Source organism: Triturus cristatus, chromosome 1_1 (genome assembly GCF_964204655.1).
Source record: "Triturus cristatus chromosome 1_1, aTriCri1.1, whole genome shotgun sequence".
NCBI classification, from domain to species: Eukaryota; Metazoa; Chordata; class Amphibia; order Caudata; family Salamandridae; genus Triturus; species Triturus cristatus.
The window spans coordinates 1,142,784,378-1,143,348,843 of NC_140579.1; the positions used below are offsets into that span (position 1 = coordinate 1,142,784,378).

Consider the following 564,466-nt stretch of genomic DNA (forward strand, 5'->3'; position numbering starts at 1 on the left):
CAGTGGTGTTTGTGTAGTGTAGGGGGTCGTGCTGGGGTAAATGATTTAGGGTTTGGGGTAGTGCAATAGGGTAGTGCCATGGTGTTTGTGTAGTGTAGGGGTTGTGCTGTGGTAAGAGGTTTAGGGTTTAGGGTAGTGCCATGGTGTTTGTGTAGTGTAGGGGATTGTGCATGGGGTAGATTTAGGGTTTAGGGTAGTGCAGTAGGGTAGTGCAGTGATGTTTGTGTGGTATAGGGGGTCGTGCAGTGGGTAGATTTAGGGTTTAGGATAGTGCAGTAGAGTAGTGCAGTGGTGTTTGTGTGGTGTAGGGGGTCTTGATGGGGGTAGATGTAGGGTTTAGGGTAGTGCAGTGGTATTTGGGTAGTGTAGGGGGTCGTGCTTGGTTAAGTGTTTTAGGGTTTAGGGTAGTGCAGTAGGGTAGTGCCGTGGTGTTTGTGTAATGTAGGGGGTCAAGCTGGGGTAAGTGTTTTAGGGTTTAGGGTAGTGCCGTGGTGTTTGTGTAGTGTAGGTGTTTGTGCAGGGGTAGATTTAGGGTTTAGGGTAGTGCAATAGGTTAGTGCCGTGGTGTTTGTGTAGTGTAGGGGGTTGTGCTGTGGTAAGAGGTTTAGGGTTTAGGGTAGTGCCATGGTGTTTGTGTAGTGTAGGGGTTTGTGCATGGGGTAGATTTAGGGTTTAGGGTAGTGCAGTAGGGTAGTGCAGTGATGTTTGTGTGGTATAGGGGGTCGTGCAGTGGGTAGATTTATGGTTTAGGATAGTGCAGTAGAGTAGTGCAGTGGTGTTTGTGTGGTGTAGGGGGTCTTGATGGGGGTAGATGTAGGGTTTAGGGTAGTGCAGTGGTATTTGGGTAGTGTAGGGGGTCGTGCTTGGTTAAGTGTTTTAGGGTTTAGGGTAGTGCAGTAGGGTAGTGCCGTGGTGTTTGTGTAGTGTAGGGGGTCAAGCTGGGGTAAGTGTTTTAGGGTTTAGGGTAGTGCCGTGGTGTTTGTGTAGTGTAGGGGTTTGTGCAGGGGTAGATTTAGGGTTTAGGGCAGTGCAGTAGGGTAGTGCAGTGGTGTTTGTGTGTTATAGGGGGTCATGCTGGGGGTAGATGAAGGGTTTAGGGTAGTGCCGTGGTGTTTGTGTAGTGTAGGGGGTCGTGCTGGGTGTAGTGTTTTAGGGTTTAGGGTAGTGCAGTGGTGTTTGGATTGTGTAGTAGTGTTGGTGGTCGTGCTGGTGTAAGTGTTTTAAGGTAGTGCCGTGGTGTTTGTGTAGTGTAGGGGCTCGTGCTGGGGTAAGTGTTTTAGGGTTTAGGTTAGTGCAGTAGGGTAGTGCAGTGGTGTTTGTGTAGTGTAGGGGGTCGTGCTGGTGGTAGTGTTTTAGGGTTTAGGGTAGTGCTGTGGTGTTTGGGTGGGGAACAGCCATTACAACGCGGTTTTTACCACGCGCAGCTTTTACATCGCATGCGTTACAACGCATGCGATGTTAAAACGCAATGCCATTACAACGCAAGTCTTTACATCGACTTGCGCTAGATGGCGTGCTAACATTACAAATAGTGTAGTTTACTATCCCAACACCTTCCCTACTGTTACGAAGACTGGAGTTTGAATAGTAAATTACACTTTTCTAATGTTAGCACGCCATCTAGTGCAAGTCGATGTAAAGACTTGCGTTGTAATGGCATAGCGTTGTAACATCGCATGCGTTGTAACGCATGCGATCTAACTGCGCGCGTTGTAATGACACACGTTGTAATGTCATACATCCGTTTGGGTAGTTTAGGTGGTCATGCTGGAGTAAGTGTTTTAGGGTTTAGGTTAGTGCAGTGGTGTTTGTGTAGTATAGGGGGATTGTGCAGGGGGTAGAGTTAGGGTTTAGGGTAGTGCAGTACGGTAGTGCAGTGGTGTTCGTGTGGTGCAGTGGTTTGTGCAGGGGGTATATTTAGGGTTTAGGGTAGTGCAGTAGGGTAGTGCAGTGGTGGTTGTGTGGTGTAGGGGTTTGTGTAGGGGGTAGATTTAGGGTTTAGGGTAGTGCCATGGTGTTTGTGTAGTGTAGGGGTTCGTGCTAGGGGTAGTGTTTTAGGGTTTAGGGTAGTGCAGTGGTGTTTGGGTAGTGTAGGTGGTCGTGCTGGGGTAAGTGTTTTAGGGTTTAGGGTAGTGCAGTGGTGTTTGTGTATTATAGGGGGTTTGTACAGGGGTAGAGTTAGGGTTTAGGGTAGTGAAGTAGGGTAGTGCAGTGGTGTTTGTGTGGTGTAGTGGTTTGTGCAGGGGGTAGATTTAGGGTTTAGGGTAGTGCAGTAGGGTAGTAGGGTAGTGCAGTGGTATTTGTGTAGTGTAGGGGTTTGTGCAGGGGGTAGATTTAGGGTTTAGGGTAGTGCCGTGGTGTTTGTGTAGTGTAGGGGGTCATGCTAGGGGTAGTGTTTTAGGGTTTAGGGTAGTGCAGCGGGGTTTGGGTAGTGTAGGTGGTCGTGCTCGGGTAAGTGTTTTAGGGTAGTGCTGTGGTGTTTGTGTAGTCTAGGGGGTCGTGCTGGTGTAAGTGTTTTAGGGTTTAGGGTAGTGCCGTGGTGTTTTGTAGTGTAGGGGGTCGTGCTGGGGGTGGTGTTTTTGAGTTTGGGGTAGTGCGGTGGTGTTTGGGTACTGTAGGTGGTGGTTCTGGGGTAAGTGTTTTAGGGTTTAGGGTAGTGCAGTGGTGTTTGTGTAGTGTAGGGGTTTGTGCAGGGGGTAGATTTAGGGTTTAGGGTAGTGCAGTAGGGTAGTGCAGTGGTGGTTGTGTGGTGTAGGGGTTTGTTTAGGGGGTAGATTTAGGGTTTAGGGTAGTGCCATGGTGTTTGTGTAGTGTAGGGGTTCGTGCTAGGGGTAGTGTTTTAGGGTTTAGGGTAGTGCAGTGGTGTTTGGGTAGTGTAGGTGGTCGTGCTGGGGTGAAGTGTTTTAGGGTTTAGGATAGTGCAGTGGTGTTTGTGTATTATAGGGGGTTTGTACAGGGGTAGAGTTAGGGTTTAGGGTAGTGAAGTAGGGTAGTGCAGTGGTGTTTGTGTGGTGTAGTGGTTTGTGCAGGGGGTAGATTTAGGGTTTAGGGTAGTGCAGTAGGGTAGTAGGGTAGTGCAGTGGTATTTGTGTGGTGTAGGGGTTTGTGCAGGGGGTAGATTTAGGGTTTAGGGTAGTGCCGTGGTGTTTGTGTAGTGTAGGGGGTCATGCTAGGGGTAGTGTTTTAGGGTTTAGGGTAGTGCAGCGGTGTTTGGGTAGTGTAGGTGGTAGTGCTCGGGTAAGTGTTTTAGGGTAGTGCTGTGGTGTTTGTGTAGTCTAGGGGGTCGTGCTGGTGTAAGTGTTTTAGGGTTTAGGGTAGTGCCGTGGTGTTTTGTAGTGTAGGGGGTCGTGCTGGGGGTGGTGTTTTTGGGTTTGGGGTAGTGCGGTGGTGTTTGGGTACTGTAGGTGGTGGTTCTGGGGTAAGTGTTTTAGGGTTTAGGGTAGTGCAGTGGTGTTTGTGTAGTGTAGGGGTTTGTGCAGGGGGTAGATTTAGGGTTTAGGGTAGTGCAGTAGGGTAGTGCAGTGGTGTTTAGGGATTTTTGCAGGGGGTAGATTTAGGGTTTAGGGTAGTGCAGTAGGGTAGTGCCGTGGTGTTTGTGTAGTGTAGGGGGTCGTGTTGGGGGTAGTGTTTTAGGATTCAGGGTAGTGCAGTGGTGTTTGGGTAGTGTAGGTGGGCGTGATGAGGTAAGTGTTTTAGGGTTTAGGCTAGTGCCGTGGTGTTTGTGTAGTGTAGGGGGTCGTGCTGGGGGTGGTGTTTTAGGGTTTAGAGTAGTGCAGTGGTGTTTGGGTAGTATAGTAGGTCATGCTGGGGTAAGTGTTTTAGGGTTTAGGGTAGAGCCATGGTGTTTGGGTAGTGTAGGTGGTCGTGCTGGGGTAAGTGTTTTAGGGTTTAGGATAGTGCCGTGGTGTTTGTGTAGTGTAGGGGTTTGTGCAGGGGGTAGATTTAGGGTTTCGGGTAGTGCAGTAGGGTAGTGCAGTGGTGTTTGTGTAGTGTAGGGGTTTGTGCAGGGGGTAGATTTAGGGTTTAGGGTAGTGCCGTGGTTTTTGTGTAGTGTAGGGGGTCGTGCTGGGGTAAGTTTTTTAGGGTTTAGGGTAGTGCTATGGTGTTTGTGTAGTGTAGGGGTTTGTGCAGGGGGTAGATTTAGGGTTTAGGATAGTGCAGTAGGGTAGTGCAGTGGTGTTTGTGTGGTGTAGGGGTTTGTGCAGTGGGTAGATTTAGGGTTTAGGGTAGTGCAGTAGGGTAGTGCAGTGGTGTTTGTGTGGTGTAGGGGGTCGTGCTGGGGGGTAGTGTTTTAGGGATTAGGGAAGTGCAGTGGTGTTTGGGTAGTGTAGGTGGTCGTGCTGGTGTAAGTGTTTTAGGTTAGTGACGTGATGTTTGTGTAGTGTAGGGGGTCATGCTGGGGGTAGTGTTTTAGGTTTTAGGGTAGTGCAGTGGTGTTTGGGTAGTGTAGGTGGTCGTGCTGGGGTAAGTGTTTTAGGGTTTAGGGTAGTGCTGTGGTGTTTGTGTAGTGAAGGGGGTTGTGCTGGGGTAAGAGTTTTAGGGTTTAGGTTAGTGCAGTGGTGTTTGGGTAGTGTAGGTGGTTGTGCTGGGGTAAGGGTTTTAGGGTTTAGGGTAGTGCCGTGGTGTTTGGGTAGTGTAGGGGTTTGTGCAGGGGATAGATTTAGGGTTTAGGGTAGGGCAGTAGCATAGTGCAGTAGTGTTTGTGTGGTGTAGGGGTTTGTGCAGGGGTTAGATTTAGGGTTTAGGATAGTACAGTAGGGTAGTGCAGTGGTGTTTGTGTAGTGTAGGGGGTTGTGCTGTAGTAAGTGATTTAGGGTTTAGGGTAGTGCCATGGTGTTTGTGTAGTATAGGGGTTTGTGCAGGGGGTTGATTTAGGGTTTAGGATAGTGCAGAAGGTTATGCAGTGGTGTTTGTGTGGTATAGGGGGTCGTGCTGGGGTTAGATGTTGGGTTTAGGGTAGTGACGTGGTGTTTGTGTAGTGTAGGGGGTCGTGCTGGGGGTAGTGTTTTAGGGTTTAGGGTAGTGCAGTGGTGTTTGGGTAGTGTAGGTGGTCATGCTGGGGTAAGTATTTTAGGGTTTAGGGTAGTGCCGTGGTGTTTGTGTAGTGTATGGGGTCATGCTTGGTTAAGTGTTTTAGGGTTAAGGGTAGTGCAGTAGGGTAGTGCCGTTGTGTTTGTGTAGTGTAGGGGGTCATGCTGGGGTAAGTGTTTTAGAGTTTAGGGTAGTGCAGTGATGTTTGGGTAGTGTAGGTGGTCGTGCTGCGATAAGTGTTTTAGAGTTTAGGGTAGTGCCATTGTGTTTGTGTAGTGTAGGGGGTCGTACTGAGGGTAGTGTTAAGGGTTTAGGGTAGTGCCGTGGTGTTTGGGTAGTGTAGGTGGTCATGTTGGGGTAAGTGTTTAGGGTTCAGGGTAGTGCCGTGGTGTTTGGGTAGTGTAGGTAGTCGTGCTGGGGAAAGTGTTTTAGGGTTTAGGGTAGTGCCGTGTTGTTTGTGTAGTGTAAGGGGTTGTGCTGAGGGTAGTGTTTTAGGATTTAGGGTAGGGCAGTGGTATTTGGGTAGTGTAGGTGGTCGTGCTGGGGTAAGTGTTTTAGGGTTTAGGTTAGTGCAGTGGTGTTTGTGTAGGGGTTTGTGCAGGGGGTAGATTTAGGGTATAGGGTAGTGCAGTAGGGTAGTGCAGTGGTGTTTGTGTGGTGTAGGGGTTTGTGCAGGGGGTAGATTTAGGGTTTAGGGTAGTGCAGTAGGTTAGTGCAGTGGTGTTTGTGCGGTGTAGGGGTTTGTGCTGGGGTAGATTTAGGGTAGTGCTGTGGTGTTAGTGTAGTGTAGGGTTTGTGCTGGGGTAGTGTTTTAGGGTTTAGGGTAGTGCAGTGGTGTTTGGGTAGTGTAGGTGGTAATGCTGGGGTAAGTATTTTAGGGTTTAGGGTAGTGCCGTGGTGTTTGTGTAGTTTATGGGGTCATGCTTGGTTAAGTGTTTTAGGGTTAAGGGTAGTGCAGTAGGGTAGTGCCGTTGTGTTTGTGTAGTGTAGGGGGTCATGCTGGGGTAAGTGTTTTAGAGTTTAGGGTAGTGCAGTGATGTTTGGGTAGTGTAGGTGGTCGTGCTGCGATAAGTATTTTAGAGTTTAGGGTAGTGCCATTGTGTTTGTGTAGTGTAGGGGGTCGTGCTGAGGGTAGTGTTAAGGGTTTAGGGTAGTGCCGTGGTGTTTGGGTAGTGTAGGTGGTCATGTTGGGGTAAGTGTTTAGGGTTTAGGGTAGTGCCGTGGTGTTTGGGTAGTGTAGGTAGTCGTGCTGGGGAAAGTGTTTTAGGGTTTAGGGTAGTGCCGTGTTGTTTGTGTAGTGTAAGGGGTTGTGCTGAGGGTAGTGTTTTAGGATTTAGGGTAGGGCAGTGGTATTTGGGTAGTGTAGGTGGTCGTGCTGGGGTAAGTGTTTTAAGGTTTAGGTTAGTGCAGTGGTGTTTGTGTAGGGGTTTGTGCAGGGGGTAGATTTAGGGTATAGGGTAGTGCAGTAGGGTAGTGCAGTGGTGTTTGTGTGCTGTAGGGGTTTGTGCAGGGGGTAGATTTAGGGTTTAGGGTAGTGCAGTAGGTTAGTGCAGTGGTGTTTGTGCGGTGTAGGGGTTTGTGCTGGGGTAGATTTAGGGTAGTGCCTTGGTGTTAGTGTAGTGTAGGGTTCATGCTGGGGGTAGTGTTTTAGGGTTTAGGGTAGTGCCGTGGTGTTTGTGTAGTGTAGAGGGTCATGCTTGGTTAAGTGTTTTAGGGTTAAGGGTAGTGCAGTAGGGTAGTGCCGTTGTGTTTGTGTAGTGTAGGGGGTCATGCTGGGGTAAGTGTTTTAGAGTTTAGGGTAGTGCAGTGATGTTTGGGTAGTGTAGGTGGTCGTGCTGCGATAAGTGTTTTAGAGTTTAGGGTAGTGCCGTGGTGTTTGTGTAGTGTAGGGCGTCATGCTGGTGTAAGTGTTTTAGGGTTTAGGGTAGTGCCGTGGTGTTTGTGTAGTGTAGGAGTTTGTGCGGGGGTAGATTTAGGGTTTAGGGTAGTGCAGTAGGGTAGTGCAGTGGTGTTTGTGTGGTATAGGGGGTCGTGCTGGGGGTAGATGAAGGGGTTAGGGTAGTGCCGTGGTGTTTGTGTAGTGTAGGGGGTCATGCTGGGGTAGTGTTTTAGGGTTTAGGTTAGTGCAGTGGTGTTTGTGTAGTATAGGGGGTTTGTATAGGGGTAGAGTTAGGGTTTAGGGTAGTGAAGTAGGGTAGTGCAGTGGTGTTTGTGTGGTGTAGTGGTTTGTGCAGGGGGTAGATTTAGGGTTTAGGGTAGTGCAGTAGGGTAGTAGGGTAGTGCAGTGGTTTTTGTGTGGTGTAGGGGTTTGTGCAGGGGGTAGATTTAGGGTTTAGGGTAGTGCCGTGGTGTTTGTGTAGTGTAGGGGGTCGTGCTAGGGGTAGTGTTTTAGGGTAGTGCTGTGGTGTTTGTGTAGTCTAGGGGGTCTTGCTGGTGTAAGTGTTTTAGGGTTTAGGGTAGAGCCGTGTTGTTTGGGTAGTGTAGGTGGTCGTGCTGGGGTAAGTGTTTTAGGGTTTAGGATAGTGCCGTGGTGTTTGTGTAGTGTAGGGGTTTGTGCAAGGGGTAGATTTAGGCTTTAGGGTAGTGCAGTAGGGTAGTGCAGTTGTGTTTGTGTAGTGTAGGGGTTTGTGCAGGGGGTAGATTTAGGGTTTAGGGTAGTGCCGTGGTGTTTGTGTAGTGTAGGGGGTTGTGCTGGGGTAAGTTTTTTAGGGTTTAGGGTAGTGCCATGGTGTTTGTGTAGTGTAGGGGCTTGTGCAGGGGGTAGATTTAGGGTTTAGGATAGTGCAGTAGGGTAGTGCAGTGGCATTTGTGTGGTGTAGGGGTTTGTGCAGTGGGTAGATTTAGGGTTTAGGGTAGTGCAGTAGGGTAGTGCAGTGGTGTTTGTGTGGTGTAGGGGGTCGTGCTGGGGGTAGTGTTTTAGGGATTAGGGAAGTGCAGTGGTGTTTGGGTAGTGTAGGTGGTCATGCTGGTGTAAGTGTTTTAGGGTAGTGACGTGATGTTTGTGTAGTGTAGGGGGTCATGCTGGGGTAAGTGTGTTAGGGTTTAGGGTAGTGCCGTGGTGTTTGGGTAGTGTAGGTGGTCGTGCTGGGGAAAGTGTTTTAGGGTTTAGGGTAGTGCCGTGGTGCTTGTGTAGTGTAGGGGGTCGTGCTGAGGGTAGTGTTTTAGGGTTTAGGGTAGAGCAGTGGTGTTTGGGCAGTGTAGGTCGTCGTTCTGAGGTAAGTGTTTTAGGGATTAGGTTAGTGCAGTGGTGTTTGTGTAGTGTAGGGTGTTTGTGCAGGGGGAAGATTTAGGGTTTAGGGTAGTGCAGTAGGGTTGTGCAGTGGTGTTTGTGTGGTGTAGGGGTTTGTGCACGGGGTAGATTTAGGGTTTAGGGTAGTGCAGTGGTGTTTGTGTGGTGTAGGGGTTTGTGCAGGGGGTTGATTTAGGGTTTAGGGTAGTGCCGTGGTGTTTGTGTAGTGTAGGGGGTCGTGCTGGGGGTAGTGTTTTAGGGTTTAGGGTAGTGCAGTGGTGTTTGGGTAGTGTAGGTGGTCGTGCTGGGGTAAGTGTTTTAGGGTAGTGCTGTGGTGTTTGTGTAGTGTAGGGGGTCGTGCTGTTGTAAGTGTTTTAGGGTTTAGGGTAGTGCTGTGGTGTTTGTGTAGTGTAGGGGGTCGTGCTGGGGGTAGTGTTTTTGGGTTTAGGGTAGTGCAGTGGTGTTTGGGTAGTGTAGGTGGTAGTTCTGGGGTAAGTGTTTTAGGGTAGTGCTGTGGTGTTTGTGTAGTGTAGGGGTTTGTGCAGGGGTAGATTTAGGGTTTAGGGTAGTGCAGTAGGGTAGTGCAGTGGTGTTTGTGTGGTGTAGGGATTTGTGAAGGGGTAGATTTAGGGTTTAGGGTAGTGCAGCAGGGTTGTGCCGTTGTGTTTGTGTAGTATAGGGGGTCGTGCTGGGGGTAGTGTTTTAGGGTTTAGGGTAGTGCAGTGGTGTTTGGGTAGTGTAGGTGGTCGTGCTGGGGTAAGTGTTTTAGGGTTTAGGGTAGTGCAGTGGTGTTTGGGTAGTGTAGGTGGTCATGCTGAGGTAAATGTTTTAGGGTTTAGGGTAGTGCCGTGGTGTTTGGGAAGTGTAGGTGGTTGTGTTGGGGTAAGTGGTTTAGGGTAGTGCCGTGTTGTTTGGGTAGTGTAGGTGGTAGTGCTGGGGTAAGTGTTTTAGGGTTTAGGGTAGTGCCGTGGTGTTTGTGTAGTGTAGGGAGTCATGCTGGGGTAAGTGTTTTAGGGTTTACAGTAGTGCTGTGGTGTTTGTGTAGTATAGGGGTTTGTGCAGGGGTAGATTTAGGGTTTAGGGTAGTGCAGTAGGGTAGTGCAGTGGTGTTTGTGTTGTGTAGGGGTTTGTGCAGGGGGTAGATTTAGGGTTTAGGGTAGTGCCGTGGTGTTTGTGTAGTGTAGGGGGTCGTGCTGGGGTAAGTTTTTTAGGGTTTAGGGTAGTTCAGTGGTGTTTGTGTAGTGTAGGAGTTTGTGCAGGGGGTAGATTTAGGGTTTCGGGTAGTGCAGTAGGGTAGCGCAGTGGTGTTTGTGTGGTGTAGGGGTTTGTGCAGGGGGTTGATTTAGGGTTTAGGGTAGTCCAGTAGGGAAGTGCAGTGGTGTTTGTGTAGTGTAGGGGTTTGTGCAGAGGGTAGATTTAGGGTTTAGGGTAGTGCCCTGGTGTTTGTGTAGTGTAGGGGGCCGTGCTGGGGGTAGTGTTTTAGGGTTTAGGGTAGTGCAGTGGTGTTTGAGTAGTGTAGGTGGTCGTGCTGGGGTAAGTATTTTAGGGTTTAGGGTAGTGCCGTGGTGTTTGTGTAGTGTATGGGGTCATGCTTGGTTAAGTGTTTTAGGGTTAAGGGTAGTGCAGTAGGGTAGTGCCGTGGTGTTTGTGTAGTGTAGGGGGTCGTGTTGGGGGTAGTGTTTTAGGGTTTAGGGTAGTGCAGTGGTGTTTGGGTAGTGTAGGGGGTCATGCTGGGGTAAGTGTTTTAGAGTTTAGGGTAGTGCAGTGATGTTTGGGTAGTGTAGGTGGTCGTGCTGCGATAAGTGTTTTAGAGTTTAGGGTAGTGCCATTGTGTTTGTGTAGTGTAGGGGGTCGTGCTGAGGGTAGTGTTAAGGGTTTAGGGTAGTGCCGTGGTGTTTGGGTAGTGTAGGTGGTCATGTTGGGGTAAGTGTTTAGGGTTTAGGGTAGTGCCGTGGTGTTTGTGTAGTGTAAGGGGTTGTGCTGAGGGTAGTGTTTTAGGATTTAGGGTAGGGCAGTGGTATTTGGGTAGTGTAGGTGGTCGTGCTGGGGTAAGTGTTTTAAGGTTTAGGTTAGTGCAGTGGTGTTTGTGTAGGGGTTTGTGCAGGGGGTAGATTTAAGGTATAGGGTAGTGCAGTAGGGTAGTGCAGTGGTGTTTGTGTGGTGTAGGGGTTTGTGCAGGGGGTAGATTTAGGGTTTAGGGTAGTGCAGTAGGTTAGTGCAGTGGTGTTTGTGCGGTGTAGGGGTTTGTGCTGGGGTAGATTTAGGGTAGTGCCGTGGTGTTAGTGTAGTGTAGGGTTCGTGCTGGGGGTAGTGTTTTAGGGTTTAGGGTAGTGCAGTGGTGTTTGGGTAGTGTAGGTGGTCATGCTGGGGTAAGTATTTTAGGGTTTAGGGTAGTGCCGTGGTGTTTGTGTAGTGTAGGGGGTCATGCTTGGTTAAGTGTTTTAGGGTTTAGCGTAGTGCAGTAGGGTAGTGCCGTGGTGTTTGTGTAGTGTAGGGCGTCATGCTGGGGTAAGTGTTTTAGGGTTTAGGGTAGTGCCGTGGTGTTTGTGTAGTGTAGGAGTTTGTGCGGGGGGTAGATTTAGGGTTTAGGGTAGTGCAGTAGGGTAGAGCAGTGGTGTTTGTGTGGTGTAGGGGTTTGTGCAGGGGGTAGATATAGGGTTTAGGGTAGTGCAGTAGGGTAGTGCAGTGGTGTTTGTGTGGTATAGGGGGTCGTGCTGGGGGTAGATGAAGGGGTTAGGGTAGTGCCGTGGTGTTTGTGTAGTGTAGGGGGTCATGCTGGGGTAGTGTTTTAGGGTTTAGGTTAGTGCAGTGGTGTTTGTGTAGTATAGGGGGTTTGTACAGGGGTAGAGTTAGGGTTTAGGGTAGTGAAGTAGGGTAGTGCAGTGGTGTTTGTGTGGTGTAGTGGTTTGTGCAGGGGGTAGATTTAGGGTTTAGGGTAGTGCAGTAGGGTAGTAGGGTAGTGCAGTGGTTTTTGTGTGGTGTAGGGGTTTGTGCAGGGGGTAGATTTAGGGTTTAGGGTAGTGCCGTGGTGTTTGTGTAGTGTAGGGGGTCGTGCTAGGGGTAGTGTTTTAGGGTTTAGGGTAGTGCAGCGGTGTTTGGGTAGTGTAGGTGGTCGTGCTCGGGTAAGTGTTTTAGGGTAGTGCTGTGGTGTTTGTGTAGTCTAGGGGGTCGTGCTGGTGTAAGTGTTTTAGGGTTTAGGGTAGAGCCGTGTTGTTTGGGTAGTGTAGGTGGTCGTGCTGGGGTAAGTGTTTTAGGGTTTAGGATAGTGCCGTGGTGTTTGTGTAGTGTAGGGGTTTGTGCAAGGGGTAGATTTAGGCTTTAGGGTAGTGCAGTAGGGTAGTGCAGTGGTGTTTGTGTAGTGTAGGGGTTTGTGCAGGGGGTAGATTTAGGGTTTCGGGTAGTGCCGTGGTGTTTGTGTAGTGTAGGGGGTTGTGCTGGGGTAAGTTTTTTAGGGTTTAGGGTAGTGCCATGGTGTTTGTGTAGTGTAGGGGTTTGTGCAGGGGGTAGATTTAGGGTTTAGGATAGTGCAGTAGGGTAGTGCAGTGGCGTTTGTGTGGTGTAGGGGTTTGTGCAGTGGGTAGATTTAGGGTTTAGGGTAGTGCAGTAGGGTAGTGCAGTGGTGTTTGTGTGGTGTAGGGGGTCGTGCTGGGGGGTAGTGTTTTAGGGATTAGGGAAGTGCAGTGGTGTTTGGGTAGTGTAGGTGGTCATGCTGGTGTAAGTGTTTTAGGGTAGTGACGTGATATTTGTGTAGTGTAGGGGGTCATGCTGGGGTAAGTGTGTTAGGGTTTAGGGTAGTGCCGTGGTGTTTGGGTAGTGTAGGTGGTCGTGCTGGGGAAAGTGTTTTAGGGTTTAGGGTAGTGCCGTGGTGCTTGTGTAGTGTAGGGGGTCGTGCTGAGGGTAGTGTTTTAGGGTTTAGGGTAGAGCAGTGGTGTTTGGGCAGTGTAGGTCGTCGTTCTGAGGTAAGTGTTTTAGGGATTAGGTTAGTGCAGTTGTGTTTGTGTAGTGTAGGGTGTTTGTGCAGGGGGAAGATTTAGGGTTTAGGGTAGTGCAGTAGGGTTGTGCAGTGGTGTTTGTGTGGTGTAGGGGTTTGTGCACGGGGTAGATTTAGGGTTTAGGGTAGTGCAGTGGTGTTTTTGTGGTGTAGGGGTTTGTGCAGGGGGTTGATTTAGGGTTTAGGGTAGTGCCGTGGTGTTTGTGTAGTGTAGGGGGTCGTGCTGGGGGTAGTGTTTTAGGGTTTAGGGTAGTGCAGTGGTGTTTGGTTAGTGTAGGTGGTCGTGCTGGGGTAAGTGTTTTAGGGTAGTGCTGTGGTGTTTGTGTAGTGTAGGGGGTCGTGCTGGTGTAAGTGTTTTAGGGTTTAGGGTAGTGCTGTGGTGTTTGTGTAGTGTAGGGGGTCGTGCTGGGGGTAGTGTTTTTGGGTTTAGGGTAGTGCAGTGGTGTTTGGGTAGTGTAGGTGGTAGTTCTGGGGTAAGTGTTTTAGGGTAGTGCTGTGGTGTTTGTGTAGTGTAGGGGTTTGTGCAGGGGTAGATTTAGGGTTTAGGGTAGTGCAGTAGGGTAGTGCAGTGGTGTTTGTGTGGTGTAGGGATTTGTGAAGGGGTAGATTTAGGGTTTAGGGTAGTGCAGCAGGGTTGTGCCGTTGTGTTTGTGTAGTATAGGGGGTCGTGCTGGGGGTAGTGTTTTAGGGTTTAGGGTAGTGCAGTGGTGTTTGGGTAGTGTAGGTGGTCGTGCTGGGGTAAGTGTTTTAGGGTTTAGGGTAGTGCAGTGGTGTTTGGGTAGTGTAGGTGGTCATGCTGAGGTAAATGTTTTAGGGTTTAGGGTAGTGCCGTGGTGTTTGGGAAGTGTAGGTGGTTGTGTTGGGGTAAGTGGTTTAGGGTAGTGCCGTGTTGTTTGGGTAGTGTAGGTGGTAGTGCTGGGGTAAGTGTTTTAGGGTTTAGGGTAGTGCCGTGGTGTTTGTGTAGTATAGGGGTTTGTGCAGGGGGTAGATTTAGGGTTTAGGGTAGTGCAGTAGGGTAGTGCAGTGGTGTTTGTGTTGTGTAGGGGTTTGTGCAGGGGGTAGATTTAGGGTTTAGGGTAGTGCCGTGGTGTTTGTGTAGTGTAGGGGGTCGTGCTGGGGTAAGATTTTTAGGGTTTAGGGTAGTGCAGTGGTGTTTGTGTAGTATAGGAGTTTGTGCAGCGGGTAGATTTAGGGTTTCGTGTAGTGCAGTAGGGTAGCGCAGTGGTGTTTGTGTGGTGTAGGGGTTTGTGCAGGGGGTAGATTTAGGGTTTAGGGTAGTCCAGTAGGGAAGTGCAGTGGTGTTTGTGTAGTGTAGGGGTTTGTGCAGAGGGTAGATTTAGGGTTTAGGGTAGTGCCCTGGTGTTTGTGTAGTGTAGGGGGTCGTGCTGGGGGTAGTGTTTTAGGGTTTAGGGTAGTGCAGTGGTGTTTGGGTAGTGTAGGTGGTCGTGCTGGGGTAAGTGTTTTAGGGTAGTGCTGTGGTGTTTGTGTAGTGTAGGGAGTCGTGCTGGTGTAAGTGTTTTAGGGTTTAGGGTAGTGCTGTGGTGTTTGTGTAGTGTAGGGGGTCGTGCTGGGGGTAGTGTTTTTGGGTTTAGGGTAGTGCAGTGGTGTTTGGGTAGTGTAGGCGGTAGTTCTGGGGTAAGTGTTTTAGGGTAGTGCTGTGGTGTTTGTGTAGTGTAGGGGTTTGTGCAGGGGGTAGATTTAGGGTTTAGGGTAGTGCAGTAGGGTAGTGCAGTGGTGTTTGTGTGGTGTAGGGATTTGTGAAGGGGGTAGATTTAGGGTTTAGGGTAGTGCAGCAGGGTTGTGCCGTTGTGTTTGTGTAGTATAGAGGATCGTGTTGGGGTAGTGTTTTAGGGGTTAGGGTAGTGCCGTGGTGTTTGTGTAGTATAGGGGGTCGTGCTGGGGGTAGTGTTTTAGGGTTTAGGGTAGTGCAGTGGTGTTTGGGTAGTGTAGGTGGTCGTGCTGGGGTAAGTGTTTTAGGGTTTAGGGTAGTGCAGTGGTGTTTGGGTAGTGTAGGTGGTCATGCAGAGGTAAATGTTTTAGGGTTTAGGGTAGTGCCGTGGTGTTTGGGAAGTGTAGGTGGTTGTGTTGGGGTAAGTGGTTTAGGGTAGTGCTGTGTTGTTTGGGTAGTATAGGTGGTAGTGCTGCGGTAAGTGTTTTAGGGTTTAGGGTAGTGCCGTGGTGTTTGTGTAGTGTAGGGAGTCATGCTGGGGTAAGTGTTTTAGGGTTTACGGTAGTGCCGTGGTGTTTGTGTAGTATAGGGGTTTGTGCAGGGGGTAGATTTAGGGTTTAGGGTAGTGCAGTAGGGTAGTGCAGTGGTGTTTGTGTTGTGTAGGGGTTTGTGCAGGGGGTAGATTTAGGGTTTAGGGTAGTGCCGTGGTGTTTGTGTAGTGTAGGGGGTCGTGCTGGGGTAAGTTTTTTAGGGTTTAGGGTAGTGCAGTGGTGTTTGTGTAGTGTAGGAGTTTGTGCAGGGGGTAGATTTAGGGTTTCGGGTAGTCCAGTAGGGAAGTGCAGTGGTGTTTGTGTAGTGTAGGGGTTTGTGCAGAGGGTAGATTTAGGGTTTAGGGTAGTGCCCTGGTGTTTGTGTAGTGTAGGGGGTCGTGCTGGGGGTAGTGTTTTAGGTTTTAGGGTAGTGCAGTGGTGTTTGGGTAGTGTAGGTGGTCGTGCTGGGGTAAGTGTTTTAGGGTTAAGGGTAGTGCAGTGGTGTTTGGGTAGTGTAGGTGGTCGTGCTGAGGTAAGTGTTTTAGGGTTTAGGGTAGTGCCGTGGTGTTTGGGAAGTGTAGGTGGTTGTGTTAGGGTAAGTTGTTTAGGGTAGTGCCGTGTTGTTTGGGTAGTGTAGGTGGTAGTACTGGGGTAAGTGTTTTAGGGTTTAGGGTAGTGCCGTGGTGTTTGTGTAGTATAGGGGTTTGTGCAGGGGGTAGATATAGGGTTTAGGGTAGTGCAGTAGGGTAGTGCAGTGGTGTTTGTGTTTTGTAGGGGTTTGTGCAGGGGGTAGATTTAGGGTTTAGGGTAGTGCCGTGGTGTTTGTGTAGTGTAGGGGGTCGTGCTGGGGTAAGTTTTTTAGGGTTTAGGGTAGTGCAGTGGTGTTTGTGTAGTGTAGGAGTTTGTGCAGGGGGTAGATTTAGGGTTTCGGGTAGTGCAGTAGGGTAGCGCAGTGGTGTTTGTGTGGTGTAGGGGTTTGTGCAGGGGGTAGATTTAGGGTTTAGGGTAGTCCAGTAGGGAAGTGCAGTGGTGTTTGTGTAGTGTAGGGGTTTGTGCAGGGGGTAGATTTAGGGTTTAGGGTAGTGCCCTGGTGTTTGTGTAGTGTAGGAGGTCGTGCTGGGGGTAGTGTTTTAGGTTTTAGGGTAGTGCAGTGGTGTTTGGGTAGTGTGGGTGGTCGTGCTGGGGTAAGTGTTATAGGGTTTAGGGTAGTGCAGTGGTGTTTGTGTAGTGTAGGGGTTTGTGTAGTTGGTAGATTTAGGGTTTAGGGTAGTGCAGTGGTGTATGTGTGGTGTAGGGGGTCATTCTGGGGGTAGATATAGGGTTTAGGGTAGTGCTGTGGTGTTTGTGTAGTGTAGGGGGTCGTGCTGGGGGTAGTGTTTTAGGGTTAAGGGTAGTGCAGTGGTGTTTGGGTATTGTAGGTGGTCATGCTGGGGTAAGTGTTTTAGGGTTTAGGCTAGTGATGTGGTGTTTGTGTAGTGAAGGGGGTCATCCTGGGGTAAGTGTTTTAGGGTGTAGTGTAGGGGTTTGTGCAGGGGTAGATTTAGGGTTTAGGGTAGTGCAGTAGCATAGTGCAGTGGTGTTTGTGTGGTGTAGGGGTTTGTGCAGGGGTTAGATTTAGGGTTTAGGATAGTGCTGTAGGGTAGTGCAGTGGTGTTTGTGTAGTGTAGGGGGTTGTGCTGTGGTAAGAGGTTTAGGGTAGTGCCGTGGTGTTTGTGTAATGTAGAGGTTTGTGCAGGGGTTAGATTTAGGGTTTAGGGTAGTGACGTGGTGTTTGTGTAGTATAGGGGGATTTGCTGTGGTAAGTGTTTTAGGGTTTAGGGTAGTGCAATGGTGTTTGTGTAGTATAGGGGTTTGTGCAGGGTGTAGATTTAGGGTTTAGGGTAGTGCAGTAGGGTAGTTCCGTGGTGTTTGTGTAGTGTAGGGGGTCGTGCTGGGGGTAGTGTTTTAGGGTTTAGGGTAGTGCAGTGGTGTTTGGGTAGTGTAGGCGGTAGTTGTGGGGTAAGTGTTTTAGGGTTTAGGGTAGTGCTGTGGTGTTTGTGTAGTGTAGGGGTTTGTGCAGTGGGTAGATTTAGGGTTTAGGGTTGCGCAGTGGTGTTTGTGTAGTGTAGGCATTTGTGCAGGGGTAGATTTAGGGTTTAGGGTAGTGCCGTGGTGTTTGTGTAGTGTAGGGGGTCATGCTGGTGATAGTGTTTTAGGGTTTAGGGCAGTTCAGTGGTGTTTGGGTATTGTAGGTGGTCATGCTGGGGTAAGTGTTTTAGGGTTTAGGGTAGTGCTGTGGTGTTTGTGGAGTATAGGGGGTCATGCTGGGGTAAGTGTTTTAAGGTTTAGGGTAGTGCAGTGGTGTTTGGGTAGTGTAGGTGGTTGTGCTGGCGTAAGAGTTTTAGGGTTTAGGGTAATTCCGTGGTGTTTGTGTAGTGTAGAGGTTTGTGCAGGGGGAAGATTTAGGGTTTAGGATAGTGCAGTAGGGTAGTGCAGTGGTGTTTGTGTGGTGTAAGGTGTCGTGTTGGGGGTAGATGTAGGGTTTAGGGTAGTGCCGTGGTGTTTGTGTAGTGTAGGGGGTCAGGCTGGTGATAGTGTTTTAGGGTTTAGGGTAGTGCAGTGGTGTTTGGGGACTGTATGTGGTCGTGCTGGGGTAAGTGTTTTAGGGTTTAGGGTAGTGCAGTGGTGTTTGTGTAGTGTAGGGGGTTGTGCTGGGGTAAGTGTTTTAGGGTTTAGGGTAGTGCAATAGGGTAGTGCCGTGGTGTTTGTGTAGTGTAGGGGGTTGTGCTGTTGTAAGTGTTTTAGGGTTTAGGGTAGTGCCATGGTGTTTGTGTAGTGTAGGGGTTTGTGCATGGGGTAGATTGAGGGTTTAGGGTAGTGCAGTAGGGTAGTGCAGTGATGTTTGTGTGGTGTAGGGGGTTGTGCAGAGGGTAGATTTAGGGTTTAGGATAGTGCAGTAGAGTAGTGCAGTGGTGTTTGTGTGGTGTAGGGGGTCTTGATGGGGGTAGATGTAGGGTTTAGGGTAGTGACGTGGTGTAGGGGGTCGTGCTGGGGGTAGTGTTTTAGGGTTTAGGGTAGTGCAGTGGTATTTGGGTAGTGTAGGGGGTCGTGCTTGGTTAAGTGTTTTAGGGTTTAGGGTAGTGCAGTAGGGTAGTGCCGTGGTGTTTGTGTAGTGTAGGGGGTCATGCTGGGGTAAGTGTTTTAGGGTTTAGGGTAGTGCCGTGGTGTTTGTGTAGTGTAGGGGTTTGTGCGGGGGGTAGATTTAGGGTTTAGGGTAGTGCAGTAGGGTAGTGCAGTGATATTTGTGTGGTGTAGTGGTTTGTGCAGGGGGTAGATTTAGGGTTTAGGGTAGTGCAGTAGGGTAGGGCAGTGTTGTTTGAGTGGTATAGAGGGTCATGCTGGGGGTAGATGAAGGGTTTAGGGTAGTGCTGTGGTGTTTGTGTAGTGTAGGGGGTCGTGCTGGGGGTAGTGTTTTAGGGTTTAGGGTAGTGCAGTGGTGTTTGGGTAGTGTAGGTGGTCATGCTGGGGTAAGTATTTTAGGGTTTAGGGTAGTGCCGTGGTGTTTGTGTAGTGTATGGGGTCATGCTTGGTTAAGTGTTTTAGGGTTAAGGGTAGTGCAGTAGGGTAGTGCCGTTGTGTTTGTGTAGTGTAGGGGGTCATGCTGGGGTAAGTGTTTTAGAGTTTAGGGTAGTACAGTGATGTTTGGGTAGTGTAGGTGGTCGTGCTGCGATAAGTATTTTAGAGTTTAGGGTAGTGCCATTGTGTTTGTGTAGTGTAGGGGTCGTGCTGAGGGTAGTGTTAAGGGTTTAGGGTAGTGCCGTGGTGTTTGGGTAGTGTAGGTGGTCATGTTGGGGTAAGTGTTTAGGGTTTAGGGTAGTGCCGTGGTGTTTGGGTAGTGTAGGTAGTCGTGCTGGGGAAAGTGTTTTAGGGTTTAGGGTAGTGCCGTGTTGTTTGTGTAGTGTAAGGGGTTGTGCTGAGGGTAGTGTTTTAGGATTTAGGGTAGGGCAGTGGTATTTGGGTAGTGTAGGTGGTCGTGCTGGGGTAAGTGTTTTAAGGTTTAGGTTAGTGCAGTGGTGTTTGTGTAGGGGTTTGTGCAGGGGGTAGATTTAGGGTATAGGGTAGTGCAGTAGGGTAGTGCAGTGGTGTTTGTGTGCTGTAGGGGTTTGTGCAGGGGGTAGATTTAGGGTTTAGGGTAGTGCAGTAGGTTAGTGCAGTGGTGTTTGTGCGGTGTAGGGGTTTGTGCTGGGGTAGATTTAGGGTAGTGCCGTGGTGTTAGTGTAGTGTAGGGTTCGTGCTGGGGGTAGTGTTTTAGGGTTTAGGGTAGTGCAGTGGTGTTTGGGTAGTGTAGGTGGTCATGCTGGGGTAAGTATTTTAGGGTTTAGGGTAGTGCCGTGGTGTTTGTGTAGTGTAGAGGGTCATGCTTGGTTAAGTGTTTTAGGGTTAAGGGTAGTGCAGTAGGGTAGTGCCGTTGTGTTTGTGTAGTGTAGGGGGTCATGCTGGGGTAAGTGTTTTAGAGTTTAGGGTAGTGCAGTGATGTTTGGGTAGTGTAGGTGGTCGTGCTGCGATAAGTGTTTTAGAGTTTAGGGTAGTGCCGTGGTGTTTGTGTAGTGTAGGGCATCATGCTGGTGTAAGTGTTTTAGGGTTTAGGGTAGTGCCGTGGTGTTTGTGTAGTGTAGGAGTTTGTGCGGGGGTAGATTTTGGGTTTAGGGTAGTGCAGTAGGGTAGAGCAGTGGTGTTTGTGTGGTGTAGGGGTTTGTGCAGGGGGTAGATATAGGGTTTAGGGTAGTGCAGTAGGGTAGTGCAGTGGTGTTTGTGTGGTATAGGGGGTCGTGCTGGGGGTAGATGAAGGGGTTAGGGTAGTGCCGTGGTGTTTGTGTAGTGTAGGGGGTCATGCTGGGGTAGTGTTTTAGGGTTTAGGTTAGTGCAGTGGTGTTTGTGTAGTATAGGGGGTTTGTACAGGGGTAGAGTTAGGGTTTAGGGTAGTGAAGTAGGGTAGTGCAGTGGTGTTTGTGTGGTGTAGTGGTTTGTGCAGGGGGTAGATTTAGGGTTTAGGGTAGTGCAGTAGGGTAGTAGGGTAGTGCAGTGGTTTTTGTGTGGTGTAGGGGTTTGTGCAGGGGGTAGATTTAGGGTTTAGGGTAGTGCCGTGGTGTTTGTGTAGTGTAGGGGGTCGTGCTAGGGGTAGTGTTTTAGGGTTTAGGGTAGTGCAGCGGTGTTTGGGTAGTGTAGGTGGTCGTGCTCGGGTAAGTGTTTTAGGGTAGTGCTGTGGTGTTTGTGTAGTCTAGGGGGTCTTGCTGGTGTAAGTGTTTTAGGGTTTAGGGTAGAGCCGAGTTGTTTGGGTAGTGTAGGTGGTCGTGCTGGGGTAAGTGTTTTAGGGTTTAGGATAGTGCCGTGGTGTTTGTGTAGTGTAGGGGTTTGTGCAAGGGGTAGATTTAGGCTTTAGGGTAGTGCAGTAGGGTAGTGCAGTGGTGTTTGTGTAGTGTAGGGGTTTGTGCAGGGGGTAGATTTAGGGTTTAGGGTAGTGCCGTGGTGTTTGTGTAGTGTAGGGGGTTGTGCTGGGGTAAGTTTTTTAGGGTTTAGGGTAGTGCCATGGTGTTTGTGTAGTGTAGGGGCTTGTGCAGGGGGTAGATTTAGGGTTTAGGATAGTGCAGTAGGGTAGTGCAGTGGCATTTGTGTGGTGTAGGGGTTTGTGCAGTGGGTAGATTTAGGGTTTAGGGTAGTGCAGTAGGGTAGTGCAGTGGTGTTTGTGTGGTGTAGGGGGTCGTGCTGGGGGTAGTGTTTTAGGGATTAGGGAAGTGCAGTGGTGTTTGGGTAGTGTAGGTGGTCATGCTGGTGTAAGTGTTTTAGGGTAGTGACGTGATGTTTGTGTAGTGTAGGGGGTCATGCTGGGGTAAGTGTGTTAGGGTTTAGGGTAGTGCCGTGGTGTTTGGGTAGTGTAGGTGGTCGTGCTGGGGAAAGTGTTTTAGGGTTTAGGGTAGTGCCGTGGTGCTTGTGTAGTGTAGGGGGTCGTGCTGAGGGTAGTGTTTTAGGGTTTAGGGTAGAGCAGTGGTGTTTGGGCAGTGTAGGTCGTCGTTCTGAGGTAAGTGTTTTAGGGATTAGGTTAGTGCAGTGGTGTTTGTGTAGTGTAGGGTGTTTGTGCAGGGGGAAGATTTAGGGTTTAGGGTAGTGCAGTAGGGTTGTGCAGTGGTGTTTGTGTAGTGTAGGGGGTCGTGCTGGGGGTAGTGTTTTAGGGTTTAGGGTAGTGCAGTGGTGTTTGGGTAGTGTAGGTGGTCGTGCTGGGGTAAGTGTTTTAGGGTAGTGCTGTGGTGTTTGTGTAGTGTAGGGGGTCGTGCTGTTGTAAGTGTTTTAGGGTTTAGGGTAGTGCTGTGGTGTTTGTGTAGTGTAGGGGGTCGTGCAGGGGGTAGTGTTTTTGGGTTTAGGGTAGTGCAGTGGTGTTTGGGTAGTGTAGGTGGTAGTTCTGGGGTAAGTGTTTTAGGGTAGTGCTGTGGTGTTTGTGTAGTGTAGGGGTTTGTGCAGGGGTAGATTTAGGGTTTAGGGTAGTGCAGTAGGGTAGTGCAGTGGTGTTTGTGTGGTGTAGGGATTTGTGAAGGGGTAGATTTAGGGTTTAGGGTAGTGCAGCAGGGTTGTGCCGTTGTGTTTGTGTAGTATAGGGGGTCGTGCTGGGGGTAGTGTTTTAGGGTTTAGGGTAGTGCAGTGGTGTTTGGGTAGTGTAGGTGGTCATGCTGGGGTAAGTGTTTTAGGGTTTAGGGTAGTGCAGTGGTGTTTGGGTAGTGTAGGTGGTCATGCTGAGGTAAATGTTTTAGGGTTTAGGGTAGTGCCGTGGTGTTTGGGAAGTGTAGGTGGTTGTGTTGGGGTAAGTGGTTTAGGGTAGTGCCGTGTTGTTTGGGTAGTGTAGGTGGTAGTGCTGGGGTAAGTGTTTTAGGGTTTAGGGTAGTGCCGTGGTGTTTGTGTAGTGTAGGGAGTCATGCTGGGGTAAGTGTTTTAGGGTTTACAGTAGTGCCGTGGTGTTTGTGTAGTATAGGGGTTTGTGCAGGGGTAGATTTAGGGTTTAGGGTAGTGCAGTAGGGTAGTGCAGTGGTGTTTGTGTTGTGTAGGGGTTTGTGCAGGGGGTAGATTTAGGGTTTAGGGTAGTGCCGTGGTGTTTGTGTAGTGTAGGGGGTCGTGCTGGGGTAAGTTTTTTAGGGTTTAGGGTAGTGCAGTGGTGTTTGTGTAGTGTAGGAGTTTGTGCAGGGGGTAGATTTAGGGTTTCGGGTAGTGCAGTAGGGTAGCGCAGTGGTGTTTGTGTGGTGTAGGGGTTTGTGCAGGGGGTAGATTTAGGGTTTAGGGTAGTCCAGTAGGGAAGTGCAGTGGTGTTTGTGTAGTGTAGGGGTTTGTGCAGAGGGTAGATTTAGGGTTTAGGGTAGTGCCCTGGTTTTTGTGTAGTGTAGGGGGCCGTGCTGGGGGTAGTGTTTTAGGGTTTAGGGTAGTGCAGTGGTGTTTGAGTAGTGTAGGTGGTCGTGCTGGGGTAAGTATTTTAGGGTTTAGGGTAGTGCCGTGGTGTTTGTGTAGTGTATGGGGTCATGCTTGGTTAAGTGTTTTAGGGTTAAGGGTAGTGCAGTAGGGTAGTGCCGTGGTGTTTGTGTAGTGTAGGGGGTCGTGTTGGGGGTAGTGTTTTAGGGTTTAGGGTAGTGCAGTGGTGTTTGGGTAGTGTAGGGGGTCATGCTGGGGTAAGTGTTTTAGAGTTTAGGGTAGTGCAGTGATGTTTGGGTAGTGTAGGTGGTCGTGCTGCGATAAGTGTTTTAGAGTTTAGGGTAGTGCCATTGTGTTTGTGTAGTGTAGGGGGTCGTGCTGAGGGTAGTGTTAAGGGTTTAGGGTAGTGCCGTGGTGTTTGGGTAGTGTAGGTGGTCATGTTGGGGTAAGTGTTTAGGGTTTAGGGTAGTGCCGTGGTGTTTGTGTAGTGTAAGGGGTTGTGCTGAGGGTAGTGTTTTAGGATTTAGGGTAGGGCAGTGGTATTTGGGTAGTGTAGGTGGTCGTGCTGGGGTAAGTGTTTTAAGGTTTAGGTTAGTGCAGTGGTGTTTGTGTAGGGGTTTGTGCAGGGGGTAGATTTAAGGTATAGGGTAGTGCAGTAGGGTAGTGCAGTGGTGTTTGTGTGGTGTAGGGGTTTGTGCAGGGGGTAGATTTAGGGTTTAGGGTAGTGCAGTAGGTTAGTGCAGTGGTGTTTGTGCGGTGTAGGGGTTTGTGCTGGGGTAGATTTAGGGTAGTGCCGTGGTGTTAGTGTAGTGTAGGGTTCGTGCTGGGGGTAGTGTTTTAGGGTTTAGGGTAGTGCAGTGGTGTTTGGGTAGTGTAGGTGGTCATGCTGGGGTAAGTATTTTAGGGTTTAGGGTAGTGCCGTGGTGTTTGTGTAGTGTAGGGGGTCATGCTTGGTTAAGTGTTTTAGGGTTTAGCGTAGTGCAGTAGGGTAGTGCCGTGGTGTTTGTGTAGTGTAGGGCGTCATGCTGGGGTAAGTGTTTTAGGGTTTAGGGTAGTGCCGTGGTGTTTGTGTAGTGTAGGAGTTTGTGCGGGGGGTAGATTTAGGGTTTAGGGTAGTGCAGTAGGGTAGAGCAGTGGTGTTTGTGTGGTGTAGGGGTTTGTGCAGGGGGTAGATATAGGGTTTAGGGTAGTGCAGTAGGGTAGTGCAGTGGTGTTTGTGTGGTATAGGGGGTCGTGCTGGGGGTAGATGAAGGGGTTAGAGTAGTGCCGTGGTGTTTGTGTAGTGTAGGGGGTCATGCTGGGGTAGTGTTTTAGGGTTTAGGTTAGTGCAGTGGTGTTTGTGTAGTATAGGGGGTTTGTACAGGGGTAGAGTTAGGGTTTAGGGTAGTGAAGTAGGGTAGTGCAGTGGTGTTTGTGTGGTGTAGTGGTTTGTGCAGGGGGTAGATTTAGGGTTTAGGGTAGTGCAGTAGGGTAGTAGGGTAGTGCAGTGGTTTTTGTGTGGTGTAGGGGTTTGTGCAGGGGGTAGATTTAGGGTTTAGGGTAGTGCCGTGGTGTTTGTGTAGTGTAGGGGGTCGTGCTAGGGGTAGTGTTTTAGGGTTTAGGGTAGTGCAGCGGTGTTTGGGTAGTGTAGGTGGTCGTGCTCGGGTAAGTGTTTTAGGGTAGTGCTGTGGTGTTTGTGTAGTCTAGGGGGTCGTGCTGGTGTAAGTGTTTTAGGGTTTAGGGTAGAGCCGTGTTGTTTGGGTAGTGTAGGTGGTCGTGCTGGGGTAAGTGTTTTAGGGTTTAGGATAGTGCCGTGGTGTTTGTGTAGTGTAGGGGTTTGTGCAAGGGGTAGATTTAGGCTTTAGGGTAGTGCAGTAGGGTAGTGCAGTGGTGTTTGTGTAGTGTAGGGGTTTGTGCAGGGGGTAGATTTAGGGTTTAGGGTAGTGCCGTGGTGTTTGTGTAGTGTAGGGGGTTGTGCTGGGGTAAGTTTTTTAGGGTTTAGGGTAGTGCCATGGTGTTTGTGTAGTGTAGGGGTTTGTGCAGGGGGTAGATTTAGGGTTTAGGATAGTGCAGTAGGGTAGTGCAGTGGCGTTTGTGTGGTGTAGGGGTTTGTGCAGTGGGTAGATTTAGGGTTTAGGGTAGTGCAGTAGGGTAGTGCAGTGGTGTTTGTGTGCTGGGGGGTAGTGTTTTAGGGATTAGGGATTAGGGAAGTGCAGTGGTGTTTGGGTAGTGTAGGTGGTCATGCTGGTGTAAGTGTTTTAGGGTAGTGACGTGATGTTTGTGTAGTGTAGGGGGTCATGCTGGGGTAAGTGAGTTAGGGTTTAGGGTAGTGCCGTGGTGTTTGTGTAGTGTAGGAGTTTGTGCGGGGGGTAGATTTAGGGTTTAGGGTAGTGCAGTAGGGTAGAGCAGTGGTGTTTGTGTGGTGTAGGGGTTTGTGCAGGGGGTAGATATAGGGTTTAGGGTAGTGCAGTAGGGTAGTGCAGTGGTGTTTGTGTGGTATAGGGGGTCGTGCTGGGGGTAGATGAAGGGGTTAGAGTAGTGCCGTGGTGTTTGTGTAGTGTAGGGGGTCATGCTGGGGTAGTGTTTTAGGGTTTAGGTTAGTGCAGTGGTGTTTGTGTAGTATAGGGGGTTTGTACAGGGGTAGAGTTAGGGTTTAGGGTAGTGAAGTAGGGTAGTGCAGTGGTGTTTGTGTGGTGTAGTGGTTTGTGCAGGGGGTAGATTTAGGGTTTAGGGTAGTGCAGTAGGGTAGTAGGGTAGTGCAGTGGTTTTTGTGTGGTGTAGGGGTTTGTGCAGGGGGTAGATTTAGGGTTTAGGGTAGTGCCGTGGTGTTTGTGTAGTGTAGGGGGTCGTGCTAGGGGTAGTGTTTTAGGGTTTAGGGTAGTGCAGCGGTGTTTGGGTAGTGTAGGTGGTCGTGCTCGGGTAAGTGTTTTAGGGTAGTGCTGTGGTGTTTGTGTAGTCTAGGGGGTCGTGCTGGTGTAAGTGTTTTAGGGTTTAGGGTAGAGCCGTGTTGTTTGGGTAGTGTAGGTGGTCGTGCTGGGGTAAGTGTTTTAGGGTTTAGGATAGTGCCGTGGTGTTTGTGTAGTGTAGGGGTTTGTGCAAGGGGTAGATTTAGGCTTTAGGGTAGTGCAGTAGGGTAGTGCAGTGGTGTTTGTGTAGTGTAGGGGTTTGTGCAGGGGGTAGATTTAGGGTTTAGGGTAGTGCCGTGGTGTTTGTGTAGTGTAGGGGGTTGTGCTGGGGTAAGTTTTTTAGGGTTTAGGGTAGTGCCATGGTGTTTGTGTAGTGTAGGGGTTTGTGCAGGGGGTAGATTTAGGGTTTAGGATAGTGCAGTAGGGTAGTGCAGTGGCGTTTGTGTGGTGTAGGGGTTTGTGCAGTGGGTAGATTTAGGGTTTAGGGTAGTGCAGTAGGGTAGTGCAGTGGTGTTTGTGTGCTGGGGGGTAGTGTTTTAGGGATTAGGGATTAGGGAAGTGCAGTGGTGTTTGGGTAGTGTAGGTGGTCATGCTGGTGTAAGTGTTTTAGGGTAGTGACGTGATGTTTGTGTAGTGAAGGGGGTCATGCTGGGGTAAGTGAGTTAGGGTTTAGGGTAGTGCCGTGGTGTTTGGGTGGTGTAGGTGGTCGTGCTGGGGAAAGTGTTTTAGGGTTTAGGGTAGTGCCGTGGTGCTTGTGTAGTGTAGGGGGTCGTGCTGAGGGTAGTGTTTTAGGGTTTAGGGTAGAGCAGTGGTGTTTGGGCAGTGTAGGTCGTCGTTCTGAGGTAAGTGTTTTAGGGATTAGGTTAGTGCAGTTGTGTTTGTGTAGTGTAGGGTGTTTGTGCAGGGGGAAGATTTAGGGTTTAGGGTAGTGCAGTAGGGTTGTGCAGTGGTGTTTGTGTGGTGTAGGGGTTTGTGCACGGGGTAGATTTAGGGTTTAGGGTAGTGCAGTGGTGTTTTTGTGGTGTAGGGGTTTGTGCAGGGGGTTGATTTAGGGTTTAGGGTAGTGCCGTGGTGTTTGTGTAGTGTAGGGGGTCGTGCTGGGGGTAGTGTTTTAGGGTTTAGGGTAGTGCAGTGGTGTTTGGTTAGTGTAGGTGGTCGTGCTGGGGTAAGTGTTTTAGGGTAGTGCTGTGGTGTTTGTGTAGTGTAGGGGGTCGTGCTGGTGTAAGTGTTTTAGGGTTTAGGGTAGTGCTGTGGTGTTTGTGTAGTGTAGGGGGTCGTGCTGGGGGTAGTGTTTTTGGGTTTAGGGTAGTGCAGTGGTGTTTGGGTAGTGTAGGTGGTAGTTCTGGGGTAAGTGTTTTAGGGTAGTGCTGTGGTGTTTGTGTAGTGTAGGGGTTTGTGCAGGGGTAGATTTAGGGTTTAGGGTAGTGCAGTAGGGTAGTGCAGTGGTGTTTGTGTGGTGTAGGGATTTGTGAAGGGGTGGATTTAGGGTTTAGGGTAGTGCAGCAGGGTTGTGCCGTTGTGTTTGTGTAGTATAGGGGGTTGTGCTGGGGGTAGTGTTTTAGGGTTTAGGGTAGTGCAGTGGTGTTTGGGTAGTGTAGGTGGTCGTGCTGGGGTAAGTGTTTTAGGGTTTAGGGTAGTGCAGTGGTGTTTGGGTAGTGTAGGTGGTCATGCTGAGGTAAATGTTTTAGGGTTTAGGGTAGTGCCGTGGTGTTTGGGAAGTGTAGGTGGTTGTGTTGGGGTAAGTGGTTTAGGGTAGTGCCGTGTTGTTTGGGTAGTGTAGGTGGTAGTGCTGGGGTAAGTGTTTTAGGGTTTAGGGTAGTGCCGTGGTGTTTGTGTAGTATAGGGGTTTGTGCAGGGGGTAGATTTAGGGTTTAGGGTAGTGCAGTAGGGTAGTGCAGTGATGTTTGTGTTGTGTAGGGGTTTGTGCAGGGGGTAGATTTAGGGTTTAGGGTAGTGCCGTGGTGTTTGTGTAGTGTAGGGGGTCGTGCTGGGGTAAGATGTTTAGGGTTTAGGGTAGTGCAGTGGTGTTTGTGTAGTGTAGGAGTTTGTGCAGGGGGTAGATTTAGGGTTTCGGGTAGTGCAGTAGGGTAGCGCAGTGGTGTTTGTGTGGTGTAGGGGTTTGTGCAGGGGGTAGATTTAGGGTTTAGGGTAGTCCAGTAGGGAAGTGCAGTGGTGTTTGTGTAGTGTAGGGGTTTGTGCAGAGGGTAGATTTAGGGTTTAGGGTAGTGCCCTGGTGTTTGTGTAGTGTAGGGGGTCGTGCTGGGGGTAGTGTTTTAGGGTTTAGGGTAGTGCAGTGGTGTTTGGGTAGTGTAGGTGGTCGTGCTGGGGTAAGTGTTTTAGGGTAGTGCTGTGGTGTTTGTGTAGTGTAGGGAGTCGTGCTGGTGTAAGTGTTTTAGGGTTTAGGGTAGTGCTGTGGTGTTTGTGTAGTGTAGGGGGTCGTGCTGGGGGTAGTGTTTTTGGGTTTAGGGTAGTGCAGTGGTGTTTGGGTAGTGTAGGTGGTAGTTCTGGGGTAAGTGTTTTAGGGTAGTGCTGTGGTGTTTGTGTAGTGTAGGGGTTTGTGCAGGGGGTAGATTTAGGGTTTAGGGTAGTGCAGTAGGGTAGTGCAGTGATGTTTGTGTGGTGTAGGGATTTGTGAAGGGGGTAGATTTAGGGTTTAGGGTAGTGCAGCAGGGTTGTGCCGTTGTGTTTGTGTAGTATAGAGGATCGTGTTGGGGTAGTGTTTTAGGGGTTAGGGTAGTGCCGTGGTGTTTGTGTAGTATAGGGGGTCGTGCTGGGGGTAGTGTTTTAGGGTTTAGGGTAGTGCAGTGGTGTTTGGGTAGTGTAGGTGGTCGTGCTGGGGTAAGTGTTTTAGGGTTTAGGGTAGTGCAGTGGTGTTTGGGTAGTGTAGGTGGTCATGCAGAGGTAAATGTTTTAGGGTTTAGGGTAGTGCCGTGGTGTTTGGGAAGTGTAGGTGGTTGTGTTGGGGTAAGTGGTTTAGGGTAGTGCTGTGTTGTTTGGGTAGTATAGGTGGTAGTGCTGCGGTAAGTGTTTTAGGGTTTAGGGTAGTGCCGTGGTGTTTGTGTAGTGTAGGGAGTCATGCTGGGGTAAGTGTTTTAGGGTTTACGGTAGTGCCGTGGTGTTTGTGTAGTATAGGGGTTTGTGCAGGGGGTAGATTTAGGGTTTAGGGTAGTGCAGTAGGGTAGTGCAGTGGTGTTTGTGTTGTGTAGGGGTTTGTGCAGGGGGTAGATTTAGGGTTTAGGGTAGTGCCGTGGTGTTTGTGTAGTGTAGGGGGTCGTGCTGGGGTAAGTTTTTTAGGGTTTAGGGTAGTGCAGTGGTGTTTGTGTAGTGTAGGAGTTTGTGCAGGGGGTAGATTTAGGGTTTCGGGTAGTCCAGTAGGGAAGTGCAGTGGTGTTTGTGTAGTGTAGGGGTTTGTGCAGAGGGTAGATTTAGGGTTTAGGGTAGTGCCCTGGTGTTTGTGTAGTGTAGGGGGTCGTGCTGGGGGTAGTGTTTTAGGTTTTAGGGTAGTGCAGTGGTGTTTGGGTAGTGTAGGTGGTCTTGCTGGGGTAAGTGTTTTAGGGTTAAGGGTAGTGCAGTGGTGTTTGGGTAGTGTAGGTGGTCGTGCTGAGGTAAGTGTTTTAGGGTTTAGGGTAGTGCCGTGGTGTGTGGGAAGTGTAGGTGGTTGTGTTAGGGTAAGTGGTTTAGGGTAGTGCCGTGTTGTTTGGGTAGTGTAGGTGGTAGTGCTGGGGTAAGTGTTTTAGGGTTTAGGGTAGTGCCGTGGTGTTTGTGTAGTATAAGGGTTTGTGCAGGGGGTAGATATAGGGTTTAGGGTAGTGCAGTAGGGTAGTGCAGTGGTGTTTGTGTTGTGTAGGGGTTTGTGCAGGGGGTAGATTTAGAGTTTAGGGTAGTGCCGTGGTGTTTGTGTAGTGTAGGGGGTCGTGCTGGGGTAAGTTTTTTAGGGTTTAGGGTAGTGCAGTGGTGTTTGTGTAGTGTAGGAGTTTGTGCAGGGGGTAGATTTAGGGTTTCGGGTAGTGCAGTAGGGTAGCGCAGTGGTGTTTGTGTGGTGTAGGGGTTTGTGCAGGGGGTAGATTTAGGGTTTAGGGTAGTGCCCTGGTGTTTGTGTAGTGTAGGAGGTCGTGCTGGGGGTAGTGTTTTAGGTTTTAGGGTAGTGCAGTGGTGTTTGGGTAGTGTAGGTGGTCGTGCTGGGGTAAGTGTTATAGGGTTTAGGGTAGTGCAGTGGTGTTTGTGTAGTGTAGGGGTTTGTGTAGTTGGTAGATTTAGGGTTTAGGGTAGTGCAGTGGTGTATGTGTGGTGTAGGGGGTCATTCTGGGGGTAGATATAGGGTTGAGGGTAGTGCTGTGGTGTTTGTGTAGTGTAGGGGGTCGTGCTGGGGGTAGTGTTTTAGGGTTAAGGGTAGTGCAGTGGTGTTTGGGTATTGTAGGTGGTCATGCTGGGGTAAGTGTTTTAGGGTGTAGTGTAGGGGTTTGTGCAGGGGTAGATTTAGGGTTTAGGGTAGTGCAGTAGCATAGTGCAGTGGTGTTTGTGTGGTGTAGGGGTTTGTGCAGGGGTTAGATTTAGGGTTTAGGATAGTGCTGTAGGGTAGTGCAGTGGTGTTTGTGTAGTGTAGGGGGTTGTGCTGTGGTAAGAGGTTTAGGGTAGTGCCGTGGTGTTTGTGTAATGTAGAGGTTTGTGCAGGGGTTAGATTTAGGGTTTAGGGTAGTGACGTGGTGTTTGTGTAGTATAGGGGGATTTGCTGTGGTAAGTGTTTTAGGGTTTAGGGTAGTGCAATGGTGTTTGTGTAGTATAGGGGTTTGTGCAGGGTGTAGATTTAGGGTTTAGGGTAGTGCAGTAGGGTAGTTCCGTGGTGTTTGTGTAGTGTAGGGGGTCGTGCTGGGGGTAGTGTTTTAGGGTTTAGGGTAGTGCAGTGGTGTTTGGGTAGTGTAGGCGGTAGTTGTGGGGTAAGTGTTTTAGGGTTTAGGGTAGTGCTGTGGTGTTTGTGTAGTGTAGGGGTTTGTGCAGTGGGTAGATTTAGGGTTTAGGGTTGCGCAGTGGTGTTTGTGTAGTGTAGGCATTTGTGCAGGGGTAGATTTAGGGTTTAGGGTAGTGCCGTGGTGTTTGTGTAGTGTAGGGGGTCATGCTGGTGATAGTGTTTTAGGGTTTAGGGCAGTTCAGTGGTGTTTGGGTATGGGAGGTGGTCATGCTGGGGTAAGTGTTTTAGGGTTTAGGGTAGTGCTGTGGTGTTTGTGGAGTATAGGGGGTCATGCTGGGGTAAGTGTTTTAAGGTTTAGGGTAGTGCAGTGGTGTTTGGGTAGTGTAGGTGGTTGTGCTGGCGTAAGAGTTTTAGGGTTTAGGGTGGTGTTTGTGTAGTGTAGAGGTTTGTGCAGGGGGAAGATTTAGGGTTTAGGATAGTGCAGTAGGGTAGTGCAGTGGTGTTTGTGTGGTGTAAGGTGTCGTGTTGGGGGTAGATGTAGGGTTTAGGGTAGTGCCGTGGTGTTTGTGTAGTGTAGGGGGTCAGGCTGGTGATAGTGTTTTAGGGTTTAGGGTAGTGCAGTGGTGTTTGGGGACTGTATGTGGTCGTGCTGGGGTAAGTGTTTTAGGGTTTAGGGTAGTGCAGTGGTGTTTGTGTAGTGTAGGGGGTTGTGCTGGGGTAAGTGTTTTAGGGTTTAGGGTAGTGCAATAGGGTAGTGCCGTGGTGTTTGTGTAGTGTAGGGGGTTGTGCTGTTGTAAGTGTTTTAGGGTTTAGGGTAGTGCCATGGTGTTTGTGTAGTGTAGGGGTTTGTGCATGGGGTAGATTTAGGGTTTAGGGTAGTGCAGTAGGGTAGTGCAGTGATGTTTGTGTGGTGTAGGGGGTTGTGCAGAGGGTAGATTTAGGGTTTAGGATAGTGCAGTAGAGTAGTGCAGTGGTGTTTGTGTGGTGTAGGGGGTCTTGATGGGGTAGATGTAGGGTTTAGGGTAGTGACGTGGTGTAGGGGGTCGTGCTGGGGGTAGTGTTTTAGGGTTTAGGGTAGTGCAGTGGTATTTGGGTAGTGTAGGGGGTCGTGCTTGGTTAAGTGTTTTAGGGTTTAGGGTAGTGCAGTAGGGTAGTGCCGTGGTGTTTGTGTAGTGTAGGGGGTCATGCTGGGGTAAGTGTTTTAGGGTTTAGGGTAGTGCCGTGGTGTTTGTGTAGTGTAGGGGTTTGTGCGGGGGGTAGATTTAGGGTTTAGGGTAGTGCAGTAGGGTAGTGCAGTGATATTTGTGTGGTGTAGTGGTTTGTGCAGGGGGTAGATTTAGGGTTTAGGGTAGTGCAGTAGGGTAGGGCAGTGTTGTTTGAGTGGTATAGAGGGTCATGCTGGGGGTAGATGAAGGGTTTAGGGTAGTGCTGTGGTGTTTGTGTAGTGTAGGGGGTCGTGCTGGGGGTAGTGTTTTAGGGTTTAGGGTAGTGCAGTGGTGTTTGGATAGTGTAGTAGTGTTGGTGGTCGTGCTGGTGTAAGTGTTTTAGGGTAGTGCTGTGGTGTTTGTGTAGTGTAGGGGCTCGTGCTGGGATAAGTGTTTTAGGGTTTAGGTTAGTGCAGTAGGGTAGTGCAGTGGTGTTTGTGTAGTATAGGGGGTCGTACTGGGGGTAGTGTTTTAGGGTTTAGGGTAGTGCTGTGGTGTTTGGGTAGTGTAGGTGGTCGTGCTGGGGTAAGTGTTTTAGGGTTTAGGTTAGTGCAGTGGTGTTTGTGTAGTATAGGGGGTTTGTGCAGGGGCTAGAGTTAGGTTTTAGGGTAGTGCAGTATGGTAGTGCAGTGGTGTTTTTGTGGTGCAGTGGTTTGTGCAGGGGGTAGATTTAGGGTTTAGGGTAGTGCAGTAGGGTAGTGCAGTGGTGTTTGTGTGGTGTAGGGGTTTGTGCAGGGGGTAGATTTAGGGTTTAGGGTAGTGCCATGGTGTTTGTGTAGTGTAGGGGGTTGTGCTAGGGGTTGTGTTTTAGGGTTTAGGGTAGTGCACTGGTGTTTGGGTAGTGTAGGTGGTAGTTGTGGGGTAAGTGTTTTAGGGTTTAGGGTAGTGCCGTGGTGTTTGTGTAGTTTAGGGGTTTGTGCAGGGGGTAGATTTAGGGTTTAGGGTAGCGCAGTGGTGTTTGTGTAGTGTAGGTGTTTGTGCAGGGGGTAGATTTAGGGTAGTGCAGTAGGGTAGTGCAGTGGTGTTTGTGTGGTGTAGGGGGTCGTGCTGGGGGTAGATGTAGGGTTTAGGGTAGTGCTGTGGTGTTTGTGTAGTGTAGGGGGTTGTGCTGGGGGTAGTGTTTTAGGGTTTAGGGCAGTGCAGTGGTGTTTGGGTATTGTAGGTGGTCATGCCGGGGTAAGTGTTTTAGGGTTTAGGGTAGTGCTGTGGTGTTTGTGTAGTGAAGGGGGTCATCCTGGGGTAAGTGTTTTAGGGTTTAGGGTAGTGCCGTGGTGTTTGTGTAGTATAGGGGTTTGTGCAGGGGGTAGATTTAGGGTTTAGGGTAGTGCAGTAGCATAGTGCAGTGGTGTTTGTGTGGTGTAGGGGTTTGTGCGGGGGTTAGATTTAGGATAGTGCTGTAGGGTAGTGCAGTGGTGTTTGTGTAGTGTAGGGGGTTGTGCTGTGGTAAGAGGTTTAGGGTTTAGGGTAGTGCCGTGGTGTTTGTGTAATGTAGAGGTTTGTGCAGGGGGTAGATTTAGGGTTTAGGGTAGTGCAGTAGGGTAGTGCAGTGGTGTTTGTGTGGTGTAGGAAGTCGTGCAGGGGTTATATTTAGGGTTTAGGATAGTGCAGTAGGGTAGTGCAATGGTGTTTGTGTGGTGTAGGGGGTTGTGCTGGGGGTAGATGTAGGGTTTAGGGTAGTGAAGTGGTGTTTGTGTAGTGTATGGGGTCGTGCTGGGGGTAGTGTTTTTGGGTTCAGGGTAATGCAGTGGTGTTTGGGGACTGTAGGTGGTCATGCTGTGGTAAGTGTTTTAGGGTTTAGGGTAGTGCCATGGTGTATGTGTAGTGTAGGGGTTTGTGAAGGGGTAGATTTAGGGTTTAGGGTAGTGCAGTGGTGTTTGTGTGGTGTAGGGGGTCGTGCAGGGGTTGATTTAGGGTTTAGGATAGTGCAGTCAGGTAGTGCAGTGGTGTGTGTGTGGTGTAGAGGGTCTTGCTGGGGGTAGATGTAGGGTTTAGGGTAGTGACGTGGTGTTTGTGTAGTGTAGGGGGTCGTGCTGGGGGTAGTGTTTTAGGGTAGTGCAGTGGTGTTTGGGTAGTGTAGGTGGTCATGCTGGGTAAGTATTTTAGGGTTTAGGGTAGTGCCGTGGTGTTTGGGTAGTGTAGGGGGTCGTGCTTGGTTAAGTGTTTTAGGGTTTAGGGTAGTGCAGTAGGGTAGTTCCGTGGTGTTTGTGTAGTGTAGGGGGTCATGCTGGGGTAAGTGTTTTAGGGTTTAGGGTAGTTCCATGGTGTTTGTGTAGTGTAGGGGGTCCTGCTGGGGGTAGTGTTTTAGGGTTTAGGGTAGTGCAGTGGTGTTTCGGTAGTGTAGGTAGTCATGCTGGGGTAAGTATTTTAGGTTTTAGGGTAGTGCCGTGGTGTTTGTGTAGTGTGGGGGGTCGTGCTTGGTTAAGTGTTTTAGGGTTTAGGGTAGTGCAGTAGGGTAGTTCCATGGTGTTTGTGTAGTGTAGGGGGTCGTGCTGGGGGTAGTGTTTTAGGGTTTAGGGTAGTGCAGTGGTGTTTGGGTAGTGTAGGCGGTAGTTGTGGGGTAAGTGTTTTAGGGTTTAGGGTAGTGCAGTGGTGTTTGGGGACTGTAGGTGGTCGTGCTGTGGTAAGTGTTTTAGGGTTTAGGGTAGTGCCATGGTGTTTGTGTAGTGTAGGGGTTTGTGCAGGGGGTAGATTTAAGGTTTAGGGTAGTGCAGTAGGGTACTGCAGTGGTGTTTGTGTGGTGTAGGGGGTTGTGCAGGGGTTGATTTAGGGTTTAGGATAGTGCAGTAGGGTAGTGAAGTGGTGTTTGTGTGGTGCAGGGGGTCATGCTGGGGGTAGATGTAGGGTTTAGGGTAGTGAAGTGGTGTTTGTATAGTGTAGGGGGTCGTGCTGGGGGTAGTGTTTTAGGGTTTAGGGTAGTGCAGTGGTGTTTCGGTAGTGTAGGTGGTCATGCTGGGGTAAGTATTTTAGGGTTTAGGGTGGTGCCGTGGTGCTTGTGTAGTGTAGGGGGTCGTGCTTGGTTAAGTGTTTTAGGGTTTAGGGTAGTGCAGTAGGGTAGTTCCGTGGTGTTTGTGTAGTGTAGGGGGTCGTGCTGGGGGTAGTGTTTTAGGGTTTAGGGTAGTGCAGTGGTGTTTGGGTAGTGTAGGCGGTAGTTGTGGGTAAGTGTTTTAGGGTTTAGGGTAGTGCTGTGGTGTTTGTGTAGTGTAGGGGTTTGTGCAGGGGGTAGATTTAGGGTTTAGGGTTGCGCAATGGTGTTTGTGTAGTGTAGGCGTTTGTGCAGGGGGTAGATTTAGAGTTAAGGGTAGTGCCGTGGTGTTTGTGTAGTGTAGGGGGTCATGCTGGTGGTAGTGTTTTAGGGTTTAGGGCAGTTCAGTGGTGTTTGGGTATTGTAGGTGGTCATGCTGGGGTAAGTGTTTTAGGGTTTAGGGTAGTGCTGTGGTGTTTGTGGAGTATAGGGGGTCGTGCTGGGGTAAGTGTTTTAGGGTTTAGGGTAGTGCAGTGGTGTTTGGGTAGTGTAGGTGGTTGTGCTGGCGTAAGAGTTTTAGGGTTTAGGGTAATGCCGTGGTGTTTGTGTAGTGTAGAGGTTTGTGCAGGGGGAAGATTTAGGTTTTAGGGTAGTGCAGTAGCGTAGTGCAGTGGTGTTTGTGTGGTGTAGGGGTTTGTTGCGGGGGTTGATTTAGGGTTTAGGATAGTGCAGTAGGGTAGTGCAGTGGTGTTTGTGTGGTGTAAGGTGTCGTGTTGGGGGTAGATGTAGGGTTTATGGTAGTGCCGTGGTGTTTGTGTAGTGTAGGGGGTCGGGCTGGTGATAGTGTTTTAGGGTTTAGGGTAGTGCAGTGGTGTTTGGGGACTGTAGGTGGTCGTGCTGGAGTAAGTGTTTTAGGGTTTAGGGTAGTGCTGTGGTGTTTGTGTAGTGTAGGGGGTTGTGCTGGGGTAAGTGTGTTAGGGTTTAGGGTAGTGCAATAGGGTAGTGCCGTGGTGTTTGTGTAGTGTAGGGGGTTGTGCTGTGGTAAGTGTTTTAGGGTTTAGGGTAGTGCCATGGTGTTTGTGTAGTGTAGGGGTTTGTGCATGGGGTAGATTTAGGGTTTAGGGTAGTGCAGTAGGGTAGTGCAGTGATGTTTGTGTGGTGTAGGGGGTTGTGCAGAGGGTAGATTTAGGGTTTAGGATAGTGCAGTAGAGTAGTGCAGTGGTGTTTGTGTGGTGTAGGGGGTCGTGCTTGGTTAAGTGTTTTAGGGTTTAGGGTAGTGCAGTAGGGTAGTTCCGTGGTGTTTGTGTAGTGTAGGGGGTCGTGCTGGGGGTAGTGTTTTAGGGTTTAGGGTAGTGCAGTGGTGTTTGGGTAGTGTAGGCGGTAGTTGTGGGGTAAGTGTTTAGGGTTTAGGGTAGTGCAGTGGTGTTTGGGGACTGTAGGTGGTCGTGCTGTGGTAAGTGTTTTAGGGTTTAGGATGGTGCCATGGTGTTTGTGTAGTGTGGGGGGTCATGCTTGGTTAAGTGTTTTAGGGTTTAGGGTAGTGCAGTAGGGTAGTTCCGTGGTGTTTGTGTAGTGTAGGGGGTCGTGCTGGGGGTAGTGTTTTAGGGTTTAGGGTAGTGCAGTGGTGTTTGGGTAGTGTAGGCGGTAGTTGTGGGGTAAGTGTTTTAGGGTTTAGGGTAGTGCAGTGGTGTTTGGGGACTGTAGGTGGTCGTGCTGTGGTAAGTGTTTTAGGGTTTAGGGTAGTGCCATGGTGTTTGTGTAGTGTAGGGGTTTGTGCAGGGGGTAGATTTAAGGTTTAGAGTAGTGCAGTAGGGTAGTGCAGTGGTGTTTGTGCGGTGTAGGGGGTCGTGCAGGGGTTGATTTAGGGTTTAGGATAGTGCAGTAGGGTAGTGCAGTGGTGTTTGTGTGGTGCAGGGGGTCTTGCTGGGGGTAGATATAGGGTTTAGGGTAGTGAAGTGGTGTTTGTGTAGTGTAGGGGGTCGTGCTGGGGGTAGTGTTTTAGGGTTTAGGGTAGTGCAGTGGTGTTTCGGTAGTGTAGGTGGTCATGCTGGGGTAAGTATTTTAGGGTTTAGGGTGGTGCCGTGGTGCTTGTGTAGTGTAGGGGGTCGTGCTTGGTTAAGTGTTTTAGGGTTTAGGGTAGTGCAGTAGGGTAGTTCCGTGGTGTTTGTGTAGTGAAGGGGGTCGTGCTGGGGGTAGTGTTTTAGGGTTTAGGGTAGTGCAGTGGTGTTTGGGTAGTGTAGGCGGTAGTTGTGGGGTAAGTGTTTTAGGGTTTAGGGTAGTGCTGTGGTGTTTGTGTAGTGTAGGGGTTTGTGCAGGGGGTATATTTAGGGTTTAGGGTTGCGCAATGGTGTTTGTGTAGTGTAGGCATTTGTGCAGGGGGTAGATTTAGGGTTTAGGGTAGTGTCGTGGTGTTTGTGCAGTGTAGGGGGTCATGCTGGTGGTAGTGTTTTAGGGTTTAGGGCAGTTCAGTGGTGTTTGGGTATTGTAGGTGGTCATGCTGGGGTAATTTTTTAGGGTTTAGGGTAGTGCTGTGGTGTTTGTGGAGTATAGGGGGTCGTGCTGGGGTAAGTGTTTTAGGATTTAGGGTAGTGCAGTGGTGTTTGGGTAGTGTAGGTGGTTGTGCTGGCGTAAGAGTTTTAGGGTTTAGGGTAATGCCGTGGTGTTTGTGTAGTGTAGAGGTTTGTGCAGGGGGAATATTTAGGTCTTAGGGTAGTGCAGTAGCGTAGTGCAGTGGTGTTTGTGTGGTGTAGGGGTTTGTTGCGGGGGTAGATTTAGGGTTTAGGATAGTGCAGTAGGGTAGTGCAGTGGTGTTTGTGTGGTGTAAGGTGTCGTGTTGGGGGTAGATGTAGGGTTTAGGGTAGTGCCGTGGTGTTTGTGTAGTGTAGGGGGTCGGGCTGGTGATAGTGTTTTAGGGTTTAGGGTAGTGCAGTGGTGTTTGGGGACTGTAGGTCGTCGTGCTGGCGTAAGTGTTTTAGGGTTTAGGGTAGTGCCGTGGTGTTTGTGTAGTGTAGGGGGTTGTGCTGGGGTAAGTGTGTTAGGGTTTAGGGTAGTGCAATAGGGTAGTGCCGTGGTGTTTGTGTAGTGTAGGGGGTTGTGCTGTGGTAAGTGTTTTAGGGTTTAGGGTAGTGCCATGGTGTTTGTGTAGTGTAGGGGTTTGTGCATGGGGTAGATTTAGGGTTTAGGGTAGTGCAGTAGGGTAGTGCAGTGATGTTTGTGTGGTGTAGGGGGTTGTGCAGAGGGTAGATTTAGGGTTTAGGATAGTGCAGTAGAGTAGTGCAGTGGTGTTTGTGTGGTGTAGGGGTTTGTTGCGGGGGTAGATTTAGGGTTCAGGATAGTGCAGTAGGGTAGTGCAGTGGTGTTTGTGTGGTGTAAGGTGTCGTGTTGGGGGTAGATGTAGGGTTAAGGGTAGTGCCGTGGTGTTTATGTAGTGTAGGGGGTCGGGCTGGTGATAGTGTTTTAGGGTTTAGGGTAGTGCAGTGGTGTTTGGGGACTGTAGGTGGTCGTGCTGGCGTAAGTGTTTTAGGGTTTAGGGTAGTGCCGTGGTGTTTGTGTAGTGTAGGGGGTTGTGCTGGGGTAAGTGTGTTAGGGTTTAGGGTAGTGCAATAGGGTAGTGCCGTGGTGTTTGTGTAGTGTAGGGGGTTGTGCTGTGGTAAGTGTTTTAGGGTTTAGGGTAGTGCCATGGTGTTTGTGTAGTGTAGGGGTTTGTGCATGGGGTAGATTTAGGGTTTAGGGTAGTGCAGTAGGGTAGTGCAGTGATGTTTGTGTGGTGTAGGGGGTTGTGCAGAGGGTAGATTTAGGGTTTAGGATAGTGCAGTAGAGTAGTGCAGTGGTGTTTGTGTGGTGTAGGGGGTCTTGATGGGGGTAGATGTAGGGTTTAGGGTAGTGACGTGGTGTTTGTGTAGTGTAGGGGGTCGTGCTGGGGGTAGTGTTTTAGGGTTTAGGGTAGTGCAGTGGTATTTGGGTAGTGTAGGGGGTCGTGCTTGGTTAAGTGTTTTAGGGTTTAGGGTAGTGCAGTAGGGTAGTGCCGTGGTGTTTGTGTAGTGTAGGGGGTCATGCTGGGGTAAGTGTTTTAGGGTTTAGGGTAGTGCCGTGGTGTTTGTGTAGTGTAGGGGTTTGTGCGGGGGGTAGATTTAGGGTTTAGGGTAGTGCAGTAGGGTAGTGCAGTGATGTTTGTGTGGTGTAGTGGTTTGTGCAGGGGGTAGATTTAGGGTTTAGGGTAGTGCAGTAGGGTAGGGCAGTGGTGTTTGAGTGGTATAGAGGGTCATGCTGGGGGTAGATGAAGGGTTTAGGGTAGTGCCGTGGTGTTTATGTAGTGTAGGGGGTCGTGCTGGGGGTAGTGTTTTAAGGTTTAGGGTAGTGCAGTGGTGTTTGGATAGTGTAGTAGTGTTGGTGGTCGTGCTGGTGTAAGTGTTTTAGGGTAGTGCCGTGGTGTTTGTGTAGTGTAGGGGCTCGTGCTGGGATAAGTGTTTTAGGGTTTAGGTTAGTGCAGTAGGGTAGTGCAGTGGTGTTTGTGTAGTATAGGGGGTCGTACTAGGGGTAGTGTTTTAGGGTTTAGTGTAGTGCTGTGGTGTTTGGGTAGTGTAGGCGGTAGTTGTGGGGTAAGTGTTTTAGGGTTTAGGGTAGTGCTGTGGTGTTTGTGTAGTGTAGGGGTTTGTGCAGGGGGTATATTTAGGGTTTAGGGTTGCGCAATGGTGTTTGTGTAGTGTAGGCATTTGTGCAGGGGGTAGATTTAGGGTTTAGGGTAGTGTCGTGGTGTTTGTGCAGTGTAGGGGGTCATGCTGGTGGTAGTGTTTTAGGGTTTAGGGCAGTTCAGTGGTGTTTGGGTATTGTAGGTGGTCATGCTGGGGTAATTTTTTAGGGTTTAGGGTAGTGCTGTGGTGTTTGTGGAGTATAGGGGGTCGTGCTGGGGTAAGTGTTTTAGGATTTAGGGTAGTGCAGTGGTGTTTGGGTAGTGTAGGTGGTTGTGCTGGCGTAAGAGTTTTAGGGTTTAGGGTAATGCCGTGGTGTTTGTGTAGTGTAGAGGTTTGTGCAGGGGGAATATTTAGGTCTTAGGGTAGTGCAGTAGCGTAGTGCAGTGGTGTTTGTGTGGTGTAGGGGTTTGTTGCGGGGGTAGATTTAGGGTTTAGGATAGTGCAGTAGGGTAGTGCAGTGGTGTTTGTGTGGTGTATGGGGTCGTGCTGGGGGTAGTGTTTTTGGGTTCAGGGTAATGCAGTGGTGTTTGGGGACTGTAGGTGGTCATGCTGTGGTAAGTGTTTTAGGGTTTAGGGTAGTGCCATGGTGTATGTGTAGTGTAGGAGTTTGTGCAGGGGGTAGATTTAGGGTTTAGGGTTGCGCAATGGTGTTTGTGTAGTGTAGGCATTTGTGCAGGGGGCAGATTTAGGGTTTAGGGTAGTGCCGTGGTGTTTGTGTAGTGTAGGGGGTCATGCTGGTGGTAGTGTTTTAGGGTTTAGGGCAGTTCAGTGGTGTTTGGGTATTGTAGGTGGTCATGCTGGGGTAAGTGTTTTAGGGTTTAGGGTAGTGCTGTGGTGTTTGTGGAGTATAGGGTGTTGTGCTGGGGTAAGTGTTTTAGGGTTTAGGGTAGTGCAGTGGTGTTTGGGTAGTGTAGGTGGTTGTGCTGGCGTAAGAGTTTAAGGGTTTAGGGTAATGCCGTGGTGTTTGTGTAGTGTAGAGGTTTGTGCAGGGGGAAGAGTTAGGGTTTAGGGTAGTGCAGTAGCGTAGTGCAGTGGTGTTTGTGTGGTGTAGGGGTTTGTTGCGGGGGTTGATTTAGGGTTTAAGATAGTGCAGTAGGGTAGTGCTGTGGTGTTTGTGTGGTGTAAGGTGTCGTGTTGGGGGTAGATGTAGGGTTTAGGGTAGTGCCGTGGTGTTTGTGTAGTGTAGGGGGTCGGGCTGGTAATAGTGTTTTAGGGTTTAGGGTAGTGCAGTGGTGTTTGGGGACTGTAGGTGGTCGTGCTGGCGTAAGTGTTTTAGGGTTTAGGGTAGTGCAGTGGTGTTTGTGTAGTGTAGGGGGTTGTGCTGGGGTAAGTGTTTTAGGGTTTAGGGTAGTGCAATAGGGTAGTGCCGTGGTGTTTGTGTAGTGTAGGTGGTTGTGCTGTGGTAAGTGTTTTAGGGTTTAGGGTAGTGCCATGGTGTTTGTGTAGTGTAGGGGTTTGTGCATGGGGTAGATTTAGGGTTTAGGGTAGTGCAGTAGGGTAGTGCAGTGATGTTTGTGTGGTGTATGGGGTTGTGCAGAGGGTAGATTTAGGGTTTAGGATAGTGCAGTAGAGTAGTGCAGTGGTGTTTGTGTGGTGTAGGGGGTCTTGATGGGGGTAGATGTAGGGTTTAGGGTAGTGACGTGGTGTTTGTGTAGTGTAGGGGGTCATGCTGGGGGTAGTGTTTTAGGGTTTAGGGTAGTGCAGTGGTATTTGGGTAGTGTAGGGGGTCGTGCTTGGTTAAGTGTTTTAGGGTTTAGGGTAGTGCAGTAGGGTAGTGCCGTGGTGTTTGTGTAGTGTAAGGGGTCATGCTGGGGTAAGTGTTTTAGGGTTTAGGGTAGTGCCGTGGTGTTTGTGTAGTGTAGGGGTTTGTGCGGGGGGTAGATTTAGGGTTTAGGGTAGTGCAGTAGGGTAGTGCAGTGATGTTTGTGTGGTGTAGTGGTTTGTGCAGGGGGTAGATTTAGGGTTTAGGGTAGTGCAGTAGGGTAGGGCAGTGGTGTTTGAGTGGTATAGAGGGTCATGCTGGGGGTAGATGAAGGGTTTAGGGTAGTGCCGTGGTGTTTATGTAGTGTAGGGGGTCGTGCTGGGGGTAGTGTTTTAGGGTTTAGGGTAGTGCAGTGGTGTTTGGATAGTGTAGTAGTGTTGGTGGTCGTGCTGGTGTAAGTGTTTTAGGGTAGTGCCGTGGTGTTTGTGTAGTGTAGGGGCTCGTGCTGGGATAAGTGTTTTAGGGTTTAGGTTAGTGCAGTAGGGTAGTGCAGTGGTGTTTGTGTAGTATAGGGGGTCGTACTAGGGGTAGTGTTTCAGGGTTTAGGGTAGTGCTGTGGTGTTTGGGTAGTGTAGGTGGTCGTGCTGGGGTAAGTGTTATAGGGTTTAGGTTAGTGCAGTGGTGTTTGTGTAGTATAGGGGGTTTGTGCAGGGGCTAGAGTTAGGTTTTAGGGTAGTGCAGTATGGTAGTGCAGTGGTGTTTGTGTGGTGCAGTGGTTTGAGCAGGGGGTAGATTTAGGGTTTAGGGTAGTGCCATGGTGTTTGTGTAGTGTAGGGGGTTGTGCTAGGGGTTGTGTTTTAGGGTTTAGGGTAGTGCACTGGTGTTTGGGTAGTGTAGGTGGTAGTTGTGGGGTAAGTGTTTTAGGGTTTAGGGTAGTGCCGTGGTGTTTGTGTAGTTTAGGGGTTTGTGCAGGGGGTAGATTTAGGGCTTAGGGTAGCGCAGTGGTGTTTGTGTAGTGTAGGGGGTCGTGCTGGGGGTAGTGTTTTAGGGTTTAGGGCAGTGCAGTGGTGTTTGGGTATTGTAGGTGGTCATGCCGGGGTAAGTGTTTTAGGGTTTAGGGTAGTGCTGTGGTGTTTGTGTAGTGAAGGGGGTCATCCTGGGGTAAGTGTTTTAGGGGTTAGGGTAGTGCCGTGGTGTTTGTGTAGTATAGGGGTTTGTGCAGGGGTAGATTTAGGGTTTAGGGTAGTGCAGTAGCATAGTGCAGTGGTGTTTGTGTGGTGTAGGGGTTTGTGCAGGGGTTAGATTTAGGATAGTGCTGTAGGGTAGTGCAGTGGTGTTTGTGTAGTGTAGGGGGTTGTGCTGTGGTAAGAGGTTTAGGGTTTAGGGTAGTGCCGTGGTGTTTGTGTAATGTAGAGGTTTGTGCAGGGGGTAGATTTAGGGTTTAGGGTAGTGACGTGGTGTTTGTGTAGTGTAGGGGGATTTGCTGTGGTAAGTGTTTTAGGGTTTAGGGTAGTGCAATGGTGTTTGTGTAGTATAGGGGTTTGTGCAGGGGGTAGATTTAGGGTTTAGGGTAGTGCAGTAGGGTAGTGCAGTGGTGTTTGTGTGGTGTAGGAAGTGGTGCAGGGGTTATATTTAGGGTTTAGGATAGTGCAGTAGGGTAGTGCAATGGTGTTTGTGTGGTGTAGCGGGTTGTGCTGGGGGTAGATGTAGGGTTTAGGGTAGTGACGTGGTGTTTGTGTAGTGTATGGGGTCGTGCTGGGGGTAGTGTTTTAGGGTTTAGGGTAGTGCAGTGGTGTTTGGGTAGTATAGGTGGTCATGCTGGGGTAAGTATTTTAGGGTTTAGGGTAGTGCTATGGTGTTTGTGTAGTGTAGGGGGTCATGCTTGGTTAAGTGTTTTAGGGTTAAGGGTAGTGCAGTAGGGTAGTGCCGTTGTGTTTGTGTAGTGTAGGGGGTCATGCTGGGGTAAGTGTTTTAGGGTTTAGGGTAGTGCAGTTATGTTTGGGTAGTGTAGGTGGTCATGTTGGGGTAAGTGTTTTAGGGTTTAGGGTAGTGCTGTGGTGTTTGGGTATTGTAGGTGGTCATGCTGGGGTAAGTGTTTTAGGGTTTAGGGTAGTGCTGTGGTGTTTGTGTAGTGAAGGGGGTCATGCTGGGGTAAGTGTTTTAGGGTTTAGGGTAGTGCCGTGGTGTTTGGGTAGTGTAGGTGGTCGTGCTGGGGTAAGTGTTTTAGGGTTTAGGGTAGTGCAGTGGTGTTTGGGTAGTGTAGGTAGTCGTGCTGAGATAAGTGTTTTAGGATTTAGGGTAGTGCCGTGGTGTTTGGGAAGTGTAGGTGTTTGTGTTGCGGTAAGTGGTTTAGGGTAGTGCCGTGTTGTTTGGGTAGTGTAGGTGGTTGTGCTGGGGTAAGTGTTTTAGGGTTTAGGGTAGTGCCGTGGTGTTTGTGTAGTGTAGGGAGTCGTGCTGGGGTACGTGTTTTAGGGTTTAGGGTAGTGCCATGGTGTTTGTGTAGTATAGGGGTTTGTGCAGGGGGTAGATTTAGGGTTTAGGGTAGTGCTTTAGGGTAGTGCAGTGGTGTTTGTGTTGTGTAGGGGTTTGTGCAGGGGGTAGATTTACAGTTTAGGGTAGTGCCCTGGTGTTTGTGTAGTGTAGGGGTCGTGCTGGGGGTAGTGTTTTAGGTTTTAGGGTAGTGCAGTGGTGTTTGGGTAGTGTAGGTGGTCGTGCTGGGGTAAGTGTTTTAGGATTTAGGGTAGTGCGGTACGTTAGTGCTGAGGTGTTTGTGTAGTGTAGAGGGTCATGCTGGGGTAAGTGTTATAGGGTTTAGGGTAGTGCAGTGGGGTTTGTGTAGTGTAGGGGTTTGTGTAGTTGGTAGATTTAGGGTTTAGGGTAGTGCAGTAGGGTAGTGCAGTGGTGTTTGTGTGGTGTAGGGGGTTGTGTTGGGGTAGATGTAGGGTTTAGGGTAGTGACGTGGTGTTTGTGTAGTGTAGGGGGTCGGGCTGGTGATAGTGTTTTTGGGTTTAGGGTAATGCAGTGGTGTTTGGGGACTGTAGGTGGTCATGCTGTGGTAAGTGTTTTAGGGTTTAGGGTAGTGCCATGGTGTATGTGTAGTGTAGGGGTTTGTGCAGGGGGTAGATTTAGGGTTTAGGGTAGTGCAGTAGGGTAGTGCAGTGGTGTTTGTGTGGTGTAGGGGGTCGTGCAGGGGTTGATTTAGGGTTTAGGATAGTGCAGTCGGGTAGTGCAGTGGTGTTTGTGTGGTGTAGGTGGTCATGCTGGGGTAAGTATTTTAGAGTTTAGGGTAGTGCCGTGGTGTTTGGGTAGTGTAGGGGGTCGTGCTTGGTTAAGTGTTTTAGGGTTTAGGGTAGTGCAGTAGGGTAGTTCCGTGGTGTTTGTGTAGTGTAGGGGGTCATGCTGGGGTAAGTGTTTTAGGGTTTAGGGTAGTTCCGTGGTGTTTGTGTAGTGTAGGGAGTCCTGCTGGGGGTAGTGTTTTAGGGTTTAGGGTAGTGCAGTGGTGTTTCGGTAGTGTAGGTGGTCATGCTGGGGTAAGTATTTTAGGTTTTAGGGTAGTGCCGTGGTGTTTGTGTATTGTGGGGAGTCGTGCTTGGTTAAGTGTTTTAGGGTTTAGGGTAGTGCAGTAGGGTAGTTCCGTGGTGTTTGTGTTTTGTAGGGGGTCGTGCTGGGGGTAGTGTTTTAGGGTTTAGGGTAGTGCAGTGGTGTTTGGGTAGTGTAGGCGGTAGTTGTGGGGTAAGTGTTTTAGGGTTTAGGGTAGTGCAGTGGTGTTTGGGGACTGTAGGTAGTCGTGCTGTGGTAAGTGTTTTAGGGTTTCCGGTAGTGCCATGGTGTTTGTGTAGTGTAGGGGTTTGTGCAGGGGGTAGATTTAAGGTTTAGGGTAGTGCAGTAGGGTATTGCAGTGGTGTTTGTGTGGTGTAGGGGGTCGTGCAGGGGTTGATTTAGGGTTTAGGATAGTGCAGCAGGGTAGTGCAGTGGTGTTTGTGTGGTGCAGGGGGTCTTGCTGGGGGTAGATGTAGGGTTTAGGGAAGTGAAGGGGTGTTTGTGTAGTGTAGGGGGTGGTGCTGGGGGTAGTGTTTTAGGGTTTAGGGTAGTGCAGTGGTGTTTCGGGAGTGTAGGTGGTCATGCTGGGGTAAGTATTTTAGGGTTTAGGGTGGTGCCGTGGTGTTTGTGTAGTGTAGGGGGTCGTGCTTGGTTAAGTGTTTTAGGGTTTAGGGTAGTGCAGTAGGGTAGTTCCGTGGTGTTTGTGTAGTGTAGGGGGTCGTGCTGGGGGTAGTGTTTTAGGGTTTAGGGTAGTGCAGTGGTGTTTCGGTAGTGTAGGCGGTAGTTGTGGGGTAAGTGTTTTAGGGTTTAGGGTAGTGCTGTGGTGTTTGTGTAGTGTAGGGGTTTGTGCAGGGGGTAGATTTAGGGTTTAGGGTTGCGCAGTGGTGTTTGTGTAGTGTAGGCGTTTGTGCAGGGGGTAGATTTAGGGTTTAGGGTAGTGCCGTGGTGTTTGTGTAGTGTAGGGGGTCATGCTGGTGGTAGTGTTTTAGGGTTTAGGGCAGTTCAGTGGTGTTTGGGTATTGTAGGTGGTCATGCTGGGGTAAGTGTTTTAGGGTTTAGGGTAGTGCTGTGGTGTTTGTGGAGTATAGGGGGTCGTGCTGGGGTAAGTGTTTTAGGGTTTAGGGTAGTGCAGTGGTGTTTGGGTAGTATAGGTGGTTGTGCTGGCGTAAGAGTTTTAGGGTTTAGGGTAATGCCGTGGTGTTTGTGTAGTGTAGAGGTTTGTGCAGGGGGAAGATTTAGGGTTTAGGGTAGTGCAGTAGTGTAGTGCAGTGGTGTTTGTGTGATGTAGGGGTTTGTTGCGGGGGTGTATTTAGGGTTTAGGATAGTGCAGTAGGGTAGTGCAGTGGTGTTTGTGTGGTGTAAGGTGTCGTGTTGGGGGTAGATGTAGGGTTTAGGGTAGTGCCGTGGTGTTTGTGTGGTGTAGGGGGTCGTGCAGGGGTTGATTTAGGGTTTAGGATAGTGCAGTCGGGTAGTGCAGTGGTGTTTGTGTGGTGTAGGTGGTCATGCTGGGGTAAGTATTTTAGAGTTTAGGGTAGTGCCGTGGTGTTTGGGTAGTGTAGGGGGTCGTGCTTGGTTAAGTGTTTTAGGGTTTAGGGTAGTGCAGTAGGGTAGTTCCGTGGTGTTTGTGTAGTGTAGGGGGTCATGCTGGGGTAAGTGTTTTAGTGTTTAGGGTAGTTCCGTGGTGTTTGTGTAGTGTAGGGAGTCCTGCTGGGGGTAGTGTTTTAGGGTTTAGGGTAGTGCAGTGGTGTTTCGGTAGTGTAGGTGGTCATGCTGGGGTAAGTATTTTAGGTTTTAGGGTAGTGCCGTGGTGTTTGTGTAGTGTGGGGGGTCGTGCTTGGTTAAGTGTTTTAGGGTTTAGGGTAGTGCAGTAGGGTAGTTCCGTGGTGTTTGTGTTTTGTAGGGGGTCGTGCTGGGGGTAGTGTTTTAGGGTTTAGGGTAGTGCAGTGGTGTTTGGGTAGTGTAGGCGGTAGTTGTGGGGTAAGTGTTTTAGGGTTTAGGGTAGTGCAGTGGTGTTTGGGGACTGTAGGTAGTCGTGCTGTGGTAAGTGTTTTAGGGTTTCGGGTAGTGCCATGGTGTTTGTGTAGTGTAGGGGTTTGTGCAGGGGGTAGATTTAAGGTGTAGGGTAGTGCAGTAGGGTATTGCAGTGGTGTTTGTGTGGTGCAGTGGGTCTTGCTGGGGGTAGATGTAGGGTTTAGGGAAGTGAAGGGGTGTTTGTGTAGTGTAGGGGGTCGTGCTGGGGGTAGTGTTTTAGGGTTTAGGGTAGTGCAGTGGTGATTCGGGAGTGTAGGTGGTCATGCTGGGGTAAGTATTTTAGGGTTTAGGGTGGTGCAGTGGTGTTTGTGTAGTGTAGGGGGTCATGCTTGGTTAAGTGTTTTAGGGTTTAGGGTAGTGCAGTAGGGTAGTTCCGTGGTGTTTGTGTAGTGTAGGGGATCGTGCTGGGGGTAGTGTTTTAGGGTTTAGGGTAGTGCAGTTGTGTTTCGGTAGTGTAGGCGGTAGTTGTGGGGTAAGTGTTTTAGGGTTTAGGGTAGTGCTGTGGTGTTTGTGTAGTGTAGGGGTTTGTGCAGGGGGTAGATTTAGGGTTTAGGGTTGCGCAGTGGTGTTTGTGTAGTGTAGGCGTTTGTGCAGGGGGTAGATTTAGGGTTTAGGGTAGTGCAGTAGGGTAGTGCAGTGATGTTTGTGTGGTGTAGGGGGTCGTGCAGAGGGTAGATTTAGGGTTTAGGATAGTGCAGTAGAGTAGTGCAGTGGTGTTTGTGTGGTGTAGGGGGTCTTGATGGGGTAGATGTAGGGTTTAGGGTAGTGACGTGGTGTTTGAGTAGTATAGGGGGTCGTGCTGGGGGTAGTGTTTTAGGGTTTAGGGTAGTGCAGTGGTATTTGGGTAGTGTAGGGGGTCGTGCTTGGTTAAGTGTTTTAGGGTTTAGGGTAGTGCAGTAGGGTAGTGCCGTGGTGTTTGTGTAGTGTAGGGGGTCATGCTGGGGTAAGTGTTTTAGGGTTTAGGGTAGTGCCGTGGTGTTTGTGTAGTGTAGGGGTTTGTGTGGGGGTAGATTTAGGGTTTAGGGTAGTGCAGTAGGGTAGTGCAGTGATGTTTGTGTGGTGTAGGGGTTTGTGCAGGGGGTAGATTTAGGGTTTAGGGTAGTGCAGTAGGGTAGGGCAGTGGTGTTTGTGTGGTATAGGGGGTCATGCTGGGGGTAGATGAAGGGTTTAGGGTAGTACCGCGGTGTTTGTGTAGTATAGGGGGTCATGCTGGGGGTAGTGTTTTAGGGTTTAGGGTAGTGCAGTGGTGTTTGGATAGTGTAGTAGTGTTGGTGGTCGTGCTGGTGTAAGTGATTTAGGGTAGTGCCGTGGTGTTTGTGTAGTGTAGGGGCTCGTGCTGGGGTAAGTGTTTTAGGGTTTAGGTTAGTGCAGTAGGGTAGTGCAGTGGTGTTTGTGTAGTGTAGGGGGTTGTACTGGGGGTAGTGTTTTAGGGTTTAGGGTAGTGCTGTGGTGTTTGGGTAGTATAGGTGGTCGTGCTGGGGTAAGTGTTTTAGGGTTTAGGTTAGTGCAGTGGTGTTTGTGTAGTATAGGGGGTTTGTGCAGGGGCTAGAGTTAGGGTTTAGGGTAGTGCAGTACGGTAGTGCAGTGGTGTTTGTGTGGTGCAGTGGTTTGTGCAGGGGGTAGATTTAGGGTTTAGGGTAGTGCAGTGGTGTTTGTGTGGTGTAGGGGTTTGTGCAGGGGGTAGATTTAGGGTTTAGGGTAGGGCCATGGTGTTTGTGTAGTGTAGGGGGTCGTGCTAGGGGTAGTGTTTTAGGGTTTAGGGTAGTGCAGTGGTGTTTGGGTAGTGCAGGTGGTCGTGCTGGGGTAAGTGTTTTAGGGTAGTGCCGTGGTGTTTGGGAAGTGTAGGTGGTGTTGCTGGGGTAAGTGTTTTAGGGTTTAGGGTAGTGCCGTGTTGTTTGGGTAGTGTAGGTGGTCTTGCTGGGGTAAGTGTTTTAGGGTAGTGCCGTGGTGTTTGTGTAGTGTAGGGGGTCGTGCTGGGGTAAGTGTTTTAGGGTTTAGGGTAGTGCCGTGGTGGTTGTGTAGTGTAGGGGTTTGTGCAGGGGGTAGATTTAGGGTTTAGGGTAGTGCAGTAGGGTAGTGCAGTGGTGTTTGTGTGGTGTAGGGGTTTGTGAAGGGGTAGATTTAGGGTTTAGGGTAGTGCCGTGGTGTTTGTGTAGTGTTGGGGGTCGTGCTGGGGTAAGTCTTTTAGGGTTTAGGGTATTGCAGTGGTGTTTGTGTAGTGTAGGGGTTTGTGCAGGGGTATATTTAGGGTTTAGGTTAGTGCAGTAGGGTAGCGCAGTGGTGTTTGTGTGGTGTAGGGGTCTGTGCAGGGGGTAGATTTAGGGTTTAGGGTAGTGCAGTAGGGAAGTGCAATGGTGTTTGTGTAGTGTAGCGGTTTCTGCAGGGGGTAGATTTAGGGTTTAGGGTAGTGCTGTGGTGTTTGTGTAGTGTAGGGGGTCGTGCTGGGGTAAGTGTTTTATGGTTTAGGGTAGTGCCTTGGTGATTGTGTAGTGTAGGGGTTTATGCAGGGGGTAGATTTAGAGTTTAGGGTAGTGCAGTAGGGTAGTGTAGTGGTGTTTGTGTAGTGTAGGGGGTCGTGCTGGGGGTAGTGTTTTAAAGTTTAGGGAAGGGCAGTGGTGTTTGGGTAGTGTAGGTGGTCGTGCTGGTGTAAGTGTTTTAGGGTAGTGCTGTGATGTTTGTGTAGTGTAGGGGGTCGTGCTGGGATAAGTGTTTTAGGGTTTAGGTTAGTGCAGTAGGGTAGTGCAGTGGTGTTTGTGTAGTGTAGGGGGTCATGCTGGGGGTAGTGTTTTAGGGTGTAGGGTAGTGCAGTGAAGTTTGGGTACTGTAGGTGGTCGTGCTGGGATAAGTGTTTTAGGGTTTAGGGTAGTATCATGGTGTTTGGGTAGTGTAGGGGGTCGTGCTGGGGTATGCGTTTTAGGGTTTAGAGTAGTGCCGAGGTGTTTGGGTAGTGTAGGTGGTCGTGCTGGGGAAAGTGTTTTAGGGTTTAGGGTAGTGCCGTGGTGTTTGTGTAGTGTAGGGGGTCGTGCTGAGGGTAGTGTTTTAGGGTTTAGTGTAGAGCAGTGGTGTTTGGGTAGTGTAGGTCGTCGTGCTGGGATAGGTGTTTTAGGGTTTAGGGTAGTGCTGTGGTGTTTGTGGAGTATAGGGGGTCGTGCTGGGGTAAGTGTTTTAGGGTTTAGGGTAGTGCAGTGGTGTTTGGGTAGTGTAGGTGGTTGTGCTGGCGTAAGGGTTTTAGGGTTTAGGGTAGTGCCGTGGTGTTTGTGTAGTGTAGAGGTTTGTGCAGGGGGAAGATTTAGGGTTTAGGGTAGTGCAGTAGCATAGTACAGTAGTGTTTGTGTGGTGTAGGGGTTTGTTGCGGGGGTTGATTTAGGGTTTAGGATAGTGCAGTAGGGTAGTGCAGTGGTGTTTGTGTGGTGTAAGGTGTCGTGTTGGGGTAGATGTAGGGTTTAGGGTAGTGCCGTGGTGTTTGTGTAGTGTAGGGGGTCGGGCTGGTGATCGTGTTTTAGGGTTTAGGGTAATGCAGTGGTGTTTGGGGAGTGTAGGTGGTTGTGCTGGTGTAAGTGTTTTAGGGTTTAGGGTAGTGCAGTGGTGTTTGTGTAGTGTAGGGGGTCGTGCTGGGGTAAGTGTTTTAGGGTTTAGGGTAGTGCAGTAGGGTAGTTCCGTGGTGTTTGTGTAGTGTAGGGGGTTGTGCTGGGGGTAGTGTTTTAGGGTTTAGGGTAGTGCAGTGGTGTTTGGGTAGTGTAGGCGGTAGTTGTGGGGTAAGTGTTTTAGGGTTTAGGGTAGTGCAGTGGTGTTTGGGGACTGTAGGTGGTTGTGCTGTGGTAAGTGTTTTAGGGTTTAGGGTAGTGCCATGGTGTTTGTGTAGTATAGGGGTTTGTGCATGGGGTAGATTTAGGGTTTAGGGTAGTGCAGTAGGGTAGTGCAGTGATGTTTGTGTGGTGTAGGGGGTTGTGCAGAGGGTAGATTTAGGGTTTAGGATAGTGCAGTAGAGTAGTGCAGTGGTGTTTGTGTGGTGTAGGGGGTCTTGATGGGGGTAGATGTAGGGTTTAGGGTAGTGACGTGGTATTTGTGTAGTGTAGGGGGTTGTGCTGGGGGTAGTGTTTTAGGGTTTAGGGTAGTGCAGTGGTGTTTCGGTAGTGTAGGTGGTCATGCTGGGGTAAGTATTTTAGGGTTTAGGGTAGTGTCGTGGTGTTTGTGTAGTGTAGGGGGTTGTGCAGGGGGTAGATTTAGGGTTTAGGGTTGCGCAGTGGTGTTTGGGTAGTGTAGGCGGTAGTTGTGGGGTAAGTGTTTTAGGGTTTAGGGTAGTGCTGTGGTGTTTGTGTAGTGTAGGGGTTTGTGCAGGGGGTAGATTTAGGGTTTAGGGTTGCGCAGTGGTGTTTGTGTAGTGTAGGCGTTTGTGCAGGGGGTAGATTTAGGGTTTAGGGTAGTGCCGTGGTGTTTTTGTAGTGTAGGGGGTCATGCTGGTGGTAGTGTTTTAGGGTTTAGGGCAGTTCAGTGGTGTTTGGGTATTGTAGGTGGTCATGCTGGGGTAAGTGTTTTAGGGTTTAGGGTAGTGCTGTGGTGTTTGTGGAGTATAGGGGGTCGTGCTGGGGTAAGTGTTTTAGGGTTTAGGGTAGTGCAGTGGTGTTTGGGTAGTGTAGGTGGTTGTGCTGGCATAAGGGTTTTAGGGTTTAGGGTAGTGCCGTGGTGTTTTTGTAGTATAGAGGTTTGTGCAGGGGGAAGATTTAGGGTTTAGGGTAGTGCAGTAGCGTAGTGCAGTAGTGTTTGTGTGGTGTAGGGGTTTGTTGCGGGGGTTGATTTAGGGTTTAGGATACTGCAGTAGGGTAGTGCAGTGGTGTTTGTGTGGTGTAAGTTGTCGTGTTGGGGTAGATGTAGGGTTTGGGGAAGTGCCGTGGTGTTTGTGTAGTGTAGGGGGTCGGGCTGGTGATAGTGTTTTAGGGTTTAGGGTAGTGCAGTGGTGTTTGGGGAGTGTAGGTGGTCGTGCTGGTGTAAGTGTTTTAGGGTTTAGGGTAGTGCAGTGGTGTTTGTGTAGTGTAGGGGGTCGTGCTGGGGTAAGTGTTTTAGGGTTTAGGGTAGTGTAATAGGGTAGTGCCGTGGTGTTTGTGTAGTGTAGGGGGTTGTGCTGTGGTAAGAGGTTTAGGGTTTAGGGTAGTGCCGTGGTGTTTGTGTAGTGTAGGGGTTTGTGCAGGGAGTAGATTTAGGGTTTAGGTTAGTGACGTGGTGTTTGTGTAGTGTAGGGGGTTGTGCTGTGGTAAGTGTTTTAGGGTTTAGGGTAGTGCCATGGTGTTTGTGTAGTGTAGGGGTTTGTGCATGGGGTAGATTTAGGGTTTAGGGTAGTGCAGTAGGGTAGTGCAGTGATGTTTGTGTGGTGTAGGGGGTCGTGCAGAGGGTAGATTTAGGGTTTAGGATAGTGCAGTAGAGTAGTGCAGTGGTGTTTGTGTGGTGTAGGGGGTCATGCTGGGGGTAGATGAAGGGTTTAGGGTAGTACCGCGGTGTTTGTGTAGTATAGGGGGTCGTGCTGGGGGTAGTGTTTTAGGGTTTAGGGTAGTGCAGTGGTATTTGGGTAGTGTAGGGGGTCGTGCTTGGTTAAGTGTTTTAGGGTTTAGGGTAGTGCAGTAGGGTAGTGCCGTGGTGTTTGTGTAGTGTAGGGGGTCATGCTGGGGTAAGTGTTTTAGGGTTTAGGGTAGTGCCGTGGTGTTTGTGTAGTGTAGGGGTTTGTGTGGGGGGTAGATTTAGGGTTTAGGGTAGTGCAGTAGGGCAGTGCAGTGATGTTTGTGTGGTGTAGGGGTTTGTGCAGGGGGTAGATTTAGGGTTTAGGGTAGTGCAGTAGGGTAGGGCAGTGGTGTTTGTGTGGTATAGGGGGTCATGCTGGGGGTAGATGAAGGGTTTAGGGTAGTACCGCGGTGTTTGTATAGTATAGGGGGTCGTGCTGGGGGTAGTGTTTTAGGGTTTAGGGTAGTGCAGTGGTGTTTGGATAGTGTAGTAGTGTTGGTGGTCGTGCTGGTGTAAGTGTTTTAAGGTAGTGCCGTGGTGTTTGTGTAGTGTAGAGGCTCGTGCTGGGGTAAGTGTTTTAGGGTTTAGGTTAGTGCAGTAGGGTAGTGCAGTGGTGTTTGTGTAGTGTAGGGGGTCGTACTGGGGGTAGTGTTTTAGGGTTTAGGGTAGTGCTGTGGTGTTTGGGTAGTGTAGGTGGTCGTGCTGGGGTAAGTGTTTTAGGGTTTAGGTTAGTGCAGTGGTGTTTGTGTAGTATAGGGGGTTTGTGCAGGGGCTAGAGTTAGGGTTTAGGGTAGTGCAGTATGGTAGTGCAGTGGTGTTTGTGTGGTGCAGTGGTTTGTGCAGGGGGTAGATTTAGGGTTTAGGGTAGTGCAGTAGGGTAGTGCAGTGGTGTTTGTGTGGTGTAGGGGTTTGTGCAGGGGGTAGATTTAGGGTTTAGGGTAGGGCCATGGTGTTTGTGTAGTGTAGGGGGTCGTGCTAGGGGTAGTGTTTTAGGGTTTAGGGTAGTGCAGTGGTGTTTGGGTAGTGCAGGTGGTCGTGCTGGGGTAAGTGTTTTAGGGTAGTGCCGTGGTGTTTGGGAAGTGTAGGTGGTGGGGCTGGGGTAAGTGTTTTAGGGTTTAGGGTAGTGCCGTGTTGTTTGGGTAGTGTAGGTGGTCTTGCTGGGGTAAGTGTTTTAGGGTAGTGCCGTGGTGTTTGTGTAGTGTAGGGGGTCGTGCTGGGGTAAGTGTTTTAGGGTTTAGGGTAGTGCCGTGGTGGTTGTGTAGTGTAGGGGTTTGTGCAGGGGGTAGATTTAGGGTTTAGGGTAGTGCAGTACGGTAGTGCAGTGGTGTTTGTGTGGTGTAGGGGTTTGTGAAGGGGTAGATTTAGGGTTTAGGGTAGTGCCGTGGTGTTTGTGTAGTGTTGGGGGTCGTGCTGGGGTAAGTTTTTTAGGGTTTAGGGTATTGCAGTGGTGTTTGTGTAGTGTAGGGGCTTGTGCAGGGGTATATTTAGGGTTTAGGTTAGTGCAGTAGGGTAGCGCAGTGGTGTTTGTGTGGTGTAGGGGTCTGTGCAGGGGGTAGATTTAGGGTTTAGGGTAGTGCAGTAGGGAAGTGCAATGGTGTTTGTGTAGTGTAGCGGTTTCTGCAGGGGGTAGATTTAGGGTTTAGGGTAGTGCTGTGGTGTTTGTGTAGTGTAGGGGGTCGTGCTGGGGTAATTGTTTTAGGGTTTAGGGTAGTGCCTTGGTGATTGTGTAGTGTAGGGGTTTATGCAGGGGGTAGATTTAGAGTTTAGGGTAGTGCAGTAGGGTAGTGTAGTGGTGTTTGTGTAGTGTAGGGGGTCGTGCTGGGGGTAGTGTTTTAAAGTTTAGGGAAGGGCAGTGGTGTTTGGGTAGTGTAGGTGGTCGTGCTGGTGTAAGTGTTTTAGGGTAGTGCCGTGATGTTTGTGTAGTGTAGGGGGTCGTGCTGGGATAAGTGTTTTAGGGTTTAGGTTAGTGCAGTAGGGTAGTGCAGTGGTGTTTGTGTAGTGTAGGGGGTCGTGCTGGGGGTAGTGTTTTAGGGTGTAGGGTAGTGCAGTGAAGTTTGGGTACTGTAGGTGGTCGTGCTGGGATAAGTGTTTTAGGGTTTAGGGTAGTGTCATGCTGTTTGGGTAGTGTAGGGGGTCGTGCTGGGGTATGTGTTTTAGGGTTTAGGGTAGTGCCGAGGTGTTTGGGTAGTGTAGGTGGTCGTGCTGGGGAAAGTGTTTTAGGGTTTAGGGTAGTGCCGTGGTGTTTGTGTAGTGTAGGGGGTCGTGCTGAGGGTAGTGTTTTAGGGTTTAGTGTAGAGCAGTGGTGTTTGGGTAGTGTAGGTCGTCGTGCTGGGATAGGTGTTTTAGGGTTTAGGGTAGTGTCATAGTGTTTTGGTAGTGTAGGGGGTCGTGCTGGGGTATGTGTTTTGGGGTTTAGGGTAGTGCCGAGGTGTTTGGGTAGTGTAGGTGGTCGTGCTGAGGGTAGTGTTTTAGGGATTAGGTTAGTGCAGTGGTGTTTGTGTAGTGTAGGGGGTTTGTGCAAGGGGGAAGATTTAGGGTTTAGGGTAGTGCAGTAGGGTAGTGCAGTGGTGTTTGTGTAGTGTAGGGGGTCATGCTGGGGGTAGTGTTTTAGGGTTTAGGGTAGTGCAGTGGTGTTTGTGTGGTGTAGGGGTTTGTGCAGGGGTAGATTTAGGGTTTAGGGTAGTGCCGTGGTGTTTGTGTAGTGTAGGGGGTCGTGCTGGGGGTAGTGTTTTAGGGTTTGGGTTAGTGCAGTGTTTTTTGTGTAGTGTAGGGGTTTGTGCAGGGGGTAGATTTAGGGTTTAGGGTAGTGCAGTGGTGTTTGCATGGTATAGGGATTTGTGCAGGGGGTAGATTTAGGGTTGAGGGTAGTGCAGTAGGGTAGTGCCGTGGTGTTTGTGTAGTGTAGGGGGTCGTGTTGGGGGTAGTGTTTTAGGGTTTAGGGTAGTGCAGTGGTGTTTGAGTAGTGTAGGGGGTTTGTGCAGGGGGAAGATTTAGGGTTTAGGGTAGTGCAGTAGGGTAGTGCAGTGGTGTTTGTGTGGTGTAGGGGTTTGTGCAGGGGGTAGATTTAGGGTTTAGGGTAGTGCCGTGGTGTTTGTGTAGTGTAGGGGTGAAGTACTGGGTATTTTAGACCCAGCGGTGCAGGGGCACACACCCTATGACTTCTGGGTTTCACCCTGTTCTGGACCTACAGAAACACAGAGTCTTCTGGGTGAAGTCAAAGAATCGTTTATTGGCTGCAGACCAATGACAGGTATCCTAGAAGTACAACAGCGTGTATGTTCTCAGGAGACTGCTGAAAATCATAGGAACGGACTTCTCCTTAAGTACAAAATATCATGCTCCAGGCGCACATTCCTTGGTTTACGATATGGCCATATAAAGGTATACATTACAAACGAAAAAGCAGAGTCATGATGACCATCCCACATTCCAATTCGGCCAGCCCACAATGATTTACACAGTAAGGTTCAGATCCCACGTTTGATGTAAAGAGACCCCCCAATAAACATGAGCATCTCCTGTTTTGGGAAACAAGTCATAAAGCAGGAACAACCAGGTGTGGAAGAGATTAGCCGGGGGATTGTGTAGAATGAAAGGGCTTTATGACGGGTCAAACCCTGATGCTAATCACAGGTGGACGGAGGAAGGGGAGCTCGTGAGACCGGTTTGACCCAGGGCAGCAGAGCCAGCTGCCCAGGTCACAGAGAAGTCAGAGGGGAAGCCCATGTACTGTGAGGCCCGTATTTACTCCATTATAGCCTATGTGAGGGCAATGACAAGATGGCCACTGTTTCCAAAATGGAACCCGCGTAGTGGAGCAGAAGAACGTGTACACAGTGCATTCATAGCTAGAACGATATATAAAGCACTCGTACATGCCGCATTTACCATTTGCGGTTCGCTAATACCAAGATAGACAGGGGTAAGGCCCTGTCCCCTACGCGGTCCCGAATATTAAAGTACGACAGACCCTCCTTTTGCCCTTACATAGGCAATCACTATACTCATCTTAATCCGAGTCCAGGTCAATGTTCACGAAGTGATGGAGATGTTGCTGTAGCATCATCCTATTACTTAGCTCGTCCCTTGATACAGGTTTCCTTACACATAAGGTAGTACAGAGGCCACATATCGCAGGAGCACACTGTATGCACAGACAGAACAGGAAAAGAATGGCTAAGATCATTCCAACGACCATCAGAACTTTCCAACCCCAGGCAGATATCAATTCCCAGAACCACCCCACCAGTGACCAATCTCCCTTATCCACGTGTATGGCTTCAGATATTTTATGGAGTTTGGAGATGGCTTGATACACTGTTGGAGCATTATCTGGTATGAAAATGCAGCAACTGGATTGGATGACCTTGCATACCCCACCGCGGTCTGCAAGAATAACGTCTAGAACCATGCGGTTCTGCAGAGTCATAAGGCGATCCGCTTGGAGCTCAGCTGTCAGATTACTAAGGGCACCAGCCGTTACATTGACAGTGGATTCAACCACACGTGTCAGCTGTCTCAGGTTCCTACTATTGACCATAGGTCCCCAAAACGGCAGGAAACCCAAGAAGAAGTCTCCCGCTTCCTGACCGGCAGTATCCTCCTTACTAATCACACCTCTCACAACTCTGGTCTTGTGATAGTCAGAGGCGGCAGTAAATGTCGGCGGTAGCAATTTCGCAATATAACATGTGCCCGAGAAATCAGGGGGCAGCCATGTATATGCTCGGTCATTACAGATGAAATATGTGCCCTTGGCAGCTAGAAACGCAGGGGAAAACTGTGACGGGAAGGTGTACGTTTCAGTACAGTCACTTCTTCCCAGTTGAGCTCTAGGATTCTGACCATTACCCTGTAAGCAGAAACGACCCATGTGGGGTACGACCCAGATTGGAGATGAGATTTTTCGCTGTCTTTCACCCAGACTAATACTATACCCCGTCGCGTTCCATCCTACATAAGGTCTCAGCTCTTCTTTGGGAATGGATGAGTCTGCATCAATATCTCTACTCATATCGGCAACTCCTCTCATTAAAGCCTTATTATTGGTTATAGGTCTGATGGAACGCGGTTGGCGAGGGGAGTATGTATCTAGGGCATAGAGAAACATGGTTTGGAATGCCCATGACGATCCATTGTAACTGTACGGTAGCACCAGGTAGGGAATACCTTTGTTAATGGTATGTGGCATTAACCCACACACCCAGCAATTGGTCGTATTCATTACTAGTTGGTGCTGGTGCAAGAGTTGGATAAACGAGTTATTTACAAACTCTGATCGTCTGGTCTGTTCGTGCTCAGGCAAAGGGTGAAAAGAGTGAGAGGAGGCAGTAGAAAGAGATATAGGCTGTTGAGTGGGTTCAATGGGCTTTTGAGCGGAGAAGAACACAAATCCTACAATAAACATTATGATACTACATAGTGTAAAAAGGCACAAAAAGACAAAACATTTACTTTTCACAATTCTACACATTCTTGCATTAGAGTTCATTTCCTCAATCGGTCTCTCCATCTTAAAAAACTCCATCCTCTACTCGGGCCGCTCGCGGTGGATGAGTTTCTTCTGCTAAGGAGTACGCCTGTCAGTCCAGGGAAACGCCCTAGACTAACCAGAACCGTTGACCTAGCGTCTTCGGCCTGTACCCCAAAGTCTTGGCACCGCGACCCTGCGGCAGAACCCGGATGGTGGTTCGAAAAACAAAAATCAAGAAAGTCCTTCAGATGGGAGAGCAAAAAATGTCAAAAGGGAAATAGTGAGGAAAATCTTTATTTGTCCATGGGCCTTGGTCTCAAATTATAGCGAAGGCGGCCAGGTGCTGTTTGGTCTTGAAACAAAAGTTCAGGCTCAGTGGTGTCCAGTCGATTTGATGGTGGCACAGTTTCTTGCAGAATATTGTCACTCTCTTGGTCTGAAACTGTGTCTCTTAAGCGTGCGTCACTGAATGGTACAAAACGAGGTACAGTGTCTGTCTCTGAGTCGGCGATACCCTCCTTGACCCACTGGTCATATGGCAGAGGCAAGGGGACTATTTTGCAGTGGGTACCATGGATCCAGTGCTTCTTCCCTTTCACTCGCACTGCTGATCTCGTCGACAGAAGAACAAGATGAGGGCCGATCCAGCGAGGCTCGTCGTTGCCCTTACGCTGGAAATTCCGGACCAGGACCCACGAGCCAGGGTTGATAGGGTGTCCAGGAGGTTCAGAGGCTTGGGGAAGAGTATCATGTACCTGTTGGTGCAAAACACGCAGTTTAACAGTCAAATCATACAGGTAATCGAGTAGTACTGGATGCTCTATCTCACTGAACTTCGTAGGCCTCGGTACACCCCATACGTTGGCGGGACGGCCAAAAACGACCTCGTAAGGACTAAGTCCCACTCGTGAGTGTATGGTCATTCTAGTGGACAGGAGTGCTAAGGGCAGAGCGTCAGGCCATTTAAGACCGGTGCTCGCCTGAATTTTGGCCAGCTTGAGCTTTAAGGCTCCATTGTAGCGTTCTACTAGTCCAGCTGATTGGGGGTGATTTGCAGCGTGGAACTTCTGCTTTATCCCTAGCCCTTCACATACATTCTTCATCACTTTACCCACAAACTCACTTCCGTTATCACACCACACCATTCTTGGCATCCCAAACCTAGGGAAAAATTCCTTTACAAGGGCTTTGGCTGTGGATAGGGCAGTGTTATCTTTCAGAGGATAAGCCTCTATCCATTTTGAGAAAGCACAAACAACCACCAGTACATATTTCAGGTTGTTGCATCTTTCCATGTGAATAAAGTCCAGCTGCAAAACTTCGAATGGACATGATGGGGGTGCAAAGTGACCAGCCGGAGTTGGGGTTCCCCTACCAGGGTTGTACTTCAAGCATACTATGCAATTCTTGACCACATTCTCTGCACACTTGGGAATCCCAGCATTCTGCCATACTGGAGCCAACAACTTGCATATACCTTTCGTACTGATATGTGCCATTCCATGTGCCATAGTAACCACTGGAAGCACATATGCATCAGGCAACAACCATCGCCTATGTTCTGTCAGATCAGTCCAACAACCATTCTCATCCAACTTACCCATACTTTCTCTCCACTTGCTTAACTCTTCCTCTGTGGCTTCAGCCTGAAGCGACTTCACACTCTCTATTGTGTTCTCACACATCCCAACATCATTAACCCATCTTGCGGGGCCTGCAACATACATTCTAGTCTTCACATTCTGTGCCGTTTCTTTCGCGGTCTCATCAGCAAACGCATTCCCACGTCCAACATCATCTGTGACTTTCCTGTGCGCACTGCATTTCATGATCGCAACTTGCAACGGTAGGGTCAGTGACTCAAGGAGATCATTCACCAACTTGCCATTCTGAATTTTAGCTCCATGCGACGTCAGGAACCCACGCTCTTTCCACAAACGCCCAAAATTATGAGCCACGCCAAAGGCGTACTGGCTATCTGTGTATATGTTCACTCTCATTCCTTCAGACAACACACATGCTCTCGTGAGGGCGATTAATTCTGCTGCTTGGGCCGAATTATGTGGCACTCGTGCAGTTTCCACGACCGTGTGCAAAGTCGTGATAGCATATGCAGCAGTCGTGTCACCATTAGGGAGCTTGAAGCATGAACCATCTACCCATAAAGTGCCATCACACTCAGTCAGGGGAGTATCTTTTAGATCTACTCTCCCTTTCGTCTCTTCTTCTGTTCTGAACAGACAATCATGTTGCTCAATCTCATCTGAGTCTGCTGGAATTGGCAACAATGTAGCTGGATTCAGCGTATTACATCTTTTTATGTGTATGTGATTCGCTAACAGTGTAAGTTCATAACCTGATAATCGCGCACTAGTCAAGTGTTGTGTCTTGGTCCTATTTAATAATGTGTCTACAGCATGTGGAACCATAACAATCAATGTATTGTCCATTACCAAACCAGCAGATTGTCGGATAGACATCGCTGCAGCAGCTGTCGCTCTCAGACAGCTTGGCAATGCCCTCGCTACAGGGTCCAAGGTTGATGAAAAATATGCGCATGGGCGCGGTCTGTCGCCAAAAGGCTGTGTTAACACTGATAATGCGCATCCATCTTTCTCATGAACATACAATGTAAAAGGCTTGCTGTAGTCAGGAGTGCCCAACACAGGAGCTGAACATAACGCATTACGCAATTCCACAAAACTTTTCTGGCACTCTTCAGACCATGGGATAGGATTCGGCGTGTCTTTGCATGTTAAGGCTAATAAAGGCTTTGCCAACAAAGAAAAACTAGGGATCCAATGCCTACAGTATGAAGTGATGCCCAAGAAAGCACGCACTTCTCTCTGTGTCTTTGGCACACTCAACTGTGCAATGGCTTGAATTCTTTCTGGGGCCAGTTTACTTCCCTCCTTCGATAAGAGATGACCTAAGTAGGTCACTTCTTGTCGACAATATTGCAGCTTAGAGAGAGACACTTTGTGATGGAAAGCGGATAAATGGCGCAACAGTGACAATGTGGCTTCTTTACAGATCTTCTCAGTATCCGCAGCGATTAGTAAATCGTCCACGTACTGAATCAGGATAGCGCCACTAGGTAGAATAAGTGCATCAAGCTGCGCTTTCAAAGCTTGACTGTATATGGATGGACTCTCACAGTAGCCCTGGGGAGCGCGTTTGAAGCGGAAGCTTCGGCCTCCCAGACTAAAACCAAAAATGTCTCTGCTCTTTTCTGCAATTGGGATGCTAAAGAAAGCATTCTTTAAATCGATCACTGAAAACCATACAGCAGAGGCTGGAATCATCGTTAACAAGGCAGTTATATCAGGGACAACTGGAAACTGTGGCACAACAATCTTATTAACCTCTCTAAGATCAATCACAAATCTGTAAACAGGTGGCTGTGAAGGATCCGTCCGTTTTAAGACAGGTAAAATCGGACTATTGCAAACGTTGCCTCTTGTCTCTTCAATCACACCTTTATTAATCAGGTCGCTGACAATGTCTAACAATGCTTTCTGGCCTTCATTAGAGATTTTGTACTGGGGAATACGTGGCAGTCTGACATTAGCCTTTAAAGTTACCACGTATGGCGGTATCTCCAAGAGGCCCACATCATTGGGACCAGTAGCCCAAAGGGCATCCGGAAGGGATGACAATTCAGGCGGCATTGTATTTTTAGACAAGTACATCGGGGAAATCACTTTCTTGCCTAATGTAAGTTGTACTCCTGAAGGAGAACAATACAGTGTAGCGTGCAATCTTTTCAACAAATCTAATCCCAGCAAATTCTCACCACAACCCGTTGTTAGGATCAGGGGTGCTTTCAGCTCACAAGGTCCAACAGAAAGTGACATGGGACTAGAAATCGGGTTCCTTACTGGGGCGCCAGAAAAACCTACTGAAACATTTATCCCGCCAGACAAAGGTGCGCCAGGAAGTTTTGAATGCATGATTGAACTCTTTGCAGCACCAGTATCTAGCAGAAAAGGCTCCGTTACATTTGCTGTAGTCACCTCAACATACGGTCCACTCTGATCCACTGGCACTGAAACAACTCCCTCTCTTTGTCTATGGCTGTCCTAGTAATCATTATTCTCTGCATCACCGTCCTCTGCATAATAATCATTATTATAATACTGGGCCGTATTACTAGTCGCGTTAGCTTGCTGATCAAAACTATTGATGGTATTTTGAGGCGGCAGAGGACGCGCGTTCTGGGGAGCATTTCCACGCCCTCTGCCTCTAGGAGCTTGCTGACCACCCCTACCTCTTGCGCCATACGCATTACCGTTCCGCTGCATTAATTTAGGGCAACTATATTTATAATGACCTTCCTCTTTGCAGTATGAACATTGGTTGGGACCTACAGGGACAAGTGGTTGATAATACCCATTCATTTGCTGGTTTGTCTGAAACTGTTGGGGTTGGTGATAGACACCTTGGGGTTGCCTATAATTATTACCACCTCCACGTGGCGGGTAGGCCTGCTGTAAAAGGACCTTTGTCTTCAGTTCCTTCGTTTTCTTTTCTGTTCTATCTTTCTCGTCCTTATCTCTATTTTCATAATACTGTGCAGTAGCCAGTATTTGCGCTGAAGAAGAAACAGCCCAGGAACTCTCTGAATCTTTTAACTTTTTACACAGGTCAGGAAGTAGATTCTGCACAAACTTATCCACAAATAACCGTTGGCCACCCTCAGTACTCATATCCTGCCCACTGTGGTCAATAAACGTTTCTTCAAACCTAGTAAAGAAGTCTGACACTGTCTCATCTTTCTTCTGCTTGCATGCAGATAACTTCTCCCAATTTACGCGCATCGCAGGCATTATTGTCTTCATATACGTGATGATTCTACCAGGCAATTCAGCTACTAAAGGTTCTGGTTTCGCACCACCAGTTTGTCTAGCATCAGCAGCAACAATGTTGGCCCATGTATCCCCTAGTTCTGCATTGTGATCTACATTACGAATTGATCCCCATAGAGGCTGTGGAACAACATTGCCAAACAACATGTCTATATCGGCCAGATTCATAATGCATGACCCTGCCGTCTGTGACAACTCTTTATAATAACCTGCTGGGTTCTTACGGGGATCAGGTAAGGACTGCTTAAGCGCTAACACTTCAGAGCGCTTCCATGGAACATGCACCCAAACACGCTGGAAATGCGCTGCCACGGCGGGGTTACCACCGACAGCTGCAACCGCTTCCTTCCATACCGGGGGAACTTCTCTCATAGGGTATTGTCGCGCTTTTGCCTTTTTCCCCACAAGGACCTCTTGTTCAAACAATGACTGTTGGCAATCGTCATTCCTAAGTGACAATACAACCGCAACTGCTTTATCTACTTCGCGGTCCACAATTATACCAGTTCCAAAATCGAACCTCACTCTACACAACTCCTGCGGGTTCGGATTTTTACCACTATCCTCCAATTCTTCACAGAGAATTTCGCACATTTTCTCAAACACATATCTCTGTTTGGGGGCATCCCATTGATGGAAAGTGTTGACAACTGATTCCACATCATAAAGTGAAGGAAAAACGATCCATCTACGCGCCATGTGATCTATTTCCTTTTTCTCATCGGGGTTAGGCAATTGGCTGCGCAACTGCTTACGCTGTACACCAGGAGTTGCACCAGATGACCCAAAGAGAGGAGACATTAATGTAGTAACCACATTAGCTAAGCGCTGTCGCGCTGAAGGAGAAGCTGAGGCGAGAACAGGGGGAAAAACAGAGGGAAGAAAAGAGGATGTAGAGACAGGTACTGGAGTGGTGGAAGGAAGAGTGTTAGGGGAGGCAGTTACTGGATTAGGCAAAGTCGCAGGAAGTGCGGGGGCAGTTGGAAGCACAACTGGCGGCGCTTGAGAGGGCTGCGCTACAGGAATAGGAACTGGCTGCAAAGCAACTGGCGGTTGCGGCAAGGCTTGCAGTATATGCACTGGAGGCGGCATATTTACAAGCTGGGGAGGCGCCGTGGCAGTTTGAGCATACGGGGGTGGCGAACTCAACAAATGTGACATCAAGGGATCTTTCTCCTTTTCTTCTGACTCATCCTGCTTAGAATGTGGCAAAGCTGGGTAACATTTGTCAATCCCTAACTTACGCTGCCTGTGCAATTGCTCATTCATTTGCTCCTCCTCATTGTCTTTAAATTGTACAGCTGCTTGCATTACTGACATACCTCTCTCTCTCTTATTCTTTTTCGCTAACTTAATTTCCTTCTGTTTGGCTTCCTTTCGCCATAAGCGGAAAGAGTCAAACATCGCCGGCCGGGCTTTCTTCTTAAACAATTTAATTTCCAGATTATCTAAAATATCAGTATCGAAACTACCATTTTGGGGCCATTTTAAAACACCATCTTTCCTGGTGTAGTGGATCCACACTTCGTTATATGCAATGGGGCCTACGCCATGTTTCACATAGAGCTCATAAGTTGGAGTTCCAACCGGAGGAACCGGACATGATTCCTCTAGCTGGAAATCTTTTCCACAACCCAAACAGAATAATCTACCAAATAGTCCAGAACCAGGCATCTTCGCTCACTAGTCTAGATCCAAACGTCAAAGGATTATCGATTACGATAGCCTCGTGAATACACGAGTCCTCTGGTTTTGGCGTTTGCAAACTCCAAAGTACCAATTCAAATGATCCCGAAGGATACCAAAACAAATGGGAGACGCTCCACTTATACTTAACTGAATATTGCTGATCGATGGCGTCACCAGAAGACTCTCTCGATTGTTTCGCTCTCTCAAACTCGTCAAGGGTCCAAAACAGGTCGATTAATCAGGGCAGCAGTCCTTCGTAGCCGTCGGGACGCGGAGAACCTCGCAGAAAAGACTTTCGGACCACGTCGACATGCAGGGGTCGATGAAGTGGCGGCCTTCCTCCGGAATTTCCACACGAAGCTCCTCACGAACCTCTGGCTTGGACTGGTACCGCTGAAATCGTCCCGAGTTGGGCGCCAAACTGAAGTACTGGGTATTTTAGACCCAGCGGTGCAGGGGCACACACCCTATGACTTCTGGGTTTCACCCTGTTCCGGACCTACAGAAACACAGAGTCTTCTGGGTGAAGTCAAAGAATCGTTTATTGGCTGCAGACCAATGACAGGTATCCTAGAAGTACAACAGCGTGTATGTTCTCAGGAGACTGCTGAAAATCATAGGAACGGACTTCTCCTTAAGTACAAAATATCATGCTCCAGGCGCACATTCCTTGGTTTACGATATGGCCATATAAAGGTATACATTACAAACGAAAAAGCAGAGTCATGATGACCATCCCACATTCCAATTCGGCCAGCCCACAATGATTTACACAGGTTCAGATCCCACGTTTGATGTAAAGAGACCCCCCAATAAACATGAGCATCTCCTGTTTTGGGAAACAAGTCATAAAGCAGGAACAAGCAGGTGTGGAAGAGATTAGCCGGGGGATTGTGTAGAATGAAAGGGCTTTATGACGGGTCAAACCCTGATGCTAATCACAGGTGGACGGAGGAAGGGGAGCTCGTGAGACCGGTTTGACCCAGGGCAGCAGAGCCAGCTGCCCAGGTCACAGAGAAGTCAGAGGGGAAGCCCATGTACTGTGAGGCCCGTATTTACTCCATTATAGCCTATGTGAGGGCAATGACAAGATGGCCACTGTTTCCAAAATGGAACCCGCGTAGTGGAGCAGAAGAACGTGTACACAGTGCATTCATAGCTAGAACGATATATAAAGCACTCGTACATGCCGCATTTACCATTTGCGGTTCGCTAATACCAAGATAGACAGGGGTAAGGCCCTGTCCCCTACGCGGTCCCGAATATTAAAGTACGACAGGGGGTCATGCTGGGGGTAGTGTTTTAGGGTTTAGGGTAGTGCAGTGGTGTTTGGGTAGTGTAGGTGGTCGTGCTGGGGTAAGTGTTTTAGGGTAGTGCCGTGGTGTTTGTGTAGTGTAGGGGGTCTTGCTGGTGTAAGTGTTTTAGGGTTTAGGGTATTGCCGTGGTGTTTGTGTAGTATACGGGTTTGTGCAGGGGGTAGATTTAGGGTTTAGGGTAGTGCAGTAGGGTAGTGCAGTGGTGTTTGTGTTGTGTAGGGGTTTGTGCAGGGGGTAGATTTAGGGTTTAGGGTAGTGCCGTGGTGTTTGTGTAGTGTAGGGAGTTGTGCTGGGGTAAGTGATTTAGGGTTTAGGGTAGTGCCGTGGTGTTTGTGTAGTATAGGGGTTTGAGCAGGGGGTAGATTTAGGGTTTAGGGTAGTGCAGTAGGGTAGTGCAGTGGTGTTTGTGTTGTGTAGGGGTTTGTGCATGGGGTAGATTTAGGGTTTAGGGTAGTGCCGTGGTGTTTGTGTAGTGTAGGGGGTCGTGCTGGGGGTAGTGTTTTAGGGTGTAGGGTAGTGCAGTGAAGTTTGGGTACTGTAGGTGGTCGTGCTGGGATAAGTGTTTTAAGGTTTAGGGTAGTGTCATGCTGTTTGGGTAGTGTAGGGGGTCGTGCTGGGGTATGTGTTTTAGGGTTTAGGGTAGTGCCGAGGTGTTTGGGTAGTGTAGGTGGTCGTGCTGGGGAAAGTGTTTTAGGGTTTAGGGTAGTGCCGTGGTGTTTGTGTAGTGTAGGGGGTCGTGCTGAGGGTAGTGTTTTAGGGTTTAGTGTAGAGCAGTGGTGTTTGGGTAGTGTAGGCCGTCGTGCTGGGATAGGTGTTTTAGGGTTTAGGGTAGTGTCATAGTGTTTTGGTAGTGTAGGGGGTCGTGCTGGGGTATGTGTTTTGGGGTTTAGGGTAGTGCCGAGGTGTTTGGGTAGTGTAGGTGGTCGTGCTGGGGAAAGTGTTTTAGGGTTTAGGGTAGTGCCGTGGTGTTTGTGTAGTGTAGGGGGTCGTGCTGAGGGTAGTGTTTTAGGGATTAGGTTAGTGCAGTGGTGTTTGTGTAGTGTAGGGGGTTTGTGCAAGGGGGAAGATTTAGGGTTTAGGGTAGTGCAGTAGGGTAGTGCAGTGGTGTTTGTGTAGTGTAGGGGGTCATGCTGGGGGTAGTGTTTTAGGGTTTAGGGTAGTGCAGTGGTGTTTGTGTGGTGTAGGGGTTTGTGCAGGGGTAGATTTAGGGTTTAGGGTAGTGCCGTGGTGTTTGTGTAGTGTAGGGGGTCGTGCTGGGGGTAGTGTTTTAGGGTTTAGGTTAGTGCAGTGGTTTTTGTGTAGTGTAGGGGTTTGTGCAGGGGGTAGATTTAGGGTTTAGGGTAGTGCAGTGGTGTTTGCATGGTATAGGGATTTGTGCAGGGGGTAGATTTAGGGTTGAGGGTAGTGCAGTAGGGTAGTGCCGTGGTGTTTGTGTAGTGTAGGGGGTCGTGTTGGGGGTAGTGTTTTAGGGTTTAGGGTAGTGCAGTGGTGTTTGAGTAGTGTAGGGGGTTTGTGCAGGGGGGAAGATTTAGGGTTTAGGGTAGTGCAGTGGGGTAGTGCAGTGGTGTTTGTGTGGTGTAGGGGTTTGTGCAGGGGGTAGATTTAGGGTTTAGGGTAGTGCCGTGGTGTTTGTGTAGTGTAGGGGGTCATGCTGGGGGTAGTGTTTTAGGGTTTAGGGTAGTGCAGTGGTGTTTGGGGAGTGTAGGTGGTCGTGCTGGGGTAAGTGTTTTAGGGTAGTGCCGTGGTGTTTGTGTAGTGTAGGGGGTCTTGCTGGTGTAAGTGTTTTAGGGTTTAGGGTATTGCCGTGGTGTTTGTGTAGTATACGGGTTTGTGCAGGGGGTAGATTTAGGGTTTAGGGTAGTGCAGTAGGGTAGTGCAGTGGTGTTTGTGTTGTGTAGGGGTTTGTGCAGGGGGTAGATTTAGGGTTTAGGGTAGTGCCGTGGTGTTTGTGTAGTGTAGGGAGTTGTGCTGGGGTAAGTGATTTAGGGTTTAGGGTAGTGCCGTGGTGTTTGTGTAGTATAGGGGTTTGAGCAGGGGGTAGATTTAGGGTTTAGGGTAGTGCAGTAGGGTAGTGCAGTGGTGTTTGTGTTGTGTAGGGGTTTGTGCATGGGGTAGATTTAGGGTTTAGGGTAGTGCCGTGGTGTTTGTGTAGTGTAGGGGGTCGTGCTGGGGTAAGTTTTTTAGGGTTTAGGGTAGTGCAGTGGTGTTTGAGTAGTGTAGGGGTTTGTGCAGGGGGTAGATTTAGGGTTTCGGGTAGTGCAGTAGGGTAGCGCAGTCGTGTTTGTGTGGTGGAGGGGTTTGTGCAGGGGGTAGATTTAGGGTTTAGGGTAGTGGAGTAGGGAAGTGCAGTGGTGCTTGTGTAGTGTAGGGGTTTGTGCAGGGGGTAGATTTAGGGTTTAGGGTAGTGCTGTGGTGTTTGTGTAGTGTAGGGGGTCATGCTGGGGGTAGTGTTTTAGGGTTTAGGGTAGTGCAGTGGTGTTTGTGTAGTGTAGGGGGTTTGTGCAGGGGGGAAGATTTAGGGTTTAGGGTAGTGCAGTAGGGTAGTGCAGTGGTGTTTGTGTGGTGTAGGGGTTTGTGCAGGGGTAGATTTAGGGTTTAGGGTAGTGCCGTGGTGTTTGTGTAGTGTAGGGGGTCGTGCTGGGGGTAGTGTTTTAGGGTTTAGGGTAGTGCAGTGGTGTTTGTGTAGTGTAGGGGTTTGTGCAGGGGGTAGATTTAGGGTTTAGGGTAGTGCAGTGGTGTTTGTGTGGTATAGGGATTTGTGCAGGGGGTAGATTTAGGGTTGAGGGTAGTGCAGTAGGGTAGTGCCGTGGTGTTTGTGTAGTGTAGGGGGTCGTGCTGGGGTAAGTTTTTTAGGGTTTAGGGTGGTGCAGTGGTGTTTGAGTAGTGTAGGGGTTTGTGCAGGGGGTAGATTTAGGGTTTCGGGTAGTGCAGTAGGGTAGCGCAGTCGTGTTTGTGTGGTGGAGGGGTTTGTGCAGGGGGTAGATTTAGGGTTTAGGGTAGTGGAGTAGGGAAGTGCAGTGGTGCTTGTGTAGTGTAGGGGTTTGTGCAGGGGGTAGATTTAGGGTTTAGGGTAGTGCTGTGGTGTTTGTGTAGTGTAGGGGGTCGTGCTGGGGGTAGTGTTTTAGGGTTTAGGGTAGTGCAGTGGTGTTTGTGTAGTGTAGGGGGTTTGTGCAGGGGGGAAGATTTAGGGTTTAGGGTAGTGCAGTAGGGTAGTGCAGTGGTGTTTGTGTGGTGTAGGGGTTTGTGCAGGGGTAGATTTAGGGTTTAGGGTAGTGCCGTGGTGTTTGTGTAGTGTAGGGGGTCGTGCTGGGGGTAGTGTTTTAGGGTTTAGGGTAGTGCAGTGGTGTTTGTGTAGTGTAGGGGTTTGTGCAGGGGGTAGATTTAGGGTTTAGGGTAGTGCAGTGGTGTTTGTGTGGTATAGGGATTTGTGCAGGGGGTAGATTTAGGGTTGAGGGTAGTGCAGTAGGGTAGTGCCGTGGTGTTTGTGTAGTGTAGGGGGTCGTGTTGGGGGTAGTGTTTTAGGGTTTAGGGTAGTGCAGTGGTGTTTGGGTAGTGTAGGGGGTTTGTGCAGGGGGGAAGATTTAGGGTTTAGGGTAGTGCAGTAGGGTAGTGCAGTGGTGTTTGTGTTGTGTAGGGGTTTGTGCAGGGGGTAGATTTAGGGTTAAGGGTAGTGCCGTGGTGTTTGTGTAGTGTAGGGAGTTGTGCTGGGGTAAGTGTTTTAGGGTTTAGGGTAGTGCCGTGGTGTTTGTGTAGTATAGGGGTTTGTGCAGGGGGTAGATTTAGGATTTAGGGTAGTGCAGTAGGGTAGTGCAGTGGTGTTTGTGTTGTGTAGGGGTTTGTGCAGGGGGTAGATTTAGGGTTTAGGGTAGTGCCGTGGTGTTTGTGTAGTGTAGGGGGTCGTGCTGGGGGTAGTGTTTTAGGGTTTAGGTTAGTGCAGTGGTGTTTGTGTGGTGTAGGGGTTTGTGCAGGGGTAGATTTAGGGTTTAGGGTAGTGCCGTGGTGTTTGTGTAGTGTAGGGGGTCATGCTGGGGGTAGTGTTTTAGGGTTTAGGGTAGTGCAGTGGTGTTTGGGTAGTGTAGGTGGTCGTGCTGGGGTAAGTGTTTTAGGGTAGTAACTTGGTGTTTGTGTAGTGTAGGGGATCTTGCTGGTGTAAGTGTTTTAGGGTTTAGGGTAGTGCCGTGGTGTTTGTGTAGTATACGGGTTTGTGCAGGGGGTAGATTTAGGGTTTAGGGTAGTGCAGTAGGGTAGTGCAGTGGTGTTTGTGTTGTGTAGGGGTTTGTGCAGGGGGTAGATTTAGGGTTTAGGGTAGTGCCGTGGTGTTTGTGTAGTGTAGGGAGTTGTGCTGGGGTAAGTGTTTTAGGGTTTAGGGTAGTGCAGTGGTGTTTGTGTTGTGTAGGGGTTTGTGCAGGGGGTAGATTTAGGGTTTAGGGTAGTGCCGTGGTGTTTGTGTAGTGTAGGGGGTCATGCTGGGGTAAGTTGTTTAGGGTTTATGGTAGTGCAGTGGTGTTTGTGTAGTGTAGGGGTTTGTGCAGGGGGTAGATTTAGGGTTTCGGGTAGTGCAGTAGGGTAGCGCAGTCGTGTTTGTGTGGTGGAGGGGTTTGTGCAGGTGGTAGATTTAGGGTTTAGGGTAGTGGAGTAGGGAAGTGCAGTGGTGTTTGTGTAGTGTAGGGGTTTGTGCAGGGGGTAGATTTAGGGTTTAGGGTAGTGCTGTGGTGTTTGTGTAGTGTAGGGGGTCGTGCTGGGGGTAGTGTTTTAGGGTTTAGGGTAGTGCAGTGGTGTTTGTGTAGTGTAGGGGGTTTGTGCAGGGGGGAAGATTTAGGGTTTAGGGTAGTGCAGTAGGGTAGTGCAGTGGTGTTTGTGTTGTGTAGGGGTTTGTGCAGGGGGTAGATTTAGGGTTTAGGGTAGTGCAGTAGGGTAGTGCAGTGGTGTTTGTGTTGTGTAGGGGTTTGTGCAGGGGGTAGATTTAGGGTTTAGGGTAGTGCCGTGGTGTTTGTGTAGTGTAGGGAGTTGTGCTGGGGTAAGTGTTTTAGGGTTTAGGGTAGTGCCGTGGTGTTTGTGTAGTATAGGGGTTTGTGCAGGGGGTAGATTTAGGGTTTAGGGTAGTGCAGTAGGGTAGTGCAGTGGTGTTTGTGTTGTGTAGGGGTTTGTGCAGGGGGTAGATTTAGGGTTTAGGGTAGTGCCGTGGTGTTTGTGTAGTGTAGGGGGTCGTGCTGGGGGTAGTGTTTTAGGGTTTAGGTTAGTGCAGTGGTTTTTGTGTAGTGTAGGGGTTTGTGCAGGGGGTAGATTTAGGGTTTAGGGTAGTGCTGTGGTGTTTGTGTAGTGTAGGGGGTCGTGCTGGGGGTAGTGTTTTAGGGTTTAGGGTAGTGCAGTGGTGTTTGTGTAGTGTAGGGGGTTTGTGCAGGGGGGAAGATTTAGGGTTTAGGGTAGTGCAGTAGGGTAGTGCAGTGGTGTTTGGGTAGTGTAGGGGGTTTGTGCAGGGGGAAGATTTAGGGTTTAGGGTAGTGCAGTAGGGTAGTGCAGTGGTGTTTGTGTAGTGTAGGGGGTTTCTGCAGGGGGAAGATTTAGGGTTTAGGGTAGTGCAGTAGGGTAGTGCAGTGGTGTTTGTGTGGTGTAGGGATTTGTGCAGGGGGTAGATTTAGGGTTGAGGGTAGTGCAGTAGGGTAGTGCCGTGGTGTTTGTGTAGTGTAGGGGGTCGTGTTGGGGGTAGTGTTTTAGGGTTTAGGGTAGTGCAGTGGTGTTTGGGTAGTGTAGGGGGTTTGTGCAGGGGGGAAGATTTAGGGTTTAGGGTAGTGCAGTAGGGTAGTGCAGTGGTTTTTGTGTTGTGTAGGGGTTTGTGCAGGGGGTAGATTTAGGGTTTAGGGTAGTGCCGTGGTGTTTGTGTAGTGTAGGGAGTTGTGCTGGGGTAAGTGTTTTAGGGTTTAGGGTAGTGCCGTGGTGTTTGTGTAGTATAGGGGTTTGTGCAGGGGGTAGATTTAGGGTTTAGGGTAGTGCAGTAGGGTAGTGCAGTGGTGTTTGTGTTGTGTAGGGGTTTGTGCAGGGGGTAGATTTAGGGTTTAGGGTAGTGCCGTGGTGTTTGTGTAGTGTAGGGGGTCGTGCTGGGGGTAGTGTTTTAGGGTTTAGGTTAGTGCAGTGGTTTTTGTGTAGTGTAGGGGTTTGTGCAGGGGGTAGATTTAGGGTTTAGGGTAGTGCAGTGGTGTTTGCATGGTATAGGGATTTGTGCAGGGGGTATATTTAGGGTTGAGGGTAGTGCAGTAGGGTAGTGCCGTGGTGTTTGTGTAGTGTAGGGGGTCGTGTTGGGGGTAGTGTTTTAGGGTTTAGGGTAGTGCAGTGGTGTTTGAGTAGTGTAGGGGGTTTGTGCAGGGGGGAAGATTTAGGGTTTAGGGTAGTGCAGTAGGGTAGTGCAGTGGTGTTTGTGTGGTGTAGGGGTTTGTGCAGGGGGTAGATTTAGGGTTTAGGGTAGTGCCGTGGTGTTTGTGTAGTGTAGGGGGTCATGCTGGGGGTAGTGTTTTAGGGTTTAGGGTAGTGCAGTGGTGTTTGGGTAGTGTAGGTGGTCGTGCTGGGGTAAGTGTTTTAGGGTAGTGCCGTGGTGTTTGTGTAGTGTAGGGGGTCTTGCTGGTGTAAGTGTTTGAGGGTTTAGGGTAGTGCCGTGGTGTTTGTGTAGTTACGGGTTTGTGCAGGGGATAGATTTAGGGTTTAGGGTAGTGCAGTAGGGTAGTGCAGTGGTGTTTGTGTTGTGTAGGGGTTTGTGCAGGGGGTAGATTTAGGGTTTAGGGTAGTGCCGTGGTGTTTGTGTAGTGTAGGGAGTTGTGCTGGGGTAAGTGTTTTAGGGTTTAGGGTAGTGCCGTGGTGTTTGTGTAGTATAGGGGTTTGAGCAGGGGGTAGATTTAGGGTTTAGGGTAGTGCAGTAGGGTAGTGCAGTGGTGTTTGTGTTGTGTAGGGGTTTGTGCAGGGGGTAGATTTAGGGTTTAGGGTAGTGCCGTGGTGTTTGTGTAGTGTAGGGGGTCATGCTGGGGGTAGTGTTTTAGGGTTTAGGGTAGTGCAGTGGTGTTTGGGTAGTGTAGGTGGTCGTGCTGGGGTAAGTGTTTTAGGGTAGTGCCGTGGTGTTTGTGTAGATTAGGGGGTCTTGCTGGTGTAAGTGTTTTAGGGTTTAGGGTAGTGCTGTGGTGTTTGTGTAGTATACGGGTTTGTGCAGGGGATAGATTTAGGGTTTAGGGTAGTGCAGTAGGGTAGTGCAGAGGTGTTTGTGTTGTGTAGGGGTTTGTGCAGGGGGTAGATTTAGGGTTTAGGGTAGTGCCGTGGTGTTTGTGTAGTGTAGGGAGTTGTGCTGGGGTAAGTGTTTTAGGGTTTAGGGTAGTGCCGTGGTGTTTGTGCAGTATAGGGGTGTGAGCAGGGGGTAGATTTAGGGTTTAGGGTAGTGCAGTAGGGTAGTGCAGTGGTGTTTGTGTTGTGTAGGGGTTTGTGCAGGGGGTAGATTTAGGGTTTAGGGTAGTGCCGTGGTGTTTGTGTAGTGTAGGGGGTCGTGCTGGGGTAAGTTTTTTAGGGTTTAGGGTAGTGCAGTGGTGTTTGTGTAATGTAGGGGTTTGTGCAGGGGGTAGATTTAGGGTTTCGGGTAGTGCAGTAGGGAAGCGCAGTCGTGTTTGTGTGGTGGAGGGGTTTGTGCAGGGGGTAGATTTAGGGTTTAGGGTAGTGGAGTAGGGAAGTGCAGTGGTGTTTGTGTAGTGTAGGGGTTTGTGCAGGGGGTAGATTTAGGGTTTAGGGTAGTGCTGTGGTGTTTGTGTAGTGTAGGGGGTCGTGCTGGGGGTAGTGTTTTAGGGTTTAGGGTAGTGCAGTGGTGTTTGTGTAGTGTAGGGGGTTTGTGCAGGGGGAAGATTTAGGGTTTAGGGTAGTGCAGTAGGGTAGTGCAGTGGTGTTTGTGTGGTGTAGGGGTTTGTGCAGGGGTAGATTTAGGGTTTAGGGTAGTGCCGTGGTGTTTGTGTAGTGTAGGGGGTCGTGCTGGGGGTAGTGTTTTAGGGTTTAGGGTAGTGCAGTGGTGTTTGTGTAGTGTAGGGGTTTGTGCAGGGGGTAGATTTAGGGTTTAGGGTAGTGCAGTGGTGTTTGTGTGGTATAGGGATTTGTGCAGGGGGTAGATTTAGGGCTGAGGGTAGTGCAGTAGGGTAGTGCAGTGGTGTTTGTGTGGTGTAGGGGTTTGTGCAGGGGTAGATTTAGGGTTTAGGGTAGTGCCGTGGTGTTTGTGTAGTGTAGGGGGTCATGCTGGGGGTAGTGTTTTAGGGTTTAGGGTAGTGCAGTGGTGTTTGGGTAGTGTAGGTGGTCGTGCTGGGGTAAGTGTTTTAGGGTAGTAACTTGGTGTTTGTGTAGTGTAGGGGGTCTTGCTGGTGTAAGTGTTTTAGGGTTTAGGGTAGTGCCGTGGTGTTTGTGTAGTATACGGGTTTGTGCAGGGGGTAGATTTAGGGTTTAGGGTAGTGCAGTAGGGTAGTGCAGTGGTGTTTGTGTTGTGTAGGGGTTTGTGCAGGGGGTAGATTTAGGGTTTAGGGTAGTGCCGTGGTGTTTGTGTAGTGTAGGGAGTTGTGCTGGGGTAAGTGTTTTAGGGTTTAGGGTAGTGCAGTGGTGTTTGTGTTGAGTAGGGGTTTGTGCAGGGGGTAGATTTAGGGTTTAGGGTAGTGCCGTGGTGTTTGTGTAGTGTAGGGGGTCGTGCTGGGGTAAGTGTTTTAGGGTAGTAACTTGGTGTTTGTGTAGTGTAGGGGGTCTTGCTGGTGTAAGTGTTTGAGGGTTTAGGGTAGTGCCGTGGTGTTTGTGTAGTATACGGGTTTGTGCAGGGGGTAGATTTAGGGTTTAGGGTAGTGCATTAGGGTAGTGCAGTGGTGTTTGTGTTGTGTAGGGGTTTGTGCAGGGGGTAGATTTAGGGTTTAGGGTAGTGCCGTGGTGTTTGTGTAGTGTAGGGAGTTGTGCTGGGGTAAGTGTTTTAGGGTTTAGGGCAGTGCAGTGGTGTTTGTGTTGTGTAGGGGTTTGTGCAGGGGGTAGATTTAGGGTTTAGGGTAGTGCCGTGGTGTTTGTGTAGTGTAGGGGGTCGTGCTGGGGTAAGTTTTTTAGGGTTTATGGTAGTGCAGTGGTGTTTGTGTAGTGTAGGGGTTTGTGCAGGGGGTAGATTTAGGGTTTCGGGTAGTGCAGTAGGGTAGCGCAGTCGTGTTTGTGTGGTGGAGGGGTTTGTGCAGGGGGTAGATTTAGGGTTTAGGGTAGTGGAGTAGGGAAGTGCAGTGGTGTTTGTGTAGTGTAGGGGTTTGTGCAGGGGGTAGATTTAGGGTTTAGGGTAGTGCTGTGGTGTTTGTGTAGTGTAGGGGGTCGTGCTGGGGGTAGTGTTTTAGGGTTTAGGGTAGTGCAGTGGTGTTTGTGTAGTGTAGGGGGTTTGTGCAGGGGGGAAGATTTAGGGTTTAGGGTAGTGCAGTAGGGTAGTGCAGTGGTGTTTGTGTTGTGTAGGGGTTTGTGCAGGGGGTAGATTTAGGGTTTAGGGTAGTGCAGTAGGGTAGTGCAGTGGTGTTTGTGTTGTGTAGGGGTTTGTGCAGGGGGTAGATTTAGGGTTTAGGGTAGTGCCGTGGTGTTTGTGTAGTGTAGGGAGTTGTGCTGGGGTAAGTGTTTTAGGGTTTAGGGTAGTGCCGTGGTGTTTGTGTAGTATAGGGGTTTGTGCAGGGGGTAGATTTAGGGTTTAGGGTAGTGCAGTAGGGTAGTGCAGTGGTGTTTGTGTTGTGTAGGGGTTTGTGCAGGGGGTAGATTTAGGGTTTAGGGTAGTGCCGTGGTGTTTGTGTAGTGTAGGGGGTCGTGCTGGGGGTAGTGTTTTAGGGTTTAGGTTAGTGCAGTGGTTTTTGTGTAGTGTAGGGGTTTGTGCAGGGGGTAGATTTAGGGTTTAGGGTAGTGCTGTGGTGTTTGTGTAGTGTAGGGGGTCGTGCTGGGGGTAGTGTTTTAGGGTTTAGGGTAGTGCAGTGGTGTTTGTGTAGTGTAGGGGGTTTGTGCAGGGGGGAAGATTTAGGGTTTAGGGTAGTGCAGTAGGGTAGTGCAGTGGTGTTTGGGTAGTGTAGGGGGTTTGTGCAGGGGGAAGATTTAGGGTTTAGGGTAGTGCAGTAGGGTAGTGCAGTGGTGTTTGTGTAGTGTAGGGGGTTTCTGCAGGGGGGAAGATTTAGGGTTTAGGGTAGTGCAGTAGGGTAGTGCAGTGGTGTTTGTGTGGTGTAGGGATTTGTGCAGGGGGTAGATTTAGGGTTGAGGGTAGTGCAGTAGGGTAGTGCCGTGGTGTTTGTGTAGTGTAGGGGGTCGTGTTGGGGGTAGTGTTTTAGGGTTTAGGGTAGTGCAGTGGTGTTTGGTTAGTGTAGGGGGTTTGTGCAGGGGGGAAGATTTAGGGTTTAGGGTAGTGCAGTAGGGTAGTGCAGTGGTGTTTGTGTTGTGTAGGGGTTTGTGCAGGGGGTAGATTTAGGGTTTAGGGTAGTGCCGTGGTGTTTGTGTAGTGTAGGGAGTTGTGCTGGGGTAAGTGTTTTAGGGTTTAGGGTAGTGCCGTGGTGTTTGTGTAGTATAGGGGTTTGTGCAGGGGGTAGATTTAGGGTTTAGGGTAGTGCATTAGGGTAGTGCAGTGGTGTTTGTGTTGTGTAGGGGTTTGTGCAGGGGGTAGATTTAGGGTTTAGGGTAGTGCCGTGGTGTTTGTGTAGTATAGGGGGTCGTGCTGGGGGTAGTGTTTTAGGGTTTAGGTTAGTGCAGTGGTTTTTGTGTAGTGTAGGGGTTTGTGCAGGGGGTAGATTTAGGGTTTAGGGTAGTGCAGTGGTGTTTGCATGGTATAGGGATTTGTGCAGGGGGTATATTTAGGGTTGAGGGTAGTGCAGTAGGGTAGTGCCGTGGTGTTTGTGTAGTGTAGGGGGTCGTGTTGGGGGTAGTGTTTTAGGGTTTAGGGTAGTGCAGTGGTGTTTGAGTAGTGTAGGGGGTTTGTGCAGGGGGGAAGATTTAGGGTTTAGGGTAGTGCAGTAGGGTAGTGCAGTGGTGTTTGTGTGGTGTAGGGGTTTGTGCAGGGGGTAGATTTAGGGTTTAGGGTAGTGCCGTGGTGTTTGTGTAGTGTAGGGGGTCATGCTGGGGGTAGTGTTTTACGGTTTAGGGTAGTGCAGTGGTGTTTGGGTAGTGTAGGTGGTCGTGCTGGGGTAAGTGTTTTAGGGTAGTGCCGTGGTGTTTGTGTAGTGTAGGGGGTCTTGCTGGTGTAAGTGTTTGAGGGTTTAGGGTAGTGCCGTGGTGTTTGTGTAGTATACGGGTTTGTGCAGGGGATAGATTTAGGGTTTAGGGTAGTGCAGTAGGGTAGTGCAGTGGTGTTTGTGTTGTGTAGGGGTTTGTGCAGGGGGTAGATTTAGGGTTTAGGGTAGTGCCGTGGTGTTTGTGTAGTGTAGGGAGTTGTGCTGGGGTAAGTGTTTTAGGGTTTAGGGTAGTGCCGTGGTGTTTGTGTAGTATAGGGGTTTGAGCAGGGGGTAGATTTAGGGTTTAGGGTAGTGCAGTAGGGTAGTGCAGTGGTGTTTGTGTTGTGTAGGGGTTTGTGCAGGGGGTAGATTTAGGGTTTAGGGTAGTGCCGTGGTGTTTGTGTAGTGTAGGGGGTCATGCTGGGGGTAGTGTTTTAGGGTTTAGGGTAGTGCAGTGGTGTTTGGGTAGTGTAGGTGGTCGTGCTGGGATAAGTGTTTTAGGGTAGTGCCGTGGTGTTTGTGTAGATTAGGGGGTCTTGCTGGTGTAAGTGTTTTAGGGTTTAGGGTAGTGCTGTGGTGTTTGTGTAGTATACGGGTTTGTGCAGGGGATAGATTTAGGGTTTAGGGTAGTGCAGTAGGGTAGTGCAGTGGTGTTTGTGTTGTGTAGGGGTTTGTGCAGTGGGTAGATTTAGGGTTTAGGGTAGTGCCGTGGTGTTTGTGTAGTGTAGGGAGTTGTGCTGGGGTAAGTGTTTTAGGGTTTAGGGTAGTGCCGTGGTGTTTGTGTAGTATAGGGGTTTGAGCAGGGGGTAGATTTAGGGTTTAGGGTAGTGCAGTAGGGTAGTGCAGTGTTGTTTGTGTTGTGTAGGGGTTTGTGCAGGGGGTAGATTTAGGGTTTAGGGTAGTGCCGTGGTGTTTGTGTAGTGTAGGGGGTCGTGCTGGGGTAAGTTTTTTAGGGTTTAGGGTAGTGCAGTGGTGTTTGTGTAGTGTAGGGGTTTGTGCAGGGGGTAGATTTAGGGTTTCGGGTAGTGCAGTAGGGTAGCGCAGTCGTGTTTGTGTGGTGGAGGGGTTTGTGCAGGGGGTAGATTTAGGGTTTAGGGTAGTGGAGTAGGGAAGTGCAGTGGTGTTTGTGTAGTGTAGGGGTTTGTGCAGGGGGTAGATTTAGGGTTTAAGGTAGTGCTGTGGTGTTTGTGTAGTGTAGGGGGTCGTGCTGGGGGTAGTGTTTTAGGGTTTAGGGTAGTGCAGTGGTGTTTGTGTAGTGTAGGGGGTTTGTGCAGGGGGGAAGATTTAGGGTTTAGGGTAGTGCAGTAGGGTAGTGCAGTGGTGTTTGTGTGGTGTAGGGGTTTGTGCAGGGGTAGATTTAGGGTTTAGGGTAGTGCCGTGGTGTTTGTGTAGTGTAGGGGGTCGTGCTGGGGGTAGTGTTTTAGGGTTTAGGGTAGTGCAGTGGTGTTTGTGTAGTGTAGGGGTTTGTGCAGGGGGTAGATTTAGGGTTTAGGGTAGTGCAGTGGTGTTTGTGTGGTATAGGGATTTGTGCAGGGGGTAGATTTAGGGTTGAGGGTAGTGCAGTAGGGTAGTGCCGTGGTGTTTGTGTAGTGTAGGGAGTTGTGCTGGGGTAATCGTTTTAGGGTTTAGGGTAGTGCCGTGGTGTTTGAGTAGTGTAGGGGGTTTGTGCAGGGGGGAAGATTTAGGGTTTAGGGTAGTGCAGTAGGGTAGTGCAGTGGTGTTTGTGTGGTGTAGGGGTTTGTGCAGGGGGTAGATTTAGGGTTTAGGGTAGTGCCGTGGTGTTTGTGTAGTGTAGGGGGTCATGCTGGGGGTAGTGTTTTAGGGTTTAGGGTAGTGCAGTGGTGTTTGGGTAGTGTAGGTGGTCGTGCTGGGGTAAGTGTTTAGGGTAGTGCCGTGGTGTTTGTGTAGTGTAGGGGGTCTTGCTGGTGTAAGTGTTTTAGGGTTTAGGGTAGTGCCGTGGTGTTTGTGTAGTATACGGGTTTGTGCAGGGGGTAGATTTAGGGTTTAGGGTAGTGCAGTAGGGTAGTGCAGTGGTGTTTGTGTTGTGTAGGGGTTTGTGCAGGGGGTAGATTTAGGGTTTAGGGTAGTGCCGTGGTGTTTGTGTAGTGTAGGGAGTTGTGCTGGGGTAAGTGTTTTAGGGTTTAGGGTAGTGCCCTGGTGTTTGTGTAGTATAGGGGTTTGAGCAGGGGGTAGATTTAGGGTTTCGGGTAGTGCAGTAGGGTAGCGCAGTGGTGTTTGTGTAGTGTAGGGGTTTGTGCAGGGGGTAGATTTAGGGTTTAGGGTAGTGCTGTGGTGTTTGTGTAGTGTAGGGGGTCGTGATGGGGGTAGTGTTTTAGGGTTTAGGGTAGTGCAGTGGTGTTTGTGTAGTGTAGGGGTTTGTGCAGGGGGTAGATTTAGGGTTTAGGGTAGTGCCGTGGTGTTTGTGTAGTGTAGGGGGTCGTGCTGGGGGTAGTGTTTTAGGGTTTAGGGTAGTGCAGTGGTGTTTGTGTAGTGTAGGGGTTTGTGCAGGGGGTAGATTTAGGGTTTAGGGTAGTGCAGTGGTGTTTGTGTGGTATAGGGATTTGTGCAGGGGGTAGATTTAGGGTTGAGGGTAGTGCAGTAGGGTAGTGCCGTGGTGTTTGTGTAGTGTAGGGGGTCATGTTGGGGGTAGTGTTTTAGGGTTTAGGGTAGTGCAGTGGTGTTTGGGTAGTGTAGGGGGTTTGTGCAGGGGGGAAGATTTAGGGTTTAGGGTAGTGCAGTAGGGTAGTGCAGTGGTGTTTGTGTTGTGTAGGGGTTTGTGCAGGGGGTAGATTTAGGGTTTAGGGTAGTGCAGTGGTGTTTGTGTGGTATAGGGATTTGTGCAGGGGGTAGATTTAGGGTTGAGGGTAGTGCAGTAGGGTAGTGCCGTGGTATGTGTGTAGTGTAGGGGGTCATGTTGGGGGTAGTGTTTTAGGGTTTAGGGTAGTGCAGTGGTGTTTGGGTAGTGTAGGGGGTTTGTGCAGGGGGGAAGATTTAGGGTTTAGGGTAGTGCAGTAGGGTAGTGCCGTGGTGTTTGTGTAGTGTAGGGAGTTGTGCTGGGGTAAGTGTTTTAGGGTTTAGGGTAGTGCCGTGGTGTTTGTGTAGTATAGGGGTTTGTGCAGGGGGTAGATTTAGGGTTTAGGGTAGTGCAGTAGGGTAGTGCAGTGGTGTTTGTGTTGTGTAGGGGTTTGTGCAGGGGGTAGATTTAGGGTTTAGGGTAGTGCCGTGGTGTTTGTGTAGTGTAGGGGGTCGTGCTGGGGGTAGTGTGTTAGGGTTTAGGTTAGTGCAGTGGTTTTTGTGTAGTGTAGGGGTTTGTGCAGGGGGTAGATTTAGGGTTTAGGGTAGTGCAGTGGTGTTTGCATGGTATAGGGATTTGTGCAGGGGGTATATTTAGGGTTGAGGGTAGTGCAGTAGGGTAGTGCCGTGGTGTTTGTGTAGTGTAGGGGGTCGTGTTGGGGGTAGTGTTTTAGGGTTTAGGGTAGTGCAGTGGTGTTTGAGTAGTGTAGGGGGTTTGTGCAGGGGGGAAGATTTAGGGTTTAGGGTAGTGCAGTAGGGTAGTGCAGTGGTGTTTGTGTGGTGTAGGGGTTTGTGCAGGGGGTAGATTTAGGGTTTAGGGTAGTGCCGTGGTGTTTGTGTAGTGTAGGGGGTCATGCTGGGGGTAGTGTTTTAGGGTTTAGGGTAGTGCAGTGGTGTTTGGGTAGTGTAGGTGGTCATGCTGAGGTAAGTGTTTTAGGGTAGTGCCGTGGTGTTTGTGTAGTGTAGGGGGTCTTGCTGGTGTAAGTGTTTTAGGGTTTAGGGTAGTGCCGTGGTGTTTGTGTAGTATACAGGTTTGTGCAGGGGTAGATTTAGGGTTTAGGGTAGTGCAGTAGGGTAGTGCAGTGGTGTTTGTGTTGTGTAGGGGTTTGTGCAGGGGGTAGATTTAGGGTTTAGGGTAGTGCCATGGTGTTTGTGTAGTGTAGGGAGTTGTGCTGGGGTAAGTGTTTTAGGGTTTAGGGTAGTGCCGTGGTGTTTGTGTAGTATAGGGGTTTGAGCAGGGGGTAGATTTAGGGTTTAGGGTAGTGCAGTAGGGTAGTGCAGTGGTGTTTGTGTTGTGTAGGGGGTAGATTTAGGGTTTAGGGTAGTGCCGTGGTGTTTGTGTAGTGTAGGGGGTCGTGCTGGGGTAAGTTTTTTAGGGTTTAGGGTAGTGCAGTGGTGTTTGTGTAGTGTAGGGGTATGTGCAGGGGGTAGATTTAGGGTTTCGGGTAGTGCAGTAGGGTAGCGCAGTCGTGTTTGTGTGGTGGAGGGGTTTGTGCAGGGGGTAGATTTAGGGTTTAGGGTAGTGGAGTAGGGAAGTGCAGTGGTGTTTGTGTAGTGTAGGGGTTTGTGCAGGGGGTAGATTTAGGGTTTAGGGTAGTGCTGTGGTGTTTGTGTAGTGTAGGGGGTCGTGCTGGGGGTAGTGTTTTAGGGTTTAGGGTAGTGCAGTGGTGTTTGTGTAGTGTAGGGGGTTTGTGCAAGGGGGAAGATTTAGGGTTTAGGGTAGTGCAGTAGGGTAGTGCAGTGGTGTTTGTGTGGTGTAGGGGTTTGTGCAGGGGTAGATTTAGGGTTTAGTGTAGTGCCGTGGTGTTTGTGTAGTGTAGGGGGTCGTGCTGGGGGGAGTGTTTTAGGGTTTAGGGTAGTGCAGTGGTGTTTGTGTAGTGTAGGGGTTTGTGCAGGGGGTAGATTTAGGGTTTAGGGTAGTGCAGTGGTGTTTGTGTGGTATAGGGATTTGTGCAGGGGGTAGATTTAGGGTTGAGGGTAGTGCAGTAGGGTAGTGCCGTGGTGTTTGTGTTGTGTAGGGGTTTGTGCTGGAGGTAGATTTAGGGTTTAGGGTAGTGCCGTGGTGTTTGTGTAGTGTAGGGAGTTGTGCTGGGGTAAGTGTTTTATGGTTTAGGGTAGTGCCGTGGTGTTTGTGTAGTATAGGGTTTTGTGCAGGGGGTAGATTTAGGGTTTAGGGTAGTGCAGTAGGGTAGTGCAGTGGTGTTTGTGTTGTGTAGGGGTTTGTGCAGGGGGTAGATTTAGGGTTTAGGGTAGTGCCGTGGTGTTTGTGTAGTGTAGGGAGTTGTGCTGGGGTAAGTGTTTTATGGTTTAGGGTAGTGCCGTGGTGTTTGTGTAGTATAGGGTTTTGTGCAGGGGGTAGATTTAGGGTTTAGGGTAGTGCAGTAGGGTAGTGCAGTGGTGTTTGTGTTGTGTAGGGGTTTGTGCAGGGGGTAGATTTAGGGTTTAGGGTAGTGCCGTGGTGTTTGTGTAGTGTAGGGGGTCGTGCTGGGGTAAGTTTTTTAGGGTTTAGGGTTGTGCAGTGGTGTTTGTGTAGTGTGGGGGTTTGTGCAGGGGGTAGATTTAGGGTTTCGGGTAGTGCAGTAGGGTAGCGCAGTCGTGTTTGTGTGGTGGAGGGGTTTGTGCAGGGGGTAGATTTAGGGTTTAGGGTAGTGCAGTAGGGAAGTGCAGTGGTGTTTGTGTAGTGTAGGGGTTTGTGCAGGGCGTAGTGTTTTAGGATTTAGGGTAGTGCAGTGGTGTTTGGGTAGTGTAGGTGGTCGTGCTGGGGTAAGTGTTTTAGGGTTTAGGGTAGTGTGGTAGGGTAGTGCTGAGGTGTTTGTGTAGTGTAGGGGGTCGTGCTGGGGGTAGTGTTTTTGGGTTTGGGGTAGTGCAGTGGTGTTTGGGTAGTGTAGGTGGTGGTTCTTGGGTAAGTGTTTTAGGGTTTAGGGTAGTGCCGTGGTGTTTGTGTAGTTTAGGGGTTTGTGCAGGGGGTAGATTAAGGGTTTAGGGTAGTGCAGTAGGGTAGTGCAGTGGTGTTTGTGTGGTATAGGGATTTGTGCAGGGGGTAGATTTAGGGTTGAGGTTAGTGCAGTAGGGTAGTGCCATGGTGTTTGTGTAGTGTAGGGGGTCGTGCTGAGGTAAGTGTTTTAGGGTTTAGGCTAGTGCTGTGGTGTTTGTGTAGTGTAGGAGGTCGTGCTGGGGGTAGTGTTTTAGGGTTTAGGGTAGTGCAGTGGTGTTTGGGTAGTATAGTAGGTCATGCTGGGGTAAGTGTTTTAGGGTTTAGGTTAGTGCAGTGGTGTTTGGGTAGTGTAGGTGGTCGTGTTGAGGTAAGTGTTTTAGGGTTTAGGGTAGTGCCATGGTGTTTGGGAAGTGTAGGTGGTGGTGCTGGTGTAAGGTTTTTAGGGTTTAGGGTAGTGCCGTGGTGTTTGTGTAGTGTAGGGGGTCGTGCTGGGGTAAGTGTTTTAGGGTTTAGGGTAGTGCCGTGGTGATTGTGTAGTGTAGCGGGTCGTGCTGGGGTAAGTGTTTTAGGGTTTAGGGTAGTGCCGTGGTGATTGTGTAGAGTAGGGGTTTGTGCAGGGATTAGATTTAGGGTTTAGGGTAGTTGTGTAGGGTAGTGCAGTGGTGTTTGTGTGGTGTAGGGGTTTGTGCAGGGGGTAGATTTAGGGTTTAGGGTCGTGCAGTAGGGTAGTGCAGTGGTGTTTGTGTGGTGTAGGGGGTCGTGCTGGGGGTAGATGAAGAGTTTAGGGTAGTGCCGTGGTGGTTGTGTAGTGTAGGGGGTCGTGCTGGGGGTAGTGTTTTAGGGTTTAGGGAAGTGCAATGGTGTTTGGGTAGTGTAGGTGGTCGTGCTGGTGTAAGTGTTTTAGGGTTTAGGTTAGTGCAGTAGGGTAGTCCAGTGGTGTTTGTGTAGTGTAGGGGGTCGTGCTGGGGGTAGTGTTTGAGGGTTTAGGGTAGTGCAGTGAAGTTTGGGTACTGTAGGTGGTCGTGCTGGGATAAGTGTTTTAGGGTTTAGTGTAGTGCCATGGTTTTTGGGTAGTGTAGGGGGTCGTGCTGGAGTAAGTGTTTTAGGGTTTAGGGTAGTGCCGTGGTGGTTGTGTAGTGTAGGGGTTTGTGCAGGGGGTAGATTTAGGGTTTAGGGTAGTGCAGTAGCGTAGTGCAGTGGTGTTTGTGTGGTGTAGGGGTTTGTGAAGGGGGTAGATTTAGGGTTTAGGGTAGTGCTGTGGTGTTTGTGTAGTGTAGGGGGTCGTGCTGGGGTAAGTTTTTTAGGGTTTAGGGTATTGCAGTGGTATTTGTGTAGTGCAGGGTTTTGTGCAGGGGGTATATTTAGGGTTTAGGGAAGTGCCGTGGTGTTTGTGTAGTGAAGGGGGTCGTGCTAGGGGTAGTGTTTTAGGGTTTAGGGTAGTGCAGCGGTGTTTGGGTAGTGTAGGTGGTCGTGCTGGGGTAAGTTTTTTAGGGTAGTGCCGTGGTGTTTGTGTAGTGTAGGGGGTCGTGCTGGGGTAGTGTTTTTGGGTTTGGGGTAGTGCAGTGGTGTTTGGGTAGTGTAGGTGGTGGTTCTGGGGTAAGTGTTTTAGGGTTTAGGGTAGTGCCGTGGTGTTTGTGTGGTATAGGGATTTGTGCAGGGGGTAGATTTAGGGTTGAGGGTAGTGCAGTAGGGTAGTGCCGTGGTGTTTGTGTAGTGTAGGGGGTCGTGTTGGGGGTAGTGTTTTAGGGTTTGGGGTAGTGCAGTGGTTTTTGTGTAGTGTAGGGGGTTTGTGCAGGGGGGAAGATTTAGGGTTTAGGGTAGTGCAGTAGGGTAGTGCAGTGGTGTTTGTGTGGTGTAGGGGTTTGTGCAGGGGTAGATTTAGGGTTTAGGGTAGTGCAGTGGTGTTTGTGTGGTATAGGGATTTGTGCAGGGGGTAGATTTAGGGTTGAGGGTAGTGCAGTAGGGTAGTGCTGTGGTGTTTGTGTAGTGTAGGGGGTCGTGTTGGGGGTAGTGTTTTAGGGTTTAGGGTAGTGCAGTGGTGTTTGGGTAGTGTTGGGGGTTTGTGCAGGGGGGAAGATTTAGGGTTTAGGGTAGTGCAGTAGGGTAGTGCAGTGGTGTTTGTGTTGTGTAGGGGTTTGTGCAGGGGGTAGATTTAGGGTTTAGGGTAGTGCCGTGGTGTTTGTGTAGTGTAGGGAGTTGTGCTGGGGTAAGTGTTTTAGGGTTTAGGGTAGTGCCGTGGTGTTTGTGTAGTATAGGGTTTTGTGCAGGGGGTAGATTTAGGGTTTAGGGTAGTGCAGTAGGGTAGTGCAGTGGTGTTTGTGTTGTGTAGGGGTTTGTGCAGGGGGTAGATTTAGGGTTTAGGGTAGTGCCGTGGTGTTTGTGTAGTGTAGGGGGTCGTGCTGGAGTACGTTTTTTAGGGTTTAGGGTTGTGCAGTGGTGTTTGTGTAGTGTGGGGGTTTGTGCAGGGGGTAGATTTAGGGTTTCGGGTAGTGCAGTAGGGTAGCGCAGTCGTGTTTGTGTGGTGGAGGGGTTTGTGCAGGGGGTAGATTTAGGGTTTAGGGTAGTGCAGTAGGGAAGTGCAGTGGTGTTTGTGTAGTGTAGGGGTTTGTGCAGGGCGTAGTGTTTTAGGATTTAGGGTAGTGCAGTGGTGTTTGGGTAGTGTAGGTGGTCGTGCTGGGGTAAGTGTTTTAGGGTTTAGGGTAGTGCGGTAGGGTAGTGCTGAGGTGTTTGTGTAGTGTAGGGGGTCGTGCTGGGGGTAGTGTTTTTGGGTTTGGGGTAGTGCAGTGGTGTTTGGGTAGTGTAGGTGGTGGTTCTTGGGTAAGTGTTTTAGGGTTTAGGGTAGTGCCGTGGTGTTTGTGTAGTGTAGGGTTGTGTGCAGGGGTATATTTAGGGTTTAGGGTAGTGCAGTATGGAAGCGCAGTGGTGTTTGTGTGGTGTAGTGGTCTGTGCAGGGGGTAGATTTAGGGTTTAGGGTAGTGCAGTAGGGAAGTGCAGTGGTGTTTTTGTAGTGTAGGGGTTTGTGCAGGGGGTAGATTTAGGATTTAGGGTAGTGCCATGGTGTTTGTGTAGTGTAGGGGGTCGTGCTGGGGTAAGTGTTTTAGGGTTTAGGGTAGTGCCGTGGTGTTTGGGAAGTGTAGGTGGTGGTGCTGGGGTAAGTGTTTTAGGGTTTAGGGTAGTGCCGTGTTGTTTGTGTAGTGTAGGGGGTCGTGCTGGGGTAAGTGTTTTAGGGTTTAGGGTAGTGCCGTGGTGGTTGTGTAGTGTAGGGGATTGTGCAGGGAGTAGATTTAGGGTTTAGGGTAGTGCAGTAGGGTAGTGCAGTGGTGTAGGGGTTTGTGCAGGGGGTAGATTTAGGGTTTAGGGTAGTGCTGTGGTGTTTGTGTAGTGTAGGGGGTCGTGCTGGGGTAAGTGTTTTAGGGTTTAGGGTAGTGCAGTGGTGTTTGTGTAGTGTAGGGGTTTGTGCAGGGGGTAGATTTAGGGTTTAGGGTAGTGCAGTGGTGTTTGTGTGGTATAGGGATTTGTGCAGGGGGTAGATTTAGGGTTGAGGGTAGTGCAGTAGGGTAGTGCCGTGGTGTTTGTGTAGTGTAGGGGGTCGTGTTGGGGGTAGTGTTTTAGGGTTTAGGGTAGTGCAGTGGTGTTTGGGTAGTGTAGGGGGTTTGTGCAGGGGGGAAGATTTAGGGTTTAGGGTAGTGCAGTAGGGTAGTGCAGTGGTGTTTGTGTGGTGTAGGGGTTTGTGCAGGGGTAGATTTAGGGTTTAGGGTAGTGCCGTGGTGTTTGTGTAGTGTAGGGGGTCGTGCTGGGGGTAGTGTTTTAGGGTTTAGGGTAGTGCAGTGGTGTTTGTGTAGTGTAGGGGTTTGTGCAGGGAGTAGATTTAGGGTTTAGGGTAGTGCAGTGGTGTTTGTGTGGTATAGGGATTTGTGCAGGGGGTAGATTTAGGGTTGTGGGTAGTGCAGTAGGGTAGTGCCGTGGTGTTTGTGTAGTGTAGGGGGTCGTGTTGGGGGTAGTGTTTTAGGGTTTAGGGTAGTGCAGTGGTGTTTGGGTAGTGTAGGGGGTTTGTGCAGGGGTAAAATTTAGGGTTTAGGGTAGTGCAGTAGGGTAGTGCAGTGGTGTTTGTGTGGTGTAGGGGTTTGTGCAGGGGGTAGATTTAGGGTTTAGCGTAGTGCCGTGGTGTTTGTGTAGTGTAGGGGGTCGTGCTGGGGATAGTGCTTTAGGGTTTAGGGTAGTGCAGTGGTGTTTGGGTAATGTAGGTGGTCGTGCTGGGGTAAGTGTTTTAGGGTAGTGCCGTGGTGTTTGTGTAGTGTAGGGGGTCTTGCTGGTGTAAGTGTTTTAGGGTTTAGGGTAGTGCCGTGGTGTTTGTGTAGTATAGGGGTTTGTGCAGGGGGTAGATTTAGGGTTTAGGGTAGGGCAGTAGGGTAGTGCAGTGGTGTTTGTGTTGTGTAGGGGTTTGTGCAGGGGGTAGATTTAGGGTTTAGGGTAGTGCTGTGGTGTTTGTGTAGTGTAGGGAGTTGTGCTGGGGTAAGTGTTTTAGGGTTTAGGGTAGTGCTGTGGTGTTTGTGTAGTATAGGGGTTTGTGCAGGGGTAGATTTAGGGTTTTGGGTAGTGCAGTAGGGTAGTGCAGTGGTGTTTGTGTTGTGTAGGGGTTTGTGCAGGGGGTAGATTTAGGGTTTAGGGTAGTGCCGTGGTGTTTGTGTAGTGTAGGGGGTCGTGCTGGGGTACGTTTTTTAGGGTTTAGGGTAGTGCAGTGGTGTTTGTGTAGTGTGGGGGTTTGTGCAGGGGGTAGATTTAGGGTTTCGGGTAGTGCAGTAGGGTAGCGCAGTTGTGTTTGTGTGGTGGAGGGGTTTGTGCAGGGGGTAGATTTAGGGTTTAGGGTAGTGCTGTGGTGTTTGTGTAGTGTAGGGGGTCGTGCTGGTGTTGCAGGGATTCTGCTTTTGCACAGAACTATGCTCAGGAGACCAGGACCTCAGAGAATTGTGGTGTACCAGAAAATTCCCCTCAGAACCCAGAACCCCTTATCCGACTAGCTTAGTATCCCATTCGTTAGCCTAGATCTAGCTAGGCGGTCCCAATGAATAGACAAACCAGAACAAGCGACTTAGATATTTCTCAGGAGTGGTGGGAATCCGAAATACCTGTTCGTATCTATTTGTTAGTCCACAACATAATAATACAGACACGGTAAAGTTTAAAGAGTTTATTTTATAAACCTCGCATCCTAAGATGCAGTACTTTGGCTAACACTAGCAGACTAACAGTACAGATCAGAACCATAAGCATTATTACAATACCATACAAAATGAAAGGAGCAATCATACTAATAATGACAGTTGTATACAGCCACACTCCTTTCTCTAGAATCTAATACATTATTATTATTAGACTATTAGAAGGTCTCTTAGGTTAACAAGGGGGACCCCATACCGTATAGATCAGCTTAGTAGAATCACATCAAAGGATCAGCTAGCTCTCTCATGCATCAGCTCTTCTGTTCGAATGAATATAAAACCAAACTGTTCTGCAATATTAAAGACACTTGTCCTTCAGATATTGGCAGCTGTATGTATGATATGTCTAAAAAGTGGTACGATCAATCTAATCACAACACTCTGTACCTTCTAGTGACCCAGACTCGTTCTTTGCATGATGTACAGACCAAGGACACATTTCACTGCTAAGAATGTGAAACAACCGTTTGTTATCCTGTAAGGCAAAGTCGAGTCAGCATTTTGAAAATGAATAACACATAACAACAGTGTCGTGTGCAGCGCAGCAGAAATGACAAGCTGGCTTGCTAACAATTATATTGGTTATGCTAACTTAGTGTTGTAAATAGGGCGTGGCCTAATCCATCTTACACCCCCCCCATGATCGGAGCACTGACCAATAGGGATATACTTATCAAGAACGCAGAGTTCAAGTGATATAGCACGAAACCAAGGGCATGAACTACAAGTCCATATAAGGTAAGCGTAAAGTCCGAGAATAAAAAAATCGTTAAAAACAAAAAAAAATTGTAAACATTTCGATGAATAATCAATAGACCTGGATGCATCCTGGAGTGACAATGTCAATCAGTCAATCCATAAAGGTATAAGCACCGTAAGTTGCAACAGCTTCCAAGAGGAAATCATTGGAGCGGTCCGCAAAAGTATCTGCCATCCAATTTAACAAGGGAAAGGAACACACGTGTTCATCAATTATCGGAGCATCCAGCACCATGATAGGACAACTGACAGCATCCTTGATATAACTCCTTTCAAGTAATTCAATAGCTGCCTCTCCGATATCCCAGTTACCAAGGACTCCGTGTGCAGCACCCAAAGCCATAAACCCGACACCAGAACAATCAAATTCATGAGCCACTAAGGGACACATTAGTTCATCAAAATCCGGGTCAGGTGACGCCAAGTTTGACAGGCACAAGTCCAGAGCCCATTGGAAGGGACAATCTAGGCAATGAAAGACAGGTTGCACACACGTAAAAAAAGGAAACCGGAAAGACAATCCATACTTGACGCTTAATACCGCCAGCGGTAAGGTGCCGTAGTAATCAAGCATCCGGCTACGAAGATGGAGCAAGCGGAGCATGCTGTCTTGCAACTCCTGGTGCGCAAATCAACAAGAGGATCCCAGCCACCAAAGCGAGGAGCAAGAGGAACCCTCTGAAGACACTTGAAAAAATAGAATGTAAAAATGCGGGGATCACACCAAAAACAGTCTGGAAAGATATCACGAGGCCCGAGCCCACAATTTTAAAAAAATGAACAAGGCCAGTCGTAGACGAAGCATTAAAGATAGTTTGAATCAAGGTTCCAAAATGGAGGGGGAGGTCAGTATTTAAAAGAGCTTGTACCTCAATGCGTGTGTTCGCCACATTAAGAAGAAATTTTTCACGGGACGAAGACAACGCAAGCTCTTTTTTAGACAAAAGAGCCCTTATTCTGCTCATCCTATTGAACTCTGCGTTCAAGGTTGGAATCGCTGGCCAGATGGATATATCGAGTCAGCCTTGCGGGGGTGGGAAAAGGACGTTATTACAGCAAACTACTTTTTGCGAAACAGTGACTATGTAAGGAATACCCACTAGCATCCCACAGCAAACTTCACTATTTAAAAGCAAATAACTACCGTTGGCAAGCAGCTTAAAAGAAGACGTTATGGGGGGCGTGGCTAGCAGCCAGGCAAGATGGCCGCAGCCTAAAGGAGCTCCGAGGGTGAGGCCGACTCCCCTGGCATCCGTGTACTCATCCGCTCAGCAAGCTGTCCCTTAATGTACTAGGCTGTGAGCCTAAAAGAAGCGGCGCCGGCTGAGCCGACTCTGGGGCTCCTACATGGTCGGGAGCTTACTCGGCACCGATTCGACATTTGCGGCCTGCGCCGCCGGCCGCGACCGGGGCCTCGATTTGGCTGGAGGCCGGGCGCGGTGCGAGGGAAGCTGGGATCGGGCAGCTCCCGGAGGCGGCCGGATCTGAATGCCGCTTTGGAGGAGGCGGCGCTGCAGCGAGCGGGGCTCATCCACGCACTGAGGCCCGGTGGGAGTGCCCGCACGGTGTTATCACACCGCGGACATCGTGAGGCGGCCCCTGGAGGGGGACTGACACCGGCGTGATCCGGGAGAAGGGAGATCGCCCTGCTATGCTGTGTCCGGCGCGGTGATCCCCGGCGGTGGAGCTCTCTCTCCCTTTGTGCAGCTGCCCTCGCGTGGCCCCGAGAATCGCGCTGCGCAGGCGGGGTCCTGGAGAGGAGAGGCGAGGCGCGGCGGTGATCGCGCCTGCTGCACCCAACTGCCTTTAAGGAGAGCCGGTGGCCGTCTTGTCATCCTGGGCCGAGGTGCTGCCAGCTGGGGGCTTTGTTGGCGTTTTTGATCGGCCTGCTTGGTGAGGAGCGGAGACGACCCGCGACTGCGCCCACCAGCCCCAAGATGTCGGGGAGGGGGAATCGCACGCACCAGCAGGGTAAACTGGACAAGTTTGCCTACATTAAAGACGCCGCCGCGGTGGCCGAGAGGAATGGGAGGGCGGACAAGGCTGGCGATGAGGCTGGAGCGCCTAAAGTGACGCTGGAGGACATAATGGCAGCTCTCACCAAAGTGCAGACCACGGTGGGGTTCATCTCCACAGATGTGTCCCTACTCAGGGCGGACCTCCAAAAAATGACGACCAGGGTCACGGAAGTGGAACAAGCGACAACCGCCTTAACGAAAGACACTAATTTTCTGCTCCAAAAGGTGTCCCAGCTAGAGGCCGAAACCAAGAAAATGGTGGCAAAGATGGACGACCAGGAAGTGCGCTCCCGGCGCAATAACGTACGGATCACGGGAATTCCCGAAAGTGAAGGGAAGTCCGCCATGGACCTGTACGTGGAAGATTTGATAAAAACCAGATTGCAACCTCGGGGTCTCTCGTCATTCTTCTCAGTGGAGTGCGCCCACAGAGTGCCTGGGGGTAGGCCCAAGGTTGGGGCGCCCCCCCGGCCAGTGCTGGCCCGTATATTCAATTTCCGCGACAGGGATGCCATCCTTCAAACGGCCCGGGTGGCGCTGCCGCTGCAGATTCAGAACTCGACGATGTCGTTCTTCCCAGACTTCACGGCGGCGGTGGCGGCGCGGCGGAGAAGCTTTCTGGAGATCAGGAAGGCGCTGAGAGCCCGCGAGCTGCCCTACTCCATGATTTTTCCGGCGCGCCTGCGGGTGGTGGCGGAGGGTAAGACACTGTTTTTCGAGACGCCGGAGGAAGCACACGACTGGCTCGAGGGATGGCGGCAGGTGGGCGGCCCTGGGAGATCGGACAGGCGGAGGCGGCGCACGGAGGGAACGGAGGACACCGGCGACCAGGATCGGGGAGAGGAGACTCGGACCGGCTCTAGGATGCAGTGGGGCGCCGCGCTGGATGTTCCTTGTTGATTTTTAAAGGTGCCGAGAACTTGATGACCTACGGGAGTAGATGGTGCCTGCTCAGTTATACTTCAAGGGGTGGACAGTTGGACTTCGGCAAAGGGGAAGTATTTGGCCTTCCTCGGACCGCCCGCTCCACTACACGCAAGTACTGTTTTGGGACTTGGGTTTTGAGCACTCTGCTGAGTTGGGGTGGCGGGCAGTTTGGAGTCCGTATGGCAGGGAGGCAGGGAGGGGGTGGGGGGTAAGGGGTTGTTCGTAGGTTTTGTTCTAAAGTGTTTGTTTACAATGTCAAGGCTGTTTCAACACACAGTACAAGCACCAAGCACTGCAGGCACGACCTGTGCCGATCCGTTCATAGCGTCAGCTCTGCGCTACTCCAACTGCGGGTATGGCTGACACAGCGCTAGGGCAGTCCGAGGGGTTCCCCCTCACTCCGGCGCAGCCTCTCTCCCTACTCACGTGGAACGTGCGCGGTTTAGGCGACAAGATTAAAAGGGGTTTGGTCCTCCAGAGTCTTAAGAGATGCTCCCCTGCGGTGGTCCTTTTGCAGAAGACCCATCTAATTGGCACTGCTAGTAAGGCGATGGATAGGTGGGGGTACAAGATGGTAGTACACTCTGAATTTTCCTCCGGTTCTCGCAGGGTGGGTATTATGGTAAAAAAACAGTCCCCATTAATCATACACCAAACTAAGACCGATGGTTCGGGGAGATTTGCAGCGCTCCATGCCCAATGGGAGGGGCGCCCCTTGAATATTGTTTCGGTTTACATTCCTCCTGCCCTGCATGCTGCGGCACTTCCTGCGCTGAGCGGATTCCTGCTTGATCTGCCGGAGGGGGAGCTCATAATGGGCGGTGATTTTAACGCGGTTGTTGACGGTCTGCTTGATCGCCACCCGGCACGGGCTGGTGGAGGGCGGGCATCCCGCCTCGGGAGTTTCTTCGAGGCACTTGGGTTGACGGATATATAGAGGCTTCACCACCCAACACAACATCAGTACACGTACCACTCGGGGGTGCACAATAGCTTGACTAGGATAGACTACTTCCTGGGTTCGGAGGGCAGTCTCCAGTATGTGGACAGGGTGGAGATCAGGCCCAGGGGCATATCAGATCACTCCCCGATATTACTACAATACACGCACTATCACCTGACTAGACGCCGTACTCCCTCCATCCACCCGGGCTATCTCCAGGTCCCCGCCATCTGCAACGCACTCGGGAAGGCTACGAGTCTCTACTTTCAAGAAAACACCTCTTCTGTTGACTCCCCGGCTGTCCTCTGGGAAGCGTACAAAACAGTCCTGAGAGGGCATGCAATCGCTTCCATTGCGGCGCACAGGCGCGAGCAGCATCTTGAGCTGCGGTCGCTAGAATCAGACCTTAACGCGGCAGAGGCACGACAGGCCGCACACCCGTCGCCTGAGACCTCTCGGGGACTGCGGGCGGCGCAGATGAAATATAAGGAGCACCTTGCGGAGCGTACCAGGCAGCGGTTAGAGGCCACGTGGCACAGAATCTATGATGTTGGGGACAAGACAGGGAAGCTGCTGGCATGGTTAGATAAAAAGGAAGGAGGTTCTAGGTGGATAGCGCAGCTCAGCTCGGGGGTAGGTCAGGTAACGACTGACCCGCGTAACATAGTGAACGTCCTGGCAGGACACTTCCAAGCAGTCTACTCTACCGCTTCCTCCATGTCAGAGGAGGAGGCGCTGACGTATGTTAAGGATCTGGATATGCCCAGATTGGCCCCTACTGCGATGACGGCCCTGGAAGCCGATCTTACGGTAGAGGAAATACAGGCTGCAGTGGGAGCGCTTCAGTCGGGTAAGGCGGCAGGTCCCAATGGTATCCCGGTTGAGCTGTATAAGAGAACGGTGGGGACACTTGCTCCTCACCTGCTCAATATGTTTTCGGACAGTTTGCAGCGAGACGAACTCCCGCCTGATCAGCGTACAGCCACTATTGTGGTCATACCAAAGCCAGGTAAGCCGGCGGGCAAGTGTACTTCCTACCGCCCCATCTCGTTACTCAATGCAGAGGCCAAGATTCTGGCTAAGCTGCTGGCGACTAGACTGACACCGCACCTGTCCGAAATTATACATCCGGACCAGTCCGGCTTAATGCCCGGCAGAAGTACGTCCCATAATCTGAGGCGACTGCACGGGGTGCTGGCCCGGACGGATCGGGCTGGGGAGCCAGCGGTGCTTCTATCCTTGGACGCGCAGATGGCGTTCGACATGGTCGAATGGCCCTTTTCGTTTGCAGTCCTTCGCCATCTGGGATTTGGGCCCAAATTCTGCGCCTGGATTCGACTCTTGTACACCAAGCCGGTGGCTCATGTTGCAGCCAACGGGCATATGTCCGACGAATTCCCCCTGTCGCGGGGCACGCGCCAGGGCTGCCCCCTGTCGCCATTGTTATTTGCCCTTGTGCTGGAACCTCTGGCGGCGTGGATACATTGGGAACCCTCGATACGGGGACTCAGGTGGTCGGATGGTTGGGAGGACAGAGTTTCTCTCTACACAGACGATATCCTGTTGTATCTGGCCTCCCCGCGGCGTTCCATCCTAACGCTACTCAATATATGCAGGGTTTTTGGCAAGGCGTCAGGGTACACGATAAACTGGTCCAAATCTGTCATGTATGTGCTGTGCGGCCCTCCACCGCAATTACCGGCGGAGTGTCCCCTCAGGGTGGCGGAAGGATCATTTAAGTATTTGGGTATACACATCACCGTGGATCAGGCTGAATTTTACCAGAAGAATCTTCAGCCCCCATTGGACCGTCTTAGGCGGGATGTCCGTCACTGGGGGGCGCTGCCGCTGCCGCTGACCCTGCTGGGGAGGGCGGCGCTCTTTAAGATGATGGCCTTGCCTCGCTTCATCTACGTGCTGGAAAATACGCCATACCAAGTACCGCCGGCGTATTTCCGTTCAATCGCGGCACAGGTGACTAGTCTTCTGTGGCACAACGGGCCGGTGCGTATTGCACAGTCCAAACTCACCCGCGGCTGGTACGACGGGGGCATAGCGCTTCCCAAAATTCAGCTTTACTATTGGGCGACGCAGCTAAAGGTCATCAACCAATGGCTCCACGCCCCACATTCGGACCCGGCATTCAAAGCGGACAGAGACATACTGGGCGCGAGGGGTATGCTATCGCCCTTGTACGACGGGAGGCTAAACCCAGACCTCATTGGCCCTCTGAGGCAGACCGTGGCCATATGGCATGCGGCCCAGGCCCGGCTGGGGTATAGAGGAGTTTTGACCCAACTCACGCCCTTGTGGGATACGAAACGGCTCGGGAGACTTAGGCATAGCAAGGGCTTCGATAAATGGGACGACATCGGAATCTCCACAGTGGGCGACATGTGGCATAAGGGTGAGGTGATTGCCTTCTCGCGCCTGCAGCAACAATACGAGCTGGCGTCTTCTGAATGGTTCCGATAAACACAAATCAAACAAGCGTTACTCTCCGCTTTGGAGTCTGGGGCCACAGTTCCGGAGGCGTCGCCACTGGAGGACAGGCTGCTCACAGATTATATGCCCAAGAGGGCCACATCATTCACGTATCGAAAGTTGATAAATAACCTTCCGGACCCTATGGGATCCCTGCGGGAGAAGTGGTCCAGCGATGTAGGGGAATTTGATGACCCAGAGTGGAGGGAGGCACTGGCGTCCCCCCGGGAGGCGGGGATACCTTCTAGGCTTAGATTGGTACAGCTCCGGATTTTGCATTGGTCATATTATACCAGGTACACGCTACACAAAATAGGGAGAGCACCCCATCCATTCTGCCTGCGCGGTTGCGGGGAGGAGGGTACCTTCTACCACACCATCTGGGAGTGCCCCAAAATCCAAGAATACTGGAGGCGAGTGATGCGGACGCTGTCCCAGGCGGGGGAGTGTTGCTGTTGCCGGAGCCCAGGCGCTGCCTGCTAAACGTATGGGAACCTAATGACCTTAGCCGGCAGGCTCAGAGCTGGGCTACGTTGGGAGACGTGATAGCTAAGCGGAACATAGCTCAGAAGTGGGGGGTGGGAGAGGTACCGCTGCTGTCCATATGGGGGAGGGACATGGACATGGCTATGCTAGCCGAGCGATCAGTGTTCATCGGGAGGGGGTGTCCTCAAAAATGGTCTAAAGTATGAGGGGCATGGAATAAGCATCGAGGGGGTATATGTGAGCCGCCACCAACGCTTGATGATGAAACCCTTGACGCGGACTGAGTTGCAAGACTTTATGATGTACATATGGGGCGTGGCTGTCGGATTTGGGCGAATGTGTGGGGATGATGTTGGGTGGTTGGGGGTTGGGCCACTTGTGACCTTGTTATATGCTGGAAAACGAATGCGTAATCAACCGCAAATACAATGTACTGTGTTGAAAGAAAACAATACAAATCTTCACAAAAAAAAAAAGAAGACGTTATAACTGGCATTGGAATCCCCTTTAGGACACAAGCTAAAGTAGGAGCGTGTATATTGCAAGCGCCATGTAATTGTATATGTCTACAAACCACAGAGTGATCAGGAGCGGAAGTGCATTCTTCACCTTTTAAGTAAACCTCCTTGCCATCCCTTACGCATCTGTAAGTGAACGGAAGTGACCAAACTTTGTGCAGGAACGCATCACCAAGTTGTTCATATCTGCCAATGGCATAATGCTTCATGCACAAACTAAATTTGAACAAACTAAAAGGTAAAGTGACTAATCCGTGGATAAGCCACACGGCTGAATTGAACTCAGCTACAGAAAAAGGTAAAGGCTCTAATTTTTCAATGTGCAGCAACGCGTAAGTTGCGTCTTTCATGGACATGAACTGCTGTTTTGCTGTCAAATTAAAAGGTAGGAACAACGATGAAATATTCATGTAATCCCAAGGGACTTTCCCTGCCTTTAACGTTTGTAATGTCCATGCAAACTGCATAATTGAACGCAACTGATTTTGGCCATGAAACAATACAGATACATCTTCTTGCACAATAGCTACGACAGAAGAAACAATATTATCTAACGTATAAATTCTAGAAGACAAAGTATTAATACTATTATCTATCACAGCCAATACTTTTTCCATATTGGCCTGGTCAATAGCACGCAGTCTAGAAGCAGCTTCAATTTGCGACAATTTCCAAATCTCATTGTAAATAGCATAAGCCCGTCGTTTAGACCTGCCATTTGCAGGACCCTTAATAAAATCATTCAAATCTATTTTGTCATTTAATCGTGATAAATGAAGCTTAACTGAAGTTAACGTGGAATGTTGCAGCCACGAATGACATAACTTACCTACAGAGTAGGTAGTCACCGTGTGTGAAGATGTAAAACGAGGGTCAACTCTAAGTTGTGTATACCCTGGAGCCAAATCCAGAAACTGACGTTGACAGGAATCTGAGCTTGTTTGCCACACCAACCAACCCTCAGGATTCAATGTTGAAGTATTGAAGGTGCTATTGGAAACAAGGGACTGCAACATAGTAAGGGACAGATCTGAGTGATTCTCCCAACCAGGATAAGCACCCAGTTCCGGGATCGAGGTAGAAATTAATTTTTTAGATATAGCCAATCCAAAACAAGTGGTCTGAAAAATAGACGAATTTAAAAATAATATATGGTTTGGGATAAGACAGGCACGATGCAAAGCTTCTGTTCCTTGTACCTGCCATGGTTTAGTTCCCCAAACCGATTTAAGATCGATAGTAGCTTTCCATACGTCATAACCTCCAATAGCCAATTCATCCATAAAGGATTTGGAATATAATAATTTTGTGTGTGTCAGTCTGACCTTAGAAGTGGGTTCTACCGCCACCTTAAAATAAAAAGAATCAGGGTTTGACACACTAAAATCCGAAAAATATGTGAATTTTTTCAATAAAGTGGCAGAGCTGCCAGGTACAGGGACAGGACAATGTTCCCATTGAGTGAAATTAACAAAATTTCGAAAAGTATTTGCTCTGTGTAGGAAATGTGTGCCATAATGTTGAAAACAAAATTGCTCATCGTAGTTTGCAGTATTTAAATACAGATCTTCAGCATCAAATGCAGCATAATATTTTAAATCAGAAAACAGTGCTTCTATTGCTTGTACATCCCAATCATCTGAGCGGATGTTTTGTTTAACTACATCACCCATAGAAACACGAAAAACAGTTGGCACATTAATAACTTCGGTGGGACCATGAATTTGAAAGTTCACTGCATCCCAAACAATCCCATCACGTACAGGCCAGGCGGTGATGTTCACAAACGTCTGGTCTCTTTTCATGATGTGTGATGAGGAATGGGGGGCCAAAGTTCCATCAATTAATTGAATTGTAGAACGCTCATTCAGGTAGTGTCCATTGATAAGTCTAAAAAACACTACCACAAAGCCAATTGTCATGAATAAAAAAATACAAATCAGCACCAACCAGATGTAAGTCCAAGGTGCAACCAAAAAATGTCTCTTGAACCAGGCAAAAAATATAGAAGTTTTGGAAGGGGCAGTGGAAGTCAATGATTCAGTTTCAAAGGAAGAATGGGACTGGGTAAGTGTTGTTGTATGTAATAGGGGCAAAGGGACTTCTGCAGGATAAGCATACTCAGGATCATCAGGCAAACCACCAGCAGTAGGTGGCCCAGGCGGATCAGTAACTGTAAGCATCTCAATGGAAACTTCAGGCACGATGATAGAGGGTGGCATCACAACAGAGTTTCTCAGCATCGAAGGGCAGGAAACCGAAGGTGTCATACTATGGAGAATCGGCCACCCTGTGTAGCTTGACATTCTCAATTGAAATGTACCTGTTACCCTTGCGACCAGGAAGTGGGGGTAAAACAACTGTACGTGTACCCAATACTCCAAGCACCGGGACTGGTGCACGATAAGAGGGGCCAAACTCCTTCTTGTTCTCCACCTTCTCACAGACCAGGTCACCAACTCGAGGCAGCCAGCCGACTACCGGAATCAGGAGCGCTTCTTCGGATGTAGAGGGCACGTGTTCCTTTGCTAGAGTGTCTCTTGCTTCTTGTAGATTCTGCAATACAGCACAGTGGTCATCTAGGTCAAAAGGCGCGGCAGCCGCCGCCATGTCTAGACCATCAAGGTCTGGAACAAACATTCTCACTCCAAAGAGCATCATGTACGGGGTCCGCCCAACCAGAGACCTTCTAGGGAGGTTATTAAGTGCACGTTGGACATCATACAAGTGGGCAAGCCAGTTCCGGCCTGTACCTAACACCTTGGCTGTCAACGATTGCTTTAGGTCACGGTTCATCCGTTCCACAACACTATTGCCCTCAGGCCGGTATGGAGACGAAAATTTGACTTGGACCCCCCAACTTCTCATTGCTTCTTTGTACGCCTTAGAGGCGAACGCCGGGCCCTGATCAGAGTGAAGGGTACCACACGCAAAACTCCCTATAAAGACACGCAATGCTTTGATGACAGTCCTGGCATCAGCACTCCTTTGTGGCCACACCCACAGAAAACGTGTGCACGAATCCACTGCAACCAAGATGTACTTGTACGCAGTATCAGAGGTAAAAGGACCGCAGTGATCTAAATAAACACACGCAAGTGGTTGATTAGATATATGCAGCTGCGTTGGAGGTGGACGCGCAACAGAAGAAGGTTTAATCTGCTGGCAAATGTCACAACTAAGTACATAAGCCCGCACTTGTTTATACAAACCGTACCACCAGTAACGTTGCTGTAAAAGAGACACAGTTGCCGACACTCCAGCATGCGCAGACGCAACACCTTCGTGGGCAGCCGTTATCAAATTTGGTCTGCAGTCCGCGTTGGGAATCAATCTATCACCAACGTCGTTAATCCTCACTAACGGGACGTTATCAGGACTTAAGTGATAATGGTATCGAGAAGGGAAACCTCTAGGGAAGTTTGTCCCTGTCTCAGAAGCAGCAATAGCTGCCAAGATGTCAGCATCTATCTTAGATTTTGATCTTGTAACTGCTGCTACTAAATATGTTGCCACTGCTGTTTTAGCTGCCTCGTCAGCCAAACTGTTACCGACAGCATGGACACCAACTCGTTGGTGACCAAGAGTGTGAATTACATTCACAAGTGGCAGACTCCCTTTAAGTTCTGCCACTCGAGCCCAAAGCGTTTTATGCTTTACTGTGCCACCTTTGGAATCACGAAAACCATTCATAATCCAAAAAAGCAAATTGTCGTTGTAAGATTGAACACAATAGTAAAAATCACTCACTATAAGAGTAGCGACCCTGTAATCAGCAAACTCAAGTGCAAGCACTAGAGCACGAAGCTCCACCAACTGTGCGGTACAATCACCCAATGACTGCGTATGCACTGCATCAGATTGGAACTCTCCATTTATGAAAGTACCGACTACAATTGCGCAAGCCGCTGAATAAGCGTGCCTTGATCCAGTTGCGGGTTGCGCCGACCCGTCAGTGTATATGACACAATGGTATTCCTCGATGGGGCGCAATGACAGAGGAGCAGGATGAACAAATTCATACTCCAAACTCTCTTGAGTCTGCAACGCCGCGTCAAAGATGTATTCGACGTCAGGCAAAGCTAAGGAGGTCGCCCACTGTATCCACCTTGGATGCAAAGCCTTAGAATTCGGTACACTAGCTTTAGTGACTGCTTCAAGAGCAGGAAACGGTGTTACCACTAGCATGCGCTTTCCTTGTGATAGCGCTCGTTCTTTCAGGATCGCCATCTGAACTGCTGTCAAGACTTTTTCAACAGTGGAAAAACGCAGCTCAGCCGAAGTGTACAGATGAGATTTGTAAGCAATGGGGACTGTGTCGCCCTCATTGAACGTTAAGTATGTGAAACCTTCCGTGCCTGGAACAATTCTTATGACCAGGTTGGTGTGGTTGTCACGAGTTTTTAGATATTTAGCTGTAAGAAGATCAGTTTGCAAAGTATACAATGCTAATGAGTGCTCTGGCAGCCAGCAAGATCTGGTAAAAGTTGGTTGTATCAAGGCATAAAGCGTCTTGATACGCTGGGCATAATCAGGAATGTAGGATCGACCGAAATTCAGAAAACCCAGCAGGGATTGGAGTTTTTTCAGTGTCGTAGGGATACGAAGGCGTGCGCATTTCTCAAGGAATTGCGGTGCCAAGCCTCGACCCTCATTATTGAGTTCGTACCCCAAGAACAACACTGTAAACTCAGCAATGTGAGACTTCTTAAAGTTAAACTTGTAACCGAAGTCTGCAAACATAGTCACTATGTTATCCACACGAGCAAGGTGTGGAAGCAACTCGTCGTCTGTCAGATAGATGTCATCAACATACGAGTATGCCTCCGGGTCTACCATCTCCAAGAGAGAGACCACGCGAGCGGCAAAAACTCCAGGGCTGTTTTTATAGCCCATCGGGAGCCGTTTGAACAATTTTTGTTTGCCACCCGAGGTGAATGCTGTCCACTCATAACTAAGAGGGGCCAGGTTATGGCAATAAAAGCCATTTGATAAGTCTAGCGTAGTTTTGAAACGTTTTCTCACAAGACTATTGACGAGAGCCGAACTATGAGTATTTTGTACCGCACACGTCCGGCAATGCGAGTTTAAATGCCGGTAATCCAAAACTAGGCGGTACGACCCGTCAGGCTTCGTCACAGTGAATAAAGGATTATTCATGGGTGACACACATGTCTCAATCACTCCTTGATATTCCAATTGTTCAAGGATGGACGCGACGTGAGATCTTGCCTCGCGACGCATGGGATATTGGGGTTGAGGCTGGGGAGCGGATCGCAATGGAATCTCGTGATTGGGAGAACATTTATCCCAGCCAATCTGATTACGATATAACGCAGGTGCAAGCACCTGTGCCCACTCCCCGGCTAACCTAGTAGACTCATCCGTGGGCACTGCGTGCCCAAAGGAAGGAAGTATAACTTCCTCTCCCCTTGGAGCGTCCAAAATGAAAGCCGGAGGTCAATCTTTCTCTGCCAAAAGAATATCATAGGTGGTGGTAAGATTATCCCAAAAAACCACTTTAATTTTGCGTTGTATGTCACCCTCAATATTAAGGACTATTTCAAATAATCTTTCTGGGGGAGCTACGCGAGTATCAGCAGTTTCAACTGTCACATAAATGTCAGTTGCTGTCGCCTCCAGAAATGGACGCAAGGCTTCCCGCACTACTGTAACATCTGCCGCGCTGTCTAGCAGCGTTAGTGCCCATGTCAGGTTCCGAAGCTGTGTCCTGACCATCTGAGGCATATGTCGCTGAGATAGCAGCAACTTTCTTTTTCTGAAACGGTGGACGTTGTCTAGCAGTGTCTTCCTGCTTGCTTTTACCGTGAGTCTGGCTGGGGCTGGTTTCGACCTTGAGTGCCCCGTCCTCTCCCACGCTCGCCACCACCAGTGTGCGAAGTTGATGTTTCCTGTGAAGAACGAGGAGAGCGTTGTTCAGAAACCTGAAATCTATCAGGTGACTTAATACGAGTACGATCGCGCAAATCATAAGTGCGTTCACTATACGACTGTACGGGTGAGGCAGGACGAGAAACCTGTTTCTGTTGCTGCTTCTCTTGTTTTTTGGCTCGCCAACTTTGTTTAGGAAAGTTGGTCTTTTCATCTTTTGTAGACGAACTCACCTTAGTTTGCTGCACTACATCAGGAATTTTGATGGTGGGTTTCACGCCTAAGGCACTACGTCCAACCATCCTATAGGCTTTTGCAATAATTTTTGCGAACTCCCTTGGTTTATCGGCATCAGCCACAAGTTCTAGCATATTACCAACTTGGAACTGCATGGCATCTCCTTTGAGGTTGCCCATTACCATGGAACAAACCACATCGAAACTGTCGACAAACCTTAATCCTAACTCAATAGCTGCCTCCGCACCATGACTTTCTTGGACTTTCTTGATGGCGGAGGGTAGTACAGACATAGACGGAGTGCCGTAGCACTTCGAATAGGTCGCAGCAAAGACCTTGCCCCAATTGTCACAATCAACAAGTTCAGGGACCAGGTCCTTCGGCAAAGTAATGGTGAGTATCCTGTGTTTATCCACAGGTGTAGTATTCGGAAACACAGCTTCTAATTGATCAAATTTTTCCGCAAGCCAGTAAGGAAATTCATCCTTACTGAGGGGGCGCTTGCCGACAACCGCATTAACCATAACAGGGCTAATCACCACCGCGTGATGGTGATCCGACCCGTGCCCAGCAACTGCAGGTGCTCCCACCTGAACTGTGCGTGACACATACTGCACTAAAGCCCTATGGACCGTAATCAGGGCTGTGTGTAGCGTTCGTAAATCACCCACTCCCACCATCAGGTAGCGTGGGTGTGGAGTATATCCGGCCAGTACCGGCCAAGTGGCCCCTGCAATTGATAACGGGCCCATTCTCGCCGATACGACCTCATGGGGGACGGCGCCATTAAACCAAATTGTATGCTGCCAGGCAGAAAGAGGAATTTCTAGTGTCCTATATGGGGCATAAACCGCAGGCACAGGCGTGGCTGTATATTCGTGGAACAAATTATCGTCCGTATCCACCTCCTCAAAGGTCACCCATGAGTAAAACAACTCATAAGGGTAGGTGGCATCAGCACTGACCACAAAGACCACGGCCATCCCGTCATCAGGTACCCTATAAGCCCTCAAATGAGCGCGCAGAGGAACCCTACTATGAGCGGGAATATTAACCGCCATAAGGACACCCTAAAGAGTAACAACGATATTTACAGTAGCACTTGGGCTCCAAAATTGTAACCTTTTTAATTTTCAAGCTTGATAGAACCTTCAGTCAAAACCTAGGTAGGTTAAACCGTCACTCTTGTTTTCCGGAAAAGAGAGTGAGGGTAGTTGTGGACTAAACGCAAGTACTACTAAAGCGTCTCAGATCATAAGACCAAACGTTAGGTGCGCCATGTTGCAGGGATTCTGCTTTTGCACAGAACTATGCTCAGGAGACCAGGACCTCAGAGAATTGTGGTGTACCAGAAAATTCCCCTCAGAACCCAGAACCCCTTATCCGACTAGCTTAGTATCCCATTCGTTAGCCTAGATCTAGCTAGGCGGTCCCAATGTATAGACAAACCAGAACAAGCGACTTAGATATTTCTCAGGAGTGGTGGGAATCCGAAATACCTGTTCGTATCTATTTGTTAGTCCACAACATAATAATACAGACACGGTAAAGTTTAAAGAGTTTATTTTATAAACCTTGCGTCCTAAATGCAGTACTTTGGCTAACACTAGCAGACTAACAGTACAGACCAGAACCATAAGCATTATTACAATACCATACAAAATGAAAGGAGCAATCATACTAATAATGACAGTGGTATACAGCCACACTCCTTTCTCTAGAATCTAATACATTATTATTATTAGACTATTAGAAGGTCTCTTAGGTTAACAGGGGGGACCCCATACCGTATAGATCAGCTTAGTAGAATCACATCAAAGGATCAGCTAGCTCTCTCATGCATCAGCTCTTCTGTTCGAATGAATATAAAACCAAACTGTTCTGCAATATTAAAGACGCTTGTCCTTCAGATATTGGTAGCTGTATGTATGATATGTCTAAAAAGTGGTACGATCAATCTAATCACAACACTCTGTACCTTCTAGTGACCCAGACTCGTTCTTTGCATGATGTACAGACCAAGGACACATTTCACTGCTAAGAATGTGAAACAACAGTTTGTTATCCTGTAAGGCAAAGTCGAGTCAGCATTTTGAAAATGAATAACACATAACAACAGTGTCGTGTGCAGCGCAGCAGAAACGACAAGCTGGCTTGCTAACAATTATCTCGGTTATGCTAACTTAGTGTTGTAAATAAGGCGTGGCTTAATCCATCTTACACTGGGGGTAGTGTTTTAGGATTTAGGGTAGTGCAGTGGTGTTTGGGTAGTGTAGGTGGTCGTGCTGGGGTAAGTGTTTTAGGGTTTAGGGTAGTGCGGTAGGGTAGTGCTGAGGTAATTGTGTAGTGTAGGGGGTCGTGCTGGGAGTAGTGTTTTTGGGTTTGGGGTAGTGCAGTGGTGTTTGTGTAGTGTAGGTGGTGGTTCTTGGGTAAGTGTTTTAGGGTTTAGGGTAGTGCCATGGTGTTTGTGTAGTGTAGGGGTTTGTGCAGGGGGTAGATTTAGGGTTTAGGGTAGTGCAGTAGGGTAGTGCAGTGGTGTTTGTGTGGTAGAGGGATTTGTGCAGTGGGTAGATTTAGGGTTGAGGTTAGTGCAGTAGGGTAGTGCCGTGGTGTTTGTGTAGTGTAGGGGGTCGTGCTGAGGTAAGTGTTTTAGGGTTTAGGCTAGTGCTGTGGTGTTTGTGTAGTGTAGGGGGTCGTGCTGGGGGTAGTGTTTTAGGGTTTAGGGTAGTGCAGTGGTGTTTGGGTAGTATAGTAGGTCATAGTGGGGTAAGTGTTTTAGGGTTTAGGTTAGTGCAGTGGTGTTTGAGTAGTGTAGGTGGTCGTGCTGAGGTAAGTGTTTTAGGGTTTAGGGTAGTGCCATGGTGTTTGGGAAGTGTAGGTGGTGGTGCTGGGGTAAGTGTTTTAGGGTTTAGGGTAGTGCCATGTTGTTTGGGTAGAGTAGGTGGTCGTGCTGGGGTAAGTGTTTTAGGGTTTAGGGTAGTGCTGTGGTGTTTGTGTAGTGTAGGGGGTCGTGCTGGGGTAAGTGTTTTAGGGTTTAGGGTAGTGCCGTGGTGGTTTTGTAGTGTAGGGGTTTGTGCAGGGGTAGATTTAGGGTTTAGGGTAGTGCAGTATGATAGTGCAGTGGTGTTTGTGTGGTGTAGGGGTTTGTGCAGGGGGTAGATTTAGGGTTTAGGGTAGTGCCGTGGTGTTTGTGTAGTGTAGGGGGTCGTGCTGGGGTACGTTTTTTAGGGTTTAGGGTAGTGCAGTGGTGTTTGTGTAGTGTAGGGTTTTGTGCAGGGGTATATTTAGGGTTTAGGGTAGTGCAGTATGGAAGCGCAGTGGTGTTTGTGTGGTGTAGTGGTCTGTGCAGGGGGTAGATTTAGGGTTTAGGGTAGTGCAGTAGGGAAGTGCAGTGGTGTTTTTGTAGTGTAGGGGTTTGTGCAGGGGGTAGATTTAGGATTTAGGGTAGTGCCATGGTGTTTGTGTAGTGTAGGGGGTCGTGCTGGGGTAAGTGTTTTAGGGTTTAGGGTAGTGCCGTGGTGATTGTGTAGAGTAGGGGTTTGTGCAGGGGTTAGATTTAGGGTTTAGGGTAGTTGTGTAGGGTAGTGCAGTGGTGTTTGTGTGGTGTAGGGGTTTGTGCAGGGGGTAGATTTAGGGTTTAGGGTTGTGCAGTAGGGTAGTGCAGTGGTGTTTGTGTGGTGTAGGGGGTCGTGCTGGAGGTAGATGAAGAGTTTAGGGTAGTGCCGTGGTGGTTGTGTAGTGTAGGGGGTCGTGCTGGGGGTAGTGTTTTAGGGTTTAGGGTAGTGCAGTGAAGTTTGGGTACTGTAGGTGGTCGTGCTGGGATAAGTGTTTTAGGGTTTAGTGTAGTGCCATGGTTTTTGGGTAGTGTAGGGGGTCGTGCTGGAGTAAGTGTTTTAGGGTTTAGGGTAGTGCTGTGGTGGTTGTGTAGTGTAGGGGTTTGTGCAGGGGGTAGATTTAGGGTTTAGGGTAGTGCAGTAGCTTAGTGCAGTGGTGTTTGTGTGGTGTAGGGGTTTGTGAAGGGGTAGATTTAGGGTAGTGCCGTGGTGTTTGTGTAGTGTAGGGGGTCGTGCTGGGGTAAGTTTTTTAGGGTTTAGGGTATTGCAGTGGTATTTGTGTAGTGTAGGGTTTTGTGCAGGGGTATATTTAGGGTTTAGGGTAGTGCAGTAGGGTAGCGCAGTGGTGTTTGTGTGGTGTAGGGGTTTGTGCAGGGGGTAGATTTAGGGTAGTGCCGTGGTGTTTGTGTAGTGTAGGGGGTCATGCTAGGGGTAGTGTTTTAGGGTTTAGTGTAGTGCAGCGGTGTTTGGGTAGTGTAGGTGGTCGTGCTGGGGTAAGTGTTTTAGGGTAGTGCCGTGGTGTTTGTGTAGTGTAGGGGGTGGTTCTTGGGTAAGTGTTTTAGGGTTTAGGGTAGTGCCATGGTGTTTGTGTAGTGTAGGGGTTTGTGCAGGGGGTAGATTTAGGGTTTAGGGTAGTGCAGTAGGGTAGTGCAGTGGTGTTTGTGTGGTAGAGGGATTTGTGCAGTGGGTAGATTTAGGGTTGAGGTTAGTGCAGTAGGGTAGTGCCGTGGTGTTTGTGTAGTGTAGGGGGTCATGCTGAGGTAAGTGTTTTAGGGTTTAGGCTAGTGCTGTGGTGTTTGTGTAGTGTAGGGGGTCGTGCTGGGGGTAGTGTTTTAGGGTTTAGGGTAGTGCAGTGGTGTTTGGGTAGTAAAGTAGGTCATAGTGGGGTAAGTGTTTTAGGGTTTAGGTTAGTGCAGTGGTGTTTGGGTAGTGTAGGTGGTCGTGCTGAGGTAAGTGTTTTAGGGTTTAGGGTAGTGCCACGGTGTTTGGGAAGTGTAGGTGGTGGTGCTGGGGTAAGTGTTTTAGGGTTTAGGGTAGTGCCATGTTGTTTGGGTAGTGTAGGCGGTCGTGCTGGGGTAAGTGTTTTAGGGTTTAGGGTAGTGCTGTGGTGTTTGTGTAGTGTAGGGGGTCGTGCTGGGGTAAGTGTTTTAGGGTTTAGGGTAGTGCCGTGGTGGTTTTGTAGTGTAGGGGTTTGTGCAGGGGTAGATTTAGGGTTTAGGGTAGTGCAGTACGGTAGTGCAGTGGTGTTTGTGTGGTGTAGGGGTTTGTGCAGGGGGTAGATTTAGGGTTTAGGGTAGTGCCGTGGTGTTTGTGTAGTGTAGGGGGTCGTGCTGGGGTAAGTTTTTTAGGGTTTAGGGTAGTGCAGTGGTGTTTGTGTAGTGTAGGGTTTTGTGCAGGGGTATATTTAGGGTTTAGGGTAGTGCAGTATGGAAGCGCAGTGGTGTTTGTGTGGTGTAGGGGTTTGTGCAGGGGGTAGATTTAGGATTTAGGGTAGTGCCATGGTGTTTGTGTAGTGTAGGGGGTCGTGCTGGGGTAAGTGTTTTAGGGTTTAGGGTAGTGCCGTGGTGATTGTGTAGAGTAGGGGTTTGTGCAGGGGTTAGATTTAGGGTTTAGGGTAGTTGTGTAGGGTAGTGCAGTGGTGTTTGTGTGGTGTAGGGGTTTGTGCAGGGGGTAGATTTAGGGTTTAGGGTCGTGCAGTAGGGTAGTGCAGTGGTGTTTGTGTGGTGTAGGGGGTCGTGCTGGTGGTAGTGTTTTAGGGTTTAGGGAAGTGCAGTGGTGTTTGGGTAGTGTAGGTGGTCGTGCTGGTGTAAGTGTTTTAGGGTAGTGCCGTGATGTTTGTGTAGTGTAGGGGGTCGTGCTGGTGGTAGTGTTTTAGGGTTTAGGGAAGTGCAGTGGTGTTTGGGTAGTGTAGGTGGTCGTGCTGGTGTAAGTGTTTTAGGGTAGTGCCGTGATGTTTGTGTAGTGTAGGGGGTCAAGCTGGGGTAAGTGTTTTAGGGTTTAGGTTAGTGCAGTAGGGTAGTCCAGTGGTGTTTGTGTAGTGTAGGGGGTCGTGCTGGGGGTAGTGTTTTAGGGTTTAGGGTAGTGCAGTGAAGTTTGGGTACTGTAGGTGGTCGTGCTGGGATAAGTGTTTTAGGGTTTAGTGTAGTGCCATGGTTTTTGGGTAGTGTAGGGGGTCGTGCTGGAGTAAGTGTTTTAGGGTTTAGGGTAGTGCCGTGGTGGTTGTGTAGTGTAGGGGTTTGTGCAGGGTGTTGTGTCCAAAATAATTATTCCAAGGGCCACACTTACCATTGGCCCGCAATGTTAGGTAAGAAGGAGCAGTTGGCAACGTGGAAGGTTCAAACGTTTATTAGCCATCACAGAACTCTATATAGAGGAGCCTCGTCGATCCTCACCCATCAGGTGCGCCGAGGAAGACTGCTGGCTCCTTGACAGTAACACACTTTTATACATTATCAGTACAGCATACAAAACCATATATGTGGAAAAGTACCAGTTAGTCCTGGCGCCCCTAATGAGCTCATGCCCATTTCTAGTTTCGGTTGCACATACAAAGGGTTACTATCTTTACAGAGAAGGTCGAAAGGGTAACTCCCTTTTCGTCCCAGGCCTAGAGGAATTTGCCTGATACTCCCTTTTAGCAGATGTGACCTTGCTTCTCAGCAAATCAGCCTGTCTCCTAATTAAATGCAAGGAAAGGGGAAAGCAGAGGGTGTGCGGAAAAGACCATGTGACTCCCAAGTGAGAGAGAGAGCCGTAATCCAAGATGGAGGCGGTTCGGTTTCTCTGCCCTTTTTGTCGTACTAAACATAATCGGGGATCTCGAGCCGTTTAACTCACCATAACGAGGTAAACTATCATTAGATATACTGCGCTAATCATATCGTAATATCTTGAATACCTCAGAACGGCCCTTTTAGCGCAGCATAGCTAATAACGGGGTTAGTCTTCGAAAATACCCTCATCAATCTGCATTAAGTCGTGCGTCTCCTTCTGAGCCCGCTGGGTATCTATTCTAGTTTGGACGGGCTCGGGCCTAGGGATGGATCGGCGAACCTGAGCGGCACAGTATGCACAGCAAGCAGGCCCGCACTGTAGACAAAGACAGCAGGTGAAAATGAACCCCACTATTCCTAAAAGAATCATAAAATAACTTCCATCCCCAGGTTGTCACCAAATCCCAAAACCACCCAGACAAGGTCCAAGTACCAGTCTCGGTGTGAATTTCTGAAGCTAGCCAATGTAGTTTCTGAATGGCTAAATGGACAGAAGGGGCGGAGTCAGGTATATATACACAACAGGAGCTGCCGATGACTCTACAAGCTCCTCCGCGATCAGCTAGGATAACATCTAAAACAAGACGATTTTGGAGGGTCACAAGCCGGGTCGCCTGGAGCTCCACTGTAATATTAGTTAATATTCCTGCAGTAGTATTGACCACCCCTTCCACTACTCTAGATAGCCTCCTAACTTCTTTACTGTTGAGGATGGGTCCCCATATGGGCAACGCCCCTTTTATGATATCAACGAAGTGTTGGGCTGGAGTGTCAGTCTGGTCAGTGGCATCATTACTGGCGGCTTCAGCTTTTAGGCTCCGTCGATTTAAGGAATGAGATTTGTGATAATCGGAAGGAGCTATGTAGACCGGTGGGTAAAGAAAAGATAAGTAACATCGGCCCGCCCATCCCCTGGGTAGCCAAGTGTATGCATTTTCACCGCACACGAAATAAACATTGGGAGGGGTGAGTGTTGGGGGACTACTGAAAGTCTGTAGTTTATAAGTGTAATTACATCTACTATAACCTACGGATAGATGTCCGGTACCCTGCACACAGAAGGAGGAGGACGTATTCAATACCGGGACCGGAATTATTTTCTCATCTGAGACATTTCGCTCCTGGAAATACTTGAAATACTCAGTAAAATTAAAGGTCATGAAATCCAACACTTCAGCCCTCAACCAGGTATCATTCTCATGATCAGTGTATACGTTCATATAGGCGGTAGGATCAAGGGTACCATCCGTCCCCTCAGCATTAGGAGTAAAACCTTGGTGTGTCTCTATATAGGCTAAAATCAAGGCGTAATCCTTCTCTGAGAATCGACGTTCATCTATAGCGTAGTGTTCATATAGCATGGATAACATTTTAAACCAGGCTTCGCAACTACCTAAATAAGACAAGGGCATTGATATGAACAAATCTTGCTTATGCATCACTGACGGGAGAAGACCACAGACCCAACAATCAGTAACATTTGTGGAACCATGAGTCTGGTGTAGCATCTCAATGAAAGCATTATGTACATATGTCTGTCGGTGTCTCTCCTTATGGGGGCAAAAGTCTGGAAATGATGTTCCTTAGGAGCAGGGGTAGACACTATCAAGGTGTGCACAGGATGGCGAAACTCCAGATATATAAACAGACCTAAGCATAGCACAAAGGATACAATCAATATAGAAATGAAAACAATTTTAACACGCAAACTCCATGAGGAGAACATTGGCAAATGTGGGGGAATGGTACGGGGTACTATGGGCCGCCCTTCTTCAGGGACAAAACGAGCAAAAGGGTACATTTTCTCACTAAAAGTCCAATATAATCTCGGGAAGAGGGCTACGAGCAGTCCAACCTGCCGGAGGGTGCTTCTTTCCTGTGTCCGTATAGAGCCTCACAGGCAGACTCCTATTGTTCAGAAAAAGAAAAAACAGAAAAAACTTCTCGCGTTGGGGTCGCACTTGACACAATCCTTGTTGAAAGGAAACTCCACCTGGGCCCCCACCAGTCCAATCAATGTCTCTACCTTCGTTCTGAACAGAGCTTTACTGAAAGTTCCATGCTCTCAACGAGTTCAGTCCAGTGTTTTACCAATCCTCAGGTCTTTGCCGAGGCTTCCAACTTCACTTGCCAAGGCTAGACCTAGGATTCCCTATTTCCGGGGCCGCAGGTGATATCGATCCCGACCAGGGGTGTCAGGATTCACAAACAAAGCAGGCACAATGGGATCAGACGGGGAGCTGGGCTCCTGACCAGGCGCCTCACTCGGAGCAATTGAGTGGTCGCAAAAAGGGTCTTGCAGGCTCACAGCACTCTCCCCTCGCCCGTCAACTTCTCTGCGGGTGTCCATGGAAAGTCGTTTCCTAGTGCTGGGCTCGCCCTGGTTTGGCAGGCCTTCCTCCTGGTCAAGCTGCTCCCTTGGCAATGGGAGAGGAACTCGCTTAAGGTGGGAGATATGGATCCAGCGCTGCTTACCCTCAACTTTCACCGCCGTCCGCGTTGCCAGGAGCACCTGGTACGGTCGGGACCAGCGCGGATCCAGGCTCGATTTTCGTTGATAGTTCCGAACCAAGACCCACTGTCCAGGTTCCACGCTGTGTCCGGGTCCCTCTGGCAGGGGCTGCAGTACGGCAGATATCTGTTGATAAATGGAATGGAGATCTTTAGTCAAAGCATACAAATAATCAGTCAGCATAGGATGGTCTATGTCCCTGAAGGATTTGGGCCGAGGTACTCCCCACACGTTGGCAGGTCTGCCAAAGATTACCTCATAAGGGGAGATACCGCTCTGGGAATGGGGAGTAGTTCTTACGGACAACAGGGCCAGGGGCAGGAGATCAGGCCATTTTAATCCTGTCGTGTCCTGAAGTTTAGCCAGTTTCAATTTCAGAATCCCATTATATTTCTCAACTAGGCCCGCTGATTGAGGATGTCGGGCTGCGTGGAACTTCTGCTGAATGGACAGACCCTTGCATACATGCCTAACTAAGTCAGCATTAAAATGTGTCCCGTTGTCACTCCAAATCACCCGTGGCAACCCATATCGAGGGAAAAACTCCTTTACCAGAGCTTTCGCGGTTGCCAGGGCAGTATTTTCCTTTGTGGGATACGCCTCCACCCATTTACTAAAAGTACAGATCACCACCAGCACGTATTTCAAATTGTTAACTCGTTCTAGCTGTATGTAATCCATTTGGAGTACTTCAAAAGGCAGGGTGGGCGGCGCAAAACTACCCGCCAAGACGGGAATGCTAACCCCAGGATTATGCTGGAGACAGATCATGCAATGCTGAACCAGGTTCCTAGCTGTCTTATGAATATTAACATTGTACCAGACAGGATCCAATGTGGCACAGATGCCCTGGACCCCTACATGTGAAGGTCCGTGTGCCATAGCTACTACTGCATTTACAAATGCGTTTGGCAGTAACCATCTACACCTCTCTGACAAGTCAGTCCAACATCCATTCTCATCAAGCCTCCCCACCTGTTCTTGCCAATATGTCAGTTCTTCCGGGGTCACCTCCTTTTGTAGCTCTTTCACACTGTCTATGGTGTTGTTAAAAACCCCTGCCTCTATCATTTTTGTCACTACAAACATGGAAGTGGTGTCAGGCTGGGCTGTTTCCTTGGCGATCCTATCCGCAAAGGAATTTCCCCTCCCCACATCATCCACTACAACCTTGTGTGCGCTACATTTCACTATGGCCAGGGTTTTAGGCAACGTTAATGCAGCCAGCAATCGGTCAACTAATGGCCCATTCTTTATCTTTTCGCCATGAGATGTCAAGAATCCTCTTTCCGCCCATAACCTCCCGAAGCTATGTGCTACACCGAACGCATATTGGCTATCGGTGTAGACATTTAGCTTCAAGCCTTTCCCCAACTCGCAGGCCCTGAATAATGCAACCAATTCGGCCGCCTGGGCCGACCGGTATGGTATCTTGGCTGCCTCGACTACCGTTTGCAGGGTAGTGATCGCATAAGCCGCAGCTGTCGTACCATCCGGTAATCTAAAGCAGGACCCATCAACATACAATTCTCCTTGGGCATCAGAAAGTGGGGTGTCAATTAGATCTATCCGGCCCTTTGTTTCTTCTTCAGTTCGAAAAATACAATCATGTATGTCTTGTCCACCATCCCCTGAAGGGAGGGGCAACAGTGTGGCAGGGTTCAAGTTAACACATCGTTTGATCGTTATATGAGGTGCAAACAGGGTCAATTCGTACCCTGTAAGACGCGCACTAGTTAAGTGCTGCGTCTGTGTCCTGTTTAATAATACGTCCACAGCATGAGGCACCATCACTGTCAGATCCGTATTCAGGACTAGCCCTTCCGATTGTCTGATTGCTATGGCCACTGCCGCTGCAGCCCTCAGACAACTGGGAAGTGCTCTGGCGACATTATCCAAAACCGCCGAGAAATATGCACAAGGCCTTTGCTTACCACCAAAGTCCTGTGTCAACACTGAAAGAGAGCAACCGTCCACCTCATGCACATAGAGCACAAAAGGCTTCCGGTAGTCAGGGGTGCCAAGCACAGGAGCAGAGCAAAGAGCAGTTTTCAGAGCAGAAAAAGCAGTCTGGCATTCATCAGTCCAAGGTAAGGGTTCATGCACACCCTTCGTAGTTAGATACAAGAAAGGTTTAGTCAAGAGAGAATAGTTAGCAATCCATTGGCGACAGTAGGAGGTTATACCAAGCAAAGCGCGGACATCACGTTGCGTGCGAGGAACAGGCATGTTAGTTATGGTTGCGATGCGCTCAGAAGTCAACCGTCTTCCCTCCTTCGACAGGAGATGACCGAGATAGGTCACCTCCGGTCGACAATATTGAAATTTAGAGAGCGACACCTTGTTACCATGAGTGGCCAAGTGCCGTAGCAGGGTAACCGTAGCATCGCGGCAACCCTGTTCTGTATCAGAGGCCACAAGGAGGTCGTCAACATACTGCAATAGGACATTACCTGGCGGCAATTGTAAAGAATCCAATACTCTTTTTAGGGCTTGGCTGTAGATACTAGGGCTTTCGGTATACCCCTGGGGGGCGCGACAGAATCTAAAGCTGCGGCCCCCCAATGAGAAACCGAACAAATGTCTGCTATCCGGATGTATGGGAATGCTAAAGAAGGCATTCTTCAAATCAATCACCGAGAAAAATGTGGCAGTGGGAGGAATCATGGTCAAAATGGAATTAATGTCAGGTACCACCGGATATTGGGGTACCACAATCTTGTTAATTTCTCGTAAATCAATCACAAATCGGTAGGTATCAGCATAATCAGGAGATTGGGGTACGGGGGCTCGTTTAAGAATCGGAAGAATGGGACTGTTACAAACATTAGAGGCCGTTTCCTCCACCACCCCTGTTCTAATCAAGTCAGAAATAATGGCCAGTAAAGCGCGTTCCCCTGCGGGGGCTATTTTATACTGTGGGATCCTCGGCAATTTAGCATTCTGTTTCAGGGTGATGGACACCGGGGGAATTTGTAGGAATCCTACGTCAGTGTCCCCCAGGGCCCAAAGATCCTTCGGGAGTTGTGCAAGCTCAGGAGGTAGTGAGTCCGTTTTCGAAAAACATTGAACGGAGGGGATAGAGGTATTCCGAATGGTCAGATAAACTCCATCGGGGGAGCAATAGATGTGGGCATGCAATCTTTTCAATATATCCATACCCAGGAGATTTTCCCCACACTGGGAGGTGAGGAGGAAAGGCGATTCTATCGTAACCGGTCCCAGAGTAAGGGAAAGTGGTTTAGAAATGGGGCTCACCACCGGAGTTCCAGAGAACCCCACGGACACATTAGTCTGGCCAGACAGAGCGGCCCCCGGGACCAGGGCACGTGAAACAGAACTGTTCATAGCCCCTGTGTCAACCAAAAACTTACCTGATGCATCCAACAATCGTGCATGGACATAAGGTCCAGCTTGATCTATCGGGATTGACACATGCCCCTTACTCTGCCCTTGGCTGTCCTATGCTGGAGTATACCCGGCGTCTTCGTCCGTTACACGTCCATTATTGTAGTACTGTTTACCCTGGTTTTGGTCGAAATAATTCTGACTGTTCTCACCTCGGGCTGCCTGTTCTTGTCTCGTGTATCCACCACGGTGCCCACTCATCCTTCCCCGTCCGCGACCCCTTGAAGCCGTATTCTGTTCATATAGTAACGGACACTGCGCTCTCCAATGCCCCTCCTCTTTACAGAAAGCACATTGATTTATGCCCAAATCTGTTCGCCCAGCCGTTTGCGTCGGTCCCGCCCCTCTTGGAGCGAAATTCTGCAACCCTCGTCCTCTTCCTCTACCTCTCTCCACTTGCTGTAGTAACACTCGCGTTTTCAATTCTTTCGACTTTCTTTCTGTCTTATCCTTGCTCTCGTTTTCCCGATGCTCATAATACTGAGCCATGCTCAGTATCGTGGAGGGCGTGGTGGTCGTCCAGGTACTCTCGGCTGCCTGTAACCGAGCCGATACCTCGGGTAGCAAATTTGTTACAAATCTATTAACAAATAAACGTACACCCCCTTCCGTTGCCAAGTCCTGTCCGCTGAAGTCAATGAACACTCCCTCAAACCTCGTAAAAAATCAGAGACACTCTCGTCCTTCTTTTGCTTACAGGCCGTCAGCTTGTCCCAATCTACTTTCCTGGGTGGGATCAGCGAATGCATATAAGTTATTATTCTCTCAGGCAAGGCCAGTATCTCAGGTCGGGGCTTGTTCCCTGGTTTACGATCTCTATCCCAGTTTCTCAATTGATCCCATGTCCCACCAAATTCCGTAACATGGTCCTGGTCATGTACCTGGCGCCAAATGTCCACCGGTACTAAAAAAGCAAAGAATAATTCAATATCTGCCAACGTCATTACTGCTGACGAGGCGGCCTCGGTCAGTTCCTTGTACTATGCGGTGGGGTTCTTTCTAGGATCTGGCAACTGGCTTTTTAGGGATAGTACCTCACTCTGCTTCCAGGGGGTATAGACCCATTGTTCCTGGAACCGGGCGTCTACCCCGGGACGGGTAATGACGCCGTGGGCATCTACTACTGCGGCAACTTCTGGATGAAAGATAGGGTGCACTTCCCGCATAGGGAACTGGGAGAATCCGGCGGGAGTGGTAGACTGCAAACGAGCTCTATAAGAGACCAAAGTCTGTACCTTCCCATACACCTCTTCCGGTGTCAACTGAGATTTATGGACCTGATCAAGAATATCATATAGTATGGCCGGAGCCTTCCCTTCCTGATGTACCTGTTCCCACACAGAAATAAGACGGTTGGCCATATGCTCCAGAGCATGCTGTTGCATCACCGGTTCATAGTCTCTCATAGTACTCCAAATATCAGCAAGCGTATAAATGGGATGTCGCATCCACTGGGATGCTTGTGTAGCTATAGTTTCCCTTTCTTCCGTTCCCAAGGCCGAACGAGTGAACAACTTCCTACCCTCAGTGAGAATGGCCGGACGTAGTGGAGTAGTTGCAGCTGTTACCGGCGTGGTGCTGGCGGAGGAGGAGGGCAGAACAGAAGGGGAAGGCATTGACCCCAGCGACAGCTGAGGGGTCCCGGCTGCAGCTGCCGTCAATAAATTAGGCAGTATGGCCATAACTTCAGACACAGATGTCGGTAACCGAGAGAGGTTCGGCAGGGAGGGAGGGGTAGTGGTGGCCGGGGGAGCCGAAGCCGAGGCCCCCTGGGACATATCTGGAGCCGGGGCCGAGGCCCCTGATACCTCCGGATATATCCTCTGTGGCACATAAGGGGGTGGTGGTCTGGTGTCCAGTAAATCCTCTATCTCATCTTCTGCATTCGGGCGGGTCACATAGCTCTTATCCACCTTCAGTCGAAATTCGCGATTCATGCAATCCAATCCCTTTTCTACTCTGTCTCGGTCATAGGCCATAGCTTTCTGAGTAACATTCTGTCCTGCCTTAGCTCTGGCTACTTTCTCTTCCCTTATTCGCCGTTGTTTGGCCTCCTTCTGCCATGCAATGAGGGCGTCAAACATGGCCTGCCTACTTCGCCTAGAGAACAGCTGTTCCTGTAGGAACGCAATTTTCTTTTCATCAAATGAGCCTGTTTTGGGCCAGCGTAACTCCTCATTGCCCTTGGTATACTTATGCCACAGAGTGCAAAACAACAACGGAGAGATCCCATGTTTGACGTACATAAAATGGCTAGGACTGCCCTCCGGCGGGGCGGGTTGGCTCTCCGCTAGTCTAGAGTCACTTGTTCGACAGCAGCAGCCAAAACAATTCAATTTACTAAAACAGGACATTTTGGTTAGTTTTCAGACATGTATACACAAACAACAATCAACACGAATCATACACAACGTACAATCAGTATCAGAGAACCAAGCCCGTCGACTCTGGTTCACAGTCCAAACACCAAACTACACGCGGGATTCCGGCCACCCTCCTGGCTCACCACTAAGACCAGCCCCCAACGAGGACTTGCCCCGTCAGGAGTATGCCTTGTGGCTACCCAGTCTAGGTCGCGGGTCATTCCACGTGCAATCCGTTTGTAATCCTTCGGCGCGCCGTTTTTACTCAAATCAAATGCAACCTGTACGTACTTAGAGTCAAACCACGGTAATGCTAACCTCAATCAAGCAAGACACCACCCTCCGGTGCGTGTCCTCAAATCAATGCACCGCTGTCCAGCGCGAGCTTCAAACAAATGCAATCCGTGTTCAAAATCAAAAAACGCATCGTTCTCAACAAATGCTCTCAAATCAATCAAATAGCACACCGTCTTCAACGCGTGCCTTAACCAATAATGCACCGTTTACAACGCGTGCGTCAAAATCAAATCAATACTCACCGGGTGCACCCAGATACGAATGTTCGTTCTCCGCTGCCAACTCCTCCCGACCAAATCGATCCAGTTTCTGGGTTAAGCCCGTAGGACCCCGGTGAAGGGTAACTAGCAGCAGGGGACGTACCGAAAAGTCGTGCAGGGTGGGAGAAATCCTCAGGCTCCTCTCCCGCCAACCGGTCAGGACGCCCCCAACCCCACCACCCGAATACGGGGGGGAGAAAGACCCTTTCACGGGGTCCCTTCGTGGTCGCCAACTGTTGTGTCCAAAATAATTATTCCAAGGGCCACACTTACCATTGGCCCGCAATGTTAGGTAAGAAGGAGCAGTTGGCAACGTGGAAGGTTCAAACGTTTATTAGCCATCACAGAACTCTATATAGAGGAGCCTCGTCGATCCTCACCCATCAGGTGCGCCGAGGAAGACTGCTGGCTCCTTGACAGTAACACACTTTTATACATTATCAGTACAGCATACAAAACCATATATGTGGAAAAGTACCAGTTAGTCCTGGCGCCCCTAATGAGCTCATGCCCATTTCTAGTTTCGGTTGCACATACAAAGGGTTACTATCTTTACAGAGAAGGTCGAAAGGGTAACTCCCTTTTCGTCCCAGGCCTAGAGGAATTTGCCTGATACTCCCTTTTAGCAGATGTGACCTTGCTTCTCAGCAACTCAGCCTGTCTCCTAATTAAATGCAAGGAAAGGGGAAAGCAGAGGGTGTGCGGAAAAGACCACGTGACTCCCAAGTGAGAGAGAGAGCCGTAATCCAAGATGGAGGCGGTTCGGTTTCTCGGCCCTTTTTGTCGTACTAAACATAATCGGGGATCTCGAGCCGTTTAACTCACCATAACGAGGTAAACTATCATTAGATATACTGCGCTAATCATATCGTAATATCTTGAATACCTCAAGGGGGTAGATTTAGGGTTTAGGGTAGTGCAGTAGCTTAGTGCAGTGGTGTTTGTGTGGTGTAGGGGTTTGTGAAGGGGTAGATTTAGGGTAGTGCCGTGGTGTTTGTGTAGTGTAGGGGGTCGTGCTGGGGTAAGTTTTTAAGGGTTTAGGGTATTGCAGTGGTATTTGTGTAGTGTAGGGTTTTGTGCAGGGGTATATTTAGGGTTTAGGGTAGTGCAGTAGGGTAGCGCAGTGGTGTTTGTGTGGTGTAGGGGTTTGTGCAGGGGGTAGATTTAGGGTAGTGCCGTGGTGTTTGTGTAGTGTAGGGGGTCGTGCTAGGGGTAGTGTTTTAGGGTTTAGTGTAGTGCAGCGGTGTTTGGGTAGTGTAGGTGGTCGTGCTGGGGTAAGTGTTTTAGGGTAGTGCCGTGGTGTTTGTGTAGTGTAGGGGGTCGTGCTAGGGGTAGTGTTTTTGGGTTTGGGGTAGTGCAGTGGTGTTTGGGTAGTGTAGGTGGTGGTTCTGGGGTAAGTGTTTTAGAATTTAGGGTAGTGCCGTGGTGTTTGTGTAGTGTAGGGGTTTGTGCAGGGGGTAGATTTAGGGGGTCGTGTTGGGGGTAGTGTTTTAGGGTTTAGGGTAGTGCAGTGGTGTTTGGGTAGTGTAGGTGGTCGTGCTGAGGTAAGTGTTTTAGGGTTTAGGCTAGTGCCGTGGTGTTTGTGTAGTGTAGGGGGTCATGCTGGGGGTAGTGTTTTAGGGTTTAGAGTAGTGCAGTGGTGTTTGGGTAGTATAGTAGGTCATGCTGGGGTAAGTGTTTTAGGGTTTAGGGTAGTGCAGTGGTGTTTGGGAAGTGTAGGTGGTGATGCTGGGGTAAGTGTTTTAGGGTTTAGGGTAATGCCGTGTTGTTTGGGTAGTGTAGGTGGTCGTACTGGGGAAAGTGTTTTAGGGTTTAGAGTAGTGCCGTGGTGTTTGTGTAGTGTAGGGGGTCGTGCTGGGGTAAGTGTTTTAGGGTTTAGGGTAGTGCCGTGGTGTTTGGGAAGTGTAGGTGGTGGTGCTGGGGTAAGTGTTTTAGGGTTTAGGGTAGTGCCGTGTTGTTTGGGTAGTATAGGTGGTCGTGCTGGGGTAAGTGTTTTAGGGTTTAGGATAGTACCGTGGTGTTTGTGTAGTGTAGGGGGTCGTGCTGGGGTAAGTGTTTTAGGGTTTAGGGTAGTGCCGTGGTGGTTGTGTAGTGTAGGGGATTGTGCAGGGGGTAGATTTAGGGTTTAGGGTAGTGCAGTAGGGTAGCGCAGTGGTGTTTGTGTGGTGTAGGGGTTTGTGCAGGGGGTAGATTTAGGGTTTAGGGCAGTGCTGTGGTGTTTGTGTAGTGTAGGGGGTCGTGCTGGGGTAAGTTTTTAGGGTTTAGGGTAGTGCCATGGTGTTTGTGTAGTGTAGGGGTTTGTGCAGGGGGTAGATTTAGGGTTTAGGATAGTGCAGTAGGGTAGTGCAGTGGTGTTTGTGTGGTGTAGGGGTTTGTGCAGTGGGTAGATTTAGGGTTTAGGGTAGTGCAGTAGGGTAGTGCAGTGGTGTTTGTGTGGTGTAGGGGGTCGTGCTGGGGGTAGATGAAGGCTTTAGGGTAGTGCCGTGGTGTTTGTGTAGTGTAGGGGGTCGTGCTGGGGGGTAGTGTTTTAGTGTTTAGGGAAGCGCAGTGGTGTTTGGGTAGTGTAGGTGGTTGTGCTGGTGTAAGTGTTTTAGGGTAGTGCCGTGATGTATATGTATTGTCGGGGGTCATGCTGATGTAAGTGTTTTAGGGTTTAGGGTAGTGCCGTGGTGTTTGGGTAGTGTAGGTGGTCGTGCTAGGGAAAAGTGTTTTAGGGTTTAGGGTAGTGCTGTGGTGTTTGTGTAGTGTAGGGGGTCGGGCTGAGGGTAGTGTTTTAGGGTTTAGGGTAGAGCAGTGGTGTTTGGGTAGTGTAGGTCGTCGTTCTGGGGTAAGTGTTTTAGGGATTAGGTTAGTGCAGTGGTGTTTGTGTAGTGTAGAAATTTGTGCAGGGGGGAAGATTTAGGGTTTAGGGTAGTGCAGTAGGGAAGTGCAGTGGTGTTTGTGTAGTGTAGGGGTTTGTGCAGGGGGTAGATTTAGGGTTTAGGGTAGTGCCCTGGTGTTTGTGTAGTGTAGGGGGTCGTGCTGGGGGTAGTGTTTTAGGTTTTAGGGTAGTGCAGTGGTGTTTGGGTAGTGTAGGTGGTCGTGCTGGGGTAAGTGTTTTAGGGTTTAGGGTAGTGTGGTAGGTTAGTGCTGAGGTGTTTGTGTAGTGTAGGGGGTCGTGCTGGGGTAAGTGTTATAGTGTTTAGGGTAGTGCAGTGGTGTTTGTGTAGTGTAGGGGTTTGTGTAGTTGGTAGATTTAGGGTTTAGGGTAGTGCAGTGGTGTATGTGTGGTGTAGGGGGTCATGCTGGGGGTAGATGTAGGGTTTAGGGTAGTGCTGTGGTGGTTGTGTAGTGTAGGGGGTCGTGCTGGGGGTAGTGTTTTAGGGTTAAGGGTAGTGCAGTGGTGTTTGGTTATTGTAGGTGGTCATCCTGGGGTAAGTGTTTTAGGGTTTAGGGTAGTTCCGTGGTGTTTGTGTAGTGTAGGGGTTTGAGCAGGGGATAGATGTAGGGTTTAGGGTAGTGCAGTAGCATAGTCCAGTGTTGTTTGTGTGGTGTAGGGGTTTGAGCAGGGTTTAGATTTAGGGTTTAGGATAGTGCAGTAGGGTAGTGCAGTGGTGGTTGTGTAGTGTAGGGGGTTGTGCTGTGGTAAGAGGTTTAGGGTTTAGGGTAGTGCAGTAGGGTAGTGCAGTGGTGTTTGTGTGGTGTAGGGAGTCATGCAGGGGGTATATTTAGGGTTTAGGATAGTGCAGTAGGGTAGTGCAGTGGTGTTTGTGTGGTGTAGGGGGTTGTGCTGGGGGTAGATGTAGGGTTTAGGGTAGGGACGTGGTGTTTGTGTAGTGTATGGGGTCGTGCTGGGGGTAGTGTTTTAGGGTTTAGGGTAGTGCAGTGGTGTTTGGGTAATGTAGGTGGTCATGCTGGGGTAAGTATTTTAGGGTTTAGGGTAGTGACGTGGTGTTTGTGTAGCGTAGGGGGTCATGCTTGGTTAAGTGTTTTAGGGTTAAGGGTAGTGCAGTGATGTTTGGGTAGTGTAGGTGGTCATGCTGGGGTAAGTGTTTTAGGGTAGTGCAGTAGGGTAGTGCCGTTGTGTTTGTGTAGTGTAGGGGGTCATGCTGGGGTAAGTGTTTTAGGGTTTAGGTAGTGCAGTGATGTTTGGGTAGTGTAGGTGGTTGTGCTGGGATAAGTGTTTTAGGGTTTAGGGTAGTGCCATTGTGCTTGTGTAGTGTAGTGGGTCGTGCTGGGGTAAGTGTTTTAGGGTTTAGGGTAGTGCTGTGGTGTTTGTGTAGTGTCGGGGGTCGTGCTGGGCGTAGTGTTTTAGGGTTTAGGGTAGGGCAGTGGTATTTGGGTAGTGTAGGTGGTTGTGCTGGGGTAAGTGTTTTAGGGTTTAGGTTAGTGCAGTGGTGTTTGTGTAGGGGTTTGTGCAGGGGGTAGATTTAGGGTATAGGGTAGAGACGTGGTGTTTGTGTAGTGTAGGGTTCGTGCTGGGGGTAGTGTTTTAGGGTTTAGGGTAGTGCAGTGGTGTTTGGGTAGTGTAGGTGGTCGTGCTGGGGTAAGTGTTTTAGGGTTTAGGGTAGTGCCGTGGTGTTTGTGTAGTGTAGGGGGTCATGCTGGTGTAAGTGTTTTAGGGTTTAGGGTAGTGCCGTGGTGTTTGTGTAGTGTAGGGGGTCGTGCTGGGGGTTGTGTTATAGGGTTTAGGGTAGTGCAGTGGTGTTTGGGTAGTGTAGGTGGTAGTTGTGGGGTAAGTGTTTTAGGGTTTAGGGTAGTGCCGTGGTGTTTGTGTAGTTTAGAGGTTTGTGCAGGGGGTAGATTTAGGGTTTAGGGTAGTGCAGTAGGGAAGTGCAGTGGTGTTTGTGTAGTGTAGGGGTTTGTGCAGGGGGTAGATTTAGGATTTATGGTAGTGCCGTGGTGTTTGTGTAGTGTAGGGGGTCGTGCTGGGGTAAGTGTTTTAGGGTTTATGGTAGTGCCGTGGTGATTGTGTAGAGTAGGGGTTTGTGCAGGGGTTAGATTTAGGGTTTAGGGTAGTTGTGTAGGGTAGTGCAGTGGTGTTTGTGTGGTGTAGGGGTTTGTGCAGGGGGTAGATTTAGGGTTTAGGGTCGTGCAGTAGGGTAGTGCAGTGGTGTTTGTGTGGTGTAGGGGGTCGTGCTGGGGTAGATGATGAGTTTAGGGTAGTGCCGTGGTGGTTGTGTGGTGTAGGGGGTCGTGCTGGGGGTAGTGTTTTAGGGTTTAGGGAAGTGCAGTGGTGTTTGGGTAGTGTAGGTGGTCGTGCTGGTGTAAGTGTTTTAGGGTAGTGACGTGATGTTTGTGTGGTGTAGGGGGTCGTGCTGGGGTAAGTGTTTTAGGGTTTAGGTTAGTGCAGTAGGGTAGTCCAGTGGTGTTTGTGTAGTGTAGGGGGTCGTGTTGGGGGTAGTGTTTTAGGGTTTAGGGTAGTGCAGTGAAGTTTGGGTACTGTAGGTGGTCGTGCTGGGATAAGTGTTTTAGGGTTTAGTGTAGTGCCATGGTTTTTGGGTAGTGTACGGGGTTGTGCTGGAGTAAGTGTTTTAGGGTTTAGGGTAGTGCCGTGGTGGTTGTGTAGTGTAGGGGTTTGTGCAGGGGGTAGATTTAGGGTTTAGGGTAGTGCAGTAGCTTAGTGCAGTGGTGTTTGTGTGGTGTAGGGGTTTGTGAAGGGGGTAGATTTAGGGTTTAGGGTAGTGCCGTGGTGTTTGTGTAGTGTAGGGGGTCGTGCTGGGGTAAGTTTTTTAGGGTTTAGGGTATTGCAGTGGTATTTGTGTAGTGTAGGGTTTTGTGCAGGGGTATATTTAGGGTTTAGGGTAGTGCAGTAGGGTAGCGCAGTGGTGTTTGTTTGGTGTAGGGGTTTGTGCAGGGGGTAGATTTAGGGTAGTGCCGTGGTGTTTGTGTAGTGTAGGGGGTCGTGCTAGGGGTGGTGTTTTAGGGTTTAGTGTAGTGCAGCGGTGTTTGGGTAGTGTAGGGGGTCGTGCTGGGGGTAGTGTTTTTGGGTTTGGGGTAGTGCAGTGGTGTTTGGGTAGTGTAGGTGGTGGTTCTGGGGTAAGTGTTTTAGGGTTTAGGGTAGTGCCGTGGTGTTTGTGTAGTGTAGGGGTTTGTGCAGGGGGTAGATTTAGGGTTTAGGGTAGTGCAGTAGAGTAGTGCAGTGGTGTTTGTGTGGTTTAGGGATTTGTGCAGGGGGTAGATTTAGGGTTTAGGGTAGTGCAGTAGGGTAGTGCCGTGGTGTTTGTGTAGTGTAGGGGGTCGTGTAGGGGGTAGTGTTTTAGGGTTTAGGGTAGTGCAGTGGTGTTTGGGTAGTGTAGGTGGTCGTGCTGGGGTAAGTGTTTTAGGGTTAAGGATAGTACCGTGGTGTTTGTGTAGTGTAGGGGGTCGTGCTGGGGTAAGTGTTTTAGGGTTTAGGGTAGTGCCGTGGTGGTTGTGTAGTGTAGAGGATTGTGCAGGGGGTAGATTTAGGGTTTAGGGTAGTGCAGTAGGGTAGCGCAGTGGTGTTTGTGTGGTGTAGGGGTTTGTGCAGGGGGTAGATTTAGGGTTTAGGGTAGTGCTGTGGTGTTTGTGTAGTGTAGGGGGTCGTGCTGAGTTAAGTTTTTTAGGGTTTAGGGTAGTGCCATGGTGTTTGTGTAGTGTAGGGGTTTGTGCAGGGGTAGATTTAGGGTTTAGGATAGTGCAGTAGGGTAGTGCAGTGGCGTTTGTGTGGTGTAGGGGTTTGTGCAGGGGGTAGATTTAGGGTTTTGGGTAGTGCAGTAGGGTAGCGCAGTGGTGTTTGTGTGGTGTAGGGGTTTGTGCAGGGGGTAGATTTAGGGTTTCGGGTAGTGCAGTAGGGTAGCGCAGTGGTGTTTGTGTGGTGTAGGGGTTTGTGCAGGGGGTAGATTTAGGGTTTAGGGTAGTGCAGTAGGGAAGTGCAGTGGTGTTTGTGTAGTGTAGGGGTTTGTGCAGGGGGTAGATTTAGGGTTTAGGGTAGTGCCCTGGTGTTTGTGTAGTGTAGGGGGTCGTGCTGGGGGTAGTGTTTTAGGTTTTAGGGTAGTGCAGTGGTGTTTGGGTAGTGTAGGTGGTCGTGCTGGGGTAAGTGTTTTAGGGTTTAGGGTAGTGCGATAGGTTAGTGCTGAGGTGTTTGTGTAGTGTAGGGGGTCGTGCTGGGGGTAGTGTTTTAGGGCTTAGGGTAGTGCAGTCTTGTTTGGGTAGTGTAGGCGGTAGTTGTGGGGTAAGTGTTTTAGGGTTTAGGGTAGTGCAGTGGTGTTTGGGGACTGTAGGTGGTCGTGCTGTGGTAAGTGTTTTAGGGTTTAGGGTAGTGCCATGGTGTTTGTGTAGTGTAGGGTTTTGTGCAGGGAGTAGATTTAGGGTTTATGGTAGTGCAGTGGTGTTTGTGTGGTATAGGGATTTGTGAAGGGGGTAGATTTAGGGTTTAGGGTAGTGCAGCAGGGTTGTGCTGTTGTGTTTGTGTAGTATAGAGGATCGTGTTGGGGGTAGTGTTTTAGGGTTTAGGGTAGTGCAGTGGTGTTTGGGTAGTGTAGGTGGTCGTGCTGGGGTAAGTGTTTTAAGGTTTAGGGTAGTGCAGTGGTGTTTGGGTAGTGTAGGTGGTCGTGCTGAGGTAAGTGTTTTAGGGTTTAGGGTAGTGCCGTGGTGTTTGGGAAGTGTAGGTGGTTGTGCTGGGGTAAGTGTTTTAGGGTTTAGGGTAGTGCTGTGGTGTTTGTGTAGTATAGGGGTTTGTGCAGGGGGTAGATTTAGGGTTTAGGGTAGTGCAGTAGGGTAGTGCAGTGGTGTTTGTGTTGTGTAGGGGTTTGTGCAGGGGGTAGATTTAGGGTTTAGGGTAGTGCCGTGGTGTTTGTGTAGTGTAGGGGGTCGTGCTGGGGTAAGTTTTTTAGGGTTTAGGGTAGTGTAGTAGTGTTTGTGTAGTGTAGGGGTTTGTGCATGGGGTAGATTTAGGGTTTCGGGTAGTGCAGTAGGGTAGCGCAGTGGTGTTTGTGTGGTGTAGGGGTTTGTGCAGGGGGTAGATTTAGGGTTTCGGGTAGTGCAGTAGGGTAGCGCAGTGGTGTTTGTGTGGTGTAGGGGTTTGTGCAGGGGGTAGATTTAGGGTTTAGGGTGGTGCAGTAGGGAAGTGCAGTGGTGTTTGTGTAGTGTAGGGGTTTGTGCAGGGGGTAGATTTAGGGTTTAGGGTAGTGCCCTGGTGTTTGTGTAGTGTAGGGGGTCGTGCTGGGGGTAGTGTTTTAGGTTTTAGGGTAGGGTAGTGCAGTGGTGTTTGGGTAGTGTAGGTGGTCGTGCTGGGGTAAGTGTTTTAGGGTTTAGGGTAGTGCGGTAGGTTAGTGCTGAGGTGTTTGTGTAGTGTAGGGGGTCGTGCTGGGGTAAGTGTTATAGTGTTTAGGGTAGTGCAGTGGTGTTTGTGTAGTGTAGGGGTTTGTGTAGTTGGTAGATTTAGGGTTTAGGGTAGTGCAGTGGTGTATGTGTGGTGTAGGGGGTCATGCTGGGGGTAGATGTAGGGTTTAGGGTAGTGCTGTGGTGGTTGTGTAGTGTAGGGGGTCGTGCTGGGGGTAGTGTTTTAGGGTTAAGGGTAGTGCAGTGGTGTTTGGTTATTGTAGGTGGTCATCCTGGGGTAAGTGTTTTAGGGTTTAGGGTAGTGCCGTGGTGTTTGTGTAGTGTAGGGGTTTGAGCAGGGGATAGATTTAGGGTTTAGGGTAGTGCAGTAGCATAGTCCAGTGTTGTTTGTGTGGTGTAGGGGTTTGAGCAGGGTTTAGATTTAGGGTTTAGGATAGTGCAGTAGGGTAGTGCAGTGGTGGTTGTGTAGTGTAGGGGGTTGTGCTGTGGTAAGAGGTTTAGGGTTTAGGGTAGTGCAGTAGGGTAGTGCAGTGGTGTTTGTGTGGTGTAGGGAGTCATGCAGGGGGTATATTTAGGGTTTAGGATAGTGCAGTAGGGTAGTGCAGTGGTGTTTGTGTGGTGTAGGGGGTTGTGCTGGGGGTAGATGTAGGGTTTAGGGTAGGGACGTGGTGTTTGTGTAGTGTATGGGGTCGTGCTGCGGGTAGTGTTTTAGGGTTTAGGGTAGTGCAGTGGTGTTTGGGTAGTGTAGGTGGTCATGCTGGGGTAAGTATTTTAGGGTTTAGGGTAGTGCCGTGGTGTTTGTGTAGTGTAGGGGGTCATGCTTGGTTAAGTGTTTTAGGGTTAAGGGTAGTGCAGTGATGTTTGGGTAGTGTAGGTGGTCATGCTGGGGTAAGTGATTTAGGGTAGTGCAGTAGGGTAGTGCCGTTGTGTTTGTGTAGTGTAGGGGGTCATCCTGGGGTAAGTGTTTTAGGGTTTAGGTAGTGCAGTGATGTTTGGGTAGTGTAGGTGGTCGTGCTGGGATAAGTGTTTTAGGGTTTAGGGTAGTGCCATTGTGCTTGTGTAGTGTAGTGGGTCGTGCTGGGGTAAGTGTTTTAGGGTTTAGGGTAGTGCTGTGCTGTTTGTGTAGTGTCGGGGGTCGTGCTGGGCGTAGTGTTTTAGGGTTTAGGGTAGGGCAGTGGTATTTGGGTAGTGTAGGTGGTTGTGCTGGGGTAAGTGTTTTAGGGTTTAGGTTAGTGCAGTGGTGTTTGTATAGGGGTTTGTGCAGGGGGTAGATTTAGGGTATAGGGTAGAGACGTGGTGTTTGTGTAGTGTAGGGTTCGTGCTGGGGGTAGTGTTTTAGGGTTTAGGGTAGTGCAGTGGTGTTTGGGTAGTGTAGGTGGTCGTGCTGGGGTAAGTGTTTTAGGGTTTAGGGTAGTGCCGTGGTGTTTGTGTAGTGTAGGGGGTCATGCTGGTGTAAGTGTTTTAGGGTTTAGGGTAGTGCCGTGGTGTTTGTGTAGTGTAGGGGGTCGTGCTGGGGGTTGTGTTATAGGGTTTAGGGTAGTGCAGTGGTGTTTGGGTAGTGTAGGTGGTAGTTGTGGGGTAAGTGTTTTAGGGTTTAGGGTGGTGCCGTGGTGTTTGTGTAGTTTAGAGGTTTGTGCAGGGGGTAGATTTAGGGTTTAGGGTAGTGCAGTAGGGAAGTGCAGTGGTGTTTGTGTAGTGTAGGGGTTTGTGCAGGGGGTAGATTTAGGATTTATGGTAGTGCCGTGGTGTTTGTGTAGTGTAGGGGGTCGTGCTGGGGTAAGTGTTTTAGGGTTTATGGTAGTGCCGTGGTGATTGTGTAGAGTAGGGGTTTGTGCAGGGGTTAGATTTAGGGTTTAGGGTAGTTGTGTAGGGTAGTGCAGTGGTGTTTGTGTGGTGTAGGGGTTTGTGCAGGGGGTAGATTTAGGGTTTAGGGTCGTGCAGTAGGGTAGTGCAGTGGTGTTTGTGTGGTGTAGGGGGTCGTGCTGGGGTAGATGAAGAGTTTAGGGTAGTGCCGTGGTGGTTGTGTGGTGTAGGGGGTCGTGCTGGGGGTAGTGTTTTAGGGTTTAGGGAAGTGCAGTGGTGTTTGGGTAGTGTAGGTGGTCGTGCTGGTGTGAGTGTTTTAGGGTAGTGACGTGATGTTTGTGTAGTGTAGGGGGTCGTGCTGGGGTAAGTGTTTTAGGGTTTAGGTTAGTGCAGTAGGGTAGTCCAGTGGTGTTTGTGTAGTGTAGGGGGTCGTGCTGGGGGTAGTGTTTTAGGGTTTAGGGTAGTGCAGTGAAGTTTGGGTACTGTAGGTGGTCGTGCTGGGATAAGTGTTTTAGGGTTTAGTGTAGTGCCATGGTTTTTGGGTAGTGTACGGGGTTGTGCTGGAGTAAGTGTTTTAGGGTTTAGGGTAGTGCCGTGGTGGTTGTGTAGTGTAGGGGTTTGTGCAGGGGGTAGATTTAGGGTTTAGGGTAGTGCAGTAGCTTAGTGCAGTGGTGTTTGTGTGGTGTAGGGGTTTGTGAAGGGGGTAGATTTAGGGTTTAGGGTAGTGCCGTGGTGTTTGTGTAGTGTAGGGGGTCGTGCTGGGGTAAGTTTTTTAGGGTTTAGGGTATTGCAGTGGTATTTGTGTAGTGTAGGGTTTTGTGCAGGGGTATATTTAGGGTTTAGGGTAGTGCAGTAGGGTAGCGCAGTGGTGTTTGTTTGGTGTAGGGGTTTGTGCAGGGGGTAGATTTAGGGTAGTGCCGTGGTGTTTGTGTAGTGTAGGGGGTCGTGCTAGGGGTAGTGTTTTAGGGTTTAGTGTAGTGCAGCGGTGTTTGGGTAGTGTAGGTGGTCGTGCTGGGGTAAGTGTTTTAGGGTAGTGCCGTGGTGTTTGTGTAGTGTAGGGGGTCGTGCTGGGGGTAGTGTTTTTGGGTTTGGGGTAGTGCAGTGGTGTTTGGGTAGTGTAGGTGGTGGTTCTGGGGTAAGTGTTTAAGGGTTTAGGGTAGTGCCGTGGTGTTTGTGTAGTGTAGGGGTTTGTGCAGGGGGTAGATTTAGGGTTTAGGGTAGTGCAGTAGAGTAGTGCAGTGGTGTTTGTGTGGTTTAGGGATTTGTGCAGGGGGTAGATTTAGGGTTTAGGGTAGTGCAGTAGGGTAGTGCCGTGGTGTTTGTGTAGTGTAGGGGGTCGTGTTGGGGGTAGTGTTTTAGGGTTTAGGGTAGTGCAGTGGTGTTTGGGTAGTGTAGGTGGTCGTGCTGGGGTAAGTGTTTTAGGGTTAAGGATAGTACCGTGGTGTTTCTGTAGTGTAGGGGGTCGTGCTGGGGTAAGTGTTTTAGGGTTTAGGGTAGTGCCGTGGTGGTTGTGTAGTGTAGAGGATTGTGCAGGGGGTAGATTTAGGGTTTAGGGTAGTGCAGTAGGGTAGCGCAGTGGTGTTTGTGTGGTGTAGGGGTTTGTGCAGGGGGTAGATTTAGGGTTTAGGGTAGTGCTGTGGTGTTTGTGTAGTGTAGGGGGTCATGCTGGGTTAAGTTTTTTAGGGTTTAGGGTAGTGCCATGGTGTTTGTGTAGTGTAGGGGTTTGTGCAGGGGGTAGATTTAGGGTTTAGGATAGTGCAGTAGGGTAGTGCAGTGGTGTTTGTGTGGTGTAGGGGTTTGTGCAGTGGGTAGATTTAGGGTATAGGGTAGTGACGTGGTGTTTGTGTAGTGTAGGGTTCGTGCTGGGGTAGTGTTTTAGGGTTTAGGGTAGTGCAGTGGTGTTTGGGTAGTGTAGGTGGTCGTGCTGGGGTAAGTGTTTTAGGGTTTAGGGTAGTGCCGTGGTGTTTGTGTAGTGTAGGGGGTCATGCTGGTGTAAGTGTTTTAGGGTTTAGGGTAGTGCCGTGGTGTTTGTGTAGTGTAGGGGGTCGTGCTGGGGGTTGTGTTATAGGGTTTAGGGTAGTGCAGTGTTGTTTGGGTAGTGTAGGTGGTAGTTGTGGGGTAAGTGTTTTAGGGTTTAGGGTAGTGCCGTGGTATTTGTGTAGTTTAGAGGTATGTGCAGGGGGTAGATTTAGGGTAGTGCAGTAGGGTAGTGCAGTGGTGTTTGTGTGGTGTAGGGGGTCGTGCTGGGGGTAGATGTAGGGTTTAGGGTAGTGCTGTGGTGTTTGTGTAGTGTAAGGGGTCGTGCTGGGGGTAGTGTTTTAGGGTTTAGGGTAGTGCTGTGGTGTTTGGGTAGTGTAGGCGGTAGTTGTGGTGTAAGTGTTTTAGGCTTTAGGGTAGTGCCATGGTGTTTGTGTGGTGTAGGGGTTTGTGCAGGGGGTAGATTTAGGGTTTAGTATAGTGCAGTAGGGTAGTGCAGTGGTGTTTGTGTGGTGTAAGGGGTTGTGCTGGGGGTAGATGTAGGGTTTAGGGTAGTGCCGTGGTGTTTGGGTAGTATAGTAGGTCATGCTGGGGTAAGTCTTTTAGGGTTAAGGTAGTGCAGTGATGTTTGGGTAGTGCAGGTGGTCTTGCTGGGATAAGTGTTTTAGGGTTTAGGGTAGTGCCATTGTGCTTGTGTAGTGTAGGGGGTCGTGCTGGGGTAAGTGTTTTAGGGTTTAGGGTAGTGCTGTGGTGTTTGTGTAGTGTCGGGGGTCGTGCTGGGGTTAGTGTTTTAGGGTTTAGGGTAGGGCAGTGGTATTTGGGTAGTGTAGGTGGTTGTGCTGGGGTAAGTGTTTTAGGGTTTAGGTTAGTGCAGTGGTGTTTGTGTAGGGGTTTGTGCAGGGGGTAGATTTAGGGTATAGGGTAGTGACGTGGTGTTTGTGTAGTGTAGGGTTCGTGCTGGGTGTAGTGTTTTAGGGTTTAGGGTAGTGCAGTGGTGTTTGGGTAGTGTAGGTGGTCGTGCTGGGGTAAGTGTTTTAGGGTTTAGGGTAGTGCCGTGGTGTTTGTGTAGTGTAGGGGGTCATGCTGGTGTAAGTGTTTTAGGGTTTAGGGTAGTGCCGTGGTGTTTGTGTAGTGTAGGGGGTCGTGCTGGGGGTTGTGTTATAGGGTTTAGGGTAGTGCAGTGGAGTTTGGGTAGTGTAGGTGGTAGTTGTGGGGTAAGTGTTTTAGGGTTTAGGGTAGTGCCGTGGTGTTTGTGTAGTTTAGATGTTTGTGCAGGGGGTAGATTTAGGATTTAGGGTAGCGCAGTGGTGTTTGTGTAGTGTAGGTGTTTGTGCAGGGGGTAGATTTAGGGTAGTGCAGTGGTGTTTGTGTGGTGTAGGGGGTCGTGCTGGGGGTAGATGTAGGGTTTAGGGTAGTGCTGTGGTGTTTGTGTAGTGTAAGGGGTCGTGCTGGGGGTAGTGTTTTAGGGTTTAGGGCAGTGCAGTGGTGTTTGGGTATTGTAGGTGGGCATGCCGGGGTAAGTGTTTTAGGGTTTAGGGTAGTGCTGTGGTGTTTGGGTAGTGTAGGCGGTAGTTGTGGTGTAAGTGATTTAGGCTTTAGGGTAGTGCCATGGTGTTTGTGTGGTGTAGGGGTTTGTGCAGGGGGTAGATTTAGGGTTTAGGATAGTGCAGTAGGGTAGTGCAGTGGTGTTTGTGTGGTGTAAGGGGTCGTGCTGGGGGTAGATGTAGGGTTTAGGGTAGTGCCGTGGTGTTTGTGTAGTGTAGGGGGTTGGGCTGGTGATAGTGTTTTATGGTTTAGGGTAATGCAGTGGTGTTTGGGGACTGTAGGTGGTCGTGCTGTGGTAAGTGTTTTAGGGTTTAGGGTAGTGCCATGGTGTTTGTGTAGTGTAGGGGTTTGTGCAGGGGGTAGATTTAGGGTTTAGGGTAGTGCAGTAGGGTAGTGCAGTGGTGTTTGTGTGGTGTAGGGGGTCATGCAGGGGTTGATTTAGGGTTTAGGGTAGTGACATGTTGTTTGTATAGTGTAGGGGTCGTGCTGAGTGTAGTGTTTTAGGGTAGTGCAGTGGTGTTTGGGTAGTGTAGGTGGTCATGCTGGGGTAAGTATTTTAGGGTTTAGTGTAGTGCCGTGGTGTTTGTGTAGTGTAGGGGGTCATGCTTGGTTAAGTGTTTTAGGGTTAAGGGTAGTGCAGTAGGGTAGTGCTGTTGTGTTTGTGTAGTGTAGGGGTCATGCTGGGGTAAGTATTTTAGGGTTTAGGGTAGTGCCGTGGTGTTTGGGTAGTGTAGGTGGTCGTGCTTGGTTAAGTGTTTTAGGGTTTAGGGTAGTGCAGTAGGGTAGTTCCGTGGTGTTTGTGTAGTGTAGGGGGTCGTGCTGGGGGTAGTGTTTTAGGGTTTAGGGTAGTGCAGAGGTGTTTGGGTAGTGTAGGCGGTAGTTGTGGGGTAAGTGTTTTAGGGTTTAGGGTAGTGCAGTGGTGTTTGGGGACTGTAGGTGGTCTTGCTGTGGTAAGTGTTTTAGGGTTTAGGGTAGTGCCATGGTGTTTGTGTAGTGTAGGGGTTTGTGCAGGGGGTAGATTTAGGGTATAGGGTAGTGCAGTAGGGTAGTGCAGTGGTGTTTGTGTGGTGTAGGGGGTCGTGCAGGGGTTGATTTAGGGTTTAGGATAGTGCAGTAGGGTAGTGCAGTGGTGTTTGTGTGGTGTAGGGGGTCTTGCTGGGGGTAGATGTAGGGTTTAGGGTAGTGACGTGGTGTTTGTGTAGTGTAGGGGTCGTGCTGGGGGTAGTGTTTTAGGGTTTAGGGTAGTGCAGTGGTGTTTCGGTATTGTAGGTGGTCATGCTGGGGTAAGTATTTTAGGGTTCAGGGTAGTGCCGTGGTGTTTGTGTAGTGTAGGGGGTCGTGCTTGGTTAAGTGTTTTAGGGTTTAGGGTAGTGCAGTAGGGTCGTCCCGTGTTGTTTGTGTAGTGTAGGGGGTCGTGCTGGGGATAGTGGTTTAGGGTTTAGGGTAGTGCAGTGGTGTTTGGGTAGTGTAGGCGGTAGTTGTGGGGTAAGTGTTTTAGGGTTTAGGGTAGTGCCGTGGTGTTTGTGTAGTGTAGGCGTTTGTGCAGGGGGTAGATTTAGGGTTTAGGGTAGTGCAGTGGTGTTTGTGTGGTGTAGGGGGTCGTGCTGGGGGTAGATTTAGGGTTTAGGATAGTGCAGTGGTGTTTGTGTGGTGTAGGGGGTCGTGCTGGGGGTAGATGTAGGGTTTAGGGTAGTGCCGTGGTGTTTTTGTAGTGTAGGGGGTCATGCTGTTGGTAGTGTTTTAGGGTTTATGGCAGTTCAGTGGTGTTTGGGTATTGTAGGTGGTCATGCTGGGATAAGTGTTTTAGGGTTTAGGGTAGTGATGTGGTGTTTGTGTAGTATAGGGGGTCGTGCTGGGGTAAGTGTTTTAGGGTTTAGGGTAGTGCAGTGGTGTTTGGGTAGTGTAGGTTGTTGTGCTGGCGTAAGGGTTTTAGGATTTAGGGTAGTGCCGTGGTGTTTGTGTAGTGTAGAGGTTTGTGCAAGGGGTAGATTTAGGGTTAAGGTTAGTGCAGTAGCGTAGTGCAGTGGTGTTTGTGTGGTGTAGGGGTTTGTTGCGGGGGTTGATTTAGGGTTTAGGATAGTGCAGTAGGGTAGTGCAGTGGTGTTTGTGTGGTGTAGGGGGTCTTGCTGGGGGTAGATGTAGGGTTTAGGGTAGTGACGTGGTGTTTGTGTAGTGTAGGGGTTCGTGCTGGGGGTAGTGTTTTAGGGTTTAGGGTAGTGCAGTGGTGTTTCGGTAGTGTAGGTGGTCATGCTGGGGTAAGTATTTTAGGGTTTAGGGTAGTGTCGTGGTGTTTGTGTAGTGTAGGGGGTTGTGCTTGGTTAAGTGTTTTAGGGTTTAGGGTAGTGCAGTAGGGTAGTTCCGTGGTGTTTGTGTAGTGTAGGGGGTCGTGCTGGGGTAAGTGTTTTAGGGTTTAGGGTAGTGCCGTGGTGATTGTGTAGTGTAGGGGTTTGTGCAGGGGTAGATTTAGGATTTAGGGTAGTGCAGTAGGGTAGTGCAGTGGTGTTTGTGTGGTGTAGGGGTTTGTGCAGGGGGTAGATTTAGGGTTTAGGGTAGTGCAGTAGGGTAGTGTAGTGGTGTTTGTGTAGTGTAGGGGGTCGTGCTGGGGGTAGTGTTTTAGAGTTTAGGGAAGTGCAGTGGTGTTTGGGTAGTGTAGGTGGTCGTGCTTTTGTAAGTGTTTTAGGGTAGTGCCGTGATGTTTGTGTAGTGTAGAGGGTCATGCTGGGATAAGTGTTTTAGGGTTTAGGTTAGTGCAGTAGGGTAGTGCAGTGGTGTTTGTGTACTGTAGGGGGTCATGCTGGGGGTGGTGTTTTAGGGTTTATGGTAGTGCAGTGAAGTTTGGGTACTGTAGGTGGTCGTGCTGGGATAAGTGTTTTACGGTTTAGGGTAGTGCCATGGTGTTTGGGTAGTGTAGGGGGTCGTGCTGGGGTATGTGTTTTAGGGTTTAGGGTAGTGCCGTGGTGTTTGGGTAGTGTAGGTGGTCGTGCTGGGGAAAGTGTTTTAGGGTTTAGGGTAGTGCCGTGGTGTTTGTGTAGTGTAGGGGGTCGTGCTGAGGGTAGTGTTTTAGGGTTTAGGATAGAGCAGTGGTGTTTGGGTAGTGTAGGTCGTCGTGCTGGGGTAAGTGTTTTAGGGATTAGGTTAGTGCAGTGGTGTTTGTGTAGTGTAGGGGGTTTGTGCAGGGGGAAGATTTAGGGTTTAGGGTAGTGCAGTAGGGTAGTGCAGTGGTGTTTGTGTGGTGTAGGGGTTTGTGCAGGGGTAGATTTAGGGTTTAGGATAGTGCCGTGGTGTTTGTGTAGTGTAGGGGGTTTGTGCAGGGGGGAAGGTTTAGGGTTTAGGGTAGTGCAGTAGGGTAGGGCAGTTGTGTTTGTGTGGTGTAGGGGTTTGTGCAGGGGGTAGATTTAGGGTTTAGGGTAGTGCTGTGGTGTTTATGTAGTGTAGGGAGCTGTGCTGGGGTAAGTGTTTTAGGGTTTAGGGTAGTGGCGTGGTGTTTGTGTAGTGTAGGGGTTTGTGCAGGGGGTAGATTTAGGGTTTAGGGTAGTGCAGTAGGGTAGTGCAGTGGTGTTTGTGTTGTGTAGGGGTTTGTGCAGGGGGTAGATTTAGGGTTTAGGGTAGTGCAGTGGTGTTTGTGTAGTGTAGGGGTTTGTGCAGGGGGTAGATTTAGGGTTTCGGGTAGTGCAGTAGGGTAGCGCAGTCGTGTTTGTGTGGTGGAGGGGTTTGTGCAGGGGGTAGATTTAGGGTTTAGGGTAATGCAGTAGGGAAGTGCAGTGGTGTTTGTGTAGTATAGGGGTTTGTGCAGGGGGTAGATTTAGGGTTTAGGGTAGTGCAGTGGTGTTTGTGTAGTGTAGGGGGTCGTGCTGGGGGTAGTGTTTTAGGTTTTAGGGTAGTGCAGTGGTGTTTGGGTAGTGTAGGTGGTCGTGCTGGGGTAAGTGTTTTAGGGTTTAGGGTAGTGCGGTAGGGTAGTGCTGAGGTGTTTGTGTAGTGTAGGGGGTCGTGCTGGGGGTAGTGTTTTTGGGTATGGGGTAGTGCAGTGGTGTTTGGGTAGTGTAGGTGGTGGTTCTCGGGTAAGTGTTTTAGGGTTTAGGGTAGTGCTGTGGTGTTTGTGTAGTGTAGGGGTTTGTGCAGGGGGTAGATTTAGGGTTTAGGGTAGTGCAGTAGGGTAGTGCAGTGGTGTTTGTGTGGTATAGGGATTTGTGCAGGGGGTAGATTTAGGGTTGAGGGTAGTGCAGTAGGGTAGTGCCGTGGTGTTTGTGTAGTGTAGGGGGTCGTGTTGGGGGAAGTGTTTTAGGGTTTAGGGTAGTGCAGTGGTGTTTGGGTAGTGTAGGGGGTCGTGCTGGGGGTAGTGTTTTAGGGTTTAGGGTAGTGCAGTGATGTTTGGGTAGTGTAGGTGGTTGTGCTGGGGTAAGTGTTTTAGGGTAGTGCCGTGGTGTTTGTGTAGTATAGGGGTTTGTGCAGGGGGTAGATATAGGGTTTAGGGTAGTGCAGTAGGGTAGTGCAGTGGTGTTTGTGTTGTGTAGGGGTTTGTGCAGGGGGTAGTTTAGGGTAGTGCCGTGGTGTTTGTGTAGTGTAGGGAGTTGTGCTGAGGTAAGTGTTTTAGGGCTTAGGGTAGTGCAGTGGTGTTTGTGTAGTATAAGGGTTTGTGCAGGGGGTATATTTAGGGTTTAGGGTAGTGCAGTAGGGTAGTGCAGTGGGGTTTGTGTTGTGTAGGGGTTTGTGCAGGGGGTAGATTTAGGGTTTAGGGTAGTGCTGTGGTGTTTGTGTAGTGTAGGGGGTCGTGCTGGGGTAAGTTTTTTAGGGTTTAGGGTAGTGCAGTGGTGTTTGTGTAGTGTAGGGGTTTGTGCAGGGGTAGATTTAGGGTTTCGGGTAGTGCAGTAGGGTAGCGCAGTCGTGTTTGTGTGGTGGAGGGGTTTATGCAGGGGGTAGATTTAGGGTTTAGGGTAGTGCAGTAGGGAAGTGCAGTGGTGTTTGTGAAGTGTAGGGGTTTGTGCAGGGGGTAGATTTAGGGTTTAGGGTAGTGCTGTGGTGTTTGTGTAGTGTAGGGGGTCGTGCTGGGGGTAGTGTTTTAGGTTCGAGGGTAGTGCAGTGGTGTTTGGGTAGTGTAGGTGGTCGTGCTGGGGTAAGTGTTTTAGGGTTTAGGGTAGTGCGGTAGGATAGTGCTGAGGTGTTTGTGTAGTGTAGGGGGTCGTGCTGTGGGTAGTGTTTTTGGGTTTGGGGTAGTGCAGTGGTGTTTGGGTAGTGTAGGTGGTGGTTCTGGGGTAAGTGTTTTAGGGTTTAGGGTAGTGCCGTGGTGTTTGTGTAGTGTAGGGGTTTGTGCAGGGGGTAGATTTAGGGTTTAGGGTAGTGCAGTAGGGTAGTGCAGTGGTGTTTGTTTGGTATAGGGATTTGTGCAGTGGGTAGATTTAGGGTTGAGGGTAGTGCAGTAGGGTAGTGCCGTGGTGTTTGTGTAGTATAGGGGGTCGTGCTGAGGTAAGTGTTTTAGGGTTTAGGCTAGTGCTGTGGTGTTTGTGTAGTGTAGGGGGTCGTGCTGGGGGTAGTGTTTTAGGGTTTAGGGTAGTGCAGTGGTGTTTGGGTAGTATAGTAGGTCATGCTGGGGTAAGTATTTTAGGGTTTAGGTTAGTGCAGTGGTGTTTGGGTAGTGTAGGTGGGTGTGCTGAGGTAAGTGTTTTAGGGTTTAGGGTAGTGCCATGGTGTTTGGGAAGTGTAGGTGGTGGTGCTGGGGTAAGTGTTTTAGGGTTTAGGGTAGTGTCGTGTTGTTTGGGTAGTGTAGGTGGTCGTGCTGGGATAATTGTTTTAGGGTTTAGGGTAGTGCCGTGGTGTTTGTGTAGTGTAGGGAGTCGTGCTGGGATAAGTGTTTTAGGGTTTAGGGTAGTGCCGTGGTGGTTTTGTCGTGTAGGGGTTTGTGCAGGGGTAGATTTAGGGTTTAGGGTAGTGCAGTAGGGTAGTGCAGTGGTGTTTGTGTGGTGTAGGGGTTTGTGCAGGGGGTAGATTTAGGGTTTAGGGTAGTGCCGTGGTGTTTGTGTAGTGTAGGGGGTCGTGCTGGGGTACGTTTTTTAGGGTTTAGGGTAGTGCAGTGGTGTTTGTGTAGTGTAGGGTTTTGTGCAGGTGTATATTTAGGGTTTAGGGTAGTGCAGTATGGTAGCGCAGTGGTGTTTGTGTGGTGTAGTGGTCTGTGCAGGGAGTATATTTAGGGTTTAGGGTAGTGCAGTAGGGAAGTGCAGTGGTGTTTGTGTAGTGTAGGGGTTTGTGCAGGGGGTAGATTTAGGATTTAGGGTAGTGCCGTGGTGTTTGTGTAGTGTAGGGGGTCGTGCTGGCGTAAGTGTTTTAGGGTTTAGGGTAGTGCCGTGGTGATTGTGTAGAGTAGGGGTTTGTGCAGGGGTTAGATTTAGGATTTAGGGTAGTTGTGTAGGGTAGTGCAGTGGTGTTTGTGTGGTGTAGGGGTTTGTGCAGGGGGTAGATTTAGGGTTTAGGGTCGTGCAGTAGGGTAGTGCAGTGGTGTTTGTGTGGTGTAGGGGGTTGTGCTGGGGGTAGATGAAGAGTTTAGGGTAGTGCCGTGGTGGTTGTGTAGTGTAGGGGGTTGTGCTGGTGGTAGTGTTTTAAGGTTTAGGGAAGTGCAGTGGTGTTTGGGTAGTGTAGGTGGTCGTGCTGGTGTAAGTGTTTTAGCGTAGTGCCGTGATGTTTGTGTAGTGTAGGGGGTCGTGCTGGGGTAAGTGTTTTAGGGTTTAGGGTAGTGCCGTGGTGGTTTTGTCGTGTAGGGGTTTGTGCAGGGGTAGATTTAGGGTTTAGGGTAGTGCAGTAGGGTAGTGCAGTGGTGTTTGTGTGGTGTAGGGGTTTGTGCAGGGGGTAGATTTAGGGTTTAGGGTAGTGCCGTGGTGTTTGTGTAGTGTAGGGGGTCGTGCTGGGGTACGTTTTTTAGGGTTTAGGGTAGTGCAGTGGTGTTTGTGTAGTGTAGGGTTTTGTGCAGGGGTATATTTAGGGTTTAGGGTAGTGCAGTATGGTAGCGCAGTGGTGTTTGTGTGGTGTAGTGGTCTGTGCAGGGAGTATATTTAGGTTTTAGGGTAGTGCAGTAGGGAAGTGCAGTGGTGTTTGTGTAGTGTAGGGGTTTGTGCAGGGGGTAGATTTAGGATTTAGGGTAGTGCCGTGGTGTTTGTGTAGTGTAGGGGGTCGTGCTGGCGTAAGTGTTTTAGGGTTTAGGGTAGTGCCGTGGTGATTGTGTAGAGTAGGGGTTTGTGCAGGGGTTAGATTTAGGATTTAGGGTAGTTGTGTAGGGTAGTGCAGTGGTGTTTGTGTGGTGTAGGGGTTTGTGCAGGGGGTAGATTTAGGGTTTAGGGTCGTGCAGTAGGGTAGTCCAGTGGCATTTGTGTAGTGTAGGGGGTCGTGCTGGGGGTAGTGTTTTTGGGTAGTGCAGTGAAGTTTGGGTACTGTAGGTGGTCGTGCTGGGATAAGTGTTTTAGGGTTTAGTGTAGTGCCATGGTTTTTGGGTAATGTAGGGGGTCGTGCTGGGGTAAGTTTTTTAGGGTTTAGGGTATTGCAGTGGTGTTTGTGTAGTGTATGGTTTTGTGCAGGGGTATATTTAGGGTTTAGGGTAGTGCAGTAGGGTAGCACAGTGGTGTGTGTGTGGTGTAGGGGTTTAAGCAGGGGGTAGATTTAGGGTTTAGGGTAGTGCCGTGGTGTTTGTGTAGTGTAGGGGGTCGTGCTAGGGGTAGTGTTTTAGGGTTTAGGTTAGTGCAGCGGTGTTTGGATAGTGTAGGTGGTTGTGCTGGGGTAAGTGTTTTAGGGTAGTGCCGTGGTGTTTGTGTAGTGTAGGGGGTCGTGCTGGTGTAAGTGTTTTAGGGTTTAGGGTAGTGCTGTGGTGTTTGTGTAGTGTAGGGGGTCGTGCTGGGGTAGTGTTTTTGGGTTTGGGGTAGTGCAGTGGTGTTTGGGTAGTGTAGGTGGTGGTTCTGGGGTAAGTGTTTTAGGGTTTAGGGTAGTGCTGTGGTGTTTGTGTAGTGTAGGGGTTTGTGCAGGGGGTAGATTTAGGGTTGTTCCGTGGTGTTTGTATAGTGTAGGGGGTCGTGCTGGGGTAAGTTTTTTAGGGTTTAGGGTATTGCAGTGGTGTTTGTGTAGTGTAGGGTTTTGTGCAGGGGTATATTTAGGGTTTAGGGTAGTGCAGTAGGGTAGCGCAGTGGTGTGTGTGTGGTGTAGGGGTTTGTTCAGGGGGTAGATTTAGGGTTTAGGGTAGTGCTGTGGTGTTTGTGTAGTGTAGGTGGTCGAGCTAGGGGTAGTGTTTTAGGGTTTAGGGTAGTGCAGCGGTGTTTGGGTAGTGTAGGTGGTCGTGCTGGGGTAAGTGTTTTAGAGTAGTGCCGTTGTGTTTGTGTAGTGTAGGGGGTCATGCTGGGGGTATTGTTTTTGGGTTTGGGGTAGTGCAGTGGTGTTTGGGTAGTGTAGGTGGTGGTTCTGGGGTAAGTGTTTTAGGGTTTAGGGTAGTGCCGTGGTGTTTGTGTAGTGTAGGGGTTTGTGCAGGGGGTAGATTTAGGGTTTAGGGTAGTGCAGTAGGGTAGTGCAGTGGTGTTTGTGTTGTGTAGGGGTTTGTGCAGGGGGTAGATTTAGGGTTTAGGGTACTGCCGTGGTGTTTGTGTAGTGTAGGGGGTCGTGCTGGGGTAAGTTGTTTAGGGTTTAGGGTAGTGCAGTGGTGTTTGTGTAGTGTAGGGGTTTGGGCAGGGGTAGATTTAGGGTTTCGGGTAGTGCAGTAGGGTAGCGCAGTCGTGTTTGTGTGGTGGAGGGGTTTATGCAGGGGGTAGATTTAGGGTTTAGGGTAGTGCAGTAGGGAAGTGCAGTGGTGTTTGTGTAGTGTAGGGGTTTGTGCAGGGGGTAGATTTAGTGTTTAGGGTAGTGCTGTGGTGTTTGTGTAGTGTAGGGGGTCGTGCTGGGGATAGTGTTTTAGGTTTTAGGGTAGTGCAGTGGTGTTTGGGTAGTGTAGGTGGTCATGCTGGGGTAAGTGTTTTAGGGTTTAGCGTAGTGCGGTAGGATAGTGCTGAGGTGTTTGTGTAGTGTAGGGGGTCGTGCTGGGGGTAGTGTTTTTGGGTTTGGGGTAGTGCAGTGGTGTTTGGGTAGTGTAGGTGGTGGTTCTGGGGTAAGGGTTTTAGGGTTTAGGGTAGTGCCGTGGTGTTTGTGTAGTGTAGGGGTTTGTGCAGGGGGTAGATTTAGGGTTTAGGGTAGTGCAGTAGGGTAGTGCAGTGGTGTTTGTGTGGTATAGGGATTTGTGCAGTGGGTAGATTTAGGGTTGAGGGTAGTGCAGTAGGGTAGTGCCGTGGTGTTTGTGTAGTATAGGGGGTCGTGCTGAGGTAAGTGTTTTAGGGTTTAGGCTAGTGCTGTGGTGTTTGTGTAGTGTAGGGGGTCGTGCTGGGGGTAGTGTTTTAGGGTTTAGGGTAGTGCAGTGGTGTTTGGGTAGTATAGTAGTTCATGCTGGGGTAAGTGTTTTAGGGTTTAGGTTAGTGCAGTGGTGTTTGGGTAGTGTAGGTGGTCGTGCTGAGGTAAGTGTTTTAGGGTTTAGGGTTGTGCCGTGTTGTTTGGGTAGTGTAGGTGGTCGTGCTGGGATAATTGTTTTAGGGTTTAGGGTAGTGCCGTGGTGTTTGTGTAGTGTAGGGAGTCGTGCTGGGGTAAGTGTTTTAGGGTTTAGGGTAGTGCCGTGGTGGTTTTGTCGTGTAGGGGTTTGTGCAGGGGTAGATTTAGGGTTTAGGGTAGTGCAGTGGTGTTTGTGTAGTGTAGGGGGTCGTGCTGGGGTAAGTTTTTTAGGGTTTAGGGTAGTGCAGTGGTGTTTGTGTAGTGTAGGGTTTTGTGCAGGGGTATATTTAGGGTTTAGAGTAGTGCAGTATGGTAGCGCAGTGGTGTTTGTGTGGTGTAGTGGTCTGTGCAGGGAGTAGATTTAGGGTTTAGGGTAGTGCAGTAGGGAAGTGCAGTTGTGTTTGTGTAGTGTAGGGGTTTGTACAGGGGGTAGATTTAGGATTTAGGGTAGTGCCGTGGTGTTTGTGTAGTGTAGGGGGTCGTGCTGGGGTAAGTGTTTAAGGGTTTAGGGTAGTGCCGTGGTGATTGTGTAGAGTAGGGGTTTGTGCAGGGGTTAGATTTAGGATTTAGGGTAGTTGTGTAGGGTAGTGCAGTGGTGTTTGTGTGGTGTAGGGGTTTGTGCAGGGGGTAGATTTAGGGTTTAGGGTCGTGCAGTAGGGTAGTGCAGTGGTGTTTGTGTGGTGTAGGGGGTTGTGCTGGGGGTAGATGAAGAGTTTAGGGTAGTGCCGTGGTGGTTGTGTAGTGTAGGGGGTTGTGCTGGTGGTAGTGTTTTAAGGTTTAGGGAAGTGCAGTGGTGTTTGGGTAGTGTAGGTGGTCGTGCTGGTGTAAGTGTTTTAGGGTAGTGCCATGATGTTTGTGTAGTGTAGGGGGTCGTGCTTGGGTAAGTGTTTTAGGGTTTAGGTTAGTGCAGTAGGGTAGTCCAGTGGCGTTTGTGTAGTGTAGGGGGTCGTGCTGGGGGTAGTGTTTTTGGGTAGTGCAGTGAAGTTTGGGTACTGTAGGTGGTCGTGCTGGGATAAGTGTTTTAGGGTTTAGTGTAGTGCATGGTTTTTGGGTAGTGTAGGGGGTCGTGCTGGGGTAAGTTTTTTAGGGTTTAGGGTATTGCAGTGGTGTTTGTGTAGTGTATGGTTTTGTGCAGGGGTATATTTAGGGTTTAGGGTAGTGCAGTAGGGTAGCACAGTGGTGTGTGTGTGGTGTAGGGGTTTGAGCAGGGGGTAGATTTAGGGTTTAGGGTAGTGCCGTGGTGTTTGTGTAGTGTAGGGGGTCGTGCTAGGGGTAGTGTTTTAGGGTTTAGGGTAGTGCAGCGGTGTTTGGGTAGTGTAGGTGGTTGTGCTGGGGTAAGTGTTTTAGGGTAGTGCCGTGGTGTTTGTGTAGTGTAGGGGGTCGTGCTGGTGTAAATGTTTTAGGGTTTAGGGTAGTGCTGTGGTGTTTGTGTCGTGTAGGGGGTCGTGCTGGGGTAGTGTTTTTGAGTTTGGGGTAGTGCAGTGGTGTTTGGGTAGTGTAGGTGGTGGTTCTGGGGTAAGTGTTTTAGGGTTTAGGGTAGTGCTGTGGTGTTTGTGTAGTGTAGGGGTTTGTGCAGGGGGTAGATTTAGGGTTTAGGGTAGTGCTGTGGTGTTTGTATAGTGTAGGGGGTCGTGCTGGGGTAAGTTTTGTAGGGTTTAGGGTATTGCAGTGGTGTTTGTGTAGTGTAGGGTTTTGTGCAGGGGTATATTTAGGGTTTAGGGTAGTGCAGTAGGGTAGCGCAGTGGTGTGTGTGTGGTGTAGGGGTTTGTGCAGGGCGTAGATTTAGGCTTTAGGGTAGTGCTGTGGTGTTTGTGTAGTGTAGGGGGTCGTGCTAGGGGTAGTGTTTTAGGGTTTAGGGTAGTGCAGCGGTGTTTGGGTAGTGTAGGTGGTCGTGCTGGGGTAAGTGTTTTGGGGTAGTGCAGTCGTGTTTGTGTAGTGTAGGGGGTCATGCTGGGGGTAGTGTTTTTGGGTTTGGGGTAGTGCAGTGGTTTTTGGGTAGTGTAGGTGGTGGTTCTGGGGTAAGTGTTTTAGGGTTTAGGGTAGTGCCGTGGTGTTTGTGTAGTGTAGGGGTTTGTGCAGGGGGTAGATTTAGGGTTTAGGGTAGTGCAGTAGGGTAGTGCAGTGGTGTTTGTGAGGTTTAGGGATTTGTGCAGGGGGTAGATTTAGGGTTTAGGGTAGTGCAGTAGGGTAGTGCTGTGGTGTTTGTGTAGTGTAGGGGGTCGTGTTGGGGGTAGTGTTTTAGGGTTTAGGGTAGTGCAGTGGTGTTTGGGTAGTGTAGGTGGTCGTGCTGAGGTAAGTGTTTTAGGGTTTAGGTGGTGTTTATGTAGTGTAGGGGGTCATGCTGGGGGTACTGTTTTAGGGTTAAGGTTAGTGCAGTGTTGTTTGGGTAGTGTAGGTGGTCGTGCTGAGGTAAGTGTTTTAGGGTTTAGGGTAGTGCCATGGTGTTTGGGAAGTGTAGGTGGTGATGCTGGGTAAGTGTTTTAGGGTTTAGGGTAGTGTCGTGTTGTTTGGGTAGTGTAGGTGGTCGTGCTGGGGAAAGTGTTTTAGGGTTTAGGGTAGTGCCGTGTTGTTTGTGTAGTGTCGGGGGTCATGCTGGGCTAAGTGTTTTAGGGTTTAGGGTAGTGCCGTGGTGTTTGGGAAGTGTAGGTGGTGGTGCTGGGGTAAGTGTTTTAGGGTTTAGGGTAGTGCCGTGGTGTTTGTGTAGTATAGGGGTTTGTGCAGGGGGTAGATATAGGGTTTAGGGTAGTGCAGTAGGGTAGTGCAGTGGTGTTTGTGTTGTGTAGGGGTTTGTGCAGGGGGTAGGTTTAGGGTAGTGCCGTGGTGTTTGTGTAGTGTAAGGAGTTGTGCTGAGGTAAGTGTTTTAGGGCTTAGGGTAGTGCAGTGGTGTTTGTGTAGTATAGGGGTTTGTGCAGGGGGTATATTTAGGGTTTAGGGTAGTGCAGTAGGGTAGTGCAGTGGGGTTTGTGTTGTGTAGGGGTTTGTGCAGGGGGTAGATTTAGGGTTTAGGGTAGTGCTGTGGTGTTTGTGTAGTGTAGGGGGTCGTGCTGGGGTAAGTTTTTTAGGGTTTAGGGTAGTGCAGTGGTGTTTGTGTAGTGTAGGGGTTTGTGCAGGGGTAGATTTAGGGTTTCGGGTAGTGCAGTAGGGTAGCGCAGTCGTGTTTGTGTGGTGGAGGGGTTTATGCAGGGGGTAGATTTAGGGTTTAGGGTAGTGCAGTAGGGAAGTGCAGTGGTGTTTGTGTAGTGTAGGGGTTTGTGCAGGGGGTAGATTTAGGGTTTAGGGTAGTGCTGTGGTGTTTGTCTAGTGTAGGGGGTCGTGCTGGGGGTAGTGTTTTAGGTTCGAGGGTAGTGCAGTGGTGTTTGGGTAGTGTAGGTGGTCGTGCTGGGGTAAGTGTTTTAGGGTTTAGGGTAGTGCGGTAGGATAGTGCTGAGGTGTTTGTGTAGTGTAGGGGGTCGTGCTGTGGGTAGTGTTTTTGGGTTTGGGGTAGTGCAGTGGTGTTTGGGTAGTGTAGGTGGTGGTTCTGGGGTAAGTGTTTTAGGGTTTAGGGTAGTGCCGTGGTGTTTGTGTAGTGTAGGGGTTTGTGCAGGGGGTAGATTTAGGGTTTAGGGTAGTGCAGTAGGGTAGTGCAGTGGTGTTTGTTTGGTATAGGGATTTGTGCAGTGGGTAGATTTAGGGTTGAGGGTAGTGCAGTAGGGTAGTGCCGTGGTGTTTGTGTAGTGTAGGGGGTCGTGCTGAGGTAAGTGTTTTAGGGTTTAGGCTAGTGCTGTGGTGTTTGTGTAGTGTAGGGGGTCGTGCTGGGGGTAGTGTTTTAGGGTTTAGGGTAGTGCAGTGGTGTTTGGGTAGTATAGTAGGTCATGCTGGGGTAAGTATTTTAGGGTTTAGGTTAGTGCAGTGGTGTTTGGGTAGTGTAGGTGGTTGTGCTGAGGTAAGTGTTTTAGGGTTTAGGGTAGTGCCATGGTGTTTGGGAAGTGTAGGTGGTGGTGCTGGGGTAAGTGTTTTAGGGTTTAGGGTAGTGCCGTGTTGTTTGTGTAGTGTAGGTGGTCGTGCTGGGATAATTGTTTTAGGGTTTAGGGTAGTGCCGTGGTGTTTGTGTAGTGTAGGGAGTCATGCTGGGGTAAGTGTTTTAGGGTTTAGGGTAGTGCCGTGGTGGTTTTGTCGTGTAGGGGTTTGTGCAGGGGTAGATTTAGGGTTTAGGGTAGTGCAGTAGGGTAGTGCAGTGGTGTTTGTGTGGTGTAGGGGTTTGTGCAGGGGGTAGATTTAGGGTTTAGGGTAGTGCCGTGGTGTTTGTGTAGTGTAGGGGGTCGTGCTGGGGTACGTTTTTTAGGGTTTAGGGTAGTGCAGTGGTGTTTGTGTAGTGTAGGGTTTTGTGCAGGGGTATATTTAGGGTTTAGGGTAGTGCAGTATGGTAGCGCAGTGGTGTTTGTGTGGTGTAGTGGTCTGTGCAGGGAGTATATTTAGGTTTTAGGGTAGTGCAGTAGGGAAGTGCAGTGGTGTTTGTGTAGTGTAGGGGTTTGTGCAGGGGGTAGATTTAGGATTTAGGGTAGTGCCGTGGTGTTTGTGTAGTGTAGGGGGTCGTGCTGGCGTAAGTGTTTTAGGGTTTAGGGTAGTGCCGTGGTGATTGTGTAGAGTAGGGGTTTGTGCAGGGGTTAGATTTAGGATTTAGGGTAGTTGTGTAGGGTAGTGCAGTGGTGTTTGTGTGGTGTAGGGGTTTGTGCAGGGGGTAGATTTAGGGTTTAGGGTCGTGCAGTAGGGTAGTCCAGTGGCATTTGTGTAGTGTAGGGGGTCGTGCTGGGGGTAGTGTTTTTGGGTAGTGCAGTGAAGTTTGGGTACTGTAGGTGGTCGTGCTGGGATAAGTGTTTTAGGGTTTAGTGTAGTGCCATGGTTTTTGGGTAATGTAGGGGGTCGTGCTGGGGTAAGTTTTTTAGGGTTTAGGGTATTGCAGTGGTGTTTGTGTAGTGTATGGTTTTGTGCAGGGGTATATTTAGGGTTTAGGGTAGTGCAGTAGGGTAGCACAGTGGTGTGTGTGTGGTGTAGGGGTTTAAGCAGGGGGTAGATTTAGGGTTTAGGGTAGTGCCGTGGTGTTTGTGTAGTGTAGGGGGTCGTGCTAGGGGTAGTGTTTTAGGGTTTAGGTTAGTGCAGCGGTGTTTGGGTAGTGTAGGTGGTTGTGCTGGGGTAAGTGTTTTAGGGTAGTGCCGTGGTGTTTGTGTAGTGTAGGGGGTCGTGCTGGTGTAAGTGTTTTAGGGTTTAGGGTAGTGCTGTGGTGTTTGTGTAGTGTAGGGGGTCGTGCTGGGGTAGTGTTTTTGGGTTTGGGGTAGTGCAGTGGTGTTTGGGTAGTGTAGGTGGTGGTTCTGGGGTAAGTGTTTTAGGGTTTAGGGTAGTGCTGTGGTGTTTGTGTAGTGTAGGGGTTTGTGCAGGGGGTAGATTTAGGGTTGTTCCGTGGTGTTTGTATAGTGTAGGGGGTCGTGCTGGGGTAAGTTTTTTAGGGTTTAGGGTATTGCAGTGGTGTTTGTGTAGTGTAGGGTTTTGTGCAGGGGTATATTTAGGGTTTAGGGTAGTGCAGTAGGGTAGCGCAGTGGTGTGTGTGTGGTGTAGGGGTTTGTTCAGGGGGTAGATTTAGGGTTTAGGGTAGTGCTGTGGTGTTTGTGTAGTGTAGGTGGTCGAGCTAGGGGTAGTGTTTTAGGGTTTAGGGTAGTGCAGCGGTGTTTGGGTAGTGTAGGTGGTCGTGCTGGGGTAAGTGTTTTAGAGTAGTGCCGTTGTGTTTGTGTAGTGTAGGGGGTCATGCTGGGGGTATTGTTTTTGGGTTTGGGGTAGTGCAGTGGTGTTTGGGTAGTGTAGGTGGTGGTTCTGGGGTAAGTGTTTTAGGGTTTAGGGTAGTGCCGTGGTGTTTGTGTAGTGTAGGGGTTTGTGCAGGGGGTAGATTTAGGGTTTAGGGTAGTGCAGTAGGGTAGTGCAGTGGTGTTTGTGTTGTGTAGGGGTTTGTGCAGGGGGTAGATTTAGGGTTTAGGGTACTGCCGTGGTGTTTGTGTAGTGTAGGGGGTCGTGCTGGGGTAAGTTGTTTAGGGTTTAGGGTAGTGCAGTGGTGTTTGTGTAGTGTAGGGGTTTGGGCAGGGGTAGATTTAGGGTTTCGGGTAGTGCAGTAGGGTAGCGCAGTCGTGTTTGTGTGGTGGAGGGGTTTATGCAGGGGGTAGATTTAGGGTTTAGGGTAGTGCAGTAGGGAAGTGCAGTGGTGTTTGTGTAGTGTAGGGGTTTGTGCAGGGGGTAGATTTAGTGTTTAGGGTAGTGCTGTGGTGTTTGTGTAGTGTAGGGGGTCGTGCTGGGGATAGTGTTTTAGGTTTTAGGGTAGTGCAGTGGTGTTTGGGTAGTGTAGGTGGTCATGCTGGGGTAAGTGTTTTAGGGTTTAGCGTAGTGCGGTAGGATAGTGCTGAGGTGTTTGTGTAGTGTAGGGGGTCGTGCTGGGGGTAGTGTTTTTGGGTTTGGGGTAGTGCAGTGGTGTTTGGGTAGTGTAGGTGGTGGTTCTGGGGTAAGGGTTTTAGGGTTTAGGGTAGTGCCGTGGTGTTTGTGTAGTGTAGGGGTTTGTGCAGGGGGTAGATTTAGGGTTTAGGGTAGTGCAGTAGGGTAGTGCAGTGGTGTTTGTGTGGTATAGGGATTTGTGCAGTGGGTAGATTTAGGGTTGAGGGTAGTGCAGTAGGGTAGTGCCGTGGTGTTTGTGTAGTATAGGGGGTCGTGCTGAGGTAAGTGTTTTAGGGTTTAGGCTAGTGCTGTGGTGTTTGTGTAGTGTAGGGGGTCGTGCTGGGGGTAGTGTTTTAGGGTTTAGGGTAGTGCAGTGGTGTTTGGGTAGTATAGTAGTTCATGCTGGGGTAAGTGTTTTAGGGTTTAGGTTAGTGCAGTGGTGTTTGGGTAGTGTAGGTGGTCGTGCTGAGGTAAGTGTTTTAGGGTTTAGGGTTGTGCCGTGTTGTTTGGGTAGTGTAGGTGGTCGTGCTGGGATAATTGTTTTAGGGTTTAGGGTAGTGCCGTGGTGTTTGTGTAGTGTAGGGAGTCGTGCTGGGGTAAGTGTTTTAGGGTTTAGGGTAGTGCCGTGGTGGTTTTGTCGTGTAGGGGTTTGTGCAGGGGTAGATTTAGGGTTTAGGGTAGTGCAGTGGTGTTTGTGTAGTGTAGGGGGTCGTGCTGGGGTAAGTTTTTTAGGGTTTAGGGTAGTGCAGTGGTGTTTGTGTAGTGTAGGGTTTTGTGCAGGGGTATATTTAGGGTTTAGAGTAGTGCAGTATGGTAGCGCAGTGGTGTTTGTGTGGTGTAGTGGTCTGTGCAGGGAGTAGATTTAGGGTTTAGGGTAGTGCAGTAGGGAAGTGCAGTTGTGTTTGTGTAGTGTAGGGGTTTGTACAGGGGGTAGATTTAGGATTTAGGGTAGTGCCATGGTGTTTGTGTAGTGTAGGGGGTCGTGCTGGGGTAAGTGTTTAAGGGTTTAGGGTAGTGCCGTGGTGATTGTGTAGAGTAGGGGTTTGTGCAGGGGTTAGATTTAGGATTTAGGGTAGTTGTGTAGGGTAGTGCAGTGGTGTTTGTGTGGTGTAGGGGTTTGTGCAGGGGGTAGATTTAGGGTTTAGGGTCGTGCAGTAGGGTAGTGCAGTGGTGTTTGTGTGGTGTAGGGGGTTGTGCTGGGGGTAGATGAAGAGTTTAGGGTAGTGCCGTGGTGGTTGTGTAGTGTAGGGGGTTGTGCTGGTGGTAGTGTTTTAAGGTTTAGGGAAGTGCAGTGGTGTTTGGGTAGTGTAGGTGGTCGTGCTGGTGTAAGTGTTTTAGGGTAGTGCCATGATGTTTGTGTAGTGTAGGGGGTCGTGCTTGGGTAAGTGTTTTAGGGTTTAGGTTAGTGCAGTAGGGTAGTCCAGTGGCGTTTGTGTAGTGTAGGGGGTCGTGCTGGGGGTAGTGTTTTTGGGTAGTGCAGTGAAGTTTGGGTACTGTAGGTGGTCGTGCTGGGATAAGTGTTTTAGGGTTTAGTGTAGTGCATGGTTTTTGGGTAGTGTAGGGGGTCGTGCTGGGGTAAGTTTTTTAGGGTTTAGGGTATTGCAGTGGTGTTTGTGTAGTGTATGGTTTTGTGCAGGGGTATATTTAGGGTTTAGGGTAGTGCAGTAGGGTAGCACAGTGGTGTGTGTGTGGTGTAGGGGTTTGAGCAGGGGGTAGATTTAGGGTTTAGGGTAGTGCCGTGGTGTTTGTGTAGTGTAGGGGGTCGTGCTAGGGGTAGTGTTTTAGGGTTTAGGGTAGTGCAGCGGTGTTTGGGTAGTGTAGGTGGTTGTGCTGGGGTAAGTGTTTTAGGGTAGTGCCGTGGTGTTTGTGTAGTGTAGGGGGTCGTGCTGGTGTAAATGTTTTAGGGTTTAGGGTAGTGCTGTGGTGTTTGTGTCGTGTAGGGGGTCGTGCTGGGGTAGTGTTTTTGAGTTTGGGGTAGTGCAGTGGTGTTTGGGTAGTGTAGGTGGTGGTTCTGGGGTAAGTGTTTTAGGGTTTAGGGTAGTGCTGTGGTGTTTGTGTAGTGTAGGGGTTTGTGCAGGGGGTAGATTTAGGGTTTAGGGTAGTGCTGTGGTGTTTGTATAGTGTAGGGGGTCGTGCTGGGGTAAGTTTTGTAGGGTTTAGGGTATTGCAGTGGTGTTTGTGTAGTGTAGGGTTTTGTGCAGGGGTATATTTAGGGTTTAGGGTAGTGCAGTAGGGTAGCGCAGTGGTGTGTGTGTGGTGTAGGGGTTTGTGCAGGGCGTAGATTTAGGCTTTAGGGTAGTGCTGTGGTGTTTGTGTAGTGTAGGGGGTCGTGCTAGGGGTAGTGTTTTAGGGTTTAGGGTAGTGCAGCGGTGTTTGGGTAGTGTAGGTGGTCGTGCTGGGGTAAGTGTTTTGGGGTAGTGCAGTCGTGTTTGTGTAGTGTAGGGGGTCATGCTGGGGGTAGTGTTTTTGGGTTTGGGGTAGTGCAGTGGTTTTTGGGTAGTGTAGGTGGTGGTTCTGGGGTAAGTGTTTTAGGGTTTAGGGTAGTGCCGTGGTGTTTGTGTAGTGTAGGGGTTTGTGCAGGGGGTAGATTTAGGGTTTAGGGTAGTGCAGTAGGGTAGTGCAGTGGTGTTTGTGAGGTTTAGGGATTTGTGCAGGGGGTAGATTTAGGGTTTAGGGTAGTGCAGTAGGGTAGTGCTGTGGTGTTTGTGTAGTGTAGGGGGTCGTGCTGGGGGTAGTGTTTTAGGGTTTAGGGTAGTGCAGTGGTGTTTGGGTAGTATAGTAGGTCATGCTGGGGTAAGTATTTTAGGGTTTAGGTTAGTGCAGTGGTGTTTGGGTAGTGTAGGTGGTTGTGCTGAGGTAAGTGTTTTAGGGTTTAGGGTAGTGCCATGGTGTTTGGGAAGTGTAGGTGGTGGTGCTGGGGTAAGTGTTTTAGGGTTTAGGGTAGTGCCGTGTTGTTTGTGTAGTGTAGGTGGTCGTGCTGGGATAATTGTTTTAGGGTTTAGGGTAGTGCCGTGGTGTTTGTGTAGTGTAGGGAGTCATGCTGGGGTAAGTGTTTTAGGGTTTAGGGTAGTGCCGTGGTGGTTTTGTCGTGTAGGGGTTTGTGCAGGGGTAGATTTAGGGTTTAGGGTAGTGCAGTAGGGTAGTGCAGTGGTGTTTGTGTGGTGTAGGGGTTTGTGCAGGGGGTAGATTTAGGGTTTAGGGTAGTGCCGTGGTGTTTGTGTAGTGTAGGGGGTCGTGCTGGGGTACGTTTTTTAGGGTTTAGGGTAGTGCAGTGGTGTTTGTGTAGTGTAGGGTTTTGTGCAGGGGTATATTTAGGGTTTAGGGTAGTGCAGTATGGTAGCGCAGTGGTGTTTGTGTGGTGTAGTGGTCTGTGCAGGGAATATATTTAGGGTTTAGGGTAGTGCAGTAGGGAAGTGCAGTGGTGTTTGTGTAGTGTAGGGGTTTGTGCAGGGGGTAGATTTAGGATTTAGGGTAGTGCCGTGGTGTTTGTGTAGTGTAGGGGGTCGTGCTGGCGTAAGTGTTTTAGGGTTTAGGGTAGTGCCGTGGTGATTGTGTAGAGTAGGGGTTTGTGCAGGGGTTAGATTTAGGATTTAGGGTAGTTGTGTAGGGTAGTGCAGTGGTGTTTGTGTGGTGTAGGGGTTTGTGCAGGTGGTAGATTTAGGGTTTAGGGTCGTGCAGTAGGGTAGTGCAGTGGTGTTTGTGTGGTGTAGGGGGTTGTGCTGGGGTAGATGAAGAGTTTAGGGTAGTGCCGTGGTGGTTGTGTAGTGTAGGGGGTTGTGCTGGTGGTAGTGTTTTAAGGTTTAGGGAAGTGCAGTGGTGTTTGGGTAGTGTAGGTGGTCGTGCTGGTGTAAGTGTTTTAGCGTAGTGCCGTGATGTTTGTGTAGTGTAGGGGGTCGTGCTGGGGTAAGTTTTTTAGGGTTTAGGGTAGTGCCGTGGTGGTTTTGTCGTGTAGGGGTTTGTGCAGGGGTAGATTTAGGGTTTAGGGTAGTGCAGTAGGGTAGTGCAGTGGTGTTTGTGTGGTGTAGGAATTTGTGCAGGGGGTAGATTTAGGGTTTAGGGTAGTGCCGTGGTGTTTGTGTAGTGTAGGGGGTCGTGCTGGGGTACGTTTTTTAGGGTTTAGGGTAGTGCAGTGGTGTTTGTGTAGTGTAGGGTTTTGTGCAGGGGTATATTTAGGGTTTAGGGTAGTGCAGTATGGTAGCGCAGTGGTGTTTGTGTGGTGTAGTGGTCTGTGCAGGGAGTATATTTAGGTTTTAGGGTAGTGCAGTAGGGAAGTGCAGTGGTGTTTGTGTAGTGTAGGGGTTTGTGCAGGGGGTAGATTTAGGATTTAGGGTAGTGCCGTGGTGTTTGTGTAGTGTAGGGGGTCGTGCTGGCGTAAGTGTTTTAGGGTTTAGGGTAGTGCCGTGGTGATTGTGTAGAGTAGGGGTTTGTGCAGGGGTTAGATTTAGGATTTAGGGTAGTTGTGTAGGGTAGTGCAGTGGTGTTTGTGTGGTGTAGGGGTTTGTGCAGGGGGTAGATTTAGGGTTTAGGGTCGTGCAGTAGGGTAGTCCAGTGGCATTTGTGTAGTGTAGGGGGTCGTGCTGGGGGTAGTGTTTTTGGGTAGTGCAGTGAAGTTTGGGTACTGTAGGTGGTCGTGCTCGGATAAGTGTTTTAGGGTTAAGTGTAGTGCCATGGTTTTTGGGTAATGTAGGGGGTCGTGCTGGGTTAAGTTTTTTAGGGTTTAGGGTATTGCAGTGGTGTTTGTGTAGTGTATGGTTTTGTGCAGGGGTATATTTAGGGTTTAGGGTAGTGCAGTAGGGTAGCACAGTGGTGTGTGTGTGGTGTAGGGGTTTAAGCAGGGGGTAGATTTAGGGTTTAGGGTAGTGCCGTGGTGTTTGTGTAGTGTAGGGGGTCGTGCTAGGGGTAGTGTTTTAGGGTTTAGGTTAGTGCAGCGGTGTTTGGGTAGTGTAGGTAGTTATGCTGGGGTAAGTGTTTTAGGGTAGTGCCGTGGTGTTTGTGTAGTGTAGGGGGTCGTGCTGGTGTAAGTGTTTTAGGGTTTAGGGTAGTGCTGTGGTGTTTGTGTAGTGTAGGGGGTAGTGCTGGGGTAGTGTTTTTGGGTTTGGGGTAGTGCAGTGGTGTTTGGGTAGTGTAGGTGGTGGTTCTGGGGTAAGTGTTTTAGGGTTTAGGGTAGTGCTGTGGTGTTTGTGTAGTGTAGGGGTTTGTGCAGGGGGTAGATTTAGGGTTGTTCCGTGGTGTTTGTATAGTGTAGGGGGTCGTGCTGGGGTAAGTTTTTTAGGGTTTAGGGTATTGCAGTGGTGTTTGTGTAGTGTAGGGTTTTGTGCAGGGGTATATTTAGGGTTTAGGGTAGTGCAGTAGGGTAGCGCAGTGGTGTGTGTGTGGTGTAGGGGTTTGTTCAGGGGGTAGATTTAGGGTTTAGGGTAGTGCTGTGGTGTTTGTGTAGTGTAGGTGTTCGAGCTAGGGGTAGTGTTTTAGGGTTTAGGGTAGTGCAGCGGTGTTTGGGTAGTGTAGGTGGTCGTGCTGGGGTAAGTGTTTTAGGGTAGTGCCGTTGTGTTTGTGTAGTGTAGGGGGTCATGCTGGGGGTAGTGTTTTTGGGTTTGGGGTAGTGCAGTGGTGTTTGGGTAGTGTAGGTGGTGGTTCTGGGGTAAGTGTTTTAGGGTTTAGGGTAGTGCCGTGGTGTTTGTGTAGTGTAGGGGTTTGTGCAGGGGGTAGATTTAGGGTTTAGGGTAGTGCAGTAGGGTAGTGCAGTGGTGTTTGTGTTGTGTAGGGGTTTGAGCAGGGGGTAGATTTAGGGTTTAGGGTAGTGCCGTGGTGTTTGTGTAGTGTAGGGGGTCGTGCTGGGGTAAGTTGTTTAGGGTTTAGGGTAGTGCAGTGGTGTTTGTGTAGTGTAGGGGTTTGGGCAGGGGTAGATTTAGGGTTTCGGGTAGTGCAGTAGGGTAGCGCAGTCGTGTTTGTGTGGTGGAGGGGTTTATGCAGGGGGTAGATTTAGGGTTTAGGGTAGTGCAGTAGGGAAGTGCAGTGGTGTTTGTGTAGTGTAGGGGTTTGTGCAGGGGGTAGATTTAGTGTTTAGGGTAGTGCTGTGGTGTTTGTGTAGTGTAGGGGGTCGTGCTGGGGATAGTGTTTTAGGTTTTAGGGTAGTGCAGTGGTGTTTGGGTAGTGTAGGTGGTGGTGCTGGGGTAAGTGTTTTAGGGTTTAGCGTAGTGCGGTAGGATAGTGCTGAGGTGTTTGTGTAGTGTAGGGGGTCGTGCTGGGGGTAGTGTTTTTGGGTTTGGGGTAGTGCAGTGGTGTTTGGGTAGTGTAGGTGGTGGTTCTGGGGTAAGTGTTTTAGGGTTTAGGGTAGTGCCGTGGTGTTTGTGTAGTGTAGGGGTTTGTGCAGGGGGTAGATTTAGGGTTTAGGGTAGTGCAGTAGGGTAGTGCAGTGGTGTTTGTGTGGTATAGGGATTTGTGCAGTGGGTAGATTTAGGGTTGAGGGTAGTACAGTAGGGTAGTGCCGTGGTGTTTGTGTAGTATAAGGGGTCGTGCTGAGGTAAGTGTTTTAGGGTTTAGGCTAGTGATGTGGTGTTTGTGTAGTGTAGGGGGTCGTGCTGGGGGTAGTGTTTTAGGGTTTAGGGTAGTGCAGTGGTGTTTGGGTAGTATAGTAGTTCATGCTGGGGTAAGTGTTTTAGGGTTTAGGTTAGTGCAGTGGTGTTTGGGTAGTGTAGGTGGTCGCGCTGAGGTAAGTGTTTTAGGGTTTAGGGTAGTGCCGTGTTGTTTGGGTAGTGTAGGTGGTCGTGCTGGGATAATTGTTTTAGGGTTTAGGGTTGTGCCGTGGTGTTTGTGTAGTGTAGGGAGTCGTGCTGGGGTAAGTGTTTTAGGGTTTAGGGTAGTGCCGTGGTGGTTTTGTCGTGTAGGGGTTTGTGCAGGGGTAGATTTAGGGTTTAGGGTAGTGCAGTGGTGTTTGTGTAGTGTAGGGGGTCGTGCTGGGGTAAGTTTTTTAGGGTTTAGGGTAGTGCAGTGGTGTTTGTGTAGTGTAGGGTTTTGTGCAGGGGTATATTTAGGGTTTAGAGTAGTGCAGTATGGTAGCGCAGTGGTGTTTGTGTGGTGTAGTGGTCTGTGCAGGGAGTAGATTTAGGGTTTAGGGTAGTGCAGTAGGGAAGTGCAGTTGTGTTTGTGTAGTGTAGGGGTTTGTACAGGGGGTAGATTTAGGATTTAGGGTAGTGCCGTGGTGTTTGTGTAGTGTAGGGGGTCGTGCTGGGGTAAGTGTTTAAGGGTTTAGGGTAGTGCCGTGGTGATTGTGTAGAGTAGGGGTTTGTGCAGGGGTTAGATTTAGGATTTAGGGTAGTTGTGTAGGGTAGTGCAGTGGTGTTTGTGTGGTGTAGGGGTTTGTGCAGGGGGTAGATTTAGGGTTTAGGGTCGTGCAGTAGGGTAGTGCAGTGGTGTTTGTGTGGTGTAGGGGGTTGTGCTGGGGGTAGATGAAGAGTTTAGGGTAGTGCCGTGGTGGTTGTGTAGTGTAGGGGGTTGTGCTGGTGGTAGTGTTTTAAGGTTTAGGGAAGTGCAGTGGTGTTTGGGTAGTGTAGGTGGTCGTGCTGGTGTAAGTGTTTTAGGGTAGTGCCGTGATGTTTGTGTAGTGTAGGGGGTCGTGTTTGGGTAAGTGTTTTAGGGTTTAGGTTAGTGCAGTAGGGTAGTCCAGTGGCGTTTGGGTAGTGTAGGAGGTCGTGCTGGGGGTAGTGTTTTTGGGTAGTGCAGTGAAGTTTGGGTACTGTAGGTGGTCGTGCTGGGATAAGTGTTTTAGGGTTTAGTGTAGTGCCATGGTTTTTGGGTAGTGTAGGGGGTCGTGCTGGGGTAAGTTTTTTAGGGTTTAGGGTATTGCAGTGGTGTTTGTGTAGTGTATGGTTTTGTGCAGGGGTATATTTAGGGTTTAGGGTAGTGCAGTAGGGTAGCACAGTGGTGTGTGTGTGGTGTAGGGGTTTGAGCAGGGGGTAGATTTAGGGTTTAGGGTAGTGCCGTGGTGTTTGTGTAGTGTAGGGGGTCGTGCTAGGGGTAGTGTTTTAGGGTTTAGGGTAGTGCAGCGGTGTTTGGGTAGTGTAGGTGGTTGTGCTGGGGTAAGTGTTTTAGGGTAGTGCCGTGGTGTTTGTGTAGTGTAGGGGGTCGTGCTGGTGTAAATGTTTTAGGGTTTAGGGTAGTGCTGTGGTGTTTGTGTCGTGTAGGGGGTCGTGCTGGGGTAGTGTTTTTGAGTTTGGGGTAGTGCAGTGGTGTTTGGGTAGTGTAGGTGGTGGTTCTGGGGTAAGTGTTTTAGGGTTTAGGGTAGTGCTGTGGTGTTTGTGTAGTGTAGGGGTTTGTGCAGGGGGTAGATTTAGGGTTTAGGGTAGTGCTGTGGTGTTTGTATAGTGTAGGGGGTCGTGCTGGGGTAAGTTTTTTAGGGTTTAGGGTATTGCAGTGGTGTTTGTGTAGTGTAGGGTTTTGTGCAGGGGTATATTTAGGGTTTAGGGTAGTGCAGTAGGGTAGCGCAGTGGTGTGTGTGTGGTGTAGGGGTTTGTGCAGGGCGTAGATTTAGGCTTTAGGGTAGTGCTGTGGTGTTTGTGTAGTGTAGGGGGTCGTGCTAGGGGTAGTGTTTTAGGGTTTAGGGTAGTGCAGCGGTGTTTGGGTAGTGTAGGTGGTCGTGCTGGGGTAAGTGTTTTGGGGTAGTGCCGTCGTGTTTGTGTAGTGTAGGGGGTCATGCTGGGGGTAGTGTTTTTGGGTTTGGGGTAGTGCAGTGGTTTTTGGGTAGTGTAGGTGGTGGTTCTGGGGTAAGTGTTTTAGGGTTTAGGGTAGTGCAGTGGTGTTTGTGTAGTGTAGGGGGTCGTGCTGGGGTAAGTTTTTTAGGGTTTAGGGTAGTGCAGTGGTGTTTGTGTAGTGTAGGGTTTTGTGCAGGGGTATATTTAGGGTTTAGAGTAGTGCAGTATGGTAGCGCAGTGGTGTTTGTGTGGTGTAGTGGTCTGTGCAGGGAGTAGATTTAGGGTTTAGGGTAGTGCAGTAGGGAAGTGCAGTTGTGTTTGTGTAGTGTAGGGGTTTGTACAGGGGGTAGATTTAGGATTTAGGGTAGTGCCGTGGTGTTTGTGTAGTGTAGGGGGTCGTGCTGGGGTAAGTGTTTAAGGGTTTAGGGTAGTGCCGTGGTGATTGTGTAGAGTAGGGGTTTGTGCAGGGGTTAGATTTAGGATTTAGGGTAGTTGTGTAGGGTAGTGCAGTGGTGTTTGTGTGGTGTAGGGGTTTGTGCAGGGGGTAGATTTAGGGTTTAGGGTCGTGCAGTAGGGTAGTGCAGTGGTGTTTGTGTGGTGTAGGGGGTTGTGCTGGGGGTAGATGAAGAGTTTAGGGTAGTGCCGTGGTGGTTGTGTAGTGTAGGGGGTTGTGCTGGTAGTAGTGTTTTAAGGTTTAGGGAAGTGCAGTGGTGTTTGGGTAGTGTAGGTGGTCGTGCTGGTGTAAGTGTTTTAGGGTAGTGCCGTGATGTTTGTGTAGTGTAGGGGGTCGTGCTTGGGTAAGTGTTTTAGGGTTTAGGTTAGTGCAGTAGGGTAGTCCAGTGGCGTTTGTGTAGTGTAGGGGGTCGTGCTGGGGGTAGTGTTTTTGGGTAGTGCAGTGAAGTTTGGGTACTGTAGGTGGTCGTGCTGGGATAAGTGTTTTAGGGTTTAGTGTAGTGCCATGGTTTTTGGGTAGTGTAGGGGGTCGTGCTGGGGTAAGTTTTTTAGGGTTTAGGGTATTGCAGTGGTGTTTGTGTAGTGTATGGTTTTGTGCAGGGGTATATTTAGGGTTTAGGGTAGTGCAGTAGGGTAGCACAGTGGTGTGTGTGTGGTGTAGGGGTTTGAGCAGGGGGTAGATTTAGGGTTTAGGGTAGTGCCGTGGTGTTTGTGTAGTGTAGGGGGTCGTGCTAGGGGTAGTGTTTTAGGGTTTAGGGTAGTGCAGCGGTGTTTGGGTAGTGTAGGTGGTTGTGCTGGGGTAAGTGTTTTAGGGTAGTGCCGTGGTGTTTGTGTAGTGTAGGGGGTCGTGCTGGTGTAAATGTTTTAGGGTTTAGGGTAGTGCTGTGGTGTTTGTGTCGTGTAGGGGGTCGTGCTGGGGTAGTGTTTTTGAGTTTGGGGTAGTGCAGTGGTGTTTGGGTAGTGTAGGTGGTGGTTCTGGGGTAAGTGTTTTAGGGTTTAGGGTAGTGCTGTGGTGTTTGTGTAGTGTAGGGGTTTGTGCAGGGGGTAGATTTAGGGTTTAGGGTAGTGCTGTGGTGTTTGTATAGTGTAGGGGGTCGTGTTGGGGTAAGTTTTTTAGGGTTTAGGGTATTGCAGTGGTGTTTGTGTAGTGTAGGGTTTTGTGCAGGGGTATATTTAGGGTTTAGGGTAGTGCAGTAGGGTAGCACAGTGGTGTGTGTGTGGTGTAGGGGTTTGTGCAGGGCGTAGATTTAGGCTTTAGGGTAGTGCTGTGGTGTTTGTGTAGTGTAGGGGGTCGTGCTAGGGGTAGTGTTTTAGGGTTTAGGGTAGTGCAGCGGTGTTTGGGTAGTGTAGGTGGTCGTGCTGGGGTAAGTGTTTTGGGGTAGTACCGTCGTGTTTGTGTAGTGTAGGGGGTCATGCTGGGGGTAGTGTTTTTGGGTTTGGGGTAGTGCAGTGGTTTTTGGGTAGTGTAGGTGGTGGTTCTGGGGTAAGTGTTTTAGGGTTTAGGGTAGTGCCGTGGTGTTTGTGTAGTGTAGGGGTTTGTTCAGGGGGTAGATTTAGGGTTTAGGGTAGTGCAGTAGGGTAGTGCAGTGGTGTTTGTGAGGTTTAGGGATTTGTGCAGGGGGTAGATTTAGGGTTTAGGGTAGTGCAGTAGGGTAGTGCTGTGGTGCTTGTGTAGTGTAGGAGGTCGTGTTGGGGGTAGTGTTTTAGGGTTTAGGGTAGTGCAGTGGTGTTTGGGTAGTGTAGGTGGTCGTGCTGAGGTAAGTGTTTTAGGGTTTAGGTGGTGTTTATGTAGTGTAGGGGGTCATGCTGGGGGTACTGTTTTAGGGTTAAGGTTAGTGCAGTGTTGTTTGGGTAGTGTAGGTGGTCGTGCTGAGGTAAGTGTTTTAGGGTTTAGGGTAGTGCCATGGTGTTTGGGAAGTGTAGGTGGTGATGCTGGGTAAGTGTTTTAGGGTTTAGGGTAGTGTCGTGTTGTTTGGGTAGTGTAGGTGGTCGTGCTGGGGAAAGTGTTTTAGGGTTTAGGGTAGTGCCGTGGTGTTTGTGTAGTGTCGGGGGTCATGCTGGGGTAAGTGTTTTAGGGTTTAGGGTAGTGCCGTGGTGTTTGGGAAGTGTAGGTGGTGGTGCTGGGGTAAGTGTTTTAGGGTTTAGGGTAGTGCCGTGGTGTTTGTGTAGTATAGGGGTTTGTGCAGGGGGTAGATATAGGGTTTAGGGTAGTGCAGTAGGGTAGTGCAGTGGTGTTTGTGTTGTGTAGGGGTTTGTGCAGGGGGTAGGTTTAGGGTAGTGCCGTGGTGTTTGTGTAGTGTAGGGAGTTGTGCTGAGGTAAGTGTTTTAGGGCTTAGGGTAGTGCAGTGGTGTTTGTGTAGTATAGGGGTTTGTGCAGGGGGTATATTTAGGGTTTAGGGTAGTGCAGTAGGGTAGTGCAGTGGGGTTTGTGTTGTGTAGGGGTTTGTGCAGGGGGTAGATTTTGGGTTTAGGGTAGTGCTGTGGTGTTTGTGTAGTGTAGGGGGTCGTGCTGGGGTAAGTTTTTTAGGGTTTAGGGTAGTGCAGTGGTGTTTGTGTAGTGTAGGGGTTTGTGCAGGGGTAGATTTAGGGTTTCGGGTAGTGCAGTAGGGTAGCGCAGTCGTGTTTGTGTGGTGGAGGGGTTTATGCAGGGGGTAGATTTAGGGTTTATGGTAGTGCAGTAGGGAAGTGCAGTGGTGTTTGTGTAGTGTAGGGGTTTGTGCAGGGGGTAGATTTAGGGTTTAGGGTAGTGCTGTGGTGTTTGTCTAGTGTAGGGGGTCGTGCTGGGGGTAGTGTTTTAGGTTCGATGGTAGTGCAGTGGTGTTTGGGTAGTGTAGGTGGTCGTGCTGGGGTAAGTGTTTTAGGGTTTAGGGTAGTGCGGTAGGATAGTGCTGAGGTGTTTGTGTAGTGTAGGGGGTCGTGCTGTGGGTAGTGTTTTTGGGTTTGGGGTAGCGCAGGGGTGTTTGGGTAGTGTAGGTGGTGGTTCTGGGGTAAGTGTTTTAGGGTTTAGGGTAGTGCCGTGGTGTTTGTGTAGTGTAGGGGTTTGTGCAGGGGGTAGATTTAGGGTTTAGGGTAGTGCAGTAGGGTAGTGCAGTGGTGTTTGTTTGGTATAGGGATTTGTGCAGTGGGTAGATTTAGGGTTGAGGGTAGTGCAGTAGGGTAGTGCCGTGGTGTTTGTGTAGTGTAGGGGGTCGTGCTGAGGTAAGTGTTTTAGGGTTTAGGCTAGTGCTGTGGTGTTTGTGTAGTGTAGGGGGTCGTGCTGGGGGTAGTGTTTTAGGGTTTAGGGTAGTGCAGTGGTGTTTGGGTAGTATAGTAGGTCATGCTGGGGTAAGTATTTTAGGGTTTAGGTTAGTGCAGTGGTGTTTGGGTAGTGTAAGTGGTTGTGCTGAGGTAAGTGTTTTAGGGTTTAGGGTAGTGCCATGGTGTTTGGGAAGTGTAGGTGGTGGTGCTGGGGTAAGTGTTTTAGGGTTTAGGGTAGTGCTGTGTTGTTTGGGTAGTGTAGGTGGTCGTGCTGGGATAATTGTTTTAGGGTTTAGGGTAGTGCCGTGGTGTTTGTGTAGTGTAGGGAGTCGTGCTGGGGTAAGTGTTTTAGGGTTTAGGGTAGTGCCGTGGTGGTTTTGTCGTGTAGGGGTTTGTGCAGGGGTAGATTTAGGGTTTAGGGTAGTGCAGTAGGGTAGTGCAGTGGTGTTTGTGTGGTGTAGGGGTTTGTGCAGGGGGTAGATTTAGGGTTTAGTGTAGTGCCGTGGTGTTTGTGTAGTGTAGGGGGTCGTGCTGGGGTACGTTTTTTAGGGTGTAGGGTAGTGCAGTGGTGTTTGTGTAGTGTAGGGTTTTGTGCAGGGGTATATTTAGGGTTTAGGGTAGTGCAGTATGGTAGCGCAGTGGTGTTTGTGTGGTGTAGTGGTCTGTGCAGGGAGTATATTTAGGGTTTAGGGTAGTGCAGTAGGGAAGTGCAGTAGTGTTTGTGTAGTGTAGGGGTTTGTGCAGGGGGTAGATTTAGGATTTAGGGTAGTGCCGTGGTGTTTGTGTAGTGTAGGGGGTCGTGCTGGCATAAGTGTTTTAGGGTTTAGGGTAGTGCCGTGGTGATTGTGTAGAGTAGGGGTTTGTGCAGGGGTTAGATTTAGGATTTAGGGTAGTTGTGTAGGGTAGTGCAGTGGTGTTTGTGTGGTGTAGGGGTTTGTGCAGGGGGTAGATTTAGGGTTTAGGGTCGTGCAGTAGGGTAGTGCAGTGGTGTTTGTGTGGTGTAGGGGGTTGTGCTGGGGGTAGATGAAGAGTTTAGGGTAGTGCCGTGGTGGTTGTGTAGTGTAGGGGTTTGTGCTGGTGGTAGTGTTTTAAGGTTTAGGGAAGTGCAGTGGTGTTTGGGTAGTGTAGGTGGTCGTGCTGGTGTAAGTGTTTTAGCGTAGTGCCGTGATGTTTGTGTAGTGTAGGGGGTCGTGCTGGGGTAAGTGTTTTAGGGTTTAGGGTAGTGCAGTGGTGGTTTTGTCGTGTAGGGGTTTGTGCAGGGGTAGATTTAGGGTTTAGGGTCGTGCAGTAGGGTAGTGCAGTGGTGTTTGTGTGGTGTAGGGGGTTGTGCTGGGGGTAGATGAAGAGTTTAGGGTAGTGCCGTGGTGGTTGTGTAGTGTAGGGGTTTGTGCTGGTGGTAGTGTTTTAAGGTTTAGGGAAGTGCAGTGGTGTTTGGGTAGTGTAGGTGGTCGTGCTGGTGTAAGTGTTTTAGCGTAGTGCCGTGATGTTTGTGTAGTGTAGGGGGTCGTGCTGGGGTATGTTTTTTAGGGTTTAGGGTAGTGCAGTGGTGTTTGTGTAGTGTAGGGTTTTGTGCAGGGGTATATTTAGGGTTTAGGGTAGTGCAGTATGGTAGCGCAGTGGTGTTTGTGTGGTGTAGTGGTCTGTGCAGGGAGTATATTTAGGTTTTAGGGTAGTGCAGTAGGGAAGTGCAGTGGTGTTTGTGTAGTGTAGGGGTTTGTGCAGGGGGTAGATTTAGGATTTAGGGTAGTGCCGTGGTGTTTGTGTAGTGTAGGGGGTCGTGCTGGCGTAAGTGTTTTAGGGTTTAGGGTAGTGCCGTGGTGATTGTGTAGAGTAGGGGTTTGTGCAGGGGTTAGATTTAGGATTTAGGGTAGTTGTGTAGGGTAGTGCAGTGGTGTTTGTGTGGTGTAGGGGTTTGTGCAGGGGGTAGATTTAGGGTTTAGGGTCGTGCAGTAGGGTAGTCCAGTGGCATTTGTGTAGTGTAGGGGGTCGTGCTGGGGGTAGTGTTTTTGGGTAGTGCAGTGAAGTTTGGGTACTGTAGGTGGTCGTGCTCGGATAAGTGTTTTAGGGTTTAGTGTAGTGCCATGGTTTTTGGGTAATGTAGGGGGTCGTGCTGGGGTAAGTTTTTTAGGGTTTAGGGTATTGCAGTGGTGTTTGTGTAGTGTATGGTTTTGTGCAGGGGTATATTTAGGGTTTAGGGTAGTGCAGTAGGGTAGCACAGTGGTGTGTGTGTGGTGTAGGGGTTTAAGCAGGGGGTAGATTTAGGGTTTAGGGTAGTGCCGTGGTGTTTGTGTAGTGTAGGGGGTCGTGCTAGGGGTAGTGTTTTAGGGTTTAGGTTAGTGCAGCGGTGTTTGGGTAGTGTAGGTGGTTGTGCTGGGGTAAGTGTTTTAGGGTAGTGCCGTGGTGTTTGTGTAGTGTAGGGGGTCATGCTGGTGTAAGTGTTTTAGGGTTTAGGGTAGTGCTGTGGTGTTTGTGTAGTGTAGGGGGTCGTGCTGGGGTAGTGTTTTTGGGTTTGGGGTAGTGCAGTGGTGTTTGGGTAGTGTAGGTGGTGGTTCTGGGGTAAGTGTTTTAGGGTTTAGGGTAGTGCTGTGGTGTTTGTGTAGTGTAGGGGTTTGTGCAGGGGGTAGATTTAGGGTTGTTCCGTGGTGTTTGTATAGTGTAGGGGGTCGTGCTGGGGTAAGTTTTTTAGGGTTTAGGGTATTGCAGTGGTGTTTGTGTAGTGTAGGGTTTTGTGCAGGGGTATATTTAGGGTTTAGGGTAGTGCAGTAGGGTAGCGCAGTGGTGTGTGTGTGGTGTAGGGGTTTGTTCAGGGGGTAGATTTAGGGTTTAGGGTAGTGCTGTGGTGTTTGTGTAGTGTAGGTGGTCGAGCTAGGGGTAGTGTTTTAGGGTTTAGGGTAGTGCAGCGGTGTTTGGGTAGTGTAGGTGGTCGTGCTGGGGTAAGTGTTTTAGGGTAGTGCCGTTGTGTTTGTGTAGTGTAGGGGGTCATGCTGGCGGTAGTGTTTTTGGGTTTGGGGTAGTGCAGTGGTGTTTGGGTAGTGTAGGTGGTGGTTCTGGGGTAAGTGTTTTAGGGTTTAGGGTAGTGCCGTGGTGTTTGTGTAGTGTAGGGGTTTGTGCAGGGGGTAGATTTAGGGTTTAGGGTAGTGCAGTAGGGTAGTGCAGTGGTGTTTGTGTTGTGTAGGGGTTTGTGCAGGGGGTAGATTTAGGGTTTAGGGTAGTGCCGTGGTGTTTGTGTAGTGTAGGGGGTCGTGCTGGGGTAAGTTGTTTAGGGTAGTGCAGTGGTGTTTGTGTAGTGTAGGGGTTTGGGCAGGGGTAGATTTAGGGTTTCGGGTAGTGCAGTAGGGTAGCGCAGTCGTGTTTGTGTGGTGGAGGGGTTTATGCAGGGGGTAGATTTAGGGTTTAGGGTAGTGCAGTAGGGAAGTGCAGTGGTGTTTGTGTAGTGTAGGGGTTTGTGCAGGGGGTAGATTTAGTGTTTAGGGTAGTGCTGTGGTGTTTGTGTAGTGTAGGGGGTCGTGCTGGGGATAGTGTTTTAGGTTTTAGGGTAGTGCAGTGGTGTTTGGGTAGTGTAGGTGGTCGTGCTGGGGTAAGTGTTTTAGGGTTTAGCGTAGTGCGGTAGGATAGTGCTGAGGTGTTTGTGTAGTGTAGGGGGTCGTGCTGGGGGTAGTGTTTTTGGGTTTGGGGTAGTGCAGTGGTGTTTGGGTAGTGTAGGTGGTGGTTCTGGGGTAAGTGTTTTAGGGTTTAGGGTAGTGCCGTGGTGTTTGTGTAGTGTAGGGGTTTGTGCAGGGGGTAGATTTAGGGTTTAGGGTAGTGCAGTAGGGTAGTGCAGTGGTGTTTGTGTGGTATAGGGATTTGTGCAGTGGGTAGATTTAGGGTTGAGGGTAGTGCAGTAGGGTAGTGCCGTGGTGTTTGTGTAGTATAAGGGGTTGTGCTGAGGTAAGTGTTTTAGGGTTTAGGCTAGTGCTGTGGTGTTTGTGTAGTGTAGGGGGTCGTGCTGGGGGTAGTGTTTTAGGGTTTAGGGTAGTGCAGTGGTGTTTGGGTAGTATAGTAGTTCATGCTGGGGTAAGTGTTTTAGGGTTTAGGTTAGTGCAGTGGTGTTTGGGTAGTGTAGGTGGTCGTGCTGGGATAATTGTTTTAGGGTTTAGGGTAGTGCCGTGGTGTTTGTGTAGTGTAAGGAGTCGTGCTGGGGTAAGTGTTTTAGGGTTTAGGGTAGTGCCGTGGTGGTTTTGTCGTGTAGGGGTTTGTGCAGGGGTAGATTTAGGGTTTAGGGTAGTGCAGTGGTGTTTGTGTAGTGTAGGGGGTCGTGCTGGGGTAAGTTTTTTAGGGTTTAGGGTAGTGCAGTGGTGTTTGTGTAGTGTAGGGTTTTGTGCAGGGGTATATTTAGGGTTTAGAGTAGTGCAGTATGGTAGCGCAGTGGTGTTTGTGTGGTGTAGTGGTCTGTGCAGGGAGTAGATTTAGGGTTTAGGGTAGTGCAGTAGGGAAGTGCAGTTGTGTTTGTGTAGTGTAGGGGTTTGTACAGGGGGTAGATTTAGGAGTTAGGGTAGTGCTGTGGTGTTTGTGTAGTGTAGGGGGTCGTGCTGGGGTAAGTGTTTAAGGGTTTAGGGTAGTGCCGTGGTGATTGTGTAGAGTAGGGGTTTGTGCAGGGGTTAGATTTAGGATTTAGGGTAGTTGTGTAGGGTAGTGCAGTGGTGTTTGTGTGGTGTAGGGGTTTGTGCAGGGGGTAGATTTAGGGTTTAGGGTCGTGCAGTAGGGTAGTGCAGTGGTGTTTGTGTGGTGTAGGGGGTTGTGCTGGGGGTAGATGAAGAGTTTAGGGTAGTGCCGTGGTGGTTGTGTAGTGTAGGGGGTTGTGCTGGTGGTAGTGTTTTAAGGTTTAGGGAAGTGCAGTGGTGTTTGGGTAGTGTAGGTGGTCGTGCTGGTGTAAGTGTTTTAGGGTAGTGCCGTGATGTTTGTGTAGTGTAGGGGGTCGTGCTTGGGTAAGTGTTTTAGGGTTTAGGTTAGTGCAGTAGGGTAGTCCAGTGGCGTTTGTGTAGTGTAGGGGGTCGTGCTGGGGGTAGTGTTTTTGGGTAGTGCAGTGAAGTTTGGGTACTGTAGGTGGTCATGCTGGGATAAGTGTTTTAGGGTTTAGTGTAGTGCCATGGTTTTTGGGTAGTGTAGGGGGTCGTGCTGGGGTAAGTTTTTTAGGGTTTAGGGTATTGCAGTGGTGTTTGTGTAGTGTATGGTTTTGTGCAGGGGTATATTTAGGGTTTAGGGTAGTGCAGTAGGGTAGCACAGTGGTGTGTGTGTGGTGTAGGGGTTTGAGCAGGGGGTAGATTTAGGGTTTAGGGTAGTGCCGTGGTGTTTGTGTAGTGTAGGGGGTCGTGCTAGGGGTAGTGTTTTAGGGTTTAGGGTAGTGCAGCGGTGTTTGGGTAGTGTAGGTGGTTGTGCTGGGGTAAGTGTTTTAGGGTAGTGCCGTGGTGTTTGTGTAGTGTAGGGGTCGTGCTGGTGTAAATGTTTTAGGGTTTAGGGTAGTGCTGTGGTGTTTGTGTCGTGTAGGGGGTCGTGCTGGGGTAGTGTTTTTGAGTTTGGGGTAGTGCAGTGGTGTTTGGGTAGTGTAGGTGGTGGTTCTGGGGTAAGTGTTTTAGGGTTTAGGGTAGTGCTGTGGTGTTTGTGTAGTGTAGGGGTTTGTGCAGGGGGTCGATTTAGGGTTTAGGGTAGTGCTGTGGTGTTTGTATAGTGTAGGGGGTCGTGCTGGGGTAAGTTTTTTAGGGTTTAGGGTATTGCAGTGGTGTTTGTGTAGTGTAGGGTTTTGTGCAGGGGTATATTTAGGGTTTAGGGTAGTGCAGTAGGGTAGCGCAGTGGTGTGTGTGTGGTGTAGGGGTTTGTGCAGGGCGTAGATGTAGGCTTTAGGGTAGTGCTGTGGTGTTTGTGTAGTGTAGGGGGTCGTGCTAGGGGTAGTGTTTTAGGGTTTAGGGTAGTGCAGCGGTGTTTGGGTAGTGTAGGTGGTCGTGCTGGAGTAAGTGTTTTGGGGTAGTGCCGTCGTGTTTGTGTAGTGTAGGGGGTAATGCTGGGGGTAGTGTTTTTGGGTTTGGGGTAGTGCAGTGGTTTTTGGGTAGTGTAGGTGGTGGTTCTGGGGTAAGTGTTTTAGGGTTTAGGGTAGTGCCGTGGTGTTTGTGTAGTGTAGGGGTTTGTGCAGGGGGTAGATTTAGGGTTTAGGGTAGTGCAGTAGGGTAGTGCAGTGGTGTTTGTGAGGTTTAGGGATTTGTGCAGGGGGTAGATTTAGGGTTTAGGGTAGTGCAGTAGGGTAGTGCTGTGGTGTTTGTGTAGTGTAGGGGGTCGTGTTGGGGGTAGTGTTTTAGGGTTTAGGGTAGTGCAGTGGTGTTTGGGTAGTGTAGGTGGTCGTGCTGAGGTAAGTGTTTTAGGGTTTAGGTGGTGTTTATGTAGTGTAGGGGGTCATGCTGGGGGTACTGTTTTAGGGTTAAGGTTAGTGCAGTGTTGTTTGGGTAGTGTAGGTGGTCGTGCTGAGGTAAGTGTTTTAGGGTTTAGGGTAGTGCCATGGTGTTTGGGAAGTGTAGGTGGTGATGCTGGGTAAGTGTTTTAGGGTTTAGGGTAGTGTCGTGTTGTTTGGGTAGTGTAGGTGGTCGTGCTGGGGAAAGTGTTTTAGGGTTTAGGGTAGTGCCGTGGTGTTTGTGTAGTGTCGGGGGTCATGCTGGGGTAAGTGTTTTAGGGTTTAGGGTAGTGCCGTGGTGTTTGGGAAGTGTAGGTGGTGGTGCTGGGGTAAGTGTTTTAGGGTTTAGGGTAGTGCCGTGTTGTTTGGGTAGTGTAGTTGGTCGTGCTGGGGTAAGTGTTTTAGGGTTTAGGATAGTGCCGTGGTGTTTGTGTAGTGTAGGGGGTCGTGCTGGAGTAAGTGTTTTAGGGTTTAGGGTAGTGCCGTGGTGGTTGTGTAGTGTAGGGGATTGTGCAGGGGGTAGATTTAGGGTTTAGGGTAGTGCAGTAGGGTAGTGCAGTGGTGTTTGTGTGGTGTAGGGGTTTGTGCAGGGGGTAGATTTAGGGTTTAGGGTAGTGCCGTGGTGTTTGTGTAGTGTAGGGGGTCGTGCTGGGGTACGTTTTTTAGGGGTTAGGGTGGTGCCATGGTGTTTGTGTAGTGTAGGGGTTTGTGCAGGGGGTAGATTTAGGGTTTAGGATAGTGCAGTAGGGTAGTGCAGTGGTGTTTGTGTGGTGTAGGGGTTTTTGCAGTGGGTAGATTTAGGGTTTAGGGTAGTGCAGTAGGGTAGTGCAGTGGTGTTTGTGTGGTGTAGGGGGTCGTGCTGGGGGTAGATGAAGGGTTTAGGGTAGTGCCGTGGTGTTTGTGTAGTGTAGGGGGTCATGCTGGGGGGTAGTGTTTTAGGGTTTAGGGAAGTGCAGTGGTGTTTGGGTAGTGTAGGTGGTCGTGCTGGTGTAAGTGTTTTAGGGTAGTGCTGTGATGTTTGTGTAGTGTAGGGGGTCATGCAGGGGTAAGTGTTTTAGGGTTTAGGGTAGTGCCGTGGTGTTTGGGTAGTGTAGGTGGTCGTGCTGGGGAAAGTGTTTTAGGGTTTAGGGTAGTGCTGTGGTTTTTGTGTAGTGTAGGGGGTCGTGCTGAGGGTAGTGTTTTAGGGTTTAGGGTAGAGCAGTGGTGTTTGGGTAGTGTAGGTCGTCGTTCTGGGGTAAGTGTTTTAGGGATTAGGTTAGTGCAGTGGTGTTTGTGTAGTGTAGGGCGTTTGTGCAGGGGGAAGATTTAGGGTTTAGGGTAGTGCAGTGGTGTTTGTGTGGTGTAGGGGTTTGTGCACGGGGTAGATTTAGGGTTTAGGGTAGTGCAGTAGGGTAGTGCAGTGGTGTTTGTGTGGTGTAGGGTTTGTGCAGGGGGTAGATTTAGGGTTTAGGGTAGTGCCGTGGTGTTTGTGTAGTGAAGGGGGTCGTGCTGGGGTAGTGTTTTAGGGTTTAGGGTAGTGCAGTGGTGTTTGGGTAGTGTAGGTGGTAGTTCTGGGGTAAGTGTTTTAGGGTAGTGCCGTGGTGTTTGTGTATTGTAGGGGTTTGTGCAGGGGGTAGATTTAGGGTTTAGGGTAGTGCAGTAGGGTATTGCAATGGTGTTTGTATGGTGTAGGGATTTGTGAAGGGGGTAGATTTAGGGTTTAGGGTAGTGCAGCAGGGTTGTGCCGTTGTGTTTGTGTAGTATAGAGGATCGTGTTGGGGGTAGTATTTTAGGGGTTAGGGTAGTGCAGTGGTGTTTGGGTAGTGTAGGTGGTCGTGCTGGGGTAAGTGTTTTAGGGTTTAGGGTAGTGCCGTGGTGTTTGGGAAGTGTAGGTGGTGGTGCTGGGGTAAGTGTTTTAGGGTTTAGGGTAGTGCTGTGTTGTTTGGGTAGTGTAGGTGGTCGTGCTGGGGTAAGTGTTTTAGGGTTTAGGATAGTGCCGTGGTGTTTGTGTAGTGTAGGGGGTCGTGCTGGAGTAAGTGTTTTAGGGTTTAGGGTAGTGCCGTGGTGGTTGTGTAGTGTAGGGGATTGTGCAGGGGGTAGATTTAGGGTTTAGGGTAGTGCAGTAGGGTAGTGCAGTGGTGTTTGTGTGGTGTAGGGGTTTGTGCAGGGGGTAGATTTAGGGTTTAGGGTAGTGCCGTGGTGTTTGTGTAGTGTAGGGGGTCGTGCTGGGGTACGTTTTTTAGGGGTTAGGGTGGTGCCATGGTGTTTGTGTAGTGTAGGGGTTTGTGCAGGGGGTAGATTTAGGGTTTAGGATAGTGCAGTAGGGTAGTGCAGTGGTGTTTGTGTGGTGTAGGGGTTTTTGCAGTGGGTAGATTTAGGGTTTAGGGTAGTGCAGTAGGGTAGTGCAGTGGTGTTTGTGTGGTGTAGGGGGTCGTGCTGGGGGTAGATGAAGGGTTTAGGGTAGTGCCGTGGTGTTTGTGTAGTGTAGGGGGTCATGCTGGGGGGTAGTGTTTTAGGGTTTAGGGAAGTGCAGTGGTGTTTGGGTAGTGTAGGTGGTCGTGCTGGTGTAAGTGTTTTAGGGTAGTGCTGTGATGTTTGTGTAGTGTAGGGGGTCATGCAGGGGTAAGTGTTTTAGGGTTTAGGGTAGTGCCGTGGTGTTTGGGTAGTGTAGGTGGTCGTGCTGGGGATAGTGTTTTAGGGTTTAGGGTAGTGCTGTGGTTTTTGTGTAGTGTAGGGGGTCGTGCTGAGGGTAGTGTTTTAGGGTTTAGGGTAGAGCAGTGGTGTTTGGGTAGTGTAGGTCGTCGTTCTGGGGTAAGTGTTTTAGGGATTAGGTTAGTGCAGTGGTGTTTGTGTAGTGTAGGGCGTTTGTGCAGGGGGAAGATTTAGGGTTTAGGGTAGTGCAGTGGTGTTTGTGTGGTGTAGGGGTTTGTGCACGGGGTAGATTTAGGGTTTAGGGTAGTGCAGTAGGGTAGTGCAGTGGTGTTTGTGTGGTGTAGGGTTTGTGCAGGGGGTAGATTTAGGGTTTAGGGTAGTGCCGTGGTGTTTGTGTAGTGAAGGGGGTCGTGCTGGGGTAGTGTTTTAGGGTTTAGGGTAGTGCAGTGGTGTTTGGGTAGTGTAGGTGGTAGTTCTGGGGTAAGTGTTTTAGGGTAGTGCCGTGGTGTTTGTGTATTGTAGGGGTTTGTGCAGGGGGTAGATTTAGGGTTTAGGGTAGTGCAGTAGGGTATTGCAGTGGTGTTTGTATGGTGTAGGGATTTGTGAAGGGGGTAGATTTAGGGTTTAGGGTAGTGCAGCAGGGTTGTGCCGTTGTGTTTGTGTAGTATAGAGGATCGTGTTGGGGATAGTATTTTAGGGGTTAGGGTAGTGCAGTGGTGTTTGGGTAGTGTAGGTGGTCGTGCTGGGGTAAGTGTTTTAGGGTTTAGAGTAGTGCCGTGGTGTTTGTGTAGCGTAGGGGGTCGTGCTGGGGGTAGTGTTTTAGGGTTTAGGGTAGTGCAGTGGTGTTTGGGTAGTGTAGGTGGTCGTGCTGGGGTAAGTGTTTTAGGGTTTAGGGTAGTGCAGTGGTGTTTGGGTAGTGTAGGTGGTCGTGCTGAGGTAAGTGTTTTAGGGTTTAGGGTAGTGCCGTGGTGTTTGGGAAGTGTAGGTGGTTGTGCTGGGGTAAGTGTTTTAGGGTTTAGGGTAGTGCCGTGGTGTTTGTGTAGTATAGGGGTTTGTGCAGGGGGTAGATTTAGGGTAGTGCAGTAGGGTAGTGCAGTAGTGTTTGTGTTGTGTAGGGGTTTGTGCAGGGGGTAGATTTAGGGTTTAGGGTAGTGCCGTGGTGTTTGTGTAGTGTAGGGGGTCGTGCTGGGGTAAGTTTTTTAGGGTTTAGGGTAGTGCAGTGGTGTTTGTGTAGTGTAGCGGTTTGTGCAGGGGGTAGATTTAGGGTTTCGGGTAGTGCAGTAGGGTAGCGCAGTGGTGTTTGTGTGGTGTAGGGGTTTGTGCAGGGGGTAGATTTAGTGTTTAGGGTAGTGCAGTAGGGAAGTGCAGTGGTGTTTGTGTAGTGTGGGGGTTTGTGCAGGGGTAGATTTAGGGTTTAGGGTAGTGCAGTGGTGTTTGGGTAGTGTAGGTGGTCGTGCGGGGGTAAGTGTTTTAGGGTTTAGGGTAGTGCGGTAGGTTAGTGCTGAGGTGTTTGTGTAGTGTAGGGGGTCGTGCTGGGGTAAGTGTTATAGTGTTTAGGGTAATGCAGTGGTGTTTGTTTAGTGTAGGGTTTGTGTAGTTGGTAGATTAAGGGTTTAGGATAGTGCAGTAGGGTAGTGCAGTGGTGTTTGTGTGGTGTAGGGGTTTGTGCAGTGGGTAGATTTAGGGTTTAGGGTAGTGCAGTGGTGTTTGTGTGGTGTAGGGGTTTGTGCAGTGGGTAGAGTTAGGGTTTAGGGTAGTGCAGTAGGGTAGTGTAGTGGTGTTTGTGTGGTGTAGGGGTTTGTGCAGTGGGTAGATTTAGGGTTTAGGGTAGTGCAGTAGGGTAGTGCAGTGGTGTTTGTGTGGTGTAGGGGGTCGTGCTGGGGGTAGATGAAGGGTTTAGGGTAGTGCCGTGGTGTTTGTGTAGTGTAGGGGGTCGTGCTGGGGGGTAGTGTTTTAGGGTTTAGGGAAGTGCAGTGGTGTTTAGGTAGTGTAGGTGGTCGTGCTGGTGTAAGTGTTTTAGGGTAGTGCCGTGATGTTTGTGTAGTGTAGGGGGTCATGCTGGGGTAAGTGTTTTAGGGTTTAGGGTAGTGCCGTGGTGTTTGGATAGTGTAGGTGGTCGTGCTGGGGAAAGTGTTTTAGGGTTTAGGGCAGTGCTGTGGTGTTTGTGTAGTGTAGGGGGTCGTGCTGAGGGTAGTGTTTTAGGGTTTAGGGTAGTGCCATGGTGTTTGTGTAGTGTAGGGGTTTGTGCAGGGGGTAGATTTAGGGTTTAGGATAGTGCAGTAGGGTAGTGCAGTGGTGTTTGTGTGGTGTAGGGGTTTGTGCAGTGGGTAGATTTAGGGTTTAGGGTAGTGCAGTAGGGTAGTGCAGTGGTGTTTGTGTGGTGTAGGGGGTCGTGCTGGGGGTAGATGAAGGGTTTAGGGTAGTGCCGTGGTGTTTGTGTAGTGTAGGGGTCGTGCTGGGGAGTAGTGTTTTAGGGTTTAGGGAAGTGCAGTGGTGTTTAGGTAGTGTAGGTGGTCGTGCTGGTGTAAGTGTTTTAGGGTAGTGCCGTGATGTTTGTGTAGTGTAGGGGGTCATGCTGGGGTAAGTGTTTTAGGGTTTAGAGTAGTGCCGTGGTGTTTGGGTAGTGTAGGTGGTCGTGCTGGGGAAAGTGTTTTAGGGTTTAGGGCAGTGCTGTGGTGTTTGTGTAGTGTAGGGGGTCGTGCTGAGGGTAGTGTTTTAGGGTTTAGGGTAGTGCCATGGTGTTTGTGTAGTGTAGGGGTTTGTGCAGGGGGTAGATTTAGGGTTTAGGATAGTGCAGTAGGGTAGTGCAGTGGTGTTTGTGTGGTGTAGGGGTTTGTGTAGTGGGTAGATTTAGGGTTTAGGGTAGTGCAGTAGGGTAGTGCAGTGGTGTTTGTGTGGTGTAGGGGGTCGTGCTGGGGGTAGATGAAGGGTTTAGGGTAGTGCCGTGGTGTTTGTGTAGTGTAGGGGTCGTGCTGGGGAGTAGTGTTTAGGGTTTAGGGAAGTGCAGTGGTGTTTGGGTAGTGTAGGTGGTCGTGCTGGTGTAAGTGTTTTAGGGTAGTGCCGTGATGTTTGTGTAGTGTAGGGGGTCATGCTGGGGTAAGTGTTTTAGGGTTTAGGGTAGTGCCGTGGTGTTTGGGTAGTGTAGGTGGTCGTGCTGGGGAAAGTGTTTTAGGGTTTAGGGTAGTGCTGTGGTGTTTGTGTAGTGTAGGGGGTCGTGTTGAGGGTAGTGTTTTAGGGTTTAGGGTAGAGCAGTGGTGTTTCGGTAGTGTAGGCCGTCGTTCTGGGGTAAGTGTTTTAGGGATTAGGTTAGTGCAGTGGTGTTTGTGTAGTGTAGGGCGTTTGTGCAGGGGGGAAGATTTAGGGTTTAGGGTAGTGCAGTGGTGTTTGTGTGGTGTAGGGGTTTGTGCACGGGGTAGATTTAGGGTTTAGGGTAGTGCAGTAGGGTAGTGCAGTGGTGTTTGTGTGGTGTAGGGGTTTGTGCAGGGGGTAGATTTAGTATGCTACTTACCAGTATGCATCTGTTCTTGGCATGTAGGGCTGCTGACATTCATATCTGTGCATAGATCGCCGCCTAGTGTTGGGTCCGGATGATTGCACATTGTTGTCCTGGAAGAGTCTTCGAAGTATCACGAGATAGGTGACTCCTCCCCTGGGCCATAGTGCGCATGGGCATCCTCTCCATCCTTATATTGTTTTTCGCCATTGTGGCAGTGATGGAGTAGATACAGTAAGTGATGACCATGCTATACAGTAATTCTGAGTGCTGCAGCCGCTACAGGCGCCGGGGAGGAGGGTGGGCGATATGAATGTCAGCAGCCCTACATGCCGAGAACAGATGCATACTGGTAAGTAGCATATTCCGTTTGAGGCATGTGGGCTGCTGAATTCATATCTGTGCATAGAATACATAGCAGTACCTCCATTAGCGGCGGCTACCCGTGCCAGCTGCAGCAGTCTGAAAAAGAGTTTTGAGAACAGCCTGTCCTACAGCTGCCTGCTGTTTTGAGTGTACATCTACACAGTAGTGTTTGGTAAATGTATGTATAGTGAACCATGTGGCTGCTCTACATATTTCCTGTAAAGGAATGTTTCCTAGGAAAGCCATGGACGCCCCTAACTTTCGTGTTGAGTGGGCTCGTGGGGGAATCGTTAATGTGCGTTTAGCTTTTTGATAGCAAATTTGAATACATTTAACGATCCATCTGGCTATACCTGCTTTGCAAATGGCGTTGCCCTTGTGTTGTGGAGAAAAGGCAACGAAAAGTTGTTTTGTTTTCCTAAAGTCCTTAGTTCTGTCTATATAGTACATGAGGGCCCTCTTTACATCTAGTGTATGGAGCATTCTCTCTGGGACATTCTGTGGATTTTGAAAGAAAACAGGCAGTTCAATAGTTTGATTCATGTGGAACTGCGATATCACTTTGGGCATGAATTTGGGGTTGGTACGTAGTACAACCCTGTTTGCGTGAACTTGTATGAATGGCTCTTGAATGGTTAGTGCCTGGAGTTCACTAACTCTTCTTAACGAAGTGATTGCCACTAGGAAGGCTACTTTCCAGGTGAGGAATTGAATCTCACATGAATGGAGAGGTTCAAAGGGTGGACCCATTAATCTGGTGAGGACCAAATTGAGGTTCCACACCGGTGCCGGTGGGTGTCTTGGAGGGATTACTCGTTTGAGTCCCTCCAAGAAGGCTTTGATGGCAGGCACTTTGAATAAGGAGAGGTGCTGCCTGTTTTGGAGATAGGCTGCTATCGCGGTTAAATGGATACGTATTGAGTTGTATGCCAGATTGCATCGGTATAGGTGTAGGAGGTAACAGATGATGTTTTGAATGGATGCGTCCAGCGGGTTAATGTCATTGTTGTTGCAGTAAATGACAAACCTCTTCCATTTAGCCGCATAGCAAGCTCTGGTAGTGGGTCTCCTGGCCTCTTTGATGATCTCCATACAGTCAGGTGGCAGGTTTAGGTAGCCAAACTCTAAGACTTCAGGAGCCAGATTGCCAGGTTCAGCTGTTGCGGATCTGGATGCTGAATTTCGCCATGGTTCTGCGTTAAAAGTGCGGGTTTGATCCGCAGCCTTTGATGCAGCACCACGGAAAGTTCTAGAAAGGTGGTGTACCATGGTTGGCGCGCCCATGTGGGAGCAACTAGGATGAGTGTCAGTGAGTGTTGTCACAGTTTGCGTGCCACCAGCAGTATTAATGGCGCTGGGGGAAAAGCGTACGCAAATCTGCCGGACCAGTTCATCCATATCGCATTGCCCTGTGACTGTGGATGTGGGAACCTGGCGGCAAAGCTTTGGCATTTTGCGTTTTCGTTTATGGCGAATAGGTCTATCTCTGGATGACCCCACTGTTGGAAGTACGGTTGGAGAACTGACGGATGTAGCTCCCACTCGTGCATCTGGTGGCTGTGTCTGCTGAGCAGATCCGCCATCTGGTTGTCCTTGCCGGGGAGGTGTTCCGCCATGAGGAATATGTTCCTCTGAATGGCCCACTTCCACATGCTCTGAGCCAGATGAGACAACTGTGGAGAGTGTGTTCCTCCTGCTTCTGTATGTAGTACATGGCAGTCATGTTGTCCGTCCGGATCAACACGACTTTGTTGCACAAGTGTACTTTGAATGCCTTCATGGCTAGGAAGATTGCCATCAGTTCCAGAACGTTGATGTGCATCTTCTTTTGTTGCATTGTCCATAGTCCCTGCACTGTGTAAGTGAGTACATGAGCTCCCCAGCCCTGGAGAGAGGCATCCGTTGTCAGTATTATTTGTGGAACAGGCTCTTGGAACGGTCGGCCCTTGCAAAGGTTTTGTGGATTCCACCAATGCAGAGAGTTGTATGCCCGACCGCTCACCAACACTAGGTCTTTTAATTGCCCGTGAGCCTGATTCCATTGACGTGCCAAGCACTCCTGAAGCGGGCGCATATATAGTCTCGCGTGCGGGACTATGAAAATGCAGGAGGCCATCATGCCTATCAACTGCATGAACACTCGCGCAGGAAGGGAGTGTTGGGGTTTGAACTTTGAGATCAGCAGTTGCATGCTGTTGATCCTCACTAAATTTGGCTGAGCTGTGGCTGTCAGAGTGTTTATGGTCGCGCCCAGGTACTGTCGTACGTGTGCGGGTTGGAGATGTGATTTTGGGTAATTTAGTGAGAATCCCAGACTGTGAAGAAGGTGAATGGTGAGGGACATGTGGCTGGCACATTGCTGGGCTGACTTTGCCTGAACAAGCCAGTCGTCCAGGTAAGGGAAGACGTGAATGTGTTGTCTCCGTAGATGTGCAGCCACTGTTGCTAGGCACTTGGTAAAGACCCTGGGTGCTGTTGTTACTCCGAAGGGGAGAACTTTGAATTGATAGTGATGTCCCTGAATAGTGAACCTGAGATATTTCCTGTGTTATGGGTGTATGGGTATGTGAAAATACGCATCTTTTAGGTCCAGTGTGGCTAGGAAGTCTCCCTGACTGAGTAGCGGGAGAACCTGCTGTAGGGTGAGCATATGGAAATGCTCTGAGAGAATGTATTGGTTGAGGGGTCTCAGGTCTAGTATAGGTCTGAGCGACCCGTCCTTTTTTGGGATTAAGAAGTACAGAGAGTACACCCCTGTCCCCTGCTGGTTGACGGGCACGACCTCTATTGCACCTTTTTGCAGCATACTTAACACTTCCTGCTGCAATAATGCCAAGTGCTCTACGAACATAGGACGGTGCTTTGGAGGTATGTTGGGTGGAGTGGACATTAATTCGAGACAGTAACCGTGCTGGATAATGTCCCTGACCCACCTGTCTGTGGTGATGGTTTTCCACGCTGACAGGAACCGTTGGAGTCTCCCCCCGACAGGTGTTATGTGGTCGGGGGGAAGGGAGAGGGCGTCACTGTTTGTTTTTGGGGGAGGACCTGGTGTTGCCGTAACCACGTCCTCTGCCCTTGGTGCTGGAGCCACGATATCCACCTCTGTTGGTTTTATCATAGGTACTTTGTGTGCCCCCTTTAGTGTACTGCTGCTGTGACCCCTGAACTCTAGCTGCTCCTCTATTCCCGGGGCGACGAAAGGAGCCACTACGAAACTGCTGCGTCTGCAGAGCCCCCATTGATTTTGCAGTGTCAGTGTCTTTTTTAATTTTCACGAGGGTAGTGTCAACTTCAGGGCCAAATAAATAGTCTGGGTTGACCGGTTGATTTAAGATATTGTTCTGAATCTCCGGCTTGAAGCCTGAGATTCTGAACCATGCATGCCTTCTCAACATGACGCTTGTGTTGATTGCCCTCGCCGCTGTGTCGGCTGCATCCAGTGCGCACTTGATGGATGCATTGGTAAGGAGTTGTCCCTCTCTGATGAGGACCTCCGCAGCCTCTTTATATTCATCTGGCAAATGTTGGAGTAGTGATTCTAGTGTGTCGTAGTGGGACCTATCATAACAAGCCAGGAGTGCCTGTGTGTTGGCAATGCGCCAGATGTTTGCTGCTTGCGCTGCAATCCGTTTGCCAGATGTCTCCAGCACTTTGGACTCCTTGTCTGGGGGAGGAGCATCACCTGTTGTTTGTAAGTGGGCTCTTTTGCGAGCATTAGCAACCACCATGGAGTCCAAAGGTAACTGACCCCTAATGTACATAGGGTCTCCGGGTGCAGGCTTGTATTTTTTTTCAATCCTGGGGTTTAGCACCCGTGCCTGGTTGTTTCTTTAAAAAAGAGCTTTGGCAGGTTTGAGAACTCCTTTTAACATGGGCAGAGTTTTGACAGTTCTTTCGGAAGAGGCAAAAGTGTCCACCAAGAAGTCTTCTTCGACAGTGTCAGAATGGAGTTCTACTCCATGATTGGCAGCAGCCCGTTCTATGAGGGCATTAAAGGCAGCAGTGTCCTCTGTGGGAGATGTCTTTATGTTATAAAGCTGCGTGTCATGGGTATCTGGTGCGGTACCCTGGTATGTGGGGTCATCCCATGCCTAATCTGGGTCTTGCAGGTGATCATCAGGATCGACATCCCCAGGGTAGGTGGTATCATCCCCTACATAGTCCTCTACTGCGTCTGCCTCTGAAGGCGTAGGAGAAAAGGACGGTGGATCCTGATGGAAGGGTTGAAAGTGTTCATGAAGCACTGGCTCTGACCCTGCCGGCAATTTGTGTTTGAGAGGAATTTTGTAGGAGTCCAATTCCCTTTCTGGCGTGATTTTCCGCTTGCGGAGCATCAACCTACCAGTGTTGGCGTCGATAAATCGTGGCTGCGAAGGCTCGAAATCTGTTTGTCCAGTGGATGGGGACTGTGTCTTACGGACACGTGTCCGAATCTCGAACAGTTTCAGGGCCGTGGGCGGCGGCAACCCAAACGTGATGTTGGTCGGCGCCGAGGGTGCTTTCGAAGCCTTGTGCGTGTCGAGACCCGACGTAGAGTGGAGGGCTGCCCGTTCTCTGATGCATTGCAACGATGCCGAGACCTGTTGCACGGTGAATGCAGATGGCTCTTTGGCGCCGGTCGGCACCTTGGAGGTAGGCGTCGAAGCGGCACCCGACTTCTTTGCAGCCATGGGGTCATCGATCCGAAGGGAGGTATCGACGCTCGTTGGAGTCGATGACTTGGCAGGCGCCGCCGTCTTCGACGTCGACGCAGACGGGGTGGCCACCTTGACTTTGGTGGTTGGGGCCGATGTCTTCGGTGCCAGAGGCCGAGTCGCCTTGTGGGGACCGAGGGCCTTCTTCTTTGGCTCCGCACCCGAATCTGCTGCGGTGAGCTCGGCACCGAAATCCCTTTTTGCGCGGTCGGAGCCGATGACCTTTGCCGGCGTCGAAGGAGTGGAGGGCTTCGAGGCATTCGAGCCGATCACAACCAGTTTCACTTTCGGTTTTGATGGAACTGGTGCGATGGATGGTTTCGGTTTCGCTGAAGGGAATCCAGTCGTCTTCGATAATAATGGCTCTTGCGAAATGTTCGAGGCCGGGCCTGAAGGCGGGGCCGAAGAACCGTGAGATTGATCTTGGGTAAGGCCCAAAGGCGAACCCTCGACCTGAGCCTTATGACGACGTATGTTTTCGGCCTCCGTATCGACGGGTTGGCCTAGCTCCTCGCTGGAGCTATCTTCCTCGGCCCCAAAGGCCTCATCATAGTCTCCTACCTCTTCGACGACTTCTTCTCTCTGAAAGATCACCTCATCGTCGTCTTCCGATCGGGAGTCGTGTTCAGAAGCGGGGCTGGAGTCTACGTCTTCCACGCTCTCGGCGTCCTCGTCTTCGGTGCTAAAGATGTTGGCCGGGGCAGGCGCCGATTGCTGCGCCTCCAATCTCGCCGCCCGTCGATTACGGAGAGTCTTCTTTGAGCGGAATCGGGCACAGGCCATACATTTCGACTCATCGTGATCCGGTGAGAGACATTTGTTGCATACCGGGTGGACGTCGATGTGTGGGTATTTCGCGTGGCATAAAGGACACCGTTTGAATGGAGTCCTCGATTCCATCGTCGATCGAAGTTCGATGTTCGGACCAAGCGGATCCGAAAAGCTGGAAGAAGGTGCTAAAGCACTAAAGAAACTAGTCGATACCGAACGGGAACAGTACCGACGTTAACTAAATGCCTTTTGGCCTTAAACTGAATTTTCCTAACTTGAGCTAAGATAAGCACATCCGAACCCAATGGCGGAAAAAAACAATCTAAGGATGGAGAGGATGCCCATGCGCTCTATGGTCCAGGGGAGGAGTCACCTATCTCGTGATACTTCGAAGACTCTTCCAGGACAACAATGTGCAATCATCCGGACACAACACTAGGCGGCGATCTATGCACAGATATGAATTCAGCAGCCCACATGCCTCGAACTTAGGGTTTAGGGTAGTGCCGTGGTGTTTGTGTAGTGTAGGGGGTCGTGCTGGGGTAGTGTTTTAGGGTTTAGGGTAGTGCAGTGGTGTTTGGGTAGTGTAGGAGGTAGTTCTGGGGTAAGTGTTTTAGGGTAGTGCAGTGGTGTTTGCGTAGTGTAGGGGTTTGTGCAGGGGGTAGATTTAGGGATTAGGGTAGTGCAGTAGGGTAGTACAGTGGTGTTTGTATGGTGTAGGGATTTGTGAAGGGGGTAGATTTAGGGTTTAGGGTAGTGCAGCAGGGTTGTGCCGTTGTGTTTGTGTAGTATAGAGGATCGTGTTGGGGTAGTTTTTTAGGGGTTATGGTAGTGCAGTGGTGTTTGGGTAGTGTAGGTGGTCGTGCTGGGGTAAGTGTTTTAGGGTTTAGAGTAGTGCCGTGGTGTTTGTGTAGTGTAGGGGGTCGTGCTGGGGGTAGTGTTTTAGGGTTTAGGGTAGTGCAGTGGTGTTTGGGTAGTGTGGGTGGTCGTGCTGGGGTAAGTGTTTTAGGGTTTAGGGTAGTGCAGTGGTGTTTGGGTAGTGTAGGTGGTCGTGCTGAGGTAAGTGTTTTAGGGTTTAGGGTAGTGCGGTAGGTTAGTGCTGAGGTGTTTGTGTAGTGTAGGGGGTCGTGCTGGGGTAAGTGTTATAGTGTTTAGGGTAGTGCAGTGGTGTTTGTGCAGTGTAGGGGTTTGTGTAGTTGGTAGATTTAGGGTTTAGGGTAGTGCAGTGGTATATGTGTGGTGTAGGGGGTCATGCTGGGGGTAGATGTAGGGTTTAGGGTAGTGCTGTGGTGTTTGTGTAGTGTAGGGGGTCGTGCTGGGGGTAGTGTTTTAGGGTTAAGGGTAGTGCAGTGGTGTTTGTGTAGTGAAGGGGGTCATGCAGTGGTAAGTGTTTTAGGGTTTAGGGTAGTGCCGTGGTGTTTGTGTAGTGTAGGGGTTTGTGCAGGGCATAGATTTAGGGTTTAGGGTAGTGCAGTAGCTTAGTCCAGTGTTGTTTGTGTGGTGTAGGGGTTTGTGCAGGGGTTAGATTCAGGGTTTAGGATAGTGCAGTAGGGTAGTGCAGTGGTGTTTGTGTAGTGTAGGGGTTGTGCTGTGGTAAGAGGTTTAGGGTTTAGGGTAGTGGCGTGGTGTTTGTGTAATGTAGAGGTTTGTGCAGGGGGTAGATTTAGGGTTTAGGGTAGTGATGTGGTGTTTGTGTAGTGTAGGGGGATTTGCTGTGGTAAGTGTTTTAGGGTTTAGGGTAGTGTCATGGTGTTTGTGTAGTATAGGGGTTTGTGCAGGGGGTAGATTTAGGGTTTAGGGTAGTGCATTAGGGTAGTGCAGTGGTGTTTGTGTGGTGTAGGGCGTCATGCAGGGGGTATGTTTAGGGTTTAGGATAGTGCAGTAGGGTAGTGCAGTGGTGTTTGTGTGGTGTAGGGGGTTGTGCTGGGGGTAGATGTAGGGTTTAGGGTAGTGACGTGGTGTTTGTGTAGTGTATGGGGTCGTGCTGGGGGTAGTGTTTTAGGGTTTAGGGTAGTGCAGTGGTGTATGGGTAGTGTAGGTGGTCATGCTGGGGTAAGTATTTTAGGGTTTAGGGTAGTGCCGTGGTGTTTGTGTAGTGTAGGGGGTCATGCTTGGTTAAGTGTTTTAGGGTTAAGGGTAGTGCAGTAGGGTAGTGCCGTTGTGTTTGTGTAGTGTAGGGGGTCATGTTGGGGTAAGTGTTTTAGGGTTTAGGTAGTGCAGTGATGTTTGGGTAGTGTAGGTGGTCGTGCTGGGATAAGTGTTTTAGGGTTTAGGGTAGTGCCATTGTGTTTGTGTAGTGAAGGGGGTCGTGCTGGGGTAAGTGTTTTAGGGTTTAGGGTAGTGCTGTGGTGTTTGTGTAGTGTCGGGGGTCATGCTGGGGGTAGTGTTTTAGGGTTTAGGGTAGTGCTGTGGTGTTTGTGTAGTGTAGGTGGTCATGTTGGGGCAAGTGTTTTAGGGTTTAGGGTAGTGCTGTGGTGTTTGGGTAGTGTAGGTAGTCGTGCTGGGGAAAGTGTTTTAGGGTTTAGGGTAGTGCCGTGGTGTTTGTGTAGTGTAGGGTTCGTGCTGGGGGTAGTGTTTTAGGGTTTAGGGTAGTGCAGTGGTGTTTGGGTAGTGTAGGTGGTCGTGCTGGGGTAAGTGTTTTAGGGTTTAGGGTAGTGCCGTGGTGTTTGTGTAGTGTAGGGGGTCATGCTGGTGTAAATGTTTTAGGGTTTAGGGTAGTGCCGTGGTGTTTGTGTGGTGTAGGGGGTCGTGCTGGGGGTTGTGTTTTAGGGTTTAGGGTAGTGCAGTGGTGTTTGGGTAGTGTAGGTGGTAGTTGTGGGGTAAGTGTTTTAGGGTTTAGGGTAGTGCTGTGCTGTTTGTGTAGTTTAGAGGTTTGTGCAGGGGGTAGATTTAGGGTTTAGGGTAGCGCAGTGGTGTTTGTGTAGTGTAGGTGTTTGTGAAGGGGGTAGAATTAGGGTAGTGCAGTGGTGTTTGTGTGGTGTAGGGGGTCGTGCTGGGGGTAGATGTAGGGTTTAGGGTAGTGCTGTGGTGTTTGTGTAGTGTAGGAGGTCGTGCTGGGGGTAGTGTTTTAGGGTTTAGGGCAGTGCAGTGGTGTTTGGGTATTGTAGGTGGTCATGCCGGGGTAAGTGTTTCATGATTTAGGGTAGTGCTGTGGTGTTTGGGTAGTGTAGGCGGTAGTTGTGGGGTAAGTGTTTTAGGCTTTAGGGTAGTGCCATGGTGTTTGTGTGGTGTAGGGGTTTGTGCAGGGGGTCGATTTAGGGTTTAGGATAGTGCAGTAGGGTAGTGCAGTGGTGTTTGTGTGGTGTAAGGGGTCATGCTGGGGGTAGATGTAGGGTTTAGGGTAGTGCCGTGGTGTTTGTGTAGTGTAGGCGGTCGGGCTGGTGATAGTGTTTTAGGGTTTAGGGTAATGCAGTGGTGTTTGGGGACTGTAGGTGGTCGTGCTGTGGTAAGTGTTTTAGGGTTTAGGGTAGTGCCATGGTGTTTGTGTAGTGTAGGGGTTTGTGCAGGGGGTAGATTTAGGGTTTAGGGTAGTGCAGTAGTGTAGTGCAGTGGTGTTTGTGTGGTATAGGGGGTCATGCAGGGGTTGATTTAGGGTTTAGGATAGCGCAGTAGTTTAGTGCAATGGTGTTTGTGTGGTGTAGGGGGTCTTGCTGGGGTAGATGTAGGGTTTAGGGTAGTGACGTGGTGTTTGTATAGTGTAGGGGGTCGTGCTGAGGGTAGTGTTTTAGGGTAGTGCATTGGTGTTTGGGTAGTGTAGGTGGTCATGCTGGGGTAAGTATTTTAGGGTTTAGGGTAGTGCCGTGGTGTTTGTGTAGTGTAGGGGGTCGTGCTTGGTTAAGTGTTTTAGGGTTTAGGGTAGTGCAGTAGGGTAGTTCAATGGTGTTTGTGTAGTGTAGGGGGTCGTGCTGGGGGTAGTGTTTTAGGGTTTAGGGTAGTGCAGTGGTGTTTGGGTAGTGTAGGCGGTAGTTGTGGGGTAAGTGTTTTAGGGTTTAGGGTAGTGCAGTGGTGTTTGGGGACTGTAGGTGGTCGTGCCTGGTAAGTGTTTTAGGGTTTAGGGTAGTGCCATGGTGTTTGTGTAGTGTAGGGGTTTGTGCAGGGGGTAGTATTAGGGTTTAGGGTAGTGCAGTAGGGTAGTGCAGTGGTGTTTGTGTGGTGTAGGGGGTAGTGCAGGGGTTGATTTAGGGTTTAGGATAGTGCAGTAGGGTAGTGCAGTGGTGCTTGTGTGGTGTAGGGGTCGTGCTGGGGGTAGTGTTTTAGGGTTTAGGGTAGTGCAGTGGTGTTTAGGTAGTGTAGGTGGTCATCCTGGGGTAAGTATTTTAGGGTTTAGGGTAGTGCTGTGGTGTTTGTGTAGTGTAGGGGGTCGTGCTTGGTTAAGTGTTTTAGGGTTTAGGGTAGTGCAGTAGGGTAGTTTCGTGGTGTTTGTGTAGTGTAGGGGGTCGTGCTGGGGGTAGTGTTTTAGGGTTTAGGGTAGTGCAGTGGTGTTTGGGTAGTGTAGGCGGTAGTTGTGGGGTAAGTGTTTTACGGTTTAGGGTAGTGCCGTGGTGTTTGTGTAGTGTAGGGGTTTGTGCAGGGGGTAGATTTAGGGTTTAGGTTTGCGCAGTGGTGTTTGTGTAGTGTAGGCGTTTGTGCAGGGGGTAGATTTAGGGTTTAGGGTAGTGCAGTAGGGTAGTGCAGTGGTGTTTGTGTGGTGTAGGGGGTCGTGCTGGAGGTAGATGTAGGGTTTAGGGTAGTGCCGTGGTGTTTGTGTAGTGTAGGGGGCCGTGCTGGTGGTAGTGTTTTAGGGTTTAGGGCAGTTCAGTGGTGTTTGGGTATTGTAGGTGGTCATGCTGGGGTAAGTGTTTTAGGGTTTAGGGTAGTGCTGTGGTGTTTGTGTAGTATAGGGGGGCGTGCTGGGATAAGTGTTTTAGGGTTTAGGGTAGTGCAGTGGTGTTTGGGTAGTGTAGGTGGTTGTGCTGGCGTAAGGGTTTTAGGGTTTAGGGGAGTGCCGTGGTGTTTGTGTAGTGTAGAGGTTTGTGCAGGGGGTAGATTTAGGGTATAGGGTAGTGCAGTAGGATAGTGCAGTGGTGTTTGTGTGGTGTCGGGGTTTGTGCAGGGGGTAGATTTAGGGTTTAGGGTAGTGCAGTAGGTTAGTGCAGTGGTGTTTGTGTGGTGTAGGGGTTTGTGCTAGGGTAGATTTAGGGTTTAGGGTAGTGACGTGGTGTTTGTGTAGTGTAGGGTTCGTGCTGGGGGTAGTGTTTTAGGGTTTAGGGTAGTGCTGTGGTGTTTGGGTAGTGTAGGTGGTCGTGCTGGGGTAAGTGTTTTAGGGTTTAGGGTTTAGGGTAGTGCTGTGGTGTTTGTGTAGTGTAGGGGGTCATGCTGGTGTAAGTGTTTTAGGGTTTAGGGTAGTGCCGTGGTGTTTGTGTAGTGTAGGGGGTCGTGCTGGGGGTTGTGTTTTAGGGTTTAGGGTAGTGCAGTGGTGTTTGGGTAGTGTAGGTGGTAGTTGTGGGGTAAGTGTTTTAGGGTTTAGGGTAGTGCCGTGGTGTTTGTGTAGTTTAGGGGTTTGTGCAGGGGATAGATTCAGGGTTTAGGGTAGCGCAGTGGTGTTTGTGTAGTGTAGGGGTTTGTGCTGGGGTAGATTTAGGGTTTAGGGTAGTGACGTGGTATTTGTGTAGTGTAGGGTTCGTGCTGGGGGTAGTGTTTTAGGGTTTAGGGTAGTGCAGTGGTGTTTGGGTAGTGTAGGTGGTAGTTGTGGGGTAAGTGTTTTAGGGTTTAGGGTAGTGCCGTGGTGTTTGTGTAGTGTAGGGGGTCATGCTGGTGTAAGTGTTTTAGGGTTTAGGGTAGTGCCGTGGTGCTTGTGTAGTGTAGGGGGTCGTGCTGGGGGTTGTGTTTTAGGGTTTAGGGTAGTGCAGTGGTGTTTGGGTAGTGTAGGTAGTAGTTGCGGGGTAAGTGTTTTAGGGTTTAGGGTAGTGCCGTGGTGTTTGTGTAGTTTAGGGGTTTGTGCAGGGGATAGATTCAGGGTTTAGGGTAGCGCAGTGGTGTTTGTGTAGTGTAGGTGTTTGTGCAGGAGGTAGATTTAGGGTAGTGCAGTAGGGTAGTGCAGTGGTGTTTGTGTGGTATAGGGGGTCGTACTGGGGGTAGTGTTTTAGGGTTTAGGGCAGTGCAGTGGTGTTTGGGTATTGTAGGTGGTCATGCCGGGGTAAGTGTTTTAGGGTTTAGGGTAGTGCTGTGGTGTTTGGGTAGTGTAGGCGGTAGTTGTGGGGTAAGTGCTTTAGGGTTTAGGGTAGAGCCATGGTGTTTGTGTGGTGTAAGGGGTCGTGCTGGGGGTAGATGTAGGGTTTAGGGTAGTGCCGTGGTGTTTGTGTAGTGTAGGGGATCGGACTGGTGATAGTGTTTTAGGGTTTAGGGTAATGCAGTGGTGTTTGGGGACTGTAGGTGGTCGTACTGTGGTAAGGGTTTTAGGGTTTAGGGTAGTGCCATGGTGTATGTGTAGTGTAGGGGTTTGTGCAGGGGGTAGATTTAGGGTTTAGGTTAGTGCAGTAGGGTAGTGCAGTGGTGTTTGTGTGGTGTAGGGGGTCGTGCTTGGTTAAGTGTTTTAGGGTTTAGGGTAGTGCAGTAGGGTAGTTCCGTGGTGTTTGTGTAGTATAGGGGGTCGTGCTGGGGGTAGTGTTTTAGGGTTTAGGGCAGTTCAGTGGTGTTTGGGTATTGTAGGTGGTCATGCTGGGGTAAGTGTTTTAGGGTTTAGGGTAGTGCTGTGGTGTTTGTGTAGTGTAGGTGGTCATGCTGAGGTAAGTATTTTAGGGTTTAGGGTAGTGCCGTGGTGTTTGGGTAGTGTAGGTGGTCGTGCTTGGTTAAGTGTTTTAGGGTTTAGGGTAGTGCAGTAGGGTAGTTTCGTGGTGTTTGTGTAGTGTAGGGGGTCGTGCTGGGGGTAGTGTTTTAGGGTTTAGGGTAGTGCAGTGGTGTTTGGGTAGTGTAGGCGGTAGTTGTGGGGTAAGTGTTTTAGGGTTTAGGGTAGTGCAGTGGTGTTTGGGGACTGTAGGTGGTCGTGCTGTGGTAAGTGTTTTAGGGTTTAGGGTAGTGCCATGGTGTTTGTGCAGTGTAGGGGTTTGTGCAGGGGGTAGATTTAGGGTTTAAGGTAGTGCAGTAGGGTAGTGCAGTGGTGTTTGTGTGGTGTAGGGGGTCGTGCAGGGGTTGATTTAGGGTTTAGGATAGTGCAGTAGGGTAGTGAAGTGGTGTTTGTGTGGTGTAGGGGTTTGTGTAGGGGGTAGATTTAGGGTTTAGGGTAGTGCAGTAGGGTTATGCCATGGTGTTTGTGTAGTGTAGGGGGTCGTGTTGGGGGTAGTGTTTTAGGGTTTAGGGTAGTGCAGTGGTGTTTCGGTAGTGTAGGTGGTCATGCTGGGGTAAGTATTTTAGGGTTTAGGGTAGTGCCGTGGTGTTTGTGTAGTGTAGGGGTTTGTGCAGGGGGTAGATTTAGGGTTTAGGGTAGTGCAGTAGGGTAGTGCAGTGGTGTTTGTGTGGTATAGGGATTTGTGCAGGGGGTAGATTGAGGGTTGAGGGTAGTGCAGTAGGGTAGTGCCGTTGTGTTTGTGTAGTGTAGGGGGTCGTGTTGGGGGTAGTGTTTTAGCGTTCAGGGTAGTGCAGTGGTGTTTGGGTAGTGTAGAGGGTTTGTGCAGGGGGGAAGATTTAGGGTTTAGGGTAGTGCAGTAGGGTAGTGCAGTGGTGTTTGTGTGGTGTAGGGGTTTGTGCAGGGGGTAGATTGAGGGTTTAGGGTAGTGCTGTGGTGTTTGTGTAGTGTAGGGGGTCGTGTTGGGTTAAGTTTTTTAGGGTTTAGGGTAGTGCAGTGGTGTTTGTGTAGTGTAGGGGTTTGCGCAGGGGGTAGGTTTTGGGTTTCGGGTAGTGCAGTAGGGTAGCGCAGTCGTGTTTGTGTGGTGGAGGGGTTTGTGCAGGGGGTAGATTTAGGGTTTAGGGTAGTGCAGTAGGGAAGTGCAGTGGTGTTTGTGTAGTGTAGGGGTTTGTGCAGGGGTAGATTTAGGGTTTAGGGTAGTGCCGTGTTGTTTGGGTAGTGTAGGTGGTCGGGCTGGGGTAAGTGTTTTAGGGTTTAGGGTAGTGCCGTGGTGTTTGTGTAGTGTAGGGGGTCGTGCTGGGGAAAGTGTTTTAGGGTTTAGGGTAGTGCCGTGGTGGTTTTGTAGTGTAGGGGTTTGTGCAGGGGGTAGATTTAGGGTTTAGGGTAGTGCAGTAGGGTAGTGCAGTGGTGTTTGTGTGGTACAGGGATTTGTGCAGGGGGTAGATTTAGGGTTGAGGGTAGTGCAGTAGGGTAGTGCCGTGGTGTTTGTGTAGTGTAGGGGGTCGTGTTGGGGGTAGTGTTTTAGGGTTTAGGGTAGTGCAGTGGTGTTTGGGTAGTGTAGGTGGTCATGCTGAGGTAAGTGTTTTAGGGTTTATGCTAGTGCTGTGGTGTTTGTGTAGTGTAGGGGGTCGTGCTGGGGGTAGTGTTTTAGGGTTTAGGGTAGTGCAGTAGTGTTTGGGTAGTATAGTAGGTCCTGCTGGGGTAAGTGTTTTAGGGTTTAGGTTAGTGCAGTGGTGTTTGGGTAGTGTAGGTGGTCGTTCTGAGGTAAGTGTTTTAGGGTTTAGGGTAGTGCCGTGTAGTTTGGGTAGTGTAGGTGGTCGTGCTGGGGTAAGTGTTTTAGGGTTTAGGGTAGTGCCGTGGTGTTTGTGTAGTGTAGGGGGTCATGCTGGGGTAAGTGTTTTAGGGTTTAGGGTAGTGCCGTGGTGGTTTTGTAGTGTAGGGATTTGTGCAGGGGTAGATTTAGGGTTTAGGGTAGTGCAGTAGGGTAGTGCAGTGGTGTTTGTGTGGTATAGGGGTTTGTGCAGGGGGTAGATTTAGGGTTTAGGGTAGTGCCGTGGTGTTTGTGTAGTGTAGGGGGTCGTGCTGGGGTAAGTTTTTTAGGGTTTAGGGTAGTGCAGTGGTGTTTGTGTAGTGTAGGGTTTTGTGCAGGGGTATATTTAGGTTTTAGGGTAGTGCAGTATGGTAGCGCAGTGGTGTTTGTGTGGTGTAGGGGTCTGTGCAGGGGGTAGATTTAGGGTTTAGGGCAGTGCAGTAGGGAAGTGCAGTGGCGTTTGTAGTGTAGGGGTTTGTGCATGGGGTAGATTTAGGATTTAGGGTAGTGCCATGGTGTTTGTGTAGTGTAGGGGGTTGTGCTGGGGTAAGTGTTTTAGGGTTTAGGGTAGTGCCGTGGTGATTGTGTAGAGTAGGGGTTTGTGCAGGGGTTAGATTTAGGGTTTAGGGTAGTGCAGTAGGGTAGTGCAGTGGTGTTTGTGTGGTTTAGGGGTTTGTGCAGGGGGTAGATTTAGGGTTTAGGGTCATGTAGTAGGGTAGTGCAGTGGTGTTTGTGTGGTGTAGGGGGTCGTGCTGGGGGTAGATGAAGAGTTTAGGGTAGTGCCGTGGTGTTTGGGTAGTGTAGGTGGTCGTGCTGGTATAAGTGTTTTAGGGTAGTGCCGTGATGTTTGTGTAGTGTAGGGGGTCGTGCTGGGGTAAGTGTTTTAGGGTTTAGGTTAGTGCAGTAGGGTAGTCCAGTGGTGTTTGTGTAGTGTAGGGGGTCGTGCTGGGGGTAGTGTTTTAGGGTTTAGGGTAGTGCAGTGAAGTTTGGGTACTGTAGGTGGTCGTGCTGGGATAAGTGTTTTAGGGTTTAGTGTAGTGCCATGGTTTTTGGGTAGTGCAGGGGGTCGTGCTGGGGCAAGTGTTTTAGGGTATAGGGTAGTGCTGTGGTGTTTGTGTAGTGTCAGGGGTCGTGCTGGGGATGGTGTTTTATGGTTTAGGGCAGTGCAGTGGTGTTCAGGCAGTGTAGGGGGTCATGCTGGGGTAGTGTTTCAGGGTTTAGGGCAGTGCAGTGGTGTTCGGGCAGTGTAGGGGGTCGTGCTGGGGTGGTGTTTAAGGGTTTAGGGCAGTACAGTGGTGTTCGGGCAGTGTAGGGGGTCGTGCTGGGGGTAGTGTTTCAGGTTGTAGGGCAGTGCAGTGTTGTTTGGGCAGTGTAGGAGGTCGTGCCAGGGGTGGTGTTTCTGGGTTTAGGGCAGTGCAGTAGTGTTTGTTCAGTGTAGGGGGTCGTGCTGGGGTAAGTGTTTTAGGGTTTAGGGTAGTGCCGTGGTGGTTTTGTAGTGTAGGGGTTTGTGCAGGGGTAGATTTAGGGTTTAGGGTAGTGCAGTAGGGTAGCGCAGTGGTGTTTGTGTGGTGTAGGGGTTTGTGCAGGGGGTAGATTTAGGGTTTAGGGTAGTGCCGTGGTGTTTGTGTAGTGTAGGGGGTCGTGCTGGAGTAAGTTTTTTAGGGTTTAGGGTAGTGCAGTGGTGTTTGTGTAGTGTAGGGTTTTGTGCAGGGGTATATTTAGGTTTTAGGGTAGTGCAGTATGGTAGCGCAGTGGTGTTTGTGTGGTGTAGGGGTCTGTGCATGGGGTGGGTTTAGGGTAGTGCAGTAGGGAAGTGCAGTGGTGTTTGTAGTGTAGGGGTTTGGGCAGGGGGTAGATTTAGGATTTAGGGTAGTACCGTGGTGTTTGTGTAGTGTAGGGGGTCGTGCTGGGGTAAGTGTTTTAGGGTTCAGGGTAGTGCCGTGGTGATTGTGTAGAGTAGGGGTTTGTGCAGGGGTTAGATTTAGGGTTTAGGGTAGTGCAGTAGGGTAGTGCAGTGGTGTTTGTGTGGTGTAGGGGTTTGTGCAGGGGGTAGATTTAGGGTTTAGGGTTGTGCAGTAGGGTAGTGCAGTGGTTTTTGTGTGGTGTAGGGGGTCGTGCTGGGGGTAGATGAAGAGTTTAGGGTAGTGCCGTGGTGTTTGTGTAGTGTAGGGGGTCGTGCTGGGGGTAGTGTTTTAGGGTTTAGGGAAGTGCGGTGGTGTTTGGGTAGTGTAGGTGGTCGTGCTGGTATAAGTGTTTTAGGGTAGTGCTGTGTTGTTTGTGTAGTGTAGGGGGTCGTGCTGGGATAAGTGTTTTAGGGTTTAGGTTAGTGCAGTAGGGTAATCCAGTGGTGTTTGTGTAGTGTAGGGGGTCGTGCTGGGGGTAGTGTTTTAGGGTTTAGGGTAGTGCAGTGAAGTTTGGGTACTGTAGGTGGTCGTGCTGGGATAAGTGTTTTAGGGTTTAGTGTAGTGCCATGGTTTTTGGGTAGTGTAGGGGGTCGTGCTGGGGTAAGTGTTTTAGGGATTAGGGTAGTGCTGTGGTGGTTGTGTAGTGTCAGGGGTCGTGCTGGGGGTGGTCTTTTATGGTTTAGGGCAGTGCAGTGGTGTTCAGGCAGTGTAGGGGGTCATGCTGGGGTAGTGTTTCAGGGTTTAGGGCAGTGCAGTGGTGTCTGGGCAGTGTAGGGGGTCATGCTGGGGTGGTGTTTAAGGGTTTAGGGGAGTACAGTGGTGTTCGGGCAGTGTAGGGGGCCGTGCTGGGGGTAGTGTTTCAGGTTATAGGGCAGTGCAGTGTTGTTTGAGCAGTGTTGGAGGTCGTGCCGGGGGTGGTGTTTCTGGGTTTAGGGCAGTGCAGTAGTTTTTGTTCAGTGTAGGGGGTCGTGCTGGGGGTAGTGTTTCAGGGTTTAGGACAGTGCAGTGGTGTTTGGGCAGTGTAGTGAGTCGTACTGGGGTAGTGTTTCAGGGTTTAGGGCAGTACCGTGGTGTTCATGCAGTGTAGGGGCTCGTGCTGGGGTAGTGTTTTAGGGTTTAGGGCAGTGCAGTTGTGTTTGTGTAGTGGGCAGCGCATGGGCTGCATCGCTAGGTGAGACCTAAAAAGCATTGCACCTAGATGGCTGCCAACACTTCCTGGATTGAAATGTTGGCAGCCAATTAGAGCCAAGCTCGTGCTTGTGTAGTTAGGTCCCGCCCAGATATATAAAGATTTTTACCCTTCAATATCTCAAACTACTGAACGGATTTATACCATTTAAAAAAAAAGGTTGCTTTATGAACTAAGCACTACCTTTTTGCCAAATTTGGTGTAATTCCGTACAGCAGTTTCATCTGTAACCGTGTCTAAAGTTTCCTATGGGAAATGGATTTTTTTACCTCTATTTTTTACATTTCTCAGGAACTACAGAACGGATTTACACCATTTAAAAATAGGTCTCTTTCTGAACCAAGGGCTACCTTTTTGCCAAAATTTGTGTAATTCCATTCAGCAGTTCGGGCTGTAGTCGTGTCTACATTTTCCTATGGGAAATAACATGGAGAAAACGCGTTTTGGGACCCCCCTTTTTTCTCGGCCCCCGCTTGACGAATTACCCCGAAACTTTCAGGATGGGAGCTGACCGGAGCAGGACCAACGTTTTGAAAATGTCGCGAAGATTCGTCAACCGGCGCCAAAGTTATTAGGAAAAGAAAAAATGAATAGAAACAAGGTCCCAACTATAACTACCTGCTGGCAGTCGCCAGTAGGTAGTTATAGTTAGGACCTAGTTTCCATAGGAAAAGTGTTTTTTGTTTTCCCAATAACTTTGGCGCCGGTTGACGAATCTACACGAAATTTTCAAAACTAGTGGCCCGCTCCGGTAAACTCCTGTTTTGAAAGATTCAGGGTGATTCGTCAACCGGGGGCCAAGAAAAAAGGGGGGTCCCAAAACACGTTTTCCCCATGTAATTTTCCATAGGAAGCTTTAGACAAAGCTACAGCCCGAACTGTTGAACAGAATTATACCAAATTTGGCAAAAAGGCAGTTATAGGTTCAGAAAGAGTCCTTTTTTTAAATGGTGTAAATCTGTTCAGTAGTTCCTGAGAAATTCAAAAAAGAAAAAGTTTCAATATCTGGGCGGAGCCTAACCCCCCCAGCACGAGCTTGGCTCTAATTGGCTGCTGACACTTCAAACCAGGAAGTGTTGGCAGCCATCTTGTGCTCGGACCGAGGGAGAAAGAAAAGATGAGACAAAGATACAAAAAAAAAAAAAAAGGGGTCAGGGTAAAAACACCCTGACCCCCCAGGCCTGCTTCCAAAAAAAGCATTTTTTTTTAACCCACTCAGTGCCACGCCGATTACATTGAACTGCTCCTGAAACTGAAAGTGCTGAGGCCGATCTCATCGGCCCACAGCTCCGCCCTCCAGCAGGAGGAGGTTTAGCTTCACTCTGTGCCTCGTCTTTTTCTGGCAGCACCCTCCCCACTCTCCAAGCCCCTCCTCTGTCCCCTCCCACAAAGCCCATGCCTAAATGATTATTGATATTTGCCAGAACGAAGAAGAAATGTTACCTGCTCTTTTCATTCCCAAAGTTCGTTTCATTTGAGGCACCTTCTCAAGAAGACTTGTGAGCATTCTTAAAATCCGGTAGGCACAGACGGAGGAATGTGTAGAGACAGGCAAGGTTGGGGAACGAGGGGAGAGACAACGGCATGCTCTTCTGTGAGATGAAGGAAGGGACGGGTGCACCAAAGCCTTGGGCATACTGTTAGGAGTGCAGTGACTGGGTGTAGGAAATGAAAGGTGTTTGAAAGAACACTTCTTTTATCAGAAAAAAACGTTTTCAAATGTATTTGTATGGGTAAATCATGTTAAGTAAATCTCTACTGTTCTGTGCTCATTCCCCACCCCTAACTCCGCCCACTCACACCTTCATACAGTGTTTGGGGCGATTGGTGAGAGCGGCGGCCGTATTTCCCTCCATCGAGGCTGTAAGCAGTAAACTTTACATATTAATCTAATCGAACTGGAAAGCGCGTGTAAACACGGGCTTCAAATGTGTTCTTAGAGTTTGTCATTTTTTGAGCTGCTAATGCTTGCAAGCAACTTTATTTTCATGCCATATAAATCTTTAGAATATGTGGCTCTCCTGAGAGTCCCATGCATGCATGTCACGATGCTAGCTGGCAAACGCTGGGAAATGCCCTTACATAGTTTGTAACAGGTATTGCTAATGCATGATGCCTCCAAACTGTAAATCATGCATTTGCAATGCGAATTACATTACCAAATGAAAGTGGGGAAAAAATGACTGAGTGCGCACAGATAATCAGCTCCAGAAAGTCGATCTCTATGTTAGATATGCGTTTTACTTTTGTGTCTCTCGCAGTCACCGGTAGCACCAGAGGACACATAATTTATTAGTAAAATCTGCCGCAGGCTGATGTAAGCCCCAGTAACAGTGCAGCAGCTTGTGCCTCCAGGCCAGCAATGACCCCTTCATGACCTCTTATAGACCTCCCTCACGTAATCTGAACACCACAGAAGGGCTGCAGCTTGCAGTGAGTGTGAAAACAAGATCTAGTCGTGATACGGTGGCTGTTCATGATAGGTAAACGTGATGTGTTAAACTTTTTAAATATCTAAATAATAACATTTGTGACATTTTTATCACCAGGTCTTCAGTCCAGTCATTGGAGCCCGGAGTTTGAATTCACTGCATATGCGTTCTTTGATATTCCACTTTTTGCAGATGTATCCAGAGCACAAGTCCTAAATAAGAAGTGGGGGGGTTAACCTAGTGAGGCAGTATGCAAGTGACATCACTGCGCGCAACATCACGGCGCACAACATTTGCGCACAACATCACGGAGCACGACATCACAGCACATGACATCACACATGGCATCACAGGAATTGACATTATAGAAAGTGGCATCACAAGCCACAACTTTACAGGAAGTGGCATCACAAGAAGTGGCATCAGATCTAAAGCCCTCACATATATGTTTAACAGGTCTATCATGTGTACGTTTAAGCGCATTGCGAGGATAATAGCACAGTAAGCTATGGAAGATGATATGTGACTTCTACACCTTGCAATCCCCCAGTGTTATGTAACTCATTCTGTACATTCATTTACAAATGTATATAATTTATTGTACATGTAATATGCATGTGTTGATGTAAAGCGCTCTGACACTGTGCATTGGAATGAGTAGGGCTATACAAAAACAAGCATTTGCAATGCAATAGGTCTCGCATTTGTGAAAGCTGGAGCTCTTGGTGTTGAAATGACAATGTTTTTTACTTTTGTTTTTCGTATGCAGTGGATTGGTGATATTTTCCTAGCCCTATTGACATTCGTATGACCCTGTGGCGATGGAGAACCAGAAAATGGGGAATAGGTTATGAGTGAGCGGAGACAAGAGTGATATGCTGGCTGGAACAAAAAGTAACAACAATGGAATGATATGCTCCTGAAGCCAGAACATTTTAAACAGGACTCTGTATTTCACAAACATGACACATAATCCATAATCTCCGATAACAACAAACACATCGGAGCTCAAACAAAAGCAAAAAAGCATGACAGGTGGTGCCGGGCACTGGCATTGTTTCTCCAAAGTTTAATCTACCACCGTACAGTTGCTGATTGTTGAGGTCAAGTACTAAACTGGTACTAATGATGTTAATCCTTCCCCAGCCAGTAGTTGTTGTCACAGATATTGTTCTTAGTAAAGCACTCTCACCCACCCCCTGGGCCTTTTATGTGAAATAAAAAGAAAAACCTTCAAAATGAACATAGATGCAGAGACACACAAACGTGGAAGCACAGATGCAAAGAAACATGCATACACAGACAAGGCATACCTTTGGAAACTCAGCCACCTGCAGCCGTATGCCCAGATAGGTGCAACCACACAAGCATACGTACACACACACACACACACTCATGCACACATATGCATGCAGCGACGAGCACATACAAACAGACACGTGCACAGACGTGCACATAAGCAAGCCTGCACATGCATATACAGCATTACCAAGAGGATATACATTTACACACACATATACAAGCACACATATGCAGGCACTCCTACATACCTAAGCATATGTGCACACTCAGACACACATGCATGGAGGCGTTCACCCGCACATATACACGCACACGCTCTTGTCTCATTCTTGTGAGCAACTTCAATGAAATATTTATTTTACGCCTTTGGAAAATGCAAGCCTTTGAAGTGCTCTGACTGGGGCAGTGGCAGGTTGAAGCAGCCTCGGTGTAGGAGGCGGGTGCAAGTAAGGACGAGGGAGGAGGGGAGACTGCTTGCTAGAACATGCACTCTCATGGAGTTTGACAACAATAAACATGTAAATTCGAGTCTGCAGTGAGGCAAAATGCTTATTTGCCCTCTTCACACAAACTATGTAGAGGTCTTTCCTAAACCACAGCTATGAAGGTTCAGGAGACCCTGCGTTGACTGGTTTCTAATGGGAGGTTTGAAGCGTCCTGTCAGTCTGTGATGGTACAGTACAAAAGACGCCAGCGAGAGTGGCACTCACCTTGTGAGCAGCCTGAAGCTTCCCAAGAGCAGCACCTGCCCTGCAGGGATGCATGGAGAAGATCCGGTGTCCAGAGCCGCCCACTGTGCCTCTGCGACCTCCATGTCCTCGTGCAACTGCTGTCGCCGCCTCGCACTGCTACCGCACGCTCCTACTTGGTTAATGTGTCCGCAAAGGTGGAAGTCTGGTGAGCCACGCTTTGTGAAAATATCAAACACGACCTCCATTGGTAACAAAAATGAATCTGGGTAGCCATTGTGAAAGCGCGTATGGCACGCTGCAAATACAAACAAGAAGCGGCGGCATTGCTAAAACTGGTGTCCCATAAGTGCTGTTTAAGCAAATAGTTCTCCCAAACGACTAATGAAAGTTACAGAGTAAGGACACATCTAAGAGGGGCTGTCCTTATAGGAGGTAACAGGAGAGAGGAGGGTACTAAGGAGATACTACTAAGCCTATTGACGAATCAAAAGCCATCCTTTACAAAGGACAAGAAGAGGAGCCAATTGTAAAGATGGGCGGAGCTTAATGCCCATATACTGAATACTGCATATCTCAAAGACAGAGTAAACGCTGCCTAGGCGAGACCTAAAAACAGTATTCAATAACATAATGGCATACTTTGTACTCATTTGAATGCAGTCTAGTCTTAAAAAAATGAGAACTGGTTTGAACACCCCTTCAAAAAGTTATATTCATGTTGATGATAAAGACCCATATGAGGGCCTGAATTACTTAATTGGGTGTTCTTGGCGAAGACTAGCACAGTGCACTTCATTACCAAAAAAGAAATGCACTGCCCTAAGAGTAGGGTTGAACTCTGGCAGTTCATGCATTCGCTTAGGAGAGCAGTTATGAAAGGCAGTTGCTCCTTTCACTAGAGACGGACTAGGCTCCCTTGGAAGAGGGAGGAAAATGCGCCCCCTACTGTTGGGTACAGTGCATTACCATAACCCTCCCTCCTAGAGAAATTGCAGGGGTGTCCCTGGCATCCACTGTCCTCTCCCTCCCAAAGAGCTCAGTAGTGTGCTGTGCACTGACCGCCCGCCACCTATTTGGCACACTACTACCCACCTCTTGACAGGTTCTTTGCATCTGCACTCGCACCTGTAATAAAAGAGGGGTCTGGTGCCTTACTGGGCTAATGCATCCACTGTAGGGGTCTGTGTTTGACTTCATCGTCACAGGTTCAAATCCTGGCAGGTCCACTCTACCTTTGATCCTTCTCAAGTCAATACAAGCATTGAAAATGCAATAGGTCTCGCCTTTTATTAAGTTAAAGCCATTTGCTTTGCTAATGGTATTGTATAGCAAAGCAAATGGCTTTAACTTAATGAAAGGCGAGACCTATTGCATTTTTAAAGCTTGTTTATGGAAAGCCCATCGAATCCTAAGCAATGACCGATGAGTTGAAGACCACCAGCAGGGAGATCCTCGCAGCTAAATATCGTATATTATTAAAGTTGTTTGCAATGCTTTCAAAGGTGTTCATTAAAGGACGCCTGCAGGATAAACATATCGAAGGACATTAATTTATTCATTTGAACATGTCTCCTACGTTGGATGATTTTGTAATTCATTTATTCACCCACCCAGTGCTTTAAACTGAACTATAGCAGTGCAGGTACTCACTATTTAGAGTACCTGCTTGCTCCTGAGAAGTGCCGGTGATACAGTGACATTGGGTACAGACAGTGAATATTTAACATCTGTGTTACGCTCCGTTCACTGATTATTTCCTCTTTACCTGTATGCATCCTTCGCCATACATCCGAAGGCGTTACAGAAAACACAATTGCACTGACAAAACAAAAGAAACTAGAATTTTTTTAAAGATGTAACCTGAATCTGCTTGGTTTTTCAATTTACAAGATGTGGGCTGGGGAGATAAATATACACACATATAAAAACAAACAACACAACGGCATGCTCACACATTTACACATGCGCACATACACTCACACACAAGTGCGCGCAAACGCAAGCACTTGAACGTACTCGTACACGCCAACGCCCCCGCCTCCAGTTCTAATCTGAGCAATTTACTGTTAGAATACAGGCCACAAACTGTACCTCATGCCGTTTACAAATTCTACAACCAAGCACGCACAGCCACAGCATTCCCCTGCATCTCCTTAATCCAATCACTGGCGGTGCCTGTCTCCATCTATATACTCAGACTGCTCCCCCAGGAAGGCATGGCATTACAGTATGTAACTCCTACCTACCCTCACACACCAACCCTGGAAAGCTACTGAAGGCCTAAACAACTATGCAGGCATACAGACACACGTGGTGTCACACGCCTGCATCTGGCTGCCTATAGCCCGATTAGAAGAACATTGATTCCCTGAACCCCCCTTGGTTTGATTGACAGGAGACATGCCTTGCACGAGCTTTGAATGGGAAAGTCTTGCTTGTATTACAAACAGTTAGAAAGCGCCCGCGCTCCTGCGAGGCCTGCACAGATGCAGAATGTTTGCTCCCTGTGCTGCATGTAGGGTCTGATCCATCTCGCTCCTCCTACGGACCCCAGAGCACGGAAGAAGGGGCGAGGCCTGTCTCAAGTACATTTGGAAGCAGAGTCCTGCTCTGTGTGTCTTTAACCTCCCAGGCCATCACCACCCCTTTCTGTTTGTTTCCGCTGGAAGACCAGGCAGACAGTCCCACCTCCCTCCGCCCCACAGAAAAGGGCAGTTAGGAGGGCGGATGGACGGGAGCTGGGCCCATTGTGGTCTGAAGGAAGTGCCACCGCTGGGAACCGTTCAGGGACACACATGACTGGGGCTGTTGGCATTGCAAATCAGTCCTGAAACTCCAGACAGTTGGAGCGATAGTGGGCGAGGAGATGATCTTCTCGCGTTTAGATCAGAATGCAGATGTGATTTTGGCACCCAGAAACCCTCTCACCCCCCGCCCACCTGCCCAAGCCATGCCCCTGTTCTTTTTTAAACAGCTTTTAGGCCAGGGGTGTGGGAGCGGGGGGGTGCAGACAGGCCTCCTGGCAGAGGAGGATGAGACGTGAAATGCCACAACTATTCAGCTTTCCTTTTTGCCCCTATCACGTTGGTGGAAAGACAGGGCCGGCACCTCCTACCACAAGGGCGTCATTTCACGGTTTGTTTTGACAAATTGAGCCCGGCAGTGAAAGAGATCGCAAAAGCGATCGTTATTGTAAAAAAAACACGTCCGCGAGTGGTGTGCGCGCGCCACAGCGAAACATGTGGTTTTAATTATTGCGCCTGTTTCTGGGCACGATAATTGAAACCACATGGCCTTTGCTTCGCGTAATAGTTACCAATAGGCCATGGGCGGAGCAATGCGCCCACCTTTGGCCTATTGCGTGCTGTCTTAGTAAAAAACACGCACGCAAAGGCAAATAGCAGGCCACGAAAGGAAAAGCACACGCACAAGCCTGTACGATTCCAAGCTCCGTTTCTGAACCCCGTACAAAAGGACTCTCGCTGCGCGAGCAGTGCTACGCACTGCAACGCTAGGCGCGAGACCTAAAAATAGTGCTACTTAAATTATTTAAACGCCTCCTCAGGGGAAGTGAGCTCTATATAAATGGAATTTATTTTGTTGGAAATATTGGGAAAGAACAACACATCTGATATTCTTACAGTGAATGCATGCATATCTCCTAAACAGGGACTGAGCAAAGTGAAACGCTACCTCTCTTAAGTATGTGTGAAGTGCTAACAAGGTGTGAGCCTTTGTTTACCCTCAGCTTCATTTGCATCAGGTGTGAGGCTTCTGGCTGCTCTCAGCCAAGAGACTCAAACAAAAGGAGCCCTGATGACCCCTCAGATTCGGCCTAGGTTATGGGCCCAGCAGGAGTCTTAAATAAGAAAGCTCCATCCTGTCCCCGCCTGCACGTTGTTGCTTGTTCCAGGCACTGTTGAAAGTGTCCCGGTGTTTGGAAATTACACTGGGACGAGTTCAGCACATTATTTAGTGGGGTCCAAATTCATGATTGGGCGTTCACCCTGTGAAATAAGTGGGTGGATGCCGTCCACTCGTGTGTACCCCCGACTCGTGCCCTGGATGTATTGGTCTCTTTTGCTATGAAATGGACTGCTCTGAGATAATATGTGTAGCTTGCTGTTCTGCTTTTCTCTAAACTTCAGACCAACAAACCCCTTATTTACCAAGATTAGAGCAGTTTCTTTCTTAATTTCTTAATTTTGTTTAAGTTAAATTCCCATCACCGATACTAATAGATGTTTAGAGTAAAGGAAAAGCATTTATGCTCAGCGAAGCTTCGTTTTTAAGTGTTTCATTGACTGAGGAAATGTATAGCTTCCTAAAGAAGTGCGATGGTTGATTGTAGTTGAATTCCGTACATGTGTTCTGGTGACATGAATACAATGCTGGTTGTAAATTTCTAATGAAATCATATGTATGTCTTGGTTACTGAGGGTGTCTGTGGGCCTTTGGGTGGGTGCCAACGCTTATTTTGTACCAGCTGTTGATGATGGTGGGCACATAAACTTAGGGGCATATTTTCTCAGAAAAAGCGCAGCGGAGCAAGTCATCTTGCTGCACTGTATGATAGGGAAAGGGCAGGAATCTGCCATACTTAATGATATGTGGCACATGCCTACCATTTCCCAGTGCTGGTACATAATGTGGTGCCCAGCGGCAACTCAGGCACCCTTGCACCAAGGTACAAGGGTGACTGCGCTGAAAGCAGGATTGTTTTTGTGCAGGAAGGGACATCTTCCTGCACAAAATCAATCCCCTGAGGCATATTCCTTTTATTACTGCAGCACACATAGAAAGAGGAAGAAGGAGAAATAAAGATATCTCTCCTCGTTGCGCCTCAGCTGGTAAGGCGTAGCATCCTGACGCATTCCCAGGTCTACCAGTATTGATAAATATGGGAATGCTTCGGAATCCATGCGTGGATGCTTGGTAACATCCACACTCCACTCACGGAACGCCTTCCCAGGGCAGAGTAATGCAATGCAGCGATTTATGCAGCGTTGCGTTACTCTGGATTTTTCAAGCCACTCAGGGCCATGCAAGGAAGTCTGGCATGGCTTGATAAATCCTACTTAGGTTTTGCACTACACATGGCGCAAGGGAGACACAAAAAGTACATAAATATACCCCATATTTTGTGATCTATTTTTCATCATCAGCACCTAACCCCTAGCAAGAAGGATAAAGTATGTGTTTATGCCACCTGAAGGTGAATTTGAAGGTTTCTGGGTGTATGTTGAGAGTTCCTTGGTTACGTTGTGAAGGTGCTTTAAAGAGTTGTGAGGTGGTTTTTGGTGTATTTATAATAGGGTCTTTGAGAGTGGGATTTTGAAAGTACGTGTGTGAAATGAGGTTCTCTGGAGGTTTGAGGTTTTCTTGTTGTCATCCAGTTGGAAGGGCGTGTATGGTAGCACTGAGGCTATTTGAGGCATTGAGGTTATAAATGTGCATTGTGAGAATGCATGGGTGGCACTGCATGACTATGTGTAGGAATGTGTGTTGTCTAAGAAAGTTTTGAATGTGTCTGAGTGAATTATAAGCATGTTTGGGGTTACTTTTAGGGTTGGGTCATGTTGAAAACAGCAGGTGCATCTCACTACTGCGCTAATACATTGTTAGATTTGTGGGGCTCGTACTAGATGACCTGCACCTAAAGCAGCTGTTCTTCAAGCTCAAATATAGTAAGGAATATGCTACTTACCAGTATGCATCTGTTCTTGGCATGTAGAGCTGCAGATCTACACACTTGTGCATAGATCGCCATCTGGTGTTGGGCCCGGATTTTTGCAGTTTGTTTTTCCTCTTGGAAAGTCTTTGGAAGTCACGAGGTAGGTGACTCCTCCCTTGGATCGTATTCTGCATGGGTTTCGGCTCCATCCTCAGATTGTTTTTCGCCAGTAGGGAAAGATGGAGCGGAGTAATAACAGTGAAGAGGCCCATGTGTGTGTTATCTAAATAAGATAAACTGTAACAGATACAGGTAGCCGGGGAGGCGGGTGGGCGTGTGTAGATCTGCAGCTCTACATGCCAAGAACAGATGTATACTGGTAAGTAGCATATTCCGTTCGAGGCATATGAGCTGCAGATTACACACTTGTGCATAGATTATATAGCAGTACCCATCCTTAGCGGCGACCACCGGTATCTGTTGCAGTGGTTTGAAATAATGTTTTGAGTACAGCCTGGCCCACACTAGCTTGTTGCTTAGTTTGCACATCTACACAATAGTGTTTAGTGAAAGTGTGCGGTGTTGACCATGTAGCTGCTTTGCAGATATCATCTAATGGGATGTTTCCTAAAAAAGCCATTGAAGCCCCTATTTTATGTGTAGAATGGGCTTTAGGAGGAACGGATAGCGTTCGTTTTGCTTTGTGGTAGAAAATTTGAATGCATTTGACAATCCACCTAGCTATCCCTGATTTGGAGATGGGGTTGCCTTTGTGTGGTGGAGAGAAAGAGACAAACAGTTGTTTGGTCTTACGGAAAGGTTGTGTTTTCTCGATGTAGTAGAGTAAGGCTTGTTTGACATCTAGTGTGTGAAGAGCTCTTTCTGCAACGGTCTGTGGTTGCGAGAAAAATACTGGTAGTTCTACAGATTGGTTTAGGTGAAATGGAGAAATGACTTTGGGGAGGAATTTTGGGTTGGTACGGAGAACCATTTTATTATGGTGCATTTGTAGAAAAGGTTCTTGAATAGTAAGTGCTTGTATCTCACTGACCCTTCTGAGGGAAGTGATGGCTACAAGAAAAGCGGTTTTCCATGTTAAGAATTGAAGTTCACATTTGTGTAGTGGTTCAAAAGGAGGTCCCATTAGTCTGGTGAGAACGATATTTAGGTTCCACACAGGTGAGGGTGGCACTCTGGGGGGAATTATTCTTTTAAGGCCTTCCATGAAGGCTTTAATGGTAGGTACTCTAAAGAGTGAGAGATGTTGCCTGTTTTGTAGGTAAGCTGCTATGGCTGCGAGGTGTAGTCAAATGGACGTATAGGCTAGATTGCACCTTTGTAGGTGGAGTAAGTAGCCTATGATGTGTTGAATGGACACATCTAGGGGATCGATGGTGTTGTTATGACAATAGACAACAAAACGTTTCCACTTGGCGGCGTAGCACGCTCTAGTGGTAGGGCGCCTAGCTTCTTTGATGACGTTCATACAGTCAGGGGGAAGATTTAGGTACCCGAATTCTAGGATTTCAGGAGCCAGATGGCAAGGTTGAGCTGAGCTGGGTCCGGGTGTCTGATCTCTCCATGGTTCTGGGTTAAGAGGTGTGGAGAGAGGTGTAATTTTTGATGCGGTACTACCGATAGTTCCAGCAGTGTGGTGTACCACAGTTGTCTGGCCCAAGTTGGCGCTACTAATATTAGTATGAGGGAGTGCTGTTGTAGTTTGCGCACCACTAGTGGAATGAGTGGGAGAGGCAGAAAAGCATACGCAAATCTGCCTGACCAGTTCATCCATATCGCATTGCCTTTGGATAATGGGTGTGGGTATCTGGCGGCGGAGCTTGGGCATTTTTTGTTTTCGTGGGTGGCGAAGAGGTCTATCTGTGGATGCCCCCACATTTGAAAGTACGGGTGAAGAACTTGCGGGTGAAGTTCCCACTCGTGGAGTTGTTGTGTTTGTCTGCTGAGTAGATCTGCCATAGTGTTTTGGACTCCTGGGACATGTTGGGCTAGGAGAAAGATTTTCTGGGGTATGGCCCATCTCCATATGCTTTGTGCTAATTGAGAGAGCTGTGGAGAGTGTGTGCCGCCTTGTTTTTGAATATAATACATGGCTGTCATGTTGTCTGTGCGGATTAGGACTGCCTTGCCTGAAATCTGTGTTTGAAAAGATTTTAGGGCTAGGAAGATTGCTAGTAATTCCAGATCGTTGATATGGAGTAGCTTCTGTTGAGGTGTCCATTTGCCTTGCATGGTGAGATGTAATAGATGAGCGTCTGTTGTTAGTACTATCTGGGGAACCGGGTCCAGGAACGGTCGACCTTTGGAAAGGTTTGTGGTGGTCCACCACTGCAGAGAGCGATGGGTATGACCGTCTACCAACACCAGATCTGTTAATTGACCCTGGGCCTGGTTCCATTGGTCCGCTAAGCACTCTTGGAGAGGACTCATCTGGAGTCTTGTGTGAGGTACTAGGAAGATGCAAGAGGCCATCATCCCTATTAGTTTCATAAACACCCGAGCTGGAAGGGAGTGTTGTGCTATGAATTTTGCGCGTAGAGCCTGAATACTTGCAATCCTGGCAGGATTGGGGTAGGCGAGCGCTTTTGAGGTGTCTATAGTGGCACCTAGATATTGTTTTATGTGGGATGGTTGTAGATGGGACTTTTCGTGGTTTACCGTGAAGCCTAGCTGGTGAAGTAGCTGGATCGTGGTGTGTGTGTGTTGTACATACTGATTGTATGAACTGGCTTTTATCAACCAGTCGTCTAGGTATGGGAAGACATGAATGTGTTGTCTTCGCAGATGTGCTGCCACCACTGCTAGGCACTTGGTGAATACTCGTGGTGCAGTTGTGACTCCGAACGGGAGCACTCTGAATTGGTAGTGTTGGCCGTCCACTACAAATCTGAGGTACTTCCTGTGAGCGTTGTGCACTGGAATGTGGAAATAAGCGTCTTTTAGGTCCAAAGTCGTGAGGAAGTCGTTTTGGGAAAGCAGCGGAAGTACCTGCTGAAGCGTCACCATATGAAAATGGTCTGAGTGTATGTATTTGTTTAGGGGCCGAAGGTCTAGGATGGGCCGTAGAGTCTCGTCCCTTTTTGGTATGAGTAAATATAGGGAGTAGACCCCCATATTTTGTTGGTTGGTAGGAACGTGTTCTATTGCCTTTTTGTCTAGGAGGGAGATTACCTCCTGTTTGAGTAGCAGTAGATGTTCTGGTGACATTGGGCGTTGTCTGGGTGGAATGTTTGGGGGGGGTAGATATTAGTTCTAGGCAGTAGCCTGACCGAATTATTTGTGTTACCCATTTGTTTGAGGTGATGGTAGTCCAGACCGGAAGGAAATGTTGGAGTCTGCCCCCGACCGGAGTGGGATGGTCTGGGGGAAGTGGAGGAAGGTCATTGGGTAGGCGCGGTGGCAGAGCGGGCGGTGTTTGTTTTGCCTCTGCCTTTGTTATTCTTGCCCCTGTAGCCGCCTCTTTGGTAACCCCTTGTAAAGGTGGACTGAGTAGGGGATTTGTATGAAGTGGAAGCGGTGTCTGAGGAGTAGCCCCTGGATGTGCTCCGAAAGGAAGAGCGGCAAAAGGAGCGTCTGGGAGGGTGACATTGTAAGGCTCCCATGGATTTTTCTGTGTCAGTGTCCTTTTTCATTTTCTCTAGGGCGTCATCCACTTTTGGGCCAAACAAATGTTCCTGGTCAAAGGGATGGTTGAGGATGGAGGCTTGTACCTCCGGTTTAAAACCTGATATCCTTAGCCATGCATGGCGACGGAGGAGGACACTAGTATTGATGGCCCTAGAGGCTGCGTCTGCTGCATCTAAGGCACAACGTACGGAGGTATTAGTAATTGTTTTGCCCTCCTGAATTTGCTCATTGGCCCTAGCTTTGTATTTATCAGGGAGATGGTGCATTATGGCTTCTAACTCGTCATAATGGGCCCTGTCATACCTCGCTAGTAGTGCTTGTGTATTGGCGATACGCCATATATTGGCCGCTTGAGATGCAGTATGCTTGCCTGATGCATCCAAGAGTTTAGACTCTTTGTCAGGTGGTGGTGCGTCGCCTGACGCCTGGGAGTTGGCCCTTTTCTGTGCTGTGGATACTACCAGGGAATCTAGTGGCGCTGGCCCTCTGATGTAGGAGGGATCTGTTGGGGCGGCTTTATATTTCTTTTCAATGCGCGGGTTAATGACCCTGGCCCTGACTGGGTCCTTAAAGATCTCCGGCGCATGTTTTATAACACCTTTAAGCATAGGCAATATGGAGGTGGTCCTATGTGTGGTGTCAAATGTATCTAGGAGGAAATCCTCCTCTACTGGGTCGGTATGTAAATCTACCCCGTGGTAGTGTGCCGCCCTTTGCAGTAAATGGTTGAACCCCAAGGAGTCTTCTGGTGGAGAAGGTCTGGAAGGGTAAAGATCGTCTTGTGGGACGTTAGGGATATCAGGGATATTATAATTGTCCCATGGGTCTGGGGATCCTGTGGGAGTGGGGTCCCCTGTAGGTATATCTTGGGACACATCCCCTATGTCATCATATGGATCCCCTTGATCATCATCATCCGGGGATGGGGTCGGGGAATGATGAGGTGGGGGTGGAGAAGGTGGAGGAGGTGAAAGAGGGGAAGGTGGAGGAGGTGGAGGAGGGGAAGGTGGAGGAGGTGGTGGAGGTGGGGAAGGTAGTCTGAAAGGGGAGGTAGCAGAGTCCTTCCTTTTTGGAGGTGGAGGCGGAGCAGGTTTCTCTAACTGTCTCTTTTTGATAGAGAGCATCAAATGTCCAGTTTTGGGATCCTTAGTTAGTGTTTTTTGTAAGGGATCCGGTGCGAATAGTTCTGGAGAGGTTGGTGGTCTGTCGGCGCCGAAGGTGTCGGGCCGTTGGTTTCTTAGGTTTATCGGTGTTGGTTCGTTGTTTGGAACCATGCTTGGAAAGCTCCGATTGTTTAGTAGGCGCCGAGATGGATTTCGGCTTCGAAGTGTTGGTGCCGGTGGCCTTGTGTGCTTTTGTCGGTAACGAAGATGGGGTCGGTGCTGAGGAGCTGGGTCTTGACCCCGAGTGTTTCGGTGTGGGGCTCGGTGTCGAGATGGAGGCCGGTTTCTTTTTCGGTGCCGAAGAGTGTTTATCGGCTCCGACGGTGGGCTGGCTCGAGCCCGAGCCGCCCGAAGGCTTTATTGGCTTCTTTACCGGTCCCGAAGGTGCGGTGTGGGAAGCAGTATCTTTGGTCTTGCTTAGGCCCGAAGGCGAAGGCGTGACCGAAGCCTTTTTTGGTGCCGGTGAGGGTGTGGGTGGGGGTAGATTAGTACTCACGACCCTCTGTGCCCGAGTGATGTCCTCCACATCTGAATCGTCGGCTTCGGAGGCGCTGACGAGTCCCTCATCGGTGTGTTGTTCTGGAGCGTCAACGCCTTCCCCGAAGATGTCGTCTGGGATCGCTGTCGAGGAGTGTGCCATGGTTCTTCTGGCTCTTCGGTCCCGAATAGTTTTCTTGGACCGGAAGGATTTACACGCCAGACAGTCTCGAGCCTCGTGTTCAGGGGCGAGGCAGAGATTGCATACCTTGTGGAGATCGGTGTGGGGGAATTTGGACCCACATCGAGGGCACTTTTTAAATGGAGTCCTTTCCATTAGCCAGGACCGGAGCTTGGGTAGGCCCGAAGGCTGCCGTCGACGACTGGAACCGAAGGTCTTGGCGATGAGAGGCGCGTCGAGTGGGGAGATCGCGATCAAAACAATACCGCGAATTGGGGGGAGGATTGCGCGTCGATCGTCGAACTGGAAACTGTTCGGAACCGGAGCGCAAAGATTACATCCGAGCCCAATGGCGGAAAAAAACAATCTGAGGATGGAGCCGAAGCCCATGCGCAATACGATCCAAGGGAGGAGTCACCTGTCTCGTGACTTCCAAAGACTTTCCAAGAGGAAAAACAAACTGCAAACATGCGGGCCCAACACCAGATGGCGATCTATGCACAAGTGTGTAATCTGCAGCTCATATGCCTCGAACATGATGTTTCATATTTTCTAAATGCAATTTGCAGCATTTAGTCTCTATTGAGAGTTGCAAAACTCTGCAGGGCTGAAAATATGAGAATGGGGTCTGCTAGGTCTTTGGAACTTTCATACAAAAAAAGCTGGGAACACGGGCAATACTTGGCAGCATACAATTTACCAAGGAACTGCAAATTACATTTAAACAAATATTTGAATTATGGCTATCTTTTTTTTCTAAACAGAATGAAACCTTCAGTGGATCTAGAAACAACTAGAGACATATGCTGCTGGGGAAATGGTGAAGGCTAATTCGGCAGCATGTTATTACAAACAAAATCTATTTTTTGAAGACTTAATTAAATAATTAAATTATTGATAAGCATATGTTTGCCGAATGCGTGCTGTAATTGGTGCCCCCCCCCAGTATGCAGAGCAATTTCAAACACAACATGTCTCTCAAACTGAGCTGCTCATTGTGTGCATGCTGACAGACTGCTGTCCCCAGGCCCTGCTTTCCCATCTCCAAAAAACACACAACAGAACAGCAGCTTTGCTAATTTTTCCAGGTGCATGCATAATGTGCTGCTCCAGTCTAGGTTTTGTTTTTTGAATTCTGGGATTTGTAGTCTTGTTTGTTCCAAAATAAAACAAGACTGCAAGTCCCATATTAGAAGGCAAAAAGCGTGGACTGGAGCAGCCTATCACACATAGACCCAGAAATCTTGGCAGCTATGGCGACAGAAAGGGAATGAAAGCTCCCAGCCTTGCAGTGTGGAGCCTGGTGATCCCCCCTCAACTCCATGCCTGCACTGCATCTCCAAGTAACTTTAACGGATGCTCGAGGTCTTGAAAGCCAGCTGTGTTTCCTGTGCTGTTTGAAATTGTGAATCTATTCTGTGTGCATTGGGCCTGCGTCAGTCTACACTCATATGTGAGTGGACTGGAGGGGGGTGGTATTTTAGCGATGCAACCCTTGTGCACTTGTTCAAAGGACACTCAGGCCAAGCTCTGTGTCTGCAAAATGTTCTGAGCCAGGGTAAACTGTGATGGTAAGTGCAGGCATGTGAGCTCAACAGTTTTCATCTTTGCAACAAAAAAAATACACAGAGTTCCCACTTCTCTAACTTACACTTATGGAAAAGGCCTGGCAGGAGTCAATGAAAATCCCTTTTCTGGCAGATTACATACATATTTTCCATGCCTTCTCATTCCGAATTGATCTTTGGAAGGTGCTGCTTGCATTCTTCTGTCTTCCACAGACAAATGTTTTCAATCTGCTATGGTAAATATCTCTCAGAGTGCAATTTCTGTGGAGTCTTAAAATGCATTATTTGGGGATGCTTTGCTAAACTTTTCTCACTAAGGCCTTCTATCTCTTACACTAACATTACAGAGGGAGGAGGTGCAGCAGCCACGCAGCCTAAGAAGAAGGAAACCCATTGACATCAGGCCTCGATCAAGGAGCTTGAGTAATTCTGTTCCACTGCTGTACTCAAAGATCATATAGAGGCTTCGGCAAAGTAAGCATTTCTTTTTTAACAAGAAAGAGTCCTCAGGCTGTTGGGCTTCATTTTGCACATATAGATATACAAGAGCTATAGGCTTCATTTGCACTCTTCTCTGGTTCAAAGTGTAGGAGGCTGTCTCACTATATAGTGTCCACCTATGGTGAGGCACTGTGCACTGAGTCCAGGCAACTCTTAGTGATAGTGTTAAGGTCCCTGAAAACTAGAGCTCTCAAGGAGTAGTTGTGGAGAGCAGCTAAGGCTTATTCAGAAGGGTGTAAAGTAGGTGCATTTACCACTATAGTCTGTCAATAAGCTTTTTCACACAAGAAAGAACCATACAAGGTGAGTATAACAATTATTTGTATCTATTAACACACACTAGACACTAACTTGGTATATCTCTTACCCGGAGATATTAACTACACACTAGAAATACTTAAGAAATAGGTAAGTAGCATAACAAAACTCATAGGGTCCAACCAGGGTGGGGGGGGGGCAGACCATATACTAAAATTGTGGGATGTGAAGTAAGTACCAACACGGGACTAGTACCCAAGGATGGAAGTCCCCAAGGGAATCACAGAACCACCCAGGATGAGTAGCCAGGGACCCCAAGGCGCCCTGGTGCAGAGTGGTTCCACCAGGTCAAACATCCATAGGATAACACAGGATAAGTCTCGGTTGGATAGGTAACTGTGGCTGTGCGTCACTTTTGATTCTGAGGAGGAAGCAGTACACTGCATATCGAGTGTAGGGAGGTGTCTGAGATCGTAGGGCCAGATGTATGACCATTTTCTGGTCTCACTAACAGGAAATCGACTCGTTTGCGACTGCAAACTAGGTCTGCCCTATTTATAAACCCTATTTTGCGACTTGGTAACATATTACCGAATCGCTCTTAGGAAGGGGTGTACCAAGGGCGTCCCTTCCTAATAGCAACTCGCACTTCAATGTAAGATTGTTTTCACTTGCAGTTTACCACCCATTTCAAACGGGTGGTAACCCACTCGCAAAAGGGAAGGGGTCCCCAGGGGACCCAGTACCCTTTGTGACTGGCATTGAAATATTTTTTAGGATCAGGCAGTGGTCCGATGGACCACTGCCTACTCTTAAAAAATTTAAACAGTAATGTTTAATTTTTCTTTTTTAAATCCAGCTTAGAACATACCACAATTCCTAAAATGAGCATGGTACCATCAACAAATGATTTATAATGTAACTAAAGTCTTAAAACCTTCTATTAACTGCAATGCTTTTTAATGAGGTGCTATCATGTATATTGGTCCCAAGATGGCTGCCAACACTTCTTGGATGAAGTGCTGACAGCCAATCAGATATCAGAATGAGATGTGTGGTTAGGCTCCGCCCACATATATATATGATTTTACATTTGATTTTCTCAGGAACTACTGAACAGATTGACACCAGACCTGCAAAAGTCACATCCCTGACCTGAGGACTACCTCTCTGCCAAATTTCAAGTAATTCTGTTCAGCCGTTCGGGCTGTACCTTGGACTAAAGGTCCCTATGGAAAATTGCATGGGAAAAACGCGTTTTGGGACCCCCCTTTTTTCTCGGCCCCCGCTTGACGAATCACCCCGAGACTTTCAGGGTAGGAGCGGAGCGGAGCGCCCCACCTATTTTGAAACTTTTGCGAGGATTCGTCAACCGGCGCCAAAGTTATTCCAAATAGAATGTTGCGGATTTCCTATGGAAACACGGTCCTAACTATAACTATCTACTGGCGACCGCCAGTAGATAATATATATATATATTCACTTAAAAAACCATAGGTTTCACACATGTTATAGTTAGCTGGACATTTCACTTGTAAAAAACCATTGAAATTCCCCCGTTATAGTTAGTTCAGATAACTATAACTCGCGAGCCCGCAATCCACTGCTCATGACGTCACATATTACATCACTCATGACATGGTCAGTGGCATCACTCATGACATCACTGATGACATCATCCTTGTGATAGAGTGTCGGTCGCGCGAGTTATAGTTATCTGAACTAACTATAATGGGGGAATTTCAATGTTTTTTTACGAGTGAAATGTCCAGCTAACTAGAACATGTGTGAAACCTATGGTTTTTTAAGTGAATTTGCAAGGTTTTTTAAATGCTAATTCCTAACTATAACGTGTGTGAAACCAATGGTTTTTTAAGTGAATTTGTATGGTTTTTTAAATGCTAAGTTATGTATGTTTTATTATATTTTTTATATATTTATTTTACAATAAGCTACCTATGTATATAGTTATAGATTGACTGTATCCTGTAATATGGAATGGCTCGTTTAAAATGTTTTTTTTAAGGTTTTTCACCGTGCGCGCACCCCGCGATTTAAAAAAATAATAATAATAATTTCACCCTTCGGGGTCCTTCAGGGACCCCCTGACAAAGGCTAGGGGGTCAGGAACTCTCTACCCTGCCCCCTTTTCACGTTCTCCACCTTTCTTTTTCACTATCACACACAAAGCACACAAAATGGCAGCCGACACTTCCTGATTTCGACCGATTCGAATGTTGACTGACATTTAACCACCAATCAGAATTACGCTCGCGCACGTTATGGTGCGCGGACCGTGCGCGCACGGTGCTCGCTTATAGATATTTATGTACTTTTAACTGCAATTTTCTCAGGAACTACTGAACAGATTGACACCATATATGCAAAAAGCACATGCCTGACCTGAGGACTACCTCTTTGCAAAATTTCAAGCAATTCTGTTCAGCCGTTCGGGCTGTACCTTCGACTAAAGGTCCTATGGGAAAATGCATGGGGAAAATGCGTTTTGGGACCCCCCTTTTTTCTCAGCCCCCGCTTGACGAATCACCCCGAGACTTTCAGGGTAGGAGCTGAGTGGAGCGCTCCATTAGTTTTGAAAATTTTGGGAGGATTCGTCAACCGGCGCCAAAGTTATTCAAAATAGAATTTTCAGATTTCCTATGGAAACTCGGTCCTAACTATAACTATCGACTGGCGACCGCCAGTGTGTGTGTGTGTGTGTGTGTGTGTGTGTGTGTGCGTGTGTGTGTGTGTGTGTGTGTATATATATATATATATATCCTAGTTTCCATAGGAAAAGCGTTTTTTGTTTTCCCAATAACTTTGGCGCTTGTTGACGAATCTTCGCGGAATTACATCAAATTTGGCAAAATGGTAGGTCTTGGTTCAGAAAGAGTCCTTTTTTTAAATGGTGTAAATCCGTTCAGTAGTTTTTAAGATATTAAAGGAAAAAAAAATATATATATATATAAGTGGGCGGAGCCTAACCCTCCTGAGCACGAGCTTGGCTCTAATTGGGTGCCAACACTTAAAAACAAGGAAGTGTTGGCAGCCATCTTGTGCTCGGACCGATGAAGAAAGAAAAGGTGAGAGAAAAAATAAACAAGAAAAGGGGGCAGGGTAAAAACACCCTGACCCCCCCAGACCTGCTCAGGGGGTCCCACAGGGATCCCCATGCCCAAAAATAGCATTTTAAAAAAAATAATTGGGCGGGGTCCCGCCGTGTGCGTTAATCCGTCCGAAAAGTTTTAAAAAACGAACCACAGTCTCCCGCACTTTGTTTTCAAATCCCCCGGGTCGTCCAAGTCCCAGGGGCAATTTATTAATGTAGCAGGGGCCTGCGTGCCCCCGCAGCCCCGGGGACCACCACCTCCACGGAGCTTCTTTTATACCTGAGTGGGCGGGCACTGCAGCTTGACGGCTTTGCCTGGCACTGCTACCTTCATGAGTGGGTGTGCTTTCTTTGCTGGCTCTAATAATAGGTACTCCGCAGGCCTTGTATCTCTACGTCGCCTTTCCATGTCAGTGGTTTTAAGACTCCTGAAACCATTGACACGGAAAGGTGGCGGAGTCAGCTGCAATGCTCTGTCAACCCCAAAAGCCTTATCGTATATTCGATAGGGAGGGCTGGGTGCAGGTCGCGGTTATAATGCGCTGGCCGTGTTGGTTTTGGCTGGGCCATGTTGACAGAGTATCAGTGAGACAGGAAGAGGGGGCGGGAGTTCAGGGTCTTTGGGTCCCATTAGGAGCGCATTGGGTATAACGTCGCCTTATGTGAGATTTGTTTGTGGTTTTAACTTCTGCTGCAGGTCATGTGCATCATCTAACCAACAAAGATAGAATATCACTTTCTCTACACTTGATTTAGCCATGTGTACGTTTATTAAGCACCATGAAGTGTCAGTATACCTACCGGCCCAGCTGGCGCTTTACAAAATAATGCCATACTCAATGGCATGGTGTGCTGTGAGCCAAGCAAGAGGGGCATTGTCAGAAGATGTGTGTGTACTTGCAGTATCAAAGAATTAGGAGAAGTCCACGGTTGCTACTCCCTCCTGTTGTCACTTGTTTACCCCCGCCCTCCCTCCCTCCCGTTATACGCGGTCACTTGTTTATCCCCTATCTCCCCCTCCCTCCCACTGTCCATTGCCACTTGTTTACCCCCACCCTCACTCCTGTTGTCACCTGTTTACCCCCGCCCTCCCTCCCTCCGGTTATCCATGGTCACTTGTTTACCCCCGCCTCACACACTCCCTACCATGGTCAGTGGTCACTTGTTTACCCCTAATCTCCCCCTCCCTCCCACTATTCATTGCCACTTGTTTACCCCACCCTCCCTCCCGTTGTCACTTGTTTACCCCCGCCCTCCCTCCCGTTATCGTGGTCACTTGTTTACCCTCAATCTCCTCCTCCCTCCTACTGGCCCAGCTGGCACTTTACAAAATAATGCCATACTCAATGGCAGGGTGTGCTGCGTGCCAAACAAGAGGGGCATCGTCAGAAGATGTGTGCGTACTGGCAGTATCAAAGCATTAGGAGAAGTCCGCGGTTGCTGCTCCCTCCCATTGTCACTTGTTTACCCCTGCCCTCCCTCCCTTCCTCCCGTTATCCGTGGTCACTTGTTTACCCCCGATCTCCCCCTCCCTCCCACTGTCCATTGCCACTTGTTTACCCCCACCCTCCCTCCAGTTGTCACTTATTTACCCCCGCCCTCCCTCCCTCCCGTTATCCGTGGTCACTTGTTTACCCCTGACTCACACACTCCCTCCTGTGGTCCGTGGTCACTTGTTTACCCCGATCTCTGCCTCCCTCCCACTGTCCTTAGCCACTTGTTTACCCCCACCCTCCCTGCCGTTGTCACTTGTTTACCCCCGCCCTCCCTTCCTCCCGTTATCCGTGGTCACTTGTTTACCTCCAATCTCCCCCTCCCTCCCACTGTCCACTGTCACTTGTTTACCCCCACCCTCCCTCCCGTTGTCACTTGTTTACCCCCGCCCTCCCTCCCTCATGTTTTCACTGGTCACTTCTTTACCCCCGATCTCCCCCTCCCTCCCACTGTCCATTGCCACGAGGGGGTGCATTTGCACAGTGGTGCAGGGAGGGGGCGTGGCCTGATGTGACGAGTGTGAAAACATGACCTGTGGCATGTTTTTAAGTTGTGGGATTAAGTCCCCTTGAATCCTGAGGGTCCCTGGGGGCCACTAGCCCAGCAGGTACGTCCAGTAAGCGCAACAGAGTTGCGTTGTAGATAGGTGTAAAAAGGGGTGTGGACTCAGACCACCTCTCTGCAACCTTGCTATCAAAATCATTGCCACTCTGGTAGTGGCGCTTACTGGAGGTACCTGGTGGGCAAGTTGGCCCTCAGGGACCCTCAGGATTCAAGGGGAATCCCCCAACTTAAAACCCAGTAGGGGGAGCGTTTGCACAGTGGTGAAGGGAGGGCACGGGGCCCGATGTGACATGTGTGTACTTATCCAATCATTCTGCCAAAACCCAAGCACTTATAAATTCACCATGCACTCTCCTTGCAGCACTCTAATCATCCAGTCATTACCCATGGACTCATGCAATGACCCATGCACTAACTCATGCACTGCTACAATCCCCTGAGCACCACTGATGCAGTCCAGCCATCTCTTTATCACTACCCATGCACTCCTCCAATCAGCCAGCCAGCACCATGTACTTATCCAATCACTCCGCCAAAACCCAAGCACTTATAAATTCACCATGCACTCTCCTTGCAGTACTCTAATCATCCAGTCACTACCCATGTACTCATGCAATGACCCAGGCACTAACGCATGCAGTGGTATAATCACCTGTGCACTGCCCATGCAGTCTTCCATTCACCAAGCCAGCAACATTTACTTATCCAATCACTCCGCCCAAACCCAAGCACTTATAAATTCACCATGCACACTCCTTGCAGTACGCTCTTCATCCAGTCAGTACCCATGTACTTATGCAATGACCCAGGTACTGACACATGCACTGCTACAATCCCCTGTGCACTACCCATGCAGACCTCTAACCACCTACACTGTACTGATTCACTCCTGTAATTACCCAGGTAGTACCCATGCAGTCCAGCCATCGCCCTGTCACTACCCATGCACTGCTCCAATCACCCAGCCAGCACCATGGACTTATGCAATCACTCTGCCAAAATCCAAGCAATTATAAAATCACCATGCACTCTCCTTGTAGCACTCTAATCATCCAGTCACTATTCATGTACTCATGCAATGACCCAAGCATTAACTCATGGCAAATACAGAGGAGGTCATGCTAATCACAGGGGTACCCCAACGCATAGTGTTCCCTAGTGTATGTAGGTGTATTCTAAGTATCTTTTAGCATAGCACTGGCTCTAGGCCTGGTTAGTCAGAGTCAGTTACCACCAGTACCCGTCAGCAAAAAGTTGGGGGCACAGGAGGACTTTCTGCTCCTCTGTTGGTTCTTTCTGCACATCTCTTGCTTCTTCCTGCACTTTTCTTCGTCTTTCTGGACTTCTGTTGCCTCTTTCTGGATTTGTCTTGCTTCTTTATGAGCTGTTCTTCCTATTTCTTCATATGTTCTACTTTTGTAGGCATAGTTAGAAATTAGCATTTAAAAAACCTTTGAAATTCACTGAAAAAACCATAGGTTTTAGGGATGTTATAGTTAGAAGTTAGCATTTAAAAAACCTTAGAAATTCACTGAAAAAACCACAGGTTTCAGGGACGTTATAGTTAGTTGGACTTTTCACTTGTTTAAAAACAGAGAAATTCGGCCATTATAGTTAGTTCAGCTAACTATAACTCGCGCCCCCGCAATGCACTGCTGATGACGTCACATATTACATCATTCATGACATGGTCAGTGACATCACTGATGACATCTCAAATGATATCACTGATGACATCACTGATGACATCATCCACGTGATAATCTGATGCACCTTCTCATACCATAATATAACCTTTGATACACCCACTCTAAAATACAGACTACCATTTTCAAAACCATAGACACACCAATACCAGTTAGTACATACACACTCACTAATTCCTAGGTCTACACACACACATCCGCTCATTCACCCATACCGTCACTCATACATGCAGTCAACCATCAATACGGCATTATCATATGCACTCACATATCTATGAAGACACTCACACACCGCTACTCATCCATAGAGTTACTCACACACCTAGTCAGTCATGCAAAGAATCAATCACACTCCCATTTACTCATCTATACAGTTATACACATACCACCTCACTTATTTAAACATATGCTAACACATACTTACATTCTTATACAATAACTAATACAAGCACACACTGATCCATACAGCCACTGTTACAATCACTCACTCTCACATATAGTCATTTATACACTCCAACACTCACATAAACTGCCTTTCACATATGCAGTTACTCACACATGTACCACTGAGGCATCCATTCACTCACCAACACACCTATACATACATTCACCCACCCATACAGCCCTTCATAGATGCACTCTTGAACGCATACACACAGTGAATCATCCACTCACACATCTATGCACAGTCACACCCTCCACCCAACCACATAGACACTCAGGCACCCATACAGATACTCAGACAACCAATTAATAACCCATATAGATCCTCATTTAGCTACTCACCAACCCCTGAAAAAACCACAGGTTTCAGGGACGTTATAGTTGGACATTTCACTCGTACAAAAGCAGAGAAATTCATCGTTTATAGATAGTTCAGCTAACAATAACTCGCGTCCCCGCAATGCACTGCTGATGACGTCACATATTACATCATTTATGACATGGTCAGTGACATCACTGATGACATCTCAAATGACAACACTTATGACATCATCCAGTGTCTGTGTGTTTCTATAAAGTTTAAATATGTTTTATATATTTGCCAAGGTGTATTGAAGAATGAGTGGGTGTATAAGTGTTTGGATGGATGATTTAGTAGGTGCGTGACTGACCGTATAAGTGAGTGATTAAATGTATCTTACTGAATGCATGGGTTAGTGACTCTCTTATAGCCAACAGATGCTCCAGAGATTTAATGATACTCATCATTGAGACAGCCAGAGAGGTAGTAGAAGAACTACTTAAAGAGATTGCAGAAATGGAAGAGAAACTCAAAAAAAACAACCCAATAGAAGAGGCCAAAAAGAAACTAGAAGAAGTGAATGGGGAGATGAGTTCGTTTTGTGAATATCTAATAAAGAAAAAAACTGAAAAACTTAAAAAAGACATTAGATATTTTAGCGAAGAGAGAGTGTATCCTTATTTAGCCTCTGGTTACTATACTAATGAATATAATCAATCCCATCAAAGCGATCGGCAATACTGGTCAAAGAAAAAAGTCATCACCTTTTCTGACACCTCTGGTTCAGATACTGAGAACAGCTCTAACCCCTCTGGTAGTTATGGACAAAGGAGAACTAATTATCAAGGTCCTAGAAGGAATGCCTATTTTTTAGGCAACCGACGTGGCCAAATGAGAGCACGATATCGAAACCCAGAGAGGGAGACATATCAACAAGCAGAGAACTCCCCACAATTTCTAGAGACTCGGAGAAACCAATACTGGAGAGAATAGCAACTATATCTGATCAGAATACTACCTCTGAGACATCGCTAAGTAAAACTCTTGACTCCATTCCCTCCACCTCTAAGGAAAATTTATTAAAGGCAGTAGAGGTATCTCATGACAAAGTCTCCAAAGACAGCCAAACCATTCCTGTGTTTAATCTGTCCAAAACACCTTTGGACACGTCTGCCCTCAAACTACTTTCCCGAGGACTCACGTTTGTCCCCACCACCTACCTTGACCGGTTCAAACTGATGACCGACATCCAGTCTTTCTTTCGTAAGATCCGCTTGAAGAGATTTTTTGAGGATAAACCACAACCCATTAATGACAACAACACAGGACTACGACCCAGATCTATCTTTACTCCTACTCTTGAACAAGTAGGTGCTGAAGTAGATATTTTTGAAAAAGTAGTGAGTACCAAAGTTCAAAAACTCCTCACTTTTGTGCCTAAATCACAGTATAACCTTGACTACTTTGAATATCAAGCCCTCAAACAACTGGCTAACAATGATGAAGTGACCATCAAGCCCGCAGATAAGGGGGGAGGAATTGTGGTGCTTGATAGCTCCACATATAAACAACAAATCTCGGCCATGCTTAACATCCCTGAGCATTACATCAAATCCAGATCTTACCCGGAGCAAAGAATCAAGGCAGAAATCCTGGACATTACCCAAAGAGCTCTTGACAGAGGTGTGATTTGTGTACAAGAATTTGACTACTTAAATGTAGAATTCCATCGAATACCCATTTTATATGGAGTCCCAAAAATACACAAGAATCCTCTTCTTCCTCCATTCAGACCCATAGTATCCACTATTGGATCCCTCACCGAGCCTTTATCTAAATACATAGACATTTTTCTTCATCCCTTAGTATCTAACCTTCAAGGATATATTAAAGATACAGGACATCTTATCAGGGAAATTGAAGGCACTGGGTTCAACAGTCATACGGATTTCCTTGTCTCTATGGACATTGAAGCCCTATACACCAACATTCCACAAATAGGAGCTTTAGAAGCAGTCAAACATACACTGCATAACAATAATAGCCCAGGAGATCGGTTATTTTTACTGGAATGTCTGGCAGTTGTCCTAAAGGAAAACTACTTTGAATTTGATGGGGCAGTTTTCAAACAAATACAAGGAGTAAGCATGGGTGCTTCTTGTGCACCCAATGTGGCCAACATCTATATGGGAGATTTTGAAACCAAATTTGTATTTAATGAGATAGCCCCCTTCAGAGAAAACATTTTAAAATGGCATCGATTTATAGATGACATTTTCTTTATCTGGAGAGGCCCGGAAAAACAGCTAGAGGAATTCATTTTATGGATAAACCTCTGCGATACACATGTCAAATTCAGCCCCAACATCAGCAAGTCCAAAATTGAATTTTTGGACATTTGGATACAGATTGTAGATGAGAAGATTGAGGTTAGTCTCTACACGAAGCCTACAGCCAAGAATACACTTCTTCAATACTCTAGTTACCATCCTCGTAGTCAAAAAGACAACATTCCCTTCAGCCAATTCCTACGGTTACGCAGGAACTGTACTTCGATACAGAACTACGATCTTCATGCTGAAGAACTTAAACAAAAATTTGCCAGCAGGGGCTATCCATTCAAACTGATCAAAGAGGCCTACAAAAGAGCAAAGTACTACGATAGAACAGCACTGTTACAGAATAAAGCAATTAAAACCGAGGACAAATTGGTTTGTGTCACCACTCATTCTAATATAGACCATAAGATTAGACAAATCATCAACAGTGAGTGGCACATCCTTAACTCTGATCATGGCAGAAGAAACCTCTCAAAACCCATCTTTGCGTTTCGACGCAATAAGAATCTGAGAAACTCACTAGTCAAATCTAAATTACCTGTCACTAGGTCTTTTCTTCAGAAATCCATCACTGGTACCAGACCCATCAATGGTAACCATAAATGTGGTTGTTGCCATGCTTGCCAATTTGCCATTGTAACGAGTGAACTGATGTGGCATAAACGAAAATTTTCGTTGCAAGATATGACTAACTGTCGCACTAGAAATGTGATCTATCTCATCCTTTGACCGTGCGACAAAGGCTATGTTGGAGAAACCAGCAGAGAATTTCGCGTTCGGTTTAGCGAACACAAATCATCTACTTCAAACAAACGTCCTGGGGCTCCTCTGGTCTCACATTGGATTGAAAAACAACATTCTGTCTCTGATTTACGTTGGTTAATTCTGGAACATGTGCAACCACCTGACAATGGTAACACTGATGCACTTAGACAAAAAAGAGAAGTTTTTTGGATGTATGTCCTCCAGACATATGATAAAGGTCTGAATGAACACCTCCCCTGGGAGAATGCTATCATTTAAGTCATCCTAGCTAATCTAGCTAGTATTAGGTACCCATAGGCCTTTGTAGATTACCATTGAGATGTAGCCCACTGTCCATCCTGTTAAAAACATCTTTTGGGAAGAAACCAAAATGTTTTTATGCTCCCTTTGGATATATGGATTATCTGTGTACCTTTGTGCCAACAGTCTGTTATTTATTTATTAAAAGGTCTGAGTACCTACATCCACTGCACAGACAATTTCCCTGTGTATCTGATGCTATATGCTCTGTGTATTGTTAATATAGCTCTACTAAATTCCATTCTGATCCAAGCGGTTACACGACATATTTTCTTACATTCCAGCATAAATCATTGAGGCAACTACTGTCACTTTAAGAGCTGGACCAGCGTATTAAGAAAATCCTTGTCCCTTTACGATTTCCGTCATCTCCTTACAAACAAGACAGACTCTGCTGTCCTCTCTCTATGCCTACTACCTCCAGGCATAACTTCCTGGATCTCCCATATAAGGAAGACGCTACACGCATTTGCGTTTATCGCCGAAAGCGGGAGGAGACGTACCACGGAAGCTTTGTTTGAGAAATCGCCCGGTAAGGAGATAGATCCGTTTTTTTGTATCGTCGTCCGTAATCAGGCGCCAGCGACCACATATGCCTAAATATGACGGGCTACCCTCTATTGATCTCTTTTCGTTATAGATACTATGAAGTACCCGATTTAACTACACGAGAATATACCTCCACCTAGAAGTTCTTAAAATCTCTGAATATACGGCTAGAGGGGCCGTTAAGAGTAAGTTAACTCTATAATATTCGTCCATTACCCGATTAAATTACTGTGAGCAGCAGTATAATTTGGTCCGGTTTTTTCCTTCTAGGCAACTTTGGTAGCCTTATACCGGGTTGGTATAACAAGTTCATTCCCACGGATCTGATCTTTTCCATACAAGACTCATCGCTCGCCTATTCTAATAAGACTTGGCTCAGACACCGAAATTGCCTTTCCGACGTTTCCTTCTTTCGGTAAGTGTTGTGGTTGAATGAAACACAACAGCGGTTCATTCTGTCCAAGCTACTACTCTCCACTCTGAGATATTATACGCAATTGCTATGCCTCTAGTTGCTCCTTATTTTGACTTCATCTTAATATAACACCTGAGAATAATAGGAAATCCGCTTTTAGGCTATAATTATGCCATATGCACATGTTCTCAAAGAACTGCAGGACCTTAGTTCCTATGAATGTATAAATATATATAACTGATGACACATCCTGCCACTTTATCATTCTTATCTTTGTCATTCCAGTGAATTACAAATAAAGTTTCACTCTTCTTGAAGTCAACCCTATATCAAAGGTCGTTGATTAAAAATGCTGGTTCCTAGTATGTATTCATTTGTAGTTTTCATTATCTAGGTGATGGGAATCTAGAACTTTTTCTTTCTAATACCTATGGATTCACACTAATTTTCGGTTTATCAACTTCACATTCTGGTGATTGCGGACCTCTTGGGCGTTATTTTTCTATTTTCTTGTTCCCAACTTCAGCCATTATTTAATTAAATTAAACTTTAATATACTTGGATTATACTCATTGCGGTTTTTTGTACCCACAGTATCAACAGTTGCCAATATTTGAATATACGCAAAGCGCCCCCACCACATGATGTCGGATATGAAATGATGTTTGGCATATGTTGTTATTTAAAAGACCTATCGAACACGCCCTGAAGAAGGAGCCTATATTGGATATATAGGATCTCCGAAACGCGCGTTGGCTTTCTCTTATGTTATCATTATTGTTTCACTGTTATGTATACTGTGTTTTTTCTCATTTTATTATTTTTTGTTTATTGTGAATGTGTAGTCAAATGTGCCATATTGGCAGTGTGTTCAATATCAGTATGGTGTGGGTTTTTTAGACAGGTTGTAATTGTTTTATATATAAAAAAAATATTTGTATAGGTTTTCTATATAAAAAAAAGAGAAAAAAATAATCAAATAAATGAATTGACATGTTCTAAATAAATGAAGTGGCATGTTCTTAATACACTGTTGACTGTGGGGTCTATATTATTACATGGACATATTGCCTAATTTTTAAACAAATAGGTGTAGGAAGTTTTGTTGTAGCTCATGGGTTAGTGACTGATACAGACATTCACAGAGTTTAGTTTGTCAGTTGGTGTGTAAGCGGTTGCATGGGTTGGTGAGTAGCTAAATGAGGATCTATACGGGTAATTAATTGGTTGTCTGAGTAGCTCTATGGGTGCCTGAGTGTCTGTGTGGGTGGGTGGGGCGGTGGATCTGTGCATAGATGTGTGAGTGGATGATTCACTGGGTGTATGGGTTCAAGAGTTCATCTATGAAGGGCTGTATGGGTGGGTGAGTGTGTGTATGGGTGTGTTGGTGAATACATGGATGCCTCAGTGGTACATGTGTGAGTAACTGAAAATGTGAAAGGCAGTATATGTGAGTGTTGGAGTGTATAAATGACTATATGTGAGAGCGAGTGATTGTGAGAGTGGCTGTATGGATCAGTACGTGCCAGTTCTTGACTTTTCTGCTGCATACTTACCGGTCCTTAGCCATGAGGGGAACGGCCAGCAAGGGGGTCCACCAGCTTACCTCCCGCATTCCGCATCCCGCCGTGAGGGGAACGGCCAGCGAAGACTACACCTCCCAGCAGCCCCACGGCGCGTGCCTTTGATGACAGCAGGCAGCGCCGGGGGTGCTTAAAGTCGCTCACTGTGCCCCGCAGCGCGGGCGGCGCCCAGGCAAAGCCCGGGCCAAGGGCGGGCCCGTCCTTACCCGTCAGTGACCGGTTGTGGCCGGGTTGGGCCCCCTCTCATGACCTCTGGATTCGGTGTTCAGTTTGGTCGTTGTAGGGCTTTACTAATTTACCCAGTGTTAATTGTGGGGTATTTGTGGGGTATCTGTTTTTGTTTTAATTACAGGTCTGTCAGGTGTTAAGAAACTCATTAATATGAGTAAGAGGAAGGCTGAGGGTAGGATGGTGGGGACTCTCGATGACTACCTAACAAGGGCAGAAACAGTAATTAATGACAAGATAGTAGTCGTGGAACGAAGACTATCCTTGGAACCAGCCCCAATGTTACCTTATGTACAGGCCATGGCTATACAGGATAACACCAAGAATACTCGGTCTGGTAATTGTTCCCCGGTGGGACCTGTATGCTTAACGTCTAGGTCCGGGCTTACAGATCCCTCTTTAATTGTAAGTAGCCCCTCTAGCCCAGTTATGGTAACTACACGGGCGAAACAAAAAGATACTTGAGCCAAAGCTAGAGAACCGCCCTGTAAGAAAAGGAAAGGACGGGGTCCTAGCAAGTTAAGTGCTCCTAAGGCTGTTCCCGGTATCATAGGGGCTCAATCTTATGGGAATCCTACCGCCTCTGTAAGCACTACATCATTGCAACCTATGGCCCAGCAGAATTTTGAGCTACTATGCTCTCTACTTAGGGAACAGTTAGTATCTCTTATACAACCCGTCTTGGAAAAGTTAGAATCTGTGGTGGTAAGGCTTAATTGTATCGAAGCAAACCTGAAAAGTAAACAATCTTTAGCCAGAATCCTAAGGAAGTGGTTAGTCACGCTGTTGAAGGGGCTATTAATAGTCACTATGACTTAAGACCCCAAGTTGATAACCCTCATGATCCCACAGTGACCAGGGCTCACACAAATCGGTCTATGGCCCCTTCCAATATTAGTAGTAGACCGTCGACCGAACATCAGTCAATGGGGAATATGTTATGGCCTGTTGCCCAAGACACAGAGGACTTTGATGCGTTAATAAGTTTACATCTTCCCCCGGAAGCTACACCTTTTACAGTTATTTTAGCTAATGTTCCAACACTTCCAGTAGGGTCTAGGGAGCATTGGTCTAATCTTAAAAATAAATCCCTGCACTGTCTTGGGGACACATTTGGGGCCAGTAAAACATTGTTTGAGGAATTTAAAATGGTTAGGTGGGTAAATTGGTTTGGCCATTCCCAAAAGACCATGGCAGGGGATTGTGTGGTACTGAGCTTTAGGTCTCCACTATTGGTAGAACACATACTAGAGATGGCCTCCCATTATGCTTCCACCCCCAATGAGATTATGATTCCACCCCTAGGCTATTTTTACAGACCAGCAAGGGCCATGCTTAACAGACAGCACCGTGTTCTACATAGTGCTCCCCAGCAGGGTCTGCAGTCTATTAAGTCTATTATGTCACATAATCTTTTTTCCGCCCTATCTACCCTGGAGGATAATGACTGACTGAGGGACAGTATTGACCTACCCTGGTCTAGAGTAACAGGGGGTCTAGTACCATCATCTCGGGAGTTACTGGTTCAAATGAATCCAATGGCCCAAGGAGAGGAATCTGTTCAAATTTTAAGCCCCACATACGAGGGTTTATCCAGTGCCCGTCCTGCTTCCCACTCTATCCTGGCCAATCAGGTGGCAAATAAAACATCTGACTGCCATAATGTTACGATCTCCTCCTGGAATATAGCCGGATTACAATCCAGATTGGCTGTACCCGATTGGGTGGTTTTTGACGACCAGGCGGACATATGGTGGTTTCAGGAGACTTGGGCGGTAGATCCTTTATTTCGCGTAGGGTTTGTGAACTACTTTAAACCAGCCGTTAAGGGCCCTAGAGGTAGACCGGTGGGAGGCCTGTCTATATGGGTACGTCAATGTGAGGGCATTTCAGTCGTGGAAGTTCCGATTGATACCCCTGACATCTTGGCCATCAGGGTTACCTCCACAAGGGGCCTCAATATCCTCATTATAAATATCTATGTGAGGGGTCTTCCAGGAGGTAAATGTTCCCCGACAGTCTCTTTTTTGGAACAACTACTTTGTACTGTGCCCATAGATGGTTATAAGGTGGTGGCAGGTGACTAACACTTGTTTCGAGCCCTTGGGGGATGATGACGGAAAACTGTCTGAGGTTGAGGACTCCGTGTGGGGAATCCCCCAGCTGGAACTAAATCCCATAAGGAAATGGACCCAAGCAGCTTTACATGTGAAGGGTCTGTGCATTGAAAAGGGTTTGAGGGCTGCTAATGGCAGAACGAAATCGGACAGGTCTGGGAAGATGACTTTTGACAATGGCAGAAGTGGGAGTAGAATAGATTATATCTTGGTTAATTGTGAGTTGTGGCCGGCCGTCATAGATATGGTGGTGACTGATAGGTTAGAAAGTGACCATAACCCTTTGACATTGTCTTTATTTGATAGTAGTTTTACTGGCCCCCCCACCGATGATGGTAGTATTGTGCAAGCGCAAGTTATGCTGACTAATGATCAGAGAAGGGTTCGCTGGCCAAAGATTGTTTCTAATGTGACTGCACGGGCTGCTATTAGGAATTTGGTTAGTTTAGCTATGTTTAAACTGACCAGATGTGAGTCTGAGGAAGGGATTAAGAGTAGCATACCGGGTATCTATAGAGAACTATTTGAGGGGCTCAAAACCTTTTTTATTAAAATCATCCCTGCTAATGGTAAGACCAAACCTCTGAGGTAAAATTCCTGGTATGATGCAGGCTGTAGAGAGTCTCGTAATGCTTTATTAACAGCTATTAAATCTAGGTTACCGGAAACCATCAGGAGTTGTAGAGCTGCGTACAAATCTGCCCAAATAAAAGCTAAAAAAAACTGGGATGAAACTCGTTGGACCGAGCTATACGAGGCGTGTGAGGGTAGAAATATGTGCCAATTTTGGCACCTCTTCAAATGGGGCAGGAACCCGCAGGATATGACCCTGGTTACTCATGTTGAACCCGAACAGTGGGTTAGCTTCTTTGAAAACCAGTTTAAGTCCAGGGACAGGTCAGAAGTTGATTCGTGGTCATGTAGCGGTGAAGAAGTCCTACAGTTTGCTCCCAGTGAGGTAAAGGCAACTTTGAAATCTCTTCAGAGTGGTAAAGCCCCGGGACCTGACTGTATTCCCGCAGACTTATTTAAGCAGGAGCAGGACCTATGGGTCCCTTATCTGACCATTCTAGCTAATGCCCTGGCTAGTGGAGCATCAGTTCCGGATTCTTGGTTCGGGGCAGAGGTATTGCCGATCTATAAGAAAGGTGATCGCTCTGCCCCGGCCAACTATCGCCCGATTAGCCTTATTGACGCTGTTCAAAAAATTATAGCTCGCTTGCTATTGGGTCGTATTATGAGTTGGATTTCCGAAACTGATTTATTAACGCCTCTACAGGCGGGTTTTCGGACGCACGTCGGAACCATTGACCAAGCTTTCAGGTTTATACTTTTATATTGGAAGGAAGTTTATCTCGGGGGTGCCATGCTTTTTGCAGCCTTTGTGGACCTTAGGTCTGCATTCGATTCTGTGCCAAGGCCCAAACTGTGGGAAGTCCTTCGGGAGATGGCTATGCCGCCAGAACTACTGAGGCTGTTGATTAATCTGCATGAACATACATATGCCCAGGTTCGCTGGGGAAAGCCAGGGGAGGTGACAGCAAGATTTGAGGTGTCCAAAGGCGTAAGACAAGGATGTGTACTGGCCCCCACCCTGTTTTCCTTGTTTATTAATGGGGTCATAAACTATTTTTTAAACTTCCCGACAGATGCACCTTCCATAGCTGGTATGAAAGTCCCCTTGCTCATGTTCGCGGATGACACTCTTTTAATTTCTAAGACGCGACAGGGGCTACAGTTAGCACTCTCCCGTTTCGAGTTGTTTTGCAGCGAACATGAGCTCGAGGTAAAAGTGGGGAAGACTAAGTTTATGGTCCTTCGTGGCGCTAGACCATTAAAAGCTAGGGTCGAAATGGGTGGAGCCACTCTGGAACAGACATCTACCTTTACCTACCTGGGGGTCACTTTTAGTGACAATCTAAGCTGGAAGTCTCAGATTGACCTTTTCACCCTTAAGCATACACAATTAGGTGGAGCCCTACTTAAAGAACATAGGCGTTCTATAACTAAACCTATGGCCCCCCTGATTAAAATTTACGGGTCTAAAATTCTCCCAGCGGTAATGTATGGTGCTGAACTATGGGGGTTTAGCAATTTGGATTCCCTGAGGGTGGCACAAAACAAATTTCTTAGGTCTGCAGTAGGGTTACCACAATCATCCCCACACATTCCTCTCCTATATGACCTAGGTTGTCAGCCTGTCGAGGACATGGTGCGGTATAGGCCGCTGGTGTTTTGGCGACGCCTGTGGACTACCCCAGAACTGTCCCTATATGCCAAGGCACAGCTAGAAGTTAAAGCCCTTGGGGGCTCTCATAGGATCAGCTGGCTGTCTGAAATCAAAACTATTTTGATTGACATGGGAATGGGTGAGCTATGGACCAACCCTGAGACGGCTGTTTTCCCCCCCGAAAAAGATCCTTAGGGACACCTATTGGCAATGGATTAAAGTTAAGCGTCGTGCTTCCCTGTCTGGCAGTTCCTTGACTTTAACATATCTGGCTGTCAAGGATGAATCCTTTTTTGAAGTGTATTGGGACGTAATAACAAAGCTGCAGGATTGTAAACTTTATCATCAGTTTAGACTTGGCACCCTTCCGTTACGTTGTTTTACAAAAAGTTGGAATACTTCTTGTAATGATAAATGTCCCCTATGTGAGGATAAAATTGAAACAGTTGATCATTTTCTCTTTGTTTGCCCAGAGTATCTCCAACCAAGACAGCTGTGGCTGCGCCCTGTATGTCGTGAACTGGGCGTTAGATCAGCGCAGGCTGCCAGCAGAATTCTGAAGTCTGATACATCAATACTTGTGGTTATTGGTGTGGCTAAATTTATTAGTTGGGCATGGCTCCTACGGAACCGGAGGATTAGTCCCTAACTACCTGGCCCCAAATAATGCTGAGACTAACGTGGTATAGGTTTTAAATAGATTCAAGTCGCTGTAAAATTGTATATTTAATATCTTTTTATTAATACTGATTTTAATGTGTTATGTTTATTATGCCTATTGTGCCAATTTATATTCCTATTACTTTTAATTAATTGTATATGATGAAATGTTAGTATGTCTTTTATGATGAAATACTCGCAATAAAGACATCTTTGACTTGACTTGACTTGCTTATATTAGTTATTGTAAAAGAGTGTAAGTATGTGTTAGTATATGTTTGAATAAGTGAGGTGGTGTGTGTATAGCTGTATAGGTGAGTAAATGGGAGCGTGATTGATTCTTCGCATGACTGACTAGGTGTGTGAGCAACTCTATGGATGAGTGGCGGTGTGTGAGTGTCTGTATAGATATGTGAGTGCATGTGCACCAGCCCAAGAACGACCCCCTACACTGCCCGAACAACACTGCACTGCCCTAAACCCTGAAACACCAGCCCCAGCATGACCCACTACACTGCCCAAACACCACAGCACTGCCCTAAACACTGAAACACCACCCCCAGCAAGAATCTCTACACTGCCCGAATACCACTGCCCGAAACCCTGAAACACCACCCCCAGCAAGACCACCTACACTGCCCGAACACCACTGCACTGCCCTAAACCCTGAAACACCAGCCCCAGCAACACCCCCTACACTGCCCGAACGTCACTGCACTTCCCTAAACACTGAAACACCAGTACCATCAACACCCCCTACGCTGCCCGAACACCACTGCCCTAAACCCTGAAACACCACCACCAGCAAGTCCCCCTATGCTGTCCGAACACCACTGCCCTAAACCCTGAAACACCACCCCCAGGAAGATCCCCTACACTGCCCGAACACCACTGTGCTGCCCTAAACCATGAAACTCCACACCCTGCACGACCCCCTACACTGCCCGAACACCACTGCACTTCCCTAAACCCTGAAACACCACTCTCATCAACATCCCCTACGTTGCCCAAACATCACTGCCCTAAACCCTGAAACACCACCCCCAGGAAGATCCCCTACACTGTCCGAACACCACTGCGCTGCCCTAAACCATGAAACTCCCCCCTGCACAGCCCCCTACATTGCACGAACACCACAGCACTGCCCTAAACCCTGAAACACCATGCCCAGCACGACCCCCTACACTGCCCGAACACCACTGCACTGCCCTAAACCCTTAAACACCACCCCCAGCAAGACCCCCTACACTGCCCGAACACCACTGCCCTAAACCCTGAAACACCACCCCCAGCAAGATCCCCTACACTGCCCAAACACCACTGCACTGCCCTAAACTCTGAAACACCACCCCCTGCACGACCCCCTACACTGCCCGAACACCACTACACTGCCCTAAACCCTGAAACACCACCCCCAGCATGACCCCATACACTGCCCGAACACCACTGCATTGCCCTAAACCCTGAAAGACCAGCCCCAGCAAGACCCACTACACTGCACGAACACCAATGCACTGACCTAAACCCTGAAAGACCAGCCCCAGCAAGACCCACTACACAGCCCGAACACCACTGCCCTAAACCCTGAAACACCACCCACAGCACCACCCCCTACACTGCCCGAACACCACTGCACTGCCCTAATCCCTGAAACACCACCCCCAGCATGACCCCCTACACTGTCCAAACACCACTGCCCTAAAGCCCTAAACCCTAACACACCACCCCCAGCACGACCCCCTACATTGCTTGAACACCACTGCACTGCCCTAAACCCAAAAACACCACCCCCTACACTACCCGAACACCACTGCACTGCCCTAAACCATAAGATACCACCCCCAGCACGCCCCCCTACACTACACAAAAACCACTGCACAGCCCAAAAACCCTAAAACACCACCCCCAGCACAACCCCCTACACTACCCAATCACGACTCCACTGCCCTAAACCCTTAAACAGTAACTCCCAGCACAACCCCCTACACTACCCAAAGACCACTGAACTACCCTAAACTCTAAAACACTACCCCCAGCATTATTCCCTACACTACCCAAACACCACTGTACTACCATAAACCCTAAAACATTACCCCCCCATGACCCCCTACACTACCCAAAGACCACTGCACCACCCTAAAAAACGACCCCCTACACAATACAAACACCGCTGCACTACCCTAAACCCTAAAACACTACCCCCAGCACGACCCCCTACACTACACAAACACCACTACACTACCCACTACCCAAACCCCACTGCACTGCCATAAACCCTAACACACAACCCACTGCACGACCCACTACACTGACCAAAGACCATTGCACTACCCTAAACCCTAAAACACTACCGCCTACACTACACAATGACCACTGCACTACTCTAAACCCTAAAACACTCCCCCCAGCATGACCCCTACACTACCCAAACATCACTGCACTACCCTAAACCCTAAAACACTACCCCCAGCAGTACCCCCTACACTACAAAAACACCACTGCACTACCCTAAACCCTAAAACACTAACCCCAGCAGAAATCCCTACACTACCCAAACAACATTGCACTAACCTAAACCCTAAAACACTACCCCCAGCAGTACCCCCTACACTACCCAAGCACCACTGCACTCCCCTAAACCGCTACCCCCAGCATGAACCACCTACACAACCCAAACACCACTGCACTGCCCAAAAACCCTAAAACACCACCCCCAGCACGACCCCCTACACTACACAAACACCACTACACTACCCACAACCCAAACACCACTGCACTGCCATAAACCCTAACACACAACCCCCTGCATGACCCACTACACTGACCAAAGACCACTGCACTACCCTAAACCCTAAAACACAACCCCAACACTACACAAACAGCGCTGCACCACCCTAAACCCTAAAACACTACCCCCAGCAGTACCCCACACACTACCCAAACACCACTGCACCCCCCTAAATCACTACCCCAGCACGACCCCCTACACTACCCAAACACCACTGCACTACCTAAACCCTAAAACACTACCAACAGTACGACCCCCTACACTACCCAAACACCACTTCACTGCCCTAAAACCTGATACACCAGCCCCAGCACAACCCCCTACACTGCCCGAACAACACTGCACTGCCATAAACCCTAACACACAACCCCCTGCACGACCCACTACACTGACCAAAGACCACTCCACTACCATAAACCCTAAAACACGACCCCAACACTACACAAACAGCGCTGCACTACCCTAAACCCTAAAACACTACCCCCAGCAGTACCCCACACACTACCCAAACACCACTGCACCCCCCTAAATCACTTCCCCAGCACGACCCCTACACTACCCAAACACCACTGCACTACCTAAACCCTAAAACACAACCCCCAGCACGACCCCCTACACTACACAAATACCATTGCACTACCCTAAACCCTAAAACACTACCGCCTACACTACACAATGACCACTGCACTACTCTAAACCCTAAAACACTCCCCCAAGCATGACCCCCTACACTACCCAAACACCACTGCACTACCCTAAACCCTAAAACACTACCACCAGCAGTACCCCCTACACTACAAAAACACCACTGCACTACACTAAACCCTAAAACACCACTCCCAGCACAACCCACTACACTACCCAAACACCACTGCACTGCCATAAACCCTAACACACAACCCCCTGCACGACCCACTACACTGACCAAAGACCACTGTACTACCCTAAACCCTAAAACACGACCCTAACACTACACAAACAGCGCTGCACTACCCTAAACCCTAAAACACTACCCCCAGCAGTACCCCACACACTACCCAAACACCACTGCACCCCCCTAAATCACTACCCCAGCACGACCCCCTACACTACACAAACACCACTGCACTACCTAAACCCTAAAACACTACCAACATTGCGACCCCCTACACTACCCAAACACCACTGCACTGCCCTAAAACCTGAAACACCAGCCCCAGGACGACCCCCTACACTGCCCGATCACCGCTGCACTGCTCTAAACCCTGAAAAACCACCCCAGCAACAACCCCTACACTGCTCGAACACCACTGCCCTAAACCCTGAAACACCACCCCCAGCAAGACCCCTACACTGTCCGAACACCACTGCCCTAAACCCTGAAACACCACCCCCAGCAGGATCCCTACACTTTCTGAACACCACTGCACTGCCCTAAACCCTGAAACACCACCTCCAGCAACACCCCCTACACTGCCCGAACACTACTGCCATAAACCCTGAAACATAACCCCCAGTAAGACTCCCTACACTGCCCAAACACCACTGCACTGCCCTAAACCCTGAAACACCACCCCTGCACGACCCCTACACTGCCAGAACACCACTGCACTGCCCTAAACCCTGAAACACCACCCCAGCAAGACCCCCAACACTGCCCGAACACCACTGCACTGCCCTAAACCCTGAAACACCAACCCAGCAAGAATCCCTACACTGACCGAATACCACTGTCCTAAACCCTTAAACACCACCTCCAGCAAGACTGCCTACACTGCCCGAACACCACTGCACTGCCCTAAACCCTGAAAAACCACCCCCAGCAAGAATCCCTAGACTGCCTGAATACCACTGCCCTAAACCCTGAAACACCACCCCCAGCAAGACCCCATACATTGCCTGAACACCATTGCACTCCCCTAAAACAGCAGCCCCAGCACGACCCCCTACACTGCCTGAACACCACTGCTCTGCCCAAATCCCTGAAACACCACCCCCAGCAAGAATCCCTACACTGCCCGAACACCACTGCACTGCCCTAAACCCTAAAACACCACCCCCAGCAAGAATCCCTACACTGCCCGAATACCACTGCCCTAAACCCTGAAACACCATCCCCAGCAAGACCACCTACACTGCCCGAACACCACTGCACTGCCCTAAACCCTGAAACACCAGCCCCCGAGACCCACCTACACTGCACGAACAGCACTGCATTGCCCTCAACACTAAAACACTAGCCCCAGCACGACCCCCTACACTGCCTGAACACCACTGTGCTGCCCTCAAACCTGAAACACCAGCCCCAGCAAGACCCCCTACACTGCCCAAACACCACTGCGCTGCCCTCAACCCTGAAACACCAGCCCCAGCACCACTCCCTACAGTGCCCGAACACCACTGCACTGCCCTAAACCCTGAAACACCAGCCCCAGCATGAACCCCTACACTGCCCGAACACCACTGCACTGCCCTACACCCTGAAACACCAACCCCAGCAAGACCCCCCACACTGCCCGAACACCACTGCTCTGCCCAAAACCCTGAAACACCAACCCAAGCACAACCCCCTTCACTGCCCGAACACCACTGCACTTCCCTAAACCCTGAAACACCAGCCCCAGCACGACCCACTACACTGCCCGAACACCACTGCACTGCTTTAAACCCTAAAACACCAGCCCCAGCACGACCCCTTACACTGCCCGAACACCACAGCACTGCCCTAAACACTGAAACTCCACCCCCAGTAAGAATCCCTACAGTGCCCGAATACCACTGCCCTAAACCCTGAAACACCACCCCCAGCAAGACCCCCTACACTGTCCAAACAACACTGCACTGCCCTAAACCCTGAAACACCAGCCCCAGCAACACCCCCTACACTACCCGAACACCACTGCACTTCCCTAAACCCTGAAACACCAGTCCCATCAACACCCCCTACGCTTCCCGAACACCACTGCCCTAAACCCTATAACACCACCCCCAGCAAGTCCCCCTATGCTGTCCGAACACCACTGCCCTAAACCCTGCAACACCACCCCCAGGAAGATCCCCTACACTGCCCGAACACCACTGCGCTGCCCTAAACCAAGAAACTCCACCCCCTGCACGACCCCCTACACTGCCTGAACAAAACTGCACTTCCATAAACCCTGAAACACCAGTCCCATCACCACCTCCTACGCTGCCCGAACACCACTGCCCTAAACCCTGAAACACCACCACCAGGAAGGTCCCCTACACTGCCCGAACACCACTGCACTGCCCTAAACCATGAAAGTCCACCCCCTGCACGACCCCCCACAATGCCCGAACACCACAGCACTGCCCTAAACCCTGAAACACCACCCCCAGCACGACACCCTACACTGCCCGAACACCACTGCACTGCCCAAAACCCTTAAACACCACCCCCAGCAAGACCCCCTACGCTGTCAGAACACCACTGCCCTAAACTCTGAAACACCACCCCCAGCAAGATCCCCTACAATGCCCAAACACCACTGCACTTCCTTAATCCCTGAAACACCACCCCCTGCACGACCCCCTACACTGCCGGATCACCACTGCACTGCCCTAAACCCTGAAACACCACCCCCAGCACGACCCCCTACACTGCCCGAACACCACTCCACTGCCCTATACCCTTAAACACCACCCCAGCAAGACCCCCTACACTGCCCGAACACCACTGCCCTAAACCCTGAAACACCACCCCCAGGAAGACCCCCTACACTGCCTGAACACCACTGTACTACCACAAACCCTAAAACACCACCCCCAGCATGACAACCTACACTGCCTGAACACCACTGCACAGCCCTAAACTTTGAGACACCATCAAAGCACCACCCCCTACACTGCCCAAACACCGCTGCACTGCCCTAAACCCTGAAACACCACCCCAGCACGACCCCCTACACTGCCCGAACACCACTGCACTACCCTAAACCCTGAAACACCACCCCCAGCACGACTCCCTACACTGCCTGAACACCACTGCACTGCCCTAAACCCTGAAACACCAGCCCCAGCAACACCCCCTACACTGCCCGAACGTCACTGCACTTCCCTAAACCCTGAAACACCACCCCCTGCACGACCCCTACACTGCCCGAACACCACTGCACTGCCCTAAACCCTGAAACACCACCCCCAGCACGACCCCATACACTGCCCGAACACAACTGCACTGCCCTAAACGCTGAAACACCACCCCCAGCACGACCCCTACACTGCCGGAACACCACTGCACTGCCCTAAATCCTGAAACACCAGCCCCAGCATGACCCGCTACACTGCCTGAACACCACTGCACTGCTCTAAACCCTGAAACACCACCCCCAGCAACAACCCCTAAACTGCCCAAACACCACTGCACTGCCCTAAACCCTGGAACACCTGCCCCAGCAACACCCCCTACACTACCCGAACACCACTGCACTTCCCTAAACCCTGAAACACCAGTCCCATCAACACCCTCTACGCTGCCCGAACACCACTGCCCTAAACCCTGAAACACCACCCCCAGCAAGAATCCCTACACTGCCCGAATACCACTGCCCTAAACCCTGAAACACCACCCCCAGCAAGACCCCCTACACTGCCCAAACACCACTGCACTGCCCTAAACCCTGAAACACCAGCTCCAGCATGACCCCCTACACTACCCGACCACAACTGCACTGCCCTAAACCCTGAAACACCAGTCGCACCACGACCCCCTACACTGCCCTCAACCCAGAAACACCAGCCCCAGCAAAATCCTCTACACTGCCCGAACACCACTGCACTGCCCTAAACCCTGAAACACCAGCCCCACATGACACCCTACACTGCCTGAACACCACTGCACTGCCCTAAACCCTGAAACAGCAGCCCCAGCACGAACCCCTACACTGGCCGAACACCACTGCACTGCCCTAAACCTTGAAACACCAGCCCCAGAAAGAACCCCTACACTGCCCGAACACTACTGGACTGCCCTAACCCCTGAAACACCAGCCCCAGCAAAACCCCCTACACTGCCCAAACACCACTGCACTGCCCTACACCCTGAAACAGCACCCCCAGCAACACCCCCTACACTACCCGAACACCACTGCCCTAAACCCTGAAACACCACCCCCAGCAAGACCCCTACACTGTCCGAACACCACTGCCCTAAACCCTGAAACACCACCCCGAGTAAGACCCCCTACACTGCCCAAACACCACTGCACTGCCCTAAACACTGAAACACCACCCCAGCAAGACCCCCTACACTTCCCGAACACCACTGCACTGCCTAAACCATGAAAAAACACCCCCAACAAGAATCCCTACACTGCCTGAATACCACTGCCCTAAACCCTGAAACACCATCCCCAGCAAGACCCCCTACACTGCCTGAACACCACTGCCTGAAAACCACTGCACTCCCCTAAACCCTGAAACAGCAGCCCCAGCATGACCCCCTACACTGCCCGAGCACTGCCCTAAACCCTGAAACACAACCTCCAGCAAGAATCCCTACACTGCACGAATACCATTGCCCTAAACCCTGAAATACCACCTCCAGAAAGACCCCTACACTGCCCGAACACCACTGCATACCCCTAAACCCTGAAACAACAGCCGCAGCACGAACCCCCACACTGCCCGAACACCACTGCTCTGCCCAAAACCCTGAAACCCCAGCCCAGAACGACCCCCTACACTGCTCGAACACCACTGCACTTCCCTAAACCCTGAAACGCCAGCCCCAGCACGACCCACTACACTGCCCGAACACCACTGCACTGCTCTAACCCTGAAACACCAGCCCCAACACGACTCCCTACATTGCCCGAACACCACAGCACTGCCCTAAACACTGAAACACCACCCCCAGCAAGAATCCCTACACTGCCCGAATACCACTGCCCTAAACCCTGAAACAACACCCCCAGCAAGACCCCCAAAAAACTGCCCGAACACCACTGCACTGCCCTAAACCCTGAAACACCAGCCCCGAGAACCACCTACACTGCCTGAACACCACTGCATTGCCCTCAACACTGAAACACCAGCCCCAGCACGACACCCTACACTGGCCGAACACCACTGCGCTGCCCTCAACCCTGAAACACCAGCCCCAGGAAGACCCCCTACTCTGCCCGAACACCACTGCGCTGCCCTCAACCCTGAAACACCAGCCCCAGCACCACCCCCTACACTGCCCGAACACCACTGCACTGCCCTAAACCCTGAAACACCAGCCCCAGCATGAACCCCTACACTGCCCGAACACCACTGCACTGCCCTAAACCCTGAAACACCAGCCCAAGAACGACCCCCTACACTGCCCGAACAACACTGCACTGCCCTAAACCCTGAAACACCAGCCCCAGCATGACCCACTACACTGCCCAAACACCACAGCACTGCCCTAAACACTGAAACACCACCCCCAGCAAGAATCCCTACACTGCCCGAATACCACTGCCCGAAACCCTGAAACACCACCCCCAGCAAGACCACCTACACTGCCCAAACACCACTGCACTGCCCTAAACCCTGAAACACCAGCCCCAGCAACACCCCCTACACTGCCCGAACGTCACTGCACTTCCCTAAACACTGAAACACCAGTACCATCAACACCCCCTACGCTGCCCGAACACCACTGCCCTAAACCCTGAAACACCACCACCAGCAAGTCCCCCTATGCTGTCCGAACACCACTGCCCTAAACCCTGAAACACCACCCCCAGGAAGATCCCCTACACTGCCCGAACACCACTGTGCTGCCCTAAACCATGAAACTCCACACCCTGCACGACCCCCTACACTGCCCGAACACCACTGCACTTCCCTAAACCCTGAAACACCACTCTCATCAACATCCCCTACGCTGCCCAAACATCACTGCCCTAAACCCTGAAACACCACCCCCAGGAAGATCCCCTACACTGCCCGAACACCACTGCGCTGCCCTAAACCATGAAACTCCCCCCTGCACAGCCCCCTACATTACACGAACACCACAGCACTGCCCTAAACCCTGAAACACCACGCCCAGCACGACCCCCTACACTGCCCGAACACCACTGCACTGCCCTAAACCCTTAAACACCACCCCCAGCAAGACCCCCTACACTGCCCGAACACCACTGCCCTAAACCCTGAAACACCAGCCTCAGCAAGATCCCCTACACTGCCCAAACACCACTGCACTGCCCTAAACTCAGAAACACCACCCCCTGCACGACCCCCTACACTGCCCGAACACCACTACACTGCCCTAAACCCTGAAACACCACCCCCAGCATGACCCCATACACTGCCCGAACACCACTGCATTGCCCTAAACCCTGAAAGACCAGCCCCAGCAAGACCCACTACACTGCACGAACACCAATGCACTGCCCTAAACCCTGAAAGACCAGCCTGTGATATCTTCCTTCTCTAGCTGGTTGCTAGGTATGACATAGTTAGTTATTCTAATGTTGCCATGTATGACATGTACTATCTATTGGGTGGAAGGTTGGGAAGTAAAAGTTCTTGAGAAGACAGTTGGAGTTGTGCTGTTGTTCTGCTTACTGGTGGATAGGATCTTTCTTCAAGGATTAAACTATTCAAACATCTCAAGAAAGATCGGAGGTAGTAATGCATATGAGAGCGCACATCAAAAAGAATTATTATTATCGAGTTGGGTATGCAATAGTATTAGTCAGAACAAAAAAATTTTTTTTTAAGATCACATAGCAATTTCAAATAGTGGTGCCACTCGGGATAAAAAAGTACCCTACTACCTGGGTGCTAAAAGTGCATGGGTCATGGAAACACTCCCCGTGCTGAACAATATTTGAATAACAATATCCCGGCACTCCAAAGTTTACAGTTGCAATTTGTTTTGGTTATTAACCACAAGAGCATAGAACAGAATATTGTCAATGAGACTGGCTACAGAACAGATTAGGTCCTCGCAGTAATATGTGGAAAAGATAGATAGTTTAATTGCCAATTTTTACAAAAAAATGAAGGAGTCGTAATCGTAGAGACACTTCAGGAATAGCTAGTACAATTGTTAACAGAGATAACTAGTACAATGGGTGACAGTCAATATTTTTCATGACAAGAGACCATGTGGTCTCCAAATCTTAGTCCAGAAGGATAACAGCCGACACGTGTTTCGTCACGTATAGTGACTTCCTCAGGGCTGCAGAAAAAATATCAAAATCTTAATTGACTGAATAAAATACATCTTGCAATTGATACATTCATTTTTTCTAGTTTTTGCTAATCTTAAAAAGATTTATTAAAAAATGGAGATTCATAAGATGAAGAATGGGAAAAAAGGAATAACCCAAGAAAGAATCAATGTGGATTAAGAAAGACTACTAAGTATGTGATAAGTTATAGGAGTGATGTCTAAAGATCAGAAATAGGTAAGGAAAGAGAACAATATAAAAGGAGAATTATTGTTTATCCCATCCCCATACCAAGTGTGAAAAACGTAGATCATTTAGTAAGAGCAGCTTGGTGAGTATCTCAAGTCAAGCATAGATACTAACCTTTTAATATAAGTTAGTGAAGATAATATGAGTAACAGTCGTTTGTTTAAACTTGTTCCCAAAGAGATTTCCAAAAACTCCAAACAAGAATAAGGGAGATTCTGTGTAAAGTTCAAAAGAGAGTTGCGTTACAGATAGACAAATGACAAAAAACCAATTGAAATTAAAATGTAAGGCCGGTTAGTAGATTTAAGTATTTGAATTGGGAAAAACGAGAAGAGAGTAACTCTCCCGTAATTATTACCCTTATAGTTTGTTTATAGATATTGTCTGTTTCTTAAGAAGTGGTTCTGGTGCTTTTACACCTTGTCTTGAAGATTAAAGAGTCTCCATCAGTTGTAACTAATATAAGTAAAAAACAAAATGAGATAAATGAGGAATTGATGTAGAAAGACAAAGAGAGACTGAGTAAGTCTAATGCATAAGAGTGTACATTGTTATACCTAAGGTAGAAGAAATTAATAGACCATACTGTGGTGTACTATGGTCAAAGTACTGAGTTATGTTGTTTTTTCCGAAAAGTGGACGTTGTCACATTCCTCGTGTGATTATATAATAATTGGTAACCTAAATAGTGAGAGAGTAATAGAAAAAATGAGATCTCCAAACAGAATGATCATTTCAATTAAAACAAGGTGTTAAAAACCTCCTTACTTCATATAATAATTGACTCCGCCATGGTAAGTGGGGTCAGACAACTGGCTATGGTGAGCCCTGCAAAGGAAAATGGGTCAAGAGAAAGGATGTGTTGAGATGCACGAAGGTAATGTTATTTTAAGAATATTTTTCAAGCTAAGCATGACTTGGTAACAAAATAATACAAGTCATACAGACGGAAATACATAACAGAGCAAGGTGAAGCAGATGGCATAAACTGTAAAAAAGTATCCATGGCTATTCAAACATAGCTAATTGGAGTATTGTATTCTTATATTGTTTAGCTAAGTATTTCAAAAGAATTTCCTATTGCGTGATTATGCTTAAATAAAGATGTTTCCAGTCACATAGTATTATAGTCTCATAGGGCATGAAATTACATGTAAGAAAACCATCTGAGGTCCAATAGTTCAAACTAACTTCGTCAGGGGAGAGGGACCAATGAGCTTCACTCATATTTGTTTACTAATTGTATCTGAATGAATTTTTGTTCGATTGCATTATTATACGCTAATCACGCGAAGCTTAGAGTTTCAAAACATTTAAGAAAGGAATTAGGCTCGAAAACATAATTGCTAACTGGTCATATAGAAATTTATTTTAAGGAAGATGTCGCTGAGGCCTTATAGGGCATGACTTGGCATATAAGAAATACTACAAGAGTTACCTAGTTCCCCCTAGCCCGGCACCAAGATGTACCCATAGAATGTTTTAAAGATACTCAAGAAGATTACAAGGGGTCATTAACTGATAACAATATTTAAAAGACCTTCGCTGCGAGGTGGTCCCGACTCGGAGGGTAATTAGTAATATTGGAAACATCTAATTAGACACTTACCGCGCAAATTGTTCAACGCGACCGAAAAGACATCTCCCGTGTCTATTCCACAACGAAAGACCAAAGACGACCGAGTTGTGGTCGCTTTTAAATGGATAACATTTCAAAGGTGGCGCGAGAAATGCAAATGTTCCAAACACGTAAGTGAGGTTCCGTTGTTCTGTGATTGGTCACTTGGGTTATGATGTGGCCAATCAGTTCGACTCCAGAATGATAGAAATGGAGCAGCCATCTTTAAAAGGTGAAGGTGCCCTCGTATTGCTGATACAAATGATTAGTTGATAAGCTCGTGAATGCCCAATGGCAAGTGCTATGGAGTAACGCAAAATAAAAAATTAGAGTTATAAAGAAAGTATCTTTTTGCCAAAATTTTAGAGGTATAGTTCGAGATACGATCTTACTGAGCTCCTGTCTCCAAAAGTGAGATCTTTTTGCGAGTGTTGCAAAGGTCTAATAATTCCGAATTTATATGGAAGATAAGTAAAGAGAATTGTGTGGAGTCAGCTCTCCGCACAAACTCATTGTGCGGAGCCTCATATATTCGTCTATGGCTCCCACAGAGAAAAAGTGGCGGCCATCTTGAAAGAGTGAACAGAATTTCCTAACAAACAACGGAATGTGCCCCTCTGCAAACTTATTTTGCTCGAAGGTGTACAGTCTGATTCCTGCGAGTAACTAAAGATGGTAATTACATATTAATGAAAAGTAATGAAATATATAATTGTATCAACCCGCCACCATTGTTTACATAGTAGGTACAGTAAGAACAGAATCAGCACACAAGTATACGTAAACAAAGCACTGGAGAAAGTAAATGAAAAGAAAATAAAGGGAAATGAAAACAGGAATGTAAAACAATAAATAACCCAAACATGAAAGGGGAAGATAGAACAAAATATTTGATATGAGCACGTAGCATGAATGAATCATTGTGTACACAACCATTTTAGAAGCGTAAAAACACCCTTAAAACATTTACTACATTTGGTAGAAAAAGATTAGTACATAATATGTAACCTCAGAGTAAGTAGAAATCGTAGTTACATAAGAAGAGGAAAAGTCAACATAAAGACATCAGCATACTTCTTGTATGGGCGGCAGAGGGATACGTAAAAAAGAACACACATTATTGTGACATTTTGGTACATATTTCTTTGTGTCGGACAATAATGGCATGGATGATTAGGCAAGGAAAACATGGAGCTCTTTGTCAAAATTAATTCCCATTTCAACAGCTCGTAGTTTAATAATCCATTGTGTCTCTGTCCTTCTCAAGTTGAGAGTCCTATCGCCACCCCTTAATGCATTCATCGTATGGGAAATCCCATGGAACCTTATTTACTGCCCGAACACCCGAGCACTGCCCTAAACAGTGAAACACCACCCCCAGCAAGAATCCCTACACTGCCCGAACACCACTGTCCTAAACCCTTAAACACCACCTCCAGCAAGACTCCCTAAACTGCCCGAACACCACAGCACTGCCCTAAACACTGAAACACCACCCCCAGCAAGAATCCCTACACTGCCCGAATACCACTGCCCTAAACCCTGAAACACCATCCCCAGCAAGACCACCTACACTGCCCGAACACCACTGCACTGCCCTAAACCCTGAAACATCAGCCCCCGAGACCCACCTACACTGCCCGAACAGCACTGCATTGCCCTCAACACTAAAACACTAGCCCCAGCACGACCCCCTACACTGCCTGAACACCACTGTGCTGCCCTCAAACCTGAAACACCAGCCCCAGCAAGACCCCTACACTGCCCAAACACCACTGCGCTGCCCTCAACCCTGAAACACCAGCCCCAGCACCACTCCCTACACTGCCCGAACACCACAGCACTGCCCTAAACACTGAAACTCCACCCCCAGTAAGAATCCCTACAGTGCCCGAATACCACTGCCCTAAACCCTGAAACACCACCCCCAGCAAGACCTCCTACACTGTCCAAACACCACTGCACTGCCCTAAACCCTGAAACACCAGCCCCAGCAACACCCCCTACACTACCCGAACACCACTGCACTTCCCTAAACCCTGAAACACCAGTCCCATCAACACCCCCTACGCTTCCCGAACACCACTGCCCTAAACCCTATAACACCACCCCCAGCAAGTCCCCCTATGCTGTCCGAACACCACTGCCATAAACCCTGAAACACCACCCCCAGGAAGATCCCCTACACTGCCCGAACACCACTGCGCTGCCCTAAACCAAGAAACTCCACCCCCTGCACGACCCCCTACACTGCCTGAACAAAACTGCACTTCCATAAACCCTGAAACACCAGTCCCATCACCACCTCCTACGCTGCCCGAACACCACTGCCCTAAACCCTGAAACACCACCACCAGGAAGGTCCCCTACACTGCCCGAACACCACTGCACTGCCCTAAACCATGAAAGTCCACCCCCTGCACGACCCCCCACAATGCCCGAACACCACAGCACTGCCCTAAACCCTGAAACACCACCCCCAGCACGACACCCTACACTGCCCGAACACCACTGCACTGCCCAAAACCCTTAAACACCACCCCCAGCAAGACCCCCTACGCTGTCAGAAAACCACTGCCCTAAACTCTGAAACACCACCCCCAGCAAGATCCCCTACAATGCCCAAACACCACTGCACTGCCTTAATCCCTGAAACACCACCCCCTGCACGACCCCCTACACTGCCGGATCACCACTGCACTGCCCTAAACCCTGAAACACCACCCCCAGCACGACCCCCTACACTGCCCGAACACCACTCCACTGCCCTATACCCTTAAACACCACCCCAGCAAGACCCCCTACACTGCCCGAACACCACTGCCCTAAACCCTGAAACACCACCCCCAGGAAGACCCCCTACACTGCCTGAACACCACTGTACTACCACAAACCCTAAAACACCACCCCCAGCATGACAACCTACACTGCCTGAACACCACTGCACAGCCCTAAACTTTGAGACACCATCAAAGCACCACCCCCTACACTGCCCAAACACCGCTGCACTGCCCTAAACCCTGAAACACCACCCCAGCACGACCCCCTACACTGCCCGAACACCACTGCACTACCCTAAACCCTGAAACACCACCCCCAGCACGACTCTCTACACTGCCTGAACACCACTGCACTGCCCTAAACCCTGAAACACCACACCCGCATGACCCCCTACACTGCTGGTACACCACTGCACTGTACTAAATCCTGAAACTTCACCCCCAGCACGACTCCCTACACTGCCCGAACAGCATTGCCCTAAACCCTGAAACACCACCCACAGCACCACCCCCTACACTGCACGAACACCTCTGCACTGCCCTAATCCCTGAAACACCACCCCCAGCATGACCCCCTACACTGCCCAAACACCACTGCACTGCCCTAAACCCCAAAACACCACCGCCTACACTACCCGAACACCACTGCACTGCCCTAAACCCTAAAACACCACCCCCAGCACGACCCCGTACACTACACAAAAACCACTGCACAGCCCAAAAACCCTAAAACACTACCCCCAGCACAACCCCCTACACTACCCAAACACGACTGCACTGCATTAAACCCTTAAACAGTAACTCCCAGCACAACCCCCTACACTACCCAAAGACCACTGAACTACCCTAAACACTAAAACACTACCCCCAGCATTATTCCCTACACTACCCAAACACCACTGTACTACCATAAACCCTAAAACATTACCCCCCGCATGACCCCCTACACTACCCAAAGACCACTGCACTACCCTAAAAAACGACCCCCTACACAATACAAACACCGCTGCACTACCCTAAACCCTAAAACACAACCCCAGGCACGACCCCCTACACTACACAAACACCATTGCACTACCTTAAACCCTAAAACACTACCGCCTACACTACACAATGACCACTGCGCTACTCTAAACCCTAAAACACTCCCCCAAGCATGACCCCCTACACTACCCAAACACCACTGCACCACCCTAAACCCTAACACACTACCCCCAGCAGTACCCCCTACACTACCCAAACACCACTGCACTCCCCTAAACCACTACCCCCAGCATGAACCACCTACACAACCCAAACACCAGTGCACTGCCCAAAAACCCTAAAACACCACCCCCAGCATGACCCCCTATACTACACAAACACCACTGCACTACCTTAAACCCTAAAACACCACCCCCAGCACGACCCACTACACTACCCAAACACCACTGTACTACCATAAACCCTAACACACAACCCCCTGCACGACCCAAAACACTGACCAAAGACCACTGTACTACCCTAAACCCTAAAACACGACCCCAACACTACACAAACACCATTGCACTACCTTAAACCCTAAAACACTACCGCCTACACTACACAATGACCACTGCGCTACTCTAAACCCTAAAACACTCCCCCAAGCATGACCCCCTACACTACCCAAACACCACTGCACCACCCTAAACCCTAACACACTACCCCCAGCAGTACCCCCTACACTACCCAAACACCACTGCACTCCCCTAAACCACTACCCCCAGCATGAACCACCTACACAACCCAAACACCAGTGCACTGCCCAAAAACCCTAAAACACCACCCCCAGCATGACCCCCTATACTGCACAAACAGCACTGCACTGCCCAAAAACCCTAAAACACCACCCCCAGCACGACCCCCTACACTACACAAACACCACTACACTACCCTAAACCCTAAAACACCACTCCCAGCACAACCCACTACACTACCCAAACACCACTGCACTGCCATAAACCCTAACACACAACCCCCTGCACGACCCACTACACTGACCAAAGACCACTGTACTACCCTAAACCCTAAAACACGACCCCAACACTACACAAACAGTGCTGCACTACCCTAAACCCTAAAACACTACCCCCCAGCAATACCCCACACACTACCCAAACACCACTGCACCCCCCTAAATCACTACCCCAGCATGACCCCCTACACTACCCAAACACCACTGCACTTCCTAAACCCTAAAACACTACCAACAGTACGACCCCCTACACTACCCAAACACCACTGCACTGCCCTAAAACCTGAAACACCAGCCCCAGCATGACCCCCTACACTGCCCGAACACCACTGCACTGCCCTAAACCCTGAAACACCACCCCCAGCAACACCCCCACACTGCCCGAACACCACTGCCCTAAACCCTGAAACAACACCCCCAGCAAGACCCCTACACTGTCCGAACACGACTGCCCTAAACCCTGAAACACCACCCCTAGCAGGATCCCGTACACTGCCTGAACACCACTGCATTGCCCTTAACCCTTAAACACCAGCCCAAGCAATTCCCCCTACACTGCCCGAACACCACTGCACTGCCCTACACCCTGAAACACCAGCCCCAGCAAGACCCGCTACACTGCCCGAACACCACTGCACTGCCCTAACCCTGAAACACCAGCCCCAGCAAGACCCCCTACACTGCCCGAACACCACTGCACTGCCCTAAACCCTGAAACACCACCTCCCGCAACATCCCCTACACTGCCCGAACACCACTGCCCTAAACCCTGAAACACAACCCTCAGTAAGACCCCCTACACTGCCCAAACACCACTGCACTGCCCTAAACCCTGAAACACCACCCCCTGCATGACCCCTGCACTTCCGGAACAACACTGCACTGCCCTGAACCCTGAAACACCACCCCCAGCATGACCCCCAACACTGCCCGAACACCACTGCACTCCCCTAAACCCTGAAACACCAGACCCAGCACGACCCCTCACACTGCCCTCAACCCTGAAACACCAGCCCCAGCAAAATCCTCTACACTGCCCGAACACCACTGCACTGCCCTAAATCCTGAAACACCAGCCCCAGCACGACCCGCTACACTGCCTGGACACCACTGCACTGCCCTAAACCCTGAAACACCAGCCCCAGCGCGAAACCCTACACAGCCCGAACACCACTGCAATGCCCTAAACCATGAAACACCAGCCTCACACGACCCACTACACTACATGAACACCACTGCACTGCCCTAAACCCTGAAACACCGGCCCCAGAAAGAACCTCTACACTGCCCCAACACTACTGGACTGTCCTAAAGCCTGAAACACCAGCCCCAGCAAGACCCCCTACACTGCCCAAACACCACTGCACTGCCCTAAACCCTGAAACACCACCCCCAGCAACACCCCCTACACTGCCCGAACACCACTGCCCTAAACCCTGAAACACCACCCCCAGCAAGACCCCTACACTGTCCGAACACGACTGCCCTAAACCCTGAAACACCACCCCCAGCAGGATCCCCTACACTGCCTGAACACCACTGCATTGCCCTTTACCCTTAAACACCAGCCCCAGCAATTCCCCCTACACTGCCCGAACACCACTGCACTGCCCTAAACCCTGAAACACCAGCCCCAGCAAGACCCGCTACACTGCCGGAACACCACTGCACTGCCCTAACCCTGAAACACCAGCCCCAGCAAGACCCCCTACATTGCCCGAACACCACTGCACTGCCCTAAACCCTGAAACACCACCTCCAGCAAGACCCCCTACACTGCCCAAACACCACTGCACTGCCCTAAACCCTGAAACACCACCCCCTGCATGACCCCTACACTGCCTGAATACCACTGCCCTAAACCCTGAAACACCACCCCCAGCAAGACCCCTTACACTGCCTGAACACAACTGTACTCCCCTAAACCCTGAAACAGTAGCCCCAGCACGACCCCCTACACTGCCTGAATACCACTGCTCTGCCCAAAACCCTGAAACACCACCCCCAGGAAGACCCCCTACACTTCCCGAACACCACAGCACTGCCCTAAACCCTGAAACACCAACCCAGCAAGAATCCCTACACTGCCCGAATACCATTGCCCTAAACCCTGAAACATCACCTCCAGCAAGACCCCCTACACTGCCTGAATACCACTGTTCTGCCCAAAAACCCTGAAACACCACCCCCAGCAAGACCCCCTACACTGCCCGAACACCACAGCACTGCCCTAAACCCTGAAACACCACCCCAGCAAGAATCCCTACACTGCCCGAATACCATTGCCCTAAACCCTGCAACATCACCTCCAGCAAGACCCCCTACACTGCCCGAACACCACTGCACTGCCCTAAACCCTGACACACAACCTCTAGTAAGAATCCCTACACTGCGTGAATACCATTGCCCTAAACCCTGAAACACCACCCCCAGGAAGACCCCCTACACTGCCCGAACACCACTGCACTCCCCTAAACCCTGAAGCACCAGCCCCAGCACGACCCCTCACACTGCCCGAACACCACTACTCTGCCCAAAACCCGGAAACATCAGCCCCAGCACGACCCCCTACACTGCCCAAACACCACTGCCCTAAACCCTGAAACACCACCCCCAGGAAGTCCCCCTACACTGCCTGAACACCACTGCACTACCACAAACCCTAAAACACCACCCCCAGCACGACAACCTACACTGCCTGAACACCACTGCACTGCCCTAAACTTTGAGACACCACCAAAGCACGACCCCCTACACTGCCCGAACACCGCTGCACTGCCCTAAACCCTGAAACACCACCCCAGCATGACCCCCTACACTGCCCGAACACCACTGCACTGCCCTAAACGTTGAAACACCACCCCCAGCACGATCCCCTACACTGCCTGAACACCACTGCTCTGCCCAAAACCCGGAAACACCAGCCCCAGCATGACCCCTACACTGCCCGACCACAACTGCACTGCTCAAACCCTGAAACACCAGTCGCACCACGACCCCCTACACTGCCCTCAAACCTGGATCACCAGCCCCAGCAAAATCCTCTACACTGCCCAAACACCACTGCACTGCCCTAAATTCTGAAACACCAGCCCCAGCACGACCCGCTACACTGCCTGAACACCACTGCACTGCCCTAAACCCTGAAACACCAGCCCCAGCGCGAACCCCTACACAGCCCGAACACCACTGCACTGTCCTAAACCCTGAAACACCAGCCCCACACGACCCCCTACACTGCCTGAACACCACTGCACTGCCCTAAACCCTGAAACAGCAGCCCCAGCACGAACCCCTACACTGCCTGAACACCACTGCACTACCCTAAACCCTGAAACACCACCCCCAGCAACACCCCCTACACTGCCCGAACACCACTGCCCTAAACCCTGAAACACCACCCCAGCAAGACCCCTACACTGTCCGAACACCACTGCCCTAAACCCTGAAACACCACCCCCAGCAGGATCCCCTACACTGCCTGAACACCACTGCATTGCCCTAAACCATTAAACACCAGCCCCAGCAATTCCCCCTACACTGCCCGAACACCACTGCACTGCCCTAAACCCTGAAACACCAGCCGCAGCAAGACCTGCTACACTGCCCAAACACCACTGCACTGCCCTAACCCTGAAACACCAGCCCCAGCAAGACCCCCTACACTGCCTGAACACCACTGCCCTAAACCCTGAAACACAACCCCCAGTAAGACCCCCTACACTACCCAAAAACCACTGCACTGCCCTAAACCCTGAAACACCACCCCCTGCACAACCCCTACACTGCCGGAACACCAATGCACTGCCCTAAACCCTGAAACACCACCCCCAGCATGACCCCCTACACTGCTGGAACACCACTGCACTGCCCTAAACGCTGAAACACCACCCCCAGCATGACCCCCTACACTGCCCAAACACCACTGCTCTGCCCAAAACCCAGAAACACCAGTCCCACACGACCCCCTACACTGCCTGAACACCACTGCACTGCCCTAAACCCTGAAACAGCAGCCCCAGCATGAACACCTACACTGCCCGACCACTGCACTGCCCTAAACACTGAAACACCGGCCCCAGAAAGAACCCCTACACTGCCCGAACACTACTGGACTGCCCTAAACCCTGAAACACCAGCCCCAGCAAAACCCCCTACACTGCCAAACACCACTGCACTGCCCTAAACTCTGAAACACCACCCCCAGCAACACCCCCTACACTGCCCAAACACCACTGCACTGCCCTAAACCCGGAAACACCAGCCCCAGCATGACCCCCTACACTGCCCGACCACAACTGCACTGTCCTAAACCCTGAAACACCAGTCGCACCACGACCCCTACACTGCCCTCAACCCAGAAACACCAGCCCCAGCAAAACCCCCTACACTGCCCAAACACTACTGCACTGCCCTAAACCCTGAAACACCACCCCCAGCAACACCCCCTACACTGCCCAAACACCACTGCACTGCCCTAAACCCTGAAACACCACCCCCAGCAACACCCCTACACTGCACGAATACCATTTCCCTAAACCCTGAAACAACAGCCCCAGCATGACCCCCTACACTGCCCGTACACCACTGCTCTGCCCAAAACCCTGAAACCCCAGCCCAGCACGACCCCCTACACTGCCCGAACACCACTGCACAGCCCTAAACCCTGAAACACCAGCCCCAACACAACCCCCTACACTGCCCGAACACCCGAGCACTGCCCTAAACAGTGAAACACCACCCCCAGCAAGAATCCCTACACTGCCCGAATACCACTGCCCTAAACCCTGAAACACCACCCCCAGCAAGACCCCGAAAAAACTTCCCAAACACCACTGCACTGCCCTAAACCCTGAAACACCAGCCCCCGAAAACCACCTACACTGCCTGAACACCGCTGCATTGCCCTCAACACTGAAACACCAGCCCCAGCACGACACCCTACACTGCCGGAACACCACAGTGCTGCCCTCAACCCTGAAACACCAGCCCCAGCAAGACTCCCTACACTGCCTGAACACCACTGCGCTGCCCTCAACCCTGAATCACCAGCCCAAGCACCACCCCCTACACTGCCCGAACACCACTGCACTGCCCTAAACCCTGAAACACCACCTCCAGCAACACCCCCTACACTGCTCAAACACCACTGCCCTAAACCCTGAAACACCAGCCCCAGCACGACCCCGACACTGCCCGACCACAACTGCACTGCCCTAAACCCTGAAACACCAGTCGCACCACGACCCCCTACACTGCCCTCAACCCTGAAACACCAGCCCCAGCAAAATCCTCTACACTGCCCGAACACCACTGCACTGCCCTAAATCCTGAAACACTAGCCCCAGCACGACCCGCTACACTGCCTGAACACCACTGCACTGCCCTAAACCCTGAAACACCAGCCCCAGCACGAACAACTACACAGCCCGAACACCACTGCACTGCCCTAAACCCTGAAACAGCAGCCCCAGCACGACTCCCTACACTTCCTGAATACCACTGCTCTGCCCAAAACCCTGAAACACCACCCCCAGCAAGACCCCCTACACTGCCCGAATACCACAGCACTGCCCTAAACCCTGAAACACCACCCCAGCAAGAATCCCTACACTGCCCGAATACCATTGCCCTAAACCCTGCAACATCACCTCCAGCAAGACCCCCTACACTGCCCGAACACCACTGCACTGCCCTAAACCCTGACACACAACCTCTAGCAAGAATCCCTACACTGCGCGAATACCATTGCCCTAAACCCTGAAACACCAGCCCCAGCACGACCCCCGACACTGCCCGACCACAACTGCACTGCCCTAAACCCTGAAACACCAGTCGCACCACGACCCCCTACACTGCCCTCAACCTTGAAACACCAGCCCCATCAAAATCCTCTACACTGCCCGAACACCACTTCACTGCCCTAAATCCTGAAACACCAGCCCCAGCACGACCCGCTACACTGCCTGAACACCACTGCACTGCCCTAAACCCTGAAACACCAGCCCCAGCACGAACAACTACACAGCCCGAACACCACTGCACTGCCCTAAACCCTAAAACAGCAGCCCCAGCACGACCCCCTACACTTCCTGAATACCACTGCTCTGCCCAAAACCCTGAAACACCACCCCCAGCAAGACCCCCTACACTGCCCGAATACCACAGCACTGCCCTAAACCCTGAAACACCAGCCCAGCAAGAATCCCTACACTGCCCGAATACCATTGCCCTAAACCCTGCAACATCACCTCCAGCAAGACCCCCTACACTGCCCGAACACCACTGCACTCCCCTAAACCCTGAAACACCAGCCCCAGCACGACCCCTCACACTGCCCTAACACCACTACTCTGCCCAAAACCTGGAAACATCAGCCCCAGCACGACCCCCTACACTGCCCGAACACCACTGCCCTAAACCCTGAAACACCACCCCCAGGAAGACCCCCTACACTGCCTGAACACCACTTCACTACCACAAACCCTAAAACACCACCCCCAGCACGACAACCTACACTGCCTGAACACCACTGCACTGCCCTAAACTTTGAGACACCACCAAAGCACGACCCCCTACACTGCCCGAACACCGCTGCACTGCCCTAAACCCTGAAACACCACCCCAGCACGACCCCCTACACTGCCCGAACACCACTGCACTGCCCTAAACGCTGAAACACCACCCCCAGCATGATCCCCTACACTGCCTGAACACCACTGCTCTGCCCAAAACCCGGAAACACCAGCCCCAGCATGACCTACACTGCCCGACCACAACTGCACTGCCCTAAACCCTGAAACACCAGTCGCACCATGACCCCCTACACTGCCCGCAAACCTGAATCACCAGCCCCAGCAAAATCCTCTACACTGCCCGAACACCACTGCACTGCCCTAAATTCTGAAACACCATCCCCAGCAGGACCCGCTACACTGCCTGAACACCACTGCACTGCCCTAAACCCTGAAACACCAGCCCCAGCGCGAACCCCTACACAGCCCGAACACCACTGCACTGCCCTAAACCCTGAAACACCAGCCCCACACGACCCCCTACACTGCCTGAACACCACTGCACTGCCCTAAACCCTGAAACAGCAGCCCCAGCACGAAACCCTACACTGCCTGAACACCACTGCACTACCCTTAACTCTGAAACACCACCCCCAGCAACACCCCCTACACTGCCCGAACACCACTGCCCTAAACCCTGAAACACCACCCCAGCAAGACCCCTACACTGTCCGAACACCACTGCCCTAAACCCTGAAACACCACCCCCAGCAGGATCCCCTACACTGCCTGAACACCACTGCATTGCCCTACACCATTAAACACCAGCCCCAGCAATTCCCCCTACACTGCCCGAACACCACTGCACTGCCCTAAACCCTGAAACACCAGCCCCAGCAAGACCTGCTACACTGCCCGAACACCACTGCACTGCCCTAACCCTGAAACACCAGCCCCAGCAAGACCCCCTACACTGCCTGAACACCACTGCACTGCCCTAAACCCTGAAACACCACCTCCAGCAACACCCCCTACACTGCCCGAACACCACTGCCCTAAACCCTGAAACACCACCCCCAGTAAGACCCCCTACACTACCCAAACACCACTGCACTGCCCTAAACCCTGAAACACCACCCCCTGCACGACCCCTACACTGCCGGAACACCACTGCACTGCCCTAAACCCTGAAACACCACCCCCAGCACGACCCCCTACACTGCCCAAACACCACTGCTCTACCCAAAACACGGAAACACCAGCCCCAGCATGACCCCCTACACTGCCCGACCACAACTGCACTGCCCTAAACCCTGAAACACCAGTTGCACCACGACCCCCTACAATGCACTCAACCCTGAAACACCAGCCCCAGCATAATCCTCTACACTGCCCAAACACCACTGCACTGCCCTAAATCCTGAAACACCAACCCCAGCACGACCCGCTACACTGCCTGAAAACCACTGCACTGCCCTAAACCCTGAAACACAAGCCCCAGCGCGAACCCCTACACAGCCTGAACACCACTGCACTGCCCTAAACCCTGAAACACCAGTCCCACACGACCCCCTACACTGCCTGAACACCACTGCACTGCCCTAAACCCTGAAACAGCAGCCCCAGCATGAACACCTACACTGCCCGACCACTGCACTGCCCTAAACACTGAAACACCGGCCCCAGAAAGAACCCCTACACTGCCCGAACACTACTGGACTGCCCTAAACCCTGAAACACCAGCCCCAGCAAAACCCCCTACACTGCCCAAACACCTCTTCACTGCCCTAAACCCGGAAACACCAGCCCCAGCATGACCCCCTACACTGCCCGACCACAACTGCACTGTCCTAAACCCTGAAACACCAGTCGCACCACGACCCCTACACAGCCCTCAACCCAGAAACACCAGCCCCAGCAAAACCCCCTACACTGCCCAAACACCACTGCACTGCCCTAAACCCTGAAACACCACCCCCAGCAACACCCCCTACTTCCCAAACACCACTGCACTGCCCTAAACCCTGAAACACCACCCCCAGCAAAACCCATACACTGCACGAATACCATTGCCCTAAACCCTGAAACAACAGCCCCAGCACGACCCCCTACACTGCCCGAACACCACTGCTCTGCCCAAAACCCTGAAACCCCTGCCCAGCACGACCCCCTACACTGCCCGAACACCACTGCACGGCCCTAAACCCTGAAACACCAGCCCCAACACAACCCCCTACACTGCCCGAACACCCGAGCACTGCCCTAAACAGTGAAACACCACCCCCAGCAAGAATCCCTACACTGCCCGAATACCACTGCCCTAAACCCTGAAACACCACCCCCAGCAAGACCCCGAAAAAACTGCCCGAACACCACTGCACTGCCCTAAACCCTGAAACACCAGCCCCCGAGAACCACCTACACTGCCTGAACACCGCTGCATTGCCCACAACACTGAAACACCAGCCCCAGCACGACACCCTACACTGCCGGAACACCACTGTGCTGCCCTCAACCCTAAAACACCAGCCCCAGCAAGACTCCCTACACTGCCCGAACACCACTGCGCTCCCCTCAACCCTGAATCACCAGCCCAAGCACCACCCCCTACACTGCCCGAACACCACTGCACTGCCCTAAACCCTGAAACACCACCTCCAGCAACACCCCCTACACTGCCCAAACACCACTGCCCTAAACCCTGAAACACCAGCCCCAGCACGACCCCCGACACTGCCCGACCACAACTGCACTGCCCTAAACCCTGAAACACCAGTCGCACCACAACCCCTACACTGCCCGCAACCCTGAAACACCAGCCCCAGCAAAATCCTCTACACTGCCCGAACACCACTGCACTGCCCTAAATCCTGAAACACCAGCCCCAGCACGACCCGCTACACTGCCTGAACACCACTGCACTGCCCTAAACCCTGAAACACCAGCCCCAGCGCGAACAACTACACAGCCCGAACACCACTGCACTGCCCTAAACCCTAAAACACCAGCCCCAGCACGACCCCCTACACTGCCTGAACACCACTGTTCTGCCCAAAACCCTGAAACACCACCCCCAGCAAGACCCCCTACACTGCCCGAACACCACAACACTACCCTAAACCCTGAAACACCAGCCCCAGCAAAACCCCCCTTCACTGCCCAAACACCACTGCACTGCCCTAAACGCTAAAACACCACCCCCAGCACGATCCCCTACACTGCCTGAACACCACTGCTCTGCCCAAAACCCGGAAACACCAGCCCCAGCATGACCCCTACACTGCCCGACCACAACTGCACTGCTCAAACCCTGAAACACCAGTCGCACCACGACCCCCTACACTGCCCTCAAACCTGAATCACCAGCCCCAGCAAAATCCTCTACACTGCCCGAACACCACTGCACTGCCCTAAATTCTGAAACACCAGCCCTAGCACGACCCGCTACACTGCCTGAACACCACTGCACTGCCCTAAACCCTGAAACACCAGCCCCAGCGCGAACCCCTACACAGCCCGAACACCACTGCACTGTCCTAAACCCTGAAACACCAGCCCCACACGACCCCCTACACTGCCTGAACACCACTGCACTGCCCTAAACCCTGAAACAGCAGCCCCAGCACGAACCCCTACACTGCCTGAACACCACTGCACTACCCTAAACCCTGAAACACCACCCCCAGCAACACCCCCTACACTGCCCGAACACCACTGCCCTAAACCCTGAAACACCACCCCAGCAAGACCCCTACACTGTCCGAACACCACTGCCCTAAACCCTGAAACACCACCCCCAGCAGGATCCCCTACACTGCCTGAACACCACTGCATTGCCCTAAACCATTAAACACCAGCCCCAGCAATTCCCCCTACACTGCCCGAACACCACTGCACTGCCCTAAACCCTGAAACACCAGCCCCAGCAAGACCTGCTACACTGCCCAAACACCACTGCACTGCCCTAACCCTGAAACACCAGCCCCAGCAAGACCCCCTACACTGCCTGAACACCACTGCCCTAAACCCTGAAACACAACCCCCAGTAAGACCCCCTACACTACCCAAAAACCACTGCACTGCCCTAAACCCTGAAACACCACCCCCTGCACGACCCCTACACTGCCGGAACACCAATGCACTGCCCTAAACCCTGAAACACCACCCCCAGCATGACCCCCTACACTGCTGGAGCACCACTGCACTGCCCTAAACGCTGAAACACCACCCCCAGCACGACCCCCTACACTGCCCAAACACCACTGCTCTGCCCAAAACCCAGAAACACCAGTCCCACACGACCCCCTACACTGCCTGAACACCACTGCACTGCCCTAAACCCTGAAACAGCAGCCCCAGCATGAACACCTACACTGCCCGACCACTGCACTGCCCTAAACACTGAAACACCGGCCCCAGAAAGAACCCCTACACTGCCCGAACACTACTGGACTGCCCTAAACCCTGAAACACCAGCCCCAGCAAAACCCCCTACACTGCCAAACACCACTGCACTGCCCTAAACTCTGAAACACCACCCCCAGCAACACCCCCTACACTGCCCAAACACCACTGCACTGCCCTAAACCCGGAAACACCAGCCCCAGCATGACCCCCTACACTGCCCGACCACAACTGCACTGTCCTAAACCCTGAAACACCAGTCGCACCACGACCCCTACACTGCCCTCAACCCAGAAACACCAGCCCCAGCAAAACCCCCTACACTGCACGAATACCATTTCCCTAAACCCTGAAACAACAGCCCCAGCATGACCCCCTACACTGCCCGAACACCACTGCTCTGCCCAAAACCCTAAAACCCCAGCCCAGCACGACCCCCTACACTGCCCGAACACCACTGCACGGCCCTAAACCCTGAAACACCAGCCCAAACACAACCCCCTACACTGCCCGAACACCCGAGCACTGCCCTAAACAGTGAAACACCACCCCCAGCAAGAATCCCTACACAGCCCGAATACCACTGCCCTAAACCCTGAAACACCACCCCCAGCAAGACCCCGAAAAAACTGCCCGAACACCACTGCACTGCCCTAAACCCTGAAACACCAGCCCCCGAAAACCACCTACACTGCCTGAACACCGCTGCATTGCCCTCAACACTGAAACACCAGCCCCAGCACGACACCCTACACTGCCGGAACACCACAGTGCTGCCCTCAACCCTGAAACACCAGCCCCAGCAAGACTCCCTACACTGCCTGAACACCACTGCGCTGCCCTCAACCCTGAATCACCAGCCCAAGCACCACCCCCTACACTGCCCGAACCCCTCTGCACTGCCCTAAACCCTGAAACACCACCTCCAGCAACACCCCCTACACTGCTCAAACACCACTGCCCTAAACCCTGAAACACCAGCCCCAGCACGACCCCCGACACTGCCCGACCACAACTGCACTGCCCTAAACCCTGAAACACCAGTCGCACCACGACCCCCTACACTGCCCTCAACCCTGAAACACCAGCCCCAGCAAAATCCTCTACACTGCCCGAACACCACTGCACTGCCCTAAATCCTGAAACACCAGCCCCAGCACGACCCGCTACACTGCCTGAACACCACTGCACTGCCCTAAACCCTGAAACACCAGCCCCAGCACGAACAACTACACAGCCCGAACACCACTGCACTGCCCTAAACCCTGAAACAGCAGCCCCAGCACGACCCCCTACACTTCCTGAATACCACTGCTCTGCCCAAAACCCTGAAACACCACCCCCAGCAAGACCCCCTACACTGCCCGAATACCACAGCACTGCCCTAAACCCTGAAACACCACCCCAGCAAGAATCCCTACACTGCCCGAATACCATTGCCCTAAACCCTGCAACATCACCTCCAGCAAGACCCCCTACACTGCCCGAACACCACTGCACTGCCCAAAACCCTGACACACAACCTCAAGCAAGAATCCCTACACTGCGCGAATACCATTGCCCTAAACCCTGAAACACCGCCCCCAGGAAGACCACCTACACTGCCCGAACACCACTGCACTCCCCTAAACCCTGAAACACCAGCCCCAGCACGACCCCTCACACTGCCCTAACACCACTACTCTGCCCAAAACCTGGAAACATCAGCCCCAGCACGACCCCCTACACTGCCCGAACACCACTGCCCTAAACCCTGAAACACCACCCCCAGGAAGACCCCCTACACTGCCTGAACACCACTGCACTACCACAAACCCTAAAACACCACCCCCAGCACGACAACCTACACTGCCTGAACACCACTGCACTGCCCTAAACTTTGAGACACCACCAAAGCACGACCCCCTACACTGCCCGAACACCGCTGCACTGCCCTAAACCCTGAAACACCACCCCAGCACAACCCCCTACACTGCCCGAACACCACTGCACTGCCCTAAACGCTGAAACATCACCCCCAGCATGATCCCCTACACTGCCTGAACACCACTGCTCTGCCCAAAACCCGGAAACACCAGCCCCAGCATGACCTACACTGCCCGACCACAACTGCACTGCCCTAAACCCTGAAACACCAGTCGCACCATGACCCCCTACACTGCCCGCAAACCTGAATCACCAGCCCCAGCAAAATCCTCTACACTGCCCGAACACCACTGCACTGCCCTAAATTCTGAAACACCAGCCCCAGCAGGACCCGCTACACTGCCTGAACACCACTGCACTGCCCTAAACCCTGAAACACCAGCCCCAGCGCGAACCCCTACACAGCCCGAACACCTCTGCACTGCCCTAAACCCTGAAACACCAGCCCCACACGACCCCCTACACTGCCTGAACACCACTGCACTGCCCCAAACCCTGAAACAGCAGCCCCAGCACGAAACCCTACACTGCCTGAACACCACTGCACTACCCTAAACTCTGAAACACCACCCCCAGCAACACCCCCTACACTGCCCGAACACCACTGCCCTAAACCCTGAAACACCACCCCAGCAAGACCCCTACACTGTCCGAACACCACTGCCCTAAACCCTGAAACACCACCCCCAGCAGGATCCCCTACACTGCCTGAACACCACTGCATTGCCCTACACCATTAAACACCAGCCCCAGCAATTCCCCCTACACTGCCCGAACACCACTGCACTGCCCTAAACCCTGAAACACCAGCCCCAGCAAGACCTGCTACACTGCCCGAACACCACTGCACTGCCCTAACCCTGAAACACCAGCCCCAGCAAGACCCCCTACACTGCCTGAACACCACTGCACTGCCCTAAACCCTGAAACACCACCTCCAGCAACACCCCCTACACTGCCCGAACACCACTGCCCTAAACCCTGAAACAAAACCCCCAGTAAGACCCCCTACACTACCCAAACACCACTGCACTGCCCTAAACCCTGAAACACCACCCCCTACACGACCCCTACACTGCCGGAACACCACTGCACTGCCCTAAACCCTGAAACACCACCCCCAGCACGACCCCCTACACTGCCCAAACACCACTGCTCTGCCCAAAACACGGAAACACCAGCCCCAGCATGACCCCCTACACTGCCCGACCACAACTGCACTGCCCTAAACCCTGAAACACCAGTTGCAACACGACCCCCTACACTGCACTCAACCCTGAAACACCAGCCCCAGCATAATCCTCTACACTGCCCAAACACCACTGCACTGCCCTAAATCCTGAAACACCAACCCCACCACGACCCGCTACACTGCCTGAAAACCACTGCACTGCCCTAAACCCTGAAACACAAGCCCCAGCGCGAACCCCTACACAGCCTGAACACCACTGCACTGCCCTAAACCCTGAAACACCAGTCCCACACGACCCCCTACACTGCCTGAACACCACTGCACTGCCCTAAACCCTGAAACAGCAGCCCCAGCATGAACACCTACACTGCCCCACCACTGCACTGCCCTAAACACTGAAACACCGGCCCCAGAAAGAACCCCTACACTGCCCGAACACTACTGGACTGCCCTAAACCCTGAAACACCAGCCCCAGCAAAACCCCCTACACTGCCCAAACACCTCTTCACTGCCCTAAACCCGGAAACACCAGCCCCAGCATGACCCCCTACACTGCCCGACCACAACTGCACTGTCCTAAACCCTGAAACACCAGTCGCACCACGACCCCTACACAGCCCTCAACCCAGAAACACCAGCCCCAGCAAAACCCCCTACACTGCCCAAACACCACTGCACTGCCCTAAACCCTGAAACACCAACCCCAGCAACACCCCCTACACTGCCCAAACACCACTGTACTGCCCTAAACCCTGAAACACCACCCCCAGCAAAACCCATACACTGCACGAATACCATTGCCCTAAACCTTGAAACAACAGCCCCAGCACGACCCCCTACACTGCCCGAACACCACTGCTCTGCCCAAAACCCTGAAACCCCTGCCCAGCACGACCCCCTACACTGCCCGAACACCACTGCACGGCCCTAAACCCTGAAACACCAGCCCCAACACAACCCCCTACACTGCCCGAACACCCGAGCACTGCCCTAAACAGTGAAACACCACCCCCAGCAAGAATCCCTACACTGCCCGAATACCACTGCCCTAAACCCTGAAACACCACCCCCAGCAAGACCCCGAAAAAACTGCCCGAACACCACTGCACTGCCCTAAACCCTGAAACACCAGCCCCCGAGAACCACCTACACTGCCTGAACACCGCTGCATTGCCCACAACACTGAAACACCAGCCCCAGCACGACACCCTACACTGCCGGAACACCACTGTGCTGCCCTCAACCCTAAAACACCAGCCCCAGCAAGACTCCCTACACTGCCTGAACACCACTGCGCTGCCCTCAACCCTGAATCACCAGCCCAAGCACCACCCCCTACACTGCCCGAACACCACTGCACTGCCCTAAACCCTGAAACACCACCTCCAGCAACACCCCCTACACTGCCCAAACACCACTGCCCTAAACCCTGAAACACCAGCCCCAGCACGACCCCCGACACTGCCCGACCACAACTGCACTGCCCTAAACCCTGAAACACCAGTCGCACTACGACCCCTACACTGCCCGCAACCCTGAAACACCAGCCCCAGCAAAATCCTCTACACTGCCCGAACACCACTGCACTGCCCTAAATCCTGAAACACCAGCCCCAGCACGACCCGCTACACTGCCTGACCACCACTGCACTGCCCTAAACCCTGAAACACCAGCCCCAGCGCGAACAACTACACAGCCCGAACACCACTGCACTGCCCTAAACCCTGAAACACCAGCCCCAGCACGACCCCCTACACTGCCTGAACACCACTGCTCTGCCCAAAACCCTGAAACACCACCCCCAGCAAGACCCCCTACACTGCCCGAACACCACAGCACTACCCTAAACCCTGAAACACCAGCCCCAGCAAAACCCCCCTTCACTGCCCAAACACCACTGCACTGCCCTAAACCCTTAAACACCACCCCCAGCAACACCTCCTACACTGCCCAAACACCACTGCACTGCCCTAAACCCGAAAACACCAGCCCCAGCATGACCCCCTACACTGCCCGACCACAACTGGACTGCCCTAAACCCTGAAACACCAGTCGTACCACGACCCCTACACTGCCCTCAACCCAGAAACACCAGCCCCAGCAAAACCCCCTACACTGCCCAAACACCACTGCACTGCCCTAAACCCTGAAACACCACCCCCAGCAACACCCCCTACACTGTCCAAACACCACTGCACTGCCCTAAACCCTGAAACACCACCTCCAGCAACACAGCCTACACTGCCCGAACACCACTGCACTGCCCAAAACCCTGAAACAACACCTCCAGCAACACCGCCTACACTGCCCGAACGCCACTGCCCTAATCCCTGAAACACAACCTCCAGTAAGACCCCCTACACTGCCCAAACACCACTGCACTGCCCTAAACCCTGAAACACCACCCCCTGCACGACCCCTACACTGCCGGAACACCACTGCACTGCCCTAAACCCTGAAACACCACCCCAGCATGACCCCTATACTGCCTGAACACCACTCCACTGCCCTAACCCTGAAACACCAGCCCCAGCAAGACCCCGTACACTGCCCGAACACCACTGCACTGCCCTAAACCCTGAAACACCACCTCCAGCAACACCCCCTACATTGCCCGAACACCACTGCCCTAAACCCTGAAACACAACCCCCATTAAGACCCCCTACACTGCCCAAACACCACTGCACTGCCCTAAACCCTGAAACACCACCCCCTGCACGACCCCTACACTGCCCGAACACCACTCCACTGCCCTAAACTCTTAAACACCACCCCAGCAAGACCCCCTACACTTCCCGAACACCACTGCACTGCCTAAACCCTGAAACACTACCCCCAGCAAGAATCCCTACACTGCCTGAATACCACTGCCCTAAACCCTGAAACACCATCCCCAGCAAGAGCCCCTACACTACCTGAACACCACTGCACTCCCCTAAACCCTGAAACAGCAGCCCCAGCACGACCCCCTACACTGCCCGAACACCACTGCACTGCCCTAAACTCTGAAACACAACCTCCAGCAAGAATCCCTACACTGCACGAATACCATTGCCCTAAACCCTGAAACACCACCCCCAGAAAGACCCCCTACACTGCCCGAACACCACTGCACCCCCCTAAACCCTGAAACAACAGCCGCAGCACGACCCCCACACTGCCCGAACACCACTGCACTGCCCTAAACCCTGAAACACCAGCCCCAGCACGACCCACTACACTGCCCGAACACCACTGCACTGCCCTAAACCCTGAAACACCACCCCCAGCACGACCCCCTACACTGCCCAAACACCACTGCTCTGCCCAAAACACGGAAACACCAGCCCCAGCATGACCCCCTACACTGCCCGACCACAACTGCACTGCCCTAAACCCTGAAACACCAGTTGCACCACGACCCCCTACAATGCACTCAACCCTGAGACACCAGCCCCAGCATAATCCTCTACACTGCCCAAACACCACTGCACTGCCCTAAATCCTGAAACACCAACCCCAGCACGACCCGCTACACTGCCTGAAAACCACTGCACTGCCCTAAACCCTGAAACACAAGCCCCAGCGCGAACCCCTACACAGCCTGAACACCACTGCACTGCCCTAAACCCTGAAACACCAGTCCCACACGACCCCCTACACTGCCTGAACACCACTGCACTGCCCTAAACCCTGAAACAGCAGCCCCAGCATGAACACCTACACTGCCCGACCACTGCACTGCCCTAAACACTGAAACACCGGCCCCAGAAAGAACCCCTACACTGCCCGAACACTACTGGACTGCCCTAAACCCTGAAACACCAGCCCCAGCAAAACCCCCTACACTGCCCAAACACCACTTCACTGCCCTAAACCCGGAAACACCAGCCCCAGCATGACCCCCTACACTGCCCGACCACAACTGCACTGTCCTAAACCCTGAAACACCAGTCGCACCACGACCCCTACACAGCCCTCAACCCAGAAACACCAGCCCCAGCAAAACCCCCTACACTGCCCAAACACCACTGCACTGCCCTAAACCCTGAAACACCACCCCCAGCAAAACCCCCTACTTCCCAAACACCACTGCACTGCCCTAAACCCTGAAACACCACCCCCAGCAAAACCCATACACTGCACGAATACCATTGCCCTAAACCCTGAAACAACAGCCCCAGCACGACCCCCTACACTGCCCGAACACCACTGCTCTGCCCAAAACCCTGAAACCCCTGCCCAGCACGACCTCCTACACTGCCCGAACACCACTGCACGGCCCTAAACCCTGAAACACCAGCCCCAACACAACCCCCTACACTGCCCGAACACCCGAGCACTGCCCTAAACAGTGAAACACCACCCCCAGCAAGAATCCCTACACTGCCCGAATACCACTGCCCTAAACCCTGAAACACCACCCCCAGCAAGACCCCGAAAAAACTGCCCGAACACCACTGCACTGCCCTAAACCCTGAAACACCAGCCCCCGAGAACCACCTACACTGCCTGAACACCGCTGCATTGCCCACAACACTGAAACACCAGCCCCAGCACGACACCCTACACTGCCGGAACACCACTGTGCTGCCCTCAACCCTAAAACACCAGCCCCAGCAAGACTCCCTACACTGCCCGAACACCACTGCGCTGCCCTCAACCCTGAATCACCAGCCCAAGCACCACCCCCTACACTGCCCGAACACCACTGCACTGCCCTAAACCCTGAAACACCACCTCCAGCAACACCCCCTACACTGCCCAAACACCACTGCCCTAAACCCTGAAACACCAGCCCCAGCACGACCCCCGACACTGCCCGACCACAACTGCACTGCCCTAAACCCTGAAACACCAGTCGCACCACAACCCCAACACTGCCCGCAACCCTGAAACACCAGCCCCAGCAAAATCCTCTACACTGCCCGAACACCACTGCACTGCCCTAAATCCTGAAACACCAGCCCCAGCACGACCCGCTACACTGCCTGAACACCACTGCACTGCCCTAAACCCTGAAACACCAGCCCCAGCGCGAACAACTACACAGCCCGAACACCACTGCACTGCCCTAAACCCTGAAACACCAGCCCCAGCACGACCCCCTACACTGCCTGAACACCACTGTTCTGCCCAAAACCCTGAAACACCACCCCCAGCAAGACCCCCTACACTGCCCGAACACCACAACACTACCCTAAACCCTGAAACACCAGCCCCAGCAAAACCCCCCTTCACTGCCCAAACACCACTGCACTGCCCTAAACGCTAAAACACCACCCCCAGCACGATCCCCTACACTGCCTGAACACCACTGCTCTGCCCAAAACCCGGAAACACCAGCCCCAGCATGACCCCTACACTGCCCGACCACAACTGCACTGCCCTAAACCCTGAAACACCAGCCCCAGCGCGAACCCCTACACAGCCCGAACACCACTGCACTGTCCTAAACCCTGAAACACCAGCCCCACACGACCCCCTACACTGCCTGAACACCACTGCACTGCCCTAAACCCTGAAACAGCAGCCCCAGCACGAACCCCTACACTGCCTGAACACCACTGCACTACCCTAAACCCTGAAACACCACCCCCAGCAACACCCCCTACACTGCCCGAACACCACTGCCCTAAACCCTGAAACACCACCCCAGCAAGACCCCTACACTGTCCGAACACCACTGCCCTAAACCCTGAAACACCACCCCCAGCAGGATCCCCTACACTGCCTGAACACCACTGCATTGCCCTAAACCATTAAACACCAGCCCCAGCAATTCCCCCTACACTGCCCGAACACCACTGCACTGCCCTAAACCCTGAAACACCAGCCCCAGCAAGACCTGCTACACTGCCCAAACACCACTGCACTGCCCTAACCCTGAAACACCAGCCCCAGCAAGACCCCCTACACTGCCTGAACACCACTGCCCTAAACCCTGAAACACAACCCCCAGTAAGACCCCCTACACTACCCAAAAACCACTGCACTGCCCTAAACCCTGAAACACCACCCCCTGCACGACCCCTACACTGCCGGAACACCAATGCACTGCCCTAAACCCTGAAACACCACCCCCAGCATGACCCCCTACACTGCTGGAGCACCACTGCACTGCCCTAAACGCTGAAACACCACCCCCAGCACGACCCCCTACACTGCCCAAACACCACTGCTCTGCCCAAAACCCAGAAACACCAGTCCCACACGACCCCCTACACTGCCTGAACACCACTGCACTGCCCTAAACCCTGAAACAGCAGCCCCAGCATGAACACCTACACTGCCCGACCACTGCACTGCCCTAAACACTGAAACACCGGCCCCAGAAAGAACCCCTACACTGCCCGAACACTACTGGACTGCCCTAAACCCTGAAACACCAGCCCCAGCAAAACCCCCTACACTGCCAAACACCACTGCACTGCCCTAAACTCTGAAACACCACCCCCAGCAACACCCCCTACACTGCCCAAACACCACTGCACTGCCCTAAACCCGGAAACACCAGCCCCAGCATGACCCCCTACACTGCCCGACCACAACTGCACTGTCCTAAACCCTGAAACACCAGTCGCACCACGACCCCTACACTGCCCTCAACCCAGAAACACCAGCCCCAGCAAAACCCCCTACACTGCCCAAACACCACTGCGCTGCCCTAAACCCTGAAACACCACCCCCAGCAACACCCCCTACACTGCCCAAACACCACTGCACTGCCCTAAACCCTGAAACACCACCCCCAGCAACACCCCTACACTGCACGAATACCATTTCCCTAAACCCTGAAACAACAGCCCCAGCATGACCCCCTACACTGCCCGAACACCACTGCTCTGCCCAAAACCCTGAAACCCCAGCCCAGCACGACCCCCTACACTGCCCGAACACCACTGCACGGCCCTAAACCCTGAAACACCAGCCCCAACACAACCCCCTACACTGCCCGAACACCCGAGCACTGCCCTAAACAGTGAAACACCACCCCCAGCAAGAATCCCTACACAGCCCGAATACCACTGCCCTAAACCCTGAAACACCACCCCCAGCAAGACCCCGAAAAAACTGCCCGAACACCACTGCACTGCCCTAAACCCTGAAACACCAGCCCCCGAAAACCACCTACACTGCCTGAACACCGCTGCATTGCCCTCAACACTGAAACACCAGCCCCAGCACGACACCCTACACTGCCGGAACACCACAGTGCTGCCCTCAACCCTGAAACACCAGACCCAGCAAGACTCCCTACACTGCCTGAACACCACTGCGCTGCCCTCAACCCTGAATCACCAGCCCAAGCACCACCCCCTACACTGCCCGAACACCACTGCACTGCCCTAAACCCTGAAACACCACCTCCAGCAACACCCCCTACACTGCTCAAACACCACTGCCCTAAACCCTGAAACACCAGCCCCAGCACGACCCCCGACACTGCCCGACCACAACTGCACTGCCCTAAACCCTGAAACACCAGTCGCACCACGACCCCCTACACTGCCCTCAACCCTGAAACACCAGCCCCAGCAAAATCCTCTACACTGCCTGAACACCACTGCACTGCCCTAAATCCTGAAACACCAGCCCCAGCACGACCCGCTACACTGCCTGAACACCACTGCACTGCCCTAAACCCTGAAACACCAGCCCCAGCACGAACAACTACACAGCCCGAACACCACTGCACTGCCCTTAACCCTGAAACAGCAGCCCCAGCACGACCCCCTACACTTCCTGAATACCACTGCTCTGCCCAAAACCCTGAAACACCACCCCCAGCAAGACCCCCTACACTGCCCGAATACCACAGCACTGCCCTAAACCCTGAAACACCACCCCAGCAAGAATCCCTACACTGCCCGAATACCATTGCCCTAAACCCTGCAACATCACCTCCAGCAAGACCCCCTACACTGCCCGAACACCACTGCACTGCCCAAAACCCTGACACACAACCTCTAGCAAGAATCCCTACACTGCGCGAATACCATTGCCCTAAACCCTGAAACACCGCCCCCAGGAAGACCACCTACACTGCCCGAACACCACTGCACTCCCCTAAACCCTGAAACACCAGCCCCAGCACGACCCCTCACACTGCCCTAACACCACTACTCTGCCCAAAACCTGGAAACATCAGCCCCAGCACGACCCCCTACACTGCCCGAACACCACTGCCCTAAACCCTGAAACACCACCCCCAGGAAGACCCCCTACACTGCCTGAACACCACTGCACTACCACAAACCCTAAAACACCACCCCCAGCACGACAACCTACACTGCCTGAACACCACTGCACTGCCCTAAACTTTGAGACACCACCAAAGCACGACCCCCTACACTGCCCGAACACCGCTGCACTGCCCTAAACCCTGAAACACCACCCCAGCACGACCCCCTACACTGCCCGAACACCACTGCACTGCCCTAAACGCTGAAACATCACCCCCAGCATGATCCCCTACACTGCCTGAACACCACTGCTCTGCCCAAAACCCGGAAACACCAGCCCCAGCATGACCTACACTGCCCGACCACAACTGCACTGCCCTAAACCCTGAAACACCAGTCGCACCATGACCCCCTACACTGCCCGCAAACCTGAATCACCAGCCCCAGCAAAATCCTCTACACTGCCCGAACACCACTGCACTGCCCTAAATTCTGAAACACCAGCCCCAGCAGGACCCGCTACACTGCCTGAACACCACTGCACTGCCCTAAACCCTGAAACACCAGCCCCAGCGCGAACCCCTACACAGCCCGAACACCTCTGCACTGCCCTAAACCCTGAAACACCAGCCCCACACGACCCCCTACACTGCCTGAACACCACTGCACTGCCCCAAACCCTGAAACAGCAGCCCCAGCATGAACACCTACACTGCCCGACCACTGCACTGCCCTAAACACTGAAACACCGGCCCCAGAAAGAACCCCTACACTGCCCGAACACTACTGGACTGCCCTAAACCCTGAAACACCAGCCCCAGCAAAACCCCCTACACTGCCAAACACCACTGCACTGCCCTAAACTCTGAAACACCACCCCCAGCAACACCCCCTACACTGCCCAAACACCACTGCACTGCCCTAAACCCGGAAACACCAGCCCCAGCATGACCCCCTACACTGCCCGACCACAACTGCACTGTCCTAAACCCTGAAACACCAGTCGCACCACGACCCCTACACTGCCCTCAACCCAGAAACACCAGCCCCAGCAAAACCCCCTACACTGCACGAATACCATTTCCCTAAACCCTGAAACAACAGCCCCAGCATGACCCCCTACACTGCCCGAACACCACTGCTCTGCCCAAAACCCTGAAACCCCAGCCCAGCACGACCCCCTACACTGCCCGAACACCACTGCACGGCCCTAAACCCTGAAACACCAGCCCAAACACAACCCCCTACACTGCCCGAACACCCGAGCACTGCCCTAAACAGTGAAACACCACCCCCAGCAAGAATCCCTACACAGCCCGAATACCACTGCCCTAAACCCTGAAACACCACCCCCAGCAAGACCCCGAAAAAACTGCCCGAACACCACTGCACTGCCCTAAACCCTGAAACACCAGCCCCCGAAAACCACCTACACTGCCTGAACACCGCTGCATTGCCCTCAACACTGAAACACCAGCCCCAGCACGACACCCTACACTGCCGGAACACCACAGTGCTGCCCTCAACCCTGAAACACCAGCCCCAGCAAGACTCCCTACACTGCCTGAACACCACTGCGCTGCCCTCAACCCTGAATCACCAGCCCAAGCACCACCCCCTACACTGCCCGAACACCACTGCACTGCCCTAAACCCTGAAACACCACCTTCAGCAACACCCCCTACACTGCTCAAACACCACTGCCCTAAACCCTGAAACACCAGCCCCAGCACGACCCCCGACACTGCCCGACCACAACTGCACTGCCCTAAACCCTGAAACACCAGTCGCACCACGACCCCCTACACTGCCCTCAACCCTGAAACACCAGCCCCAGCAAAATCCTCTACACTGCCCGAACACCACTGCACTGCCCTAAATCCTGAAACACCAGCCCCAGCACGACCCGCTACACTGCCTGAACACCACTGCACTGCCCTAAACCCTGAAACACCAGCCCCAGCACGAACAACTACACAGCCCGAACACCACTGCACTGCCCTAAACCCTGAAACAGCAGCCCCAGCACGACCCCCTACACTTCCTGAATACCACTGCTCTGCCCAAAACCCTGAAACACCACCCCCAGCAAGACCCCCTACACTGCCCGAATACCACAGCACTGCCCTAAACCCTGAAACACCACCCCAGCAAGAATCCCTACACTGCCCGAATACCATTGCCCTAAACCCTGCAACATCACCTCCAGCAAGACCCCCTACACTGCCCGAACACCACTGCACTGCCCAAAACCCTGACACACAACCTCTAGCAAGAATCCCTACACTGCGCGAATACCATTGCCCTAAACCCTGAAACACCGCCCCCAGGAAGACCACCTACACTGCCCGAACACCACTGCACTCCCCTAAACCCTGAAACACCAGCCCCAGCACGACCCCTCACACTGCCCTAACACCACTACTCTGCCCAAAACCTGGAAACATCAGCCCCAGCACGACCCCCTACACTGCCCGAACACCACTGCCCTAAACCCTGAAACACCACCCCCAGGAAGACCCCCTACACTGCCTGAACACCACTGCACTACCACAAACCCTAAAACACCACCCCCAGCACGACAACCTACACTGCCTGAACACCACTGCACTGCCCTAAACTTTGAGACACCACCAAAGCACGACCCCCTACACTGCCCGAACACCGCTGCACTGCCCTAAACCCTGAAACACCACCCCAGCACGACCCCCTACACTGCCCGAACACCACTGCACTGCCCTAAACGCTGAAACATCACCCCCAGCATGATCCCCTACACTGCCTGAACACCACTGCTCTGCCCAAAACCCGGAAACACCAGCCCCAGCATGACCTACACTGCCCGACCACAACTACACTGCCCTAAACCCTGAAACACCAGTCGCACCATGACCCCCTACACTGCCCGCAAACCTGAATCACCAGCCCCAGCAAAATCCTCTACACTGCCCGAACACCACTGCACTGCCCTAAATTCTGAAACACCAGCCCCAGCAGGACCCGCTACACTGCCTGAACACCACTGCACTGCCCTAAACCCTGAAACACCAGCCCCAGCGCGAACCCCTACACAGCCCGAACACCTCTGCACTGCCCTAAACCCTGAAACACCAGCCCCACACGACCCCCTACACTGCCTGAACACCACTGCACTGCCCCAAACCCTGAAACAGCAGCCCCAGCACGAAACCCTACACTGCCTGAACACCACTGCACTACCCTAAACTCTGAAACACCACCCCCAGCAACACCCCCTACACTGCCCGAACACCACTGCCCTAAACCCTGAAACACCACCCCAGCAAGACCCCTACACTGTCCGAACACCACTGCCCTAAACCCTGAAACACCACCCCCAGCAGGATCCCCAACACTGCCTGAACACCACTGCATTGCCCTACACCATTAAACACCAGCCCCAGCAATTCCCCCTACACTGCCCGAACACCACTGCACTGCCCTAAACCCTGAAACACCAGCCCCAGCAAGACCTGCTACACTGCCCGAACACCACTGCACTGCCCTAACCCTGAAACACCAGCCCCAGCAAGACCCCCTACACTGCCTGAACACCACTGCACTGCCCTAAACCCTGAAACACCACCTCCAGCAACACCCCCTACACTGCCCGAACACCACTGCCCTAAACCCTGAAACAAAACCCCCAGTAAGACCCCCTACACTACCCAAACACCACTGCACTGCCCTAAACCCTGAAACACCACCCCCTACACGACCCCTACACTGCCGGAACACCACTGCACTGCCCTAAACCCTGAAACACCACCCCCAGCACGACCCCCTACACTGCCCAAACACCACTGCTCTGCCCAAAACACGGAAACACCAGCCCCAGCATGACCCCCTACACTGCCCGACCACAACTGCACTGCCCTAAACCCTGAAACACCAGTTGCAACACGACCCCCTACACTGCACTCAACCCTGAAACACCAGCCCCAGCATAATCCTCTACACTGCCCAAACACCACTGCACTGCCCTAAATCCTGAAAAACCAACCCCACCACGACCCGCTACACTGCCTGAAAACCACTGCACTGCCCTAAACCCTGAAACACAAGCCCCAGCGCGAACCCCTACACAGCCTGAACACCACTGCACTGCCCTAAACCCTGAAACACCAGTCCCACACGACCCCCTACACTGCCTGAACACCACTGCACTGCCCTAAACCCTGAAACAGCAGCCCCAGCATGAACACCTACACTGCCCGACCACTGCACTGCCCTAAACACTGAAACACCGGCCCCAGAAAGAACCCCTACACTGCCCGAACACTACTGGACTGCCCTAAACCCTGAAACACCAGCCCCAGCAAAACCCCCTACACTGCCAAAACACCACTTCACTGCCCTAAACCCGGAAACACCAGCCCCAGCATGACCCCCTACACTGCCCGACCACAACTGCACTGTCCTAAACCCTGAAACACTAGTCGCACCACGACCCCTACACAGCCCTCAACCCAGAAACACCAGCCCCAGCAAAACCCCCTACACTGCCCAAACACCACTGCACTGCCCTAAACCCTGAAACACCAACCCCAGCAACACCCCCTACACTGCCCAAACACCACTGTACTGCCCTAAACCCTGAAACACCACCCCCAGCAAAACCCATACACTGCACGAATACCATTGCCCTAAACCTTGAAACAACAGCCCCAGCACGACCCCCTACACTGCCCGAACACCACTGCTCTGCCCAAAACCCTGAAACCCCTGCCCAGCACGACCCCCTACACTGCCCGAACACCACTGCACGGCCCTAAACCCTGAAACACCAGCCCCAACACAACCCCCTACACTGCCCGAACACCCGAGCACTGCCCTAAACAGTGAAACACCACCCCCAGCAAGAATCCCTACACTGCCCGAATACCACTGCCCTAAACCCTGAAACACCACCCCCAGCAAGACCCCGAAAAAACTGCCCGAACACCACTGCACTGCCCTAAACCCTGAAACACCAGCCCCCGAGAACCACCTACACTGCCTGAACACCGCTGCATTGCCCACAACACTGAAACACCAGCCCCAGCACGACACCCTACACTGCCGGAACACCACTGTGCTGCCCTCAACCCTAAAACACCAGCCCCAGCAAGACTCCCTACACTGCCTGAACACCACTGCGCTGCCCTCAACCCTGAATCACCAGCCCAAGCACCACCCCCTACACTGCCCGAACACCACTGCACTGCCCTAAACCCTGAAACACCACCTCCAGCAACACCCCCTACACTGCCCAAACACCACTGCCCTAAACCCTGAAACACCAGCCCCAGCACGACCCCCGACACTGCCCGACCACAACTGCACTGCCCTAAACCCTGAAACACCAGTCGCACTACGACCCCTACACTGCCCGCAACCCTGAAACACCAGCCCCAGCAAAATCCTCTACACTGCCCGAACACCACTGCACTGCCCTAAATCCTGAAACACCAGCCCCAGCACGACCCGCTACACTGCCTGACCACCACTGCACTGCCCTAAACCCTGAAACACCAGCCCCAGCGCGAACAACTACACAGCCCGAACACCACTGCACTGCCCTAAACCCTGAAACACCAGCCCCAGCACGACCCCCTACACTGCCTGAACACCACTGCTCTGCCCAAAACCCTGAAACACCACCCCCAGCAAGACCCCCTACATTGCTCGAACACCACAGCACTACCCTAAACCCTGAAACACCAGCCCCAGCAAAACCCCCCTTCACTGCCCAAACACCACTGCACTGCCCTAAACCCTTAAACACCACCCCCAGCAACACCTCCTACACTGCCCAAACACCACTGCACTGCCCTAAACCCGGAAACACCAGCCCCAGCATGACCCCCTACACTGCCCGACCACAACTGGACTGCCCTAAACCCTGAAACACCAGTCGTACCACGACCCCTACACTGCCCTCAACCCAGAAACACCAGCCCCAGCAAAACCCCCTACACTGCCCAAACACCACTGCACTGCCCTAAACCCTGAAACACCACCCCCAGCAACACCCCCTACACTGCCCAAACACCACTGCACTGCCCTAAACCCTGAAACACCACCTCCAGCAACACCGCCTACACTGCCCGAACACCACTGCACTGCCCAAAACCCTGAAACAACACCTCCAGCAACACCGCCTACACTGCCCGAACGCCACTGCCCTAATCCCTGAAACACAACCTCCAGTAAGACCCCCTACACTGCCCAAACACCACTGCACTGCCCTAAACCCTGAAACACCACCCCCTGCACGACCCCTACACTGCCGGAACACCACTGCACTGCCCTAAACCCTGAAACACCACCCCAGCATGACCCCTATACTGCCTGAACACCACTCCACTGCCCTAACCCTGAAACACCAGCCCCAGCAAGACCCCGTACACTGCCCGAACACCACTGCACTGCCCTAAACCCTGAAACACCACCTCCAGCAACACCCCCTACATAGCCTGAACACCACTGCCCTAAACCCTGAAACACAACCCCCATTAAGACCCCCTACACTGCCCAAACACCACTGCACTGCCCTAAACCCTGAAACACCACCCCCTGCACGACCCCTACACTGCCCGAACACCACTCCACTGCCCTAAACTCTTAAACACCACCCCAGCAAGACCCCCTACACTTCCCGAACACCACTGCACTGCCTAAACCCTGAAACACTACCCCCAGCAAGAATCCCTACACTGCCTGAATACCACTGCCCTAAACCCTGAAACACCATCCCCAGCAAGAGCCCCTACACTACCTGAACACCACTGCACTCCCCTAAACCCTGAAACAGCAGCCCCAGCACGACCCCCTACACTGCCCGAACACCACTGCACTGCCCTAAACTCTGAAACACAACCTCCAGCAAGAATCCCTACACTGCACGAATACCATTGCCCTAAACCCTGAAACACCACCCCCAGAAAGACCCCCTACACTGCCCGAACACCACTGCACCCCCCTAAACCCTGAAACAACAGCCGCAGCACGACCCCCACACTGCCCGAACACCACTGCACTGCCCTAAACCCTGAAACACCAGCCCCAGCACGACCCACTACACTGCCCGAACACCACTGCACTGCCCTAAACCCTGAAACACCACCCCCAGCACGACCCCCTACACTGCCCAAACACCACTGCTCTGCCCAAAACACGGAAACACCAGCCCCAGCATGACCCCCTACACTGCCCGACCACAACTGCACTGCCCTAAACCCTGAAACACCAGTTGCACCACGACCCCCTACAATGCACTCAACCCTGAAACACCAGCCCCAGCATAATCCTCTACACTGCCCAAACACCACTGCACTGCCCTAAATCCTGAAACACCAACCCCAGCACGACCCGCTACACTGCCTGAAAACCACTGCACTGCCCTAAACCCTGAAACACAAGCCCCAGCGCGAACCCCTACACAGCCTGAACACCACTGCACTGCCCTAAACCCTGAAACACCAGTCCCACACGACCCCCTACACTGCCTGAACACCACTGCACTGCCCTAAACCCTGAAACAGCAGCCCCAGCATGAACACCTACACTGCCCGACCACTGCACTGCCCTAAACACTGAAACACCGGCCCCAGAAAGAACCCCTACACTGCCCGAACACTACTGGACTGCCCTAAACCCTGAAACACCAGCCCCAGCAAAACCCCCTACACTGCCCAAACACCACTTCACTGCCCTAAACCCGGAAACACCAGCCCCAGCATGACCCCCTACACTGCCCGACCACAACTGCACTGTCCTAAACCCTGAAACACCAGTCGCACCACGACCCCTACACAGCCCTCAACCCAGAAACACCAGCCCCAGCAAAACCCCCTACACTTTCCAAACACCACTGCACTGCCCTAAACCCTGAAACACCACCCCCAGCAAAACCCCCTACTTCCCAAACACCACTGCACTGCCCTAAACCCTGAAACACCACCCCCAGCAAAACCCATACACTGCACGAATACCATTGCCCTAAACCCTGAAACAACAGCCCCAGCACGACCCCCTACACTGCCCGAACACCACTGCTCTGCCCAAAACCCTGAAACCCCTGCCCAGCACGACCCCCTACACTGCCCGAACACCACTGCACGGCCCTAAACCCTGAAACACCAGCCCCAACACAACCCCCTACACTGCCCGAACACCCGAGCACTGCCCTAAACAGTGAAACACCACCCCCAGCAAGAATCCCTACACTGCCCGAATACCACTGCCCTAAACCCTGAAACACCACCCCCAGCAAGACCCCGAAAAAACTGCCCGAACACCACTGCACTGCCCTAAACCCTGAAACACCAGCCCCCGAGAACCACCTACACTGCCTGAACACCGCTGCATTGCCCACAACACTGAAACACCAGCCCCAGCACGACACCCTACACTGCCGGAACACCACTGTGCTGCCCTCAACCCTAAAACACCAGCCCCAGCAAGACTCCCTACACTGCCCGAACACCACTGCGCTGCCCTCAACCCTGAATCACCAGCCCAAGCACCACCCCCTACACTGCCCGAACACCACTGCACTGCCCTAAACCCTGAAACACCACCTCCAGCAACACCCCCTACACTGCCCAAACACCACTGCCCTAAACCCTGAAACACCAGCCCCAGCACGACCCCCGACACTGCCCGACCACAACTGCACTGCCCTAAACCCTGAAACACCAGTCGCACCACAACCCCTACACTGCCCGCAACCCTGAAACACCAGCCCCAGCAAAATCCTCTACACTGCCCGAACACCACTGCACTGCCCTAAATCCTGAAACACCAGCCCCAGCACGACCCGCTACACTGCCTGAACACCACTGCACTGCCCTAAACCCTGAAACACCAGCCCCAGCGCGAACAACTACACAGCCCGAACACCACTGCACTGCCCTAAACCCTGAAACACCAGCCCCAGCACGACCCCCTACACTGCCTGAACACCACTGCTCTGCCCAAAACCCGGAAACACCAGCCCCAGCATGACCCCTACACTGCCCGACCACAACTGCACTGCTCAAACCCTGAAACACCAGTCGCACCACGACCCCCTACACTGCCCTCAAACCTGAATCACCAGCCCCAGCAAAATCCTCTACACTGCCCGAACACCACTGCACTGCCCTAAATTCTGAAACACCAGCCCCAGCACGACCCGCTACACTGCCTGAACACCACTGCACTGCCCTAAACCCTGAAACACCAGCCCCAGCGCGAACCCCTACACAGCCCGAACACCACTGCACTGTCCTAAACCCTGAAACACCAGCCCCACACGACCCCCTACACTGCCTGAACACCACTGCACTGCCCTAAACCCTGAAACAGCAGCCCCAGCACGAACCCCTACACTGCCTGAACACCACTGCACTACCCTAAACCCTGAAACACCACCCCCAGCAACACCCCCTACACTGCCCGAACACCACTGCCCTAAACCCTGAAACACCACCCCAGCAAGACCCCTACACTGTCCGAACACCACTGCCCTAAACCCTGAAACACCACCCCCAGCAGGATCCCCTACACTGCCTGAACACCACTGCATTGCCCTAAACCATTAAACACCAGCCCCAGCAATTCCCCCTACACTGCCCGAACACCACTGCACTGCCCTAAATCCTGAAACACCAGCCCCAGCAAGACCTGCTACACTGCCCAAACACCACTGCACTGCCCTAACCCTGAAACACCAGCCCCAGCAAGACCCCCTACACTGCCTGAACACCACTGCCCTAAACCCTGAAACACAACCCCCAGTAAGACCCCCTACACTACCCAAAAACCACTGCACTGCCCTAAACCCTGAAACACCACCCCCTGCACGACCCCTACACTGCCGGAACACCAATGCACTGCCCTAAACCCTGAAACACCACCCCCAGCATGACCCCCTACACTGCTGGAGCACCACTGCACTGCCCTAAACGCTGAAACACCACCCCCAGCACGACCCCCTACACTGCCCAAACACCACTGCTCTGCCCAAAACCCAGAAACACCAGTCCCACACGACCCCCTACACTGCCTGAACACCACTGCACTGCCCTAAACCCTGAAACAGCAGCCCCAGCATGAACACCTACACTGCCCGACCACTGCACTGCCCTAAACACTGAAACACCGGCCCCAGAAAGAACCCCTACACTGCCCGAACACTACTGGACTGCCCTAAACCCTGAAACACCAGCCCCAGCAAAACCCCCTACACTGCCAAACACCACTGCACTGCCCTAAACTCTGAAACACCACCCCCAGCAACACCCCCTACACTGCCCAAACACCACTGCACTGCCCTAAACCCGGAAACACCAGCCCCAGCATGACCCCCTACACTGCCCGACCACAACTGCACTGTCCTAAACCCTGAAACACCAGTCGCACCACGACCCCTACACTGCCCTCAACCCAGAAACACCAGCCCCAGCAAAACCCCCTACACTGCCCAAACACCACTGCGCTGCCCTAAACCCTGAAACACCACCCCCAGCAACACCCCCTACACTGCCCAAACACCACTGCACTGCCCTAAACCCTGAAACACCACCCCCAGCAACACCCCTACACTGCACGAATACCATTTCCCTAAACCCTGAAACAACAGCCCCAGCATGACCCCCTACACTGCCCGAACACCACTGCTCTGCCCAAAACCCTGAAACCCCAGCCCAGCACGACCCCCTACACTGCCCGAACACCACTGCACGGCCCTAAACCCTGAAACACCAGCCCCAACACAACCCCCTACACTGCCCGAACACCCGAGCACTGCCCTAAACAGTGAAACACCACCCCCAGCAAGAATCCCTACACAGCCCGAATACCACTGCCCTAAACCCTGAAACACCACCCCCAGCAAGACCCCGAAAAAACTGCCCGAACACCACTGCACTGCCCTAAACCCTGAAACACCAGCCCCCGAAAACCACCTACACTGCCTGAACACCGCTGCATTGCCCTCAACACTGAAACACCAGCCCCAGCACGACACCCTACACTGCCGGAACACCACAGTGCTGCCCCCAACCCTGAAACACCAGACCCAGCAAGACTCCCTACACTGCCTGAACACCACTGCGCTGCCCTCAACCCTGAATCACCAGCCCAAGCACCACCCCCTACACTGCCCGAACACCACTGCACTGCCCTAAACCCTGAAACACCACCTCCAGCAACACCCCCTACACTGCTCAAACACCACTGCCCTAAACCCTGAAACACCAGCCCCAGCACGACCCCCGACACTGCCCGACCACAACTGCACTGCCCTAAACCCTGAAACACCAGTCGCACCACGACCCCCTACACTGCCCTCAACCCTGAAACACCAGCCCCAGCAAAATCCTCTACACTGCCCGAACACCACTGCACTGCCCTAAATCCTGAAACACCAGCCCCAGCACGACCCGCTACACTGCCTGAACACCACTGCACTGCCCTAAACCCTGAAACACCAGCCCCAGCACGAACAACTACACAGCCCGAACACCACTGCACTGCCCTAAACCCTGAAACAGCAGCCCCAGCACGACCCCCTACACTTCCTGAATACCACTGCTCTGCCCAAAACCCTGAAACACCACCCCCAGCAAGACCCCCTACACTGCCCGAATACCACAGCACTGCCCTAAACCCTGAAACACCACCCCAGCAAGAATCCCTACACTGCCCGAATACCATTGCCCTAAACCCTGCAACATCACCTCCAGCAAGACCCCCTACACTGCCCGAACACCACTGCACTGCCCTAAACCCTGACACACAACCTCTAGCAAGAATCCCTACACTGCGCGAATACCATTGCCCTAAACCCTGAAACACCGCCCCCAGGAAGACCACCTACACTGCCCGAACACCACTGCACTCCCCTAAACCCTGAAACACCAGCCCCAGCACGACCCCTCACACTGCCCTAACACCACTACTCTGCCCAAAACCTGGAAACATCAGCCCCAGCACGACCCCCTACACTGCCCGAACACCACTGCCCTAAACCCTGAAACACCACCCCCAGGAAGACCCCCTACACTGCCTGAACACCACTGCACTACCACAAACCCTAAAACACCACCCCCAGCACGACAACCTACACTGCCTGAATACCACTGCACTGCCCTAAACTTTGAGACACCACCAAAGCACGACCCCCTACACTGCCCGAACACCGCTGCACTGCCCTAAACCCTGAAACACCACCCCAGCACGACCCCCTACACTGCCCGAACACCACTGCACTGCCCTAAACGCTGAAACATCACCCCCAGCATGATCCCCTACACTGCCTGAACACCACTGCTCTGCCCAAAACCCTGAAACACCAGCCCCAGCATGACCTACACTGCCCGACCACAACTGCACTGCCCTAAACCCTGAAACACCAGTCGCACCATGACCCCCTACACTGCCCGCAAACCTGAATCACCAGCCCCAGCAAAATCCTCTACACTGCCCGAACACCACTGCACTGCCCTAAATTCTGAAACACCAGCCCCAGCAGGACCCGCTACACTGCCTGAACACCACTGCACTGCCCTAAACCCTGAAACACCAGCCCCAGCGCGAACCCCTACACAGCCCGAACACCTCTGCACTGCCCTAAACCCTGAAACACCAGCCCCACACGACCCCCTACACTGCCTGAACACCACTGCACTGCCCCAAACCCTGAAACAGCAGCCCCAGCACGAAACCCTACACTGCCTGAACACCACTACACTACCCTAAACTCTGAAACACCACCCCCAGCAACACCCCCTACACTGCCCGAACACCACTGCCCTAAACCCTGAAACACCACCCCAGCAAGACCCCTACACTGTCCGAACACCACTGCCCTAAACCCTGAAACACCACCCCCAGCAGGATCCCCTACACTGCCTGAACACCACTGCATTGCCCTACACCATTAAACACCAGCCCCAGCAATTCCCCCTACACTGCCCGAACACCACTGCACTGCCCTAAACCCTGAAACACCAGCCCCAGCAAGACCTGCTACACTGCCCGAGCACCACTGCACTGCCCTAACCCTGAAACACCAGCCCCAGCAAGACCCCCTACACTGCCTGAACACCACTGCACTGCCCTAAACCCTGAAACACCACCTCCAGCAACACCCCCTACACTGCCCGAACACCACTGCCCTAAACCCTGAAACAAAACCCCCAGTAAGACCCCCTACACTACCCAAACACCACTGCACTGCCCTAAACCCTGAAACACCACCCCCTGCACGACCCCTACACTGCCGGAACACCACTGCACTGCCCTAAACCCTGAAACACCACCCCCAGCACGACCCCCTACACTGCCCAAACACCACTGCTCTGCCCAAAACACGGAAACACCAGCCCCAGCATGACCCCCTACACTGCCCGACCACAACTGCACTGCCCTAAACCCTGAAACACCAGTTGCAACACGACCCCCTACACTGCACTCAACCCTGAAACACCAGCCCCAGCATAATCCTCTACACTGCCCAAACACCACTGCACTGCCCTAAATCCTGAAACACCAACCCCACCACGACCCGCTACACTGCCTGAAAACCACTGCACTGCCCTAAACCCTGAAACACAAGCCCCAGCGCGAACCCCTACACAGCCTGAACACCACTGCACTGCCCTAAACCCTGAAACACCAGTCCCACACGACCCCCTACACTGCTTGAACACCACTGCACTGCCCTAAACCCTGAAACAGCAGCCCCAGCATGAACACCTACACTGCCCGACCACTGCACTGCCCTAAACACTGAAACACCGGCCCCAGAAAGAACCCCTGCACTGCCCGAACACTACTGGACTGCCCTAAACCCTGAAACACCAGCCCCAGCAAAACCCCCTACACTGCCCAAACACCACTTCACTGCCCTAAACCCGGAAACACCAGCCCCAGCATGACCCCCTACACTGCCCGACCACAACTGCACTGTCCTAAACCCTGAAACACCAGTCGCACCACGACCCCTACACAGCCCTCAACCCAGAAACACCAGCCCCAGCAAAACCCCCTACACTGCCCAAACACCACTGCACTGCCCTAAACCCTGAAACACCAACCCCAGCAACACCCCCTACACTGCCCAAACACCACTGCACTGCCCTAAACCCTGAAACACCACCCCCAGCAAAACCCATACACTGCACGAATACCATTGCCCTAAACCTTGAAACAACAGCCCCAGCACGACCCCCTACACTGCCCGAACACCACTGCTCTGCCCAAAACCCTGAAACCCCTGCCCAGCACGACGCCCTACACTGCCCGAACACCACTGCACGGCCCTAAACCCTGAAACACCAGCCCCAACACAACCCCCTACACTGCCCGAACACCCGAGCACTGCCCTAAACAGTGAAACACCACCCCCAGCAAGAATCCCTACACTGCCCGAATACCACTGCCCTAAACCCTGAAACACCACCCCCAGCAAGACCCCGAAAAAACTGCCCGAACACCACTGCACTGCCCTAAACCCTGAAACACCAGCCCCCGAGAACCACCTACACTGCCTGAACACCGCTGCATTGCCCACAACACTGAAACACCAGCCCCAGCACGACACCCTACACTGCCGGAACACCACTGTGCTGCCCTCAACCCTAAAACACCAGCCCCAGCAAGACTCCCTACACTGCCTGAACACCACTGCGCTGCCCTCAACCCTGAATCACCAGCCCAAGCACAACCCCCTACACTGCCCGAACACCACTGCACTGCCCTAAACCCTGAAACACCACCTCCAGCAACACCCCCTACACTGCCCAAACACCACTGCTCTAAACCCTGAAACACCAGCCCCAGCACGACCCCCGACACTGCCCGACCACAACTGCACTGCCCTAAACCCTGAAACACCAGTCGCACCACGACCCCTACACTGCCCGCAACCCTGAAACACCACCCCAGCATGACCCCTACACTGCCGGAACACCACTGCACTGCCCTAAACCCTGAAACACCACCCCAGCATGACCCCTATACTGCCTGAACACCACTCCACTGCCCTAACCCTGAAACACCAGCCCCAGCAAGACCCCGTACACTGCCCGAACACCACTGCACTGCCCTAAACCCTGAAACACCACCTCCAGCAACACCCCCTACATTGCCCGAACACCACTGCCCTAAACCCTGAAACACAACCCCCATTAAGACCCCCTACACTGCCCAAACACCACTGCACTGCCCTAAACCCTGAAACACCACCCCCTGCACGACCCCTACACTGCCCGAACACCACTCCACTGCCCTAAACTCTTAAACACCACCCCAGCAAGACCCCCTACACTTCCCGAACACCACTGCACTGCCTAAACCCTGAAACACTACCCCCAGCAAGAATCCCTACACTGCCTGAATACCACTGCCCTAAACCCTGAAACACCATCCCCAGCAAGAGCCCCTACACTACCTGAACACCACTGCACTCCCCTAAACCCTGAAACAGCAGCCCCAGCACGACCCCCTACACTGCCCAAACACCACTGCACTGCCCTAAACTCTGAAACACAACCTCCAGCAAGAATCCCTACACTGCACGAATACCATTGCCCTAAACCCTGAAACACCACCCCCAGAAAGACCCCCTACACTGCCCGAACACCACTGCACCCCCCTAAACCCTGAAACAACAGCCGCAGCACGACCCCCACACTGCCCGAACACCACTGCACTGCCCTAAACCCTGAAACACCAGCCCCAGCACGACCCACTACACTGCCCAAACACCACTGCACTGCTCTAAACCCTGAAACACCAGCCCCAACACGACTCCCTACATTGCCCGAACACCACAGCACTGCCCTAAACACTGAAACACCATCCCCAGCAAGACCCCCCAAAAACTGCCCGAACACCACTGCACTGCCCTGAACCCTGAAAAACCAGCCCCGAGAACCACCCACTACACTGCCTGAACACCACTGCATTGCCCTCAACACTAAAGCACCAGCCAGCACGACACCCTACACTGGCCGAACACCACTGCGCTGCCCTCAACCCTGAAACACCAGCCCCAGCAAGACCCCCTACTCTGCCCGAACACCACTGCGCTGCCCTCAACCCTGAAACACCAGCCGCAGCACCACCCCCTACACTGCCCGAACACCACTGCACTGCCCTAAACCCTGAAACACCAGCCCCAGCATGAACCCCTACACTGCCCGAACACCACTGCACTGCCCTAAACCCTGAAACACCAGCCCAAGCATGACCCCCTACACTGCCCGAACACCACTGCACTGCCCTAAACCCTGAAACACCACCCCAGCAAGAATCCCTACACTGCCCGAAGACCACTGCCCTAAACCCTGAAACTCCATCCCCAGCAAGACCCCCAAAAAACTGCCCGAACACCACTGCACTGCCCTAAACCCTGAAACACCAGCCCCGAGAACCACCTACACTGCCTGAACACCACTGCATTGCCCTCAACACTAAAACACCAGCCCCAGCACGACACCCTACACTGGCCGAACACCACTGCGCTGCCCTCAACCCTGAAACACCAGCCCCAGCAAGACCACCTACTCTGCCCGAACACCACTGCGCTGCCCTCAACCCTAAAACACCAGCCCCAGCACCACCCCCTATACTTCCTGAATACCACTGTTCTGCCCAAAAACCCTGAAACACCACCCCCAGCAAGACCCCCTACACTGCCCGAACACCACAGCACTGCCCTAAACCCTGAAACACCACCCCAGCAAGAATCCCTACACTGCCCGAATACCATTGCCCTAAACCCTGCAACATCACCTCCAGCAAGACCCCCTACACTCCCCGAACACCACTGCACTGCCCTAAACCCTGACACACAACCTCTAGTAAGAATCCCTACACTGCGTGAATACCATTGCCCTAAACCCTGAAACACCACCCCCAGGAAGACCCCCTACACTGCCCGAACACCACTGCACTCCCCTAAACCCTGAAACACCAGCCCCAGCACGACCCCTCACACTGCCCGAACACCACTACTCTGCCCAAAACCCGGAAACATCAGCCCCAGCACGACCCCCTACACTGCCCGAACACCACTGCCCTAAACCCTGAAACACCACCCCCAGGAAGACCCCCTACACTGCCTGAACACCACTGCACTACCACAAACCCTAAAACACCACCCCCAGCACGACAACCTACACTGCCTGAACACCACTGCACTGCCCTAAACTTTGAGACACCACCAAAGCACGACCCCCTACACTGCCCGAACACCGCTGCACTGCCCTAAACCCTGAAACACCACCCCAGCATGACCCCCTACACTGCCCGAACACCACTGCACTGCCCTAAACGCTGAAACACCACCCCCAGCACGATCCCCTACACTGCCTGAACACCACTGCACTGCCCTAAACCCTGAAACACCAGTCCCACACGACCCCCTACACTGCCTGAACACCACTGCACTGCCCTAAACCCTGAAACAGCAGCCCCAGCACGAACACCTACACTGCCCGACCACTGCACTACCCTAAACACTGAAACACCGGCCCCAGAAAGAACCCCTACACTGCCCGAACACTACTGGACTGCCCTAAACCCTGAAACACCAGCCCCAGCAAAACCCCCTACACTGCCCAAACACCACTTCACTGCCCTAAACCCGGAAACACCAGCCCCAGCATGACCCCCTACACTGCCCGACCACAACTGCACTGTCCTAAACCCTGAAACACCAGTCGCACCACGACCCCTACACAGCCCTCAACCCAGAAACACCAGCCCCAGCAAAACCCCCTACACTGCCCAAACACCACTGCACTGCCCTAAACCCTGAAACACCACCCCCAGCAACACCCCCTACACTGCCCAAACACCACTGCACTGCCCTAAACCCTGAAACACCACCCCCAGCAAAACCCATACACTGCACGAATACCATTGCCCTAAACCCTGAAACAACAGCCCCAGCACGACCCCCTACACTGCCCGAACACCACTGCTCTGCCCAAAACCCTGAAACCCCTGCCCAGCACGACCCCCTACACTGCCCGAACACCACTGCACGGCCCTAAACCTTGAAACACCAGCCCCAACACAACCCCCTACACTGCCCGAACACCCGAGCACTGCCCTAAACAGTGAAACACCACCCCCAGCAAGAATCCCTACACTGCCCGAATACCACTGCCCTAAACCCTGAAACACCACCCCCAGCAAGACCCTGAAAAAACTGCCCGAACACCACTGCACTGCCCTAAACCCTGAAACACCAGCCCCCGAGAACCACCTACACTGCCTGAACACCGCTGCATTGCCCACAACACTGAAACACCAGCCCCAGCATGACACCCTACACTGCCGGAACACCACTGTGCTGCCCTCAACCCTAAAACACCAGCCCCAGCAAGACTCCCTACACTGCCCGAACACCACTGCGCTGCCCTCAACCCTGAATCACCAGCCCAAGCACCACCCCCTACACTGCCCGAACACCACTGCACTGCCCTAAACCCTGAAACACCAGTCCCACACGACCCCCTACACTGCCTGAACACCACTGCACTGCCCTAAACCCTGAAACAGCAGCCCCAGCATGAACACCTACACTGCCCGACCACTGCACTGCCCTAAACACTGAAACACCGGCCCCAGAAAGAACCCCTACACTGCCCGAACACTACTGGACTGCCCTAAACCCTGAAACACCAGCCCCAGCAAAACCCCCTACCCTGCCCAAACACCACTTCACTGCCCTAAACCCGGAAACACCAGCCCCAGCATGACCCCCTACACTGCCCGACCACAACTGCACTGTCCTAAACCCTGAAACACCAGTCGCACCACGACCCCTACACAGCCCTCAACCCAGAAACACCAGCCCCAGCAAAACCCCCTACACTGCCCAAACACCACTGCACTGCCCTAAACCCTGAAACACCACCCCCAGCAACACCCCCTACACTGCCCAAACACCACTGCACTGCCCTAAACCCTGAAACACCACCCCCAGCAAAACCCATACACTGCACGAATACCATTGCCCTAAACCCTGAAACAACAGCCCCAGCACGACCCCCTACACTGCCCGAACACCACTGCTCTGCCCAAAACCCTGAAACCCCTGCCCAGCACAACCCCCTACACTGCCCGAACACCACTGCACGGCCCTAAACCCTGAAACACCAGCCCCAACACAACCCCCTACACTGCCCGAACACCCGAGCACTGCCCTAAACAGTGAAACACCACCCCCAGCAAGAATCCCTACACTGCCCGAATACCACTGCCCTAAACCCTGAAACACCACCCCCAGCAAGACCCCGAAAAAACTGCCCGAACACCACTGCACTGCCCTAAACCCTGAAACACCAGCCCCCGAGAACCACCTACACTGCCTGAACACCGCTGCATTGCCCACAACACTGAAACACCAACCCCAGCACGACACCCTACACTGCCGGAACACCACTGTGCTGCCCTCAACCCTAAAACACCAGCCCCAGCAAGACTCCCTACACTGCCCGAACACCACTGCGCTGCCCTCAACCCTGAATCACCAGCCCAAGCACCACCCCCTACACTGCCCGAACACCACTGCACTGCCCTAAACCCTGAAACACCACCTCCAGCAACACCCCCTACACTGCCCAAACACCACTGCCCTAAACCCTGAAACACCAGCCCCAGCACGACCCCCGACACTGCCCGACCACAACTGCACTGCCCTAAACCCTGAAACACCAGTCGCACCACGACCCCTATACTGCCCGCAACCCTGAAACACCAGCCCCAGCAAAATCCTCTACACTGCCCGAACACCACTGCACTGCCCTAAATCCTGAAACACCAGCCCCAGCACGACCCGCTACACTGCCTGAACACCACTGCACTGCCCTAAACCCTGAAACACCAGCCCCAGCGCGAACAACTACACAGCCCGAACACCACTGCACTGCCCTAAACCCTGAAACACCAGCCCCAGCACGACCCCCTACACTGCCTGAACACCACTGCTCTGCCCAAAACCCTGAAACACCACCCCCAGCAAGACCCCCTACACTGCCCGAACACCACAGCACTACCCTAAACCCTGAAACACCAGCCCCAGCAAAACCCCCCTTCACTGCCCAAACACCACTGCACTGCCCTAAACCCTTAAACACCACCCCCAGCAACACCTCCTACACTGCCCAAACACCACTGCACTGCCCTAAACCCGGAAACACCAGCCCCAGCATGACCCCCTACACTGCCCGACCACAACTGGACTGCCCTAAACCCTGAAACACCAGTCGTACCACGACCCCTACACTGCCCTCAACCCAGAAACACCAGCCCCAGCAAAACCCCCTACACTGCCCAAACACCACTGCACTGCCCTAAACCCTGAAACACCACCCCCAGCAACACCCCCTACACTGCCCAAACACCACTGCACTGCCCTAAACCCTGAAACATCACCTCCAGCAACACCGCCTACACTGCCCGAACACCACTGCACTGCCCAAAACCCTGAAACAACACCTCCAGCAACACCGCCTACACTGCCCGAACGCCACTGCCCTAATCCCTGAAACACAACCTCCAGTAAGACCCCCTACACTGCCCAAACACCACTGCACTGCCCTAAACCCTGAAACACCACCCCCTGCACGACCCCTACACTGCCGGAACACCACCGCACTGCCCTAAACCCTGAAACACCACCCCAGCATGACCCCTATACTGCCTGAACACCACTCCACTGCCCTAACCCTGAAACACCAGCCCCAGCAAGACCCCGTACACTGCCCGAACACCACTGCACTGCCCTAAACCCTGAAACACCACCTCCAGCAACACCCCCTACATTGCCCGAACACCACTGCCCTAAACCCTGAAACACAACCCCCATTAAGACCCCCTACACTGCCCAAACACCACTTCACTGCCCTAAACCCTGAAACACCACCCCCTGCACGACCCCTACACTGCCCGAACACCACTCCACTGCCCTAAACTCTTAAACACCACCCCAGCAAGACCCCCTACACTTCTCGAACACCACTGCACTGCCTAAACCCTGAAACACTACCCCCAGCAAGAATCCCTACACTGCCTGAATACCACTGCCCTAAACCCTGAAACACCAACCCCAGCAAGAGCCCCTACACTACCTGAACACGACTGCACTCCCCTAAACCCTGAAACAGCAGCCCCAGCACGACCCCCTACACTGCCCGAACACCACTGCACTGCCCTAAACTCTGAAACACAACCTCCAGCAAGAATCCCTACACTGCACGAATACCATTGCCCTAAACCCTGAAACACCACCCCCAGAAAGACCCCCTACACTGCCCGAACACCACTGCACCCCCCTAAACCCTGAAACAACAGCCGCAGCACGACCCCCCACACTGCCCGAACACCACTGCACTGCCCTAAACCCTGAAACACCAGCCCCAGCACGACCCACTACACTGCCCGAACACCACTGCACTGCTCTAAACCCTGAAACACCAGCCCCAACACGACTCCCTACATTGCCCGAACACCACAGCACTGCCCTAAACACTGAAACACCATCCCCAGCAAGACCCCCAAAAAACTGCCCGAACACCACTGCACTGCCCTGAACCCTGAAACACCAGCCCCGAGAACCACCCACTACACTGCCTGAACACCACTGCATTGCCCTCAACACTAAAGCACCAGCCAGCACGACACCCTACACTGGCCGAACACCACTGCGCTGCCCTCAACCCTGAAACACCAGCCCCAGCAAGACCCCCTACTCTGCCCGAACACCACTGCGCTGCCCTCAACCCTGAAACACCAGCTGCAGCACCACCCCCTACACTGCCCGAACACCACTGCACTGCCCTAAACCCTGAAACACCAGCCCCAGCATGAACCCCTACACTGCCCGAACACCACTGCACTGCCCTAAACCCTGAAACACCAGCCCAAGCATGACCCCCTACACTGCCCGAACACCACTGCACTGCCCTAAACCCTGAAACACCAGCCCCAGCACGACCCACTACACTTCCCAAAGACCACAGCACTGCCCTAAACACTGAAACACCACCCCAGCAAGAATCCCTACACTGCCCGAAGACCACTGCCCTAAACCCTGAAACTCCATCCCCAGCAAGACCCCCAAAAAACTGCTCGAACACCACTGCACTGCCCTAAACCCTGAAACACCAGCCCCGAGAACCACCTACACTGCCTGAACACCACTGCATTGCCCTCAACACTAAAACACCAGCCCCAGCACGACACCCTACACTGGCCAAACACCACTGCGCTGCCCTCAACCCTGAAACACCAGCCCCAGCAAGACCACCTACTCTGCCCGAACACCACTGCGCTGCCCTCAACCCTGAAACACCAGCCCCAGCACCACCCCCTATACTGCCTGAATACCACTGTTCTGCCCAAAAACCCTAAAACACCACCCCCAGCAAGACCCCCTACACTGCCCGAACACCACAGTACTGCCCTAAACCCTGAAACACCACCCCAGCAAGAATCCCTACACTGCCCGAATACCATTGCCCTAAACCCTGCAACATCACCTCCAGCAAGACCCCCTACACTCCCCGAACACCACTGCACTGCCCTAAACCCTGACACACAACCTCTAGTAAGAATCCCTACACTGCGTGAATACCATTGCCCTAAACCCTGAAACACCACCCCCAGGAAGACCCCCTACACTGCCCGAACACCACTGCACTCCCCTAAACCCTGAAACACCAGCCCCAGCACGACCCCTCACACTGCCCGAACACCACTACTCTGCCGAAAACCCGGAAACATCAGCCCCAGCACGACCCCCTACACTGCCCGAACACCACTGCCCTAAACCCTGAAACACCACCCCCAGGAAGACCCCCTACACTGCCTGAACACCACTGCACTACCACAAACCCTAAAACACCACCCCCAGCACGACAACCTACACTGCCTGAACACCACTGCACTGCCCTAAACTTTGAGACACCACCAAAGCACGACCCCCTACACTGCCCGAACACCGCTGCACTGCCCTAAACTCTGAAACACCACCCCAGCATGACCCCCTACACTGCCCGAACACCACTGCACTGCCCTAAACGCTGAAACACCACCCCCAGCACGATCCCCTACACTGCCTGAACACCACTGCTCTGCCCAAAACCCGGAAACACCAGCCCCAGCATGACCCCTACACTGCCCGACCACAACTCTACTGCTCAAACCCTGAAACACCAGTCGCACCACGACCCCCTACACTGCCCTCAAACCTGAATCACCAGCCCCAGCAAAATCGTCTACACTGCCCGAACACCACTGCACTGCCCTAAATTCTGAAACACCAGCCCCAGCACGACCCGCTACACTGCCTGAACACCACTGCACTGCCCTAAACCCTGAAACACCAGCCCCAGCGCGAACCCCTACACAGCCCGAACACCACTGCACTGTCCTAAACCCTGAAACACCAGCCCCACACGACCCCCTACACTGCCTGAACACCACTGCACTGCCCTAAACCCTGAAACAGCAGCCCCAGCACGAACCCCTACACTGCCTGAACACCACTGTACTACCCTAAACCCTGAAACACCACCCCCAGCAACACCCCCTACACTGCCCGAACACCACTGCCCTAAACCCTGAAACACCACCCCAGCAAGACCCCTACACTGTCCAAACACCACTGCCCTAAACCCTGAAACACCACCCCCAGCAGGATCCCCTACACTGCCTGAACACCACTGCATTGCCCTAAACCATTAAACACCAGCCCCAGCAATTCCCCCTACACTGCCCGAACACCACTGCACTGCCCTAAACCCTGAAACACCAGCCCCAGCAAGACCTGCTACACTGCCCAAACACCACTGCACTGCCCTAACCCTGAAACACCAGCCCCAGCAAGACCCCCTACACTGCCTGAACACCACTGCCCTAAACCCTGATACACAACCCCCAGTAAGACCCCCTACACTACCCAAAAACCACTGCACTGCCCTAAACCCTGAAACACCACCCCCTGCACGACCCCTACACTGCCGGAACACCAATGCACTGCCCTAAACCCTGAAACACCACCCCCAGCATGACCCCTACACTGCTGGAACACCACTGCACTGCCCTAAACGCTGAAACACCACCCCCAGCACGACCCCCTACACTGCCCAAACACCACTGCTCTGCCCAAAACCCAGAAACACCAGCCCCAGCATGACCCCCTACACTGCCCGACCACAACTGCACTGCCCTAAACCCTGAAACACCAGTTGCACCACGACCCCCTACACTACCCTCAACTCTGAAACACCAGCCCCAGCAAAATCCTCTACACTGCCCAAACACCACTGCACTGCCCTAAATCCTGAAACACCAACCCCAGCACGACCCACTACACTGCCTGAAAACGACTGCACTGCCCTAAACCCTGAAACACAAGCCCCAGCGCGAACCCCTACACAGCCTGAACACCACTGCACTGCCCTAAACCCTGAAACACCAGTCCCACACGACCCCCTACACTGCCTGAACACCACTGCACTGCCCTAAACCCTGAAACAGCAGCCCCAGCATGAACACCTACACTGCCCGACCACTGCACTGCCCTAAACACTGAAACACCGGCCCCAGAAAGAACCCCTACACTGCCCGAACACTACTGGACTGCCCTAAACCCTGAAACACCAGCCCCAGCAAAACCCCCTACACTGCCAAACACCACTGCACTGCCCTAAACTCTGAAACACCACCCCCAGCAACACCCCCTACACTGCCCAAACACCACTGCACTGCCCTAAACCCGGAAACACCAGCCCCAGCATGACCCCCTACACTGCCCGACCACAACTGCACTGTCCTAAACCCTGAAACACCAGTTGCACCACGACCCCTACACTGCCCTCAACCCAGAAACACCAGCCCCAGCAGAACCCCCTACACTGCCCAAACACCACTGCACTGCCCTAAACCCTGAAACACCACCCCCAGCAATACCCCCTACACTGCCCAAACACCACTGCAATGCCCTAAACCCTGAAACACCACCCCCAGCAACACCCCTACACTGCACGAATACCATTTCCCTAAACCCTGAAACAACAGCCCCAGCATGACCCCCTACACTGCCCGAACACCACTGCTCTGCCCAAAACCCTGAAACCCCAGCCCAGCACGACCCTCTACACTGCCCGAACACCACTGCACGTCCCTAAACCCTGAAACACCAGCCCCAACACAACCCCCTACACTGCCCGAACACCCGAGCACTGCCCTAAACAGTGAAACACCACCCCCAGCAAGAATCCCTACACTGCCCGAATACCACTGCCCTAAACCCTGAAACACCACCCCCAGCAAGACCCCGAAAAAACTGCCCGAACACCACTGCACTGCCCTAAACCCTGAAACACCAGCCCCCGAGAACCACCTACACTGCCTGAACACCGCTGCATTGCCCTCAACACTGAAACACCAGCCCCAGCACGACACCCTACACTGTCGGAACACCACAGTGCTGCCCTCAACCCTGAAACACCAGCCCCAGCAAGACTCCCTACACTGCCTGAACACCACTGCGCTGCCCTCAACCCTGAATCACCAGCCCAAGCACCACCCCCTACACTGCCCGAAAACCACTGCACTGCCCTAAACCCTGAAACACCAGCCCCAGCACGACCCCCGACACTGCCCGACCACAACTGCACTGCCCTAAACCCTGAAACACCAGTCGCACCACGACCCCCTACACTGCCCTCAACCCTGAAACACCAGCCCCAGCAAAATCCTCTACACTGCCCGAACACCACTGCACTGCCCTAAATCCTGAAACACCAGCCCCAGCACGACCCGCTACACTGCCTGAACACCTCTGCACTGCCCTAAACCCTGAAACAGCAGCCCCAGCACGACCCCCTACACTGCCTGAATACCACTGCTCTGCCCAAAACCCTGAAACACCACCCCCAGCAAGACCCCCTACACTGCCCGAATACCACAGCACTGCCCTAAACCCTGAAACACCTCCCCAGCAAGAATCCCTACACTGCCCGAATACCATTGCCCTAAACCCTGCAACATCACCTCCAGCAAGACCCCCTACACTGCCCGAACACCACTGCACTGCCCTAAACCCTGACACACAACCTCTAGCAAGAATCCCTACACTGCGCGAATACTATTGCCCTAAACCCTGAAACACCACCCCCAGGAAGACCCCCTACACTGCCCGAACACCACTGCACCCCCCTAAACCCTGAAACACCAGCCCCAGCAAGACCCCCTACACTGCCCAAACACCACTGCACTGCCCTAAACCCTGAAACACCACCCCCAGCAACACCCCTACACTGCCCGAACACCACTGCCCTAAACCCTGAAACACCACCCCCAGCACGACCCCCTACACTGCCCGAACACCACTGCCCTAAACCCTGAAACACCACCCCCAGGAAGACCCCCTACACTGCCTGAACACCACTGCACTACCACAAACCCTAAAACACCACCCCCAGCACGACAACCTACACTGCCTGAACACCACTGCACTGCCCTAAACTTTGAGACACCACCAAAGCACGACCCCCTACACTGCCCGAACACCGCTGCACTGCCCTAAACCCTGAAACACCACCCCAGCACGACCCCCTACACTGCCCGAACACCACTGCACTGCCCTAAACACTGAAACACCACCCCCAGCATGATCCCCTACACTGCCTGAACACCACTGCTCTGCCCAAAACCCGGAAACACCAGCCCCAGCATGACCTACACTGCCCGACCACAACTGCACTGCCCTAAACCCTGAAACACCAGTCGCACCACGACACCCTACACTGCCCGCAAACCTGAATCACCAGCCCCAGCAAAATCCTCTACACTGCCCGAACACCACTGCACTGCCCTAAATTCTGAAACACCAGCCCCAGCAGGACCCGCTACACTGCCTGAACACCACTGCACTGCCCTAAACCCTGAAACACCAGCCCCAGCGCGAACCCCTACACAGCCCGAACACCACTGCACTGCCCTAAACCCTGAAACACCAGCCCCACACGACCCCCTACACTGCCTGAACACCACTGCACTGCCCTAAACCCTGAAACAGCAGCCCCAGCACGAACCCCTACACTGCCTGAACACCACTGCACTACCCTAAACTCTGAAACACCACCCCCAGCAACACCCCCTACACTGCCCGAACACCACTGCCCTAAACCCTGAAACACCACCCCAGCAAGACCCCTACACTGTCCGAACACCACTGCCCTAAACCCTGAAACGCCACCCCCAGCAGGATCCCCTACACTGCCTGAACACCACTGCATTGCCCTACACCATTAAACACCAGCCCCAGCAATTCCCCCTACACTGCCCGAACACCACTGCACTGCCCTAAACCCTGAAACACCAGCCCCAGCAAGACCTGCTACACTGCCCGAACACCACTGCACTGCCCTAACCCTGAAACACCAGCCCCAGCAAGACCCCCTACACTGCCTGAACACCACTGCACTGCCCTAAACCCTGAAACACCACCTCCAGCAACACCCCCTACACTGCCCGAACACCACTGCCCTAAACCCTGAAACACAACCCCCAGTAAGACCCCCTACACTAACAAAACACCACTGCACTGCCCTAAACCCTGAAACACCACCCCCTGCATGACCCCTACACTGCCGGAACACCACTGCACTGCCCTAAACCCTGAAACACCACCCCCAGCACGACCCCCTACACTGCCCAAACACCACTGCTCTGCCCAAAACCCGGAAACACCAGCCCCAGCATGACCCCCTACACTGCCCGACCACAACTGCACTGCCCTAAACCCTGAAACACCAGTTGCACCACGACCCCCTACACTGCACTCAACCCTGAAACACCAGCCCCAGCATAATCCTCTACACTGCCCAAACACCACTGCACTGCCCTAAATCCTGAAACACCAACCCCAGCACGACCCGCTACACTGCCTGAAAACCACAGCACTAAACCCTGAAACACAAGCCCCAGCGCGAACCCCTACACAGCCTGAACACCACTGCACTGCCCTAAACCCTGAAACACCAGTCCCACACGACCCCCTACACTGCCTGAACACCACTGCACTGCCCTAAACCCTGAAACAGCAGCCCCAGCACGAAACCCTACACTGCCTGAACACCACTGCACTACCCTAAACTCTGAAACACCGGCCCCAGAAAGAACCCCTACACTGCCCGAACACTACTGGACTGCCCTAAACCCTGAAACACCAGCCCCAGCAAAACCCCCTACACTTCCCAAACACCACTGCACTGCCCTAAACCCGGAAACACCAGCACCAGCATGACCCCCTACACTGCCCGACCACAACTGCACTGTCCTAAACCCTGAAACACCAGTCGCACCATGACCCCTACACAGCCCTCAACCCAGAAACACCAGCCCCAGCAAAACCCCCTACACTGCCCAAACACCACTGCACTGCCCTAAACCCTGAAACACCACCCCCAGCAACACCCCCTACACTGCCCAAACACCACTGCACTGCCCTAAACCCTGAAACACCACCCCCAGCAACACCCATACACTGCACGAATACCATTGCCCTAAACCCTGAAACAACAGCCCCAGCACGACCCCCTACACTGCCTGAACACCACTGCTATGCCCAAAACCCTGAAACCCCAGCCCAGCACGACCCCCTACACTGCCCGAACACCACTGCACAGCCCTAAACCCTGAAACACCAGCCCCAACACAACCCCCTACACTGCCCGAACACCCGAGCACTGCCCTAAACAGTGAAACACCACCCCCAGCAAGAATCCCTACACTGCCCGAATACCACTGCCCTAAACCCTGAAACACCACCCCCAGCAAGACTCCGAAACAACTGCCCGAACACCACTGCACTGCCCTAAACCCTGAAACACCAGCCCCCGAGAACCACCTACACTGCCTGAACACCGCTGCATTGCCCACAACACTGAAACACCAGCCCCAGCACGACACCCTACACTGCCGGAACACCACTGTGCTGCCCTCAACCCTAAAACACCAGCCCCAGCAAGACTCCCTACACTGCCCGAACACCACTGCGCTGCCCTCAACCCTGAATCACCAGCCCAAGCACCACCCCCTACACTGCCCGAACACCACTGCACTGCCCTAAACCCTGAAACACCACCTCCAGCAACACCCCCTACACTGCCCAAACACCACTGCCCTAAACCCTGAAACACCAGCCCCAGCACAACCCCCGACACTGCCCGACCACAACTGCACTGCCCTAAACCCTGAAACACCAGTCGCACCACGACCCCTACACTGCCCGCAACCCTGAAACACCAGCCCCAGCAAAATCCTCTACACTGCCCGAACACCACTGCACTGCCCTAAACCCTGAAACACCAGCCCCCGAGAACCACCTACACTGCCTGAACACCGCTGCATTGCCCACAACACTGAAACACCAGCCCCAGCACGACACCCTACACTGCCGGAACACCACTGTGCTGCCCTCAAGCCTAAAACACCAGCCCCAGCAAGACTCCCTACACTGCCCGAACACCACTGCGCTGCCCTCAACCCTGAATCACCAGCCCAAGCACCACCCCCTACACTGCCCGAACACCACTGCACTGCCCTAAACCCTGAAACACCACCTCCAGCAACACCCCCTACACTGCCCAAACACCACTGCCCTAAACCCTGAAACACCAGCCCCAGCACAACCCCCGACACTGCCCGACCACAACTGCACTGCCCTAAACCCTGAAACACCAGTCGCACCACGACCCCTACACTGCCCGCAACCCTGAAACACCAGCCCCAGCAAAATCCTCTACACTGCCCGAACACCACTGCACTGCCCTAAACCCTGAAACACCAGCCCCAGCACGACCCCCTACACAGCCTGAACACCACTGCACTGCCCAAAACCCTGAAACACCACCCCCAGCAAGACCCCCTACACTGCCCGTACACCACAGCACTACCCTAAACCCTGAAACACCAGCCCCAGCAAAACCCCCCTTCACTGCCCAAACACCACTGCACTGCCCTAAACCCTTAAACACCACCCCCAGCAACACCTCCTACACTGCCCAAACACCACTGCACTGCCCTAAACCCGGAAACATGAGCCCCAGCATGACCCCCTACACTGCCCGACCACAACTGGACTGCCCTAAACCCTGAAACACCAGTCGTACCACGACCCCTACACTGCCCTCAACCCAGAAACACCAGCCCCAGCAAAACCCCCTACACTGCCCAAACACCACTGCACTGCCCTAAACCCTGAAACACCACCCCCAGCAACACCCCCTACACTGCCCAAACACCACTGCACTGCCCTAAACCCTGAAACACCACCTCCAGCAACACCGCCTACACTGCCCGAACACCACTGCACTGCCCAAAACCCTGAAACAACACCTCCTGCAACACCGCCTACACTGCCCGAACGCCACTGCACTGCCCTAAACCCTGAAACACCACCTCCAGCAACACCGCCTACACTGCCCGAACACCACTGCACTGCCCAAAACCCTGAAACAACACCTCCTGCAACACCCCCTACACTGCCCGAACACCACTGCCCTAAACCCTGAAACACAACCCCCAGTAAGACCCCCTACACTAACAAAACACCACTGCACTGCCCTAAACCCTGAAACACCACCCCCTGCATGACCCCTACACTGCCGGAACACCACTGCACTGCCCTAAACCCTGAAACACCACCCCCAGCACGACCCCCTACACTGCCCAAACACCACTGCTCTGCCCAAAACCCGGAAACACCAGCCCCAGCATGACCCCCTACACTGCCCGACCACAACTGCACTGCCCTAAACCCTGAAACACCAGTTGCACCACGACCCCCTACACTGCACTCAACCCTGAAACACCAGCCCCAGCATAATCCTCTACACTGCCCAAACACCACTGCACTGCCCTAAATCCTGAAACACCAACCCCAGCACGACCCGCTACACTGCCTGAAAACCACTGCACTAAACCCTGAAACACAAGCCCCAGCGCGAACCCCTACACAGCCTGAACACCACTGCACTGCCCTAAACCCTGAAACACCAGTCCCACACGACCCCCTACACTGCCTGAACACCACTGCACTGCCCTAAACCCTGAAACAGCAGCCCCAGCACGAAACCCTACACTGCCTGAACACCACTGCACTACCCTAAACTCTGAAACACCGGCCCCAGAAAGAACCCCTACACTGCCCGAACACTACTGGACTGCCCTAAACCCTGAAACACCAGCCCCAGCAAAACCCCCTACACTTCCCAAACACCACTGCACTGCCCTAAACCCGGAAACACCAGCACCAGCATGACCCCCTACACTGCCCGACCACAACTGCACTGTCCTAAACCCTGAAACACCAGTCGCACCATGACCCCTACACAGCCCTCAACCCAGAAACACCAGCCCCAGCAAAACCCCCTACACTGCCCAAACACCACTGCACTGCCCTAAACCCTGAAACACCACCCCCAGCAACACCCCCTACACTGCCCAAACACCACTGCACTGCCCTAAACCCTGAAACACCACCCCCAGCAACACCCATACACTGCACGAATACCATTGCCCTAAACCCTGAAACAACAGCCCCAGCACGACCCCCTACACTGCCTGAACACCACTGCTATGCCCAAAACCCTGAAACCCCAGCCCAGCACGACCCCCTACACTGCCCGAACACCACTGCACAGCCCTAAACCCTGAAACACCAGCCCCAACACAACCCCCTACACTGCCCGAACACCCGAGCACTGCCCTAAACAGTGAAACACCACCCCCAGCAAGAATCCCTACACTGCCCGAATACCACTGCCCTAAACCCTGAAACACCACCCCCAGCAAGACTCCGAAACAACTGCCCGAACACCACTGCACTGCCCTAAACCCTGAAACACCAGCCCCCGAGAACCACCTACACTGCCTGAACACCGCTGCATTGCCCACAACACTGAAACACCAGCCCCAGCACGACACCCTACACTGCCGGAACACCACTGTGCTGCCCTCAACCCTAAAACACCAGCCCCAGCAAGACTCCCTACACTGCCCGAACACCACTGCGCTGCCCTCAACCCTGAATCACCAGCCCAAGCACCACCCCCTACACTGCCCGAACACCACTGCACTGCCCTAAACCCTGAAACACCACCTCCAGCAACACCCCCTACACTGCCCAAACACCACTGCCCTAAACCCTGAAACACCAGCCCCAGCACAACCCCCGACACTGCCCGACCACAACTGCACTGCCCTAAACCCTGAAACACCAGTCGCACCACGACCCCTACACTGCCCGCAACCCTGAAACACCAGCCCCAGCAAAATCCTCTACACTGCCCGAACACCACTGCAGTGCCCTAAACCCTGAAACACCAGCCCCCGAGAACCACCTACACTGCCTGAACACCGCTGCATTGCCCACAACACTGAAACACCAGCCCCAGCACGACACCCTACACTGCCGGAACACCACTGTGCTGCCCTCAAGCCTAAAACACCAGCCCCAGCAAGACTCCCTACACTGCCCGAACACCACTGCGCTGCCCTCAACCCTGAATCACCAGCCCAAGCACCACCCCCTACACTGCCCGAACACCACTGCACTGCCCTAAACCCTGAAACACCACCTCCAGCAACACCCCCTACACTGCCCAAACACCACTGCCCTAAACCCTGAAACACCAGCCCCAGCACAACCCCCGACACTGCCCGACCACAACTGCACTGCCCTAAACCCTGAAACACCAGTCGCACCACGACCCCTACACTGCCCGCAACCCTGAAACACCAGCCCCAGCAAAATCCTCTACACTGCCCGAACACCACTGCACTGCCCTAAACCCTGAAACACCAGCCCCAGCACGACCCCCTACACAGCCTGAACACCACTGCACTGCCCAAAACCCTGAAACACCACCCCCAGCAAGACCCCCTACACTGCCCGTACACCACAGCACTACCCTAAACCCTGAAACACCAGCCCCAGCAAAACCCCCCTTCACTGCCCAAACACCACTGCACTGCCCTAAACCCTTAAACACCACCCCCAGCAACACCTCCTACACTGCCCAAACACCACTGCACTGCCCTAAACCCGGAAACATGAGCCCCAGCATGACCCCCTACACTGCCCGACCACAACTGGACTGCCCTAAACCCTGAAACACCAGTCGTACCACGACCCCTACACTGCCCTCAACCCAGAAACACCAGCCCCAGCAAAACCCCCTACACTGCCCAAACACCACTGCACTGCCCTAAACCCTGAAACACCACCCCCAGCAACACCCCCTACACTGCCCAAACACCACTGCACTGCCCTAAACCCTGAAACACCACCTCCAGCAACACCGCCTACACTGCCCGAACACCACTGCACTGCCCAAAACCCTGAAACAACACCTCCTGCAACACCGCCTACACTGCCCGAACGCCACTGCCCTAATCCCTGAAACACAACCTCCAGTAAGACCCCCTACACTGCCCAAACACCACTGCACTGCCCTAAACCCTGAAACACCACCCCCTGCACGACCCCTACACTGCCGGAACACCACTGCACTGCCCTAAACCCTGAAACACCACCCCAGCATGACCCCTATACTGCCTGAACACCACTCCACTGCCCTAACCCTGAAACACCAGCCCCAGCAAGACCCCGTACACTGCCCGAACACCACTGCACTGCCCTAAACCCTGAAACACCACCTCCAGCAACACCCCCTACACTGCCCGAACACCACTGCCCTAAACCCTGAAACACAACCCCCATTAAGACGCCCTACACTGCCCAAACACCACTGCACTGCCCTAAACCCTGAAACACCACCCCCTGCCCGACCCCTACACTGCCCGAACACCACTCCACTGCCCTAAACTCTTAAACACCACCCCAGCAAGACCCCCTACACTTCTCGAACACCACTGCACTGCCTAAACCCTGAAACACTACCCCCAGCAAGAATCCCTACATTGCCTGAATACCACTGCCCTAAACCCTGAAACACCATCCCCAGCAAGAGCCCCTACACTACCTGAACACCACTGCACTCCCCTAAACCCTGAAACAGCAGCCCCAGCACGACCCCCTACACTGCCCGAACACCACTGCACTGCCCTAAACTCTGAAACACAACCTCCAGCAAGAATCCCAACACTGCACGAATACCATTGCCCTAAACCCTGAAACACCACCCCCAGAAAGACCCCCTACACTGCCCGAACACCACTGCACCCCCCTAAACCCTGAAACAACAGCTGCAGCACGACCCCCCACACTGCCCGAACACCACTGCACTGCCCTAAACCCTGAAACACCAGCCCCAGCACGACCCATTACACTGCCCGAACACCACTGCACTGCTCTAAACCCTGAAACACCAGCCCCAACACGACTCCCTACATTGCCCGAACACCACAGCACTGCCCTAAACACTGAAACACCATCCCCAGCAAGACCCCCAAAAAACTGCCCGAACACCACTGCACTGCCCTGAACCCTGAAACACCAGCCCCGAGAACCACCTACACTGCCTGAACACCACTGCATTGCCCTCAACACTAAAGCACCAGCCAGCATGACACCCTACACTGGCCGAACACCACTGCGCTGCCCTCAACCCTGAAACACCAGCCCCAGCAAGACGCCCTACTCTGCCCGAACACCACTGCGCTGCCCTCAACCCTGAAACACCAGCCGCAGCACCACCCCCTACACTGCCCGAACACCACTGCACTGCCCTAAACCCTGAAACACCAGCCCCAGCATGAACCCCTACACTGCCCGAACACCACTGCACTGCCCTAAACCCTGAAACTCCAGCCCAAGCATGACCTCCTACACTGCCCGAACACCACTGCACTGCCCTAAACCCTGAAACACCAGCCCCAGCACGACCCACTACACTGTCCAAAGACCACAGCACTGCCCTAAACACTGAAACACCACCCCCAGCAAGAATCCCTACACTGCCCGAAGACCACTGCCCTAAACCCTGAAACTCCATCCCCAGCAAGACCCCCAAAAAACTGCCCGAACACCACTGCACTGCCCTAAACCCTGAAACACCAGCCCCGAGAACCACCTGCACTGCCTGAACACCACTGCATTGCCCTCAACACTAAAACACCAGCCCCAGCACGACACCCTACACTGGCCGAACACCACTGCGCTGCCCTCAACCCTGAAACACCAGCCCCAGCAAGACCACCTACTCTGCCCGAACACCACTGAGCTGCCCTCAACCCTGAAACACCAGCCCCAGCACCACCCCCTATACTGCCCGAACACCACTGCACTGCCCTAAACCCTGAAACACCAGCCCCAGCATGAACCCCTACACTGCCCGAACACCACTGCACTGCCCTAAACCCTGAAACACCAGCCCCAGCAACACCCCCTACACTGCCCGAACATCACTGCACTTCCCTAAACCCTGAAACACCACCCGCTGCACGACCCCTACACTGCCGGAACACCCCTGCACTGCCCTAAACCCTGAAACACCACCCCCAGCACGACCCCATACACTGCCCGAACACAACTGCACTGCCCTAAACGCTGAAACACCACCCCCAGCATGACCCCTACACTGCCGGAACACCACTGCACTGCCCTAAATCCTGAAACACCAGCCCCAGCATGACCCGCTACACTGCCTGAACACCACTGCACTGCTCTAAACCCTAAAACACCACCCCCAGCCACACCCCCTACACTGCCCAAACACCACTGCACTGCCCTAAACCCTGAACCACCAGCCCCAGCAACACCCCCTACACTACCCGAACACCACTGCACTTCCCTAAACCCTGAAACACCAGTCCCATCAACATCCTCTACGCTGCCCGAACACCACTGCCCTAAACCCTGAAACACCACCCCCAGCAAGAATCCCTACACTGCCCGAATACCACTGCCCTAAACCCTGAAACACCAGCCCCAGCAAGACCCCCTACACTGCTGAAACACCACTGCACTGCCCTAAACCATAAAACACCACCCCCAGCAAGACCCCCTACATTGTCCGAACACCACTGCCCTAAACCCTGCAACACCACCCCCAGCATGACCCACTACACTGCCTGAACACCACTGCACTGCCCTAAACCCTGAAACACCAGCCCCAGCATGACCCACTACACTGCCCAAACACCACTGTACTGCCCTCAATCCTGAAACACCAGCCCAGCATGACCCCCTACACTGTCCAAACACAACTGTGCTGCCCTCAACCCTGAAACACAAGCCCCAGAACGACCCCCTACACTGCCCGAACACCACTGTGCGGCCCTCAACCCTGAAACACCAGCCCCAGCACCACCCCCTACACTGCCGAACACCACTGCGCTGCCCTAAACCCTGAAACACCAGCCCCAGCATGAACCCATACACTGCCCGAACACCACTGCACTGCCCTAAACCCTGAAACACCAGGCTCAGCAAGACCCCCTACACTGCCTGAACACCACTGCACTGCGCTACACCCTGAAACACCAGCCCCAGCAACACCCCCTACACTGCCCGAACACCACTGCACTGCCCTAAACCCTGAAACACCAGCCCCAGCAACACCCCCTATACTGCCCAAACACCACTGCCCTAAACCCTGAAACACAACCCCCAGCAAGACCCCCTGCGCTGTCCGAACCCCACTGCCCTAAACCCTGAAATACCACACCCAGCAAGACCCCCTACACTGACCGAACACCACTGCACTCCCCTAAACCCTGAAAAACCAACCCCGGCAGGACCCCCTACACTGCCGGACCACAACTGCATTGCCATAAACCCTGAAACACCAGCCCCAGCACGACCCCCTACACTGCCCGAACACCACTGCACTCCCCTAAACCCTGAAACACCAGCCGCACCACGACCCCCATCACTCCCCTAAACCCTGAAACACCAGCCGCACCACGATCCCCATCACTGCCCTCAACCCTGAAACACCAGCCCCAGCAAAACCCCCTACACTGCCCGAACACCACTGCACTGCCCTAACCCTGAAACACCAGCCCCAGCAAGACCCCTACACTACCCGAACACAACTGCACTGCCCTAAACCCTAAAACACCACCCCCAGCAACACCCCTACACTGCCCGAACACCTCTGCCCTAAACCCTGAAACACCTGCCCCAGCACGACCCCCTACACTGCCCGAACACCACTGCTCTACCAAAAACCCTGAAACACCAGCGCCAGCACGACCCCCTACACTGCCCGAACACCACTGTACTGCCCTCAACGCTGAAACACCAGCCCCAGCATGACCCACTACACTGCCCAAACACCACTGCACTGCCCTCAATCCTGAAACACCAGCCCCAGCATGACCCCCTACACTGTCCGAACACCACTGTGCTGCCCTCAACCCTGAAACACAAGCCCCAGCACGACCCCCTACACTGCCCGAACACCACTGCGCGGCCCTCAACCCTGAAACACCAGCCCCAGCACCACCCCCTACACTGCCGAACACCACTGCGCTGCCCTAAACCCTGAAACACCAGCCCCAGCAACACCCCCTACACTGCCCAAACACCACTGCCCTAAACCCTGATACACAACCCCCAGCAAGACCCCCTGCGCTGTCCGAACACCACTGCCCTAAACCCTGAAACACCACCCCCAGCAAGACCCCCTACACTGCTAGAACACCACTGCACTCCCCTAAACCCTGAAACACCAGCCCCAGCATGACCCCCTACACTGTCCGAATACCACTGCTCTGCCCCAAACCCTAAAACACCAGTCCCGGCAGGACCCCCTACACTGCCCGACCACAACTGCACTGCCATAAACCCTGAAACACCAGCCGCACCACAACCTCCTACACTGCCCTCAACCCTGAAACACCAGCCCCAGCAAAACCCCCTACACTGCCCGAACACCACTGTACTGCCCTAAACCCTGAAACACCAGCCCCAGCAAGCCCCCTACAGTGCCCGAACACTACTGCTCTGTCCTAAACCCTGAAACACCAGCCCCAGCACAAACCCCTACACTGCCCGAACATCACTGCACTGCCCTAATCCCTGAAACACCAGCCCCACACGATCCATTACACTGCCCGAACACCACTGCACTACCCTGAACCCTGAAACACCAGCCCCAGGACGAACCCATACACTGCCCGAACACCACTGCACTGCCATAAACCCTGAAACACCAGCCCCAGCACGACCCCCTACACTGCACGAACACCACTGCACTTCCCTAAACCCTGAAACACCAGCCCCAGCAAGACCCCCTACACTGCCGAAACACCACTGCACTGCCTAAACCCTAAAATACCACCCCCAGCAAGACCCCCTACACTGTCCGAACACCACTGCCATAAACCCTAAAACACCACCCCCAGCATGACACCCTACAATGCCCGAACACCACTGCATTGCCCTAAACCCTTAAACACTAGCCCCACCAAGACCCCCTACAATGCCTGAACACCACTGCACTGCCCTAAACCCTGAAACACCAGCCCCAGCAAGACCCACTACACTGCATGAACACCACTGCACTGCCCTAACCCTGAAACACCAGTCCCAGCAAGACCCCCTACAATACCCGAACACAACTGCACTGCCCTAAACCCAGAAACACCACCCCCAGCAACACCCCCTACACTGCCCGAACACCTCTGCCCTAAACCCTGAAACACCACCCCCAGTAAGACCCCCTACACTGTCCGAACACCAAAGCCCTTAACCCTGAAACACCACCCCCAGCAAGATCCCCTACACTGCCCAAACACCACTGCACTGCCCTAAACCCTGAAACACTACCCCCTGCACGACCCCCTACACTGCCCGAACACCACAGCACTCCCCTAAACCCTGAAACACCAACCCCAGCACAACCCCCTACACTGCCCGAACACCACTGCTCTGCCCAAAACCCTGAAACACCACCCCCAGCAAGACCCCCTACACTGCCCGAATACCACTGCCCTAAACCCTGAAACACCACTCCCAGCAAGAATCCCTACACTGCCCGAATACCACTGCCCTAAACCCTGAAACACCACCCCCCAAAAGACCCCCTACACTGCCCGAACACCACTGCACTCCCCTAAACCCTGAAACACCTGCCCCAGCATGACCCCCTACACTGCCCGAACACCACTGCTCTGCCAAAAACCCTGAAACACCAGCCCCAGCACGACCCCCTACACTGCCCGAACACCACTGCACTGCCCTACACCCTGAAACACCAGCCCCAGCACAACCTCCTACACTGCCCGAACACCACTGCACTGCCCTAAACCCTGAAACACCAGCCCCAGCACGACCCACTTCACTGCCTGAACACCACTGCACTGCCCTAAACCCTGAAACACCAGCCCCAGCAGAACCCCCTACACTGCCCGAACACCACTGTACTGCCCTCAACGCTGAAACACCAGCCCCAGCATGACCCACTACACTGCCCAAACACCACTGCACTGCCCTCAATCCTGAAACCCCAGCCCCAGCATGACCCCCTACACTGTCCGAACACCACTGCGCTGCCCTCAACCCTGAAACACAAGCCCCAGCACGACCCCCTACACTGCCGAACACCACTGCGCTGCCCTAAACCCTGAAACACCAGCCCCAGCATGAACCCATACACTGCCCGAACACCACTGCCCTGCCCTAAACCCTGAAACACCAGCCTCAGCAAGACCCCCTACACTGCCCGAACACCACTGCACTGCCCTAAACCCTGAAACACCAGCCCCAGCAACACCCCCTACACTGCCCAAACACCACTGCCCTAAACCCTGAAACACAACCCCCAGCAAGACCCCCTGCGCTGTCCGAACCCCACTGCCCTAAACCCTGAAATACCACACCCAGCAAGACCCCCTACACTGCCCCAACACCACTGCACTCACCTAAACCCTGAAAAACCAACCCCGGCAGGACCCCCTACACTGCCGGACCACAACTGCATTGCCATAAACCCTGAAACACCAGCCCCAGCACGACCCCCTACACTGCCCGAACACCACTGCACTCCCCTAAACCCTGAAACACCAGCCGCACCACGACCCCCATCACTCCCCTAGACCCTGAAACACCAGCCGCACCACGATCCCCATCACTGCCCTCAACCCTGAAACACCAGCCCCAGCAAAACCCCCTACACTGCCCGAACACCACTGCACTGCCCTAACCCTGAAACACCAGCCCCAGCAAGACCCCTACACTACCCGAACACAACTGCACTGCCCTAAACCCTAAAACACCACCCCCAGCAACACCCCTACACTGCCCGAACACCTCTGCCCTAAACCCTGAAACACCTGCCCCAGCACGACCCCCTACACTGCCCGAACACCACTGCTCTACCAAAAACCCTGAAACACCAGCGCCAGCACGACCCCCTACACTGCCCGAACACCACTGTACTGCCCTCAACGCTGAAACACCAGCCCCAGCATGACCCACTACACTGCCCAAACACCACTACACTGCCCTCAATCCTGAAACACCAGCCCCAGCATGACCCCCTACACTGTCCGAACACCACTGTGCTGCCCTCAACCCTGAAACACAAGCCCCAGCACGACCCCCTACACTGCCCGAACACCACTGCGCGGCCCTCAACCCTGAAACACCAGCCCCAGCACCACCCCCTACACTGCCGAACACCACTGCGCTGCCCTAAACCCTGAAACACCAGCCCCAGCAACACCCTCTACACTGCCCAAACACCACTGCCCTAAACCCTGATACACAACCCCCAGCAAGACCCCCTGCACTGTCCGAACACCACTGCCCTAAACCCTGAAACACCACCCCCAGCAAGACCCCCTACACTGCTAGAACACCACTGCACTCCCCTAAACCCTGAAACACCAGCCCCAGCATGACCCCCTACACTGTCCGAATACCACTGCTCTGCCCCAAACCCTAAAACACCAGTCCCGGCAGGACCCCCTACACTGCCCGACCACAACTGCACTGCCATAAACCCTGAAACACCAGCCCCAGCACGACCCCCTACACTGCCCGAACACCACTGCACTCCCCTAAACCCTGAAACACCAGCCGCACCACAACCTCCTACACTGCCCTCAACCCTGAAACACCAGCCCCAGCAAAACCCCCTACACTGCCCGAACACCACTGTACTGCCCTAAACCCTGAAACACCAGCCCCAGCAAGCCCCCTACAGTGCCCGAACACTACTGCTCTGTCCTAAACCCTGAAACACCAGCCCCAGCACAAACCCCTACACTGCCCGAACATCACTGCACTGCCCTAATCCCTGAAACACCAGCCCCACACGATCCATTACACTGCCCGAACACCACTGCACTACCCTGAACCCTGAAACACCAGCCCCAGGACGAACCCATACACTGCCCGAACACCACTGCACTGCCATAAACCCTGAAACACCAGCCCCAGCACGACCCCCTACACAACCCGAACACCACTCCACTGCCCTAAACCCTTAAAAACCACCCCCAGCAAGACCCCCTACACTTCCCAAACACCACTGCCCTAAACCCTGAAAAACCACCCCCAGCAAGACCCCCTACACTGCCCGAACATCACTGCCCTAAACCCTGAAACACTACCCACAGCACCACCCCCCACTGCCTGAACACCACTGCACTGCCCTAAACCCTGAAACACCACCCCCAGCAGGACCCCCTACACTGCCCGCACACCACTGCCCTGCCCTGCCCTAAACCCTAAAATACCACCCCCAGCAGGACCCCCTACACTGCTCGAACACCACTGCACTGCCCTAAACCCTATAACACCACCTCCAGCACGACCCCCTACACTACCCGAACACCACTGCACTGCCCTAAACACTAAAACACCACCCCCAGCTTGACCCCCTACACTACACAATCACCACTGCACAGCCCTAAACCCTAAAACACCACCCACAGCACGATCCCATATACTATCCAAACACCACTGCACTACCCTAAACCCTAAAACACTATCTCAACAGTATCCCCTACACTACCCAAACACCACTGCACTACCCTAAACACCGACCCCCAGCAAGACCCCCTACACTACCCAAACACCACTGCACTGCCCTAAACCCTAAAACAACACCCCCAGCACGACCCCATACACTACACAAACACAACTGCACTACCCTAAACCCTAAAACACCACCCCCGCACGACCCCCTACACTACCCAAACACCACTGCACTGCTCTAAACCCTAAAACAGTAACCCCCAGCAGAACGCCCTACACTGCCCGAACACCACTGCACTGCCCTCAACGCTGAAACACCAGCCCCAGCATGACCCCCTACACTACACAAACACCATTGCACTACCCTAAACCCTAAAACATTTCCGCCTCCACTACACAATCACCACTGCACTACCCTCAACCCTAAAACTCTACCCCCAGCACGACCCCATATACTACTCAAACACCACTGCACTACCCTAAACCCTAAAACACTATCCCAGCAGTATCCCCTACACTACCCAAACACCACTGCACTACCCTAAACCCTAAACGCCTACCCCCAGCAAGACCCCCTACACTACCCAAACACCACTGCACTGCCCTAAAACCTAAAACAGTAACCCCCAGCAGAACGCCCTACACTGCCCGAACACCACTGCACTGCCCTCAACCCTGAAACACCAGCCCCAGCACGACCCCCTACACTGTCCGAAAAACACTACGCTGCCCTCAACCCTGAAACACCAGCCCCAGCATGACCCTTTACACTGCCCGAACACCACTGTGCGGCCCTCAACCCTGAAACACCAGCCCCAGCACCACCCCCTACACTGCCGAACACCACTGCGCTGCCCTAAACCCTGAAACACCAGCCCCAGCATGAACCCCTACACTGCCCGAACACCACTGCACTGCTCTAAACCCTGAAACACCAGCCTCAGCAAGACCCCCTACACTGCCCGAACACCACTGCACTGCCCTAAACCCTGAAACGCCAGCCCCAGCAACACCCCCTACACTGCCCAAACACCACTGCCCTAAACCCTAAAACACCACCCCCAGCATGACACCCTACAATGCCCGAACACCACTGCATTGCCCTAAACCCTTAAACACTAGCCCCACCAAGACCCCCTACAATGCCCGAACACCACTGCACTGCCCTAAACCCTGAAACACCAGCCCCAGCAAGACCCACTACACTGCATGAACACCACTGCACTGCCCTAACCCTGAAACACCAGTCCCAGCAAGACCCCCTACAATACCCGAACACAACTGCACTGCCCTAAACCCAGAAACACCACCCCCAGCAACACCCCCTACACTGCCCGAACACATCTGCCCTAAACCCTGAAACACCACCCCCAGTAAGACCCCCTACACTGTCCAAACACCATAGCCCTTAACCCTGAAACACCACCCCCAGCAAGATCCCCTACACTGCCCAAACACCACTGCACTGCCCTAAACCCTGAAACACTACCCCCTGCACGACCCCCTACACTGCCCGAACACCACAGCACTCCCCTAAACCCTGAAACACCAACCCCAGCACAACCCCCTACACTGCCCGAACACCACTGCTCTGCCCAAAACCCTGAAACACCACCCCCAGCAAGACCCCCTACACTGCCCGAATACCACTGCCCTAAACCCTGAAACACCACTCCCAGCAAGAATCCCTACACTGCCCGAATACCACTGCCCTAAACCCTGAAACACCACCCCCCAAAAGACCCCCTACACTGCCCGAACACCACTGCACTCCCCTAAACCCTGAAACACCTGCCCCAGCATGACCCCCTACACTGCCCGAACACCACTGCTCTGCCAAAAACCCTGAAACACCAGCCCCAGCACGACCCCCTACCCTGCCCGAACACCATTGCACTGCCCTACACCCTGAAACACCAGCCCCAGCACGACCTCCTACACTGCCCGAACACCACTGCACTGCCCTAAACCCTGAAACACCAGCCCCAGCACGACCCACTTCACTGCCTGAACACCACTGCACTGCCCTAAACCCTGAAACACCAGCCCCAGCAGAACCCCCTACACTGCCCGAACACCACTGTACTGCCCTCAACGCTGAAACACCAGCCCCAGCATGACCCACTACACTGCCCAAACACCACTGCACTGCCCTCAATCCTGAAACCCCAGCCCCAGCATGACCCCCTACACTGTCCGAACACCACTGCGCTGCCCTCAACCCTGAAACACAAGCCCCAGCACGACCCCCTACACTGCCGAACACCACTGCGCTGCCCTAAACCCTGAAACACCAGCCCCAGCATGAACCCATACACTGCCCGAACACCACTGCCCTGCCCTAAACCCTGAAACACCAGCCTCAGCAAGACCCCCTACACTGCCCGAACACCACTGCACTGCCCTAAACCCTGAAACACCAGCCCCAGAAACACCCCCTACACTGCCTAAACACCACTGCACTGCCCTAAACCCTGAAACACCAGCCCCAGCAACACCCCCTACACTGCCCAAACACCACTGCCCTAAACCCTGAAACACAACCCCAAGCAAGACCCCCTGCGCTGTCCGAACACCACTGCCCTAAACCCTGAAACACCACCCCAGGAAGATCACCTACACTGCCCGAACACCACTGTGCTGCCCTAAACCCTGAAACACCACCCGCTGCACGACCCCCTACACTGCCCGAACACCACTGCCCTAAACCCTGAAACACCACCCCCAGCAAGACCTCCTACACTGCCCGAACAAAACTGCACTGCCCTAAACCCTGAAACACCACCCCCGCACGACCTTATAAAACGCCCGAACACCACTGCACTGCACTAAACCATGAAGCACCACCCGCGCATGACCCCCTACACTGCCCGAACACCACTGCACTGCCCTAAACCCTGAAAAACCACCCCCAGCAAGACCCCCTACACTGCCCGAACATCACTGCCCTAAACCCTGAAACACTACCCACAGCACCACCCCCCACTGCCTGAACACCACTGCACTGCCCTAAACCCTGAAACACCACCCCCAGCAGGACCCCCTACACTGCCCGCACACCACTGCCCTGCCCTGCCCTAAACCCTAAAATACCACCCCCAGCAGGACCCCCTACACTGCTCGAACACCACTGCACTGCCCTAAACCCTATAACACCACCTCCAGCACGACCCCCTACACTACCCGAACACCACTGCACTGCCCTAAACACTAAAACACCACCCCCAGCTTGACCCCCTACACTACACAATCACCACTGCACAGCCCTAAACCCTAAAACACCACCCACAGCACGATCCCATATACTATCCAAACACCACTGCACTACCCTAAGCCCTAAAGCACTATCTCAACAGTATCCCCTACACTACCCAAACACCACTGCACTACCCTAAACACCGACCCCCAGCAAGACCCCCTACACTACCCAAACACCACTGCACTGCCCTAAACCCTAAAACAACACCCCCAGCACGACCCCATACACTACACAAACACAACTGCACTACCCTAAACCCTAAAACACCACCCCCGCACGACCCCCTACACTACCCAAACACCACTGCACTGCCCTAAACCCTAAAACAGTAACCCCCAGCAGAACGCCCTACACTGCCCGAACACCACTGCACTGTCCTCAACGCTGAAACACCAGCCCCAGCATGACCCCCTACACTACACAAACACCATTGCACTAACCTAAACCCTAAAACATTTCCGCCTCCACTACACAATCACCACTGCCCTACCCTCAACCCTAAAACACTACCCCCAGCACGACCCCATATACTACCCAAACACCACTGCACTACCCTAAACCCTAAAACACTATCCCAGCAGTATCCCCTACACTACCCAAACACCACTGCACTACCCTAAACCCTAAACGCCTACCCCCAGCAAGACCCCCTACACTACCCAAACACCACTGCACTGCCCTAAAACCTAAAACAGTAACCCCCAGCAGAACGCCCTACACTGCCCGAACACCACTGCACTGCCCTCAACCCTGAAACACCAGCCCCAGCACGACCCCCTACACTGTCCGAAAAACACTACGCTGCCCTCAACCCTGAAACACCAGCCCCAGCATGACCCTTTACACTGCCCGAACACCACTGTGCGGCCCTCAACCCTGAAACACCAGCCCCAGCACCACCCCCTACACTGCCGAACACCACTGCGCTGCCCTAAACCCTGAAACACCAGCCCCAGCATGAACCCCTACACTGCCCGAACACCACTGCACTGCCCTAAACCCTGAAACACCAGCCTCAGCAAGACCCCCTACACTGCCCGAACACCACTGCACTGCCCTAAACCCTGAAACACCAGCCCCAGCAACACCCCCTACACTGCCCAAACACCACTGCCCTAAACCCTGAAACACAACCCCCAGCAAGACCCCCTGCGCTGTCCGAACCCCACTGCCCTAAACCCTGAAATACCACACCCAGCAAGACCCCCTACACTGCCCGAACACCACTGCACTCCCCTAAACCCTGAAAAACCAACCCCGGCAGGACCCCCTACACTGCCGGACCACAACTGCATTGCCATAAACCCTGAAACACCAGCCCCAGCACGACCCCCTACACTGCCCGAACACCACTGCACTCCCCTAAACCCTGAAACACCAGCCGCACCACGACCCCCATCACTCCCCTAGACCCTGAAACACCAGCCGCACCACGATCCCCATCACTGCCCTCAACCCTGAAACACCAGCCCCAGCAAAACCCCCTACACTGCCCGAACACCACTGCACTGCCCTAACCCTGAAACACCAGCCCCAGCAAGACCCCTACACTACCCGAACACAACTGCACTGCCCTAAACCCTAAAACACCACCCCCAGCAACACCCCTACACTGCCCGAACACCTCTGCCCTAAACCCTGAAACACCTGCCCCAGCACGACCCCCTACACTGCCCGAACACCACTGCTCTACCAAAAACCCTGAAACACCAGCGCCAGCACGACCCCCTACACTGCCCGAACACCACTGTACTGCCCTCAACGCTGAAACACCAGCCCCAGCATGACCCACTACACTGCCCAAACACCACTGCACTGCCCTCAATCCTGAAACACCAGCCCCAGCATGACCCCCTACACTGTCCGAACACCACTGTGCTGCCCTCAACCCTGAAACACAAGCCCCAGCACGACCCCCTACACTGCCCGAACACCACTGCGCGGCCCTCAACCCTGAAACACCAGCCCCAGCACCACCCCCTACACTGCCGAACACCACTGCGCTGCCCTAAACCCTGAAACACCAGCCCCAGCAACACCCCCTACACTGCCCAAACACCACTGCCCTAAACCCTGATACACAACCCCCAGCAAGACCCCCTGCACTGTCCGAACACCACTGCCCTAAACCCTGAAACACCACCCCCAGCAAGACCCCCTACACTGCTAGAACACCACTGCACTCCCCTAAACCCTGAAACACCAGCCCCAGCATGACCCCCTACACTGTCCGAATACCACTGCTCTGCCCCAAACCCTAAAACACCAGTCCCGGCAGGACCCCCTACACTGCCCGACCACAACTGCACTGCCATAAACCCTGAAACACCAGCCCCAGCACGACCCCCTACACTGCCCGAACACCACTGCACTCCCCTAAACCCTGAAACACCAGCCGCACCACAACCTCCTACACTGCCCTCAACCCTGAAACACCAGCCCCAGCAAAACCCCCTACACTGCCCGAACACCACTGTACTGCCCTAAACCCTGAAACACCAGCCCCAGCAAGCCCCCTACAGTGCCCGAACACTACTGCTCTGTCCTAAACCCTGAAACACCAGCCCCAGCACAAACCCCTACACTGCCCGAACATCACTGCACTGCCCTAATCCCTGAAACACCAGCCCCACACGATCCATTACACTGCCCGAACACCACTGCACTACCCTGAACCCTGAAACACCAGCCCCAGGACGAACCCATACACTGCCCGAACACCACTGCACTGCCATAAACCCTGAAACACCAGCCCCAGCACGACCCCCTACACAACCCGAACACCACTCCACTGCCCTAAACCCTTAAAAACCACCCCCAGCAAGACCCCCTACACTTCCCAAACACCACTGCCCTAAACCCTGAAAAACCACCCCCAGCAAGACCCCCTACACTGCCCGAACATCACTGCCCTAAACCCTGAAACACTACCCACAGCACCACCCCCCACTGCCTGAACACCACTGCACTGCCCTAAACCCTGAAACACCACCCCCAGCAGGACCCCCTACACTGCCCGCACACCACTGCCCTGCCCTGCCCTAAACCCTAAAATACCACCCCCAGCAGGACCCCCTACACTGCTCGAACACCACTGCACTGCCCTAAACCCTATAACACCACCTCCAGCACGACCCCCTACACTACCCGAACACCACTGCACTGCCCTAAACACTAAAACACCACCCCCAGCTTGACCCCCTACACTACACAATCACCACTGCACAGCCCTAAACCCTAAAACACCACCCACAGCACGATCCCATATACTATCCAAACACCACTGCACTACCCTAAACCCTAAAACACTATCTCAACAGTATCCCCTACACTACCCAAACACCACTGCACTACCCTAAACACCGACCCCCAGCAAGACCCCCTACACTACCCAAACACCACTGCACTGCCCTAAACCCTAAAACAACACCCCCAGCACGACCCCATACACTACACAAACACAACTGCACTACCCTAAACCCTAAAACACCACCCCTGCACGACCCCCTACACTACCCAAACACCACTGCACTGCTCTAAACCCTAAAACAGTAACCCCCAGCAGAACGCCCTACACTGCCCGAACACCACTGCACTGCCCTCAACGCTGAAACACCAGCCCCAGCATGACCCCCTACACTACACAAACACCATTGCACTACCCTAAACCCTAAAACATTTCCGCCTCCACTACACAATCACCACTGCACTACCCTCAACCCTAAAACACTACCCCCAGCACGACCCCATATACTACCCAAACACCACTGCACTACCCTAAACCCTAAAACACTATCCCAGCAGTATCCCCTACACTACCCAAACACCACTGCACTACCCTAAACCCTAAACGCCTACCCCCAGCAAGACCCCCTACACTACCCAAACACCACTGCACTGCCCTAAAACAGTAACCCTCAGCAGAACGCCCTACACTGCCCGAACACCACTGCACTGCCCTCAACCCTGAAACACCAGCCCCAGCACGACCCCCTACACTGTCCGAAAAACACTACGCTGCCCTCAACCCTGAAACACCAGCCCCAGCATGACCCTTTACACTGCCCGAACACCACTGTGCGGCCCTCAACCCTGAAACACCAGCCCCAGCACCACCCCTACACTGCCGAACACCACTGCGCTGCCCTAAACCCTGAAACACCAGCCCCAGCATGAACCCCTACACTGCCCGAACACCACTGCACTGCTCTAAACCCTGAAACACCAGCCTCAGCAAGACCCCCTACACTGCCCGAACACCACTGCACTGCCCTAAACCCTGAAACACCAGCCCCAGCAACACCCCCTACACTGCCCAAACACCACTGCCCTAAACCCTGAAACACAACCCCCAGCAAGACCCCCTGCGCTGTCCGAATCCCACTGCCCTAAACCCTGAAATACCACACCCAGCAAGACCCCCTACACTGCCCGAACACCACTGCACTCCCCTAAACCCTGAAAAACCAACCCCGGCAGGACCCCCTACACTGCAGGACCACAACTGCATTGCCATAAACCCTGAAACACCAGCCCCAGCACGACCCCCTACACTGCCCGAACACCACTGCACTCCCCTAAACCCTGAAACACCAGCCGCACCACGACCCCCATCACTCCCCTAAACCCTGAAACACCAGCCGCACCACGATCCCCATCACTGCCCTCAACCCTGAAACACCAGCCCCAGCAAAACCCCCTACACTGCCCGAACACCACTGCACTGCCCTAACCCTGAAACACCAGCCCCAGCAAGACCCCTACACTACCCGAACACAACTGCACTGCCCTAAACCCTAAAACACCACCCCCAGCAACACCCCTACACTGCCCGAACACCTCTGCCCTAAACCCTGAAACACCTGCCCCAGCACGACCCCCTACACTGCCTGAACAGCACTGCTCTACCAAAAACCCTGAAACACCAGCGCCAGCACGACCCCCTACACTGCCCGGACATCACTGTACTGCCCTCAACGCTGAAACACCAGCCCCAGCATGACCCACTACACTGCCCAAACACCACTGCACTGCCCTCAATCCTGAAACACCAGCCCCAGCATGACCCCCTACACTGTCCGAACACCACTGTGCTGCCCTCAACCCTGACACACAAGCCCCAGCACGACCCCCTACACTGCCCGAACACCACTGCGCGGCCCTCAACCCTGAAACACCAGCCCCAGCACCACCCCCTACACTGCCGAACACCACTGCGCTGCCCTAAACCCTGAAACACCAGCCCCAGCAACACCCCCTGCACTGTCCGAACACCACTGCCCTAAACCCTGAAACACCACCCCCAGCAAGACCCCCTACACTGCTAGAACACCACTGCACTCCCCTAAACCCTGAAACACCAGCCGCAGCATGACCCCCTACACTGTCCGAATACCACTGCTCTGCCCCAAACCCTAAAACACCAGTCCCGGCAGGACCCCCTACACTGCCCGACCACAACTGCACTGCCATAAACCCTGAAACACCAGCCCCAGCACGACCCCCTACACTGCCCGAACACCACTGCACTCCCCTAAACCCTGAAACACCAGCCGCACCACAACCTCCTACACTGCCCTCAACCCTGAAACCCCAGCCCCAGCAAAACCCCCTACACTGCCCAAACACCACTGTACTGCCCTAAACCCTGAAACACCAGCCCCAGCAAGCCCCCTACAGTGCCCGAACACTACTGCTCTGTCCTAAACCCTGAAACACCAGCCCCAGCACAAACCCCTACACTGCCCGAACATCACTGCACTGCCCTAATCCCTGAAACACCAGCCCCACACGATCCATTACACTGCCCGAACACCACTGCACTACCCTGAACCCTGAAACACCAGCCCCAGGACGAACCCATACACTGCCCGAACACCACTGCACTGCCATAAACCCTGAAACACCAGCCCCAGCACGACCCCCTACACTGCACGAACACCACTGCACTTCCCTAAACCCTGAAACACCAGCCCCAGCAAGACCCCCTACACTGCCGAAACACCACTGCACTGCCTAAACCCTAAAACACCACCCCCAGCAAGACCCCCTACACTGTCCGAACACCACTGCCCTAAACCCTAAAACACCACCCCCAGCATGACACCCTACAATGCCCGAACACCACTGCATTGCCCTAAACCCTTAAACACTAGCCCCACCAAGACCCCCTACAATGCCCGAACACCACTGCACTGCCCTAAACCCTGAAACACCAGCCCCAGCAAGACCCACTACACTGCATGAACACCACTGCACTGCCCTAACCCTGAAACACCAGTCCCAGCAAGACCCCCTACAATACCCGAACACAACTGCACTGCCCTAAACCCAGAAACACCACCCCCAGCAACACCCCCTACACTGCCCGAACACATCTGCCCTAAACCCTGAAACACCACCCCCAGTAAGACCCCCTACACTGTCCAAACACCATAGCCCTTAACCCTGAAACACCACCCCCAGCAAGATCCCCTACACTGCCCAAACACCACTGCACTGCCCTAAACCCTGAAACCCTACCCCCTGCACGACCCCCTACACTGCCCGAACACCACAGCACTCCCCTAAACCCTGAAACACCAACCCCAGCACAACCCCCTACACTGCCCGAACACCACTGCTCTGCCCAAAACCCTGAAACACCACCCCCAGCAAGACCCCCTACACTGCCCGAATACCACTGCCCTAAACCCTGAAACACCACTCCCAGCAAGAATCCCTACACTGCCCGAATACCACTGCCCTAAACCCTGAAACACCACCCCCCAAAAGACCCCCTACACTGCCCGAACACCACTGTACTCCCCTAAACCCTGAAACACCTGCCCCAGCATGACCCCCTACACTGCCCGAACACCACTGCTCTGCCAAAAACCCTGAAACACCAGCCCCAGCACGACCCCCTACACTGCCCGAACACCATTGCACTGCCCTACACCCTGAAACACCAGCCCCAGCACGACCTCCTACACTGCCCGAACACCACTGCACTGCCCTAAACCCTGAAACACCAGCCCCAGCACGACCCACTTCACTGCCTGAACACCACTGCACTGCCCTAAACCCTGAAACACCAGCCCCAGCAGAACCCCCTACACTGCCCGAACACCACTGTACTGCCCTCAACGCTGAAACACCAGCCCCAGCATGACCCACTACACTGCCCAAACACCACTGCACTGCCCTCAATCCTGAAACCCCAGCCCCAGCATGACCCCCTACACTGTCCGAACACCACTGCGCTGCCCTCAACCCTGAAACACATGCCCCAGCACGACCCCCTACACTGCCGAACACCACTGCGCTGCCCTAAACCCTGAAACACCAGCCCCAGCATGAACCCATACACTGCCCGAACACCACTGCCCTGCCCTAAACCCTGAAACACCAGCCTCAGCAAGACCCCCTACACTGCCCGAACACCACTGCACTGCCCTAAACCCTGAAACACCAGCCCCAGAAACACCCCCTACACTGCCTAAACACCACTGCACTGCCCTAAACCCTGAAACACCAGCCCCAGCAACACCCCCTACACTGCCCAAACACCACTGCCCTAAACCCTGAAACACAACCCCCAGCAAGACCCCCTGCGCTGTCCGAACACCACTGCCCTAAACCCTGAAACACCACCCCAGGAAGATCACCTACACTGCCCGAACACCACTGTGCTGCCCTAAACCCTGAAACACCACCCCCTGCATGACCCCCTACACTGCCCGAACACCACTGCCCTAAACCCTGAAACACCACCCCCAGCAAGACCTCCTACACTGCCCGAACAAAACTGCACTGCCCTAAACCCTGAAACACCACCCCCGCACGACCTTATAAAACGCCCGAACACCACTGCACTGCACTAAACCATGAAGCACCACCCCCGCATGACCCCCTACACTGCCCGAACACCACTGCACTGCCCTAAACCCTGAAAAACCACCCCCAGCAAGACCCCCTACACTGCCCGAACATCACTGCCCTAAACCCTGAAACACTACCCACAGCACCACCCCCCACTGCCTGAACACCACTGCACTGCCCTAAACCCTGAGACACCACCAACTGCACGACCCCCTACACTGCCCGAGCTCTACTGTGCTGCCCTAATCCCTTAAACACCACCCCCAGCAGGACCCCCTACACTGCCCGCACACTACTGCCCTGCCCTGCCCTAAACCCTAAAATACCACCCCCAGCAGGACCCCCTACACTGCTCGAACACCACTGCACTGCCCTAAACCCTATAACACCACCTCCAGCACGACCCCCTACACTACCCGGACACCACTGCACTGCCCTAAACACTAAAACACCACCCCCAGCTTGACCCCCTACACTACACAATCACCACTGCACAGCCCTAAACCCTAAAACACCACCCACAGCACGATCCCATATACTATCCAAACACCACTGCACTACCCTAAACCCTAAAACACTATCTCAACAGTATCCCCTACACTACCCAAACAAAACTGCACTACCCTAAACACCGACCCCCAGCAAGACCCCCTACACTACCCAAACACCACTGCACTGCCCTAAACCCTAAAACAACACCCCCAGCACGACCCCATACACTACACAAACACAACTGCACTACCCTAAACCCTAAAACACCACCCCAGCACGACCCCCTACACTACCCAAACACCACTGCACTGCCCTAAACCCTAAAACAGTAACCCCCAGCAGAACGCCCTACACTGCCCGAACACCACTGCACTGCCCTCAACGCTGAAACACCAGCCCCAGCATGACCCCCTACACTACACAAACACCATTGCACTACCCTAAACCCTAAAACATTTCTGCCTCCACTACACAATCACCACTGCACTACCCTCAACCCTAAAACACTACCCCCAGCACGACCCCATATACTACCCAAACACCACTGCACTACCCTAAACCCTAAAACACTATCCCAGCAGTATCCCCTACACTACCCAAACAGCACTGCACTACCCTAAACCCTAAACGCCTACCCCCAGCAAGACCCCCTACACTACCCAAACACCACTGCACTGCCCTAAAACCTAAAACAGTAACCCCCAGCAGAACGCCCTACACTGCCCGAACACCACTGCACTGCCCTCAACCCTGAAACACCAGCCCCAGCACGACCCCCTACACTGTCTGAAAAACACTACGCTGCCCTCAACCCTGAAACACCAGCCCCAGCATGACCCTTTACACTGCCCGAACACCACTGTGCGGCCCTCAACCCCTAAACACCAGCCCCAGCACCACCCCCTACACTGCCGAACACCACTGCGCTGCCCTAAACCCTGAAACACCAGCCCCAGCATGAACCCCTACACTGCCCGAACACCACTGCACTGCCCTAAACCCTGAAACACCAGCCTCAGCAAGACCCCCTACACTGCCCGAACACCACTGCACTGCCCTAAATACTGAAACACCAGTCCCAGCAACACCCCCTATACTGCCCGAACACCACTGCACTGCCCTAAACCCTGAAACACCAGCCCCAGCAAGACCCCCTACGCTGTCCGAACACCACTGCCCTAAACCCTGAAACACCACCCCCAGGAAGATCCCCTACACTGCGCAAACACCACTGCGCTGCCCTAAACCCTGAAACACCACCCCCAGCACGACCCCTTACACTGCCCGAACACCACTGCCCTAAACCCTGAAACACCACCCCCAGCAAGACCTCCTACACTGCCCGAACAAAACTGCACTGCCCTAAACCCTGAAACACCACCCCCGCATGACCACATACAACGCCCGGACACCACTGCACTGCCCTAAATACTGAAACACCAGTCCCAGCAACACCCCCTATACTGCCCGAACACCACTGCCCAAAACCCTGAAACACCACCCACAGCACCACCCCCTACACTGCCCGAACAACACTGCACTGCCCTAAACCACCACCTGCCCTAACACCACTGCACTGCCCTAAACCCTAAAACACCACCCCCAGCAGGACCCCCTACACTGCTCGAACACCACTGCACTGCCCTAAACCCTAAAACATCACCCCCAGCACGACCCCCTACACTACCCGAACACCACTGCACTGCCCTAAACCCTAAAACACCACCCCCAGCACGACCCCCTACACTACACAATCACCCCTGCACAGCCCTAAAACATCACCTCCAGCACGACCCCCTACACTACCTAAACACCACTGCACTGCCCTAAACCCTAAAACAGTAACCCCCTGCACGACCCCCTACACTACCCAAAGACCACTGCACTACCCTAAACCCTAAACCACTACCCCCAGCACGACCCCCTACACTACCCAAACACCACTGTACTACCATAAACCCTAAAACACTAGCCCCGCACGACCCCCTACACTACCCAAAGACCACTGCACTACCCTAAAACATGACCCCCTACAATACACAAACACCGCTGCACTACCCTAAACCCTAAAACACTACCCCAGCACCACCCCCTACACTACACAAACACCATTGCACCACCCTAAACCCTAAAGCACTTCCGCCTACACTACACAATCACCACTGCACTACCCTCAACCCTAAAACACTATCCACAGCATGACCCCATACACTACCCAAACACCATTGCACTACCCTAAACCCTAAAACACTATCCCAGCAGTATCCCCTACACTACCCAAACACCACTGCACTACCCTAAACCCTAAACGCCTACCCCCAGCACGACCCCATACACTACACAAACACCACTGCACTACTCTAAACCCTAAAACAACACCCCAGCACGACCCCCTACACTTCCCAAACACCACTGCACTGCCCTAAACCCTAAAACAGTAACCCCCAGCAAGGCCCCCTACACTACCCAAAGACCACTGCATTACCCTAAACCCTAAAACACTACCCCCAGTTCGACCCCCTACACTACCCAAACAGCACTGTACTACCATAAAACCTAAAACACGACACCCTACACTACACAAACACACTGCACTACCCTAAACCCTACAACACTACCCCCTACACTACACAATCACCACTGCACTACCCTAAACCTTAAAACTCAACCCCCAGCACGACCCCCTACACTACCCAAACACCACTGCACTACCCTAAACCACTACCCCAGCAGTACCCACTACACTACACAAACACCACTGCACTCCCCTAAAGCACTGCCCCAGCACGACCCCCTACACTACCCAAACACCACTGCACTACCCTAAACCCTAACACTCTTCCCCCAGCTCAACCCCCTACACTACCCAAACACCAATGCACTACCCTAAACCCTAAAACACTCCCCCCAGCACGACTCCCTACACTACCAAAACAACACTGGACTAGCCTAAACACTACATCTACCCCCAGCACGACCCCCTACACTGCCCAAACACCAATGAACTACCCTAAACCCTAAATCTACCCCCAGCACGACCCCCTATACTACCCAAACACCACTGCACTACCCTAAACCCTAAATGTACCCTCAGCACGACCTCCTACACTACCCAAACACCACTGCACTACCCTAACCCCTAAAACACTAACCCCAGCATGACCCCCTACACTAAACCAACACCACTGCTCAACACTAAACCCAAAAACACTACCCCTGCACAACCCCCTACACTACCCAAACACCACTGCACTACCCTAAACCCTAAAACACTACCCCCAGCATGACCCCCTACACTACACAAACACCACTGCTCTGCCCTAAAACACTACCCTCAGCATGACCACCTACACTACACAAAAACCACTGCACTACCCTAAACCCTAAATCTACCCCAAGCACGACCCCTACACTACACAAACATCACTGCACTACCCTAAACCCTAAAACTCTACCACCTACACTGCCCGAACACCACTGCACTGCCCTAAACCCTGATACACCAGCCCCAGCACAACCCCCTACACTGCCCGAACACAACTGCACTGCCCTAAACCCTGAAACATCAGCCCCAGCACGACCCCCTACACTGCCCGAACACCACTGCACTGCCCTAAACCCTGAAACACCACCCCCAGCAAGACCCCCTACACTGCCCGAGCACCACTGCCCTAAACCCTGAAAAACCACCCCCAGCAAAACCCCCTACACTGCCCGAACACCACTGCACTGCCCTAAACCCTGAGACACCACCAACTGCACGACCCCCTACACTGCCCGAGCACTACTGTGCTGCCCTAATCCCTTAAACACCACCCCTGCATGACCTCCTACACTGCCCGTACACCACTGCACTGGCGTAAACCCTGAAACACCATCCCCAGCATGACCCCCTCCACTGCCCGAACACCACTGTACTGCCCTAAACCCTAAACACCACCCCCAGCACAACCCTCTACTCTGCCCGAACACTACTGCTCTGCCCTAAACCCTAAAACACCACCCCCAGCACGACCCCCTACACTGCGCGAACACCACTGTTCTGCCCTTAACACTGAAACACCACCCCCAGTAAGACCCTGTGAGAAGTTGGCCTGGTATATGCTGGTCACTAGTTAAAGTGGCCACCTTGCACCAGTACAATTCCACTCTTATGGTAGATAGGTTTAAGACAACCTTTTTAAGAAAGCTATCCTAGTGGTAGCAGTGGAGAGCATCCTTCAGGCTAAGTCTTAAGAGGAATGTAAAGCAGCTTGCTTTGCCTTATAATCTCTTGAATTACCAATTGAAAGGACACCACACAGGTATATCTATAAAATATATATGTATTTATTTCTAACACACTCTACTAATCTCTTTATGAGATTAGAAGTCAAGGACATGTGCAAAAATCAATAGTTCACAACAAGGTAAGCACAAATATGGCTGGGGCCCAAGGGGTGTACCAGACCATATACTAAAAAAGAGATTTAGGAAGATCGACTTGCGAGGGGACAAGGCCTAGGGCCTTTAGAAGCACTGGGGCCTCACTAATCCACCCAAGGCAGGTAAGTAAAGGACCCATGGGAGACGCATGCAGTGTGAGAACACAGCCGCGGATCCCAATAGACTTCAATGGAGCAAGTCGCGATTGGAATTTTAAAGTTTTAGGATACTTCGGGAGAGTCTACAAGCAAGTCACTTAAATGGTAAGTAGTTCTAGAGCCAACACCCACAGGAGCACTGTAGTGCTGGAGTTACCTTACCCAGGAAAGCCGGGTGCATAGGTGACTTTTGGTGTCAGGTCGCGGCTTCGTTTTCAATGGGAGCCAAAGAAGACTTGCTGCTTGTGAAGACAGAAGAAGTGTCCGGTGGAATCCAAGGCTGGATTCAGAAGAAGGAAGACCTAAAAGGAGAAGGGACAGTGTTCAAAGTCACTTGGCAGTGACCCGGGGCAAGGAAGCTGGATGCCCACAGTCGTCGGGTGATTTCAGGTGATCACAGGTGTCTTGACTCTTCAGCCACGAGGTCCAGGAGGTGTCAACGATGACCAGGAGCTGGATTCGGCGTGTCCCACGAAGTCTGCAGCTTACTGACGTGTCGGCAACCGGATTGGAGCCAACAAGCCTTGGCAACAGCAAGTCTTGTGGAAAGTGGAAAAAGTCAGCGGTGCAGACCAGCAAGGTCTGAGGGACCCACCCTGCAAGGGTAAGTCAGGGCAGGCCTGGAGCAACTAGGGGAGCCCTTTGGTTCCGTAGAAAAGTCTTCTGGGGACCCACAAGCCAACCGGCAAGGGATCGCGAAGATGCCTCGGGAGGATTCACTCACCAGGAGCCCACGGTCACTCGGGATGAGGTAGTCCTCTGATCTTCAGAGGAAATCCTGCTGGAGGCTTGGCCCACACGTGGTCCAATGCACAAGTTCATAGAACGTCGTGAAGAGGTTGCACTCGACAATAGCGCACGGTACCCGGGTATTGCTGTTCCTCCTCACTAGTGGGGTCCGCTTGCCTCAGTGTCACTGGCGACTCATGATGGCCTTGGAGAAGTCAGGAAATCCACTTCCGGGGCTGCAGGGACTTCGGACTCCGGCGGGAGCGGGAAAGTTTGCGACCGTTAATGCAAAGTTTTGGGGCCTGCCAAGCAGGGGAGTCACTACTTGACTGCAAGGGAGATTCTTCACTCTTCCAAAGGTAGTGGAACGTTGAAGGTCCAGGATTCTTCTTCAGAGTGTTGTCCAGGGCTTTCTAGTTTGCAATGGCAAGCGTTCCCTAACTTATACTACAAGGGAGGAAGGGACTAGCTCTATGACCACTCCTATGGGAGGGTCAGGGGAGTGGGTGGCTACACCCACTTCCCTTTGTCCAGTTTCACGCCAGAGCAGGGGCTGTTAGCCCCTGAACTGGTTTGAGCTGGCATATGCACAGAGGAGCCTACTGCTCCCCCAGTGCAGGACTTCAAAGCACTCTAGGAGTGCACCCACCCAGCCTCAATACACTAAACCCTGTCTGGAAGGTGGTTACACCTCCCTGTGACAGGATGCCTATTGTTGGGCCTCCTCCACTGCGAGATTCGGTCAGCAGCAGGAGGGCAGCCCAGTGTCTGTGCTGGTGGCATCCATTTTGTGATGCCAGGGCTCTTCAGGATTCTACCGTGTTTCCACAGTGGGTACATGTCTATCCCTCTAGAAGGGTGAGATCATACTCCCACACCAGTTACTGGTGTGGGGGTATGATTCCAAAGCGCTTGACACCAAACACAACATGTTTTGATGCAGCCATCCCAAAGTTAGCATTTACCGCAAGGTTATAATGCACTTAAAAGTATATGGTTTAACCGCATCCACAAACAGCTACAGAGAATGGACTCTGAGAGCTGCAGAGGGGTCCTGCTCAGGCAGAGGCACTCCCTCACATGGAAACCAAGCACCCTGCCCTCAGGATTGATAGGGCCTGCCTTAGGGGTGACTGATACGTTTATATGTGTGTGCAAGGAGAGATATAGTGAACCTATACCTCAGTGAGGAGTGCTAATACTACCTCACCCAGGCTGCAGTAGCAGGCCTGTGATGTCAGATTTAGTCTGCTTCCCAGGGGTGGCATAATATAAGCTTCAGCCCCTGGTAGGCCTGTGAAGTACCTATGCCCTTGGTACCTAAGGTACCATATACTAGGGGCTCATAAGGTACCACAGTATCCAATCACTAGTGCATCTAATATGCACTCCAAGTTGTTTAGAGAGAACAGAGAGGCTGGGGCCCTGATTAGCAGGGACCCAGCCAGCCTATAGCCAGAAACCAGTGTTAACATCAGAAAAAAAGTGGGGGCAACATAAGTGCAGATCCTACTCTCCTACACAACCCCCCCACCCCAAACGCAGGGACACTAAACTAACCTTGACCAGTTTAGTCTTCGTGTTCTAAGTAGAAATACCTTGAGAGTCCATCTGCATTGGCATGTTGGGTCCCAGGTCTATGTTCCACTGTATAGTCCATGCCCTGTAGGGAAATGTACCACCTTAAAAGTTTTGGGTTTTCAGCTTTCATCTGTTTGAGCCATAGGATTGGCTTGTGGTCAGTCTGAACTATGAAGTAAGTGCCAAACAAGTATGGCTTCAGCTTCTTCAGGGCCCACAATACAGCAAAGGTCTCCCTCTCTATAGCTGACCAACGTTTCTGACCTTCATCATTCAGTTGAGACAGTACAGCTCCCACACCCAGCTCAGAAGCATCTGTTTGGACAATGAACTTTTTGGTGTAGTTTGGACTCTGTAAGATGGGGGCAGTGCACATGGCCTGCTTTAGGTCTTCAAATGCCTTCTGACAGCTAGCTGTCCACAGAACCTTTTTTGGCATTTTCTTTGAGGTAAGATCATTTAAGGGGGTCACTATTAAGCCTAGGCGTTAAACTATGCTCCGTTCGCGGAGCTTGCGAAGTTTAGGTAACTTCGCGATTCGCATAGTGCGCGAAGTTGCAGATTGCTACGCAATCTAGTGCGTAGCGTAGTAGTTTTGCTTCCTCGCGCACTCAATATTCATTCTCGAGCGCGCGGTAACATCTTACCCTGATTCTGCGATCGCCAACTTGCTTTTTTGTCCGTTCGCGAGCGCAACGAGATTTGTAATATGGCTGCCCAAGCCCGCGAGAGTGTGCGAACGCGAACACGTCATTCGGGCGCGCGAGCTGACTTCCGGCGGCTGTCTTGGTAAGATTGCGATCCCGAACATGCAAAAACTACAATCTGGCGAAGAATATCTCTCGAGCTTCATAAAACCTTCTCTAAAATGATCATTTTGCTCAGAAAAACTCCTCAGATTGTGATTTTGCTGTTGTCTTTTGTGTAAGGAGGAGTCCTTTAATTTTTTTAACTCTTTTTTTCAAGAGGAAGGAAGTGCCCCTGAGTCTACAACTTCCTGTTCCTGTCCAGCAGGCTCCTCCCAGTGCTTTGTGCATGTGCTGTTCACTTTCATTTGGATGTGAAACTGGAAGGATCACTTTTTGTGTCTGTCTGCTGCATCATACCATTGGATTGGATTTATTTGAGGACTTTTTGATTTGAGATTTAATTTACTACAAGTAAGTTGGAGAATTGGTGTGTTTGTTTCATTGGGGCTTGTTTGTACCTACATTTTTCTGGGATTTTCATTGTTTTTAAAAATTATTGTTGTGGCGGGTGGCCTGTACTTTCAATAGAGGCCTAGTTGTTTTTCTCTGCAATTTCAGCCAGTAGGGTACCCATGAGTCCATGTTTCGTGGTGTCTGTAGAATTTCAACATCATGTAGGGCATGGATGGCATAGGATTGAAATGCTAAATGTGGCTGTGGTGTATTTCACTGTTGGTGTGTGTGTGTGTGTGTGTGTGTGTGTGTGTGTGCGTGTGTGTGTGTGTGTGAAATACCTTTGTTGGATGTGTGTGCTTGATGTGTAACTTCTTTCCAATCCTTTCGTAGCCCTGTTGATTTTCATTTTTGTATTAAAGCTGTGTTGTTTAGCAGGCCTCCTCTGTCCGGTCATATATTATAGGCCTGCTTCAGTTCATAGTTTTCCATGGCCTGTTGTGACTGTGAGTGCCCATGTGGCTTGTGGCAATTCTGTGGTGGTAGTTTAGTAGTGTGTGCTTCTTTTTCCATAAAGGCCTGCATTTCTTTTCTTTGTTCCCCTTGGCTTCTGCTTCTTGTTGTTGTGTCCTCCTGGCCATGTGTGTGGCGGCCATTTTGTGAAAGCAGGCATTGTGCTTTTGCTAGGCTTACATTGACTGTTCCAAGCTTGTGGCCTAGTCTGCCAGTAGCCCCAGAGGTAGTCAGCCTCAAATCTTTGGTGCGTTATTTAAATTTACAGTTTGTGTTGTCTGCTGATTTTTTTTTACACCATGGATGGCTTGGGATTTTATTGCAAAAGGTGTTTTTTGGGGTGGAATAGCAGTTTTTGGGTGTGTGTTAAATAAATAGGGCTTTTCAGCCAGTAGGTAACCCTAAGGATTCAGCTCGCGTACTTTCGGTAACTCTGCACAGCGCGAAAACGTGGACTTACAGTTTTCGTCATTTTCGCGCTCTCAATATACGTGTTCGCGCACGCGATAAAGCCTTTTTGTACAGTTCGCGATCCCGAACACGCAGCATTTGCAATCTGGCAAACAATATCTCGCGAGCAACATAAATCCTTCTCGAAAACGCTGATTTTGTGCATTTGGCTAAAAAAACTCCTCAGGTTGTCATTCAGCTGTAGTTTTTGAGCACGGAGTCACTTTTATTTAAAAAAAAATATTTTTATGAGAGGAAGTAAGTTCCACAGACACTGCAACTTCCTGTTCCTGTCCTTTGTAATCACTTTTTTGTTATTATTGTGGCGGGTGGCCTGAGCATGTGTGTGGCGGCCATTTTAGGAAGGCAGGCCTTTTGCTTTTGCCATAGGCGTACATTGACTGTCTTCCATTTCTTGTTGTTGTGGGTGTGTGGCGGCCATTTTGTGGAGCCATCCAAGCAGTGTGCTTGCTATTGCCATTCTGTTCCAAGCTTGTGGCCTAGTCTGCCAGTACGCCCAGCGGTAGTCATTCTCAAATCTTTGGTGCATTATTTAAATTTACATTTTGTGTTGTCTGTTGATTTATTTTTTTACACCATGGATGGCTTTGGATTTCATTGCAAAAGGTGTTTTTTGGGGTGGAATAGCAGTTTTTGGGTGTGTGTTAAATAAATAGGGCTTTTCAGCCAGTAGGTAACCCTAGGGATTCAGCTCGCGTACTTTCGGTAACTCTGCACAACGCGACAAGGCGGACTTACAGTTTTCGTCATTTTCGCGCTCTCAATATGCGTGTTCGCGCACGCGATAAAGCCTTTTTGTACAGTTTGCGAGCACGCAGCATTTGCAATCTGGCAAACAATATCTCGCGAGCAAAATAAATCCTTCTCGAAAACGCTGATTTTGTGCATTTTGCAAAAAAAACTCCTCAGGTTGTCATTCTGCTGTAGTTTTGGAGCACGGAGAAGCTTTTATTTAAAAAAAAATATTTTTAGGAGAGGAAGTAAGTCCCACAGAGACTACAACTTCCTGTTCCTGTCCTTTGTGTGGCGGCCACTTTGTGGAGGCAGGCATTGTGCTTTTGCAATAGGCCTACATTTTCTGTCTTGTATTCCTCACCTTTTCTTGTTTTTGTGAGTGGCCTGGCCATGTGGTAGCGGCCATTTTGTGGTAGCAGCCACTGTGCTTTTTCCATAGGCCTCCAAGCTTGTGGCCTAGTCGTACAGTAGGCCCAGGGGTACTACTCATCAATCATCACGGGTGCATGGAATTTAAACAACTGTTTTTGTGTTGTGCGTTAAATTTCAACATCATGTATGGCTTTGGATTGAATTGTAAAATGTGGGCTTTACTTTTTTTCGGGGGTACATTTCACTTTTTGGGTGTTGTAAATAAATGCCTTTAGTTTTTATGTGTATATGTTTGTCGTTGTTGCTCCCTGATGCTGCATCCATCTAAGTGGAAATACCTTGAGAGTCCATCTGCATTGGCATGTTGGGTCCCAGGTCTATGTTCCACTGTATAGTCCATCCCCTGTAGGGAAATGTACCACCTTAAAAGTTTTGGGTTTTCAGCTTTCATCTGTTTGAGCCATAGGAGGGGCTTGTGGTCAGTCTGAACTATGAAGTAAGTGCCAAACAAGTATGGCCTCAGCTTCTTCAGGGCCCACAATACAGCAAAGGCCTCCCTCTCTATAGCTGACCAACGTTTCTCTCTAGGGGTCAGCCTTCTGCTAACAAAAGCTACTGGCTGGTCTTGACCTTCATCATTCAGTTGAGACAGTACAGCTCCCACACCCAGCTCAGAAGCATCTGTTTGGACAATTAACTTTTTGGTGTAGTTTGGACTCTGTAAGATGGGGGCAGTGCACATGGCCTGCTTTAGGTCTTCAAATGCCTTCTGACAGCTAGCTGTCCACAGACCCTTTTTTGGCATTTTCTTTGAGGTAAGATCATTTAAGGGGGTCACTATTAAGCCTAGGCGTTGAACTACGCTCCGTTCGCGGAGCTTGCGAAGTTTAGGTAACTTCGCGATTCGCGTAGAGCGCGAAGTTGCAGATTGCTACGCAATCTAGTGCGTAGCGTAGTAGTTTTGCTTCCTCGCGCACTCAATATTCATTCTCGCACGCGCGGTAACATCTTACTGTGATTCTGCGATCGCCAACTTGCTTTTTTGTCCGTTCGCGAGCGCAACGAGATTTGTAATATGGCTGCCCAAGCCCGCGAGAGTGTGCGAACGCGAACACGTCATTCGGGCGCGCGAGCTGACTTCCGGCGGCTGTCTTGGTAAGATCGCGATCGCGAACATGCAAAAACTACAATCTGGCGAAGAATATCTCTCGAGCTTCATAAAACCTTCTCTAAAATGATCATTTTGCTCAGAAAAACTCCTCAGATTGTGATTCTGCTGTTGTCTTTTGTGTAAGGAGGAGTCCTTTAATTTTTTTAACTCTTTTTTTCAAGAGGAAGGAAGTGCCCCTGAGTCTACAACTTCCTGTTCCTATCCAGCAGGCTCCTCCCAGTGCTTTGTGCATGTGCTGTTCACTTTCATTTGGATTTGAAACTGGAAGGATCACTTTTTGTATCTGTCTGCTGCATCATACCATTGGATTGGATTTATTTGAGGACTTTTTGATTCGAGATTTAATTTACTACAAGTAAGTTGGAGAATTGGTGTGTTTGTTTCATTGGGGCTTGTTTGTACCTACATTTTTCTGGGATTTTCATTGTTTTTAAAAATTATTGTTGTGGCGGGTGGCCTGTACTTTCAATAGGGGCCTAGTTGTTTTTCTCTGCAATTTCAGCCAGTAGGGTATCCATGAGTCCATGTTTCGTGGTGTCTGTAGAATTTCAACATCATGTAGGGCATGGATGGCATAGGATTGAAATGCTAAATGTGGCTGTGGTGTATTTCACTGTTGGTGTGTGTGTGTGTGTGTGTGTGGTTGTGTGTGTGTGTGTGTGAAATACCTTTGTTGGATGTGTGTGCTTGATGTGTAACTTCTTTCCAATCTTTTCGTAGCCCTGTTGATTTTCATTTTTGTATTAAAGCTGTGTTGTTTAGCAGGCCTCCTCTGTCCGGTCATATATTATAGGCCTGCTTCAGTTCATAGTTTTCCATGGCCTGTTGTGACTGTGAGTGCCCATGTGGCTTGTGGCAATTCTGTGGTGGTAGTTTAGTAGTGTGTGCTTCTTTTTCCATAAAGGCCTGCATTTCTTTTCTTTGTTCCCCTTGGCTTATGCTTCTTGTTGTTGTGTCCTCCTGGCCATGTGTGTGGCGGCCATTTTGTGAAAGCAGGCATTATGCTTTTGCCAGGCTTACATTGACTGTTCCAAGCTTGTGGCCTAGTCTGCCAGTAGGCCCAGAGGTAGTCAGCCTCAAATCTTTGGTGCGTTATTTAAATTTACAGTTTGTATTGTCTGCTGATTTTTTTTTACACCATGGATGGCTTGGGATTTTATTGCAAAAGTTGTTTTTTGGGGTGGAATAGCAGTTTTTGGGTGTGTGTTAAATAAATAGGGCTTTTCAGCCAGTAGGTAACCCTAAGGATTCAGCTCGCGTACTTTCGGTAACTCTGCACAGCGCGAAAACGCGGACTTACAGTTTTCGTCATTTTCGCGCTCTCAATATACGTGTTCGCGCACGCGATAAAGCCTTTTTGTACAGTTCGCGATCCCGAACACGCAGCATTTGCAATCTGGCAAACAATATCTCACGAGCAACATAAATCCTTCTCGAAAATGCTGATTTTGTGCATTTGGCTAAAAAAACTCCTCAGGTTGTCATTCAGCTGTAGTTTTTGAGCACGGAGTCACTTTTAGTTAAAAAAAATATTTTTATGAGAGGAAGTAAGTTCCACAGACACTACAACTTCCTGTTCCTGTCCTTTGTAATCACTTTTTTGTTATTATTGTGGTGGGTGGCCTGAGCATGTGTGTGGCGGCCATTTTAGGAAGGCAGGCCTTTTGCTTTTGCCATAGGCGTACATTGACTGTCTTCCATTTCTTGTTGTTGTGGGTGTGTGGCGGCCATTTTGTGGAGCCATCCAAGCAGTGGGCTTGCTTTTGCCATTCTATTCCAAGCTTGTGGCCTAGTCTGCCAGTAGGCCCAGATGTAGTCATCCTCAAATCTTTGGTGCATTATTTAAATTTACAGTTTGTGTTGTCTGTTGATTTTGTTTTTACACCATGGATGGCTATGTATTTCATTGCATAAGGTGTTTTTTGGGGTGGGATAGCAGTTTTTGGATGTGTGTTAAATAAATAGGGCTTTTCAGCCAGTAGGTAACCCTAGGGATTCAGCTCGCGTACTTTCGGTAACTCTGCACAGCGCGACAACGCAGACTTACAGTTTTTGTCATTTTCGCGCTCTCAATATGCGTGTTCGCGCACGCGATACAGCCTTTTTGTACAGTTCGCGATCCCGAACACGCAGCATTTGCAATCTGGCAAACAATATCTCGTGAGCAACATAAATCCTTCTCGAAAACGCAGATTTTGTGCATTTTGCAAAAAAAACTCCTCAGGTTGTCATTCTGCTGTAGTTTTGGAGCACGGAGAAGCTTTTATTTAAAAAAAAATATTTTTAGGAGAGGAAGTAAGTCCCACAGAGACTACAACTTCCTGTTCCTGTCCTTTGTGTGGCGGCCATTTTGTGGAGGCAGGCATTGTGCTTTTGCAATAGGCCTACATTGTCTGTCTTGTATTCCTCACCTTTTCTTGTTTTTGTGAGTGGCCTGGCCATGTGGTAGCGGCCATTTTGTGGTACCAGCCACTGTGCTTTTTCCATAGGCCTCCAAGCTTGTGGCCTAGTCGTACAGTAGGCCCAGGGGTACTACTCATCAATCATCACGGGTGCATGGAATTTAAACAACTGTTTTTGTGTTGTGCGTTAAATTTCAACATCATGTATGGCTTTGGATTGAATTGTAAAATGTGGGCTTTACTTTTTTTCGGGGGTACATTTCACTTTTTGGGTGTTGTAAATAAATGCCTTTAGTTTTTATGTGTATATGTTTGTCGTTGTTGCTCCCTGATGCTGCATCCATCTAAGTGGAAATACCTTGAGAGTCCATCTGCATTAGCATGTTGGGTCCCAGGTCTATGTTCCACTGTATAGTCCATCCCCTGTAGGGAAATGTACCACCTTAAAAGTTTTGGGTTTTCAGCTTTCATCTGTTTGAGCCATAGGAGGGGCTTGTGGTCAGTCTGAACTATGAAGTAAGTGCCAAACAAGTATGGCCTAAGCTTCTACAGGGCCCACAATACAGCAAAGGCCTCCCTCTCTATAGCTGACCAACGTTTCTCTCTAGGGGTCAGCCTTCTGCTAACAAACTCTACTGGCGGGTCTTGACCTTCATCATTCAGTTGAGACAGTACAGCTCCCACACCCAGCTCAGAAGCATCTGTTTGGACAATATACTTTTTGGTGTAGTTTGGACTCTGTAAGATGGGGGCAGTGCACATGGCCTGCTTTAGGTCTTCAAATGCCTTCTGACAGCTAGCTGTCCACAGACCCTTTTTTGGCATTTTCTTTGAGGTAAGATCATTTAAGGGGGTCACTATTAAGCCTAGGCCTTGAACTACGCTCCGTTCGCGGAGCTTGCGAAGTTTAGGTAACTTCGCGATTCGCGTAGAGCGCGAAGTTGCAGATTGCTACGCAATCTAGTGCGTAGCGTAGTAGTTTTGCTTCCTCGCGCGCTCAATATTCATTCTCGCGCACGCGGTAACATCTTACCGTGATTCTGCGATCGCCAACTTGCTTTTTTGTCCGTTCGCGAGCGCAACGAGATTTGTAATATGGCTGCCCAAGCCCGCGAGAGTGTGCGAACGCGAACACGTCATTCGGGCGCGCGAGCTGACTTCCGGCGGCTGTCTTGGTAAGATCGCGATCCCGAACATGCAAAAACTACAATCTGGCGAAGAATATCTCTCGAGCTTCATAAAACCTTCTCTAAAATGATCATTTTGCTCAGAAAAACTCCTCAGATTGTGATTCTGCTGTTGTCTTTTGTGTAAGGAGGAGTCCTTTAATTTTTTTAACTCTTTTTTTCAAGAGGAAGGAAGTGCCCCTGAGTCTACAACTTCCTGTTCCTGTCCAGCAGGCTCCTCCCAGTGCTTTGTGCATGTGCTGTTCACTTTCATTTGGATTTGAAACTGGAAGGATCACTTTTTGTGTCTGTCTGCTGCATCATACCATTGGATTGGATTTATTTGAGGACTTTTTGATTCGAGATTTAATTTACTACAAGTAAGTTGGAGAATTGGTGTGTTTGTTTCATTGGGGCTTGTTTGTACCTACATTTTTCTGGGATTTTCATTGTTTTTAAAAATTATTGTTGTGGCGGGTGGCCTGTACTTTCAATAGGGGCCTAGTTGTTTTTCTCTGCAATTTCAGCCAGTAGGGTACCCATGAGTCCCTGTTTCGTGGTGTCTGTAGAATTTCAACATCATGTAGGGCATGGATGGCATAGGATTGAAATGCTAAATGTGGCTGTGGTGTATTTCACTGTTGGTGTGTGTGCGTGTGTGTGTGTGTGAAATACCTTTGTTGGATGTGTGTGCTTGATGTGTAACTTCTTTCCAATCCTTTCGTAGCCCTGTTGATTTTCATTTTTGTATTAAAGCTGTGTTATTTAGCAGGCCTCCTCTGTCCGGTCATATATTATAGGCCTGCTTCAGTTCATAGTTTTCCATGGCCTGTTGTGACTGTGAGTGCCCATGTGGCTTGTGGCAATTCTGTGGTGGTAGTTTAGTAGTGTGTGCTTCTTTTTCCATAAAGGCCTGCATTTCTTTTCTTTGTTCCCCTTGGCTTCTGCTTCTTGTTGTTGTGTCCTCCTGGCCATGTTTGTGGCGGCCATTTTGTGAAAGCAGGCATTGTGCTTTTGCCAGGCTTACATTGACTGTTCCAAGCTTGTGGCCTAGTCTGCCAGTAGCCCCAGAGGTAGTCAGCCTCAAATCTTTGGTGCGTTATTTAAATTTACAGTTTGTGTTGTCTGCTGATTTTTTTTTACACCATGGATGGCTTGGGATTTTATTGCAAAAGGTGTTTTTTGGGGTGGAATAGCAGTTTTTGGGTGTGTGTTAAATAAATAGGGCTTTTCAGCCAGTAGGTAACCCTAAGGATTCAGCTCGCGTACTTTCGGTAACTCTGCACAGCGCGAAAACGTGGACTTACAGTTTTCGTCATTTTCGCGCTCTCAATATACGTGTTCGCGCACGCGATAAAGCCTTTTTGTACAGTTCGCGATCCCGAACACGCAGCATTTGCAATCTGGCAAACAATATCTCGCGAGCAACATAAATCCTTCTCGAAAACGCTGATTTTGTGCATTTGGCTAAAAAAACTCCTCAGGTTGTCATTCAGCTGTAGTTTTTGAGCACGGAGTCACTTTTATTTAAAAAAAAATATTTTTATGAGAGGAAGTAAGTTCCACAGACACTGCAACTTCCTGTTCCTGTCCTTTGTAATCACTTTTTTGTTATTATTGTGGCGGGTGGCCTGAGCATGTGTGTGGCGGCCATTTTAGGAAGGCAGGCCTTTTGCTTTTGCCATAGGCGTACATTGACTGTCTTCCATTTCTTGTTGTTGTGGGTGTGTGGCGGCCATTTTCTGGAGCCATCCAAGCAGTGTGCTTGCTATTGCCATTCTGTTCCAAGCTTGTGGCCTAGTCTGCCAGTACGCCCAGCGGTAGTCATTCTCAAATCTTTGGTGCATTATTTAAATTTACATTTTGTGTTGTCTGTTGAATTATTTTTTTACACCATGGATGGCTTTGGATTTCATTGCAAAAGGTGTTTTTTGGGGTGGAATAGCAGTTTTTGGGTGTGTGTTAAATAAATAGGGCTTTTCAGCCAGTAGGTAACCCTAGGGATTCAGCTCGCGTACTTTCGGTAACTCTGCACAACGCGACAAGGCGGACTTACAGTTTTCGTCATTTTCGCGCTCTCAATATGCGTGTTCGCGCACGCGATAAAGCCTTTTTGTACAGTTTGCGAGCACGCAGCATTTGCAATCTGGCAAACAATATCTCGCGAGCAAAATAAATCCTTCTCGAAAACGCTGATTTTGTGCATTTTGCAAAAAAAACTCCTCAGGTTGTCATTCTGCTGTAGTTTTGGAGCACGGAGAAGCTTTTATTTAAAAAAAAATATTTTTAGGAGAGGAAGTAAGTCCCACAGAGACTACAACTTCCTGTTCCTGTCCTTTGTGTGGCGGCCACTTTGTGGAGGCAGGCATTGTGCTTTTGCAATAGGCCTACATTTTCTGTCTTGTATTCCTCACCTTTTCTTGTTTTTGTGAGTGGCCTGGCCATGTGGTAGCGGCCATTTTGTGGTAGCAGCCACTGTGCTTTTTCCATAGGCCTCCAAGCTTGTGGCCTAGTCGTACAGTAGGCCCAGGGGTACTACTCATCAATCATCACGGGTGCATGGAATTTAAACAACTGTTTTTGTGTTGTGCGTTAAATTTCAACATCATGTATGGCTTTGGATTGAATTGTAAAATGTGGGCTTTACTTTTTTTCGGGGGTACATTTCACTTTTTGGGTGTTGTAAATAAATGCCTTTAGTTTTTATGTGTATATGTTTGTCGTTGTTGCTCCCTGATGCTGCATCCATCTAAGTGGAAATACCTTGAGAGTCCATCTGCATTGGCATGTTGGGTCCCAGGTCTATGTTCCACTGTATAGTCCATCCCCTGTAGGGAAATGTACCACCTTAAAAGTTTTGGGTTTTCAGCTTTCATCTGTTTGAGCCATAGGAGGGGCTTGTGGTCAGTCTGAACTATGAAGTAAGTGCCAAACAAGTATGGCCTCAGCTTCTTCAGGGCCCACAATACAGCAAAGGCCTCCCTCTCTATAGCTGACCAACGTTTCTCTCTAGGGGTCAGCCTTCTGCTAACAAAAGCTACTGGCTGGTCTTGACCTTCATCATTCAGTTGAGACAGTACAGCTCCCACACCCAGCTCAGAAGCATCTGTTTGGACAATTAACTTTTTGGTGTAGTTTGGACTCTGTAAGATGGGGGCAGTGCACATGGCCTGCTTTAGGTCTTCAAATGCCTTCTGACAGCTAGCTGTCCACAGACCCTTTTTTGGCATTTTCTTTGAGGTAAGATCATTTAAGGGGGTCACTATTAAGCCTAGGCGTTGAACTACGCTCCGTTCGCGGAGCTTGCGAAGTTTAGGTAACTTCGCGATTCGCGTAGAGCGCGAAGTTGCAGATTGCTACGCAATCTAGTGCGTAGCGTAGTAGTTTTGCTTCCTCGCGCACTCAATATTCATTCTCGCACGCGCGGTAACATCTTACTGTGATTCTGCGATCGCCAACTTGCTTTTTTGTCCGTTCGCGAGCGCAACGAGATTTGTAATATGGCTGCCCAAGCCCGCGAGAGTGTGCGAACGCGAACACGTCATTCGGGCGCGCGAGCTGACTTCCGGCGGCTGTCTTGGTAAGATCGCGATCGCGAACATGCAAAAACTACAATCTGGCGAAGAATATCTCTCGAGCTTCATAAAACGTTCTCTAAAATGATCATTTTGCTCAGAAAAACTCCTCAGATTGTGATTCTGCTGTTGTCTTTTGTGTAAGGAGGAGTCCTTTAATTTTTTTAACTCTTTTTTTCAAGAGGAAGGAAGTGCCCCTGAGTCTACAACTTCCTGTTCCTATCCAGCAGGCTCCTCCCAGTGCTTTGTGCATGTGCTGTTCACTTTCATTTGGATTTGAAACTGGAAGGATCACTTTTTGTATCTGTCTGCTGCATCATACCATTGGATTGGATTTATTTGAGGACTTTTTGATTCGAGATTTAATTTACTACAAGTAAGTTGGAGAATTGGTGTGTTTGTTTCATTGGGGCTTGTTTGTACCTACATTTTTCTGGGATTTTCATTGTTTTTAAAAATTATTGTTGTGGCGGGTGGCCTGTACTTTCAATAGGGGCCTAGTTGTTTTTCTCTGCAATTTCAGCCAGTAGGGTACCCATGAGTCCATGTTTCGTGGTGTCTGTAGAATTTCAACATCATGTAGGGCATGGATGGCATAGGATTGAAATGCTAAATGTGGCTGTGGTGTATTTCACTGTTGGTGTGTGTGTGTGTGTGTGTGTGGTTGTGTGTGTGTGTGTGTGAAATACCTTTGTTGGATGTGTGTGCTTGATGTGTAACTTCTTTCCAATCTTTTCGTAGCCCTGTTGATTTTCATTTTTGTATTAAAGCTGTGTTGTTTAGCAGGCCTCCTCTGTCCGGTCATATATTATAGGCCTGCTTCAGTTCATAGTTTTCCATGGCCTGTTGTGACTGTGAGTGCCCATGTGGCTTGTGGCAATTCTGTGGTGGTAGTTTAGTAGTGTGTGCTTCTTTTTCCATAAAGGCCTGCATTTCTTTTCTTTGTTCCCCTTGGCTTATGCTTCTTGTTGTTGTGTCCTCCTGGCCATGTGTGTGGCGGCCATTTTGTGAAAGCAGGCATTATGCTTTTGCCAGGCTTACATTGACTGTTCCAAGCTTGTGGCCTAGTCTGCCAGTAGGCCCAGAGGTAGTCAGCCTCAAATCTTTGGTGCGTTATTTAAATTTACAGTTTGTATTGTCTGCTGATTTTTTTTTACACCATGGATGGCTTGGGATTTTATTGCAAAAGTTGTTTTTTGGGGTGGAATAGCAGTTTTTGGGTGTGTGTTAAATAAATAGGGCTTTTCAGCCAGTAGGTAACCCTAAGGATTCAGCTCGCGTACTTTCGGTAACTCTGCACAGCGCGAAAACGCGGACTTACAGTTTTCGTCATTTTCGCGCTCTCAATATACGTGTTCGCGCACGCGATAAAGCCTTTTTGTACAGTTCGCGATCCCGAACACGCAGCATTTGCAATCTGGCAAACAATATCTCACGAGCAACATAAATCCTTCTCGAAAATGCTGATTTTGTGCATTTGGCTAAAAAAACTCCTCAGGTTGTCATTCAGCTGTAGTTTTTGAGCACGGAGTCACTTTTAGTTAAAAAAAATATTTTTATGAGAGGAAGTAAGTTCCACAGACACTACAACTTCCTGTTCCGGTCCTTTGTAATCACTTTTTTGTTATTATTGTGGTGGGTGGCCTGAGCATGTGTGTGGCGGCCATTTTAGGAAGGCAGGCCTTTTGCTTTTGCCATAGGCGTACATTGACTGTCTTCCATTTCTTGTTGTTGTGGGTGTGTGGCGGCCATTTTGTGGAGCCATCCAAGCAGTGGGCTTGCTTTTGCCATTCTATTCCAAGCTTGTGGCCTAGTCTGCCAGTAGGCCCAGATGTAGTCATCCTCAAATCTTTGGTGCATTATTTAAATTTACAGTTTGTGTTGTCTGTTGATTTTGTTTTTACACCATGGATGGCTTTGGATTTCATTGCATAAGGTGTTTTTTGGGGTGGGATAGCAGTTTTTGGATGTGTGTTAAATAAATAGGGCTTTTCAGCCAGTAGGTAACCCTAGGGATTCAGCTCGCGTACTTTCGGTAACTCTGCACAGCGCAACAACGCAGACTTACAGTTTTTGTCATTTTCGCGCTCTCAATATGCGTGTTCGCGCACGCGATAAAGCCTTTTTGTACAGTTCGCGATCCCGAACACGCAGCATTTGCAATCTGGCAAACAATATCTCGTGAGCAACATAAATCCTTCTCGAAAACGCAGATTTTGTGCATTTTGCAAAAAAAACTCATCAGGTTGTCATTCTGCTGTAGTTTTGGAGCACGGAGAAGCTTTTATTTAAAAAAAAATATTTTTAGGAGAGGAAGTAAGTCCCACAGAGACTACAACTTCCTGTTCCTGTCCTTTGTGTGGCGGCCATTTTGTGGAGGCAGGCATTGTGCTTTTGCAATAGGCCTACATTGTCTGTCTTGTATTCCTCACCTTTTCTTGTTTTTGTGAGTGGCCTGGCCATGTGGTAGCGGCCATTTTGTGGTACCAGCCACTGTGCTTTTTCCATAGGCCTCCAAGCTTGTGGCCTAGTCGTACAGTAGGCCCAGGGGTACTACTCATCAATCATCACGGGTGCATGGAATTTAAACAACTGTTTTTGTGTTGTGCGTTAAATTTCAACATCATGTATGGCTTTGGATTGAATTGTAAAATGTGGGCTTTACTTTTTTTCGGGGGTACATTTCACTTTTTGGGTGTTGTAAATAAATGCCTTTAGTTTTTATGTGTATATGTTTGTCGTTGTTGCTCCCTGATGCTGCATCCATCTAAGTGGAAATACCTTGAGAGTCCATCTGCATTAGCATGTTGGGTCCCAGGTCTATGTTCCACTGTATAGTCCATCCCCTGTAGGGAAATGTACCACCTTAAAAGTTTTGGGTTTTCAGCTTTCATCTGTTTGAGCCATAGGAGGGGCTTGTGGTCAGTCTGAACTATGAAGTAAGTGCCAAACAAGTATGGCCTAAGCTTCTTCAGGGCCCACAATACAGCAAAGGCCTCCCTCTCTATAGCTGACCAACGTTTCTCTCTAGGGGTCAGCCTTCTGCTAACAAACTCTACTGGCTGGTCTTGACCTTCATCATTCAGTTGAGACAGTACAGCTCCCACACCCAGCTCAGAAGCATCTGTTTGGACAATATACTTTTTGGTGTAGTTTGGACTCTGTAAGATGGGGGCAGTGCACATGGCCTGCTTTAGGTCTTCAAATGACTTCTGACAGCTAGCTGTCCACAGACCCTTTTTTGGCATTTTCTTTGAGGTAAGATCATTTAAGGGGGTCGCTATTAAGCCTAGGCCTTGAACTACGCTCCGTTCGCGGAGCTTGCGAAGTTTAGGTAACTTCGCGATTCGCGTAGAGCGCCAAGTTGCAGATTGCTACGCAATCTAGTGCGTAGCGTAGTAGTTTTGCTTCCTCGCGCGCTCAATATTCATTCTCGCGCACGCGGTAACATCTTACCGTGATTCTGCGATCGCCAACTTGCTTTTTTGTCCGTTCGCGAGCGCAACGAGATTTGTAATATGGCTGCCCAAGCCCGCGAGAGTGTGCGAACGCGAACACGTCATTCGGGCGCGCGAGCTGACTTCCGGCGGCTGTCTTGGTAAGATCGCGATCCCGAACATGCAAAAACTACAATCTGGCGAAGAATATCTCTCAAGCTTCATAAAACCTTCTCTAAAATGATCATTTTGCTCAGAAAAACTCCTCAGATTGTGATTCTGCTGTTGTCTTTTGTGTAAGGAGGAGTCCTTTAATTTTTTTAACTCTTTTTTTCAAGAGGAAGGAAGTGCCCCTGAGTCTACAACTTCCTGTTCCTGTCCAGCAGGCTCCTCCCAGTGCTTTGTGCATGTGCTGTTCACTTTCATTTGGATTTGAAACTGGAAGGATCACTTTTGTGTCTGTCTGCTGCATCATACCATTGGATTGGATTTATTTGAGGACTTTTTGATTCGAGATTTAATTTACTACAAGTAAGTTGGAGAATTGGTGTGTTTGTTTCATTGGGGCTTGTTTGTACCTACATTTTTCTGGGATTTTCATTGTTTTTAAAAATTATTGTTGTGGCGGGTGGCCTGTACTTTCAATAGGGGCCTAGTTGTTTTTCTCTGCAATTTCAGCCAGTAGGGTACCCATGAGTCCCTGTTTCGTGGTGTCTGTAGAATTTCAACATCATGTAGGGCATGGATGGCATAGGATTGAAATGCTAAATGTGGCTGTGGTGTATTTCACTGTTGGTGTGTGTGTGTGTGCGTGTGTGTGTGTGTGAAATACCTTTGTTGGATGTGTGTGCTTGATGTGTAACTTCTTTCCAATCCTTTCGTAGCCCTGTTGATTTTCATTTTTGTATTAAAGCTGTGTTATTTAGCAGGCCTCCTCTGTCCGGTCATATATTATAGGCCTGCTTCAGTTCATAGTTTTCCATGGCCTGTTGTGACTGTGAGTGCCCATGTGGCTTGTGGCAATTCTGTGGTGGTAGTTTAGTAGTGTGTGCTTCTTTTTCCATAAAGGCCTGCATTTCTTTTCTTTGTTCCCCTTGGCTTATGCTTCTTGTTGTTGTGTCCTCCTGGCCATGTGTGTGGCGGCCATTTTGTGAAAGCAGGCATTATGCTTTTGCCAGGCTTACATTGACTGTTCCAAGCTTGTGGCCTAGTCTGCCAGTAGGCCCAGAGGTAGTCAGCCTCAAATCTTTGGTGCGTTATTTAAATTTACAGTTTGTGTTGTCTGCTGATTTTTGTTTACACCATGGATGGCTTGGGATTTTATTGCAAAAGGTGTTTTTTGGGGTGGAATAGCAGTTTTTGGGTGTGTGTTAAATAAATAGGGCTTTTCAGCCAGTAGGTAACCCTAAGGATTCAGCTCGCGTACATTCGGTAACTCTGCACAGCGCGAAAACGCGGACTTACAGTTTTCGTCATTTTCGCGCTCTCAATATACGTGTTCGCGCACGCGATAAAGCCTTTTTGTACAGTTCACGATCCCGAACACGCAGCATTTGCAATCTGGCAAACAATATCTCGCGAGCAACATAAATCCTTCTCGAAAATGCTGATTTTGTGCATTTGGCTAAAAAAATCCTCAGGTTGTCATTCAGCTGTAGTTTTTGAGCACGGAGTCACTTTTATTTAAAAAAATATATTTTTATGAGAGGAAGTAAGTTCCACAGACACTACAACTTCCTGTTCTTGTCCTTTATAATCACTTTTTTGTTATTATTGTGGTGGGTGGCCTGAGCATGTGTGTGGCGGCCATTTTAGGAAGGCAGGCCTTTTGCTTTTGCCATAGGCGTACATTGACTGTCTTCCATTTCTTGTTGTTGTGGGTGTGTGGCGGCCATTTTGTGGAGCCATCCAAGCAGTGGGCTTGCTTTTGCCATTCTATTCCAAGCTTGTGGCCTAGTCTGCCAGTAGGCCCAGAGGTAGTCATCCTCAAATCTTTGGTGCATTATTTAAATTTACAGTTTGTGTTGTCTGTTGATTTTGTTTTTACACCATGGATGGCTTTGGATTTCATTGCATAAGGTGTTTTTTGGGGTGGGATAGCAGTTTTTGGATGTGTGTTAAATAAATAGGGCTTTTCAGCCAGTAGGTAACCCTAGGGATTCAGCTCGCGTACTTTCGGTAACTCTGCACAGCGCGACAACGCAGACTTACAGTTTTTGTCATTTTCGCGCTCTCAATATGCGTGTTCGCGCACGCGATAAAGCCTTTTTGTACAGTTCGCGATCCCGAACACGCAGCATTTGCAATCTGGCAAACAATATCTCGTGAGCAACATAAATCCTTCTCGAAAACGCTGATTTTGTGCATTTTGCAAAAAAAAATCCTCAGGTTGTCATTCTGCTGTAGTTTTGGAGCACGGAGAAGCTTTTATTTAAAAAAAAATATTTTTAGGAGAGGAAGTAAGTCCCACAGAGACTACAACTTCCTGTTCCTGTCCTTTGTGTGGCGGCCATTTTGTGGAGGCAGGCATTGTGCTTTTGCAATAGGCCTACATTGTCTGTCTTGTATTCCTCACCTTTTCTTGTTTTTGTGAGTGGCCTGGCCATGTGGTGGCGGCCATTTTGTGGTACCAGCCACTGTGCTTTTTCCATAGGCCTCCAAGCTTGTGGCCTAGTCGTACAGTAGGCCCAGGGGTACTACTCATCAATCATCACGGGTGCATGGAATTTAAACAACTGTTTTTGTGTTGTGCGTTAAATTTCAACATCATGTATGGCTTTGGATTGAATTGTAAAATGTGGGCTTTACTTTTTTTCAGGGGGTACATTTCACTTTTTGGGTGTTGTAAATAAATGCCTTTAGTTTTTATGTGTATATGTTCGTCGTTGTTGCTCCCTGATGCTGCATCCATCCCATAATATGCACACATTTTTATTTAGGGCAAACAGGCTACACTACATTTATGTTTTTGTTCTTTGCTATTCTTCTTCCTGAGTGTACACAGTACAAGTACACCAGGAGCCCTGGCCTTGTCAGTCTCTTAAATGGCTATACTGTTGTTGTCCCCTGACTTCATAAAGTTTAATAATTGTGACCACCCACCAGACAATAAGAAGTTATATATTATATTATTGATCTTTTGACTGATGTTCTTCTGGCTTTTTTGCTTTTAGGTGCACAAAAGACAGAGGAGGTGTGTCATCATCATCAACCGTTGTGGTGCCAGACCGACGTCCTGCTGCTGTACACGATGTGACGTGTGAGTGACCTGACCAGGCATCTCTGCAACTTGTGCAACTGAGTGCTGTTTTGACATCTGAAGAAGATGCCCCCAAAGAAAGCAGGTAGCAGGTCCTCCGGTACCAAGCAAGTTGCCATGGAGAAGAAGGAACAGAAGAAGAAGGAAGTGTTACTTAAGTCTGGTGTGCTTCCCAAAACCTTTTTTGGGACACCAAAAATGACGCCTGCAGCAGCGGTGTCGGGGGGCCAACATGGGGGCAGCACTTCCACATCAGTGAGCCCAACCCACCAACCCAGGCCCAAGCAGATGAGTGTGGAAGAGGAAGCCAGCCTTATGGTGGAAAGCAGTGATGCTGAGTCTGAACTAAACTTATCACTATCTCAAAGTAGTACACAATCAACGCAGGAGGGAACACAGCAGATAAGTGGTCAACAGCCACAACCACCACCTGTAATAGTAGCTGTAGTTCTTCCCGAAGTAGGGGCAGTTCAGGAAATTGAGCCTCATGCAGAGGAAGAAGAGGAAGCCACTCCTTTAGAAGTTCCATTGGCTTCCAAATCCCCAGCAAGGAAAAGGAGGGTTAGTGCATCAAGTTCTTTACCAAGCCCCCCTTCTGATGATCTAGATGCCACTTGAAAGCCACAAACTGAGTCTGAGAGGGAAACACGTCACAAGAGCAGGCATGGGAAAAGAAAGGTTCCAGAAAGCCTTACACTTATGAAGCTTGATGTAGAAGAGCAGGATGATGATGATGATGATGATGATGATGAGCCAGTCATCACGAACATCACTCCCGGGCCTGAGGAGATGGAGACCAACTTTTTACACTATCCAAAATGGCTGCGAGGGATGTAGCACGCATACCTCCAACACAGGTAACATGCAACTGTAGCCATGTTTGCTATGGAGAAATCTCATACTGCTGCAAACATTTGGGATGAGTTTAACAGCAAGGTGTTTGAGTGGCTGCGACCAAGAGAGCTTACCATTGGTTTTGTTGCCACGGACAATGGCAGTAATGTAGTTAGGGCCATGAAAGATGGTGGCTATTTCAGGGTCCCATGTTTGGCACACTGCATTAACATTGTTGTTCAAGACTTTCTGAAAAATGAAAGCAAAGTCAGCAGCTTACTGCCCACCTGCAGAAGAATATGCACACATTTCAACCATTCTTTTAAAGCCCGGAAGCAGCTGAGGGTCATTCAACGTGAGCATAAAATGCCAGTCAAAGCACTCATCCAGGAGGTGCCAACACGTTGGAACTCAACGTAGTACATGCTTGAGCGTCTGTTTGAGCAGTACATACCACTTAATGCTTATGTCATGAAAAGGTCAGGAGATCCTACTCTGAAAGGCATGACCGTTGAGATGGCCCAATGGGACCTCGTCAAATGCCTGACAGAGATGCTACTTCCTTTTGAGGTCTTCACACGTGAAATAAGCAGGGAGGACTGTACTATGGGCCAAGCTATCCCATTGTTGTACATGCTAGAGCAAGAGCTGAAGGAGGTGTCAGAAATGTACGCAGGTGTGGATGACAAAGTAGACGCATATTATTTGGCAGACACCTTAGTCGCTCGCTTATCTGACAATACAAGGATTCAAAATAACATTGTGTCACATCCACATTACATTACTGCCTCAATTTTGGATCCACGTTACAAATTATTGCTGCGTAGTAATGAAGTAATTCCTTTTTCAGAAGTGGATGTTGCCCAGTACAAAACTTTGATAGCTGAGGAAGCCACTGACTTTGAAAACGCACGGATCTTAATTAGAGGCCCACCCCCCCAGGGCATAAAAAGTACTGCAGGGCACCCAGAGTCAAGTTCTACTTCAGAGGCCGAGAGCAGTGCGTTTGCCTCCCAGCAGTCAACAACACTGCTAGCAATAACATCAACAGCACCAACAGGATCATCAGGCACATTTTAAAAAACGGCAGGTGATTGGTTTCTACGGAAAGGGTTTTGTACGTCCATGACTGATGCAAAAGCAAAAGAGGCCACGCAAATCGGAGCACCCCTGAACATTGAGCGGATGGTTCAGGCCTATCTAGATGACACAACAGAGGTCTTCATGGAGCAAAGCCCATTGGTGTATTGGTATGGGAAAAGAAGCCAATGGCCAGTGCTCAGCAGGCTGGCGATAAAGTATGTGGCTTGCCCTGTTGCAAGTGTCTCTTCAGAGAATGTTTTCAGTGGTGCTGGTGCCATTGTTACTGTCAAAAGGACCAGTCTCTCGCCCAAAAGCGTTGAGAGGTTACCCATGATCAAAATGAATCAACACTTTATACCACCGGAGTACAAAATACGTGAATCACAGCAGGAAGAGGAGAGCGACTTCGATGACGTAAGTAGTGGGTTGTTAGATGTACTTCTGTCCGAACCACCAGCGTTTGAGGACGAGCTCCTCTTCCCTGACAACTAGGCTTTCAAATTGTTCTCCCTTCCTTTATTTGTGTGTGACTGTGTATCTGTTTTTCTGGTTCAAAATCTAATCACAACAAATCCATCAACAGTCGCCTCTTTTTATTTCCCTATTGAAGTTGCACGTCTGTGCATAACTGTCCACTCCACTCCTCAGGGTCCTGCTCAATCTTCCTTACTCTCCCTAAATACATTTCAAGCAAGCCAGACATTGGATGGAGATGGAGAATAGTACAATACATGTTGCCTCTAACAGTCCCTCCATAAGAAGTGAAACGTGACTCCAGCTATATTCCGTTTTGTTTCCAAGCCGAAAGAAACTCATCACTGACTGTCAGAAGGCTAGGCAGGCATCAGATCTGACAGCCAAAGAGAAAAGCAAGACAGGTAATGACTGATTATTGTGAATGATGGCATGCATTGCATTGGATGCTGGCTGACTACGAATGAATGTGCATGAAGTAGAACTATACTAGTTTATTGACAAAGTAAAAGTGACTCAGGTGAGGTGACCGTTAATGTTTCCTTGTTGTTTAAGAACCACATTGTACTTCTACCACTGCAGGTGCCGGCCAATATCCATTGCAATTTTGTAATATGGAATATATTATAAACTTAATCAGTCACTACAGACTGAGTTTGTGTTGGAGAACACGTACCACACGGTCATTATCATGATGCTGCTGAGCATACTATCTTTGCACACAGTCAGTCAGTTGGATCGGAGATAATTGATGGAATAACTGCGTTTCATGGGCTGACTTAAAAGGTAAACAGTTTGAACAAGAACCACAGAAGACCTAGGCTAGATGTCCGTGTAGTGGTGTGGACTGGAGTAGAGTGTAGTGGTATGAGGGACAGTGGCGCATTGACTTAGTCACTTCATTTGGAAAATGCTAGGTTGCTGCAGTGCATATGACATTTGTCTGGCTCAGTCAAAATGTAAGTAAGGGGTAGGGTGCCTGGCCTGTGCCACGATTCCCATGTTCTGTGGCTGTGCTGGCTCCTGAGTCCTGTCCCGTTGTTGTTGTAGCTTAATGCTGTAGAGTAGACACTATGTATCCTATCCAAGCTGCCTCAGTCTGAAAGTGTTCTCTCCAGAGTCTTGTCTTCTCTTCTTGCACTCCACTGTAATTGAGTTTATAGTTTTAAATGCAGTAATTTTTCAAAACCCGGTTGTTTTTCCATCTACACTTACAGGCCGGCCTTTAACCTGTGCTATAGTGGGAGAAACAACTCACACTTACCTTACCAATCCGCATCAGGCAGGCAGTGGTACCCAACATTGATGTGCGGAGTGTCCATGGAAGGGAGGACCAAGAGGAATGACGAGAATGATGCAACTCCACATTTGGACCAGGATAATACAGTAACTTTAGTATCATTCATCATTCGTCTTTAAATTTATTTGATTCCTTTTTTCTCTTCAATCATTACGACTGTGTGTTGTGGTTTGTTTGGTAATTGATCCCTACAACTATTTTTTCATTTCCTTTGCTAGCTTGAAAAATAAAAGTAAGCCCGGTACAGCATGTAATTTGGTTCGGTCTGAGCTCTGAGGGCGGCAGACAGGCAAGGCAAACTTCATATTAATAATTTCTTCCCTGTACTGTCTCATTGGGTAATAGTAGTTAGTAAGTACAACTCATTATCATTAACCATCAAGTTCTCTTCCTCAGAATGCATGCATTTGTTTTTTCTCACTTTATACTTTGATTTCTTTGATAATGGATCATGGTCGTCTTACAAGATTGTGTTTTACTTTTGTTGTGTCCATGCATACTGTCTGTTTTTCTTTCTCAAACCTTTCCCAAAACCCAACTTTCCATCCATTCATCAATCCCTAACCCTCTTCCCCCGGGCTGTGTGATTTATATTGAGGTGTGATGTGACTACATTAAATGTACACCAACAATTGATCACACGCTTGATGGGGCAGATGTGGTGAAAACAACACTAATTGAATTTCAACTAAGGCAGGGTAAGGATCTTCTTCTGCCTGCCCACCCATGCTGTAGTTTACTTTGTTCTACTACTCCTCCCACAGTCTCTCAGTCAAGTGACCTTCTCTTTTCAAATGTTATTGCCAGTGTCTATTACTACCACCACAATAATGGCATCTTCTCCGTTCATTTGGGAAACCAACCATGCAGCCATCAGTGTGCCGAACTTCATCATCAATCACAGGTAAGATAAGTTTGGTGGGAGGTATGGACTAGGAGGAGAGACTGACAGTACTATTATGACAATTAAAAATAACTCAGTGAGGGGTACTGCATCTATCGGTTTGTGTGTTACAAAATCGGCAGATCTTTTAAATCAAACACTGGCTGTGGGTATGCAGCAGCACGGAAACAAAGTAACAAACCATGTAACTTAGATTGAATTCGGAAAACAGTAACCCACCACAAAACATTAACATCGTATAAGTAAATAGTATAAAATGTAATATCCCCTAACAAAAATAAACTATCCCACTCTGACCTAACCCACCCCCCTCCCTAACCCCAACCAATGTCCACAACGAAACGAAACGAAAGTCCAAGAGTCCCAATGTTCGAACGAATCCCCAACGCCCAAAAACCCACCCACCAACAAAAGGAATTAAAAATGAGACAAATGACAAGGTCCTCTATAGTCGGCGGGCCTTCAGATGTTTGTCCACCAGGATTTTTACCCGCTCCTCTAGGTTCTCCTCTAAGCGGGCCATCCAGCGGAGCAGCTGGCGGTGAAATGCCCTGCAGTTACATGCAGGGTGGGGGACAGCAGTGGTTGAGATGGAGGCACAGCGGCGGGCGGCTGCCGGACCACGGTGCCGTGAAACTGGAAGCAGGGCCTGACTGGCGCCCGGGGCATTGGAGGAGGCTGCAGCTGCAGCCCCTCCTCCTCCGCCTAAGCCACCAGCCAGCGATATTCTTCGCAAATGGCCTCCAGTTTACGGCGCCGGGCCCTGGCGGCCAACTCCTTCCGAGATGGTTTTGGTGTGGATGTGGAAGGAGTATCTATATCAAGAAAGAAAAAGAACATGTTGTAGCCAATACTCTTAGCAAAACAGAAACACTAAAATCATTCAACACATAGTGTCACAGTATCACTAGCAAGCACAGTTCATAACATTTGTGATTTGGTGGTAAGTATCTCTACTCCTACTTCCTTGGACTCTAACATTTGTGGGAGTTTCCGACATTATAATCGTACTATGTACTCCGGTACACCAGTCGTGTTGTTCTTATCTGTAGTTTAGCGCAATTACATAACCTTGTTGTAGCCGGCATGCCAGCTCAGTCAGCTAAGCTTGCACCCAAGAGAAACAGATATGAGCCACATGATGCAGACTCATGTTAGTTTTATTTACTAATACTGTCTGCAGGTGGGGAAGCTCACATTTTTGTATGACGCCTTACGGCCGGTGGCACTGGCCATACTCTGTTACATGAGGGCAAATGAACAATTTCACTTACACCCTGCCCTGGGTACTACAAAAAGGCTGATTATTTATCTGATCCAATGATCATTGCTTATATTCATATTATAGATGGTAATATGACATCAGGTCAGTAGCGGTCGGTGGTGGGAGTGCTGCCGGGCGGTGACGTGGGAAGGTGCAGGGTGGGGATAGTAAACTATGGATTAAGGACAATCACAGGTAATTAAACAATACATTAAAAAAAAAAAATTGTTGCACGCACTGCATCGCATTCGGCGGTGCAGTGCGCACAATGAAAATAATTTTATTTATTTTTATGTTGGTTACCTGTATTTGGCCGTAATACACAGTTTACTCGCCAGTGCCACCCACCCTGCCCCTCCCCATGTCACTGCCCGCCAGCACTCCCACCACCAACCGCTACTGCAGAGGGTACTTTGCTTTCATAGATTGTGTAACCAATAACCATAAACAACAGATAGGCCACCCTTTGCAGGCTGGCTGACCCAATCGAAAATACATTAATAATAATAGGTAGGGAGTGGTCCCCAGAGTGGGAGGAAGGGGCTTCCGCTTGATTATATATATATATATATATATATATATATATATATATATATATATATATATATGCCTACTGACTCTATGGAATAAACCTTGTCAACAAAAATATTCAGCGTGCTGTGGTCTGTACCTGTTCCAGCTATCTACTGGAGTTTGGGAACTCTTCTTGTGATATATATATATATATATATGACGTGCTTGCAAACTACTGCAAGTCTACTGTATTCTGATAATACTACCTATATTCCCCTACGCTTTGCTACTGTGGCGCAGTTTCTTTTACATTTTCTTCAAAGTAAGAATCTCCAGTGACACTTTCCACCTATACTGTCTATTGATGACAGTACTTCCAGGCATACATCCATTAAAGTAAACGTTTATCCTTCTTTTTTATATATCTCATACTTAGTTGGGTTCACCAACAACCACCCATGCTTCCGCTCCTTCCTTGCTTGCCTTGGCTTTGAATTTGAATTTGAACCAAACACCGCTGATTCTTGCTATCTAGCACTATCCACCCATACTGTGTCGCCCACCCAGGCAGGCATTCTCTTTCACCTTCCACCCATCCTTCAACAACCCATGCATCTGATCTGATTACTATTAGCCCCCTATGCATGCTTCCAACAACATATCCTTCTCTGCCAGTCAGTCATATTATTTATCTCGCACGTCCTTCCACCCTTAGTTCTTTCCCTCTTTGTTCAACACATCCATCAAGGTAATCTGATCTGAGTTTGTCTTCTCCATAAAACCTTCACAGCTGATTTTGGAGTCAAATAGAAGAGGCCATTGGTTACTCAACTCACGGTGCTAATGCTAAGTAAAGGGTGTCTTCTTCAACCGTTCTATAATGTTCACTACAACTTAATAAGTCGCACAGTACGGTGAAATAGTGAACACACTTCCATCTAATAGTAATGTCAAGAAGTAATGAATATAACTTACCGCCACCGGCCACTGCTGCTGGCTCCCCCCCTGTCTCTCCTGCAGGTGCCGCCAGTTCTCCTGCCCCCTCCGGAATGGCCGCATCACCGCTGGCTCCGCCGGCACTGGTGGATGGTACTGTGTCTAGAAAAAAACATCACAAATTTTTAGATGCCTGGAAACCTCCCCCTATTTTAATAGTGTTCACTTGGAACATTGAAAAAAAAGTTAATCCAACATACATCAGCACTAGACAGTAAGTACAATCAGTAGACAGACACTAGTAGTGATATGGTTCCTAGGGTCATCTAGTCCTACTCTACTGTTTTGAAAGTTAGCCTGAGCCATGTGTAACCCTTTTAGATTCATCATGTCGACTACTACTCTTTTGGCGCATATTTAATTATACCTGCCAGCTTATTGACATGTGCAGTAGACGCCTTTGAGGCCACTTGACTGTTGCGTACAAGTGAAGAGGTCGAAAAACAACCCACTTATTGAGTTTGTTTAGTCCATATTCCTTAGCCATCGCATACATGTTACACTTTTTGCCATGACCGCAAAATGCTTGCATTCACCAGTATACTATCTAATGGCTAACGCGCAGAATTGTTCGCATATAAAAGGCGGAAGATTCCCTTCTACAAACCAGAGATTTACAGAGCTTATTATGATGCAAGTGATGTAACCAGTATGTCTACGTTCTACGGTGAGGGGACTTCCAAAATTCAAAAGATCTTGGCTCTTGTTCTTGTTGTCATGCACTTGTAAATGTTTACTGTTTTAATCTTAGGCTTTTTGCTGGCTTATTCACTATGGCTGTAGTAATTTAAATTTCATATTAACGATGTACAGAGTTTCAAATAAACCTTTTGAACTTACACATAGACTCTGTGGTATTTGGTGTGGTGGGGTGGACTTACACAAGTGAGTGAGCAAAATGGTGTTATTATGTTCTGGGTTGTCTGTCTCAGTCATCATCAACATTGTGTATCTTCTTCGTGGGGGGTGGTCGGGAGTGGGACCCTAATGTGAGACACTATAGCTAGTCGGTCAGGGGATCGTGGGTTATTCGGACTGAGGTGTGATCAGTAAGGTCCAACCTCCCATCACCAACATCCTATTTTGTTGTGCATAGTTCTGTATCTGGCTCTGCAGAATCACTAGACAATAGCAGTATCATGTACTATCCGATCAAAAATACTAGTCAAATATCTGGTTGGCCATTTTGTTTGTGGTAATTGTCAAAGCCTCAACATTGAGAAGACTAGAAGAGGACAACCCAAAGGACAGGACACAGTGGCTAGAGCTATTGGTCAATCAGAGTTTTATTATTCCAAAGAAAACCTTCAATAAAGAGTGGGCAACTGTGCAAGCTTCGCTACAGACAGAGTAATAATAGTAATAGTAGTAGTAGTAGTACAGAGAGTCATAGCAGAGGCAGTTAGAAGCAACTTAGTTAGAGGGAGGGATAAACAGAATTTGGAAACAGATAGTCAAGGTCAAAGAAGTAAGCTTTTGTAAAAAATAGAATTAGAAAGTGGAACCATAATTTATAGTTCGGAAAAAAAAGACGCAGTAAAAGTTAGGGAAATATAAATGTCAATATAACCACTGGAGAACTTACTGTGGCCAGCAGCAGGAGCCTCGGTAGAGGAGCGGTCCTGTGGTTCCCCCGTCGACTCCGACCCCGTCTTCTTGCCCCTGGGTGGTGCTGATGATCATGTAAAATATAATAAAGAAAGAGACAAACATTAAGGAGTGCTGTGAAACAAATAATAATAAATCATTTGGAAAAATAAGTCAAACAACATTTTAGGAAACAACAATTTGCAATAAAATTGACCTATCTAATCAGATGGATCGCCTACTTGCTTCTTCCTGCATTCACGGATCGTCTACTTATTTATGAACACTCCAGTGTTCCATAATCATTCTGATTACAATACGAAGCCTAGTAAGTACCACCTGACCTACACCACCTATTCCAGACGGGCCAATTGTTCACTAAGTCTGCATTTCCATTTTTTTCAGCCTTCAGATGCATAGATGAGATGGAGGACACATGCATACATTTGTGCATACATACATACAACAAATTGTGGGTTGGTTGCATGATTCTGATCTAGTTCTGCTACTGACTGACCATGCTAAGCCTACCACTCACTAAACAAAGTACAAACAATTATTAACTAATACTAACAAACTAAACCTAGTATCCAATATCCATCCACCACTATTTCACAGTAGGACAATGGAAGGACTAGAGTCTCTCTAGCAAATCGCATTACCTAACTTCAGTTCTGTAAAATAAACTCTTACATAATTAGCACAAGCTAGCGCAAACTAAGTTGCAAACAAGTAAGAGTACCACTGAGCACCTGGGTCCTTAAATCAAAGAAGATTTTGCTTTTTGGAACGTAATTTACCAGCAACGCTTGGCACGCAGCAGTAATCTTGTTGTTCGTCAAATTTAATTTATACACAATAAGTTACTCACCAAGCCCGACGACCTCGACACCTAGCAGGTCCAACAGGTCCTGCTCCCGGTCCAGGATATCGGACCACCGGTGGGCTAGCTGATGGTGGGTGCGCCGGACCCCAGAGCACCGGAACACTGCCCGGCACACCTTCGCCCACCGACGGTGCCGCTCCTGGGTAGCGTACCCGGAGCCAGGCCTTCCCGCCTGCTGCCAAGGTCAAGGGGAGGTGGCGCTGGATGAAACAAACAAGGACGGCCACCTACTCCTCCCCAAACAGTTGCCGGGCCTGCACCCCTGCAGGACGCATTCTGCCGCAAGGCAGGCGGCCCTTGTCTGCTGCTCCTGCAGGTCCCTTGCCCCTGGCACTAGCTGTGCCCTTGGCCATGGTTCTGGGGTGGGTGGGAGGCGGAAAAGAAAAGTTAGAAGGGTAAAAAAAAGTTAGGGGGAAGAAGAAAGAAAACTTTATAAAAGTAAAAAAAACACAGTAAAAGTAGAAATAAAATGCAAAATATAAACTTAGGCAAAGAGAGAAATAGATGATAACTAAAAAAAGTCAGAAAAAATGCTTTAAAGACAAAGGATTGCAAAGATAAAGGGAGGATAGAAAAGTAGGCCCAGAACCATAGCATAGAGTGAAGAATAAGATGGCCGCGCCCATTCCCGACCATGTGGGTAAGTTTGCACGATATTTCTCGCGAACATTCACTATTCATCGCGAACAAGTAAAATGCGCTCCCGAACACGTCAATGCACATCGCGAACACGCTATCCGTGACCCGGAACAGGAAATAAGGCATCGCGAGCGGGCGGGACAATTGAAAAACAAGAAGGCGGCACCCATTGGTGACCGCATGGGTAAGATAGCGAGTTATATCCCCCGAGCATGCAAACAGCTCCCCGAACACGCTCACCGCGCTCCCGAACAAGAAAAAGCCATCGCGAACGGGCGCCCCGTAGTGCAAGTACATCTTCTCGAAGCTTCGCTAAGCGCGACTACGCGAACTACGCCCAGGGTTAGTCACTATAGATCCTTATCCCTTAACAAACCTCCTATAGTACCCAGTCAGGCCTAAGAAGGCTCTCACCTGTGTCTGGGTGGTTGGAGCAACCCATTCCATGATGGTTTGGATTTTACTCTGTAAAGGCTGAACCTGGCCTCCACCTACAAGGTGGCCCAGGTACACAACCTGACTCTGCCCTATCTGGCACTTAGTGGCCTTGATAGTGAGGCCTGCTTTTTGCAGGGCCTCCAAAACATTTCTGAGGTGGACCAGGTGATCATGCCAGGAGTATCTAAAGACAGCAATATCATCTAGATAAGCTGAGCAATAAGTTTCCATCCCTGCCAGAACTTTGTTCACCAACCTCTGAAAAGTGGCAGGTGCATTCTTCAAACCAAAGGGAATCACCACAAAGTGATAGTGCCCGCCAGGGGTTGAAAATGCTGTTTTGGCTTTGGCATCCTCAGCTAACCTGATTTGCCAGTAGCCAGCTGTTAGGTGAAATGTACTCAGATACTTGGCTGAGGCCAAAGTATCAATCAGTTAATCTGCCCTTGGAATTGGATAGGCATCAGTCCTGGTGACTGCATTGAGGCCTCTGTAGTCTACACAAAACCTCATGTCTCTCTTACCACCCTGGGTATGAGGTTTGGGTACTAGGACTACTGGACTAGCCCAAGGGCTATCTGAAGGCTCAATCACACCTAACTCCAACATTTTCTGGACTTCAGTCCTGATACAGTCCCTGACATGGTCAGGTTGCATGTATATTTTACTCTTGACAGGCAGACTGTCTCCAGTGTCCACCTCATGGGTGCACCAGGAAGTCTGACTAGGGGTCAGGCTAAACATATGTCTATACTGCTGCAGAACTTGTCTGCATTCAGTTTGCTGATGGTCAGTGAGGCTGCTTGCCAAAACAACACCATCTACTGACTCATCATCAGGGTTCTGTGAGAGCAGGTCAGGGAGAGGGTCACTCTCCTCCTCCTGTTCCTCATCAGTTGCCATGAGCAAGCCCATGTCAGCCCTGTCAACATATGGTTTCAATCTGTTGACATGGAGCACCCTTAGGGGGCTCCTGGGAGTTCCAAGATTCACCAGGTAGGTAACTTCTCCCTTTTGCTCAACAATTGTATGGGGGCCACTCCACTTGTCTTGGAGAGCTGCTGGGGCCACAGGCTCCAACACCCACACTTTCTGTCCTGGCTGGTACACAGTCAGCACAGCCTTTTGGTAATGCCAAGTTTTTTGTAGTTCTTGGCTGGCCTCCAGGTTTTTGGTTGCCTTCTTCATGTATTCGGCCATCCTGGAGCGGAGACCAAGTACATAGTCCATCACATCCTGTTTAGGGGGTTTGAGAGGTAACTCCCAGCCCTCCTTCACCAAACATAATGGACCTCTTACAGGATGCCCAAACAGAAGTTCAAATGGGCTGTAACCAACCCCCTTCTGTGGAACCTCTCTGTATGCACACAGAGGGCAGGGAAGTAAAAGGTCCTATTATCGCCTAAGCTTTTCCCGGAGGCCTTTAATCATTCCCTTTAGGGTTTTGTTGAAACGTTCAACTAACCCATTGCATTGTGGGTGATAGGGAGTAGTGAATTTATAAGTTACACCACAATCCTTCCACATTGCTTTAAGATATCCTGACATGAAGTTGGTGCCTGTCAGATATAACCTCCTTTGGGAAACCCACTCTGGAGAAAACTCCAATGAGGGCTCTTGCCACCACAGGGGCTGTGGTGGTCCTCAGGGGAATTGCCTCTGGGTACCTGGTGGCATGATTCACTACCACCAGGATAAACCTGTGCCCAGATGCTGTTGGAGGGTCAAGGGAACCAACAATGTCAACCCCTACCCTTTCAAAGGGTACCCCCACCACAGGTAGTGGTATCAGTGGGGCCTTTGTTGTGCCACCTGACTTGCCACGGGCTTGGCAAGTGACACAGGAGTGACAAAACTCCTTGGTGTCCTCTGACATGTGTGGCCAATGAAAATGTGGAACAAGCCTATCCCAGGTCTTGTTTTGGCCCAAGTGTCCTGGTGGCTCCAGGGGTTGGATCTCTAGCCTCAGAATATAGGAGTCCCTCATCCCAATAAACTTTATGGGACCCACTAGCACTCCCAGCAGCCTCAGCAGCAGCCTGCTGTCTGAGGGGTTCGAGAGAGGGGCAGCACTGTTGCTCCTTACTCAGATCTTCCCTAGAAGGTCCCCCTGCCCCCAAGAACCCAACCTGATCAGGCTCAAGTCCCTCTGGGGCCGTTCTTTCTTCAGGATCTGCTTCTCCTCCCTCAAGAGGTGAATCTGAGATCTGAGACAGAGGGGAAGGCACTGCCTTAACCCTACTGCTCCTCTTCTTGGGTAGCACCTGGTCCATAGTTTCAGGGTCCAGAGCTGGTTCAGTTTGATGCATTTTAGCCTGTGACCTGGTCACAGCAAATACCTCTGCAGGGATGCCCAACATCTCAGCATGAGTCCATAACTCTACTTCAGATCAGGCTGAAGATCATTGCCCAATAGACATTCGACAGGGAGGTCTGCACTGACTACTACTTTCTTGAGGCCAGTTACCCCTCCCCAGAAGAAATTCACAACTGCCAGACTATGGTTGGTCCTGACATTGCTTGCATTGGTAACCTGGTACATTTCACCCAGGATGATCTGCCCAGGGTCCACAAGATCCTCTGCCACCATGGTGACACTAGCACCTGTGTCCCTGAATGCCAAGGCCTGTTTGCCATTTATTACAGGCTGCTGTTTGTATTTGCCCAGATTACTTGGGCTCACTAGGAAAGACATATCAATGTCTCCATCACAAATCAGCAATGCCTGAGTGGGTACTCTGACTAGACCAGAGTCCACTTCAGAACCCAAGGTCAACCCTACTACACCCTTATTCTGATTACCACTTCCACCAGTAGCTGTACTAGGGGAAGAGTTGCCTTATGGGCAGGAGTGGTGGGGGTTTAGTCTTTGGACTTGGTACAATCAGAAGTCCAGTGCCCTTTCTGTTCACAGAATTTGCACCAGGGCTTCTTTTGGCCTTTCCCTTTGTTGGATTGTGAATCCCCACCAGATGCAGATTTTTGGGGCCCTTGTGAAGACTTCTGGTCTTTTGACTTATCCCCACCTTTCTCAGAGCCCTTAGAATCCTGCTTCTTAGTGTCACCCCCTTGGTTCTGGGTTTTCTGCCTCACCCTGGTTCTGACCCATTTGTCTGCATTCTTTCCCAATTCTTGGGGAGAGGTCAGATCAGAGTCCACCAGGTATTGATGCTACAACTGGTTCTGGCAATTATTAAGGATCTGTTCTCTCATCATAAGATTATACAAACCCTTAAAATCAGTAACTCTACTACCAACCAGCCAACCCTCCAGAGTCTTGGATGCACAATCTACAAAGTCAGTCCAGTCCTGAGTCTGTGCTTTCTGGGTGTCTCTGAACTTCAACCTGTACTGCTCAGTGGTTAAGCCAAACCCATCTATCAATGCACTCTTCAGGACTTCATAATCATCAGCATCCTCTTCTCTAACAGTGAGGAGCTTGTCTCTGCCTTTATCTGAAAAGGAGAGCCACAGATTGCTGCCCACTGCTTTTGGGGGACCTGTTGTACTCTACAGGCCCTTTCCACAGCAGTTATCCATTTATGGATATCATCCCCACTCTGGTAGGGAGGAACAACCTTGGACAGGTTTCTAAGGTCTGGAATGTATTCTCTGACTCTAGAGACACTGTTGCTGCCACCAGGGGGTGCTAACCCCTCTCTTCTAGAAGCTCTCTGGAGCTCAAAGGCTTCTCTGTCTAATGCCAACTGCTTGGCCTGGAGGGCAAATCTTGCTTCCTCATACTGCAGTAGTTTGTACATTCTGTCAGAGGAGGTCTCCCTTCTAGGAAGGTATGAGTTCCTCTGCTGGACAGATTCCCTGCCAGAGTGATAGGAGTGGTCAGAGTCCCTAGAAAGGGACCTAGGCATCTATTCCACTCTATCAGTTATCTTAGGGAGAATTCCTCTGTCCTTTTCAGACCCTTGTGGGTCTGGCCCTTCAACTACAGAGTCCAGGTCATCTTGATTTTCATCATCTGACCCAGAGACTATAGCTAACCCACCCCCTGATTCAGACCCCTTAGCTCCTAGAGCTAATCTAAGATCATCTGCTGTGAGCAGATCTATCAGGTGAAGAGTGGAGGGACTCTGTCCTATCCTCAGGTGCCTTGCAGCACACATGGCTTTCAAGTCAAAGAAAGTCATGTCCTTATACTGAGGCTGGGTGGACCCACTGGTTCCAACCCTTAAGGACATTCTAGTGTTGTGCAGTGTTGTACTACCTACACAAGTTTGTGGCCTACTGATCCTAGCTTGAGCTGTAGAAAGGGTGTGCTATCCCTTGACACACAGATCTAAGTTCAATAGAACTTATTGATACTAAGCTTGACTTTATATGTACCTTGAGTACCTATAGCGGTTTTCAGTTAGTAATTCAAATAGAGATTTTTTGGTAAAACACTGGCAAACTGTAATCCCACACGCTGCCCACCAATGTGAGAAGTTGGCCTGGTATATGCTGGTCACTAGTTAAAGTGGCCACCTTGCACCAGTACAATTCGACTCTTATGGTAGATAGGTTTAAGACAACCTTTTTAAGAAAGCTATCCTAGTGGTAGCTGTGGAGAGCAGCCTTCAGGCTAAATCTTTAGAGGAATGTAAAGCAGCTTGTTTTACCTTATAATCTCTCGAATTACCAAATGAAAGGACGCCACACAGGTATATATATAAAATATATATGTATTTATTTCTAACACACTCTACTAATCTATCTCTTTATGAGATTAGAAGTCAAGGACATATGCAAAAATCAACAGTTCACAACAAGTTAACCACAAATATGGCTGGGGCCCTAGGGGCGTACCAGACCATATACTAAAAAAGAGACTTAGGAAGATCGACTTGCGAGGGGACAAGGCCTAGGGCCTGTAGAAGCGCTGGGGCCTCACTAATCCACCCAAGGCAGGTAAGTAAAGGACCCACGGGAGACGCATGCAGTGTGAGAACACAGCCGCGGATCCCAATAGACTTCAAAGGAGCAAGTCGTGGTTGGAATTTTAAAGTTTTAGGATACTTTGGGAGAGTCTACAAGCAAGTCACTTACAGGGTAAGTAGTTCTAGAGCCAACACCCACAGGAGCACCGTAGTGCCGGAGTTACCTCACCCAGGGAAGCCGGGTGCATAGGTGTCTTTTGGTGTGGGGTGGGGGCTTCATTTTCAGTGGGAGCCAAAGAAGACTTGCTGGTTGTTAAGATAGAAGAAGTGTCCGGTGGAATCCAAGGCTGTATTCAGAAGAAGGAAGACCTGAAAGCAGAAGGGATAGTGTTCAAAGTTACTTGACAGTGACCCGGGGCAAGGAAGCTGGATGTCCACAGTCGTCGGGTGATTGCAGGTGATCATGGGAGTATTGACTCTTCAGCCACGAGGTCCAAGAGGCGTCGATGATGACCAGGAGCTGGATTGGGCGTGTCCCATGAAGTCTACAGCTTACTGAGGTGTCAGCAACTGGATTGGAGCCAACAAGCCTTGGCAACAGCAAGTCTTGTGGAAAGTGGAAAAAGTCAGCGGTGCAGACCAGCAAGGTCTGAGGGACCCACCCAGCAAGGGTAAGTCAGGGCAGGCTTGGAGCAATCAGGGAAGCCCATTGGTTCTGTAGAAAAGTCTTCTGGGGACCAACAAGCCAACCGGCAAGGGATCGCGAAGATGCCTCGGGAGGATTCACTCACCAGGAGCCACGGTCACTCGGGACGAGGTCGGCCTCTGATCTTCGGAGGAAATCCTGCTGGTGGCTTGGACCACACGTGTTCTAATGCACAAGTTTGTAGAGCGTTGTGAAGGGGTTGCACTCGACAAAAGTGCATGGTACCTGGGTATTGCTGTTCCCCGTCACACGTGGGGTCCACTTGCCTCAGCATCACTGGGGACTCACGATGGCCTTGGAAAAGTCAGGAAATCCACTTCTGGGGCTGCAGGAACTTCGGACTCCGGCAGGAGCAGGAAAGTTTGCAACCGTTAATGCAAAGTTTTGGTGCCTGCCAAGTAGGGGAGTCACTCCTTGACTCCAAGGGAGATTCTTCAGTCTTCCAAAGGTAGTGGAACGTCGAAGGTCCTGGATTCTTCATCAGAGCGTCGTCCAGGGATATCTAGTTTGCAATGGCAAGGGTTCCCTAACTTATACTACAAGGAAGGGAGGGACTAGCTCTATGACCACTCCTATGGTAGGTTCAGGGGAGTGGGTGGCTACACCCACTTCCATTTGTCCAGTTATGCGCCAGAGCAGGGGCTGGTAGCCCCTGAACCGGTTTGAGCTGGCATATGCACAGAGGAGCCTACTGCTCCCCCAGTGCAGGACTTCAAAGAACTCTAGGAGTGCACCCACCCAGCCCCAATACACTAAACCCTGTCTGGAAGATGGTTACACCTCCCAGGGACAGGATGCCCATTGTTGGGCCTCCTCCACTGCGAGTTTCGGTCAACAGGAGGGAAGCACAATGTCTGTGCTGGTGGCATCCATTTTGTGATGCCAGGGATCTTCAGGATTCTACAGTGTTTCCACAGTGGGTACATGTCTATGCCTCTGGAAGGGTGGGATCATACTCCCACACCAGTTACTGGTGTGGGGGTATGATTCCAAAGCGTTTGACACCAAACACAACATGTTTTGATGCAGCCACCCCAAAGTTAGCATTTACCGCTAGGTTATAATGAACTTAAGAGTATATGCTTTAACCGCATCCACAAACAGCTACAGAGAATGGACTCTGAGAGCTGCATAGGGGCCCTGCTCAGGCAGAGGCACCCCCTCACATGGAAACCAAGCACCCTGCCCTCAGGATTGATAGGGCCTGCCTTAGGGGTGACTGATAGGTTTATATGTGTGTGCAAGGAGAGATATAGTGAACCTATACCTCAGTGAGGAGTGCTAACACTACCTCACTCAGGCTGCAGTAGCAGGCCTGTGGTGTCAGATTTAGTCTGCTTCCCAGGGGTGGCATAATACATGCTTCAGCCTCTGGTAGGCCTGTGAAGTACCTATGCCCTTGGTACCTAAGGTACCATATACAAGGGGCTCATAAGGTACCACAATATCCAAACACAAGTGCATCTAATATGCACTCCAATCTGTTTAGAGAGAACAGAGAGGCTGGGGCCCTGATTAGCAGGGACCCGGCCAGCCTATAGCCAGAAACCAGTGTTAACATCAGAAAAAAAGTGGGGGCAACATAAGTGCAGATCCTACTCTCCTACAGACCCCATACACAGTACGAAAACCACTGCCCTAAACACTGAAACACCACCCCCAGCAAGAGCCCCTACACTGCCCGAACACCACTGCACTGCCCTAAACCCTGAAACACCACCCCCTGCACGACCCCCTACACTGCCCGAACACCACTGCACTGCCCTAAACCCTGAAACACCACCCCCAGCACGACCTCCTACACAACCCGAACACCACTCCACTGCCCTAAACCCTTAAACACCACCCCCAGCAAGACCCCCTACACTTCCCAAACACCACTGCCCTAAACCCTGAAACACCACCCCCAGCAAGACCCCCTACACTGCCCGAACACCACTACTGTAGGAAGGTGGATATCTGACTATGGTTACCCCCAAATTTTTGCCTAGTGTCTAGCTGGTTTTTCGACTTAGTTGGCCTGAGATCCTGCTATTCAGGATCTCAGCCTGGCTGTTCTCTCTTTAAAATGGACTCCATGTACCCTAGGTACATACCCAATTGGTTGGATCACCCTGTCAGCCCCTGTACCAGTGTACACTAGGTACCCAGGGCATTGGTGTACCCAAGGCCTGCCAAGGGCTGCAGCGTGTATTATGCCACCCCAGGCTTGGCCTAACGATCTGACATAACTGGCTGATCACTCAGCTGGGGTAAGTTGGTGTAATCACCTCTTACTTAGGTGTAGTATACCTATACCTAACCTTAAATGGGACACCTGGTAACCTATAAGTCACTCCTATGGCAGGCCTTAACAATCCTGAAGGCAGAGTGCTTGGTTCCATGTGAGATGGTGCTCTGGCATGAGCTGAGCCTGTCTGCAGTGGTCGGAACAACTTCCTTCTACTGTTTCCAGATATCGTCATACCATATACTCTTAAGTGCATTATGAACCTCGCGGTTAAATGCTATCTTTGGTTTGGCTTTATCAAAACATGTCGAGTAAGGTGTCATACGAATTGGAATACTAACCCCTCGCCAATTCTGGCGACGGGGTTAGCATTCCACCCTTCTAGAGGGACACGACATGTACAGTACCTGAAACCCGGGTAAAATCAGACATAGCCTCAGCTCCACAAAGTGGATGCTGCCACCACAGACACAAGTCTGCCCTCCTGCTGCTGGGAGTCCTTCCAGCTTGGGAGGTGTGGACAAAGGGTTTCCTGCCAGGGGAGGTGCATGCACCACCCCAGACAGGATTTTGTGTATTGGTCAGGTAGGGCTTGAAAGAAACCAGACACGCCTGTGGCTCACAAGGAGCCTCGGTGCATATGCCAGTTCAAACCGGTCCTGGGGCACACCAGTCCCGGGCCTGGGGTGAGCTGGACAAAGGATTGGGGGTGTAACCACCCCCCTTCCTGGTCCCACCCATAGGGAGGGACCTAGCAGGTAGTCCGGCCCCTAGAATCCGCTTAAAGGTAGGAGCTGTGTCCTAAGACTTCAGACATCCTGGAATCAACTTGAAACTAAGAAGAAGACGGGAACTTCGACATTCTGCTGCACAGAAGACTGAATGAAATCTCCCCTGTGGTCAGGGAGTGACCACCTTGCTAACGCAAGCACCATCCAGCAAATCAACGTCCGCTTTGCCGCCGCCTCCCGCCGGAGCCCGAGCCCAGAGACTGACAAGACCTGGACCTCCAGACCTCTCACCGCCCGATCCACAGTCCCTGAAAAGAAGAGACCCGTGGAGGCACCGAGACACGTGGAGCCAGCCATCTTGAAACGACCACGACAAGCTGACAAGTGCAACAACCGAGGCTCCCTCCAAGTTGTGCTTTGGGATCTGAGAAGCCCAACCCTCGAGCAGCATCTGCACCAAAGGTGAGCCCTCCAGCATCTCCACGATCTGCGTGGGGCCCTTCTGCATTTTGCCACTCGACGCGCCTAACCGGTTGCTGGCCCGCTGGCTAGTAGCCACCTTGGCGACGAACTTTATGAAATACACCACTGGTCTGGTTGCTCCAGACCGGCCCTTGCTCCCCTCCAAAGGAGCAGTCCTTCTGACCTTGCTGGTCAGAACCATCAGCTTATTTCATCTCCTACAACAATTGCTTTTGCCAAGGCTTGTTTGCTTCGATCAAGTCGCCGACACCGCCGACAGCGAGAGCCTGCATGGGACAGCTCGTGAACCGACTCCTGGACGTCGTCGACCTCCAGGGACCACGTGGCTGCAGAGACAAGCTACACCTTTCTTCCTGTTTGCACCCGACATTGCCTGGTACCCACCTGGTGCCACGCTGGTCACTGGCTAGTGACTGTGAACACTGTCCCCTCTGCTTACAGGTCTTCAACATCTCCGATCCACTCTTGGATCCACTGCATCTCTCCCGGACCGACCGCCTGCAGCATCTTTGTCTTCAAGCTCCACGGAACAGATAGAAGAAACCCGACGCACTTCGAGGCCTATGCACCCGCTTCCTGTGGGTGAGGTAAAGCTGGCACACCTGTGCCCAAGTGTAGTATTACATCTCTAGTGCCTGTGTCCCAAATCTTGAGTTCCTAGTCCATCCGGAAGATCCTGTTTGCAGTAACTTTGTACTTTTTACGCACCCATTGAAACCTATGGGAGCATGCGTGTGACTATTTGCTCTGCACACGCCGCCCGTGGACCTCCTGGTCACTAACTGAAGTTAGCTCCTTGTAGGCCCAGCGATTCTAGAGGCCCTAGGCCTTTTCCCTTTTCTGTTCGTGGTACTTATACCACTATTTTAGTATATGGTTTGAGCGGCCACCAGGGCCTATCCATATAAAGTGCAACTTCTGTGTATTCTACTGTAATCTTGTTTGACGATTTGTGCTCCTGTGCTCATAAAGAGACTAGGGGTTACTTTGAGAAATAAATACATATATATTTTGAATATATATCTGTGTGGTGTCCTTTCATTGGTATAAAAGGGGGTTACATTTGGTAAAACAGCTGGCTTAACACGCTTCACGAGTTTAGCCTCAAAGACTGCTTAGCCTACGCTACCACTAGGGCAGCTAGTCCGAAAAGGTTGACTTACAACCACACCATAAGGGTTGCTTGGCATGGTACAAGGTGATCACTTTAACTAGTGAGCATCATATACCAGGCCAACTTCTCACATTGGTGGCAGCGGTGGGATTTGAGCTTGCTGTGTTTTACCATTGTAATCTCTTGGTTACCAATTGAAAGATCACATAGGTACCTGTAGGTACATATAAAACAAGATTAGATATACATAAGTTCTACTGAACTTAGTTGTTGTAGAGCAAAGGGAGTAGCACACCCTGACTACAACTACTAGATAGGTTTAGTAGGTAAACCCAAGTGTAGGTAGATTGCAACACATCCACCCACACTTAAGAGCAATGGCTGGGGCAGAGGGGTCCACTGTACCCATCTCTGTTGAGAGTGACCCCCAGAGGGCACCATCCATCTTTGCTACCCTTAATCAGAATGAGCTCAGGCATTTGGCAACTCTTAGAGGCCTTAAACAGCCCAAGAACCCTACCTCTGCTGAGCTCAGAGAACTCTTGCAAAATGATGAGAATCAGAGAGAGCTCAAGAAAGCTTCCCAGTTAGCCCCCTTAGGGACAGGAACAGGAGGCCCCCCTTCTGAAGATGCTACAGAGGTACCCAGTTCCAATAGTCACCCCTTAGATGGCAATAATACCACAGAGGATGAGAGTGATAAAGGGGCTGATACAGAAAGTAGTGATGAGGAAGGGAGAACTAGCCCAGTGCCAAGTGTTATACTTGGCCCAGCTAAACTAAGGCTATTGGGGACTGACAGTGGGTTTACCCCATTGGATCTCCCCAGTGGACTTAACACAGGACTTGGGAGGCAAAGGAATCGCTCAGGTGACTCCAATGCTTCTCATGGCTCTAGAGGCTCTCAAGGTCACTCCAGGAAAAGGATGACCACCCCTCAGAGGAGGGAACATGAGGCCAGAATGCAGGAAGCCCAGCTGAGGATCAGGAAGCAGGAGCTAGAAGTAGCCCTGATGGAAGAAAAACTGAGGAAGGCTAGGCAACCTAGAGAGAGTGGGTCTATACCCACTGGTGGCAGCATTGTCCCTAAGGACAAAGATAGGGTCTTTGATAATAGGAACCTGTCTAAGGTTGTGCCCCCCTACAAAAGTGGGGATGATATCCACAAATGGATAACTGCTCTTGAGAGAGCCTGCAAAGTACAGCAGGTTCCTGAAGACCAGTGGGCAGCAATCCTCTGGCTCTCCTTTGAAGGAAGAGGCAGAGACAGACTCCTCACTGTTAGGGAGGAGGATGTCAGAAATTACAGAGCCCTGCAGAGTGTCCTAGTTGATGGGTTAGGCTTAACCACTGAACAGTACAGGTTAATGTTCAGAGACACCCAGAAGACACCGACTCAGGACTGGTCTGAATATGTTGAATGTGCCACTAAGGCTTTGGAGGGTTGGTTGCTGGGAAGTAAGGTATCTGATTATACAGGATTGTACAATTTGATGATGAGAGAACAGATTTTAAGTAACTGTCAAAACCAGCTCCTCCATCAACACCTGGTAGACTCAGATTTGACCTCTCCCCAAGAATTGGGAAAGAGGGCAGATAAATGGGTCAGGACCAGGATCAGGCCTAAGAATCAGGGTGGTGACCAAAAGAAAGATACCACCAAACCTCAAGAGAAGGGAGGGGATAAGGCAAAAGAGAAATCTTCCTCAGGGCCCCAAAACTCCACACAGGGTGGTGGGTCCCAAGCTCCCTCCGCTACCACAGGTAAAACGCCTTACTGCCATGAGTGTAAAACTCCTGGGCATTGGAAAACTGACAGCAGTTGCCCAAGGGCTACAAACAAAACTGTTCCTCCAATTACTCCTGTCACACCACCTATTACTGTCAGCAGTAATCCCCCAGGTGGTGGGAGTGCCCCCAAAAATTTGGGTGGGTTTACTTGGGGAACACAGGGGGACCCTGGCTTAGCCAATTCCCCTGCAGCAGATACTCTTGTCTGTGATGGTGGCATGGGGTTTGCCAACTTCACTGCCTGTCCCAACACTTTGGGTAGGTACAGACAGGAGCCCTACATCAATGGTACAAAAGCTGAGGCCTACAGAGACACTGGAGCTAGCATCACAATGGTGGCCCATTGGCTAGTTCCCTCTGAGCAGCTTTTGCCTGGTTTCTCCTACCATGTGACCAACATTGATGGCAAACAGAACAGTCATCCCATGGTAGAGGTATGTCTCAGCTAGGGAGGTGTCACTGGCCCTAAAAGGGTGGCAGTGTCCCCAACCTTGCCTGTAGACTGCTTACTGGGGAATGACTTAGAACTCTCAGCTTGGGCTGGAGTTGAACAAGACACCCATTCTAAAATGGTAGGCCTGTCACAAAAGGGTAGTGGGGTTGTGCCATTCACAACCCCTGTCCAAATAGATTTCCTCCATGGAAAGGTTGGAAGGGCAGTGGTAGCCACAGCCCAGGCACAGACAGACTTCCCTGTAGAGACTGGCAGAGCTGTGACAGTCACAGCTCAAACACAAACCGAGTGCCCCCCTGAAAAGGTTGGCAAGGCTGTAATGGTCTCAGCCTATACTCAGACTGACATAGGTGTAGTGAAGCCTGAAACTATGGATCACTCCACACAAACAGAGAGTAGTGGGGAGGAAGAAAAGTCTCCCTCTCCCCAGACATTAGGAAAAAGTCAGCCTCCTCAGGGAGCTGACCTCACCCCTTGTGAAGGAACTGCCCCAGAGGTAGCCAGGCCTGGCCTGGCAGAGCCTCTGATGTCAGTGGCCCCTTCCAAGGTGGGACCCAGTCTGGTGCAGGTAGCCTGCCTCTCTCTACCCTGCCTCAGTCAGCCCAGGGCTGCAGAGGTCAGGGAGGCCAGTGGACCCCAAGAGGGCCCCTGTCCACAAGAACCCCCCCATCAAAAGAATGAGGATTGCCTGGCTAGTAGCCCTAGTCAGGTGATGGGTAAAAACATTCCTGAGGGATCTCCTTTACAGGTAGTTAGGGACCTCCCCCAGAGGGATTCTGTTGGGTACAGGCAAACATGGGACCTTAGGGCCCCAGACCTGACCTGTCCCTCCAGTAAGCCCACAAAAGGGACCCAGCCTCCAGCTTTAGGTAGCCAGAGGCTGACCCTGAGAGCACAGTGCAACTCAGTTAAGGAAAGAAAGGCATCCATGGTGGAGGGGGATTGGAGGAAGGTGAGGCCTCACTTTGAGGACACTCACTTCAGTACTCCATCTCAACACCAGCCTTTTACTTTGCCAAGACACACCAAAGGTAGAGATTCCCTATGGTGGAGACCCTCTGATACCCTTAGGGTGAGGGATTGCTTAGTGGACCATGAGACAGGGGGTAACCATGCCAGTGCTGGTTCCTCCTTATATGGCCACTTGGGCAATATAGGCTTACCTGGTCAAGGTCAGCCTTATCTCCCTTCGTTTGGGGGGGGTTGTGTAGGAAGGTGGATATCTGACTATGGTTACCCCCAAATTTTTGCCTAGTGTCTAGCTGGTTTTTCGACTTAGTTGGCCTGAGATCCTGCTATTCAGGATCTCAGCCTGGCTGTTCTCTCTTTAAAATGGACTCCATGTACCCTAGGTACATACCCAATTGGTTGGATCACCCTGTCAGCCCCTGTTCCAGTGTACACTAGGTACCCAGGGCATTGGTGTACCCAAGGCCTGCCAGGGGCTGAAGCATGTATTATGCCACCCCAGGCTTGGCCTAACAATTTGACACAACTGGCTGATCACTCAGCTGGGGTAAGTTGGTGTAATCACCTCTTACTTAGGTGTAGTATACCTATACCTAACCTTAAATGGGACACCTGGTAACCTATAAGTCACTCCTATGGCAGGCCTTAACAATCCTGAAGGCAGAGTGCTTGGTTCCATGTGAAATGGTGCTCTAGCATGAGCTGAGCCTGTCTGCAGTGGTCGGAACAACTTCCTTCTACTGTTTCCAGATATCGTCATACCATATACTCTTAAGTGCATTATGAACCTCGCGGTTAAATGCTATCTTTGGTTTGGCTTTATCAAAACATGTCGAGTAAGGTGTCATACGAATTGGAATACTAACCCCTCGCCAATTCTGGCGACGGGGTTAGCATTCCACCCTTCTAGAGGGACACGACATGTACAGCACCTGAAACCCGGGTAAAATCAGACATAGCCTCAGCTCCACAAAATGGATGCTGCCACCACAGACACAAGTCTGCCCTCCTGCTGCTGGGAGTCCTTCCAGCTTGGGAGGTGTGGACAAAGGGTTTCCTGCCAGGGGAGGTGCATGCACCACCCCAGACAGGATTTTGTGTATTGGTCATGTAGGGCTTGAAAGAAACCAGACACGCCTGTGGCTCACAAGGAGCCTCGGTGCATATGCCAGTTCAAAACGGTCCTGGGGCACACCAGTCCCGGGCCTGGGGCGAGCTGGACAAAGGATTGGGGGTGTAACCACCCCCCTTCCTGGTCCCACCCATAGGGAGGGACCTAGCAGGTAGTCCGGCCCCTAGAATCCGCTTAAAGGTAGGAGCTGTGTCCTAAGACTTCAGACATCCTGGAATCAACTTGAAACTTAGAAGAAGACGGGAACTTCGACATTCTGCTGCACAGAAGACTGAATGAAATCTCCCCTGTGGTCAGGGAGTGACCACCTTGCTAACGCAAGCACCATCCAGCAAATCAACGTCCGCTTTGCCGCCGCCTCCCGCCGGAGCCCGAGCCCAGAGACTGACAAGACCTGGACCTCCAGACCTCTCACCGCCCGATCCACAGTCCCTGAAAAGAGGAGACCCGTGGAGGCACCGAGACACGTGGAGCCAGCCATCTTGAAACGACCACGACAAGCTGACATGTGCAACAACCGAGGCTCCCTCCAAGTTGTGCTTTGGGATCTGAGAAGCCCAACCCTCGAGCAGCATCTGCACCAAAGGTGAGCCCTCCAGCATCTCCACGATCTGCGTGGGGCCCTTCTGCATTTTGCCACTCGACGCGCCTAACCGGTTGCTGGCCCGCTGGCTAGTAGCCACCTTGGCGACGAACTTTACAAAATACACTGCTGGTCTGGTTGCTCCAGACTGGCCCTTGCTCCCCTCCAAAGGAGCAGTCTTTCTGACCTTGCCGGTCAGAACCATCAGCTTATTTCATCTCCTACAACAATTGCCTTTGCCAAGGCTTGTTTGCTTCGATCAAGTCGCCGACACCGCCGACAGCGAGAGCCTGCGTGGGACAGCTCGTGAACCGACTCCTGGACGTCGTCGACCTCCAGGGACCACGTGGCTGCAGAGACAAGCTACACCTTTCTTCCTGTTTGCACCCGACATTGCCTGGTACCCACCTGGTGCCACGCTGGTCACTGGCGAGTGACTGTGAACACTGTCCCCTCTGCTTACAGGTCTTCAACATCTCTGATCCACTCTTGGATCCACTGCATCTCTCCCGGATCGACCGCCTGCAGCATCTTTGTCTTCAAGCTCCACGGAACAGATAGAAGAAACCCGACGCACTTCGAGGCCTATGCACCCGCTTCCTGTGGGTGAGGTAAAGCTGGCACACCAGTGCCCAAGTGTAGTATTACATCTCTAGTGCCTGTGTCCCAAATCTTGAGTTCCTAGTCTATCCGGAAGATCCTCTTTGCAGTAACTTTGTACTTTTTACGCACCCATTGAAACCTATGGGAGCACGCGTGTGACTATTTGCTCTGCACACGCCACCCGTGGACCTCCTGGTCACTAACTGAAGTTAGCTCCTTGTAGGCCCAGCGATTCTAGAGGCCCTAGGCCTTTTCCCTTTTCTGTTCGTGGTACTTAAACCACTATTTTAGTATATGGTTTGAGCGGCCACCAGGGCCTATCCATATAAAGTGCAACTTCTGTGTATTCTACTGTAATCTTGTTTGACGATTTGTGCTCCTGTGCTCATAAAGAGACTAGGGGTTACTTTGAGAAATAAATACATATATATTTTGAATATATATCTGTGTGGTGTCCTTTCATTGGTATAAAAGGGGGTTACATTTGGTAAAACAGGTGGCTTAACACGCTTCACGAGTTTAGCCTCAAAGACTGCTTAGCCTACGCTACCACTAGGGCAGCTAGTCCGAAAAGGTTGACTTACAACCACACCATAAGGGTTGCTTGGCATGGTACACGGTGATCACTTTAACTAGTGAGCATCATATACCAGGCCAACTTCTCACAACTACACTGCCCTAAACCCTAAAACACCACCACCAGCATGACCCCTACACTGCCCGAACACCACTGCACTGCCCTAAACTCTGAAACACTACCCCTGCACGACCCCCTACACTGCCCGAACACCACTGCACTGCCCTAAACCCTGAAACACCACCCCAGCACGACCCCCTACACTGCCCGAACACCACTGCACTGCCCTAAACCCTGAAACACCACCCCCAGCAAGACCCCCTACACTGCCCGAACACCACTGCACTCCCCTAAACCCTGAAAAACCAGCACCAACACGACTCCCTACACTGCCCAAACACTACTGCACTGCCCTAAACCTTGAAACACCAGCCCCAGCACAACCCCCTACACTGCCTGAACACTACTGCACTGCCCTAAACACTGAAACACCAGCCCCAGCAGAACCCACTACATTGCCCGAACACCACTGCACTGCCCTCAACCCTGAAACACTAGCCACAGCACGAGCCCCTACACTGCCCGAACACCACTGCACTGCCCTAAACCCTGAAACACCAGCCCCAGCAAGACCCGCTACACTGCCCGAACACCACTGCACTGCCCTACACACTGAAACAACAGACCCAGCAAAACCCCCTACACTGCCCGAACACCACTGCACTGCCCTATACCTTGAAACACCAGCCCCAGCAAGATCCCCTACACTACCTGAACACCTCTGCACTGCCCTAAACCCTGAAACACCAGCCCCAGCAAGACCTCTTACACTGCCCGAATACCACTGCACTGCCCTAAACCCTGAAACACCAGCCCCAGCAAGACACCCTACACTGCCCGAACACCACTGCACTGCCCTACACACTGAAACAACAGACCCAGCAAAACCCCCTACACTGCCCGAACACCACTGCACTGCCCTAAACCCTGAAACACCAGCCCCAGCAACACCCCCTACACTGCCCGAACCCCACTGCCCTAAACCCTGAAACACCACCTCCAGTAAGACCCCCTACACTGTCCGAACACCACTGCCCTAAGCCCTGAAACATAATCCCCAGGAAAATCCCCTACACAGCCCGAACACCACTGCACTGCCCTAAACCCTGAAACACCACCCCGCACGGCCCCATACAACGCCCAAACACCACTCCACTGCCCTAAACCCTGAAACACCACCCCCACACGACCCCCCTACACTGCCCGAACACCACTGCACTGCCCTAAACCCTGAAACACCACCCCCAGCAAGACCCCCTACACTGCCCGAACACCACTGCCCTAAACCCTGAAACACCATCCCAGCACCACACCCTACACTACCCGAACAACACTGCACTGCCCTAAACCCTGAAACACCACCCCCAGCAGGACCCCCTACACTGCCCAAACACCACTGCACAGCCCTAAACCCTAAAACACCACCCCCATCGCGACCACCTACACTACGCAAACACCACTGCACTGCCCTAAACCCTAAAACAGTAACCCCCAGCACGATCCCCTATACTACCCAAAGACCACTGCACTACCCTAAACCCTAAAACATGACCCCCTACACTACACAAACTCTGCTGCACTACCCGAAACCCTAAAACACTACACCAGCACGACCCCCTACACTACACAAACACCACTGCACTACCCTAAACCCTACAACACTGCCCCCTACACTACACAATCACCACTGCACTGCCCTAAACCCTAAAACTCTACCCACAGCACGACCCCCTACACTACCCAAACACCACTGCACTACCCTAAACCCTAAGGCACTACCACAACAGTACCCCCTACACTACCCAAACACCACTGCACTCCCCTAAACCACTAGCCCAGCATGCCCCACTACACTACCAAAACACCACTGCACTACCCTAAACACAAAAACACTACCCCCAGCACCACCCCCTACACCACCCAAACACCACTGCACTAGCCTAAACACTAAATCTACCCCGAGCACGACCCCCTACACTGCCCAAACACCACTGAACTACCCGAAACCCTAAATCTACCCCCAGCAGGACGCCCTACACTACCCAAAAACCACTGCACTACCCTAAACCCTAAATCTACCCTCAGCATTACCACGTACACTACCCAAACACCACTGCACTAACCTAAACCCTAAAACACTAACCCCAGCACGACCCCCTTCACTACACCAACACCATTGCACTACCCTAAACCCTAAAACACTACCCCCAGCATGACCCCCTAAACTACACAAACACCACGGCACTGCCCTAAACCCTAAAACACTACCCCAGCATGACCCCCTACACTACACAAAACCACTGCACTACCCTAAACCCTAAATCTACCCCAAGCACGACACCCTACACTGCACAAACATCACTGCACTACCCTAAACCCTAAAACACTACCACCAGCACGACCCCCTACACTACACAAACACCACTGCACTACCCTAAACCCTTAAACACCACCCCCAGCAAGACCCCCTACACTGCCCGAACACCACTGCCCTAAACCCTGAAACACCACCCCCCGCAAGACCCCCTACACTGCCCGAACAAAACTGCACTGCCCTAAACCTTGAAACACCACCCCTGCACGACCCCATACAACGCCTGAACACCACTACACTGCCCTAAATCCTGAAACACCACCCCCAGCAAGACCCCCTACACTTCCCGAACACCACTGCCCTAAACCCTTAAACACCACCCCCAGCAAGACCCCCTACACTGCCCGAACACCACTGCCCTAAACCCTGAAACACCACCCCCGCACGACCCATACACTGCCCGAACACCACTGCACTGCCCTAAACCCTGAAACACCACCCCGAGCAAGACCCCCTACACTGCCCGAACACCACTGCCCTAAACTCTGAAACACCACCCCCAGCACCACCCCCTACACTGCCCAAAGACCACTGCACTACCCTCAACCCTAAAACACTACCCCCAGCTCGACCCCCTACACTACCCAAACACCACTGTACTACCATAAACCCTAAAACACTTCCCCCTGCACGACCCCCTACACTGACCAAAGACCACTGCATTACCCTAAACCCTAAAACACGACCCCCTACACTACACAAACACTGTTGCACTACCCTAAACCCTAAAACAGTACCCCAGCACGACCCCCTACACTACACAAACACCACTGCACTACCCTAAACCCTACAACACTGCCCCCTACACTACACAATCACCACTGCACTACCATAAACCCTAAAACTCTACCCACAGCACGGCCCCCTAAACTACCCAAACACCACTGCACTACCCTAAACCCTAAAACACTACCGCCTACACTACACAATCATCACTGCACTACGCTAAACCCTAAAACACTACCCCCAGCATGACCCCTACACTACCCAAACACCACTGCACTCCCCTAAACCACTACCCCAGCATGACCCCCTACACTACCCAAACACAACTGCACTGCCCTAAACCCTAAAACACCACCCCCAGCACGACCCCATACACTACACAAACACCACTGCACTACCCTAAACCATAAAACACCACCCCCAGCACGACCCACTACACTACCCAAACACCACTGGTCTGCCCTAAACCCTAAAACAGTAACCCCCAGCACGACTCCCTACACTACCCAAAGACCACTGCACTACCCTAAACCCTAAAACACTACCCCCAGCTCGACCCCCTACTCTACCCAAACACCACTGTACTACCATAACCCCTAAAACACTACCCCCGCACGACCCCCTACACTGACCAAACACCACTGCACTACCTTAAACCCTAAAACACGACCCCCTACACTACACAAACACCGCTGCACTACCCTAAACCACTACCCCAGCACGACCCCCTACACTACACAAACACCACTGCACTACCCGCAGCCCTACAACAATGCCCCCAACACTACACAATCACCACTGCACTACCATAAACCCTAAAACTCTACCCACAGCATGACCCCCTACACTACCCAAACACCACTGCACTACCCTAAACCCTAAGACACTACCCCCAGCAGTACCCCCTACACTACCCAAACACCACTGCACTCCCCTAAACCACTAGCCCAGCACGACCCACTACACTACCAAAACACCACTGCACTACCCTAAACACTAAAACACTACCCCCAGCACCACCACCTACACTACCCAAACACCACTGCACTACACTAAACCTTAAAACACTCCCCCCAGCACGACTCCCTATACTACCAAAACACCACTCCACTAGCCTAAACACTAAATCTACCCCGAGCACGACCCCCTACACTGCCCAAACACCACTGAACTACCCGAAACCCTAAATCTACCCCCAGCACGACACCCTACACTACCCAAAAACCACTGCACTACCCTAAACACTGAATCTACCCTCAGCATGACCCCCTACACTACCCAAACACCACTGCACTAACCTAAACCCTAAAACACTAACCCCAGCACGACCCCCTACACTACACCAACACCACTGCACCACCCTAAACCCTAAAACACTACCCCAGAACGACCTCCTACACTACCCAAACACCACTGCACTAACCTAAACCCTAAAACACTAACCCCAGCACGACCCCCTAAACTACACAAACACCACTGCACTGCCCTAAACCCTAAAACACTAACTCCAGCATGACCCCCTATACTACACAAAACCACTGCACTACCCTAAACCCTAAATCTACCCCAAGCACGACACCCTACACTACACAAACATCACTGCACTACCCTAAACCCTAAAACACTATCACCAGCACGACCCCCTACACTATACAAACACCACTGCACTACCCTAAACCCTGAAACACCAGCCCCAGCATGACCCCCTACACTGCCCGAACACCACTCCACTGCCCTAAACACTGATACACCAGCCCCAGCATGACCTCCTACACTTCCCGAACACCACTGCACTGCCCTAAACCCTGAAACACCCGTCCCAGCACGACCACCTACACTGCCCGAACACCACTGCCCTAAACCCTGAGACACCACCCCCAGCAAGACCCCCTACACTGCCCGAACACCACTGCACTGCCCTAAACCCTGAAACACCACCCCCAGCAAGACCCCCTACACTGTCCGAGCACAACTGCCCTAAACCCTTAAAAACCACCCTCAGCAAGACCCCATACATTGCCCGAACACCAATGCACTGCCCTAAAGCCTGAAACACCACCCCTGCACGACCCCCTACACTGCCCGAACACCACTGCACTGCCCTAAACCCTGAAACACCATACCCAGCATGACCCCCTACACTGACCGAACACCACTGCACTGTCCTAAACCCTAAGCACCACCTCTAGCACGACCCCCTACACTGCCCGAGCACAACTGCCCTAAACCCTTAAAAACCACCCTCAGCAAGACCCCATACATTGCACGAACACCAATGCACTGCCCTAAACCCTGAAACACCACCCCTGCATGACCCCCTACACTGCCCGAACACCACTGCACTGCCCTAAACCCTGAAACACAACCCCCAGTATGACCCCCTACACTGTCCGAACACCACTGCCCTAAACCCTGAAACACCACCCCCAGCACGACCCCCTACACTGCTCAAACACCACTGCACTGCACTAAACCCTTAAACACCACCCCCAGCAAGACCCCCTACACTGTCCGAACACCACTTCCCTAAACCCTGAAACACCACCTCCAGCAGGACCCCTACACTGCCCGAACACCACTGCACTGCCCTAAACCCTAAAACAGTAACCCCAAGCACGAACCCCTACACTACCCAAAGACCACTGCACTACCCTAAACCCTAAAACACAAAACCCCAGCACGATCACCTACACTACCTAAAGGCTACTGCACTACCCAATACTAAGGGTGGACGTAGTTCGCGAAGTAGCACTTCGCGAAGCTACGCAAAGTGAAGTTCGCACTACGCGAGCTACGCGTAGCACTTCGCGAACTGCGAAGTAACATGTTCGCACTGTGCAAGATGTTGTTTTCAATGATTGCACAGTGCGGACAAGCAACAGGCACTGTGCAATCATTGAAAATGGCATCTTGCACAGTGCGAGCTGTAGTTTTCTGCTGCTCGAGTAGATTTTTACTCGAGCTGCAGCTTTCTCAACGCGAACTGGTAGTTTCTCATCGCGAGCGGTCGCGAGCATACGCGACCCCTCGCAATGAGAAACCTGACCTTCTCGCGTTGGGAATCTCGCCGGGAGGTTTATTTTCCATGCTCGCGATCGCGAACAAGGAAAAAGTCTCGCCAGGATGTCATTTTGCTTGCTGCGGTCGCCAACTTGACGTTGAGGACCGCGAGCAAGCAAAAAATGACCGCAGCACTACGCAACACTACGCTACGCGTGTTCGCACTGTGCTACGTGCAGTTCGCGTAGTGCGAAGTAGCGCGAACTTCGCAAACTACGCGAGCGTAGCGTAGTGCTTCGCCCAGGCCTACCCAATACCCTAAAACTCTCTCCCCAGCATGACTCCCTACACTACCAAAACAGCACTGCACCAGCCTAAACACTAAATCTACCCCCAGCTCGACCCGCTACACTGCCCAAACACCATTGAACTACCCTAAACCCTAAATCTACCACAAGCACGATCCCCCTACACTACCCAAACACGACTGCACTACCCTAAACCCTAAATCTACCCTCAGCACGACCCCCTACACTGCCCAAAGACCACTGCACTACCCTAAACCCTAAAATACTACCCCAGCACGACCCCCTACACTGCCCAAACACAACTGTACTACCTAAAACACTACCCCAGCCCGACCCCCTACACTACCCAAACACCACTACACTACCCTAAACCCTAAAACACTACCCCCCGCATGACCCCCTACACTACACAAACACCACTGCACTACCCTAAACCCTAAATCTACCCCAAGCACGACCCCCTACACTACACAAACATCACTGCACTACCCTAAACCCTAAAACACTACCACCAGCACGACCCCCTACACTACACAAACACCACTGCACTAACCTAAACCCTGAAACACCAACCCCAGCACGACCCCCTACACTGCCCGAGCACCATGGCACTGCCCTAAACCCTGAAACACCACCCCTGTACGACCCTCTACACTGCGCGAACACCACTGCACTGTCCTAAACCCTAATCACCAACCCCAGCACGACCCTTTACTCTGCCCGAACACCACTGCTCTGCCTTAAACCCTAAAACACCACCCCCAGCATGACCCCCTACACTGCACAAACACCACTGCTCTGCCTAAACCCTGAAACACCACCCCCAGCAACACCCCTACACTGCCCGAACACCACTGCCATAAACCCTGAAACACCACCCCCAGTAAGACCCCCTACACTGTCCGAACACCACTGCCCTAAACCCTGAAACACCACCCCCAGCAAGATCCCCTACACTGCCCGAACAGCACTGCACTGCCCTAAACCCTAAAGCACTACCCCCAGCACGACCCCCTACACTGCCCGAACACCACTGCACTGCCCTAATCCCTGAAACACCACCCACAGCATGACCCACTAAACTGCCCGATCACCACTGCACTGCCCTAAACTCTGAAACACCACCCCCAGCACAACCCCCTACACTGCCCGAATACCACTGCACTGCCCTAAACCCTGAAACACCAACCCCAGCAGGGCCCACTACACTGCCCGAACACCACTGCACTGCCCTTAACCCTAAAACACCACCCCCAGCAAGACCCCCTACACTGCTCGAACACCACTGCACTGCCCTAAACCCTAAAACACCACCCCCAGCACGACCCCCTACACTAAAAAAACACCACTGCACAGCCCTAAACCCTAAAACACCACCCCAGCACGACCCACTACACTTCCTAAACACCACTGCACTAAACCCTAAAACAGTAACCCCCAGCACGACCCCCTACACTACCCAAAGACCACTGCACTACCCTAAACCCTAAAACACTACCCCAGCTCGATCCCCTACACTACCCAAACTCCACTTTACTACCATAAACCCTAAAACACTACCCCCCGCACGACCCCCTACAGTGACCAAAGACCACTGCACTTCCCTAAACCCTAAAACACGACCCACTACACTACACAAACACCACTGCACTACCCTAAACCCTAACTCACTACCCCAGCTCGACCCCTACACTACATAAATACTACTGCACTACCCTAAACCCTACAACACTACCCCTACACTACACAATCACCACTGCCCTACCCTAAACCCTAAAACTCTACCACCAGCAAACCCCCTACATTACCCAAACACCACTGCACTACCCTAAACTCTAAAACACTATCCCCAGCAGTACCCATACACTACCCAAACACCACTGCACTGCCCTAACACCCTAAAACACTTCCTCAGCACGACCCCCTACCCTACCCAAACACTGCACTACCCTACACCCTAAAACTCTCCCCCAGCACGACTCCCTACACTACCAAAACACCACTGCAGTAGCCTAAACACTAAATCTACCCTCAGCACGTCCCCCTACACTGCCTAAATACCACTGAACTTCCCTAAACCCTAAATCTACCTACATCTCGACCCCCCTACACTACCCAAACACCACTGCACTACCCTAAACCCTAAATCTACCCTCAGCACGACCCCCTATACTATCCAAACACCACTGCACTACCCTAAACCCAAAAAACACTAACCCCAGCACGACCCCCTACACTACACCAACACCACTGCACTACACTAAACCCTAAAACACTACCCCAGCACGACCCCTACACTACCCCAACACCACTGCACTACCCTAAACCCTGAAACACCAGCCCCAGCATGACCCCCTACACTACACAAACACCACTGGACTACCCTAAACCCTAAATCTACCCCAAGTACGACCCCCTACACTACACAAACATCACTGCACTACCCTAAACCCTAAAACACTACCCCCAGCACGACCCCCTACAATACACAAACACCACTGCACTAACCTAAACCCTGAAACACCAGCCCCAGCACGACCCCCTACACTGCCCGAACACCAATCCACTGCCCTAAACAATGATACACCAGCCCCAGCACGACCCCCTACACTGCCCAAACACCACTGCACTGCCCTAAACCCTGAAACACCTGCCCCAGCACGACCCCCTACACTGCCCGAACACCACTGCACTGCCCTAAACCCTGAAACACCACCCCCAGCATGACCCCCTACACTACCCTAACAACACTGCACTACCCTAAAGCCTAAAACACCACTCCCAGCAAGACCCCCTACACTGCCCGAACACCACTGCACTGCCCTAAACAATGAAACACCACCCCCAGCAAGAGCCCCTACCCTGCCCGAGCATCACTGCCCTAAACCCTTAAAAACCACCCTCAGCAAGACCCCATACACTGCCCAAACACCACTGCACTGCCCTAAACCCTGAGACACTACCCCCTGCACGACCCCCTACACTGTCCGAGCACCACTGCACTGCCCTAAACGCTGAAACACCACCCCTGTACGACCCCCTACACTGCCCAAACACCACTGCACTGCCCTAAACCCTGAAACACCATCCCCAGCATGACCCCCTACACTGCCCGCACACCACTGCACTGTCCTAAACCCTAAGCACCACCCTAAGCACGACCCTCTACTCTGCCCGAACACCACTGCTCTGCCCTAAACCCTACAACACCTCCCCCAGCATGACCCCCTACACTGCCCAAACACCACTGCTCAGCCATAAACCCTGAAACACCACCCCCAGCAACACCCCCTACAGTGCCCGAACACAACTCCCCTAAACCCTGAAACACCACCCCCAGTAAGACCCCCTACACTTTCCGAACACCGCTGCCCTAAACCCTGAAACACCACCCCAGCAAGATCCCCTACACTGCCCAAACACCACTGCAGTGCCCTAAACGCTAAAACACTACCCCCAGCACAACCCCCTACACTGCCCGAACACCACTGCCCTAATCCCTGAAACACCACCCCCAGCACGACCCCCTACACTGCCCGAACACCACTGCACTGCACTAAACTCTGAAACACCACCCCCAGCACAACCCCTACACTGCCCGAACATCAGTGCACTGCCCTAAACCCTGAAACACCACCCCCAGCAGGACCCCCTACACTGCCCGAACACCACTGCACTGCCCTAAACCCTAAAACACCACCCCCAGCACGATCACCTACACTGTTCAAACACCACTGCACTGCCCTAAACCCTAAAACTCCACCCCCAGCACGACCCCCTACACTAAACAAACACCACTGCACAGCCCTAAACCTTAAAACACTACCCCCAGTACGACCTCCTACACTACACAAACACCATTGCACAACCCTAAACCCTAAAACACGACCCCCTACACTACAAAAACACCGCTGCACTACCCTAAACCCTTATACACTACCCCCAGCACGACCCCCTACACTACACAAACACCATTGCACTACCCTAAACCCTAAAACACTACCGCCTACACTACACAATTACCACTGCACTACCCTAAACCCTAAAACACTATCCCCAGCACGACCCCCGACACTACCCAAACACCACTGCACTACCCTAAACCCTAAAACACTACCCCCAGCAGTACCCCCTACAATACACAAACACAATTGCACTACCCTAAACCCTAAAACACTACCGCCTACACTACACAATCACCACTGCACTACCCTAAACCCTTAAACACTATCCCCAGCACGACCCCCTACACTACCCAAACACCACTGCACTACCCTAAACCATAAAACACTACCGCCTACACTACACAATCACCACTGCTCTACCCTAAACCCTAAAACACTATCCCCAGCACGACCCCCTATACTACCCAAACACCTCGGCACTATCCTAAACCCTAAAACACTACCCCCAGCACGACCCCCTACACTACCCAAACACCATTGCACTACCCTAAACCCTAAAACATTACCCCCAGCAGTACCCCCTACACTACCCAAACACCACTGCACTCCCCTAAACCACTACCCCAGCATGACCCCCTACACTACCCAAACACAACTGCACTGCCCTAAACCTAAAACACCACCCCAAGCACGACCCCCTACACTACACAAACACCACTGCACTACCCTAAACCATAAAAACACCACCCCCAGCACGACCCCCTACACTACCCAAACACCACTGTACTGCCCTAAACCCTAAAACAGTAACCCCCAACACAACCCCCTACACTACCCAAAGACCACTGCACTACCCTAAACCCTAAAACACTACCCCCAGCTCGACCCCCTACTCTACCCAAACACCACTGTACTACCATAAACCCTAAAACACTACCCCCGCACGACCCCCTACACTGACCAAAGACCACTGCACTACCTTAAACCCTTAAACACGACTGTGAGAAGTTGGCCTGGTATATGATGCTCACTAGTTAAAGTGATCACCTTGTACCATGCCAAGCAACCCTTATGGTGTGGTTGTAAGTCAACCTTTTCGGACTAGCTGCCCTAGTGGTAGCGTAGGCTAAGCAGTCTTTGAGGCTAAACTCGTGAAGCGTGTTAAGCCAGCTGTTTTACCAAATGTAACCCCCTTTTATACCAATGAAAGGACACCACACAGATATATATTCAAAATATATATGTATTTATTTATCAAAGTAACCCCTAGTCTCTTTATGAGCACAGGAGCACAAATCGTCAAACAAGATTACAGTAGAATACACAGAAGTTGCACTTTATATGGATAGGCCCTGGTGGCCGCTCGAACCATATACTAAAATAGTGGTATAAGTACCACGAACAGGAAAGGGAAAAGGCCTAGGGCCTCTAGAATCGCTGGGCCTACAAGGAGCTAACTTCAGTTAGTGACCAGGAGGTCCACGGGTGGCGTGTGCAGAGCAAATAGTCACACGCATGCTCCCATAGGTTTCAATGGGTGCGTAAAAAGTACAAAGTTACTGCAAAGAGGATCTTCCGGATGGACTAGGAACTCAAGATTTGGAACAAAGGCACTAGAGATGTATTACTACACTTGGGCACAGGTGTGCCAGCTTTACCTCACCCACAGGAAGCGGGTGCATAGGCCTCGAAGTGCGTCGGGTTTCTTCTATCTGTTCCGTGGAGCCTGAAGACAAAGATGCTGCAGGCGGTCGGTCCGGGAGAGATGCAGTGGATCCAAGAGTGGATCGGAGATGTTGAAGACCTGTAAGCAGAGGGGACAGTGTTCACAGTCACTAGCCAGTGACCAGCGTGGCACCAGGTGGGTACCAGGCAATGTCGGGTGCAAACAGGAAGAAAGGTGTAGCTTGTCTCTGCAGCCACGTGGTCCCTGGAGGTCGACGACGTCCAGGAGTCGGTTCACGAGCTGTCCCATGCAGGCTCTCGCTGTCGGCGGTGTCGGCGACTTGATCGAAGCAAACAAGCCTTGGCAAAAGCAATTGTTGTAGGAGATGAAATAAGCTGATGGTTCTGACCAGCAAGGTCAGAAGGACTGCTCCTTTGGAGGGGAGCAAGGGCCAGTCTGGAGCAACCAGACCAGCGGTGTATTTTGTAAAGTTCGTCGCCAAGATGGCTACTAGCCAGCGGGCCAGTAACTGGGTAGGCGCGTCGAGTGGCAAAATGCAGAAGGGCCCCACGCAGATCGTGGAGATTCTGGAGGGCTCACCTTTGGTGCAGATGCTGCTCGAGGGTTGGGCTTCTCAGATCCCAAAGCACAACTTGGAGGGAGCCTCGGTTGTTGCACTTGTCAGCTTGTCGTAGTCGTTCCAAGATGGCTGGCTCCACTTGTCTCGGTGCCTCCACGGGTCTCCTCTTTTCAGGGACTGTGGATCGGGCGGTGAGAGGTCTGGAGGTCCAGGTCTTGTCAGTCTCTGGGCTCGGGCTCCGGCGGGAGGCAGCGGCAAAGCAGACGTTGATTCGCTGGATGGTGCTTGCGTTAGCAAGGTGGTCACTCCCTGACCACAGGGGAGATTTGCTTCAGTCCTCTGTGCAGCAGAGCGTCGAAGTTCCCGTCTTCTTCTTAGTGTTAAGTTGATTCCAGGATGTCTGAAGTCTTAGGACACAGCTCCTACCTTTAAGCGGATTCTAGGGGCCGGACTACCTGCTAGGTCCCTCCCTATGGGTGGGACCAGGAAGGGGGGTGGTTACACCCCCAATCCTTTGTCCAGCTCGCCCCAGGCCCGGGACTGGTGTGCCCCAGGACCGGTTTGAACTGGCATATGCACCGAGGCTCCTTGTGAGCCACAGGCATGTCTGGTTTCTTTCAAGCCCTACCTGACCAATACACAAAATCCTGTCTGGGGTGGTGCACGCACCTCCCCTGGCAGGAAACCCTTTGTCCACACCTCCCAAGCTGGAAGGACTCCCAGCAGCAGGAGGGCAGACTTGTGTCTGTGGTGGCAGCATCCATTTTGTGGAGCTGAGGCTATGTCTGATTTTACCCGGGTTTCAGGTACTGTACATGTCGTGTCCCTCTAGAAGGGTGGAATGCTAACCCCGTCGCCAGAATTGGCGAGGGGTTAGTATTCCAATTCGTATGACACCTTACTCGACATGTTTTGATAAAGCCAAACCAAAGATAGCATTTAACCGCGAGGTTCATAATGCACTTAAGAGTATATGGTATGACGATATCTGGAAACAGTAGAAGGAAGTTGTTCCGACCACTGCAGACAGGCTCAGCTCATGCCAGAGCACCATCTCACATGGAACCAAGCACTCTGCCTTCAGGATTGTTAAGGCCTGCCATAGGAGTGACTTATAGGTTACCAGGTGTCCCATTTAAGGTTAGGTATAGGTATACTACACCTAAGTAGGAGGTGATTACACCAACTTACCCCAGCTGAGTGATCAGCCAGTTGTGTCAAATTGTTAGGCCAAGCCTGGGGTGGCATAATACATGCTTCAGCCCCTGGCAGGCCTTGGGTACACCAATGCCCTGGGTACCTAGTGTACACTGGTACAGGGGCTGACAGGGTGATCCACTTCCAATTGGTTATACACCTAGGGTGCATAGTTTTAATTTAGTAGAGAGAACAGCAGGCTGGGGGTCTGATTGGCAGGCCCACAGCCTCAATATGTCAAAAACCAGTGAAGCAAAAAGCAAAAATTTGGGGTGACCATAGGATAGCAGACCCTACTCTCCTACACAACCCCCCCCCAAACGCTGGGACATTAAACTAGCCTTGACCAGTCTCGTCTTCATGTCCTAAGTGGAAGTACCTGGAGAGACCATCTGCATTCCCATGGTCAGTACCTGGCCGGTGCTCCACTGTGAAGTCCATCCCCTGTAGGGAAATGGACCACCTAAGCAGTTTGGGGTTTTCACCCTTCATCTGATTTAGCCACAAGAGGGGCTTATGGTCAGTCTGAATCTTGAAGTGAGTGCCAAACAAGTATGGCCTCAGCTTCTTCAGGGCCCACACCACAGCAAAGGCCTCCCTCTCAATAGCTGACCAATTCTTCTCTCTGGGGGTCAACCTTCTGCTAATAAAAGCAATGGGTTGGTCTTGACCATCTACATTAAGTTGTGACAGCACAGCTCCCACACCCAACTCAGAAGCATCTGTTTGGACAATAAACTCTTTGGAGTAGTCAGGACTTTTCAGGATAGGTGCAGAGCACATGGCCTCCTTCAGGTCATCAAATGCCTTTTGACAGCTTACTGTCCACTGAACCTTTTTGGGCATCTTCTTGGATGTCAGATCATTAAGAGGAGTCACAATGGACCCATAGTTCCTAACAAACTTCCTGTAGTACCCAGTCAAGCCCAAGAAAGCTCGAACTTGAGTCTGGGTGGTTGGAGGGGACCAATCCTTGATGGATTGTATCTTACTCTCCAGTGGTTGAACTTGGCCTCCACCCACAAGGTGGCCCAAATATACAACCTTACTCTGCCCTATCTGGCACTTAGTAGCCTTGATAGTGAGGCCTGCCCTTTGCAGAGCCTCAAGAGCCTTCTTCAGGTGGATCAGGTGATCCTCCCAGGTGGAGCTAAAGACAGCAATGTTGTAGGAGAGTAGGGTCTGCTATCCTATGGTCACCCCAAATTTTTGCTTTTTGCTTCACTGGTTTTTGACATATTGAGGCTGTGGGCCTGCCAATCAGACCCCCAGCCTGCTGTTCTCTCTACTAAATTAAAACTATGCACCCTAGGTGCATAACCAATTGGAAGTGGATCACCCTGTCAGCCCCTGTACCAGTGTACACTAGGTACCCAGGGCATTGGTGTACCCAAGGCCTGCCAAGGGCTGCAGCATGTATTATGCCACCCCAGGCTTGGCCTAACAATCTGACACAACTGGCTGATCACTCAGCTGGGGTAAGTTGGTGTAATCACCTCTTACTTAGGTGTAGTATACCTATACCTAACCTTAAATGGGACACCTGGTAACCTATAAGTCACTCCTATGGCAGGCCTTAACAATCCTGAAGGCAGAGTGCTTGGTTCCATGTGAGATGGTGCTCTGGCATGAGCTGAGCCTGTCTGCAGTGGTCGGAACAACTTCCTTCTACTGTTTCCAGATATCGTCATACCATATACTCTTAAGTGCATTATGAACCTCGCGGTTAAATGCTATCTTTGGTTTGGCTTTATCAAAACATGTCGAGTAAGGTGTCATACGAATTGGAATACTAACCCCTCTCCAATTCTGGCGACGGGGTTAGCATTCCACCCTTCTAGAGGGACACGACATGTACAGTACCTGAAACCCGGGTAAAATCAGACATAGCCTCAGCTCCACAAAATGGATGCTGCCACCACAGACACAAGTCTGCCCTCCTGCTGCTGGGAGTCCTTCCAGCTTGGGAGGTGTGGACAAAGGGTTTCCTGCCAGGGGAGGTGCGTGCACCACCCCAGACAGGATTTTGTGTATTGGTCAGGTAGGGCTTGAAAGAAACCAGACATGCCTGTGGCTCACAAGGAGCCTCGGTGCATATGCCAGTTCAAACCGGTCCTGGGGCACACCAGTCCCGGGCCTGGGGCGAGCTGGACAAAGGATTGGGGGTGTAACCACCCCCCTTCCTGGTCCCACCCTTAGGGAGGGACCTAGCAGGTAGTCCGGCCCCTAGAATCCGCTTAAAGGTAGGAGCTGTGTCCTAAGACTTCAGACATCCTGGAATCAACTTGAAACTAAGAAGAAGACGGGAACTTCGACATTCTGCTGCACAGAAGACTGAAGAAAATCTCCCCTGTGGTCAGGGAGTGACCACCTTGCTAACGCAAGCACCATCCAGCGAATCAACGTCCGCTTTGCCGCCGCCTCCCGCCGGAGCCCGAGCCCAGAGACTGACAAGACCTGGACCTCCAGACCTCTCACCGCCCGATCCACAGTCCCTGAAAAGAGGAGACCCGTGGAGGCACCGAGACACGTGGAGCCAGCCATCTTGGAACGACTACGACAAGCTGACAAGTGCAACAACCGAGGCTCCCTCCAAGTTGTGCTTTGGGATCTGAGAAGCCCAACCCCCGAGCAGCAGCTGCACCAAAGGTGAGCCCTCCAGCATCTCCACGATCTGCGTGGGGCCCTTCTGCATTTTGCCACTCGACGCGCCTAACCGGTTGCTGGCCCGCTGGCTAGTGGCCATCTTGGCGACGAAATCTACAACAAACACCGCTGGTCTGGTTGCTCCAGACTGGCCCTTGCTCCCCTCCAAAGGAGCAATCCCTCTGACCTTGCTGGTCAGAACCAACAGCTGATTTCCGAATCCTTCTACAATTGCTTTTGCCAAGGCTTGTTTGCTTCGATCAAGTCGACGACACCGCCGACAGCGAGAGCCTGCGTGGGACAGCTCGTGAGCCGACTCTTGGACGTCGTCGACCTTCAGGGACCACGTGGCTGCGGAGACAAGCTACCCCTCATCACCTGTTTGCACCCGACATCGCCTGGTACCCACCTGGTGCCACGCTGGTCACTGGCTAGTGACTGTGAACACTGTCCCCTCTGCTTACAGGTCTTCAACATCTCCGATCCACTCTTGGATCCACTGCATCTCTCCCGGACCGACCGCCTGCAGCATCTTTGTCTTCAAGCTCCACGGAACAGATAGAAGAAACCCGACGCACTTCGAGGCCTATGCACCCGCTTCCTGTGGGTGAGGTAAAGCTGGCACACCTGTGCCCAAGTGTAGTATTACATCTCTAGTGCCTGTGTTCCAAATCTTGAGTTCCTAGTCCATCCGGAAGATCCTCTTTGCAGTAACTTTGTACTTTTTACGCACCCATTGAAACCTATGGGAGCACGCGTGTGACTATTTGCTCTGCACACGCCACCCGTGGACCTCCTGGTCACTAACTGACGTTAGCTCCTTGTAGGCCCAGCGATTCTAGAGGCCCTAGGCCTTTTCCCTTTTCTGTTCGTGGTACTTATACCACTATTTTAGTATATGGTTTGAGTGGCCACCAGGGCCTATCCATATAACGTGCAACTTCTGTGTATTCTGTGATAATCTTGTTTGACGATTTGTGCTCCTGTGCTCATAAAGAGACTAGGGGTTACTTTGAGAAATAAATACATATATATTTTGAATATATATCTGTGTGGTGTCCTTTCATTGGTATAAAAGGGGGTTACATTTGGTGAAACAGCTGGCTTAACACGCTTCACGAGTTTAGCCTCAAAGACTGCTTAGCCTACGCTACCACTAGGGCAGCTAGTCCGAAAAGGTTGACTTACAACCACACCAGAAGGGTTGCTTGGCATGGTACAAGGTGATCACTTTAACTAGTGAGCATCATATACCAGGCCAACTTCTCACATTGGTGAGCAGCGGTTGGATTTGAGCTTGCTGTGTTTTACCATTGTAATCTCTTGGTTACCAATTGAAAGATCACATAGGTACCTGTAGGTACATATAAAACAAGATTAGATATACATAAGTTCTACTGAACTTAGTTGTTGTAGAGCAAAGGGAGTAGCACACCCTGACTACAACTACTAGATAGGTTTAGTAGGTAAACACAAGTGTAGGTAGATTGCAACACATCCACCCACACTTAAGAGCAATGGCCGGGGCAGAGGGGTCCACTGTACCCATCTCTGTTGAGAGTGACCCCCAGAGGGCACCATCCAGCTTTGCTACCCTTAATCAGAATGAGCTCAGGCATTTGGCAACTCTTAGAGGCCTTAAACAGCCCAAGAACCCAAACTCTGCTGAGCTCAGAGAGCTCTTACAGAATGATGAGAATCAGAGAGCACGCAAGAAAGCTTCCCAGTTAGCCCCCTTAGGGTCAGGAACAGGAGGCCCCCCTTCTGAAGATACTACAGAGGTACCCAGTTCCAATAGCCATCCCTTAGATGAGAACCATACTACAGGGGAGGAAAGTGGTGAGGATACAGAAAGTAGTGATGATGAAGGGAGAACTAGCCCAGTGCCAAGTATTATACTTGGCCCAGCTAAACTAAGGCTATTGGGGACTGACAATGGGTTCACCCCATTGGATCTCCCCAGTGGACTTAACACAGGGCTTGGGAGGCAAAGGAATCACTCAGGTGACTCCAATGCTTCTCATGGCTCTAGAGGCTCTCAAGGTCACTCCAGGAAAAGGATGACCACCCCTCAGAGGAGGGAACATGAGGCCAGAATGCAGGAAGCCCAGCTGAGGATCAGGAAGCAGGAGCTAGAAGTAGCCCTGATGGAAGAAAAACTGAACAAGGCTAGGCAACCTAGAGAGAGTGGGTCTATACCCACTGGTGGCAGCATTGTCCCTAAGGACAAAGATAGGGTCTTTGACAATAGGAACCTGTCTAAGGTTGTGCCCCCCTACAAAAGTGGGGATGACATCCACAAATGGATAACTGCTCTTGAGAGAGCCTGCAAAGTACAGCAGGTTCCTGAAGACCAGTGGGCAGCAATCCTCTGGCTCTCCTTTGAAGGAAGGGGCAGAGACAGACTCCTCACTGTTAGAGAAGAGGATGTCAGAAACTACAGAGTCCTGAAGAGTGTTCTGGTAGATGGGTTAGGCTTAACCACTGAACAGTACAGGTTAATGTTCAGAGACACCCAAAAGACACAGACTCAGGACTGGTCTGAATATGTTGAATGTGCCACTAAGGCTTTGGAGGGTTGGTTGCTGGGAAGTAAGGTATCTGATTTTACAGGATTGTATAATTTGATGATGAGAGAACAGATTTTAAATAACTGTCAAAACCAGCAACTGCATCAACACTTGGTTGACTCTGATCTGACCTCTCCCCAAGAATTGGGAAAGAAGGCAGACAAATGGGTCAGAACCAGGGTTAAGCAAAAGAACCAGAACCAGGGCCAAGGGGGTGATCAGAAGAAAACAGACCAAAAGGGTGGAGATCAGAAACCTAAAGACCAGAAGTCTTCAACAGGGCCCCAAACTACTGCTAAGGAGGGTGGGTCCCAACAGTCCAAGAAGAAGAAAGAAGGTCAGAAGAAACCCTGGTGCAATCATTGTAAAAATACAACTCACTGGACTAGTGATTGCAAAAAGGGTGGAGCCCCCAACACTGTTGCCCCTAAGGCACCTGCTCCCAGTACTACTGTTAGCAGTGTTGGTCCCCAGACAAAGGGTGTAGTGGGAATCACTATGGGAACTGAAGGAGATTCTGACTTAGACAGAACCCTTACACAGGCAGTCTTGATCTGTGATGGGGACATTGATTTGTCCCTGACTGTGAGCCCCAGTAACCTGGGCAAGTACAGACAGACTCCTTTAATTAATGACAAAGTGGCTCAAGCCTACAGGGACACATGTGCCAGTGTCACTATGGTGACACCAGGCTTTGTGGACCCTGGACAGTACATACCAGGTGAGAACTACCTGGTGACCAATGCCAGCAATGCCACTACTTCACATAGTGTGGCAGTTGTTAACTTCTCATGGGGAGGGGTAACTGGCCTCAAAAGGGTTGTGGTTAGTGCAGACCTCCCAGTAGAATGTTTGTTGGGCAATGACCTAGAGAGTTCTCTATGGTCAGAAGTGGAGTACAGGACTCATGCAGAGATGTTAGGTATATCATCCCATGTCCTTGCTGTGACCAGGTCACAGGCCAAAAAGTGCCTCACTGAACCTCAGGTCTTGGATCCTGGAACAATGGACCAAGTACCTACCAAGAAGAAGAACAGGAGGGTCAAGGCTGTGCCTTCCCCCCTGCCTCAGAGTGATGATCAGCCTTCCCAGGAAGCTGATCTAGAGGACCCTGAAGGAACTGTCCCTGAAGAGCTTGAACCTGATCAGGTTGAGTTTCTGGGGACAGGGGGACCTTCAAGGGCTGACTTGAGGCAGGCTCAGTTATCCTGTCCCTCTCTTGAACCCCTCAGACAGCTGGCTGCTGCTGAGGCTGCTGGGAATGCTCAAGGTACCCATAAAGTGTATTGGGATGAAGGGCTCCTTTATTCAGAGGCTAGAGACCCCAAGCCTGGTGCAACCAGGAGGTTGGTCATACCTCTGCAATTTAGGGGCTTCCTTCTTACCTTGGGCCATGACATTCCTTTAGCAGGACACTTAGGCCAGAACAAGACCTGGGACAGGCTTGTCCCTCACTTTCACTGGCCTCATATGAATGAAGATACAAAGGAGTTTTGTCGCTCCCGTGTCACCTGCCAAGCCAGTGGCAAATCAGGTGGCACAACAAAGGCCCCCCTAATACCACTACCTGTGGTGGGGGTCCCCTTTGAAAGAGTGGGAATAGACATAGTGGGTCCCATGGATCCTCCCACTGCATCTGGGCACAGATTTATACTGGTGGTAGTGGATCATGCCACCAGGTATCCAGAGGCAATTCCCCTTAGGACCACTACAGCACCTGTTGTGGCCAGGGCCCTGCTGGGAGTATTCTCCAGAGTGGGGTTTCCTAAGGAGGTAGTATCTGACAGAGGTACCAACTTTATGTCAGGATACTTGACAGCTATGTGGAAGGAATGTGGTGTCAACTACAAGTTCACCACCCCTTATCACCCACAATGCAATGGGCTTGTTGAGAGATTCAACAAGACCCTAAAGGGTATGATCAAAGGATTACCTGAAAAGCTCAGGCGAAGATGGGATATCCTTCTACCCTGCCTTCTGTCTGCTTACAGAGAGGTCCCACAAAAAGGAGTTGGCTACAGCCCCTTTGAATTGTTGTTTGGGCACCCTGTGAGAGGCCCACTGTGTTTGGTGAAGGAAGGATGGGAGTTACCTCTCAAAAAGCCTAAGCTAGACATAGTGGACTATGTACTTGGTCTCCGCTCCAGGATGGCTGAGTATATGGAGAAGGCATCCAAAAACCTTGAGGCAAGCCAGGCCTTACAGAAAGCTTGGCATGACCAAAAGGCTGTCTTGGTTGAGTTTCAGCCAGGACAGAAGGTATGGGTGTTGGAGCCAGTGGCCCCAGCAGCACTCCAAGACAAATGGTCTGGACCCCATACAATCCTGGAAAAGAAGGGAGAGGTCACCTACTTGGTGGACCTAGGAACTCCCAGGAGTCCCCACAGGGTACTCCATGTTAACAGGCTTAAAGCATATGTTGACAGGGCAGACATGGGCTTGCTCATGGCTACAGATGAGGGACAGGAGGAAGAGAGTGACCCTCTCCCAGACCTGTTGTCTCAGAACCCTGAAGATGGCTCAGTTGAAGGAGTGACCCTTGGAGGCAACCTCACTGCCCATCAGCAGACTGAATGTAGACAGGTTCTACAATCATTTTCACATATGTTTTCCTTGATACCTAGTCAAACTGACTGGTGTACCCATGTTGTGGACACTGGTGACAGTCTGCCTGTAAAGAACAAACTTTATAGACAACCTGACCACGTCAGGGACTGTATAAAGGCTGAGGTACATAAAATGCTGGAATTAGGTGTCATTGAACCCTCAGAGAGCCCCTGGGCTAGCCCAGTGGTTCTGGTCCCCAAACCTCACACCAAAGATGGCAAGAGAGAGATGAGGTTCTGTGTGGATTACAGAGGACTCAATGCTGTCACCAGGACAGATGCACACCCTATTCCAAGGGCAGATGAGCTCATAGACAAACTAGCTTCTGCAAAGTTTTTGAGCACATTTGACTTAACAGCTGGCTATTGGCAAATCAGATTAGCTGAGGAGTCTAAGGCCAAAACAGCATTCTCAACCCCAGGTGGGCATTATCAGTTTGTGGTGATGCCCTTTGGTCTGAAGAATGCACCTGCCACCTTCCAAAGGCTGGTGAACCAAGTCCTTACTGGGTTGGATGACTTTTGTGCAGCATATCTTGATGACATTGCTGTCTTTAGCTCCACCTGGGAGGATCACCTGATCCACCTGAAGAAGGCTCTGGAGGCCCTGCAGAGGGCAGGCCTCACTATCAAGGCTACTAAGTGCCAGATAGGGCAGAGTAAGGTTGTATATTTGGGCCACCTTGTAGGTGGAGGCCAAGTTCAACCACTGGAGAGTAAGATACAATCCATCCAGGACTGGTCCCCTCCAACCACCCAGACTCAAGTTCGAGCTTTCTTGGGCTTGACTGGGTACTACAGGAAGTTTGTTAAGAACTATGGGTCCATTGTGACTCCTCTTAATGATCTGACATCCAAGAAGATGCCCAAAAAGGTTCAGTGGACAGTAAGCTGTCAAAAGGCATTTGATGACCTGAAGAAGGCCATGTGCTCTGCACCTATCCTGAAAAGTCCTGACTACTCCAAAGAGTTTATTGTCCAAACAGATGCTTCTGAGTTGGGTGTGGGAGCTGTGCTGTCACAACTTAATGTAGATGGTCAAGACCAACCCATTGCTTTTATTAGCAGAAGGTTGACCCCCAGAGAGAAGAATTGGTCAGCTATTGAGAGGGAGGCCTTTGCTGTGGTGTGGGCCCTGAAGAAGCTGAGGCCATACTTGTTTGGCACTCACTTCAAGATTCAGACCGACCATAAGCCCCTCTTGTGGCTAAATCAGATGAAGGGTGAAAACCCCAAACTGCTTAGGTGGTCCATTTCCCTACAGGGGATGGACTTTACAGTGGAGCACCGGCCACGTACTGACCATGGGAATGCAGATGGTCTCTCCAGGTACTTCCACTTAGGACATGAAGACGAGACTGGTCAAGGCTAGTTTAATGTCCCAGCGTTTGGGGGGGGGTTGTGTAGGAGAGTAGGGTCTGCTATCCTATGGTCACCCCAAATTTTTGCTTTTTGCTTCACTGGTTTTTGACATATTGAGGCTGTGGGCCTGCCAATCAGACCCCCAGCCTGCTGTTCTCTCTACTAAATTAAAACTATGCACCCTAGGTGCATAACCAATTGGAAGTGGATCACCCTGTCAGCCCCTGTACCAGTGTACACTAGGTACCCAGGGCATTGGTGTACCCAAGGCCTGCCAAGGGCTGCAGCATGTATTATGCCACCCCAGGCTTGGCCTAACAATCTGACACAACTGGCTGATCACTCAGCTGGGGTAAGTTGGTGTAATCACCTCTTACTTAGGTGTAGTATACCTATACCTAACCTTAAATGGGACACCTGGTAACCTATAAGTCACTCCTATGGCAGGCCTTAACAATCCTGAAGGCAGAGTGCTTGGTTCCATGTGAGATGGTGCTCTGGCATGAGCTGAGCCTGTCTGCAGTGGTCGGAACAACTTCCTTCTACTGTTTCCAGATATCGTCATACCATATACTCTTAAGTGCATTATGAACCTCGCGGTTAAATGCTATCTTTGGTTTGGCTTTATCAAAACATGTCGAGTAAGGTGTCATACGAATTGGAATACTAACCCCTCGCCAATTCTGGCGACGGGGTTAGCATTCCACCCTTCTAGAGGGACACGACATGTACAGTACCTGAAACCCGGGTAAAATCAGACATAGCCTCAGCTCCACAAAATGGATGCTGCCACCACAGACACAAGTCTGCCCTCCTGCTGCTGGGAGTCCTTCCAGCTTGGGAGGTGTGGACAAAGGGTTTCCTGCCAGGGGAGGTGCGTGCACCACCCCAGACAGGATTTTGTGTATTGGTCAGGTAGGGCTTGAAAGAAACCAGACATGCCTGTGGCTCACAAGGAGCCTCGGTGCATATGCCAGTTCAAACCGGTCCTGGGGCACACCAGTCCCGGGCCTGGGGCGAGCTGGACAAAGGATTGGGGGTGTAACCACCCCCCTTCCTGGTCCCACCCTTAGGGAGGGACCTAGCAGGTAGTCCGGCCCCTAGAATCCGCTTAAAGGTAGGAGCTGTGTCCTAAGACTTCAGACATCCTGGAATCAACTTGAAACTAAGAAGAAGACGGGAACTTCGACATTCTGCTGCACAGAAGACTGAAGAAAATCTCCCCTGTGGTCAGGGAGTGACCACCTTGCTAACGCAAGCACCATCCAGCGAATCAACGTCCGCTTTGCCGCCGCCTCCCGCCGGAGCCCGAGCCCAGAGACTGACAAGACCTGGACCTCCAGACCTCTCACCGCCCGATCCACAGTCCCTGAAAAGAGGAGACCCGTGGAGGCACCGAGACACGTGGAGCCAGCCATCTTGGAACGACTACGACAAGCTGACAAGTGCAACAACCGAGGCTCCCTCCAAGTTGTGCTTTGGGATCTGAGAAGCCCAACCCCCGAGCAGCAGCTGCACCAAAGGTGAGCCCTCCAGCATCTCCACGATCTGCGTGGGGCCCTTCTGCATTTTGCCACTCGACGCGCCTAACCGGTTGCTGGCCCGCTGGCTAGTGGCCATCTTGGCGACGAAATCTATGACAAACACCGCTGGTCTGGTTGCTCCAGACTGGCCCTTGCTCCCCTCCAAAGGAGCAATCCCTCTGACCTTGCTGGTCAGAACCAACAGCTGATTTCCGAATCCTTCTACAATTGCTTTTGCCAAGGCTTGTTTGCTTCGAACAAGTCGCCGACACCGCCGACAGCGAGAGCCTGCGTGGGACAGCTCGTGAGCCGACTCCTGGACGTCGTCGACCTTCAGGGACCACGTGGCTGCGGAGACAAGCTACCCCTCATCACCTGTTTGCACCCGACATCGCCTGGTACCCACCTGGTGCCACGCTGGTCACTGGCTAGTGACTGTGAACACTGTCCCCTCTGCTTACAGGTCTTCAACATCTCCGATCCACTCTTGGATCCACTGCATCTCTCCCGGACCGACCGCCTGCAGCATCTTTGTCTTCAAGCTCCACGGAACAGATAGAAGAAACCCGACGCACTTCGAGGCCTATGCACCCGCTTCCTGTGGGTGAGGTAAAGCTGGCACACCTGTGCCCAAGTGTAGTATTACATCTCTAGTGCCTGTGTTCCAAATCTTGAGTTCCTAGTCCATCCGGAAGATCCTCTTTGCAGTAACTTTGTACTTTTTACGCACCCATTGAAACCTATGGGAGCACGCGTGTGACTATTTGCTCTGCACACGCCACCCATGGACCTCCTGGTCACTAACTGACGTTAGCTCCTTGTAGGCCCAGCGATTCTAGAGGCCCTAGGCCTTTTCCCTTTTCTGTTCGTGGTACTTATACCACTATTTTAGTATATGGTTTGAGTGGCCACCAGGGCCTATCCATATAACGTGCAACTTCTGTGTATTCTGTGATAATCTTGTTTGACGATTTGTGCTCCTGTGCTCATAAAGAGACTAGGGGTTACTTTGAGAAATAAATACATATATATTTTGAATATATATCTGTGTGGTGTCCTTTCATTGGTATAAAAGGGGGTTACATTTGGTGAAACAGCTGGCTTAACACGCTTCACGAGTTTAGCCTCAAAGACTGCTTAGCCTACGCTACCACTAGGGCAGCTAGTCCGAAAAGGTTGACTTACAACCACACCAGAAGGGTTGCTTGGCATGGTACAAGGTGATCACTTTAACTAGTGAGCATCATATACCAGGCCAACTTCTCACAAATGTCATCCAGATATGCTGCGCAAAAGTCATCCAACCCAGTAAGGACTTGGTTCACCAGCCTTTGGAAGGTGGCAGGTGCATTCTTCCGACCAAAGGGCATCACCACAAACTGGTAGTGCCCACCTGGGGTTGAGAATGCTGTTTTGGCCTTAGACTCCTCAGCTAATCTGATTTGCCAATAGCCAGCTGTTAAGTCAAATGTGCTCAAAAACTTTGCAGAAGCTAGTTTGTCTATGAGCTCATCTGCCCTTGGAATAGGGTGTGCATCTGTCCTGGTGACAGCATTGAGTCCTCTGTAATCCACACAGAACCTCATCTCTCTCTTGCCATCTTTGGTGTGAGGTTTGGGGACCAGAACCACTGGGCTAGCCCAGGGGCTCTCTGAGGGTTCAATGACACCTAATTCCAGCATTTTATGTACCTCAGCCTTTATACAGTCCCTGACGTGGTCAGGTTGTCTGTAAAGCTTGTTCTTTACAGGCAGACTGTCACCAGTGTCCACCACATGGGTACACTAGTCAGTTTGACTAGGTATTAAGGAAAACATATGTGAAAATGATTGTAGAACCTGTCTACATTCAGTCTGCTGATGGGCAGTGAGGTTGCCTCCAAGGGTTACTCCTTCAACTGAGCCATCTTCAGGGTTCTGAGACAACAGGTCTGGGAGAGGGTCACTCTCTTCCTCCTGTCCCTCATCTGTAGCCATGAGCAAGCCCATGTCTGCCCTGTCAACATATGCTTTAAGCCTGTTAACATGGAGTACCCTGTGGGGACTCCTGGGAGTTCCTAGGTCGACCAAGTAGGTGACCTCTCCCTTCTTTTCCAGGATTGTATGGGGTCCAGACCATTTGTCTTGGAGTGCTGCTGGGGCCACTGGCTCCAACACCCATACCTTCTGTCCTGGCTGAAACTCAACCAAGACAGCCTTTTGGTCATGCCAAGCTTTCTGTAAGGCCTGGCTTGCCTCAAGGATTTTGGATGCCTTCTCCATATACTCAGCCATCCTGGAGCGGAGACCAAATACATAGTCCACTATGTCTAGCTTAGGCTTTTTGAGAGGTAACTCCCATCCTTCCTTCACCAAACACAGTGGGGCTCTTACAGGGTGCCCAAACAACAATTCAAAGGGGCTGTAGCCAACTCCTTTTTGTGGGACCTCTCTGTAAGCAAACAGAAGGCAGGGTAGAAGGATGTCCCATCTTCGCCTGAGCTTTTCAGGTAATCCTTTGATCATACCCTTTAGGGTCTTGTTGAATCTCTCAACAAGCCCATTGCATTGTGGGTGATAAGGGGTGGTGAACTTGTAGTTGACACCACATTCCTTCCACATAGCTGTCAAGTATCCTGACATAAAGTTGGTACCTCTGTCAGATACTACCTCCTTAGGAAACCCCACTCTGGAGAATACTCCCAGCAGGGCCCTGGCCACAACAGGAGCTGTAGTGGTCCTAAGGGGAATTGCCTCTGGATACCTGGTGGCATGATCCACTACCACCAGTATAAATCTGTGCCCAGATGCAGTGGGAGGATCCATGGGACCCACTATATCTATTCCCACTCTTTCAAAGGGGACCCCTACCACAGGTAGTGGTATTAGGGGGGCCTTTGTTGTGCCACCTGATTTGCCACTGGCTTGGCAGGTCACACAGGAGCGACAAAGCTTCTTTGTATCTTCATTCATATGAGGCCAGTGAAAGTGAGGGACAAGCCTGTCCCAAGTCTTGTTCTGGCCTAAGTGTCCTGCTAAAGGAATATCATGGGCCAAGGTAAGAAGGAAGCCCCTAAATTGCAGAGGTATAACCAACCTCCTGGTAGCACCAGGCTTGGGGTCTCTAGCCTCTGAATAAAGGAGCCCTTCATCCCAATACACTTTATGGGTACCTTGAGCATTCCCAGCAGCCTCAGCAGCAGCTAGCTGTCTGAGGGGTTCAAGAGAGGGACAGGATAACTGAGCCTGCCTCAAGTCAGCCCTTGAAGGTCCCCCTGTCCCCAGAAACTCAACCTGATCAGGTTCAAGTTCTTCAGGGACAGTTCCTTCAGGGTCCTCTAGATCAGCTTCCTGGGAAGGCTGATCATCACTCTGAGGCAGGGGGGAAGGCACAGCCTTGACCCTCCTGTTCTTCTTCTTGGTAGGTGCTTGGTCCATTGTTCCAGGATCCAAGACCTGAGGTTCAGTGAGGCACTTTTTGGCCTGTGACCTGGTCACAGCAAGGACATGTGATGATATACCTAACATCTCTGCATGAGTCCTGTACTCCACTTCTGACCATAGAGAACTCTCTAGGTCATTGCCCAACAAACATTCTACTGGGAGGTCTGCACTAACCACAACCCTTTTGAGGCCAGTTACCCCTCCCCATGAGAAATTAACAACTGCCACACTATGTGAAGTAGTGGCATTGCTGGCATTGGTCACCAGGTAGTTCTCACCTGGTATGTACTGTCCAGGGTCCACAAAGCCTGGTGTCACCATAGTGATTGTCATTAATTAAAGGAGTCTGTCTGTACTTGCCCAGGTTACTGGGGCTCACAGTCAGGGACAAATCAATGTCCCCATCACAGATCAAGACTGCCTGTGTCAGGGTTCTGTCTAAGTCAGAATCTCCTTCAGTTCCCATAGTGATTCCCACTACACCCTTTGTCTGGGGACCAACACTGCTAACAGTAGTACTGGGAGCAGGTGCCTTAGGGGCAACAGTGTTGGGGGCTCCACCCTTTTTGCAATCACTAGTCCAGTGAGTTGTATTTTTGCAATGATTGCACCAGGGTTTCTTTTGACCTTCTTTCTTCTTTTTGGACTGTTGTTGGGACCCACCCTCCTTAGCAGTAGTTTGGGGCCCTGTTGAAGACTTCTGGTCTTTAGGTTTCTGATCTCCACCCTTTTGGTCTGTTTTCTTCTGATCACCCCCTTGGCCCTGGTTCTGGTTCTTTTGCTTAACCCTGGTTCTGACCCATTTGTCTGCCTTCTTTCCCAATTCTTGGGGAGAGGTCAGATCAGAGTCAACCAAGTGTTGATGCAGTTGCTGGTTTTGACAGTTATTTAAAATCTGTTCTCTCATCATCAAATTATACAATCCTGTAAAATCAGATACCTTACTTCCCAGCAACCAACCCTCCAAAGCCTTAGTGGCACATTCAACATATTCAGACCAGTCCTGAGTCTGTGTCTTTTGGGTGTCTCTGAACATTAACCTGTACTGTTCAGTGGTTAAGCCTAACCCATCTACCAGAACACTCTTCAGGACTCTGTAATTTCTGACATCCTCTTCTCTAACAGTGAGGAGTCTGTCTCTGCCTCTTCCTTCAAAGGAGAGCCAGAGGATTGCTGCCCACTGGTCTTCAGGAACCTGCTGTACCTTGCAGGCTCTCTCAAGAGCAGTTATCCATTTGTGGATGTCATCCCCACTTTTGTAGGGGGGCACAACCTTAGACAGGTTCCTATTATCAAAGACCCTATCTTTGTCCTTAGGGACAATGCTGCCACCAGTGGGTATAGACCCACTCTCTCTAGGTTGCCTAGCCTTGTTCAGTTTTTCTTCCATCAGGGCTACCTCTAGCTCCTGCTTCCTGATCCTCAGCTGGGCTTCCTGCATTCTGGCCTCATGTTCCCTCCTCTGAGGGGTGGTCATCCTTTTCCTGGAGTGACCTTGAGAGCCTCTAGAGCCATGGGAAGCATTGGAGTCACCTGAGCGATTCCTTTGCCTCCCAAGCCCTGTGTTAAGTCCACTGGGGAGATCCAATGGGGTAAACCCACTGTCAATCCCCAATAGCCTTAGTTTAGCTGGGCCAAGTATAACACTTGGCACTGGGCTAGTTCTCCCTTCATCATCACTACTTTCTGTATCCTCACCACTTTCCTCCCCTGTAGTATGATTCTCATCTAAGGGATGGCTATTGGAGCTGGGTACCTCTGTAGCATCTTCAGAAGGGGGGCCTCCTGTTCCTGACCCTAAGGGGGCTAACTGGGAAGCTTTCCTGAGTTCTCTCTGATTCTCATCATTTTGTAAGAGTTCTCTGAGCTCAGCAGAGGTAGGGTTCTTGGGCTGTTTAAGGCCTCTAAGAGTTGCCAAATGCCTGAGCTCATTCTGGTTAAGGGTAGCAAAGCTGGATGGTGCCCTCTGGGGGTCACTCTCAACAGAGATGGGTACAGTGGACCCCTCTGCCCCGGCCATTGCTCTTAAGTGTGGGTGGATGTGTTGCAATCTACCTACACTTGGGTTTACCTACTAAACCTATCTAGTAGTTGTAGTCAGGGTGTGCTACTCCCTTTGCTCTACAACAACTAAGTTCAGTAGAACTTATGTATATCTAATCTTGTTTTATATGTACCTACAGGTACCTATGTGATCTTTCAATTGGTAACCAAGAGATTACAATGGTAAAACACAGCAAGCTCAAATCCAACCGCTGCTCACCAATGTGAGAAGTTGGCCTGGTATATGATGCTCACTAGTTAAAGTGCTCACCTTGTACCATGCCAAGCAACCCTTATGGTGTGGTTGTAAGTCAACCTTTTCGGACTAGCTGCCCTAGTGGTAGCGTAGGCTAAGCAGTCTTTGAGGCTAAACTCGTGAAGCGTGTTAAGCCAGCTGTTTTACCAAATGTAACCCCCTTTTATACCAATGAAAGGACACCACACAGATATATATTCAAAATATATATGTATTTATTTATCAAAGTAACCCCTAGTCTCTTTATGAGCACAGGAGCACAAATCGTCAAACAAGATTACAGTAGAATACACAGAAGTTGCACTTTATATGGATAGGCCCTGGTGGCCGCTCGAACCATATACTAAAATAGTGGTATAAGTACCACGAACAGGAAAGGGAAAAGGCCTAGGGCCTCTAGAATCGCTGGGCCTACAAGGAGCTAACTTCAGTTAGTGACCAGGAGGTCCACGGGTGGCGTGTGCAGAGCAAATAGTCACACGCGTGCTCCCATAGGTTTCAAAGGGTGCGTAAAAAGTACAAAGTTACTGCAAAGAGGATCTTCCGGATGGACTAGGAACTCAAGATTTGGAACACAGGCACTAGAGATGTATTACTACACTTGGGCACAGGTGTGCCAGCTTTACCTCACCCACAGGAAGCGGGTGCATAGGCCTCGAAGTGCGTCGGGTTTCTTCTATCTGTTCCGTGGAGCCTGAAGACAAAGATGCTGCAGGCGGTCGGTCCGGGAGAGATGCAGTGGATCCAAGAGTGGATCGGAGATGTTGAAGACCTGTAAGCAGAGGGGACAGTGTTCACAGTCACTAGCCAGTGACCAGCGTGGCACCAGGTGGGTACCAGGCAATGTCGGGTGCAAACAGGAAGAAAGGTGTAGCTTGTCTCTGCAGCCACGTGGTCCCTGGAGGTCGACGACGTCCAGGAGTCGGTTCACGAGCTGTCCCACGCAGGCTCTCGCTGTCGGCGGTGTCGGCGACTTGATCGAAGCAAACAAGCCTTGGCAAAAGCAATTGTTGTAGGAGATGAAATAAGCTGATGGTTCTGACCAGCAAGGTCAGAAGGACTGCTCCTTTGGAGGGGAGCAAGGGCCAGTCTGGAGCAACCAGACCAGCGGTGTATTTTGTAAAGTTCGTCGCCAAGATGGCTACTAGCCAGCGGGCCAGCAACCGGGTAGGCGCGTCGAGTGGCAAAATGCAGAAGGGCCCCACGCAGATCGTGGAGATGCTGGAGGGCTCACCTTTGGTGCAGATGCTGCTCGAGGGTTGGGCTTCTCAGATCCCAAAGCACAACTTGGAGGGAGCCTCGGTTGTTGCACTTGTCAGCTTGTCGTAGTCGTTCCAAGATGGCTGGCTCCACGTGTCTCGGTGCCTCCACGGGTCTCCTTTTTTCAGGGACTGTGGATCGGGCGGTGAGAGGTCTGGAGGTCCAGGTCTTGTCAGTCTCTGGGCTCGGGCTCCGGCGGGAGGCGGCGGCAAAGCAGACGTTGATTCGCTGGATGGTGCTTGCGTTAGCAAGGTGGTCACTCCCTGACCACAGGGGAGATTTGCTTCAGTCCTCTGTGCAGCAGAGCGTCAAAGTTCCCGTCTTCTTCTTAGTGTTAAGTTGATTCCAGGATGTTTGAAGTCTTAGGACACAGCTCCTACCTTTAAGCGGATTCTAGGGGCCGGACTACCTGCTAGGTCCCTCCCTATGGGTGGGACCAGGAAGGGGGGTGGTTACACCCCCAATCCTTTGTCCAGCTCGCCCCAGGCCCGGGACTGGTGTGCCCCAGGACCGGTTTGAACTGGCATATGCACCGAGGCTCCTTGTGAGCCACAGGCATGTCTGGTTTCTTTCAAGCCCTACCTGACCAATACACAAAATCCTGTCTGGGGTGGTGCACGCACCTCCCCTGGCAGGAAACCCTTTGTCCACACCTCCCAAGCTGGAAGGACTCCCAGCAGCAGGAGGGCAGACTTGTGTCTGTGGTGGCAGCATCCATTTTGTGGAGCTGAGGCTATGTCTGATTTTACCCGGGTTTCAGGTACTGTACATGTCGTGTCCCTCTAGAAGGGTGGAATGCTAACGCCGTCGCCAGAATTGGCGAGGGGTTAGTATTCCAATTCGTATGACACCTTACTCGACATGTTTTGATAAAGCCAAACCAAAGATAGCATTTAACCGCGAGGTTCATAATGCACTTAAGAGTATATGGTATGACGATATCTGGAAACAGTAGAAGGAAGTTGTTCCGACCACTGCAGACAGGCTCAGCTCATGCCAGAGCACCATCTCACATGGAACCAAGCACTCTGCCTTCAGGATTGTTAAGGCCTGCCATAGGAGTGACTTATAGGTTACCAGGTGTCCCATTTAAGGTTAGGTATAGGTATACTACACCTAAGTAAGAGGTGATTACACCAACTTACCCCAGCTGAGTGATCAGCCAGTTGTGTCAAATTGTTAGGCCAAGCCTGGGGTGGCATAATACATGCTTCAGCCCCTGGCAGGCCTTGGGTACACCAATGCCCTGGGTACCTAGTGTACACTGGTACAGGGGCTGACAGGGTGATCCACTTCCAATTGGGTATGCACCTAGGGTGCATAGTTTTAATTTAGTAGAGAGAACAGCAGGCTGGGGGTCTGATTGGCAGGCCCACAGCCTCAATATGTCAAAAACCAGTGAAGCAAAAAGCAAAAATTTGGGGTGACCATAGGATAGCAGACCCTACTCTCCTACAACGACCCCCTACACTACACAAACACCGCTGCACTACCCTAAACCACTACCCCAGCACGACCCCCTACACTACACAAACACCACTGCACTACCCCCTACAATACAAAATCACCACTGCACTACCCTAAACCCTAAAACTCTACCCCCAGCACGACCCCCTACACTACCCAAACACCACTGCACTACCCTAAAACACTACCCCCAGCAGTACCCCCTACACTACCCAAACACTATTACACTACCCTAAACCCTAAAACACTACCCCCAGAAGTACCCCCTACACTACCCAAACACCACTGCACTACCCTAAAGCACTACCCCAGCAAGACCCCCTACACTACCCAAACACCACTGCACTACCCTAAAACACTACCCCCAGCAGTACCCCCTACACTACCCAAACACCACTGCACTACCCTAAAACACTACCCCCAGAAGTACCCCCTACACTACCCAAACACCACAGCACTACCCTAAAGCACTACCCCAGCAAGACCCCCTACACTACCGAAACACCACTGCACTACCCTAAACCCAAAAACACTAACCCCAGCACGAACCCTACACTATCCAAACACCACTGCACTACCCTAAACCCTAAAACAATCCCCCCAGCACGACTTCCTACACTACCAAAACACCACTGCACTAGCCTAAACACTAAATCTACCCCCAGCACGACCCCCTACACTGCCCAAACACCACTGAACTACCCTATACCCTAAATCTACCCCCAGCATGACCCCCTACACTAAACACAAAAAACTGCACTACCCTAAACCCTAAATCTACCCCAAGCACGACCTCCTACACTACACAAACATCACTGTACTACCCTAAACCATAAAACACTACCACCAGCACGGCCCCCTACACTACACAAACACCACTGCACTACCCTCAACCCTGAAACACCAGCCCCAGCACGACCCCCTACACTGCCCAAACACCACTGCACTGCCCTAAACCCTGATACACCAACCCCAGCACGACCCCCTACACTGCCCGAACACCACTGCACTGCCCTAAACCCTGAAACACCACCCCCAGCAAGACCCCCTACAGTGTCCGAACACCACTACACTGCCCTAAACCGTAAAACACTACCCCCAGCACGACCCCCTACACTACCCAAACACCACTGTACTACCATAAACCCTAAAACACTACACCCGCACAACCCCCTACACTACCCAAAGACCACTGCACTACCCTAAACACTAAAACACAACCCCCTACACTACACAAACACCGCTGCACTACCCTAAAACCCTAAAACACTACCCCCAGCACAACCCCCTCCACTACACAAACACCATTGCACCACCCTAAACCCTAAAACACTACCGCCTACAAAACACAATCATCACTGCACTACCCTAAACCCTAAAACACTACCCCCAGCACGACCCCTACACTACCCAAACACCACTGCACTACCCTAAACCCTAAAACACTACCCCCAGCAGTACCCCCTACACTACCCAAACACCACTGCACTCCCCTAAACCACTACCCCAGCATTACCCCCTACACTACCCAAACACAACTGCACTGCCCTAAACCCTAAAACACCACCCCCAGCACGACCCCCTACACTACACAAACACCACTGCACTACCCTAAACCATAAAACACCCCCCCAGCACGACCTACTACACTACCCAAACACCACTGTACTGCCCTAAACCCTAAAACAGTAACCCCCAGCACGACCCCCTACACTACCCAAAGACCACTGTACTACCATAAACCCTAAAACACTACCCCCGCACGACCCCCTACACTGACCAAAGACCACTGCACTACCTTAAACCCTAAAACACGACCCCCTACACTACACAAACACCGCTGCACTACCCTAAACCACTACCCCAGCATGACCCCCTACACTACCCAAACACCACTGCACTACCCTAAACCCTAAAACACTACCCCCAGCAGTACCCCCTACACTACCCAAACACCACTGCACTACCCTAAACCCTGAAACACTACCCCCAGAAGTACCCCCTACACTACCCAAACACCACTGCACTCCCCTAAAGCACTACCCCAGCACGACCCCCTACACTACCCAAACACCACTGCACTACCCTAAACCCAAAAACACTAACCCCAGCACGAACCCTACACTACCCAAACACCACTGCACTACCCTAAACCCTAAAACACTCCCCCAGCACGACTTCCTACACTACCAAAACACCACTGCACTAGCCTAAACACTAAATCTACCCCCAGCACGACCCCCTACACTACCCAAACACCACTGAACTACCCTAAACCCTAAATCTAACCCCAGCATTACCCCCTACACTAAACACAAAAAACTGCACTTCCCTAAACCCTAAATCTACCCAAAGCACGACCTCCTACACTACACAAACATCACTGTACTACCCTAAACCCTAAAACACTACCACCAGCACGACCCCCTACACTACACAAACACCACTGCACTACCCTAAACCCTGAAACACCAGCCCCAGCACGACCCCCTACACTGCCCAAACACCACTGCACTGCCCTAAACCCTGATACACCAACCCCAGCACGACCCCCTACACTGCCCGAACACCACTGCACGGCCCTAGACCCTGAAACACCACCCCCAGCAAGACCCCCTACAGTGTCTGAACACCACTACACTGCCCTAAACCGTAAAACACTACCCCCAGCACGACCCCCTACACTACCCAAACACCACTGTACTACCATAAACCCTAAAACACTACCCCCGCACAACCCCCTACACTACCCAAAGACCACTGCACTACCCTAAACACTAAAACACAACCCCCTACACTACACAAACACCACTGCACTACCCTAACACCCTAAAACACTACCCCCAGCATGACCCCCTACACTACACAAACACCATTGCACCACCCTAAACCCTAAAACACTACCGCCTACAAAACACAATCATCACTGCACTACCCTAAACCCTAAAACACTACCCCCAGCACAACCCCTACACTACCCAAACACCACTGCACTACCCTAAACCCTAAAACACTACCCCCAGCAGTACCCCCTACACTACCCAAACACCACTGCACTCCCCTAAACCACTACACCAGCATGACCCCCTACACTACCCAAACACAACTGCACTGCCCTAAACCCTAAAACACCACCCCCAGCACGACCCCCTACACTACACAAACACCACTGCACTACCCTAAACCATAAAACACCACCCCCAGCACGACCCACTAGACTACCCAAACACCACTGTACTGCCCTAAACCCTAAAACAGTAACCCCCAGCACGACCCCCTACACTACCCAAAGACCACTGCACTACCCTAAACACTAAAACACTACCCCAGCTCGACCCCCTACTCTACCCAAACACCACTGTACTACCATAAACCCTAAAACACTACCCCTGCACGACCCCCTACACTGAACAAAGACTACTGTACTACCTTAAACCCTAAAACACGACCCCCTACACTACACAAACACCGCTGCACTACCCTAAACCACTACCCCAGCACGACCCCCTACACTACCCAAACACCACTGCACTACCCTAAACCCTAAAACACTACCCCCAGCAGTACCCCCTACACTACCCAAACACCACTGCACTACCCTAAACCCTAAAACACTACCCCCAGAAGTACCCCCTACACAAACACCATTCCACTCCCCTAAAGCACTACCACAGCACGACCCCCTACACTACCCAAACACCACTGCGCTACCCTAAACCCAAAAACACTAACCCCAGCACGAACCCTACACTACCCAAACACTACTGCACTACCCTAAACCCTAAAACACTCCCCCCAGCACGACTTCCTACACTACCAAAACACCACTTCACTAGCCTAAACACTAAATCTACCCCCAGCATGACCCCCTACATTACCCAAACACCACTGAACTACCCTAAACCTTAAATCTACCCCCAGCATGACCCCCTACACTAAACACAAAAAACTGCACTACCCTAAACCTACCGAAAGCACAACTTCCTACACTACACAAACATCACTGTACTACCCTAAACCCTAAAACACTACCACCAGCATGTCCCCCTACACTACACAAACACCACTGCACTACCCTAAACCCTGAGACACCAGCCCCAGCACGACCCCCAACACTGCCCAAACACCACTGCACTGCCCTAAACCCTGATACACCAACCCCAGCACGACCCTCTACATTCATTTATTGGCAATACCTGCTATTTTTTGTGTAAAGCCAATGTTTTGCCATCTATTTACAACTTTTCTACCTTTTGTTCCCTGTGTATGTATTTCATTCTCCCTATAGTCGTTGCCTGTTAATCTCTCATTAATTACAATTACATTAACCGTGCTGTCTCCCCTTGGAACGTCAGGCTATGTCACTGGATTTGTTGAACATTATTGGGTGACCCCATAAACAAAATGTAACTCGTATAGTTGATACTTCCAAAACATGCCCATTCCAACATGGCCGCGGGGTTGCTTGCATCTAATCTAATACGGAGCGGTGACTTGTTTGTACAAATACAACTGTAACGGACTGTCACTCCACTAGTTATACGGTGCATACATTGCTCTTCGTTCGTTGATTGCTGGTCTTCATCAGTCATAAAATCTCTTATCGGATGTTTGTCACATAGGAATGTTCGATATGTTTTACTCTTCTAAGATGGCAACTTGGTTTACATACAGTCCATAGCGATTACGCTATGACGTGAATCCCGGAAATGAGGGTCGAGACTCAGGTGTTTTGAGTTCGTATGGGGTCAAATACTATTTAAACACACGAGCGCGAGTCCCGTTTGTTACAGACTGCTTAAGGATTGGGTCCCATCTAGGATTTTGAATATGCGGAATCGGGTAGGTTTTGTGGGAACTTTGGATTGTGCCTTATTTTTGGATTTCTTGGATGACCTAACTTGCTATTCTTATTTTAATAAATTTAAATCTCTACTGAGCATAGACCTAAGGGCTGGTGGCATTTCAGTACCATGTTTTCATGTCAATATGACATTAACCAGATTTTCTATGCTAGCCCTGGTACTTACCTTCAAATATCACTTTATAAAAATACTATGGATGGTGATATTCAGACCATCCCATCTTACATTGTTAACTTGATTGCAAATGGGCTGGTCAGACATCTTATTTGATTCGTTAGGTTATTTTTCCCATTTCTTCCATCTTTACTGTTTATAAATATGGGTTTACCTACATATAAACCAATGAGTGAGTGTGTTTAATTAACTTAACACGCTTTGTTTCCTTTTGGATTATTAGTTTACTGTGTTTTCACTCTTAGGCATTGTAAGGACTTTGACTCCTATCCTTATCATTGGATAAACCTTTGACCTGGTGCTATATCATTGATAAAAAAGACGGGACCAACGATTGCCATTTGTCTGATTTAGACCTGTATCCTATTCGACACATTCTTTATCTTATGAATGTAAGTACACATACCCCCGGGGGGAGTTTTTTCTCTTTCTTTTCTCTCTTTTACCTTGCTGTACTCCAGTACATATATATAGAAAACGTCCCCTTAGGGGTATATATGGGACACTGGATTATGAGTTACACATTTGCTAATTCGTGCTATGAAATCCTATATATGACCTTTGTTTTTACGCTTATCTCCTTGTTAAACTTCTTCCGGCCAGGACTTAGGCCGTCACAACACATGACGTACCTTTTTCAATTTGTTACTTACAATCATTAGGGTATTCCGCTGAGTAATGCCTTCTCACTTTGACTTTTCCTAGTTGTAGGAGAGTAGGGTCTGCTATCCTATGGTCACCCCAAATTTTTGCTTTTTGCTTCACTGCTTTTTGACATATTGAGGCTGTGGGCCTGCCAATCAGACCCCCAGCCTGCTGTTCTCTCTACTAAATTAAAACTATGCACCCTAGGTGCATAACCAATTGGAAGTGGATCACCCTGTCAGCCCCTGTACCAGTGTACACTAGGTACCCAGGGCATTGGTGTACCCAAGGCCTGCCAAGGGCTGCAGCATGTATTATGCCACCCCAGGCTTGGCCTAACAATCTGACACAACTGGCTGATCACTCAGCTGGGGTAAGTTGGTGTAATCACCTCTTACTTAGGTGTAGTATACCTATACCTAACCTTAAATGGGACACCTGGTAACCTATAAGTCACTCCTATGGCAGGCCTTAACAATCCTGAAGGCAGAGTGCTTGGTTCCATGTGAGATGGTGCTCTGGCATGAGCTGAGCCTGTCTGCAGTGGTCGGAACAACTTCCTTCTACTGTTTCCAGATATCGTCATACCATATACTCTTAAGTGCATTATGAACCTCGCGGTTAAATGCTATCTTTGGTTTGGCTTTATCAAAACATGTCGAGTAAGGTGTCATACGAATTGGAATACTAACCCCTCGCCAATTCTGGCGACGGGGTTAGCATTCCACCCTTCTAGAGGGACACGACATGTACAGTACCTGAAACCCGGGTAAAATCAGACATAGCCTCAGCTCCACAAAATGGATGCTGCCACCACAGACACAAGTCTGCCCTCCTGCTGCTGGGAGTCCTTCCAGCTTGGGAGGTGTGGACAAAGGGTTTCCTGCCAGGGGAGGTGCGTGCACCACCCCAGACAGGATTTTGTGTATTGGTCAGGTAGGGCTTGAAAGAAACCAGACATGCCTGTGGCTCACAAGGAGCCTCGGTGCATATGCCAGTTCAAACCGGTCCTGGGGCACACCAGTCCCGGGCCTGGGGCGAGCTGGACAAAGGATTGGGGGTGTAACCACCCCCCTTCCTGGTCCCACCCTTAGGGAGGGACCTAGCAGGTAGTCCGGCCCCTAGAATCCGCTTAAAGGTAGGAGCTGTGTCCTAAGACTTCAGACATCCTGGAATCAACTTGAAACTAAGAAGAAGACGGGAACTTCGACATTCTGCTGCACAGAAGACTGAAGAAAATCTCCCCTGTGGTCAGGGAGTGACCACCTTGCTAACGCAAGCACCATCCAGCGAATCACCGTCTGCTTTGCCGCCGCCTCCCGCCGGAGCCCGAGCCCAGAGACTGACAAGACCTGGACCTCCAGACCTCTCACCGCCCGATCCACAGTCCCTGAAAGGAGGAGACCCGTGGAGGCACCGAGACACGTGGAGCCAGCCATCTTGGAACGACTACGACAAGCTGACAAGTGCAACAACCGAGGCTCCCTCCAAGTTGTGCTTTGGGTCCTGAGAAGCCCAACCCCCGAGCAGCATCTGCACCAAAGGTGAGCCCTCCAGCATCTCCACGATCTGCGTGGGGCCCTTCTGCATTTTGCCACTCGACGCGCCTAACCGGTTGCTGGCCCGCTGGCTAGTGGCCATCTTGGCGACGAAATCTACGACAAACACCGCTGGTCTGGTTGCTCCAGACTGGCCCTTGCTCCCCTCCAAAGGAGCAATCCCTTTGACCTTGCTGGTCAGAACCAACAGCTGATTTCCGAACCCTCCTACAATTGCTTTTGCCAAGGCTTGTTTGCTTCGATCAAGTCGCCGACACCGCCGACAGCGAGAGCCTGCGTGGGACAGCTCGTGAGCCGACTCCTGGACGTCGTCGACCTTCAGGGACCACGTGGCTGCGGAGACAAGCTACCCCTCATCACCTGTTTGCACCCGACATCGCCTGGTACCCACCTGGTGCCACGCTGGTCACTGGCTAGTGACTGTGAACACTGTCCCCTCTGCTTACAGGTCTTCAACATCTCCGATCCACTCTTGGATCCACTGCATCTCTCCCGGACCGACCGCCTGCAGCATCTTTGTCTTCAAGCTCCACGGAACAGATAGAAGAAACCCGACGCACTTCGAGGCCTATGCACCCGCTTCCTGTGGGTGAGGTAAAGCTGGCACACCTGTGCCCAAGTGTAGTATTACATCTCTAGTGCCTGTGTTCCAAATCTTGAGTTCCTAGTCTATCCGGAAGATCCTCTTTGCAGTAACTTTGTACTTTTTACGCACCCATTGAAACCTATGGGAGCACGCGTGTGACTATTTGCGCTGCACACGCCACCCGTGGACCTCCTGGTCACTAACTGACGTTAGCTCCTTGTAGGCCCAGCGATTCTAGAGGCCCTAGGCCTTCTCCCTTTTCTGTTCGTGGTACTTATACCACTATTTTAGTATATGGTTTGAGTGGCCACCAGGGCCTATCCATATAACGTGCAACTTCTGTGTATTTTGTGATAATCTTGTTTGACGATTTGTGCTCCTGTGCTCATAAAGAGACTAGGGGTTACTTTGAGAAATAAATACATATATATTTTGAATATATATCTGTGTGGTGTCCTTTCATTGGTATAAAAGGGGGTTACATTTGGTAAAACAGCTGGCTTAACACGCTTCACGAGTTTAGCCTCAAAGACTGCTTAGCCTACGCTACCACTAGGGCAGCTAGTCCGAAAAGGTTGACTTACAACCACACCATAAGGGATGCTTGGCATGGTACAAGGTGATCACTTTAACTAGTGAGCATCATATACCAGGCCAACTTCTCACATTGGTGAGCAGCGGTTGGATTTGAGCTTGCTGTGTTTTACCATTGTAATCTCTTGGTTACCAATTGAAAGATCACATAGGTACCTGTAGGTACATATAAAACAAGATTAGATATACATAAGTTCTACTGAACTTAGTTGTTGTAGAGCAAAGGGAGTAGCACACCCTGACTACAACTACTAGATAGGTTTAGTAGGTAAACACAAGTGTAGGTAGATTGCAACACATCCACCCACACTTAAGAGCAATGGCCGGGGCAGAGGGGTCCACTGTACCCATCTCTGTTGAGAGTGACCCCCAGAGGGCACCATCCAGCTTTGCTACCCTTAATCAGAATGAGCTCAGGCATTTGGCAACTCTTAGAGGCCTTAAACAGCCCAAGAACCCAAACTCTGCTGAGCTCAGAGAGCTCTTACAGAATGATGAGAATCAGAGAGCACTCAAGAAAGCTTCCCAGTTAGCCCCCTTAGGGTCAGGAACAGGAGGCCCCCCTTCTGAAGATACTACAGAGGTACCCAGTTCCAATAGCCATCCCTTAGATGAGAACCATACTACAGGGGAGGAAAGTGGTGAGGATACAGAAAGTAGTGATGATGAAGGGAGAACTAGCCCAGTGCCAAGTATTATACTTGGCCCAGCTAAACTAAGGCTATTGGGGACTGACAATGGGTTCACCCCATTGGATCTCCCCAGTGGACTTAACACAGGGCTTGGGAGGCAAAGGAATCACTCAGGTGACTCCAATGCTTCTCATGGCTCTAGAGGCTCTCAAGGTCACTCCAGGAAAAGGATGACCACCCCTCAGAGGAGGGAACATGAGGCCAGAATGCAGGAAGCCCAGCTGAGGATCAGGAAGCAGGAGCTAGAAGTAGCCCTGATGGAAGAAAAACTGAACAAGGCTAGGCAACCTAGAGAGAGTGGGTCTATACCCACTGGTGGCAGCATTGTCCCTAAGGACAAAGATAGGGTCTTTGACAATAGGAACCTGTCTAAGGTTGTGCCCCCCTACAAAAGTGGGGATGACATCCACAAATGGATAACTGCTCTTGAGAGAGCCTGCAAAGTACAGCAGGTTCCTGAAGACCAGTGGGCAGCAATCCTCTGGCTCTCCTTTGAAGGAAGAGGCAGAGACAGACTCCTCACTGTTAGAGAAGAGGATGTCAGAAACTACAGAGTCCTGAAGAGTGTTCTGGTAGATGGGTTAGGCTTAACCACTGAACAGTACAGGTTAATGTTCAGAGACACCCAAAAGACACAGACTCAGGACTGGTCTGAATATGTTGAATGTGCCACTAAGGCTTTGGAGGGTTGGTTGCTGGGAAGTAAGGTATCTGATTTTACAGGATTGTATAATTTGATGATGAGAGAACAGATTTTAAATAACTGTCAAAACCAGCAACTGCATCAACACTTGGTTGACTCTGATCTGACCTCTCCCCAAGAATTGGGAAAGAAGGCAGACAAATGAGTCAGAACCAGGGTTAAGCAAAAGAACCAGAACCAGGGCCAAGGGGGTGATCAGAAGAAAACAGACCAAAAGGGTGGAGATCAGAAACCTAAAGACCAGAAGTCTTCAACAGGGCCCCAAACTACTGCTAAGGAGGGTGGGTCCCAACAGTCCAAGAAGAAGAAAGAAGGTCAGAAGAAACCCTGGTGCAATCATTGTAAAAATACAACTCACTGGACTAGTGATTGCAAAAAGGGTGGAGCCCCCAACACTGTTGCCCCTAAGGCACCTGCTCCCAGTACTACTGTTAGCAGTGTTGGTCCCCAGACAAAGGGTGTAGTGGGAATCACTATGGGAACTGAAGGAGATTCTGACTTAGACAGAACCCTTACACAGGCAGTCTTGATCTGTGATGGGGACATTGATTTGTCCCTGACTGTGAGCCCCAGTAACCTGGGCAAGTACAGACAGACTCCTTTAATTAATGACAAAGTGGCTCAAGCCTACAGGGACACATGTGCCAGTGTCACTATGGTGACACCAGGCTTTGTGGACCCTGGACAGTACATACCAGGTGAGAACTACCTGGTGACCAATGCCAGCAATGCCACTACTTCACATAGTGTGGCAGTTGTTAACTTCTCATGGGGAGGGGTAACTGGCCTCAAAAGGGTTGTGGTTAGTGCAGACCTCCCAGTAGAATGTTTGTTGGGCAATGACCTAGAGAGTTCTCTATGGTCAGAAGTGGAGTACAGGACTCATGCAGAGATGTTAGGTATATCATCACATGTCCTTGCTGTGACCAGGTCACAGGCCAAAAAGTGCCTCACTGAACCTCAGGTCTTGGATCCTGGAACAATGGACCAAGCACCTACCAAGAAGAAGAACAGGAGGGTCAAGGCTGTGCCTTCCCCCCTGCCTCAGAGTGATGATCAGCCTTCCCAGGAAGCTGATCTAGAGGACCCTGAAGGAACTGTCCCTGAAGAGCTTGAACCTGATCAGGTTGAGTTTCTGGGGACAGGGGGACCTTCAAGGGCTGACTTGAGGCAGGCTCAGTTATCCTGTCCCTCTCTTGAACCCCTCAGACAGCTGGCTGCTGCTGAGGCTGCTGGGAATGCTCAAGGTACCCATAAAGTGTATTGGGATGAAGGGCTCCTTTATTCAGAGGCTAGAGACCCCAAGCCTGGTGCAACCAGGAGGTTGGTCATACCTCTGCAATTTAGGGGCTTCCTTCTTACCTTGGCCCATGACATTCCTTTAGCAGGACACTTAGGCCAGAACAAGACCTGGGACAGGCTTGTCCCTCACTTTCACTGGCCTCATATGAATGAAGATACAAAGGAGTTTTGTCGCTCCTGTGTCACCTGCCAAGCCCGTGGCAAATCAGGTGGCACAACAAAGGCCCCCCTAATACCACTACCTGTGGTGGGGGTCCCCTTTGAAAGAGTGGGAATAGACATAGTGGGTCCCATGGATCCTCCCACTGCATCTGGGCACAGATTTATACTGGTGGTAGTGGATCATGCCACCAGGTATCCAGAGGCAATTCCCCTTAGGACCACTACAGCACCTGTTGTGGCCAGGGCCCTGCTGGGAGTATTCTCCAGAGTGGGGTTTCCTAAGGAGGTAGTATCTGACAGAGGTACCAACTTTATGTCAGGATACTTGACAGCTATGTGGAAGGAATGTGGTGTCAACTACAAGTTCACCACCCCTTATCACCCACAATGCAATGGGCTTGTTGAGAGATTCAACAAGACCCTAAAGGGTATGATCAAAGGATTACCTGAAAAGCTCAGGCGAAGATGGGACATCCTTCTACCCTGCCTTCTGTTTGCTTACAGAGAGGTCCCACAAAAAGGAGTTGGCTACAGCCCCTTTGAATTGTTGTTTGGGCACCCTGTGAGAGGCCCACTGTGTTTGGTGAAGGAAGGATGGGAGTTACCTCTCAAAAAGCCTAAGCTAGACATAGTGGACTATGTACTTGGTCTCCGCTCCAGGATGGCTGAGTATATGGAGAAGGCATCCAAAAACCTTGAGGCAAGCCAGGCCTTACAGAAAGCTTGGCATGACCAAAAGGCTGTCTTGGTTGAGTTTCAGCCAGGACAGAAGGTATGGGTGTTGGAGCCAGTGGCCCCAGCAGCACTCCAAGACAAATGGTCTGGACCCCATACAATCCTGGAAAAGAAGGGAGAGGTCACCTACTTGGTGGACCTAGGAACTCCCAGGAGTCCCCACAGGGTACTCCATGTTAACAGGCTTAAAGCATATGTTGACAGGGCAGACATGGGCTTGCTCATGGCTACAGATGAGGGACAGGAGGAAGAGAGTGACCCTCTCCCAGACCTGTTGTCTCAGAACCCTGAAGATGGCTCAGTTGAAGGAGTGACCCTTGGAGGCAACCTCACTGCCCATCAGCAGACTGAATGTAGACAGGTTCTACAATCATTTTCGCATATGTTTTCCTTGATACCTAGTCAAACTGACTGGTGTACCCATGTTGTGGACACTGGTGACAGTCTGCCTGTAAAGAACAAACTTTATAGACAACCTGACCACGTCAGGGACTGTATAAAGGCTGAGGTACATAAAATGCTGGAATTAGGTGTCATTGAACCCTCAGAGAGCCCCTGGGCTAGCCCAGTGGTTCTGGTCCCCAAACCTCACACCAAAGATGGCAAGAGAGAGATGAGGTTCTGTGTGGATTACAGAGGACTCAATGCTGTCACCAGGACAGATGCACACCCTATTCCAAGGGCAGATGAGCTCATAGACAAACTAGCTTCTGCAAAGTTTTTGAGCACATTTGACTTAACAGCTGGCTATTGGCAAATCAGATTAGCTGAGGAGTCTAAGGCCAAAACAGCATTCTCAACCCCAGGTGGGCATTATCAGTTTGTGGTGATGCCCTTTGGTCTGAAGAATGCACCTGCCACCTTCCAAAGGCTGGTGAACCAAGTCCTTACTGGGTTGGATGACTTTTGCGCAGCATATCTTGATGACATTGCTGTCTTTAGTTCCACCTGGGAGGATCACCTGATCCACCTGAAGAAGGCTCTTGAGGCTCTGCAAAGGGCAGGCCTCACTATCAAGGCTACTAAGTGCCAGATAGGGCAGAGTAAGGTTGTATATTTGGGCCACCTTGTAGGTGGAGGCCAAGTTCAACCACTGGAGAGTAAGATACAATCCATCCAGGACTGGTCCCCTCCAACCACCCAGACTCAAGTTCGAGCTTTCTTGGGCTTGACTGGGTACTACAGGAAGTTTGTTAAGAACTATGGGTCCATTGTGACTCCTCTTAATGATCTGACATCCAAGAAGATGCCCAAAAAGGTTCAGTGGACAGTAAGCTGTCAAAAGGCATTTGATGACCTGAAGAAGGCCATGTGCTCTGCACCTATCCTGAAAAGTCCTGACTACTCCAAAGAGTTTATTGTCCAAACAGATGCTTCTGAGTTGGGTGTGGGAGCTGTGCTGTCACAACTTAATGTAGATGGTCAAGACCAACCCATTGCTTTTATTAGCAGAAGGTTGACCCCCAGAGAGAAGAATTGGTCAGCTATTGAGAGGGAGGCCTTTGCTGTGGTGTGGGCCCTGAAGAAGCTGAGGCCATATTTGTTTGGCACTCACTTCAAGATTCAGACCGACCATAAGCCCCTCTTGTGGCTAAATCAGATGAAGGGTGAAAACCCCAAACTGCTTAGGTGGTCCATTTCCCTACAGGGGATGGACTTTACAGTGGAGCACCGGCCAGGTACTGACCATGGGAATGCAGATGGTCTCTCCAGGTACTTCCACTTAGGACATGAAGACGAGACTGGTCAAGGCTAGTTTAATGTCCCAGCGTTTGGGGGGGGTTGTGTAGGAGAGTAGGGTCTGCTATCCTATGGTCACCCCAAATTTTTGCTTTTTGCTTCACTGGTTTTTGACATATTGAGGCTGTGGGCCTGCCAATCAGACCCCCAGCCTGCTGTTCTCTCTACTAAATTAAAACTATGCACCCTAGGTGCATAACCAATTGGAAGTGGATCACCCTGTCAGCCCCTGTACCAGTGTACACTAGGTACCCAGGGCATTGGTGTACCCAAGGCCTGCCAAGGGCTGCAGCATGTATTATGCCACCCCAGGCTTGGCCTAACAATCTGACACAACTGGCTGATCACTCAGCTGGGGTAAGTTGGTGTAATCACCTCTTACTTAGGTGTAGTATACCTATACCTAACCTTAAATGGGACACCTGGTAACCTATAAGTCACTCCTATGGCAGGCCTTAACAATCCTGAAGGCAGAGTGCTTGGTTCCATGTGAGATGGTGCTCTGGCATGAGCTGAGCCTGTCTGCAGTGGTCGGAACAACTTCCTTCTACTGTTTCCAGATATCGTCATACCATATACTCTTAAGTGCATTATGAACCTCGCGGTTAAATGCTATCTTTGGTTTGGCTTTATCAAAACATGTCGAGTAAGGTGTCATACGAATTGGAATACTAACCCCTCGCCAATTCTGGCGACGGGGTTAGCATTCCACCCTTCTAGAGGGACACGACATGTACAGTACCTGAAACCCGGGTAAAATCAGACATAGCCTCAGCTCCACAAAATGGATGCTGCCACCACAGACACAAGTCTGCCCTCCTGCTGCTGGGAGTCCTTCCAGCTTGGGAGGTGTGGACAAAGGGTTTCCTGCCAGGGGAGGTGCGTGCACCACCCCAGACAGGATTTTGTGTATTGGTCAGGTAGGGCTTGAAAGAAACCAGACATGCCTGTGGCTCACAAGGAGCCTCGGTGCATATGCCAGTTCAAACCGGTCCTGGGGCACACCAGTCCCGGGCCTGGGGCGAGCTGGACAAAGGATTGGGGGTGTAACCACCCCCCTTCCTGGTCCCACCCTTAGGGAGGGACCTAGCAGGTAGTCCGGCCCCTAGAATCCGCTTAAAGGTAGGAGCTGTGTCCTAAGACTTCAGACATCCTGGAATCAACTTGAAACTAAGAAGAAGACGGGAACTTCGACATTCTGCTGCACAGAAGACTGAAGAAAATCTCCCCCGTGGTCAGGGAGTGACCACCTTGCTAACGCAAGCACCATCCAGCGAATCACCGTCTGCTTTGCCGCCGCCTCCCGCCGGAGCCCGAGCCCAGAGACTGACAAGACCTGGACCTCCAGACCTCTCACCGCCCGATCCACAGTCCCTGAAAGGAGGAGACCCGTGGAGGCACCGAGACACGTGGAGCCAGCCATCTTGGAACGACTACGACAAGCTGACAAGTGCAACAACCGAGGCTCCCTCCAAGTTGTGCTTTGGGTCCTGAGAAGCCCAACCCCCGAGCAGCATCTGCACCAAAGGTGAGCCCTCCAGCATCTCCACGATCTGCGTGGGGCCCTTCTGCATTTTGCCACTCGACGCGCCTAACCGGTTGCTGGCCCGCTGGCTAGTGGCCATCTTGGCGACGAAATCTACGACAAACACCGCTGGTCTGGTTGCTCCAGACTGGCCCTTGCTCCCCTCCAAAGGAGCAATCCCTTTGACCTTGCTGGTCAGAACCAACAGCTGATTTCCGAACCCTCCTACAATTGCTTTTGCCAAGGCTTGTTTGCTTCGATCAAGTCGCCGACACCGCCGACAGCGAGAGCCTGCGTGGGACAGCTCGTGAGCCGACTCCTGGACGTCGTCGACCTTCAGGGACCACGTGGCTGCGGAGACAAGCTACCCCTCATCACCTGTTTGCACCCGACATCGCCTGGTACCCACCTGGTGCCACGCTGGTCACTGGCTAGTGACTGTGAACACTGTCCCCTCTGCTTACAGGTCTTCAACATCTCCGATCCACTCTTGGATCCACTGCATCTCTCCCGGACCGACCGCCTGCAGCATCTTTGTCTTCAAGCTCCACGGAACAGATAGAAGAAACCCGACGCACTTCGAGGCCTATGCACCCGCTTCCTGTGGGTGAGGTAAAGCTGGCACATCTGTGCCCAAGTGTAGTATTACATCTCTAGTGCCTGTGTTCCAAATCTTGAGTTCCTAGTCTATCCGGAAGATCCTCTTTGCAGTAACTTTGTACTTTTTACGCACCCATTGAAACCTATGGGAGCACGCGTGTGACTATTTGCGCTGCACACGCCACCCGTGGACCTCCTGGTCACTAACTGACGTTAGCTCCTTGTAGGCCCAGCGATTCTAGAGGCCCTAGGCCTTCTCCCTTTTCTGTTCGTGGTACTTATACCACTATTTTAGTATATGGTTTGAGTGGCCACCAGGGCCTATCCATATAACGTGCAACTTCTGTGTATTTTGTGATAATCTTGTTTGACGATTTGTGCTCCTGTGCTCATAAAGAGACTAGGGGTTACTTTGAGAAATAAATACATATATATTTTGAATATATATCTGTGTGGTGTCCTTTCATTGGTATAAAAGGGGGTTACATTTGGTAAAACAGCTGGCTTAACACGCTTCACGAGTTTAGCCTCAAAGACTGCTTAGCCTACGCTACCACTAGGGCAGCTAGTCCGAAAAGGTTGACTTACAACCACACCATAAGGGTTGCTTGGCATGGTACAAGGTGATCACTTTAACTAGTGAGCATCATATACCAGGCCAACTTCTCACACTAGTGACTTTGAATGACGCCTTAGAATTTTCAAGAATACATACACAAACAGATGTATTGTCTCTTACGGTGGGTACACCCTTGAGTCTCCTCTTTCTCTTGCTGCTTTTTTTTTTAGAACTTTATGGAGCTAGTTGAGAACAAATTCATAACTCTTTCTGACCCAATTAATTACGGTCGATACAAACTTGGCTGATGAATGAGACTTGGTTTCAAGAAACCAATTGTACTTCATTTATGTGCAATCTTGAACTGTTACTTAACCAGAAACATGTCAGCAAGTTGATAATCTGTCCTTATCGGAAAAATAACGAACATGAATTTACAATAAGGGTTAATTTACTTATAATCCTGTTTTTAGCTTGTTTATGTCTTCTGTGTATTGTTAATAGTGTTGTTTCTTTTTTTGTAATACGTTTTTGAATCTGTCTAATGTCAATGATTATGTCTGTTGGATTTGTATATATTTGATGTGGTTATTCGTGGTATTTATACATTGTTTTATATATACATTTTTCAGCCCTGAAGAAGTCCCAAGTTGGACGAAACGCGTCGGCTGCTTTGGCTGTTCTTAAATGTCATTTTAACAAATGAATAATAAAGAAGATCATTTGAAAAGAAAATATCTCATGTACATGGACTAATTTGATATTATTTACATTTGTGGAAGTGGTGCGCCTTTTGCTGTTTATGTCTCATTTTGCCCCAGTATCTGGGGAGGTATTGTGTTAGCGGGTACTATTCAAGAGCGCACACACAGGGTGAATTTGAATTTGTCACCAACTAATTCAAGGGGTAATTGATAATCCGGTGCTGTCCTAGAGGGTTACCGCTGACTCGGTTCCTTCTGACTGCCCGAACAACACTGCACTGCTCTAAACCCTGAAACACCACCCCCAGCAAGACCCCCAACAGTGTCCGAACACCACTACACTGCCCTAAACCGTAAAACACTACCCCTAGCACGGCCCCCTACACTACCCAAACACCACTGTACTACCATAAACCCTAAAACACTATCCCCGCACAACCCCCTACACTACCCAAAGACCACTGCACTACCCTAAACACTATAACACAACCCCCTACACTAAACAAACACCATTGCACTACCCTAAACCCTAAAATACTACCGCCTACACTACACAATCATCACTGCACTACCCTAAAACCTAAAACACTACCCCCAGCGCGACCCCTACACTACCCAAACACCACTGCACTACCCTAAACCTTAAAACACTACCCCCAGCAGTACCCCCTACATTACCCAAACACCACTGCACTACCCTAAACCGTAAAACACTACCCCCAGCAGTATCCCCTACACTACCCAAACACCATTGTCCAACCCTAAACCCTAAAACACTACCCCCAGCAGTCCCCCTACACTACCCAAACACCACTGCACTCCCCTAAACCACTACCCCAGCACAACACCCTACACCACCCAAACACCACTGCACTGCCCAAAACCCTAAAACACCACCCCAGCATGACCCCCTACACTACACAAACACCACTGCACTACCCTAAACCCTAAAACAGCACCCCCAGCACGACCCCTTACACTGCCCAAACACCACTGCACTGCCCTAAACCCTGAAACACCACCCCCAGCACGACCCCCTACACTGCTCAAACACCACTGCATTGCCCTAAACCCTAAAACACTACCCCCAGAACGACCCCCTACACTACCCAAACACCACTGTACTACCCTAAACCCTAAAACACTCCCCCAGCATGACTTCCTACACTACCCAAACACCACTGCACTACCCTAAACCCTAAATCTACCCCAGCACGACCCCCTATACTACCCAAATACCACTGCACTACCCTAAACCCTAAATCTACCCTCAGCACGACCCCTTAAACTACCCAAACACCACTGCACTACACTACACCCAGCACGACCCCTACACTACACCCACACCACTGCACTACCCTTAACCCTAAAACACTACCCCAGCACGACCCCCTACACTACCCAAACACCACTGCACTACCTTAAACCCTAAAACACTACCCCCAGCATGACCCCCTACACTACCCAAACACCACTGCACTACCCTAAAACCTAAAACACTACCCCCAGCACGACCCTCTACACTACACAAAAGCCACTGCACTGCCCTAAACCCTAAAACACTACCCGCAGCACGACCCCCTACACTACACAAACACCACTGCACTACCCTAAACCCTAAAACACAACCCCCTACACTTCACAAACACCGCTGCACTACCCTAAAACCCTAAAACACTACCCCAGCACGACCCCTACACTACACAAACACCATTGCACTACCCTAAACCCTAAACCACTACCGCCTACACTACACAATCATCACTGCACTACCCTAAACCCTAAAACACTACCCCCAGCACGACCCCTACACTACCCAAACACCACTGCACTACCCTAAACCCTAAAACACTACCCCCAACAGTACCCCCTACACTACCCAAACACCACTGCACTACCCTAAACCCTAAGACACTACCCCCAGCAGTACCCCTACACTACCCAAACACCATTGCACTACCCTAAACCCTAAAACACTACCCCCAGCAGTACCCCCTACACTACCCAAACACCACTGCACTCCCCTAAACCAATACCCCCAGCACAACACCCTACACTACCCAAACACCACTGCACTGCCCTAAACCCTAAAACACCCCCCCAGCATGACCCCCAACACTACACAAACACCACTGCTCTACCCTAAACCCTAAAACAGCACGACCCCTTACACTGCCCAAACACCACTGCACTGCCCTAAACCCTGAAACACCACCCCCAGCAAGACCCCCTACACTGCTCGAACACCACTGCATTGCCCTAAACCCTAAAACACTACCCCCAGAACGACACCCTACACTACCCAAACACCACTGTATTACCCTAAACCCTAAAACACTCCCCCAGCATGACTTCCTACACTACCCAAACACCACTGCACTACCCTAAACCCTAAATCTACCCCAGCACGACCCCCTATACTACCCAAATACCACTGCACTACCCTAAACCCTAAATCTACCCTCAGCACGACCCCCTACACTACCCAAACACCACTGCACAACACTACACCCAGCACGACCCCCTACACTACACCCACACCACTGCACTACCCTTAACCCTAAAACACTACCCCCAGCACGACCCCCTACACTACCCAAACACCACTGCACTACCTTAAACCCTAAAAACTACCCCCAGCATGATCCCCTGCACTACCCAAACACCACTGCACTACCCTAAACCCTAAAACACTACCCCCAGCACGACCCTCTACACTACACAAACACCACTGCACTGCCCTAAACACTACAACACTACCCCCAGCACAACCCCCTACACTACACAAACACCACTGCACTACCATAAACCCTAAATCTACCCCAAGTACGACCCCCTACACTACAGAAACATCACTGCACTACCCTAAACCCTAAAACACTACCACCAACACAACCCCCTACACTACACAAACACCACTGCACTACCCTAAACCCTAAAACACTACCCCCAGCACGACCCCCTAAACTACACAAACACCACTGCACTACCCTAAACCCTAAAACACTACCCTCAGCACGACCCCTTACACTACCCAAGCACCACTGCACTACCCTAAACCCTAGAAAAGTAATCACCACCCCAAGCTCAATCCCCCTAACCTTTCACGCCTCATGGTTCCCTCTCCTCGTGGTTCCTGCTTCATGTCGTCTCTGAGGGGCTGTGCACGTCGTTGTGAGGAAACGGAACAGCCTCTGTTTCCTTACAACGACGTGGATCGTCTACCTATTTTTAGAACTCATGGTCATTTACCATACATACCTTTATAACAAAATTTGTTGTAAAGGCATGCGTGGTAAATGACCATGCGTTCTAAAAAACTGCGTAGTAATGACTTTGCGATGTTCAACACATGCGTGGTAATGCATGCGTTGTAATGGTATCGCGAAGTAAAAAAGTTGTTGTAACCGATCGAAGCTGGCCCCTGTTCTTCAGTGAGTCGTTTATTTGATAAATTAGGAGGAAGGAATGTGTTTTTTTTACCGAAAAGTGCTGTCCCGGCTATTGTATTGTGAAAGTGTCCGCATGGCCTGGTTTCACTTCTGGTGAGAGAGTGGAAGAGTCTGTGTGGATCTAAAGGGGTTCTGCTGTTGGACGGGGCCGGCGCGACACATCATCAGAAAACACAGCTAATGGAAAGCGTTGTCCCCGAAGTGTGGAGCAGTGCCATGAGAGGTCAACGAGTGTGCGTTCCACCGCAGTATGACCGTACCTCGTGACCCATGTGCCGCCTCCAGTGTACGGAAGGCAGAAGCGGCATCCATCTCAGGTCCTCTTCAAGACCGTTGTAGCACTAATTCTACATTTTGGAACTAGGGCATTTTAACCTTATTGTTCCTGCCAGATACAAAGAGAAGATCCTGTGTTATTCAGTGCCCTTGTAACCTTTTCTGTGGGTAGTGGTGCTTGTCACTTCGGTGCCCCGCCGGTGCACACGACTGGGCTCCCCACCTTGTGTGCCATCTGCAGGGCCTCTGCCCTCGGATCACTGGTTTCGGTTTCTGGAGTGGAAACATAAACAGTTGCTCCCAAAGACTAGCCTGAACACTTAGGTGAATATCCCCTGCGCCAGCATGCCGCGGAAATTCTTTCCTAGCTCTCCCACGTCGACGACGATGTCATGATAGCACGGCTCCGCTCGCGACACCGTATGATGTCATAGGAGCCATAAGAGGACCTCGTCGGCGTGCTGACTTCAGTTCCACCCATTGGCAGTATTCGAGTTTACTGCCACATGGCGTGTTTACATTTGTTTGTTTGATTACAATATCTAAATGATACATTTGAATCATATTTTACAAGGGAATATCACCAATGAATTCAATATAAGTACCGTTGAAAAACAGTTCCAATGTCGAATTATGAATCACAGTGATTATATTAACTGTAGAATCTTTTGTTATTTTGTGTTCTCTATATTGAGTGTAAAGTTTGGCAGAGTCTGTTTTCTAAAAACCATGACACAGACCAGTAACATTCACCAATATTTTTTCTATGTTTATCAAACTGCAACAGGAACTGTTTTAAATAACATTGTCACTTCCTGGTTCACTCATGTAATGACTCACTGACAAAGACCGTGCTGTCGAAACGCGTCTGAGTCACTAATTACCATCTTCTCCAAAAGAAAAACCTGTGTGCGACTCCTTTTTTCCTGTGCCCGGAAACACGCGAGAAATGCTCAGTCTGACATATTAGCGGGTCCAGCGCCCGCCCGTCTGCACCAACCTCGCTAGGTGGAAGTAATCGGATTAAACTCTGAAAACTATCTGCAAACCCTGTCTTTCCCGATTCCCGCCACCGGAACATAACCATCGGAAACTATTTTCCATCTAGTGCCAATCAAACAATACGGAGTCAGTCTGGACGAGGCTGGTACCGCTGTGGATGAACCCTACACCGGGTGAGTACTGATGTGGTGAAAAGCCCCTCCTTAGACCCCCGTCATAACTTTGGCAATTCATTTCACTACATTCGAAACGGCAGAGGTGCCCCTCTCTCCACAACACGCAGCTGCGCGAGTGGATGTACGGGGGAGATTTTTCGTAAATGAGGAGAAGAATCGAACTGTGGCGGTGATCTGGTGACGACTGGGGAACTGCCGGGACCAGCAGAGGCGGGTTTAAAATGTTTGAAGCGATACGCCAGCGCCTTGATGTTGCCAAATCCCTGTTTATTGAAGTTGATGATACTCAACACACTAACGACACAAGAGTAACCACAGGAGAAACGGGAGAAAATAGAACTTTGAAACAAGATCTATATAAACTTGAGAAACTCTGCAAGAAAGAAATCAATCGCAGCTGAGAGGTAATTTCATTGGATAATTACATTGAGGTGGGACGTGTCCCAAGGGGACTGCGAATCTTGGTGAACCCCACTTACCAGAACCCCAACCCGAAGCTCTTGGAAGAATGGTCCACTCTAATGGCAGGTACCTGTAAACAAATGGTTGGTCTTCTCTCCAAGTATGCGGCGATAGAATTACAACAAATCGAAGAAGAATTGAAAGTCCTTCGTGAAATGCTCAGTAAATTGCCGGCTCAAGATGAAATCAAAAATTTCATGAAGGACTTGAAACCAAGATTAACGAAATATGAAGATGGCATTAAAGTAAGAAAACAATGGAAGTTCATTAGAGATAGAAATGATTATGCGCAGGGCCGCATCCTAACTTTCAGCAGAAAATATGATGCCATACGGAGAGATTATAAGAAAATTGAAGCGATAAGAGCGCAAGAATCGGAAACTTCTGGTTCTAGCTCAGCTGCACCTTCAGATGATGACGACAGATACACTCCATTGGAACCAAACAGAGGACCCTTCACATCACTCCAGGAATACCGTTTTATGCAACTGAGCCTCAGCGCATCCAAACAACCAGCGCGAGGAAGAGGAAAAGGAGGAAGCAAAGAACAAGATCAAAGAGAAGGAGCAGGAGAGGGGGCGAAGGCCAACGACAACTCAACGCCACATGGGAGAGGCATCAGGCGATCCAAGAGAAACAAATGATGGGTGAGCAATCAAACCTTTCAATTATAAATCTTTCCTCTCATACTATCACTCCTGAAGAAAGATCGGTCCTGGAATTGGGCCTATCTTTCTGCCCCACTGCCAATTTTGATTTTGCTAAAACTCGTATTGATCTCTTCCTTTTCTCACGTAAATTAAAACTGCTGAAATTACATACCTCTAAATTAAGTAGCGGCCAATCCAAGACTATACCATTAACAAGTATTCCCACCAACCCTGACGAGGTTTTATCTGTGGGTGATGTTGAGACATTAGCTATCATGCGGGAATTCCAATTGGATGTAAGAGACTGGGAATCAGATCGCGACCTACTAATCAGTATTGATATGGAGGTCAACAGAAGATCCAGAAATTATTTTAAACCCAGATAGAAATTCAGTCCTATTACCCTGCATGATGGCATTGACACATTCCAAGAGTCAGTGCTGTATGATTTAATGAACCTTTGGCAAAAAGAAAGTAACAACTTTGCTGAAAATCTAACGCAAGCACAGAAAAAAGGCTTGCAGTCTTTGAAACAGGCCACAAATTTTGTGATCAAACCATCTGACAAAGGGGGTAATGTGGTCCTCTGGGATATTAATAAATACAGGACAGAGGCTAAACGACAGCTGGAATACTCAGGATGCTACCTGAGATCTAGCCAGGCCAGATATAATAAAACAGTACAGGAATACCACAAAATGTTGCATAACTGGCATGAAAAGGACATGCTCAGCAAAAACGAATTCCTGTTCCTTCTGGCACGCAAATCTGTTACACCGGTCTTTTATATGTTACCAAAGGTGCATAAACACCCCACTGACCCCCCTGGCAGGCCTATTATTTCAGCCAACCAAAGCCTTCTTGAAAACACTTCCATTTACCTGGATTACTTTCTTTGCCCTTATGTCCTCAACCTTCCATCTTACTGTAGAGACACCATGGACTTCCTGTCAAAGATACAGGAGATACCATGGAAGGACACCTACATTTTGGCAACAATTGACGTGATTTCCCTGTATACCTGTATCGAGCATATATATAAAAATGCATACCAATAAAGGCATAAAGAAATAGCAACAGATCAAGCATTTCTCACTATTAAAACATAAGCATGGTTAAGACATATTAAAAACATTCATGCCAAACAGTAAAAGCATCTTTTTGGTAGAAACAGGTGGACAACGGGGAGGCGGGTGGGACAGTGAGGAATCCACAGGCAGATATTGTATGCACCAGAAAAAGTGTTACCGAAGGTGTATTCACCAGAAAAAGCATTACCGAAGGTAAGTAACTTGCTCTTCTGATGGATAATTCTGCATGTTGATTCCTCACTTTTTGAATAGAATCCTCAAGCCGTACCTCACCCGGAAGAGGGTGTCCACCTGACTAGACCAAAAAATATTGCAAAATAGATCGAGCAAAATGGCCATCCCTCCTAACCTCCGAATCCAATAATAATCGAATAATTTTTTGTTGAAATTATATTGAAAATAATACTTTAAAAATACTTTTATTAATAAACTTAGACAAACACTTAAAGGAAAACTTTTATTTATAATTAATTTAAAGATATTTCATACTTTACAAATTACACCGAAGTCGCGACCCCAGCGCGACTGTTCAAAATGGCTACCGGAATGCGCGAAGGGTGTGCGACTTCTGTATAATATTTCTTTTTTAAAAGAATGAATATAGTTTTCCTAACTAAAAATTATTCACAATTTAAAAAAAAAAATATATATATATATATTCACTTAAAAAACCATAGGTTTCACACATGTTATAGTTAGCTGGACCGCAATCCTCTGCTGATGACGTCAGATATTACATCACTGATGACATATGTGTCTTTATGAAAAATAAATATTTGTAATATATGTATAGCTAAAGATTAATTGAAGAAGACATGGGTAAATAAGTGTCTAAATACAGTGATGTAATATCTGACGTCATCAGCAGAGGATTGCGGTCGCGTGAGTTATAGTTGCCTGCACTAACTATAACGGGGGAATTTCATTGGTTTTTTTACGAGTGAAATGTCCAGCTAACTATAACATGTGTGAAACCTATGGTTTTTTAGGTAAATTTGCAAGGTTTTTTAAATGCTAATTCGTAACTATAACGTGTGTGAAACCTATGGTTTTTTCAGTGAATATATAAACATATAAATATAATCTGCATATCTATATAAATATAAATTCATGCAAACATATACATATATGCATACATATGCATGGTATGTACATGAAAGTTTGAAAAACTCTAATACAAGCAAAGCTAAAAAGCCACCTAATTACAAACAGAATTGCTTTAACTTAAACGAGGGCGAGACCTATTGCATTTTCAATGCTTGTTTACTTTGATTCCATCAAGAAGGCATTCAGATGTGTCCCACATTTTCCATAAATTCTGAATGGTAGCACTCTAGTTGCTCATTAGATCACTGTAGTAAAGCTACTGCTCACCAGGGAAGTCTGCTGCTGGTATTGAAAGTGCATGTTTCAGTCTGCATGTCAGAATTTTTTACTGAAATAGAAGAGGATTTGATAAGTCACTCAAAAGGTGCCCTAATTTTTCTTTTTTCCTCACTAATCATAATTTGTAAGGCAAAATGAACCTCCTCATTGTGTTCCTTTTAAATTAAACTACTCACTCTCTACTACTCACTCGCTACTACTTTCTACTACTCACTCTCTACTACTCACTTTCTACTACTCTCTACTACTCTACTACTCTCTACTACTCACTCTCTACTACTCTCTACTACTCTCTACCACTCACTCTCTACTCACTCTCTACTACTCTCTACTACTCTCTCTCTACTACTCTCTCTCTACTACTCCCTCTCTACTACTCTCTCTACTACTCACTCTCTACTACTCACTCTCTACTACTCTCTACTACTCTCTACTACTCACTCTCAACTACTCACTCTACTACTCACTCTACTACTCTCTACCACTCACTCTCTACTACTCTCTCTCTCTACTACTCACTCTCTACTACTCACTCTACTTCTCTCTACTACTCTCTACTACTCTCTCTGCTACTCACTTTCTACTACTCTCTACTACTCACTCTCTACTACTCACTCTCTACTACTCTCTACTACTCTCTCTACTACTCACTCTCTACTACTCACCCTCTACTACTCTCTACTACTCTCTCTCTACTACACACTCTCTACTACTTGCTCTCTACTACTCACTCTACTACTCACTCTACCACTCACTCTCTACTACTCCCTACTACTCCCTACTACTCACTCTACTACTCACTCTCTACTACTCTCTACTACTCACTCTCTACTTCTCCACTACTCTCTACTAATCACTCTCTACTACTCACTCTGTACTACTCTCTACTACTCTCTCTACTACTCTACTACTCACTCTCTCTACTACTCTCTCTCTACTACTCACTCTCTACTACTCACTCTCTACTACTCACTCTCTACTACTCTCTCTCTACTGCTCTCTACTACTCTCTACTACTCACTCTCTACTACTCTCTACTACTCACTCTCTACTACTCTCTACTACTCGCTCTCTAATACTCACTCTCTACTACTCCCTCTACTACTCACTCTCTACTACTCTCTACTACTCCCTCTACTATTCCCTCTCTACTACTCTCTACTTCTCACTCGCTACTACTCTCTACTACTCACTCTCTACTACTCTCTACTACTCTCTCCTACTCACTCTCTTCTACTCTCTCTACTACTCTCTACTACTCTCTCTACTACTCTCTCTCTACTCTCTACTCTCTATTACTCATCCTCTACTCTCTACCTCTCTACCTTTCTCTACCTCTCTCTCTACTACTCTCTACCTCTCTACCTCTACCTCTCTACCTCTACCTCTCTACCTCTACCTCTCTACCTCTACCTCTACCTCTCTACCTCTACCTCTCTACCTCTACATCTCTACCTTTCTACCTCTCTCTACCTCTCTCTACACGCACACATATGCACATATATGCATTTATATATATGTATGTGTATATATATGTATATACATACATATATAAACATATATATATAATCTGCATATCTATATAAATACAAATATAAATGCATGCATACATATACAGATATGCATGTTATTTACATGAAATTTTGAAAAACACTAATGAAAGCAAAGCTAAAAAGTCACCTAATTACAAACAGAATTGCTTTAACTTAAACGAGGGCGAGACCTATTGCATTTTCAATGCTTGTTTACTTTGGTTCCATCAAGAAGGCATTCAGATGTGACACATTTGCCATACATTCTGAATGGTAGCACTCTAGTTCCTCATTAGATCACTGTAGTAAAGCTACTGCTCACCAGGGAAGTCTGCTGTTGGTATTCAAAGTGCATGTTTCAGTCTGCATGTCAGAACTTTTTAATGAAATAGAAGAGGATTTGAGAAGTCAAAATGTGCCCTAAGTTTTCCTTCTGCAGCACTAGTCATAATTTCTATGGCAAAATGAACCCCCTCATTTTGTTCCTTTGCAAATTAAATGTTTTAAATGTTACCACTTTATTCCAATCAAGATGGCTGCAGGTGTGCCATACCTTTGTCATAAGTAAGACTGTTAGCGCTCTAGTTGTTCTTTAAAACACTCTGGGATTTCTGTCATTGGGCTATACTTGGGCTACATCTCGGTGATATTTGTGCTACATTTGGGCTCTTTTGTCTCTGGTGGCCATCTTGGGAGACTTGTTATGAAGTTTCCTAATTTCCTCATTTACTGCAGTCTCCTCAGTAGGCATACTGTCAGTTTTTTACTTTGATTCAATGAAGAAGGCATTCAGATGTGTCACACATTTGCCATAAATTCAGAATGTTAGCACTCTAGTTGCTCATTAGATCACTGTAGTAAAGCTACTGCTCACCAGGGAAGTCTGCTGCTGGTATTGAAAGTGCATGTTTCAGTCTGCATGTCAGAATTCTTTAATGAAATAGAAGAGGATTTGAGAAGTCACTCAAAATGTGCCCTAATTTTTCTTTCTGCAGCACTAATCATACATTCTATGGCAAAATGAACCCTCTCTCCTTTTTAAATTAAATGTTTTAAATGTTAACACTTTATTCCAATCAAGATGGCTTCAGGTGTGCCATACCTTTGTCATAAGTAAGACTGTTAGCGCTCTAGTTGTTCTTTGGAACACTCTGGGAAGCTGCAGTAGAACACAAAGGAATCAACTGACAGTCTCTGCCCTTGTTGGATGTACATGTTTTACTGAGAATGTCAGACTTCATTCTCACATGACTGAGAAAGATAATGTGAATTTACAGAAAATATGCTCTCAGTTTAGCTTATAGATCACCTTCCAAACCTCTGTGGGAAAAGCATGTGAAAATAGTTTTCTCTCAAACATGATTCATGATATCCCAGCAGAAGGCTTTTTCACATGGTAAAATCACCTTAGAACACACCACAATTCCTAAAATGAGTATGGTACCATCAACAAATGATTTATAATGTAACTAAAGTCTTAAAACCTTCTATTAACTGCAATGCTTTTTAATGAGGTGCTATCATGTATATTGGTCCCAAGATGGCTGCCAACACTTCTTGGATGAAGTGCTGACCGCCAATCAGATCTCACAATGAGATGTGTGGTTAGGCTCCGCCCAGATATGTATATGAATTTACTTTTGATTATCTCAGGAACTACTGAACGGATTTACACCATATATGCAAAAGGCACATGCCTGACCTGAGGACTACCTCTTTGCCAAATTTCAAGTAATTCTGTTCAGCCGTTCTGGCTGTAGCTGTGTCTAAAGGTCCTATGGAAAAATGCATGGGGAAAACGCGTTTTGGGACCCCCCTTTTTTCTCGGCCCCCGCTTGATGAATCACCCCGAGACTTTCAGGGTAGGAGCTGAACGGAGCGCCCCATTAGTTTTGAAAATTTTGCGAGGATTCGTCAACCGGCGCCAAAGTTATTCAAAATAGAATTTTGAGATTTCCTATGGAAACTAGGTTGTAACTATAACTATCTACTGGCGACCGCCAGTAGATAATATATATATATATATATTATCTACTGGCGGTCGCCAGTAGATAGTTATAGTTAGGACCGTGTTTCCATAGGAAATCCGCAACATTCTATTTGGAATAACTTTGGCGCCGGTTGACGAATCCTCGCGAAATTTTCAAAATAGGTGGGGCGCTCCGCTCCGCTCCTACCCTGAAAGTCTCGGGGGGATTCGTCAAGCGGGGGCTGAGAAAAAAGGGGGTCCCAAAACGCGTTTTCCCCATGCATTTTCCCATAGGACCTTTAGTCCGAGCTACAGCCCGAACGGCTGAACAGAATTACTTGAAATTTGGCAGAGAGGTAGTCCTCAGGTCAGAGATGTGCCTTTTGCAGGTCTGGTGTAAATCTGTTCAGTAGGTCCTGAGAAAATAGCATTTAAATCAATATATATATCTGTAAGCGCGCTCCGTGCGCGCAGGGTGTGCGCACGGTGAAAAACCAGAAAAAAAAATTAAAAATAAATACATAACTTAGCATTTAAAAAACCGTACAAATTCACTGAAAAAACCATAGGTTTCACACACGTTATAGTTAGGAATTAGCATTTAAAAAACCTTGCAAATTCACTTAAAAAACCATAGGTTTCACACATGTTATAGTTAGCTGTACATTTCACTCGTAAAAAACCAATGAAATTCCACGTTATAGTTAGATCAGGTAACTATAACTTGCGCGACCGCAATCCACAATGTGTCATTTCAGATGTCATCATTGATGTGATGAGTGATGTCACTGACCATGTCATGAGTGATGTAATATGTGACGTCATCAGCAGTTTATTGTGGGTGCGCAAGTTATAGTTACCTGATCTAACTATAACGTGGAATTTCATTGGTTTTTTACGAGTGAAATGTACAGCTAACTATAACATGTGTGAAACCTATGGTTTTTTAAGTGAATATATATATATATATTCGCCACAAAGATCCCAGGAATCCCAAATCTCTTGGAAACCGGACCAGACGATAACAGACCCAGCTGTAAGTGCAAGTGAGTGTTTTTATTCAAAGCTCAGCATGCCTGCTATGACGCGTTTCAGCCTGCCAGAGGCATTGTTCACATGAAATATATATATATAAAATTAAAAAAATAGGATTGAGGTACATTAGACTTACAAATTTTCATTTAAAAACCTTTAAAATTCACTGGGAAAACCATATGTTTCAGGCACGTTATAGTTAGAAATTACCATTTAAAAAAAACCATAGAAATTCACTGAAAAAACCATAGGTTTCAGGCACGTTATAGTTAGAAATTAGCATTTAAAAAACCATAGAAATTAACTGAAGAAACCATAGGTTTCAGGAACGTTATAGTTAGTTGGACATTTCACTCGTACAAAACCATAGAAATTCCGGCGTTATCGATAGTTCATTTAACTATAACTCGCGCCCCCGCAATGCACTGCTGACGACGTCACATATTACATCATTCATGACATAGTCAGTGACATCACTGATTACATCACTGATGACATCTCAAATGACATCACTGACATTCTTGGTATGGACAGCAGAAACAAAATGAGAGAGAGGATGCCTTGAACCAACTGTACAAAGTAGTGCTGTAGCTTTGCTGGCAGCAAAAGCACTTCAGTGAGGGCATTGGAGGAAGGCAAACTGCAAACCACGAATCTACAAACTGACCCTATACTACCTCTATGTTTAGGTTGCAAAGTGTACTGGTCTGCCTGCCAAAAAAAGTATGCCTATAACCTGACCCTATGCTACTTAGGTTGAAAGAGTAGGGTATAGATCCAGATTCCCAGAAAGTATACCAGGGTGCTTTTTGTGGGCTTCCCAGGAGGTCCACGGCCTTGGCATACCTTCTAGTCACCGACTTACCTTACTGACACCTCTTTGATAATGGTCAACAGGCTTGCCTGCAGGGCCACATGTTTGTTCATGTTCTTCTCCGGTCTGCCTCCAGCAAACCCCTTATTACAGTGTTCTCACATGTTCAGTTTCCACTATGTAAAGATAAAAACATATTTTAATATTAAGCACAGATAGTCAACAGCTATACAACATGTCTTCATCACAATCAATCAATACGAGCCCACACACCATTAAAATAGCCAGTAACTCTCATAAAACCTACAAGGAACCCTCACATCTCTCACAAACATCCACTCTGCTCAAACAGCCTTACAACACCAAAAATGGCCTTGCACACATATAACTGTCTCTCGCCACTAAACAACCCAAAATGGAACACCTTAAACAGTCTCAGTACATACCCTAGAGAGCTGTATAAAGCTTCCTCATGACTCTCAAAACACTCCAGACAACCGTGCACCTTCACAATACACCATACACTTTTAAAATGCCAGTGGTCCCGACTCCTTAACAAGACACCACCATCACCACTCCTCAGGCATGCTCACAATACTCTTAAGCAGCTGTACAATGTTATCCATACGATCTTACAATGTTCCATTACACACTCAAGAAGCAAGACATCCCCAAAGCTTCACACTAAGATTATCACAACACATCCAGACACCCTCACAAGATACCCAGTAGCTCTCACAGGCTCAAAAGCTCAACCAAATAGCCCTCATAAAGCAACACTCCAGATCCCCTCAAAACCCTGGCACTCAAAATGTATCAAAGACACTATTACCACTTCCCTGGACACCACCAGTGCTCCCTAGACACCCTCATAGTGTGCCCCGACAATCTTCTGATACCACTCTGGAACTCACAATGTGCCTGTACATCATCAAAGCACCCAGAGACCCTCAACATGCACCCAATCACCCTCAAAATATCCACAGGCACTCTACCAACACAACCAAAAATCCTCACAGCTCTGCTAAACATTCAATATGCTCCAGCTCACAATATTCCAGAGACTCTTACAATTCCCTCCAAACACCAAAAATCACACACATCAGCCAGGTATAAGCATTCACACCACACACCCTAAACAGTTAAATAGCGCCCCAATTGCCCTGAAGACACCTGGGGCCAGATGTACGACCCTACCAATTTGCGAGTCGTAAATTGCATCATTTTGCGACTTACAATTTGCAATGGGCTGGATTTAAAAAAGAAAAATGAAACGTTACTGATTCCTTTTTTAAGAGTAGGCAGTGGTGCATCGGACCACTGCCTGGTGCTAAAAAATATTTCAATGCCAGTCACAAAGGGGAATGGGGGTCCTGGGGACCCCTTCCCGTTTGCGAATGGGTTACCACCCATTTGAAAAGGGTGGTAAACTGCAAGTGAAAACAATCTTACATTGAAGTGCGAGTTGCTATTAGGAAGGGGCGCCCTTGGTACGCCCCTTCCTAATAGCGAGTCGCAAACTCTATTCTGCAAGTCGGTAATATGTTACCAAGTCGCAAAATAGGGTTTATAAATAGGGCAGACCTAGTTTGCAGTCGCAAACGAGCCGATTTCCCGTTAGTGAGACCAGAAAATGGTCGTACATCTGGCCCTACGATCTCAGACACCTCCCTACACTTGAAATGCAGTGTACTGCTTCCTCCTCCAAATCAAAACGGACACACAGCCACAGTTACCTATCGAACCGAGACTTATCCTGTGTTATCCTATGGATGTTTGACCTGGTGGAACCACTCTGCACCCAGGAGCCTTGGTGTCCCTGGCTACTCATCCTGGGTGGTTCTGTGATTCCCTTGGGCACTTCCATCCTTGGGTACTAGTCCCGTGTTGGTACTTACCTCACATCCCACAATTTTAGTATATAGTCTGCCCCCCCCCCCCCGCCCCCAGTTGGACCCTATGAGTTTTATTATGCTACTTACCTATTTCTTGTTTGTAGTTAATATCTCCAGGTAAGAGATATACCAAGTTAGTGTCTAGTGTCTGTTAATAGATACAAATAGTTGTTATACTTACCTTGTATGGTCCTTTCTTGTGTGAAAAAGCTTATTGACAGACTATAGTGGTAAATGCACCTACTTTACACACTTCTAAATAAGCCTTAGCTGCTCTCCACAACTACTCCTAGCTCTAGTTTTCAGGGACCTTAACACTATCACTAAGAGTTGTCTGGACTCAGTGCACAGTGCCTCACCATAGGTGGACACTATATAGTGAGACAGCCTCCTACACTTTGAACCAGAGAAGAGTGCAAATGAAGCCTATAGCTCTTGTATATCTATATGTGCAAAATGAACCCCAACAGCCTGAGGACTCTTTCTTGTTAAAAAAGAAATGCTTACTTGCCGAAGCCTCTCTATGATCTTTGAGTATAGCAGTGGAACAGAATTACTCGAGGTCCTTGATCGAGGCCTGATGTCAATGGGTTTCCTTCTTCTTAGGCTGCGTGGCTGCTGCACCTCCACCCTCTGTAATGTTAGTGTCAGAGATAGAAGGCCTTAGTGAGAAACTTTTAGCAAAGCACTACCAAATAATGCATTTTAAGACTCCAGGGAAATTGCACCATGAGAGTTATTTACCATAGCAGATTGAAAACATTTGTCTGTGGAAGACAGAATAATTCAAGCAGCACCTTCCAATGATCAATTCGGAATGAGAAGGCAATATGGAAAATATGTATGTAATCTGCCAGGAAAGGGATTTTCATTGACTCCTGCCAGGCCTTTTCCATAAGTGTAAGTTAGAGAAGTGGGAACTCTGTGTATTTTTTTTTGTTGCAAAGATGAAAACTGTTGAGCTCACATGCCTGCACTTACCATCACAGTTTACCCTGGCTCAGAACATTTTGCAGACACAGAGCTTGGCCAGAGTGTCCTTTGAACAAGTGCACAAGGGTTGCATCTGCTAAAATACCACCCCCCTCCAGTCCACTCACATATGAATGTAGACTGACACGGGCCCAATGCACACAGAATAGATTCACAATTTCAAACAGCACAGGAAACACAGCTGGCTTTCAAGACCTCGAGCATCCGTGAAAGTTACTTGGAGATGCAGTGCAGGCATGGAGTTGAGGGGGCATCACCAGGCGCCACACTGCAAGGCTGGGAGTTTTCATTCCCCTTCTGTCGCCATAGCTGCCAAGATTTCTGGGTCTATGTGCGATAGGTTGCTCCAGTCCACGCTTTTTGCCTACTAATATGGGACTTGCAGTCTTGTTTTATTTTGGAACAAACAAGACTACAAATCCCAGAATTCAAAAAACAAAACCTAGACTGGAGCAGCACATTATGCATGCACCTGGAAAAATTAGCAAAGCTGCTGTTCTGTTGTGTGTTTTTTGAAGATGGGAAAGCAGGGCCTGGGGACAGCAGTCTGTCACCATGCACACAATGAGTAGCTCAGTTCGAGAAAAATGTTGTGTTTGGGATTGCTCTGCATACTGGAGGGGCACCAATTACAGCACGCATTCGGCAAACACAAACTTATCAAAAATTTAATTATTTAATTAACAGTCTTCAAAAAATAGATTTTGTTTGTACTAACATGCTGCAGAATTAGCCTTCACCATTTCCCCAGCAGCATATGTCTCTAGTTGTTTCTAGATCCACTCAAAGTTTCATTCTGTTTAGAAAAAAAAGATAGCCATAATTCAAATATTTGTTTAAATTTAATTTGCAGTTGCTTGGTAAATTGTATGCTGCCAAGTATTGCCCGTGTTCCCAGCTTTTTTTAAATGAAAGTTCCAAAGACCTAGCAGACCCCATTCTCATATTTTCAGCCCTGCAGAGTTTTGCAACTCTCAATAGAGACTAAATGCTGCAAATTGCATTTAGAAAATATGAAACATCATTTACTACATTTGAGCTTGAAGAACAGCTGCTTTAGGTGCAGGTCATCTAGTACGAGCCCCACAAATCTAACAATGTATTAGCGCAGTAGTGAGCTGCGCCTGCTTTTTTCAACATGACCCAACCCTAAAAGTAACCCCAAACATGCTTATAATTCACTCAGACACATTCAAAACTTTCTAGGACATCACACATTCCTACACATAGTCATGCAGTGCCACCCATGCACTCTCACAATGCACTTTTATAACCTCAATGCCTCAGATAGCCTCTGTGCTACCATACAAGCCCTTCCAACTGGAAGAAAACCTCAAACCTCCAGAGAACCTCATTTCACACACGTACTTTCAAAATCCCACTTTCAAAGACCCTATTATAAATACACCCAAAACCACCTTACAACTCTTGAAAACACCTTCACAACGCAACCAAGGAACTCTCAACATACACCCAGAAACCTTCAAATTCACCTTCAGGTGGAAAAAACACATACTTTATCCTTCTTGCTAGGTGTTAGGTGTTGATGAAAATTATGTCACAAAATATGGGGTATATTTATGTACGTTTTGTGCCACCCTTGCACCATGTACTGCAAAACCTAAGTAGGATTTATCAAGCCATGCCAGACTGCCTTGCATGGCCCTGAGTGGCTTGATAAATCCAGAGTAACGCAACGCTGTGTAAATCGCTGCATTGGGAAGGCGTTCCGTGAGTGGAGTGTGGATGTTACCAAGCATCCACCCATGGATTCCAAAGCATTCCCATGTTTATCAATACTGGTAGACCTGGGAATGCGTTAGGATACTACGCCTTACCAGGTAAGACGCAACGAGGAGAAATATATTTATTTCTCCTTCTTCCTCTTTCTATGTGTGCTGCAGTAATAAAAGGAATATGCCTCAGGGGATTGGTTTTGTGCAGGAAGGTGTCCCTTCCTGCACAAAAACAATCCTGCTTTCAACGCAGGCACCCTTGTACCTTGGTGCAAGGGTGCCTGAGTTGCCGCTGTGCACCACATTGTGTACCAGCACTGGGAAATGGCAGGCATGTGCCACATATCATTAAGTATGGCAGATTCCTGCCCTTTCCTTATCATGCAGTACAGCAAGATGACTTGCTCCGCTGCGCGATTTCTGAGTAAATATGCCCCTATGTTTATGTACCCACCGTCTGCAACAGCTGGTACAAAATAAGCGTTGGCATCCTCCCAAAGGTCCACAGACACCCTCAGTAACCAAGATATACATATAATTTCTAATTCTCGATTTGGCAGAAAGGCAAAATAAGGTTGTCTGGTAGGCTGGGAACATCATTAGAAACTTACAACCAGCATTGTATTCATATCATCAGAACTCATGTATGGAATTCAACTACAATCAACCATTGCATAAATCAACCTGCGCATAAATGCTTTTCTTTTACTCTAAACATCTATTAGTATTGGTGATTAGAATTTAAATTAAACAAAATTAAGAAAGAAACTGCAGCTCCTGCTCTAATCTTGGTAAATAAGGGGTTTGTTGGTCTGAAGTTTAGAGAAAAGCAGAACAGCAAGCTACACAAATCATTTCAGAGCAGTCCATTTCATAGCAAAAGAGACCGATACATCCAGGGCACGAGTCGGGGGTACACAGGGGTGGACAGCATCCACCCACTTTTTTCACAGGGTGAACGCTGTCCACCCCACTAAGAATTTGGGCCCCACTAAATAAGGTGCTGAACTCGTCCCAGTGTTATTTTAAAACACCGGGCCACTTTCAGCAGCACCTGGAACAAGCAACAACGTGCAGGCGGGGACAGGATGGAGCTTTCTTATTTAATACTCCTGCTGGGCCCAAAACAAAGGCAGAATCTGAGGGGTTATCAGGCCTCCTTTTGTTTGAGTCTCTTGGCTGAGAGCAGCCAGAAGCCTCACACCTGATACAAATGAAGCGGAGGGTAAACAAAGGCTCACACCTTGTTAGCACTTCACACATACTTAAACAGGGACTGAGCAAAGTGAAACGCTGCCTCTCTTAAGAGATATGCATGCATTCACTGTAAGAATATCAGATGTGTTGCTCTTTCTCAGTATTTACAACGAAACAAATTGCATTTATATAGAGCTTACTTTCCCCGAGGAGGCGTTTAAATAATTTAAGTAAAACTATTTTTAGGTCTCGCGCCTAGCGATGCAGTGCGCAGAACTGCTCGCGCAGCGAGAGTCCTATTGACCGGGGTTTCAAAACGGCGCCTGGAATCGCACACGCTCGTGCGTGTGCTTATCCTTTTGGCTTCCGCTATTGGGCTTTGATTGCATGTTTTTGAAACAGAGCACGCAATAGGCCAAAGGCGGGCCCATTGTTCCGCCCATGGCCTATTGGTGTCTGTTACGCACACCAAAGCCCATGTGGTTTCAATAATCGTGCCCAGACACGGGCGCGATAATTGAAAACATATGGCTCGCTGTGGCGTGCGCGCACCACTCGCAGGCGTGTTTTTTTTTTTTTACATTTCACTGCCACTTGTTTTTCCAGTTGTCAGCGCGCTTGTTTATTTAATTATTTTACCCCCGAATTGCTTTCACCGCGCTTGTATCTTCTATCTGCTCCCTCCCAAAGCAATCTTTTTTCAGCTTTCCCAGCGCTTTTTTTTTTGGGGGGGGGGAGGAGCAGCTGGAGCTTGTGATGGGTACAAATTACTACCCATTGGCGCCTCGTCCTGGGGAACAATTTGAAAGTGCTTCGTTTTGATGAGATGGCACACGGGGGGTCATTGATGCAGCGGGTGCAGTGGCACCGGGCACCAAAGCTCTGAGGGGGGCATTGATCCCTGATAATTGCTGTACTTTACTGCCCGAAAAGTAGTCAAACGGGCCACCTCCTTTGCTCGCACCACAGCCCAGGGAGTCCTTGCTGCTGACGTCAGGGTGAGAATGTTATCACTTTGGGTGAATATGTCTTGTGTTGTTCACAGCACATCTGCCAGTGATGCGAAACAGGCCGAGAGGGCGGGGCCGCGGGTCATTCTTCACATGGGGGGCCCGGCTCCCCTCTCTGGAAGACAGATGCACCGGGGGGCTCCAAGCTCCACTGGACCCCCGGCGTGGAACTTTCCCTCATTTCGAACTACTCTTGAGTTCTTTCTCAGGCCGTGTCTGTGAGAAGTTGGCCTGGTATATGATGTTCACTAGTTAAAGTGACCACCTTGTACCATGCCAAGCAACCCTTATGGTGTGGTTGTAAGTCAACCTTTTCGGACTAGCTGCCCTAGTGGTAGCGTAGGCTAAGCAGTTTTTGAGGCTAAACTCGTGAAGCGTGTTAAGCCAGCTGTTTTACCAAATGTAACCCCCTTTTATACCAATGAAAGGACACCACACAGATATATATTCAAAATATATATGTATTTATTTCTCAAAGTAACCCCTAGTCTCTTTATGAGCACAGGAGCACAAATCGTCAAACAAGATTACAGTAGAATACACAGAAGTTGCACTTTATATGGATAGGCCCTGGTGGCCGCTCAAACCATATACTAAAATAGTGGTATAAGTACCACGAACAGAAAAGGGAAAAGGCCTAGGGCCTCTAGAATCGCTGGGCCTACAAGGAGCTAACTTCAGTTAGTGACCAGGAGGTCCACGGGTGGCGTGTGCAGAGCAAATAGTCACACGCGTGCTCCCATAGGTTTTAATGGGTGCGTAAAAAGTACAAAGTTACTGCAAAGAGGATCTTCCGGATGGACTAGGAACTCAAGATTTGGAACACAGGCAGTAGAGATGTAATACTACACTTGGGCACAGGAGTGCCAGCTTTACCTCACCCACAGGAAGCGGGTGCATAGGCCTCGAAGTGCGTCGGGTTTCTTCTATCTGTTCCGTGGAGCCTGTGGACAAAGATGCTGCAGGCGGTCGGTCCGGGAGAGATGCGGTGGATCCAAGAGTGGATCGGAGATGTTGAAGACCTGTAAGCAGAGGGGACAGTGTTCACAGTCACTAGCCAGTGACCAGCGTGGCACCAGGTGGGTACCAGGCAATGTCGGGTGCAAACAGGAAGAAAGGTGTTGCTTGTCTCTGCAGCCACGGGGTCCCTGGAGGTCGACGACGTCCAGGAGTCGGTTCACGAGCTGTCCCACGCAGGCTCTCGCTGTCGGCAGTGTCGGCGACTTGATCGAAGCAAACACGCCTTGGCAAAAGCAATTGTTGTAGGAGATGAAATAAGCTGAGGGTTCTGACCAGCAAGGTCAGAGGGACTGCTCCTTTAGAGGGGAGCAAGGGTCAGTCTGGAACAACCAGACCAGCGGTGTATTTTGTGAAGTTCGTTGCCAAGATGGCCACTAGCCAGCGGGCCAGCAACCGGTTAGGCGCGTCGAGTGGCAAAATGCAGAAGGGCCCCACGCAGATTGTGGAGATGCTGGAGGGCTCACCTTTGGTGCAGATGCTGCTCGAGGGTTGGGCTTCTAAGACCCCAAAGCACAACTTGGAGGGAGCCTCGGTTGTTGCGCTTGCAGCTTGTCGTCGTCGTTCCAAGATGGCTGGCTCTACGTGTCTCGGTGCCTCCACGGGTCTCTTCTTTTCAGGGACTGTGGATCGGGCAGTGAGAGGTCTGGAGGTCCAGGTCTTGTCAGTCTCTGGGCTCGGGCTCCGGCGGGAGGCGGCGGCAAAGCAGACGTTGATTCGCTGGATGGTGCTTGCGTTAGCAAGGTGGTCACTCCCTGACCACAGGGGAGATTTCCTTCAGTCTTCTGTGCAGCAGAATGTCGAAGTTCCCGTCTTCTTCTTAGTTTCAAGTTGATTCCAGGATGTCTGAAGTCTTAGGACACAGCTCCTACCTTTAAGCGGATTCTAGGGGCCGGACTACCTGCTAGGTCCCTCCCTATGGGTGGGACCAGGAAGGGGGGTGGTTACACCCCCAATCCTTTGCCCAGCTCGCCCCAGGCCCGGGACTGGTGTGCCCCAGGACCTGTTTGAACTGGCATATGCACCGAGGCTCCTTGTGAGCCACAGGCATGTCTGGTTTCTTTCAAGCCCTACCTGACCAATACACAAAATCCTGTCTGGGGTGGTGCATGCATCTCCCCTGGCAGGAAACCCTTTGTCCACACCTCCCAAGCTGGAAGGACTCCCAGCAGCAGGAGGGCAGACTTGTGTCTGTGGTGGCAGCATCCATTTTGTGGAGCTGAGGCTATGTCTGATTTTACCCGGGTTTCAGGTACTGTACATGTCGTGTCCCTCTAGAAGGGTGGAAGCTAACCCCGTCGCCAGAATTGGCGAGGGGTTAGTATTCCAATTCGTATGACACCTTACTCGACATGTTTTGATAAAGCCAAACCAAAGATAGCATTTAACCGCGAGGTTCATAATGCACTTAAGAGTATATGGTATGACGATATCTGGAAACAGTAGAAGGAAGTTGTTCCGACCACTGCAGACAGGCTCAGCTCATGCCAGAGCACCATCTCACATGGAACCAAGCACCCTGCCTTCAGGATTGTTAAGGCCTGCCATAGGAGTGACTTATAGGTTACCAGGTGTCCCATTTAAGGTTAGGTATAGGTATACTACACCTAAGTAAGAGGTGATTACACCAACTTACCCCAGCTGAGTGATCAGCCAGTTGTGTCAAATTGTTAGGCCAAGCCTGGGGTGGCATAATACATGCTTCAGCCCCTGGCAGGCCTTGGGTACACCAATGCCCTGGGTATCTAGTGTACACTGGTACAGGGGCTGACAGGGTGATCCACTTCCAATTGGTTATGCACCTAGGGTGCATAGTTTTAATTTAGTAGAGAGAACAGCAGGCTGGGGGTCTGATTGTCAGGCCCACAGCCTCAATATGTCAAAAACCAGTGAAGCAAAAAGCAAAAATTTGGGGTGACCATAGGATAGCAGACCCTACTCTCCTACACAACCCCCCCCCCAAACGCTGGGACATTAAACTAGCCTTGACCAGTCTCGTCTTCATGTCCTAAGTGGAAGTACCTGGAGAGACCATCTGCATTCTTATGGTCAGTACCTGGCCGGTGCTCCACTGTAAAGTCCATTCCCTGTAGGGAAATGGACCACCTAAGCAGTTTGGGGTTTTCACCCTTCATCTGATTTAGCCACAAGAGGGGCTTATGGTCGGTCTGAATCTTGAAGTGAGTGCCAAACAAGTATGGCCTCAGCTTCTTCAGGGCCCACACCACAGCAAAGGCCTCCCTCTCAATAGCTGACCAATTCTTCTCTCTGGGGGTCAACCTTCTGCTAATAAAAGCAATGGGTTGGTCTTGACCATCTACATTAAGTTGTGACAGCACAGCCCCCACACCCAACTCAGAAGCATCTGTTTGGACAATAAACTCTTTGGAGTAGTCAGGACTTTTCAGGATAGGTGCAGAGCACATGGCCTCCTTCAGGTCATCAAATGCCTTTTGACAGCTTACTGTCCACTGAACCTTTTTGGGCATCTTCTTGGATGTCAGATCATTAAGAGGAGTCACAATGGACCCATAGTTCTTAACAAACTTCCTGTAGTACCCAGTCAAGCCAAAGAAAGCTCGAACTTGAGTCTGGGTGGTTGGAGGAGACCAGTCCTTGATGGATTGTATCTTACTCTCCAGTGGTTGAACTTGGCCTCCACCTACAAGGTGGCCCAAATACACAACCTTACTCTGCCCTATCTGGCACTTAGTGGCCTTGATAGTGAGGCCTGCCCTTTGCAGAGCCTCAAGAGCCTTCTTCAGGTGGATCAGGTGATCCTCCCAGGTGGAGCTAAAGACAGCAATGTCATCAAGATATGCTGCGCAAAAGTCATCCAACCCAGTAAGGACTTGGTTCACCAGCCTTTGGAAGGTGGCAGGTGCATTCTTCAGACCAAAGGGCATCACCACAAACTGGTAGTGCCCACCTGGGGTTGAGAATGCTGTTTTGGCCTTAGACTCCTCAGCTAATCTGATTTGCCAATAGCCAGCTGTCAAGTCAAATGTGATCAAAAACTTTGCAGAAGCTAGTTTGTCTATGAGCTCATCTGCCCTTGGAATAGGGTGTGCATCTGTCCTGGTGACAGCATTGAGACCCCTGTAGTCCACACAGAACCTCATCTCTCTCTTGCCATCTTTGGTGTGAGGTTTGGGGACCAGAACCACTGGGCTAGCCCAGGGGCTCTCTGAGGGTTCAATGACACCTAATTCCAGCATTTTATGTACCTCAGCCTTTATACAGTCCCTGACGTGGTCAGGTTGTCTGTAAAGCTTGTTCTTTACAGGCAGACTGTCACCAGTGTCCACCACATGGGTACACCAGTCAGTTTGACTAGGTATCAAGGAAAACATATGTGAAAATGATTGTAGAACCTGTCTACATTCAGTCTGCTGATGGGCAGTGAGGTTGCCTCCAAGGGCCACTCCTTCAACTGAGCCATCTTCAGGGTTCTGAGACAACAGGTCTGGGAGAGGGTCACTCTCTTCCTCCTGTCCCTCATCTGTAGCCATGAGCAAGCCCATGTATGCCCTGTCAACATATGCTTTTAACCTGTTAACATGGAGTACCCTGTGGGGACTCCTGGGAGTTCCTAAGTCTACCAAGTAGGTGACCTCTCCCTTCTTTTCCAGGATTGTATGGGGTCCAGACCATTTGTCTTGGAGTGCTGCTGGGGCCACTGGCTCCAACACCCATACCTTCTGTCCTGGCTGAAACTCAACCAAGACAGCCTTTTGGTCATGCCAAGCTTTCTGTAAGGCCTGGCTTGCCTCAAGGTTTTTGGATGCCTTCTCCATATACTCAGCCATCCTGGAGCGGAGACCAAGTACATAGTCCACTATGTCTTGCTTAGGCTTTTTGAGAGGTAACTCCCATCCTTCCTTCACCAAACACAGTGGGCCTCTTACAGGGTGCCCAAACAACAATTCAAAGGGGCTGTAGCCAACTCCTTTTTGTGGGACCTCTCTGTAAGCAAACAGAAGGCAGGGTAGAAGGATGTCCCATCTTCGCCTGAGCTTTTCAGGTAATCCTTTGATCATACCCTTTAGGGTCTTGTTGAATCTCTCAACAAGCCCATTGCATTGTGGGTGATAAGGGGTGGTGAACTTGTAGTTGACACCACATTCCTTCAACATAGCTGTCAAGTATCCTGACATGAAGTTGGTACCTCTGTCAGAAACTACCTCCTTAGGAAACCCCACTCTGGAGAATACTCGCAGCAGGGCCCTGGCCACAACAGGAGCTGTAGTGGTCCTAAGGGGAATTGCCTCTGGATACCTGGTGGCATGATCCACTACCACCAGTATAAATCTGTGCCCAGATGCAGTGGGAGGATCCATGGGACCCACTATATCTATTCCCACTCTTTCAAAGGGGACCCCCACCACAGGTAGTGGTATTAGGGGGGCCTTTGTTGTGCCACCTGATTTGCCACTGGCTTGGCAGGTCACACAGGAGCGACAAAACTCCTTTGTATCTTCATTCATATGAGGCCAGTGAAAGTGAGGGACAAGCCTGTCCCAAGTCTTGTTCTGGCCTAAGTGTCCTGCTAAAAGAATATCATGGGCCAAGGTAAGAAGGAAGCCCCTAAATTGCAGAGGTATAACCATCCTCCTGGTAGCACCAGGCTTGGGGTCTCTAGCCTCTGAATAAAGGAGCCCTTCATCCCAATACACTTTATGGGTACCTTGAGCATTCCCAGCAGCCTCAGCAGCAGCCAGCTGTCTGAGGGGTTCAAGAGAGGGACAGGATAACTGAGCCTGCCTCAAGTCAGCCCTTGAAGGTCCCCCTGTCCCCAGAAACTCAACCTGATCAGGTTCAAGCTCTTCAGGGACAGTTCCTTCAGGGTCCTCTAGATCAGCTTCCTGGGAAGGCTGGTCATCACTCTGAGGCAGGGGGGAAGGCACAGCCTTGACCCTCCTGTTCTTCTTCTTGGTAGGTGCTTGGTCCATTGTTCCAGGATCCAAGACCTGAGGTTCAGTGAGGCACTTTTTGGCCCGTGACCTGGTCACAGCAAGGACATGTGATGATATACCTAACATCTCTGCATGAGTCCTGTACTCCACTTCTGACCATAGAGAACTCTCTAGGCCATTGCCCAACAAACATTCTACTGGGAGGTCTGCACTAACCACAACCCTTTTGAGGCCAGTTACCCCTCCCCATGAGAAGTTAACAACTGCCACACTATGTGAAGTAGTGGCATTGCTGGCATTGGTCACCAGGTAATTCTCACCTGGTATGTACTGTCCAGGGTCCACAAAGCCTGGTGTCACCATAGTGACACTGGCACATGTGTCCCTGTAGGCTTGAGCCACTTTTTCATTTATTAAAGGAGTCTGTCTGTACTTGCCCAGGTTACTGGGGCTCACAGTCAGGGACAAATCAATGTCCCCATCACAGATCAAGACTGCCTGTGTAAGGGTTCTGTCTAAGTCAGAATCTCCTTCAGTTCCCATAGTGATTCCCACTACACCCTTTGTCTGGGGACCAACACTGCTAAAAGTAGTACTGGGAGCAGGTGCCTTAGGGGCAACAGTGTTGGGGGCTCCACCCTTTTTGCAATCACTAGTCCAGTGAGTTGTATTTTTACAATGATTGCACCAGGGTTTCTTTTGACCTTCTTTCTTCTTCTCCTTGGATTGTTGTTGGGACCCACCCTCCTTAGCAGTAGTTTGGGGCCCTGTTGAAGACTTCTGGTCTTTAGATTTCTGATCTCCACCCTTTTGGTCTATTTTCTTCTGATCACCCCCTTGGCCCTGGTTCTGGTTCTTTTGCTTAACCCTGGTTCTGACCCATTTGTCTGCCTTCTTTCCCAATTCTTGGGGAGAGGTCAGATCAGAGTCAACCAAGTGTTGATGCAGTTGCTGGTTTTGACAGTTATTTAAAATCTGTTCTCTCATCATCAAATTATACAATCCTGTAAAATCAGATACCTTACTTCCCAGCAACCAACCCTCCAAAGCCTTAGTGGCACATTCAATGTATTCAGACCAGTCCTGAGTCTGTGTCTTTTGGGTGTCTCTGAACATTAACCTGTACTGTTCAGTGGTTAAGCCTAACCCATCAACTAGGACACTCTTCAGGACTCTGTAATTTCTGACATCCTCTTCTCTAACAGTGAGGAGTCTGTCTCTGCCTCTTCCTTCAAAGGAGAGCCAGAGGATTGCTGCCCACTGGTCTTCAGGAACCTGCTGTACTTTGCAGGCTCTCTCAAGAGCAGTAATCCATTTGTGGATGTCATCCCCACTTTTGTAGGGGGGCACAACCTTAGACAGGTTCCTATTATCAAAGACCCTATCTTTGTCCTTAGGGACAATGCTGCCACCAGTGGGTATAGACCCACTCTCTCTAGGTTGCCTAGCCTTGTTCAGTTTTTCTTCCATCAGGGCTACCTCTAGCTCCTGCTTCCTGATCCTCAGCTGGGCTTCCTGCATTCTGGCCTCATGTTCCCTCCTCTGAGGGGTGGTCATCCTTTTCCTGGAGTGACCTTGAGAGCCTCTAGAGGCATGAGAAGCATTAGAGTCACCTGAGCGATTCCTTTGCCTCCCAAGCCCCTGGTTAAGTCCACTGGGGAGATCCAATGGGATGATCCCATTGTCAGTCCCCAATAGCCTTAGTTTAGCTGGGCCAAGTATAACACTTGGCACTGGGCTAGTTCTCCCTTCATCATCACTACTTTCTGTATCCTCCCCACTTTCCTCCTCTGTAGTATGGTTCTCATCTAAGGGATGGCTATTGGAAAGGGGTACTTCTGTAGCATCTTCAGAAGGGGGGCCTCCTGTTCCTGACCCTAAGGGGGCTAACTGGGAAGCTTTCTTGAGCTCTCTCTGATTTTCATCATTTTGCAAGAGTTCTCTGAGCTCAGCAGAGGTAGGGTTCTTGGGCTGTTTAAGGCCTCTAAGAGTTGCCAAATGCCTGAGCTCATTCTGATTAAGGGTAGCAAAGATGGATGGTGCCCTCTGGGGGTCACTCTCAACAGAGATGGGTACAGTGGACCCCTCTGCCCCAGCCATTGCTCTTAAGTGTGGGTGGATGTGTTGCAATCTACCTACACTTGGGTTTACCTACTAAACCTATCTAGTAGTTGTAGTCAGGGTGTGCTACTCCCTTTGCTCTACAACAACTAAGTTCAGTAGAACTTATGTATATCTAATCTTGTTTTATATGTACCTACAGGTACCTATGTGATCTTTCAATTGGTAACCAATAGATTACAATGGTAAAACACAGCAAGCTCAAATCCAACCGCTGCTCACCAATGTGAGAAGTTGGCCTGGTATATGATGTTCACTAGTTAAAGTGACCACCTTGTACCATGCCAAGCAACCCTTATGGTGTGGTTGTAAGTCAACCTTTTCGGACTAGCTGCCCTAGTGGTAGCGTAGGCTAAGCAGTCTTTGAGGCTAAACTCGTGAAGCGTGTTAAGCCAGCTGTTTTACCAAATGTAACCCCCTTTTATACCAATGAAAGGACACCACACAGATATATATTCAAAATATATATGTATTTATTTCTCAAAGTAACCCCTAGTCTCTTTATGAGCACAGGAGCACAAATCGTCAAACAAGATTACAGTAGAATACACAGAAGTTGCACTTTATATGGATAGGCCCTGGTGGCCGCTCAAACCATATACTAAAATAGTGGTATAAGTACCACGAACAGAAAAGGGAAAAGGCCTAGGGCCTCTAGAATCGCTGGGCCTACAAGGAGCTAACTTCAGTTAGTGACCAGGAGGTCCACGGGTGGCGTGTGCAGAGCAAATAGTCACACGCGTGCTCCCATAGGTTTCAATGGGTGCGTAAAAAGTACAAAGTTACTGCAAAGAGGATCTTCCGGATGGACTAGGAACTCAAGATTTGGAACACAGGCACTAGAGATGTAATACTACACTTGGGCACAGGAGTGCCAGCTTTACCTCACCCACAGGAAGCGGGTGCATAGGCCTCGAAGTGCGTCGGGTTTCTTCTATCTGTTCCGTGGAGCCTGTGGACAAAGATGCTGCAGGCGGTCGGTCCGGGAGAGATGCGGTGGATCCAAGAGTGGATCGGAGATGTTGAAGACCTGTAAGCAGAGGGGACAGTGTTCACAGTCACTAGCCAGTGACCAGCGTGGCACCAGGTGGGTACCAGGCAATGTCGGGTGCAAACAGGAAGAAAGGTGTAGCTTGTCTCTGCAGCCACGTGGTCCCTGGAGGTCGACGACGTCCAGGAGTCGGTTCACGAGCTGTCCCACGCAGGCTCTCGCTGTCGGCAGTGTCGGCGACTTGATCAAAGCAAACAAGCCTTGGCAAAAGCAATTGTTGCAGGAGATGAAATAAGCTGATGGTTCTGACCAGCAAGGTCAGAGGGACTGCTCCTTTGGAGGGGAGCAAGGGCCAGTCTGGAACAACGAGACCAGCGGTGTATTTTGTGAAGTTCGTCGCCAAGATGGCCACTAGCCAGCGGGCCAGCAACCGGTTAGGCGCGTCGAGTGGCAAAATGCAGAAGGGCCCCACGCAGATCGTGGAGATGCTGGACGGCTCACCTTTGGTGCAGATGCTGCTCGAGGGTTGGGCTTCTCAGATCCCAAAGCACAACTTGGAGGGAGCCTCGGTTGTTGCGCTTGCAGCTTGTCGTCGTCGTTCCAAGATGGCTGGCTCCACGTGTCTCGGTGCCTCCACGGGTCTCCTCTTTTCAGGGACTGTGGATCGGGCGGTGAGAGGTCTGGAGGTCCAGGTCTTGTAAGTCTCTGGGCTCGGGCTCCGGCGGGAGGTGGCGGCAAAGCAGACGTTGATTCGCTGGATGGTGCTTGCGTTAGCAAGGTGGTCACTCCCTGACCACAGGGGAGATTTCCTTCAGTCTTCTGTGCAGCAGAATGTCGAAGTTCCCGTCTTCTTCTTAGTTTCAAGTTGATTCCAGGATGTCTGAAGTCTTAGGACACAGCTCCTACCTTTAAGCGGATTCTAGGGGCCGGACTACCTGCTAGGTCCCTCCCTATGGGTGGGACCAGGAAGGGGGGTGGTTACACCCCCAATCCTTTGCCCAGCTCGCCCCAGGCCCAGGACTGGTGTGCCCCAGGACCGGTTTGAACTGGCATATGCACCGAGGCTCCTTGTGAGCCACAGGCATGTCTGGTTTCTTTCAAGCCCTACCTGACCAATACACAAAATCCTGTCTGGGGTGGTGCATGCACCTCCCCTGGCAGGAAACCCTTTGTCCACACCTCCCAAGCTGGAAGGACTCCCAGCAGCAGGAGGGCAGACTTGTGTCTGTGGTGGCAGCATCCATTTTGTGGAGCTGAGGCTATGTCTGATTTTACCCGGGTTTCAGGTACTGTACATGTCGTGTCCCTCTAGAAGGGTGGAATGCTAACCCCGTCGCCAGAATTGGCGAGGGGTTAGTATTCCAATTCGTATGACACCTTACTCAACATGTTTTGATAAAGCCAAACCAAAGATAGCATTTAACCGCGAGGTTCATAATGCACTTAAGAGTATATGGTATGACGATATCTGGAAACAGTAGAAGGAAGTTGTTCCGACCACTGCAGACAGGCTCAGCTCATGCCAGAGCACCATCTCACATGGAACCAAGCACCCTGCCTTCAGGATTGTTAAGGCCTGCCATAGGAGTGACTTATAGGTTACCAGGTGTCCCATTTAAGGTTAGGTATAGGTATACTACACCTAAGTAAGAGGTGATTACACCAACTTACCCCAGCTGAGTGATCAGCCAGTTGTGTCAAATTGTTAGGCCAAGCCTGGGGTGGCATAATACATGCTTCAGCCCCTGGCAGGCCTTGGGTACACCAATGCCCTGGGTACCTAGTGTACACTGGTACAGGGGCTGACAGGGTGATCCACTTCCAATTGGTTATGCACCTAGGGTGCATAGTTTTAATTCAGTAGAGGGAACAGCAGGCTGGGGGTCTGATTGGCAGGCCCACAGCCTCAATATGTCAAAAACCAGTGAAGCAAAAAGCAAAAATTTGGGGTGACCATAGGATAGCAGACCCTACTCTCCTACAGTGTCAGATTTCAAGAGCGCCCTGCTTCCCACAGCAGCACACTGTAGGGCTAAAAAAAACATAGAGGACAAACAAACATCACTATTTGCACGCGAGATAGTGCTCGCACTGTTCTAATCTAATATATTGAGTAGTATGACGGTTTGTGATCTGATCCCAGGGTGCAGTTAGGCTATTGGTTGGGTTGTTATTTAGAAAGAAGCTTCTAAAAAAATAAAAAATAGGCTTTTTTTTTAAATGTAAGCAAAATCATAGCCTCGTGGGAGATCTTTTCTCTATGTCATCCATCATGATGGTGCCCCGCCCTCCACCTCTCTCACCATTTTAATCTTTCCACAATAGCCCCTCCCTTTCTTCATCTTGAAAACATTAAAGAGATTTGGCCAAAACTGGCACCATCTGTGTCTACTGTCCATGCTCACTTTTCTGTTCTGCACTCTCCAGGCGCGGCTGGTCATAAAAGGAGGTGGGGAACAGGCTGTACCCTGGCTCTCAAGTCATCCTTCTCTGGGGGGGTTGGCCTGCATTCACTAAGCTGCACAGGCTTGGCGTATATCAAAGTTTGTCAATTGTCACTGCCTATGTTACTGCCTGTATCCCTGCATTTATAGCTGCCAGCTCCTTGCATGAGTAGCTGCTCCAGTCCAAGGTTTTTCTTTACATTCTGGGACTTGTAGTCCTGCTTGTGTAAACAGAACTTCAAGTCGAAAGCTACAAAAAAACCACACAGTCTGTGTGCCCCACACTGTCGTTTACTACCCAAGTGGGGCAGGGTGCCCATTTTTTCTTGCTTGCTTTAGGGCATTTTGCACCCTTGAACCATCACTACCTGAACTGTTTACCTGCCTCTCTAATTTAATCAATATTTTAATTTAAAAGTAATTCTGCCTTTAGAGCTTGCTTGTTTCAGCAGCTGATTGAGCATGTCTGTTATGACACATTTCAGATCTCTTAAGGTTTACCGATTTCCTAAAATTAATAGCTCTTTCATTTCAGGTTTTTGCTTTGCATTCTGGCTCTTGTGGTCCTTTTTCTCCCATCATAAATTCCAGATTAGAGGTGACAGATTACACAGAAACAGCCTGGACTGGATGAACTACTCACGCATGGACCTGAGAAAAGTTGACAGATTTTAACGATCTGTATATTCTTTTTAAACATTTTTGGTATTTTATAGAGGCTGAACCTAACTCACAGAGGTTGGGAAGGGCTTTACATTTTTATTGTAGAATGAACATCTCAAACACGAGGTTCCATACACAGAACTGTATGGTTTTATTGCGGGTGTGCCCGCTGAATATCAAATCAACAATATCAACAGGACAGGATAATGAGGACAGAATAATGAAAATAAAATATAAACAGGTAATTAAGTCTAGATATTGTTTACCTAACTCTACATACATGTATCAACGCTGTATATATGCCTTCAAGGTACGTAGCTTTGGAATTAGGAATAGTAAATCTATACTTCCCTAAATCCACTTACCTTTCGATATTCTCTCAGTAATATGAGTATGCCACGATATTGTTGGTGTCCATATTCAGTACTCAGGGCTGCGTGTGTCCCTGTCTGTCTGAAGTGGAGGTCTGCGTGTGTCCCTGTCTCTATGTGAAGTGGAGGTCTACGTGTGTCCCTGTCTCTATGTGAAGTGGAGGTCTGCGTGTGTCCCTCTCTCTCTGTGAAGTGGAGGTCTGCGTGTGCCCCTGTCTCTATGTGAAGTGGAGGTCTGCATGTGTCCCTGTCCGTCTGAAGTGGAGGTCTGCGTGTGTCCCTGTCTCTATGTGAAGTGGAGGTCTACGTGTGTCCCTGTCTCTATGTGAAGTGGAGGTCTGCGTGTGTCCCTCTCTCTCTGTGAAGTTGAGGTCTGCGTGTGCCCCTGTCTCTATGTGAAGTGGAGTTCTGCGTGTGTCCCTGTCTATCTGAAGTGGAGGTCTGCATGTGTCCCTGTCTCTGCGAAGTGGAGGTCTGCATGTCTCCCTGTCTGTCTGAAGTGGAGGTCTGCGTGTGTCACTGTCTCTATGTGAAGTGGAGGTCTGCGTGTGTCCCTGTCTGTCTGAAGTGGAGGTCTGCGTGTGTCCCTGTCTCTATGTGAAGTGGAGGTCTGCGTGTGTTCCTGTCTGTCTGAAGTGGAGATCTGCATGTGTCCCTGTCTCTATGTGAAGTGGAGGTCTGCGTGTGTCCCTGTCTCTATATGCACCTTTCCTGATTGATCTCGCAGTTCTCTGTGTAAGCTGGACTGGTAACCTAGTCACTGTTAAAATGTGATTAACTTGGGATGGTAGGGGTTCGCCTCTAGGTGTCTTGACAAATTCAGTCTGTGGGCGAGTATTCACGACCGGGCACAATTGAAATATCTGAAGCTGAGGCTCAAGGCACCGTGGTTTCTCTCAGTGGGCCATCAGGTGTGAAGACTACATGCACATTCAATCCTTGGCCTCTCTGCAGAGCGATGCTCGTATATGTGCTAGTGTTAATTGTGTGACGGAGGTACACAGCTGTTGAAATCTGGGGGCAGCATAGGAAACGACAATGCAGTGGGGAAGTTATATGCGTGGGGGCAGAACTATAAGTGGGCCGGGCCTCACCGGTGCTGAGCACCAGCAGTAACTTTATCCTATTAGCATTACAAATACATTATATTTATTTTGCTTAACAAAACTCACATTGACACAAGCCATTAACATTTACAAAGCCTTTAGCTCGCACTCATATAAATGCAATTAATAACTTTTCCATTTACAAATTTTAACACTATTTTGCATTTTACATTACAATCATTTTAATAAATTTTTACACAACATAAACAATATAAAAAACAATGTAATTTACAAGGCCATTTACTAAAAACAATGTCACTGCGAGACCTATAGCATTGTAAATGCTTGTTTCTTGTATAGCCCTACTCATTCCAATGCACGGTGTCAGAGAGCTTTACATCAACACGTGCATATTACATGTACAATAAATGATATACGTTTGTAAATGAATGTACAGGATGAGTTATATAAAACTGGGGGATTGCAAGGTGTAGAAGTCACATATCATCTTCCATAGCTCACTGTGCTATTATCCTCGCAATGCGCTTAAACGTACACATGATAGACCTGTCAAACATATATGTGAGGGCTTTAGATCTGATGCCACTTCTTGTGATGCCACTTCCTGTAAAGTTGTGGCTTGTGATGCCACTTTCTATAATGTCAATTCCTGTGATGCCATGTGTGATGCCATGTGCTGTGATGTCGTGCGCCGTGATGTCATGTGCCGTGATGTTTTGCGCCAATGTTGTGCGCCGTGATGTTGCGCGCTGTGATGTCACTTGCATACTGCCTCACTAGGTTATCCCCCCCACTTCTTATTTAGGACTTGTGCTCTGGATACATCTGCAAAAAGTGGAATATCAAAGAACGCATATGCAGTGAATTCAAACTCCGGGCTCCAATGACTGGACTGAAGACCTGGTGATAAAAATTTCACAAATGTTATTATTTAGATATTTAAAAAGTTAAACACATCACGTTTACCTATAATGAACAGCCACCGGATCCCGACTAGATCTTGTTTTCACACTCACTGCATGCTGCAGCCCGTCTGTGGTGTTCAGATTACGTGAGGGAGATCTATCCAGGGCTCGAGTCGGGGTCCCACGCGGGTGGACGGCGTCCCCCCACTTATTTTACCGGGAGCTCGATAACTGGAGCCACACATTCACTCTTTGGCCTCTCTGGGGCGAGATCAGAGCTCATTCAGAACGCTGCTCACGCGCTGGCTTCTCTGATGCAATCGCATCTAAGGGGTGAGCGAGGGGAGGCAATGAGTCTGATGGTGCAAGCCACCTTTGGTGACGTCACTTCCTGTCGTGACGTCAGCGTCCGCCCACTTCTTTTTTTAGTACTTGTGCCCTGGGTCTATCAAAGGTCATGAAGTCTGCATTGCTGGCTTGGAGGCACGTGCTGCACTGTTACTAGAGCTTACATCAGCCTGCGGCAGATTTTACTAATAAATTATGTGTCCTCTGGTGCTACCGGTGACTGCGAGAGACAAAAAAGTAAAACGCATATCTAACATAGAGATCGACTTTCTGGAGCTGATTATCTGTGCGTATCATTTTTTCCCCACTTTCATTTGGTAATGTAATTCGCATTGCAAATGCATGATTTACAGTTTGGAGGCATCATGCATTAGCAATACCTGTTACAAACTATGTAAGGGCATTTCCCAGCGTTTGCCAGCTAGCATCGTGACATGCATGCATGGGACTCTCAGGAGAGCCACATATTCTAAAGATTTATATGGCATGAAAATAAAGTTGCTTGCAAGCATTAGCAGCTCAGAAAATGACAAACTCTAAGAACACATTTGAAGCCCGTGTTTACACGCGCTTTCCAGTTCGATTAGATTAATATGTAAAGTTTACTGCTTACAGCCTCGATGGAGGGAAATACGGCCGCCGCTCTCACCAATCGCCCCAAACACTGTATGAAGGTGTGAGTGGGCGGAGTTAGGGGTGGGGAATGAGCACAGAACAGTAGAGATTTACTTAACATGATTTACCCATACAAATACATTTGAAAACGTTTTTTTCTGATAAAAGAAGTGTTCTTTCAAACACCTTTCATTTCCTACACCCAGTCACTGCACTCCTAACAGTATGCCCAAGGCTTTGGTGCACCCGTCCCTTCCTTCATCTCACAGAAGAGCATGCCGTTGTCTCTCCCCTCGTTCCCCAACCTTGCCTGTCTCTACACATTCCTCCGTCTGTGCCTACCGGATTTTAAGAATGCTCACAAGTCTTCTTGAGAAGGTGCCTCAAATGAAACGAACTTTGGGAATGAAAAGAGCAGGTAACATTTCTTCTTCGTTCTGGCAAATATCAATAATCATTTAGGCATGGGCTTTGTGGGAGGGGACAGAGGAGGGGCTTGGAGAGTGGGGAGGGTGCTGCCAGAAAAAGACGAGGCACAGAGTGAAGCTAAACCTCCTCCTGCTGGAGGGCGGAGCTGTGGGCCGATGAGATCGGCCTCAGCACTTTCAGTTTCAGGAGCAGTTCAATGTAATCGGCGTGGCACTGAGTGGGATAAAAAAAATGCTTTTTTGGGAGCAGGCCTGGGGGGTCAGGGTGTTTTTACCCTGACCCCTTTGATTGTTTTTAGGTCTCGCATAGGCAGCACATGCTGCCTCTACAAGGCATCAAGTAATCAGTATTACTAGTCAAACTCCACCCATTGCGTTTCTCTTTGTTTTGTCGTTTGCCATTGGTGAAATCTGGCATTGCTGTTGTTATCTTGCTTATTGTTGGCTGGAGGTCCGATACCTCACTTCCGTTTTCTTCCCTTTCTGGAGGAAGCAGCATCGACCAACTACAGTTAACTTACGCTGCTGGCTGTTATCTTTTAATGTAGGGACTACTTTTTTTCTTTGTTGCTCGCATTTCCACATCTGGAAGCTTCCTGCCCTCACCCGACGCCTTGTTTTAAATTGCTTTGTTTCATGCTCTGTCAGTGGTTTTAAGCTTTGGCGCCCGTCTCTGTCCCCCCCCCACCAAATGCAGCATGTCAAATGCCGTTTTATATATTTATGAAGTGCGCTGCTTTGACTTCAAGCGCACACGCGCTGTTTTAATCAATTGCTTTCCGTTCCATTATCAGCCACCATCTGAACACAAACACAGCAGAAGCAGTCCTCCGGTGGTCCGCCCATTCTCCGAGCAGGCCTCCACCATCTCCCTGCTCAGGCCGGGGGGAGTCCACCGAGGCGTACTGCACATTGGCAGACACAAATGTCGGACATCGGCAATCTGAACCTTGACCTTGCCAATGCTTGTTATCTTAGCTCCAGAACCACTCTCGTATCCTTAGATGCATGCCCTCCACGAGCTGTAAAATGCAAATGTTTCCTAGTAAAACAGGACATAGCACAGCGTTGTCACTGGCAGTGGACATCAAAGACGGACGAGTGTACGTGCCTGTCTGCGAGAAATAAATGTCAACATATTTGCCTGTAATCAGAGCCCAGCCCCCTATGCATAGCCAGCTACCCTGGGCCAGGACCTCGCCTTCCCAAATGGAGCATATGTTTGCACACACCCTGGACCCGTGCAGCTGGTTCACCCCCGCAGGGCAGGCCTGGCATGTGAGTGGACCGGCGGGCACAGGATCAAAGCCCAGAGTGCGCTGTGCCAACCCTGCATGGCATGGCATCCCCCAGCCCGATGGACATCTACGGCCTTTGTGTACAGTGGTCGCACCCACCGAGCAGGGCACACGGCTTCTGGAAGGGATTATGCGTGTGCAGTGATGTGTGTGCCAGCCTCTTACTTGCTGTTATATATTTATTTTATTTTTTACTTTAAAAGTTTTATATAGCGCTAGCTTGACCCGTAGGTATCAGAGCGCTTTACATACATACTGTAAAGGAAAACAGACGGAAATTGCATTACATAGAAGGCTGGCAGTAAGAAAGCAAAACCAGGGATAAAAAAAAAATACAGCAAGGGAGATAAGGTGGTTAACATAGACCGGTCACCAACTATCCTTGAATGTCAAGAGAGAGGAGTAAACTCGGATATTGAAGTCTAGGTTAGTTGACGTTGGTCAGGAAAGTATTTGTTAAGGAGATGGATTTTCAGGTCCCCTTTGAAAGAGGAGAAGGAGGGGTTGCATCTGAGGACTCTAGGGAGAACGTTCCACATCCTGGGAGCGTTGCCAGAGAACGATCGGGTTTGTGTGCTTTTCTTTTTCAGTTTCGGAGGAATAAGAAGGAGAGAGTTGGAGCTTCTCAGCATTCTGGATTGACCTGCTCTTACCAGTTTGTTGTTCAGGTAGTTAGGGGCCGGAGAGTGAAGGGTTTTGTGAGTGATGCAGGCCAGTTTGTAAATACACCTCCCTTCCATGGGAAGCCAGTTGAGGGAGTTGAGAGCTGGAGTGATGTGATCAAATCTTTTTACTCCAGATACGAGTCGAGCGGCCATGTTCAACACTGCCCTTAGAGGGGCTAGGTGAGCTTTTGGAGTCCCTGTTAGGATGGCGTTCCCGTAATCGATTTTAGAGAGAACTAGGGATTGGACTACTGTCTTGAGGTCATCATGGGGAAGAAAAGGTTTCAATTTCTTGAGGTGTTTTAGAAAGAAAAGAGCACTTTTTGCAGAGTTTTTGATGTGGGCCTCCAAAAATAAGTTCTTGTCAAGGGTGATGCCTAGAGACTTAACTGAGTCGGATAGGACGATGGGGCAGTTTTGGGCGATCAGATTATTGAGCCACTCTTGGATTGGATGATGGTTGCTTTTTGGAGAGAATAGGATTAGTTCTGTTTTATCTGGATTGAGTTTTAAGTGGCTAGCGTTGAACCAAGTTTGGATCTCGGTTAGAGTGGCATTGAGGTGTTGGATGTAGCTGGGAGACTTGATTTTGAAATAGATTTGGGTGTCATCAGCGTAAAGGTGGTAATTCACTCCAGCTTTTTTCAAGATGATTGTGAGGGGCTCCATGAAAAGATTGAAGAGGGCCGGGGAGAGGATCGAGCCTTGCGGGACCCCAAGTGTGACTTTTGTTGGCATTGAAAGACAGGAGTTGATTTTAATTTGTTGCGAGCGGTGTTGAAGGAAAGTGGTGAACCATTTTAGTACTGTGCCATTGATGCCGGAGCGCTTCGACAAGGTCTCCAGAAGCGCTGGATGATTTACTGTGTCAAATGCCGCAGATAGGTCAATAAGGATGAGTAGGCAGGCATCACCTTCATCTAAAGCCTTGTGAATATCGTCAGAGACATTGAGCATAGCTGTTTCCGTGCTACAGCCTTTTCTGAATCCTGATTGAAAGGTGTCGAGGAGGTTGAACTCATCAATGTGTTTGTTGAGTTGGTGGAGAACGCATTTTTCCAATGTTTTCGCAAGGAATGGGAGGTTGGAGAGAGGTCTGAGGTTGTTGAGATCATTAGGGTCGGCCCCTGGTTTTTTGAGAATGGGTGTGATTTGTCCAAGTTGAAGGGAGTCTGGGACACAGCCTGAGGTGAGAGAGGCGTTGATGATTTTTGTCCAGAAAGGGGAAATGGTGTGGTTAAGTTCTTTTATGATTGTGGATGGGATGGGGTCCATAGTGTGGGAGGAAGGTTTTAGGTAAGAAATTATTCTGAAAACCTCATTTTCCGACATAAGCTCAAAGTCGGACCAATGCGCATTGTTTTTTAGCTGGAGGCAGACCTGATTGTCCTTGGTAAGAACTCTTTCTGAATGATCAGGGGTGGTTAGAGTGGGGCAGGTTAAGAGGGAAGGAGGGTTAGTGGTTTGGATGAAGGATTGATCAATTTTCGAGACTTTATTAGAGAAGAAGGTGGCAATTTTTTCACAACGCTCAGTGGTGGCTTTGATTTCTAGAGAGGGAGTGTAGTTAGTTTGGCTTTTGACAATGTTGAAGAGTTCTCTCGGTCTGTTATTCGCCAGATCTAGTTGGCTGCGGAAGAAAGACGCCTCTTCATTGAAAATGTGTTTTTTATATGCTTGCCGAGCAGATCTAAGTTGCGCTAGGTGTAAGGTCGAGGGGTTTAGTCTCCAAGACCTTTCCGTTTGCCTGAGTTGACGCCTTTCCTCATTCAGATCCACGTTAAACCAGGGTTTAGATTTGGTTCGCCTCAATTGTTTGAGTTTGAGAGGAGCTACTTGGTCTAGAACCTCTGGCATTTTTGAGTTAAAGTGTGTAGTGAGGTCATCGGCCGTTGATATTTCTGGTCCAGTGTTTAGGTTTGTCATCACGAATAGGTTGGTGGGAGACAAGTGCATCAATCTTGAACAGAATGAGGTGGTGGTCGGACCAGTCAATGGGAGAAATCGCTCTCAAAGAGACCAGAGCATTGTTGGTAATGATCACATCCAGTGTTGCACCTTTGATGTGAGTAGGTTTATTGCAGAGTTGTTTTAGGTTATAAATTTCAAGTAGGTTGGATAGGTTCTGGGCAGTGGAGTCTTCTGGGTCATTCCAGTTGATATTGAGGTCACCCAGGAACATGTCTTTAGTGTCTGTCATGGAAAACCGTGATATTAGGTCTGTTAGTTCTTCGGGGAAAAGGGTACGCTCTCCAGGAGGATGGTAGATGGTGTGGAATTTGATGGGTGAGGTGCTCTTGGCAGTGAGTTCGACACCCAGGTATTCAAACGATAGGTATTCTGCAGGTTTAAGTTTGGTAATCTGTATTCCTGCCTTGTGGATGATGGCTAGTCCTCCCCCCGTTTTGATCGGTCTGTCTTGTCTGATGATGGTGTACCCTGGAGGGGTGAGAATGTCAAGAATGGGGGTGGAGTGGACATTGAGCCAGGATTCAGTGAGGAAAGCGATGTCAATTTCTTCAGCGAGTAGAGCTTCAGCAATGTCTGTGGCGTGTTGTACTACTGATCTGCAGTTGAGGAGCATGCAAGAGAGAGGAGACGGGGAGCCTCGATGATGGGGGGAGTAAAATGGATAGAGGAGTATTGAGCAGGAGGTCTAGGCGAGTGGACATTTTTAGGGATTCTGTTAGTGCCGATAATAACCGGGATGGGGAAATGGGCTGACTTCTGGCTCAAAGCGAGGTAAGAGTCGTTGATATATGAATTTCACATTGACGCGACTCCTTAAAGCCATGGATACCACATATGGCACTATTACTTACACAGTGGGCAGTGCCAGTGGTAAACATTGGCACACTGACTCCGAGACGAATAGAATATCGACCCTACTGTGACACTGATGAAGACATAAACAGAAAAGAACACTTGTTTTGATAACCGGCCTGATTTCACAATCGTTTAAGGCGCCCCTCGCTTTCAATAAACACCTGAACCCATTCATATCTAAGAATTAGAACATTTCACAAAAACAGTAAAATAATAAATAGAAAGATAAAATAGCTTTACTTATAGTGGTATCAACATTAAATCCTTCTTATACTTATTATCATTATTAAAACCAATAATAATTATTGCAGTCCTATAATTATTATATTGGTGTTAATATTTTACTTGTTATTATTACTGCTGTCTTTTTTTGTTAGTACTTTTTTTTGTCTCATGTCTTTGGCATGCTACTCGATATTTTCAGCTAATAGGCAAATCTTTTTTTCCCGCCGTTCTCTCTCTCCACTTTTATTATCTTTCATTCACTTTGCCTACCTCAGCCTCTTCTTCCACGGCGACTTTTCTCCTTCTTTCTTTCCATCCCACTGCTCTCTCTCTCTCTCTCTCTCTCTCTCTTTTTGTCTCCTGTCTCTCTCTCCCTCTCTTTCTCTCTGTCTCTCCCTTTCTTTCCCTCTCTCTCTCTCTCTCTCTCTCTCTCTTTCTCTGTTTCTCCTTCTCTCTCTCTCTCTTTCTCTCTCCCCTTTTCTCTCTCCCACTCTTTCTCTCCCTCCCTCTCTTTCTCTCTTCTTTCCCTCTCTGTTTCTCTCCCTCTCTCTCTCTCTCTCTTTCTGTCCCTCTCTCTCTCTCCCACTCTCCCCCCTCTCACTCTCTTCTTCCCTCTCTATCTCTTTCTCTCTCCCACTCTCTTTCTCTCTCCCCACCTCTCTCTCTTTCTCTCCCTCCCTCTCTCTCTCTCTCTCTTTCTTTCCCTCTCCCTCTCCCTCTCTCTTTCTCTCTCTCACCCCTCGCTTCTTCCATGAAAACTTTTCTCCATCTTTCTTGCCGTCCCACTGTGCTCACTCTCTCTCTTTACTCCCCTCACCCTCCCTCTCTCTTTCTTTCACTCTCTCTCTTTCGCTTTCTCTCCCTCTCGCTCCTTTTCTCTCTCTCTCTCCTTCTCTTTTTCTCTTTCTCTGTCCCTCTCTCTCTCTCCCTCTCTTTTTCTCTCTTTCTCTCTCCCTCTCTCTTTCTCTCCCTCTCTCTCCCCCTCTCCCTTTCTCTCTCTCTCTCTCCCTCTCTCTTTCTCTCCCTTTCTTTCTCTCTCTTTCTTTCCCTCTCGCTCTACTCTCTCTCTCCCTCTCTCTTTTTCTGTCCCTCTCTCTCTCCCTCTCTCTCTCGCTCGCTCTCTCTCCCCTCTCTCTCTCCATCCCTCCTCTCTTTTTCTCTCATCCCCTCTCTTTCTCTCTCTCCATCTCTCTCTCTCTTTCTCTCTCACCCCCTCTCTCTCTCTTTCTTTCTCTCTCCCTCTCTCTTTCTCTCTCTCTACCTCTCTCTTTCTCTCTCCCCCTTGCTTCTTCCATAACGACTTTTCTCCATTTTTCTTGCCGTACCACTGAGCTCTCTCAATCCTCCCCTCTCTTTCACTCTTTCTCTTTCTCTCTCTCTCTCTCCCTCACCCTCTGCTCTCTCTTCTCTCTCTTCTATCCCTCTCTCTTTCTCTCCCTCTCTCTTTCTTACCCATCTCTCTCTCTCTTTCTCTCCCTATCTCCCTCTCTATTTCTTTCCCTCTCTCTCTATTTATTTCCCTCTCTCTCTCTTTCCTTCCTTCCTTCCTTCCTTCCTTCCTTCCTTCCTTCCTTCCTTCCTTCCTTCCTTCCTTCCTTCCTTCCTTCCTTCCTTCCTTCCTTCCTTCCCTCTCTCTCTCTCTTTCTCTCTCCCTCCCTCTCTTTCTTTCTTTCCCTCTCTCTTTTTTCTCCCCCCTTTCTCTCCCTCTCTCTCTCCCTCTCTCTCTCCCTCTCTTTCTCTCCCTCTCTCTCTCCCTCTCTTTCTCTCCCTATCTTTCTTTCCCTCTCTCTTTCCCTCTCTCTTTCGTTCGCTCTTTCTCTCTCTCTCTCACACATACACTCTTTTTCCCAAGATCCATATATTTGTAAACGTAAGGTGGTGCGATAGGTGGCACTGCTTCCTTGTGATTGCTCCCTGATGGAAAAAATGCAAAATGTAAAAAATATTCAGTCTCCAATTTGTATTCATGGCTACAAAACCAATGCTTGATTTCCAAAATGTGGTTAACCATACATTGCTAAGAACATTCCTCAAATCTGCTTTTCACACAGCATAAAGTGAATATAAACTGCTTTCTTAGCGCCACAAAACATCTTTTTTTAGGTCTCGCCTAGGCAGCATTAGGGTTAGTAATGCTCAATTAGAAAACAATTATGGTTGTGGTTAAAGCAAAATCAGCTAATAATGTTAAGGATATTGGATCACCCGCATTTGTCAGATAGCTCAGTTCACTGAAAATACAGAACATGAGCAGATAAACTGGTGGAATATTTTTGGGATATAAATAGAACGTCGACAGATAAGGCAAGGATGAAAATGCATGTGCCAATGACTGGTAACAACAAGCATTTGTAATGCAATAGGTCTCACATTTATGCGAGTTTAAGCTATTGGCATTGTAAATGACAATGCGTTTTATTTATATTACCAAAACATAAATAAAAGGCCTTGTTATTTACAATGCCAATAGCTCAAGCTCGGGTAAATGCGAGACCTGTTGCATTGCAAATGCTTGTTTTATCTTTGTCTCAGCTTTTCTTTCTCCCTCGGTCCGAGCACAAGATGGCTGCCAACACTTCCTGGTTTGAAGTGTTGGCAGCCAATTAGAGCCAAGCTCGTGCTGGGGGGTTAGGCTCCGCCCAGATATCAAAACTTTTTATTTTTTGAATTTCTCAGGAGCCACTGAACAGATTTACAGCATTCAACAAAAAAGGGCCCTTTCTGACCCAAGGGCTACCTTTTTGCCAAATTTGGTGTAATTTCGTTCAGCAGTTCGGGCTGTAGCTTTGTCTAAAGTTTCCTATGGAATATTACATGGGAAAAACGTGTTTTGGGACCCCCTTTTTTCTTGGCCCCCGCTTGACGAATCACCCCGAAACTTTCAAGACAGGAGCTGACTGGAGCGGGCCACTAGTTTTGACATTTTCGCGAAGATTCGTCAACCGGCGCCAATGTTATTGGGAAAACAAAAAACGTTTTTCCTATGGAAACTAGGTCCTAACTATAACTACCTACTGGCGACTGCCAGTAGGTAATATTTATGTGATCAAGGCCTCTTGGAGGCGTCATGGCGGACAAAACGGGTTTACAATAAACAACTTGAAATGATATTGGGTCTGCTTCGTCTATTCATCTGAACGATTGCAATGGCGAAGGTCCATTCATATATATATATATATATATATATGTGTGTATAGATATATATATATATTCACTGAAAAAACCATAGGTTTCAGGGGTGTTATAGTTAGCTGGACTTTTCACTTGTACAAAACCATTGAAATTCCCCCGTTATAGTTAGTTCAGCTAACTATAACTCGCGCGCCCGCAATGCACTGCTGATGACGTCACATATTACATCACTCATGACATGGTCAGTGACATCACTCATGAAATCACTGATGACATCTCAAATGACATCACTGATGACATCATCCAGTGAATGTGTGTTTTTCTGAAAATTAAATATGTTTTATATATGTATATCTCAAGGTCGATGGAAGAATAAATGGGTATATAAGTGTCTAAATGGATGATTTGTTTTTGAAAAATTGATTGTGTAACTGACTGATTAAGTGTATCATAGTGAATACATGGCTTAGTGAGTAATGTTTAAATATGTAAATATCTGCATCAGTCTCTCACTTTGTGTATAAGTGGCTGCATGGGTTGGTGAGTAGCTACATGGGTGTCTATATAGGTTATTAGTTGGTTTTTTGAGTATCAGTCTGAGTGTCCACATGGTTCGGTGGGGGGTATTACGTAGTGCATAGGTGCATGAATGAGTGACTCACTCTTTGTATGTGTTGAAGACAGCATGTGTGCAGGACTGTATGGGTGGATGAGTGTGTGTATGGGTGTGTTAGTGAGTGAATGACTGTCTCAATAGTTTCTTTATGAGTAACTACGTATGTTTTAAACTAGTATATGTGACTATTGGTGTATATAAGTGAGTATATGTGAGAGTGAGAGATTGAAAGAGTTCCTGTATGAATAAGTATGTGTTTCTATAAGTGATTGTTTAAAAGACTAAGTATGTGTAAGTTTCCGTAGAAGTAAGTGTGGTGGTGTGTGTATAACTGTATATGCAAATAAATGCATGTTTGATTCTCTATTAGCATGAGTGACTATGTGTGTGAGTAACTCTATGGATGAGTGGCATTGTGTAACAGGATGTATAGGTGTATGAGTACATATGATGAGTGAATACATGTATGAGTGACTGTATAGGACTGTTGGTGAATGAGTGGATGTGTATGTGGATCTTAGAATTACTGAAGAGGTTGTTGTAACTGGTATTGGTATGTCCGTTGTTTTGAAAAGTTTAGTCTCTATTTTTGAATGTGTGTATCAAAGGTTATATTAGGGTGAGAGGAGGTCTGCCACTCTATCACAAGGATGATGTCATCAGTGATGTCATCAGTGATGTCATTTGAGATGTCATCAGTGATGTCATGAGTGATGTCACTGACCATGTCATGAGTGATGTAATATGTGACGTCATCAGCAGTGCATTGCGGGCGCGCGAGTTATAGTTAGCTGAACTAACTATAACAGGGGAATTTCAATGGTTTAGTACAAGTGAAAAGTCCAGCTAACTATAACACCCCTGAAACCTATGGTTTTTTCAGTGAATTTCTGAGGTTTTTTAAATGCTAATTCCTAACTATAACGTGCCTGAAACCTATGGTTTTTTCTGTGAATTTCAAAGGTTTTTTAAATGCTAATTTCTAACTATGCCTACAGAGATAGGACATGTGAAGAAAGAAGAAAAAGTGCACAGAAAGAAAAAAAAGAAGTGCAGAAAAAAGCAATAGAAGTCCTCAAAGACAAAGAAAAGTGCAGGAAGAAGGATAACGTGCAGAAAGAACAAAAAGAAGAGCAGAAAGAAGCCTTGTTGCAAAATCATCCTGAACCCTCAACTTTTTCAGACGGATACTGGTGGTAACTGAGTCTGACTAACCAGTCCTAGAGCCAGTGCTATGTTAAAAGACACTTAGAATACAGTGAAAACACCTACATACACTAGGGAACATTATGCGTTGGGGTCCCCCTGTGATTAGCATTACCTCCTCTGTAAGCCCCTAGTATATAATAGGGAAGGGGATTAAAACTACCTCTTAAAACAGGCCACAGGGCGTTTTTGCACACGTTAACTCAGGCCCCGTCCCCTCCCTTCACCACTGTGTAAACACGTCCTGTGTCCGTTTTTAGTTGGGAGATTAAGTTCATTTGAATCCTGAGGGTCCCTAGGGTCCAACTGGCCCACTAGGTACCTCCAGTAAGTGCCACAGAGCTGCGTTGCAGAGAGGTGTAAAAAGTGGCACGGCCTGGACCACCTCTCTGCAATGCAGCTCAGTGGCGTTTACTGGAAGCACTTGGTGGGCTAGTTAGCCCCCAGGGGCCCTCAGTATTGAAGGAAAATTATATCCCCAATTTAAAACGTGCCATAGTGCGTGTTTGCACAAGTCACCTCAGGCCCCGTCCCCTCCCTTCACCACTGTGTAAACGCGCCCTGTGGCTGTTCTAAGTTGAGAGATTAAGTCCCCTTGAATCCTAAGGGTCCCTAGGGTCAAACTAGACCACTAGGTACCTCCAGTAAGCGCCACAGAGCTGCGTTGCAGAGAGGTGTAAAAAGGGGCTTGGCCTCAGAACACCTGTCTGCAGCGCAGCTCCCTGGTGCATACTGGAGATGCCTGTTGGGCTAGTTGGCCCTCAGGGACCCTCAGTATTGAAGAGGAATTAATTCCTCAACTTACAACTCGCCAGGGGGCGCGTTTGCAGAGTGCTGCAAGGAGGGGCGTGGCCTCCGGCACGATGCCAGTCTTTTATTTATTTTAATTTTTTAAGAAGGGGGGCTGTGTGGTTCCCCTTCTTATTCTAATTTATTGGCCCTGATGACCCCATCCCCCAGGGCCTGTCTCCTAATTATATTTTTTTGACCCCAATCCCCAGGGCCGGCCACTGTTTTTTATCATTTTTAAAAAATATATATTTATAGACACACCTAGGACATGCTGGACAAACCATACGTACCTATCACCATGACGATTTGCGTGATATTCATTAAAAGGCGACTATGCATACAATGAATCCACGTGGAATGTATTTACACCACTAGTGAAGCTCTGACATGTCTGATGCCCTACTGTGCCTAATCCCGGTAGACACCCTTGTCGTTTATTTATACAAACATGGGTAGCTATTGACGGGCACATTTAATACACATGCACACCAAGCCATTCAAAGGGGATTCGACAAAAATTCGACCAAAACTATGCAAGAAACCCCCCTCACGGTTAATAAAACACACATCCACTGCCGGATGTGTAATACTTTTTATTTTACTCTCTGGAAAGGGGACGAACATCACTTGAGAGTCACAGCGCTCTCCTGGCAGAGCCCAATGCTGTGTTACACCCACCATTGCCTGCTGAGTGCCACACACCTCCGTGTTGTATTCCACTAGCTAGTGCATATGCTATGACACTCTCTAGCCCATGTGCACTGTAACACCACCCCGTGAATATGTCATGCCACACTTGTCTTCGCACGGGTTATATTGCCCCATCTAACGTGCCTTCCTCGATGCCTATGTTATAACGCACAGTGCTATGCCATACATATTACAATCTGGGATCCATATCTTTGTCACAGTGCATATGCAACGTTACACTCCCCAGCACATATTTTATATTACAACTTTAGAGACTAGTTAGGTTACACAACACTGCCCTGTGCATATTACACTCCAAGGCGCATATCGCATAGCACGCGCTAGTGCCTGTGCTATCTCGCGCTCTCCAATGAATCTGTCATTGCGCACAATGTATTGCATATTATATTTCACGCCCGTTTCATCTTATATCACACTTTTTGGTGCATAGTTTATACCATACACTATATCTAGTTTTCATTTTCAATCGTGCTCTCAGGACTATGTACTATATAACACTGTGTTCACCTACCCTTTTCACGGGCATTACATTTTGCGATAGGGGGTTGAGGGTCAGGGAGTGTTTCTGCCAAGTGAGCCCGGAGTCACAGTCACAAACGTCCTCTTCTTCCTGAATAAAAGTGAGATTATGCTGCATACTTGTTCATATTTTAAGTAGTTCGCACAGACACAATAAAGTTCCTAATACCCGCCTTCTCTGAACAGTTAGCTTGCTGCCCCATCCCCCTCCTCCCTATCCACTGTTGTGTGAATCCATGGACTAGCCTCCTCCCTTCTGCCATGCATGGTCTGATGTGCTGCCACTGCCCTCAATTTAGTATGATGTACCAGTCCACTCCTCCTGCCCTCCATTGCCCAATTCTATGCCCCATCATTGACCTCCTGCTTAAACTCTGTGCTTAGCTTGCTGCCCCTATTCTCCTTCCCCCTGCCCTCCGATGTCTTTGTGTATGCCCCTGCTCCATCCTTTTTGCCCACCATGTTCCATGGACCTGCCACTCCTACCTACTCTGAGTGTTCTGTTGAGCTGCCACTCCCCTCCCACCTGCCTAGCATTGTCAGATGACTGTAACCTGTCCCTGCCACCTCCAGCCTGCCTGTCCACATGCCATGCCCCTATCCTCTTCCTCCTGTCCTACATGGTCCATTGCACTGTCACAACCTTCTGCCCTCCCTGGTCTGTTGTGCTGCAACTGCTCCTCCTGCCTGCCCCGTGCGGTCTGTTGTGAGGCCCCTTCCCCTGAACTTTCTTGTCTGTGCACAGGTCCTTACCCTCCCTTCTATCCTCCATCGTCCTTTGTGCATGCCCCTGCACCCTCCTTCTTGCCCATCATAGCCACTGTGCTACCACTAACCCTCCCACTTGCCATGCATGGTCTTCTGTGCTGCCATGGCCCCTCCCACCTTCCCTGTGTGGTCAGTTAGCTGCCCCTGAACCCCTCCCACCTTCCCTCCATGGTCTGTGTGTATGCCATCACAGTCTCACTGTTGCTCTACATGGTGTGTCTTGCTTCTAGTGCCCATCCTGCCTGACCTCCATGGCTATCTTGCTGCTCCTGCCCTGCCCCCTTGCCCCCAGCCCTCTGTTTACATGTGCAGACCCCTACTCCCTCCCTCCTGGCTTGTCTGTTCCATTGTAATGCCCCTGATCCATCCCTCCTGCCCTTTATGGTCTGTTAGGCTGCAGCTTTCTCTCCTGTCTGTCCATTATGGTCCTGCCTCTTGCCCCTCTGTTCTCTGTTGTCCATGTGCATGGTCCTGTCCCCTCCCTCTTGCTTTCTATGGATTGTTGTGCTGCACTCCCGTCCCGCATGCCCTGTGTGGTGTATTGTGCTGCTGAAAACCCTGATGCCTGCCCTGCAGGGTCAGTTTGGTGCACCTCTCCATGTCCCTCCTGTCCTCTGTTATCCAAGTCCATGTCCCTACCCCATTTCCTTCCATGATCCAATGTACCATACTTGCGAACATTTTGAACTTGGTAAGAGGGAGATTTTGAAAAAAAACTGGGGTATTGATTTTCCCCTTTGAGTTACATTGAAAAAGAGGAGATTGTAGACAGGAGACAGATAAAATAAAGCCCATTTGAGCTTAAAAACATTGGACGTTTCCTGGCTGAATCGGGTCTGTTGGCATGTATGGTTGTACTACCATTGCCTCTTCCTTCTGCCCACAATGGTCTATTACATTGCCACAGCCTCTCTTGCAAGTCCTGTATTGTTGGTTTGTTGCCCCTGCCCCCCTTTCCACTGCCCTCCATAGTCTGTTGTGCTGCCACGGCCCTTCCTGCCTGCTCAGTGTGGTTAAATTGTTGCCTTTGCACCCTCCTACCTGCCTTCAATTTTCAGAGTCCGTGCCCCTGGCCTCTGCCTCTCAACAGTATCCTAATGAACAACTAGATTGCTAACATTCTATATTTATTACAAAAATGTGGAACGCCTGACGTCATCTTGATGTAATCAAACCTGTAATACCTAGAGCATTTCCTTTAGAAATTACATATATGAGAGGGTCTTATTGGCATCAAAATTATGGTTAGTGCTCTAAAAGACTAAAATAAGGACATATTTTCTGAGTTTTCAAATAGCGAGAAAGCACTTTTAAATTATTTGTTACCTTTATGTTTTTTTATCCAGTTGACCACTTGATTAAATGTTGCACTTAGGGGAGAGGATGTGGTGTTACTTCCAGAACTGCAGACTTTGCAACTGGGGAACCAGGTTGGAGTTTCTGCTTCAGCTCGACATTCTGTGATTCTGGTCAAATCACTTAGTCTCCCCATGTCTACAACCAAAATGAATTTGTTCTTGTGTGATGTAACCAATGCTCATGTAAAGCACTCCAATACCTGACAAGTCTGCACTATATAACACTGCAAAAACACAAAATAATAAGTGTTTTGCACACTTCTGTCATTGGGCTATATTTGGGCTACATCTGGGTGATTTTGGGCTACATTTGGGCTCTTTTGTCTCCGGTGGCCAGCTTGGGAGATTTATTTGTTATGAAGTTTCCTAATTTCCTCATGTACTGCAGTCTCCTCAGTAGGTAATGCTTTCAGTTTTTTACTTTGATTCCATCATGAAGGTATTCAGATATGTCACACATTTGCCATAAATTCTGAATGTTAGCACTCTAGTTGCTCATTAGATCACTGTAGTAAAACTACTGTTCACCATGGAAGTCTGCCCCTGGTATTAAAAGTGCATGTTTCAGTCTGCATGTCAGAATTTTTTAATGAAATAGAAGAGGATTTGAGAAGTCACTCAAAATGTGCCCTCATTTTCTTTCTTCAGCATCAATCATAAGTTCTATGGCAAAATGAACCCCCTCATTGTGTTCCTTTTTAAATTAAATGTTTTAAGTGTTACCAGTTTATTCCAATCAAGATGGCTTCAGGTGTGCCATACTTTTGTCATAATGAAGACAGTAAGCGCTCTAGTTGTTTATAAGAACACTCTGGGACATTCTGTCATTGGGCTATACTTGGGCTACATCTGGGTGATATTTGGGCTACATTTGGGCTCTTTTGTCTCTGGTGGCCATCTTGGCAGACTTATTTGTTATGAAGTTTCCTAATTTCCTCATTTACTGCAGTCTCCTCAGTAGGAAATACTTTCAGTTTTTTACTTTGATTCCAAAGGCATTCAGATGTGTCACACATTTGCCATAAATTCAGAATGTTAGCACTCTTTTTGCTCATTAGATCACTGTATTAAAGCTACTGCTCACCAGGGAAAACTGCTGCTGGTATTGAAAGTGCATGTTTCAGTCTGCATGTCAAAATTTTTTAATGAAATAGAAGAGGATTTGAGAAGTCACTCAAAATGTGCCCTAATTTTTCTTTCTGCAGCACTAATCATACTTTTTATGGAAAAATGAACCCCCTCATTTTGTTCCTTTTTAAATTAAATGTTTTAAGAGTTATCACTTTAATCCAAGCAAGATGGCTTCAGGTGTGCCATACGTTTATCATAAGTAGGACTGTTAGCGCTCTAGTTGTTCTTTGGAACACTCTGGGAAGCTGCAGTAGAACACAAAGGAATCAACTGACAGTCTCTGCCCTTGTTGGATGTACATGTTTTACTGAGAATGTCAGACTTCATTCTCACATGACTGAGAAAGATAATGTGAATTTACAGAAAATAAGCTCTCAGTTTAGCTTATAGATCACCTTCCAAACCTCTGTGGGAAAAGCATGAGAAAATATTTTTCTCTCAATCATGATATCCCAGCAGAAGGCTTTTTCACATGGTGAAATCACCTTAGAACATACCACAATTCCTAAAATGAGTATGGTACCATCAACAAATGATTTATAATGTAACTAAAGTCTTAAAACCTTCTATTAACTGCAATGCTTTTTAATGAGGTGCTATCATGTATATTGGTCCCAAGATGGCTGCCAACACTTCTTGGATGAAGTGCTGACAGCCAATCAGATCTCAGGATGAGATGTGTGGTTAGGCTCCGCCCACATATATATATGATTTTACTTTTGATTTTCTCAGGAACTACTGAACAGATTGACACCAGACCTGCAAAAGGCACATCCCTGACCTGAGGACTACCTCTCTGCCAAATTTCAAGTAATTCTGTTCAGCCGTTCGGGCTGTACCTTGGACTAAAGGTCCCTATGGAAAATTGTATAGGGAAAACGCGTTTTGGGACCCCTCTTTTTTCTCAGCCCCCGCTTGACGAATCCCCCCGAGACTTTCAGGGTAGGAGCGGAGCGGAGCGCCCCACCTATTTTGAAAATTTCGCGAGGATTCGTCAACCGGCGCCAAAGTTATTCCAAATAGAATGTTGCGGATTTCCTATGGAAACACGGTCCTAACTATAACTATCTACTGGCGACCGCCAGTAGATAATATATACATATATATATATATTCGTACATATATATATATATATTCACTGAAAAAACCATAGGTTTCTGGGGCGTTATAGTTAGCTGGACATTTCCCTCGTACAAAACCCTAGAAATTCCCCCGTTATAGTTAGTTCAGCTAACTATAACTCGCGCCCCCGCAATGCACTGCTGATGATGTCACATATTACATCACTCATGACATGGTCAGTGACATCACTGATGACATCACTGATGACATCTCAAATGACATCACTGATGACGTCAGCCAGTGAGTCTGTTTTTCTGTAAAGTTTTAATATGTTTAATATAAATAGGGAAAGGCCTAAGGAAGAATGAGTGGTGTATAAGTGTGTGAATGGATGATTTTCTAGGTGCGTGACTGACTCTATAAGTGAGTCATCAAATGTATCTTACTGCAGACTAGTGACTAAACTGTGTGAATGTCTGTATCTGTCTGTCTGTTGGTGTATAAGTGGCTGCATGGTTTTGTGAATAGCTATATGAGTGTCTATATGGGTTATTGATTGGTTGTCTGAGTATCTTTATGGGTGCCTCAGTGTTTGTGTGGGTAGGGGGTGTGTGACTCTGTGCATAGATGTGTGAGTGGGTGATTCTATGGGTGCATGGTTTTAAGAGTGCATCTGTGATGGACTGTATGGTTGGGTGAGTGTATGTATGGGTGGGTTAGTGATTGAATGTATATCTCAGTGATACATGTGTGAGTAACTACATATGTGAAAGGCAGTGTATATGTGTGTAAGAGTATATAACTGGCTATATTTGAGAGTGTGTGATTGTGAGAGTGGCTGTATGGATGAGTGTGTGCTTGTATCAGTAATTGTATAAGAGCGTAAGAATGTGGTAGTATTTGAACTTGTGTGTGTATAACTGTATATAGGTGAGTAAATTGGAGTGTGATTAATTATTTGCATGACTGACTAGGTGTGTGAGTACGTCTATGGATGATTGGCAGTGTCTGAGTGTCTATATCGATGTATAAATGCATATGATAGTCCTGTACTGAGTGACTGTAAGTATGAGTGACTGTACAGGTGAGTGAGTGGAGGTGTGTGTAGACCTAAGAGTCAATGAGTGGGTATGTGGTTATTGGTATTGGAGTATCTATGGTTGTGAGAATGGCCATCTGAAATTTTGAGTCGGTGTATCAAAGGTTATATTAGGGTGTGAGAAGATGCACTAATTTATTACATGGATGATGTCATCAGTGATATCACTGACCATGTCATGAGTGATGTAATATGTGATGTCATCAGCTGTGCATTGCAGGGGGGCGAGTTATAGTTAGCTGAACTAACTATAACGGGGGAATTTCTAGGGTTTTGTACGAGGGAAATGTCCAGCTAACTATAATGCCCCTGAAACCTATGGTTTTTTCAGTGAATTTCTAAGGTTTTTTAAATGCCAATTCCTAACTATAACATGCATGAAACCTATGTTTTTTTCAGTGAATTTCAAAGGTTTTTTAAATGCTAATTCCTATCTATAATTTATCTCTAAAGCTATGATGTTTAATGATTTTCATTGGATTTATACATTTTTCTATTTCCGTGTGTCAATTCATTTAATTATGTTTTTTTAAAATACCTTTCTTTCACCATTTTTGTAACTTATTTTTTCAATTCATTCTTTAAAAATTAAAAAATATTTTTTTTATTGTTGAAAAAAAATTGTTAATTTGTAAAAATATATTTTTGTTTTTTTAAATATTTTTTAAACTATGTTTTCAAAACTTTATTTTTTATTTTATTTTTCTATTTTTTGGGGATCCGCGCACCCTATGCGCACCGTTCTCGATCCCTATGCGAAAGCATCCATGTACGGTATGCGTTGGGTACGTGTTTGGTGTGCAATTGCAATGCGACCGATACGCGACTCCAAGCCTATACGCGACACGTACGATGCACGTTACGCGATGCTTCCGCGCTTCCGCAATGCATCATGTGCATGTATGACGCGGTGGGTGCGCGAATTCCGTGAAATATGTTACATTTAAAAAAACATATATATATGTATTTCATGTGAATATTAATTGAAGACAAACTCTAAACTACTCATAAAAGTAATATATTTTTACATCTAATCCTATATTCCTTTTAAATTCAATTTCGCGGATGCGCGCTGGGTGCGTGCTGCATAAGCTCACGGTGCGCAGATCCCATGTGACCTGAAAAAAAGAGATTTGATTGGTTCATTACACTTCCTGTTCTAACTATTGAAAGACCCCACCCATTTCAATCATTCTTCTTTGACCTTCTTTGGAGGAGCATCTCTTTGCAGAGAAGAAGCTTTTTTGACTAAGTTTTCACTTAGCTCAAACTTTTTTTTTTTTACATACAATGGCTTCAGGGCAGCAGGCATCTCCAGGATCTCCTCATTCATCTGAGGATGATTTTTTGGAAGAGCCACCACGCCCACCACGTTTTTCATCTGTGGTGTGGAAATTTTTCACCTATCCTGAGGGGCAAGCAAAAACCAATGCCACCTTGGTGACCTGCAAGATCTGCCAGAGAGTGCTGTCCCGTGGGGATCCAAACAAAAAATATTCCTGCAGAACTGCCAGCATGATGAAGCATCAGAGGACCCTTCATCCAGTAAACCTTGCTCGGGAGGAATTCCGCAGAATGAGAGTCGTTCCTGCTCCTTCAGATCCATCGCAGCCAAGCACTTCAAGGGTGGATCCTTCTGTACAAAATTTGGACATCCGTCCACAGTTCCAATACTTGAAAGTGCTCTGCAAAATGCAATGCTGTTTTATGCTATGGGGAGCAGTCAATCGATCTAATCTGCCGCAAGCAAGAAAATCACCATTGCTAGTTCTTTTTGTTTGTTTTTTTCCCTCAAGTTCATTGTTTTGTTCCTCCAGTTCTGTTTTTTCCTTTTTTTTCCAAGAAAAACCAAAAAAAATTAAAAATTGTTAAAAAAAAACAAAAAAATATATAAAAGAAAAAAGAAGAAAAAAAAAAGTTCTTCTAAGAACTAACTTTCCAGGTTTAAAAAAAGAGCTATATTTGTTTGTTGGTGTGTGAAAGTTTAGATGAATGTATGTGTAGTACGTAATTGACTGAATGAATGCATTAATAGCATATGGTGAATGTATAAGTGCAGAACTATGAGGAAGTGCTGCAGCATCACACAGTAACCTCTTTAACTGCAGAGTGCTGTAGTACTTCCGAAGCACAGGGATGCAACTTACGTACATAAATATGTTGCAAATCTATGCTTCTCTCTGCACGGCTGCTTAAATTGCAGCCATGTGGTGACACAGACACCCTTGCACCATAGCGCAAGGATATCTGTGTCATGTGCTGTTTGTTTTTGTGCAGAAAGACATACCTTCCTGCACAAAAACAATCAGTAAACGCATTTTTCTCCTTCAATGTATGCTGAACATTTTAGCATGCATTGAATATTTAAAAATGAGGAGAAATGAAAACAATTCTCCTTGTTGTGCTTTCGTACCCCAATTGGAGAATGGTGCAGCATTCACACACATATCGAGATTTATGATTTCTGATAAATCTGGAGATGTGTCTTTTTCTATGAGTATTCAGTGCAATCATGCACAACAACACTTATAGAACACCCTTTCAATGCAAAGTGGTGTGTATGATGAGGTTGTATTTACATGGAATAGAAAAAGTACACAGAGTGCCTTTTCCTCTCTTTGTAAACATGAAAGAGTGTCTTGTGCAATAACTATGTTACAAAAAGTGACATATTTCTGTTTTAAAATTGCTTCCGAATGATAGAAGGTAAGCACAGAGTTTTGTCTGCAAAGATGCTCAAAGAAGAATGATTGACATGATTTTGGTCCTTCAATAGGTACAATGGGAAATATTATGAACCACTCAAATCTGTTTTTTTGGAGGTCACATGATATCCTATAACAGAGAGATTTCAAAACTACATAGGTATAAACAGAGTGTTTTTAAAAACTTGTTCAATCTTTGTAGGTTCTTGCAGATCTGCCCATTCTGCATATTAATACTTAGTTAAACTTACCTTCACAGCAATAGAAATAAAAAATGGTATTCATTTTTTTCAGATTTATTTGCAATGTAAATTGATGTAAATTGCTTATTTTAGAATTAGGATCGGTGAAAGAAAAGAAAAAATAGTTATAACATGTAATAATACATTTTTTACAACACAGCATAATTTCAACAAAGTGATTTGTTTGCCTTTTTTGCTGTTCTCAGAATATATTGAATTTCACTAGAAATAGCGATTTCAATCGTACTCATCACTTAACAGCGGGCAAAAAAAAACCAATCAAAAAGATTGCTTAAAAAAACTCAACATAGTATTCTCAGTAAAATACAACAAAATACAAATCACACATATATAAAATGCTTATGGCTAACAAAATTTTATAACTTTAACTTATAAAAACTGTAAATGTTGTCGCTTAAAAATATTCACTGAGTCAATGAGCACAAAAAAGTCGATAATTCAAACATATACCTTTCCTTGAGGCCAAATGGTATTTTTGCACTCCTTTGTATGTAAATTGTCCAATGGTAGTCCTATTAAATTATAATAATAAATTCCTCAGAGAGTGAATTATCTTCCTAAAATTTTGACTTTAAAAATATTAGGTAGGAATTTGGTAATTCCCTAGGCAAACATTGTTTGAAAACCAACTGGGAATCATTACAAAGTGTCCAGCCTTTGTCACATTTCAGATAGGCAGTGTAATGTCCAGATGTGGTGGAAGGACCATCATGGAAAATTATTGCAATTGCTACAAAAGTCCTTCCTGATATTGATAGTTGTGTTGCTACAAATAGCTTTATTAAAGTATCCAGTTTTCTACCATCAGCTGTACAACGTTGCATAATTAAAAATTATGTATTGTCCATATTTTGTTAAAAATAATGTGGATAACATTTCTGATTTACATTGGCTACACTCCATGTTTTGATTTGCACCTTTAACTAATTTATTGAAAGACACTGATTTACAGTCTGGTAATGTTAAATACAGAAATATTTCAGTGTCTACATTAGTGGTACATGTATACATGCAATTTTCACAATGATGTTCCCATTTGTAAGAAAGGCCAAAAATATTTTCTATTTCTACACCTTCATTTTCAAAAATGGTAAGCATATACATTAAAAATTCCTGAGCATCTTGTTGGATATTTTGTGTAAATTGTGTAGAACCAGAACACACATCCAAAAGATTACGAACATCTGAAACAGATTGTATTTTACTTGTATCTGTTGTCAATTTTTCATAAACAGAATGCAACAGAGAACAAAATCTTTTTTGCCGATTCTGCATAATTTGTTCTTGCAAACCTTCAAGATAAAAAAGTACACTGACCACTACATTAGCATAGCAGTTGACACCTGAACTATTTTCAAACTGATAACCAACAATCTCTTCAACAGTGTCTGATTTCTTTTTACTTGCAATCACAACATTAGCTTGTTCTTTTCCCTTCTCGACACCTTCAGAACACTCAATTAATCTTTATTCGGATATAAGAATAGCCATAAAAGAGCATGACACAAAGAAACAAATAAAACATTGCATGTTTAAGTCATTATACACATAGTTAAAAGCAATAAAAAACTTTGCGGCTTCTACAATTAAGCAAAACAGCGTCACTAAACCGCCATGGACGTGAGAATTAGGTAGGACCACTAGGGAAGTGGGACTCTGACTATAGCAGCATATTATGGTAAAGTGCAAGGATTTGACAAGTTGAAGCGGGATAATATATCATGGCCCGGGCCAATGTAAACAACATAACACTCCCTAATAACATTAGACCAGCCATTAAACTTTAAAGGCTGGTCTAATGTTAAACTAATCCTTGGCTGGTGCAATATTAAAAAGGAGGCAGAAAGTATGCATTAAAACTGCTACCGGGACTGATTAAAGAATAAGAAACATTCATCATAAAATTAGCTAATAAAAACAAGAAACCCGGGCTATATTAAAGCAACATACACATCTGTACCCCATGAAAACAAGGGTGGCTACTCCTAACTTCTAGTATTCCTCTGTTTTACAGCTGATCTTAAGAAATTCACAGTGATGAACAGCGTAAATGGGTCTGAGGAAAGTTTCAGGAACAAAAGTGCCACCTTAACCTGGCTAAATTTGGAGCGTCTTAAAATAGTTTTTAAAAACAATGACCTTGGGTACGCATAAAAGGGACAAAGCAAAACAAAATGGAGAGTATCTTGCGGAGATCTCTGACCGCAGCCGCAAGGTCCCTTTGTGTCAATGTCTGCTGTGAACCCTGCAGGAACTGACAAAATATGATGCAAAAGATTCAGTCTAAATCTGGTCATTAAGAATCTATCATGTTTGTTGTATGTGTTAGACAGATAAAATTCCATTCCCAGCAATGATTTTGTTAGCAGGTGGGCTCTCACTGAGACTTTCAACAGTTCTCTGTCCTCCCTTTCGCATGCTAAGCGCCGTAGAAATTCAGTATTTATAGCACCCTTGTCTTGGGAAGTGAGTGTAGAGGGCTCATCAAAATAGTTGGCATAACCCAACCATTTCAGGGTATCCCTTACATGTTTGAGCCAGGGTATCCGATGACCTTTGTCCCGAGCAATACAATCCTCAAGTATTTGTCTGCTTAGACTTGCCTCAGGGTTAGTCCATATTTTTATCCAGCATGTAATAGGTTTGAAACTTAACCTTCCACTAATATAGGTGAGGCCTAGCTCCTCATGAACAATGTGGGAAGGCTACTTTGGCGTACTTGCAGGACCCTTCTGAGGAACCTATTTTCCTCAGTTTGAATCAGTGATGTGTCTCTGAAGCCCCATAACTCACTCCCATACAGAGTCTTGGCGCAACATACCGAACTGTACAAGTGCAAAATTTCATTTGGTGACCAGCGACCTAATCTTGTAGCACAGTTCATGATTGAACCCACCGAACTAATTTGTTGGCTGCATTTATCAGAGATCAAAGTTTTAAAATTAGGATGCTTATCAAATATAATCCCCTAATAATTAAAAAACCTTTACTTTTTCTAATTTGTGAGCCCCAATTGTAAAAATAAAGTTCTTTGTTGGTCTTTTCCCTGTTTCCATAACGTATGATTTTGTGAGATTGGGTGATAAATTTAAATCTGCCATGAAACTGACGAAACCATCAATGAGAGACTGTAGTCCCCTTGCTGTACGGGACAGGAGGACCGCGTCGTCCGCATACAGGAGGACGGGTATACGTCTCCTCCCAATGCGTGGACAGTCTACCCCCAAATCTCCGAGCGCCTTATCTTAGCCATTTATGTATAATGTAAATAGAAAGGGCGCCAGGATGCATCCTTGCCTCACCCCCCTGGAGCACGGGAAATGTTCAGTTAGATTCCCCTCATCGCAAAATCTGACCTGTGCTGTTTTTTTCTGATGTAGCATTCTTAAGATGTTTATCAGACCTGGGTCAATGCCCAGGAGCCCTAAAATTTCCCACAAATTCCTTCGGTTTACCCGGTCGAATGCTGCTGTCCATGAAAGCCAAGTACACCGTCCCCTCACTTGCCAAGGTGTACTTGGCCACCAGATGGTAGAGATTAAGACACTGGTCCGTTGTGGAGCGGCCATTTCTGAACCCGTACTGGGTATCTGTAATAATATCGTGTTCATCAGCCCAGTCCATCAGACGGTTAAGGATGGCCCTCCATAGGACTTTTGCTGTCCCGTCTATTAGTGATATCGGGCGGTAGCATTGCGGGTCACTCCTATTTCCCTTTTTAAACAGTGGTACAATAATAGCCGTGGACCATGACCTGGGCGTTCCTACTTCTACAGCTGTGTTGAGGACTCTAGTGAGTATAGGGACCCATAGATCTACCTGGCTTTCAAATAGGTCTGGAGGAATCCCATCAGGGCCAGGAGCCTTGTTTCTTGTCAGACCGTCTATTCCTACCTTGATCTCACCCACCGAGAAGCGCGTCCACGTACTAAATAAAACTTCTGTATCTGGGGTTGGTGGATCAGCCGAGCCGCCATGATTGTACAGGCTTTTAAAGTGATACACCCAGGCTTCAGGCAGGATATGACAAGCCACCTTCGGGTTATTCGGTGCCTGAAAACAGGGGTCATTAATTACCCTCCAGAAGCTATTCATGTCCCTACGCTCGGCAGCCTCTCTCAATGTCTCCCATGCCTGATTCTGTAAGGCAGTTTTTCTCTGTTTTGTAGCCAATTTATATTGAGCCCTACAGTCAGCAACCTTATTCCTATCCTTCAGAACAGATATTCTCAAACCTTCTTTTTCGACCAACCACATGCTTTTCAAATACAGGATATTGACCTAAATTTGGAGCATACACCCTTCTTAACCTATTATACTCTTTTACAGAGTTTGCATCTGCAGTAACCTTTGTCTCATCAATATCAATCAAAAACAAACCAGATAATGTTCTGACTCGCGACAAAGCAACATATGCCATACCCTCTTTAAATACAGTAGATCCAATGTTCACCAATGCACTGTCTACACTTAATCCATGAGATTTATGAATAGTCACTGCATATGCCAGAGAAAATGGAAATTGTTTCCTACGGACATATAAATCTTTAACAAGCAAAAAACGAACTGAACAACGACCAATTTCTTTAACTTCTTCAATCTGATCAAATTTAATTTTAAAAAATTCAATTCCTTCTTTTTTCTGATAATTAACAAAATCCACCACTTTACCCATTGCGCCATTAACTAAACCTTTTTCTACATCCAAATTACACCTTAAAATTACCCGACAGTTTACACACGCATATAGTGTCTTTTCTAAACCAGCTGTTTTAGATATTTTTTTTTCTAAAGAATCCAGTTTTATTTTCAACTTTCCCGTCAAAATAATAGTGATTCCTTCATGCTCTATTTTATCGATGGCTTCCATTTTTATAATTTCTTCATTTTCCAGTTTCAATAGTTCTTTGTTGAATATGGAACACTCGCGCAGTGTTGGCATTAAGCAGATCACTGATTTATTTTCAGCAATTTTTATGTACACTTTTGCAGGACCTACATTTTCATTTGGAAACACATTGCAAAGTAATCGACTCTCCAAAGCTTGTTTGCCATGTTTTGTAAGAATTCCAATTCTTATATCTTGAAGAATACTTCCATATTCAGCTTCATTTGCCTGTCGCATATTTGTTGTCGGTTCTTTGTATTCAAAATTAGTCCAAATGTTCACATTACCAACACTACCAAGAGACTTTCTGGTATCTTCATGTGCAAGTGTTTTAAATACCGGTTGTCCTTTTACCGGAGTCAGTTGCAGTAGATCTCCAAAAACTATGACGTGTTTTCCTCCAAATAACACGTCATACTCTGTTTTAAGAATTTGCTGCATTCTTAAATGCACAAAGGCAAGCATCAAGTTTGAGACCATGCTCACCTCATCAATAATGAGAAGTTTCATTTTCTTCAGGACTCTTGAAACTTCACAACAAGCTTCTCCAGATAGCTTGTGGTATTCCAATTTGTTCTCATGCTCTACTGGCAGCATTAGTAAACAATGTAAAGTAATTCCTTTAATGTTATGTGCTGCGAACCCAGTTGGAGCAGTGACAACACAAGACAAATGCGACTCAGTTGTTTTCTGCAGATAACTTGTAATTACTTTAATTAAGAAACTTTTTCCTGTTCCAGCTTGACCACTCACATACATTCGGATAGGTTGAAATTATGTACATGAGTACCCTTTCTTTTCATGAAGTAATCCATGGTCAATGTGCTCTTTCACTTGTTGATATATTTGTTTCTGTTCAACATTTAGTTTCCTAACTGTATTACATCTTCTTGAGCTTGATACATTGCTGTTTCCACCTCATTCATGGCAGTCACTGCTTCATTTTCAACAATTGGTTGTCCAAGTGGATCTTGACTCAGTGCAGCAGAACTTTGACTGTCTTGAGAACTGTCTCTAGCAATCTCAGCTGCAATTGTAGCTTCTTGATCAATTTCATCATTCAACATTTTCACATAATTTGCAAAAGCACTGCATTGTATGCTATCTTTACAAGCATTAAATGAATCTTCATAGCTCTGAAAATCTCCAAGTAATTCCAGTTCTGAACGCCACGGTTTGAACATTTGCAAAAGCGATAAATAGTAAAATTCCCTTTTGTCAGCAGTGTCGCAACTCAGTTTCCTGTGATTAATTAAATTTCCTTTCCTTTGTTTCACCAGACATCCTTCGGAACCAATCACTGCATATTTTCCATCATTATTGGTCTCTGTAGTATTCCGTTTAAAAGTGTAGTTTTGCAGCACTTCATAGAGACATATGTTCTCAAGATGATGACTTCTGTTTGGGTAATATGTGTCCAACATATTCGTTTTCAAAATATCTGTACTTTATGGTTCTTTTTCTGCTAAATATTCAATTTCTTGAACAGATTTCAGTACCCGATTTCGCATTCCTGCAAGACCTAAACTCACCCAAATGATTCTTCTACTTTTGGAATATAGACTTGCAGATGATAACCGATCTGAACATTCATATGCTCCAATTTCACGATGCGATAACATCTTCAAACTGAAACTGTATAATTTCTTACTTAGAGTCTTCTCGTGAGAAATCTCTTCCCACATTTCTTTCAATTCAGTCTTTTCTGATTTAGTAATGTAGGACGTTACATATCGAGCAACAGCAATGGAATTGTCCGCAACATACTGAATATCCATGTTAGTGTTCCACATGGATAAAATAACTGGATTGTAGTCATTTATGTATTTCGATTCTTCGCCTCTTCTTAAGTTGTAGGTATTTTTCGGAGACTTTCTTGTGATGGTATGTTGCATAGCTGACAAAAAACTGTTCACTCTTCCTTTGGATAATACAGGACGTGGAAATCCAAAACGACATTTGGTATAGAACTTATCCTTTGACTTGTACTTTCGTCTACAGTATTTTCCACACCTATGGCTTTGGAATCGTAAGACTTGTTTTAAGTTTATATCTTCTCTGCTATTGGGTACAGCACATGTGGCATAATCTTCAATGAAAGACAAAACAGTTTCATCTGAATCTGTTCCAAATTTGGGGGCGTCCTTGATCCATAACAACATATGTATATGAGGAGTCCTCTTGCTTGATACTCCTTTCTCCAAAAGAAATCCACAACTTCTCCAAGAGGAAGATTCTTTTTATTGCAGATGAAAGACATCATAGCTTCAAATCTATGATTGAAATATCTGCATACAGTAACAGGATCCAAGAAGCACAATTCTCCAGGTGTCTTGTATTCAATATTTTTTATATTGGAATTTGCCTCTCGAAATAATTCAAGTAAATCGTCCCAAGCATACTCAGCACAGCTTAGTGTAACAAACCATGTAGGAGTTCCCAAGTTCTGTAGCATACTGTTGTAATCTCTCTCCTTTTCCCTGGTCCTTCCCTGAGGTGACTTTCCTTTTCTTTTCCTAGTGGTAGCTTCCTTCCTCCCCCGCCTTTCCTCCTTCTTGGTACGATCCTCCAGAGTTCACCTTGGAATGTTCAACAGGCTGTCAGTGGCGGAGAGTGGATGACAGAAGGGCGTCTTAAGGGTTCAGTCCCATTTAAGTTTTCCTCACCTCGCTCGCAGGAGTAGAGGAGGGTTAGGTATTCTAGTCCCCATAACTGATATCTTCCTCTTACAAGTTGCATGTTGGATTTTGTATAATGTATGTCAGCTCATGCATTGGGATTGTTTATTGAATATGGGGGGAAGTAATAGTTTGCTGTCTGTACATACTTTGCTTTTTCTCCGCTTCCTCCTTGTTCAGTTTTCATTGTGTTGTCATACTTGGATTCGTCGGTGAGATTGGACGTCACATTGCTTGATGTCGTCCTGTGTCTCCAGCCTTACCTTGTTCGCATTTTCTTTCCCTGTCGTGTGGTGATCTGTATTCCCTCCTCCTTGTGTTCGTTCGTAGGTAGGCTGGTGAAGGTAGGCTGGTGAATGCTTTACGTTTGCCTTATTCGTCTTTCTTTCTGGCCTGCCTGGCAGGTGTGTGTGATGGGGGTTGTCCTTGGCATGTCTCTCCTGCTCGTTTCGTAGTTTTCCTTCTGCCTTCTTTCTTGCTATGTGGTGCTTGAGGGAGGGGTTCCCCATCTCCCTAGTTGCCTGCACAGTATTTGCATTCTGCCTGACAATCCCACCATGACCCCTCTAGTATGTCATTGTTTTGTACTAATATCTCTCTGATATAGTTGGTACTTATGGTATGGATGTAGCTTTGATTTGTTCCTTAAGATGTAACAGGGCGGTTTTTCCTTCCTTCCCTGCTGGCGATCCCCGCCGTCCAGACTCTGGGGGTTTCTATGTCTCTGTTACATTAAGCTTGTTACTCACAGGTCTTGGTACCCGCTCACTTTGTCCTTTCCCCTGGTTTTCCTTTTCCCTCGAAGGGAGATGTGTTGTAATCTCTCTCCTTTTCCCTGGTCCTTCCCTGAGGTGACTTTCCTTTTCTTTTCCTAGTGGTAGCTTCCTTCCTCCCCCGCCTTTCCTCCTTCTTGGTACGATCCTCCAGAGTTCACCTTGGAATGTTCAACAGGCTGTCAGTGGCGGAGAGTGGATGACAGAATAAAGACGCTTGAACTTTAACCGCTTCAGAGGTTCTTCATTTCAACACATACATTTCAGTTCTCCATGACGACGGTACTAATATTCATTAGTCCCACTCGGACATGCCATCAGATTAATCAACTGAGATTCTAAATGATCATCTCTCTGATGCACTTTATCCATAAAATCCTTTGCAGTTACATTTTGCAGATGCATTCCAGTTTTTAAAATGTGATTTACTGCATATGAAAGTCCAGACAAGTCACTTTCAAACAGAAGATGAAACATATAAGGGATAAATTGTCGAAATCTTGGATCTTCTGCATATAATCTTGTTGTCCGATATTCAGATGCAGGAATCTGCACAGGACGTTCATCATATTGTCCACCTTTTCCTGTTGGAAACAACTGCGGGAAACAACGAGCTTCCAAGCTCTCTTCCCATACACTCATGGGACTTCCTGTTGCTTTTTTCATTTGGAACAACTCAATCGTATTTCCCATCACCTCTTTGGAATGAAGTGGATGTACACTGTAATGTTCATAGATTTCTTCACATCTGGACATATCCACTTTTTCTATTTGTCCACTTAATGTTTCAGTATCTTCTGCTAAATCTATTTCTTCTTCTCCTACAAACACATTTCTATAGTACTCATTATTTTTTAACAGATACAATGATGCCTTTTGCACTTTTCTAACATCCACTAACTCTTGACAGATTTTCTTATTCTTAGTAGGAACACCATTAACTAGAATGACTAGTGGCTCATTTTCTGCATGGTCTGCACCAATAGTTTCAATATTTTTCCTTAAATCTAATGGTAAATACACAACTCTTCCTTTCAATCCTCTTTGCAACTCTGATGGAGGTAATTTACCTGTTTTAGGCTCCATACGAACAATAGCCTGAAACGGGTGAACACATTGAATGAGAATAGACTCATACGTATTTAAATCTATCAGCTCTGGAGCAATAGCAACCAACTCTAGATTATTATGAAGAGCTCTAGCAGGCATTTTATTCTCATCTAATTTGTTATAACAATATTTGCAAATACGCTGCTCAGATCCCAAATCAAAACAATCCTCTACCAACAAATAAGTTGCAAATTCCATCCACTTATCATTATCTTCTATTTCACTTTTTAAATACAGATTGACACCCCTAGTCTGATTTTTATAGTGACTTCGCCGACAACAAATACAAGAAACATTTGGTCTTTCACCTGAAATTACCTTAAACTTTGTGATTTCATACTCAAATTTTTTTGTAATTCGGGTTCTACATTGTCTTCAACATTTTGTTCTACTAATGTGTCAGTTTCTGCACTCTCTTGCTGAGGACCAAAGTAACAAAACTCAATATCATCACAAACCTTCTTCACATCTGAAACTGACCCACGCAAAAGAGCACTGTTCAACTCATTTAACTTTAGTGCTGGACTTTTTGCATAATACAATCTTCTGACTAACTTCCGCATTTGAGTATGATGTACTGCCAGCATCCTGAAATGGTGAAAAACACTTTGACAAACTTTCCTAGAAAGACAAGCCAGAGAATGACCTTGCAAACCAGTATTTTTTCTCACTCTGCAAGGGTCTAGTCCTTGCAACACCTTAATCTTTTGTTTAACTCTTTTTTTACTATATGCTCGTAAAAAACTACATAATTTATCAATATATTCCTGTCGTTCACTACAAATACTACTGCAATCCCAAGTGTACACAGGGTGTTTAGGACGTCTCCCTAGAACTTCATCAGCTATCACTTCTTCTGCATTTCTTTCAACCATTTTCTCTTTCTCAATTGGACAACCATCTCTAACCTCATAACCTCTACCACTGGTGTCAACTGCATACAATAATTTTTTGCTCTGTAAATAACTATCTTCATTAAAGAAAGGCTCTGAACTGGAACTGTGTTTCCATTCTCCCAAAAAAAACATCACAAATAGTTTTTCTATTAATTACTCTTTTCCTCCTACTTTTGGCCTTCATTAAATGGATTGGTTTATCTAGTGATCAAATTCTGTTTAATACTAAAATGAATAGTTTCCTTTTTACTTCAAAAACCTTTTCAACAATGTTTTCAATATGCTTCTTCTTTTTATAAAATAAAGCTCTCTTTTTATATTTCTTCACATCTTTCAGCAAATTATGTACTACCTTCTTGTAAAATATTTTTTTGCGTAATTCCTTATACTGATTTTGCCTTCTTTGTCTCCTTTGACTGACCATTTGCTTTTTTGCTTTTCCTCTTATTTTGAATTTTTTTTCTAGTTGAAGCATTCTCAGTGGTTTCAGCATTCTGTATATTCTGTTTGGTCCTACAAACATTTTTAATAAATTGCTTGGTGATCTTACCAGAAGATTTTTTCTTTTTAGCCACATTATCTTGTACATTTAATACTTGTGGTTGATGTTTCTTCAAGTAATTCTCCTGTCTCTGTTCTTTTCTTTTTCTTCTTTTTTCTGGCATGATTTCTCTATTTTAACGTTGAAAAACAGTATCTGTAAAAAAGAATCACAAATAAATGTACATTAATAACTTTCAAATTTATACTATTCTATTACTGTAGAAACACATTTTTTATCTAAAAACTGACTAAGAAACTATAGCCCTGAAGCACAAGTGTGACGATGGTTAAAACACTACATGCATAGTGCATACTACTTTGAAGCAGCTCATGCCCTAAAGCCTACCTCACTAAAAGACTACATGCTAACTGACTGAATGATTACAGTACTATAAGGAGACACACTGGGTGAGTGATAGGGTGTTTGCTATAAGTGTATGAATACTGACATGGATATTGATGGTGTGAAAGACAAGAGTGTCGGTGATTTGAGACCTACATACATAGTGGAAACGTGTTTGAATCCATCCATATGTTAAGGCCTGTCTCAGTCCAATAGTACTTGGATACTGACGGAATGTTTTGAGTATTGCAAGGAGAGTGCCATGATGAATTAATAAGTATTTGTATTTTGGTGTAGTAAATACATTAGTACATGGTGCTGAATAAGTCACTGAAGAAGTATAAGGGGAGTGACAGAGTGTTTGCTGGAACTGTATGAATACTGTCTGGGATATTGAAGGTGTGAAAGACTAGTGTGTAGGTAGCTAGAGACCTACATGCATACTGGATAGACGTTTGAAACAGCCCATAGAGTAACACTTGGATCACTGCAAAACTACCTGGAAGTGTATGAATACTGACTGAGGAATTGAAGGTGTGAAAGACAAGTGTGTATGTGGTTAGGGGACTGCATGCATAGTGCATAGGCGTTTGAAGCAGTCCATGTGCTAAGGCCTGGCTCACTGCATGAATACTTGGGTACTGACTGAATGATTAGAGTACTGCAAGGAGAGTGTCTGGGTGAATTTATAAGTGGTTGGCTTTTGGCGCAGTGAATGAATTAGTACATGGTGCTGAATGGGTCACTGGAGGAGTGCAAGGGGAATGATAGGGTGTTTGTTAGAGTGTATGTATACTGACTGGGGAATTGAAGGTGTGAAAGACAAGTGTGTAGGTGGTTAGAGGACTGCATGCATAGTGCGTAGGCATTTGAAGCAGTCCATGTGCTAAGGCCTGGCTCACTGCATGAGTACTTGGATACAGACTGAATAATTAGAGTACTGCAAGGAGAGTTCCTGGGTGCATTTATAAGTGTTTGGGTTTTGGTACAGTGAATAGATTAGTCCATGGTGCTGAATTGGTCACTAGAGGACTGCAAGGGGTGTTTGCTGGAAGTGTATGAATACTGACTGGGGAATTGAAGGTGTGAAAGACAAGTGTGTAGGTGGTTAGAGGACTGCATGCATACTGGATAGGCGTTTGAAGCAATCCATGTGCTAAGGCCTGGCTCACTGCACGAGTACTTGGGTACTGACTAAATGATTAGAGTACTGCAAGGAGAGTGCCTGGGTGAATTTATAAGTGGTTGGCTTTTGGCGCAGTGAATGGATTTGTACATGGTGCTGAATGGGTCACTGGAGAAGTATAAGGAGAGTGACAGAGTGTTTGCGGGAACTGTATGAATACTGTCTGGGATATTGAAGGTGTGACAGACAAGTATGTAGGTGGCTAGAGACCTACATGCATAGTGGATAGACGTTTGAAACAGTCCATAGAGTAACACTTGGATCACTGCAAAACTACCTGAGTACTTACTGAATCATTAGAGTACTACAAAAAGAGTGACTGGGTGAATCTTTTTAAGATTTTGGATTCTAGCGCAGTGAAAAGATTAGAACTTACTGCCAAATGAGTCAGTGGAGGTGTGCAATTAAAGTGACAGAGTGTTTATTGGAGTTTATAGATACTGACAGAGAAATTGAAGGTCTGAAAGGCAATTGTGTTGGTAGTTAGAGGCCTCCATGCATAGTGGAAACATGTTTGAATCAATCCATGTGCTAAGGCCTGCCTCACTCCATTAGTACTTAGGTACCTACTGAATGATTACACTATTGCAAGAAGCGTACCTGGGTGAATTTATAAGTGTTTCAGTTTTGACGCAGTGAATGCATTACTACATGGTGCTGAATAAGTCACTGGAACAGTGCAAGTGGAGTGACAGGATGTTTGCTGGAAGTACATGGATACTGACTGGGGAATTGAAGCTGTTAAAGACAAGTGTATAGTATGTTAGAAGACTGCATGCATACTGCATAGACATTTGAAGCAGTCTATGTGGTAATGCATGGTTCAGTACATGAGTACCTGGAAACTGACTGAATCATTAGACTACTGCTAGGAAGGTGCCTGGGTAAAACTTTTAAGTTTTTCAGTGTTGGCACAGTGAAGAGATTAGTACATGGTACTGGATCAGTCACTGGATGAGTGCAAGATGAGTGACAGGATGTTTATTGAAGTATATAGATACTGACTAGTTAATTAAAGAAGTGAAAGACAAGTGTGTAGGTGACTAGAGGCCTGTATGCATACTGGAAAGGGGTTTGAAGCAGTCTATGTTGTAAGGCCTGGCTCGCTGCATGAGTACTTGGATACTGACTGAATGATTAGAGTACTGCAAAGAGAGTGCCTGGCTGAATTTATAAGTGTTTGGGTTTTGGCGCAGTGAATGGATTAGTACATGGTGCTGAATGGGTCACTAGAGGAGTACATGGGGAGTGACAGGGTGTTTGCTAGAAGTGTATGGATACTGACTGTGGAATTAAAGGTGTGAAAGAGAACTGTGTAGATGGTTAGAGAACTGCATGCATAGTGGATAAGCATTTGAATCAATGCATGTAATAAGGCCTGCCTCACTCCGTTACTACTTGAATATTAACTGAATGTTTACAGTATTGTAAGGACAGTTCCTGGGTGAATACATAAGCAATAACTGCCTTCTAATTCTACCAAAACTTGAGAACAGGAATGTTTTTAAGCAGTTATGCGTATTCAAAGATATGAAGTACCCAAATGCTTCTCTCACAGTGATTCCCAAATACACACAGACTCACAGTGTGATTCTAGACAAGCAACACTATCCCTAGGAGTTTACCAAAACTCATTCACTACTGTGGAAGGGGTAAGGGGACTGCACACAATCTACATATTTCAGGACTGCACTTTAGTGTCAAAGCCTGACTCATTTAATCAAAGCATAAGCAAAGACTGGCTTCTAATACTACTAAAACTTGACAACAAGACAGGTTTTAAAACAGTTATCTGTCAGCAAATACACGATGTTACCAAATGCTTCTCTCACAATCCTTACCCAAATGCACACAGACTCACAGTGTGATTTTAGACAAGCAACACTATCCTAGGAGTTTACCAAAACTCATTCACTAGTCTGGAAGGGGTAAGGGTACTGCACACAATCTACATATTTAAGTACTGCACTTTAGTGTCAAAGCCTGACTCATTTTATCAATGCATAAGCAAAGACTGGCTTCTAATGCTACTAAAACTTGACAACATGACAGGTTTTAAAACAGTTATCTGTCAGCAAATACATGATGTTACCAAATGCTTCTCTCACAGTGGTTCCCAAATGCACACAGACTCACAGTGTGATTCTAGACAAGCAACACTATCACTAGGAGTTTACCAAAACTCATTCACTACTGTGGAAGGGGTAAGGGGACTGCACACAATCTATATATTTCAGTACTGCACTTTAGTGTCAAAGCCTGACTCATTTTATCAATGCACAAGTAAAGACTGGCTTTTAATGCTACTAAAACTTGACAACATGACAGGTTTTAAAACAATTATCTGCAAGCAATTATATAATTTTACCAAATGCTTCTCTCACAATGCTTACCCAAATACACACAGACTCACAGTGCGATTGTAGACAGACAACTATCCCTTGTACAAAATACATTTACTAGTCTACAAAATCTAAGGTGACTGCACACATTGCAGAAAATCTACTACTACAGATTAGTACCAAAATGTTTCTCTCAAAATGATTCCTAAATGCACACAGACTCACTGTGTGATTCTAGACAAACAACACTATCCCTTGCACTATACCAAAATACATTTCTTAATCTAAGAATACTACATTTTAGTGTAGAAACATGACTCATTTTGCAAATTCATAAACAATGACTGATTTCTAATTGTACCAAAATATAAAAACAGCACAGTTATCTGTCTGCAAACACATGAAAAACACAAATGTTTATCACAGAATGATTTCTACATGCACACACACTGTCAATAAGATTGTAGACAAAAAAAAGTACTCCCTGCACTTTAGCAGGAGAAATACATTAGTCTGATTAAAATAAAAATAGACCACATACTTCCCCTCACAATTAAATAACTCACCTTTCAAGTTGTTTTGTAGATTAAGAAGTATATCAGTCACACACCAGATTTTCTTATGCAGAATCTCTGCACTGTGCACCTGTCAGCAAATCCAAAGAATGGCAAAGTTTCCCTCTCATTTTCCACACATATACATGTAAACATCAAATCACATTCCTTCCCACATAAATTCAAAAGCTAACACACATTTCTATTGGTTAAACATTTCAACCCTTTCCAAATGACAGAAATTTGACCCCTACCCCCAATCTGCCTTCTGCCTGTTACCATAGAAACACGTCATGGAGCACTGAACTGAGCACACAGGTCACAAGTTCAGCACACAATGTTGCTAATCAAAACAGCAAGTGTGCTTGACTTCTCAACATAACAGCTTATCATATATAATGTTCCTTTCAATCAGTTTTTGTTAACCAATAAGAATCATGCGTTTAAAAAACAGAAACATGCACTCTACCTTTCAGTGTAGAAGGTTGTCAAACAACCAATGATTTCTTGTCTTTTTTCAAAACTGCATCTTAGCCACCATTTTAGAAAAATCTTACTTTTCAAACTGCCATTTCATTTACAGAGACCATCTGAGTGCATCCAGACCTCCCTTCAAGATGCTTAGAGTGTGGATTGTGGGACACAGCTATATTTTCTGGAGCCAAAGGTATGCAAAAAACAAAGGCATTCACAAAGACCTAGGTTTGCTAAATGTAGACATTCAATGGATTGGACAAAGAGGGTTAAAGTGGCACCAATTGATGCCATTGGTAAAATCCTTTATGCACATCCAACACCCTGACCTCATATTAGTGCACTGTGGTGGCAATGACCTAGGCACTTTGACTGGGGTAGGTCTGGAAATGCTTATGAAGGACACCTTTGCAGAATTGATTTCACTTTTTCCCAAAACTGCCTTTGTGTATTCTAACATATGCCAAAGGCAGAAATGGAACTGGTCCAATCATTTTTGTCCACAAATTGAGACATCTAGGAAACATGTGAATAAATCTGTTTCTGCTTTTCTCCGAGACTATAGAATGGGGTCCATTTACAATAACAATCTGTGCTTTCATATGCAAGAGATGTATAGGAGAGATGGAGTACACTTAACTGATGAAGGAAACATAGTTTTCCTCAATAACTTTAGACTCTGTATAGGTACTTACTTATAAGTACCAAAAACTCTCAATGAACACAACGGCTCTTTTTAGAGCCACTCAAGAACAAAGCACTTAACCTTGATGTTTATCTCCCAAAAATTTCAGTTTTTTTTCCTTGGATCCGCGCACCCAACGCGTTAGGAACCGCGCACCCAACGCGAGAGAAACCGTGCACCCAACGCGTTAGGATGCACGACTCCTAATTTTACCGTAAAAAATAAAATAAAAAGCCCCTATCACTAATTTGTACTATCCCCGGGGACCCCATTCCCCGGGGCTTATAAAAAAACGTTGCAGACCGTGGGGGGAGCCCCAACGCCCCCACGGTCCCAGCCGGCTCCCCGCGTCCTTCGGGAGCCGGCATTGCTTTTCCACATGGGGAGCTGCTGACATGCAGCTCCCCGTGTGGAAAAGCAATATCGTTTGGATTTTGAAAGAGAGAGCAAGTTTCCCTGCTCTCTCTTTCAAAATCCTAACAAAGTTTGCTATGGGAGGGCGGGAGACTCCTGCCCTCTCATAGCAAACAACAGTGTCCTGGGGGTGGGCACCCCAGGACACTGTAGGAGCCGGCTCTGTGGGGTGGCAGTCCCCAGGGCCCTCAAGGGCTCCAGGAGGGGGGCCACGCAGCCCCCCTCCCCCTATTAATTTATAAAATAAATTCCCCCGGGATTTGGCCCACCCGGAGGCTAATTATTAATGAAGCGCTGAAGCCCGCGCTTCGGGTTTTTTTGTTTTCCGGCCGGATCCGCGCACCCTGCGCGCATTTCGCCGTTTAAAAAAAAAAAGGGGGCCCCAGAAGGACCTCTAAGCAACACTAGAGGGTCAGAGTATTTCTACCCTGCCCCCTTTACATCTTTCACACACTTATTTCCCTTACTTAATCAGCCTCGCTTCTACCGAGGCACAAAATGGCTGCCAACAGTTCCTGGTTTCGAATGTAGACAGACACTTGACAGCCAATTAGCATTCAGCGCGTGATCGGGAGGGTGCGTGCTCGTTTCGCAGAGGGTGCGCTTAGGGTGCACATAGGGTGTGCGGATCCTCCGAGGCCATAGATATATCTATCTTTTTTACTCTAATTTTCTCAGGAACTACTGAACGGATCTACACCATTTATGCAAAAGTCACGAGTCTGAACTGAGGACTACCTCTTTGCCAAATTTGGTGCAATTCCGTTCAGAAGTTCGGGCTGTAGCTGCGTCAACAGGTCCTACGGGAAATTGCATGGGGAAAACGCGTTTTGGGACCCCCCTTTTTTTCATCCATGCTTGACGAATCTTTCAGGATAGGAGCGGACCGGAGCTGGCCAAAAGTTTGGAAAATTTCGCAAAGATGTGTCAACCGGCGCCAAACTTATTGGGAATAGAATGTTGCGGATTTCCTATGGAAAATAGGTCCTAACTATAACTACCTACTGGCGACCGCCAGTAGATAATATATATACACACGTTTGCATGTTGCTTTGCCTGATTTATTTGACACCTGGGAAAGTCTTTCTGTTAAAGAGTCTTGCAATAGTAAAACCCCACGCTTTATTCTGAAACTGACTTTTGATGTGCCTTATTTGATGAGTATCTCTTGGGGGGAGTGCTGAATTTCTTTTATTTGGGAGTGTAAAGCAAGACAGTTTGTGAGTAGCTCCATAGGTGTCAGTCAGTCTGTGAGTGACTGCATGAGTGTCTGGGTCTGTGAGTGGGTGCATGAGTTTCTGAGTGGGTCTGTAAGTGGGAATGTGAGTCTCTGAGTGGGTCCGTGAGTTGGGCATGAGTCTCTGAGTAGATCTGTGAGTGAGTGAGAGAGTACGAGTGACTGTAAGTGGGTGCATGGGTTTCTGACTGGGCCTCTGAGTAGGTTTGAGAGTGTTTAAGTTGTTTTGTGAGTGGGTGCATGAGTGCCTCAGTGGGTTCTGCTAGTTCTCTGCTCATTTTCTGCCTTTTCTGCTCACTTCTGACTTTATTTTGCCTCTTTCTGCTTGTTTGTGGACTTTATTTTGTATCTTTTGTTGCTTTCTGACGTGTATTTTGCCTCTTTCTGCTCATTTCTGACCTGTGTTTTGCCTCTTTCTGCTCATTGAGACCTTCATTTTGTCACTTTCTCTTTATTGCTGACCTTTTCTTTCTTCTTTCTGCTTGTTTCTGATCTCTATTTTGCCTCATTCTGCTCATTTCCGACCTCTATTTTGCCTCATTCTGCTAGTTTCCGACCTCTATTTTGCCTCATTTTGCTCGATTCTAGTCTCTTTTTAGCCTCTTTCTGCTCAATTCTGGTGTTTATTTTGTCTCTTTCTGCTTGTTGCTGACCACTATTTTGCCTCAATCTGATTGTTGCTGACCTCGATTTTCCCTCTTTCTGCCCGTTACTGCCTCTCTCTGCTCATTGTTGGTCACCTAGTTCTGCTAATTTCTGATCTCTATTTTGCCTCTCTCTGCTCATTGCTGGTCTTCATTTCGCCTCTTTCTGCTAATTTCTGACCTCTGTTTTGCCTCTTTCTGCTCATAACTGGCCTTTATTGTGTCTTTCTGCTTGTTTTCTGACCCTTATCCTGCCTCTTTCTGCTCTTTTCTGTCCTTTGTCTTGCCTCTTTCTGCTCATTGTTGCCCTTTATTTTGCCTGTTTATGCTCGATTCCAACCTTTATTTTGCCTCTTTCTCCTCTTCCCCCGGTACCACAGGGAAGCTTCAAAGCCCCCACAGCTATTGCCGTCTCTAGACAGCTACAGGAGCCGACATAGCTTTCACACACAGGAAGCTGCTAAACATGGAGCTTCCTGTGTGTGAAAGCAATTCATCTATTTCTCTTCTTGCTTGACAGCAGGCAGGGAAACAGACGAAAGCTTTGAGAATCAGCCCGTTTGCGAAGTGGAAATGGGCTAGATACATATGCCCCATTGTGTTTTCTCAATTTTTCGTTATGCTAAGATTGCTAAACAGGGTTTCTTAAGGTAGTAATAGTCATATTCTTATAGACAACCACAACCAGTGGGTAACGTTTTAAATATTGACTTTGTGTTTCTTCAGACCATGCTCTGTAAAAAGGTCATGCCTGACATATGGGCAATGTGCTACTCCTCCGCCTTGTAAGACACAATGTCTTAGATAACATTTTCTGTACATCGAATTACACATTTATATGATTTATTGTCTCTGTATAATGTGTGTGTGTGAGATGTAAAGCACTCTGACACCACACTTGTATGAGTAGCACTATAAAGCAAATAAAAAACTAAATTAGCAAATGCTATTTAAACCAGTTGTGTAACTATTAAACAATATTGAAGTTGCACCACATGGCAAATTATAATCAGAGCAAATCAAATTGTTCAAGTCCGTATTGTGAGAATATAATGTTGCTTCTTTATTGATTCCTTATTAAAGACCACAGCCAACGCGTTTCGTTCTGAAAACAGAACTTCTTCAGGGCTGCAATTTAAAAACACATATAAAAACACATATAGAAAACATATACATATTTCAAACTGTAGCACATACATACATAAAATTCTTAGTACAAACAGTATATACAACATATAACATAACCTATGCATATACACACCAATACATACTGTATATATACATATCACAAAGTCATTCCTAATCATTCATCTTACATGGGGGGATTTCACCATCCCACATGTCTCAAATAAAGGGCCAGATGTCTCCAAGCGTCTGACCATATTTTAAGACATGCCATATAGCATATATAAAATTCAGTAAGATAATATAATCTGACAAAAAACATAGTGAATAGTCTATACTAAACATATGCCTAAAATATATATAAGACTACACTGATAAGTGCCTATTTTTATTTAGAGACTCTACAGGATATAATCCTAAAACTTCAAAGTCATTACAAATTGAGGCATATATATGTCTACGCCTCAAGTGGACTTCTGACTACTAAACTGGACTGAAATTAGCGTCTCCTTGATCATTATTATACAAACTGATGTATTGACTGACAAAGATATTTTAACTAATATTAAGCCAAATAGCTAAAAACAAAAGAGTAAGGGCCCAATACCACCATGTGAGAAAGGAGAGAAAAATGGAGATAAAAGTGAAATATATAAATAGTCTAATAGATATATGATAGAGTAATTGAGACCCACCAAGTGTACTTACGAGATAAAAAACTAAGGAAAATCAAGCGTGATGATACAGATTATGAAAATGGGTGTATTTACACTTTCGCCCACAAATTTGATAATGTGAAACAAACAGGGGAAGGAAAGAGATCCAGGGAGGAATCATCAGATATCTCATCAGTGAGTAGTGGTTGCATCTCGTCAATTGAAAGTAGTACCTCACACAATGGAGGAGCAATATCAGCTATCTCCCCAGGACGTAGACATTTTTTAGTGGAGATGGAAAGAATCAGAATGGGCAACAAAGTTATCAGAAAAGATCAAAAACAAGAAGGGGAGGAAAGAAGTGGCAAGCCAAAAAACAAAAAGAAAAAAACGACTCATGCTATGGACACTCGGTACAAAACAACATAGGCATGGATGTACAGGATATACAGGATGGTATTGAACAGAATGCTCTGACAATTGTGAATCTATCTGATCGTTTATTGACAAATGTGGAAATTGATGTGTTGCAGAGAGGCCTAAGAATTTGTTCCTCACAGTGGGGGGACCCAACCGAAATGTTGGTTGATTTGTTTAAATTCACACGATTATTTAAATTAAAAGATCATTTTCATGATATTCTTTTCAATGTCTGTTCGAATATACAACCGATACAGATGGTAACTGTAGGAGAGTAGGGTCTGCAATCCTATGATCACCCAGATTTTTTGCTTTTGCTTCATTGGTTTACGACTTTCCCTGGCTGTGGGCCTGCCAATCAGACCCACAGCCTAGCTGTTCTCTCTCCAGATTAAAACACATGTACATTAGGTGCATCCACTAATTGGAACTGGGCCGCCTTATCAGTCCCTGTATCAGCATACCACAGGTATCCAGGGCATCGGCGTACCCAGGGCCTACCAGGGGCTACAGCATGCATTATGCCACCCCTGGATGGCCACCCCAAATCTGACACAACTGGCTGCACGACAGCTGGGGCAAGGTGGTGTAATCACCCGTTGCTGTAGGTGTAGTATTCCTATACCTAACCCTAAAATGGACGCATGGATTCCTATCAGTCACTCCTATGGCAGGCCTTATCAATCCTGAAGGCAGAGTGCTGGGAGTCATGTGAGATGGTGCTCTGGCGCGAGCTGAGCCCGTCGACGGCTTGCGGAACCAAGTCCTAATAGCTGTTCCATGGTGACGCGTGCCACCTACCATAAAATGCATTATAATCCTCGCGGTTATTTGCTAACTATGGCATCGCATCACCCACACATGTCGAGTAAGGTGTCATACGAATTGGAATACGAACCCCTCGCCAATTCTGGCGACGGGGTTAGCATTCCACCCTTCTAGAGGGACACGACAGGGAAGTAACCTTGAACCCCGGTTAAAGTTGACTCAAGCCTCAGCATCACAAAATGGATGCTGCCACCAGACATAAGTCTGACCTCCTGCTGCTGGGAGACCTTCCAGCGAGGGGAGCTTGGACAAAGGGTTTCCTGTCGAGGGCGGTGTTAGCACCATCCCAGACAGGGTTTGTGTATCCCAGGTAGGCAGGGCTGAAAGGAAGGTGATTGCAAGTGGCACCCCGGTGCTCACTGTGCATAGCCCGGCTCAAACCAGTTTCGGGGGCACCCCAGCCCCTGAGCTGGGGCGAAGCCGGACAAAGGATAGGGGTGTAACCACCCCCCTCCTGGTCCCACCCATTGGTAGGACCTAGCCACGGGCCAGCCCCTTTTCCTAGTATAAAGGTAGGAGCGAGTCCCCTTCCCAAATTGGATAATTCTGAATCTTGAACTACTTTCCACGAAAGGAACTCTTGACTTTTTCTGAAGACTCTCCCTTGTGGCTAAGGAGTAGCCACCCTGCACCAGCAGGCACCACCTAAGCGCTTGCGGTTTGCTGTACGTCTCTCCTACAGATCAAGACTGCCCAGCTCGACGAGACCCGGATTCCCCGCCATCTCTGACCTCTACCTACATCGTCAGCCCAGCTGAGATTCGTAGGTGTGACGAGACCTGCGGGACCGGCCATCTTCAGAACCTGCACGACGCTTATCTAGCACAACCACCGAGGGACCCTCGAGTGAGTGCACCTAGGGTTTGAGAAGCCCTAACCCTGAGTAGCTCCAGCACCGAAGCCTGCCTCCCCAGCATCCCCGAGATCTGCGTGGGGGCCCTTCTGCTCCTTGCTGCTCACCGCGTTGTCCAGCCACTCGCCGTCGGCTAGTGGCCCTCTTCACGACGCACCACGACAGTTTTTCATCACTGGTCTGGTTGCTCCAGACTGGCCCTTGCTCCCCTTCAACAGAGGAGTACCTCGGACCCTCCTGGTCCACTCCAGACGCCATCTTGACTCCCCCGCGTGGGCTTGCCTCTGCTAAAGACCTGCTGCCCCACTCCTGGGCCCAGCATCATCGACAGCAGACACCTTCGTGGGACAGCTCGCCCTCCATCCTGGCCGCCGCCGCGCCTCCTGGTCCGAGGAACAGCCGAGTCCGACGTCACCCACTCACCTGGTCGAGGTGACTTCAGCCGGTACCTTCCTGGTGCCCACACGATCGCTGGCTAGCGGTTGAGAACTGAGTCCCCTCTGCTTTCAGGTTTCCTTCATCACCGATCCAGGCTTGGATCTCGCTGAACATCGACACTGGTCGCCTGCCAGCAACTTCTTCTTTCAGGCTCCCGAGACTACAACGAGGACTCCCGACATCTTGCTGAACCCCACGCAGCCGCAGCCTCTGGGCTAGGTAACTCGAGCATTTCGGTGCTCCATCGTAGGTTCACTCTACAAGTGTCCAGCTCCTTTTCCGTTTAGTCCAACTGATCGGATTCCTCCGGAATCAGTAACTTTATACTCTCTAACCTCTCCCATTCTACTTGCAGTGTAAATGGTTTCGTGCCCTTCGGGCATTTGTGTAAATTGTGCAACTAGAAGTATTTTCCCAAGAGTTTTGTATTGTGCTTAGCTCCCTGACTCATAAAGAGCCAGGGTAGTCTTGTTATAAATAAATATCCTTTATTTTCATAACAACTTGTGTGGTGTCCTTTCACTTGGTGTTCAAGGGGTATATGTGATGGTAAACAGCTGGCTTAACACGCCCTCTAGAGTTTAGCCTGAAGACTGCTCTTGTCCACGCTACTAGGATAGCTGGTCTACAAGGTTGACTTACAACCAATCACCAATAAGGGTCGTTTGGAATGATACACAGTGATCACTAGAATAGTGAGCACTACATATCAGGCCAACTTCTCACAGTAACACATACTGTTTCTGATTTATTAAATCTCCAAATGTTGTTATCGATACCGGGTGGTGAAAATATTTCTATTCAAGAAATCAGGGATGACTTGGACATCAGGGAAAATACTGGGGTCACTAGTGGCCTCAAACCACAATCTAAATTTGTTCCTAATAACACACATAAGAACATAGATGTTTTTAAAGAAAAAGTTACTAAAGATCTGTACAAACTGATTGATACCCCTTGTAAATACACACAACATCCAAATAACATGACTAAAATAGAAAGGAAGGGACTGAATGATCTAAAAAATGACGATTCTATCATCATCAAGGAGGCAGACAAGGGTGGGAATGTAGTGATTATGAATTCCATGGACTACACAAATGAAATTGAAAGACAACTCGGGGATCCATGTTGTTATCAACGGGTTGCTGAAAATCCCATTCCCACCCTTGTCATGCACATAAATGCTAGGATATATGATTGGTGTGAATGCGGCCTGCTCTCGGATGAGGAACGCAGGTATCTTACTGTAAACAAACCACTTGCCGCTTGCATATATATTCTACCAAAAGTTCATAAGGGGGGCGCCTTTCCACCAGGGCGCCCCATCATTTCTGGTATCAATTCACCTACTGAGAGACTTTCCCAGTATGTGGATGGTTTTCTACAGCCTCTCGTAACAAATCTACATTCATATATACAGGATTCCAGGGATATCCTAGAGCAATTCAATGGCTTATCATGGTCAGAAGGTATGACATTCGTAATGCTTGACGTGACCGGGTTGTACACCTGTATCCAAAAGCATTTTGGGATGATAGCTGTACAATCTTTTCTGGCAACACGTATGGCAGATCATGCTAATCACAATGAAATGCTGGTAGATATGATTGACATTATCCTATCGAAGAATTTCTTTTTACATGATGGAACTTGGTTCCATCAGGTACAGGGTACTGCGATGGGAACCAGGTTTTCTCCCTCGTACGCCAGCCTTTTCATGGGCTGGTGGGAGAGGGAGCATGCCTGGGGAAAATATGCCTCCCCTGGATTGACATGATTGTCTTTTGGGGGAGGTATATTGATGATATTATCTTACTTTGGAAAGGCACCACTGACCAACTCATGGAGTTCTATGCTTTCCTTATTGATAATCCCCATAATGTCCAACTGACCATGAAACACAGTAAGAGCAGTATCGAGTTCCTGGATATCCTTTTTAGGTCTCGCTGAGCCCAGCGCATGCGCTGGCTCGGAGAGACATTTTGTATGTGGGATTTTCAAAGTGCTGCTGGCTGGCCTAGCGCTTGCGTTCACGCGATCGTGCACGCGCGCAGCCGGCCGCCAGCAGCACTTTGAAAACTGTGTTTTAGTGCGTCATCGCGATGACTTTCACTTTCAGAGCGATCACGATGACCTTCGCTTTTACGGCCGCGCGGCGTTACTTTTACTGCCGCGCGGCCAATGCTTGTTCACTTCGCCACTGCTGTGCACACATCCACTGACCCGTAAGTACTGCCTTTTCTTTTGCATTCACCCTGCAATATTTCAACAGCTCTCTACCTCCTTCGCACACTTTCACATTCACCAATAATCTGTACGCTCTACAGCGAGGCCAATGATTGGATGAGCAAGTATTCTGTTTACATGACCCATTGAAAGGTAATGTGAGGAACTTGCACTGCCTTCAGCCTGAACTCCAGAGCAGTCCCTTGTGACCTTCTTAAATAGCCACTGACAATCTGAGCTCACAAAGACACCAAGAGACGTCTCATTTCACAGTACGCACTATGTAAGAGTAATATGTGGTATGAAAAAAAGCCTACAGAAACACAACCTCCTAGAAAAAGCAAACACAAGATTAACTAATTCAGGTGAAATGTAAACAAGGGCTGCTTCACTGACATAGATTACTTTAACAGGTTTAAAGACATTGTTCAGCACCCAATCAGATTGTGTGCCTGTTAAATCAAGGACATGAACATAGGGCCCTGTAGGGACCCGTCTCCATGTCAGTTTCTAAGACCAGCGGGACCGATCCACTTAAACGCCTGGCTAGGGACTGCTGATGGCGAGTTGAAGTCGAGGCTTTGAGACATAAAATTAGGTGTTATTGCTTTACCCATAGGAGGAGCATTTTTTTTTGTTAAGAAGAACAGTTTATATGAATAAAGGCACTAATAACCCTAGAAATGTTCACTTACAATGTGACTATCGAGCAATGCTGATATACATCAAACGAGAAAAATAAGGAACGTAAATGGGAGTTGTTAGAACTGGGATTTCTGGTTGGCTAGGGCTTGCGCCAAAGCCAGGCAGAAACCACCACTCTAGTCAGGGCAAGGAAGTTACACGCCAAAGATAACCCCTGCTCATCCCCTTGGTAGCTTGGCACGAGCAGTCAGGCTTATCTCTGAGGCAATGTGTAAAGCGTTTGCGCGCGCACCCAGCAACAACACCCAAGGCCCACCACAAAAGAAACTCCACACAAGGTATTCTATAAAAATAGCCTTTGTATTATACAAAACACAGTAGATAAAAACACACACTTTACAATGTGCCAACAGGCACGGGCAGAATTTACAAGGGATTATATGTACAGGGGACAGGGCCACATGGACCACTGTCAAGAATCAGCACTTTTAGAATATAAAATTACTGTAGCACAAAATACACAAATAACACACAACCAGTAACTACTGGTAACAAGAAAGTACCACCTACGCAACCCTAACCACTTTAGGAAAATATCGCGCAGGGACTCAGAACCTCCCTAGTACCACCTGTACTAGGAGAAAACAACCACCTAAGTATCACAATACCTGTAGGGGTAAACACACATTACACATGATGCATAAAACATTCAGAGGTATAGAACAAGGCACATGACGCATAAACTCATTCAGAGGTGCCGGGCAGGTAAACACATGATGCATAAAACATTCAGCGGTGTAAAACAAGGCACATGACGCATAAACATACATTCAGAGGTGCAGGTTAGGAAACTCACATAAGCCACCACCTGTGGCAGTCCCTAGGCCAACTGGCCTTGTCGGGGCTAGGACGCTCTGTCCCAGTCAGGGTGCGCCAGCTGCGCAAACCAGCGTAGAGTACCCAACCTAAACGTTGCAGCTGCCCACTAAGTGCTGGGCAGCTGGAGGAATGAGCGTGGGCACCACTTTGCCCTCCTACACAAATCTGCCGCTCTCGTGGAGCCTCTCCTGGCTCTAGCCACGCAAAATGCCCCCTAGAGCCTTTCAGGGCTCTATTAAACTATTGCCCCCGACGTTGGAGAGCGGAGCTCTGCACACCAGAATGCCCCCTCGTTGCGGGAGCCTCACGGGGCTCTAGACAACACAATGCTGCGTAGTTTGGAGCCCTTCAGGCTCTTTAAACGAATATGCCCCCTGAGCGTTGGAGCCTTGCCGGTTCTTTTACAAAGGTGGGGGCCACGTGGGAGCGGCCCGCTGCCTTCCGGGGCTGCTTGTTCCTGTCCAACAAATGCCTCCTCTATGCTGAAGCGCACTCGCTCTCTGGCACCCTCGTTGCAGTGATTTCGTCAGAGCCTCACAGGCTCGAGAAGCACTGCCTCCCCCCCAGGTCAGAGCCCCACTCACCGGACCTCGTCGAGGGAGGCTCTCATTGGCCGGCAGTCCTTCTGGGTTGAGGGAGCGCGGGGTAGGCTCCCGCCCGCTCCCGCTGGCACCTTCTTTCAGCGGCGTTCCTTCTCCCAGCGCGGGGCTTCCCTCTGACCCACGGGAGCCCTGCGCGACGTCGAGTCGCCGGCGCCACTTCCTGATCTCCGTCACAGGAGCGCGGGATAGACTCCCATCTGCTTCCTGTTTCTAGCAGTCCCGCCCACGTCCCAAGCAGGCTGCCTGACTTCCTTGTTCCTCGGCCGCGGCGGTGATTTCCCAAACGGCGGCAATGAGGGGTGGGCTCCCTCAATGAGGACACTGCAATCAGCGGGGTGGGCACCCGCGATAACACCAGGAGGCGGGGTGGGCTCCCGCCTGACCTGGCACACGAGGGGGGGAATCCCTATGCCGGGGATTCCCTCGTTTGCACCGAGGATACACAGGAGCGCGCTAAAAGTGCCAGGCCACCAAATCAAGCGCTCCTAGCGCTATACAGCAGATCCAAGCGCTCCCAGGCGCTGCCAGAAAACGTCCAGCAACCAAAAAGTCTTCCAGCAGAGGGGGGCAAAGACTGGGCCCCGGGGCCAGCTCACAGGGCCCTCCAGCAGAGAGGCAGTCCCCAGTGGCGGTCTCTCCTGGCGCCCAGCATCAGCAGGCCCCCCTCAAGTTGAGATCCTGGAAGAGAACAAATTGTAAGGGGACACAGCCCCTTTTTATACAGTAAAAGTCTTTGTCTGAAGGTGCAGGGAAGGGGCGAACCAGTTACAACAGGTTCCTGAGCACTTTGTTTTGCTCAGCCCCTCTCCCTATTCACTGGCAGGGCTAGGGTCATTAGACGCACCACAGGGGCCGGAGCCAGCATTGTGTGGGGAAAGCCCTGTCCTATTCAGGACCCAGGTGTACTCCTCCCCAGCCATCAGTATGCTAAACTCCCATTCACCACTGGGTGACTCCTCCTGACTCTGGGGATTTCCCTAGTCCGTCACATGACCTCCACCAGCCAATCGCCAGACAAGCCACACATTTCATACTGCACACTGAAGTGCCCACTTCTAGAAGTGGCACTTCCACACTAGGTACATGCACGCCGCACCCATCATCGCGCAGCATTCACTCACACGAGTCCGCACATACCAAACTCGTACCTGCACTCCCCACGCATCAGGAACTACCAGGACACATACATTCCCCCATGCATTCCTATGGGAGGGCAGGCCAACCTCACTACACGCACGCACTTTACCCTGGGACACAGCGGTAAAGTGCGCAGAAGCCACAAATCACTACACCAGATCACAATAAAAAGCAAAAAGTTTCGGGGGTGAACCTGCCTGAAGGGCCAAGTCCAACAGGAGTCACTAAATCCTCTGCATTGAACCCAAGCTAAAAGTCTGTCCCTCCAACCATTCATCCATTCGAGGTTCCTTGCTTCCAGTATTCCACACCTTTAGCCTTATTACTTTTCCCTCCTTTGCTTCCAAAATGTTCCTTCTTCCTTTTTGTCGTTCTTTCCTTTGCATCCCTCCTTCCCCCATCCTACCTCGATCCTGTCCTTTTCCTCTATTCTTTCAATTATCTGCCCATTAATTACTTTCTCCTTCCTACCATTCCCTTAAGTCCTTCCCCTTCCGTCCTCCCTTCTCTTACACTCACCCTCCACTGGAACCGTATATAACACGTCATACTCTGTCGTGTGAAGCAAAATGATGGCCCCTCCCTGCAAAATATGATCCGGGGCTCCGAGTCTCGCAGATATGCATTGGCCTTGGGCTGCATGGGGCCCCTACAGGATTGGTAGCCATGAAGGGTTAGGGCCCCGGCGCCACACGGAACAACATTACAGTGCCGGTTCTTCCGTCCGGCTCGCACCTCTGGAGGTTTCTTAGTTTCCGCCAGTAACGCGCTGTCCATTGAATGGCCCTGCCCCCGGCGGGATGCCGTTCCCAGCGTCCCTTCTGCAGGGGAAGTTGCTCCCATCGCTGCGGTATCGTTTGCTGGAGTCCCTTCAGTTCCCAAGGAAGCAAATCTTAGAGCAACTGTTTCCACAAGCAACTGCTTCAAACCTGCTCCCCACTACCTCAGCTCCTTATAAGGACACATCCACCGTCATGGAAAAACACATTTTTTCCATGGTCATACGAAAATACCAGTAGAAATACACGAAGGCTTGTGGATGAAGTACGAGGAAGCGACAGTCATGTCCTCATGGCTGTAAAATGCAAAGGGAACCGACCCGTTAGAAAACACGGCGATTTCCCATCCGGCCTGTTCGCATAGTGTGAGGTAGAGTCCGCTCCAGGCCACTGCCTCTGCTAGACTGCTAGGGACAGCATAGTCAGCCGCCTACGCCTACCTCTAAGTAGGGATGGGGCAGAGTCAAGTTAACGCCGGGGCCTGTGAAAGACGTAGGGGCATATTTATATCAAAATAGTGCCGTGCGGTGACGCAAACAATTTTGTTGTGCTGATCTGCGCCTTTTCCAAAACTCAGGGATGCGCCGTATTAACAAGAATACGGCTCATCCCTGTGCTTACCCCTGTGCCAATGCAAAACAAGCATTGGCATCGCCAATAGGTCTCGCCTTTGGGACCTTATAAGTGTTTAGACATGCAACAGTTGATGTTGTTGCACCTAGGGTATTGTCGTGCTGCATAACTAAATACTTATAAGGTTCCAAAGGCAAGACCTATTGGCTATGCCAATGCTTGTTTATATTGATAATAATGAGATACATAGTACCATTTATCGTAAAGCTACATCATGCAATAGCACCCTCCACGCTTCCAGCTCACATCCTAAATCAGTAATTAACAACATTCCTTTTGGGGAAATGGTTTGTGTTCGACGTAATTGTAGTATGGATGAAACTTTCAGGGACAATATTGGAAAGGTAAAAAGAAGATTTAGATCACGAGGTTATGATGAGGACATTCTGAATAAGGCCGACTTAAGAATTAACAAAATGACCAGAGCGAGTATGTTACAAAAGCATACAGGTTCAAATATTAGGCAGTCTCAGGGTTCACGTTTGACCTTTATTACACAATACACAAATAACAGTGCTGGTTTATTTAACATCTTAAGAAAACATTGGGGACTATTATACGAGATACCTAGCCTGAGAGAACATATAACGGCCACTCCCAAAATGACATTTCATAGAGGTAAAACACTTCGTCAGTTACTATGCTCAAGTTACCCCAGAAGTAAGATCCCTAAAACTTGGATTCCCACGGCTCCGAAGGGCTTCTTTACGTGCTCACATTGTAATATGTGTCCCTTTGGAAAAAATAAGATCAGGAATTTCAGTTATAATACATCGAAGAAACATGAAATAAGGGATTTTATAAACTGCAAGACCAGCTATGTGGTTTATATAATAGGCTATGATTGTGGGAAAATATATGTAGGGAGTACAGTACGATCGCTTAAGTTACGCATACAGGAACATGTACGAGCTTTCAAAAATTATGACCTTAAATATCCCATGACGCACCATATGAGGGAACACCATGGTGAAAAAGGCAAAATTTGGTTTCATGGCATTGATCATATCTCGGCCAACCCTCGGGGGGGGTAAGAGGGAACTAATCTTGCGCCAGAGAGAAGCCGTGTGGATATGTCGTTTAAGATGTATTGAAATGGGACATAACACAGATGATGAGATGCATTATTATTTATGTGTAAAACAACCATGACATCACTTATCTGTCTGTTTCACATTGACATCATGACTGTGTAGCCGAGAAGGTATGAACTAACAAATAGATGTCACCCATTTCCCTGCATGCATTATTATGATTTTTTTTAAACTGTGCACATACTAAGCCTCATATATGTGTGTGCACTCGTTGATTATGTCCTCATCTTAAGGATTAATATAGAACAAAACTGTTTTCCGACGTCTGAATATTTCAGGATGACCAATCGGTATGTTAAATGAGATTAGCATGATTTTATGCTCATAATTGCTGCCTGGCGAACAGTTGTGACTCAACTAACATATTGAATGGTGGGGTCTTCCATGCCCCGGAACTGTTGGGACCAATTGCATTTTTTGCTTTTGATCCCAAAAACACTCTCTATATATGCTTCTCTGATAAGTTGGGTGAAGCAGCTGAATATGACAACGTTTTACATTTCAAAATGGCTGCCTCACATTGATTATCTAGCATTATATTTAATCACGTTGCATGTGTACATCTCGATGGCGAGTTGTGTAGTATAACAACGATATATTCCCCAAAATGGTGGGAATATATTTATCAATCAATATTATATTCAATCACGTTATGTACGCATATTTTGAAATACAAATATTCATTTGATATAATGAGGTTTACATTTGATAGATTGTGTCAAACAGTTATTATTGAGTTCATGCGCTGGTTCGTTAAGGAGATACACCGTCAAGATCCCAATAATTTTCCCCATTTTTTAATAAATTGGGAGTATATATATATATCTAATCTGATATGTTTTAGACATTTCAAAATGGCGGCTAAATTTTCGTGACTTAGTATTATAACCCTATATGTTTTGGTGCGCACAACTATGACGTGCATTACGCTATGTGCGCACAATCGTGACGCACCCTTAAGTCTATTTAGACGGTAAGATTTGGCGTACTGAGTTTTGAACCACGGGCGGGAACCGGAGTTTCGGACTAGGAGTGAGGACCGTACTCTAAGGTAAGATTGGGTGGATTTCCCTGCTACCGTACGTGTGGGTTTGTGTTAAATGTTAAATGTTTACTTTGGTCCGAACTGGGACACCTTTGATCTTGTTTCTGTGTTGGGTAACACCGACGGAAATCTATTTATAATAAGGAGTGTTCTCATCACGCTCTAAGAGGGGGTGTTTTGAAAGCCCGTCGAATTTATCATTTTTTTGGCTAATACTGATGTTATACTTTGCGTACAGTTATGACAGGACTCATTTTATTAATACGAGGTCAATGGACTCATCCCATATTTTGTACCGGGTATACGATATTTTCACATTAAGATTGGTCAAGTTGTAAATGGTTGAATAATCTCTTTTGCTATTCAATTATAGTTTTGACAAAAATGTGGAAAGCATTTCTCTTGCTACATTGAATATTGTTTGGAGTTTCTATAAACGCGGCCCTGATGTGTGTCCTTGGATCTTTGCAGGACCGGTGGATGTCCCATGTTATATACAATTTGGGACTGTCTGCTGTGATTATCATATCACTTCTCTGATATCTGTCTCTCAGTTATTACTAAACAAGACTAATCTGATATGACAAGGTGATTTGAACAAACGACGCAAGTATATAATAGAGGTAGGCTATTTCACATTGTTTTTGGCCGGACGTCATTTTGATTCTGGATTTAATTTGGACTCCATTTGGAGTATGAGTTGGGTTATATACACATCTCCCTCTTTTATCTTCTCCAAACGCAGATACTTGAGTATTATCCCTGAGGAATATTTCGAATTGCGATCACACTTCCATATAGCTGCTAATGCATTTGCTGATATTCCAATCGGTATGTCTATTAGACTATTTATACATTTCACTTTTCTCTCCTTTTTTCTCTCCTTTCTCACATGGTGGTATTGGGCCCTTTCTCTTTTGTTTTTAGCTATTTGGCTTAATATTAGTTGAAATATCTATGTCAGCCAATGTAGGAGAGTAGGGTCTGCTATCCTATGGTCACCCCAAATTGTTGCTTTTTGCTTCACTGGTTTTTGACATATTGAGGCTGTAGGCCTGCCAATCAGACCCCCAGCCTGCTGTTCTCTCTACTAAATTTACACTATGCACCCTAGGTGCATAACCAATTGGAAGTGGATCACCCTGTCAGCCCCTGTACCAGTGTACACTAGGTACCCAGGGCATTGGTGTATCTAAGGCCTACCAGGGGCTGAAGCATGTATTGTGCCACCCCTGGCCTGGCCTAACAAATTTGACACAACTGGATGATCACTCAGCTGGGGTAAGTTGGTGTAACCACCTCTTACTTAGGTGTAGTATACCTATACCTAACCTTAAATGGGACACATGTTAACCTATAAGTCACTCCTATGGCAGGCCTTAACAATCCTGAAGGCAGAGTGCTTGGTTCCATGTGAGATGGTGCTCTGGCATGAGCTGAGCCTGTCTGCAGTGGTCGGAACCACTTCCTTCTACTGTTTCCAGATATCGTCATACCATATACTCTTAAGTGCATTATGAACCTCGCGGTTAAATGCTATCTTTGGTTTGGCTTTATCAAAACATGTCGAGTAAGGTGTCATACGAATTGGAATACTAACCCCTCGCCAATTCTGGCAACGGGGTTAGCATTCCACCCTTCTAGAGGGACACGACATGTACAGTACCTGAAACCCGGGTAAAATCAGACATAGCCTCAGCTCCACAAAATGGATGCTGCCACCACAGACACAAGTCTGCCCTCCTGCTGCTGGGAGTCCTTCCAGCTTGGGAGGTGTGGACAAAGGGTTTCCTGCCAGGGGAGGTGCGTGCACCACCCCAGACAGGATTTTGTGTATTGGTCAGGTAGGGCTTGAAAGAAACCAGACATGCCTGAGGCTCACAAGGAGCCTCGGTGCATATGCCAGTTCAAACCGGTCCTGGGGCACACCAGCCCTGGACCTGGGGTGAGCTGGATGAAGGATTGGGGGTGTAACCACCCCCCTTCCTGGTCCCACCCTTAGGGAGGGACCTAGCAGGTAGTCCGGCCCCTAGAATCCGCTTAAAGGTAGGAGCTGTGTCCTAAGACTTCATACATCCTGGAATCAACTTAACTACAAGAAGAAGACGGGAACTTCGACGCTCTGCCGCACAGAGGACTGAAGCCAATCTCCCCTGTGGTCAGGGAGTGACCACCTTGCTAACGCAAGCACCATCCAGCGAATCAACGTCTGCTTTGCCGCCGCCTCCCGCCGGAGCCCGAGCCCAGAGACTGACAAGACCTGGACCTCCAGACCTCTCACTGCCCGATCCACAGTCCCTGAAAAGAAGGAACCCGTGGAGGCACCGAGACACGTGGAGCCAGCCATCTTGAAAAGACCACGACAAGCTGCAAGCGCGACAACCAAGGCTCCCTCCAAGTTGTGCTTTGGGTCCTGAGAAGCCCAACAGCCGAGCAGCATCTGCACCAAAGGTGAGCCCTCCAGCATCTCCACGATCTGCGTGGGGCCCCTCTGCATTTTGCCACTCGACGCGCCTAACCGGTTGCTGGCCCGTTGGCTAGTGGCCATCTTGGGGACGAACTTCAAGAACTACACCGCTGGTCTGGTTGCTCCAGACTGGCCCTTGCTCCCCTCCAAAGGAGCAGTCCCTCTGACCTTGCTGGTCAGAACCATCAGCTTATTTTGTTCTCCACAACAATTGCTTTTGCCAAGGCTTGTTTGCTTTGACCAAGTCGCCGACAGCGAGAGCCTGCGTGGGACAGCTCGTGAACTGACTCCTGGACATCGTCGACCTTCAGGGACACGTGGCTGCAGAGACAAGCTGCACCTCTCCTCCTGTTTGCACCCGACATCGCCTGGTACCCACCTGGTGCCACGCTGGTCACTGTCTAGTGACTGTGAACACTGTCCCCTCTGCTTATAGGTCTTCTACAACTCCGATCCACCCTTGGATCCACCGCATCCCTTCCGGACCGGCCGCCTGCAGCATCTTTGTCTTCAGGCTCCATTGAACATATAGAAGAAACCCGACGCACTTCAAGACCTATGCACCCGCTTCCTGTGGGTGAGGAAAAGCTGGCACTCCGGTGCCCAAGTGTAGAGTATCATCTCTAGTGTCTGTGTTTCCAATCTTGAGTTCATAGTCCATCCGGAAGATCCTTTTTGCAGTAACTTTGTAACTTTTACGCACCCATTGAAAACCTATGGGAGCCCGCGTGTGACTATTTGCTCTGCACACGCAACCCGTGGATCTCCTGGTCACTAACTAAAGTTAGCTCCTTGTAGGCCCAGCGATTCTAGAGGCCCTAGGCCTTTTCCCTTTCCTGTTCGTGGTACTTATATCACTATTTTAGTATATGGTTCGAGTGGCCACCAGGGCCTATCCATATAAAGTGCAACTTCTGTGTATTCTAACGTATTCTTGTTTAACGATTTGTGCTCCTGTGCTCATAAAGAGTCTAGGGGATACTTTGAGAAATAAATACATATATATTTTCAATATATATCTGTGTGGTGTCCTTTCATTGGTATAAAGGGGGGTTACATTTGGTAAAACAGCCTGCTTAACACGCTTTGACGAGTTTAGCCTCAAAGACTGCTTAGCCTACGCTACCACTAGGGCAGCTACTCCGAAAAGGTTGACTTACAACCACACCATAAGGGTTGCTTGGCATGGTACAAGGTGGTCACTTTAACTAGTGAACATCATATACCAGGCCAACTTCTCACATTGGTGGCAGCGGTGGGATTTGAGCTTGCTGTGTTTTACCTCTGTAATCTCTTTGTTACCAATTGAAAGATCATACAGGTACCTTTAGGTACATATAAAACAAGAATAGATATACTTAAGTTCTACTGAACTTAGTTGTTGCAGAGCAAAGGGAGTAGCACACCCTGACTACAACTACTAGATAGGTTTAGTAGGAAAACCCAAGTGTAGGTAGATTGCAACACATCCACCCACACTTAAGAGCAATGGCTGGGGCAGAGGGGTCCAATGTACCCATCTCTGTTGAGAGTGACCCCCAGAGGGCACCATCCATCTTTGCTACCCTAAATCAAAATGAGCTCAGGCAGTTGGCAAATATCAGGGGCCTTAAACAGCTCAAGAATCCTACTTCTGCTGAACTCAGAGAGCTTTTACAGGCTGATGAAGAACAGAAAGCTCTCAGGAAAGCCTCCCAGATAGGCCCCTTAGGGACTGGAACAGGAGGCCCCCCTTCTGAAAATGCTACTGAGGTACCCCTTTCCAATAGTCACCCCTTAGATGAGATTCATACTACAGAGGATGAAAGTGAGAAGGGTACTGATACAGAAGGTAGTGAGGATGAAGGGAGAAATAGCCCAGTGCCAAGTGTTATACGTGGCCCAGCTAACTTAAGGCTACTGGGGACTGACAATGGGATCACCCCATTGGATCTCCCTAGTGGACTTAACCAGGGGCTTGGGAGGCAAAGGAATCACTCAGGTGAATCTAATGCTTCTCATGCCTCTAGAGGCTCTCAAGGTCACTCCAGGAGAAGGATGACCACCCCTCAGAGGAGGGAACATGAGGCCAGAATGCAGGAAGCTCAGCTGAGAATCAGGAAACAGGAGCTAGAAGTAGCTCTGATGGAAGAGAAACTGAGTAAGGCTAGGCGACCTAAAGAGAGTGGGTCTATACCCACTGGTGGCAGCATTGTCCCTAAGGACAAAGATAGGGTCTTTGATAATAGGAACCTGTCTAAGGTTGTGCCCCCCTACAAAAGTGGGGATGACATCCACAAATGGATGACTGCTCTTGAGAGAGCCTGCAAAGTGCAGCAGGTTCCTGAAGACCAGTGGGCAGCAATCCTCTGGCTCTCCTTTGAAGGAAGAGGCAGAGACAGACTCCTCTCTGTTAGGGAGGAGGATGTCAGAAAGTACAGAGTCCTGAAGAGTGTCCTAGTTGATGGGTTAGGCTTAACCACTGAACAGTACAGGTTAATGTTCAGAGACACCCAGAAGACACAGACTCAGGACTGGTCTGAATACATTGAATGTGCCACTAAGGCTTTGGAGGGTTGGTTGCTGGGAAGTAAGGTATCTGATTATACAGGATTGTACAATTTGATGATGAGAGAACAGATTTTAAATAAGTGTCAAAACCAGCAACTGCATCAACACTTGGTTGACTCTGATCTGACCTCTCCCCAAGAATTGGGAAAGAAGGCAGACAAATGGGTCAGAACCAGGGTTAAGCAAAAGAACCAGAACCAGGGCCAAGGGGGTGATCAGAAGAAAACAGACCAAAAGGGTGGAGATCAGAAATCTAAAGACCAGAAGTCTTCAACAGGGCCCCAAACTAGTACTAAAGAGGGAGGGTCCCAGCCTAAAGGGAAGAAGAAAGAAGGTCAAAAGAAACCCTGGTGCAATTCTTGCAAGAATACAACTCACTGGACTAGTGATTGTAAAAAGGGTGGAGCCCCCAACACTGTTGCCCCTAAGGCACCTGCTCCCAGTACTACTGTTAGCAGTGTTGGTCCCCAGACAAAGGGTGTAGTGGGAATCACTATGGGAACTAAAGGAGATTCTGACTTAGACAGAACCCTGACCCAGGCAGTCCTGATCTGTGATGGGGACATAGATTTGTCCCTGACTGTGAGCCCCAGTAACCTGGGCAAGTACAGACAGACTCCTTTAATTAATGAAAAAGTGTCTCAAGCCTACAGGGACACATGTGCCAGTGTCACTATGGTGACACCAGGCTTTGTGGACCCTGGACAGTACATACCAGGTGAGAATGACCTGGTTACCAATGCCAGCAATGCCACTACTTCACATAGTGTGGCAGTTGTTAACTTCTCATGGGGAGGGGTAACTAACTGGCCTCAAGAGGGTTGTGGTTAGTGCAGACCTCCCAGTAGAATGTTTGTTGGGCAATGACCTAGAGAGTTCTCTATGGTCTGAAGTGGAGTACAGGACACATGCAGAGATGTTAGGTATATCACCACATGTCCTTGCTGTGACCAGGTCACAGGCCAAAAAGTGCCTTACTGAACCTCAGGTCTTGGATCCTGGAACAATGGACCAAGCACCTACCAAGAAGAAGAACAGGTGGGTCAAGGCTGTGCCTTCCCCCCTGCCTCAGAGTGATGATCAACCTTCCCAGGAAGCTGATCTAGAGAACCCTGAAGGAACTGTCCCTGAAGAGCTTGAACCTGATCAGGTTGAGTTTCTGGGGACAGGGGGACCTTCAAGGGCTGACTTGAGGCAGGCTCAGTTATCCTGTCCCTCTCTTGAACCCCTCAGACAGCTGGCTGCTGCTGAGGCTGCTGGGAATGCTCAAGGTACCCATAAAGTGTATTGGGATGAAGGGCTCCTTTATTCATAGGCTAGAGACCCCAAGCCTGGTACAACCAGGAGGTTGGTTATACCTCTGCAATTTAGGGGCTTCCTTCTTACCTTGGCCCATGATATTCCTTTAGCAGGACACTTAGGCCAGAACAAGACTTGGGACAGGCTTGTCCCTCACTTTCACTGGCCTCACATGAATGAAGATACCAAGGAGTTTTGTCGCTCCTGTGTGACCTGCCAAGCCAGTGGCAAATCAGGTGGCACAACAAAGGCCCCCCTAATACCACTACCTGTGGTGGGGGTCCCCTTTGAAAGAGTGGGAATAGATAGAGTGGGTCCCATGGATCCTCCCACTGCATCTGGGCACAGATTTATACTGGTGGTAGTGGATCATGCCACCAGGTATCCAGAGGCAATTCCCCTTAGGACCACTACAGCACCTGTTGTGGCCAGGGCCCTGCTGGGAGTATTCTCCAGAGTGGGGTTTCCTAAGGAGGTGGTTTCTGACAGAGGTACCAACTTCATGTCAGGATACTTGACAGCTATGTGGAAGGAATGTGGTGTCAACTACAAGTTCACCACCCCTTATCACCCACAATGCAATGGGCTTGTTGAGAGATTCAACAAGACCCTAAAGGGTATGATCAAAGGATTACCTGAAAAGCTCAGGCGAAGATGGGACATCCTTCTACCCTGCCTTCTGTTTGCTTACAGAGAGGTCCCACAAAAGGAGGTTGGCTACAGCCCCTTTGAATTGTTTTTTGGGCACCCTGTAAGAGGCCCACTGTGTTTGGTGAAGGAAGGATGGGAGTTACCTCTCAAAAAGCCTAAGCAAGACATAGTGGACTATGTACTTGGTCTCCGCTCCAGGATGGCTGAGTATATGGAGAAGGCATCCAAAAACCTTGAGGCAAGCCAGGCCTTACAGAAAGCTTGGCATGACCAAAAAGGCTGTCTTGGTTGAGTTTCAGCCAGGACAGAAGGGATGGGTGTTGGAGCCAGTGGCCCCAGCAGCACTCCAAGACAAATGGTCTGGACCCCATACAATCCTGGAAAAGAAGGGAGAGGTTACCTACTTGGTGGACCTAGGAACTCCCAGGAGTCCCCACAGGGTACTCCATGTTAACAGGTTAAAAGCATATGTTGACAGGGCAGACATGGGCTTGCTCATGGCTACAGATGAGGGACAGGAGGAAGAGAGTGACCCTCTCCCAGACCTGTTGTCTCAGAACCCTGAGGATGGTTCAGTTGAAGGAGTGACCCTTGGAGGCAACCTCACTGATCATCAGCAGCCTGAATGTAGACAAGTTCTACAATCATTTCAACACATGTTTTCCTTGATACCTAGCCAAACTGACTGGTGTACCCATGTGGTGGACACTGGTGACAGTCTGCCTGTAAAGAACAAGCTTTACAGACAACCTGACCACGTCAGGGACTGTACAAAGGCTGAGGTACACAAAATGCTGGAATTGGGTGTCATTGAACCCTCAGAGAGCCCCTGGGCTAGCCCAGTGGTTCTGGTCCCCAAACCTCACACCAAAGATGGCAAGAGAGAGATGAGGTTCTGTGTGGATTACAGAGGACTCAATGCTGTCACTAGGACAGATGCACATCCTATTCCAAGGGCAGATGAGCTCATAGATAAACTGGCTTCTGCTAAGTTTTTGAGCACATTTGACTTGACAGCTGGCTATTGGCAAATCAGATTAGCTGAGGAGTCTAAGGCCAAAACAGCATTCTCAACCCCAGGTGGGCACTACCAGTTTGTGGTGATGCCCTTTGGTCTGAAGAATGCACCTGCCACCTTCCAAAGGCTGGTGAACCAAGTCCTTACTGGGTTGGATGACTTTTGCGCAGCATATCTTGATGACATTGCTGTCTTTAGCTCCACCTGGGAGGATCACCTGATCCACCTGAAGAAGGCTCTTGAGGCTCTGCAAAGGGCAGGCCTCACTATCAAGGCCACTAAGTGCCAGATAGGGCAGAGTAAGGTTGTGTATTTGGGCCACCTTGTAGGTGGAGGCCAAGTTCAACCACTGGAGAGTAAGATACAATCCATCAAGGACTGGTCTCCTCCAACCACCCAGACTCAAGTTCGAGCTTTCTTGGGCTTGACTGGGTACTACAGGAAGTTTGTTAAGAACTATGGGTCCATGGTGACTCCTCTTAATGATCTGACATCCAAGAAGATGCCCAAAAAGGTTCAGTGGACAGTAAGCTGTCAAAAGGCATTTGATGACCTGAAGGAGGCCATGTGCTCTGCACCTATCCTGAAAAGTCCTGACTACTCCAAAGAGTTTATTGTCCAAACAGATGCTTCTGAGTTGGGTGTGGGAGCTGTGCTGTCACAACTTAATGTAGATGGTCAAGACCAACCCATTGCTTTTATTAGCAGAAGGTTGACCCCCAGAGAGAAGAATTGGTCAGCTATTGAGAGGGAGGCCTTTGCTGTGGTGTGGGCCCTGAAGAAGCTGAGGCCATACTTGTTTGGCACTCACTTCAAGATTCAGACCGTCCATAAGCCCCTCTTGTGGCTAAATCAGATGAAGGGTGAAAACCCCAAACTGCTTAGGTGGTCCATTTCCCTACAGGGGATGGACTTTACAGTGGAGCACCGGCCAGGTACTGACCATGGGAATGCAGATGGTCTCTCCAGATACTTCCACTTAGGACATGAAGACGAGACTGGTCAAGGCTAGTTTAATGTCCCTGCGTTTGGGGGGGGGGGTTGTGTAGGAGAGTAGGGTCTGCTATCCTATGGTCACCCCAAATTTTTGCTTTTTGCTTCACTGGTTTTTGACATATTGAGGCTGTGGGCCTGCCAATCAGACCCCCAGCCTGCTGTTCTCTCTACTAAATTTACACTATGCACCCTAGGGGCACAACCAATTGGAAGTGGATCACCCTGTGAGCCCCTGTACCATTGTACACTAGGTACCCAGGGCATTGGTGTATTCAAGGCCTACCAGGGGCTGAAGCATGTATTGTGCCACCCCTGGCCTGGCCTAACAAATTTGACACAACTGGCTGATCACTCAGCTGGGGTAAGTTGGTGTAACCACCTCTTACTTAGGTGTAGTATACCTATACCTAACCTTAAATGGGACACATGTTAACCTATAAGTCACTCCTATGGCAGGCCTTAACAATCCTGAAGGCAGAGTGCTTGGTTCCATGTGAGATGGTGCTCTGGCATGAGCTGAGCGTGTCTGCAGTGGTCGGAACCACTTCCTTCTACTGTTTCCAGATATCGTCATACCATATACTCTTAAGTGCATTATGAACCTCGCGGTTAAATGCTATCTTTGGTTTGGCTTTATCAAAACATGTCGAGTAAGGTGTCATACGAATTGGAATACTAACCCCTCGCCAATTCTGGCGACGGGGTTAGCATTCCACCCTTCTAGAGGGACACGACATGTACAGTACCTGAAACTCGGGTAAAATCAGACATAGCCTCAGCTCCACAAAATGGATGCTGCCACCACAGACACAAGTCTGCCCTCCTGCTGCTGGGAGTCCTTCCAGCTTGGGAGGTGTGGACAAAGGGTTTCCTGCCAGGGGAGGTGCGTGCACCACCCCAGACAGGATTTTGTGTATTGGTCAGGTAGGGCTTGAAAGAAACCAGACATGCCTGAGGCTCACAAGGAGCCTCGGTGCATATGCCAGTTCAAACCGGTCCTGGGGCACACCAGCCCTGGACCTGGGGCGAGCTGGATGAAGGATTGGGGGTGTAACCACCCCCCTTCCTGGTCCCACCCTTAGGGAGGGACCTAGCAGGTAGTCCGGCCCCTAGAATCCGCTTAAAGGTAGGAGCTGTGTCCTAAGACTTCAGACATCCTGGAATCAACTTAACTACAAGAAGAAGACGGGATCTTCGACGCTCTGCCGCACAGAGGACTGAAGCCAATCTCCCCTGTGGTCAGGGAGTGACCACCTTGCTAACGCAAGCACCATCCAGCGAATCAATGTCTGCTTTGCCGCCGCCTTCCGCCGGAGCCCGAGCCCAGAGACTGACAAGACCTGGACCTCCAGACCTCTCACCGCCCGATCCACAGTCCCTGAAAAGAAGGAACCCGTGGAGGCACCGAGACACGTGGAGCCAGCCATCTTGAAAAGACGACGACAAGCTGCAAGCGCGACAACCGAGGCTCCCTCCAAGTTGTGCTTTGGGTCCTAAGAAGCCCAACACCCGAGCAGCATCTGCACCAAAGGTGAGCCCTCCAGCATCTCCACGATCTGCGTGGGGCCCCTCTGCATTTTGCCACTCAACGCGCCTAACCGGTTGCTGGCCCGTTGGCTAGTGGCCATCTTGGCGACGAACTTCAAGAACTACACCACTGGTCTGGTTGCTCCAGACTGGCCCTTGCTCCCCTCCAAAGGAGCAGTCCCTCTGACCTTGCTGGTCAGAACCATCAGCTTATTTCGTTCTCCACAACAATTGCTTTTTCTAAGGCTTGTTTGCTTCGACCATGTCGCCGACACCGCCGACAGCGAGAGCCTGCGTGGGACAGCTCGTGAACCGACTCCTGGACGTCGTCGACCTTCAGGGACCACGTGGCTGCAGAGACAAGCTGCACCTCTCCTCCTGTTTGCACCCTACATCGCCTGGTACCCACCTGGTGCCACGCTGGTCACTGGCTAGTGACTGTGAACACTGTCCCCTCTGCTTACAGGTCTTCTACAACTCCGATCCACCCTTGGATCCACCGCATCCCTTCCGGACCGACCGCCTGCAGCATCTTTGTCTTCAGGCTCCATTGAACATATAGAAGAAACCCGACTCACTTCGAGACCTATGCACCCGCTTCCTGTGGGTGAGGTAAAGCTGGCACTCCGGTGCCCAAGTGTAGAGTATCATCTCTAGTGTCTGTGTTTCCAATCTTGAGTTCATAGTCCATCCGGAAGATCCTTTTTGCAGTAACTTTGTAACTTTTACGCACCCATTGAAAACCTATGGGAGCCCGCGTGTGACTATTTGCTCTGCACACGCAACCCGTGGATCTCCTGGTCACTAACTAAAGTTAGCTCCTTGTAGGCCCAGCGATTCTAGAGGCCCTAGGCCTTTTCCCTTTTCTGTTCGTGGTACTTATACCACTATTTTAGTATATGGTTCGAGTGGCCACCAGGGCCTGTCCATATAAAGTGCAACTTCTGTGTATTCTAACGTATTCTTGTTTAACGATTTGTGTTCCTGTGCTCATAAAGAGTCTAGGGGATACTTTGAGAAATAAATACATATATATTTTCAATATATATCTGTGTGGTGTCCTTTCATTGGTATAAAGGGGGGTTACATTTGGTAAAACAGCCTGCTTAACACGCTTTGACGAGTTTAGCCTCAAAGACTGCTTAGCCTACGCTACCACTAGGGCAGCTAGTCCGAAAAGGTTGACTTACAACCACACCATAAGGGTTGCTTGGCATGGTACAAGGTGGTCACTTTAACTAGTGAACATCATATACCAGGCCAACTTCTCACAGCCAATACATCAGTTTGTATAATAATGATCAAGGAAACGCTAATTTCAGTCCAGTTTAGTAGTCAGAAGTCCACTTGGGGCGTAGACATATATACGCCTCAATTTGTAATGACTTTGAAGTTTTAGGATTATATCCTGTAGAGTCTCTAAATAAATATAGGCATTTATCAGTATAGTCATATATATTTTAGGCATATGTTTAGTATAGACTATTCACTATGTTTTTTGTCAGATTATATTATTTTACTGAATTTTATATATGCTGTATGGCATGTCTTAAAATATGGTCAGACGCTTGGAGACATCTTGCCCTTTATTTGAGACATGTGGGATGGTGAAATCCCCCCATGTAAGATGAATGATTAGGAATAACTTTGTGATATGTATATACACAGTATGTATTGGTGTGTATATGCATAGGTTATGTTATATGTTGTATATACTGTTTGTACTAAGAATTTTATGCATGTATGTGCTACAGTATGAAATATGTATATGTTTTCTATATGTGTTTTTATATGTGTTTTTAAATTGCAGCCCTGAACAAGTTCTATTTTCAGAACGAAATGCGTTGGCTGTGGTCTTTAATGAGGATTCAACAAAGAAGCAACTTTATATTCTCACAATACGGACTTGAACAATTTGATTTGCTCTGATTATAATTTGACATGTGGTGCAGCCTCAATATTGTTTAAAAGTGTGATTCACCCTGGGTTCTAGGGTGGTTCCTTTGGACAGAGGGCACTTTCGAGACTTGTACACGAATTAACTAAGTGACATATAAAATTTTGGTATAACTTTCAAAGTTGGTGCCCTTGTTAATGAATTGGTCCACTGTCCATGTTTTGTTGTTTACATTTGTGTAACTACTCAAAAAGCCAGCAACATCTGAAATTGTTACAGTGCATGCATATCTCTCACATACAGAGAGTGAACAAAATCAAAAACTTGCCTCAAAATCATCACTTCTCATAAATATTTGTGAAGAGATAACATGCCTTAGTTTCCATCTATTGTATTGGCAACCAGGTGTTAGACCCCAAAGGCTCCTTGCCAGGATAATACTTGAGCAAAAGAGGGCTGATGGCCCTGCAAATCAGGCCTTTGTTTTGGGCACAGCTAGAAGTGTAAGTAAAAAAAACTCTTCCCCGCCTACGTGTAGCTCCTGCAAATGGAAAGCAGACACTGTGCAGGTGCTGCAGAAGATGATGGTGCGCCAACAGCAATTTACATCAGCACAAGTTCAGGACATTTTGACTGGTGTCCTGCATCCCATATCCGTTGAAGGTCGTTTAATTGTATTCTTAAACGACTACATAGTGGTTTGGTTTTGAGCAGTCTCACACTTTTCTCTGGAGTCTGTTGTGTCACTCTGGCTCTGCAAAAAAGTGTTCTTTCTGAAACCTGTTTACCCTTGATCATTCCACTTTGGGCTGTAATGAAGTTCTGTCAAAGCTCAGATCAGACTATGCCTTCTTTCTCAAATATTGCCAGTGGCAATTTCCTACACCTGGATGACATGCATGCAGCCAGGATCATTAAATAAGTACTTCTCTTCCACTGCAGAACACCTACTATTCAACTCAGCCTATTCGTCTCACCTAGGCCTGCGGTTGCCCATAGAGCACTCTTTGATAAGACAGTGGTTATGAATGTCTGGGGTGGGATATAGAACCCATGAAAGGAACCCTACTCCAGAAGCCAGACAGATAGGGGCTGCAGGAAAGGCGGTATTCCACTGGAACCCAGCTTTCATGCATTTTGTCTCTGAAAGTGACAAGCACATCCGAAAACTGCACACCCTCTATTGACCAAGATGGGTCTTGAAGGAAAATCTATTTACTGAGAGGACAGCTGTGCCATCTACTTTTCTTTCCGTTTCCTGACATGTTATTTCACCATCTGTGTCCAGTGTCGGCGAGCCATATTTAGTTGGCATTCTTCTACGAACCTCTGGACTTTTATGTCAGCTGGCACTTTAAGTGAACTCTTTGTCAAGATACTGCCCCTCAAAGCAGTGATGTGGAGACTGATAGTTAATGGCAGCTGACCCTACATTCAAGCATTTACAAGTAAACCCATGATAGGAAGAGGGATTCAAACCCACACCTCTAGGAGAGACTGAGCCCTGAAGCAGTGTCTTAGACCACTCGGCCATCCAGACCACGTGCTGCTCGTTTATCGAATGGGTGAAAATGTGATTGGGAGATGGAAATGCACAGAGCTGAGCACATGAGTGGCTAGAGCAAACTAAAAGCCCACTTCACTCTTCCAAGAAGACAAGCATATAAGCCCCTGTGAGGGAAAGTGTTAAACCTGTCAGCTTTAAGGCGGTCTCCCCCTACATTTTTGCCCTTTTTGCCTCCCACTTTGACCATACATTTTTGTTGGACTTAGGACTCTAGGCACCTTAACACTGCTAAACAGTACTAAAGTGCAGGTGCTCTCTCCTAAAAACATGATGGCATTGACATACCTGCCGCAGGCCCCTGCTACCGCAGAGAGGCCTACCCCTCAATAGGCTAACATTGGGAACCCCCCTTATGGGATACCTTCTGAATGGGGACATAGGAAGTATGTTGTGCTTGGTATGGTTGGAATCGTATCAGGGAACCCTCTCTAGTGGTGTAGTGGGGTTGGGCATTATTACTTTAGCAATCCCACTTTTAAAAAGTGGACATTTTCCTGCCTGCACTTAGTTTGTGCACTGCAGACTCACCCCTCCTATCTGCATGCTGATAGCCTTCCTGGGCTGTGAGGAGGGACTGGTGGTTCACACCTTTACACTTGAATAGGCTGGGCCCGGCTGCCCCACAATAGACTTAACGACCCTGCCTTTGTCACTGTAGACAGTCATGAGCCAGGACAGGGAAGGCAGGGATCACCTCAGAAACCCCCAGACCCTTCCAGAAGCTTCTACCCTCTTCTAGTGACTGACACCAGGGTATAAAAGGGAGGGTACTGGCCACACATCTAGTTACACTGCTGGGTCAAGAAGAAACTCCGCTGGAGTACAGACTGCTGCGCCAAGAGGATTGCCACTCTGCTGGATTTGACTGTTTCCTGGAACAGCTGTCCTGTTCTGTTGAGCTGCCCTACTGCCTGCTGATCTTGCCCTGCCAAGAGAAGACTGAAGAAACACCTCCACAGTGTCTCCACAATTTGCTACTGACTGATTCCTTGGCTACTGGGGGACCCGAAGGACAATAAAGATTCCAAGGACTGTCCCTGCAATGCTGTGTGCATACAGCTGCACCTAAATTGGAATCAGCTGCCTCGCTGCCTCGCTGCGTGTAACTGCACTCAACCCCGCTGGCACCGTGGCCCTCCGGAGGCCTGCCGCAGAGCCCTGAAGCTGTGGTTTATTCCCCAGGGCTATGTGCCCATCACCGCCTCTGGCGCAAGGTAAAAACTATTCAAATCGCCCCGGAGTCACTGCCGCTTGCCCGTGTTCAAGCGCACTCAAATCACCCCCGAAGTCACCTCCACTGGCCCGACAACCAAGATCTTTATCACCACAAGGAAAAGCCGTGCTGTGTTCACCCGGTTGCGAGGCATTGCCCGGCAAGCGGGATTCCCTCGAGACGCATCGCCTCGGGGAAAGGAGCCGCCCCTGTGGGACGTCAGTGTCGAGGTGAGGCTGCGCTCGAAGTCCGGAAGAGCTGCCCCGCTCCTTCCTCGTGCAGCCGCATCAAGAGTCGAGTGCTTCGGAGGACGGAGGAGCTCCACGCCGTGCCTGCCTCGCCCCCAACTTCAGGTAAGGCTTATCTTTGTGCGCTGAGTCGCTGTGGGCATTGTCGCCTCGGGCGGGTTGTGGGCTAGCTGGGCTAGCCAGGCTGTGTGGGACTTTATTGGAGTACCGGGGCCGGGGACTTCCGCATTCGGCCCCAAGCCTCCTTAAACCACAAACGCCTGGCAATCACGGCGTTTTAAGCATCTCGCCTACTGTGAGAAGTTGGCCTGGTATATGATGTTCATTAGTTAAAGTGACCACCTTGTACCATGCCAAGCAACCCTTATGGTGTGGTTGTAAGTCAACCTTTTTGGACTAGCTCCCCTAGTGGTAGCGTAGGCTAAGCAGTCTTTGAGGCTAAACTCGTGAAGCGTGTTAAGCCAGCTGTTTTACCAAATGTAACCCCCTTTTATACCAATGAAAGGACACCACACAGATATATATTGAAAATATATATGTATTTATTTCTCAAAGTAACCCCTAGACTCTTTATGAGCACAGGAGCACAAATCGTTAAACAAGATTACGTTAGAATACACAGAAGTTGCACTTTATATGGATAGGCCCTGGTGGCCGCTCAAACCATATACTAAAATAGTGGTATAAGTACCACGAACAGAAAAGGGAAAAGGCTTAGGGGCTCTAGAATCGCTGGGCCTACAAGGAGCTAACTTTAGTTAGTGACCAGGAGGTCCACGGGTTGCGTGTGCAGAGCAAATAGTCACACGCGAGCTCCCATAGGTTTTCAATGGGTGCGTAAAAGTTACAAAGTTACTGCAAAAAGGATCTTCCGGATGGACTATGAACTCAAGATTGGAAACACAGACACTAGAGATGATACTCTACACTTGGGCACCGGAGTGCCAGCTTTACCTCACCCACAGGAAGCGGGTGCATAGGTCTCGAAGTGCGTCGGGTTTCTTCTATCTGTTCAATGGAGCCTGTGGACAAAGATGCTGCAGGCGATCGGTCCGGAAGAGATGCGGTGGATCCAAGGGTGGATCGGAGTTGTAGAAGACCTGTAAGCAGAGGGGACAGTGTTCACAGTCACTAGCCAGTGACCAGCGTGGCACCAGGTGGGTACCAGGCAATGTCGGGTGCAAACAGGAAGGAAGGTGTAGCTTGTCTCTGCAGCCACGTGGTCCCTGAAGGTCGACGACGTCCAGGAGTCGGTTCACGAGCTGTCCCACGCAGGCTCTCGCTGTCGGCGGTGTCGGCGACTTGATCGAAGCAAACAAGCCTTGGCAAAAGCAATTGTTGTGGGAAACGAAATAAGCTGATGGTTCTGACCAGCAAGGTCAGAGGGACTGCTCCTTTGGAGGGGAGCAAGGGCCAGTCTGGAGCAACCAGACCAGCAGTGTAGTTCTTGAAGTTCGTTGCCAAGATGGCCACTAGCCAGCGGGCCAGCAACCGGTTAGGCGCGTCGAGTGGCAAAATGCAGAAGGGCCCCACGCAGATCATGGAGATGCTGGAGGGCTCACCTTTGGTGCAGATGCTGCTCGAGGGTTGGGCTTCTCAGATCCCAAAGCACAACTTGGAGGGAGCCTCGGTTGTTGCGCTTGCAGCTAGTCGTGGTCGTTTCAAGATGGCTGGCTCCACGTGTCTCGGTGCCTCCACGGGTCTCCTCTTTTCAGGGACTGTGGATCGGGCGGTGAGAGGTCTGGAGGTCCAGGTCTTGTCAGTCTCTGGGCTCGGGCTCCGGCGGGAGGCGGCAGCAAAGCAGACGTTGATTCGCTGGATGGTGCTTGCGTTAGCAAGGTGGTCACTCCCTGACCACAGGGGAGATTGGCTTCAGTCCTCTGTGCGGCAGAGCGTCGAAGTTCCCGTCTTCTTCTTGTAGTTAAGTTGATTCCAGGATGTCTGAAGTCTTAGAACACAGCTCCTACCTTTATTCGGATTCTAGGGGCCGGACTACCTGCTAGGTCCCTCCCTAAGGGTGGGACCAGGAAGGGGGGTGGTTACACCCCCAATCCTTTGTCCAGCTCGCCCCAGGTCCAGGGCTGGTGTGCCCCAGGACCGGTTTGAACTGGCATATGCACCGAGGCTCCTTGTGAGCCTCAGGCATGTCTGGTTTCTTTCAAGCCCTACCTGACCAATACACAAAATTCTGTCTGGGGTGGTGCACGCACCTCCCCTGGCAGGAAACCCTTTGTCCACACCTCCCAAGCTGGAAGGACTCCCAGCAGCAGGAGGGCAGACTTGTGTCTGTGGTGACAGCATCCATTTTGTGGAGCTGAGGCTATGTCTGATTTTACCCGGGTTTCAGGTACTGTACATGTCGTGTCCCTCTAGAAGGGTGGAAGGCTAACCCCGTCGCCAGAATTGGCGAGGGGTTAGTATTCCAATTCGTATGACACCTTACTCGACATGTTTTGATAAAGCCAAACCAAAGACAGCATTTAACCGCGAGGTTCATAATGCACTTAAGAGTATATGGTATGACGATATCTGGAAACAGTAGAAGGAAGTTTTTCTGACCACTGCAGACAGGCTCAGCTCATGCCAGAGCACCATCTCACATGGAACCAAGCACTCTGCCTTCAGGATTGTTAAGGCCTGCCATAGGAGTGACTTATAGGTTAACATGTGTCCCATTTAAGGTTAGGTATAGGTATACTACACCTAAGTAAGAGGTGGTTACACCAACTTACCCCAGCTGAGTGATCAGCCAGTTGTGTCAAATTTGTTAGGCCAAGCCTGGGGTGGCATAATACATGCTTCAGCCCCTGGCAGGCCTTAGATACACCAATGCCCTGGGTACCTAGTGTACACGGGTACAGGGGCTCACAGGGTGATCCACTTCCAATTGGTTATGCACCTAGGGTGCATAGTGTAAATTTAGTAGAGAGAACAGCAGGCTGGGGGTCTGATTGGCAGGCCCACAGCCTCAATATGTCAAAAACCAGTGAAGCAAAAAGCAAAAATTTGGGGTGACCATAGGATAGCAGACCCTACTCTCCTACACAACCCCCCCCAAACGCAGGGACATTAAACTAGCCTTGACCAGTCTCGTCTTCATGTCCTAAGTGGAAGTACCTGGAGAGACCATCTGCATTCCCATGGTCAGTACCTGGCCGGTGCTCCACTGTAAAGTCCATCCCCTGTAGGGAAATGGACCACCTAAGCAGTTTGGGGTTTTCACCCTTCATCTGATTTAGCCACAAGAGGGGCTTATGGTCGGTCTGAATCTTGAAGTGAGTGCCAAACAAGTATGGCCTCAGCTTCTTCAGGGCCCACACCACAGCAAAGGCCTCCCTCTCAATAGCTGACCAATTCTTCTCTCTGGGGGTCAACCTTCTGCTAATAAAAGCAATGGGTTGGTCTTGACCATCTACATTAAGTTGTGACAGCACAGCTCCCACACCCAACTCAGAAGCATCTGTTTGGACAATAAACTCTTTGGAGTAGTCAGGACTTTTCAGTATAGGTGCAGAGCACATGGCCTCCTTCAGGTCATCAAATGCCTTTTGACAGCTTACTGTCCACTGAACCTTTTTGGGCATCTTCTTGGATGTCAGATCATTAAGAGGAGTCACAATGGACCCATAGTTCTTAACAAACTTCCTGTAGTACCCAGTCAAGCCCAAGAAAGCTCGAACTTGAGCCTGGGTGGTTGGAGGGGACCAGTCCTTGATGGATTGTATCTTACTCTCCAGTGGTTGAACTTGGCCTCCACCTACAAGGTGGCCCAAATACACAACCTTACTCTGCCCTATCTGGCACTTAGTAGCCTTGATAGTGAGGCCTGCCCTTTGCAGAGCCTCAAGAGCCTTCTTCAGGTGGATCAGGTGATCCTCCCAGGTGGAGCTAAAGACAGCAATGTCATCAAGATATGCTGCACAAAAGTCATCCAACCCAGTAAGGACTTGGTTCACCAGCCTTTGGAAGGTGGCAGGTGCATTCTTCAGACCAAAGGGCATCACCACAAATTGGTAGTGCCCACCTGGGGTTGAGAATGCTGTTTTGGCCTTAGACTCCTCAGCTAATCTGATTTGCCAATAGCCAGCTGTTAAGTCAAATGTGCTCAAAAACTTAGCAGAAGCTAGTTTGTCTATGAGCTCATCTGCCCTTGGAATAGGGTGTGCATCTGTCCTGGTGACAGCATTGAGACCCCTGTAATCCACACAGAACCTCATCTCTCTCTTGCCATCTTTGGTGTGAGGTTTGGGGACCAGAACCACTGGGCTAGCCCAGGGGCTCTCTGAGGGTTCAATGACACCTAATTCCAGCATTTTGTGTACCTCAGCCTTTATACAGTCCCTGACGTGGTCAGGTTGTCTGTAAAGCTTGTTCTTTACAGGCAGACTGTCACCAGTGTCCACCACATGGGTACACCAGTCAGTTTGGCTAGGTATCAAGGAAAACATGTGTTGAAATGATTGTAGAACTTGTCTACATTCAGTCTGTTGATGATCAGTGAGGTTGCCTCCAAGGGTCACTCCTTCAACTGAGCCATCTTCAGGGTTCTGAGACAACAGGTCTGGGAGAGGGTCACTCTCTTCCTCCTGTCCCTCATCTGTAGCCATGAGCAAGCCCATGTATGCCCTGTCAACATATGCTTTTAACCTGTTAACATGGAGTACCCTGTGGGGACTCCTGGGAGTTCCCAGGTCCACCAAGTAGGTAACCTCTCCCTTCTTTTCCAGGATTGTATGGGGTCCAGACCATTTGTCTTGGAGTGCTGCTGGGGCCACTGGCTCCAACACCCATACCTTCTGTCCTGGCTGAAACTCAACCAAGACAGCCTTTTGGTCATGCCACGCTTTCTGTAAGGCCTGGCTTGCCTCAAGGTTTTTGGATGCCTTCTCCATATACTCAGCCATCCTGGAGCGGGGACCAAGTACATAGTCCACTATGTCTTGCTTAGGCTTTTTGAGAGGTAACTCCCATCCTTCCTTCACCAAACACAGTGGGCCTCTTACAGGGTGCCCAAACAACAATTCAAAGGGGCTGTAGCCAACCCCCTTTTGTGGGACCTCTCTGTAAGCAAACAGAAGGCAGGGTAGAAGGATGTCCCATCTTCGCCTGAGCTTTTCAGGTAATCCTTTGATCATACCCTTTAGGGTCTTGTTGAATCTCTCAACAAGCCCATTGCATTGTGGGTGATAAGGGGTGGTGAACTTGTAGTTGACACCACATTCCTTCCACAAAGCTGTCAAGTATCCTGACATGAAGTTGGTACCTCTGTCAGAAACTACCTCCTTAGGAAACCCCACTCTGGAGAATACTCCCAGCAGGGCCCTGGCCACAACAGGTGCTGTAGTGGTCCTAAGGGGAATTGCCTCTGGATACCTGGTGGCATGATCCACTACCACCAGTATAAATCTGTGCCCAGATGCAGTGGGAGGATCCATGGGACCCACTATATCTATTCCCACTCTTTCAAAGGGGACCCCCACCACAGGTAGTGGTATTAGGGGGGCCTTTGTTGTGCCACCTGATTTGCCACTGGCTTGGCAGGTCACACAGGAGCGACAAAACTCCTTGGTATCTTCATTCATGTGAGGCCAGTGAAAGTGAGGGACAAGCCTGTCCCAAGTCTTGTTCTGGCCTAAGTGTCCTGCTAAAGGAATATCATGGGCCAAGGTAAGACGGAAGCCCCTAAATTGCAGAGGTATAACCAACCTCCTGGTTGCACCAGGCTTGGGGTCGCTAGCCTCTGAATAAAGGAGCCCTTCATCCCAATACACTTTATGGGTACCTTGAGCATTCCCAGCAGCCTCAGCAGCAGCCAGCTGTCTGAGGGGTTCAAGAGAGGGACAGGATAACAGAGCCTGCCTCAAGTCAGCCCTTGAAGGTCCCCCTGTCCCCAGAAACTCAACCTGATCAGGTTCAAGCTCTTCAGGGACAGTTCCTTCAGGGTTCTCTAGATCAGCTTCCTGGGAAGGTTGATCATCACTCTGAGGCAGGGGGGAAGGCACAGCCTTGACCCTCCTGTTCTTCTTCTTGGTAGGTGCTTGGTCCATTGTTCCAGGATCCAAGACCTGAGGTTCAGTAAGGCACTTTTTGGCCTGTGACCTGGTCACAGTAAGGACATGTGGTGATATACCTAACATCTCTGCATGTGTCCTGTACTCCACTTCAGACCATAGAGAACTCTCTAGGTCATTGCCCAACAAACATTCTACTGGGAGGTCTGCACTAACCACAACCCTTTTGAGGCCAGTTACCCCTCCCCATGAGAGGTTAACAACTGCCACACTATGTGAAGTAGTGGCATTGCTGGCATTGGTCACCAGGTAATTCTCACCTGGTATGTACTGTCCAGGGTCAACAAAGCCTGGTGTCACCAAAGTGACACTGGCACATGTGTCCCTGTAGGCTTGAGCCACTTTTTCATTAATTAAAGGAGTCTGTCTGTACTTGCCCAGGTTACTGAGGCTCACAGTCAGGGACAAATCAATGTCCCCATCACAGATCAGGACTGCCTGGGTCAGGGTTCTGTCTAAGTCAGAATCTCCTTCAGTTCCCATAGTGATTCCCACTACACCCTTTGTCTGGGGACCAACACTGCTAACAGTAGTACTGGGAGCAGGTGCCTTAGGGGCAACAGTGTTGGGGGCTCCACCCTTCTTACAATCACTAGTCCAGTGAGTTGTATTCTTGCAATGATTGCACCAGGGTTTCTTTTGACCTTCTTTCTTCTTTCCCTTGGATTGTTGTTGGGACCCACCCTCCTTAGCAGTAGTTTGGGGCCCTGTTGAAGACATCTGGTCTTTAGATTTCTGATCTCCACCCTTTTGGTCTGTTTTCTTCTGATCACCCCCTTGGCCCTGGTTCTGGTTCTTTTGCTTAACCCTGGTTCTGACCCATTTGTCTGCCTTATTTCCCAATTCTTGGGGAGAGGTCAGATCAGAGTCAACCAAGTGTTGATGCAGTTGCTGGTTTTGACAGTTATTTAAAATCTGTTCTCTCATCATCAAATTGTACAATCCTGTATAATCAGATACCTTACTTCCCAGCAACCAACCCTCCAAAGCCTTAGTGGCACATTCAATGTATTCAGACCAGTCCTGAGTCTGTGTCTTCTGGGTGTCTCTGAACATTAACCTGTACTGTTCAGTGGTTAAGCCTAACCCATCAACTAGGACACTCTTCAGGACTCTGTAGTTTCTGACATCCTCCTCCCTAACAGTGAGGATTCTGTCTCTGCCTCTTCCTTCAAAGGAGAGCCAGAGGATTGCTGCCCACTGGTCTTCAGGAACCTGCTGCACTTTGCAGGCTCTCTCAAGAGCAGTCATCCATTTGTGGATGTCATCCCCACTTTTGTAGGGGGGCACAACCTTAGACAGGTTCCTATTATCAAAGACCCTATCTTTGTCCTTTGGGACAATGCTGCCACCAGTGGGTATAGACCCACTCTCTTTAGGTCGCCTAGCCTTACTCAGTTTCTCTTCCATCAGAGCTACTTCTAGCTCCTGTTTCCTGATTCTCAGCTGAGCTTCCTGCATTCTGGCCTCATGTTCCCTCCTCTGAGGGGTGGTCATCCTCCTCGTGGAGTGACCTTGAGAGCCTCTAGAGGCATGAGAAGCATTAGATTCACCTGAGTGATTCCTTTGCCTCCCAAGCCCCTGGTTAAGTCCACTAGGGAGATCCAATGGGGTGATCCCATTGTCAGTCCCCAGTAGCCTTAAGTTAGCTGGGCCACGTATAACACTTGGCACTGGGCTAGTTCTCCCTTCATCCTCACTACCTTCTGTATCCCTACCACTTTCCTCCTCTGTAGTATGATTCTCATCTAAGGGATGACTATTGGAAAGGGGTACTTCAGTAGCATCTTCAGAAGGGGGGCCTCCTGTTCCTGTCCCTAAGGGGGCTAACTGGGAGGCTTTCCTGAGAGCTTTCTGACCTTCATCAGCCTGTAAAAGCTCTCTGAGTTCAGCAGAAGTAGGATTCTTGGGCTGCTTAAGGCCCCTGATATTTGCCAACTCCCTGAGCTCATTTTGATTAGGGTAGCAAAGATGGATGGTGCCCTCTGGGGATCACTCTCAACAGAGATGGGTACATTGGACCCCTCTGCCCCAGCCATTGCTCTTAGGTGTGGGTGGATGTATTGCAATCTACCTACACTTGGGTTTTCCTACTAAACCTATCTAGTAGTTGTAGTCAGGGTGTGCTACTCCCTTTGCTCTACAACAACTAAGTTCAGTAGAACTTAAGTATATCTATTCTTGTTGTATATGTACCTATAGGTACCTATGTGATCTTTCAATTGGTAACCAAGAGATTACAATGGTAAAACACAGCAAGCTCAAATCCAACCGCTGCTCACCAATGTGAGAAGTTGGCCTGGTATATGATGTTCACTAGTTAAAGTGACCACCTTGTACCATGCCAAGCAACCCTTATGGTGTGGTTGTAAGTCAACCTTTTCGGACTAGCTGCCCTAGTGGTAGCGTAGGCTAAGCAGTCTTTGAGGCTAAACTCGTGAAGCGTGTTAAGCCAGCTGTTTTACCAAATGTAACCCCCTTTTATACCAATGAAAGGACACCACACAGATATATATTGAAAATATATATGTATTTATTTCTCAAAGTAACCCCTAGACTCTTTATGAGCACAGGAGCACAAATCGTCAAACAAGATTACGTTAGAATACACAGAAGTTGCACTTTATATGGATAGGCCCTGGTGGCCGCTCAAACCATATACTAAAATAGTGGTATAAGTACCACGAACAGAAAAGGGAAAAGGCCTAGGGCCTCTAGAATCGCTGGGCCTACAAGGAGCTAACTTTAGTTAGTGACCAGGAGGTCCACGGGTTGCGTGTGCAGAGCAAATAGTCACACGCGAGCTCCCATAGGTTTTCAATGGGTGCGTAAAAGTTACAAAGTTACTGCAAAAAGGATCTTCCGGATGGACTATGAACTCAAGATTGGAAACACAGACACTAGAGATGATACTCTACACTTGGGCACCGGAGTGCCAGCTTTACCTCACCCACAGGAAGCGGGTGCATAGGTCTCGAAGTGCGTCGGGTTTCTTCTATCTGTTCAATGGAGCCTGTGGACAAAGATGCTGCAGGCGATCGGTCCGGAAGAGATGCGGTGGATCCAAGGGTGGATCGGAGTTGTAGAAGACCTGTAAGCAGAGGGGACAGTGTTCACAGTCACTAGCCAGTGACCAGCGTGGCACCAGGTGGGTACCAGGCGATGTCGGGTGCAAACAGGAAGGAATGTGTAGCTTGTCTCTGCAGCCACGTGGTCCCTGAAGGTCAACGACGTCCAGGAGTCGGTTCACGAGCTGTCCCTTGCAAGTTCTCGCTGTCGGCGACTTGATCGAAGCAAACAAGCCTTGGCAAACGCAATTGTTGTGGGAAACGAAATAAGCTGATGGTTCTGACCAGCAAGGTCAGAGGGACTGCTCCTTTGGAGGGGAGCAAGGGCCAGTCTGGAGCAACCAGACCAGCAGTGTAGTTCTTGAAGTTCGTCGCCAAGATGGCCACTAGCCAGCGGGCCAGCAACCGGTTAGGCGCGTCGAGTGGCAAAATGCAGAAGGGCCCCACGCAGATCGTGGAAATGCTGGAGGGCTCACCTTTGGTGCAGATGCTGCTCGAGGGTTGGGCTTCTTAGATCCCAAAGCACAACTTGGAGGGAGCCTCGGTTGTTGCGCTTGCAGCTTGTCGTGGTCGTTTCAAGATGGCTGGCTCCACGTGTCTCGGTGCCTCCACGGGTCTCCTCTTTTCAGGGACTGTGGATCGGGCGGTGAGAGGTCTGGAGGTCCAGGTCTTGTCAGTCTCTGGGCTCGGGCTCCGGCGGGAGGCGGCGGCAAAGCAGACGTTGATTCGCTGGATGGTGCTTGCGTTAGCAAGGTGGTCACTCCCTGACCACAGGGGAGATTGGCTTCAGTCCTCTGTGCGGCAGAGCGTCGAAGTTCCCGTCTTCTTCTTGTAGTTAAGTTGATTCCAGGATGTCTGAAGTCTTAGGACACAGCTCCTACCTTTATTCGGATTCTAGGGGCCGGACTACCTGCTAGGTCCCTCCCTAAGGGTGGGACCAGGAAGGGGGGTGGTTACACCCCCAATCCTTTGTCCAGCTCGCCCCAGGTCCAGGGCTGGTGTGCCCCAGGACCGGTTTGAACTGGCATATGCACCGAGGCTCCTTGTGAGCCTCAGGCATGTCTGGTTTCTTTCAAGCCCTACCTGACCAATACACAAAATCCTGTCTGGGGTGGTGCACGCACCTCCCCTGGCAGGAAACCCTTTGTCCACACCTCCCAAGCTGGAAGGACTCCCAGCAGCAGGAGGGCAGACTTGTGTCTGTGGTGGCAGCATCCATTTTGTGGAGCTGAGGCTATGTCTGATTTTACCCGGGTTTCAGGTACTGTACATGTCGTGTCCCTCTAGAAGGGTGGAAGGCTAACCCCGTCGCCAGAATTGGCGAGGGGTTAGTATTCCAATTCGTATGACACCTTACTCGACATGTTTTGATAAAGCCAAACCAAAGACAGCATTTAACCGCGAGGTTCATAATCACTTAAGAGTACATGGTATGACGATATCTGGAAACAGTAGAAGGAAGTTGTTCCGACCACTGCAGACAGGCTCAGCTCATGCCAGAGCACCATCTCACATGGAACCAAGCACTCTGCCTTCAGGATTGTTAAGGCCTGCCATAGGAGTGACTTATAGGTTAACATGTGTCCCATTTAAGGTTAGGTATAGGTATACTACACCTAAGTAAGAGGTGGTTACACCAACTTACCCCAGCTGAGTGATCAGCCAGTTGTGTCAAATTTGTTAGGCCAAGCCTGGGGTGGCATAATACATGCTTCAGCCCCTGGCAGGCCTTAGATACACCAATGCCCTGGGTACCTAGTGTACACTGGTACAGGGGCTCACAGGGTGATCCACTTCCAATTGGTTATGCACCTAGGGTGCATAGTGTAAATTTAGTAGAGAGAACAGCAGGCTGGGGGTCTGATTGGCAGGCCCACAGCCTCAATATGTCAAAAACCAGTGAAGCAAAAAGCAAAAATTTGGGGTGACCATAGGATAGCAGACCCTACTCTCCTACACCTACTTTGCTTGAGGAACGTTCTCTCCCTCTGAGTAAAACAGTCCCTACCAGGCTATTTGTAGCAGCCGTCCCTAAGCTATCTACTGCAAACCGCGGATTGTGTATAATGAACGTGTGCTGGTAACTGTTGACTTATGACTATTTTTCCCTACTTCATGTGACTGGAGAAATACACATCCCACAGACTCATTTTCTTTGGTGACAATCTCCTCAAAGACATTTTTACTGAGCACCTTCACTTGTGTATATTGGAATCATGCTATTTTTGATCTTACCAGACTTCAGATAAAGATATTTTTATTTTTCTACATTAGTGTGGTGTCATTTTGTGGGGGTCTCACTGGATTGTTGTGGGCGTGTTGCACAACTACTTTACACATTGCCTCCTGAGTTTAGCCTACCTGCCAAGCTACCAGAGGGTGGTCTAGGCTATTTTGAGACCCACCCTGTTGGAGGCGGTAGTCCCTACTTGGACAAGTGTCCAACCCCTGCCAAATAGAGACCCTGTTTCTAACACTTGTGATCAGCGGTGGGATAGGACTTGTGCTTGTGTAACACCATACAGTGACTCAGTGTGCGCCACAATCCTACACCTGACGCAACTTAAACGTTTTTCTTCTCTGACTGGAGAATTTTTGTCTGTCCTCTCCAACTGGCATTTTTGGTTTTTCCAAAATTCTCCCTGACTGGCGGTTATGAACAACTCTTTTCCAAAGTCCTTTTTACCTAAGTCCCATTGATTTTCTCAGCGAACGTCTGAGGTCCTACCTAGCATGATGGAATTCGTGCTGGCTAACCTGGAAGCTTACACAGTAGCGCAGCTCAAGGATTTCTGCCAGGAGAAAGGGGCGTTCTTCAAGCGAAGCGCCATGAAGGCAGAGTTTCAAAAAACCTTGACAGCATGGGCACTGGCCCACCCAGAAGGAGAAGGGGACGAGGAGGGATCAGAGCAAGACGCCATAGGAGATGTGGACCTACTGCCTACAGATGAAAGTGACAATTTACTACCAGGGCCAAGAATACCTTCAAGGGCAGGCAGTAGTGTTTCAGCAAGTAGCCTGTCCTCAGAGGAATTGGCGGACAGGAGAGAGGAGAGACAGCTTAAACTAGAGCTTGCCAAGTTGGAGAAAGAGTATGAAGAAAAAAGGTTGGCCATGGAGAAGGATCATGAAGGAAAGCGATTGTCCATGGAGGAAAGGAAACTTGCCCATGAGCTCAGCCTGAAGGAGCTGGAAATCCGAGCCCTACAAATAGGGGCCAACAGCAACACGAATGGTGGCAGCGTACCTACTGAAGCTTCACGTGAGTCCAGGGTGTATATGCCTAAAGATGTCGTGGCCAGTTTTAATGTGGGGGATGATATGGATAAATGGCTAGCAGCCTATGAGGTGTCTTTAAGAGCCAATGGGGTCCCCGAGAGTTACTGGGGGGCTAGCCTATACGAGTACATGCCTCCGGTGGGGAAGAACACACTCCTTACACTAGACAAGGCAGATCAGACCAACTATCCTGTCATGAAGGTAGCGTTAGTCAGAAAGTTTGGTCTTACCCCTGAAAGGTATAGGCTGAAGTTTAGGAATAGCCACAAACTTCCCACACAGAACTGGGTAGATTTTCTGGATTAGGCAAGTAAAGCATTGGAGGGTTGGGTGAGGGGCAGCGATGTAACTAATTATGAAGGGTTTGTATGACTTGTTCTTGAGAGAGCACTTTCTAGAGAAATATTTTCCAGAGCTGTGCCAACACCTAGTTGACCGCAAGTTGACCAATCCTAGGAAGCTTGCGGAAGAGGGGGACACCTGGGTCAGTACTGTTGTGTTTCGATTTAGATGTCCGTATATAGGTTTTCCTAAATCATGTCCTTATATAGGCACAATTCGTATTGCCCTTATTTAGGCATAGAATCCCAGTCCTTATTTAGGCATTAGCCATGCTATCCAAATACAGGCATTGTCACCTACATCCATCCATTCCAACGTCATAACGAGTTCTTAGAAACCAGACCCTTAAGCCTTTGGGACTTTCCCTAGCTAGGATTATCGATTTCTCCAAGAACTCATCTATTATGCATGAACTACTATTCCTTAGGGGTTCATTAATGACGTCTTCCTCTGCCCGACTTTATGTCAATGCTAACATTCCTAAGCATTTTCCAGGTATACATATACATTCCCTTACCATGGCAAACCACGGCTCGGCTGCACAGCTCGATACGGCTTGCCACGGCAGGTTCGGAAGAATTCTAGTCCCCGCCTAACACACTGACCAGACGCTGTCATCCCTGCTCGCAGAGAATCCAGCTTCCAGTGTTCTGACTCCCTTCGCGGGGTGTTAGAGTTGGAGACCCAGAAAGAGATTCCAACCTCTCTCATTCTCAGGTATGAAGCTGACTAGAACCTAGAGGGACTCTTGGCATATGCAAAACTATAGCATACCATACAATAGAATACAGCACCTACTTCTTACCTTGTACTACACTTAGGTTGGTACACTTGGGTAGAACTCTTTAGAAGCATCAAACGAGTTCCACGTTTTAGCCTATGTTATTTATGTATGTGTATATGAATATATGTCATACCTAGAAGACAATGTTGTTGCAGTATTATTTCTTCTAACTGCTTACGCTGTGCCTATTATATCTCGCATATTGTCTTGCGATTGTAACAGCTCATATCTCTTACAAGAGAAACAAGACTGTTCAATAAATCATTTTTATTGAAATGCCCATCTATCTATTTCTGTGTAACTTTGAAGAAACTAAGCAGGCACGATAGACTGAGTGAAGCTGTTATCTGTTGTTTCCACGATTCTGAGACATGTTCCGATTCTAAGGGAAACAAAGTTGTCATGTTTATGTGGTTGCCAAAAACTACTCCCTTCTTGTTTCTTCAAGGAGTTTCTAGTGGCCTCTGAGTTAGCTGGCAGACAGAGTAATTATGTTTAATGTACTCGATAGAGACATACTGATCTCAGTCCTATGCCACAACTATAGTGTATATTATTCCAATGCGCAGAGCCTATAAGGGAAGTAAGAACTACACTTCAGTACCAGGGTGTCCACCAAGGGATCTGGGGGGGACTCCCAAAAGGGTGGTCAGGGTTCCAACCAGAAGAAAGAGGGGGGAGATAAAAAGAAGGAGATCTCCAATGGCCCCCAAAACAATTCACAAGAGAAAGGGTCTGGGTCCCAGCCCCAATCTGGCCACCAAAAGCCTACTTATCCTGACAAAGGTCAGCAGCCTAGAACTGTCCGGTGCTATGAGTGCGGTGAAATTGGACACTACAAGGGGGATCCCAAGTTTCCAAAGAGAGCACACCCTCCCACTGGAGGTAAAAACCCTGGGTTGGCTAGTGTAGCGCTGGGGGAGGAGCTGTCCCTAGATAGTGGGGGTAAGTGGGCAGGGCTGACCCTAGTGTCCCTGGGAGACAGTGGGATGGTTCCAAAGATACACGTGCCCTCGAATACTGCCAAGTATAGGCAGTGGGACACCATCAATGGCCAGGGGGTGGAGGCCCTGAGGGACAAAGGCACCAGCATGACTATGGTATGGAGTCAGCTGGTGTCCCCAGAGCAAGTAATTCCCAATGCATTCCACCCAGTTGTGATGGCTGACAACAGGGAGGGTCACTATCCCGTGGCCCAGGTTCCATTTGAGTGGGGAGGGGTTTTAGGCCTTCTAAGAGTTGCTGTGAGCCCTGCCATGCCAGTCGACTGTCTGTCGGGGAATGACCTTGAGCACACTGCCTGGAAGGAGGTAGAGCTAAAGGCGCATGTGGAGATGCTGGGGGTACCAGAGTGGATCTGTGCTACCACACGGTCCATGGCTGCCCGGTGAGGGAGTCAACCAGGGCAGGAGCCTGGAACAATGGCCCAGCCAGCTGCTAAAAAGGGAAAAGCCAGAGGGAGTGGGAAACTCGCCCTGGAATGCACACCCCGTGAGATGAATGGGGTACCTGCAGAGGTCGCACCGGTGTCCACGGAGGGGGACGTTGCTCTCGTGGGGGACTTGCCTACCCCTGTGGAGTAGCAGGTGGAAGGAGGACCCACCAGGGAGGAGTTTTGTCAGGCACAGAAGGAGTGCCCCACCCTTGAGGGCATGAGGCGACAGGCCGAAGCCCAGGCAGCAGGCAATGCCCCTGGGAACTATCACATTTACTGGGAGGACGGCCTCCTTTACAGTGAGCCCAAGGCTCCTGTGTATGGGTCATCAAGGGCCTTGGTGGTCCCCCAATGCTACAGGGCCTTACCTTTGGAGTTGGCTCATGAGATCCCCTTGGCAAGACACTGGGGCCAAGACAAAATCTTTGCTAGGTTTGTCCCACATTTCTGTTGGCCCAGGATGAGGTTCTCCTCAGATACCGTCTGCAAGACCTTTGTGACCTGCCAAGCTAGTGGGAAAACAGGGACCAAGCTGAAGGCTCCCCTTGAACCACTACCTGTCGTTAGCACCCCCTTTGAAAGGGTGGGCCTCAACATTGTTGGGCCTATGGATCCGCCGACCTCTTCTGGTCACAGGTTTATCCTGGTGGACAACGCCACCCGGTACCCAGAGGCCATCCCTCTGTGGACCATCACTGCACCTGCGGTGGCCCGGGCCCTGATGGGGATTTTCACCAAAATCGGTTTCCCCAAAGAAGTTGTGTCTGTCAGGGGCACAAACTTTATATCTGCATATATGCAGGTCATGTGAAAGGAGTGTGGGGTTACTTGTAAGTTCTCCATCCCTTACCACCCCCAGACAAATGGGCTTGTGGAAAGATTTAACAAGACCCTAAAAGGCATGATCAGGAGTCTGCCTGAAGGCCCGAGGAAAAAGTGGGACGTCCTCTTGCCCTGTTTGGTGTTTTCCTATAGTGAAAGATGGATGGGAGAAAACTCCCAGGAGGATTCCCCAAGATGTGGTAAGCTGCATGCTGGCCTTCTGCAGCCAAATGGCTAAGTTGTGGAAGCAGGCTTCTGACAACTTTGAGGCCAGTCAGGCGGTAATGAAGGAATGGTACAATCAGAATTCTCACCGTGTGGATCTAGAGCCTGGACAGAAGGTGTGGGTCATGGATCGAGGAGAGCTCAGTGTCCTCCAGGACCGCTGGACAGGCCCCTATGAGGTGATTGAGAAGAAAGGCAAGGCCACTTACGTGGTGGACCTAAAGACCCCCAGGCAACCTCAGAGGTTATTACATGCCAACCGCCTCAAACCCCACCATGAGAGCTCTGAGCTCACCTTACTGATGGTGACTGATGGTGCCCAGGAAGAGGAAAGCAAACCTCTCCCTGACCTCTTTGCTTCCCAAGAGAAGGACGGATCGGTGGAGCGAGTGGTCCTCTCCCCATCCACTCCCGAGCAACAGAGGGACTGCTGCCAGGTCTTGGGGCAGTACTCCTCTGTATTCTCCCTTATCCCTGGGATTACCCACCTGTGTACCCACAATGTGGACACAAGAGACAGCCTCCCTGTCAAGACCAAGTCTTACCGGCTGTCGGATAAGGTGAAGGCCAGCATCCAGAGTGAAGTCGCTAAGATGCTGGAGTTGGGGGTAATAGAGCCCTCCAATAGCTCCTGATCCAGTCCGGTGGTTCTGGTACCAAAAGCCGCCCCACTGGGCACCACACCTGAACTTGGGTTCTGTGTGGACTACAGAGGGCTAAATTCTGTAACCAAGACTGATGCTCATCCTATCCCTAGGGCGGATGAGCTCATTGACCAGCTGGGGGCTGCCCAATACCCAAGTACCTTTGACCTCACATCAGGGCACTGGCAGATCGCCCTAACGACGGAGCTAAGGAGAGGTTCACCTTTTCCGCCCCAGAGGGCCACTATCAATTTAGGGTGATGCCCTTTGAACTAAAAAACGCTCCTGCCACCTTCCAGTGGCTGGTGAACCGGGTCCTCTCCGGTTTAGAGGCCTTCTCAGCTGCCTACCTGGATGACATAGCAGTCTTCAGCAGCAGCTGGGAAGATCATCTGTGTCACCTCCGGGAAGTGCTTCAGGCCCTGCAGCAAGCAGGTCTGACTATCAAGGCCAGCAAATGCCAGATAGGGCAAGGGTCGGTAGTGTACTTAGGACACTTGGTGGGTGGGGGTAAGGTGCTACTCCTACAGGCCAAGATAGAAACCATCCTGGCCTGGGAGCCCCCCAAAACACAGACTGAGGTCAGGGCTTTCCTGGGCCTCACAGGATACTACTGCAGATTTGTCAAGTTTTATGGCACCATTGTGGCCCCCGTGACTGAGCTAACCTCCAAGAAACAACCTCGAAAAGTGATCTGGACCGAGGCTTGCAAGAAAGCCTTTGACTCCCTAAAGCAGGCCATGTGCACAGATCCTGTGCTCAGGGCCCCTGACTTCTCCAAAGAGTTCATTGTACAAACGGACGCCTTGGAGCATGGCATAGGGGCAGTACTTTTGCAACTCAATGAGGAGGGCTTGGAACAACCGGTGGCCTTCATCTCCAGAAGGCTACTCCCCTGGGAACAGCGGTGGAGTGCAATAGAGAGAGAGGCTTTCGCAGTGGTCTGGGCTCTGAAGAAGCTGAGGGCATACCTGTTTGGCTCCCACTTCCTTATTCAGACCGACCACCGGCCCCTCAGATTTCTCATGCAAATGAGGGGCAAAAATCCCAAATTGTTGAGGTGGTCCATTTCTCTACAGGGTATGGACTTCAGGGTGGAACACTGACCCGGAGTAGACCACGCCAATGCTGACGGTCTGTCTAGGTTCTTCCACCTTAGCGACGAGACCTCACTAGAGGTTGGGTAGCTCTCCCCACTTTCAGCTGGGGGGGACACATGTTGGACCTGTCAGCTTTAGTGTCTTTCTCCCCCTACATTTTTGCCTTTTTTGCCTCCCACTTTGACCGTACATTTTTGTTGGTCTTAGGACTTTGTGCACCTTACCACTGCTAAACAGTGGTAAGGTGCAGGTGCTCTCCCCTAAAAACATGGTGGCATTGACATACCTGCCGCAGGCCCCTGCTGACGCAGTGAGGCCTACCCCTCCATAGGCTAATATTGGGAACCCCCTTATGGGATAACTTCTCAATCGGACATAGGAAGTATGTCGTGCTTGGTATGGTTGGAATCCTAGCGGGGAACCCTCTCTAGTGGTGTATTGGGGTTGGGCATTACTACTTTAGCAATCCCTCTTTTAGAAAGTGGACATTTTCCTGCCTGCACTTAGTTTATGCACTGCAGACTCACCCTTCCTATCCTTTCTGGGCTGTGAGGAGGGAGTGGTAATTCACACCTTTACACTTGAATAGGCTGGGCCCGGCTGCCCCACAATAAACTTAACGACCCTGCCTTTGTCACTGTAGACAGCCATGAGCCAGGTCAGGGAAGGCAGGGAACACCCCAGAAAACCCCTAGGCCCTTCCAGAAGCTTCTACCCCTTCTAGTGACTGGGCACCAGGGTATAAAAGGGAGGGTCCTGGCCACACATCTTGTTACACTGCTGGGTCAAGAAGAAACTCTGCTGGAGTACAGACTGCTGCGCCAAGAGGATTGCCTCTCTGCTGGATTTGACTGTTTCCAGGAACAGCTGTCCTGTTCTGTTGAGCTGCCCTACTGCCTGCTGATCTTGCCCTGCCAAGAGGAGACTGAAGAAACACCTTCTCAGTGTCTCCACAATTTGCTACTGACTGGTTCCTTGGCTACTGGGGGACCCCAAGGACAATAAAGATTCCAAGGACTGTCCCTGCAACGCTGTGTGCATACATCTGCACCTAAGTTGGGATCGGCTGCCTCACTGCGTGTGCATGCACTCAACCCCAATGGCACCGTGACCCCCCAGAGGCCTGCCGCAGAGCCCTGAACCTGTGGTTCATTCCCCAGGGCTTCATGCCCGTCACTGCCTCTGGCGCGAGGTAAAAACTATTCAAATCGCCCCAGAGTCACCGCCGCTTACCTATGTTCAAGCGCACTCAAATCACCCCCGAAGTCACCGCCGCTGGCCCCAAGTCGACAACCAAGATCTATATCACCACAAGGAAAAGCTGTGCTGTGTTCCCCCGATTGCGAGGCATTGCCTGGCAACCGGGAGTCCCTCGAGACGCATCGCCGCGGGGAAAGGAGCCGCCCCTCTGGGACTTCAGCGCCGAGGTGAGGCTGCGCTCGAAGTCCAGAAGGGCTGCCCTGCTCCTCCCCCGTGCAGCCGCATCAAGGGTCAAGTGACCCGGAGGACGGAGGAGCTTCACGCCGGTGCCTGCCTCGCCCCAAACTTCAGGTAACGCTTAGCGTTGTGCGCTAAGTCGCTGTGGGCATTGTCGCCTCGGGCGGGTTGCGGGCTAGCCGGGCTGTGTGGGCCTTTATTGGAGTACCGGGGCTGGGGACTTCTGCATTCGGCCCCAAGACTCCTTAAACCACAAACGCCTGGCAATCACGCCGTTTTAAGCATCTCGCCTACTTTGCTTGAGGAACGTTCTCCCCTCTGAGTAAAACAGTCCCTACCAGGCTATTTGTAGCAGCCTCCCCTAAGGTATCTACTGCAAACCCGGGATTGTGTATAATGGACGTGTGCCGGTAACTGTTGACTTATGACTATATTTCCCTACTGCATGTGACTGGAGGAATACAAAGCCCACAGACTCATTTTCTTTGGTGACAATCTCCTCAATTACATTTTTACTGAGCACCTTCACCCGTGTGTATTGGAATAATGCTGTTTTTGATCTTGCCAGACTTTAGATAAAGATATTGTAATTTTTCTACATTGGTGTGGTGTCCTTTTTGTGGGGGTCTCACTGGATTGTTGTGGGCGTGTTGCACATCTACTTTACACATTGCCTCCTGAGTTTAGCCTACCTGATCTGCTCCAAGCTACTAGAGGGTAGTCTAGGGTATTTTGAGACCTACCCTGTCGGAGGCGGTGGTCCCTACTTGGACAAGGGTGCAACCCCTGCCAACTAGAGACACCGTTTCTAACAGAAATGATCAATGAGTAAGCACAGCAATGTCAGAAGCAAGATTCTAAACCACACCTCCAGAGGAGACTGCAACCTAAACACAGCACTTAGACCACTCGGCCATCCTGACTTACACGAGCAGCACATTCCACAGGCCAGGCAGCCATGCAGGTGAAGTACTGAAAAGGAGTGCCCTCAATTTATTTATCCTATTATAAGCACTTCCAACTGATCTTTGGACAATCTATTCAGAGCAGTTGTTGTGATCTGCACTCTTGTGTCCTTCTTTGGACACCGTACCGCTGCATGCCTGTCACTAGCTGTCAGTTTGGAATGTTGACAGTTGACAGCTGATGACTCACGGAGCGGCTGTGTATCCTGCCCTCCACACTTTGCAGAGCCTGTGTTGGTGAACTTAATAAAGAAGTTACTTGCTTCAACACTACGTGTTCGAAAATAATTCTTAACAAAATTTGTCGACGAACACCGACACGTAAACCCACAGAAAATTGAAGGTACGGCGCATTTACAGAGGATTTCAACAACCGCATTGACTGTACCCATATCGTGTTTATGAACTGGCAACTTGAAGCAAATGCCTCTAAGCGGAAAACTTATGGTGGAGAGGAATTCATCAAGTCACAAAAAATGTAAATGAAGGACAGTCTATACACATTGCCATGATCGGCGGGGTACTAAGCCCCGAGAGTTCATGCTTGGGAGAACTGTAACCTCATTGACATTCTCCTATTCTGCGGGGTATTGCGAGACCTCGCTGTTTTGGTGCGACTGTGTGCAGTGTCCTATTTTAAAATTGTTCATCACCAGACTCTGTCCGCACACCGGTTTGCAACGTGTCATTAGTCCGTGTGCGGTGTGCAGTGTTCTAATTGAAATTTCTTGGTCAGCGAACTTTGTCTGTACACCAGTTTGCAACATATCACTAGTCCTTGCGGAAACTCAAGAACTTTGCCTCGAACGCTTATCCCTCAGAACCTAGACCGTTGCGGCGTGAAGAATTCCTATCACACAGCCATTGAAGCTTCGCCTCTTCACCGTTGATCTGTTGTGACAGTTGAACGGTTCCCCAATGTCCCCGGCCAACTGTCAGCTGCTTCTCCTGTGCTTATGTCACAGCGTGCCTCCACAACTGATTTCGACTCACGCACTTCTACGTTTGGACGGCCATCTTTACTTTGTGCTAGTCAACTTTTCAGCTCTTGCCAGTGACGTATTACGCTCCTCTGCGTGGCGCCATCTTAATTGGCGGTGCTCTCACAGAACACTTCACCAACGCTGTTGCATCGGAACTACGGCAGCACTTGTTCATTCGACTTTCAAAACACTCAAGTAATGTTCAGGTACTGTTGCAAGCTTGATTGTGCACAAATATAGAGCGGTGTCTACCCCCACCACCGCTTTACGTTCGCCAATGCAGGCGATAACTTATCAGGCACGGTCTTGAGTTTCTGTGCTCTTCTGCGCTGATGGGCACAGCATTGTCTCTACTACTAGGTCGCTTCACTTCTCACATTTCAACCTGCAAGGTCAGTTAGTGCTCCCACTTGTGACTTGTGCATTTCACTATAAAGTTCAATAAGTTTATATGCTTGTTTACACTGATGTGCATCACTATTCATATTCTCAACGGCACTGTCAGACGGTATTCATACATAGGACTTGTGCATTTCGCAGTTGAGTTCACTGCGTTGCTACCTTATCACTACACAGCAGCTCTTTGCCCTGTATCCCCATAAATCATTTAGTGCTTCCTTCTCCCCCAGTCATGGCTTCTGGGTACTTGTGGAATCTTTTTCCTCCTCAGTCATTCTTATCAGCAAGGGGTGAACCTGTGCTCAAGTGGGAGGAATGGAGAGAATATTTCAAGAATTAGATATCCACATTTGACAACGACGAGGAGTTTATATTTGAGAAGAAATACAAATTGTTGTTACATTGTCTGGGTGCCGGGGGTATTAAAGTGTATTATAGCATAAACAAGAAAGTAAGAGGAGAGGGTGAAGGGGATGTGTTTCAAAATGCCATTGAGGATCTTAATACCTACTATAAGCCCATCGTCTGCGTGGGGTGGATAGATACAAGTTCTTCTACAGAAAACAGGGCAAGGAGGAGTCAATTGTCAATTATGTGTCAGCACAAAAAAATGTAGCCATTAATTGTCGCTTTAGAAATTTACATGACAAATTTATCAGAGACCAGATCGTCATGCAAGGGTACAACTCTAATTTTCAAGAAAGTCTATGGGCTAAAGGCGAAAACCCACTACAAAACATTATAGACATTGCCAGAAAGGCAGAACTTACTGGTCGCTGCGCCAAGGCTGTTCTATCTGAAAACAAAGAAAAGAAAGATGAAAGCACAGTGAGTAAAGTAACAGATTCAAAACGCGCTACTAAACAGAGTTTCAAACCAGCCTTAAAAAAAACAGCAACAAGAGACATTGCTACAGATGCGGGAACTCCTCTCATATGGCTGATGACAATAAGTGCCCTGCTCGCAATGTAAAGTGCTCATATTGTGGTGTCATCGGACATTTAAAGAAAGTGTGTCACAGAAAAACTACACGCTCAGTCAAACTTGTTGAAGAAGATGAGGTAACCAACCGTGACACATCCGATGGGACAAGTGTGTGTCTAAAGTCAGTGAGGCCAAAACCACTAAGACAAAGAAGCCTGTCTATGACATGACCATTGGGGGGGTTGAGATTAGTATTGTTGCAGACACTGGGTCCCCATACACCATCGTCAACAGCAAGGTCTGGGAAGAGAAAGTTGTGCCGCTAATAGGAAGACAAATGCAAAAACAACAGTTGATGGACAGAATGCAGAACAATGTCATACATTCACCCCAGTAAAGAGATCTGGGCCTAAATCATTGTTTTTTTGTTCATCATGCCATTCCAGTTTGAACTCAGCCATATGCAAATCAGACTTGACCCTGTGCCTCATGGGAACAGTCCAGCCCAAACTGCAAAGCCAGGTCCTCCCTGGACTGGAAACAAGCATCCTAGGACCGGTTTCGGGGTTTCACCCCTCTTCAGCCAGGATAGCTTGATTCCAGTGGCATGGAGAGCACGGGACCCACGTCTGGGCATACCCTTCCCACAAGGGGTGACAAATGCAAAAACAACAGTTGATGGACAGAATGCAGAACAATGTCATACATTCGCCCCAGTACAGAGATCTGGGCCTAAATCATTGTTTTTTTGCTCACCATGCCATTCCAGTTTGAACTCAGCCATATGCAAATCAGTCTTGACCCTGTGCCTCATGGGAACAGTCCAGCCCGAACTGCCAAGCAAGGTCCTCCCTGGACTGGAAACAAGCATCCTAGGACCAGTTTCGGGGTTTCACCCCTCTTCACCCAGGATAGCTTGATTCCAGTGGCATGGAGAGCACGGGACCCACGTCTGGGCATACCCTTCCCACTCGGGTGACAAATGCAAAAACAACAGTTGATGGACAGAATGCAGAACAATGTCATACATTCACCCCAGCACAGAGATCTGGGCCTAAATCCATTGTTTTTTTGCTCACCATGCCATTTCAGTTTGAACTCAGCCATATGCAAATCAGTCTTGACCCTGTGCCTCATGGGAACAGTCCAGCCCGCTCCGTCCATCATCCCCTTTGGTATTGCTTTGTTAGCCCTAAGTTGGCAGGGTATGCCCAGACGTGGGTCCCTTGCTCACTTTGCCACTGGATTCAAGATAGCCTGGCTGATGAGGGTTATGAACTCGAAACCGGTCCCAGGATGCTTGTTTCCAGTCCAGGGAAGACATGGCTTGGCAGTTCGGGCTGGACTGTTCCCATGAGGCACAGGGTCAGACTGATTTGCATATGGCCATGTCTGAACTGGGGTGGTGGAGTGAGCTAAAGAATGATGATGGATTAAACCCAGATCAGTTGACTGGGGGTGAGTGTTTGATTTACTCAAATGCTCCGTCCATCATCCCCTTTGGTGTCGCTAATAGGAAGACAGCTGGATAAAGCAGACATCACCATCAAATCATTTACTGCTGACCATATAGATGTATGCGGTTTCAGGAAACTGAATTTTGTCTTCAAGGGGAGAGAGTCAACTGGCAAACTTTACGTATCCACTTTGGGACCCTCAGTATTGAGACGGATGGATTAAGGCAATTTAGGAATTATACAACAACATTGTAGTTGAGCAATTTCCTCTTCCCAAAATCAACCAGATGTTGGCAAGCACCAAAGGAGTGAAGTGGTTCTCAACTATTGTCTTGAAATACGCCTACCACCAGGTCCCTCTACATCGCGACAGCAAGAAGCTAACCGCGTTTATCACCCCCTTTCGGTGTTACTGGTTTACCAGAGTGCCTTTTGGGTTGGCTTCCTCTGCCGCGATGTTTCAGAGGTTGATGCAAAACATTTTCAAGGGTGTCACTGGCTTATTAATGTTCCAGCATGACATCCTTGTGATGGGAAGAACAAGGGAGGAACATGACTTGAAAGTCATCCAAGTGCTGGAAATCCTGGATGCCAATGGATTGACAGCTGAACACAAAAAATGCTAATTTGCATGCAAAAAAGTGAACTACCTGGGGCATGAGATCACTGGTGATGGAATCAGTCCAAAGAAAGAACTATTAGATGCCATTAGAGACGCTCCTGTGCCGAGCAACAAGGACAAATTATGACCATTTTTAGGACTGGTCGAAATTTATGCCAAATTCATTAAGAACTTTTCTTGCAAAACATATGTTCTAAGGCAATTGCGGAAAGTTAAAAAACTAATTTGAGTGGAATGATGTGTGTCAACATGCATTCAGCTCCTTAAAAAAAGAAATGTGCTCCGCTTTGGCCTTGAAAGGTTTCGACCCCCTATTAGAGAACATCATCACTACTGATGCCAGTTGCAAAGGGTTGGGTGCAGTGCTCACCCAAAAGGACACCAAAGGGGTGGGAGCTCTAGCATGTGTGTGGGGACTTGAACATTTCCGACAATTTGTTTGGGGTAACAGGGTCACCCTATGCAGTGACCACATGCCACTCACCAAGGTATTCACCACTAAAGGCCTGTATGCCACTTCCCCAAGGTTGGCATGACTATCTGTACGCCTGTTTGATTACAATTACATTTTACAGTATGTTCCAGGCATGAAAAATGTGGTGGCGGACTTTTTGAGCCAAATGCCTGTTGGTGTTTCAGACCATAAGGAACTAGTTGATGTTGAAGAGTCATACATTGCTAGAATTTATGAGGAGTTATGTGGCATTTCATTTGATGAATGGATTATACAACAAGCTAATGACTCCATTTAATGCCAAGTGATAAAAATGATGAACGAATGATGGACATGTAAGAGTAAATTGCCAGACTCATTGTGTCATTTTTGGGAGGTCAAAGATGAATTGCCACATGAAAATGGTTTACTGTTGCGGGGAGGTAGAGTTGTTCCCCCAAGCAATCTTAGAATGAAGATTCTAGACTTATGCCATGAAGGGCATTTAGGCATCAGCAAGACAAAAAACAGAGTAATAAATTGTTACTGGTGGCCCGGCATCAGCATAGCTGTAGAAAGGGTGGCCAGGGACTGCACATTATGCCTCGATTCAGCCAAACCCAACTCACCTTTAGACCACCCTTGCATCCCATTTCTTGTCCCTCCAAGCCGTGGGAGAGAATTGGGGTGGACAAAATGGGCCTCATTATCGAACAAGAAGAGCAGGTGTACATAATCGTCATTATTGACCATTCCTCAAAATGGCCCAAGCTCAAGTTTGTCACTCAACCCGATTCCATGTCTGTTGTCAGATTCTTAGATGACGTGTTCGCACGTGGTCTCCCCAAACAGATAATTAGTTATAACGGACCTCAATTCATGTCAGACACGTCCAAGACTTACATGCAGAGAAACCAGATAACTTGCGAAACCACATCAGTCTACCATCCTGGGGGCAACGGTGCCGTTGAACGCTTTAACAGGGTCATCAAGGGCATTGTCCATCTGGCCAACAGTAACAAACTGGGTTGGAGACAGGCAATTCTCAAAACGCTATGGGCCTATCGCATCACACCGTGCGACACCACCGGCCACAGCCCTTTTGAGCTCATGTGAGGCAGAACTCCCTTGTCTAAGGACAATGTGGGGTGAGTCAAAGCTGCCAAAAGAGTACACTGGTCAGCCGGCCATGTAAGGAGTAGATTGGTGGAGGCACAAACCCGCTGTAAGGTCAGGTATGACCAGAAGCATGGGTGCAAACCTGTTAAGCTTAGTATTGGGAACACAGTTAAAGTCAAGAGGAGTGGCCACATAAGCAAAGGTAAAGACAAGTTCTCACAACCCCTATCCGTACGCAAAGTGTTTTGCAACTCTGCTCCCCTGAGCGATGGTAAGGTTTGGCACTTCTGTGCTCTCTCTGTATGCAAACAAACCCTAGGTGATCAAGCTACCACTATTTCCAGCAATCCGTCCCTCAGAGACGATATTTGTAACCATCCCAGCACTTCTGCTCACAGCAGAACCTTTACAGAGTTGTCTGATGATGAAACCGACTATGAGCATCACACCTCCAATACCGCGGTACACACCTCACCGTTGCAGACCACTACCACTCCCTCCCACGAAAGACCCAATCTAACCTAACTTGTAGAGTTGGTAGAAAGTTGCCCTCCACTCCCATGCAGGACGGGGAACAGCCATTACAACGCGGTTTTTACCACGCGCAGCTTTTACATCGCATGCGTTACAACGCATGCGATGTTACAACGCAATGCCATTACAACGCAAGTCTTTACATCGACTTGCGCTAGATGGCGTGCTAACATTACAAATAGTGTAGTTTACTATCCCAACACCTTCCCTACTGTTACGTGGACTGGAGTTGGAATAGTAAATTACACTTTTCTAATGTTAGCACGCCATCTAGTGCAAGTCGATGTAAAGACTTGCGTTGTAATGGCATAGCGTTGTAACATCGCATGCGTTGTAACGCATGCGATGTAACTGCACACGTTGTAATGACACGCGTTGTAATGTCATACATCCTGCAGGACACCTCCCCTATTGTTAGCACAAGCAGGGCAGGGAGAAGGTTGTTACCGCCTGTGAAAAGCTCAGATTACGTTTGTAAGTAGTTTAGCTCGCATACCTTTTGGTTCTATGTTCGTGCGATTTATTCTCTAAGATTACGTTTGTAAGCAGTTTATCTCACATACCTTTTGGTTATATGCTCGTGTGATTTATTTGATCTCTGTTTTTTCTCTCTCTTTCACACTCTCTGTCTCTCTTCCCTCAGGGGGAAGATGTGTCGTGATCTGCAACCTTGTGTCCTTCTTTGGACACCGTACCGCTGCATGCCTGTCACCAGCTGTCAGTTTGGAATGTTGACCATTCACAGCTGGTGACTCACAGAGCGGCTGTGTATCCTTTGCTCCACACTTCGTGGAGCCTGTGTTGGTGAACTTAATAAAGAAGTTACTTGCTTCAACACTACGTGTTTGGGAATAATTCTTAACAGCAGTACCTATGAAGAACATATTGATGTCTTTAAGGCACATAAAGAGAAGGTGATATTCACCAGCCACTGAAAGGCCCAAAGTTCACCTAGAAATTGAGTCACCAGCCACCTTTTGGCTGGTATAGAATTTGCTACAAGGGCTCTTGAAGCCAAGACATAAAGCCTGATGTGCAAACCAATTTTATGGTCGCAAAGGTCAAATTTGAGACTTTGAGACCACCAAATGACGTTTATGAATTAACAAAACCCAAATTATGAAATGTAACATGTTACTAAATTGCAACTCGGTTTTCAGACTAAATACAGAATTGGTATTTGGAAGGGGCATGTAAATGGCATCTCTTCCAAATACAGATTCGCTAGCTAATGTATTAATGTTTTGTAACCAAAATCCACTCGCAAAACATTAGTATTTTACTATCAATCTAAATTGAAGGTACCCATTCGCAAGCAGGAAGGGGATTACCAAGGGATACCTTACCCTTTGACAAAAACAGCTTTTTAGGAGCAGGCAATGGTCCTAAGTACCATTGCCTGCTACTAAAAAATGTTTGTAAAATTATTTATTTTCTTTTTTATACATACCACATTTTCATATTAGGTAAACAGTCTGCATTTTTTTTAAGGATTTCTTTAAAAGAATTAACAAACATGTTGGTCTGCTAACCCCAGCCTGTGACTTTAACCAATTGTACTGGGTTTCAATGTGTGACCTACTTAATGCATATTAATGAGGTAGGTATAAATGCAGCCACCTACGAATCAGAATTTTGTGAACCATCCTACTTATACATAGGTACACAAAATACCAATGCATTCAGTAGATGTCAGTGTTCAAATTGCACCCACTTCAACTGAATTAATTTTAGCAAATTCCTAGTAAGAAATTGAAAAATGCAAATCATTATTTGATGCAATTTACGATTTCTTATTAGGAATCTTTGTACGTCAGGCCATGGAGTAGAGTATGCAGGCCCTGATCTCAGCCCTGAGGAAATTGCTGTAAGTGTGCTAGAACCCAGCTGGCCACATGATGCTTGGTATTGTTCCAAATTAGCTTGGCCCATCTGGCCAGCACTGAAAGGATAATGACTCTTTCAACTGACCTCTTACATAGGACCTATGCTCATTTTGTAAGTCATGAAACTTTGCCAGCAAGACTTTATACAACAGAAATGTATCAGAAATCCCAGCTCTCTTGACTAGTTGAAGGCAGTATGGTGGACTGGATGAGAAAGAACAGATGCAAATTCTATCAGCTTTTTTTAACAAATGGAGGTGCACTGAACATAATACAAAAAGGCGCCCGAGTAGGAAGGTGTTTCCACTTATCACGGCGGCTGTACCACTCAGGAATATGGTCCTAATTTATGGACCAGGCGTTAAACATGGATTATTTGTATCCCTCCTGGTTTTGTTCTACTGAAGGTATTGATATTGTCACAATCTGGATCAATCGTTCTCAAGAATAATTATTATCATCGACCACTAGCTCCAACTTAAATAAATCGGTTGACAGTATGATCTATTAGGTCTGTTATCAAACAGGGTCTGGAGACGATTTTTGTACGTTATGAACCACAGAGTGTTGTTGTGTTGGCGTGTGATATTTAAAACTGTTTTATTATCATCTAAGCCCTGATGATGTTCCAAAAACTGTTGGTTTTTGATGAACGAAATGCGTTTGCTGTTTGTGTGCACCATTGTCAATTTTGAAATAAAAGACGAAAAGAAAGAAAACATTTTGGCCTTTTTGTATTTTTTTCAGTGCACCTCTATTTCTTAAAAAACGTTGTGAATATCTGTAACCAGAGGCACCAAAAGGTGACAGGTGCCGGAGTTGAGGGCACAACATTCCTGATAAGGAAGCAGTGAGAAAGTGAAGTGCTAACCAATTGGTCCTTTCACCTTGTTTCTATTTTCTAGCTTATTGCAAATTCCTTCAGCTATTTACCTGATAAACGGGTTGATTTCTCCAAAAGTTATGTCAGAAGTGGGATTCAAATTCACGCCTTTAGAGAAGACTGCAACCTGAACGCAGTGCCTTAGACCACTTGGCCATCCTGGCAGCCCTGGGACTTGATAAAAGTTCCAAAAGGCATTCAGAAAAGTCTGCAACCATGCATGCCCTAAAATCAGTTAAACTTTGTCACACAGGGTGCAACCTTATATACTTGACAATATACACATAAGACCACCTACGCAGCACTTACTTGCACAGTTGTACAGTGTACAGGTGTACAGTTTTTATGTCCTTTGAAGACCAGATACCGCTCACTGGCTGTTTAGAGGCCTGAAACCTACTCACAAATTGCCTTGCCTGCGACATCTCTCTCTACACAAGCAACTTCAGCACAAGACATAGGAAAGGAGGCAATTTATGCAGGCTTATTTTGCCATTGTGCCTTACATATTCCTCCAGGATTTCTAGACCCTTCCTGGATACAAGAGGCTAGGTCTTATTCCAGATCAGCAGGCCTTGGCAGGGTAGACATGAGGATGGGCAGTCCTTTGTTCTAAATCTGATCATCTCTCCATCAGTGGGGCCCCTACTTTGTCCTGGTGTGTGTAGAGAGTGTGTGTTTGTTATGTTGCTCAAATGCACTGTATTATACATATGTCCTAGGGGCACAAGGGGCGTTGAGCGTGCTTTGCACGCTCCCGGGGCACTTTGTTATTACAAAAGGGACTGCAGACGCTTGTGCATCCCCTCCTGTAATACCGATAGCGCTGGAGCACATAAAGCGCCAGCGATATCTTCAGAGGGCATTCCCTCATTTCCATGGGGACATGCCCCATGCAAATCAGGGAATCCCTTTGCCTCTGCGCCCGTTTCCTATTACAGATGCGGACGTAGAGGCAAAGAAGCTCTCTCGAGGTGCACTGACAGTGTGCCCCCTGATGGCAGCGCTCTGGAGGGGGGAAAGAGGGTCCCATGGATCCCACCAGACATCCCCTTCCAGGCAGGTGTAGTCACTCACTGTACTGCCTGCAAGGGGATCACTATTCCCCCTTCAAAGTGCAGGCGGGTTGCCGCCTGCACTGTGAAAACACATAGTGGCTTCAAACCAGCCACTCTGTTTTTCACAGGAAATTCGCTGCCCCCAGAGCAGCACACGGAGCACTGCATTCACCTTTCAAAAGGTGCGCCCGACACAAACAATGAAAATGATTACAAGCCAACGGGTTTATATTGGTGCGGTATGCGATGGCGCCTCCTTTTCCTCGCAAGGTTTGCAAATTTCAAAATTTAGTGTGGTGCTACAGGCAAAGGGAAAACCCTAAACCCTTACTATATGGGCCTGTGCACACACAAAGCAGACATATACAACTAGTACTGCCATGTTCTACATCCACATACATCTGATACAATGCTCATTATAATTCAACTCAATAAAAGTAATGATCGCAGAACACTCCAGATGATTCGTGTTCTTGTGTTTATTGTAGATCACTATGCCCAGCCGACACGTGTTTCGCCAGGGTCAAAACCCAAGACATCTTCAGGGCTTAATGGCGTTTTGAGCTATATCACAGTAAGTCACTATGCCGGTAATAATTCCGTCCCGGCTCGGGGATAAAATGTAAATTACACATGCACTCGGTAAATGGATTTGTCACAATTTCAAATGTGCTCCAACACTTTGAAGCTTTGAGTAGGTCGTACACAACGGGGTTGTTAAGCCGAGTTTGGCCCAAAATCACGTCAATAATCTCTTACGAATACCGTGTTGAAGCAATCCCGTGTGTAACTCCATTAAACGACTCGCGGTCTATAAACTGCTGAAATCTCCCCTCTAAGAGGAAAATGAATTGCACAGCGTGGAATGGGGCTGGACTCTGATCGGGAGAGCAAAGAGCAAGGCCCACTAGAGCTAAGCCCATGCAGGAGTAATTTCCCATAAGCGAGCTGCCTTAGGGCAGCAAAGACCATGCAGCCACAACTGACCAATGGACTTCAGAAATATCAAGAGGGTTGATGATTTGCAGAGAGCATTAAAAAACAGAGTTTATTGAACTGGCCATCAGTACTGTCTTAGTTAGAGCCCATAATGCCCTGTTTCCGACAAGATAAGGACACAAAAGTTGTTCCCTCTACACCCTAGGTTTTAGGGTGAGACCAGTTACCCTAATTAGGAAACCATCTGAACCACCTCTGGGAATTACATTATTTTAATTTGATATTGGACCTCGGCCATGAACCCCAGTTTCCCAATACTAGTGAACCAATGGGTCTGTTATGTTCCCTAAATTCCACGGGTTCCCAACCAACTACAAAGCCTCATGGCAAGTGACTGTTTTTGTAAATTGGGCCTGAAATGTTTGATTGCCCAGTGGAACCTTTGGTTGGTTCTATCCAAAATCCAGCTATTGTAGACCTCCTTAAACATTTCCTCAGAGTAAGCAACTTCACAACTGCTTGTGAGTCCCTTATATTTTTGCATCTGGATGGTGACAATACCGTGCTCATCTGCATTGAAGGCTCCACATTGACATCCCTTAATAGCCTTTTACACGTTGCAGTAAACCTCAGGAGCTTAAGTGTGCCCACTTCACTGCCACTCTGATAGAGCTCCACTGGCTCCACCTGCTGGCTCACGCCATTTTCAAACCCAGCTTCATTATCTGCAAAACCATCATGAACACCATGGGCCTCATTCATGAGAAGTGTTGCATCGCTTCGTGAAAGCAGGGATGTGACACTTCTCAGTACGCCCTCCTTGCGACACGAATGATGCGTCATATTTACTGTATGACGCATCATATCGCAAGGAATGACAGATACGTCAGTTTTACTGATGTATCTGTTGGCGCAAAAGTGGGGCATTGCTGGAGCTGTGTGGGAAGCGTGATGCAACTCCAGCAATGTTCCTTTCACATGGCGCAAGCCCCATGTGAAAGGCCCTGCGTCACCCTTACGCCTGCCATGAGGCAGGCGTAGGGGCGCATTGGCGTCCTACAAGTGGTACAGCGAAATCTCATAGATTTCACTGCGCCCCTCTGACAACCCTTTCTTGTGGGGGAACGCCCACCCTGCATACATAATACCCGACGCAGGTATAATGTAGCGCAGGGGTTTACGAATTGACGCACCTGCCTATATGCGCCACTTCGTAAATATGGCGCAACAAGGCGCATTATTTATGCCGCCGCTGCATCACTAAAAGTGAAGCAACGGTGGCGCAAAAGTGACCCAGGGGTTCATAAAAAAGCCCACATGTATCTAAAGGCATCCATTATGTGTGGTCTAGGCAGTAAATTACATCACTGGAAAAAGAATTAGCATCATCTTGGATTAGGAACTTCAGACAATCAACCAAACAACTGGGATAGGAATAGAGTTAAGGGGGGCGTGGCTAGGCACCCGAGGAAGATGGCGACGCCGGCGTAGGGGCTCCGTCCGTGCCAGAGTTCATCGGCGGTTCGCGCTCTTCAGGCGAACGATGAAGGGAAGCGTTCATCGTCGGAAGGTGTCAGGCATGTCCTAAGCCCTCTTTCCATGCCGAGGCGGACCTACTCTGACTTTGCTGCCCGTTTTTATTCCCGGTCGCGGCTCTGCAGCGGCCGCGCCCGCCATTTTGTTTGTCTCCTCTCATAACTCCTTCAGCAGCGCGTTTTATCGCGCTTTGTGTCTCCGGCTGCTGTATGGATCCTGCAATGCTCCCAGCACTACCAACAACATGGATGTCGCAGTCCTACATCGCTAGGTGATCTTTTATTACTTGATACGGCTGTTTCATGGACTTAATTTATATTTTTTGCTCTCCTCAACTTTGGCAGCCATTTTGAGTACTCATCTCCGTCTCCTGGCTCTGTGGTATCCAAGTTTCTCTGGCTTAGCATTTATTTTCTTTTTTTTCCTTTCTTTTTTCTTCTTGTCAACTCTTTTTGCTTGCTCCTTTTTAATCTCCACGTTCATCGGAACCCGCAAAATACTTGTTTTTGTCTTTAGTCTAGCAGGGTGAACCTGCACTTCACAGGCGCGTTGATGGTTGATGGCTTTTCACGGAACTGGCTCATTTAGAAGCTTCCCAGTCTCCCTCTACCAGTGAGACGACGCCGAATATGGAAGCCTCTTCACAGTTTTCAGTAAAAATGACGCCTAAGAGGTTAAAAAAGGATCAACCTTCGCCTCCCAAATCTTCTTCGACCATTTCAATGGAGCTACTCCTCAAAGAGATACGGGCCTTGCGCCCTTTTATGGAGGAAACCAATGCTAAGTTGCAGGTTCTTACTGACAATTGGGCTTTGATGGATGAAAGAATGTCATCGGTGGAACGTGATGTCTCCTCTCTTCAAGATTCTGCAGCCAAGGTCACCCACATGCATACGCAGATTTCCTCTCTCCAGAAGCAGGTGGAGGACCTGGAAAACCGAAACAGACGCAATAATCTTCGCCTCTACGGCCTGGTGGAAGGCTGTGAGGGGAGTGATCCCATCACTTTCTTCAAGTCTTTTATTCCCAAGCTTTTACACTTGCCTGAGGATACCCCACTCAATATCCAACGGGCCCATAGGCTTGGTCGAGCTTCCTCCTCTCTCTCCACACCAATGAAGCCTAGAGGTGTAATAATGTATTTTTTGGAATACACTGATCTGTTGAAAGTTCTTTCTGCGGCCAGAGCTTCTCCTCGCCTCACATGGTCGGGTTCCACCTTGTTCTTTGCGCAGGATTATGCCAGAGCTACTGTGAATCGTCGTAAGGCTTTCTTGGACATGAGACCTGATCTTCGCTCCATCGGTGCTAGATATGGTCTTTTCCACCCTTGCTTATTCAAAGTCACCTACAATAATAAGACTACGACATATGAGGAGCCTACGTGACTTCGGAGTTTCCTGAATTCCTGCGGCCAGGCTGACATGGAGCTTTCTGGCCCTTCCTCTTCTCTTCCACCGTGACTTTTTCTGAAGTTTTATTATGATGCTCTAGTTTTTTATGTCTGCTGATTTTTCTAATTCAATTGTTCTTAAACATGCATGTTCTCATGATGAGTGTATGTTTTCCACTGTAGTATTTGTTATTGATGTTGAGATTCCTTGGTTTGTTCTATTCATTGCATGTTTTCTGCCCTTGTCGTCCGCCGTTGTCTAACCTTGTTACCTTTCTTCCCTTACAGATCATTGTTGTGCGTTCCGTCCTGTTTCTCTGGTTGGACGTCCCACTGACCCCGAGTGTCCTGCCTTCTTCAGTTGGCCCTACCTCCCTCCCCCTACCTCCACGTACGTCCTTGCTTGTCCCTGTTCCTGATCGTACCTTCCTTAAGTTACCCCTTGTAAGTATTCCTCATTCCTTTTTTGACATGTCTGTTCTTGTTTTGTCTCTCCGTACTTTGTTCTTTCTCTTCATATTTTCAGGTTTATTGGTGTCAATACCTTTTATGTGCTCGTTCTCTTCTTTCCTCTTTCTCTCCTTCCTTACCCTCGTTGCTTACTGGCTCCCTTGATCATGCTTCTCTCTCTTTATATATTTTATCACCCCGCTACATCATTTCTCCTATGACTCATATTTACGTTCCTTTCCCTCTGATCCTCCTCTTTTGTGTCTTATTTGTTCATTGGTCCTTGTGCGCATTTTCTTTTTGCTTTTTCACTTGACCTTACTTATCAACATCTCTGGACTTCATTTTATCTCTTTATCGTTCTCAGCAACACCCTGGCTTTTTTCTATCTTTATGATATCCCTTACTCCTCTTTTATTCTTCTTTCTTTTTTTCCATTTCATTTCTTCTCTATTCTTACTTCTTTCTTTCTTTTTCCTATGTTCTTATTTTTTGCGAGGCTGTCTCTCAATGTTTTAATTTATCTTTGCATTACTCCTTCAATAATCCCTAATGTCTGTGCGCATTGTTTCTTGGAACGTTAAAGGTCTTCACTCTCTTATTAAGAGGCAAAAAATTATTTCTCATTTAGCTAAGTTGAATGTCGACATTGCCTTCTTGCAAGAAACTCATTTGTCTGATATTGAAGCTGCTAAGCTTAAGAGGGGATGGGTAGGCGATGTGCTCTCTGCTCCTGGTGATGATAAGAGAAATGGTGTGGTTGTGTTAATTCGCAAATCTCTCTCTCACTCGCTCTTGACTTCTGAGTCGGATCCTGAAGGTAGATGGTTGAACGTCAAACTTTCCTCGAAGGGTATCCCCATCTCCCTTCTCAACATTTACGCACCTACTGGCGGTGACCCTGCCTTCTGGCGCACAATGGCTTCTCGTATTTCTGAATACGTTGTTGATAATTTTATTATGGCAGGAGATTGCAATCTACCCCTCGATCCCTTTTTAGATCGACATTCCAAAGCATCTTATATCCCTAATAAGTCTCATAAACTGTTTAATCAAGCAATATCCCAGCACAAACTCATTGATGCCTGGCGCTTATGTAACCCTACTACTAAAGAGTTTACCTTTTACTCCCCATCCCACCAATCACAGTCCCGCATTGATTACATCTTCCTTTCCCATCATATTTCTCAGTCCCTCACTCATGCCGACATTGGCCCCATCTTGTTCTCTGATCATGCCCCTGTACTGGTTAATATTGATATCCTACCTAAGTCCACTGGGCCAAAACGATAGCGCTTCAACAATACTCTAGTTCTTGATCCCAAATTCACCACCTCCTTTGTTGAATTCACTAAAGAATTTTTTGCCATTAATGACACACCCACTTTGCCCAAGCATGCTATTTGGGACGCTTTTAAGGCTGCAGCCAGGGGTTTCATCATTGATTATGTAGCCAGAAATGTAAGACCGCTCGCAAGCACGCAAGTGATCTCCTCCTCACGATTAAAAAATTGGAACATTCTTTCTATACTTCTCATTCGCAGGAAAGTTTGACTACTCTTATTAAGGCTAAGATGCAATTTAACAAACAATCCACTGATGATGTGTGAGAAGTTGGCCTGGTATATGATGTTCACTAGTTAAAGTGACCACCTTGTACCATGCCAAGCAACCATGGTGTGGTTGTAAGTCAACCTTTTCGGACTAGCTGCCCTAGTGGTAGCGTAGGCTAAGCAGTCTTTGAGGCTAAACTCGTGAAGCGTGTTAAGCCAGCTGTTTTACCAAATGCAACCCCCTTTTATGTCAATGAAAGGACACCACACAGATATATATTCAAAATATATATGTATTTATTTCTCAAAGTAACCCCTAGTCTCTTTATGAGCACAGGAGCACAAATCGTCAAACAAGATTACAGTAGGATACACAGAAGTTGCACTTTATATGGGTAGGCCCTGGTGGCCGCTCAAACCATATACTAAAATAGTGGTATAAGTACCACGAACAGAAAAGGGAAAAGGCCTAGGGCCTCTAGAATCGCTGGGCCTACAAGGAGCTAACTTTAGTTAGTGACCAGGAGGTCCACGGGTTGCGTGTGCAGAGCGAATAGTCACACGCGGGCTCCCATAGGTTTTCAATGGGTGCGTAAAAGTTAAAAAGTTACTGCAAAGACGATCTTCCGGATGGACTATGAACTCAAGATTGGAAACACAGACACTAGAGATGATACTCTACACTTGGGCACTGGAGTGCCAGCTTTACCTCACCCACAGGAAGCGGGTGCATAGGTCTCGAAGTGCGTCGGGTTTCTTCTATCTGTTCAGTGGAGCCTGTGGACAAAGATGCTGCAGGCGGTCGGTCCGGAAGAGATGCGGTGGATCCAAGGGTGGATCGGAGTTGTAGAAGACCTGTAAGCAGAGGGGACAGTGTTCACAGTCACTAGCCAGTGACCAGCGTGGCACCAGGTGGGTACCAGGCGATGTCGGGTGCAAACAGGAAGAAAGGTGTAGCTTGTCTCTGCAGCCACGTGGTCCCTGAAGGTTGATGACGTCCAGGAGTCGGCTCACGAGCTGTTCCACGCAGGTTCTCGCTGTCGGCGGTGTCGGCGACTTGGTCGAAGCAAACAAGCCTTGGCAAAAGCAATTGTTGTGGAAAACGAAATAAGCTGATGGTTCTGACCAGCAAGATCAGAGGGACTGCTCCTTTGGAGGGGAGCAAGGACCAGTCTGGGGCAATCAGACCAGCAGTGTAGTTCTTGAAGTTCGTCACCAAGATGGCCACTAGCCAGCGGCCAGCAACCGGTTAGGCGCGTCGAGTGGCAAAATACAGAAGGGCCCCACGCAGATCGTGGAGATGCTGGAGGGCTCACCTTTGGTGCAGATGCTGCTCGAGGGTTGGGCTTCTCAGATCCTAAAGCACAACTTGGAGGGAGCCTCGGTTGTTGCACTTGCAGCTTGTCGTGGTCGTTTCAAGATGGCTGGCTCCACGTGTCTCGGTGCCTCCACGGGTCTCCTCTTTTCAGGGACTGTGGATCGGGCGGTGAGAGGTCTGGAGGTCCAGGTCTTGTCAGTCTCTGGGCTCGGGCTCCGGCGGGAGGCGGCGGCAAAGCAGACGTTGATTCGCTGGATGGTGCTTGCGTTAGCAAGGTGGTCACTCCCTGACCACAGGGGAGATTTCCTTCAGTCTTCTGTGCAGCAGAATGTCGAAGTTCCCGTCTTCTTCTTAGTTTCAAGTTGATTCCAGGATGTCTGAAGTCTTAGGACACAGCTCCTACCTTTAAGCGGATTCTAGGGGCCGGACTACCTGCTAGATCCCTCCCTAAGGGTGGGACCAGGAAGGGGGGTGGTTACACCCCCAATCCTTTGTCCAGCTCGCCCCAGGTCCAGGGCTGGTGTGCCCCAGGACCGGTTTGAACTGGCATATGCACCGAGGCTCCTTGTGAGCCTCAGGCATGTCTGGTTTCTTTCAAGCCCTACCTGACCAATACACAAAATCCTGTCTGGGGTGGTGCATGCACCTCCCCTGGCAGGAAACCCTTTGTCCACACCTCCCAAGCTGGAAGGACTCCCAGCAGCAGGAGGGCAGACTTGTGTCTGTGGTGGCAGCATCCATTTTGTGGAGCTGAGGCTATGTCTGATTTTACCCGGGTTTCAGGTACTGTACATGTCGTGTCCCTCTAGAAGGGTGGAATGCTAACCCCGTCGCCAGAATTGGCGAGGGGTTAGTATTCCAATTCGTATGACACCTTACTCGACATGTTTTGATAAAGCCAAACCAAAGATAGCATTTAACCACAAGGTTCATAATGCACTTAAGAGTATATGGTATGACGATATCTGGAAACAGTAGAAGGAAGTGGTTCCGACCACTGCAGACAGGCTCAGCTCATGCCAGAGCACCATCCCACATGGAACCAAGCACTCTGCCTTCAGGATTGTTAAGGCCTGCCATAGGAGTGACTTATAGGTTAACATGTGTCCCATTTAAGGTTAGGTATAGGTATACTACACCTAAGTAAGAGGTGGTTACACCAACTTACCCCAGCTGAGTGATCAGCCAGTTGTGTCAAATTTGTTAGGCCAGGCCAGGGGTGGCACAATACATGCTTCAGCCCCTGGTAGGCCTTAGAT

At 49.3% G+C, this 564,466-nt stretch overlaps 1 protein-coding gene across 1 annotated transcript; it reads right to left on the minus strand.

Moving 5' to 3' along the window:
* Positions 1–107,136: 107,136 nt before the first annotated feature.
* LOC146871742 (syncytin-2-like) lies at positions 107,137–437,420 on the minus strand. Its single transcript, XM_085599774.1, has 3 exons — positions 437,295–437,420; positions 434,944–435,068; positions 107,137–110,281 (listed from the first exon to the last, which is right to left on the minus strand). The coding sequence occupies exon 3, from the start codon at positions 109,149–109,151 to the stop codon at positions 107,904–107,906; it is 1,248 nt and encodes a 415-aa protein (XP_085455900.1). The 5' UTR covers positions 109,152–110,281; positions 434,944–435,068; positions 437,295–437,420; the 3' UTR covers positions 107,137–107,903.
* Positions 437,421–564,466: the final 127,046 nt, after the last annotated feature.

Excerpts from the sequence above, each read along its gene's own strand:
- LOC146871742 (XM_085599774.1), bottom strand. The coding sequence starts at position 109,151 with ATGCTACACCAGACTCATGGTTCCACAAATGTTACTGATTGTTGGGTC.